This window comes from Colletotrichum truncatum (assembly GCF_014235925.2).
Source record: "Colletotrichum truncatum strain CMES1059 chromosome Unknown Contig_0001, whole genome shotgun sequence".
Classification (NCBI taxonomy): Eukaryota; Fungi; Ascomycota; class Sordariomycetes; order Glomerellales; family Glomerellaceae; genus Colletotrichum; species Colletotrichum truncatum.
Window position 1 is genome coordinate 6,760,897 of NW_027222398.1, and position 447,368 is coordinate 7,208,264.

The 447,368-nt window shown below is 52.2% G+C and overlaps 130 protein-coding genes across 130 annotated transcripts; 61 read left to right on the forward strand and 69 right to left on the reverse strand.

Moving 5' to 3' along the window:
• Positions 1-669: 669 nt before the first annotated feature.
• On the reverse strand, positions 670-3,588 carry CTRU02_201880 (fungal specific transcription factor domain-containing protein; the record flags this gene model as incomplete). The annotated part of the gene is made up of 5 exons (XM_036725233.1): positions 670-1,384; positions 1,442-3,008; positions 3,061-3,125; positions 3,181-3,308; positions 3,388-3,588. 5 exons carry the CDS (start codon positions 3,586-3,588, stop codon positions 670-672), a joined length of 2,676 nt encoding a protein of 891 aa, XP_036582911.1.
• A 5,292-nt stretch (positions 3,589-8,880) lies between these two features.
• On the reverse strand, positions 8,881-10,501 carry CTRU02_201881 (uncharacterized protein; the record flags this gene model as incomplete). The annotated part of the gene is made up of 2 exons (XM_070203944.1): positions 8,881-9,893; positions 9,922-10,501. The coding sequence occupies 2 exons, from the start codon at positions 10,499-10,501 to the stop codon at positions 8,881-8,883; spliced, it is 1,593 nt and encodes a 530-aa protein (XP_070062526.1).
• Positions 10,502-15,567: 5,066 nt separating this feature from the next.
• CTRU02_201882 (catalytic protein) lies at positions 15,568-18,066 on the forward strand (the record flags this gene model as incomplete). The annotated part of the gene is made up of 2 exons (XM_036725236.1): positions 15,568-16,110; positions 16,165-18,066. 2 exons carry the CDS (start codon positions 15,568-15,570, stop codon positions 18,064-18,066), a joined length of 2,445 nt encoding a protein of 814 aa, XP_036582914.1.
• An 820-nt stretch (positions 18,067-18,886) lies between these two features.
• CTRU02_201883 (mediator of rna polymerase ii transcription subunit 19) lies at positions 18,887-20,123 on the reverse strand (the record flags this gene model as incomplete). Its single annotated transcript, XM_036725237.1, has 3 exons — positions 18,887-18,961; positions 19,013-19,671; positions 19,802-20,123. 3 exons carry the CDS (start codon positions 20,121-20,123, stop codon positions 18,887-18,889), a joined length of 1,056 nt encoding a protein of 351 aa, XP_036582915.1.
• Positions 20,124-22,231: 2,108 nt separating this feature from the next.
• CTRU02_201884 (DNA replication licensing factor mcm5) lies at positions 22,232-24,567 on the reverse strand (the record flags this gene model as incomplete). The annotated part of the gene is made up of 4 exons (XM_036725238.1): positions 22,232-22,724; positions 22,781-24,189; positions 24,242-24,368; positions 24,431-24,567. The coding sequence occupies 4 exons, from the start codon at positions 24,565-24,567 to the stop codon at positions 22,232-22,234; spliced, it is 2,166 nt and encodes a 721-aa protein (XP_036582916.1).
• A 550-nt stretch (positions 24,568-25,117) lies between these two features.
• Positions 25,118-28,674, forward strand: CTRU02_201885 (garp complex component; the record flags this gene model as incomplete). Its single annotated transcript, XM_036725239.1, has 4 exons — positions 25,118-25,209; positions 25,261-25,391; positions 25,446-28,341; positions 28,395-28,674. The coding sequence occupies 4 exons, from the start codon at positions 25,118-25,120 to the stop codon at positions 28,672-28,674; spliced, it is 3,399 nt and encodes a 1,132-aa protein (XP_036582917.1).
• Positions 28,675-30,654: 1,980 nt separating this feature from the next.
• CTRU02_201886 (DNase1 protein) lies at positions 30,655-31,203 on the reverse strand (the record flags this gene model as incomplete). Its single annotated transcript, XM_036725240.1, has 1 exon — positions 30,655-31,203. One exon carries the CDS (start codon positions 31,201-31,203, stop codon positions 30,655-30,657), a length of 549 nt encoding a protein of 182 aa, XP_036582918.1.
• Positions 31,204-37,406: 6,203 nt separating this feature from the next.
• Positions 37,407-38,133, forward strand: CTRU02_201887 (uncharacterized protein; the record flags this gene model as incomplete). Its single annotated transcript, XM_036725241.1, has 3 exons — positions 37,407-37,529; positions 37,584-37,653; positions 37,709-38,133. The coding sequence occupies 3 exons, from the start codon at positions 37,407-37,409 to the stop codon at positions 38,131-38,133; spliced, it is 618 nt and encodes a 205-aa protein (XP_036582919.1).
• Positions 38,134-40,383: 2,250 nt separating this feature from the next.
• CTRU02_201888 (tetratricopeptide) lies at positions 40,384-42,559 on the reverse strand (the record flags this gene model as incomplete). Its single annotated transcript, XM_036725242.1, has 4 exons — positions 40,384-41,610; positions 41,663-41,795; positions 41,847-42,395; positions 42,462-42,559. 4 exons carry the CDS (start codon positions 42,557-42,559, stop codon positions 40,384-40,386), a joined length of 2,007 nt encoding a protein of 668 aa, XP_036582920.1.
• An 847-nt stretch (positions 42,560-43,406) lies between these two features.
• On the forward strand, positions 43,407-44,604 carry CTRU02_201889 (farnesyl pyrophosphate synthase; the record flags this gene model as incomplete). The annotated part of the gene is made up of 2 exons (XM_036725243.1): positions 43,407-43,580; positions 43,681-44,604. 2 exons carry the CDS (start codon positions 43,407-43,409, stop codon positions 44,602-44,604), a joined length of 1,098 nt encoding a protein of 365 aa, XP_036582921.1.
• Positions 44,605-45,291: 687 nt separating this feature from the next.
• On the reverse strand, positions 45,292-48,809 carry CTRU02_201890 (uncharacterized protein; the record flags this gene model as incomplete). Its single annotated transcript, XM_036725244.2, has 2 exons — positions 45,292-47,100; positions 47,157-48,809. 2 exons carry the CDS (start codon positions 48,807-48,809, stop codon positions 45,292-45,294), a joined length of 3,462 nt encoding a protein of 1,153 aa, XP_036582922.2.
• A 1,302-nt stretch (positions 48,810-50,111) lies between these two features.
• CTRU02_201891 (substrate binding domain-containing protein) lies at positions 50,112-51,228 on the reverse strand (the record flags this gene model as incomplete). Its single annotated transcript, XM_036725245.1, has 4 exons — positions 50,112-50,407; positions 50,460-50,912; positions 50,965-50,984; positions 51,044-51,228. 4 exons carry the CDS (start codon positions 51,226-51,228, stop codon positions 50,112-50,114), a joined length of 954 nt encoding a protein of 317 aa, XP_036582923.1.
• A 2,350-nt stretch (positions 51,229-53,578) lies between these two features.
• CTRU02_201892 (uncharacterized protein) lies at positions 53,579-55,119 on the reverse strand (the record flags this gene model as incomplete). Its single annotated transcript, XM_036725246.1, has 4 exons — positions 53,579-54,122; positions 54,181-54,683; positions 54,752-54,777; positions 54,876-55,119. 4 exons carry the CDS (start codon positions 55,117-55,119, stop codon positions 53,579-53,581), a joined length of 1,317 nt encoding a protein of 438 aa, XP_036582924.1.
• Positions 55,120-59,334: 4,215 nt separating this feature from the next.
• CTRU02_201893 (restculine oxidase precursor) lies at positions 59,335-61,381 on the forward strand (the record flags this gene model as incomplete). The annotated part of the gene is made up of 2 exons (XM_036725247.2): positions 59,335-59,428; positions 59,496-61,381. The coding sequence occupies 2 exons, from the start codon at positions 59,335-59,337 to the stop codon at positions 61,379-61,381; spliced, it is 1,980 nt and encodes a 659-aa protein (XP_036582925.2).
• Positions 61,382-62,022: 641 nt separating this feature from the next.
• CTRU02_201894 (transcriptional regulator cwf13) lies at positions 62,023-63,805 on the forward strand (the record flags this gene model as incomplete). Its single annotated transcript, XM_070203945.1, has 2 exons — positions 62,023-63,582; positions 63,638-63,805. 2 exons carry the CDS (start codon positions 62,023-62,025, stop codon positions 63,803-63,805), a joined length of 1,728 nt encoding a protein of 575 aa, XP_070062527.1.
• Positions 63,806-66,762: 2,957 nt separating this feature from the next.
• Positions 66,763-68,411, forward strand: CTRU02_201895 (putative endo-1,3(4)-beta-glucanase; the record flags this gene model as incomplete). Its single annotated transcript, XM_036725248.1, has 4 exons — positions 66,763-67,357; positions 67,411-67,464; positions 67,523-67,569; positions 67,641-68,411. 4 exons carry the CDS (start codon positions 66,763-66,765, stop codon positions 68,409-68,411), a joined length of 1,467 nt encoding a protein of 488 aa, XP_036582926.1.
• Positions 68,412-69,340: 929 nt separating this feature from the next.
• Positions 69,341-70,041, reverse strand: CTRU02_201896 (mitochondrial import inner membrane translocase subunit; the record flags this gene model as incomplete). Its single annotated transcript, XM_036725249.1, has 3 exons — positions 69,341-69,697; positions 69,779-69,874; positions 69,949-70,041. 3 exons carry the CDS (start codon positions 70,039-70,041, stop codon positions 69,341-69,343), a joined length of 546 nt encoding a protein of 181 aa, XP_036582927.1.
• A 705-nt stretch (positions 70,042-70,746) lies between these two features.
• CTRU02_201897 (ubiquitin carboxyl-terminal hydrolase) lies at positions 70,747-74,931 on the reverse strand (the record flags this gene model as incomplete). Its single annotated transcript, XM_036725250.1, has 9 exons — positions 70,747-70,856; positions 70,908-71,037; positions 71,089-71,406; positions 71,458-72,057; positions 72,108-73,703; positions 73,760-74,219; positions 74,280-74,427; positions 74,493-74,649; positions 74,929-74,931. 9 exons carry the CDS (start codon positions 74,929-74,931, stop codon positions 70,747-70,749), a joined length of 3,522 nt encoding a protein of 1,173 aa, XP_036582928.1.
• A 2,910-nt stretch (positions 74,932-77,841) lies between these two features.
• CTRU02_201898 (serine threonine-protein kinase) lies at positions 77,842-79,439 on the forward strand (the record flags this gene model as incomplete). The annotated part of the gene is made up of 4 exons (XM_036725251.2): positions 77,842-78,026; positions 78,091-78,210; positions 78,281-78,563; positions 78,642-79,439. 4 exons carry the CDS (start codon positions 77,842-77,844, stop codon positions 79,437-79,439), a joined length of 1,386 nt encoding a protein of 461 aa, XP_036582929.2.
• Positions 79,440-79,996: 557 nt separating this feature from the next.
• Positions 79,997-81,325, reverse strand: CTRU02_201899 (cell division control protein 12; the record flags this gene model as incomplete). The annotated part of the gene is made up of 4 exons (XM_036725252.1): positions 79,997-80,575; positions 80,625-80,935; positions 80,990-81,152; positions 81,221-81,325. 4 exons carry the CDS (start codon positions 81,323-81,325, stop codon positions 79,997-79,999), a joined length of 1,158 nt encoding a protein of 385 aa, XP_036582930.1.
• A 459-nt stretch (positions 81,326-81,784) lies between these two features.
• Positions 81,785-84,591, forward strand: CTRU02_201900 (periodic tryptophan protein 2; the record flags this gene model as incomplete). The annotated part of the gene is made up of 3 exons (XM_036725253.1): positions 81,785-81,802; positions 81,862-81,974; positions 82,035-84,591. The coding sequence occupies 3 exons, from the start codon at positions 81,785-81,787 to the stop codon at positions 84,589-84,591; spliced, it is 2,688 nt and encodes an 895-aa protein (XP_036582931.1).
• A 145-nt stretch (positions 84,592-84,736) lies between these two features.
• CTRU02_201901 (HypA protein) lies at positions 84,737-86,325 on the reverse strand (the record flags this gene model as incomplete). The annotated part of the gene is made up of 5 exons (XM_036725254.2): positions 84,737-85,017; positions 85,072-85,283; positions 85,352-86,067; positions 86,115-86,156; positions 86,212-86,325. 5 exons carry the CDS (start codon positions 86,323-86,325, stop codon positions 84,737-84,739), a joined length of 1,365 nt encoding a protein of 454 aa, XP_036582932.2.
• A 3,716-nt stretch (positions 86,326-90,041) lies between these two features.
• CTRU02_201902 (nap family protein) lies at positions 90,042-91,136 on the reverse strand (the record flags this gene model as incomplete). Its single annotated transcript, XM_070203946.1, has 2 exons — positions 90,042-90,925; positions 91,052-91,136. The coding sequence occupies 2 exons, from the start codon at positions 91,134-91,136 to the stop codon at positions 90,042-90,044; spliced, it is 969 nt and encodes a 322-aa protein (XP_070062528.1).
• Positions 91,137-94,915: 3,779 nt separating this feature from the next.
• CTRU02_201903 (C6 zinc finger domain protein) lies at positions 94,916-97,100 on the reverse strand (the record flags this gene model as incomplete). Its single annotated transcript, XM_036725256.1, has 2 exons — positions 94,916-96,854; positions 96,919-97,100. The coding sequence occupies 2 exons, from the start codon at positions 97,098-97,100 to the stop codon at positions 94,916-94,918; spliced, it is 2,121 nt and encodes a 706-aa protein (XP_036582934.1).
• A 2,318-nt stretch (positions 97,101-99,418) lies between these two features.
• CTRU02_201904 (uncharacterized protein) lies at positions 99,419-99,703 on the forward strand (the record flags this gene model as incomplete). Its single annotated transcript, XM_036725258.1, has 1 exon — positions 99,419-99,703. The coding sequence occupies one exon, from the start codon at positions 99,419-99,421 to the stop codon at positions 99,701-99,703; it is 285 nt and encodes a 94-aa protein (XP_036582935.1).
• A 1,050-nt stretch (positions 99,704-100,753) lies between these two features.
• On the reverse strand, positions 100,754-102,127 carry CTRU02_201905 (alkaline serine protease alp1; the record flags this gene model as incomplete). Its single annotated transcript, XM_036725257.1, has 3 exons — positions 100,754-101,223; positions 101,286-101,391; positions 101,465-102,127. 3 exons carry the CDS (start codon positions 102,125-102,127, stop codon positions 100,754-100,756), a joined length of 1,239 nt encoding a protein of 412 aa, XP_036582936.1.
• Positions 102,128-107,606: 5,479 nt separating this feature from the next.
• Positions 107,607-110,135, reverse strand: CTRU02_201907 (ring finger ubiquitin ligase; the record flags this gene model as incomplete). Its single annotated transcript, XM_036725260.1, has 1 exon — positions 107,607-110,135. The coding sequence occupies one exon, from the start codon at positions 110,133-110,135 to the stop codon at positions 107,607-107,609; it is 2,529 nt and encodes an 842-aa protein (XP_036582937.1).
• A 566-nt stretch (positions 110,136-110,701) lies between these two features.
• CTRU02_201906 (heat shock factor binding protein 1) lies at positions 110,702-111,078 on the forward strand (the record flags this gene model as incomplete). Its single annotated transcript, XM_036725259.1, has 3 exons — positions 110,702-110,746; positions 110,827-110,929; positions 110,990-111,078. The coding sequence occupies 3 exons, from the start codon at positions 110,702-110,704 to the stop codon at positions 111,076-111,078; spliced, it is 237 nt and encodes a 78-aa protein (XP_036582938.1).
• A 270-nt stretch (positions 111,079-111,348) lies between these two features.
• Positions 111,349-112,526, reverse strand: CTRU02_201908 (Protein disulfide-isomerase erp38; the record flags this gene model as incomplete). The annotated part of the gene is made up of 2 exons (XM_036725261.1): positions 111,349-111,953; positions 112,016-112,526. The coding sequence occupies 2 exons, from the start codon at positions 112,524-112,526 to the stop codon at positions 111,349-111,351; spliced, it is 1,116 nt and encodes a 371-aa protein (XP_036582939.1).
• Positions 112,527-113,043: 517 nt separating this feature from the next.
• On the forward strand, positions 113,044-113,414 carry CTRU02_201909 (40S ribosomal protein uS14; the record flags this gene model as incomplete). The annotated part of the gene is made up of 3 exons (XM_036725262.1): positions 113,044-113,105; positions 113,212-113,311; positions 113,406-113,414. 3 exons carry the CDS (start codon positions 113,044-113,046, stop codon positions 113,412-113,414), a joined length of 171 nt encoding a protein of 56 aa, XP_036582940.1.
• A 684-nt stretch (positions 113,415-114,098) lies between these two features.
• CTRU02_201910 (elongation factor tu) lies at positions 114,099-115,551 on the reverse strand (the record flags this gene model as incomplete). The annotated part of the gene is made up of 3 exons (XM_036725263.1): positions 114,099-115,232; positions 115,289-115,317; positions 115,377-115,551. The coding sequence occupies 3 exons, from the start codon at positions 115,549-115,551 to the stop codon at positions 114,099-114,101; spliced, it is 1,338 nt and encodes a 445-aa protein (XP_036582941.1).
• A 1,818-nt stretch (positions 115,552-117,369) lies between these two features.
• Positions 117,370-117,570, reverse strand: CTRU02_201911 (uncharacterized protein; the record flags this gene model as incomplete). The annotated part of the gene is made up of 1 exon (XM_036725264.1): positions 117,370-117,570. The coding sequence occupies one exon, from the start codon at positions 117,568-117,570 to the stop codon at positions 117,370-117,372; it is 201 nt and encodes a 66-aa protein (XP_036582942.1).
• A 5,221-nt stretch (positions 117,571-122,791) lies between these two features.
• On the forward strand, positions 122,792-123,715 carry CTRU02_201912 (uncharacterized protein; the record flags this gene model as incomplete). The annotated part of the gene is made up of 1 exon (XM_036725265.1): positions 122,792-123,715. One exon carries the CDS (start codon positions 122,792-122,794, stop codon positions 123,713-123,715), a length of 924 nt encoding a protein of 307 aa, XP_036582943.1.
• A 1,106-nt stretch (positions 123,716-124,821) lies between these two features.
• CTRU02_201913 (uncharacterized protein) lies at positions 124,822-126,249 on the reverse strand (the record flags this gene model as incomplete). Its single annotated transcript, XM_036725266.1, has 1 exon — positions 124,822-126,249. One exon carries the CDS (start codon positions 126,247-126,249, stop codon positions 124,822-124,824), a length of 1,428 nt encoding a protein of 475 aa, XP_036582944.1.
• A 1,144-nt stretch (positions 126,250-127,393) lies between these two features.
• Positions 127,394-128,145, forward strand: CTRU02_201914 (glutamyl-tRNA synthetase; the record flags this gene model as incomplete). The annotated part of the gene is made up of 2 exons (XM_036725267.1): positions 127,394-127,629; positions 127,737-128,145. 2 exons carry the CDS (start codon positions 127,394-127,396, stop codon positions 128,143-128,145), a joined length of 645 nt encoding a protein of 214 aa, XP_036582945.1.
• Positions 128,146-128,572: 427 nt separating this feature from the next.
• CTRU02_201915 (FMN-dependent dehydrogenase) lies at positions 128,573-130,216 on the forward strand (the record flags this gene model as incomplete). The annotated part of the gene is made up of 2 exons (XM_036725268.1): positions 128,573-129,950; positions 130,053-130,216. The coding sequence occupies 2 exons, from the start codon at positions 128,573-128,575 to the stop codon at positions 130,214-130,216; spliced, it is 1,542 nt and encodes a 513-aa protein (XP_036582946.1).
• Positions 130,217-130,535: 319 nt separating this feature from the next.
• CTRU02_201916 (uncharacterized protein) lies at positions 130,536-131,971 on the reverse strand (the record flags this gene model as incomplete). Its single annotated transcript, XM_036725269.1, has 3 exons — positions 130,536-131,424; positions 131,500-131,665; positions 131,725-131,971. 3 exons carry the CDS (start codon positions 131,969-131,971, stop codon positions 130,536-130,538), a joined length of 1,302 nt encoding a protein of 433 aa, XP_036582947.1.
• Positions 131,972-141,896: 9,925 nt separating this feature from the next.
• On the forward strand, positions 141,897-142,640 carry CTRU02_201917 (ilp is an apoptosis inhibitor; the record flags this gene model as incomplete). Its single annotated transcript, XM_036725271.1, has 1 exon — positions 141,897-142,640. One exon carries the CDS (start codon positions 141,897-141,899, stop codon positions 142,638-142,640), a length of 744 nt encoding a protein of 247 aa, XP_036582949.1.
• A 796-nt stretch (positions 142,641-143,436) lies between these two features.
• CTRU02_201918 (et-dependent rrna methyltransferase spb1) lies at positions 143,437-146,194 on the reverse strand (the record flags this gene model as incomplete). Its single annotated transcript, XM_036725272.1, has 4 exons — positions 143,437-143,555; positions 143,611-144,045; positions 144,099-145,962; positions 146,027-146,194. The coding sequence occupies 4 exons, from the start codon at positions 146,192-146,194 to the stop codon at positions 143,437-143,439; spliced, it is 2,586 nt and encodes an 861-aa protein (XP_036582950.1).
• A 574-nt stretch (positions 146,195-146,768) lies between these two features.
• On the forward strand, positions 146,769-149,369 carry CTRU02_201919 (WD domain-containing protein; the record flags this gene model as incomplete). The annotated part of the gene is made up of 5 exons (XM_036725273.1): positions 146,769-147,449; positions 147,499-147,600; positions 147,652-147,781; positions 147,831-147,941; positions 147,991-149,369. 5 exons carry the CDS (start codon positions 146,769-146,771, stop codon positions 149,367-149,369), a joined length of 2,403 nt encoding a protein of 800 aa, XP_036582951.1.
• Positions 149,370-149,953: 584 nt separating this feature from the next.
• CTRU02_201920 (heme oxygenase) lies at positions 149,954-151,435 on the reverse strand (the record flags this gene model as incomplete). The annotated part of the gene is made up of 1 exon (XM_036725274.1): positions 149,954-151,435. The coding sequence occupies one exon, from the start codon at positions 151,433-151,435 to the stop codon at positions 149,954-149,956; it is 1,482 nt and encodes a 493-aa protein (XP_036582952.1).
• Positions 151,436-154,127: 2,692 nt separating this feature from the next.
• On the reverse strand, positions 154,128-155,572 carry CTRU02_201921 (vacuolar membrane protein; the record flags this gene model as incomplete). The annotated part of the gene is made up of 3 exons (XM_036725275.1): positions 154,128-154,439; positions 154,491-155,261; positions 155,318-155,572. The coding sequence occupies 3 exons, from the start codon at positions 155,570-155,572 to the stop codon at positions 154,128-154,130; spliced, it is 1,338 nt and encodes a 445-aa protein (XP_036582953.1).
• A 1,174-nt stretch (positions 155,573-156,746) lies between these two features.
• On the reverse strand, positions 156,747-157,715 carry CTRU02_201922 (RAB small monomeric GTPase; the record flags this gene model as incomplete). The annotated part of the gene is made up of 7 exons (XM_036725276.1): positions 156,747-156,856; positions 156,909-157,011; positions 157,065-157,109; positions 157,166-157,345; positions 157,407-157,502; positions 157,571-157,624; positions 157,686-157,715. The coding sequence occupies 7 exons, from the start codon at positions 157,713-157,715 to the stop codon at positions 156,747-156,749; spliced, it is 618 nt and encodes a 205-aa protein (XP_036582954.1).
• A 672-nt stretch (positions 157,716-158,387) lies between these two features.
• Positions 158,388-159,609, forward strand: CTRU02_201923 (ATPase associated with various cellular activities AAA 3 protein; the record flags this gene model as incomplete). The annotated part of the gene is made up of 3 exons (XM_036725277.1): positions 158,388-158,534; positions 158,589-159,179; positions 159,235-159,609. 3 exons carry the CDS (start codon positions 158,388-158,390, stop codon positions 159,607-159,609), a joined length of 1,113 nt encoding a protein of 370 aa, XP_036582955.1.
• A 281-nt stretch (positions 159,610-159,890) lies between these two features.
• CTRU02_201924 (GDA1/CD39 family protein) lies at positions 159,891-161,638 on the reverse strand (the record flags this gene model as incomplete). Its single annotated transcript, XM_070203947.1, has 3 exons — positions 159,891-159,948; positions 160,003-161,356; positions 161,407-161,638. 3 exons carry the CDS (start codon positions 161,636-161,638, stop codon positions 159,891-159,893), a joined length of 1,644 nt encoding a protein of 547 aa, XP_070062529.1.
• A 914-nt stretch (positions 161,639-162,552) lies between these two features.
• On the forward strand, positions 162,553-164,348 carry CTRU02_201925 (PUL domain-containing protein (kinesin motor domain-containing protein); the record flags this gene model as incomplete). The annotated part of the gene is made up of 2 exons (XM_036725279.1): positions 162,553-162,825; positions 162,879-164,348. The coding sequence occupies 2 exons, from the start codon at positions 162,553-162,555 to the stop codon at positions 164,346-164,348; spliced, it is 1,743 nt and encodes a 580-aa protein (XP_036582957.1).
• Positions 164,349-164,889: 541 nt separating this feature from the next.
• Positions 164,890-166,798, forward strand: CTRU02_201926 (kinesin family protein; the record flags this gene model as incomplete). The annotated part of the gene is made up of 2 exons (XM_036725280.1): positions 164,890-165,115; positions 165,168-166,798. The coding sequence occupies 2 exons, from the start codon at positions 164,890-164,892 to the stop codon at positions 166,796-166,798; spliced, it is 1,857 nt and encodes a 618-aa protein (XP_036582958.1).
• A 4,126-nt stretch (positions 166,799-170,924) lies between these two features.
• CTRU02_201927 (translation initiation factor) lies at positions 170,925-171,871 on the forward strand (the record flags this gene model as incomplete). The annotated part of the gene is made up of 3 exons (XM_036725281.1): positions 170,925-171,103; positions 171,223-171,527; positions 171,585-171,871. The coding sequence occupies 3 exons, from the start codon at positions 170,925-170,927 to the stop codon at positions 171,869-171,871; spliced, it is 771 nt and encodes a 256-aa protein (XP_036582959.1).
• A 685-nt stretch (positions 171,872-172,556) lies between these two features.
• On the reverse strand, positions 172,557-173,217 carry CTRU02_201928 (calmodulin; the record flags this gene model as incomplete). The annotated part of the gene is made up of 2 exons (XM_036725282.1): positions 172,557-173,144; positions 173,215-173,217. The coding sequence occupies 2 exons, from the start codon at positions 173,215-173,217 to the stop codon at positions 172,557-172,559; spliced, it is 591 nt and encodes a 196-aa protein (XP_036582960.1).
• A 1,099-nt stretch (positions 173,218-174,316) lies between these two features.
• Positions 174,317-175,831, reverse strand: CTRU02_201929 (hydroxyacylglutathione hydrolase; the record flags this gene model as incomplete). Its single annotated transcript, XM_036725283.1, has 11 exons — positions 174,317-174,341; positions 174,436-174,518; positions 174,570-174,596; positions 174,655-174,789; positions 174,844-174,935; positions 175,012-175,225; positions 175,278-175,311; positions 175,371-175,442; positions 175,500-175,587; positions 175,658-175,700; positions 175,769-175,831. The coding sequence occupies 11 exons, from the start codon at positions 175,829-175,831 to the stop codon at positions 174,317-174,319; spliced, it is 876 nt and encodes a 291-aa protein (XP_036582961.1).
• Positions 175,832-176,148: 317 nt separating this feature from the next.
• On the reverse strand, positions 176,149-176,757 carry CTRU02_201930 (las1-like protein; the record flags this gene model as incomplete). Its single annotated transcript, XM_036725284.1, has 1 exon — positions 176,149-176,757. The coding sequence occupies one exon, from the start codon at positions 176,755-176,757 to the stop codon at positions 176,149-176,151; it is 609 nt and encodes a 202-aa protein (XP_036582962.1).
• A 3,852-nt stretch (positions 176,758-180,609) lies between these two features.
• CTRU02_201931 (uncharacterized protein) lies at positions 180,610-181,677 on the reverse strand (the record flags this gene model as incomplete). Its single annotated transcript, XM_036725285.1, has 1 exon — positions 180,610-181,677. One exon carries the CDS (start codon positions 181,675-181,677, stop codon positions 180,610-180,612), a length of 1,068 nt encoding a protein of 355 aa, XP_036582963.1.
• A 15,964-nt stretch (positions 181,678-197,641) lies between these two features.
• Positions 197,642-198,910, reverse strand: CTRU02_201932 (pfkb family kinase; the record flags this gene model as incomplete). Its single annotated transcript, XM_070203948.1, has 5 exons — positions 197,642-197,837; positions 197,924-198,031; positions 198,083-198,138; positions 198,200-198,803; positions 198,840-198,910. 5 exons carry the CDS (start codon positions 198,908-198,910, stop codon positions 197,642-197,644), a joined length of 1,035 nt encoding a protein of 344 aa, XP_070062530.1.
• A 1,894-nt stretch (positions 198,911-200,804) lies between these two features.
• Positions 200,805-202,365, reverse strand: CTRU02_201933 (glucose and galactose transporter; the record flags this gene model as incomplete). Its single annotated transcript, XM_070203949.1, has 4 exons — positions 200,805-201,304; positions 201,389-201,673; positions 201,745-202,031; positions 202,085-202,365. The coding sequence occupies 4 exons, from the start codon at positions 202,363-202,365 to the stop codon at positions 200,805-200,807; spliced, it is 1,353 nt and encodes a 450-aa protein (XP_070062531.1).
• Positions 202,366-202,956: 591 nt separating this feature from the next.
• Positions 202,957-206,876, reverse strand: CTRU02_201934 (WSC domain containing protein; the record flags this gene model as incomplete). The annotated part of the gene is made up of 2 exons (XM_036725290.1): positions 202,957-204,620; positions 204,671-206,876. 2 exons carry the CDS (start codon positions 206,874-206,876, stop codon positions 202,957-202,959), a joined length of 3,870 nt encoding a protein of 1,289 aa, XP_036582968.1.
• Positions 206,877-211,487: 4,611 nt separating this feature from the next.
• Positions 211,488-212,388, forward strand: CTRU02_201935 (uncharacterized protein; the record flags this gene model as incomplete). The annotated part of the gene is made up of 2 exons (XM_036725292.1): positions 211,488-211,945; positions 212,007-212,388. The coding sequence occupies 2 exons, from the start codon at positions 211,488-211,490 to the stop codon at positions 212,386-212,388; spliced, it is 840 nt and encodes a 279-aa protein (XP_036582970.1).
• Positions 212,389-212,860: 472 nt separating this feature from the next.
• CTRU02_201936 (transmembrane hyphal anastomosis protein ham2 far11) lies at positions 212,861-216,241 on the reverse strand (the record flags this gene model as incomplete). Its single annotated transcript, XM_036725293.1, has 7 exons — positions 212,861-213,641; positions 213,689-213,818; positions 213,869-214,193; positions 214,250-215,113; positions 215,158-215,246; positions 215,300-215,442; positions 215,490-216,241. 7 exons carry the CDS (start codon positions 216,239-216,241, stop codon positions 212,861-212,863), a joined length of 3,084 nt encoding a protein of 1,027 aa, XP_036582971.1.
• A 1,611-nt stretch (positions 216,242-217,852) lies between these two features.
• CTRU02_201937 (putative NAD kinase) lies at positions 217,853-219,800 on the forward strand (the record flags this gene model as incomplete). The annotated part of the gene is made up of 3 exons (XM_036725294.1): positions 217,853-217,960; positions 218,038-219,289; positions 219,355-219,800. The coding sequence occupies 3 exons, from the start codon at positions 217,853-217,855 to the stop codon at positions 219,798-219,800; spliced, it is 1,806 nt and encodes a 601-aa protein (XP_036582972.1).
• Positions 219,801-221,808: 2,008 nt separating this feature from the next.
• CTRU02_201938 (uncharacterized protein) lies at positions 221,809-223,000 on the reverse strand (the record flags this gene model as incomplete). The annotated part of the gene is made up of 3 exons (XM_036725295.1): positions 221,809-222,041; positions 222,109-222,532; positions 222,641-223,000. 3 exons carry the CDS (start codon positions 222,998-223,000, stop codon positions 221,809-221,811), a joined length of 1,017 nt encoding a protein of 338 aa, XP_036582973.1.
• A 4,977-nt stretch (positions 223,001-227,977) lies between these two features.
• Positions 227,978-230,232, forward strand: CTRU02_201939 (uncharacterized protein; the record flags this gene model as incomplete). Its single annotated transcript, XM_070203950.1, has 5 exons — positions 227,978-228,950; positions 229,024-229,085; positions 229,136-229,564; positions 229,632-229,694; positions 229,747-230,232. 5 exons carry the CDS (start codon positions 227,978-227,980, stop codon positions 230,230-230,232), a joined length of 2,013 nt encoding a protein of 670 aa, XP_070062532.1.
• A 3,353-nt stretch (positions 230,233-233,585) lies between these two features.
• CTRU02_201940 (glucose-repressible gene protein) lies at positions 233,586-233,875 on the forward strand (the record flags this gene model as incomplete). The annotated part of the gene is made up of 2 exons (XM_036725297.1): positions 233,586-233,707; positions 233,782-233,875. 2 exons carry the CDS (start codon positions 233,586-233,588, stop codon positions 233,873-233,875), a joined length of 216 nt encoding a protein of 71 aa, XP_036582975.1.
• A 545-nt stretch (positions 233,876-234,420) lies between these two features.
• CTRU02_201941 (emopamil binding protein) lies at positions 234,421-235,254 on the forward strand (the record flags this gene model as incomplete). Its single annotated transcript, XM_036725298.1, has 3 exons — positions 234,421-234,822; positions 234,876-235,011; positions 235,064-235,254. The coding sequence occupies 3 exons, from the start codon at positions 234,421-234,423 to the stop codon at positions 235,252-235,254; spliced, it is 729 nt and encodes a 242-aa protein (XP_036582976.1).
• Positions 235,255-241,442: 6,188 nt separating this feature from the next.
• Positions 241,443-241,757, reverse strand: CTRU02_201942 (uncharacterized protein; the record flags this gene model as incomplete). The annotated part of the gene is made up of 1 exon (XM_036725299.1): positions 241,443-241,757. One exon carries the CDS (start codon positions 241,755-241,757, stop codon positions 241,443-241,445), a length of 315 nt encoding a protein of 104 aa, XP_036582977.1.
• A 3,001-nt stretch (positions 241,758-244,758) lies between these two features.
• Positions 244,759-246,933, forward strand: CTRU02_201943 (uncharacterized protein; the record flags this gene model as incomplete). The annotated part of the gene is made up of 4 exons (XM_036725300.1): positions 244,759-245,060; positions 245,112-245,272; positions 245,327-245,703; positions 245,764-246,933. 4 exons carry the CDS (start codon positions 244,759-244,761, stop codon positions 246,931-246,933), a joined length of 2,010 nt encoding a protein of 669 aa, XP_036582978.1.
• Positions 246,934-247,560: 627 nt separating this feature from the next.
• Positions 247,561-248,321, reverse strand: CTRU02_201944 (PAP2 domain protein; the record flags this gene model as incomplete). The annotated part of the gene is made up of 2 exons (XM_036725301.1): positions 247,561-248,199; positions 248,268-248,321. The coding sequence occupies 2 exons, from the start codon at positions 248,319-248,321 to the stop codon at positions 247,561-247,563; spliced, it is 693 nt and encodes a 230-aa protein (XP_036582979.1).
• An 865-nt stretch (positions 248,322-249,186) lies between these two features.
• On the forward strand, positions 249,187-251,203 carry CTRU02_201945 (RWD domain-containing protein; the record flags this gene model as incomplete). The annotated part of the gene is made up of 2 exons (XM_036725302.1): positions 249,187-249,757; positions 249,810-251,203. 2 exons carry the CDS (start codon positions 249,187-249,189, stop codon positions 251,201-251,203), a joined length of 1,965 nt encoding a protein of 654 aa, XP_036582980.1.
• A 7,989-nt stretch (positions 251,204-259,192) lies between these two features.
• CTRU02_201946 (uncharacterized protein) lies at positions 259,193-259,456 on the reverse strand (the record flags this gene model as incomplete). Its single annotated transcript, XM_036725303.2, has 1 exon — positions 259,193-259,456. One exon carries the CDS (start codon positions 259,454-259,456, stop codon positions 259,193-259,195), a length of 264 nt encoding a protein of 87 aa, XP_036582981.2.
• A 1,179-nt stretch (positions 259,457-260,635) lies between these two features.
• Positions 260,636-260,887, reverse strand: CTRU02_201947 (uncharacterized protein; the record flags this gene model as incomplete). The annotated part of the gene is made up of 1 exon (XM_036725304.1): positions 260,636-260,887. One exon carries the CDS (start codon positions 260,885-260,887, stop codon positions 260,636-260,638), a length of 252 nt encoding a protein of 83 aa, XP_036582982.1.
• Positions 260,888-266,555: 5,668 nt separating this feature from the next.
• CTRU02_201948 (uncharacterized protein) lies at positions 266,556-266,807 on the reverse strand (the record flags this gene model as incomplete). Its single annotated transcript, XM_070203951.1, has 2 exons — positions 266,556-266,734; positions 266,765-266,807. The coding sequence occupies 2 exons, from the start codon at positions 266,805-266,807 to the stop codon at positions 266,556-266,558; spliced, it is 222 nt and encodes a 73-aa protein (XP_070062533.1).
• Positions 266,808-267,979: 1,172 nt separating this feature from the next.
• Positions 267,980-270,170, forward strand: CTRU02_201949 (NDT80/PhoG like DNA-binding family protein; the record flags this gene model as incomplete). The annotated part of the gene is made up of 3 exons (XM_036725306.1): positions 267,980-268,854; positions 268,908-269,279; positions 269,402-270,170. The coding sequence occupies 3 exons, from the start codon at positions 267,980-267,982 to the stop codon at positions 270,168-270,170; spliced, it is 2,016 nt and encodes a 671-aa protein (XP_036582984.1).
• Positions 270,171-273,502: 3,332 nt separating this feature from the next.
• Positions 273,503-274,419, forward strand: CTRU02_201950 (nucleolar protein; the record flags this gene model as incomplete). Its single annotated transcript, XM_036725307.1, has 2 exons — positions 273,503-273,528; positions 273,600-274,419. The coding sequence occupies 2 exons, from the start codon at positions 273,503-273,505 to the stop codon at positions 274,417-274,419; spliced, it is 846 nt and encodes a 281-aa protein (XP_036582985.1).
• Positions 274,420-276,879: 2,460 nt separating this feature from the next.
• On the reverse strand, positions 276,880-280,348 carry CTRU02_201951 (srebp cleavage activating protein; the record flags this gene model as incomplete). Its single annotated transcript, XM_036725308.1, has 2 exons — positions 276,880-280,231; positions 280,317-280,348. The coding sequence occupies 2 exons, from the start codon at positions 280,346-280,348 to the stop codon at positions 276,880-276,882; spliced, it is 3,384 nt and encodes a 1,127-aa protein (XP_036582986.1).
• Positions 280,349-284,391: 4,043 nt separating this feature from the next.
• On the forward strand, positions 284,392-285,693 carry CTRU02_201952 (phospholipase a2; the record flags this gene model as incomplete). The annotated part of the gene is made up of 5 exons (XM_070203952.1): positions 284,392-284,651; positions 284,727-284,878; positions 284,965-285,268; positions 285,296-285,538; positions 285,591-285,693. The coding sequence occupies 5 exons, from the start codon at positions 284,392-284,394 to the stop codon at positions 285,691-285,693; spliced, it is 1,062 nt and encodes a 353-aa protein (XP_070062534.1).
• A 640-nt stretch (positions 285,694-286,333) lies between these two features.
• On the reverse strand, positions 286,334-290,259 carry CTRU02_201953 (histone-lysine n-methyltransferase; the record flags this gene model as incomplete). Its single annotated transcript, XM_036725310.1, has 3 exons — positions 286,334-286,437; positions 286,491-289,512; positions 289,594-290,259. The coding sequence occupies 3 exons, from the start codon at positions 290,257-290,259 to the stop codon at positions 286,334-286,336; spliced, it is 3,792 nt and encodes a 1,263-aa protein (XP_036582988.1).
• Positions 290,260-291,339: 1,080 nt separating this feature from the next.
• On the reverse strand, positions 291,340-292,708 carry CTRU02_201954 (uncharacterized protein; the record flags this gene model as incomplete). The annotated part of the gene is made up of 2 exons (XM_036725311.1): positions 291,340-292,415; positions 292,471-292,708. 2 exons carry the CDS (start codon positions 292,706-292,708, stop codon positions 291,340-291,342), a joined length of 1,314 nt encoding a protein of 437 aa, XP_036582989.1.
• Positions 292,709-293,324: 616 nt separating this feature from the next.
• On the forward strand, positions 293,325-294,055 carry CTRU02_201955 (actin lateral binding protein; the record flags this gene model as incomplete). Its single annotated transcript, XM_036725312.1, has 3 exons — positions 293,325-293,342; positions 293,452-293,756; positions 293,893-294,055. The coding sequence occupies 3 exons, from the start codon at positions 293,325-293,327 to the stop codon at positions 294,053-294,055; spliced, it is 486 nt and encodes a 161-aa protein (XP_036582990.1).
• Positions 294,056-294,392: 337 nt separating this feature from the next.
• On the reverse strand, positions 294,393-295,139 carry CTRU02_201956 (nucleolar protein nop25; the record flags this gene model as incomplete). Its single annotated transcript, XM_036725313.1, has 2 exons — positions 294,393-294,860; positions 294,927-295,139. The coding sequence occupies 2 exons, from the start codon at positions 295,137-295,139 to the stop codon at positions 294,393-294,395; spliced, it is 681 nt and encodes a 226-aa protein (XP_036582991.1).
• Positions 295,140-296,156: 1,017 nt separating this feature from the next.
• CTRU02_201957 (ER protein big1) lies at positions 296,157-297,116 on the forward strand (the record flags this gene model as incomplete). Its single annotated transcript, XM_036725314.1, has 3 exons — positions 296,157-296,251; positions 296,314-296,921; positions 296,977-297,116. The coding sequence occupies 3 exons, from the start codon at positions 296,157-296,159 to the stop codon at positions 297,114-297,116; spliced, it is 843 nt and encodes a 280-aa protein (XP_036582992.1).
• Positions 297,117-297,534: 418 nt separating this feature from the next.
• CTRU02_201958 (peptidyl-prolyl cis-trans isomerase B) lies at positions 297,535-299,585 on the reverse strand (the record flags this gene model as incomplete). The annotated part of the gene is made up of 6 exons (XM_036725316.2): positions 297,535-297,732; positions 297,964-298,135; positions 298,504-298,699; positions 298,868-299,019; positions 299,077-299,203; positions 299,261-299,585. The coding sequence occupies 6 exons, from the start codon at positions 299,583-299,585 to the stop codon at positions 297,535-297,537; spliced, it is 1,170 nt and encodes a 389-aa protein (XP_036582994.2).
• Positions 299,586-300,060: 475 nt separating this feature from the next.
• Positions 300,061-300,557, forward strand: CTRU02_201959 (mitochondrial 37S ribosomal protein uS13m; the record flags this gene model as incomplete). Its single annotated transcript, XM_036725317.1, has 3 exons — positions 300,061-300,063; positions 300,117-300,161; positions 300,243-300,557. 3 exons carry the CDS (start codon positions 300,061-300,063, stop codon positions 300,555-300,557), a joined length of 363 nt encoding a protein of 120 aa, XP_036582995.1.
• A 256-nt stretch (positions 300,558-300,813) lies between these two features.
• Positions 300,814-302,356, reverse strand: CTRU02_201960 (membrane dipeptidase; the record flags this gene model as incomplete). Its single annotated transcript, XM_036725318.1, has 4 exons — positions 300,814-301,357; positions 301,430-301,802; positions 301,859-302,071; positions 302,128-302,356. 4 exons carry the CDS (start codon positions 302,354-302,356, stop codon positions 300,814-300,816), a joined length of 1,359 nt encoding a protein of 452 aa, XP_036582996.1.
• A 3,198-nt stretch (positions 302,357-305,554) lies between these two features.
• CTRU02_201961 (uncharacterized protein) lies at positions 305,555-308,305 on the forward strand (the record flags this gene model as incomplete). Its single annotated transcript, XM_036725319.1, has 4 exons — positions 305,555-305,600; positions 305,673-305,854; positions 305,912-307,358; positions 307,413-308,305. The coding sequence occupies 4 exons, from the start codon at positions 305,555-305,557 to the stop codon at positions 308,303-308,305; spliced, it is 2,568 nt and encodes an 855-aa protein (XP_036582997.1).
• A 794-nt stretch (positions 308,306-309,099) lies between these two features.
• Positions 309,100-312,453, reverse strand: CTRU02_201962 (ap-3 complex subunit delta; the record flags this gene model as incomplete). Its single annotated transcript, XM_070203953.1, has 5 exons — positions 309,100-311,282; positions 311,332-311,560; positions 311,616-311,999; positions 312,059-312,255; positions 312,321-312,453. Coding segments are annotated over 5 exons (3,126 nt in total), but the record flags the coding sequence as incomplete, so codon positions are not given.
• An 812-nt stretch (positions 312,454-313,265) lies between these two features.
• On the forward strand, positions 313,266-313,904 carry CTRU02_201963 (cyclase dehydrase family protein; the record flags this gene model as incomplete). The annotated part of the gene is made up of 1 exon (XM_036725322.1): positions 313,266-313,904. One exon carries the CDS (start codon positions 313,266-313,268, stop codon positions 313,902-313,904), a length of 639 nt encoding a protein of 212 aa, XP_036582999.1.
• A 317-nt stretch (positions 313,905-314,221) lies between these two features.
• Positions 314,222-314,377, reverse strand: CTRU02_201964 (uncharacterized protein; the record flags this gene model as incomplete). Its single annotated transcript, XM_070203954.1, has 1 exon — positions 314,222-314,377. The coding sequence occupies one exon, from the start codon at positions 314,375-314,377 to the stop codon at positions 314,222-314,224; it is 156 nt and encodes a 51-aa protein (XP_070062536.1).
• A 92-nt stretch (positions 314,378-314,469) lies between these two features.
• Positions 314,470-317,053, reverse strand: CTRU02_201965 (kinetoplast-associated protein kap; the record flags this gene model as incomplete). Its single annotated transcript, XM_036725321.1, has 4 exons — positions 314,470-314,488; positions 314,540-315,057; positions 315,113-316,952; positions 317,043-317,053. The coding sequence occupies 4 exons, from the start codon at positions 317,051-317,053 to the stop codon at positions 314,470-314,472; spliced, it is 2,388 nt and encodes a 795-aa protein (XP_036583000.1).
• Positions 317,054-321,581: 4,528 nt separating this feature from the next.
• Positions 321,582-322,701, reverse strand: CTRU02_201966 (tetratricopeptide repeat domain-containing protein; the record flags this gene model as incomplete). Its single annotated transcript, XM_070203955.1, has 4 exons — positions 321,582-321,827; positions 321,866-322,015; positions 322,065-322,271; positions 322,324-322,701. The coding sequence occupies 4 exons, from the start codon at positions 322,699-322,701 to the stop codon at positions 321,582-321,584; spliced, it is 981 nt and encodes a 326-aa protein (XP_070062537.1).
• A 485-nt stretch (positions 322,702-323,186) lies between these two features.
• CTRU02_201967 (actin-binding protein) lies at positions 323,187-324,440 on the forward strand (the record flags this gene model as incomplete). Its single annotated transcript, XM_036725324.1, has 2 exons — positions 323,187-323,496; positions 323,698-324,440. 2 exons carry the CDS (start codon positions 323,187-323,189, stop codon positions 324,438-324,440), a joined length of 1,053 nt encoding a protein of 350 aa, XP_036583002.1.
• A 100-nt stretch (positions 324,441-324,540) lies between these two features.
• On the reverse strand, positions 324,541-325,661 carry CTRU02_201968 (tyrosine serine protein; the record flags this gene model as incomplete). Its single annotated transcript, XM_070203956.1, has 5 exons — positions 324,541-324,897; positions 324,951-325,086; positions 325,159-325,341; positions 325,415-325,494; positions 325,602-325,661. 5 exons carry the CDS (start codon positions 325,659-325,661, stop codon positions 324,541-324,543), a joined length of 816 nt encoding a protein of 271 aa, XP_070062538.1.
• A 2,000-nt stretch (positions 325,662-327,661) lies between these two features.
• Positions 327,662-330,115, forward strand: CTRU02_201969 (uncharacterized protein; the record flags this gene model as incomplete). Its single annotated transcript, XM_036725326.1, has 3 exons — positions 327,662-327,740; positions 327,837-329,333; positions 329,385-330,115. The coding sequence occupies 3 exons, from the start codon at positions 327,662-327,664 to the stop codon at positions 330,113-330,115; spliced, it is 2,307 nt and encodes a 768-aa protein (XP_036583004.1).
• Positions 330,116-330,896: 781 nt separating this feature from the next.
• On the reverse strand, positions 330,897-331,768 carry CTRU02_201970 (frag1 dram sfk1 family protein; the record flags this gene model as incomplete). Its single annotated transcript, XM_036725327.1, has 3 exons — positions 330,897-331,177; positions 331,249-331,696; positions 331,748-331,768. The coding sequence occupies 3 exons, from the start codon at positions 331,766-331,768 to the stop codon at positions 330,897-330,899; spliced, it is 750 nt and encodes a 249-aa protein (XP_036583005.1).
• A 1,777-nt stretch (positions 331,769-333,545) lies between these two features.
• CTRU02_201971 (serine threonine-protein kinase) lies at positions 333,546-334,839 on the forward strand (the record flags this gene model as incomplete). Its single annotated transcript, XM_036725328.1, has 2 exons — positions 333,546-333,759; positions 333,830-334,839. 2 exons carry the CDS (start codon positions 333,546-333,548, stop codon positions 334,837-334,839), a joined length of 1,224 nt encoding a protein of 407 aa, XP_036583006.1.
• A 227-nt stretch (positions 334,840-335,066) lies between these two features.
• CTRU02_201972 (exocyst complex component sec10) lies at positions 335,067-337,823 on the reverse strand (the record flags this gene model as incomplete). Its single annotated transcript, XM_036725329.1, has 2 exons — positions 335,067-337,669; positions 337,727-337,823. The coding sequence occupies 2 exons, from the start codon at positions 337,821-337,823 to the stop codon at positions 335,067-335,069; spliced, it is 2,700 nt and encodes an 899-aa protein (XP_036583007.1).
• Positions 337,824-338,580: 757 nt separating this feature from the next.
• On the reverse strand, positions 338,581-343,193 carry CTRU02_201973 (SNF2 family domain-containing protein; the record flags this gene model as incomplete). The annotated part of the gene is made up of 6 exons (XM_036725330.2): positions 338,581-339,160; positions 339,211-339,652; positions 339,704-340,535; positions 340,588-340,807; positions 340,864-343,075; positions 343,124-343,193. 6 exons carry the CDS (start codon positions 343,191-343,193, stop codon positions 338,581-338,583), a joined length of 4,356 nt encoding a protein of 1,451 aa, XP_036583008.2.
• Positions 343,194-343,712: 519 nt separating this feature from the next.
• Positions 343,713-344,515, forward strand: CTRU02_201974 (mitochondrial 37S ribosomal protein mS41; the record flags this gene model as incomplete). The annotated part of the gene is made up of 2 exons (XM_036725331.2): positions 343,713-343,769; positions 343,832-344,515. 2 exons carry the CDS (start codon positions 343,713-343,715, stop codon positions 344,513-344,515), a joined length of 741 nt encoding a protein of 246 aa, XP_036583009.2.
• Positions 344,516-347,081: 2,566 nt separating this feature from the next.
• On the forward strand, positions 347,082-348,158 carry CTRU02_201975 (uncharacterized protein; the record flags this gene model as incomplete). Its single annotated transcript, XM_036725333.1, has 1 exon — positions 347,082-348,158. One exon carries the CDS (start codon positions 347,082-347,084, stop codon positions 348,156-348,158), a length of 1,077 nt encoding a protein of 358 aa, XP_036583010.1.
• A 208-nt stretch (positions 348,159-348,366) lies between these two features.
• Positions 348,367-350,555, reverse strand: CTRU02_201976 (uncharacterized protein; the record flags this gene model as incomplete). Its single annotated transcript, XM_036725332.1, has 2 exons — positions 348,367-348,497; positions 348,545-350,555. The coding sequence occupies 2 exons, from the start codon at positions 350,553-350,555 to the stop codon at positions 348,367-348,369; spliced, it is 2,142 nt and encodes a 713-aa protein (XP_036583011.1).
• Positions 350,556-352,287: 1,732 nt separating this feature from the next.
• CTRU02_201977 (hexose carrier protein) lies at positions 352,288-353,923 on the forward strand (the record flags this gene model as incomplete). Its single annotated transcript, XM_070203957.1, has 2 exons — positions 352,288-353,160; positions 353,228-353,923. 2 exons carry the CDS (start codon positions 352,288-352,290, stop codon positions 353,921-353,923), a joined length of 1,569 nt encoding a protein of 522 aa, XP_070062539.1.
• A 4,652-nt stretch (positions 353,924-358,575) lies between these two features.
• Positions 358,576-359,220, forward strand: CTRU02_201978 (basic leucine zipper transcription factor domain-containing protein; the record flags this gene model as incomplete). The annotated part of the gene is made up of 2 exons (XM_070203958.1): positions 358,576-358,729; positions 358,790-359,220. 2 exons carry the CDS (start codon positions 358,576-358,578, stop codon positions 359,218-359,220), a joined length of 585 nt encoding a protein of 194 aa, XP_070062540.1.
• Positions 359,221-361,692: 2,472 nt separating this feature from the next.
• CTRU02_201979 (uncharacterized protein) lies at positions 361,693-362,448 on the forward strand (the record flags this gene model as incomplete). Its single annotated transcript, XM_070203959.1, has 2 exons — positions 361,693-361,812; positions 361,855-362,448. The coding sequence occupies 2 exons, from the start codon at positions 361,693-361,695 to the stop codon at positions 362,446-362,448; spliced, it is 714 nt and encodes a 237-aa protein (XP_070062541.1).
• A 512-nt stretch (positions 362,449-362,960) lies between these two features.
• Positions 362,961-363,416, reverse strand: CTRU02_201980 (uncharacterized protein; the record flags this gene model as incomplete). Its single annotated transcript, XM_036725337.1, has 3 exons — positions 362,961-363,028; positions 363,181-363,316; positions 363,414-363,416. The coding sequence occupies 3 exons, from the start codon at positions 363,414-363,416 to the stop codon at positions 362,961-362,963; spliced, it is 207 nt and encodes a 68-aa protein (XP_036583015.1).
• A 732-nt stretch (positions 363,417-364,148) lies between these two features.
• On the forward strand, positions 364,149-364,565 carry CTRU02_201981 (uncharacterized protein; the record flags this gene model as incomplete). The annotated part of the gene is made up of 2 exons (XM_036725338.1): positions 364,149-364,280; positions 364,374-364,565. The coding sequence occupies 2 exons, from the start codon at positions 364,149-364,151 to the stop codon at positions 364,563-364,565; spliced, it is 324 nt and encodes a 107-aa protein (XP_036583016.1).
• A 653-nt stretch (positions 364,566-365,218) lies between these two features.
• On the reverse strand, positions 365,219-367,200 carry CTRU02_201982 (calcium channel subunit mid1; the record flags this gene model as incomplete). The annotated part of the gene is made up of 2 exons (XM_070203960.1): positions 365,219-365,898; positions 365,949-367,200. 2 exons carry the CDS (start codon positions 367,198-367,200, stop codon positions 365,219-365,221), a joined length of 1,932 nt encoding a protein of 643 aa, XP_070062542.1.
• A 1,664-nt stretch (positions 367,201-368,864) lies between these two features.
• Positions 368,865-369,596, reverse strand: CTRU02_201983 (membrane biogenesis protein yop1; the record flags this gene model as incomplete). Its single annotated transcript, XM_036725340.1, has 5 exons — positions 368,865-368,976; positions 369,023-369,118; positions 369,172-369,197; positions 369,262-369,477; positions 369,546-369,596. 5 exons carry the CDS (start codon positions 369,594-369,596, stop codon positions 368,865-368,867), a joined length of 501 nt encoding a protein of 166 aa, XP_036583018.1.
• Positions 369,597-370,997: 1,401 nt separating this feature from the next.
• Positions 370,998-373,471, forward strand: CTRU02_201984 (RFX DNA-binding domain-containing protein; the record flags this gene model as incomplete). Its single annotated transcript, XM_036725341.1, has 2 exons — positions 370,998-371,007; positions 371,097-373,471. The coding sequence occupies 2 exons, from the start codon at positions 370,998-371,000 to the stop codon at positions 373,469-373,471; spliced, it is 2,385 nt and encodes a 794-aa protein (XP_036583019.1).
• A 1,551-nt stretch (positions 373,472-375,022) lies between these two features.
• On the forward strand, positions 375,023-376,845 carry CTRU02_201985 (aspartokinase; the record flags this gene model as incomplete). Its single annotated transcript, XM_070203961.1, has 5 exons — positions 375,023-375,112; positions 375,244-375,344; positions 375,398-375,722; positions 375,780-376,698; positions 376,748-376,845. 5 exons carry the CDS (start codon positions 375,023-375,025, stop codon positions 376,843-376,845), a joined length of 1,533 nt encoding a protein of 510 aa, XP_070062543.1.
• A 754-nt stretch (positions 376,846-377,599) lies between these two features.
• On the forward strand, positions 377,600-378,607 carry CTRU02_201986 (uncharacterized protein; the record flags this gene model as incomplete). Its single annotated transcript, XM_036725343.1, has 1 exon — positions 377,600-378,607. The coding sequence occupies one exon, from the start codon at positions 377,600-377,602 to the stop codon at positions 378,605-378,607; it is 1,008 nt and encodes a 335-aa protein (XP_036583021.1).
• Positions 378,608-378,821: 214 nt separating this feature from the next.
• Positions 378,822-379,353, reverse strand: CTRU02_201987 (transcriptional elongation protein; the record flags this gene model as incomplete). The annotated part of the gene is made up of 3 exons (XM_036725345.1): positions 378,822-378,855; positions 378,937-379,190; positions 379,270-379,353. The coding sequence occupies 3 exons, from the start codon at positions 379,351-379,353 to the stop codon at positions 378,822-378,824; spliced, it is 372 nt and encodes a 123-aa protein (XP_036583023.1).
• A 410-nt stretch (positions 379,354-379,763) lies between these two features.
• CTRU02_201988 (uncharacterized protein) lies at positions 379,764-380,207 on the forward strand (the record flags this gene model as incomplete). The annotated part of the gene is made up of 1 exon (XM_036725346.1): positions 379,764-380,207. One exon carries the CDS (start codon positions 379,764-379,766, stop codon positions 380,205-380,207), a length of 444 nt encoding a protein of 147 aa, XP_036583024.1.
• Positions 380,208-380,421: 214 nt separating this feature from the next.
• CTRU02_201989 (serine threonine-protein phosphatase 5) lies at positions 380,422-382,217 on the reverse strand (the record flags this gene model as incomplete). Its single annotated transcript, XM_036725347.1, has 7 exons — positions 380,422-380,460; positions 380,516-380,640; positions 380,691-381,052; positions 381,103-381,346; positions 381,399-381,834; positions 381,903-381,983; positions 382,068-382,217. 7 exons carry the CDS (start codon positions 382,215-382,217, stop codon positions 380,422-380,424), a joined length of 1,437 nt encoding a protein of 478 aa, XP_036583025.1.
• Positions 382,218-382,931: 714 nt separating this feature from the next.
• CTRU02_201990 (ABC1 family protein) lies at positions 382,932-386,970 on the forward strand (the record flags this gene model as incomplete). Its single annotated transcript, XM_036725350.2, has 3 exons — positions 382,932-383,802; positions 384,024-384,184; positions 384,772-386,970. 3 exons carry the CDS (start codon positions 382,932-382,934, stop codon positions 386,968-386,970), a joined length of 3,231 nt encoding a protein of 1,076 aa, XP_036583027.2.
• Positions 386,971-387,140: 170 nt separating this feature from the next.
• Positions 387,141-388,125, reverse strand: CTRU02_201991 (rRNA processing protein; the record flags this gene model as incomplete). The annotated part of the gene is made up of 2 exons (XM_036725349.1): positions 387,141-387,884; positions 387,937-388,125. 2 exons carry the CDS (start codon positions 388,123-388,125, stop codon positions 387,141-387,143), a joined length of 933 nt encoding a protein of 310 aa, XP_036583028.1.
• Positions 388,126-388,465: 340 nt separating this feature from the next.
• Positions 388,466-389,680, forward strand: CTRU02_201992 (FCP1-like protein; the record flags this gene model as incomplete). The annotated part of the gene is made up of 2 exons (XM_036725352.1): positions 388,466-388,878; positions 388,933-389,680. 2 exons carry the CDS (start codon positions 388,466-388,468, stop codon positions 389,678-389,680), a joined length of 1,161 nt encoding a protein of 386 aa, XP_036583029.1.
• A 399-nt stretch (positions 389,681-390,079) lies between these two features.
• On the reverse strand, positions 390,080-391,669 carry CTRU02_201993 (elongation factor 1-gamma; the record flags this gene model as incomplete). The annotated part of the gene is made up of 4 exons (XM_036725351.1): positions 390,080-391,043; positions 391,107-391,155; positions 391,368-391,554; positions 391,640-391,669. 4 exons carry the CDS (start codon positions 391,667-391,669, stop codon positions 390,080-390,082), a joined length of 1,230 nt encoding a protein of 409 aa, XP_036583030.1.
• Positions 391,670-392,092: 423 nt separating this feature from the next.
• Positions 392,093-393,097, forward strand: CTRU02_201994 (mitochondrial 37S ribosomal protein uS9m; the record flags this gene model as incomplete). Its single annotated transcript, XM_036725353.1, has 2 exons — positions 392,093-392,936; positions 393,006-393,097. 2 exons carry the CDS (start codon positions 392,093-392,095, stop codon positions 393,095-393,097), a joined length of 936 nt encoding a protein of 311 aa, XP_036583031.1.
• Positions 393,098-400,480: 7,383 nt separating this feature from the next.
• On the reverse strand, positions 400,481-400,744 carry CTRU02_201995 (uncharacterized protein; the record flags this gene model as incomplete). Its single annotated transcript, XM_036725355.1, has 1 exon — positions 400,481-400,744. One exon carries the CDS (start codon positions 400,742-400,744, stop codon positions 400,481-400,483), a length of 264 nt encoding a protein of 87 aa, XP_036583032.1.
• A 1,186-nt stretch (positions 400,745-401,930) lies between these two features.
• CTRU02_201996 (uncharacterized protein) lies at positions 401,931-402,352 on the reverse strand (the record flags this gene model as incomplete). Its single annotated transcript, XM_036725356.1, has 2 exons — positions 401,931-402,096; positions 402,210-402,352. 2 exons carry the CDS (start codon positions 402,350-402,352, stop codon positions 401,931-401,933), a joined length of 309 nt encoding a protein of 102 aa, XP_036583033.1.
• Positions 402,353-402,858: 506 nt separating this feature from the next.
• On the forward strand, positions 402,859-404,248 carry CTRU02_201997 (uncharacterized protein; the record flags this gene model as incomplete). Its single annotated transcript, XM_036725354.2, has 3 exons — positions 402,859-403,741; positions 403,821-404,078; positions 404,148-404,248. Coding segments are annotated over 3 exons (1,242 nt in total), but the record flags the coding sequence as incomplete, so codon positions are not given.
• A 7,582-nt stretch (positions 404,249-411,830) lies between these two features.
• Positions 411,831-412,656, reverse strand: CTRU02_201998 (calcineurin subunit b; the record flags this gene model as incomplete). The annotated part of the gene is made up of 5 exons (XM_036725357.1): positions 411,831-411,841; positions 411,906-412,240; positions 412,307-412,380; positions 412,487-412,539; positions 412,605-412,656. The coding sequence occupies 5 exons, from the start codon at positions 412,654-412,656 to the stop codon at positions 411,831-411,833; spliced, it is 525 nt and encodes a 174-aa protein (XP_036583035.1).
• Positions 412,657-414,131: 1,475 nt separating this feature from the next.
• CTRU02_201999 (histone acetyltransferase complex component) lies at positions 414,132-415,631 on the forward strand (the record flags this gene model as incomplete). The annotated part of the gene is made up of 1 exon (XM_070203962.1): positions 414,132-415,631. One exon carries the CDS (start codon positions 414,132-414,134, stop codon positions 415,629-415,631), a length of 1,500 nt encoding a protein of 499 aa, XP_070062544.1.
• Positions 415,632-417,355: 1,724 nt separating this feature from the next.
• On the forward strand, positions 417,356-418,516 carry CTRU02_202000 (o-sialoglycoprotein endopeptidase; the record flags this gene model as incomplete). The annotated part of the gene is made up of 1 exon (XM_036725360.1): positions 417,356-418,516. One exon carries the CDS (start codon positions 417,356-417,358, stop codon positions 418,514-418,516), a length of 1,161 nt encoding a protein of 386 aa, XP_036583037.1.
• A 165-nt stretch (positions 418,517-418,681) lies between these two features.
• Positions 418,682-420,262, reverse strand: CTRU02_202001 (snf1 kinase complex beta-subunit; the record flags this gene model as incomplete). The annotated part of the gene is made up of 3 exons (XM_036725359.1): positions 418,682-418,726; positions 418,780-419,362; positions 419,508-420,262. 3 exons carry the CDS (start codon positions 420,260-420,262, stop codon positions 418,682-418,684), a joined length of 1,383 nt encoding a protein of 460 aa, XP_036583038.1.
• A 1,194-nt stretch (positions 420,263-421,456) lies between these two features.
• Positions 421,457-422,065, forward strand: CTRU02_202002 (uncharacterized protein; the record flags this gene model as incomplete). Its single annotated transcript, XM_036725361.1, has 3 exons — positions 421,457-421,639; positions 421,703-421,717; positions 421,772-422,065. 3 exons carry the CDS (start codon positions 421,457-421,459, stop codon positions 422,063-422,065), a joined length of 492 nt encoding a protein of 163 aa, XP_036583039.1.
• Positions 422,066-422,258: 193 nt separating this feature from the next.
• Positions 422,259-424,073, reverse strand: CTRU02_202003 (Serine/threonine-protein kinase BUR1; the record flags this gene model as incomplete). The annotated part of the gene is made up of 4 exons (XM_036725362.1): positions 422,259-423,138; positions 423,191-423,750; positions 423,801-423,882; positions 423,934-424,073. The coding sequence occupies 4 exons, from the start codon at positions 424,071-424,073 to the stop codon at positions 422,259-422,261; spliced, it is 1,662 nt and encodes a 553-aa protein (XP_036583040.1).
• A 1,367-nt stretch (positions 424,074-425,440) lies between these two features.
• CTRU02_202004 (asparaginase) lies at positions 425,441-427,256 on the forward strand (the record flags this gene model as incomplete). The annotated part of the gene is made up of 2 exons (XM_036725363.1): positions 425,441-425,630; positions 425,857-427,256. 2 exons carry the CDS (start codon positions 425,441-425,443, stop codon positions 427,254-427,256), a joined length of 1,590 nt encoding a protein of 529 aa, XP_036583041.1.
• A 498-nt stretch (positions 427,257-427,754) lies between these two features.
• CTRU02_202006 (rhomboid family membrane protein) lies at positions 427,755-428,297 on the forward strand (the record flags this gene model as incomplete). Its single annotated transcript, XM_036725365.1, has 1 exon — positions 427,755-428,297. The coding sequence occupies one exon, from the start codon at positions 427,755-427,757 to the stop codon at positions 428,295-428,297; it is 543 nt and encodes a 180-aa protein (XP_036583042.1).
• Positions 428,298-428,758: 461 nt separating this feature from the next.
• Positions 428,759-429,681, reverse strand: CTRU02_202005 (uncharacterized protein; the record flags this gene model as incomplete). The annotated part of the gene is made up of 2 exons (XM_036725364.1): positions 428,759-429,553; positions 429,607-429,681. 2 exons carry the CDS (start codon positions 429,679-429,681, stop codon positions 428,759-428,761), a joined length of 870 nt encoding a protein of 289 aa, XP_036583043.1.
• A 3,013-nt stretch (positions 429,682-432,694) lies between these two features.
• CTRU02_202007 (rhomboid family membrane protein) lies at positions 432,695-434,592 on the forward strand (the record flags this gene model as incomplete). The annotated part of the gene is made up of 3 exons (XM_036725366.1): positions 432,695-433,472; positions 433,529-434,478; positions 434,533-434,592. 3 exons carry the CDS (start codon positions 432,695-432,697, stop codon positions 434,590-434,592), a joined length of 1,788 nt encoding a protein of 595 aa, XP_036583044.1.
• Positions 434,593-435,689: 1,097 nt separating this feature from the next.
• On the forward strand, positions 435,690-439,106 carry CTRU02_202008 (DNA polymerase delta catalytic subunit; the record flags this gene model as incomplete). The annotated part of the gene is made up of 3 exons (XM_036725367.1): positions 435,690-436,448; positions 436,501-438,314; positions 438,365-439,106. The coding sequence occupies 3 exons, from the start codon at positions 435,690-435,692 to the stop codon at positions 439,104-439,106; spliced, it is 3,315 nt and encodes a 1,104-aa protein (XP_036583045.1).
• A 3,431-nt stretch (positions 439,107-442,537) lies between these two features.
• On the forward strand, positions 442,538-444,025 carry CTRU02_202009 (nadp-specific glutamate dehydrogenase; the record flags this gene model as incomplete). The annotated part of the gene is made up of 3 exons (XM_036725368.1): positions 442,538-442,583; positions 442,648-442,923; positions 442,989-444,025. The coding sequence occupies 3 exons, from the start codon at positions 442,538-442,540 to the stop codon at positions 444,023-444,025; spliced, it is 1,359 nt and encodes a 452-aa protein (XP_036583046.1).
• Positions 444,026-447,368: the final 3,343 nt, after the last annotated feature.

The window sequence follows — 447,368 nt, forward strand, 5'->3', positions numbered from 1 at the left end:
TGACTACACGATGGCAAAAGCTCCATTAGCAATGAGTTCATGTCGGGCCCGATATTTTAACGGCACGTGACGTCCAAACTCCGTCCGCAGGCAACATGGGCCCACTCTGCCCGCCCAATCCTCGCAGCTGAGACGGGCCCTTTCCGCCGTAAACTCCGATAATGACTCGTCTATTTGAATTGCTTGCAGGCTTCCCACTGCTGACGTAGACTGAATCAGTAGTGGGCTGCTACGAACGCAACTAGATAACGTCTGCTGATTTGCCAGCTCACTAATAGTAAATTCATTATACCAGGTAGATTGTGCTTGACCGATGAATAATGTGTACATTTCGAACATGCTTCTTCACATCTGCTCAATACTAGGAACTGAACTTGTCTTACAAAATAATTCTCCGTTTATTAACAGTTGAGAAATGTACCGCCACTCTATGGCAATATACAAATGCCGCCATGGCCGCTGTCCACGTTGGGGCTCCAAATACAACAAAAGATACTTCGCCTCTCGACTGGGCTGATTACTTGTACATGCTTTCATGTGTCGTGATTTCATCACATACGCCCATAAGTAGACCGTATTTCATCCAGACTTTTCCCTTCCCGCAGTCACGTTTTGTATCCTCATCCGCACATCAACTACACTATTCCATCATCACTGAGCATTCGCGCATCAGCCAACATTTCCGTTTTCCACAGTCGGATATGCACCCCCGCTCATCTCAGCCCAGTCCCAGTCTAACGTCATAGGAAGGGCAAACAGATCTTGAGGTAAAAGGGGTTGTTGATATGGTGCGCCCATGTTCACGGGTGGCGAGCGCGGGTTCTGCAGTCCACCAAATCCTGTCATCTCAGCAAAGTTGCCAAAGTTGGGTTGATCCGGCATGGGAAACTCCTGTGGCCACCCAGCAGACGGAAGAGCAGGTGATGGTTCCCGCATCGAAGTAGTTGCCATGGGACTGAATCCGTGCCTCCGGCGATTTGCTTCGCCGTAAAAATCGGGAGACAGTTGACCATTTGTGGTTGATTTGGCTGCAGCGGTGACGGTCTGGGGGGTTGGGGTTGTCACTGACACAGGTCGAGGCGTATGAGACGATGCAGCCGGGCTTGACGATACCTTTGGCGCAGCATCACTCTTACGTTTCCTGCGAGAAGACTGGTCCTTCTCCGCTTTTTCGATAACGAGCTTGGCGATTCTCTCGAATTCAGAACATACGCCCAACATGCGGTGAACACCGCCAGCCTCAGCCTCCTGTCCAAGCATGGACAGGAAGTTAACAACCAAATTCATTAACTTCGTGTCAGACTTGGCTCGTGGGTCCAGGGGGTTTTGAAGGATATTTCCGAACAGTGTCATCAACGCGGATACGGGGAAATATAGAATGAGCCTGTTAGGGGTACCATGTTAGGATCATTCACGTTGCTGTAATCAGGTCTTGACTTACCAAACGCTCGAAGAGTCCCCTTGAGGCATGTACTTCAGCAGAGAAATGGACGCCCGAGCAGCTGCAGTACAGAGAGCTGCAGAGGAAAATACGCGCGGGTTCAGGGGCTTTGCGTTGAGTCCTTGAATGGCATAGTTTGACAGACGGCTGGTCCAGTAGCCGTGGTGGACCGACATGCGATGAATTGTCGTCAAGCAGTTGTAATAGGTCAGATGAAGCATGACGACGTGGAGGATAAGGGGTGTGTGCGACGCCTTGATCTCGTGTTCCGGCCTGAAGTCGATGGGAATCCTGTCCTTCCACTCTTCGAGTTCCTGGTCCAGTTCTCCAATGGTATTCAAGAGCTCGCCATCTGACTGCTTTGTTGCCTTTGTCGAGTATAGTCTAGAATATACCTTGCTTTCGATGGTAGCGAATTCACAGATGACTCTGAATAAGTTCATCTTGCCTTTGCCGTCAGCCAATGGAATATTGCCTATGTTATCCTCTGGGTCGGCATCCGGAAGTTCCACGTTCATATCATCGTCATCTTGCGCAGGAGGTCGACCCGCACGCAGACAGAGATCCTTGTCGAGCATGTACGCAATCCAAAAGACTCGCTTGCGCTGTTCGATTTCAATGGGGTTCAGATTAAACCCAGTGCCCTTCTTATGCAAGCCAATGGTGTGGGCGAGACGAATAGCCGTGGCTACGAGAACAAATGTTGGTTGAGGGTTTGGCGTTCCTTGCATAAAGAGCGCCATGCCGAGTAACGCTTGCACACTGAGCAGATCCGTGTTCCGCATCGTCAATTCAGCAAATGTTCCGAGTGCGTTTTTAATGTAACCCCATGCCTTCTCGTCCTCCTCCTGGGGCACCAAGTTGCTCATGACACGCAGACGATGAGCGAAAGCCAACGCGCAGTTCAAACTTGCCCACCACCCGGTGCCCTCGTAAGGATCGTCAGAGTACTGTCGCTCCACTAAATGCATAAATGTCGGTTGGTGAAACAGAGGAAACATGCAGTTGAAGTTTTCGAAATAGTCCTTCAATAGAGACAATGCCTCGTGCTTCGGGGGCAGAGGCCTAAAGATTGGGCGACGGAACAGGTCGCTGAAAACCTCAGGCTTCCACGCAGTCCACTTGTGATCGTCGATTGACACTTCGGAAATCATCTGCTGGAACGAATTATCTCCCGTCTTCTCATGAACCCATTGGATGCCTTTTGGAGAGAAAATAGAGAAACCAGAGGAGGACCCAATGTATCGAGTCTCTCCGCTTTGGTTTGTGACCAAGGAACACATCATCTCCGACAATGCCTCGACCTCTTCCTCACTCCTCTCAGGGTCCACAGATTTACGTCTCTCGCTTTCCTTGGATTCCTTGTGGGAGTCTTTGGTGGGCTCAGGTGATGTGATGGCGCTGTGCGGTGTTGATGCATTTTCGTTCTGCCCTGAGGTTGCTTGAGATGGGGAGGTGGGGTTGGAGGCAACTTGTGAGGGTTGCCTTGACAGCTGATGCTTCTCTGCCAAGCGTTTCTCAAGGGTGCCGAGATCTGTTTCACCATTGTCATCTTCACCAAGCAGGCCTGTACAGCTCGTTAGCTTGGAACGAAGCTCAGTGCCACGCGTAAGTCAAACCTGAGAGTCGCAGCAAGTTCTCCATGCGACCTAGCCGGTTCTCGAGTCCTTCAATGTACTTGGCTCTACGATGTTATTAGCCATAGCCCGGACAAAACCCCATGTACACGGTTAACATACCCTTTCGGGGGGTTCCGCTTCTTCTCGACCTGCGTGAAGACGCAGTCTGTCTTGTAGTTTATGCAATGGCTACACGCAGGAAGCTTGCCATCGCACTTAATCTTCTTCTTTCTGCACATGTCACAGGCCTGTGTAATTGATGAGCAACCATTCCTCCATTTACGGAGTGGACGGGTAACCGCCACTAGAACACTATAGAGAGCTTACCCTTGCAATTCTTCTCCTCTTTGCCTCATTCGCATCGTCAAGAAGCGTTGATGGGTCGCCGAACATGTGGGCAGCAAGATCGGGGGGCATGTGCTGGACGGGGAGGCCGTCAGTGGTGTAAGCTCCAAAGATCTGGGGCGGCTGATTCATCAATGGAGGCGGGTGCCCCATGTGAGGCATCTGGAAGCCCATGTGGTCCATGTTGGACGGATTGAGCAGGCCAACCGAGAGCGGCAATCAGGACGTTTCGGCGGGGGGATTCGGCGGGCGTAGACGCAAGTTCGGGCAAGCTTCGCAAGCTTGAGAAAGTGGGTAGAACGCGAGACTGTCGATGAGGTTGGTGGTCTTCAATTCTCGTTGCGCGCAACTGAACTGGAGATCGTCACGAGGGCGGCGGAGGGGAATTTGCGGAAGAGGTGGATGGGCCTAAAGGTTCGGCTTTTGCCCCGTCACTGTTGTATTAGGTCGGTAGCACAGTGTTTAATGGTCTTTGTAATCCGCTCGTTAAGTAAGTGGCTGAGTCTACTTCTTAACGCCGAGTGTGGACGTAGCCCTGGCGGTAGAAGGTCGCGGCACGCAGTACCGTAGCGGGCTGCAGTAGGAATGGCGGTGCGGGATCAACCAACGAGCGAGTGTCCGATGCTGTCGCAGTCCGGTCTAGGCTCCGGTCGGTGGAGAAAACTCGTCGAGGTAGCTAAATCAGGAGACAGCAGGCAGTCCGCGTGGGGTTATAGCGGTTGACGAATACGTTTACTCGTGTAAACTGTGGTGCTGAAGGCGATTTCGGCGTATGGAATTTGAGAAGAGAAGGTCGAGTGAAGTGGAGGGGGTTCAGACGCCTGAATGATTGAACTGAGAAGGAAACAAAAGAGAAAAGAAAAAGAGCAAGTGGGAGGGGAAAAAATGATGGGACGGACGGAGTAAAAGGCGATACAGCCATTGAGCATGGCGGTATCACATAATTACCTCCTGGTGGACGGCTTGGGGGGGCAAGAGGTGTTACAGAGTTGCAGACTGATCCGTCAGTGTGCTTGCAGTCGCATTGGTCAGCGGGGCGTAGCTGACGGGGGGGCGCCTGTCTTGTCTCGTTGCTCTGCCGCACAGCAGTGGGAGTCGCTGTCATGGAGGGGCTTTAACACTGCTACTCTCCGCCTCTCCAGAGGGGCCGCCAGACGAGGGGGGGACGGGACTGGCTGGCTGTACCGGCCCGGAGAGAGGTGCAGACCCCACCAGGGGGAAGAAGTGACAAGGATAGCAAGAGTGACAGGAGTCGACCAAGGCGATACGTGCTTGCCTCCAGTCCCCAACATTTGGGCGAGACAGTACCTACCTCCTCCTACCCTGTCATAAGTGCTAACCTACATCCAGCAGCTACCTACCTACCACACCTACCTAGTTTGGGGTAGGCCCAAGAGTCAAGAAGGAAAGGCCGTTGACATTACTTCATGACTGCCTGTCATATCCACCTAGAGGGCCATCTTCGCCTGCTTCTTTGCTACAGTAATATGGAAGTTTGGTAAATGCTACTTAACTATGGCCCCGGCGGCCATTTATAAAAAAAAAAAAAAAAAAAAGACAAACCTACTGGCAATGGCCCCTTTCGCCTCACTACAACCCAAAGTGACCTTGACAGAACCTCAACATGTCCTTGGTTGATGTACCTGATCTCCAACCAACGAGATGATGGGGACGTGCCAGGTGTGCCAGCCATCGACAAGGACCAGCGCCATTGGCTACTTGCACGTAAACCGCGAGTCTCTTTGCCACGTTTTTCTTCTTTCCCCAATCGACGAGCAAGATTCTATTTTGATTTCCGCCTTTCAGCTAGTCCCACACCTTAAGACGCCGAGAAAGACACGACTGCCGCAACCCTATAACTCCCGCCGGCAGCTGTTGGTGTATGCTGCTTATCCCGCTAGCAACCCTCCTGCCGAAGCCGTATGTCCCTCCGGCACTCTGTCGCCATCGTCCCAACTCACCTCTCAACAGCTGTTGGCTCAAGCGACATCACGAATCATGGGGCGGCACTTGGACGACGTCGCAAACCAGTCATGCGAGAAGCGAAGAGTGAGATCATGGATCTAGATCAGTCAGGGGTTGTCCAGGACAGAAACCATAATGGCCACCTACATGCTTTCTTCTCCGGCTTTCTTGGCTTTTCCTGCTGTTGGTGGTCCACGGCAGCTCCTTTCCTCCCCCTCCCCTCCCCTCCCCAGCCGTGCTGCTCAACACCCCAATAGTTCCTTGATATTGGCATCTCTCTTCTGTCTCAATGCTGGCCCTGGTCACCCCGACATCGACCCCCCCCCTCTTAGCCAGTCCTTCCCTCAGCATTCTGCGACCCTGGCGCGGCAGGATGTGAGTAGAATCGTCTTGCGACGAATCATATTGTGACCCTCAGCTTGACAGGCCCTATCCGCCGCCCGTGCGGTACCTTCTGCAGCATGCACTGCATGTAATCATGCTTCTCTACACTTCATTGCTCGCGCGCGGGAGTCTGAATGTCATCGCTCAACGAAGACATACGCACGATAGTACTTGTATCTGACTCGCAACACTCGGAGCGAGAGCCACTTATACACAACCGTATCACGACCTGCTCAGCATTACCAGTCAGTCACGTCTTGCACCAGGCTCGAGCTGCACTTTCTTTGTGAACGAAGCTTCGGTGCTCGGACTTCACACACAGAGTTCTGGATGACCTTTCGACCAGGATCGCTTGGAATGACAAGCATTACAGAAGGACAAGAATCACTCACTACTATGCAACAGCTCTTCCTTGCTGAATCCTGCCAGTTTGCTGAAGGTCTCTTGAGTTTGCATGAGGCGATCCATACCGCTTCGACAGGTTTTACTTTGATCACTATGGAAGCTATGGTAATAGCTTATTAGCACTTCTCTGACTATCACAATATTTGCGTCCCCTGTGCGAGGCAAATCTGACCCAGCACTTTATGATTCTGGGGGTTGTAAGTTCCCTGATCCGAGTTTGCCGGTAATAACAACCTGGGAGTCTACCAGCCCCCATGTCGTCTCCCCTTCCATGGCTCTACGGGGGGCATGGGAGAGAGTCGTCAATGTCGGCCCGCCGAGTGGAACCTCATACGCATGTTGAGGACGCTGGGAAGATCGTCCCAAGCAAGATGATCCAGAACGACAGAGATTTCAGCCTCGCCCCCTCCGCTCTTCGCCATAAATTTCTACCAGCGCCATGATTTACTATGCCGATTTCCGCGACGTGCAGAGCTTCTCGAAGACACTGAGCAGGGTTGGCCCTTCAGTAACAGCAAACGCCATCGACGGTGTGGATCCAGCCATCGGACGGTTAACATCTCAGTATGGATATCGTAAAACAGCAAAGTGGAGTGGGAACCCGACAATTTCGTAATAAGGTATCTGCGGATAGACAAAGAGTTCCTGCTTCCGCTCGCTTTGTGGGCACCTCAAGTCTCATGCTGCGCTGCGGCCCCAATAAGCTCTGGCCAGATGCACAGACACTTTTCTATGTGATGCAGCAAGCAGTGGCTTTTACGTACCGCATTTTGTGCGTACCAGGCCGATCTCGTGTCAAAGAACCGGTGGGAGAATCAAGTGGTTCGGGCTCAAGACCAGGGTGTTTCTACCAGTATTTACGTCCTCGCGAGTAGGTCGATATGCTTGTATATCAGGCCCAAGTTGTTCAACTTCAACGGCAGCCTCAGCCTCAGGCACTTCTAGATGAATGCCATTTGATCCAACTCTCGTCCGTTCTAGCAGCACACGGCCTAATACTGCGAAAAGAAAGATGTTTCATCCCGTGTTGTAGATGGGACGGTAAACACCGATAAACACCTGATAGATGAGACACCCGCCAGACCGTATGAGCCCAACGGTACCCGCAAAGGCTGGAAGAGGACGAGGCAAAGTATGATTCGCCAACTGGAAGAGGGAGCCCCATCATGGGGACAAAAAGACTACAGAGTGTAGACCTGAGCGTGGTGTAGCAGCAGCAGGTATGGGGAATTTGTCATGCAGGGTCCAAGCGGTTCCTGGGTTCAATCTTGGACGGAAGCTGGATACGACTCTACTTCCCGTTTCATGTGTGTCTCAAGAGCATCCTCGACTTTCTTCAGAATCCCGCACCCTTTTTTTTTTTTTTCTTTACATCTTGCGCCTCTCTCACGGAGCACCTGTCCCTCACAATCACCTATGTGTCAGGGCCACGCCCGCCGTCAAAAATGCCTACCAAAACATCTCGCATTCCAATGGAACATGCCAATGCCCCCTCAATGCCGTGCGCCGCCGCCCCCTTTTCCTCGTCTTCGTATTTCTTTTTCTTCCTCACACGCGTAAAGAACCCGAATTTTACGACAGCCAAGATAATTCAACCTACAACTTGAAAGGGATTCAAACACGTTCACTCCCCCACATTCCTCACCAACGGGCAAGATGTCCCCAGTATGGGAGGAAATGCCCCGCTGCCCCTCGCTTGCCTCCCTCATCAACACCACCCCTCCTCGCTTCCGCTCCCACTCTATGCCGGCCCCCTTCCCCCCCACGAACTCCAGGCCCGGTTGCAGGTTTGCGAAGATCCCGCGAGAGGCAGCCCGATAGATTGGGCGGGGATTGGAGACGGGGGGGAGTGTTTTGGACCAGACGGACCAGACAACTTAACCGCACTTCCGGCGTCTTCCCCCCTCCCTCTTCAAAGCTTCTGCCGATGCTGCTGCACTGCATTGTGACTGTCAACCACCACCCCTGTGAATATCATTCATTTACATCTTGATTTGTGATCGGATGGCCCCTAAACCATCTTGGGGGGGTGTTGCTCTCAAGCATCGTAGACAAGCTTTATCACGTGGGACTATGAACCATTGGGCGAAAAGTAAAGGTGAGAAGATAAGGACTGTGCATGAACCAGGCAGGACGTTATTCGTAGCAGGGGTAGAGATGGATAGCTCAAGGGGGCGAAGAGAGAAGAAGAAAGCCGTGCCTCGTCGAGGTTGAAGCCGCTTTACTCCTGGCCGCTGCCGCTCCCAAACCCCCTCAAATCCACTCACCCCTAACAGGGCAACTTTTCGTGAAGAAAGATATTTTCTACATACAAAGCCAAACGCTTCGCTCGACCCGAAAAAAAAACACCCCACCCACCAGGCCTTGCTGCATGAATACCATTGTCATCGCGGTATAGCAGCCGACCCAAGCAAGCGCAACGTTTGTATCCAGATCCCAACCACCCTCCCTCTTCCATCGCGGAGATTGGACCTCGCCCTGCCTGTAGCGGAGGGGCTCATGCCAGTCTCGTGCCCCCAAAGTGAACGCCAATCCATATGCTGTCGTAGAGCCACAAACAAATGACGAAAAAAGTCGTCCCCGCCCTAGCCCCCGAATAGGTACTAATAATTATCGTTGAAAGATTGTTGAGAATGTACAGTACGCTTCAAAGGTACGTCAGGCCAGCCGAGCCGGCTCTGGTGAAGATAAGAAAGAAAGAAAAGAGAATAGAAAGGAAATTCACATGGCCTCGTGGAACCTGGAGGCCGAACCTCGGGAGCCCCGCGACCCGTCCTGTGACGTCAAAGACCGGCCAATGGGGTCTCGCGCGGGGGCTTGTAACGGCGAGAGGGTCGAGTCAGGAGGGGGAGTCGGAAATGGGGCCGATTCTGTCACCGGTGTCCGGGCCGGCCCCGGTTGCATGGTAATTACACCGCTAACGGGCCTCATGGGAGAACCCAGCGCGAGCCTCGGCGGTCCTTGACCGTTAGGGTCGAAGAAGGCCTGGGAGTCGCGGTAGTAAACGGATTCGTCGTCGTTTGCGGTCCCATGCCCGGCGGCTTCCCGTGGGTCTGTGTATCCGTCGCCTCCGGATTGGAGCACCGACGGCAGCTTCCTGCCAGCAACCCTGACAAAGCCTCTCTCAGCAGTTTCAGAAGGTTCGCTAGCTCTCCTAGATGGTGGTTTGGCAGCGGCTACCGCGCCTGCGACCGCTGCCGAACCGAATGTCAAGGACCGTTGTTGGGTCATTCCACCGTTGTTGCCGCCGTCGGGTGCCCCTGAACCGGTGAGAATGCCCCGATTGCCATTCGCACTATTGTCGCTTAGCCGAAGACGTCCGCCGGAGCTCTTCTTCCACCGGAGGGCGAGAAATGCAAGCAGTACGATGAACGCCACGCCCGCTACGCTTCCTACTACGCTGCCGACAACAGTCCCAGTCGAAGGGGTTGAGGTATCGCTGCTTGAACTGGCCCCGGATGTTGATGAAGGCGTTGTTTGACCGCCTCCTCCAACGCCGCCGACGCCGCCGTTGCCTCCATCTCCAGCGGCTGTCGTCTCAGCGGAGCCTGTCGATGTGCTTGTGGCGAAAGTGTTGGTAGCAGTGAAGCTATCCGAACTGAGAGTTGAATCAAAAGTCGAAGAAAGCGATGAAAGCACTGAAGACGTTACGCTTGTAGAGCCGGAAAAGAGGCTTGTAGAACTGGTTGCGGTAAGGACTGATGTTGAAGATGAGTTTGTTGAGGTAAGGAATGCTAAAGGGATCAGTCAGCGACTTCGTTCGCGAACGGCGTGGCGGCGAGAGAGAGAGAGAGAGAGAGAGCAACTCACGAATGGTTGAGTTAACCGGGGCGCTCAAGGAAAGATAGGGTGATGGCACCGCCGATGCGGGCAGTGAGGATGAAGGACCGGTCGTCAAGGGAATCTCTTGACTGATGGCGGAACCAGAGGGCGAGGGTGAAGGTGTCGTCGCCGCAGGAGTCGATTGCAAGGATTCATCTAAGCTCGAGGAGTCGGGACCTATGGCGGCGATGGACAGGCCAAGGGCAGCGCTGGCACTGGCGCTGGGCGAAGGATCGACAAACACGGTGGCGGGAGGAGCGTAGTGAGTCTGAACTTCGATTGGGGCACCAGAGCCATCAACTATTTGTATGAGGGAGACGGTCTGGACGACGACTCTCTGAGAAGCCACGGCACTGGGTGCGGACTCGGGAGTGGGGCTGGGTTCAGCTTCGTCTACCTGGCGGCGGTGGTGGTGATGCACATTCTCGGAGGACGCAGCGCGTTTGTTGTGTAGGTGATAATGATTGTGGTGATATGAGCGGGCCTGAGGGAGTGAAGACCCGCGTTTTGATTTAGTCATGGCGTGGATAGGGTGGCGTGGGCAGTAGGCTGAGCTACTGCCCTGTCTGGTTGGCCGGCTCTCTTTTTTTCCCCGGGAGGGAGGCGAATGTCGAGTTGGCTAAGCCGAGCGGGAATACAAAGATAGAACAGGTGGATAAAGTTAAAGAATGACTGATGGTTGGTTGTTTGGTACTGAGCGAGTGTGGTGTATATGGGTGTGTATACGGATTGAAGCTGTCGATCTATTCGATTTCCATTCTTGGCGTCTTCTTGAGGGCCGTATCGATGGATTGCATTGTCCGTGTTGGTGGTTATCCTGCAGCGGGCGGCGGTTCACGAACGTTCAGTGACAAATCCCCCTCTTTCTTCTTTGGGTTGTCAAATCCAAGTTAAAATTTCAGAAGCACGCTTCGTTCGATGTGTCGGTCATTCAGCCGTTTCTCGTAATCCGTGGGCGAGATCCTTTGTCTCCCTTGCATCTGCCAGTTCTCATGGCCGATGGGTTAGGATGATGGCATGGCGGCGTTGGTAAGAGGGGAAAAGAGGAAAGGAAAGAGAAGAGGAACTCTTGGGGGGAGTGGAGTGAGAGGCTCGACGATAATAATAAGCATCGGGGGCCGGGAAGTAAAATAACAATAAAAAATTTACTTGAGAGACAAGCCAGAACAGCGCGAAATGGCAGGAAACAAAGCGTGGAAGCGGTTGATGGTAACCTTGGAAGGGAAGGCACTCTGGGGCCACATGCAGTCACTCTCGCAGGAGTGCAAGATTTCGATAATCTCGCTTGATATTGGCGGGTGGCTGCTAGCTGGAGGACTTCGCACCCCATTGGCCAACCAAAGGTCCGTTAAGGTGCAATGAGCAGTTCCACTGTCCACTATCACGGGGAACCAGGGACTAGGGCAAGGGGGGAAGGGGAGGGGGGGACGCTTACAATGTGTGCCTGTGCTTACCGGGCACATCGTCAATGGGCACAGGGGGGCCAGGAAAGAGGCGTCCGGGTACCTTGCTGAATACCTTGCCTGGCTGGTTTGGTGGGCGCACCTCAGAGGCAAGGCGTTGGACGTGATGGCACATTGCCATTCGTACCTTACTAACCAACACACATTACGGCCATTTACAGAGAAAGACAACCCCCTCTTACTCACTCCCTCTTTCTTTCTCCCATATGGTGGGATTCAGGAATGAGGCTACGCCGCCTGGGTGGGCGAGAGGTGCAAAGAGCCAAGTCTCATTCATTGATTGCCAGAGACATTGCAGCTAATTCGGTTATTTGGGGGTGCAGAGACCGTGGGTAGAAGAAGTCTTCGTGTTCTGCGCGTCAATTGGCGCCGTTGGTTTCGCCCTGGAGATCATGGCGGGCATTCGTTCGCTAGGTGTTCACTAAAACTCCAGCCCAGACCCAATTAGATCTACTCACTCCCCAAGAATGAACCGCGTGTCCAGTAATGAACGTGTTTGACGGTGACGAGACACTGACTAGACTGACGAGCTAGGACATGAACACGACCTGGATTGACCGATGAGGTGCCTGAACCGCAAAACGGCTCTACAGGACCAATCCGGATGGGTGGACACAGGAACACCCACCCACTTGATGAGGTAAAAAAAGGTGCATCCCATCATACATACAACTGAATACGAGCTAACCGTAGCTTCCATGTAGACTGACACGAGAATAAAAAATAAATAAAAAAAAGACGAGAAAAGAAAGGCCTGTTCCGCAAAAACATGTGGCCCCCTTTTCACCGTCCCTGTCATTCCTGCCAACAAGAAAAAGTAGTTTTTGTGAGCCCAAAGAGAAGGAACCCCCAATGTGCTAAAAATGGTGCCACGAATCTTCTCAGTCCCGTCAACCCCTCATTCACGCCTTTTTTGATGGCTATTACATGGGTGATGAGCCTTGATCTCATCCTTTACTTGTACACATCGACTGCCGTCTATCTGACCAACAACAATCTATCTGTATTTGTTTTTAGAGACTGAGGGTCCTGTGGATAAAGGCGCCGCGTCACCTACCCGGCCTACACAATCTCGTCTCCCTTCCACAAAATCTACCCAACATAGTACACCTCGTATTCTCCGCACTTCTTATGCCAATTGCCAGTCAGCACCATTCAGCGCATTCTTCTGACCTTTTTGTGCAACCTGCAGAAAGGTGCGTAGTGGCCTGCATACAGTGCGCTGTACCTGCATCCGACCCTAGCTGAGGTTCTTTTGGCGAGGAGTTTCGTGGGGCGACACACAGCCATCTGTGGTCCCTTGCTTGCTGGCTCAAATGGCGAACGGATGGAAAGCCCTCTAAACGAATATTGTCGTAAGGTGTTAAGGCGAGGGGGCAGCCTACCATTACCCGCAGGGCAACACAAGGGGGGAGGGGAATCATCTCTGGAGCACATACCCGCACTTACACGAGATGAAAATTGGCCGATATGTATGCAAACTAGCGAGGACTCCGGAGAGCAGTTGTTTACCGCACACCGAAAGGAGCTGCATCAATCATCACACTACATCCATCTCTGGATGATACGCCGCCCACATGCCGTCCCGGCGGCATCTGGTGTTACTGTTGCTGTTGCTGGAAAGAGCAAGGTGAAGCTTGGCAGCTTGGAGATTATGGGACGACATGTCGCTCCCCGTTGAAACAAACACTGGGGGCCCTCTTTTCGTCCTGTTGTCCCCTACCCCCGTCTCGGAGACGGAACAGCGTTGTCGATGCCGTTCTTGCGCATCCACTCCTAGGCTTCTTCACTGCCTCTTTACAACTGGGTCGTGGATCCACGGTTCGGTCGGCTTCTTCCCCGTTGACGTTATAGTACACGTATTATGGTTGGCTTAGATACACTAATGCCTCAGGACAACAACTTCAGAGATGAGGTTCCCGTAAGTTTCATGCCGCGAGAGACGTCAAAACCAGCACAGTTTCCCCAGCGCTGCCCAGACACGGCAGAGATGTCGGTCCACAGCTGTACTTAACCCTCGTCTTAAACCCCGAAGAGTCAGGGGGGCCAGCCAGACATGGGCGCCGTGTGGAGTTCGATAGACAGAAAGCTTGGAAGCTCGATTGGACGGGTCGGCCAAGTCGTGTCTAGGAATGCTGTGCAGCTGCTGTGTAGCCATCCCTAGGAGCACGGCAATATCAACAGCAAGGAAGGATCAGACCGAGAAAAGAGCACGTTTCCCAACCCCAAATGACAGGTTCTAGACGCGTTCCTGAGACGACGGCTGGGTGTTAGAACAGCCGCTCCTCGACATCCCGTACAGAGCGGTCGGTAGCTCACTCACTCAAACACAAATAGCAATGCTGTTATCGCGTCCCAGGCGTCTGTCCGTCCACCCGTCCCGTCCCGTCCATTCTCACTCGACTCACCTGAAGATGAAAACTGGTGCCGTGGCGGTGTCTTAACTGACGGCGCCGTTTGCTTCTTTTCTTGGCGTGATGTGTAGCCTGTGTGAAAGGGAATAAAAAAAGATCGACCAACACCCTAGGGCAGTGGGTGGGAATCGGCAAATGGCCAAGGAGGCCCCCAATCTAATCTCATCTCCCATTCCCCCTCCTCCTCCGAATCGAGCAAGACGGCCGTGGTCATCGATGGAACGTAATCAGAACATGTCGTCTGCGAACCTGATTTTTAGAGGAACCAATGGCAAGGGTCGCATTATTATATGCCGGGCCTCGACATCCAGAAATCCCCATGCGGAATGGGCAAACATCTATCAAATCCCCCGAGTTTCAACGCATTGAATGGGTGGAAGAGCACGGATCATTAGTGTTCGTGCAGTTCGGGTCGCACCACCCACCGGTCTAGAAGTAGAAAAATTCCAGATCTCTAGGGGTTTATACTGTCTACGTAATGACTCAGAGCACGTGGGTTCTCGTCCACTGCCGTGGGCAAGCTGCTATGCTGCAATTTCGTTTAGTGAGGCTTTTTGCGTTTGGGTTTTGCTCATGTTGTAGATCAAGCAACAATAAGGTCGAAACAATGCCAGCCGATTCAGAAAACAAACCTTGCCAAGAGCTAAAATGAGGCTCCTCCATACACTTACTCGCCAATAAATAGCGGAGGGGCTGGTACTGTGGCTCATGTTGAAACCTATTAAATCCAACCTCATCTACCAAGAGATTATCATTATTGTACTGACATATTGTCGGCCAGGCAAGCCCTGCTATTTTCTCAGGTCAAAAACAGGCCATATGCTTGTTGTCCTCCCCTAACGCCGTCGCCCATTCTGCATCCCCAGATGTGTGTCCAACATTGGCTTGAGGGCACCATACTCAGAAACATTGTTTGGTCGTCGTGGTACACCCGATTCCAATACACGTATTTTAGTCCATGGCATTAATCGCCTTGGCCGACCATCTGTAGCGAAAGCTGTTTCGCAGGTGAGCATGTCGTCATCCCGTTTTGTTGGTGCCCACTACCTCAACCAACAACGAGGTACCGTCTCTTCTGGGCCTTTGTCCCTCCGCCAATCAACGAATTCTGCAGCGTTGAAGGAGGAGAGGGGGCTGACGAATGAGCTTTGGGCTGCGCCTGCGTTGAGCGGGCAGTGAGCTTAGTGGAGAGCTAGGTGCCCTGTCCGCCTGGAAAAACTGGGCGCAGCAGCAACAGTAGCATCGTACAGCGACACTTGCCCGCGTTTCGCCTTGCGCTTTTCCGCGTATCCTATCAGAAAATGAGAGGAAATGGCAGCAGAGCGCATCAAGTCGTGCGCCACTGCGGTGCGACCGAAGACGTACCCCACGAACTGGGCAGAGTCACCTTATCAACGCACAGGTCCAACACCTTGCATTTACATCCACTCCATCCAAGGCAGAGAGGGTCAGATCAAAATGTCAAAAACCCCTCCGTCGTGAATACGGCATTGAAAAAAGTTTCGGCCCTGCCTCTTTACAGTTCACAGTATCTATGCAGCCGACTCCCGCCTGCCTTTCGTCGTGTGGTTCGTCAAGAAATCGGTCTTGGCTTCGCCCACAATCTTACCTAGACTCCTCACTTGGCCTCTCACCGTCCTCTTTTTCTCCTTGGAACCCGACCCTACTTCATTTAACATATCGCTGGGGTGACACAAGAGCTTGACGTCATGCCTAGCTATCAGGACGACGAACCCTCGTCGTCGTCGGCACCACCGCCGCCCTACTCCGTCTATGCCCCGAGTTCCGGCTCCGGTGACCTTGGATCCACGTCCTCTTTCCTCCACCCTCCCGGTCAAGCTCCGGAGAAGGGCTCGCATTCGGCCTCGGCCAACAGTTTCGGCATCTTGGATTCAAAGCGACGTTTAGCCGACCCTAGGTCGTCCTCGGCTCAGTCACTTGCTCCATCCTTTGAAGACCGTGACAGCGACACTCGTCGGACTTTGTTGATCATCTACATCCATGGTTTTTACGGCAACGAGTCGTCTTTCAGGTCTTTCCCGGCTCATGTCCATAACTACCTGAAGGAAGCACTCGCCGAGAGCCATGCCGTCCACTCAAAGATTTACCCCAGGTACAAGACTTACAAGGCCATTGATGTCGCGCGCGACAACTTTAGCCAGTGGCTGGAGCCACACGAATCGGACAAAACCGATGTGATCCTAGTCGGCCATTCGATGGGCGGCCTACTTGCTGGCGAGGTGGCTTTGATGGTATGTTTCATGGCGTGCCCAATATAACTGATATTTGGCTGACCGCGTTCGTAGCCTAACCGGCACCCATATCGGCGCCAGCCGTTCAAGCACCGTATCCTCGGTACCGTCTCACTGGACTCGCCGTTCCTTGGCCTACACCCAGGCATTGTTGTCGCAGGAATCTCAAGCTTGTTCCGCCCGGCTTCGCCAACAGAAGAGACCCATGATCAGCTCGATGCCTCATCCCACCTGAGTCCAAGCAACTCGGCCATGACCAGTCCCGACCCGTCCATGTCGAACCTTGAATTGACATCCTCATTTGGCACGCAGCTTTCGCCTAGCCCAAGCAACACCCCATCTGTGGCTTCTTCAAACGGCCCGCCGCCACGGACCGACCCGTTCTTCAACCCCCCCTTCTTCAACGACACCAAGTTCAAGGACCGCTCCTTCATGAGACGGCTGGGCCATTTTGCCAAGAAGCACAGCGCCGAAGGCATCTGGGACGCCACCAAGAACCACGTCATGTCCCATCTCGAATACGGTGGCTGTCTGGCAGACTACCCCGGCTTGAATGCGCGATACAACAAGCTCCGCGCCTTGGAGAATGTTGACCCGCTGCAGCATCTCAGAGAGAACAGCAACTCGGGAAATAGCTTTGGCCAACCGCCGCTCGCAAGGGTTCGTTTCATCAACTACTACACTCTTAGCACGGGAAGGCCCAAAAAGCCCAAGTCGCCAAAGAGCCCAGAGTCTCCGGATCGAGAGCTTCCCACTGGGCCTCCCAGTACGCTCGATATCGCTTCTCAGCTCTCGCCGCAGGCACCATCGACACCTCGTATTTCCGTCAACTCGGATGACGGGGATGAGATCGAGATTCTGCACTCTATCGAAGTTGTTGATGCGAAGTTGTCAACGCTGCACGAGGAGCAGCAGGCTAGATTTGACCACGAGTCAGACAAGGCAGTTGCGAAACACGGCCAGGAACCTGTCGTGCCCGAGCACACTGTCGAACCCAAGGGCAAAGGAAAGGAGACATCGGACCATGAAATTGAATCGAGCGAAGCTCCCAAAAAGGAGGTCGACGGTCAGGCCAACGGGGGAGATACACATGTCACAGACGCAAGTGGCGATGTATCAGCAGATCCGGAGCTCCCGCCGATCCCCGATTTGCCCGAACCACCCACGCTCCCGGATCTCGATAGGTACACGGACAAGGATGCCCGCAAACAAGCCGAAAAGGAGGCCAAACGGGTCCAGAAAGCCTACGAGCAAGCGGTGAAGAGCCGCGACAAGGCCATCAAGGAACGTCAGAAACTTGTCGAGAAGCGCCGCAAGAAGGCGGAAAAGGATGCTTTGAAAGAGACTCAGCGGTTACAGAAGGAAGAACAGAAGGCCAAACAACAGGGAGAGGCCGCACAGAAAAAGCAGGAAAAGGAAAAGGAAAAGGAAGAGGAAAAAGAAGCCCCGAGACAGGAACCAGCGCAAGTCACAGCGGCAGTCGAAGATGCATCCGGGGCTTCATCCGACGAACAGGACGGCCCTCTAATGATGATGGAACCGATTCCAATGTCGGAAGAATACCCGGCACCACAGGCGTCTCCGGCACCAGAAAGACCGCCGCCGCCACCAACGTCTAGAGGACCACCGCCGCCTCTCCCGCCGCGAATGCCATCAACTGCCCCAGCATCATCGTCAGCATCCATCGCCACGACGCAGACGGATACGAGAGCGCCAGAAGGCCCCTCCAAGCCCAAGAAGGAGCGCAAGTTCTGCACCCTTCCCCGCAAGATCAACGGCAGACGCGACGAGACGTGGGTTCCCGTCTTCATGGAGGGCGTGGACGAGGTCGGCGCCCACTGCGGGCTGTTCGTCCCCGGTCCCCACTACGACCGGCTCATCGGAGACGTGGGCGGACGTATTCTGGGCTGGGTTCAGGAGGACATGACGGCGAGGGCCATTCTGGAAATGTCCTAGACGCTACTAACAGAACGTTGGGTAACGGACACAAAGGGGAAGCAGCAGCAGCAGCAGCGAACAGAACCGTATCACAGTTTAAAGAAGACGGGCGCGTATGAGATGACGTTCTTATATATGTATAGCCTTTGTCGATAATAATGAACAAGTCAAGATATTTCCCCCTCCCCCAATAAAACAAACAAGTCTTACACACCCGACGCCCGGAGAAACCCATGTTTTGATATGTCGGCCTTTTCGAGCCGTCTATTGAATTACTTGTGATAGTGCTACAACGACCCAGCCTGGCTTAATTTTTTTGGTGTATCCGGTATGATGGAGGTCGTGGTTATGGTGATGGTGGTGGTGGTGGTGATGATGAAAATGGTCCGTCCCGTCCGTCCCCTCGTAGCAACCGGTAGATGCCCTTGACCAATGTGGTATTTTTTTTTGTCCCCATCCTTCTTCAGTCGGTCATGTTTCATTGTCAAACCTTGACTGAATGCATAAAAAATTGTTCAGTAGAAAAATAAAAAATAAAAAGTCCCCCGAACGCCCTGCTGGTAGTGAAAATTCATCAAAAGTGCAGAATACCCGCCCCTCTGGAAACACTCTCGAAGCGGTAGTTAACCGCAAAGCCTCCCCTCGCCCGCGTAGCTGGTCGTTGCTCGTTCTTCACGATTCCAAACGGTCGTTATCCGTATCACCGGTGTTCCCGTAAGACATTCTAGAGCGAACCCGACACGCTGATACGTGAAGGGCAGGGAATGAAATCATGGGCGTCGAAGCCCTAAGAGCAACTCTCGCGTCGACGTATGCTCTTCATCGTTACGTCACGCCGTTATGCGCCAACGGCGCTCGAACCGTAGCCTTGCGGACGCATCGTGTTTGGGAACGCCTGCCCATTACCGCTATCCTGTGACGAGTCAGACACAGATATAGGCGGCCCGGATGAGGCATCACCCACCTTCTTCCGACGTTTTTGGCCTCCCCTGTCGTCGCCGTCTCCTGTAGAGTAGCCGTCATCGGGGAAGCCTTCTCCGTAGCCCTCGTAGCTGTTCTCACCGTACCCTCGCTTCTTCGTTCTTTGAGGTCGAACAGCACCTGGAGCTGTCTGCTGCTGCTTACGCGCGAACGGGTTCGGCGTGGTCGCGGATGGCGTGCCGGGTGCGGTCGCCTTGCCTGCAAGACCTTGCTTCAGGGCGTCTACACTACCTGGTGCAAGATCTCCCAGGACCGAGCTGTCCCAATCCTTGACAGGAATGGGACCCTTGGCCATGGTCGTTGCTCTGCTTAGAAGTGATTTAACAGTACCAGACAGACCGTTGGTAATCGGATCTTGCCGAGAGTTCCAAAACTCTGCATCCGGGATCTCCAACAACTCCCTAAAGCCGTGGTACACCTCTCTCTTCTTATCGCCGTTGTCATCCCTCGGAGCATCCCATTCTTGGGCAACAGAGTCGAAACGGCCAAGGATTCCTAGTCTCTTGATTTGACCCTTGTAGGTCTTCCGTAGAGCATTCTTCTCACCGTTGGGCTTTTCGCGAGCGACTTCTGCGGCAATGCCAGTCAGGTCGAACATCTCAAAGAGATCTTCAGTGATGCGTGGCAGTCTCTCGTGGTGCGCTATTTAGCTCAGGGTTAACCAATTGTTTTCGATGTATAATACCAGTTCAAAACACAAGATGCGTCATGGAAAGGGGAGTTGACAAAGACAGCCTGTGGAAGAAACAGGAGCCTGTGAAGGGAGCCTTACGAGTTTGGCAAAGTAGGTATTTCTCTCCGACATCCAGGTGGAGTGCCTCGATACCATTTTTGCTATCCTCGATGTGGACTTTCTTCTGCTCTCGATCACCCAGATCTTCGAGCGGGCGCTTGCGCTTATGAGGCGAGTCGTCGCCCATGATGATATCCTGTGACATATCGGAGGGCTGCGATGCGCTTCCGTTGACGCTGTGGGCGGGAGTCGGTAGAGTCGTGGTGGTCGACGGGGCCGAACTGTTCATACTCGATGCGGGATCGGAAGTGCCTGGAGAAAACTGAGAAGGACTCTGAGGGGTTCGAGGGTGGAACGACATGGTGACGTTGCAGGTGAGATGAGGCCTCGGTCGTCTCGTCGTCGCCGTTGCTGTTGTGGTTGTTGTCGGATGAGGAGAAGGAACTGGTCGGAATACGAGGGATGGAGGTCGTTACCCACAACGTAATCCGGGGCAGGTGGCAAGAAAAAAACCCTCTGCTACCCAGAAAATGTTGTAACGAATCTTCTCAAGCAGAATTCACGATGCGCCCGATGACAGACGTCGCTCTGGGCTCGATCAGAGGATGAGGGGGTTGTTGTGGCGAGTCGCGCCAAACCGCCGACGGCTCTCAATCCCCCCGATGCAGCGTCATGCACCGCTCTGCAATAAACCGTCGATCGCGGCCGCTTTTCCTGGGTGTAAATTTTTTTTTTCCTGATGCCAGAATCCAACTGGTGTGTTCGTAGCGAAATAAAAATCCAACGACGATGGCGGCTGTCGAGGATCGGTCGTAGATTCGCAGTGTTTTGGCGTCGGGTCGTGGTGGAGTTGAAGGAGATGAAGTCTGAACGGCGCTGGGTAGAGTGAAGGGGGCGGACACATGAGCGAGGCAATTTGCTCGCTTAACGGGGGTGGCCGCCTGGGCTGGACCGTGGGCTGCGCTGGCTGGCACTGGCAATGGCACTGGCCGAGAGGTGAATGGAAGGGAAGTTTAGTAGGGGTGCGTGTGAGAGGGTCCCCAATGGAAAGAGGGAGATGGGGTGTGGGACTAGGAGTTTGCCGCGGGACTGAGAGGGGGAGGATGAGAGTATGCTGTTTTGGGTTCGGGGCAGCTACGGAGACCTGGAGCCAGGCACTGAGGGAGGGCGGAAGGCAGTCGGGCAGGTGTCTCCCTGCCACCTTCTACTGCTGTAGGAAGGCTAATAACCAATGGGAAGGATGGCAACCCCCATGGTGAATCGCCCAGGAAACCATGGCTACCAGCGCGTGCTCCGACACCCGACACCCGATCACCGGGACCTGACGGATGGATGGGAGGAAGGGAACCCCCAAGGGAGGTGTGGCTGGATCAGGCAGGCGACAGCACCACGACAAAGAACACGTGACCTGCACGGACCCCGCCCCACTGACCGATTGGCCAGGCTCTGATTTTTTAAACCTCGTGCCCGCGAGCCGCTTTCGTTCTTTTTCTCTTCTTCTTCAACCATTGCAGACCTCCTACTCAAATCATCGCCAGCCTGCCTCGATTTTATATCGCCTACGCTGCTGACGATTCCAAAGGAAGTGTCGAGATTGACTTTACAAAGCCCTTGTTTAAAACAATTGTTGTGAGGGCCCCTCGTGTGGCTTCCATGATACGATGATCACCTGAAGCAAGTTTGGACATACTTTTCCCCAGATGTTGAAATTTGATATGATGACGGGTGCGGCCTGTCTTTGCAAATCACTTTGTTATGATCTAAAATTTGGCGTCCTGGTTTTTTTCTTGGAACAGAGGAGCTTGATCAATAGAAAAGGTACGCTCCTTAGATACTTGGGGGAACTGAACTCGGAGAGATGCGGATGACAATTCCTACATCTGGTAAACCGATTGCTCAGCCGCGAGTGCATCGGGTCGCTTCATTCATGCCCATGCTCTTGAACTGGTTGAGCCTGCGGAGACCTGGCATGTCTGATTTGCTCTTGACTCTGGCTACGGAAACATGCAGAATCTTCTAGGTCATGCGGCTAATTTGTGTCACCTAGCCAGACCCGCACTGGATGAATTCTACTGAGGTCCTCCAATACTTGTCTACCATCACAGTTCGGTATACAAATGTAGTCCACGCATGCTTTCATGTTGTCTTGTAGCAACGAGGAACAGATATTGCTTGATTTATTGTCCGTGGCAGCCGCTGAGGAACGAATGCTAGTAATTGGCTACGTACCCTTCAAGACATGCTGCTGGCGGTTGGCGTACAACGAACCTGTTCCACTGAGCTTGTTTAACAATTATGACATCTTAATTGTGTGTTTTTTTTTACGTTGGTTCTCATGAAAGACCGAATAAGATAGATACAAGGTACAAAGGCTTGGTTTTTGATTATCATTCCTTTCATGAACGGCATCCTGCCGCATCCTTCAATACCAACCCCACCATCAATCGTCGCTTCAAATGACAATTCCGACTAGATCGAGTTTCTATATACCTGTGCTCCTTGGTTTCGGAATGCAATAGTATCCCTCCTCTGCATGATCATTAATGTCCGGTTGAGTGCTTGCTCGCTGTAACCCTTTTGCTCAACTAGCTCTCGTTTCAGCGTGGACAAATTCGTGCTCCAGCCAACAGCAAGGCGTCGCTTAAGCTCAGCCTCTAGTCTGTTGACTTCGTCGTTGAGCTCCTTGCTTCCCTGATTGCTGCCCTGGTTGACAGCATCCATCGTGGAGCACAAGAAAAGTCTAATGGCTTCGTCCACGTGCTCCTCTGTAGCAATAGGGGACAGCGTCAACTTGGCCAACGACTCGGTAATACGGACAATGGCTTCGAGTTGGCGAACGGTAATGGGGATGGAAGACCGTGTGTTCGCTTCCATCTCCGCCGCGTGAACTTGCCTACGGATAGACACGAAATGTGACGAGAGCTTTTCGGCGGCTTCAGGGCTGAGGCGGGGTGCCATTCTCCTGGGTCAACTTGTTAGTAAAGGTGTAACACCTTAAGCCAAGTCGCAGGTACTTACGATTTGCAGTAGCTGATGTATCTCTTCATTTTGTCAACCGGGATTTCCGACTCGACCTGCTCTTCAACGCCACGGCCACCCATATGGATGCCCATAACGTGCTTGGCTATTCTCTCATCCTTCTCCCGCGTGTGCTCATCCTTGACAATAAAGATCATGTCGAAACGAGACAGGATAGTGGTTTGGAAGTCGATGTTCTCACCGGGAGTCTTCATGTCATCATAACGACCGAAAATCGGGTTCGCTGCAGCCAGGACTGAGGTTCTGGCGTTGAGAATTGTGGTAATGCCTGCCTTGGCGATAGAAATTGTTTGCTGTTCCATGGCTTCGTGGATAGCCACTCGGTCTTCGTCACGCATCTTGTCGAACTCATCGATACACACGACACCACCGTCGGCAAGGACCATGGCACCGCCCTCGAGATAGAACTCGCGAGTAGACTGGTCGCGCTGGACGGAAGCTGTAAGACCAGCGGCGGAAGACCCCTTACCGGACGTATAAATCGATATGGGCGCACATTTCTCCACAAACTTCAGCAGCTGTGACTTCGCAGTACCGGGGTCACCAAGAAGAAGTACGTTAATGTCTCCACGAAGCTTCATGCCGTCAGGCAAAATCTTCTTGGAGCCACCAAGCAGCAAACACAGAATAGCCTTTTTGATATCGCGGTTTCCGTAGATAGACGGCGCTATACAGTCGGCCATTATATTGTAGAGATCAGGCCGCCTGCTCATTTCCAGGAACTCTTGCTCCTCCTCGTCGGAAAAGATCGCCTGACCTCTCGCTGTCTGGTCTAGGTCTGTTTGGATGCCCACGGCTCTCAGATAAGGCGTACGAATAGCAACAGCACCACCGGTAGCAGAGTTCTTTGTCGCCTTGTTCTGGTAGATTGAGAAAATGCCTGTGACCGTACATCTCGAGCCGGGGACCACACGATTGGTCAAATAGCGGTCTGCAGAGATCAAGACGTGTCTAGGAAGTTCGCCTACAGGGACTTGATCCGGCGCCTCTTGGAGTTTGATAATTTGTTGATCAACAAACTGTGACTTTTCGTGAAGAACAAAGTATGGGTCAAGAGGGCACTTAGGTGTGGGATCGTTCGGCACCCTTGACCGGCCGCATTGCCTGGGAAGAGTGACTCCCGTGAATCCACCAAGAACGGGAATTGTGGAAGCATGTGCACAGTTGCGACATTGAATGGACAGCTCCGTCGCCTTTGACGACATGACAGAGGCGCCAATGACAATTCCTGGTACCCTAACAAGGCGCGCTATCGTCATTGAGTCCAGGTTGCGGATCGAGACATCTTCGGCGTTGGAGTGAAGCAGCAGCTGGTGCTCAGGCAAGTCGACTTTTGTCTGCTGAGGAAAGACAATTCGGTGGGTGCATTTCTTGAGGGCCGCTTCGAACTATTGCCAAAGGGTTAGCAAGGCAAGGAGATAGCGACAGCTCAAGTCCTACCAAGGGAATGATCTCTGCCGGTTCTGTCACAAGTCTATGCGCCAGCTCCTCATTGTAGTTAATTAGATCGGTAACGTCGACATCGCAGTAGTATTTCTTGAGCAACGCATTCTCCTTCAGCTGATTTCTATTCAGAGACTGTCAGCAAATGCGCAGCCCTGCGGGTGTCCGTGAAAAGTCGGGACAAACCTGTAGGTGTAGTTGTTGTCGTGTCTGAATTGGAGGATAAAGTTCTCCAGCTGGGTCTGGATCTGAGTGCGTGTATCCTCATTCTGGCCAAAACTTGGCTCGTAAACGTGAGTCGAGTATACTGATTGCCGGTCCATCTTTACGGTTGTGGTCCTAAATTGACAAGCGGCAGTTGTTGACGGAGCAATGCTGAGGATTAAGACTGAAAATGTGGATGCATACTAGGAGGGGCAGGTTCACAGGGAAACTAATTGAACACGCCCCTTTTTTGGGGGGGGACGCGACGCGTAAAGTGGTGCAGCTGGCGCTTCCGAAAACGGCAAGCCCAGGGGACTGTCCTCTTTTAGGCAGTGGATAGCCTGTCGGCTCATCCTCGGATGCTTGAGGTACCTGGGGGGAGCATCATACTCGGGCTCTGGTAACGTGGCTCAGCTTGGTGAAGCTGCGCAGAGGCCATCGACTTCACCTTTGTTTTCCCATATTGCGCCTGACCTGTGATGATTATTGCAAACCACCTTTTTCCAATTTATTGAAGCCCGATGCGATCTTCCCAGCGATGATACCCCGGTAGCCGGGCTACGTGGCCGTCAACCAACCTAGTTGTCGGCTTTCCTGCGACTCTCAGCAAACAATTGAGGTCCCAACACAGCTCCACGCAGTCCGCATCTGGAGCCATTGCTTTACATCATGTATTCTTCTTCGGGCGCCCGTAGATCGGTGGACACGATATCATCCCCGACGTCCCCATCAGGAACGCGCACCGAATTCCCATTCCATAGGTTAGCTGGCCTGCTTCACCCCTTTGCCTCTCTTGCGCTGACAGCAGATAGACAAGGACATGCCTATCCGCACCATACAGCCAGACGAGGCTCAACGGCGAGCTCGATACACTCGATAGGCGGATCCCTTGATACATCATCCAGCAGCTGGGCGAACGCGGTTTTAGAATCTGGACAAAACGGTACAGATCCATGCAAGTGAAGCTCACTAGTCCACATGCTGACAAGAATATCAGCAATCTCAACCTTGCTCCAGCCACCTATCGTTCGAACCGGCCTGCAACCTCATACCTCTGCTCCCGCCTTTAGTGCGCACAAACCACCTACGGCCCGCGATATCCCCCCTGTAACCCTTACGAACATTCCTCATGTCGACCCTTCCGAGTTCAAGCCATATCTGTCGCAGGTCGGCGCCTTGTATGAGCAGCTTCGCCGGGTAAAAGAGCAGGATGATGAACGGCCCGGCTCTTCTGGTCGACGGTCGAGTAAACATGACGATTATGCGGAGGTTGATGAAGGACATCTGAGACCCGCCGGTCGCCCGCCACCAAGACGGAAATCCTCCATCGCCTCCATCACATCGATTTCTTCCCTTGAGGGGCCAGGGCCTCTGCGACGCAATAGTTCCGGGCTTGGTCGAAAGGGCGGGCAGGGCCCACCGCCGCTATCGACAATCCCTGGCGTCTATTTTGACGAAGACTTTCATCTAGAAAACCCTAGAATTTTCGATGTCGTTAGTGAGCGCTCAGAAGTAGTCCCGCCAGCGCCAGGAAGCGCGGATGACAAGGCCGGGCTCAATGGCAGCGCTATAGCCCCGAGGAAGGCATTGGCAACCAACGCGATCCTACAAGAAAAGCTCTCCTGGTACATGGATACTATCGAGGTTCATCTAATTAACTCTATCTCAACCGCGTCAACTACTTTCTTCACTGCTCTTGGTTCATTGCGGGAACTCCACTCGGAGGCAGCAGAGTCTGTGGACAGGATTAAAACACTTCGAAAGGAACTGGAAGCTCTTGACGACGAAATCGCAGCCAAGGGTCTAACCATAGTACAGAAGCGCCGTCGGCGAGAGAACGTCCAGGCCCTGAATGATGCTGTCCTTCAACTGCGTTATATCGTTGAAGGGGTTGCAACGTGCGAGTCGCTTGTTGACGAAGGTGAAATTGACAAAGCCCTTAGTAAGATAGATGCGTTGGAGCTTCTCATCGCCGGCGAGCACGACGAATCTGCCGAGGCCGAACCACCTGTACTGCCTCTATCGCGGCTGAGGGATCTGAGAAATGCAACAGCTCTTCAAAGCGTAAATGAAGATCTGCACCAACTGCGATTCCGCATCGGCCGGGCTTATGAGACGAAGTTCCAGAGCTTGCTACTCGCTGATTTGCGCAGACATGTTGAAACCATCAACAACCGCGATGTGTTATTACGATGGAGTAGTTCTTCAGTGCGCGCAAGGGGCGGCACCACAAGAGAGTCGGCCGCATTCCCGGCATACCTGAGCCAGACGCAAGAGTTGCGTAAAGCAATTATGCCGAATATACTTGGTCTCCATCGGGCCCAACATATCGCTACTGCGATCGCAGCTTATCGAGAGGCTGTCCTGCGCGAGGTCCGGAACATCATACGAAGACCAATGCCAAGCTCTAACGACGACGATAACGAGTCCATGATGTCTGCATCCACAATGAGTGGGGGGAGACAGCGGTCGAACCAGGAGAAGTCGTCCATCTTGGCACGAAATCTTCGGGCACTGGATCCAAAAGACGCTGAGGATTTGCTCAAGACAATGTATATCGGCGTCACTGAAACTCTTCGTCGACTGACGACTCAAGTCAAGGTACTACTCGATATTGCAAGCTGTCTGACTGAGGAAGCCACCGCAGCTGGGCTCAAGTCTCCTCCTATTCGCTCTCCACTTGCTAGCCCAACGCCTTTTGACCGGGAATTTCCTCGCTTTGATGACTCTCCCAGTTTTGAAGTTCAAGAAGAGATTCACAAGGCCATGGATATGCCCAACCTGGTTGGCCAGGCAGTCGATATGGCGCAAGATAAAGTGTTAAAGGTTTTGAAGGTGCGATCGGAACAAAGTACACACTTGACTTTGGCCTGGTTCCTTCGCTACTTCACGCTGAATCTGTATTTCTCCAACGAATGTGAGGCGATTTCTGGGCGCAGTGGCACAGCGTTGAAGACCCTGGTCAACGGCCATATCAAGGAATTTGTACAGCAACACGGAGAGTCAGAAAAACAGAAGCTCGCGCAGGGCATGGAATCTGATCAATGGAGTGCGAAGGACTTCGATGAGAAGGCCAAGGCCCTACTTGATCAAGTCCTCGAGAGCAGTACTAAGGATGCTGCAGCATGGACAGAAGGCACCAAGATATGGGAAGAGCAACCCGATGAGGAAGCATCGAATGGAGTAGCAGAAAACACACCCGAGACAAACGGTACCGCCAAAGAGAAAGCTAGGACTGCGGAGATCGAGGGAGAGTCGTTCCTACTACCCAACTCCGCAATTCTTTGCCTCGAGGGCATTTCTCATTTCCTTCACCTAATTGGCAGTATCCCGTCTATGGCTACAGACGTTGCCACTTCACTCATCACCTATCTACAACTGTTCAACTCCCGTTGCACTCAACTTATTCTCGGTGCGGGTGCCACTCGTTCTGCTGGACTGAAGAACATCACAACGAGACACTTGGCTCTGGCGTCTCAAGCCTTGTCATTTATCGTCTCTCTGATCCCTCATATCCGAGAGTTCGTGCGTAGGCATGCAGGCTCCGGAGCTGGGGTGTCGAGCTTGATGGGCGAGTTCGACAAGGTTCGCCGCCTGTTCCAGGAACACCAGAACAGCATATATGACAAGCTGGTCGAGATCATGAGCGGGCGCGCAGCGCAGCACTCAAAGACTATGAAGGCCATCGATTGGGATGGGGACAAGAGCCAGTCGGCACACTCATACATGGAGACCTTGGCGAAAGAAACCACGACTTTACATAGAGTGTTGACGAAACATTTACCGGAGAACTCGGTGCAAATGATTATGGGGCCCGTCTTCGCCAGCTACAAGGACCAGCTCGGAAAAGTCTTCCAAGCTGCAGACCCCAAGACAGATACCGGTCGGGACAGGTGAGGTACTCCGCAGCCCAACAAATGTGAGATGGTTACTAACAGACTTACAGCATGCTGCGAGACGTGGATTTCTTCATCACGAAGCTTGGCAAGCTTGACGGATTTCGGGACGCTGGTGATTACTTGAAGAACATTATTAATTCCAAGGACATCAAGACTGTCGCGTCGCCGCCGGCCGAAAAGCAGCCAGACGGCGGGTCGGAAACGACGGCTTCCACTGGCGCATCGACGGCCGAACCAGGGAGCAGACAAAGTGCAGAGGAATCTGGAAAGACGGAATCGCCATCGGGGGTCGAGGATGAGCCGAAGAAGTCATCGTCGTCGACGTGATTGTAGTTAGGAAAGGCGAAAGGGGTTACCATGTGGAAGCGGACTAGCATGTATCCGGCACTAAATTCACATGAGAAATGTTGTTTCTTTTCAGACCTTTTCGCAGCACATCTCTGCTGGTGCTTTCAAATTGTTACACACGGCCCCGCCTCCGGTTGTCGGCACGCCTTTGTTGCCGCTGTTTCCGGCGTGATACAACTCTGCAGGACGGGAATTAACGGGTAGCTGCCGCGCCCGTTCGTTGAAGGCGTGATACCTGGATGCATGCATTTGCGAGTCAATCGTGGCCCAACGGGATTTGATCCAAACTCGAAAACAAGACCAGCTCGTACACTCGGATTAACCCAGGACACCTCGAGGACTAACACGCCGTTTCTTAGCCCTCGAGCTGCCTCCCCGCAGGCCGCATGATACGAACATGTAGATACCCATAGACGAAGGCAAAAAGATGACGATAGCAATCGTGGCTGTTGTTGCCTCCTTCTTTGATTACAGCTGACGTTTCCTCATAATCCTCAATTATAGCCTCCCGGACGAATCACAAGCTGACTTTTCCCTTTTTTTTCCCCTTATTTCTCCCGGGACCCCCCCTGGACGCGTGGACAGGTCCAACTCCCAGTTCCAGCTCCAATGCCCAGGGGGACGGGGGACCACGACGGAACCGCGTAAACCTAACCCCACCCTCACGAGAGGACGGGGTGGAGGTGGTGCGACGTTGTGGTTGCGAAACGTCTAGGCCGGCGCCCTGTTGAAACATGCGGGACCAGGTTTCTATGGTCCGTCCTTTTTTCTCTTTTAATCTTCTTTTTCTGTTTTATTTTTTATTTTTTCTTATGTTTTTAATGGTGCTAAATCTTCATCCTCATTGCACGGTCGTTAGTGTTCATCCCAAGAGACGGGATGAAGGGGGGCCGCGTGCTAGGGTACGATGGCCGGGGTTTCGCATGTTCCTTGGAAAAAGGGAAAAGAAATGGGGGTAAGGAAAACAACATAAAAAAGTAAAAAATAAAAATTAATGAAAGGGTGGTTTGTGCTCGTTCTACTTTTGGGTACGTTGTCATGAAGACGTTTGGGCCGTTTTTCCCGTGCACGTACATTATTTCTCGCTGCTGCGTTGGAAGTAATTCTAAGCCGTTGGATGGGCACAGACTATCGCCGGACATTGGAACGACCCTTCCCCCCCCCGTTTTAGCGAATTGGATCACCCCAGACCAGACGAGAGTTTGAGGGGATTTAACCCTCCCTTTCATTTTAAATTCATAATAAACATACACGAGATGAGACGAACCCGGGCAACGACTCGGGACAAACATGAGAGTTCCTTAATTATCTCAGACTGGATCAACAACACGGACGAGGCAACGGGACAGTGAGTTGACGTTTTGAACGTTTTTGTGTTTTTTCTATTCAGTGAAGGAACTTCTGAGCCTCTCTAGTAGGTACAACAAGTTGCTTCTGTATAAATATTTCCTGAAAAAGTTTCCCTAAGTGTTTGCGCAAGGAGCGACAAGAATGTGAGCTGTAAAAAGCTCGTAAAAGTGTAAAAGCAGAGAACCCCAGCCTTGGTAACTATCCAAAGATAATACCCCCTCGGCCTTCTCTTGATGTTTGGGTTCCCTCTTGGCGGGGGGAGGGGAAACGCCTAGATTACTCCAATTGCTCCTGACTCTTGAATGAAACGCCCCGTGGTTGAAAAAGTGTGTAAAAGACGAAAAAGATCTATATCCCAAAGCCTATAGCCTCCTTTCCCCGCCGGCGAAATCCTCGCTGTGTGGTTTGATGGGGGGGTATCCTTTTGATTTGTGTTTGAAAAAGCAAAAAGATGATCGCTGAACTTTTTGAGGGTTCTTCTCTCATCGTGAAAGGGGTCATGAAGTCGTAGCGCTCAGCGCGGTGCGGATGTCGAGATCGTCGAGATACCGCAGTGGAACCTTTGTGTGAGTGTGGAAAAAAGGAACAACACGTGGGCTGAAGGACAGCCTAGTGCTTGCCGAGGACGAAGTCACGCTTGACGCTCTCGGTCTCCTCAATGTCACGCCCAACGATGGAGGTGACGCCGTTCTTGCCGAGGGTGCAGACGATGTCGGTCTCGTGGGTAACCTTGGTCTGGACGTCGTCGGGAAGGTAGTAGGCCTCGTTGCAGGGGAAGAAGTCACAGCCAGAAATGGGGGTCTTGGAGGAGGCCGGGTACATCTTCTTGACGCCGTCGTGGTCGTTGGGGTTGACAATGGCAGAGACGTCGAAGTAGGTCAGATCGTTCCAGCCGTTGAAGGCAACCTCGCCGAGCATGCCGGGGATGTTCTCCTGGCCCTTGGAGATGGAGTACCAGTTGCCGATCCAGGCCTGGGGAATGTCAACCGTGAGGTTTGCTTTGCCGGGGATCTCGACAGCCTCGAGCTTCTCAAGGCCGGCGTTGGCAACAAAGTAGATGGTACGGTCAACTTCGTCCAGGGACTGGAATGTAATGGTGTTGCCGGCAACGGCGAAGGCGGCGGAGCCGAGGAGAGCGAGGATGCTGGAGAACTGCATTTTGAACTTGTTGGTGTGTAAGTGCCGGAGGCGAGTCTTTTTGAAAAGTGGTTGGTTTGTGAAAAGGTTACTGTGAACGTTGTCTACAACAGTTGGACAGTTGATGGATAGTCAAAAGGTATAAGCCGCTGGCTGGACCTTAGAACGAAATGCCCGGGATGGGTGATGTGTGGTGTGGACTCGAGTTGTTTGGAACGGACCGTGGCCGTTAGGAAGGATTCTCTAGCTTTCAAAGGAGTGAAAAGCGTTGAGTGAAAAGGAATGAGGCTGTCTGGAAAAGACAAAAGTGTGTTGAGGCTCGGCCACTGAAAGGATGGTGATGGGAATAAAGATTCAAAACCGAAGAGGGTAAGAGGTTTCAAGGAAACGGGGCCATACTTATACATATGTTTAATGAAGGACAGGAAAAAGGTACGTTCGTTCATGACAAGATGGTGGTGTGGGGAGCTGGAGGCGTCAAGGAAACGTCGACTACCACCTCTGGTGGAGACATCAGCCCGAGGATGTTTCCCAGAGGTGCATGGAGCAATACCCCCATCGAAGAGTGGGCTTGGATATTGGTCACAATAGTGGTTTGTAACTTGTACATGGCCTCTGGAACTCATCAACCGTGATTGGACCTGTCTGTGGGATTAATGGCCTTATCAGGCTCAGAGTTTTTCTTTGGTCTGGACCTTCTGGGTTTGCCATCCTTCCGGGTTGATGCCACTGGGCATCGATCAAAGTTCATTTCAGCTTTGCTGTCCAGATGGCTGGCTCGCCTCCGTTGTTTGGAGTTGGAACAGGGACAACAGGGCGAACAACATCAGAGACAGATGTCATAGCCTTCATCTCGTCAGGTCTCTGGAGGTCTCTGGCGCCCACAACTATTCTTGGGAGGTTTCCAGGCTGTGTCTGAGGTTCACTCTCGTTCCTAGCGCCAAGGCCCGCCCCCTTCGGCCCCCTTGGGGGACTAGAGCACGGCCTCGTGGGTGAAAATAGGAAGGGACGCGGCAAGGAGGACGGGTACCTGGCGTCAAGAGACAAGCTACTAGGCGGTGCGGATAGAAGTACTTCGGTACATCTGTGAAGTACCATGTATTCGTAGGAGCGCCAGGTAAACCCATGGCGGCGGCGTCTGTCTCTGGGTACGTATCCAGGTACCAGAAAAATCCCTTCTGCAGGTGCGTGTTGGCAATAGGATCGTGGACGTCAGCCTTTGGGGCGGTTTTGGTTTTTTTCTAGCTGCAGGATGCATCTGCGTTCTGAACATCCTTTTGCGGCGTCATTGGCCAACCACTAACTAGTTGTACCTGGTTCCTGACGCTAAGGACCAACTCCGCGTGGCGTGCCCTGACAGGTTGGGGAGAAGCAGACAGAGTCTTTTGGTGTGAAAAACAGCTGCGATTCGAGGCAGCCCAGGAAACAAATTAGCGCCGCGGCTCATGATTCAGAGCCGGACAGGGCCCATCAAGACCCACGACGGGGAAGTTCCTTGGATTTCGTGGACTCCCTGACCCCCCGTGGCAACTAAGCCCTCGAGGGCTGGGCCCCTGGCCGAGGCTCGGCCTGGCTTGACGAGATAGGAAAGATGTGCCGGCCACTACCGAGAAGCGCCCCTAGACGAGGTTGCCGGACAGCGCAGCCGGTACGGAAGCTGGGAAGGGAGCGCACGGGAGTGCCGTGCTGGCTATGCCCCTTGGGTAATGGCCAAGGCAGAAAAAACAGGGCCCAAGTTACCGCCGTCCTGGTTCATTTGGACTGCGCCGCAGCAACAGTTGGCCGATCAATGTGACGAAATGCAGGCCATGGGCCAAAAAAAAAAACAAAAAAAACAACAGACGACAGCAGTCAGCAGTCAACGGTAGCCGGGGCTGATCAACATTGGACGATGGCCTCTGATCTGTTTGTCGCCCACTTGGGAAAAGAAAAAAGATGCAGTGCCGAAAACTGCTCACTAGAGCAGAGACCTATTTCTCCGGCCACCAAGAAAGAAGAAAGAAAACCACACACGTAATATGGCCATCAACATGACCCGGCCTGACAGCAATAGGACGCCCGTGTCGGGCTTCAGGGTCCTCCTACGACACAGGCGACGACGCAACTACGAGAAAATGCCTCTCTTTCCCTGGCAGAGGCTCCGTCTCAACGAATGGGCACCGAGTTGAATAGACTTGGCAGAGGTACTTCCGGAGGGGAAAGAGGGGAACGAAACTTCAATGAAAGATAGCAAAAGAACTGGGTCTTGGCCTTTGGTAGGCGAATCAGGGAAGAAAAATTCGACTTACGGTGTTTGGGCCGCGGTACTTCCATGACACCCAAAACCTTTGAACAGCAGTTGAGGTTGTATTCCTGGGGGGTTTGTAGCCATACCTGAGAACAAGACACGAGAGCAGAAATGGTGTAAAGGGGGGGAAGTGGGTTCGTGCCTGTCGATCACATCCCGAGTGCGCGGTGCCCTAAACACTGTAGGGAAAGTGTACAGGACCAAAGTGGAACTGGGTGCTACGGTAGGCTATTCAGCGGCAAACAGGAGTCATTGCTAACATTCTCCCAGACTAAGTACATACACAAAGTACTGAGAGAGCCTTTTGGACACTGGCCAGACCATTTGGTCACACCTTGCCGGAAGGAACACACATGTGCCTGCGGACCCAATTTGTTAGTGTCGGCCATTCAAGCTGTCTGTGCCTGCATATTTGTGGCTGCCTTAGGCTTTAGGTATCAACGCCTCATTGAATTTTCGCGGGATTTAATTTTGGTTTTTCAGCAGATTTTTTTCCCATTGTGTTGCCTATTGGCCTGAGTCATCTGAGCCATTTATCCAGAGTGCTGCAAGGCCCGCCAACCAGCGGCCGAGCCCATTGTCAGCCCGTCTTTTTGTGTAGCCGCATCTGAGTTTCGCCGAGTCGGCCAGCGAACTACGCAAATGTCCTGTGAAAACTACGAAATGCCGACGGCGATAAAAGACCTCTTTGGAAAAAAGAAGAAAAGCAAAACAATTTTTTTATAGTGCGCCTCACTGGAGCAACAGGGCTTCGCAAGGCTGCAAGGTTAGTGAATCGGCCTTCAAGCTCGTATCTAAAGTAATTTTTAAGGTGATGGGTTCTGTCAATCACTATTCCGGCCGGCGCCGTGGGTGACCTGTTCATCAAAATCACCCAGGCCAAGTTGTGTATTACTGCTTACCCACTGAATATGATTTCCTTGTCTCACGCACACGTGCTTGATCCTAGAGGTTCGAACATTCATCCAGCAGACTTTTCTGCCCGTTGTCAGGTACGTCAGGAACAGTGCAGCTGGCAGAGGTTGCATGTGCATGTCCTTGGCGGCCCGTGGATGATCATTGGGACGGGGCCGTTCGAGACCACAGCCGGGTCCACTGATCATCGCTCACTTTCCGGTCCGACCAAGGCCGTTGCATGACCTACGCAGGTCTGGCAGGCCCAGTGCACCGTAATCCCAGGGAATTATGACGGCGACGGCAGGTACGTATGCTTTTTACCTTGAGGCGAAGCCTGCTCCAAACGGAAAGAGCATCCGTTCGAGAACGGGGCCTAATATGCGGGCCCTCTGCTCCGTCAACGAAACTCATGGACTATGTAACCCGTACCTGCCTAAGCATCCGTAAGCTATGCCAAGCCGCGGAGTGCTTCCACTCGTCCCAGTTTTCATTCTCCTCATACTACTTTGTTCCTTCCTTCCGCTTGCGGATGCGAACTGCTCGCTTGTAATCGATTCATCAGCAGTTCTGTTAGTGGTCGCTGTCTGCGGAATTCCCTCACACCATCAACTTAACCTGTTTCTCCACCGAACTGCTGCAGCCTTTTGCCGGTGGAACACCGCAACACGGCCTGGCCAAACTGGCTTTTTGAGTTGCCCCATACATCGTCACCGTCCAGGGCTAATTGTCAGTCTGCTGGAAAAACTGGTATCTTGAGAGGGAGGGGAAGACGACTGGTGACAGGCTCTGACCTCATCATGCCCATTATCTCCCCGCCATTCACCGGCACCTCTGGCATGTGCCTCCCCTCTTGCCCACAGATTGTGCCCGCAGCGGATATCGAACCGGAGTCGAGACTTTAACAAGACAAGCTACGACGTGAAAAGTCTTCCCTCTGAAGGTCTTGGTTTTTGACGGCTTGCCTTTCTTCCACCATACGGACCGCTGTCTATTGCTATCGCAAAGAGCATTGGCCGAAGTCAGTCCGGAAGTGTCCCGTTGCTTCCGTGGCTTTGGACAATTTGGGAGTGGCATCGCTCACGATGACGACCTGTTGGTCGACTCCTGAACCTTGAAGCATGAATTGCGAGGCCGAGGACATGAATGTCCCCGCATATCCATCTTTGTGTCCTGGCGGGGAGTTTCCTGGTCTCTGATGGCCGATCGATCGAACTGACAGATTTGGGGCTGATATACATGCTGGTGGGCACCAACAAGGTAAGGCAGAGGGCATGTTGGTCAAATTGAACTGTCCATCCCGGACTTGTTTTTTTTTTTTTTTTGGTGCATTCCCTTCACTTCCCTGCCAGACATACCATGAACTATCCATATGGTCATCCGGCCGTCGGGCTCAGATCATACCAAGCAGGCTGCTCGGGGTACATACTCTGGCAATGGTTCTCTCACCGACCTCGACAAACCGTCCTAACTGACCAGTGGCCGCCAGTCAATTGTGCCTGTTAATATCACGCAAAACATCGAGCGATGGTGGAGTCTATGTTTATCGACAAGTCGCATGCCAAGCGGCATTCTGATTGTTTTATTACGAGGAAACGGTTCTCAAAGCACGTCTCTATGCGTTTTACAATGTCACAACAATGTGGTTGAACATCTGCTGAGAGACAGTGCACTCACTTTCGCCGTCAACTTGATTGGGAACTGGACTGGATGCTTGTAGTTGCCTCGCTTTCTATATGTGTCGGGCGAGGTCCAGCGTCCTGATTATGGAGAGCTATGCAGTTTTCGCGCCAGCATTAGGCTATTCAATAATTACGAAGCCGAGCTGTCTTACCCAGGCTAACGAGGGCAGGAAAGGTTCAATTCAAGTCAAGTGTCTTGGACATGTACTCACTTCGACAGTACTGAGTCTCATTAATGGCAGCCCTTGCAGTGCTACGGCTTAATACATGCCGGGCTGCTGACAGGTAGGCTGTGCCGCCTATTTTTCCATATCCATAAGCAGTGGCGCGACATCTTAGTCACCCCGCACCGCCCGGAATTCGCGAACAGTCAAGAAGCGCCGAACACGAGGCCGACCTACTGTTCCTCTTCTTTACTACTTCTGGCGATGTTCCCTGGATTGAAGGTGCCCTCTCAAGCGAGCGAGCCTCATTCTCATCGCGAATTTGCGGTCAAGTGACTCGCTTTCTCGGAGACTCATAGCGCAGCCGACACGAGGTGTTGTCTGGTTAATAGTAACAATTAAAAATGTCCCACATACGGAGTACCGTGATTGATATTTCTATTTTTCGCCATTTCCTATAGGAAAGAAAGATCCCGTGGGTTTTGACGAAATGCTCCCCCCAGGCATAGCAACGTTGTGGCGGGCAACACGAAGGACTACCGGTTAACCCCTGCTGGTCTATTTTGTCACTTGCCCAAAACGAAATCAATAAAGTGGCCGGTCCAATGGAAAAAAGAGCTCGCAATGGCGACAAGTCAGAAACGGTCGCCCGCTATCACGCAAAATCAGTGGCAGCATGCGGTTGGCACCTGGCACGGCGAGGGCCGCCTCGTATCGTAGCCGTAAAACCCCGTTGGCACAGAGTCACACTCCCGCCTCTTGACTCTATCTGGGCACGGCGTTACAGGGCAGCTGCAAGGTGCGTACAGTCATCACCACGCTCTTTCGGCTCGTCATTGAGGCCATTTGGAAGAATGGAATTCTGTGTGGAGGGGCAAGCGGCACGCCCGACAGTCCAACCTCCCACCTCCCCCAGCCCAAGCAACCGGGGCGAGGCAAACAACCGGGGGATGTGTAAGCCATCAGTTCCCAAGGCACGCACACGTTCGCGATGATTCTCTCCGGCCGGCGTCCCCGCCTTCGTGATACATAAGGCGAGCGAGTTCCCCGGCTTGGCTGGATCCTGTCCCTTTCACTCACACACGCATCGAATAACCTCACCAAGCAACAGCTTCCACCGCATCTTACAGTCGCTTAATAGCTTGCCTCCGGCAGACCACTTTCGTTCAAACCAGCAACACTCGCTCCCACTCCAGTATGAAGTTCCTGGAGTTGCTTGCGCCCGCCGCTGGGCTTGTATCCCTCGCCTACGCTGGGGAGACTGATGTCAACACCATCTACACCACGGTTGTGACCACGGCGTACGAGACGTACTGCCCTGTAAGTCTTTTCTTAAACCATCACCAAGTGAATAATGATGCTAACCAGCAACAGTCGCCCACAACCTTTGTCCACCACAACGTCACTTACACCGCAACCTCAGCCACCACTCTTACCATCACCAGTATGTTCTCTCCCCCTCTTATCCCCGTCAAGAACTCACAACTAACGCGCACAAGACTGCCCCTGCACAATCACCACTCACCGCCCGCCCCCGTACACAACCACTAAGACCATTCACCCTCCTCCTCACCCGTCGGTCAACTCCACCTTCGTGACCACCGTCACAAGAACCCCCAAGCCACCCAAGCCGACGTACCACAACACCACCTCTATCGAGCACACCCCCCAGCCCCCGAAGCCATCCAAGCCTCCTCACCACAACGGCACCACTACCACCGTCATCGTCGTCACCCCGCCCGCGGAGACGACGATCGCTCACACCTCGCCCGTCACACTCACCTCGCCGCACAACCCGCCCACCAAGACGCCCGTGAGCCCCTCGACCACTCGCCCCGTCACCGTCGACGGCAGCGGCGCCGAAAAGCTAGGCGCGGGCATCGCGGCCGTCATGGTCGCGGGCTTCGTTGCTCTGCTTGTTTAATGTCCAATATCTAATTTATTACTTGACTATCATCTTGGTATAACTTCCGGGGAAAAAAGAAGGTCCTGAAATAAAGGACATAATGCGAGGATTTACGCCAGGAATTCACGTTCCATTCTACACATTCCTTTAACGGCCGGGTAAAAAAGGGTTTGAGCGATGAACCGGGATTTTTTTATTACAACTACATGATACCATATGGCATTTGTTTTAGGGCATATTTTTGTCTATTTTTTTCGGCCGTTCATCTACGGAGGCGTGCTGTGTTTACGGGAAGGAGACGGAGTCGGAGTTTCTGCCATATCGGATACGAACGGTCCTTACTTACATGAATACAATAATACGTGGGGAGGCTTGCCGAACTGGAGCTCCTCACGATACATTCCTTCAAAAGAACACTACCACCAAACGTTTAGCAATAGTTGCCAGTGACTCTCTTTTCTTACCTTTCTTACTTGTGTGGTGATATCCAACTCCCCAACCAGTCAATTGTGCTTGCCCTTATCTTTCGCAGCCGCCAAGAATCAATATTTCACATGTACCCGCAACCACGCTTGCTGACTGCATTGCATATCCGTCAATTTTCAGTCTGTCCGTCCCTCTCTCTCTATATGAATCTCACCTCAAAAGCATCCCGTGGAACCGACAAAGAGAAAAAGCTTTTTGCTGTGCCGCCGGTCAAGACAAGCAACCCGCTCATCGCACCACTAATGTCAAGCGGCGAGATAAGGGTCCCCCTCATGCACCTCCTCGTATTCCCCAGGCCAAGAGGAGGGGGGAAAGGCCCGGTTCAGACAGCGCATCTTCACTGCCCGACGTAACCGACCAAACAGAGCAAACTGATTTGTTCTTTTCTTTCTTTCCTTTCCTTTTTTTCCTCCTTATTCTTTTCGTCCGGCGGGGCTTTGCGTGGTTAGTTAACCTTGCCCTGCTTTTCCCCCAACCCACATTCTGCAGGCAAGTCTAAAACTGCCTGCCTAAACCCTACACCGACGATGTCGACTCGACGTCGACTATAAGCTAGCGCCATGGGTTGGGTGAAGCTTAGTGGGGGGTTTTAACCTATCCCAGCCTGGGGGCGCAAACCGCCGCCCAAACTACTGAGCAGAAACACACCACACCCCCGGTCATGGGCCAAGCTCGTGGTTCGTCGGAATACCACAAGGCCCTGTCAATCACCTCGTGTACGAAGTGCAAACGTCGTTGGTTGATGAGTGAGCGCAAAGAGTGACAGAAAGAAAAAAAGAAAAAAATTGGTCCGCCAGATCTCGTATTTGCATCACTTGATCTTTTTCTCCCCCCCGCCAACCAACCGTCCAGCCACTGGCTTTTCTTTCTCTGATCCTCCTCTTCCTCCCCCCCACTTGATGGAGGACGCTCGGCAGAAACGTTGCATTCTTTTTCCCCTTGTTACCCTTACTTTATTTGACTATTCCCCTCGGAACGGTGGACCGACAATGTGGGCAGTTCGCGTTTATTAGGTAGCACCGCACCGCGGGAGCGGGGGAGGGGGTGATGAAGAAACCTTTTTTCTTATTTATTGATCCAAGTGAGATCAGGCTGGGAGGGGGGAAGGGGGGGCCATCTACTAGTAAGCCGATTGCCACATTCCGCGTCCCACGCGGCGAGGCAGGACTGCAGGAGGGGATCGATCTGCTCCGGTGGTCTGGCCTTGATTGTATCACCATGCTGTGGAATCTTCTCTGACGTTTGAGTTGAACGTGACACTGCTTCGACAACGTGGTATCTTTCATCATAATGTACTAGGAGGATCTAAGAATGCGTAGTGTAACGGTCCTCTTGCTACTTTTCCTCCTTCTGCTTTGAGCGCCTTTTAGTCGTCTTCTCCATTACTTCCTCTTCACCGACGAAGCCGTGCTCTGCCAGGGCGGCTCTCGCCGTTTTTTTGTGGGCATGTATACCTTCACCAACCCCCGCTGGGTGCGCTAACGCATGCTCAACTTGTTGCCCTGGCAGCTATACCTTTGATTCTACCAGGGCTTTCTCCATATGTTCGCATGTTCCCTCAGACGGTAGTATACGAGACCACTTCCGTTTGGCTCATCAGCCATCGTCCGTTGCGGTAACGGCCGTGGCCCCACGTCGCATCGGGCGACCATCCGTTCTCTTGGTGTGACTGCTTTGCAGCATACGGCTCATGCTGGTGAGAACAAGGCGGACGAGGCCAAGGGCCTTGCAGCACCCATCATCCAGTCCTTGCCTTTGAACTTTCTGCCTACTATGTTGGGATCACGGACTGAGACCTATCTCCGCGTTCCGCATCCGCGCCCTGGCTTCCCTTACCAGCGCCTTCGCCTCCTCAACCTCGAAGCCGTCTTGAGTAAGCTCGGTTCCAAGTCGATTGGCTGTCGTATAGTCCGCTGCCCGCATGGCGTGCTTCGCGAGCCACATGCGTGCCTTGCTCGTCGACGCAGTGACTCCTGTACCCTCGTGCCCGCCGTCTCCTCGGCCCTCTCCGTTGCCTTCATCATCTGAAGCCCCGGGCGAATCATTGTGAATCGCAATCGAATCGCCCAAATTATTGTCCGCTGCCGTCTCCCCACCCTCTTGAGCGAGGCAGAGCTCCATGTAAGCCTTCGCCTCCTCTTCCTCCTCTAATTGGTCGTACATGCTCGCGATTTGGTAGAGCACCTCGGGATCCAAGTGACCAGTAGCACCCCTGCCGCTCAGGAAGTCCCCTCCACTTCCAAAGCTGCTACCGACGTCGTAATAAGCATCTGCCAGTAGCGCCCTCTTGAGAGCTTTGATGCCGTCCTGGTCACGACCCATCTTCTGCAGACACGAACCGACAGCCATCCACATCTTGCCGTCCCACGGCCTCAGCCCCGCCGCCTTTTTGTAATACCAGAGACTGTATGTGTGCATCTCCAGCATCTCGTACGTCTGTCCGAGGCCATACCAAGCTCGGTAGTCCCGGCGATTGACGTCGACTGCGCGTCGGTACGATTCAATTGCCGCGTGGGTGTTCTTCAACTCCACGTACTCATGCCCCATGAGTGTCCACGCGGAGAGACAAGTCCGATCAAGGGTCAGCGCCCGACGGAAGTACTGCACTGCTTTCTCGTGCATCGACAGTAATGAGTAGTAGTTGCCCACCACCACGCAAGATTCAGGTCGGAATTTGTCGATACTAGAGCAAAGATGTGCCAAGAATGCAAGCTTCGGCCTCATATTCATAACGTATAGAATGTTCGAGTAATGATCTAGTGAGTCAAGTCTGTGAGGGTGCAGTGATAACAGTCGACTAAAATGTTGCTCGGCCGCTACAAGATCTTTGGCGTGGTATGACAGCAGCGCGTTACATGTGAGGAGGAATGACGAGGTAGGGAAGATGCCTAACAGCTGGTCCAAGGAATTGGCTAGCTCAGGACCCTGCTGGTAAAGCTCGAGAGAGGTGTGAAGGTGGAAGATAAAGGAGACGATGTTCTGAGGGAGGTGTGACGATATGCGGCTCAACTGAGATGTGTTAGCTTCAGGGTCCATTGATGGCATGCCATCTGGAACCTACATCGTCGACCCGTGAAATCAGCGAAGTCATTTCCAGCCAGCAGCCCCAATTCATCGGGTAAAGGTGAACGCTGCGCATGAAGAAGTCCATGGCCTTTTCTTCGTTCTTCTCTTTAGCAAGGACCATACCGTATCTGGTCGGCGGTTAGTAGCTGCCCGGATCGCATGATTGCTTGTCCGCTCACAGATATTCCAGCCAACCCTGACTTCCAAGGATCTCGCCATCGTCCGTCGTCCGCTCGTCGAACCAGTTGCTGAGAAATCGGCTGACAGGGTTCAGCTGTTTATTGACCACATTTCCGAGATCCTGCGGACCCATGACCATTTCCGAGTCTTCATCTTTGCGCTTCTCTCCAGACATGAATTTCGCGTACAGCGCCAGGAATAAACTCTTCTGGCTCAGCCTAGGCAGCTCGCTGCTGCTCGTGCCCTTCGTCTCCGTCTCTGGCCGTGTCTTCCCTTTTCCTTTTGGTGTACCCGAGGCACCTTCAGGCTTGGAGTTCAATATGCTGGTCAAAATGGAATCCGGCAAGAAAACGGCGGCACACCGGTCGAACTCTCTCGAATCGAACAGGGCTTTCGCGAGTAGGTATTTGTTAATCTCCCTAGCTTCCAAAAGAGCTTCTTCTGGATCCGCATTCGGTGTGAAGACAGTCGGGACGTATGGCGCGTCGGTATCGGTAACATCGACATCGTTCAGAGTCTCGGGTATGGAGTTGAGGAGCTCTGCCGCCCTGAAAACATGTTAGTCAAGCTGGGCTGGTGCAGGGATCCTGCCCATATGCACAAGGAGAGCTTGCCATTTTGCGGACGAGTACAGACATCGCTCGGAACACTTCACAACAGCATCCTGGAGAGAAGCACGGAGCTGCGACAGGTCATTCTCGTTGAGTGACATCTCTGCGCATCCTCGGCGGGGGGGGGGGGGGTAATCAAAGGTTGGTCAGTCGTGTATCCAGCTGCCGTACGCGTCGAGGACCCTCAGACGGCCAGGGAGCGTTCAATTTCTTGCTTTATTTGGTATGCAATTACGTCTTACAGCGGACTTTTGCGTCGCGCAGGCGAGAACAAGCCGGAGATGTTGATCGAGGATAATGGAGTTGGCGATGTACGAGTTGTGTTTCTTTAACCTGACGTAGTAAAGCTCGACGGCAGAAAACGGTCCACAGCAACAACGCGCAGGGGGGTGCGCGACGACGCTAATGGGGCGTTACTACCAAGTGTGATTGCCCAAGTGCCCCTCTTCCCGGTGAGCGACCACTAAAAAATCTCAGCACAGGGTTCATCACACCGCTTTGGGCGCCTGTCATCTTGAATGTCTGCCCCACTCGGCCGGGGGCTCAGCACAGCGGCCGAGTTGATACACCACTTTGGAGACCCCTCCACCGCCTGCCAAAATTGGCCGTCCAGGATCGGATGAGGGGTCGTTGCCAATTGGTACCAACAAACTGTACCTTGTTTGCCCGCACTTTCGGTGTAAAACTATTTACGCTGGCGCATTAATCTGCGATAACTACCCTGCGGAGATTTCCCAACAGCAAACCTCTTTATTTGTATCCCGGATTCCCCCTTTGTTCGTCCCTCCTCCCTCCTTTTCCTTGTTTTCCCCAGAAAGTGGCTCTCCTCCACATTTCACGGCGCTTCACTCTAAACCACTTTCTTTTGACCGTTTAAACTGACCACGACGCCTCAAACAGCCTACCCCTTTTCGATCTTAGCCCCGCAGCCGGTATCTACCTGTCAAAATGGCCAAGAAAACGACCCTCGCCGAATTCGAATCGGTGTTCCCCAAGCTTGAAGAGGTCCTCCTCGAGCACGCGCAAAAGTACAAGCTTCCCAAGGAGGAGCTTGCGTGGTACAAGAAGGCAAGCATGCTGCAACACCAAAATCGCAACCACCACCATTTACTGCCAAGATTGGTGTGAGGGGGGGTGGTTGAGACATAGAATGAGAATGAAAATTTTGGGAGTTGAAAAAATAAAGAAAGAACAAAGTCTGACCGATTGGCGCATACAATAGAGTCTCGAGATCAACACACTCGGCGGAAAATGCAACCGCGGCATGTCCGTTCCCGACTCCGTGTCGCTGCTCCTCGACAAGCCCCTCAACGAGGAGGAATACTTCCAGGCCGCGACCCTTGGCTGGATGACGGAGCTCCTCCAGGCCTTCTTCCTCGTTTCCGACGACATCATGGACAGCAGCATCACCCGCCGTGGCAAGCCCTGCTGGTACCGTCATGAGGGCGTTGGCATGGTCGCCATTAACGACGCTTTCATGCTCGAGTCGGCCATCTACACTCTCCTGCGCCGCTTCTTCCGCGAGCACGCCAGCTACGTCGACCTCCTCGAGCTCTTCCACGAGGTCACCTTCCAGACCGAGCTTGGCCAGCTGTGCGATCTCCTGACCGCCCCCGAGGAGAAGGTCAACCTTGACAACTTCAGCATGGAGAAGTACCAGTTCATCGTCATCTACAAGACGGCCTACTACTCCTTCTACCTCCCCGTCGCCCTCGCGCTCCACTGCTTGAACATTGCTACCCCCAAGAACCTCAAGCAGGCTGAGGACATCCTCATTCCTCTTGGTGAATACTTCCAGATCCAGGACGACTACCTCGACAACTTTGGCCTTCCTGAGCACATTGGCAAGATCGGCACCGACATCATGGACAACAAGTGCAGCTGGCTTGTCAACCAGGCCCTGCAGCTCGCCACCCCCGAGCAGCGCAAGATTCTCGAGGAGAACTACGGCCAGAAGGACAAGGAGAAGGAGGCCGTCATCAAGAAGCTCTTTGACGACATGAAGCTGAAGGAGCGCTTCGAGGAGTTCGAGGAGAGGCGCGCCAACGAGATCAAGGACATGATCAACAACATTGACGAGAGCGAGGGTCTTAAGAAGTCCATCTTTGACGCTTTCCTGGCCAAGATCTACAAGCGCAGCAAATAAACAAGAGGCCTTACCAGCCCCCAGCACCGCCGTCATCACCACACACACACACACACACACACACACCCGCACCCACACCAGCTGCCAGTCAGTCGGTTAGTTACTCAGTCAGCAAAGCAAGCAAGCAAAACAACGACGCACGATGAGCACGCGCATCACACAATGAAACCTTAATGTGGCAGCATTTCCAGCCAGGACCGGTTTACAAGTGGCATTGAAGAAGACAAAAAGAAAAGATACCTGAGTCCAATTGATTGATTGATTGATGATGAAGACGACGATAATAGACCGTTAGATTCATACATAGCATATTAAGAAAACAAAAGAAAATATTAGAAAAAAAGATTTCCTGTCCAGATCTTCCCCAGGGGATCTTGTCCCCGTCGATTCTGTGTGACTGACCTGACACGATGCCAACAACCGGGTATCTTACAATGTCAAAATGGCCCCATACGCCCCGATCTGCGTGCACGGCTTACTTTGAGCCCATTACTCGTCTCTTTCGAGACCATCTTGTTTTTTTTTCCTGGCCTCACGGGCCATCATCCGGCAGGTTTCCAAAATTTGCCTCCCCTTTTCCCTACATTTTTTTTCAACTTCTTTTTTTGCCAGGAGCCCTACTATACCGTCTTCCGCGGTCTGAGACACAGTTGAGACAAGCCCGTTGTAATTAGAGGGTGGCCAGATTTAATGTCTAACAGTACCGCTACGGCCAAGACCATGTGATGCGCGCGGCTTAGCATCGCGCCCTCTTTCGCGATCCACAAAATTAATCAAGGGAACGTCCTCGTCGTTCTCCTTTGATGAGCGTCTCGGCAATGATGGAATTGGCGGCTGCTCATTGGACACGACGCGCCGGACTGGCGTGCCACCATTACCAGCCGTGGAGCGACTCCTGGGTCTCGTGGCGGCAGACTGCGATGCCATGCGCTGAGGGGGGTACGCTTTGTTTGTGGCCATGCGAGTAACTGTTGGTAGCTGCGGTGCCATCGTCGCGTCTGGAGCATTATCCCAGCCCGTTGCCATTTGAATAAGGGGAGTACCGTTCGGCGCTCTGACACCGCGGCCATGGCCGTCTCGCCAGGCGGCGGGCAAATCGGGAACCCTTGGCGTCAAGTCAACGAGAGGCTGAGGCATCTCACGCTTCCCTTGTGATGGTCCATCCGATGTTCTAGGGCGTGATGATGTGGGGGCAAGGGAAACCGGCGGACGGGATCGGCTTCTAGGCTGCGTCGTGGACTCCGCCGTCGACCGTGATGTGCGAACAGTGCCCCTTCTCTCGGGCAGCCCAGACGTTTGTCCCGACATCTGTCTCTCGGGCTCCGGGTAGTTGTTCAGCAGTGAGTGTCCGCCAGTAAATGGATTACCAGGCGAATATTCTTCGGTAGCAGCATTTGCCGCATTCCTCTCTGCCTGCTGTTTACGTCCTTCGTACGTTCGACCAAGCAAACCGCCAGCCTTGAAATCCTTGTCTCTGGAGAACGGATCAAAGTGCTTCTTCAGCACCTGGTGCGCGGAACTAAGATTTGGAGTCGTCCTCGACCGGGAGACGACCTTGTGTTGTTTGGATCCAGAAGGGTGATCTGCTTGTCGTGCTGATTGCTTCTCTGGCAACAAGTCCTTGCCAAAGTCATCAATCGGCTTTTCGAACCGGTCCATGTCCAAGAGCGGGGAAAACGTTCCAATAGTATAAGGGGTCTCGTCGACGGATACCTTGTGTCGGTGCGTAGTTCCGCTCCTCGCAAGACCAGTAGTCTTGGAAGACTGCTTGTCGCCGGAGCCGTGTTGTGTTTTCCTTGTCTTGCTCACATCGACCTTCTTATTGGCCAGATACCAACTGCGCCATGCATGCAAAACTTTCTTGAATTCGCCTGCAACTTTAGCATCATCTGTTGAGAAGAAGTGAATGAAATTCTCAGTGTTTTGGAAGACGCTAGACTTTTGCTGACTCTTGACGGCGAGGGTATTTGACTTGGGTGCTTTGATCTGTTTCAACATGTCCTTCTCTGTGACTGAGTAGAGATCAAAATCTGAAAGATGGCATAGTGATACAGAGTCCTTGTCCGAAAGCTTGGCGTCTTTCTTCTTGGCGGAAAAGACTTGTCCATTTTCCATCAATGTGATGTAGCGCTTGTTCCATTTGCCTGGTCGCGACGAATGGTAGAGCGAGAAATTCACAAGACCAGGTGGGGGGTCGATGCTGCGGGGCACGACGTCAATGTTCAAGTCAGGGTTATTGTCGACAGAGTCGCCGGGAATAATGAGTAGGCAGTGCTGGCTGTCGCGGTCCCAAGAGTTCAAGACGTCTCTCACGCGCTCATAACGCCTGAGTCGGCGCTCCAGACCAAAGGCGAAATAACATTCCACGACAATGCTGGTTTTTGGGTTAATGTTCTGGGTCATGAGATTGGCAGCCGAATACAGAATATCCGATGGGGTTGTGTCGGGGGTAACCGGCAGACTGATTGAAGACTGCAGGCAACGTATCGTCACTCGCTGGACAGGGTTATCAGGCTGGTTGGTTCCGCATGGGGGAGGACAGCTTCACTCACGCGCTCACCAGCGTTGCTGGCTGTAATTGGAGCATCGGTCTGGGGCACAATGCCACCGCCGCCGGCTTGGATAAAGCGTGTAGGGTCCATGAGACTGGCTGGTCTATAATCAGGTGGGAGAGGCTGGAAGTTTGTAGGAGAAGGTTTTGAAAGGGTGGTAGGGTCGGACCTGCGACCTTTTCTGAGAAAGAATGCGAACTTGTCGACAATAGGCGATCGTACGCGGGGCGGGGCGTCGGGGACAGCAGCCAATTGAGCCTGAAGTCGAGCGAGATCCTTCCTCTTCTGTTCTGCCAAGATGCGATCGGTCTCTGCTTCAAGACGCGCAACCTCGTTGGCCCAACGGACAGCGTCCTCCTGTTCTAGGTCCTGGTGCCGACGATCCTCGTCCTCGTCTTCTTGGAGTTGCTGTTGTTGCTGACGGTCTGTTTCCCACTCGGCCTCCTCGACAAACTCGTTGCTGCTGCTGGGTGGTAGTGATGGCGGTAGTGGGTGGAGGGCGAGTTTGGTGATGATTTGAGAACGAGCGTGGTCAGCTCGTGCAGAGAGCTTGAGGTCGGCGCATGACGAGGAGGTGGAGATTAAGATTGGATTGTGAGAGCGAGGTCTCAGCTGGGGTATTGGAGGTGGGAGGTCGCGTGCTGATGATGCTGTTGGAGGTGAAGGGAAAAGAAGAGGAAGCGGCGGTGGTGGTACTGTTGGTGCTGCAGTCGCTGGTCCTGCAGCTGATACTGTTCCTGGCACTGGCGCAGGTGCTGGTGCTGATGGTGCAAGTAGTGCTTGCGCTTGTGCTTGTGCCGCATCAGCAGCTGACGCTGGAAATAATAACGCTGATCCTGCATATGGGGCGGGCGGGTACAGGCCAAGGGCGTTTGGCGTAGTGTGAGTGGAAGAAACCCCTGGGGCTGGGGACCTGGACCCGGAACTGGTCCGCGCTAAGGAGAATAAGGAACCCGGCTCACTTGGGGGTCTGGGTGAACCCCCCTGCAAGGGGCTCTCGGCCACACTGGGGGCTGTTTTTGGCCTACGTCGGTTGGGGTAGCTGAACCGGACAGGAGATTCGGGTGTCGCAGGGACGCATTCAGCGCTGGAGGAATTAGAATGAGAGGTAGCTGCGCAACCGGCGCCATAACAACTGTAGCCACCACAAACGGGGGATCCATCGCTGACAGCCTTGGAACTCGTCGTCTCATGCCACTGCCATTGCGATTGAGGTCTTGATTGCAACGGTGTCCGCGGTTCTGTGAGAGTGTGGACCGGCGCAGTTCGCCGCCTCGCAGAAGACGATGGCGTAGAGTGTATCCGCAATGTGCTGCTGCTGCTGGCTGGCGTATGCGTCTGCCCGCCGTCATCAACGCTCTCTTCGTCAACTGCGATGCCGATGCCGACGCCAATGCTTGTCGCGGTGCCTGTTTCCGTTTCCGCCGTGGCATTCGACACGACGTCGTCATCCCGAAAAATGTCCACTTCCCAGTCCCTCCAGTCTCGGCCAAAGTCCAGTACGCTCTTGTGCTCCCGCATGCTGATATACGGAGCAAGCCTCCCGGCGGTAACGCTGTGACCCCGCCGTGGTGGATGCGGAGCAGGCGACTTTGGTGGCCCTGGGCCTGCGGACATGGTCCGGTTAATACGCCGAGTGCTTTCAGCTTCCATTCTGTTTTTGTAATTGTGCGCGCGTGTATGCCTGTCTGCTTGCCTTGCGTTGATCCGCTCTCAAACAATCTGATCTGTGTTTCACTCGTCCCAAGAAAAATTAAACTCGATTCACTTCAGTCGACAGGGCTCCGTAAATCCCCCGGATTCTCATCCGATGGCGTCGATGGTATCGGTGCGATAGCGATAGCGTAGCGGCTACGGCAGCGGCCCAGTCCGCTGGGACCTCGGAACTGATCCCCCAGCCCAGCAGGGAACACTTGAACGTTATCTTGCGTCCTGATGCAGCCCTCCCCCAGGACCCTGCAGATCATGCAAGTGATTTGTTAGACGATGTCAATGTAGAAACGTTACTCTCAACCGTCCTTTTTTGTTCTTTTCCCCCGTTAGGAAATTTGGCGACGCATTGACTAGTCGAAAATTTGGTGTAACGGCGCAAATAAAGCAACGAGATAATTAACGACGAGTTTGGTTGTCGCTGTTGCTGTCGCTGCCACCCACTGACGATCTGACGCAAAGCAGGGATGCTGCAAGGTACGAAAAGGATAAAAGCAACGATAAATTAAAAAAGAAAAAAAAGTGGCGAGACTCTCCTTCCCATAAGTCAAGGCCAAACGGGCTGCCAATGTGCAAGGGAGGCTTTTTTGCATCTCTCGTAGCGAGAGACATGGAGAAAAGGGCCACCTATTCAGAAAACGCGTCCGAATAGGGTCAAAGGCACGCAACACCACGAAGCGCGATTGCACCATGTATGCCGAATGCCAGAGTCAACCATGTTTAATTTGCCCCGCTCGATTGTGCCATCCCATCTTTTCCTAGGAGCACATTCCAGGTCGATTTCTGAACTCTGTCTTGGACGTGTCGTGTTTACAATTTCCGACAGCATGCGACACGCCAACTGCCGTCCACGCCGAGAAACCTATCAGCGTGTGACGAGATGCATGTCAATGCCAGGGACGAAGTCGCAATTTGGAATGGGTCTCGTTCCTGAGTCCCTCACTCTCTGCCCCCTGTCTCCGTTGTTCTCCCACTCTGTGTCTCTAGTTATTCTGACTCATGGGAGTGAGTTGGCTGCTCAAAGAATCAGCCTTTACATCTGCAACACAAGAGATTACCACAGTCTTGTGCAGTTCGATGCGTCGTCGAATATTTTCTGCGCGCCATGACTGGGAACACAAGGCACATCAAATTTTGCAAACATAATGGCATTTTTCTTCCAAGCTCCAGCACCCATCCGCCGTCTCAGACCCCCCCAAACAAAGAGATCGTCGATTCGAATGGGCGCACTGGCACTAATCTAGATCAATGGCGGAAGGCGTGCACCTCGCGTCTCCACCAACCGATAAAGTCGCTCGTCGACACGTCGATACCTAGGTCCTTGAGCGCCCGTGTGCTGAGGTGGCAGTCGTACGGCCGCTGGACACTGGCATTGGGGTCGTTACCCTCGGTGTTGGCGATGATACCGTCCATGGAGAGGTCCATGATCTCAGCAAACTTTTGGCAGATCTCGTACTTTGTCATCTTGTCCTCACTGGAGAACTGCAGAACCTTGGGGAACGAGCTGCGGTCGCTGGCCTCAAGGTACTTGACGGCGATATCTGATGCCATGTCAGTCACTGCATTTAAGTTTGAGAGGCAATTCTCGCGTACCATGACACACACGTCCGACATCTTCGGTGTTTGTAGGGTATCGGATGGCCCAGTGGTCCATCTTGACCTTGGACTGGCCGTCCTGCGTCTTCCACAGTGTGTCCATGAGGATGTTGGTGGCACTTTCGGCGGGAGTTTCCGCCTTTCCGTACAGAACAGGTACGCGAAGGACGAGGCCGAGGCCTTCGCGGCCGGCTTGCTTGTACTCCTCCAATACGGCATGCTCTCCGTCCAGCTTAGTTTGGCCGTACAGGTTAGTAGGGCCCGTAGGAGCATCAGCTTCATAGGGGGCCTCGCCGGGCTTTCCAGAGAAAACATAGTCGGTGGAGATGTAGATGAGCAGAACAGACCGAGCAGCACAAATGCTAGCTAGCGACTTGGTAGCGGCAACATTAAGGGCCCTGGCAGCATCCGGGTCGTTGTCTACCTTGTCAGGGTATCTCTGAGCCGCGCCTGTTTGACTAATGAGTAAGTTTACATGCTCACGGATGGGTATTGACCATACAATGAACGACTACTTGAGGCCTACGGCAAGCTGTTAGTACTAAATACTGCCCATTGAGTGTGTCCATAGGCCAACTCACTTTGATTCGTCGAGAAACTTCTCAACCTCTGCGGTTTTGCCCAAATCGACCTTGAAGACAGACACATTGTCCGCACGAGAGAGTCCAGTGCCCTTGACATTCCAGTTTTTGCGGTCAAAGGCTCTGGCAACCTGTCTTCCCAACAGGCCAGAGGCACCCGTGACAACGACGTCCTTTCCTGCCATGTTTTGCAGTTATTATTCCAATCAAGTGTCAGCACAACGACAATGAATTGGCGTCTTTGAAAGGCCGAATAAGGTATGGGTTGACGCTTTGTTAATTGTCGCGGTATGACCTTGTTGCTCTGACGATGCTGGAAGGCTCTGGCGCCCCTCAGCTACCCCGCGGTGGGGGGTTTCCTCATCTGCGACAACTCAATTGGACCAAGCTATCGGATAATTACATCATATGCGCACAATGCATACGCAGGGAGGAAGGATACGGTATCTCCTGGACCGAGCTCATTCTTTTCCATCTTAAGGAACGTAATACCGGGCTTTTCGGATGAATCCTTTTTAATGTTGGTCCACGGAAACTTTCGACAAGCTCATCTGACGTCGTGATATCAAGAAGAAGAAACAATAAAAGAGTCGGCCAAGTCCAGACCATACCCCAGCGACTGAGCAATCAAGGGCGGAAAGGGGGCTCTGAAATTAGACCCATTCGAATTTCAACGGAAATGTGCAGACCGCGAAATCTTCAAGAGACGTGGACTACTAATGGAGGGAGGCGCAGATTCTGAATCACCACCTGAGCATGTCGTCAACAGGGCTGCGAACTTTTGTTTCGCCCTAGCCCATCGATCCCTGGTTTCGGGGGGGAGGGCTGAGATTATCAAGATTCTCCAGCGAACCTCCGAGTCATGAGTTGCACTCTCCCGGCCTCTAGCGTCGTGCGCCCTTTTCCCTTCTTCCAAGGCTTACGAGACCTCAGAATTAAACACAGCGTTGGCAACTGCCGACCTTCCGGCCGCAAAGACAGACTCAGCAGCCATGCTTCTATGGCACAGTATCCGCCGCTATCCAGTATCCCAAGCCAACTTGTCTTGGAGATGTAAGCGATCGGAAAAACCCTTTTCATAAGGCGGCAGAGATATCTCCACCCCTGGGCCAACTTATTCACCAAATAGCAAGCCGTATCTTCGGTGCCATGTCGCCCACTCGACAGTTTCTTAGGGCTGCAGTCTCCCGGTTCTAGTCACAGGCCGGCCAACATTAGTCGGCGTCTTTCGAGACATGGACAGGGAGCCACCTTCACTGGCCAACGATTTGATCAACGGAGCGATATTCTCTTCCAGTAAAGTTTGCGTAGTGGACCTTGATGAAGGGAGGAGAAGCAGCTCGTGTACATGTTCCAGCCCTCTCCATCCAGCCAAACGCCCTTGTCAACGGTCTTCCCCCAAGTGATGCATTTCGGTCAACAGCCGGTGCTTCTGCCAACGCCTGCGCATAAAGAAGCCTCCCTTCCAGGAACCACTGTCTAATGAAGACGAATAGAAAAGGGAGAAGTAGAGGGGGGAATAAAAAAAATCTGCGGAATACGTCGTAATCTCGGAAATAGCGTGGTTGTGACGGCATGTGCAATCATGAAAAGCATTCTTCAGTGCTCTCTAGATCCTGCACAAAAAACCGGCTCCGCCCAAGAAATGGATCTCGCCGTGTGGTCCACCAAGGGCAAATTGGACAAACCAACCTCCCATGAGTGTATCCCCGGCGTAAACTTAACAAAACCTGGTTCTTCATCACGGGAGGTTGGCCAAGTTTACCTTCTTCTTTTTTTTTTTTTTTTTTTTTTTTAAACCCTTCCCTTCGTGTAACGTTCCAGCCCATAACATAACGTCTTTCTCCCTATTCTGACCGTGCGCTCGACGTCTTCGTTCCTGGGACCCCTTTTTTCCCCCCCTACTCGTCGTTGTTTCTTTTCTTGGCCCAAACACACACACACACACACCCACTGTGGCGCATACGCTTGGCCCTACCTCAGGCGCTAGAAACACCCTATTCCAGCCACGTCAGGTTTCGAGAAGGCCTTCGCAATGGGGGGGTGGGGAGGGTTAAAGAATAGAAGGAAAGGATTAAAAAAAAAAAGCGGATGTGATCTAAACGAGCCCGCTCCCGGTGATGCGGTGGATAAAAAGGCAGATACTACAGTATATGCGAGTATCAATTATATTGCGATGGGGTATCATTGGCCCCCATCTTTCTCATGGGCGTTTTATGTTTCTCCTTGTTTTGGTTGTACAAGTCACTATAATATGCCATTGTAACAACATGCATCCTTGTGTGAATGGGCTTCTTTCTATTATTTTTTTTTTCCATTCGCCCGACTATGGCTCGTGATCAACTTCCACGTCTGGCTCCGGTGTAATATCGATAAGACGTTTCGCTATGTATCTGAGGTATCCGTTTCTATATGGAGAAAAAAAAGAAAACAAGGAGGTATATAGTATTGCATCATCATCAAAAAGGAGGCCCGACGGAGAATAATACAAGGCGAGGTCGAAAAAAAAAAGCAATCAAGGAAGTGCCCGCCCTCCTAAAAACTTCCCGAACTGGTGGTCGAGTAAAGCTTGTTCTCATACTGGCTCCGTCCAGGGGGGTCCATGGGCTCCCTCCCGCCCGCCTTTGGCGTAGAATCCCTCTTGTCATCGTAGACAATGTTGACCTCTCTCGTGCGCATAATGCCATCATACGTCATAATCTCCTCCTCGCTCGTCGTCGGCGAATGTGACCTGATCTCTGAGCGTCCCTTCATATTCTTGAGCTGAAACGTATTGCTTTCGGTATGTGTGGTGCTGCGACCTCTCGTTGCAGTTGCGGTGACGCGCGACTTCTTGGTAGGGTCTCCGCTACGGCCGTAACCGTATCGACCGTTGGAGGAACTCTTGAGGGAGGCGAAGAACTTGGGGAACCAGCGGAGGAAAAGACCACGGAGTGCCGGGGCCGAGGCCGTGATGATGGCGAGGTTAGTCTCGACGGCGGAGTAGGTGAAGCGGATATCGTAGGTCGGATCGTTGAGGTTGATGTGGTAAGAGACTTCGATAAGCCAGACAAGGCGAAGAATACTGATTGCGGTGACGCTGGAAGGTGTGAGGAGGTGTTTCTTTCGCAATGAACCAGGGGGGTAGGGTAACTTACACAGCTCCTAGGGCAAAGACGGCAAGGAGAGCCATCTTCACTCGCGTAGGCATCTTCAAGCCGAGGAAAATCCAGAAAGGCATAGCCAGAGCCAGAACATCAGTAAAGATGGTCAACGAGGCAGTGCCCACGTAGAAAGCTGCCATGTCGATGCACTTTCCTTCCGTTGGAGGGTTGCGGCTGGCCTTCTCCCAAAAGTAGTTGATGGGCTGGCACTGGAAGATAACGGTGACGAAGATGGCAATCATAAGAGCGATGTTGAAGATGTTAAGACCGATGATGGTATACCGGATTCGCCGTTGTTGTCCGCTCAATCGCAACAAAAACATCAAAACTGACGTCTTTACTAGCGCCAAGATCGGGTTGTACAGGAGCTGAATGATGTAGTTCCACAGACTGCCCAGGCGGTGGTCAGCCACCAAAGGTATGTCATAAACATGGATGCCGATGAAGCCGGTTCGCATGCCCATGTACGATGCTCCCGTCTCAGCGATGGACTCTGCCTACAGGTGAAGTTGTGTAAGTGATTGCCTAGGCAACAGCAACAGCAGAATAATGAACTCCAACTTACCATAGCGAAGCAAATCAAGCCATCATCTATTACAACGTCTGTTAGCTACAATTCCAGTTGAACGCATAACCGACCTCAGCCACGGTCTATGTTTCTGACAGGTCATATCCAGCGGGCCACTTACCCCAGCCAAACTGCTTTGTGCTGACTCTAGAATACACCCGTAGGGCCACGACAATGAGTGCTAGAGCAGGAAAGAAGAACAGGATAAAGAAACCGATATGTTGCAGAGACGAGTACGGGTACGGGTAGTCGTTGGTAACAGGAGGCAATGCTGGCGCAGAAGTCGCTGCGGCGGCGGCGGCAGCCGTGGTCGTTATCTGGGCCTCCTGCGCCGCGTATACCAGAGCCGCGATGGCCTGTGACATGGCCACTTGGTTCTTGGACGTTCGTGATCGGTCGTCCCTATAGATAGAGCTTTTCTAAGCTCACCGGAGCCTTGGCTGGCAGATGGGGTCCAACTTCTTGACACGAGGGCGTGGAAAACGACTCAAGAAGAATGATTGGGGACAAGTGACGATTCTATATTCCATTGCCCCTTGTTTGAGACTGCCAGTTGCTTAGAAAGGGAAGGCCTTGTTTTTTTTTCTCTGCTCGCATTGGAGCCAGTTAATTGGACACATAGACACAGCTAACTACTGGTTGCTGACGGGACAGGAACAGAGATTAGGGATAGGTCTACCTTTCCTTTTCCACTCTGCAGCGACAGGGTCGGTAAATACGGAGAGGCGGCATGCGGCAGGCTCGAGGGCCTCTGGGTGACCTCTAGATTTTGAACGCCAGGCCCAAGTGGCGCCTGCTCTTCCAAAACAGCTTCTGTACCACTTGTGTGGGTGTGTCCATGGAAGAACTGGAGCTAGAGAAGCACTCGATGGTAACCCTACACCACGAGGACACCTCCCCCCCTTGTTCGCATCCCGACAAGGATATACACAGGAGCGACCGAGACGACGACCGTCGCCGAGTAGAAGTGAAGAGGGTGGTCCAGCCCTGCGTGGATGTAGCAAGGACGCCCGAAAGTATGGTATCCTTTCCACACCATCCCGCCGTCGATCTATCTTAAGCTGGCTTGTCGGATCGTGCCAGGGAAAGACGGTCAGAATATGCTTGCTTCTTCGTAACAACTTCTGTTTTCGTTGGATACATATGCGATTCAGTATGATACACATACTTAGAGGTCCCCCGCGCGTCCACTTCCCGTGCTTTTTTCATCTCTTTGACAGCTGTCAAAAGTGAGGAATGGGCTCATATTCAGTGAAGATGGCGTCGACAAGCTTACTTCAAAAGATGGGGGCGATGTACGAAGAGCCCAGGTGAAGGGGAGTGACCCTGTCATGCCGCCAAAAGGGAAAGGAAGCCGAAGTCCGTTAACATTTCGCCCCCGTCTCCACGACTTCTGCCTGGATCTTCCTTAGGTCCAAGAAATTAACGAGCGTACAGGCAGGCCGCACCTGCAGGGCGGAGGCCGAGGGGGTTAGCGATCGCGGGCGCATCTTTGCTGAACGTGGAGCCCTGGGGCCTCATCTCGTGGGATATCGAACGATTCCTTCGTGCCAGTCACTGGTGGGGCCGACAGTTGCGGGACCAGGTACTTTGGCGCTCGTATACAAGATACTATGTTGTTGTGCTGGCTTGGCCACCGCTGTACCCAGTTTCCAGGTCGGATCCCGGGACGCAGGTACACACTGGGGTACGGCGAGCGAGTTCAGACCAAGTGAAACCCGTTCATTGTACGGATACACTAGGGACTTTTTACTAGTGCGGCTGCAGCGGACAGAACAAGGCGGGCTAGTGAGCGTTTTGACTATGCTGTGTTGGGCATCGTGTCGCCCTGCAGAAGAATAGGGGGTTGGCCGTACTTGGTAGACCTTGCCGAAAAATCAAGAGCCAAGGTCGAGGTTGATGAGAGAGGACTCGGGGCTAGGCGGACTATACATTCGTACAGATGGGCCTAACTCAGCTTGGGACGAATTGCCTTTTCTGGATTGTCGGGATTGAGAAGAGTAGTATCACGGGGACAGATAAAAAGAGAGTAACAAAAAAGGAGAAAAGAGAAGGGAAAAAAAAAAAGAACCCCCATGTATGTGAGGGCTGCTGCGCCGCTGCAGAAGCCGACAGGAAACCATGTCGCCCACGTTGGAATGAAGAAAAAAATCACTGCATGCCGTGACTAACAGTCGGAAAATTAGCGACTGCCGTACTGTGTGTCACACGTCTACTCTTATCGCCGCATTTAGCTGCTGTCGTTATCAACCAGCTGAGGTTTGTGCAAATTGATCTATATAAAAAAAAAAAAAAAACCCCACGGACAACAACATATCTTGTCGAACTTACACAAAATATCCAACCGATCGAAGATCATATTATACCCCGGTGAAAAGCGCTCTGCACATAACGTGCCTACCAAGCAGGCGATAAGATAGCATCAAGGGGGTAGAAAGGGCCTCTGCGCAGCTTTTTGATGACCACCTGTGAGGAGGCAGTGCGCAGCATCCCATAGTCCCGTAGGATATGCAAGCAAACCCACATGGGCAGAAATTGCACACAGACTTTGCCTATCGCCCCCTCGGGGAACAGGGACAGTTCATATCCGGGGTCAGTTCCTCCATGCCGAGCAACCGACCCGAAAAGGGTAACGAGGTATTCCTACACGAAGAAATCCCTCGCAAAGGCTGTGAGAACGTGGCTGGTTTCGGCCTGAAGCTGATGCTACCATGCTGAATCACGGCCCTAGAAATTGCTTGCAGGCTTCTAGATCCAATAAATGAGATGAACACTTCCAAGGCCGCGCAACCCAAAGGCCAAATCGGTGGTGGCCCCATCTCCGCAGCGCAGTCGTTACAGGCTTTAAGCATGATTGTAAAGAAGGTAAGGTGGAAGAAAAGGGACGATATGATCTTCCTGAATCTAAAAACCAGCCAAAAAATTGAAACAGCCGGTTCGCACTTACAACATGGGGATTCCTTTCTGCAATCGTGATCAACCCTCTCCATAGTAAATATTTGGAGTCCTCGCAAGATGCTTGCTTCCGGCGGGAAGCGATCGAGCCTTGACCACAATGTGCCTCTTCCCCTGACAGGCTGCGTTCTGCGTTGCGCACTACGCAGTAATGATCAGGACTTTAGGAAAGGCCTGGAGGACCATGGTTGTGAAGACGCCGGATCTGGCAAGTCACTGGGATTCCGTTGGTAGCGGGTATCCACTTTAATCAAGAGGATCTGGTCTACTACTACATTCTCCGTAGTAGCGTAGTGTACAGGTGCATCTCCCGTCCAGTCAGCGCCATTACAAGTGCTGGCCAGCTGAGGTCGTGTTGGCTATGTGGATTCAGCGGCGATGGCAAAACCGCCAAGTGGGCCGCGTGGAGAAAAGAAAGAGGAAGGATGCAAGTTATTGAAGAAGCCTTGAGAAGCAACCAACTGTCGACTTGACTCGGTCGCCCGAGATCAACGATTGAGTCGATTCATCCTCGAGCAAGGAGCCGATGTATCATGCTTATTTAGCCCAAATACATATGATAAATGAGCTCTCTTCGTGATAATGTAGATGGACGTCATTGGCACTGCTGTCGGCGAGCAGAATGACCAATTGACCGACGGGCATGTCCCCTCAGTCGAGATATTAAATGCCTGCCCCCCACATCCCAGGTGAATAAGGACCGAACAACGACGATGTGCAGGGGTCGGAGCCACTGTCCCTAGCGAGTGCCGGGGGGGCCGCCATTTCGGCCAAGGAGCCAAGTCCTAGGCCCCGACATCCAACGTCTAGCCACTCAACGGCCGCTAATCTGGGCCGAACCCTTGACGGGGCCGAGTCTAAGTGGAGATGGAAGCTGCACGTAGGTGGACGACGGGGATGTTATCTTCTGTATCCGTACTACGCAAGACTTTTCGGTCGTCCCTGACGGCATGGCAATGTCTCGCCCTCGAGGTCTTGCCTCTCTTCCGTTGCCTTCCTCATTTTCCGTGCTTCCTTCCCACGAGACAAGCATTGCTCATCTCCCTTGAAGGGTCTCCGCAGAAAACCCTCAATGCTGCAATAAAATATGACACTGATCTTTCTGGGGCCCTGGCGGAAGATGCCTGCAGCTTGCCCGCCTGCTATCAGTTGCTTTGGGGGTCTCGCCCGTCGATAGTTGACCCTCTTCGTCTCTTCGCCCCTCGCTTGTTCTTCTGCGAGAGGAATGGTCCTAGAGAGCCCTGCAAACATTGCCTCTCAACCGTGGATTATACCCTACGTCAATCCATAACTTGCGCACCGGCCAGACTATTGCCTTCAAGTCTCCACTAGCCGCAAGCTATCCTCGTTGTCCAATGATTCGATTTTGTTGGTTGCATAGCGAGACCATTTCCGGTGTTGCTATTCTGTGCCCACCAGCTCCGGGCTGTCTGCCGTATCGTCCAACAGCCCAACTCAGCGTTCCATTTACTCATCTCGGTCTCCACGCGGTCAACCCCGCTGGTGTTGTTGGTGACCACAAACCTTTGAATCGTTATATATTTGACGCATTTCTCCCGCCTCAGTGATCGTCCCTTCCCATCCGTCCATCAGCAGCATTTCGCATCTGACACCACGTGGCAACCATGTCTTCGATGCGTTCTGTTTTGACGGCGGCTCTGCTGTCCGTTGGCCAGCTGGCCTCGGCTCAGACTATTAAGGTCGACGGCCAAGAAATTGGTAAGCGCTCCATGATAAACCCCGACTCCGTGCCACTTCGCATCATGTCTAACTGACGGCCATTTAGCTGCCGACGCCTCCACTGTTGCTCCGGCTGTCGAGGTCACCGACGTCGAGGTCGCAGGCACATCCGCGGGTCTTTCCACCCAGGAGAAGTTTCAGCTGACTGATGCTGTCCTTGCCAACCTTACGGCTCTGGAACTCTCCAACATCTCCTTGTTCGGTTTCGAGGACACCTCCTCGGTCGAGAAGAGATCCCTTTTTGGCCGATGCAAGACGTACCCTGGAGATTTCCTGTACCCCATCGGCCTGGTATGGAACATCTTCGATCTCTTGTTGGGCGGTGCTCTCACCAAGACCGTCCCCGAGGCATCTGTGTGCTACGATGACTTCGGCAACTTTGACCAGGCCAAGTGCGATTTCCTGACCGCCAACTGGGTCAATGGTTCCTACTACCACACCGAGGACCCCACTGCCATCAATGCCGTTCTCTTCGAGGGTCTGAACTGCATGCCCCCCACGATCAACGTCGGCGAGACCAACTGCAAGGTCGGCGGCTTGCCCTCGTACGTTGTCGAGGCGACCACCGTTGCCCACGTCCAGCTGGCCGTCAACTTCGCCCGTAACCTCAACCTCCGCCTTGTCGTTAAGAATACCGGCCATGACTTCGGTGCCAAGTCAACTGGTGCTGGCTCCCTGTCTATCTGGACCCACAACTTCAACGAAATTAAGTTCTTCGAGAACTACAAGCAAGACTCTTACAACGGCCCTGCCTTCAAGCTCGGTGCCGGTGTCCGGGCCTTCGAGGTCTATGAGGCTGCTAACAAGTACGGCGTCACTGCCGTTGGTGGCGAGGGCCAGACTGTCGGTGTTATGGGTGGCTACGTTCAGGGAGGTGGTCACAGCCCGCTTTCTGGTCTGTACGGTATGGCTGCCGATAACGTTCTCTCTTTCGAAGTTGTCACTGCCGATGGCCGCTTCGTGACCGCCAGCGAGACCAAGAACCCCGATCTGTTTTGGGCTCTCCGTGGTGGCGGTGGCTCGACCTACGGTGTCGTTACCTCTGCTGTCGTCAAGGTTCACCCCAAGATGAAGATCAGCACCGCGACCTTCGCCTTCTCCGTTGGTGCCAACCTGACTGCCGACCAGTTCTGGGCGGCTCTCCGTATTTACTTCGATGGTTTCATCGAGTACGCAGTTGACAATGCCAACTACGGCTACTTCCGTATTTCGAACTTTGGCACCCCCGCCTTCGACATGGGTCCTTGGTGGGCTCCTAACATGACCGAGGCAGAGCTCCGCGAGCTGACCGCACCTCTGTTTGCCAAGTGGGCTGAGATTGGTCTCAACGTCGAGCCTGTCTTCAAGGAGTACGACAACTTCTATGACGCCTGGGCCAACTCTTTCCCTCTGGAGCCTTGGGGATCTAACGCCATCCGTCAGGGCAGTCGCCTCTTCCCTAGAGCGAACTGGGAGGACGAGTCCAAGCTCAACGCTACCTTCGATTCTATCAAGTCTGTTGTCGAGGAGGGTGGCTACATCGTCGCCTTCAACATCTTCGCTGCGCCCGAGGGCTACCCCGACAACGCTGTGAACTCGGCCTGGCGTGATGCCGTGATGCACTGCATCACGGCCGCCATGTGGGATCCCACCGCTGAGGAGTCTGTTATCAAGGCTGCCAGTGACAAGCTCACTTTCGACTGGCTCCAGCGTTGGCGCGATGTCTCTCCCGGTGCTGGTGCGTACATGTCCGAGTCGGACTACATCGAGCCCAACTTCACCCAGGCTTTCTGGGGTACCAAGTACGAGAAGGCTCTTCAGCTCAAGAAGAAGTACGACCCCAACGACGTCTTCTACGCCCAGAACGGTGTCGGTTCTGAGTACTGGGAGATGTCAGAGATGATCCTGGGTAACCTGCCGTCTCAGAACAGCAAGCTGTGCCGTAAGCAATAGGGGATTGCTGTGTAATATGACCGTCTTAACTTTGATAACGGTGTCTCTTGACTTCAACTGTATATATTGCCGCTGTACATAACGTGAACGTTATCAAACAATACCTGTAACCTAGACGTAGATCAGTAGATGATCTCACAACGCATCAAAATAACACTTTTATTGTCTGGCATACCTCCTTTGACTCAGTAGTGAAAAAGTTTCGATGATGAGAGCAGTAAATCAGATGTGGAACGGTTGAGTGCCAATAATCTAGTGCTGTGTTCCATGGGCTCCCAGCTGGTGCTAGGCTCGCCATTGAGCAGGTGTGATGTCGGATATTTACCATTGTATAGTTCAGTAATTTTGGTGGCCCTATTTCACAGAAATCAGGGGATTTCGGACCGAACCAAATGTAAAGAGTGATGAAATTTGATCTGCTGTTGAAACATGTTGACTTCGCCTGCTGTCCATTGAAGAGTATGGTAGTGGTTAAGGCATCTAAGGAGAGGTTGTGTGAGGCGGCAGTACGTACTGCCATTCTGACCCACTTAAAACTTAGCGCTAATCCAGAACGGATCAGGCGCATAACCTGCCTTCGAATTTCAAGGTGACATCTTCCCAAACTCTTCAACCAAAGCTTCACAAACTAGCCGTCCATCATGGCTTCCATCGCGGCATCTCTGGCATCAGCCCTCCCGAAACCCAAATATACCGGCGAAGATGAAGAGGTGCCCGCACACGCACAGCAACGCGGCCCACGTATCGTGGGCGCTGGCCAGCTCGACGAGACGCAGATCGTGCTGAAGAGATCCGGCCCTCCCCCGTACCAGCAACGCGCAGGATGGCGGCCTCGAGGCCCCGAGGACTTTGGCGATGGCGGCGCGTTTCCCGAGATCCCGATTGCGCAGTACCCGCTCGATATGGGAAAGAAGGGCGCGACGGCAAGCAACGCGCTCGCGATTCAGGTCGACGGAGAAGGAAAGCTTGACTACGGCGCCATTGCGCGTCAGGGGCACAGCGAAACCCGAATCGTACACACCTCGTTCAAGGATCTCATTCCTCTTCGGCAGCGCGCTGATGCTGGCGAAATCGATCTGAGCCGACCGAGCCAAGAGGAAGTAGCTGCAACAGCCGAGAAAACCAAAAATGCCTTGGCAGCTCTGGTCAGCGGCGCCGTCGCCGCGCAGAAGCCCAAAAACGTCAATGTGGGAAACCGCAAGGACCCAACCTTTGTTCGATACACGCCGGCGAATCAGATGGGCGACAACTCTAAGAAGCAAGATCGCATTATGAAGATTGTTGAAAGACAACGAGACCCTATGGAACCTCCCAAATTCAAGCACAAGAAGATCCCTCGTGGACCACCGAGCCCTCCTCCTCCGGTTCTAAGGTCGCCGCCACGGAAACTGACGGCCAAGGATCAAGAGGAGTGGCGTATACCTCCACCAGTCTCGAACTGGAAGAACCCCAAGGGTTTCACTGTTCCTCTAGACAAGAGATTGGCGGCTGACGGACGCGGACTTCAAGACGTCGCAATCAACGACAAGTTTGCTCAGTTCTCTGAGGCTTTGTACGTTGCAGACAGGCATGCTCGCGAGGAAGTCAGACAGCGTGCAGCTATGCAGCAGAGGCTGGCAGAGAAGGAGAAGGCACAAAAGGAGGAGAACCTCAGGATGTTGGCACAAAAGGCTCGCGAGGAGCGCGCGGGTGCTGGTCGACGCGACTCGCGGTCAAGATCCCGGTCACGCAGCTACAGCGGCTCCGATTCGGAAGACTCTGACGGCTCGGAGGAGTCAGAGGTGCGGGAAAGAGAGAGAGCCAGAAAGGAAAGGATGCGCGAGGAGGAGAGGAAGCTACGCCAGTCACGAATGGGAGCCGAGAGGAGGGTCCAGGTCATGGCAAGGGAGCAAAACCGGGACATCTCGGAGAAGATTGCGCTCGGTCTTGCGAAACCCACCCAGTCCAAGGAAACCATGTACGATTCCAGGCTGTTTAACCAGACAAGCGGCTTCGACAGTGGGTTCAACGAAGACAACCCTTACGATAAGCCGCTTTTTGCTGCACAGGAGGTCATTAGCAACATCTACCGGCCAAGAGCCAACATGGATGACGAAGAGGACGAGGCAGCGGGCGACAAGGAGATGGCCAAGATCCAGAAGACCAGCCGGTTCGGTGAGGCTCTGGGCAGAGGAACGTTCAAGGGCACAGAAGATGTCGAGGTAAGCACACCAGGAATGAAGTCCAAGCGCAAAGCTGACAAGTTTGTTTTCACAGGCTAGAGAAGGACCAGTGCAGTTCGAAAAGGATGCCGCAGACCCCTTCAATGTTGACAAGTTTTTATCCGAGGTAGAGCAAAGTTCGTCATCCAAGCGAGGATATGGACTTCAGGATGGTGACTCCCGGCAGTCAAAGCGGGCGCGCGTGGAAGAGGACGAGGACTAAGGAATACCTAATCTGGCCACGACAAGTAAGAAGCTTAGACTTGTCTCGCCGGTGGTGGGGGAGCAGGAGTTAGTTGGCATTAATATGGCGACTCGCGCAATGGCATTGGAAGAAGATCCAGAAGGCGGTAGGTGGTGTTGAGGGAAGCACAGGGGGGCAGAGTATGCATAATGCAGAAGGGGGGAAAGAAGAAAAAATCACGAGTTTTGGCAAGCTCCCTACAGAAGGCGGTGCGAGCTTTGATCTGGAATCATTGGACGATTGCGTAGGCTTTTTGCTAGTGTTGTAGGGCGCGAGTAGTGAGGCTCAAAAAGGCGGCTAGTGAATTCGCAGCGACGTTCATGGTTTCAAAGACTCAATGTTCATGCGGACCTTTTCGTGTTCTCAACAAGTCAAAGCCGAGAACCGGACGAGAACGGTGTCATTTTGGCACGTCGACCGGGAACCGGGTTTGGTAGGCTTGGAGAAGAGGGGGGGGGGGTTCGGTAAAACCTGTCAGTCAGAAGTGTTGGTGCCGGTGAAGTGACAGTTGCAGTCGAAGAGGGAGCCGCAGCGAGATTTCATTGGCTGCATCCCGCCCCCTTCCATTGAAAGCAGCAGTCAAGACATCAGGCGAGCAAGGGTTGGTGGAGAGGAGTTGAGACGAAGATCAGGCAGAGTGGGAAACGTGGGACCTGGGGCATTGGACGTTCCGGCCTATATTTATTGTCCGTAGCTTGACTGATGTATGGTTGTTGAAACAGTTGCAGCAGTGTCATTACGGTTTTTTTTTTTTTTCTTGGTTAAGCTCTGAGTCGGAGGCTCTCCCGGGACGTTGGTTGGGGGCCAACCAACGCTGATGATGTGATGACACCTGGTGCGATGCCTCGGTCGGATAAAGTCAAGAACGAAGTAAGATGGGGACAAAGTTGAGGCGAGAGGGTTGGACGGGCTGAAGAATATCAAGATTAAAGATTAATCTTGTAAGCTTATCGTCCGCTGTGGATCTGGATGCTGTTGGGTTGGGGGGCCAAATGCCAGGTTCTAGACTGCAAGTTTTGACTCTCGGGTAGTTTGCCAATACTCCTTCCCGAGGCCATACAATGTATTGCATAGTAGTAGTAGCAAGCCCCGACTCTCAGAGACCAGGTTTGTGGATCGATTCGATCACCTGTGTCAGTCTCTCGATTCCCAATTTGAGTTGTTGGTTGCACAACAGGGCAACCCAAGGTTGATCCAAAATGTAAGACAAAAGTTGGCCGGGTTACTAAGGTTTTCATGCGACCGATGGATGTTCTTACGAAAGACAGTAGCAAGATAATAAGCAACTTCACTATTATAGAGTTTAGATCTGGAGTACGGATACCCTGCAGTATTTGAGAAGTGACACTTGCGATATACTTCCGGACAAGGGGCTAGAGAGAAGCTCCACGGTTGAGACCTGGCTTCAGCGCCCAAACTTGGCTTCTTTCGCCAAGCCCTTTAGTGCGAGTGCGACGTTCGGCCCCAAATGCTGTGGCAGCGCCTGCAGCCGCATTGAGGTGCTATGAACTGTCGCTCCAGCCCGGTTGCTTCATCCGAGTTCAACTTCACCTTTTCTTTTCTTCCTGCACCATCACTTCGGATTTTGTTCCTGTCGCACCGACGCCTGACGGGCACCTGACGAGCACCTGACTCCCGACCGAGACAGCTTCTCTGTCATTTTTTCTGATCTCCATCATTGTGGTGAGCACCTAACATCCGGTCCATCATCCCCAGTATCGAAAGCAACTGGACGAGAGTGGACGAGAGAGATCCCCGGCTGGTTCGCACTCGGGGGGTCCTTGCGGAGCGTCAAGGACCCCCCCGGCCGGCAATCCCCTACCGCCCCTCCCTGTCCATCCCATCTCTGTTTCTTCCGCCTGCTACCAGCAAAGGCGCTGCAACGACACGCTGCATGCCCACTCCAGGTGTTCCGTCGCCGTCCATTTTTGCCCCTTCCTTCATGCCTGAGAAGTGTCTCTGCCTTCAAAGCATGAACAGGAAGCTTCTCCCAGACAAGAGACCCCGGACGCACCAGCCATCCATCAACGCGCAGCATGACAGACTTGGCTTTTGCGGTGCGCCTCAGGTCTGAGCCGGCCCCGCCCTGGGTGTTTTGCCGTCTGCACACACCAAAGACCTGGCCTGTCAAACGTTCGTGTGTCCTTTGCTAATGCCTTGCAGAAGCCTGTGAAGCATACAGCCAGCCCTGGTCCACAGTCACACTGAACACCTCGTCGACGCCGTCGTTCAGAGGCATCCGAGCCTGAACTTGGCATCCCGCGGCGGTGCCAGTCGTTCTTGTTTCCTTATGCCCTACCCCTGACTTATGTGAACGTCAGGGGACCATCCATACCTCGGACGCACTGCTGAATCTCAATTTCCAAGCTGGCAGTTAGTTGTTGGGCAGCATGTATCATGTTTTCCCCTCCCGCGTCGTGTCCTTGGCGGCGGTTGTCCTCCAAGATGAACCACGATCGATCCAATATTTCTCCAGGCCTTCCCACCCTCGCAGACCGGCCTTTCTTCTCCCTCCATCCTATCTATCGTACGTTCGTGCATGGCGTTACATTACACTCCTTTTAATACCTCTCCATAATTTTATTTCGTCGCCTCTGAGAGGACTGCGCCGCCTGCCAGATACTACGCCGACTTACCAAAGTACCGCCTTTAACCCATCTCAGCTTACATACTGAGTCACCATCCGTATTCGGCACACCAGGCAAATTACACGCAAAGCTGGCTCAATAATACGAATTTTTCCGCGCCGTGGAACTGCATTTACTTCCCCTGATGCGAGAACGCATCGACATACCCTGCACCCACAAGGTCGAGCCGGCCAGCTAGGCTAGCCTTCATTGGGCCTTGTTAGCGGTCCACCCGTACGCGTACGTAGTACGTATGATAGGCGTAATCGACGCTTTGTTAATTCGGGGGAGCGTATCAGCTTGAAGACAATGGTACCAAATCTGGGGCCAAGCTCATCACTCGGCTACACTCCGTTCGAATATTGGAAGGGTCCCAAACCGGTTCTTCCTGGCCAGAAGCGCAAATCACGCGCTGTCGCCCTCGATCTAGAGCCGTTGCTTCCCACCCCCACCCCGGATCCGCGGTCTCGCGCTGCCGCAACATGGCCGGGACGACAGCAACATCTCCCCCCAAGTGCCTTCGTGGCGCAGCCAGGCACCTTTGCCGTCTCGTCCAATAATGGCAAACCATTCGCTGAGATCCTCGTCGTCCCTCCAAAGGTGTTAGTCCACCCACTTTTTCGAGACGAGATAAAGACCCCAGACTGGCCCAGGGGTTTCTCCCCGTATCCCGATTCCATGAACGACTCGACTTACGACTTCATGGCGGACTACGGGTATTCCAACGAGAGCAAGAAATCCGCGGCGTGGTGGGATCCGAGGGGATGGAAGAAGAGGGTTTGGGCCGGTGTTAGTGCCGCCATCATTATCATTATCGTTATCATCGTCGCCGTCGTCGTCACGCAAAACAACAAGAACCGTTACCCCGACTATTCGAAGCTGTCATACAAGCTGAGTGACACATGTACGGAACAGCCGTGCGCGGCTTCGGCAAAGAGCCCCGACTGATGATGACAGACTCTGGAGAGACCTTTTTCGACAAGTTCAACTACTTCAACACATATGATCCAAGTGTGTCTCATTTCGGACTCAAACTGCCAGAGGCAGTGCACTGACATTGGCACCGCAGCGGGAGGAATGGTTCACTACGTCGGCCGCGATGAGGCCACGACACGGGTACATACATACATATCCCACTTCTTAACTTTAGTAGTATACAGCAGCTGAGCAGTCGCCCTTTTTTAAAGAACCTAACATACGCCACCTCGGACACGGCAGTCCTGCGCGTCGACACCGCCGTCGGCCCCAGCTCCACCCCGGATGCTTCGACGGGCCGCTTCTCGGTGCGGGTCGAGTCCAAGACGCAGTACGACAAGGGCCTCTTCATCTTCGACGTTAAGCACACGCCCTACGGCTGCGCATCTTGGCCAGCCCTCTGGTTCGCGGACCCCAACAACTGGCCCACCGCCGGAGAAATCGACGTAATGGAGGCCATCAACCAGGGCACCGACGGTAACCAGATGACGCTGCACACCACCGACGGGTGTGAAATGAACGTCAAGCGCAAGCAGACGGGCAGCACGCTGGAGACGAACTGCCTCAACTCCACCAACTCCAACGCCGGGTGCGGCGTCCAAGCTAAATCGTCGTCGTACGGCCAAGACTTCAACAAAGGCGGCGGCGGCTACATGGCCATGGAGTGGCGCGACGAGGGTATCCGCGTGTGGCAGTTTGCGCGCTCTTCCGTGCCCTCCGACATCACCAACAAGTCGCCCGACCCCAGCACATGGGGCGAAGCCGTGGCGGACTTTCCCAACACGTCGTGCGACATGGGGTCGCACTTTAAGAACCAGTCCCTCATCATCAACATCAACGTCTGCGGACAGCTCGTCGAGGCCAAGTACGCCGACTCTGGGTGCGGAGGGACGAGTTGCTCTGATTTCCAGGCCAACAATCCCGACGCATTTGAAACTGCTTTCTGGGAGTTTGGCGCTTTCCAATTCTATACGGCCTCATGAGTTCTCTTACTCAAAGAGAGAAAACTGGGGAAAAGGACAGAAGAGTTACGATGACTAGAGTTCGTTGTGGAAGATGAATTGATAGTTGCCGCCAAGGCAGGCACTGGTGGCTATGATCGTGAGGTGACTTATGAGCGCACGATCAAATGACCTATGTTTGACTTTTGTGAGCGAGCGATTCTGGGAAATGTTTTGTCGTTGGTTTTTTTTTCAAAGGAAGAATGCAATCGCCCCTTTTTTCCTGCGAGACCAAAACGTAGAAAAATAGCCAAGAGGTATTTTTGGGGGGGAATTGGGATTGGGATATGTGATTCCAGAAGGAGAGGGGGAACAAAAGTTCAAATTTTGAACGGCCGACTCATTTTTTAATGTCTAGATTGGTCTGTCTATATTACAATTCTGTTCCTCCACCACTAATGCGCCCTTCTTGCTTCTGCTTTTGCACGTCGTGATACGTTTGCTTCGTCCCGCACAAGTAGCCACCAGAGAGTAGAGTGCCACCCCCCTCACCCGCCAATCGTCCCAAAATATGTAACCTGGTCTACACCAGAAGAACTCTCCTCGTCTACTTTTTGTCCTCCGTCAATACAATTCGAAGTGGAGAGATTTTGGTCTATAAACCCGCCCCAGGCCATACCAAATTTCCAGTAGGCCATCCGTGAACGCCATGCAATGCAAAACATTAAGCCCTCCTCCTCCTTCCCTTCTCCTCCTCCACCCCTTTCTTCTTGTACAGACATTACCCCTTTCAACGCAGAAAAAAAAAAAACACCCATCCGTAGACAGGGAATCTGCTGCATAGGTAAACCCGACCGCGTCTCTCGTACACTGATTGATCAACCTCTCCCCCCACCCCACCCCCCCCTTTTTTGCTTCCCCCCTCAAACCCCAATCTCCCATCTGTCCACACATAAAAGAGGACCCTCAGTTTACTCGTCCTTGGGCGAGCGCATGTAAGCATCGATGGCGGCGCTAAAAGCCGCAAAAGCGACACAGCCACCGAGCGCAGCCTGCGGGCCGGCGTTCTTGGCCAGGATGCCGCCCGTGAGACAACCCGCGGCGACGCCGTTGCCCAGGTCGTTCTTCGCCCTGAGGCCCTCGATGCCGCACTCGATGCCCGCGAACAGCGCGCCGACTTTTCCAAAGTTCTTGGCCATGCTGTACGACCGCGTACCCATGTCCTTGAAGCCCACTCTGAGCTGCTGCTTGAGGGGCAGGTCGGAGATGGGCGTCGTGGTCGTCTTGCCGTCGATTGTTGCTGTGTGGAAGGGCGTGTCGTAGGACATCTGTGCCGGGGGTGCGTGTGTTAGTAAATGATGCGAGGATTTAAATGGATGGAGGATTCAAGAGAGAAGAAGACGACGTACCGATGCCATGAACATGCCGAACAAACCACCCATACCGAATCCCATCACACCGGACATGACACTCTTGGTCCAGCAGTTTTCCATGAAGTTGGTCATCTGCTAACGCGTTAGTATACCATTCAAAGTCTTTGGGGAAACTGCTGCGATGCAGCTACCAGTCGAAAACGTACAGCCTGCATCTGAGGGTCCGGGGGACCAAGTGCGCCTGCCGCATCAGAAGGCGGCCCAGCGGTGGGAGCCTGACCGGCACCGGGGAAACTCATGGCAAAGGATTGGGGCGGTTTGAACGGAGAGGTCAGAGAACGAGTTGAGTTGAAGCGCAACGATATGGATGCGATCGCGACGCGGCGGCGGAAGGAGTATCACGGGAGTTGACGGATTGCTGAATATTTCTGCCAGGAGAGACCGCCATGTAGCTTCGACTGCGCAGAGGCAAAAAAGATAAATTTCTTATCTTATCGCTCTTGCTTGCGCGGCACGTGCTCCTCCGACCGGCCTCCGAGCGAACCATCCCGAGTGTTAGTCCTGGTGGGGCTGTAATGCCGGGTCTTCTCCGTGCACTGCTGTCTCCAGATGCCTTTTTGGGACCAAGCCACCATAACCGATCAACACACTACAAAACTTGTCACGATTTTTTCGCCGTTCACATTCAATCAAACTCGTTGCGACATTGCTAGTTTTCCATGTCTTAAAAATGAGCTACAAGAAGTCTGTCCTCTATCGTGAGGCGCGAGTTTTTCGGCCCGCAATGATCCTCGCTCGGCCCATCATGAGAATGCCGTTGCTTGGTGTAAAGTAAGATTTGAGATCGAACAGCCCAGTGCAGGCTACAGAACTGCAAAACCTCCTGCCCCTTCCCATACTGACCGCGGTGTAACTATACCAGTTCAGGATGCAGCGGCGGAAAAATTCTAAACCTCTTTAACCTGTTCAATAGCATCCAAGTCCGCAGAGAGAGCATCCTCTGATTACCGCAAAAACAGGTCACCCACACCGTTTCTCAGTGATCTTGTCCTGTCAACGTGATCCAAGCCGAGATAGTCATCATCGTTAGTAGCCACGTTCCACAGTTCGTCATCTGAGAAGTATTAGCATAGTTGGCAAAAGGAGCTGACCGTTGTGATCTTACCGTCGTTCAAGTATTGTGGCTTGGAGAAGTGGGACCTCTTAACCACCGCAAACTTGATCTTCTCGAAGCTCTTGCCCTTAAGGCCAGTACGCTTTTCAAGGCGCTTCTTTGTGTCCGCAAATTTTTCACCCTAAACAAAGTCAGACAAGTTGAAAATCAAACTGCACAAAAGAGCACATACCTCGACAAGCAAGAACTTGAAAGGAACACCGTGAACTCTGCTGGGCTCGTTCTGAAAGTGGAACACCTGGATAAAGTTGTTCGCCTCCTCCTCGTTCAGTTCCTCTTCGGGAACCCGCTCCGCGAAGACGTTGGTATAATCGTTCATGCTAATGACAGGGTATTCTCGAGGCAGTTCGCGGTAGAATTTGTGGCTGCTGGTCTCGTATACCCGAATGCGACCGCCCTCGGCTTCATCAGGAATGCCTGCCTTCTTGACCAAGACTTGAATCAAATCCTCAATGTTTCCGTTCTTCGCCACGAGAAGGTCAAATTGCTCCTGCTCAAAATCAATATTTGCGACTGCAACTGTTCGAAAAAAACAACTGACCTCTTTTGTAATACCCTCACTAAGCCATGTGATCTTTACACTCTTTTTGGTGTCCAACTCAGCAAGACTCATATCCAAAACCTCGAAATAGAAGGCGTCGGTCCGTTGACTGGTGCTCAACTGGTTGTAATTGGTCGGGTTCAGGATGAGTTGCAAACTCTGATTGACACCACGCTTAACCGTGGTCTTGGGGTTTCCAGTGGCCGAGTTGACGGTCCAGAAGCGGATGTGTGTGGGCGGAACGCCTATCCTGTCGGCAACGCGCTCCGAAAGCACATCGTAGCTGATCTTGGAGTTCAGAACCAGCTCGAAAGGAGGGTACTTCTCGGCGTTGCAACGAGTCGGGTGAGCGTGGAACTTCACCGTCTTCTTGTTATGAAGGAAGTCGTAGTATTCTCGCGCGTCATCGAAGCGGTCTGTCTTCTTGATTGGCTGGTCTGCTACTTGCTTATCGCCCAGACCCAGGTGCTTCTCAAGAATGTTCCTGTCACCCTTGCGCTCTGTTGTTCGCTGGAAGCAGATGATGTCGCCGTCCTGCAGTTCTGCGGCCTTGAGAGATTGCTTAGCCTTCAAGGCCTCGATCATAGTCGGCTTAATTTCCTGCAAAGAGTCAGCAACCTCGTAACGAAAAACGAAAACACCATACTTACCTCCCAGAGGGAAATCTTCTCATCGGACGGCAGCTTGTCGCCCCAGCCCATCTTCTTCATGATAATCGGTACCAGCTCCTCAACCTTCTTCTCCTTGCTAATGTAAACATGGCCGATGCCGTGGAGAGATTGCTCATCAACATCAAAGTGTTTGAGGAATAGAAGGATGAGGTCGTTCTTTACAACAACACCGTTAAGCTGTCCCTGGTAAGTAGGCCAGACGGCTTCGCCTTCGGGCGTTGTCTCCTCAGCAACCTCGGCCCAGACTCTCAAGAACTGGTCCCGGTGCGCTGCCGCTCTTTGGAAACACTCCTCCACGGTAGGCCGCAAGTCCATTATGGGCTGATCGGGGCGAATTGTCTTGTTTTGGCGGTTCACCATGATCCAGAGACGCACCTTGCGAGGATCTTGGTCAATGTCCTTCGCAATGGTCGCCACCAGCTCCTCCATTGTCGACTGCCGGAGAACTCTGTAAGACCGCGGCGCTGCCTCGGATTCGGCTTGTTCGGGTTCGAATGAGGTCAGATCTGTGCCACCGTGGTTCTTGAAGGTCTGTTCTGTAATGACCTTGACACCAATGTAGAGATGTTGCTCCTCTTTCTCCTTGCGCCTCGCCTCTCGAAGGGCGGTTTCCTCCTCAAATCTTGTTCGCAAATGCATGGGGATGTCTTCTTTTGTGACAGGGCAGAGAATGTCGTCCAGGCGTGACTGGCGAATGTATACCAACATGTATGCACTGTTTTGGCGCAGGACAGGCGTCTTCTTCTGCAGGGGAGCTCGGAGATGGTTGGCAGGGTTGGTCCTGTATTCTCCGCCAAAGTTCTCCTCGAGAACCTCACGCATCGTAGCCTTGGTGACCTTATCATCGTCGTACTTGTAGAACCATCCATCCTTCTCAGGTTTCAGGAACGCATAGTAGTGACCAGCGTTCAGGTCACCACTGTGGACGAGTACACCGTGCAATTGATACGTCCAAGACTCCGACTTATCTGCGTCCTCGGAGAGGTAGGGAGAAGCATCGAAAACCTCAGGGAACTCGTATCGATCGTTGATTTTCATCATCGTGTCGCGTTGGATATCGTACTCGAATCGCTTGAGCTGCAAGTGCAGAACATTAGGGAAGCTCTGGAAAATGACACCCTTGTTGGCGTCCTGAAGCTTGTGCTCGTCGCCAGCATAGTACTGGTTCTCTCCGTCCATCTTTTCGACCTGAACGTAGTCCTGGAAACTCTCCAAGAGGTTCTTGTTTCCGCTCACGTTCAGCTGGATGTCCCAAAAGTCCTCAATGCGGCTGGATTCGTAATCGACATTGACGCAGGAGATGTAAGTCTTTATCTTTCCACTGAACATTTGGGGGAGGACGTGCTCGGCCGGGGTGCCCTTCATCTTTTCTTCCATTCGTTCCATGAGCTTGCGCGACAACTCCTGGACGTCTTGTTGCTCGAAAATGTGTCGCGTCTCCCAACCGAAAGACTTGGTCAGTTCGTTTGTTCCCACAGCCGTCTCAGAGGTTTGAAGCTGATAGAAGAGGCGCTGCAAGGTGTAAGCGCTGTTGGTCATACTCTCCTCGGATTGCGTTGGGATTTCATAAATGGCCTGGGATACGTTAGCATGAATCCAAATGCCAAGGAGGTGAAGATTCGAGTCTCTACTTTTCGGAATGCGTTGGTAAAATACAATGACTGAAGAAGCGAATTGAGGTAACAGGTAGCGCCTTGGTTGCGCAGGCCAACATAGCCGGTTTCCTTCTTGGAATCGTAGTTGTTGAAGTTGTGCCAGAGAACACCCGTCTCGTCTTCAACAATACGGAGGTAGGCGGTGATGTTCGCAGTCTCGTTTTCACACAACGGCCGGCTGCCACCCTCACAAGGCACATTGAACATCTTGCGGAGCTCAAGGAACCTCGTAAAGCCCCAATCAGATTCCTCCTTAGTGAAGCGGTGGTGAGCCGTGTGGTGGGTATATAAGCTCGGGTCGTTCGGGTTCCATAGCACCAGCGCGAACTGAACACAACAGCTCCAGTTCTCGGGGATGTTGGTGGGCTCGAATCCGTGTTCGAGGTAGATGGAACACTGGTCCACGTTGTTGCCGTGAGGGAACAGGAGGATGCGCCTGCAAAGAAGGTAAGCAAAGAGTATGGATAGCCATAAAAGTTAAAGCAGGGAAGCATACCATGGATAACCACCAGCCTGGAAGACGGGACCATGTTCTTTCTTTGACATTGACCTCCAGGCCTCGACAGTCCATGTGTGGACCACATCTTCAAGCACACGGGGCTCTTCGTGGAGATGTGGGAAGATGCCGTCCTTCATAGCATCGTCTATCCCGAGTTAGCGGTGGACGAGGGAGGGCTAGGCCTGCAGGGCAAGGGCTGGGTATTCTCACAGTCGTTTGCCAGCGGTAGGTCTTGTAGCTGCTCGGCCTCATTGTCGAGGTTATCTGGGTTGATGATGGCGATGGGCTCCTTCGCATCGGCGACGCCGACGTATTCGTCGGTGTCCACCACCATCTCGTTCGGCGAGTGTATGTCGTTGTTATAGCTCTGCGGCGGTAGTGATGAGGATTAGCTTAAGGTCAGAGTATGCGGGTGCAGGAGGGAATTCGAGAAGTGGGATGAGTGGTTCGAGGTAGAGAGGCTGAAGCGCCGAAGTGCTAGGCTGGGACATTCGTAGAAAGGTGGGGTGAAAAGCAGGTTGAAGCACAAGCCAATAGGCAGGTGGCAGCGACGAGACAGTGGACGGAGAAGCTCAAAGAATAGAATAATAGGCAAAGGCAAGCAAAGGGAAGAGGGCCTGAGGAATCAGTCGCTCTCGTGGCTTACCATGGTCTTCCAAAGTGGCGTGAAGGAGGTGCAGAGTGCCAGTATTTAGTAGGCAGAAAACTGCAGCAGGAAGGGCGATTTGCGCCAGTGCCGCTTCGATGACGAAGTAGGAGCCGCAGAGGGCCAGGCAGGTGGCAGCTGATGGAAAGCGGCCTGCAGGCTGCGTTCAAGACACAAGCACAGCGGGTGCAAGGAGCAATGGTGTCTTGAGGGGGAGTAGCAGGTGTTGGCGAGGCGAGAGGTGAAGTTGCATGAAATTGTAGGCAGGACCGGGAAGGTGGAGGCAGTAGGCGGGCGAAGCAAGACCAAGGCCTAAAAGAGGTATGTTGTGTGTGTGCGTGTGTGTGTGATGTAGTCAAGTCGGTCTACTGTCGGGTCAGTCGGTATAGAAGCGGATGTGGGATGCAGCCGGGGGGGCCAGAAACAGTCAATCCAAGGCGAATATCAGTCAGCTCGCCCTCGGCCAGTGAGGTGAGTGAAGCGCAGAGAAGCAAGACCTACAACGCTGAACAAATCCAGTCGTCGTGGAGAAGAAAAAAAAAGGTTGGAGAGGCGAGGCCCAGTGTCCAGTGTCCAGTGTCCAGTGTCCAGTGTCCAGTGTCCAGTGTCCAGTATTCGGTGCAGCGACAGACAGCCCATACGGACACACACACACTTCAACTGGGTTGATTGGGGAGGGGGCATGAGAAGCACTACAATGGAGACGGGATGGGGATTTGGATGGGACCTGAAGATGGAGACAAGGTATCCTCTGTTAGGGGATCTGGTGCTGATCGTAGCATCAGCCCTGACAAAAGCGGGGACATGGGGAATCTGTTTCGAGGGCAAGCCCCACTGTCAGTGGCCAGTAGGACCTTTTTTTCCCGGCCCTGCACACGCTGGGCACTGGAGCACCTTTACCTTCACTTGCTTTTTTAGTGTGCAGACAGTCGCAGTACCGTCAATCAGTTGCCAGGTGCTGTGGCGGGACACGGAGCAAAGCTGCCCTGCACCACCTCCACTGTTTGCCTGCGCAGCCCACCTCGCTGCTTGGGATTGGGGGGAACACCAGCACTCCACCCCTCCAATGACGTTGCCGTGACCGCCAACGCGGTCGATTCAATCCTTTGACCTCTTCAAGCCACAGGGGCGTCTTCTCCCTGTCAACACTAAACAGGTTACCTTACCTCGCACTGACGATGCTATCTGTTTTGGGGTAAGCAGCTGATGGTCCTATTTTGGATTTTGGCCTTGCTTTCCAGCCACATCAATCAACCGATTCAGCAAAGCACAGCGATATCTCGAAGCACCAAGTAACAAAACCAAACATCAAGGGCCGCAAGGGGAACATGTGGAACAAAGACTCGGCTTCACGTCTGAAACTGTACTTCACCAGAAAGATGGATAACTGATCCGTTCCTAACTCAAGCTTGCATAATAATCCCAAGCATGTTATTGCCGTTATCTTCTCTCTCTCTCTGTCTCTCTCTCTCTCTCTCTCTCTCTCTCTCTCTCTCTCTCTCTCGCTGTCTCTCGCTGTCTCTCTCTTCATTGCATCGTCGTTACTAATTGAAAGCAGGTAAGGGAACCTAGTTAGGACTTCTCTCCGCAGACTTTACTTACTTTACCATCCTCGGACGAATACGTACAACCCATGACTAAGTGCACCGTGGTTGAATAACCTCACCTTGATCTCTGTGAATGAGTGCGTAATAACTGTCAAAGCCAACCCCGCCGCTTCGGCCGAAATTAATGCTTTGGAAATGACTACGCAAGTGCTTGCCACCAGCTAAATGTCCGTGTCAATCCATTACCTTGGGTGGACATAGGGATACAAGCTTTGGACAATCATGGCTTCTTGGCACGACACCATTCAATACGTCGAGTTACTAGCCCCTGCAACCGCTTTTAAACTTCGCCCTGTCATCTACAAAGGAGGAGATGATGTAGATGAGATATATGGGAGATCAGATTGTGCCAGCTCACCCCCGAGCTGCACTTTGCAATGACCCCCGCGTCCCCTATTCATACAACTGGTCAACTGCACATGCGCCTCTTAAATGTCAGTCACATCGTTTCTTACCCTCTTCTGATTGGCAGTGAAGCCGAGTAATAATACCGAGGCACTGCCTATTTATTCTTAAACGGCACAGCCGCTGGTCACCCGCTACCCATCTCCATTCCTGTCCATGGCGTGATGTAGAGAAATAGGCCTCATACAGCTCCTCCCATCACACCAGGCTGTTCGTTAGAAAGAGAACCGTGTCTCAGTATTTCTTCGAAACATGAGTAAGGTTTGGGGTCTTTGTAACTGGAAACAAACATCTGCCAACTCAGTGAACATGTGAATCCTAGCTAGATCACTGCTCTGCTTGCCGGCACCATAACCTGAAGATCATCTTCACCCAAGCTGAGCAGCCACCACCAAAAACATGCATGCATTTGAAACGGGCATTCGTCTACACTAGGTCTTTCGATATATCCCCCGTTGACCGAGCTGACATCTCTGGAAATCCGGTCTGTCAGGTGGGAAAATGCACCTCCAAACAGCTCGCGCAGGGACTCCATCCCCCGCGACAGCCCAATCAGGCCACTCCATTACCACGCTAGACCAGGGTTGCCCGTTACGGCAGAACGCAGCATGGTGCGCCGATTCCGCAGTGTGGGGTACCCGTTCCAGACCCTGTAAGGTAGCAATCGTCCACCATTCTTGCGGCGAGAGTCATCCAATCCGTAAACCACTTTTGCCCTCGAGGAGAGAGCTTCAACAGCTGCCCAACCGCACCGCGAGTCGCCCAAAATTCGCTCATATACCTCCTCGCTCGCCTTACCTACAGCTTCTCCCAAGCACAGAAACTCCATTTCCCCGAGCTTTTGTCGCCCTCACCTCTGCCACAGTTTCTTCCGGCTCTCCTCGCGCATGGAATCGACGGCATGGTTTCCATCGCATTGCGGAATGCCAGTAGACGATGCGGATTGACATCAGCACCGATCAGGGCACCAACAGTGCCCACGGCTGGAAAGAAGCTATGTGAGATTTGTGCTTCGTCGTCGTTGTCGTCGTCGCAACGACGTCCCATGAGCAGTTCCAACTGGAGGCCGGTGTCGGTCCTGGATGAGTGCGCTTACCCTCTCCCCTACGAAACAAGCTTCACATGCTAAAACAAGAGCCACGATCGCCAGATGGGTTGTTAGAGAAGCCCGACCCATCAGTTTGCGCCAGCTGATGGTCTTCGGCCGCTCGCTCACGGAATCACGACTTTTGAGCTCTGCGAATTACGTTCGTACAGAGCTGCCAACTCGGTAGGCACGCCACCGGGTCATACACTCAAAGCGGATCCTCAAAAGGCTGACCCCAACCACCACAAAATAGTATTGCACATCGTATCCGAGACATGCAACAGCTTCCCTACGTCGTGGTCACGAATCCTCACATAAAAGAAGTATACGAACTATACAATAATGCATTCGATACGTTCCGCAAGATCAAGGAGATCAAGACGCTGGAGGACAATGACAAATTCTGCCAGATAATCAGCGGCATGCTAAAGGCGCACCTAACCGTCATCCCAAAGCTCTCCATGGGCATTCTGGAAAGCAGAGGTCGCATGGACGCCAAAGACCTAGACAAGTTTATGAACACCATCCTTAGATCTGTAAGTGTACTTTGAACCTGCCAAACCGCATCGACATTTGCCTTGTTTGTTAGCCTAACACAATCTGCGTGCAACTAGAGAATTTCCCGTAGAGTCATCGCCGAACAGCACCTAGCACTGACAGAGACATATCACTCTCCCTGGTTCTCCCCTGGTGCGAAGCTCTCCGAGTCCGAGTTCATCGGCGAGATCTTCATAAAATGCGTCGCAAAGGACGTCATCGAGCGCTGCACCCGTGCTGTGGAGACCCTTGCACGCTCCACCTACGGCCACGACGTCGAGGTCCCCGAAATCAAGGTTGTCGGTCACCTCGAAGCTAGCTTCCCGTACATTCTCAGCCATCTCGAGTACATTATCGGCGAGCTGCTCCGTAATTCCGTCCAGGCCGTCATCGAGCGCCGGCAGCGTAGTAAGAAGACAGACGTGCCGCTCCCGCCCATCGAGGTGACCATCTGCGAGGCACAGCATCACGTCATCATCAGAATCTCCGACCAGGGCGGCGGCATCCCGAGAGACGAGCTCCCGTACTTGTGGTCCTTTAGCAAAGGGCCCCAGAGCCAACAACGGTTGGAGAACCTGGGGCGGGTGCCCAAGTTGGCTGCCACCATGCAAGAGCTGCACGTCTCGGACGAGCTGGGCCGCGCAGACCTCAAGACACCAAACTACGGTAGCTCCCTGTCCTCGATGACCAGTCGGCCGCCAAACCTGCGGCTCGGCATGGGTCTCCCCCTGAGCAGAGTTTACGCGGAGTACTGGGCCGGCAGCCTGGAGCTGCATAGTCTCGAGGGATACGGCGTAGACGCCTTTCTTCAGATATCGAAGCTTGGCAATAAGAACGAGCAACTAACCACCAGAGCGTCCATGGATGCTGTATAAGTGTAGAGATCATAAGGGAGGCGGCGGGTCAAGGCTAGGCATATGTATGTAAAGATACCAAACGAATGACGACGGGACAACATTGTAGGACGGGCGCACGTGCGCAGAGCTATAGTACTTCATTACGAACACGCATGAATGTTTAGGATTATAGACGCCTTTCTCATTAATTTTTGGTATCATGAAAAGGTGAGCTGGATTACATCGTGACTAAGAAACAGGGAATAACTAAACGGGGAAAAGGGGTAACAAGTTCCGGAAAGAAGAAAACTCCCGACGCATTGCCCATCTCATGCCATGCCTAAAGAGGGGGCATGCTTTCTCTTTCGATGAAGACTCGCACTGAAGTCATCAGAAAGGCGGCCTATTATGAACGGCCAGACTGCTAGCGTCTCCATAAAAGTGCGTCTAGAATATTTGGAGGGTAATGCGGGCCTTTGGTGTCTTCGATACCTGAATGTCAAGAGAAGAATAAGTTTCGAGAATCCAGCAAGCACCAACTGCCCAGACATAAACCACTAAAAGATCGAGGCAAGGCCTCAAATCCATGAACCCGCTTAGCGGCGACCGTGGCTGCGGACGGCGCTGCCCTGCATCTGCTCCAGCTCGGTCTCGAGCTGCTTGATCTGGGCGTGGGTCTGCTCGAGATCCTTGTTGAGGCGGTCGCGCTCGGCGATGAGCTTCTGCTCCCACTGGCGGAAGCGCTGCTCCTCGATCTTGACCTGCTCGGTGAAGCGCTTGCGAAGCGCCTCCTCCTCCTCCTTGAACTTGGGGTTGTCCAGCTTCCTGGGGCGGGCCTCGCCGAACTTGCGGGTCTCCATTTGCTGGGCGCGGTAGGCCTCGTAGTGGAGCTCCTCGGTGGTGTGAATGAGGTCGAGCATGTGAGTGCGGATGAGAATGGATCGGAGCTTCTTGAAGTCGCAGTGATCCTCGTTCTCAACCTCGGCAACACCCCACGAGTACTGGCGGCCCTTGACGACACGGCCGTCAGCGGACTTGACGTCCTTTTCAGAGCCGATGACGGCGAAAGGCATAGCAGCCATCAGGCTGCGGGCATGCTGAGCAGCAGCCTCGTCATCCTCCTCGACAGGAGGCTGGTAGATCTTGATGCTCTGAGCCTCGATAACAGCACGGATCTAAAGCATGGTCAGCGGCTGTTCATACGGTCAAATCGTAGTTACGTACGCGCTGCTTGAACTTGGCCAGGTCCGCAGGGCTAAGAGTATCAGCCTTGGCAATGACCGGAATCAGGTTCACTCTCGAGCAGAGTCTCTTCATAACCTCGATGTCGAGGGGCTTCAGGGTGTGGCCGGTGGGGCGGATGAAGTACAAGCAGGCATGGACACGGAGATCGATCTTGTCCTGGCGGCGGGGCTGCTGCTCCTGAAGCATGTAGGACTCGTGCTGGTCGTCGAGGAACTCGATAATAGGCATCCACGAATCGCGGTTGTTGACATAGTCGCCGAAGCCGGGGGTATCGATAACGGTCAGGCGGACTACAGCAGGTTAATCGTATGATCGAAGCATTGAATATTCCAATAGGGCCATACCCTTGAAAAACTTCTCCTCAAGCTCAGCCTTGGTGATCTCGATCTCAACAGTCTTGTCGACTTGCTTTTGGTGTCGGCGCTTGTGGTCGGCATAGTTCTTGATGGTGGTGGAGAACAGCGTGTTGATGAAGGTGGTCTTTCCGAGGCCAGACTCGCCCGCAACCTAGTCATTTTTGTAAGTAATTTGCCGATAAGCATTTGATGAGACGGATTAGAACGGCCACTACTCACCATAATAGTGAAGCCAGCACCTCGCTTGGCGACAATCTTGTGTCGCTGGTTAGGGAGGTTGGCGATACCAATCGGTGAGGCGCTCTCGGCGGCGGCGGGGGCCATTTTGGGCGGTATTTTGAATCGAACTGGTCAGATCACGTTCTTGATGCCTGGAGCAAGCTGGATGGCCGCGGATCTCGCAATTGAACACGCGAAGGTTTTCGTGATGTGGTTACGGTGTGGGCGTGTTGACTGTTGAGTTGGGGAGGTTTGAGCTTGTGCTTCAGGGGAATCAAAAGGTGCCACCTCCAAATTTCCCTTCCGGCCTTCTGGGGTTGTCTGGTGCACATTCATTGGGCGCCCACCTAGGGGACTAATGAGGCCCCCCTTTTCCTGCCAATCAGCCCCCATTTCCCCCTGGTCCGTTTGCCAACAGCGCTCCTTACCTAGATAGGTTTAAATCACGGAAATTAGGATGAATGATTCACCGACCCCACCAAAATTTTCGAGCCGGCTTCCAATCGATAAGAAATTCTTGAGAATTCTGAAGCATCAAGGTGAGGAAATGGGTGCCAATTGACAATGAAGACCGATTTCAAGGTACGGCTTACGGTTTTCCCGCAATCGCATGCACTTCTGACTCTTGATGTAATTTTTAGTTCTCCAACTTGCTCGGCACGGTTTACTGCCAGGGCAACCTGCTCTTCAGCCCCGATGGCACCCATCTGTTCTCGCCCGTGGGGAACAGGGTGACTGTCTTTGACCTTGTGAAGTATGTGTAGTCGCGCAGAACTGGTACATGAGGCGGCAAGTTGCTAACTGAGCTTTACAGTAACAAGTCGCACACCCTACCATTTGCGCACCGAAAGAATATCTCGAGAATCGGTCTGACCCCCCGGGGAAACCTCTTGTTGACTATCGATGAAGATGGCCAGGCCATCTTGACGAACGTCCTCCGCCGCATCGCCATTTACAAATTTTCTTTCCGTGCTTCTCCTACTGCACTTTCATTTTCGCCTTCAGGACGCCACTTTGCTGTCGGATTGGGCAGGAAGATCGAGGTCTGGCACGTTCCCTCCACTCCGGACGCCAACGCCGAAGGAGAACTTGAATTCGCCCCATTTGTAAAATACCACAGCCACACTGGGCACTTTGACGATGTGCGAAACATTGAATGGTCCAGCGACTCGCGATTCTTCCTCAGCACTTCCAAGGACTTGACAGCCAGGATATGGAGTTTAACTCAAGAGGAGGGTTTCGTGCCGACTGTGCTTTCCGGGCACAAGCAAGCTGTTGTCGGAGCCTGGTTCTCGGATGACCAGGAGACGATTTACACGGTGAGCAAGGACGGTGCAGTCTTTGACTGGCAATACGTTGGGAAACCGGTTCGGGACGAGGACGAGATGGTCGACGTCGACGATGAGGACATGCGCTGGAGGATAGTCAACCGCCACTATTTCATGCAGAACAATGCGCATGTCCGGTGCGCGACCTTCCACCCCGAGTCCAACCTGCTTGTCGCCGGCTTCTCCAACGGCACCTTCGGCCTTTACGAGATGCCCGACTTCAACATGATTCATACGCTGAACATCTCCCAAAACGACATCGATTTTGTAACGATCAACAAGACCGGAGAGTGGCTGGCTTTCGGTGCCTCGAAGCTTGGGCAACTGCTTGTGTGGGAGTGGCAATCCGAGTCGTACATCCTGAAACAGCAGGGCCACTTCGACTCAATGAACTCTTTGGTTTATTCTCCCGACGGACAGCGCATCGTTACGATCGCCGACGACGGCAAGATTAAGGTGTGGGATGTTGAGTCGGGATTCTGCATCGTGACTTTTACGGAGCATACCAGCGGCGTGACTGCTTGCGAATTCTCCAAGAAGGGCAACGTCCTTTTCACATCCAGTTTAGACGGCTCAGTAAGAGCGTGGGATCTTATCAGGTACAGAAACTTCAGGACATTCACGGCACCTACGAGATTATCTTGGTCCTGCATGGCCGTCGACCCAAGTGGCGAAGTTGTTGCCGCCGGATCCCTCGACTCTTTCGACATCCATATCTGGTCTGTTCAAACAGGCCAGCTCTTGGATCAGCTCTCGGGACACGAGGGTCCTGTGTCAGCTTTGGCTTTCACGCCGAACGGAGACTCGCTTATCAGTGGTAGCTGGGACCGCACCGCAAGAGTGTGGTCTATTTTCAGCAGAACGCAAACGAGCGAGCCCCTGCAGCTGCAAGCCGACGTCCTGGATATTGCCGTGCGCCCTGATTCGCTTCAGCTCGCTGTCTCTACCTTGGACGGACAATTGTCGTTCTGGTCCATCCAAGATGCGGAACAGATTTCCGGTGTAGATGGCCGACGTGATGTCTCGGGTGGACGAAAGATCACCGACCGGAGGACGGCTGCCAACGTTGCCGGAACGAAGAGTTTCAACACGATCCGGTACAGCACAGACGGAAGCTGTCTGCTTGCCGGTGGTAACAGCAAGTACATCTGCTTGTACTCGGTCCACACCATGGTGCTCTTGAAGAAGTTCACCGTCAGTGTCAACCTATCTCTGTCTGGAACGCAAGAGTTCCTCAACAGCAAGCTTCTCACCGAGGCCGGCCCCGACGGACTTCTCGACGACCAGGGCGAGGCTTCGGATCGTGAGGACAGAATGGACAACTCGCTGCCGGGCTCCAAGCGCGGTGACCCCGCCTCGAGAAAGAAGCAGCCTGAGGTCCGCGTGTCGGGCGTGGCCTTTGCGCCTACCGGCACGGCATTCTGCGCCGCTTCGACGGAAGGTCTACTCATTTACAGCCTTGACAACCTCTTGCAGTTCGACCCCTTCGACCTGAACATGGAAATCACCCCCGCGTCCACACTGGCTGTCCTGGAAAACGAAAAGGACTACCTCAAGGCGCTGGTGATGGCTTTCCGTTTGAACGAGGCCGGCTTGATCAAGCGCGTGTTTCTGTCAATACCGCATAGCGACATTCCTCTTGTCGTGGAGGATATCCCCATCGTCTACGTCCCGAGGTTACTCCGCTTCGTCGCCGCCCAGACTGAGGAGACGCCGCACATCGAATTCTGTCTTCTCTGGGTCAAGGCGCTGGTTGATAAGCACGGCGCTTGGCTTACGCAACATAGGGGCAAGGTGGACGTGGAGCTGCGTGTTGTCTCGCGTGCCGTCGCGAGGATGAGGGACGAGATCAGGAGGCTTGCGGATGACAACGTGTACATGGTGGATTACTTGCTGGGCCAGGCAAACGAGAAGGAGTCGAGCGAAGTGAAGATGCTAGATCTGGCGGCCTTTGATGCCCCTGCCAAGCCGCTGGCCATCGGAGCGGATGCAGAGGATGGTCAGGGTGATTCTGATGAAGATGGGTGGATTGGCCTGGACTAGATAATATTACAATGTATACCCCGTTTTTTCAATCTGCCTACGCAACTTGCTTTCTGTGATTGTCATGACCATTTGTGCCACTACACTTCTTCCTAATATCCGTCGCTGTCTTCCCTCACAGCCTAGATTCGCGAGCCGGTACATCCTAGGTGGGTAAGTTAGTGGCATGTCTAAACGACTTCAGCGGAGGAGCATCACTCACCTTCCACGCCTCCTCTAGACCAGTCGAGCGGACCCATCTCGTTTCCGTGTCCTCAGAACCGTCTAGCACCGAGTAATACAGCTTCAGCCACTCATCGTCACTCTTGATCTTGATCCACGGTTTTTCGCTATACTTGGCGGACAGCTCGCGGCAGATGCCAAGGGCTCGGACTAGTTTGATGGTGTGGCCATCGTCAGGGATCTTGTGGAATCTGGGCAGGAGATCTGATTTGATGCGTCAGCATACCACACAATCAACAATCTGCATAACGGCCTTACCAGTGACCTTGGAAACGATCTGTTTCTTCTGGTCCTTGTCCTTCGGTACATAGGATTTGATCGCGTCGGGGCGGATCTCCGGACTACCGCGGGCGGCGTATTGAACCAGATCCAGACGGATCTTGTACTCGAGTATACGAATCTTGTTCTCTGTGGAAATCCATGGTTTGGCGTTGAAGCAGAGAAAGATTGGTGAAGAGTTTACATGGTGACTGTTATTGTGTTAGACATTATTCGTCACTACTCGAATTCTCACACACAACATTGGTGAAAGACTTACATGAGGAAGAAATCCCACCTGGCCTCCTTTCCAGGTTTCAAAGCCGCAGTGCCGGCAACATAAGCGTTGATGTGGTACATTTCAGCTGTTCTCTCATCCAGCTCTTCCTGGGTGATCTTGACCTTGCTAGCAATCTGGAGCATTTCCTCTGGGGCGCGTACGAGGATGCCATCGTGTACTTTGTTAGCGTCCTTCATTTGTATCGCATTCACCAGTTTTTCGTTATTCCTTATTTCCTGAATGAGATCCATGATCCGTGGCATCGGCGTGCTGGCAGACTTGGAGCGCTTCTCGGCCTCATCAAAGAAAGACCCGAGCTGGTTCTTATGAACGGCAGCCTGAGCCAAGCCCTCGGCGACAATGGCGGGTTGCTCCCACTCGACGCCATACATGAGCTGGATTATGGGGTGCAAGAAGCCGGCGAACATGCGCTGGAACATGTCGTGGGCGCGCTCATTTCCCCCAAAGAGGTGCTCGTTGAGTGCCTCCTCCCAGCCTTTCTTTTCGATCTCGCGCTGGAAGAAAAGGAGGAAGTCGGGATAGTACTTCTCCTTGCCGAGGTACTGCTTCGTCTTCTCCCAGTCATGGAGCTCGTCGACGATGTTGTTGTGGGAGTTCTGCGCTGGCCTCTGGTAGTTTTCATTCTCTTTCCAGGCCAATTGGATAGCATCCGGGCCGGCACCAGTTCCAAAGAGTGCCAGTAGATGGTGGGGGATCTGCAAAGCGCTTAGATAAATTCAGTGATGAATGAGAGTGCACTTACATGGTTGTGAAATCCGTCCTTGTTGAAGAAGACGTGATGTTTCTGTCCTTTAATTAGATTGGCAGTATTGTCAAGAGAGCACTCATGAGAGCCATACCTCGAGGTCTTCCTGCAGAAACTCGGATACCTTTTTCGCTGTGGCATCCTGCTGATTGAACTGCCACAGTCCAGTGTTGGACACCGGAACATCTATCTTGTATGCAGTTGCCATATTGATTGATCTCGTGAAATTAAATGAGTATTTGCGGCTTCCTGTAAAAGTAATGTGCTTTGAGATCCTCCTTGTTGTGGGAGACAATCTCATCTTTGGTAGAGAATGCGACAAGCTGAGAATCTCCAGGCGTGGCTGAACCTAATTAAGTATCGTGGCAGGGGGCCGTCCACATGCACAACCATCAGCTTACAAATGAGGCACGTAACAAAGGGCGCGGGCGCGAGTGATGGGAATCGGACGTCTTCCCATAGGATGGCTAGATGCGGGTAAGCAAGTTGACCCCTCGCGTCAGAGGTCCGTGATGCCCCATTTCACTTTACTCCTTGACGCTTCCCCAGATTTTGACGTCATCGCAACGTTTGGAGTTGTAAAGATGGTACCACCGGGCGTGTAAGTTCGGCCATAGAGAACCTGAACTGAATGTGAATACGAATAGGCGGCAAATAATCACGTAATTGCAACTGTGCATTACACGTAGTTACTTTCAGATTTGTATATCGGAGTTTTTTATGTCAGCTCCGATCGCCTTGGGGTCACGCAGGCTTCGGCGCGGCCCGGATACTGAGTCGCACGAGAGCAGCTATAATCTGGCCGAGAGACTCACATCTCTTAAACCGACGACAGCAGAGTATGAAGCTCATTTTCTCGTAGTACAACAACCAAAATAGACCCGAAGCTTCCGATTTTCATGCAGCGTCACGATGTAGCTTACAGCATCATGATGCATCCGGCGTGGAGAACCCTTTCCAGTAAGGGCCAACCTCTTCGGCTTTGGAGGTTGAACGCGAAGGCCGACAGCTTGTGGAGTAGCGAAGCTTCGCCTGATGCTTAAAGTTACCGCGCGGTTAAGAGAGATCTTGGCGGTTTGTAAGCGAACAATGACTGACGACAAGGCAACATAGTGGATGGTCACTGGGTTCGATATCTGTGAACGCTCAGTCGTATGGTTATTGTCGCCGGTGGCGAACTCTTTAGGTCAAGGACGCATCCTGAGGTTCTACTACAAATATTTGATGGATGGGTCCATGGTCCGTGAAATCTGTCAGCCTATATATTTTGAGAATCCTTAGGCGAGAGGGAGGAGAGAGAACGAAAAAAAAAAACTGGGGAAAAGAAAAGATCGGAAACTGCAGGAGGCAAAGGAACATTGATAAGAAATATTATAATGTCAAAAATCAAAGACGTTGTCGTTCCAGCTGGAATCATTGCACGTGGGAGAGATGAGCAGTCAACTAATTATCAAACCTTCCGTTCTTCACTTCAAGCTCGAGTCAATCAAGGTAAGGATACAACCCAACTCAGAATTTTCCAATTAATGCAAAAACTCAAATATGACAAGCAATCACTGAAGTAACAGATAAACAAGACCCCATCGCGGTTGCCTATAGAAGATTCCGATGCAAAGCAACCGAGCGATTGAACGTGCTTGCTGTAGTTGCGAAGGTCGGGTTCCAAGTTTAAGGTTAAGCTTAAATCCACTCATGGGATGACAACGGCCAGACAGTGTACCCCGATAGTTACATCCGCGTGATTACCACTCGCCCAAGTCAGAATAAACTTCAGTTATCCGTCTGTAGAATAGCAGAATACCCATTCAAATCATCAGTTGCGGCCAATCTGGTTGTCATCCATATTAATCATGCATCTAAGCTTACCGATCAGTGCCGGCCCCAACTACGATCTTACAAGGTATGTAGTTCAGCAAAGGCCTATCTAATACTCTCAGCTCTCCAAATCACCTGAGCTAGGCTCACAGAAAGGTTCGGTGCAAATTAGTCACCTTAAATTACCATGTTAACGGATGATAGTGACCGTCAAAATAGTGGGGTTATCAACACCATCGCCAAACCTTTTGCCCAACAAAAGGTCTAATTCCGCCATTTTAGATAAAGGCGCTATGCTGGTCACTGAATTTAGGTAGCATGATGAAATAACCTAGATGCTGATAGGTTCTTGTAAACTCAGAACGCGTAGTTACTTAATTGCCTGAAGCGTCTTGAGATATGGGACAGGTTTATCACAATTCACTGCATGCAAGAGAGTGTCACAAGAACCATAACATGGCCCTGCTGCCCTTTCCCTAACAACGATTAGGAGGGCCATCTGAGAGAGTACGTCTTAATGACACGATCAATCATTTTGCCACCATTATAGAGCAGGCATGGATAACGAAGTCAGCGGGACTTCTACTCAAGCCAGTGATATCCTCCTTGGCCCAGATCAACAAAAGATTTTGCTTTCTCGAACCTGAAAACGTGCGAAAAGAACGACCCAATCAGGCAACACGACCCACGTGCTTCAGTAGCTGGCCCTATCGGATATGGCCTCCGATGAGACGAGGAACACTTCAAGGAGGCAGGGTATGTGCAAGTCATCCAGGGGTATAATACCCCTTTTAGACATTCTATGGAAAAGCTGCTTGCTTCTCCCTCTGCGTATGGTAGACTTCGATTACCGTTGGCAAATAAGAGCAAAGAGTGACGCCCCTTTGGGGCCCTGGACTGACACTTACTCAGCCAACACACAGCGTACCTAACAAGCGACTGGGTCCCGGCCGAGACGGTAGAAGTTCTGCATTGCGGGCCTTCAGGAACCCGAGCAATCGTACGAGATGCAAGTGTAATGTCCCGATATCTCATCCCCACCCCCCCCTTCGCCCAGCCCAACATCGCCACCCTGGCTGGCCCCCCCTCAACGCCGGCTGCGACAGCCGGACAACCGGTATCTTTGAATGTCACCAAGCCTCAACGGGCTTGTCTTCTTGAAATCCACCGGCTGCATCTCGGCTTGAAAGATGGTCCATGCATGCGTCGTAGCCGGCAGACGCCAGATTCCCTCCGTCCGCGGGACTTACGGCCCCCGCTCTCACCCTTCCCATGGACCGATCCGGAACTCTCTCTCCCCCCTGGATGCTTGGACGCCCGGCTTCTTCGACGTGACACATGCTCTCGGCAAAAAGACCGTAGCACAAACGCAATATTCGAGTCATCAGAGGTAGGAAGGACGGCGATATTCGTCTCAGGAGATGCTAAATCCCGCCACCTAGCCGAATGATGATGCGAGAGGGGTTACCCTGTTCGGTATAAGTCGATGTCTATCGAACCAGGGGGGCAGATTGAACCATCGCGGTACCTCACAGCGAGCCTCGGCCGAAGTCGTCATTGAAACAACGGCTACGGGGTAGCCAGGGGGATGGATGGCCAGGCCTTGGGACGCACCGGAGGCTCAGTCATCGTAGTCGACGATTGGCGCGATTGTGGGCGGGGGTAGGCCGGAGGGGTGTGGCGGGCCTGGGTCCCGTCCTTGGCCTCATCGTCTATTTCCTGAAATGGAAATAAGTGATATGCAGCAACGCCGTAGCATATCGACCGGCTAGACAACGTGTTGGTGAACAAGGAGCATGGTTCGATGTCGGGGACGTATAGGTTGTCGAATATGATTGAACGTCTCGAGGTGCAGAGTGACCGACGCAACGCGGTGAGCTGGTAGGACACCAATTGGTGGGAGGCTGACTGGATGAGTCTACCTGGTAGACAAAAGGTATTAATAGATGTCAGGTGAAAGAGAGATTGCAGGCAGTGAAGTGAAGCGTCACGTATGAATGGAGCAATGAGTTGGAACAAACGAAAATAAAGACTTTTGATTTTTGTCCCCATCAAGGGATGATTATGGTATCACCAGCTTAATCCTAACGTCATCACATCATAGCGTGTTTACGCGTCACCCATCTCCTCGTCGTCATCCTCCTCGTCAGTCTCGAAGTCGGCGTCGCTGAGCTCACCGGCCTCCTGGGCTTGCGCTATCATGGACTGTAAGCCTCTGTTTCCAGCGTTTTCGGCCCGCGAACGGAGGAACTTACTGAAGTAGGAGAGGGCGTCGGGCCAGAGGTCCTGGGCAATGGCCTGGGCGACGTCGTCACCGTCGGGGAAGATCTCGTACTCGAACTCGTCCTCGTCGTCATCCTCCTCCTCCTCGGTCTCCTCGGTCTTCTTGCCCTCCTTGCGAAGGCGGAACTCCTCGGCCTCCTTGGCGGCGTGGGCAGCGCTCTCCTCGGCGGAGATGCGCTTGCCGATGTAGCCGAACCAGCAGAAGAAGGAGACACCGCCCATGCCGGTCTCCTCAATCTTCTTCTTGAGAGCCTCGGCCTCGGGGGTGGGGGCGGGCTTGCCCTTGCCGGAGAGGACGGGGCCACCCTGGTCCCAGACCTTCTGGACGGCGGTGAGGAGGCCGTCAGTCAGGTCCTTGCCGTCCTTCCACTTGATGTTGACAGGCTCGGAGACGAGACCGGTGTAGTTCTCGGAGGTGCGCCACCAGAACTTCTTCTCAAGGACGCTGTCCTCAAAGTGCTCGTTCTCGCTGAACTCGAAGCGGATAGAGATGGAGCGGGGGTCGCCGTTCTGGCCGTTCTCCAGCTCGAAGCGAGAGACGGAGATGTTCTTCAGAGAAGAGAGCAGAAGGGCGGCGTCCTGGGGCTGGATGTACTCGTCAATCTCGGGAGGGGACTGCTCGAAGACAAGGGCCCAGAAGTTGGGGATCTTGGCAACGAGGGCAGCACGCTTCTGGTACAGAGGACGAGAGAGCTCGTACTGCTTACGGACTGTACGGGGGTGGTTAGTCTCTGGTCATGATTTTTGCCCGTCTCAAGTCTTTCTTGGCGCAGAAGTAGGTTCACACCGCAAGGGTGATGAGAAGAACAGGAGGGGTAGGGAGGGAAGGAACTCACGCATCTCAGTCTCGACCTGCTCGAACTCGCGCTCGATGTCGGCGAGCTCCTCGTAGGTGACGCCAGTCTCAACCAATTCGACCATTTTGACGGTTGTTTGATAAACAAATGACCAATTCAATGAAGATTAAAATGAGTCCTGAAAGGCTGGTGAAGCTCTTTAATATAGAGATTTCACCGAGGCGGGGTACTGATTCTGGAGGGGTAAAATTAGGATGAGAGAGCGCAAGATGAAAGAACACAGCTAGAGGGGGGGGGCTGCCTCACCAGGGGGAAGCTGTTTAAATATGAATCGCGAATGCGTATGCTTAGCAAATCCTTACAACGTTTTCTGAATTTTTATTAATATGGATGCCCGTGAAAAAAAATTGTCTGCGTAGGGAAGGAGGGACGAGGGGCCCAACTGACTACTGACGTGGGGGAGGGGGATCGGTGAGCCACAGGCAATATGCAGCACAGAATTTTGGCACGAGAGAAAAAAATTTCCCACCCAGCTCCAAGCTTGCCTTGGGATTCCTGTTTAGTGACTAGCGGTGACTGATGTCATTGGGTCGTCTCACGGTCCCTGTTGATCTCGAAGTTTTCAGAGGCCCCAGATAGCCCATCAGTTCCGTCAATAAGAGGCCCGGTGCAAGTCGTGGTTGCACAAGACTGCAGAGCGCCAGAAGCGTTGGAGCGCATTGGAGCACAGCGACGGAGAATTATGGCGGGGCACCCCAAAGCTGGTTGGCAGTGACATGGATGCGGGTGTTGTGTGCCTTTTCTGTGGCGCGAGAGCGTGCCCAATCAGGAATGTACCTTGGCGCAGCAGCCACTTTCGACCGCAACCATTCACTAACAATTAAGGACCCCGCCTGCTCGCCTTTTACTGCTTTCAGTGGGTGATACCTGGCCCGCGCTCTGTTAAGCTCCCGTGAAAAAAAGGTGCTGTGGAAAATCAGGGGTCCTCTTAAGACCCCTGTAGAGGAGGGAGGGGCACCCTACGGTGGAACCCATCGTTCACTTTTTTTTCGCAAACCCACTGTGCTACCACCAACTTCCAAGCCCGACTCTGAAATCCCCCACATCAATTTCCCAATCAGTGGCTTCTAGATCGTCAACCACACGGCCACACCCAATCCTGTGGATAAAATCGAATGGAGCCCAGAGAAGATTTTCTCTTTGCCTCTAAAGCTAAGCGGCAATTGCTCGGTATCCGCTACGTCTAGCTAGGAAACCGCTGCCAACTTTTGTCATGCACATTGTTGTCCAACCGCCACTGGCAGCTTGTTGTTTTTCCATGACCAACTCGAGATCCACTGAGGGGTTGTTATTGTTATTGTTGTTGCTGCTCCTCAGTTTCCCCTCATCACATTCAATGGAGATGCGTCGTTCTTTCTCGAGACTTCCTTAGCTTTCTGGTGACGTTTTAGACGGCGGTTCTTGCGGGTTGTCTGTTGATATCACTGATTGTTCTAAAGTATTTATCTCATCTACGGGCAGAGATATGAAAAAAGGCATGTGAGAGCCTAAGATGCTTATACCAGGAGGCATTGCCAGCTATCTGTGCACGCCGCGTCACAATCTTGCAAATGTAAACAAACTTTGAGGTGGCCCTCCTCTGCCTGAGCAGGATGACAGTCTCCGTCAAAATTGCCAATTTCAGGTCCTGGGATGATGGCAGCTATTGATCTTCGCCCACGACACTAACACTAGCCGCGCGGACGAATCCCGACTTTAGTCTGTGGATGGAAAGGGGAGGGGCGCCACCGTCCGTTGAGCCTGCGGGATGTCACCGTGGCAGAACTTTTCATGTGTTAATTGTCACTTCAGTCGCTCCCAAGAATCACCCCAGGTGTGAAAAGACATTTGACTGGCCTCAATCATCATTCAATGGCTTGACAGAGTCGCGCATTGAGTTGTACGGACCGTATCGGCTTCTCGCCTTTGATTTGCGTCTCTTTTCCGCTGCGGCAAGCTGAGTTTGGCACCGCGGGCGTCGAAGCGGTCTGCGCTGTGTCTTCAGCGCTCCCAGCAACATCCTTGGGTGCCGTTGCTGGGAAACGCCTGCGACTTCTCAGGGGGGTGACAGCAAAGTGCGATAGCTGCGTTTTTGCTCGTGAAAACACGGGCTTCTTTGTTTTGATCGAGGGTCTCCGAAGCGGCTCTTCGGTTCTCCATCGGTCAGAGTTTTTCTTGTTCTCGGGGGGCGTCCCCAGACGGGCCTTCTCCTTCCGTTCGGAAGTCATTTCCCTGTCGGGTTCCCGCATATACCATCTATAACGCGGTAAGAAGCAAAAACAAACATGAAGACGCGCCCTCGCGCTCTACGTAGCTTTCTCTATAGGTCAAAGCCCTATTATCTTGTCCAATCTATAAACATAGCAATCAGGCGGAACGGAATGTCCCGATGTACAGGGGTCGTGTTCGCATTGGAGATCTGCACCTCTTTGAAAGGGCAACTGATGAGTCCGGCTTGTGATGCCGGGACACGGGACTTGTGACGCCCCGGCTCCGTACGGAGTGGGTCCGCTTCGGACCCGGGGCGGGGTCTCGTTCCCACCGTGATCGTTATGGCCTAACAGACGCAGGACATAGCATTACTGATGTGAGAAATCCTATGATAGCCTCTGGCTTGAATTGAATATAAATACGAATCTCTATTACTCACGAGATTCCATTTATCACCGCTCACGTTACGAAGCAAATCTACTGCTCCATCACTTTACCGCCCTCATATGCCATCAACGGATACACCTAGACATCTCCATCTTCGTAACTAGGTAAAATCATTGTTATACGAGTATTCAACACTCAAAATTTTCCAGCCGCAACACAACCGCTAACCCCCCTCCCCCTAAACAACGGGTTTGCGTAAACGAGCAAAATACGCGACGCTCGACAAAGTCACGGCCTAGTCCCCTTCCTCTATTAGACGCCGTCACAGTAAAAGAAATTTACATGGCACGGGCGCGTAATGACAGCGGCTAACTGGGGCCGGCCCGGCGCCTCTAGTACGCTTGGCTTGCCCAATGGCGCGTGGCCAAGCTGGGTTCCTGGCCACCGATGAGAAAAAAGAGAAGAAAAAAGGGCGCCAACGCTTTGACTGGCGTTGCCAAGGACGGGATCAAATGTGCCATCTGTCAATGGGTAACAGCTACCTGAACGGTCGGGGTTTTGGTCAAGTGGGTGTCGCTTGCGTATTTTGTCCGATGGCCGAGATGATGAACTTGGTATTCGTGACCCGCCGAACGTCCACGAAGGCGTTGGGTCAAGGCTACTTGCCAGATGAGCTTGTCGTCGTGTTGTATAACCCAGAAACCTCAAGAGTCAAGCCGTGTAAGCTAATGCTATAAAATTGCGGCATGAACAAGCCATCTGCTGTATCAAAGGCTGATGTGCATGTGCGTTGAAAAGTATTGAATTGTTATCGTCTCATGGCTGTCATACATACTACCACTGTCATTGTCAACAATTAGTCGACACTGACTTTCGGGACTATTATTGCTTGCGCAGTCCAAATTTTGAATCCTCCTGTTTCCATGCCTGTCAAAAACTCCCATCAAATGCAGCATTCCAAACCGGCAGTAACGATGGTAGCGCTACCTCGGAGCTAGACCGGCCAGCTAGCCATCATACCCCTTTTCGCCCATCCACTTTCTCTCTGCCAACAATGCAGCGCAGTAGTTCCCAATCGTAAGTCATGGCTTCTAGATATAGATCATAGCAGATGGTAGATGGAGGGAAATGGGGAAGGGGAAAATTCCAAAAAGGCCATAGGCCTCTGTGCTTTACAAATCGCCGGGGGTATATCGAGTACAGAAAGCAGAAAACAACAACTCCGCTCCCAGACAGTTGATATGAAATCTCTTTCTGACGCATCCATCACCACGTTAATTGGGTAACGCGAGATCGTAGGTCCGGTGACCCGGGAATGATACCTCGTGTGCCGACTTGCAAGTTGGCGAACCTTGTTCGGAGATCAAAGTCGACGGCGCGAACCATGACGCGCTTTTCCTCGGGGACGGTCCGTTTTGACGTGATGAGACCGGGGATAGTGCTGCCCCTCCGGGCGTCCCAGCGAGCATTGCCGCCGGGCCCAAGAGGAACATCCTCTCCAAAATCGACTGAACCTTGTCGTGCGCCGCCGTTCGTTTGACTCGGCTTTGGTGACGACGCCTTATCCTCCTCTTCCTCAATATTCACAACCCATTGTCCGATGCGCGCTGTCAGCTCGCTATCCCACATGCCCTCTCGTCGGGCGCTGCTACTCAACAGCTGAATGGCCTGTCGTCGGATGATCGGATGACGGCATTTGGTGGCGACTACAAACAAAGGAGGCACAATGCCCAAATCAGCACTGAAGCTAGGCTTAATGTGATACGTGTTGTATGCGTTGCCGCCAAAGATATCTGGCGAGTGGTTGTGGCGATGAGGGCAGAGAGCTGGATCGGGACATCTTTTGGCTGCCGCTCGTCTCTCTTCGTCACCCACCACCTCCGAAGCAAGGTCGACAATGGCTTTAAATTGCGGCTGAAACAGGTCGAACTGTGATTCGTTGTCGCTGTATGTCATAAGAAAAAGAATCTGGCTCATGATCTGGAACATCTTCAAAACAGCGATACCAGCCTTTTCCTGATGGCTCACACCAGGGGCTGTGCGAGACTCGAGGAGGTACTCAAAAGCCTCAGACCAACCGTCCAGCTGGCCCTTGAAGCTCATTCCGTACTGCTTCAACGATTTGGGTAGGATTCCCATGGGCCCGTTCGCACCAGTTGACTTCTGGTAGATGAACAGGCTTTCGGTGAAGCGGAGCATTTTCTCGAGAAGTTTGTCCCAGGCGTTTCGTGCCTCCATCAGAGTAAAAAATTGCTCTGGCACCGAAGAACTCGAAATGATGGACGAAGGTGAGCTACCGGCATCTGAGGGAGGCGACTGAGGGAACTCGGGATTTTGCGGAGTAAGTCGAATCACATAAGGGTGAGGAAAGTGGAAAGCCATGTCGTATGATTTTGCTTGAATTGCAAGCCTGGTGAACATAGTAATGAGCTCCTCCTCGACCGGTTCCTCAGAAATGGGCAGAAAGGATCTTCTCCGCTCGGCTCGGAGCTTTTCCAGCAGGCCGAGGCCAGTCTGAATCTGTCTGATTGCCTGCCTATGATCGCCGATGAAGGAATCGAAACAGGCCAGGAGCACGCTGGCCATGAGTAGAGTGCGGTGAGACTTCTGGTCACGGTTCAGATGAACAAGAGCATTGATGGCCTCCGAGTACTGCTTGACAGCCACCTCCCAGTGGCGGTATGCTCCGTCTGCAGGGTTCAGCGAATCGGATGGCGATCCTGGAGGAGACTCACACGATTGCTCAAGGGTCTTGTAGAGGGCACCCAACGCAACCACAGCATGACGGATGGCGTTCTCTGAATGGCACTCCTGCAAAACGGTTCGGGTCCAGAACACCGAATCAAAATATCCAGATAACTCGTTGGCTGTGTGAGAGCGGAAGAGTTGAAAATACAGCCCCTCCTGCGGGGTGAGTTGGAGGTTGCCCGCGGGGCGGTACAGTGTGACCGAGATGTTGGAGTCAGGAGTCTGAGGGGGCGTCATTCGACGAGCCTGCACCTTCTGGGCTCTCCGGGGCGGCAAGTCGATCGAAGCCCGCACGGGAGCAGCGCCATTTTGTGCGGCAAGAGGCTTTGGCGCAATGGCGAGAACCTCGTGAGGTCTTGCGCTCCGACTGGGAGGTGGGTAGCCGGTGCAAATCTTCTTGGAGCGAACACATTGAGAGCAGGAAGGTCGCTTTTCGTCGCATTTAATGCGCCGTTGTCTACGAAGAGAGATCAGACACGGGTCTCCTCATGAAGAAATAACGACAGAGGTTCACAACATACTTGCAGTTATTGCATCCTGTCTTGACTTTGGGTTTGCTAGTTCTCGCCCTCTTGGGTTTCTGCTGTGAGTCGGAGGGGGGACTGGAAGAGGTCACTGAAGCGGCCGAGTTGGAATCGGCATGGTTAGGGGAGGACATTGTCGTGAGGCTCAGGGGAACGCTGTTTATAGCCAAAGCAATCATGCGGGCGCATGCATCGCCTGTTGGCCCTCGATTATACGATCTTCTTCCTCTCGTTCGACGGCAGCAAGATGCAGCTGGCGGAGAGCAGACTTGTGAAGCGAGGTGAAGAAGTTTGGACGAAAAGCAGGGGACGCGCGGGAGCTCTTAGGGTGAGGTAGGGCGACGAGGGTACCTAAGGGTTGGCCCGATGGCGGGTGGTCTGTGAACTCGGCGGTTAGACAGGGCACTCAGGCCTAGCGCAAATTCGGCGAGAACGGAGAACAGGTCCGGCGGGGAAGGATCTACTGGGAGACGGGGATATCCCTCGGTTGTTTTGTTGGACACTTACGTGACTAAGGTAATAGCAAGGTTGAAAAAAAGGAAGCGAAGATGGCAACGTGGACCGAGCCCGAAAAGAGGTTGGAGAGAAGTTTCAAACAGTGCCAGTTCTGATGTCGAAATAAAACACCCAACAATTGAGCCCAGTGGGAGTGTGTATAATTTGTATGCGTATGCGTATGCTTGTATTCCAATGGCTGCTGGATTTATGCGCGACGACTGGGCAGGGAAGAGATTCGCGGCGGGAAGGAATTGGGGGCCGGGTGCGACGGATCATAGAGTAATATAGGGCTGGCAGATGGCGCGGACCTGGGCATCCGCGAATGGAGTCGCGACAGTGTAACACAAAGCCACTGGCCGTGGATGAAGTAGCAAGCAGTAGCTTGGGTCCACAGGGACCAGGGGTGAGGGGGAGCCGAAGGTACAGTGGTACTGTCTCCGTACGGTAGGGAAGGCCGAGATCCACGAGGGGAGCCAAGTGATGGGGAATACGTCGCGATGTGGAGGCCCCCCCTTCGTAGCCAGGAGGATGAGGAGGCTTGGTATTAAGCAGGAGACGCAGACGAGGACTGGGATGTTCCTCGATTGTGGTGTGGTGCAGTGTTGATGGTGGAGGGAGAAAGGCAGCCAGGTTATAGGCAGATCTGTGCTCGTGAGGTGGATGTGAGGGAGACGTTACTGCGCTGCGCTGCACTGCATGCAGAAGCTCCAACGTCGTTGGAGCATGTACCGGAGAGTGAGGGCTGACGAGGGTGAGGTAGCATCAGACCGATGAAGACGAGGACAAAGAATCTGCGAGGTAAGATAGGTAAGATAAGGGGGGTCTTTGTGTGTAATCCAGGAGAAGCATGAGTTTGGTGTGTTATTATGCCTAGGTTTTTAACAGCAGAAAGTGCACTACCGGTGTTGAGGGAGTTGCCAGGATGAAGAAAAAAAAAACCCCGTTTACTCCATATGGGTAGAGCAGAAGCCGGTACGAATCCCGCCTAGAGCAGGACGAGCCAATGAGAAAACGCTATTAGGCCCGAAGTTGGCAAAAGGTAGCAGGACGGAAGGGGTGAGAAGACCAGAGTGAGCATGAAAATGAGACGGGACCGGGGAACGGAACCGGGATTGAGACAGGAACGAGGTTCATTGTTTTATTACTATTCGTCTGGATAAGTTAAACAGTCTCCCACGGATCCGCCTAGTGTGCTTAGACCATAAGTAACGAAGCTGTGGGAGAAAATGAAACGAGAAGAAGAAGAAGAAGAGGAAGGGGGAAACACGTCGGTTTGGTCTGCCTACCTTAGGCTAACAGAGGAGAGAGAGACGTGGGCCAAGGAAACAATTGTCTTGTGGAGGAAAACCTCCAGGGTAGCAAGCAAGACAATGCGTTTGACCGCCGTGCTGTGCACTATCCAGTACTTAGACCAAAATTAGACAAGGCATTTCTAGGTATTGTCAATCCGACAACCCGTCAGACAGAGAATGAAATGACGGAAAATACACACCAAGCGACCTTGGCCAAGCCTGGTTTGGACACTCAGTGGAAGAAGCACACGAGGGTGCGGAACGAGCAACGAAGCACTGAGGGGAATCTCGACGTCTCACAAAAAGTTTTGTCAGTCGTACGCCTCCAGTGCAATGCGACACTAGCTGTCTATCTGACCCGTCCGGGTACCACGGTACCTTGTCATGTCTGCAACTTGCCTCAGCAGGTACGGCAATACGTTGTGCAGTAAGTATTGTTGATCCAAGTACGTAGAGAGAAACCAGGGTGAAGAGAGGATACCTCGGCGGGTTATTGAATTTTGGCTGGGAGCCTTTCCCAATTGGTGCTCCTGTAATTACCTGACGTTTTCCGCTCTCGTCCTTGTACCTTTCGTCCAACGGGTGAGGGAGGCACTGCGAAGCCGGGGCACGGGTCAAAAGGCACGTACTGGAGGAAGAGGGGCCAGCCAACATGAAGGGGCAAGAAGAAAAAGAAACAAGGATAGACAGAAGACAGGACAGTTAATATGCCACCTGATTTGCCTCGACCACCCTTACCTACAGGTGGTACGGATGAAAGCACGGATAAGAACCAGGACGAGTACCTACCTACCTTTGCACCTGCCAACTGCCAGCAGCAAGGGAGGAGGGAGGAACAGAAGCAAAAGCTGGAGCTGGAGCTGGAGCTGGAGCTGGAGCAGCAGGTCCAAGTCCAGAGCTACCCAGGTTTGGACGTTCTTGCCCTTTTCGTCCCCAGATCTCTCTTCCTCTCCAGCTTGACGACCCCACACCTTTCCTCCATGTCGCTGTGATCGCACTTTCTCTTTCGCCGACATGCTTGTTGAGTCTTTCACACCTCTCTTTCTCCTTCTTCTCTCCCGGTACATAGGTACGCACATTAACACATCCGCCCATCCAACCATCTAACCGTTCAACCACTCCTCTACTCATTCACCCGCTCATTTGCCTTCCTTTTCCTCCTCCCCCATGCCTCTCAGCCTGCTGCATGGCGTCGGACAGGCCTCCCAAGTCTATATTCTTCTCTTCTCCCGCAACGACACTACTCGTAATTCTGTACGATGCACAACTTAGGTTTCGTGGCTGTGTGTCTCGTTTGTTTCCTGTGCGGGTGGGTGGCCAAGCCCTGCAGCACATGTCTTCCTGTCGCCAGATCAAATGGGAAGGAAGCACTGATCAAAAAATGACCACATTTGGACCAGGGGGGGAAGACAACGGCAAGTGGAGAAGGTGACATGGGAGGCCCAAGCAGCGATGGACTTGGTGGGCTTTCCCCCATGTACACACGTGCACATCTCATGATTGAAAGACTCCATCTCCATCCCACATCCGTCGTTGGAGACAATGGCGGGTGCCGCCGCCAATAGCCAATGGCCAGTGGCCGATGGCATTTCGCCTCCCTCCAGCTTCAGTGGGTATTATGCTCTAGACGATGCTGCTTCGCTATCAGTGCCCATCTGGTGGCAGCTTACCAAGCGGGTGCTTTAAATAAACCTTCTTACGGAATCGACATTCCACGGTATAGGTGAAGAGGAGCGTCTGCACAGTTCAATCTTTTATGCCCCGTTTAGGGAATTCGGATAAGGTCAACTGTCTCGGTGTCAGACTCTCAATGCACCTCTTGATTATGTAGAAGAAAAGAAAGAAAAAAAAAAAAAAAAGGAGCTACCACGGACATGCTGTTGTACTACCCGAGAGAAGCTTCAAGAGGATAGCCAGCCAAGTTTTCTTCAAAGGCGGCCGATCCTAGGACCATACTGCAATTGCACTGTTCCGTCATCCAGCAAATCTTGACAGCACCGAATGCTGCCGCAGGCTTACGCGCTCAACGGTATTTCCTTGGATCAGCGGGTAACGCCCTTGATGAAACCCCTTACACCGTTGTACGCAAACAAATTAGCAGCGCCTTTGGCGTCCTGCACCACGTTGCTGATCGCCAGCGCCTTCAGTTTTTCTAAAACTGCCTTGGGGGTGGCGAGCTCCTCCTGTGATCTCAGATACGCGATGAGACCCGTAATATGCGGCGTAGCTTGCGATGTACCGTCTCTCGAAGCATATCCGTCATCAATGGTGAGAGACCTGATACCAACCCCAGGCGCAAAGATATCGACAGACGGTCCGTAATTACTGAAGCCCGCCCGCGCCCGCTTCCAGTCCGATGCGGCGACCGTGATGGCATGCTTCGCCCTTGCTGGCGACCGTTGCACCGCATCCTGGTTTCCGTTGCCGGCAGACACCACAGTAACTATACCCAAGCCATACGCCGCTTGGACTGCATCATCAAGCGCCGATGATTGTGAGCTGACGGTGAAACCTAAAGCATACACGTCAATTACAAAACCCTCAAGGATCGAGTGGGCGGATCTGCTCAAGTACCGAGGCTGAGGTTGATGACGGACTTGGTCAGACGGCCTGGCGTCTGTGTGATGTTGCTGACGGCCCAGTTATACCCGTCAAGGACCGTCTGGACAGTGCCAGAGCCCTGTTAGTGGTGGCGGCGTGTCAGTGCCGATCACGACTCTAAGTTGTCACTCACGCCAGGGATGCCCACTTACACCGCCTACAAGGACTTTAACATCCACGATCGTCGCATTCTTGACAACGCCATAAGTCTGAGACCCAACGATGCCAGCGACGTGCGTGCCGTGCCCGCCAAAGTCGTCAAATTCCTCGTCGGGCTGTGCGTTATATCCACGGATGGCGCGGCCAGCAAAGTCGGGGTGCGAGATATGTATACCCGTGTCAACGACGTAGGCAAAGGTGCCCTCGCCAGAAGAGTCGTCGAATTTGTACGGACGACTGTCACTCGAGTCTGGCGGACGAGACGGCGTGGATAGGCTCGCAAGACCCCAAGGCGCAGCCTTCTGGGTGGCGAGTGAGTCAAGCTCAACAACACGGTTGGGCTCGACGGAGATGACGCCGGCGCCGGCACCTATCTCGGCGATGCTGTCCTCGTCGAAGTGACCGGCGTAGGCATTGAACTCGCCAATAGTAAATGATTTGCCGACGCCCGTGGTGTCCCGCCGACGAGGGCTGCGTTCGTGCACGGCAGCGGCCCAGCTCAGATGTTCTTGAACCTCGGCGGGCTGAAGGCCGGGTTTCAGGCGGACGATGTACTGGCCGGGGATGACGCCGTCGGGGGCCGCATTCGGCACGGCGGCGGCGATGGCCTGGAGGCTGAACGCCAAAAGGACTGCGGCTGCGCTGAAGTGCGACATCTTCGCAGAAGGCCCAAATCGACTCTGGAGAATTCAGCAAGCTCACTCGGCGATGTTCACATTGGCCTTATTCTTTATATACATGCTTCGAATCGTGCCAATTCTCTTGATCCTCCCTATGGGTAATTTCCCCCCTTCGCAATGGTGAAGGCCAAGATGACGTTTGTGGGTCACTGAGGCCTCGAGCTTCTGAAAGCGAACGTTCAAGACCACGACGCGACATTGTTAGATGTGCCCAAGCAGGGCATGGGAGCCGAGAAAAGTCCCCTGAGGAGGCACGATGCAAACGGGCGCGTCTATCAAACGTTCGATGTTGATGCAATTTTGTCTTGTCTCTTCGTGGGGGCCCAGAACATTCATTGGCAGTGTACTAAGGGCCGTCCCGTCACCGGACGACTGAGCATGTTAGTCCCAACCACGGTGACCGCTTCAGGCAACCCCACCGGGCTAGGTCGCTACAGATGCCCCATAATGACATGGTTTGTTTTCTCTTCATTACGATTTGGGAAACATCACACCCCCTCAACAACGCGTCACGCGCAAATGATTCTTTATCGTATTTATTCTGGGTTTTATTTTATTTTATTTTTGAGTCACCAAGTCCCCGGATAATTCGAGTGTCTGGCAACGGGGTCCAGCAGGGAATGAATAACCTAACTGACGGCAGGGTCGGTTCGGCGACCACTCTGTATGTAGCTGCTTGAGTCAGTTTCAATGGCAGACAGTTGCAGAAAATAGGTCATTCTTGGCATGCGTGGCCCCAGGCATGGAGTACCTCGGATGATATGGTAGCACCAATCCGTTGCTTCCCCTCGTATCGCCAATAACAGAGCCCGGGCCCTCTTTTCTTTCTTCGCCCTAAGATTTGGGTTACTAGTAAGGTAACACAAGCCATTGGCAGATGGACGCGAGCGGCCCGTTTTTGTGCGTACAAACTTATGCTAGGCGACTTGTTCCTGTTTGGCTACGATAAAGGGAGAGAGGTCTAGACCAAGGCTCTCGCTGGCCCTGCCATTGTTGTCAAGGTTTAGCGTACTTCCCTCGTCAGTGCCTTGGCAGGTGGCAGCCTACCACCATTGACTCCTACTCCATCCAGTGTTTGTCAGTTACATGAGACCTTACATCAGAATAACCTCTGTCAGAATTCACAAGAGACTCTCCCCAACTGCAAAGCTTGAAGAAAACTCCGGAGACGGAAACCCAAGCCCTCCGATGCGGATCTCCTTCAATAGCCGTCTATACCAGTTCGTCACCTCTACGTTGCCATTCGACGACACTGTTCTTGGGTGCGTCAGGTGCACAGCATCGCATCCCGGCCACACACAATATCATCAACAGAAACACGCATCAGGAAGCCTGTGGTCTCAAATGCGAGATCCTTGCACAACCTTAACACGAGTGCCAATGGAGATCTCCCCTGCTTTTTGCAGTAAGCCTCTTCTGATGTTTTGATTTTTTCTTTCTTTCTTGCCCATGCCCTTGGCCGTCTCAACCATGCAACAACGGGAGGCCAGGCCAAGTACCACGAAGTTTATCGACACTCATCAACCTGTCCCTCACCTGTCTCGGCACATAAGTCTGTTAATCGCTCGAAATTTTACTTCCTATCATGCTAGGGCTTGCAGTGTCTTGCTCACCGCTTCTGTCAGTCATATCTGCTGCGCCACATGCGATACATCCACCGGCCCGCTTCCGCTGGGGTCTGTATGCATTCGTCCTTCGGGCAAACCATTCAAGACAACCTTCCACCTCTCCCCCCCATTTCAGCCCTACGATGCGCAAAGAACATTAGAGGTAAACTTTTTTTGCCTGTCGCAAGGGAGAGAGAGCCCAGTGATGTTTCCCCAGGGCTTCTGACTAGGGCGGCCTCTTTTCAAGCATCCAATTGAAACAAACTTGGGTGACCTTTTTGGTGTCTCTACCTTGGGCCTGCTTTAGCGCCATTGCTCAGCCATCAGCCGTAAGTTACGTTCTTCCATCCACCCCTGTGCACTGATGCCAGCCACAAAGTTACCATGATTGACTGTGCTGACTACTTGTGGTTGTGACTACTCACGCTACCCCACGCACACACATCTTGTATGCGACTTCCTCAGCCCTATCTTGATGTCACTGCACCCCCAATTGGACTCGGCCTGCTCGATGGTCATGCTATTGTAGACACGTTCTCGGGCTGCGCCTTGCCTCCACACCAGTAAAGGACCCTGAAAACCCCCAATTCCTTGAGCTCGAGGGGACCTCAGGGTCCGAGACGTGGAGTTTCGCCTCGCTCTTCCTTCTAGTTAGAACAAGCGCCGGTTGGTCTCAGGTTACCCTGATTGTCGGACTTTCATCCGACTCGGGCCATGTGGCCGCTTCTGTGGCATGCGAGGGATAAACCGGCCACGCATATCGATTCCAGCTACGGGGCCGGAGTGTGTAAGACCCTGCCGGTTCCGGTTACGTGGTGCGATACTAGCACTTTTACAGACCGGTGCTTTTCGGAAAAGAAACTTTGATCAGTCCTCGGCCCAGTCTCCAAAAAGAACAACTCTCGGCAGTTGTCTGATACCCATTGTTCCTGCCATTCCCCGACTGATGAGATGACCCAGCGCCAGGGCCAGAAGCTTGGAAATTCAGCCAACAGAGTTCGAAAATGTCTGGCGAATTAGGATCCCCAAGGTCAACAGGGAGTCGATTTGGAATCTCCTCGGTACAATATCTCAGTCAGGCACGTGAGAGTGTTATGACGAAGTTCTCAAATGTCTCGATGTCACCAACATCATTCCTTCTATTGGACTCACATCGGGCATGTCCGTTCGTATTAGCTGAGGGGTTGAGAGGGCAAATCAATATCTCGTACACATCACAATCAGGTCTGTGGAATCTAGCAGTTGCACACCCTGCCTTGCGAAATGCCTTGTTCCACTTCCTTTCCTCTGTGAGATTAGGGAGAAACAGCGGACCAATCCTGTAAGACGGTCCAAATGCACCACTGCTGCATGTCAGAAAAGAAGCGAGGAAGCGCTGGCATCGTCACGGCCCAAAAGTTCCACTGGATGGTAGGCTGTGCTGACGGGTCACAGAGTGATTGACCCCACGTTGGCGGTGGTTCCACTGAACGGCCACCCTTCCATTTCCCTTGTCGAACGCCTCCCGCCATAAGGTCTGATGCGCTAGTGATGACTTCATGCAATGACATGGCGACCGAGCCTCTGGATGCGCCGAAACCTAGGGCTTATAGGATACAGCGTGGAGGTCTCCACGCGGACGATCGTGCGGATCACCTGTACGTACAACACGCCTCTACGGTCGCTGGTTTTGAGGACAGCAGCATTCCCCGACATCTCCTTGAACCGCCTTACGAATTGCTTATTGCAGAATCATGGAGATTTTTGGAAAGCCCAGAAACTAATCATCCGATTTCAATCCCATGCTTAGGCCCAGGCCCCATCGTTGCTGATGTTACGATGCAATGTGCCACGCCGGCGCGTCGGCCATTTCCTTTCTCACCACACTTAAACTCTGTTTGGCCCCCCTTTCAAGTTAAGTGAGTCCCAGGATCTCGGAACGAGGACAAGGTCCTTGCCACTCCACAGGGGAACACCCCGTCCTGGGACCGCAAATCCCAGCGTCTCGCCGGAGATCGTAGTAACAGACCAGCGGTGTGCTTTCACGGCATGGCCCCCAGCCACGACATGGGTGACGGTTCTTTATTTTTCTTCCATTAGGCTATTTGAGCCCCATTGATCGTTAAACGAGATTCGCCGTCACAGGGCGATGTTGGCATTCAGTTCCTGATTCGTCTGGAGGAACCGACGACCAGGAACGGCGTCGAAGCAGGATCGACATGTACGTATCGTTATCTTGATGTTATTGGGCGGGTGCCATCAGTGGAGGCGACGTGATGGGAAGGTTGAATTCTACTGTGCCGCGTGGGTGCAGAACCGAGCCTGGGGCCCGGTCGCAGCCTTACGGTCGACACTTGCAGCAAGAAGGAAGGCTAAGTAAGCACTGTGCTGCGTTTGTGGCGTTGAAGGGGACTTTGTGTAGCTTATGGGATCCGCGAGAGGGCAAGTTAAGAGGCTTCGTTGGGATGCTGATCTTCCGGGTTGCCATTTAAAGAGATGTTGAAGAGTAAAGCGAGACAGTTGAGACCAGAACGACAAAACATCCTGGCGTTGTAAGAAGCCCCGGACGTGAATTTTGTAAAAGTTTACCTCGTGTGTCGATGGACACTGGACCCCTCTTGGTGAAGGTTTGTAGCCTTGAAGTTGAGATGGACGAAGTATAGAAGTATGGAGTTGCGTATGACAAGGCGGAAGGAACGATAATCGCGACTTTAGGATTGGTAAAGGCACAGCTATGTCAGTGATAATCAGCCTAACACCTTGCGTGTGATGACCAAGCCGTGAAACCAGGGTCTTGTCAACGATATCTAGTCTTATCGTAGACTACTTTACAAGGCTAATACCTACGGAATAATTTCGATATGTGTGCTCTGAGAAAAGTCAAATGTGGTTCTCGTTTAGCCGTAAACCTCAGATCTGTAAAGCCAACTCACGAGAACATGGCAAATCATCCATATCCATGTCCAGCTCCTTGGAGACTCGTGACTCCCCATAATCTTTATCATAGCTACCAACATTAATCTGTCGTTAAGTCAATGTTTATATCGACATTAACAACGAGCTTCTTCAGAGCACGAAAAAGAAAAAAAAAAAAGAAAAAGAAAAAGACCAACAACAACACGTGGATTTAGTTGAGGAGACGAAAAACGACCAATCATTCAAAGTACCCTGCATACATGCTGCAAAAGACGTCCAAAAAGTGCCGGGGCCTACCATGAACACTTCATGACGCAGAACCTTTGCCGACGAATCCAACACCTAGCTTGAAGTAGACGAAGTCGGCCGGGGATGGGTTGAACATGCCGCCCCCTCCCCCCCTCTTCCGGGTTTCTGGCGCCTCTTCGGGTACTCCCGCCCTCGAGATGAGTGCGGAATGCAGGGGATGTGGGCCTTCGTGTGATACGTCTTGATGCGGCATGAACCGAGGGTGCGAGGCGCCACATGGTGGGTTGAGCGGGTATATGGTGGCGTGTGTTCGAGGCATGGTCTCCTTCTGATCTAGACAACAAATCACGTTGTGGAGGAGGGGTCTTTCGGCTGAGTTTGATAGTCAGTCGGTGACGGCGGTCATTGTCTCGTTGACAAATCTTTCTCCGGCGAACATCCGTCGCCAATGCTTGGCTTACACACGGCATGATGGTTCACGAGATATACCAATTGTGTGATTCAAGCCGCAGATATAGAAGGTTGCAAATGTGTTGCTCAGCACTGCATAGACTACGGCAGAGAAGCTCTGTTACTCATGACAACGTCGTCAATGGCGTGTCGGGGTAACAGTCATAACCACAGCAGTGGCCTATGCTCATGTTCAATAATAAATACCATTCGTTACATGAAATAAATGTCTAGGTGGGACGTCGTACAATAGTTTACAACGGCGGCAGCTCCTCACGGCAAATGGGGCACTGCAACCTGAACCGCATCCAGCCCTCAAGACACGCGCTGTGGAATATGTGCCGGCACGGCGTCACCATGTAGTTCCTCCTCGTGAAGACACCGACGACGCCGCCGGCGGTTGGATCTTCTTCGCCAGCCCTCATAACCGGAACCTCGAGCACCTCTCGACAGATGGCGCAATCGATGGCTCGGAGGTTGCTGGCCGTTTTCTTGTCCTCGCCCGTCCTCACGCGGTCTAGAGAAGGCGAGCCCGGCTCCGAGAGCAAACCGATCGGCAGCCCGCCGGCCTCTACGCCATCCTCGCGAAGCACCGGGTGGTAATCCCACGCATCGGGCGTCCAGCTCTTTGGGATGCCGAATCGCGGACCGAGGACGAACTGGAAGGCCAAAACCCAGAGCTGAATCCACAGCCATGCGCAGAAGATAAGAAACGCGCGCGGGTCCGTCTCTGCGAACAGGAAGTTGTCCTCGTAGACATAAAAGTACGCAAACGGGAGCAGCCGCAGCACCGACTGGCCGATCACGAAGCGCCATGTCAGAGCCCGACGGCAGTTGCGGATGATATTACGGTGGATCTGCGGCACCCAAAAGGAAAAGTAGGCCATGGAAAGGCCGTTGACGAAGAGGTTACGCACGCGGGGGTACCACGATGTGGAAGCGATGGAGACGAGGAGGAGGACGGAAACGATCATTGCGAAGCGGAATATGACGGATTGGAACGTGACTTCGGGCCCAGTGCGGGAGGCGCCTCCGGTGCCTGCCGTCGGCACGGCTGCGGCGCCGTTCGCTGCTGCATCAAGTTCCGCGTCGATATCCTGGTCCGAAGGCACGATGATCGGAGGGGAGGGCGCTCTACGACGCGGGCCGGCGGTGACGGGCCGCGGGAGGGAGTCCGCATCGACGCTTTGTGGCGGGGTAGCCGGCGTGCGCGGCGTATCTGCGTTTGAAGCTTGCTCACGCTCGATACGCCTCCTGTTCTCCGGCTCCTGCACCTTGTGGATTTCGGCAAGGAAAAATCCGCCCATGGACATGGAAAGAAACGCGGCGAAGAGCAGGGACAAAGACTCGAGATAAGTGATGCTCGCGTCTAGCGCCCACATGGACGCCGCAGCGAAGATGCTGCCATCGACCATAACCATCATACTGATGGTCGAGTAGCTTATACGTCCCATGGTGGACGGAGTGGCAGAGTCTTTCATCTGGTGTTTAAGGAGGAGCGCCTGGGCGATGATAACGCCCGCGAAGGCGAGGATCCATACGCGAATTTTGTAGTATATGATTTCCGTCTTCATTCCCTGCAAGTGCTGGCCGTCAACAGGCGGAAAGTCCGGGGGTCCCTTTGTTTCGAGGAAGAATCCGCAGTCGGGTGACCAGATGATTGCTGACAGCTTCAGTTCCGGGACGCCGCGGATAGGGGCGCCTTCAGGGAAGCGGAGCTCGTGCTCAATATCACTGATGATCCGCGACATGCCCTCCCTGCTTGGCTGGAAGCCCTTCATGTTTAGGCGGCTTCTGTCCGGCGGGTGGACCTGCGCATACATGATGTACTCGCAGTGCGGCGACGGGTTGAGGGTGTCAGGCGGGTTGGAGGGGTCCGATGTCCAGGGCATCACGCCGTCGTTGAACACCTCTTTCTCCTTCCTCCGCAGCACCTCCGCAAGAGTTTCATTTAGGAGCTTTTGGCTGGATTGGAAAAAGTCGGGGCTGGGTGTGAGATGTGGCAGTCCAAAAATCCCATCAAACTTCTCGCTCGTTGTGGTCAAAAGGATAGTGCCCTGATGCGGCCACTGAATTCCGTGTAGCCTCATCTCCCAGTTGATCCCGGTGCCCTTGACATCTTCAACATTTAGAGATGCCTTAGCACTGCGGATCCTACCGCCAGACGTGGGAGTGCCATCTTCCAAGTCACTCGAATATTCAAATTCCTTCGTATGTCGTCCGGTATCGATCAGATCCAGCAGAACCTTGCCCTCCTCACCCGTGATATTCCTAGCCCAGTCCGCCTGCGCGCCGCTCCAATGCAAACTCGGAGTGATAGCACTCAGGTTATAACTCGTCCACTGCCTCTTCACTGACGCATCCTTCCTAACCCAGCTGCCCTTTACAGCGCCCGTGGCATTCTGCCAAACAGCCTCGCCCTCACCAGTATCCCACAGATTCACTCCTCCGACGGGTGGTATCGCATTCCGGCTCCATTCGAGACACCTCTCCCGGAACTTTTCAAGGTCATCCCATGCGAAGCCGTCTTCTGCACGGAAACCCGTAATGTTGAGCGATCTGGGCAACTCGGTGGGCCCATTTCGCCGTGGTGCAAAATCGCCCCATGAAGAGCTATTGAGCAGCTCGAGCGCGTGCTTGTGCTGTTGCAGTCTCTGCGTTGCGAGATCGGACGGCGAGAATAGGGAGGCACCGCCGTTGCCCGGTGCCAGCAGGATCCAGAGGACGCCGACGAGGGCGAGGCCGAGTACGACGAGGCGCGGGTCTTCGTGTGGATAAGGCATTGTTCGGCCGACCGTTGCGCCCGATTTATCTCGATGCCATCGTTTTACTGCCGCGCTATCCTATCCCCCAGATGCGAGTGGCGGTAGGTCGTATCGGTTATGTGTTTGTCGTGTTCGTCACAGATGTGGAATGGTAGACCAGAACAGGACGTGTTGCGTTGCGGTCGGTGGATGACGGCATCGGCCGGGTTAGAAGTGACTGCGAGCGGTCCCGAGGACGGGATGCATCCTGGGGGAATGCTCCACTAAAACGATGGATATTGGGCCGCCTGTTGGCCAGTTTGCGTCTGCTGGAGCTTCGCCGTTAGCGCCGCAGCTGCCCGGACCTGCCTAAGCCAAGCCCACTACAGTGCCAATCTGGAGGGCACTGCGCCCCTCAACTCATGTTAGAACCAACAACAGCACAAACGATACATCCCGCCATTGCTTTCACCGCAACGCGCTGAGCGACGCTGTGAGCCCCGAGTAAGAGCCATCCGCACTCGTAAGTATTGTCGACTCTATGGCCTCTGAGACTGGTCGGCTTAAGCGCCTTAACAGCTGTGATCGAGAAGACTACCGCTAAAATGGCTTCCAACAACCCTGATTCGAGCGCAAATCAGTCTGCAGCCGTGAGTGAAACAACCGTCTAAAAAAACGTCACGATGGCCAAGGACGTTACCCAAGCCAAGACTCATACGAACTCTGATAGAACTCGGAAGACGCCAAGGGCGACGTTAACGCTGCCGTCGAGGAGCTCCTGAACACCATCTCCAACAAGTTTGCGGGAGTGTCCAGCGAGATCTTTGCAAAGAGTAAGAGAGTCCCTTCATGTCCTCAAACCTCTGGAGGCCTAGCCTGATGGATGTCTACAGTGGATGAGATGTCTCGTCGTCTCGACAACCTGGAAGCAGCTTTGCTGGCCAGCAAGGAGAAGGAGGCCGGCTCATCAAAGCCATCTTAGATGCCCGCTGGGATCGTGATTGTAGAACACGCTTCGAGTATCATTGGCGTTTAGGGTTCATAGGACAGCATCACTAGAGCTGAATGTCACGACTGGATGCATGAGCAAACATGAGTTATTATTTTATTTTATTTTTCATTGCTGGTATCCTAGGCTACCAAGATCATCAACGTGAGCTGACTCGCTCAGTCAGTTGCTCACTCGACAAGCCTCTGCTTCCTTAATGTTTGGGGTTCCTAACGCATGTGGAGTGCGACAGAAGCAAGGTTTTTACAACTCCTCCTTAGCATCAGCGACCTTCTCGCCGACCTTCTCAAGGAACTTGCGCAGAATGTTGGTCTTGCTGGTGATCTCGTCACGCTTAGCGGGGGCAAGGCCGCCCTTGGCGAGGATGCCCTCCAGGCGGGCAAGCTCCTTCTTGGTGTAGCCGTCGCTCTTGTTAAGCTTGTCGAAGACGCGAACGTAGTAATCGGCGTACTTGTACTGAGCCTTCTCCTTCAGGGACTCGGCCTCCTTCTTAGCCTCAGCAGCGGCATCAGCAAGGCTGGTGCCACTGATGTACTTGGCGACGATCTTGTCGAGGGCGGCAATAGTGCCAGCAACGGCGTTGAGGCTTCCGCCAGGGGCGCGGTTGGTACCAGCCTTCTCGTTGATGAAGTTGACGAAGTCGTCCTCCTTACGGCCGCCAGTGTAGAGCTCGCCCTCCTTGGAGCCCTTGGGGAAGAACTTGATGGTGGGGTAGGAAGAGACGCCCTGAGCAGCGGCAACGCCCTTGCTGTTCTCGGCCTCAGCATCTACCTTGGCAATCACGACACCCTCATCAAGGGAAAAGTCTTGAGCAAGGGTCTCCCAGGTGGGGGCGAGGTTCTTGCAGTCTGTTGAAGAAAGGAGTTAGTGTTGCTGCAAGGAGCATACAAAGAGTGAAGGAAGTACATACGTCCGCACCAAGGAGCAGTGAAAGCAACAAGGACGTCCTTGTCGCCACCGATGGTAGTCTCGAAGCTCTTGTCGGTGAGCATGTCCACGGCGCTGGGCGGTGTGTACTTCTTGCGAGGCTTGACGCTGGTCTTCTCGGTGATGAAGTTGCTCAGGCTCTCGAGATCGCGGCCGCCGTTGTAGTCGGTGGGCTTGTCGCTCTTGCCGTCAAACCACTTGAGAGTAGGGAAGCCCTGAACTCCGAATCTCTTGCCCAGGTCACGCTCGGCGTCGGCGTCGACCTTGGCGATCTGGACGTCCTTGGAGGACTCGAAGGCATGGGCAAGGTCCTCGTAGGTGGGTGCGAGGTTCTTGCAGTGGCCACACCAAGGAGCGAAGAACTCGACGAGGGTGGGCTTGCCGGACTTCAGGACGACATCGTCAAAGTTGGAGGGGATGAGATCAAGCACCGCAGACTTGGCGGCGACGGTAGCTGCCAGAGCACCGAGCACGAAGCTCTTGAGAACAACCATTGCGATTTAATGAACACGAATAATGTAGTTTAAAATGGTTATGATGTATCCTAATCAGAAAAATGGGATAGGAAGCTGCCCAAATAAATGCGGCAGGTGGCGGTGGTGGTTTTGTTGGCTGATGCTTTGAAATCAGCTGTTGAAGATGTTAATAAAGAAGCCACTTTGCAGGACAACCCCGAACGTCACAGAACAGCTCCGCCCCTGGTCACCTCCAGCAAAGAGTGGCGGCGCTTTCCCTGGGCCCCCCAATTGAACAAGGATGAGGCTGCCTCTAACACCACTATCTTATCGACCGGCAACCTTATCTTATCGCATTCACGTGACACAAGAGCACGGTCCGCTTGCTCGCTTGCCGGGGCTGGCAGACCCTCCAATGGCCAAGCCCCGTTCCAAAAATCGCATCCCACACAAAATTTCCGCTCGTTGCGAAAAGCGTCAAACTACCACCCAGTCAACCCATCTCGAGTTTTCGCCGACAACCTCTCGACGACACCGCCCTCTCAAATCCGACAACATGTCTCACGAGTCTGTCTGGAACTCCCGCCCCCGCACCTACGGCAAGGGCTCCCGCTCTTGGTACGAAATCCCCCGATCCCGATAGAAGGAAATCTGTTTTTGGATATTTGGAGTCAAAACCTGCGTGGGGAACGAAGTGCTGACTTTTTTCCTCTCCTCATTATAGCCGTGTCTGCAAGCACACGGCCGGTCTTATCCGCAAGTACGACCTCAACCTCTGCCGTCAGTGCTTCCGTGAGAAGGCCAAGGACATTGGCTTCAACAAGGTATGCGACGAGAATCTCTCCCTCCCCAAATCACTCGAGATACACACGAATACCAAAGAGAGCGCGCGATCGCTAACAGACGCCCCCAATACAGTACCGTTAAACGTCAGGATTACGAGACGAGGATGGGACTCGAAGGTGGTTGGGCATGATGGCCCGTGGAAAATGCATTCAGACAGAGGGAGGCTTCCAAGGGCATGGAGTTCTTATGGCTGGCTTAACGGAAGAATAAGTGCACTCCGTCGGACATCCATTGAGGATAGACGAATACCACGACATTGAACTTACCACCATCAATATGCTGGGGCTTACCATTCACTGTGCGTAAAGCGCGACGTGGCCCACCCTGAGAGAGAGCGCGTCGTCCGGCTCCCGTATGCTAGGATGGTCCCATCAAGTCTGGGGATGTAATGACGACTCGAGGTTTCTCACTAACTGCCTGTCACGTTGAATGAAAAGTATGATTTGAGGAACCAAAAGTGATCATGTGGCACAAAGCACAGGTTGTTCTATTGACCATCGTCTAAAAAGTACATGATTCAAGACAAGGGGTGAAGTAGAGCGGCGATCTTTGAGCCCAAGACTCGACAATATACACGAGCGCGGGGGCTCAAAGCGGAAACTTTGGGTCAGTTGTACATAATATCGTGAAGCAGACAACACCTTTTGTACAATCCCAATTTTTCCCATCCGGTTTCCGATGTCGTTCCCATATCATATGCTGGGAAGAGAGAGAGAGTGTGCTGAGTGCCGACTCAGGGTATCGAAGTTTTTGGTTTAAGTCCCTTTACTCAATGATACGGGTAATGAGACCAGTGGCGACAGTGCGACCGCCCTCACGGACGTTGAAGCGCTGGCCAACCTCGATGGCGCTGGGGTTGTGCAGAGTGGCGACCATCTCAATGTTGTCACCGGGCATGACCATCTTGCTGTCGGCATCCTCAGTGCCCTCGGGGAAGGTAAGGGTGCAGGCCTCATCAGCGGTACGGAGGTACATCTGAGGCTTGTAGTTCTGGTGGAAACCGGTGTGGCGACCACCCTCCTCCTTGGAGAGGACGTAGAGAGAGGCGAGGAAGCTCTTGTGAGCCTTGACAGTGCCGGGCTTGGCAACGACCATACCACGGCGGATGTCCTCACGCTTGATACCACGGAGCAGAAGGCCAGAGTTGTCACCGGCGCGGGACTCCTCGCAGGACTTCTTGAAGGTCTCAATGTCAGTGACCTTGGACTTGATGACCTCGTTGCCCTTGCCGACAATCTCGACCTCAGTATCTCTCTTCAGGGTGCCACGCTCGACACGTCCACTGACGACAGTACCACGGCCAGCGATGGAGAAGACGTCCTCAACAGACATGAGGAAGGGCTTCTCAAGGTCACGCTGGGGAGTGGGGATCCACTCATCAACAGCCTTCATGAGCTCGTCAATTCTCTGGGTGCCGATCTCATCCTTGGTGTTGTTCAGGGCGCAGAGGGCGGAACCCATGATGACGGGGGTATCGTCACCCTCGAAACCGTAGGTGCTAAGGAGCTCACGCATCTCCATCTCGACGAGCTCCAACATCTCAGGGTCATCAATAGCGTCGACCTTGTTGACGAAAACGACGATCTTCTGGACACCGACCTGACGGGCAAGCAGCAAGTGCTCACGGGTCTGGGGCATCTGACCGTCGGAGGCAGCAACGACGATAATGGCACCGTCCATGTTGGCGGCACCGGTAATCATGTTCTTGATGTAATCGGCGTGACCAGGGCAGTCGACGTGGGAGTAATGCCTGGTGTCGGTCGAGTACTCGATGTGGGCAGTGGAAATGGTGATACCACGCTTGCGCTCCTCAGGAGCCTTGTCGATAGCGCCATACTCGAGGAAGTTGGCAAGGCCCTTCTCGGCCTGTCTCTTGGTGATGGCGGCGGACAGAGTGGTCTGGAAAATGTCAGCTTCGTGGCGGTTACAGCGTCGGATTATCTCTTGCCAAGTACCTTTCCGTGATCGACGTGGCCAATAGTACCTTGAAGGCGACTCAGTCAGCAAGGGCTACTCAGGGCAGCTGGAATCAATGAAGCATACCAATGTTGACGTGAGGCTTTGAGCGCTCGTAGACGGCGTATGTGCGGTAGGCGTTGAGGATGGGGGAGACGTTCTGTCTCTTCAGAGCGGCCTGAAGGGGGCTAACGTTGCCCTGGCGCAGAGAGGCGCGCGCCGTGCGCAGGAACGGCGCAACGGATCTGAAGGCGGTGGACATTTTGAGAGTTTGATGTATTTATTAAATAGTACAGAAGAATAAGAGAAGAAGGAAGAGGGGGGAGATGGGCAATGGGATGCTCGTTGTCGACAACGGCGCGGATGGACGGGAGGGATATTGGTTGAAGTATCGTCTGATGGGAGCCGGAGTCCTCGAAATTTTTTTGCTGCCGGGAGTTTCCTTTTGGTCCAGGGGATGGGGGAGCTCTGCTGGAGCTGCTACGTCTATTGGCGGGCCAGGATGTCAGTGCTCATAGCTGGCCCCACAGCATGAGCCATTCACGCGTCGTCGCGTTGGCTCCCTTGAGTGTTAATGCACGAAATCTAACTGGCTGCAGATTGAGATTCTTCATATTATGAGGTCCGAAACTATCATTGAGGTAGTTGGGGACATTCATATATAGGTATACTTCTATTCGACTCTATCTCTATAAATAAATTTCGGAAACCACATTGCTGTAAGACTTCCCATGTCTTGTTCGCTGGGTTTACTGGCTTCCCCAGGCACCCCACTGTTATCTAGTGGGAAAAGAACAAAGGCTAACAAAAACTGAACAGCTTTGAATGGGCCGGGCCGTTGGATCATACTCATATACCTACCATGCTCCTCATTCTGGCTTTTTATGATCATTTAAGTAGAAAGAAACTCAGCTTATGTAGGTCTTGGCAGGCTTTACGAAGCGTTGGTAAGCCCCCTAAACCCAAGCATCGGCTCTGAGCACAGACAAAAGGAAGTATTGACAATTGCTTCTATGTACACATGAGTAGAAGCCATGTCCCCTCCGAAACATTGAAAATATTGCGTGGCATCTTCAGGCCCTACCTAGGTAGTCAAAAAGTCTAGATGGGCTTCAAAGATTATGCTAGATGCCCAGAAACACTATCAATACACGGAGAAGGAGCGCAGTGCTTACGCTTTAATCTCTTACCTCTGATGTGAATGTGTTGTGCTTGTTGACTTCCACTATGCCGGAGAATACGGTTCAACTTTGACATGCAGTCATCCATGATGTAAACGCGACTACCAAGAAAAGGGGTCACCGTGGGTTACAGCATGATAACTAATTTGATGTATGAGCAAAAGCCCAATGAATCACTTGTTGGTATTGAACTTGTAGGCAAGCCTGTTGCGTGTAGGAAACAATTGGCTTTTATATGTTTATTATCAAACTTTCTGTCACAGCGCTGATAGTTTCAGCCCATTCAAATTTTGTCAATAAAGGCTGGAAAACCCATCACTATGCACCGGAGCTTTGCCTGACTGTTTTAACCATAAATGCACAACTATCGGCACCACCAATATACAAAGTATGCACTGTAACATGAGAAGCTAATCAAGGAACCACTGCAATGCGTTATGGAATACAATTTTTCTAAAGAGTCTGTCCTGTTGATCCTCAAGTCACCTGTTCCTCTATAATCTCTGGTCTATTCCCTCCACTTCTTACACAATAACCTGACACATCGACGTCGGTACCGAAAGGAACCAGGGGGTCGACCACAAAAGCAGAAATACGAACGCTTACACCATCACCAACCAGACCAGCTGGCTCTTTGCTTCTAAGAAACTTAAATCGGAAATCTTATCCATCCATCTTCACATCGTTAGTCTGCCAAAGTGTCGCTGAATGTCGAAGCCATCAACTGGTATATCGCTTGTATGGCCAAGTCGACGCAGACGGAGGCAGTGAACATCGTCTGTGCTGAATAAGACAGTATATAAGAGCTGGTGCTGGAGGCCTCTGATGACTTGACAGCCATCCAGCGTTTGAAGCGAGCTCGGCACGCCTTAATCATCGTCGGTCCCTTGACTTCACGTTCACTGATATCGCGGTCGACGACGAGGGAAACGGTCCGGAAACCAGGTCAGACACTCCTCACAGGCATCGTCGAGGCGGATAGTCTGCCAGACTTGGCGTTTGGTGCAGGGCTTCTGGATGAGGCTTGCGGGCTGGCAGAAGCGAGCAAAGGTGAAAGAGAGGTGCTTGCAGGTGAAGGCATGGGCGTAGTATTGGCACATTTCGGTACTTGTTGAATATGATGATGTCAATTGAGAGTGGCTCCGATAAGCGAGTGAAAGTTAACGAGATATGAATATGGTGAGTGAAGGGTTGAAGACGGTATATCTCGGCTAGAGGTTGAAGTTTGACTTGTACACTGTATGCTCTATATGTCGTGGACTTGCCGAGTCACGCTGGTTTCCAAGTGCACATGCCTCAAAGTTCGATAATGATGGCGAATTGGTCTGGATGATTAATGTCAATTGACGTAAAAAGCGCAACTATGGAGGAGGTTTGATAGTAAGTAACGAGAGTGAATAAATATGCTGGCCCAAACCGGGATTAACGATCAATCATCACAGGAAGAGCGTACTTAGGGGGTCAGAAGCTGATATATGTAGCATCTTCTCAAGCGCATTGAGCCCGTAGGATCAGTCGCCGTGTCGGGCATCAAATTGAGGACGTCGGTGACTGGCAAACCTCGTTTGAGAAGCTGTCGCTCTCCTTTTCTTTTTTCCCCTTTCTGTGCACAGCACATGACCATGCGCGCCTAGAAGGGATTAGGGAAACCAATAGGATATATGCCATGCTTAGGACGCCGAGATCTCGCAATCTGACGCCGGGGCCGGAAGCTGCAACGTTCCGCTCCGGAAGCAAACGACGAGCCACCTAAAAGTGGTTTTGAAATGAAGCAATGAGTTTGGCCTAGACCTAATTATCACTTGACAACAAACACCGGCAGCAGGGGAAGCTGTTCCGCAGCTGTAACTAGGCCCGATACTTGACAGTTGGTGTTGGGTGGGTTGCACTGGCTGCTTGTTGCGAACACGTGCCCGCCGCCGCACACAAAGTTGCCCAGCAGCGTCATGATGTCTTAAGACGAACTTGGGCAGCCGTTGGGTAAGTTTGGCCTGGGTGATAGCCCTGTGGCTGGATCCCTTCGAGCTACGTCACCCTTTGTTGAGGCTTAGCAGTGGCATATAGGGCTGTAGTCCTTGATCTCGGTCATGCCGTGCAATAGAAGAGGGAGTCAAGTTGGCTCCAGACGAGAGGACCAAAAAGGATGGCTCTGAATCATACCGTGCGATAGAGTACCGCAACATTGGGGCTGACAGGATGTCTGGCAGCATCGTCAACTGGCTCTGACAACGCATACCGATGGGTGCCTCTGTATTGAGGCAGCAAAAGCAATGCCGGTGACATGTACATGCAGTCACGTCGGCGCATCAAGGTACAAAGATAAGCAGAGTCGTTGGGCACGGGGTCCGATTTCCCCAGGTTCTTTCTTCGCCGCAATTCCGGAAGAAAATATCCTGGTAACCTGGCATATCGAAGGCGCCAGAAGTGTGCCCCGCCAGAGGCAAGGGATCGTTTGTATGCCGGCATGTATGATGGAGTGTTGTGCAAGCAAGTATGGGATAACGAAGCCTTCACCGCCAGTTTCAAGATACTTGTTTGTGGCCACTGACCACCTCTACGTACGTCAGGCCGTGCTTCAAGTAGCAATAGTTTGTCGGAAAGCCTGCTGCCAGAGGCTTGGGTCAGTGAAGAACTGACTAGCCCTTGGTTGAGTGAGAAAGGGGGGATGGTCGCAGAGATGACGGCCAAGTGCAAAGCTGGTTGTGGGTCATGCGCTTACTGGTTGAGTAGATGGTCAATGGCGGGCACTTCAGTAATGATGTTATTCGGAGGACACTGAGAGAATCGGCAATGGCACCGCAGGTATAGGAGGCATTATACTACTTGGAGATGGTCAAGGAGGCTCTGTTGGGCCGCGATGAATTGGTGTAGCTTCGTGGTGAAAGCTACTTTACATCGAGATAATTTTGGGATTTACGCAGCTCTTGGGCACGACTGGGCAATGGAAGGATGCGCTGGCACCATATAGGCTCCTGGACAGCTGCGTAGGGCACCAGCGATCGCGACTGAGATCAGGGTTACAGTACACATTGAAAATAAGGTGGCTGGGATGCTGGAAGCTCGGGTGCAAGAGGGACTTTCCCTGCTTTGAGAAGGCGCGCGGCGTCCCGTTGGCCAGAAGTCAAGATGTTCGACGCTAGGGCTATATCGGATTAGTGCGGACCGGGTCGCCACGACACAGGGACCACGGCCTAGCGTTAGTGGGTTCTTCAGGTAATACGTACTCTTTTTTTGCGGGAGCACCGACGGAGCAGAGGTTACTACTAGTACACTTGTATGACAAGATTTGTGCCATGTTGCATCGTCTTGTTCTCGTACAAGAAATTTGTGCAACCTGCATCGGCGAATACACCACGCTGTTTAAGCAGCGATTGTTTCGGAAGGTGGGCTGAGTGCTTTGAAACCCCCAGATGGGGGTAACAGTCGCACGGGGCTCTCCATAAGATGTTCGAGGGCAACGGGCTTTATACTCGAGAGTTAACAATTGACTGTTTTGTGCTCCGTGACGCCCCTTAAAATTAGTGATCTGTCCAGACATACCCCAGACGATCTGCACGGAATTGGCTACGGTCAAAGCCGCTCTTAAGATGGCGGCAGACGACCGATATCAGTTCATCCGCAGCGTCTGTGTGGGCGCATGTCGACTTTCAGACTGACGAGTGGAAGAAAAGCAAGCATGTCAGCAATTGAGGCACAAAACATGCCTGACAAAGAAGATGGCAGTTCTTGTGCATCTCAGTCGCGAGTAATATGGGATGACGGCGCGTGAGGTTTGCGTTTTGAAACCGATTCGCATGCACCCCCCTTGCTTGCATTTTGAATGGTTTGTAGGAGCCACCAGAACCATGTGTTAGAGCAGATTCCCCTTGTTTACAACCTGTCGATTGTGTTGATTTGGCCAATAATCGATACGTCGTGGCCCATTCCAAGAGGGAGTGAGCGATCAGCCGGTTGTCGGCTTGTCTCGGGGGTGCTCCCGCGCGTCAAAACGAAGTTCGCCGCGCTATAGTGTCTCGGCGTCAACTTGCGCAAAAACAGCCCTCCATGTTCAGATGAGCGAGGCCAAGGATCAGCCATGCGGACGTTGAGACGGCGATGAGTGATTGGCAATTGACAGCCGGGGTTGGCGGTTGTCTGTGTCCAGACTGACAATTGAATGAGGTGATATCAGCGAGACTTCAAGTTGCTCGGCGAGTCGTCTTGAAAAGGGAATGAGCCGAGGATAGAAGTGGGAAAATAGAGCAGGTGGATGTAAAATGAGAAACATGCATGGGTGGTATCCATCACTCTCGATTGATTCACTGTCAGTGATACCTTAGTGGTGTCTCTACCACCTTGCCGTCCCTCCTTATACTGGGGGGCCTGGGGCAGTTGGATCCGATGCCACCAGGAGCGGGCCTCAGGGTAGTGTACCACTTTAGCGATTCTGTTTTATCTCCCCGAGTCCGTCGCAGTTCGTGGGAAACCGTGCCAGTGAGTGAGTGACTGCCCTGCCAGCCTAGTCTCTATTCCTGCCTCCGTGCTGCACAGCTACTACAGCTCCAGCTCCTAGCTTTCTGTCCCCAAGCTCCAGCTCTCGGTAAGCTTGTTTTTTTTTTTTTTTTTTTTCTTCTTAGGCTGTCTTGAGCTCCCGCGCCCTTGCCTGGTCCTAATTTTTCAAGGTACTTCCCTCTTCTCTCCAATCGTCCACCTTCAGCGCCTGTTCCCAGCCCCTGCCTTTCCAGACTGATGTCACTGGCTTTTGCATATCTCTCACTTTCTTTCACTTCCTCCCATCTTCTACCCGGTTCAACTACACATTTCGTTCCTCCTTACGGGTACCTGCCGTCGCATCTGCTTATTCTACCTTTCTCCCCAGATACCTAACCATATACATTGACACAGTGCGCTCGGCGCGCGTGTAGTAGTCTTCCCAGAGTTGGCCAACTCATCGTGCAGCATCTCTCCCCCCCTCACCATACCGCCAACGCTCGGCTTAATTCGCTGTCTCTCCCCGGCACCTCACCCACGAGCGCCATCGCCATCGCCGTGTCCACTCCATCTCATCGACACCCAGCCCCAAGTACGGTGCACTCACCCTCAGTCGCAAACCTGCTGTTTGTATCTGTACCCATACCCAAAAACCCGCCTTTGCGAAGTATTCCCACGCGCCGTTGGCCTCCCAGGCTCCACGTCTAGACCACACCTGCTCTTGCCCAGGCCCACACTCGTTCATGCACAATACGACCGCACGCCCCGGTTCTCCTGCGCCTGTGTCTGCAACTCTCCTTTAGGGCACATATAACCTGCAGCTACCTACATTACCTTACATTACATCGCCTTAATCCACCTCAAAACCTCCTCGTGTCACTGCTGTTCGTCGATCAACACATCACCAACCACTCTCGCGATGCCCTCATAGTGAGATACTCAACCACAGCACCTTGTCCCACCTCAATTCGACGACTGCAACTGCTGCCGGCTGTTTAGTTGATCAAACGCTTCCGCCTTGTTTCCGTCTCGGCCTCGACAGTCGTCTAGCTCTTAATTCCATCTCCGCCGCAACGCTTACGTCGGGCTCTCACCGCTTCCCTCCAGACAGGCTTGTCCCTTCTTACGCTCGTTTATCCTCCAGGGGTCGCCCTCGCAGCCCAATTGACTGCTTCAACTTCCGTGTACCTCTCACAAGGTACCAAAACGTCTCAATACGACACCTCGCCCGACCTATCACCTAATTCGTCATGCTATCTGCGAAAGCAGGCTCTTCCGTAATAGTTCCCCCGTTCGAGCTTCAACTCATCTCGTCACTTTGCTAGTCGTTGTTCACCGCGAGAAGCTCTTCCATTGGATTCGTTGCGTCCTCTACCTTTCAACTAAGCCACTGTAATGTTTTTTACACGTGAGTAGTTACTCCTGAGCCTCTCCTGAGCCTCTCCTGCTGTTTGTGTTCATTTAACACTAATAATTTCAGCCTTGTAATCAAGTGAACCACAACAACATCTGAAGGTTCAACCTCTCGATACCAACATAACTGTTTTTTCAAAATTGGATCTCATACTCGCAACTTCCTTCCTCCTCATTACTTGCGAGCATCTACTGTTTGCGCCTGAGAGATTCCCATTACTTCCTCTACGCCCGCCTTTTGTGCACAAATTGCGGATTTGTTCAACTCCACGCAGATAGCAATACCGACGTTGCCTATCCATTCGGAGGACCACCTCTCACTTTCAGTAACAGTTTTTGTTCCAGAAGCGCAGCACCTGAGCAAACGGATATCATTGGTACGGGGGCCGCAGTAGACACAACCACTTTCCTAGCCGCCTAATACCCCCGCAAGTCTCGATGGCTTCTTCCGAGGTTGATCAGAAATTCCTTGGCAAGTGGGCCAGAGCTGTTGAGACAGACAATCCCCTACTGTCGTCCATGCTCTACAAGATCCTTGGCCTTTCGCTCAGCTTAGCAGAACAGCTTGTTGTCGCAAAGAAACAGCGCCGCCCTGACCCTTCCCGCGCGCCACAAAGTCTGGATCTCATCTTTCATATAATATGGCTCTCGAGAGAAGGCCTCGTTATGCTTCAGCAATATGTCATTCCTATGGTTGGTAATCACACCGAGCTTCGGGTCTTGGCCTTTAAACTGCGGGCATCGTTTTATCACATCTTTGTGCTATTTCACAATAAGCCCGCCGTTTCGACAATGGGCATCTCAACCCCCGACGTCATGGCCGACCTCACACCACCAAGATTGGATAAAGGCAAGGGGATTGCGAGGGAGGACTGGAACTCGTCTCAAGGCTCCATACAGCCTACGCACGCTCTTGAGGGCGGCCCAGTGAACCCTCCGCCAGGATTCGCCCCCCCAAGTGGTTCAGACCTTCCTGCCGCCTTTCTTGCGCCACCGCGAGATTTCCTCCCCGAAGCCCATGAATACTTCAAGGAAGCTATCGCCCTCGCCGACGAACACCTTTGGGGCTCACACTCGTTACGTCTTTCCGTCAAGACCGAATACGCCGCTTTTCTTTACGACTGCGTGCACGATCTTGACGGAAGCCGCAAGCTGGCCAAAGACACCATTTCCGAAGTTTATGAAGCTACGGAAGGTATGGATGACGACATGTTCGCCGACGCTTGTGAATTGGTCACCGTTTTGGGGAAGATGATGAAGCGCGGCTTGGTATCCTCCAACAATACTCCAAACAAGATAGCCAGTCCTAGCCCCGCACCTCCAGGCACCACCATGGCACCCGGCATGGAAAACCCCATCTGAAAGGCTGGCGGTTTGTTGGTTATTTAGTTAGCCTTCCAGACGAAGGCGTTTAAGCTTAACTTTGCCGCGTGGTTTAAGCTTATGGCCAAACGATATTGACGACGACGTAACGAGACTTCGATATGCCTTTCTGGCAAACATAGACGAAGACACGATACAACCTGGGTGTCGGAGGTACTTTGTCTTACTGACAACTTCCCGCCCGAATGGCATAAGGTGCCATGTGCCCAGCCCTAGGTACTGATCTAACGGATTCTTCCAGTTGACAGACCAGACTGGGACGACGTTGAAAGCTTTCGACTCGCCCGGCGGCAGTGTGCTTACTTTCAGTTCCCGAAACAGCATATCAAACAGTGATACTAGGCTGCATATTATACCATAACGAGCCCTTGACAACTTTCAAGACTCTAAACTTGTACTTCTAACTTGGATACGGTGGGCTGTGGCGATTAACTGTGTTTTTTTTATTTTTTTTTCCACAAAAAGGAGGTGATTTTTCAACTCACAAGGTGGTTTTCTGTTGTAATATTTAGCTCCATTGATACCCCGTTCTGCGCGGTGGGTGGTGGATTGGACCTTTTTTTTTTTTTTTCCTACGACATGGAATGGGAATTTAATCACATTCTTCATGTTCTCCGTTTTATTGCGTGAATCTCAATTCCTTTGCAGTGCCATCATATGAAAGAAACTAAAAGGGGGTATTCCATTCGTTGTTGTGATGTCCATAACTCCTAAACCAGAACCCGATATCCCTTGTGAAACGTCATTTTCTTTTTTTTTTCTCTCTTGCCTGTCTTTTCAGAGACAGAGAGACCACGTCCCAAGAGAGCCGCATAACTCGGTGCAGAAGTCAAATCTATCCATTCCCAGTCGCCAGATTTTCGGTATCTTGTTGTCCGCTTTTCCCAAACACCCTAACAGTCATCATCGTCTCTTTCATATCTGGGTTCTCCCAGACTTGCTTGCTCGCTCACTCAAGGCAGACCTTTTTCTTCCGTTGTCGCCAAATGGGACGGGAAGCAATTCTTGCCTGCGGCTAAAACAATGATAGAAAAAAAGAAGAAAGAAAATTAAAAAAAAAAAAAAAAAGCAAGGGATAGGCAAGGTCAGTCTTCATCACTGATGAGGGCATCGTCGGGGACGTCACCCCGCTCCTGCGGATCCAGCAATTCATCGCTCACCGCCACGGAGGAGGCCCATTGACGGACGCCTGCAGCTTTTCCCTTGTCCTCTTCGGCCTCACAGCGCGCCTTGATCAGATGAAGCGGTACCATTCGGCCGGTCACGTTGAAAAAGTTGGCTTGCATCTCGAGCCAGCGCGTTGCTTCCCGTCTGGACGCCACAGCCGCAAAGATGGCATCATCGCGACGCTGTCGTTTGTCGGCAGGGCTTGGAGCACGAACGAGAGGTGGATTCGAAGGCGGTTCGAGAGTGGTCACCGGGTAGAGCGCTGGGTGGACATGCCGGCGGATGTACCGGTTCTGAAGAATGAGCTCACGCTCGTAATAACCAGGCGCATCAGGGTCGTTATTATCATTGCCGCTGACAGAGGAGTACTCGGACTCGGACACTGAAGAGGTATCTTGGAGGAGATTCATGCGGGCGCGGTAGGATGATAAGCTTTGTGCGTCGTCCGATTCGGATGGTGCTGGGTCTTGAGCTGAATCTTCTACAGCGTGTTTCTTTTTCTGCCCAACTTTCTTGCTCTTGCCTCTGGCAGGTTCTGCTTTTTGTTGTTTCTTGGCCTTTTTCTTCTGCTTTTTCTCTTCTTTGATCTCGCGGTTCCTTTCACCTATTGCATTTGTCACGTTGCCTGTCGGCTTATCGCCTTCGGATTCAGTCGAGTTGGCGTTGTTCGCCTTGACCACATGCCAACGCTTCTTAACCTCATTCTTACCGCGATTGATCGCTTTTCCAATCTCGGTCCAGGTTTCTCCACCTGCTTTCATGCTGAGTATGAGAGCGTCTTCGGAAGGCGTCCAAGTGCCTGTGTTGGACGACTGGGCACTGGAAGAGGCATCTTCATTCTCCAAGGAAGCATCACTGGATGTGCCATCTTCATTTGACGAGGCATCCCCAGACATCTCAGACTCGGTCACGGCCGCCTCGCTACTATCAACCTCAGAGGCAACGCCGTCAGAAGCTGGCTCATTTTCACTAGTACTCTTTGCAGCCGATGACTCTTCTGACTCGGTCTCTGATTCTACGGTCTTTTCCTCCTTCCTGTTCTTGTGCTTGATGCATTTGAAGTTGTTCTTCTTGAGACAGACCTCGCTGGCGGCGTCCTCTGATGACTCGTTGCTGCTGCTGCTGACCTGGGAGCTCGTAGCGTCGGTAGATTCAGCAGACGATTCATCGACGACATCACTGCTAGCGACGGCAAGATCGGGAAAGAGGTCGACTAGGGTGGTGGTGCTGCTAGCGTCCGAGTCTGATTCCACGGTGACTGCCGTAAGTGAAGATGCTCCGTCGTTTTCTTTGAAGACGGCGAATTTGTGATGGCTTTTGGAGCCGCCTGCCTTTGAGTCATTCATGATGGTGCTTGCATGAGGTTGGTGAATGATGTAGTTGTGGTGATGAAATTTGACCTATGAAGGACTATTAGTAGTGTGAGATAGGAAGGTGCGGACTGAGATACTTGCGGGTTGTATGACCAACTTTTTCCCTCGAGATCGGTACGTAGATGTTGTTCTAGTTCTTTGTTGTCTCATTGATTCGGTGTCGTCGGGGATTAGTGGATGCCTGCAAGCGTGTTTTCTGGGTGTTAAGATTGTGAAATGGTGAAGGTATTGTTGATGAGTGGGCAAGGAAGGGAAAAAAAAAAAAGACTGGTTGAGTTGTTAACCAGCAGAGAGGTTTACGCTCGTGGAGGAGGTGTTTCAATAAGAGTGGGCATTCACTGTGACAGGTTTAAAACGAGCGCCTTCCAAACGAGGAGTATATGATGGAAATATCCATTTGACGCGAACAAGTGGTCCGGAGTGAGCGTCAATGAAAGGCGCTGTCTGTGTCGAGGACTTCTCGGGATTACCATCAACCACCAGTAGTAGAGGTTTGCTATGACTACCAAGACAGGGGGAAACGCTCCCCCTGATCTATAAATACGGGCTTAAGACCGCGGCTGTGTCAAAATTCAATCGTGCAATTGAGAAAAGAGGGGGCCAGCGGCAAGTGTAAGACGTATGTGTGTAGACACGAGAACATGGGACGAAGGGACCAAACGCAAATCCGGTTATCCCAAAGTCTGCTTGGGTCTAGAGCAGGCGAGACCAGCAGGTGGAGTATGCCTATGGCGTCAATCAGATGGCGATTTATGGGCATTCTAGAAATAGGCGTTAATCATGCGACGCGCTGAGTGTAATCTTTAGTGGGAGAGCCAATTCTGGAGATGTTGTATAGCATGTTAACGACAGGGTCAGGGTATCGGGTTGAGGCTCTTGATGCGGGTGAGTTGCCGCGCGGACCAATCAACCACCCAGCTTACTCATCGCGGAGCATGGTGGGTTCAGTTGGTTTGGTGCTGCGCTATTAGTGGTGGCAGTCAATCAATCATCGGTCTTTGAAGCCTTTTTTTCCCTCTTCCCCAGGGAGCATGATTTCCCAGAGTTTGAAACAGATCACCATTCTTTCCTGCACCCAATAACACACAGCAACCCATAAACAGGACCACTCGCAAACATGGCATCACCCTCCTCCTCTTCCCTGCCCGAGCTGCCGCCCAATTACCTCAAGGCCCTCGAGCTGATTGATGAGGCCCACAAGCAAGACCCTAGGACTTCGACCGTCACGGCCGATGCCGACCCGGTCCCGTATGAGCTTCATTATGCCCGCAAAATGACGCGCTGGCTCGCGGTGCGATGTCCGACGGCACCGCCCGTCCTGCAGCTGGCTTGCAGGGCCCAGCACTTCAGGAGGTAGATAACCCTCTCATATTTAGGCATGAAGCATATGACCAGACATGTAAAGAATATAAAGAAAATGGGGAACCACTTATCTGACTCACAAAAAACACAAACTCTAGATGGGAGATCCCCCGCAACACCTACCCCATGACGCGCCCCGGCTACCTCACCTGGCGGGCCAAACTCAAGTCCCAGGCGGCTGCGCAGGTGGCAGAGTTGCTGTCGTCGTCTGCTGAAATCCAGCCGCCTCTGCCACAGGAGGATGTCGACCGCGTTGCAGCCTTGATTCGCAAGGAGAACCTGAGCAAGGATGAGGAGACGCAGGTGCTCGAGGACGTTGCTTGCCTGGTGTTCCTCGACGACCAGTTCGACGACTTCGAGAGCAAGGAGGAGATTGACGAGGCCAAGATCATAAGCATTTTGCAAAAGACTTGGGCCAAAATGAGCGAGCCTGGTCGCCAGATAGCATTGAAGATGAACCACAGCGAGAGGGCTCTGGGTCTTATCGGCAAGGCTTTGGCGGGGTAAAGTGAGTTGCCAGAATAAAACAAACAAATAAAAATGAAAGTAAAAGGTGCATATGCTTTGCAGCCAACAAGCACCCCAATGTCGCATCGGTGATTTACAGTGATGACAGGCAAAAGCCGTCCGTGCATTCTTAGCGAGAACAAAACCCCCTGGGGAAAGGGATCACGCTACCACAACCCGCGGAATACCCCCACCCAAATGGAGGATGCTCAGGAAGACACTGGGTCTCCCCACACCGAACATTTTCGGCGTAATGCCGCCCGAACTCAACAGCCAGCCCCCTCGGTGCCGTTAGCATCCCACACGCCGTCTTAGCGTCCGGCCCGAGGCAAACATGCAAGACGTTGTCATTCATCTCCTCTCGTGTGCGAGGCGCCGCGAACTTTCCTCTCGCATCATCCACAGGCTTCTGCGATAACCCCGTAAAATGCGGCCGACCCTGACACCGGAGGAGATAACAAAACACAACCGGCTCGACGATATCTGGGTCGTCATCCACGGAAACGTTTGGGACTTTACCGACTTTGTCCGCGAACACCCCGGCGGTATCGCGGTGGTGCTCAAGTGTGCAGGCAAGGACGCAACAGAAGTCTACTCCGAGGTTCACGGGCCGAACCTAGTCAAGTCCACACTCCCGGCTACTCAGCTTAAAGGCGTCCTCGCTCCGGGAAGCACAATGCCTAAACCAAAACAGAGCCAAAGCGCCAGGCAGGCCAGCAACGAAACAGAGCCGAGGAAGGAGGAACAGCAAGCCCTACAGCCACCTGCGCAGGCCTTAAAACCCCCTTTGGAAACCCTCATAAGCGCCCACGACTTCGAGCAGGCCGCCTCAACTTCATTCTCTCCAAAGGCATGGGCTTTTGTCTCCTCAGCCGCGACGGACCTGCATACTAAAAGTCGCAATGCCTCCGCTTACTCCCTCATTGGCCTACGACCCCGGGTTCTTGTGGACGTAAGTTCCGTCGACACGTCAACGACGATGCTCGGCAATCGTATGCGCTCGCCAATCTTCTGTCCTCCAACAGCAATGGCCCGCCTGGTGCACCCGGAGGGCGAGAAGGAGTTGGGTAGAGGCTGCAAGGCAGCGGGTATTCCTCAGTGTGTCTCGGTCAGCGCCTCGTTCCCTTTGGAAGAGATTCTTGCCGCCCAGGCTGCTTACACCCCGCCGTCGCAAAAAGAACCGTACGACGTCCCTGTGTTCTTCCAGCTTTACGTCGACAAGAACCGCGCCAACTCGGAGCGTCTACTCCGTTCTGCCCAGGCCCAGGGCGTAAAGGGCTTGTTTCTGACCATCGACGCGCCGATCCCGGGGAAGAGGGAGGCCGACGAGCGCGTTCACTCGGACGAGTCCCTTGGATCGCCCATCTCCGGCGCCCGAGCCGTCAATGACTCCAAGGGTGGCGCTCTGGGACGTATCATGGGAAGCTACATAGACGCTTCAGTGAACTGGTCCGACATAGCCTGGCTCCGTCGCACTGTTCCGGGATTGCCCATAATTCTCAAAGGAATCCAGACATGGATGGACGCCGAACGAGCTGTAGAAGCCGGCGTTGAAGCCATTGTCCTCTCTAACCACGGCGGCCGGAGCTTGGATACGTCCCCAGCCACGATCATGGTACTACTGGAGCTGCAGAAGAATTGCCCGCACGTGTTTGACAAACTAGAGATCTACGTAGACGGGGGTATCACACGAGGAACGGACGTTTTCAAGGCGCTTTGCCTGGGCGCCAAGGCGGTTGCTGTTGGGAGGGGGCTCTTGTATGGACTCAATTATGGTGCTGAGGGGGTGGAGCATTATGTGGAAAGTAAGTTGCTTCTTATGCCTGCCCCAAGTGAAGTCTTCTGGCCATGCCGATTCCCCAGGAACCCCCGCCTCTGAAAATGGACCAGACTAACACCATTGCCAGTCTTGCGAGATGAATTGGAAACGACAATGAAGATGTGCGGCGTCACCAGCCTGGACCAGGTACACCCGGGTTTCCTGAACACGCTCGCCGTGGAACAGTACGTACCGGGGCGACAGGACAACCCAAATACGCCATGGCGCCGGGACAGACAAAGCCGGTTGTAAAATCAACTTCACGCCAACAGACGAACAAAATATAACCCCATCTAAATAAATATTGCATTGTACTAGGGAGAGTCGCAGCCCATCGCGGCCGTACTAAAAACCTGGGTATACACCTATATACGTAAAGATAGTCGTCCCTCCTTCATGTAGCGTCTTTCATTTACATTGAATGACACTCTTGAGTGATTCCGTTCGCTACACCATCTCGTAGCAAATTAATCCCATCACATTAACCAAAATTAAAAACAAGAAATAGATCAATAGGAGTCAAGCCGCTCAGCTGTTTCTCCCTATTTATCGTCTCACGCCGACAAAGACCTTATGCCAACTCACGCAACTCGCCATCGCCCCTCGTAGCTGGCAGCTCAGAAGCGTAGCTGTGGTGAGGATGGTGTGCGTGTGTGGTTGTCTGCTGCTGGTGTGGTTGCTGCTGTGTCTGAACCGGTGGCGCGTTATAGTAGCCGCCTTGCTGCTGTTGCTGCTGAGGTGGAGGATATCCAGCTTGGGTTGGGCTGGGGCCGTTGCCTTGGGACTGCACATAGGCTGGGACTCCAGACTGATAGGTGGGTGAGGGGCTAACAGGTGGCGGACTTGCGGGCGGGCTGATGCCGTTGTTCTGCTCGTAGTTGCCGGTCGTGACATCGTATGGCTGCTTAAGCATACTCTGTCTGTTATCCACGGGAGCGAAACCAGTTGGGTAGACCCCGGGTGCGGGAGGAGCGTATCCGCCCGGCGACGGCTGCTGGGGTGGCGGGGCCTGGTACATTTGAGGCGGCTGCTGGCCAGGTTGGGGCTGCTGCGGGTTATATGCGACGGGGGGCACCTGGCCGTTGTTATTGTCACCCGGCCCGTTGTTCTTCTTCTTCTTTCGGAGAAGGAAGACAACGCCGAAAATGATGAGACCAATGGCGGCCAGACCTCCGACGACGCCACCGACGATGGCGCCCGTGGGCGTGGAGGAGCCGCCGCCAGTTGGTGGCGGAGTCGCTGATGTCGTGGCAGGTCCTGGGGAGATGGTAGTAGGGCTTGGGGTGTTGGTAGGATCGGTGATGGGGCTCCGGGTCTGGCTGTTACCGCCAGCTGGAGTGGTTGGGTTCGCGTAGACTACAACACGCTTCTCAACGCTGTTGCAGTTGTAAAGGGTGTACCGGGTGAAAACGGGATCCGAGTACACGTAGGTAGCACACTCGGTTGCCGAAGCGGCGTTACTATTATAGGGTTGTCCTGTTAGGCAAAAAGTGTCCTGGTGTGTGTTTTCAACTTGAGTCAGTAGGATTACTTACCAGAAAAGCATCAAGGAGTCACTAGTGGTGTAGAATCTAGATGAGCTTGATGGCAGACAACCTGTTGCGATCCTACAGTCCGACATGGTAGCGGAGGCGCAACAGCCCACCACGGAGTAGAAGCTGTTAATCACGCAGGTGCCGACTTCGCAGTAGATGGACGCCGCTTCAGAACAATTAACATCATCCGTGATGTGATTCATACTGAGAATGAGCACAACTTACTGGACTCTCCAGAGATGTAACCACAAGTATCATCGCCTCTCACACGCTTCGCCAGCTTAAGCTCGACATTGGCCGGGTCAGGCGCCGCAGTTGGGACGGGACTGATTCCGAGCTCCATCATGTCCATAGCGGCGATGGTCTCTCTCGGAGGTGACCAGCTCGGGGTGTCGTCCTGCCATCTCAATGCCTTGGACTCAGCGCCCAGGTACAAGCAAGCGAGAGCTCCTAGTTGGATAAGTCTGTCCATATTACCGATCCTGTCAATATTGCAATACTAACATAAGATGATGGGAAAGAAAAAGTCGAAGGAGGAATGGAGGAAGAAGGGAGGGATGGTTCCAATAAGGCCATGAGGTAGAAAAGGGAAACAGGCCGACACCGAAGCCGCCAGGCAGCCCAGCTCGGGCTGAATAGAGAATACTGACAGTAGCTCGCTCCTTGCGGGGGAGTCTGATGACCATGGCTTTCTGTCGCCAATGAGGCTCAATGGAGAGATACACCAGGGTCTAGCTCCAGCTGTCCCTGCAATTGCTTGTTCGTGTCATGTTGGTGTAGGTTGATTGGGTGAGATGTGTGCTCCGCCTTGTCGACTGCGGGTATGGACTGATGGCTGCGATAGCGTTAAAGTGAAAACCTAGCAAGGCAGACAGGGAGGGAAGGTTACCATTTCAAGACACTTGAACTCGAGACTCAGACATGTGCTGTGTTGGTCGACTTCGAAGGACGAGAAGTTGACTTGATTCAAGTGTCGTTGAATCTTGCTTTCCTTTCACTTGATTGAACTTTGATAACGTCGGACAAAACGTCCATGCGTCGTTGTCTCCAAAGCTTTACTAGAACACCTCCGATGAACGCCTCTGCCGCCGAAACAAACGACAAACCCTCCAGACACAAACAAACTCAGGTATCGTGTTGCTTGTTTGCCATGTTGGCGGTGTAGTGGAGTCTAGCGGTGCCCAAGAAGAGACTATTCATGGCTCTAATCCCGAAATGGACAATGTGGCTTGCAGCTGAAGGCAGGCTCTCTCCAGCTCCTGGTCGATTCGCCAAACACATCCAATCGGACATGGAACGGCTGAAAGACGCGCAGCGAGCTGGACTGACCTCTCGCACATCACTGCCCACAGAAAAGGCCAAACTCTTGGTGACTGGGGGTCAAAAGGTTGTGAAAGCGACTTCCCTCGCCGCCCCGTTTGACCGTTTAAGGCGGGTACCCCACCACACCCACAGCGGAAACCGGAGGCTTTTCGCGGAACTCACAGAGGGGGAAGGACATATCGGGCAACCTCTGCGCGCGCCAACTATTTCCCTCTCAGGCGTTCGTCTAAAGCGGGTGATGCTCGGCCGATTGTATCGCGACTTCGTGCAGGTCTTGCGAGGAAGCCGTTTATATAAGCACTGGATTGAGAAAACAGTCTGAAATGCATGATCAGATCCGACGCCGGATCATCGTTACAGAATAATGCATGCAGTGCACGCAGCTGCTCGTGAACTCCTCCCAGCAGTTGATTGAATGGTCATGCATGTGAAGCCGCCCAGCACACTACCCTCTGAGATTCCTCGAAGCCTATAAGTCGATGCCTCCGATCCGACAACTTGGAAGCTTCTGATGACACCTTCGGCAACATCTCACCGTGTGGCTGACGCCGAGTGTCGTGTGGTAAGATTACATGGGACAAGTCACCAGCAGGGCGAATTTTGTCCGAGGGGACGTTACATGAGCAGCAACAGCAACTGCTCGTTACGCAGTAGCGATATCTGCAATTCGAGGACGGAAGACTGCTAGGACTTGGAATACCTTGAGACGGGGAAGCAAACACCGAGATAGCTGGGGTAACAGCAGGATACCTGGCGGCCCCTATCGTAAAACCGCACATCAAATTGTTTAAACAACTCGACACCGGTGAGCTCTCGCACTAGCCTCCCTTGTAAGGTTGGAGGGGAATACGACGAAACTCAATGGCTCTCAAAATAACGGTTCATAAAAGGTTCCTCTTGATGACGATGCCCATGACGAGCTACGCGAACCGGATACAACACTCATTGTACCTGTCCTGTATGACACCACATGCGATTCTCGCTGGATCTCCTGCAAGTTGGAATCACCAGGAACTCTGACCTTCAAATGCAGAAGAGAAAATCCGGAACCTTGGCGTTTCCAGCGCCTAGGCAACTGGTCGGCGCCACTTCCGCCACTTCCGGGCATAACCTGAAATGGAATTGCGAAACCTTTAATACTCGACCAATGCCCAAAGGATCCAGCTACTATCTGTTGTACCACAACTGTCTTCGACTAATATTAGTTTTCAATCTAGCCTTTTAGAGAAACGCAGTGCAAGACGGCTGCTTATTGTCGAGATCACAAGGTCAGCAGTAAACCGATAACACCAATTCAGAGGTATGCTGCAGAGACCAACGATCTTCTCGGGTGGTAAAAGTCCCACGCCGCGAGAGTCACATGTCAAAGCAATCCCTCAGTTTGAGAGGTGTTTCTTGCAGGAGATCAACTGTTAAAGCCGTAAGGATCCCACACTGCTATCTGTGGTTTATAGTTTTCTCCGAAGGTGCCACTCCAAATGATGATGGACGTAAAAGTGGCCATCAAATGCAATGATATTTTCCCCGGCAAGAAAACGGCCAATACGCAACAACCAAAAGCCCAGTTTCCAGTCACAGGTGAAGCTCGAAGGCGAATATTCCACGGTCCCAGTATTCAGAAAGCCACTGGCTCATATCCAAGGCTGTGGCGTATTCTGTAACTCAACAAGTCTGACATTACAATAACAAGGCATGGGCGATCGTGTTATCCTTCACAACGCCAGGCTTTTAATTCGAGACGGACCAACGGCTTAAAGCTGTGTGAAGTCAATTATATGTCCCTTTGGTTTGTCTTCGCTACTGCCTGAATTATACAGCCTTATTTTCCAGCCGATATTACTAACACGTATCTAAGGTTGTTGTCGAACACTCCGCCTATTTAGTTGGATACGCATCCCAATGGTCTTCTTTCTGAAGATGCCAAATGTAAACGCGTTTAATGACAGAGCTTTTCATTTTCATACATCAGATGATGCGTCATCGCTTCGATCCAGCCATGCGTTGACTCCAACCTCGGACTGTTGATCGTCCTACTGAAGTGACATATCAGTTTCCATAGACCGGCTTGCTGCAGGCGCAACGTCCTGTCTCTGTCCTACGCTGTAACCTCGCATCCAAAGGATAGCAAGCCACAAGGATGCGACGCACAGCCAGCTTAGAAAGTGCCGTCCAACAAGTCAATGCACGCTAGGTCATGGAGTCGTCCGTAATCGCAAGAAATCCGGCCAAGTCCAATGATCTGAGTGATATCCAGAGAAACATTACAGTCAAGAGATTAGGGGCCGCAGTTGAGTCCTTGTGATACTGGCAACCACTCCAAGGCACCACGACACAATATAATATGCCAGCGCGCGCTTCACCCTTGCACGTATTACAATGTTGTCACCGAGAGCTTGAAAGCGAATAAGAGAAAGAAGAACAGCTGAAAGATATGAGTTGACAGTACCTACTTCTGCATTACAAAACGTTAGATACTCACTCATCATGAACACATGGTTGGGCGTGTTGTTAGTGTTGTGTACGATACGTAGAATTAAGGTGTTGGCCCGTGAGGATGACTTGGGTTGGTGGACTGTGCAGAAACGGCCTTGTTTCTCTTCGGCTTCGTTCGTCCGAACACAGGATATTCCTTGAATGGCGTTCAGAGAGAATAAATGAGACGGCCCGCCTCGCCAAAAACATTAGAGAAGCTTGGCTTTGGTGGCTGACGCTCCGCTCAGACCAACCAAGAGGCGTGGTGTCAACAAACATGCTGCCGATCAAATATTCCGAGTTGGTTAAATCACCCATAAATCAAAACCTTAAAGACCCGAGATGGATATGAGTAGGTTGAAGATGTCGAAATGCCAGAGAGCACACCAGATAGCAGTTGCAGAGCTCAGCCAAAGCCCCTAACAGTCCAATTGAACGAACGTGCGGACGATGTCCATACCCGTCATCATCAAGCATTTGTCTGTTCATAACTGTTTCTTTCAAATTGAGCGACTCAACTTACCGTGAGGGACTATTTCCATGGATAAGTGAAGGGCAGATGGTCCTTGTGGCATTTGTTCCTTGCGGCCCCTACTAGGTCACCCTCTTAGTACCGCATGGGTATTCGGAAGTTTCCGTCCCATAGGCCCAGGCCTTCAATATCGCGCAATGCAGGACGTCCGTAACGGAAGAGGATGCAGGATGTGCAGATCTTGGAAGGGTACCGTCCTACTGGAACGATGCGGCGGTCGGATTCGGAACACCGAGATCTGGCCAGGCGTTGGTACCTCAACAATGCATGCCGCAGTAAGACTTAAAAGTCGATCGAAAGGCCCCTGTCAAACTGAAGCAGTCGGTCAAGGTTGGTAGTGAATGCCATTGGAAGGTAGGGGCCTCGACGGCATGATTGGATTGCCTCTTAACGGCTACTTGCATACCCATTGCTTGAGATATGGCATCCCCGGGACCGCTGAACTCGTAATTTATGGGGAGCCAAATTCTAGCCCAGCAAGGGGTGGCGATAGATGGATGTGGTGGGTGGGAGCGTGTATCAGATCTCAGAACCGAATGATACAAAGGTTTTTGACGAGAGAGTCCGTTGCTAATCGCACCGATGGAGCCTGCCTTTTCTGCGCATGGGGTTTAGGTTCTAGTGTGATTTCGATCTATTATTGGCCCTAATTCCTCGTGGAATGGTTAGCATACCATTAGTTTTGGGGTAATAGTTTTTGGCCAACTGCAAGTCACGACTATGCCGCAATTTAGTGACTCCCGCCAAGAGGCAGCAGCCAATCAATTGTTGAGCTGGGCAGTGGAATTTTCTAGGCAGGTATTGAACGCTCCTGTTCATCGTTCAATGATGCTAGAGCGTTGCCCAGTAGAAGCATGCTAAAATGCGAACTAGATTCCAGGGTTTGTTGTCTCAGAGAAATGTGAAGTGGGTTTATCCTAGACCTTTGCACCGTCTATATTTATTTGCGCGTGGAACGCAACTAAAAGCCCTTCCGTCATTTGAAATAATCACACAGCAAGCTGATTTAAGAGACCACCTCAGTTTAGATGTAACGCCCGTGAATTGACGGCGCCAAAGTTCGCTAGACTCGTGCTAGAGCTACAAAACCCGACTAGCTAACATCGGAGATATATATCGGGAAGCGCCGCACGAGCCGGGTACGCCGCGCTGCTTTGCGCTTTAGGCTTTAGGCATTGATCAGCTGTATGGCAGATCGCTGTATTGCTATGATGTGCCCATCATGGTGGGCTTCCAATGGTTGACGAGTCTTGGAGCTCCAAAAGTCTCGGTAGAGGCACATCCGACAATTCACCTACCAAGTCGTCTTAGACAACGCAGCGGCCTTTGCCAACCTCCAATGGCTGGAATTGAATGACGACTGCATCTTGAACCATTTAGAGTCGGGAAGAACGCATGGCATGATCATGATGACATAGATGATGGCGAAGGAGTGCGGAGGAGTATTTGGAATCTTCCGGGGTGTGTTCACAGCTAAGGCTGGTTGGTCCCTCGGCTGCGAGGCGGAAATGAACGGGCTTGGAGCTGGAGAACATAGGTGGCCTAGAGGAGGCAAATACAGCTCATGGACGACGCGAGCTGGATGTGGTCTCGGAGAATGCCCCCAGAGGATAAGGTTCTCAGGCATTGGGCGGCGTCGACAGGTTGACAATGTCTCAGTCGGCCGAGCAACATCTCATCCGACTTGCTCTGATACCCAATGAACACTGGTGTCTCCGGCTTGGAAACCAGGCGGACGAAGTGGTCCAGTGAACCAGAAGAGTTAACTAGGCGTAGCATAGCTCTGCGTCAAAAGCAGGCACCGACTTGAGAGACAAGTAGCCGCTGGTTGAGAGTTGAGGATGGTCATGGCCATTCAGTTCTCGGCCGGAACAGGGGCGAGTTGACCCCTGCAGAGAGGCATATTAAAGCCTATTCATCCGCAAGTATGTACGGACTGGGATTTCCGCTGATGCATCAAGCAAACGAAAATCACTGGACGAACTAATAAAGCAGTTGAAATGCTGTGCCACATTGTCGGTCGGCGAATTTCCCCCCATTGTCATGCCTGTTGGGACAACCTATAGCTGTTGTTAGCCGGAGAAGGGCAGGTTAATACTGAGGCCACGCTCTTCACAACTCAAGCAGGCATAGACAAACTGCTTGAGGAGATGGGAGCGTAGGCTTCAAGGAGCCTTAACCACAAGAGATATTGTATGACGTTGGAATCGGAGTTCATCTGTACACTGTAGGCAGAGCAGGAGACTGTGTCACATCCTCGAAGTTATTCAGGGAGAGTGTGAGCACGCACTGATGGTGCCTGCCGCAGTCTGTTTTAGCGCTGGATACTGCCTATACCCCTGTCTCAGGTAGCCAGTTTTCCAGGCCCGGGTACACAGTGTTCTCCGCAAACCGTCTCGTCTACAAACGGGGTGCTACTCTTTATTGGTACCTCCTTCGCGGCGCAGTTGAGTCTTGACGATGGCTTGGCAACACAACTCAACCTCCCACTTGATGTGATGGTCTTGGTTTTCTCTGTGCTCATTCCAACCAACCGCACTGTCACAACCTCCCGGCCCCCTAAGGAGCCAGATCTGCAAATTTCAAGATAAACGAGGCGCCTCGTATGCAGGGCACGAGGCTGTTTCGCTGAACAGAGGCCTTCTCCGTTCCCCGTGTCCTGTATGTCCAGGGACGGCAGGACGCAAATGGCAGTTTTGCCTTGACTAAAGCTAAAGCTGATTGTCACTTGTCCATCTTCTGGCTTCGCCCAGGGCCTCGAGAGGATGAGAGAAAATATGACAAGTCGAGCCCACATCAGAGGGGAGACACGGGTGGGCTGCCCCATCGAGGCTAGAGTAGTTCATGGGCGCACCGAGGCAAAAGCAAGCAAACGACCAGCCCAAGGCGATGCCACTGGTGCAAGCCAGTCCCATGCCAAGGGAACAGACTTGCCTTCCACCCGTGTGTTTGCTTTATGGCCATGGCTTGGTTTTTATTGCTCGCTGGTCTGCGCCGAGTGGTGAGGTGTGCCTGCTACTTACTCACCGCTACAAATAGGTGGAAGAAAAAACAAGAACCTAATGCTTCACGGTCCTCTTGGGGGGGTTGGTAAGGACGACCAAAGGGGTGAAGGGTAAAGACTGAGCCGAGATTTACTCCGGTCTTGTCTTTTGACCGACTCGAGATGTGCTGATGCCTCGGGTATTTCCAGCACTGCATATAGAAAGAATATGACGGATCGCGAGTTAATGCTAACTTGTGGTGCTTCAGATTATAGTACGGACTATCAGTCAGTGGAGTGCTTCCACCCTGGAGGAGGCACGTCGTGTGACACGCAATCAGGGACGATTTTGACGATGATGGTCCATGACGGTTCATAACTGGCCAGTGACGGGGGACCTGCTCAATTTTTCTTCAGGTTTCTTTTCTTTTTCCTTCCTTTTCTCGATTGCGGCCCAGCAGCTGTCCAATTGGCAGGCAGGGATGCCAAGACAGCGAATGGCAGGTGCCTGCCTCATCTTGCCTTCCTTGCTTCATTCCGATCAGGGCCCTTGTTTTTTTTTTTTTCTTCCGCTTTTCTAAACTAACGAGAATGAGGTAGAGAGAAGGTTGACGAAGGCAGGTGTGGTGTGTGGGGAGTGTACTGAGAGATGTCTTTCCTTCCCCCAAATACACACCCACATCCACACCTTGTCCCCTACCTTCCCTCCATGGTGCCTTCCAAGGGCACTCACTCGCAGGTCAGCTTGTTCCTGCTGTTGCAGCTCCTTTCATCCGCCACAAACCCAGACGACTGGGTAGGGGCTTACCGATTGAGGACCTGCACGACTGAAGCTCGTCTCCTTCAGATTCCCATCCACCTTCTCCATCATAGTCTGACCAATGACCTCTCTTCCGGCGTTGGCCCCGAGGACACCGAGCAGCACCGTGTCTCTGCACCACACCCGCACCGCGGCGCACGGCATCCACGCCTTCCCTTGGGCCCAGCCCGGATCAGCCCGGACCAGTCCCGTCGTTCTGTCAGGCAGATGTAGCCACACACAGTCTGAGCTTGTGCCACCCCTGGAACTGGGCCTTTCCCCCTGTTCTTGCTCACGTTAAGGTCCCGAGAGATGTTTCTTGCAGTAAAACTAAGAAGCAGCGATACCCCCAAGTTGTACAGCCAGAAAAAGTGCGAGGTAGGCTGCTTCAATTTATGACACCCTAGTCCTGTTCATTGCTGTACCTCAAGTGCTGTGTAAATTTGCTTCGGGCTTGATCTGTTCTTCGGCGAGCTGTGAGTGCCACTCATTTCACACACTGCCCATAAATGACTTGAGTTCCCGTCTTCTATTTGCCATGGCCCGGTTCTTACTGTGATGCCTGACTTTTGTCTGTCACCCCTTCGATCGGAATGCCCTGCCATCTTGTCTATGATCCCGTCGTGGTTGTCTTATCTCTCATTCCTCACCCTCGCCGCCACCTGCCGTCTTCAGCTCACTCGCCTTTCCCATCCACCCCAAACACCCTTGCCGCCAACTGTGCGATCCGCCTCCACTCATCCGTGCCATCCATCCCATCCGATGTGGTTAAAGGACGGGCCGGCGCAAACGCTATTCATACACTCTCACAAGCATCACCATAGATTCAGACCCTGAAATCGATGGCTTTGGTTTTCCCCATCGCTGGCCGTTCACCCCCTCCATACCTTACCCACACGCCTCCCGCCGTTTTTCTATCCGCTCCCTCCTCATCGTTTCCCACACCTCCCTGCCGAAACATCCATCGCCCACACGCTCAGATGCAAATGAGTTGGTGAAGCCCTACCTGCGCCAGTCAAACCTACCACCTCACTTGGTCACTTTCTACTGATTTAGCTACGCTATCAACGGGATGGCAACGCGCTATCCAAACCTTCTGACCCAGCTACCGTGCCCTAGATTGTACGTACTCTTCTCGTACACATTTTACACTCTTTTGGTCTTTGATTACAGACTGAACGTCACTCTCTGGCTGATAGCAAGTCTGCCTGCCTACATGTACATCACCGCCTAAGGTAGATGACGCACCCACGGACTGAGTGGGAGGAAGAAGGGGGACAGGTGGCAGTACTATACGCACACACACATCATCCACCGCCTCATTTTATTTATTCTTCTGGTGTGTGCATATCTGCTTTCTGCCCTCCTGCCTCACCGGATTCGTGTACTGTGGGTGTAGATGCGATGTTGACCCAAGGAGGAGCGGTACAGTGACCATGTCACTTTCCGATGTAGGTACCCTCTCGGTTCTGCCCCTGTTGCATTTAGCATGTACCTTCCGACCTCCCATTCCCTTTCGCTTCTCAATTTTTTTTTTTTTCTCTCTTCCCCTCGCTCGTCCCTCACCCTTCCTTCCTATCAAGGATCTGTCCCATGGGGGGCGCCCCGTTCATTTTTTACAACGTCAAGGAAGAAAAAACAAGGGACCATTTACACATACATAAGTATACATATAAGGTGTGCACGCCATCCAGTGTACAGTAGTATTAAACCCAAGTGGTGTCCCGTCGATATCCCGTCACCAGAGATCTGTGCCCGCCCTCTTCCACTCTCTTTGTCAAGTAAAATACCCTACCCTTATTCAGTTGGCTGCCACTTCTGCTTCTCCGACTCCATCCTCATGCAGGTCAGGCTCCGCATGTGGCCCTGCTCCTCATTCTCCTCCTCGTCCCGCATGTCGTCCTTGCCTGATCAGCGTCGGACCTGTGCCTCCAACCGCCTTTCTTTCAAATTCTCTGTCAACATCCAAGTCAACGCAGTGCCAGCAGACGCACATCATAGCCGCCAGTTGCAACCTTGTCGAACATTGTGTTATTAGACACTCCTGCACATGAGTTTGCAATACCTGGCCGCTCTGCTGCCATTCTGAAGCTCCAGGTCATTGGGTCCGAGGCATTCAGTCACCTTTATCCTATAGCCCGCAGCTCGCCATTTCAAATTCTTCTGATACCGCCGACGATCACCCCAACACTTTCTGCCAAAAGAAAAGTCGTAATCCTACCCTGCCACCCTCCCTCACTCTGACGGTGGTTTCTCACGAGGCGACTATCCTCTTCCGCCGAGAACTCATGGCCTACCACCATTCTGGCGGCTCTTCCGCTGGCTCCTCATTTCAGTATGCACAGGTAGGACACTCTTTCACCGGCTGTCTGGGTGCTTCGCAGCTCAACGGGCCTCCTTTGCAGCCGTTTCAAGAATCCCAATTCGACATTTTCGAGTGGTATCCAAAGTTCCAGTCATGTCTACGCTACTTCCTGGACCACGCCCAGTATACCGGGCCTATCCAAGCGGTAGCTGCATTCGTCAACATTCAGCTACCCTTTCAAAAGGCCCACAACCCGGTCATGTCTTCCAAGCAGACCGGCCCCTCCTCCCCTGCCGGGGTTGGCCCCTCAACTCCGTCCACCGCTCGAGCCACCGGAAAGTTGCCTCTCGGTGCCCAGTTGCCGTCTGCTACCTACACAACGTTGACGCCGTACATTCGCCGGCTGGTGGCAACCGGTTTCGACTATCCCGCCGTGTTACACGGCTTCTTCGGTGATGACTGGATGGCCGGCATAGGGCCCATGCACGAAGCCGAGCGCCGCAACTACATGTTTGCGGCCAAGAGTGAGACCTGGCTCAAGGTCAAGTCGCAGTACGATATGGACGGCGAACAGCAAGTCCCCTTTCTCAGGCCCCTGCAGAATGTTACCGAAAAGGAAATTCAGGGTGCCGAGGCCAGCTGGAGCGAGTGGCTAGCTATGCAAGACTGGATGTTGGGGCCGCGGGCCCCTGATCAAGGACCACGAATCAAACAAGAGGATGACTAGACAGCACGAACGGGACTTCCAGCCGCCAATAATTGGAGAGGCGCACGAAACGATGTACTCACACGACGGAGAGGCAACATTGCATTTATGGCTTGCTCGCAGGGTAGCAGCGGCGTTCTTCGGTACTTTGTGGACGGCGGTAGTCGTGGAAACGCTTGTACGATGTCAAGATGCAAGGAAACACCTAGACAAGGGGTCACAAATTCCTGGAAAAAAAAGGGAGGGTTGCGTTTGGTTCTGCGCGTCATCCATCCATCTTGTTCAAGATGTTGTAAAGTATGAACCATGGTGTCCGGTTTTTGATTTTTAGCGGCGGCATTTGTCCTTTTTAATGATTCCCTTCCTCGTCGATAGAGGCATGCTTTTTAGGGCAGGCGGGACGGAGCCATCTAGCTTCAAGATTTATGATAATGCGCAACACATGACCACCCTTTTATATAAATCGCATTGCGTGTTGGAATCATCCGGAAAATGTATGGATGGGAATCTTTAAACATGTCTCAGTCACGACAAATGGGGCTACCAAACCTAAGAGACATGCAGATCGCCCTACCTCCAACGCCCACTCCGTAGGCATAATAACTCGGGACTTTGTCACAGAAACAAGCACTTCATCCCCACAAACATCTCGTGGCCATGAAGAGAGTCCCGACTACCTCACAGGGATAAGGATTCCGAGTCTTTACACGCTCGTGGTCTGTCCTTCCCTTTGCCATACTTGCTTTTTGATTATTACATATTCTATCAATTTCCTCGCCATCTAAGATTCGGGGTATGATCAACATAGCAACAGCGACTATTTCTTCTTCTTGGCTATCCTCTTTTGCGCCCTCAGATCCTTCTTCATTCTCGAGTCCACAATAGTGTAGCGACCCTTGACACCCTTGGGGCGGCCCTTGACACCACGATTGACACCTAGAAAGCGTTAGAAAATAGTCACTCACACAAATCCTCCAGAGGATAAACTCACCCTTTGCAATAACCAGAGTAGGCTTGGCCCTACGCTTGACGCGGCCGGCCTTGGCCATCATCTTGGCGATGCTCTCGGCCTTCTCCTTCTCCGTCATGCCCTCCTCGTTGGCGAGCAGGTCCGACTTCTTCTTGAGCTTCTCGAGGCGCTGCGCGGCCTTGAACTTCTTGCGCGCCTTGGCCTCGCGGACCTTCTTGATGGGTCGCGCGTTGTACGCCCGCAACTTCTCGCGGATGGCGGCGGCTGCCGCCTTAGTGATGGGCTTATGTGGCTTGTCGTGCTTGCCCTCGTCGTCGATGAACCAGTCCGGCAGGCCGTCGCGGTCCTTGAGTGCGTGCTTGTTGAATCCATCGTCGATGAGGTCGTGCTTGGTCTTCTGGCCCGTCGCGAGCTGGTGTGCGAGCGTCATCGCCTCGGCGGTGATGATGTCGATGTCTAAGTCGTGGTTAGTCCGATGCGCCCTGGAATTATCAAGTATGAAGGCTTACCCAGTCTGCCATCCGGTCGTCGCTTCTCCTGGTTCTCCCAGTCTTCTTCTTTGTTCTTGACAACCTCGAAACCGGCATCCTCCTCCTCGCTCTCGTCAGAGTCAGAGTCCGTCTTTTCGACGGGCTTCTTCTTGTCCTCCTTGGACTTCTTGTCCTCCTTGGACTTCTTTTTCTCCTCCTTAGCCTTCTTCGCCTTGGCTTCTCGCTTAGTCGGCTTGGCCTCCTCCTCAGACTCGGCCTCCTCAACTCCGTTGCCATACTCAACGCCCTCCATGTCATCATTTTCGGGCTCGTCGAGGACACCACCAATATCCTTGAAAATATCCTGGCTGAAGAAACTTCTAGCACGCTTGGACATCTCGCCGTCCTCAGCAGTGTTGTCCAAGTCGGTGATAAGAGGCTTCCCGCTGTCCTCTTCGTCATCTTCGTCTGATGCCTCGTCGCTGTCCGAGTCCACCTCAAACTCTTCGTCACTGTCGCTGTGCTCACTGGCGGAGACACCATCCCATTCTTCGTCGTCATGCTCCTCGCGAGCGCGCTTGGCACGCCACTTTGCATCTGCTGCTGCCTTACGCTCCTTGTATTGGTCGTACATGCCATCCAGCTCCCGCTCGAGGCGGTCTTCAGCCTCATCCTCGCTCTCGTCTTCAGAGCCGTAAGAAATGCCATTGTCCTGCTCCTTCTTCTTCTCATTTTCTTTGAGAATGGCCATTTTTCCGCGAGCGATCTTGTTTACACCGCCGACCTTGTCGACAGTCTTGAGCGCGAACATGGAGTCAGTGCCGAGAGGTCCGGATTGCTCCATACCGATATCCATGGGTGCCACCATGTTTAGCTGCATGCGCACAATATCCTTTTGTTTCTTCTCGTTCTCTTTCCTCCTTTCCTTCTTTCTCTTGGTGTCATCCTTGTTCTTGAGTTCCTCTAACTCCTTCTGAATCCGCAGCTCCTCGTCCATTGACTCGACCTCGGCTACTTCCTCGCCAGCGACCTGCTCCTGAAGGGACTTCTGTGCCTTCTCTGTCTTCTTGGTGGGGAAGCCGAAGATCTCACGGACCTTGAGACGCCACTTGAGCAGCATCTTGAACTCTTTCCTTCCAAGAACCTTCAGATCAGCGCAGCATCTTCGAATCTCGTCGTTGGTCTCAGGGAGCTTGTCCAGAGCCGCCAGAGCAACATCGCCGTTAGTGGGTTGGTCAAACGAAAGCTGGTTCGCGGTACCGAGAATGGCGATAGGATCGGTAGTGTGAATAAATTCGCTGGCCGGAACGGTCTTGAACTGCGTCCAATCGCCCTCCTCGTAACCTTCACGCTTGCGCTTCTTCGTCTCGGGATTGTAAACCTTGGCCTCGTTGTTCGGTGTCGCATCCTTCAACTCGGCAAAAACAGCGCGAGGGTCGAGGAACCGGGGGTCGATGCGCTTAGGGGCCTTGTAGCCTTTGCAGACGACGAAAATTTCGGCTGACACGTTTCTCGACGACGGCGGCTTGGTGGCCTCGACCTTTGTGAACAATTGGTTGAACACCCAGAGAAGAGGGTTGTAGTCCTTCGAACGGAAGACCTTTGTAACGAAAGTACCACCCTCAACAAGAAACTCCGTCGCCAGCTTCATGGACTGCAACACTAGCTCGGCCTGGTTGAAGGAATCCTGGTTCCAGGCGGTACCGACGTTGGGCGCACCATCGTGAAGAACACAGTCGGCCTTCCAGGTCTTCAAGTGTTGGCGGATCGTTGCTCGACATTTATCGGTAGTAATATCGCTCTGGAAGGTGATGACCTTAGGAATCGGCTTGATAGGGGCGAGATCGACACCGATGATCAAGGCGCCGACGGGACATGTTTCCGCTGCAACCTGACACCAAGACTACAATTTCACTGTTAGAATACATATTGGGAGTAGATAGTGAATAAAGAGAAAAATAACTTACGCCTGGCGCAGCACAAAGATCGACAACGACCTTGCTCTTCTCCAAAAAGCCATACTTTTTGTTCAACTGGATCAACTTGAACGCAGCTCTGGCACGGTATCCCTTCTCCTTGGCAAGCTTGTACCACTTATCCAAACGCCCCTTTCCGTGCTTCTTCTGGATCGCCATCTTTTCGGACGGAGCGGCGACGGCAGGTTTCGAGGTAGAGGGAAGTTTGCGACCGACCGTCCGCTCACTGCAGTGAAGAATCCAATCGCCCCGCCGCCTCTAGACGATTTCAATTTTTTTTTTTTGGCTGTACGCAGGGACCGATAACAATCACGTGGAGATAAGAGGTCTAGAAAACTGGGTGTCCAAGCATTACTGGAATTCTGGTTGGGACATTACCATGCTGTAAGATGATTGGACTGGCCACTGAAGTGGCGTCAATTAAAAAAATGGTGGGTACCTGCGCACTGTCCGAACGCGAAATCCCCCATTAACGCGCCCCGCGCGCGACGACATCGCGTAAGGTACCCTAGGGTGTTGAGTACCCTCGTGTGAAAGAAGACGTCAGACATCAGGTCGCCTTCCCCCTCCAGCCATCTTGCAGGCCTTGACATCCACCCCAGCACACAATCTCACAATCGGATCTTTGCACAGGCCGACTCGACGGCACACCCTAACTTTAGACTTATATTTTTCTGTTTGGTCCATTGGGTTGTTTGTATTTTACAGTGATCACCACACATCGTCGCTCGTCATGGTTTACCACGGCGGTATGGCGAGTCCGCCGCCGAGCGATGGTCTTGTCCCTGCCTCATCGCCCACGCTCCCCTCATCACCACCCTCACGAAGTATACGAAAGGAAAAGCGAAAGGCCGTTTTGACGCCTAGGAAGTTCAGGCGGTTCTTCACGCCGCGAGGCATGTCCTCTCAAAACTCGAGACCGGCTCTTTCCGAGATGAGCAGCCCTGCAGTCAACGCTCAGCAGACGCCACCACGATTCAGCCAGGGAGGTCCGGAGCCCATGTCACCAACGTCGAACGCAAGCTTGTTGTCTCCTTTTGGAAGTGAAGATGGACCAAAGAAGAGGAAACGAGGCATTGTAAATGCGATACCTATGAAGTTGCCACAGCCCTCTCGCGGATCGAATACGAAAGCATCGAGGTCACAGGTGGAGGATTTGGAGGAAGACGAGCTACCATTGGGTCGAAGTCCTCTTGCCAGGCCTCCGTTGGCCCAGAGCGAGAATGTTGAAGACCAGGTAATGGGCTCGCCTGAAGCACGTTCTTCTACAGCTCCTCGGCTGCCGTCCTTGGGAGGGAGATATCCAAACGGGCCGCAAAATTCGCCAGATGAATTTGCGCGGAAGCTCAGTTCTTTAACTGCAAACAATTTTGCAGCTCTAACTTCTGACGGGCTGCGGTCCCGGTCGACTTTGGTGCGTCCCAAGACAACATTCTCGATAACTGCTCGCTAACGTTAATTAGATCGACTACTTCAAATGCAATCGCTCAGGCGTCCAAACTTCCAACAAGCACAAGCCCTTTACATCCTTTGCGAAGCCAGTGCCATCATCCAGAGAAGATTCCGTATGTCTGGCACCCTGTCTGTATACGAGTTCCCAGCTGACCGGTTTCTAGCCTCCTCCACAGTATGAACCCCAGCATGTGATCAAGCTTCGCAACCGCGGGTTCGGCGCACAACTTCTACTTCGCGAACAGGGAAGCACCCCTAGGCCAGGGCGTCAGCATCTTGAATATCCAGCTTTTGGTAAGTTTGCCACATCATCTAATGACGCGACGTGTCTGACCGTAGACAGACTCGAGAGCAAGTACAGCTTCATTCTGGAGCAAGGGAGCGGACACGCAGATGATCAACGCGCACCTGACTCAATCGAATACCATTCCTTTCAGTCTGGCAAGTTGCCATAGTTAGTATTCGTCGCATCTCCTGGTGACGAACTATGCTGACCCTTGCAGATGCCCCTCTCACGGCGATTGGCGATGAAGAAGGCTTCATCCGCTTTTTTGACACGACGACGACCAGAGCAGGAGAACCGCCTAAACCAAAAGTTGAAATGATCATGCAGGGCCATGAAAATGCAATCATGGATCTCGCATTTTCTAATGATGATCTCCGCCTTGTGAGCGCTTGCGGTGATCGTTCTGGCAAGATCTTCGACGTCATGACCCAGACTGTTGCAGCCGAGCTAAATGGCGGCCATTTTCAGTCCATGCGACGAGTCGAATTCCAGCCAGGCCAGGCCAACGGAAACATCGTCGCCACATCCGACCGGGACGGCAAGATCCAGATCTGGGATCTCCGGTGCTGTGCCGCGCCGGCCACTGCGTTCTCCACTCATGGCCCCGAAGGTGTCATTCATAGAGACCGCAGCCTGCCATCCCTCTGGGCGCGAACAACCAATACGATTGATGGCGCACATGCCCGTACCGTTGAGGGCATCACCTCCCCTGCTTCTGTTACTGCTCTGCAATATATGCCTGCCGGCCGCGAGCATCTTCTCCTTTCTGCCTCTGAGGCGAATGCCTGCATTAAACTATGGGATACCCGCTACATCACACCACGTAACAAACCCGACGCAACCCCGCTTGCCGTGACTTCGGAACCGGTAACCCACCGCTGGCGACCTTACGGCCTTACCTCCCTCGCCCTCAGCAGCGATGCCGCCCGTCTCTATGCTGTCTGCAAGGACAACACTATCTACGCCTACTCCACCTCGCATCTTATGCTCGGTCACGCCCCCGAACTGTCGTCTCGGCCCCCACGTCAGAAAGCCGGCTCCGCAGTGCAGGGTCTAGGTCCTCTTTACGGCTTCAAACACGACATGTTCCATGTTAAGTCATTCTACGTTCGTTGCGCGGTCCGCCCGATCTCTATTACTGGCACGGAGCTCCTAGCCGTTGGAAGCGACAAGTGTGCCCTCCTCTTCCCCACTGACGAGCGCGCTATGCGGGAACGTTGGGACACTCAGAGCCACCTCCCTCCCTCCACCACTGACCCGATCGACGCTGCGATGACCTCCATTTCTCATTCCAGAGGCCTCTCCAGCCAGGTTCCGATTGTACGTAACGGCACGCCTCTGATTCGAGGCCACCGCCGGGAGGTCACAGGACTAAGTTGGACCAACGAGGGCAAGCTCGTCACCATCTCGGATGACTACATGGCGCGGCACTGGCAGGAGGACAGCGATCATAGTGTGGATGCCGCGGGCGGTGGTCCGGCGTGGGACCTCCGCACCTGCGGCGAATTCGGCGGAAGACGCCATATGTCGGGCTATGCCGACGTTTCGGAAGACTGGGATCAAGACGACGATGACGACATGCACTCCGAGTGCTGATTGAATTTATTAAACATGAGAGGCTTGGGTCATGATAAATATTATGGTTACAGAAAGCAAGGATTTGACGTACGGACGTACGTCTAGAACGGGTGTTTTCGGTTCGTGCACGCCAGAATAAGAAGAGATGGTTCGGGACTGGGCCGACAGGAATATGGTTGGTTTTTCGGCTGCATTGTAAAATCACGGCGTAGCATTGCATTGGGTTTACACTAGATACCATGGTTTTTCTTTGCTTCTTTTTGTAGAGGACTTGGTGCCTTTCTGGGCGCAACCTATAATGAACTATAATGACAACCAAATAGAAGGCTTAATGGCTTCATGTGAGAAAACTTTGATTCGTTACGTCGTAATTTTGTACGTGCCTGGCAACTATCTATCTAGGTCTATTCTGGCCATGTCTACGTTGCTTCACTTCCCATCATGCCTTAAAGCAAAGAACTATGATGAGCCAAAGCCCCCAGAAGGCAACTAAGGGAAGGGGGTTATAGTATGCCTAGCCCATGCGGTATCCTGAACACAAACGCCCCGGAACGCCAAGCTCGATATGCCACGCCTATGTTATGCCTTGTCATATACAATCTCTACCATTCTTCAACAGTCAACTCCCCATCTACAGACCCCCTAGACAAAACATGCAGGCTCACAAACACTGCAAGTCCTGCAACGAGCGAAATATTGAATACTAAGACCATGGTAGGCCGTGATGACAACCAGTATGCTGGGCTTCGCGTGGACGACGGTACGTTAGCCGCGCCGTCAGTCGGGAGTGTTCTGCTTCTGTCCTTCCTGTCGGACACTGGCAACTTCGCCTCGAATCTCATAGATTTGGAAGCTGGGCAGCACACGGGGGGCTGCCCTTCCAGATAGATCGGGCTTGATCCCTTTCCATTATCGACTTCTCGCAGCCTTGCGTGTGTGTAAAGCCGACGATCCGACTCATCGCTGTCCACTGCACCTTTCATAGATGATTTATCCCTTCGCTCATGGGTGACTATTACACTGTCGCGTGGACGGCTGAGGGACCATTTCGATGCCCAGGACGCCACAGCTGAGTGATCGTCATCAAAATTGGTCTTGCACACATTGTCGAGTTGACCAACGAGAAGCAGCATGTTGTCAAAGATGCAAATCGCCTCCTGAATCACGTCTTGTCGCTCCTGGGTGGTTAGAAGACCCTCGGATTCCGTCAAGCGTTTCTTAAACTCCCTCTTGAGATCCTCACCATCAAGAACAGTGGCAAAGTGGAAGAACCTAAGCGGAAGGGTATGTCCCAGGTGGTTTCCAACAAGTTTAGGCATTCCGCCTTCAACTTCAAATATATCGGCAGAATCATTGGTGACAGCATCGAATCGTTCGTTCCGGAGAGTGCGTACTGAGCAACTTGTCTGGAAAGGCGGGATGGACGAGGGGGCGTGCTCCCAAAACTCTGAACCTACGGACTCAAGAGTGGCCCTGATGAATCTACCGCCAGCGAAAAGGGCCATATAAAGTATGTAGGAGTACGCCAGCAGGACGTGAGGCTTTTTCTCGATTGTACGCCTCACATGACTTGTGAATTCTGCAAGTCGTCCCGCTTCAGAGACAGCTTCCAGCTGCTTATCAATAACCTCAGGAGACCAGCCTGTAAGGGTACTGATATCAGATCGCAGACGGTCAGAGCGCATAAGCTTCGGCAAGTAGAGAAGTTTCAAAATCGAATGAGTCCGCTCGCAGACAGCTTGATACTTCGAACCATGTCCGGTATTGGAACCAAGGGACAGGCCGTTAGAATCGAACAAAGTAAAGCCTGGCTCACAGCCATCACCTTGAGTCGCATCAGGTGTGAAAGAGGAAGACTCCACAATGTCCTTCCATAGTGATTCAAAGGCAATATAGATAGGCGCAATATGAAGAAGACCTGAGACGTATATGGATGGGTCGTTGGATCGAGGAGGAATTGCAAGTGGTAGGCGGGCAATGATCAACTTGTTAAGCTTCGCATGGACGGACCGGGTTGCGGCGGCTATAGACTCTGATAAGGGGCGTTTAACATGTTCTGCCGGCGACGCTACTGTTGAAGTCATAGCTACGGCGTCAACAAGGGAGCACGGGAGGTTCGTTGTTGAGCCTCCCAAGGAGGGTGGCGGCAGGCGGCTTATACGAAGCCCACAGATTCCGGACCGGTGGCGCAGGTCATGAGCAGGTAAGAAGATCTTGGGAAGTACGACTTCTCTTGTCTAACAACAATATAGGTTCTTCCAAGAAGAAGGTTTTCTTAGCGGAATACTGAATGTTTTTTAGGTTCGGTAAGATTGTCTGACTTCGAGGTTGTGGTTGGTGAGGTGGTTAAGGTGGATGTGTTGGCTTGCTTTCGATAAGAGTAGGCCAACAGCAGTCCCAGGTGTCCTTCTCCTTGCTGTTCTTTACTTCTTTAGGAACGACTGGTGAAAGGTGTAATGCAAGGAAGTACGGTAGAGAAGGGACGGAACGGAGGAGATGGGAAACCAGAAGTGGCAGCTGTACCGTCGATCCTCAGCAGATGGTGCAGTCCAGTCAGCGGGTGTTTCTTGCGTCCTTCTTCCAGCCAGGCTAGAAAATCTCAGATGTATGGAGCATTAAGTATCAACGCTGTAGAGGGCGGCAACAGCTAGGGGTATGATGGTAGGATGGATAAAGGAATGGGGAGGTGAAAGGGAACAAGAGTCAGGAACTGCTTTGCCAGTGCCAAAAGAAGGGTCACTGGGTCCCCGAACAACGTAGGAGAAGGGACCAGGACTGCCTAGGCCTGGCATCTAGTACACCTTCCTGCCGGGGTCCTAGGGTATCACTCCAGGATAGCCCACTTGTGTAGGTAGTCAACAAGGGAAAGTCGAATAAACCGCTGTACAGAAGGAACAAACAGGAACAGGGCCAACGGGGCATGGGAAACAGCCTAGTAAGAGCAAGGCAAAAAGCAGGACAGGAGACTAAAATGGGGTTATGCGCCCAGGTCAAAGAGTGACGGTTGGCTTAAATCGAGATCCCACATGCCCGGCCGGGGTCACTTCTAGGGCGAGCGGGAGGAAAAGTTGTTGGCAGAAAGGGGAGTGCAGGTGTCTCTTGCGCCTCGTGGAAGCCTATTTAAAGTTGAAGGTCACAAAGGACCCTTTGCCCCTCTCTCCTTTGTTTTTCACCTCTAGCCCACGCAGGTCATCACAAAACAGTTGAAGACGGGATGAAATCATGAGCAATGACCTCACAGCCAGAGACTTCAACCCTCGATCGCCACGGCGGCGATTTTCATTTCCGCCGCTGACCAAAAAGACACACAAAACCTAGATATTAGAACAAAATCGAAAGAAACGGCAACAGTACCCTATTGACGTGGAGTGAGCCACTGACGAGGCTCCACGCCCAAGGGAACCTTGAAGAAAAGAGAGAGGGGGCGGGGGTGCATAAGAGGATAACCAGAGCTAGGCAATGTCAGCAAAAGGGAACACCGAGAGTTCAGGTTCAGGGATTTTTGGAGATGCAGCTCGCCGCGTCGCCCCACAAGGCCACTTTTTCCGCTGGGCTGGACCTCATTAGAACATGTCTCGCTGCGACTCTGTCTCTTCGCACACTGCACTGGCGCTGGAACACCGGCAGAAGCACTGAGAATCGAGTGTTGTACCAGCCTGTGGCTTGTGGCTACAGTTGGACTAGCGGGAGAACCCCCGATGCTGGGAGCTGCAAGACACGCAAAGAGGGCCAAAGAGACCAGGACCCTCTGCAGAAGGAACTTTCTCCTGCTCCCAGCGATCGGTTTTTTGGCGGACCATCAACTCCGACAGATTCACGCCCAAGCCACTTCCGCCTGGCGCCTACCGCCGACTCCAACATTCTTCCCCCTCTTCCGAACTGTTTAATTTTGCTTGTTTTCTCTCCTAGAAAGATCCTGCTCCTGCTCCAACAGCTTACTTTCGTTTTTCTGCCCACAGAGAAACAACCCTGCTGGACGGAAAGGAGGCTTAAGCAAGAAAGCATGGTGTAGACTTTCAGCATTCCCGCAACTCTATCAACACAGGGGAGCCCAGCGCTCCAAGGATAGTAATGATGTTAATTTGGAGAAGTAGGCAAGGGGACTTGAGCAACTTTCGCCATGGTGGAGATGGAGAAGAAAGCAAGAGAGCATCATAGGCTGGCCGGCGGCGAATCCGGTTGCGCGGCTCGTCTGCCGATCCTACCCCGAAATGAGCAAACATCGTCTTTTGAAAAACCGGACCATGGAATTCTCAAAAATCCCGTTCTTGAGCCCGCCCTTAGCTCCTCTCCCTCGTCTCTTCGTCCCCTCCATCCCAACCCAATAATTCTTCCCAACCCTTTTCGACAACCAATGAACCGATCACTCCTCTTGCCACCCCCGCTGCACCTGCAGATTACCCACCGTCAGTCGTGCAATAGCTTCTTTGAACCCTCCCATCGGTTAGCACTCGGCTAGGATCAGGTGGCTGGCATCTTGCTCGGGTCAGGCTTTTCATCAGCTGGCCATGATGCCAGGTTTTAACATCTGATTAAGCTCGTTGATATCTGCAATCAGCCACTGAGTCCATGTCAAAACGGTGAAAAGGATCCAACGATGCAAGTTATTTGTATTATCAAGCAAACTCTGAGCCCATATTGTGTGCTCTTGTCCGCGTCCCAGGTAATCCCACCCGGAGAACGCCATGCTAACGCCTTTGCCCATGCATAAGTTTGTTGCCCTCCAGCTTTACCCAGGAATTTCCCTCTTCTTATGAATATTTTCGCTGCCTTGCTCTATACATGGGCTGCCCGGGATCCTGCCTCGGGAGCTTTGTCGCCCGTCTCGTCTTCGTGGCTCTCATGATTGATAAACAAGAATGAGATCAAAACCACCGCCGCACCGACCCAGTACACCCAACTGGAGTACTGCGAGTACTGAATCATTTCGCCAATGAGAGATAATGGGATTGTCAGAGACAAACCCACCGTCACTACCAATGGCGTGGTCAGTAGCATAGCATATGCCCACGACATATCGCTGACAAAGGACGACAACGAGTTTGCAATGACGATAGTCCAGATCTTGCCAGTTGGAGGGAGTTGGAACTGCCAATTTGTTAGAACTCGAAACAATTTACAACAGAGCAGTATACTTACAGGTTCAAGCCCGGTAAAATGCAGGATGAAAAACACCGGCCAGAGAAACACTAGGTTGAACAACCCAACCAATCCAAAGAACAGCGGCATGTTCACTCGATCTTCGTTACCAACTCGCCGCTTCATGACAGTGACGTACAAACCGTAAATAATAGCACTCACAAAGGCCATCAAGTCTCCGATCGCAATCTGCGCTGTTGTCTTGTGCGGGAATGAACCGCGATTCTCGTCGCTTGACCCGGAAAGGTCCACAGTCGATATCAATACGATACCCGTCAACGAGGCCAACACGCCAATAAACTTCCGCATCGTGAATCCCTCAACCTTCATCAGTGCGCAAAAGACAAGAGTCCACACACTGCTCGTCGAGTTCAGAATTGTGACGCTCCCCACACTGGTGTACTCCAGACATGCAGAAGCGAAGTAATTCGCAAAAAACCACAGCATGCAGAATTCCAGGCTGATGATGGCCGTCTCCCGGAATGTCAGTTGCTCAACCTTGGGCTCGTAACCCTCCTGCTCCAGAGTAGGCTCGTCGTCGATAAGGAGGCGCTCGCCAGCCACGGCGTCCTCCTCGTCAACCTCTGTCTTAGCTCCACTCTTGCCGTTTTTCTGCTCGTTCCATACTACCATCGCTTCGCTTCGTAGACCCGCGATGCCATGCTTCATAAGAAACTTTGCCAGCATCGGTATCAAGGAGATCGCAAATACTGAGGTGTTCATATATACGACAAAAAAGGGCTTATCGTAAGAGTGGTCCGAAAAGATGTACTGCCACAAGTCAGCTAGGAGCCCGCCAGTGAGCCCTTGTATAGGGGTCGCCTCACCGATGCGAGAAAGTTGGACACAGTCCATAGCAACACCGTTACCAGCAACAACGATATTCCCAATGTCCGTCTCGCAACACCAGCCAGGCCCAACTTCGCCTGCAAACCTGAAGCTCGCGATCGCACCGTTGACCTTGACCTATTTGTAGACGCAACAGATGCGCTCAGTCGATCAGCGCTCGAGAAAGATCTCCTTGGATTTCGCCCATGATCAGGGGCTATCGCGGCGGGCAGCATAGGCTCGCTCGGTGCCATTTCGTCGTCGGGCGAAGAAGTCGCGAACGCAAGGGAGGAAGGGGTATCAAGATGGATTGTCGGCTGTTTGGTGATCTAGTCTTGCTTCCGCCGTAGGCATTTGACCTCAGAATAGCCGAGATAGAATCGTAGCTTGCTTGAAAGTGTTCAATGGGGTACGCAAATCTCGTCGCTGACTCGGCGCAGGTGGCCGGCACTATTCTGCCGTTCTGCCAACCTGCCAACCTAACTGCCTCCGGGCTTATGTGTAGGACCCAAATTTGACAAGTAGACAACGTCACTGATTTCTTGGGGAGTAAGAACGTGCCGAGGGCAAGACCACAAAAAAGAAGCTCGGTAAGCCCTTTCACTTCTTCCTCGCGCGCGCCGTCGGATTTCTTTGCAACGACGAGAGGGCTTCGGGGATTCGTGTTGGTTGTCTTTTAAGCGTTGTTTCTTCAAGGTTGGCGGTTTCAACGGCACAGACAAAGCCCCTGTATTCGTCCCAAAGGGATGTCTGCTGGCGACCAATAGCAATAGTGGGTCGGTCGCGTGCCGTTGCGTCTCAGCGTCCCTAGACACGCCTTCTTTATTTGACTTCTTTATTTGCCCAGGGCACGAGGCCTTCTTCATTGCTAGTCTAATAGGCTTGAATAAGCCAAGGAAAACGCCGCGCAATCTGCAGCCCGCCTGTTCGGAATTAGTGCCGGTTCTCTAGCCTTGGCCTTTGTACAGCTTCGGATCCAGTCTTCTGAGCGGAGTCTGCTGATGAACGGCAAGCATTTCCGTTAACTCGGGCTGGCACGTCTTGTTGAAAACACCATGGGAGCGGACATCACCCGTTCTCTAAAAATGCGCACGCAATCCAATAGACTGCTGTCGAATGGCCGAGGACGCATGAACATGCCACTATAGGTTAATGCTGACGAGCGATTACCCTCGTCAACTTGAGTGAGGATCAGACAGCGCAAACGGTTGTGATCTCCTACTAATAAACCCATGAATTCAAGTTGAAAATGAAACCTCTAAACACCTTTCACACCAGTGCAGGATATGCTACATCAAAACCGCGGCCAAGATGGATATGTGAAGGGCCGTAAACTAAACACGAATGCGAGTTGGACGAGTCCCCGACTGTATACCGCCCGAATCCTTTACTCGCTCAACATCGACCATCAGCTCATTCAAAATCTGCTTAGCAAGCGCAGCCGTCGCGGGGGTTTTCGATGGGGATGTTGATAACGTCCTGGTAGTCCCCGCTGAACTCTTCCGACTCTTCCTGAGCAAGGGCGTTGCGCGCAATGACTGATTAACAACGTTAGCATCTCTCAGGTAGCATAAGGGTGATATGACCAACCTTCAAATGCCTGCTCGACGTTGATGGCTTCCTTCGCACTAGTCTCGAAGTAGGGAATTCCACCCTTGGACTGGCAGAACGTCATCGCACGCTTGGTCGAAATCTAAACAGATCATAAGCTTGCCGCTAGGCTTTCGTAGGCAATAGTGCACTTACCACTCTCTTGCTCTCCTCAACATCGATCTTGTTTCCAAGAACGACCTGAGCTTAGTTAGCACCAAGCTTCACTAATCCTACCAACAAAGGAAAACACTAACGAATGGGAAGTTGTCAGGATCCCTGGGGGAGGCCTGGATAAGAAACTCGTCCCTCCAACTGTCCAAGGCATCAAAGCTCTTGGAGTTGTTGACATCGTAGACGAGCACGCAGCAGTCAGCCCCACGGTAGAAGGCGACGCCTAGCGACTGGAAACGCTCCTGTCCCGCCGTGTCCCAAAGCTACTACCCATCAGCATCAAACTCGTTTGGTCCAACCGGAGAAATGATCGATATTGCCCACCTGCATTGTCACTTGTCGGTCGTCGACCAGGACCTCGCGGGTCAGAAAGTCGGCGCCGATCGTGGCCTTGTAGCTTGCACTGAATTTCTTGTTGACCTGGCGGAACATTCGAATTAGTACTTCGGACTCCCACAGTCGACTGCTGGGCAACGCAGAATACTCACATATTGATTCATCAAACTCGTCTTGCCGACACCGCTGTCGCCGAGGATGATGACCTGTCAAGGGGTTTTCGTCAATTATGCCGCATGCGGGTTTGGGGACACCGATAAAGCCAACCTTAAGAAGGACCTTCTTTCTCGATGACATCTTGGATAATGTCTCGTTGGGACCTCTGATATGTGTATGTCAAATAAAATCTGTCGCGTCAACAGCTCGTCCACTGTGCGATGATTGATTTATCCTGCGCTGCGATAGGTCGATTATCGGTTCGGATGTAGAAGTAAATCGAAAAACGGACCGGTGTCATGCGTCAGGGGTGGTTGGTTGGTGTCAAGTCGATAATAGATCGATGGATGGAAGTGATGGTGGAGGTTGACAGGGAAGCAGACGGTACTGAGAGCTCCCGTCACATTTCCAGGTTTCAGCCTATCAAAGTGCTGCTCTAGGGACTGGGTCTAACCAGGAAGAGGAGCGCATGCCATTGCGAATGTGGCTGACGTAAATGGCGAGGGAACCTGATGACTGTGCTTCCAAGGCGGCGCTAGGGCCCTGTGAGTTCAGTTGTTGGTTGTCCGGTAAATGCATTGGCCAACTTAGATAAGTCGCTTAGGTAAGGTATAAGCCCCATGACGCCTGACGCCTACGCCACGCCTTTCTCTTCCTGTCGACGGCCCAAGCAACTGGGTTCAGAAACATCTTTGCGACTTACATAGACGTCCGTCACATCACATTTATGCCGTGGGCGAGTAATCCGCAACAGTGCATGCGTGGCCCAGTATGAGCTGATGGGACTCTCGAGAAACACTTCACGAAGTCCTCATGGCGGATGAAGACGATCTCCTGGCCAAGGTCTACGGTCTGAGCGATTTGGAACTAGCCGCCCTACTGTGCCTGGTCAATCGAGAACACTGCATCGTCAGCACCCCACCTGTGGCTCTTGGTGAGCTCGTAGAAGAGCTGCAGCTGGTGAGCGAAACACCCAACACGTAACTGTAAGACCGAAATCTGACACTATGCAAGATCGCAACAAAGATATTTGGTTTGAAATGCTCTGTGGTAGAATGCACCCCGCAAACAACTTTAGAGGACTTTGCGTCCTCCATTCTTACCCAGCAGTCTCCCAAAACCACAAGATCAGTCTCGCCCTTACTCAACCGCAATGACTCCTACTTTTCCCGTGCTGGGATGTCACCCTTAACCTCCGTTACCACATCTAGCCCAACTGGTCCAGGCGCCAACGGGTCCTCCATCGCCAATGTTATCGTAGCTCGGAATCTTGACCGCGCCTCGAAAGCTGTTCAGATCCAGGTCCTTGAACTCCTGCGCACCCGCCGTATTTTCACTCGAAGCTCAGTCCAGACAGCCCCTAAGCAGTTTCTCTTCGTTGCCGCTCTAGGTGCTGAAAGCGGCGGTCAAGCTCACGTCACGCTTCATCTCAACGACTATTTGTTTATTGCTCATTGGCATGACCCGGACGATGGCTTTCCCAACCTTGATGAGGCGTACGATGCCGCGGATGGTGCGGAGACTGCCAGTACAGAGAGTGTACTGAAGAAAAGCATCAACGGTGACTTTCTGCCAGTCAGCGAAGACCCTCTTTTCGACGAAGGTGTAAGTGTGAACAAGATTTGCAATCAGGCATGACATAAGTTGACTTTTATTCAAGGATATCGCAGCTATCGCGAAGCGTAGTCGGGAAGTGCAAATCGACGTTGATGTGCTTCGCTACCAGATGAACATCGTCTCATATTTGCGAATGCACCGCGCCGTTGCTGGTGGCATCGAGCCGACCGCGACGAAGCATCTGGAACAGCTACTCAAGTGCCTTGCACCGTTGCACAAACTGGATTTTGTCACGCCTGCTCTGGTGCACTTGGCCGTTAAGAAAGTCTACTTGCATCGTATTCGACTCACGCATCCTCGACAGGAACGCAGCATGCAGTGGGGAAGCCAGCTAGAAGCTATCGAGGCTATTCTCGAAGGTGTTGGCCCTGAGGATGTTATTGAGGACGTGCTGGGCATGGTGGCAGCACCGCTTTGACCAAAACATCGAGTTTTTTCAAGGAGCGAGTTTATTCTAAACAGCCGATGCAAACGGGCCTGTAATCCTTAATTGTCATGGAAACCATATGAGACATAAACGCCCGCCTTATGGCCTGTGTATTGATGCATGTTCCTACACCCACCCGTATCACCATCATGACTCTCCTGTACAACTCGTAATCGAACAATATTCCCCGTTTCTGTCGTGGAATTAAAAATCTATAATACTGCAAACCAACCAATACCAGGGGAGGTTCGCGCAGTGTTGATATGAGAAGACTAGTTCACCTTGTCGATCCTACACTTCCAGCCAGAGCCGGGAGAAAGTAGAGGCAAGCTATGTGTTGTTAGCATCCACATGACTACGAAACAAGATAAGAGGTTTACTTACCTAGCACCAAGGCACCAGCCCAGTTCGTTGTCCTTGATCTTCTTGGCAATCTTGACCTCGCGGTCGATAGGCATCTCATAACCAGTGTGGAGAAGAGCCATCATAAAGTTGAGGTCAAGACAGTGCTCGGGGCGGTCCTGGAGCTCCTTAAGCGCGCCGGGAACGCTAGAGAATACATCCCAGGCCTTCTCGCCACCACAAACAGAGTTGGCCAGGTCGTGCATCTCGCGAAGAGTAAAGGAGTCGGGCATACCAAGTGGCTTGGTACGATCGTAGAAGTAGGAGAAAATATAGACATCTTCGCGCGCGAAAGTCTTGGCCAAAGGGGGTTGGTGAACACCATTAAAGGAGCAAGGGGCAAGTTTGCAGGATTCTCCTTTCTTGAGGATCTTCTCTGCAAGGTTGCGGCACTGCGCAGGCGCCGGCTGAGAAGGACCGGTCATGTTAAAGGTGACGGTCTTGCCCAGAGGGTGGCCTTCATCTAACTCAACCTCAACTTCCTTTACCATGCCGGGAGCGATGCAAGGATGAACGATAGGCTGCTTGACCCAGCTGTCGTCGGTCTTCTTGCTCTCAAAGATCTCGTTCACCAGAGTCTTGTGGACAGCCTTGCGGGCGCTCATCAAGCCGTATCCAAGATGGGAGTGCTGGTAAAGCTCAAACTTCTGTCCACCAAACTTGAGATCGTACTTATGGTCACCCTCGGCAAGCTTCTCGGGCATACCGCCCTCTGGTGCTCCCTTAAAGGTGGGCTCGAAGACAATCTGAGTCGAGCCACCACCAAGATCGAAAACAGCAGCAGTGGGACTCCTGTCGGGGCCACCAATCTTGCCCAGAAGATAGTTCGTGGTAATCCAGGCGTAGACGCCCTCGTCGGCTCCGTCCATGATAGCAACACCGTTGTCTTCCTTGGAGACAACGGGGAAGGGGTACTTAGTCTCAAGGTGTGTACGAACGGCGTCGAGAATCTTTTGGGCATTCTCAGGACCGACCATACGGAGACCAGCGGTTGCTTTCACCGCGACCGGACTACATGCCTTGAGCTTGTCGGGGACAGTCTTGAGGGCGACTTCCATCAATACATCGAGAGTCTTGGCCGCAGCATCGGGGTCGTCCTTGTACTTGCTCAGGCCGCCGACCGACTTGTCGGTCATCTTGAACTCCTCATGTTCCAGCTCGGGAGTGGCGCCGCAGTTGTTGAACTTGTAGACGTGAATTCTGGATCCCGTGCTGCCGGCGTCGATCATGAGGACATATTGGACTATAGGCTTCGACTTGGAGCTAGACTGAGTGCAGAACTTGGAGCCATAAGAAGCATCGACAGGGGTTTGGCCACCAGCGCTACCTTTCGAAACTATAGATACTCGATTAGTATCACCCTGTTGCAGCGGAGCTGGTATCTCATACCTCCACCATTGTGAACGTTAACTCCTCTAGGAGACAGATACCAGAAGAGGAAGACGACGAAGAAGGCGATGGCGCCGGTCCTCATCCACCTGTTCTTCTGTGCTTGAGCCATATCTCTTAAGCCGCCGAACAGGCCAGGCTTGCGGTTGGCAGGTGCGAATCGTCCGGGCTTTTCGTGAGGATCTCGGCCAGGTTGCTTCGTCGGCAGCGACACAGATGTTCTTCGCATTGGTCGCGTGTCGTTGAAAGCGAAACTTGTGGATCAGAGGAATACGGGGTGACGCATTCGAGACACGTCGTCGTTGAGTACAAAGGAGTGGACCAAACCGTGAACCGATTACAAAATGAACACGGCAACTCGAACAAAAACTGGAACGAGAAAGCCGAAGAAAAGAGCGGAGGATGGGTCGTACAACACCAGTACGTGTGTCGAGTACGAGATTTCGTATATGTAGGGGGCTCTTCAAGGGGAACAGCCAGGTACGTTGGTACGGTGGCCTCGAAGGGGGTCAATGGCAAAGCAGATTTTCCTTTAGGTCATCTAAAATCAAAAAGATCCCTGCTAAATCTGACAGTTGGTTAATCTTGGATGCGGCAGCGGGGGCGACGCGAAGCCACTTAAGTGCTAGAAGGTCTATCTCGCGTTCCTCTTAATGGCTCCGCGTTCAGGGGGCGGGGCCTGTTGTTCCTTGCTAAGCCCCCTAAATTGCCCTGTGTATCCTTACTTCCATGGTCAGTGTTGAGTTGGGGACGTGACACCTTAGGCTGTTAGGTAATCTATACATGGGTGCGGTAAAAATGGGACTCTTCCTCTGAAACCTGCTTTGAGCAGGGCAAGCCACTTGTGGCGTAACTCTTACCGAATCCGTCCTCACTGGCTGAATCCTGGAAGCTTCTCGTCAATCAACCCTTACGAATACCTCTGTTGCCTCCTGTGTGTACATCTGGGCAACAACTGAGAAAGATCACGGGTCCAAATACAAAGTACTCCCAATCGTTTTTTCTACTCCATTTTCTAGATTTTCTTTTTGTTTTGGCGTGCACCGCTTCCCTAACACTCATTTTTTACTGTCATATCTGTCCTTCTCGTATCATCATAGTGAGACAGTTGTCCCTTGCTTCGTTGTTGCATCTACTGTCGAGATGGATGTGCATCTCTTAGTTTACGACTTGTCCCGAGGACTCGCAAGGCAAATGTCACAGAGCATGTTGGGATTTCACCTAGACGCAGTCTACCATACTTCCATACAACTAAATGGTCGCGAGTACGTCTATGATGGTGGTATCGTGGATATCAAGCCAGGGTCCTCTCATCTTGGTCAGCCGTTGGAGCGGATATTCCTTGGCAGAACGGAACTACCTATGGAAGTTATCGAGGAGTTTTTGGATTCTCTCAGACCGATATTCACAGTCGAGGTAGAAAATTCGTCTAGGCGCTTCTATCTAGTCATCTGCTAACAAATACACAGGCTTACGACTTATGGAAGCACAACTGCAACAACTTTTCGGATTCGTTCTCCCAGTTTCTTCTAGGCAAAGGTATTCCGGATCACATAATCAAAATGCCCGACGCTGTTCTCAACTCGCCTTTCGGCAGAATGCTCATGCCCCAGTTAAACCAGACTATCAATTCAAACAGGCAAAACGGTTCTATTCTTGGCATCCAGAACAACTCCGCAACCAACGAATACAACTCAGCACCACAGTCCGCTGGATACCAACCTAAGGTTAATGTCGTTCATAGCTCACAGGAGTTGGATGTCGCCCTTGACTCAACAAAGAAGTCATGCGCCGTAGTTCTCTTTACCTCAGCAACTTGCCCTCCGTGTAGGACCATTGCACCGGTCTTCGATGAGCTGTCAGCTGAGGCTGGGGACAAAGCAACCTTCATCAAGGTCGACGTTTCTCAACTCACGCCTTTACCCGAGAAAAGCTATCCGCGTGCAACACCAACGTTCGTCACCTACCTGCATGGTGAAAAGGAGAATGAGTGGGCAGGGGCCGATCCGGCTGCCCTTCGAGGCAACGTTCAGCTCCTGTTGCAGATGGCGTGGCCGCGCCATCCCCACGAATCTTTAAGCCTCCCACACTTCTCCAACCCTAACGCTCAGCCAGTCCTTTACTCAAAGGTACCGCCTCTGAGTAAGCTGCTTGCGAAGATGGGACCAACAGCAACCGAGCCAGCTGTTCAGGGAGTTAAACAGTTTATCGAAACCCGTGATCAGCAGGGCCCTGCGGCTGCCATACTGCCCAACCTAGGCCGATTGTCAGAGTTCCTAAGAAAGTCGATACAGTCACTTCCGACCGAAGTTCTCTTTACTATTGTCGACCTTTTCAGATGTGCATTAGTGGACGCAAGGTTCAGCGGGTACTTTGCTGAAGAAAAGAACCACCAGACAGTTCTGGCCATTCTCGGATTTGTCAACTCCCATAGCGATTGCCCCTATGCTTTGCGTCTCGTAACACTGCAGATGACGTGTAATTTATTCTCGACGACACTCTATCCGGAAGAAATTCTTCGCAACGAATCTCTCAGAGCTCCTATAATTCAACTGATATCGTCGAGTTTCCTGGACGATAACCACAACAACGTCCGCGTGGCCGCGTCATCTCTCATGTTCAATCTGGCACTAACCAGCAACAAGGCAAGACGAGAGCGGAGTGGAGATGTACTGCCAGAGGGCGACTCAGTAGAACTAGCCGCTTCGGTCCTGGAAGCCATAGGGCAAGAGGAATCATCGCCTGAAGCTCTGCACGGTATGCTACTTGCACTTGGAAACCTGATTTACTGCACGCCCCCAGACAGTGAGGTTTCCGATTTATTAAGAACTATGGATGCGGAAGATGCCATTTTGGCCAAGAAAAAGCAGTTTCCAAACGAGAAGTTGGTTATTGAAGTGGGATCGGAGCTGTTGGGCAAGGGGCTTAGACGGCCATGAGCGGCCGGTGGCTGCAAATGTGGATTAACGGTAGGAGGACCGAACTGAGCTGGGTGTGGATTAGCTACTGAGTTACTAGGCTGGGCTTCGGTAGATGGGGAATATCGTTCATGGGACTATACTGCATGGTGTTAGGCGTCGGTACCGTCACTAGAGGCATCGAATTATTTAGACCCTTTGTTTGCGCGTGCAACAGAGCTTACGATTGTTTACTTCTGAGAACACAGTGCCACCTAATTCTTTCAGCGCCCGTGTTGCGCAGACCAGTGCTTCTTTTTCCTATCCTCTTCTTTTTGGTCCGTCCGCGGCCGAGGAGGCATACGTTTTACAGCTTGTCAATCAAAATCAACTTTCTTCTTTTTCATTAGTTTGGAACCAACAAAATAGATTCATCAGCTGCTTCAGTACAAGGGTGCTCTTCCTCCCCTGCGCCGGGCACAAACACAGCAAGGTGTGGCGTCACTGCCCCGGCAACTCGGCCCCACCACGTCACCTCCCAATTGGGCAACAGAGTAAACAAGCCCGACCGCCTCGTCTTGGGATGTGGGCGACACATCGTCAACGCTACCGCGCGATTCTCAATGAACTTACCTCCACCTTGCGTGGAATTTCTCTCGACTCTCGGTTGATGCCCCCAGTGGTTTTCGAGATGCCGCAGCTTCACTCGTCTGCTTCTACCCCGTCTCTGCGGTCGCATGATGCGCCCGTCAGAATGGACGGGGGCAACGTTCGAGTCGTCGTCCGAGTTCGGGCGTTTCTGCCCAGAGGTGTGTGGAGCGACATCGTATGAAACGGATCAGTGCTGATGGACGATAATAGAAATCGAGCGTGGTGCCGAATGTTTGGTAGAGATGGACCCCATCACGCAGCAAACGACACTACTCGTACCAAACGATGTCGACCCGGCGAACGCAAAAGCCAAGAGCAGGAAAATTATTGAGGAAAAGACATTCACCTTCGATAACTCTTTCTGGAGCCATGACCTCAGCGACAAGCATTATGCGCACCAGTCGGACGTCTACAACAGTCTTGGTGAGGAGTTTCTCGACCACAACTTCGAAGGTTACCACACATGCATTTTCGCCTATGGCCAGACGGGTTCAGGCAAGAGTTACACGATGATGGGCACTCCAGATCAGCCAGGTTTGATTCCTCGAACGTGCGAGGATCTCTTTGAGCGAATTGAGGCTGCGCAGAACGAGACGCCAAACATCTCCTATAATGTCAGAGTATCATACTTTGAGGTCTACAACGAACACGTGCGCGACCTTCTCGTTCCCGTTGTGCCAAACCAGCCGCCATATTATCTCAAGATCAGGGAGTCGCCTACGGAAGGGCCATACGTCAAGGACCTCACTGAAGTGCCGGTCCGGAATCTTAACGAGATTTTGCGGTACATGACGGCAGGAGACAGGTCGAGAACCGTTGCGAGCACCAGAATGAACGACACCAGTAGTCGTAGTCACGCCGTTTTCACCATTATGCTCAAGCAGATCCATCACGACATGGAGACGGACGAGACGACGGAGCGCAGCTCGCGCATTCGGCTGGTGGATTTGGCCGGCAGTGAACGGGCCAAAGCGACTGAGGCAACTGGTCAGCGACTTCGCGAGGGTAGCAACATCAACAAGTCGTTGACGACGCTTGGACGTGTCATTGGAGCACTTGCGGACGCCAAACCGGGCTCGAGAAAGCGAAACAAGGACGTGGTGCCCTACCGAGATTCGATCCTCACATGGTTGTTGAAGGACTCGCTGGGAGGCAACAGTAAAACGGCAATGATTGCATGTATCGCGCCGTCAGACTACGAAGAGACTCTTTCGACTCTTCGTTACGCCGACCAGGCCAAACGCATCCGCACTCGTGCAGTTGTCAACCAAGACCACATCTCGTCTGCTGAGCGTGATGCCCAGATCGCGGCCATGGCGGAAGAGATCCGAGTTCTGCAACTCTCCGTGTCGGAATCGCGGCGACGGGAGAAGGATAACAAGGAGCAAGAAGAGAAGCTCGAGGAATACCAGAACCACGTTGTTACCATGCAGCGAATGATGGAAGAGCGCAGCCTCGTCGCGGAAGGTAAGATCCGGAGCTTGCAGACGGAGAATGAGGCCTTGCGACTCCATCTTAAATTGGCGCTCGACAGTCTGAAGAACCCAATCCCTGCCGTCACGGTCAGGGAGGTGTCGGCGGAAGAGACGGACAGCGAAACGCAAAAGGCTAGGTCAGGAGGGCAGGAGGATAAGGAGAACGCCGAGGACGGCGAGTCATTATACGACGATTCGGACGATACTGCTTACGACTCAGATGCAATGGAGGACAATGCCAGCGACATGCAAGAGTATATGCGCAGTCTGCTGAACGACCTGGGGATGTTTAGACGGAAGATTGGTGACGACAAGGGTCGTTGGGTCGGTGAGGGACTGCCTTTGGGCAATAAGCAAGGCGTGTAGGGGAGGAAACGAGGAAATGACAACAAACAAAGTCCAAGAGTTGACAGCCTTATGAGGTGTCACAATGACGACGGTAAGCAGCATGGTGTTTTGGGAGTCTTCGATATTCAGAAAACAGGGCCATTATGGACGAAAGCCAAGAGTTTGTACATTAGCCCGAAGTTTACATTAGGTTGGCACGGTACAAAAAGACACGACACTAGGATAGCACGCTTCTTCCCTTTTCTCTTTTGGAACAGTTTCTCTGCCGTGTGTAGTAAAGAGACCGGAGAAGGTTTGACGTACACGCCATGAACGAAACTCTGCGAGTTAGGGAACCGAACCTGTCAACTTCAGGGGCAAGTGGGCGGGTGTTCTTCTTCGCCCTTGCGGCACTGTATTTTCCCATGAAAAGGACACCTCAAACTCGGTACATGTGTCCCGATTATGTGCTCGAGACGGCCGATATGGAACAAATGTGGGCAAGACGTGCTGTCAGTGCCTCTTAGCGTGGGAACGGGACTGGGCCAGTCGGTAGGGATACCTCGATCAAGGAAAGTCTCACTGGTCGGAATGCTCAGGTACGGTTTTAAAGAGGATAGGAGGGCGAGGGTCGCGGAAGGGATCCCGCTGTTAGGGCTGGCGGGGCGGGAACAGCAACCAGGGATGAGGCGTCCAGACGACGAAGACAACGACGTTGACAATGGACGGATCGAGCGAGGGGTTCGGACACAACCAACCAGATTGATGACTGAAGTCTGGAACAAACTATGAGTGGCCTCCTTACTCTCCTGATGGGTTCGCCGGCAACGGCAACGTGCAACGCGGCGCAACGGCGGTGGATCGAAACTCTGATGTGCACGCACTGCTGTCATGCACACATACTACATAGTAATTGGCACACAGGCACGACCACGCAGGTAGTGCCCAGACGGTCGTTAAAAAAAAAGAAAGAATATAAGAAGGAAAGAAGCGGATTCAGGAGGATGTCGTCAATCTCAGACGTGGAAGAGCACAGAGGCGCTTCATGCTCGCCCCAGTGCGCTTGTGGAGATCTGGTTTGGCTCAACACTGGAGAGGCGGCGCTATGAAGTCTGGTGGCTCTTTTTGTTGGTCCGTCACTCTGAAGCCATGCTCGAAGTTGGGGTTGAAGGGCTGCATCGGGCATCTTGTAGAAAGTATCAAGAGACATCCAATTGTTGGCAGAGCCTCAACTTAGCCTCAACTTAGACCATTCTGCATGGGCGCCAAGGAGGGGAGGGGAAGATTCATGATGTGTGTCGGTTAAATCATAGGATGCTCACTCGTACTTGATATCGTTCTAAGCACACAATGCTGGTGGTTTCTGGTTTGGGGTCTTTGGCCGCTCGTTGTTGGTTGACGAAGCATGAGAAGTTAAGCAGAAAGAGAGTGTGGTAGGTGTGTGAAACCATGTAGCGGTTTGGCAATGGAATCCAATGGGGCAACACCTGTCGGGTTGGCTGGACCAGGCACCCAAGGTCACTCTGGGGGGGAGAAAGCGGGGCCCATCATCGTTCCCGAGGAAGCTCCTGCACATCATGTTCTGTTGTCGAAAGGCAAAATGAATCAACCAGTGTATATTATTACTAGTTGTGGTAGAGGCCGATTTGGCCCCTTGGATTCATCTCAAGTAGGGGCCTGGTCTTATCGAGGAGTTAGATGGACGCTTGCGCCAATTTGCATTGCAAGCAGAATCAGAGAGAAGCGCAAACGAAAGTGTGAGACGTGCTTAGGCGAAATTCGACAGCTACCCCTATGTCGTACGTAGTAGATCGATGATGCTAGAGGGGATCTGAGAGCGGAATTTTGGTCCGGTCAACTCAATTGATTTCATGGATGCATCTGTTGACGTTAAAAGTCAATGTGTGTTTGGTTTTCTTGACAGACCGCGCCAACTGCGAACAACTGCAATCAACCGTTCAGGGTCACAGTTCCAGAACGCGGGCATTGTGAATAAGCAATCAACATCTGTGGACTTACGGACTTCGGCTGACGTGTCTGCGTGCACATCATACTTGAATGGTTGAATAGTCTACTCCTTAATTCATATCAGGATGATGAGGAACCGAACACAAGCTGGCAGCATGGATAGCAGATCAGGCGCATCCAGAGAGAATTGGTTACAGAGCCCGCCATCCGTGTCATTCGCTACACTTAAACTCAGGTACCCTAACTCTGGGGGCCCTGCAGTTCCACGGTGCGGCACATGCCTGGACCCATGTCCCTGTCGCCGGTACCTTTTCCCCCTTTACCACACCTACTAGTAGCAAACGCCCTGTTAATGGTCCATCCGTCACTATCGTTATCGGGCACATCCTTCTCGAAATCTGAACATCCGGTCTTTGCTCCCACTCCCGCCCCTCGTTACGGCGTCTTATTACTGGTTGCAAGGGCGGCTCGATGTTTCAGGCCGGTAAGATGTTCCCACCAAAGCTTTCCATCTACCTGGGACCCTGCCTTGTCGCTTTCTAGTCAAATTCTTTCTGCAGTGAGTAAGCCATCGCCGTTAACTCATCACTCGCTGTTGTCGCCGCTTCTGGGTCTCAGTTGGCTCCAGCGTTCAGATCGGTTTCCAACGTCAGCGTCAGTCAGTTCCAACCTGTTCAGTGCACGTCTCCAAAGTAGGGACGGGCAACCTGTGGATTGACACCCACGTTCTGCCAGATGGAGCCATCGCTATCATCCTACAGTTGTAGTGCCGCCGACTACTAGTGTGATATTTCGTGCGCCGGCAAGAACGGTGACTGGCAACACCCAATATCGCACTGGCACAAGACACCTTGTTCGTCGTTACGGAGTATCTGTGCCGAGCTCCTCTACGCAACTTTCAACGGTATGACGGGGACTGAGGCGATCCAGGTTGCTGTTCCCCCCCTAGACCTGGTTCTTCGACATTTCCCTTCCCAAGTGTCACTCGCCAATTAACTGCATGGTTCCCTGCTCTGTTGCGCTTCATACCTCAGATCAGAGGACTCTCGACCGGATTCCGATGCTCCCTCTCTAATCTCCTCATCCCCTTACCACTGAGGGGAGAGCCTGGTACTTGGAACAACGCTAATACCAAGACCAGCCAAGGTATCAGTGCCTCCAAGCCAAGTGTCGTCTTGTGTCGTGTCACCCTGAGCTTGCCGTCCCCTTTGTGATGTACCCGGCTCTCGGGGGTCGGTAGGCACGAGAGGGACGCCTGGGATTGTTCGTGCGGCGTCATCAGCCATGATGTGACAGATGAGATGGCTTGGTGATACTTATTATCCCAACCTTACCACCTTTTTCGTCTCTCCTTTTTCCCTCTTTTTTCTCTTTTTTCTTTTTACCGCCTCTCCCTCGGTCGCCATCTTGTCGTTTGCCTAAGCTCTCCTAGCCACCAAATCCCTGAATTCGACTGCCGAGTCATTCAGGAATTACATCAAAACTGTTAATTGTTGGGCCTCGCCGTTGTTACCACTGAACACTTGTTCCCGGCCAATTCTCAAATCGTCTCTTTGACGGGTCTTTTTATGGTTTACGGTTTTGTTCTAATCTCGTCCCGTACCTGAATTTACTTGAGCGGCCGACATTGGAGGAACACAAAGCGTCAGCAGCTGCATGTCAAGGGCATCTTTTTTTTTCGTCTCCCTAGGCACCTTTCGGCAAAACGAACCTCAACCCGCAATCGCCCTGTTTGCTCAGCTACAGAGCCACTGGTCAAAACGGCCCTTGTTCATTGGTGAAATAAGTACAGCCCAAGACATCTATTTCCCACCCAGGTGCAGCACCAGCCGTTGAAACCGACCAACACCAGCAGTTAGCAGCGACCAGCAGGGCCGAAACCCCCCCATTCTCTCCACTACAGCCACGGGGGCTGCCCACTTCTGCCCCTCGTTGCTACGTTAGGCACTGCGGCGCTGTACCGAGCCAACGAACGAACAGCAAGGCAACGGGTCCAGTCTTCTGTCAGTCTCTCGGCCACGCCCACCCGACCTCGATCCTCAACCAGGTGTGCTGTTACTGCTGCACAACCGTACGACTGGACAAATTGTATCTTGAGCCCGGTATTTCGATCTCGACACCCTCTCTCGTCTGTCGTTTCTCTTTCTGTCCTTCTTTGAGTCCTTCATAACTCTCCACCCCCAAAACGCATCCGAACATGGCTGCCAGACCCGCGCTCTTCACTCGTGGCCTCTCGGGGCTCTCCCAGAGCACCACCGACCCCAACTCTCCCAGTGTCAGCTCACCGGCCGACCAGCGTGATGATGCGAAGCGCAACTTCCTCAAGGCCATGCGCCCGCTGCCGACACAACATTACTGGAACGTCTACTTTGACAAGTGAGTAGTACCTGATACTCTTCCCCTCTGCCATCATGCGCTCCAGCGCATCCAGAACCCCGCCAACCCCTTGAACACCCCGCCTGGAAAGATGACACGACTGACCTCGCCCTTCACAGACAAGCCAAGGAGCAGAAGTCGGGCAACGATGAAGAGTACAAGGTGCAGCTAGAGCAACTCGGCTCTCAGATCGAGTCGGTTCAAGACTTTTGGAAGTACAACAACAATACCCCCGTCGACCAAATCAAGATGCGCGAATCCATCTATCTCTTCAAGCAGGGCTTCAAGCCCGTCTGGGAGGACCGACGCAACATCAACGGCGGCGCTTGGACTTTCCGCGTTCCCAAGAACATTGGTCCCGACGTCTGGACCCGTGTGCAGCTGCTTGCCATTGGTGAGAAGCTGCAGAGCGTCCTGGATGACAGTGAGTTTCTCCTCCGTGAGTGACATTTAGGAACATATGCTGACACACCACCTCAAGACGACCAGATCTGCGGTGTAGGCCTCTCGGTTCGATTCAACTCCCACCTCATCTCCATCTGGCACCGCGATGGCTCCAAACAAAAGTCCATAGACGCCATCCTCGAGTGTGTCCTTGAGGAGCTCCCCCCCGAGCTCGCTCCCAAGCCCGACAACTACTTCTACAAGCGCCACCAGGACCACCAGGGTTTCAAGGCTCCCCCCGAGCTCCAGGCCGTCATCGACTCGCAAAAGGCGGCTGCCGAAAGAGAAAAGGCTGCCAAAGCCGCTGCGGACGCTGCGGCTTAGAACGCCAATCTCGTCCCGCACTCTGCCCCGTTCTAGGCGGCAGGGACGTACTTTTTTCTTTAGATTATTTCTTGTAACTCCATTCTTGCACAAAAGGAAACTGGGCCAGCCAAGAGGCCAACGGAGAGGAATCACCAAAACCCCCCCCTCCTTTCATCATCGTCTCACATAAGGGAGGATTTTGTATTTGGACTTGGGATATTAAGAGGATGTAGCAGTCCGTATCTCCAACGTCTGGTCATGACACACACATGGCAAACCAAGGGAAAGGCTGGAATATGCATATTTTGTGGGCGTTTTTTTTTTTTTTAAGCATGGAATCAACCAGTGGTGTGAAAATCACAACCCGACCCAAACACCATCACATGGGCTGCGCTGAGTTCACATAGAATCATCATTAAAGCCAGTATTTAACTTTGGTACAAAAGGTCCCCGCAAGCTCGTGATAATGCGCGTCGTAGGTTGTAACGATATCATCGACTTTCCCATGCCATGATGAGCCCGTCGCCTTATGCGGCGACTTCTAAGACTTTGTTGTATGCGTGTCGACAGTTATGACTTGCCTCTCTTCGAAACTAAGCCCATCCCTACAACGCTTGCCCTCCCCGTAAGAAAACGCCAAACACCATGGGTATAATGCCAACAAATCATGCATCGCAAAACGTCCCTTCACTTCCCGTTAAACTCACCGCCAGACCCCAGCGCGCCGCATAACCTCTTCAAACTCTTCCCTCTTAACCCCCTTTCCCACGCCCGCGCCCCCGTTGGCCTCGAGAATCATGTCCCTCAGCACCTCATCCTTGACGTCCTCCCTCAGCACCCCAGCAACCCTCTTCAGGTCCGCAAGAGTAATAACATCCCGACTGCTGCCGCCGCCGCTGGTGAAAAGTCGAAAAGCGTCGTCAACCTCCTTTCTTCTCCCCTCGCCGCCGCTCTCGCGTTGGTGGTACTTGAGCGCGCAGATGGCGAAAAACGGCTCGTACGCGACGAACCCCTCGCCGTCCGGGTCCAGAATCTCGACGAACTCGGCTTGTTCCTTGCGCGACGACGGCGGGATGCCGAGCGCGATGAGCGCCGACCGCACCTCCGCCGTCGGTATCACGCCTTCCTTGGAGTACCCCTTCATCGGCTCCGCGAAGAGCGAGAAGGCTTCGCGGATCTCTCGCTCCTCCTGCGCTGAGATGTTGTGCTCCTTTGCGAGCTTCGACGCGCGCGGGCGCGGCGGGTCGAGCGATGAGGTTGCGGCTGCCGCTGGTTTACGCTTTGCTGGCTGGGTGTTGCGGGAGGTGAATTAGTCTCGGGCCAGTTATTTGGAAAGGAGGAACGGGGGGGGGGGTGCATACCATTTTCCTGATCTCTATAATGTAATTTTTTGGTCGACTGGTTGATACAATTATTCAAGTGGAATACTTTGTCTCTGCTGGAGTCGTTGTGTGTGTGTGGGGGGAAACGGTGGCTAATAGTGCATCGAAAAGGGGGCAGACGACGACGAGGATCTTGGGTTTATTGAATGACGATGACGATGAATGCTCGTTCTGGAATGCTCACGCATGGACAACGCGTTAATGGGCTTCGAGCGCGGCAGAACGGACTGTGCGGAATATGATGTGTAAGCGGGCAATTAACACGGTGTATATGCCCCGCCGAAAATTGGGGATTTAAGAAAAAAAGTCTGCGCAGATGTTCAACTTCTTCTCTTCTTCTCACTTCCAGATCGTTTGGTTCGTCGCGCAGCGCGCATAAGGACAACGTCGCGAGATGATTTCAACACACTCAACGCACGCAATTCTATGAAGGAGTCACACTTCGCCTTGCAAGTAGCCACAGAGTCGCTTCGAGGTTGGACACGTACGCTCTCAGCGGCGCTTCACATGAAAGCAAAGACGGAGTTGTGTGTATATTCCAAGCCAATTGCTTCACAGTTGCCTCCTAGGCACTTGCACGGAACGGCAATACCATTCAACCCCTCAGATGTTGGTGTCATGCTTCTCAAACGAGACGCGGACCATGTACATGGGGCAAACCTGTTTACAATTTGCATGTTTGTCGTGCAGTCACGGTAGGTACAACAGACGCGAATTGCGTCCCAACCCGCTTCAAAATTTGCTAGAGCTTGCCGCTTCCAACCCCAGAGCGAGCACGTGTGGACAGTGAAGCAAAATTGAACAAACGGGGGCGCGCCGCAGGACGGTCGCCTCTTCCCTGGGCTACACTAGTCGCTCGATCGACCTTGGTCGTCGGGCGCTTCGGGCCTGTTGGGAGACATATCACTCGCATACATATTGTTCTGAAGCCTGTGGAAAGTTTTTATTTGTTGTATGTAACGGTGTACATCCCACGTCTCAATTCAAGTGCTGTCGTAACGAGACGGCCCTGTCGGTCCTCGTGTCTCTGGTATCTCCTACTGCCACTTTTCAACTCCAGACTCCATCCGCCGCTTCTCCCCTAAAGCTTTGATTCGGGTGGTGGACTACAGGCGTCAGCTCAGAGTTCCAGTTGCATTTGCTCATAGCAGCAGAGTCGTATGTCTGAAGTACGGAGAGAGGGGCCTGTCACTTACTCACTTGAAGTTGTTCTTCATCTCGCGCAACTTGTGCATGACGGCAACAGGGTCCTGCGCTCCTGTGACCTTTTGAATTTCGGGATCCTGCCCCCGACGTCAGTCCCGTGTTGTCATTTGCTACTTGAGAGTACTTACATCAACACGCATAAAGGGGTTGTGTTTCTGCGGTACAACGTCAGCTCAAACATACATCTTTTATAGTTGGTCCAAATGGGCCTACCTTCTCATCACCAATGGTGAACTTGCCCTGCGTCTCCGTGTTGTTCTCGGCAAACTTTTGCAGCTTCTGAATGGCCTCGTTTTGAAGAACCGTCACAGAGAACTTGACGTTGGACTTGGTGTACTCATGTCCGGGCTACTGAGGTCAGCTTTCGCCTGTGCCTGTCCGTGGTTCATTGTTGAAACTCACGAAAACCACCGTCTCGTCAGGCAAAGACGCCAAAGTCTTGTTCAACGCCTTGTGCATCTCCTCCGCGTTTCCCTCGAAGAATCTACCGCAGCCTACGTGGTCGAATATTAGCATGCAACCACCAACACAATCACCCACCACCAGCCCTAATCTGCGGAAGGAACTCACCGCTGTGAAAGAGCGTATCGCCCGTGAAGACGACCTTCTGGTCACCATCCTGCATGAACCAGCAAATGCTGTCCTGCGTGTGGCAAGGCGTGTACAATGCCTTGACGGCGATGTTGCCAACCTTGAACGACTCGCCGTCCTTGGGGGTATTCGTCACACCCTCGCAGTCCTTGCCGCCGTAGATGGTCAGCTTGGATAGACCGAGCTCACCGAGCTGCCCATTACATCAGTCTTTGGCCCATAGGTCCTGCGGTTGGTACACTTACTAGCTTCTTGTTGCCGCCTGCGTGGTCCCAGTGGCTGGTGGGAAGGGTCAGTCAAGCCGCGTTTGGTGAAAAGGCCGCATGGATAGCACTCACTGGTGGGTGTTGACGATGGCGGTGAGGTTAATCTCTTTACCATCAATGGCCTTCTTCAAAACGGGAGCAACCCTGCAGTCCAGGTCAGTCGTCCAGAAGCCGGCCATCATCCAAGGTTGAGACACCTACTCGGGCGGGTTGGCCGGGTCGATGATGACGGCGTCGTTGGACTTGTCATCCTTAACCAGGTAGGCGTAGTTGTTGCTACTGCCCACCCCTTCCAGTCCAAAACGTCAGCAATTCTCCTTCGCAGGCGGCATGTATGCGGTTATTGAGCTTAGACCTACACATGGGAATCGACTGAATATGCATGGCGCTGGTGAATGTAAGCTGTATCGACGTTAGCTCCTCAACATCCATCGACGGTCTGGCGTTCCTCGGCCTATCGAGAAACTCACAGCTGCGGTTACGGTGGCGAGCTTCTGTCTCAGTAATGGCCTCCTTGTGATGAGGGTATTCATGAGAGGCAGTTGCGTGGCGCGGATGTGCTGTTCGCCGAACGGTTGATGCTTCAGATCAAACCCGCTGCCGCATTGGCTGCAATTCCCCAGCAAGTCAGGGTGACGTTATTACAAATCTGACCGCCCCCCAACATCCCCTCATCCACTTTCATCGTCATACCCCCACGTGATGCTGCAGCACATGCCAGACAGCTCCCGTTCAGCTTCCTCGAAGACACGTAACAGCAACATATAAGTTCATGATCAAGTATGATATGGTGGTATCAATTATTCACGAGTAGCATAGCGGGAAAAGGTTGAGTAAATATCGGGGGACTTTATAGGACGCCAATAGGACGTGGCTTCCAAGTTCCCTGGTGCTTCGCCCAACCGCTTCCACCCTCGCCAGGCTCATCATGGTCCGCATCGTCAGACGACTGCTCCTCGGCTTCTTTCGCCTCCGACATCAATACGTCCCGCGACCGTGAGATTTCTCTCTTGACCTGCTCCACGTCATTATCCAAATCCACCTCATCATTATCTCCCTCTCGTCCCATTTGCAGGATTTCTCTAGACATCCTTAGGGCCCCAAGCAAAATCGCATTGTTCGGTGACGCGTCCATGATCTGTGACAGCGTCAAGAGTAACTGGCCCTGGTCCAGTCTATCGAGCAGCCTCCTCCGCTCGGCCTTCCGCGCTCCCTCTGATTCCTGCAGGTATCCCATCACCATATCACAATACCCAGGTGCAGCCGCATCGCCAACAATCACAGTCTCCTCATCTTCGTTTACTCCTAGTTGCTGCCAGTAATATTCCCAGATCCACACCAGCGCCTTCCGGGCGGCGGTCCGCAGTTTTGCGAGGGACGGCAGCTGCTCGTGTGTTGCCTGGTGCCGCAGCTCTACGAACGTCGCCGGCAAGCCAATGGTCTTGGCTACCGAATACATGCTCAGCTTTCGCTGTTTGTCCTGGTGCCCGTCCAAGAGCCCGGTCACAAACCTAAAGGAACGATTGTGTAAGTAACCCGGAAATCAAATCAGTTTGATGATAATAAAGTGTAGCCACTATCAACAGAAGCGGTATCCGAGCAGGCAATCAGGGAGGAAAGTGAACTCCGAAAAGCTCAGGCGAGACAGCAACAGGGACAAGGTGAGAGGAGCATCTGCCAAAAAGGATTATATGCTCTAGGAAAGTAGAAACGGACCCTCCGTCCCAGGAACGCCTCTCAGCCGTAAGTCATCGTCACACTCGCGACCGGGTCAGGCTGAGACAGAGCAAATGCAAGAGAGTTTCCTCGGGAAGGAGGGTGTATGGTGGACCGAGAAAGCAAGCCGGCGCTCATGTGAGAGGTTGCCAGGCGGTTATAGTGTCTGTGGCAAATCGGGCGATTCGAGCTGCCCTTCACCAGACGGGCCGGCCTCAATCTGGTCTCTGTGGATCTGAACTGAACCCAAATGGGCACGGCGTCATTGCCAGAAACGAAGGGGGGAGGAGAGGTCAAGGGTGGTGTGAGTGAGCAAAGTAAGACAGTCCCGCCTGAGGACTAATTACAATACACCCAGAGGCAAGAAGGAAAAAGCCAGGATGACGACCGCCATAACAGAAACAACAAGGTGCCCAGATCCTGGGTGGGAAAGGACAAAAACAAAACGAGAAAGCCAGAACGCCGGCACTTGTTTCAAAGCCTCTGGGAAGGTGGGCGGTGCAAGGGGGAAAAAACCGCCCAAGTATACTTTTTTTCGTTTTTCGTGTGGAAGGCCCAGAAGGTAGGAGCAAGGGGAAAGGGTAAAAAAAAAAAAAAAAAAACGTACCGACTAAAAGCGGCGGCGTAAGCCGCACGCACTGCATAGGTGCCAGCACTGCCCGAGCTCTCTCCGTCGCTGAGGATGGCCGCGGTCAATAGTGCCGTCGACTCGACCATGTGTGGGCAATTCCCGCGCTGCATCCACATTGACACCCTGGCGACGGCGTGGTGCTGAGCGGCCAGAGAAGCTGAAGGGGGGTAGGCATCGCTGCGGCCGCTAGCACCGCCTGTAGCTCTCATTGTGGCTGCGACCTGGTTCGACGCCGAGGGCCTGGTCGTTAGTGCGGAGGATGCGGCAGCCGTAGCGGGTGTGGTGGGCGCCGTAACAGACGCTGCAGATGCTGACGGCGGGGGGGCGGCGGTGGTGGCAGCAGCAGGATAGAATTGCTGGCGAACCTTCAGCAGCTCGCGGCGATCGCGCCATGGTGTCAGGATATATTGGACCATCCTTTTCCGTTGGTCGGATAGCTGCGTGTGTTACCCGGCCCTGTACCTGTGCATGTACGTGGAATATGTATGCGCTTGTGTATGTGTGGGTGTTTGTGTATGTTTCGCGAGTCGCGGAACGAGGAAGCAGAAATTGTTTCAAACCCGGCTCCGGAAAGGTTCTTGTTGTCCGTCCCTGATGGCGTGGCTTTTGGAGGCTTGAGATATTTTTGATTCTCCCCCCTCCCCTAAGATGATCAACTCCATCCAGTGACTTGGCTTTCTCCCAGTGGCTGGCTCGCTCGTCTGTGTCGAGTCCCAAGGGGTGGGTAAAAAGGGTCTTTGGAGGAGGGGGAAGGGGGGAAAAAACAGTTGGAGACAAAATGCTCACTAAATTCTTGAGTTAGCTTGGATCAGCACATTTAACACACCGCCAGCCAGACCAGATGTCTGGAACATGCAAACGCCACCCTCCTGTGGAAACAGCGAAACATGCACCTTACTTATCTCAGGGGCGCGAATTCCTATCCAGCTCATGGTACTATCGGATGAGCTATGCTGTCTCCAGATCGGTCCTTCATCCTGGGCTTCATTCGTATCACGGCATTGCACTGATGTCTCTGGTCCAACATCAAAGCCCCCCAAATGGACTGTGAGCTGGGATGATTCCTTCTTGCCTAGCCGACGTCTAAATTCCATACAATAGCCGAATGATGCAGGAGGTTATGCGATGTTCGGGCCCACGTTTTTTGGGACGAGAGACTGGTAAACCATGATCATGACAATGCGGCTTCTATATCTATAACTGGTCTAAACCTTGTTAATGCTCATCGAGGCATCGGCCACCGCTCGGCTATGTTTCTTCACGTCAACACCTAGTCGGCATCCGATCCGGCGGTCTATGCCTGTTCCGATTGATGTCGTCTAGCGCCGTACGAATACCCTACGAAGAGGTCATCTCGATTGGGAATGTCACACTTCTCTGTGAACTCCTTAACAAGGGGTTGCCGATCTTTGAGTTCGTAGACACGAGAGAGAGGGTTCCGTCCAGCATCTGCTAGGCGGCGGCATCGCAGGGGATACTAAGCATTTTGGGCATCGCGGAGTAGCCGTTTGGGTCGCCCTCCTCAATCACTCGCCCTCCTCAAATTATACCTTCTTCAGCATCGCATGGAGCAGCTGAGAGTTAGTGGTAGCAATGAGGTACCTCCTCACGGGCAACGCCCGTGGCTTTGTCATACTTGGCTTGTGCTATATAGCGCAAGCAGGACACCGTGAGATGACTAAAGAGAGTTGATGCTCAGATAGATATGTGAAGGGGCATACTTGGCACCAGCAGATAGCTTCTTTGCGAACCTGAGAGTTCTGCATGTTGTTTTGGACTGAAGACATTGGGTCTAAAATACCACACATAACGCCCAACGTTGCGCTGGTATCGCAAGGAATATGCCAACTAAAGGTAGCAGAGTACCACACTAGCTCAAGTCATCCAGCATCGCGGCGCCGAGCATCAACATCTGCCTATCATCACGAACGAATCACATGCTGTAGGAGGGGTCTTCCTCTCGTACGGGAACACTGGGGAAAACAAAAAATTTGTAGAAGGAGGGCAAGCTGTTATGGGCTATTTAGTACATTAATTTGAGTTGTTGCGATGAAGAATATCGTGGTTTGATTCGATTCAGTAGCGCCTAAGTCAATTTCGACTTGAGGAAATAAGATAGTTCCCGGGCTTAACGGATCGATGTAGTGCACTTTGTCGAAAAATTGACTGCGAGCAAATTTCTCGCTCAACTATCATTGTCCAATCAAGCTGATAACGGCCGTCCCACCCCCTACGCTCCAAAATGCTCTTTCCCACACACATGTACAACAAATGACCACTAAGAGGGAGGAGGCTGGGGTCCGGTGAGGTCACAGTCCATCGAATTTTTCAGGGGCCACGGTGGGGTGTTTCGTGAACTCGCAGGGCTGGCCAGAACGGCGGGGGTGGGGCCCCACATGGTATAGAATTGGCTACCTAGTGACTCATGACAGGGATGTATTGGCCCAAGATGCAGCTCATGCCTCGCTCGACAGGGGTTGTTTTCGGGAGGCTCTTTCTCGCTTATTTTTAGCGTCCGTGTTGGCGATTGCACTTCGATCCCGGCGCCTCCTCCGTACCTGCCGCGACTCCTTCGTCAAGGTGCCATCACACGCGTCTATTCACTGAGTTGGACATTGGCATAGCGGTAGGTGGTTCTTGCGGGAGCTGCAGTTTTTAATTATTTCTATATCATAGTTCCTCCTCAACTGCTCCGTGAGAGCACCGAGGCTGAGCAAATGGTTCCCGCAGCTGTGACGTATTCTGGGGGGTTTGCCCTGCCCATTGTTTTTTGCCGAGCTTGCCTCCTGTGATTGATCACAGGAAGCCTCAGTCCCCATAGACACGCGGTCTTAGGCCCCTTTCTGTGCTAGTGATACATTTCGCATAATAGTCATACATGGTGTACAGGTTTTGTTCGTAAAATCATAATCGCTTGCGCTGGTGTTATACCGTAATCCTTTTCGCTGTTTTCCGTTTATTTCGTTAATCTTGATCCTCGCCATCGGCATCCTCCTGGTCAGCGTCTTCGTCGTCGCTCTCCTCAGGGGGCTGCCAAGACTCCTCCAGCTTCAAGCCCTTGCCTGTGCCTTCCATTGGACGGAAAGAGGCACCGAGCAGCGAGGACATGGCAGAGCGCGAGGCGTCCAGTTGAGGGTCGTTATCGTACTTGTCTGGAGCATCGTATAGACCCATGCCGATGAGGATCTCGCCCTCTTCCTCAGGCTCATCCAGAGGCTGATAGGGGATAGCGTCCTCGTTGGAGACGATGGGCTGGGCCTGCTGAGCTTGTGGCAAAGTCTCTGGTGTGGGCGGTGAGGTGCTGGTAAAGTCATTCATGGGGTATGAGTTCCATGAGGTGGACGTCGACGATGGGGTGAGATCCGGCAGAGTAGTGGGCAAGGCAGGGAATGGCTCAGAGTACCCAGTAGTCTTTGACGAGGAGACATAAGCAGGTTCAACCTGTTGAGGGATGACCCAGCCCTCAACGGGAAGGTAGCCAGACCCATCGTAGGCGCCGAAGGGAAGGGCAAGAGGAGAGAAAGAGGCAGTTGGTGATGTGTTGCAGGAGTAGGCGGCAGGCGTGGGCGGGAATTGTTGGTAGGCGGGGTAGCTGTCAGAGTCGTGGTATGATGTGGTAGGAGGGAACGGATATTGTGCCAAGTGCTGCTGGACAGGCAACTTGTGATGATGTTGTTCAAAAGTGGACGGGTGCCAGCTCAGGGGACGACTTGGTCGAGATTGAGCATTGTAGTCGGGCATCTGGACGTGATCCATGGCCTGTTGCCTCCGCCTCGCCAGGTTCCCATCGTTCATCAAAGTCCTTCTACGTGACTGCATTGCAGATGACGACCTCGGGCTGTTGTTGGCACTGCTCGGCTTGATTACACGCATAGCGGTTCCGGTCCGTTGTCCATTAGACCCCTTCGAGGGCCTTCTTGACGCCTGTGAGAGAGCCATCTGTCTTGACAAGTCGTCGAGGAAGGTATCTGTGTGATAGGTTGTGGGAACCATGCCCAAGACAGGGCCACCGCCCAGTAGTGCTGGCATCATTTTAATGAATGCGGTGATGGTGAAAATGGAATGATGTTGGTCAGCGTAAGTGTTGATGGAGGGTGCGAGATGTTTATCATGAGACTGTTGTTGGCGAAAGAATATCAGGGTGAAGAAGATGCGGTGGCTGTCGATGATATAGATGGCATGGAAAAAGGATGGGCTCAGCCCAGACTATGTAAGTATGAAGGAAGATGTACGGAGAAAGAGGCTTCGCTCTGTAAGGGTTCCAAGGGAGCAACATAAGTGTACATGGGTGATACTAGATTGGTCTTGAAGAAGGATAAATCAAACCTTAGCTCCAGTGGAGGAGCAGCTACGCACCGTGGGTACTGAGTGGGCCAAGAAAGACAACAGGTAATTAAGACTATGAACGGTTTGGCATGTGTGTTCGAAGAGGCAGCGACTGCGGGTTGCATGCATGGGGATGGGACGTTGATGGGAGGTATCCGCGCGGTGCAGGTGTCCCAGGCGGCGTGGCTGGGCAGGGGTGATACGTACTTATTTCGTCCCTTTTTAGGCGGGTGTATGGGTGGTGAAGGCGCGGCCAGCGAGCAAGCGGACTGCGTCATATGGATTGGGCAGGGATCTCGCGACGGAGGATGGTGAATTTCGGAGTCAAAGGAGACGGGGCGGCTGCTCCCCTTGGGCTGTCTGGCCCGGGGAGGGGGAGGAGGGAGAAGGAGGGTGGGGTCACAGAATGAGAAAGCATGGGAGCCATGGGACGGACTTGTCGATAGCGCTGGTGTGCGCCAGTGGGTGGAGAGGTGAGTGAGCGGTGGGCGTGGGTTGATTGCTTTGGTGGAGGGTGATGGATGGGACTGGGGCGAGGGATGGTCGGTGGTGGTCGGTGTTGGATGGTGTGCGGATGATTGAGTGAGTGAAGTGAATGGATGGTGGACCAGACTAGGTTGTGGTGCCAATTCATCGCTGTGTCCCCTGTGTGTGGGTGTCTCCCATGTCCGGGTAGTATGTAACCATTCTTACCCAAATTGCACTGCAGGTGCCGTGCCATGGCGGGATGCAAGGCAAAAGTCGACAGGAAAAAAGGAAAAGAAAAAATCACAGTGGGGACCTCCATCAGCACAGGTACGTACTGTCCTCATTGGCTGGTGGGCTGCACAGGGGCTGCGGGCGGTCAAGGAGGAAGGAAAGAAAAAAGAACATGGATAGAATTTCTTTGGCCCATAGAAACCGCTCGGCCCAGGCGCTCACGCCGCCAACTTGGGGTCTGGAGAGGACACCCCTGTCCGCGTCCTGTGCAACAGCGCAGCAAAGTGCCACAGACAGCCCAGGGGCTAGAAGTGAGAAGGGGTTCAAGGGGAACATTCTCTCTCATGCCCTGACCCAGAGGGTGTCTTTATTGCCTAGAGTCGAGCGGCCCCTGTCGCCATCCGACCAGTTGTTAGCCGTCATCGAGGCAAAGGACCCCAGCAAGCTTAGTTTGAACTGGCGGGTTACGCTAGAGGGGGCGTCGTAGTATAAACCTGCTGGGGATCTAAGGAACCCAGCGTGGATACCCGCTCTTGGGACCATAGATCCATGACCGTCATCCCTCCATGCCCGGCGCCGTCTTTCGAGCCTCCCCAGTACTAGCAGATGGGGATGTGCAGCTTGCCTTGCATGTTTTTGGTTTCCTCCAAAGTGCCACCCATCTAGCGGCGTGTTGATGACCATCTTCTGACTGACCGATGGCCTGCCTTGTCTGACAGTAAAGAGGAGCTGACAATTTGTTGACGGCTGGATGCGTGTCCCAGAGGCCAGCAACGGGCATTGCTTTGGAAGACCAGATAATTGGCCCTGTCCCTCCACTTGGAACATGTATAGATGCAAAACAATCTAACATGGGAAAGGCTACAATGCTGCTCTTCTTCATTGTCTGACAGCCCCTTTCGATTCTGATAATACATAGTGATGGATCAGGTGCGAAATGTGGCAAGTCAAAAGCCGGAAATCAAGATACGAAAGCACAGACTCTGGGCAATCCACGATCTTCATCGAGGTCTTGATTCCAAGACGTAGTTGAAAAAAAATAAAAAAAGGAGGTGCGAAATTTGGAAGGCGCACGGAGGTGGTCCCGCTTGAGGAAGTGCTGTTTGCGGTACGTACCGGTGGGCTAAGCTGGGCATTTCCTCGATAACTAATGATGCTTGTTGATTAGCATTGTGCTCCAAAAAAGAAATGGCACGACGAATACTTCTGCCCGGGACATCAAGTTGTCAGGCTAGCCAAGCTCCTCATAAGCCGATTTGGGGTCAGGAGTGTAGCAAGTCATGAGAAACGAAATCTAATAAATGGTACAGATGAGACCCATCTGGCGTCCATGATTCTGTTGTCCAAACGAGAAGAAATTTAGTGTGCCACGCATCGTCCTTCATCGAAGGCAGCGGATCTGTGTCGAGGGGCACCTTGCACGTCTGGCCACCTTGTTGAGCAGCGGCCCAAGGTACGAAACGGAACGTTAATTGTTTGCAGTCATCCTAGAGCGAAGCCGACTAGGCCGTACGTCAAGGGGGTGGGGGGGGTGAGCTATTGAAAGACAAGCCGCTGTCCAGGAGGATGGAAGGTGCAACGGATGAGAACGGATCACAGATCTCAATAAGAGACGGGCTGTTGGTTTGCGATTTTTCTTTCCACACCCCCCTGGGTCAGGTAGATGTGCGGAGACAGAGGCGAGAAGGTTGCTGTCAACACATCTAACAAGTAGGTACTTGTGTCTGTGTGTATGTGTGTGAAGCGGCATTGTTGTGTGGGTGGTGTGGGTAGTGTCGCGTTTTCCCAACCCTGTCCTCCAGCCTGGTGAGGAAGAGTACTAGTAGGCGCCAGTTGTTGAATGAGGGTCAGTGAGATCTTGCGGGGACCGGACCATGGCCAAGGGCCGACTGGTAAGTTATGGTTAGCCTCTAGATTGTGAAAACGCAAGCTCAAGGCAACTGGCCGGTCATCTTAGCAAAGGTTGGTGACCACAGTATGTACGCGGCCTTGCCGGTAGGTTTCTATCCAGCATCCCACCTCGATTGTTCGCTCAGACCTGATGGAGGCAAGCTTTGTTTTTTGCCTTGGGGTTGCACCCGCTTGAATACAGAATGGTGCAAGCTGAATTTGAGGAAACCAATGCATACTTGAATCAGAAGCAGTGGATGCGAGTGACCCGGATAGGAATGGAGTAGCAGTCTGGACCATAGGATGGAAGGTTTGGTTTGGTGGTCGATGATGCTCCCTCAACCAGGCCGTCTCATGATGCCCATGACCGGCCAGAATCGTATCGAAGACCCAGTCATATGCTTAAGCCACGGCCTGACGTGTGTATGGACCGTCATGTCATGGACAGAGCTGCGTGTACGGATACCTTGCATGGTTGCTTCGCAGGTTGCTCCAAGGCAAGGTATCATGTATCGTAGGTCTCGGTCTCGGACGCCTCAAGCCGACAGACTTTTTCTTCTTCCCCCACTGTGAGGTCCATTCCAAACAAGGCAGAGAGGCGAGGCGAGACGAGGTGGATGGAGACCGGCAAAAGTTCACAGCAACTGCATGTTGGCAGGCTCGTCAGGGAATTGGGTTGTTACGTCGCCCAAATTGGAACGAGATGGGACGGGCAAATTGCAGCAGATTGGAATGTGGGATCGCGAAACCTCCGAGATGGATCATGGATGGTCAGTGACTGATGCTCACGAGAATAGCCGTCGCTAGGCCGAATTACACGAAGACAGAGTCACAGATCGCTCATAGTGGTGAATGTGAGGAGGTGGTTGGGCGGTAAGCCTCCCAATGTTGTGGGGCTAGTGGGCAGAGAGGAAAAGTACTGGGTACATAGTTTTGGTATGGCTGATGGTGAGCCGGCGACGTATCCTTTGGTGTTACAACCAGATGTCTCTCACATTCTCTCTTTCTTCTTTCGATGCTCCTTCCTTCCCTCCACTTTGAACAAGAGTCAGCTGCTACCCAGAATTTGGCCCCATCTAAAAGAGGGGGAAAAAACCGCTCTGTGCTACTAGCCCTCAACTCTGGCACTCATCAACAGTCCTGTTTGAGCCATAGAATTCTGACAAGTCACCGAGGATCCATACATGAAAGCAGGTGAAGCTACAACAGGGGCGAAAGGTTTTGAGGAAAACCGATGCGATGCTCGTCATTGGAACCTGGAGGCATCAGTGATTTCCGCAGCGAGTGAAAAGTACTGTATACTTCACCATGCCTCGATATTAACAGCCCGCCTCAGGAGCGACACCCTGACCCTGGAAATATGCAATTTTGCAAGCAGCTAAATCCGCATAGCAAAACAAGCAGGGTGGCACGATGGCATGGCCAGGGCGACGGGTGTAGTAGGGCGGGCCAGAACAGCTGGTCCATAGCCCAGACAGAGCGAGACAATGTAGGAAGCACATCGGACAAGGCTCAAGACAAGGAGGTGATGGGAGGCCAACACTGTCCCCTAGGCCCGGTAGTAGGCATTATGACCAGGCTTGCTATAATCGTTTAGCGTGCTCAAGGCAGTCCCGCAGGGCCAGCACTTCCAGGCACTCAGGGAGAAGGCACCTTACCACAGGATAGGCAAGACGGACATTGCCCATCCACCCTATCCAAGCAAAGCAAGAAACGACTGTGACGGTTTGACAGCCCCCACCCAAGCGCCAGGTCGCAAGTGGAGGAGGGGAAATATGGAATAAAGAAAAAATGGAAAGAGGGATGAGGGCCTGAGCTAACCGGATTCGGTAGCCAATGGTAAACTGATCGAGGCCCTTGAGGCCCTAGCAAGAGGAGTCAGGGTACTGAGGGGGAGGGAGGTGGCCTCTGCGAAACCTGGTAATGGAGGCTTTGCTTGATTTGGATGGAGCTCAGCGCCGTGAGTTTGAAGCCGACCGAGACGCGGCACGGACTGGAGACACTGGGCTTTGGTGGCCATTGTTGACTAGCGCTGAGACTCCACCAATTGCTGGTACCGTAGTATATGGAGGACACAAAAAAGAAAACACCACCTGGACATTCAGGCAGAAATAAGCCAGAGGAAGGAGTGGACCACCAGTCGGAGGTAGTGGCGCCCCCTGTGACCTTACACTAGGCAAAGCAGCAAGCAGGGACGTGGGCACCTCAGGCATACGATCATGCTGGGCAACCACGTACTCATACGTCGCACTACACACCATTCACCGCCCGCGCAAATCCACGGCCTGACTTCTGCCCTGTCAACCATCCCTCCACTCACCCCTTCTCCCGCACCACAACATCTCGGGCAAAGCGCACCTCCCCAAATGCAAGCTCAGTGCTATGTACCATATCCATGACACTGGTGGAGACACCATTCTCCTGAGGCGAGCCCGCGATTGGAGCGAACAGGTCTGGCGGCACACCTTAACATTCGCATCACATTTGGATCTCACCTTTTGAGGTCCGGTTCCAGTGCTTCCTCAGCCCCTACCCCCCGTTCACACCCACTAATAGTCCCTTCCGTTCAGCCCGTTCAGCACACCAAACCGAGGCAGGGTGTGCACTCGGCCTTCTCTCTGCTTCTATTTTCCCTCTTGGAGCGCAGGGAGGGGGACAACATACCCTGCCTTCGTTGCCCGCTGGTGGTGTGGAACAGAACGAGGTCTACACAACATTGGGTCACACTCGGTGACCCTCACCAGGGCATGTCAAGTGAGAACAAGCCCGTGCGACTTTGTGACGAAGCCTATCCTTTCCGCCCAGGCTCCCTGCAAGAATGCAAAGATGGGGCTACGACAGTGCTGGAAACTTGGCCGACTGACCTGCCAGAGGCCGCGTGCCCTTGACTGCCCCCCTGAAGCTTCCCCTCACAGGTCGGCGACACGCTCTCAAGCCCTGTCTAGCTGTACTGACTCCTACCCGACGCCCGACCGCCTCTTGCTGTCCTGTCCCAAGACCGACCGTCCCACCTGCACATCTCAGGGACATCACACATTCAGTCCTGTTACGAACACAAACAGCTGGGTATGGATACAAGCACTAATTTGGCTCCGTTCAGCTGAAAACGAGCGCGGTTATCGTACGGGGCACCAGTTTTCATTAATTCCTGACATACCTTGCCTTGCTTAGCACATTTTCAAGACACACCGCCTACTGTTCACAGCGAATATGTAAGGTCAGGACGAAGTTGGGACTTTCAGAAGCTAAACTCCACAGGACAATATGAGAGGTGTCATAGGTTTTCTTCGCAGCCAAAGCCAAGTTCTTCGCTACAGGTGTTGGGCGGCTCGCACAGCAGATGAGGGAAGCATTCTAAATGTGATACATGGCACAGTTGGCTACTGCAGGCTGTGTAAGAGATCCTAACCTGTCGGTCAGTCTGAACACCTAGGTGGAACGGAAGCCATCCACGGAGTTACCTCGTCCACTACTAGTACCCTGTGCCTGTTGACGTGCGGTAATCACTTGAAGGATGGCTACTGGAGGTTTCTCTTAGGGATCAGCGAAGTACCTAGCCCTGTTCCTAGGCGGCTTCCAGAAGCTCATGGCGGGGCAGGTGACCCATGACGAGAAGGCCCTTGCTGTCCCGTATCCGCACACCCAGATGGAACGAAGGAACAGCAGAAATGGAGGTTACGGCATCCGTATCGATAAAGGGACAAGCGGGGGATGGCCTTGGCAAATATTCCAGGAATACAATCCACGTCACTACCCGCTTGAGTCGCCAGTACGGTACATTGCGCACGACTGTTGTGGGAAGCTACCATCAAACTTCACCATGGTACTCAGTACCTACTATGTACGTTGTACGCTCGCTGAGTGGCAGTGAATGGCTAGCGGCTCTTCTTTCCAGACACCTAGCTCAGTTGGCGAAGGTACCGGCGTCGTTGCTAGTACCACACATCGCCCAGTTCAGGATACGAGGTTTGTCGAGTCGTGGCCGGCTCCATTGCCGGCGCTCTCATTTCCATCATCTTGCTCCTCTTCCCACACTCTTTCACGCATTCCCCATCCCGGCAGTGCGTCGCTTGTACAGCCTGGGGCCGATTTACCCCCTAACTTACTGCTCGCCCTTTCGCCGCCTCCGCCGCCTCGACTCCACCTTCGTCTCTCTGCCAGCTCCGTGTCCACCGTCCACGACGAGAGAGCGAAGCATCTTCCCTGTCCCGGCAGGCTTCATCCAGGTCTTGCGGCCTGCCTTGACCCATCTGCCAGGACTCTCCCACCTGGCGCCGTTACCCACTCCGACTAACGGCCTGGACTGTTCCATTTAGTCATTTGGCATCTTACTTCTTGAGGTACATTTCTGGCGGGCCTTCCCACCCCGAAACCAAGCCATCACCATCCGCTTACCCAGCCACCAGCGCCTCATTGCTGTTGCATGGTACGGGCGGGAATCACTTTCCCTGCCTTGGATCGCCGCATAACGCGGAACCGACATTTTGCCCGACCTGGTCTCAAGCCTTGTTCTTGCTTTCTTTCTTCTCCTGCTACGCCCGCCCGCTACCCATTCATGCCCTCACATCTCACAGCCTGAATCCATGAAATTTAACGCCGGGCTCGACCACCACATGGACTATGGTCATGGCGGTCATGGCCACACCCACCTCCGTATTCACGTCCACCCACAGGCGGTCAGTCTGCCGCCTCTCCAATACCACTGCAACTGCTTGCAGTCAGGCACGGGACCGGATCTGAAGTAGCCGTGCTTTTGAACATTGTAGTTCTTCCGATATGATTGCCGAGGGCGTGCCTATCAATCACCAAAACATATCACGACCAGCACTGCAGTCAGTATTCAGTCAGTCAGCGCCCAGACTTGGGAACTGCAGGCCAGGGAAGCTCCACAGTTTCCCTCATGTCCTGCGGCTGTAGCTGCTGTTGCTGCTGCAGCATGCGTGTGGTTAGGCTGCACCTACGCCTGCATATGCACTTACTACACATATACCTCTATGATGCAGCTGCAGCTGCATCCGCATCCGCATCCGCAAAACTTTCAAAGTACCTCAATGCAACAGCTGTTGTGTAGTCGGCCCACGTCTAAAATTTGCCCCAGCACATTTGGACGACCCACTCTGTTTGGAGCGGCTCTCGAGTGTCATTTTTGCCAGGCGCCGCCGCCCTTGAAGACCTGGACCAGAGAACACATTCCCCACGTGATTACTTTTTACTTTCCAGTTTCATCATAACGCCAAGATCAGCCGAGTTAGCTTAGGTACATCTTCCTTCCTTCATTTTTCCCCTTTCGTTGCTGCGGATTCGCCCCTACCCTCGGTTAATGTCTCGTCTTTTCGTCCTCCTCCCATCAGGTGAATTTCGTGTGCTAGTTAACCTGGAAGAATACTGAGGCAGTGGCTCTGCGGCGACACCTCTCGTCCACGATGACACCTGCGCGCTACAAGGCTCGCCGTCTCCTCCAGGTCCGTCTCTGATCTGGCTGTCTCGTCAAATCCACACCCCTCACCCATCTTGACGCTGTAATGCATCATGCCGCGGATAGATGCCGCCGCCAACTACCATTCCAACTTCCAGTCCGACTTGCGAGTGCCTTAGGTTGGAATTGATTTCCACTTGTTGGTCATTGCTCAGCACGACTTAACATTAACTAGCGCTATTCTTCCAGTCTCAATGGAACCTCTCAGCTAGTGGCCACCTTCGCCCGTGGTCCTTGTCAATTACCAAGCTACGCTATCACTAACTATCCACACAACCTTCTCATCTTGTAGCATCACGTTCCTGGAGACAGTGAGCACCATTCCTCGGCATCATATTTGCCAATTCCGTTCTACCCTGCGACGTCTTTTGGTTCATCGCCTGATGCAAAACCAAAACACTCTTTTCTGTTTCCTTAACATGTTTGCAAGCAAATTCGCGACTTCTCGACTACCGACTTAATTGTCCAGCCTCGATTTTGATTTGCACATATCGTGCTCAGTCACGTCGACATACCTTGGCTGCTAATGTATCGCTCCTGGAGCTATGGGCAATACGGAAACAAGACAAAAACGACCAAGGCTTCTCAACCCAGCCCTCGGTTACGGTGCAATGCAGTCGCGTCATCAGGACAAACTTACCAGTTATCCTGCCATACACCTGCTGCTGCACGCGTGAGTTTTCATAGTCTAGTTGTTTCCGGCACTTTGCCGTCTGAGCCGCTGAACCGCTGGAGCACCACAGTACCACAGCACCTTTCTAGTTTCCAAGCAAACTTCTTGGGTTATCGACCTGCCTGCTTGGTACAGTCACACTGGCACTGGCGTTGACCTTGGGTCACCACTCAAGACCTAAGCCAGTTTGACACTGCTCGCAACCTTGCAATGCTGAGGTATGCGTGTGGAGGCGGCTGATCATTGAGGCCCGATCACCCTGATACAACCCTTCGGTGTTTCCTCTGCAGCACTAACAATCCCCTTGACTTAGCGTAGTGTATTCAATGCGCTGAGTTGTAGGTTGTTGAAGCCAGAGATGGCTACCCTCCACCAGTCACACAGGTTAGCATAATCTTCACGAGAGGAAAAACCGGGATGCACTCCCAATCACCACAGACTCCGGTCCTGCACGCCAACCTTCTCTTAGAATGAAGCCAATATGGCCAAGTTATTCGACCCATTAATTGTTGAAAGCCTCAGTAGGATGAGCTGGCTCCCGGGGTTGTGACATATAGGTGTGTCTCGTGAGCTACTGTTGGCAGACACAGATGTCCCAATCCTTACAACGCACCATCTCATTCGGACTGGGTTATCAATCCTAAATTCCCCTCGCCTTATAGACACACGCGATTTGGCCAGGACGCTGCCCGAGTGCCTTCATCGACACGATAACTCTTGGGTGGCCAAGCTAGTCTACTGACTTAACGAGAGGCACAGGTATCTGATCCGAATCAGTAGGCGAGCGATAATCTCTGTCTTCTTATTTCCTTGCAGTAAACGCAACCGAGTCCGACCTAATAGTGTCTGAAATAACTGAACAGGATGCCGCTGCCGTTTTTTGCCTAATATGGAGCTGGAGGTCTTCCCGAACCTTTTTGCGTTCGCCTTCAAGTCCGCGACGCATTATTAGGGAAACTTACTGAGTGTATCATGTGGAACGCACCATGCAGACAATTCTGGTCTTGGCTACGCCACACAGGCATGTGGCTGTCCTTAAGAGCTATCCAAAGCTTTTCACGTATTGGCGCAACGGTAAATCAATCAAGCACAGCAGTGCCCATATTCTTGTGAGGTTCGGTGTCAATCGGCCATGATTCGTTCCATCTTCAATGCAAACGACGTGTCGACCATGGGTAAGGGACCCTGTGCTAGGCATAGCCTTGACCCCGTTATCCTTCCCTGTCCACAGGAACATGTCCGAATGTACCGACAGTTCCACGACATGGAACAAGGGCGGGGGTGTGTTGGTGAGATCCAAGCAAGTGAGAATCATAACTGCTTTCGCACGCTGATCAGCTCGCAAGTTTCCGTATCTACATGCTGACTTCATACCCTGGGAATTGGTGCTCACGCCGCTCTGATTGACGTCTTCGACCCGTACAGAGAATAGATTGTGTGTGATTTACTCCGCCAGATACTCCGCCCTTCACTCAACTGAGCCACTCTGAACTCGCCGCAGGGTTTCAGAGCTGGCTGGTTGATAATGCAAAGAAGCATAGTTGTACAAAAAGATGGGAAAAGCAGAGGATTTTCGATACTCTCGACTCAAGATATGAGATAGTGTACCTGCCGCTCGCTCAAGGGGTGTCACGTTCCAAGATGGATGAATGCAGGATCAACAACTCCAATGGTGTACTCCGTGGCCCAAGTACCACATGTCACAGACATCTCCAGAATGAGCAAGCCGCTCTGCGCACGCCCAAGGACTCAAAGGTGGCGGGAGTAACAACCAAAGCATGTTTTGGTGCCTTGAGCTAAATAAAGTCGTGGCCCACGCTCGGCTGTTTGTGATTTAGGGGTGCGATAGTGTAGTGTGCTTTGCCTGGCATTGAAGGGACACTGAATGAAGGGCAGCAACGTCAGGGCTTCGGTGAAACCGGGGCCTGCCGACAAAAACACTTTAATGCGCATGCTGTCATGCTGGCTGGCCATGCTCAAACTGGTCAGGGATCTCAACGACGGACTCTGGCGAACAAGGCTAGTGGGCAGTCCGTTCTGTGGTCTGCAAAAGATGAGAATGAAACATGACAGGGGTTTGTACCCTCCAATGACCAGGGATCTCAAAGTCTTAGCGCATTATTGACTGACTTACAGGCTCCAGGTCCTAAGCCACAAGAATCTTCGAAGGGGCCGAATCAACAATCAAGTCCGCCCGATGATCTGCTGTTCGCGCACAGGCCACCCAAAGATCCTCTGCCGACTCATTGGGTGCCTTGCATGGATGCAAGGACTTGACAGAAGCACACACCCTCGGGACAAGACGATGGGGCATGAAGCAACGCTGGCCACTCACTCCTGAACACCCAGCGTTTGTATCCAAACAACCTTGTGTGCTACTCTACAAAACAGACAGCCAGAGTACACCTCTGGCTGTCTATTAGGACCGGCTTAAAGAGACTACGTGGGGTTTCTCAAGTGACTGATCACGGGCAAAACAGTTGTGCACCGATTCGGCCGAAATTCACTTGTTGATTCAGCCTGGCTAAAGACAAGCTATTTACGACACCATGAGGCGGCAATTACAACCTCCCATGACGATCTTGCCAGCCTGACTGGAAGCGGAAACAAGTACATATCCAAGACACCGGCCATGATACGACCAAGGCTTGTCACCAACGAACTTGGTCCCCAGCCTTGACCCTGGCCCCGGCCCCGGCCCCGGCCCCAGAAAATCCAACGTGATAGCAGGTCAGAGATTGGCTCGGAGATGATGAGACCCTAGTTCCAGAAGAGACAATTTTCTTAGTGTTGGCGTGGATCAGCGGGTCAATGAAAGAAAAGGACGAAAGAGGGGACAGCAAAGAAGGAGAGGGGGAAGGAAAAACGGAATACAGCTGGGAAAGTATCCGACGGTGCCACTCTTTAACCAGTACCATGGGCCCAGCACCCACCGCCCTTGTTAGCGTGCCTACCGCTGTAGCCGGTAACTGAGGGTTAAGGCTCCAGGACTCTTTCTTTTGTTTGGCCCGTCGACGTCTTGCAACAGGACGTGGAAATGATCAGTGTTGCTAAGTCACCGTCATGCTGTCTGCTTGCTGTACGAAGTACGCCATATTTGCAGAGAAAATGTGGCCTCCGAAGTGCCGCCTGCTGAGTTGCTTGCTGGCCTTGTGCTGCAGTTGGTATGAGTAGATCTTCCATAAGCAAGAGGCGTGGATGCGTGTGGGACATCGCTAAACTTCGTACACGCGGCATATCAGCGACAGCTTAATAAAGTCCACGTCAAACCATGCCTGAGGAGTGGCGCGAGCAGCCTAAGCAAGAGTCGGAAATTGGTTTGATCCCAAGATTGAGAGTCGATATGGAGTTGCTCAACAAGTATACGCTGCAGATCATGACTCGTCCAAAAAGACGACAGTCCAAAAACTCCACGTACCAAGTCGCCGTGATAAGATCCTTGGTTTCCGACCACACCTATTTGCGTACAGCGGTACCATTCCGTCGAAAGTTCCCAAGGACCACGTCTCAGGCAAACGATGCGACAAACGGAGCCACCAAGCCCTGCAACAACGTAAGTCAACGGGTGACTGTGCGACCTGCGGGCAGACCAGGCTTGGCACCGCGATGGAAATGGCTCTATCGATCTCCGCGAGCGAAGTGTGGGGAGGGTGTTGTAAGATGAGGATAGGGGTGTGTGGGCGTAACGTCGATGAGGCAGGCAGCGAAAGTAATGGGAAATTCGGTCTCCCTAGACCTTTTGCGGTACGCAGGTTCTCCGTTTGCACGCTAATCTGCCCAGTCGCACCCTTGCCGGTTGCCGCCGCCGCTAGGAGCGCCATACCGCTTCGACTATCACTGCCGCTCTGCTACACTGCCTCGTCAACTCGCTGGCTCGGCTCTGCCAGTTCACGCCCCTCAACCAGCTTTACTCACCCCCTCCTTTTCACCATCCACTTCAATCCGGTGGCCAAAGAACATGGGCGGGCAGCATCCGCATGAGCTCACAGAACACGCTAACCTTTTCTGCCCCCACATCTTCGCTCATCCCGCCAGCGCTTCCTTTCGTCCCACGAGACATGGTTGACATGACGCTGTTCCGGATGCACCACACGCTAACAGAAACAGACAGAACCTTGAAGCACGCGTACCTTTGCTACCGCATTTCTCCTTTATTGGGCCCATCGTCACTGCCTTCACGGGCCCTAGTGCCTAATTCAAACATAGACGAGGCCGTACCGTGTACCGGCCTTTGCCCAATGGCTGCGTACTTTGCCCAAGTACTAGCGACAGTTCATCCACACTCGCCGTTGCATTCCACTCGTTTGGGTTTGCTTTTTCCATGCTGGTTGGCTGGGTCCTTCTTGGGCTTATCCTAGTTGCCCTGGACAGACATCGTCCAAAGTCCTCAGTCGAAATCCTCTTCAGACGTACACACCCCCGACACCCAAATGACCTCAATCGCTTTTCTGGTCTGGAAGGACGGGCGAGGTTATTATTTTTCCCCCCTGATAACCCAAATTCCATAAGCTGCAAGGCATGGGCCCCGTGCCGTAAACCCGTACAATCCAAGACTGCACGACCCATCCTCGTTGACTCAGGAAGAGGTTTCTAACCCTGCAGAGGCCTGACGAGAGCTCTGTGAATACCTTTCTCGGTAACTGGCGTTGTCGATTTCACCCGCTCAACTCTTGGCGCTCGCAACCCAACCCTCCGTCAGGGACACGGCACACCGCGTGGTGCGCTCGACATTCCCCGTCAGATTCCGCGATGCCCCTGTCATCGCAAGGCTGGAAGCTATGTGCTGTACGGCATCAGCTATGTTCTGGGCAGTTTGTCATGTTGCCACAATGTATTGCCAGTTGCTGGCGCTCGACCTCCTTTTCAAGTCGTTGTTGTTGGACAATTTTTACATCTTACTATTCGCTCGCTAAAGTGGGCGCCGCGACTCATCAGTACCATTCGTAAGGAGCAAACGCGTCAGTAAGCCCGGCGTTCCTGCTGACGCGACATCTCCTTGGTTTTGGGACAACACGCCCTCGGCTTGCTGTATTGCTCGTCAGCCCTTGCGTTTCTCCGTCTGTATCTATGTCTGTTCGCTTGTTTGTGTCCGTTTCCAAGGTGGTAACGTGGCGTTGTGGTCCTGTTGATCCACATCCATCATCATGTCCTTCTTCCTGTCAAGATCCGTCCAACTTGCTTGATACGTCTGACTCGGACGAGATCAGCTGCAGCGAGGGGTTCAGCCATCTATCGGGGCAGGACTTGTCGACCTTTGATCGCGTGTCGCTGGCGTAAGTGCAATACATCGATCCGTCGTTGCTGATGCTGGTCTACTGAACCAACTTGGTGCGCCGCAAGCAGACCTAGATCACTTACTCGTGTGGCGCCTCCTTCCATTAGGCCTGTCACCGTAGTAGAAACGGTTTGATGCTGCGAGTGGGCAGACGTGTCGCCCTGCTGATCTTATCGAGCAATAGATGGAGATTTGAGCTGGCGGGGTCTAGGCTGCCGACTTCAAAACGACTCAATGCCCACAAGAGTGAGCCACCCGCGTAGGTCCTGATGAGCGTCAACCCACGCATTTACGACGCTTCAGGCCCGAGTACGGATCCTACTGCGGTAGAGGGGAGCTAGAGGTGGAAAGATTCTCTGGAGAACAGCCACAAAGAAAGGAAAGAAAATAAAAGATAATTGGGACTTCAGCCCCACCAGTCTCAACAGACAGGGTGAGGCACTACGGAGCAATTGACAAACAGCAAAACAAGGCTCACTTTATTAGTTCCCGAGTCACCGTAAAATCATAGGGGGTCAGACCGTTCCCGACTACCCCTCGAGACTTTCGGCCAGCTTCTCTCTACTAATAGATGGGTTTCCGGATACGACAAAACCTTTTCTTGCCGTTTTTATACCCCTCTCTTGACCTACCTCCGTACGGGGTCCCTATCCACACAACCAAGCCCACCTACAGTCAGGTGCATGAATTATACAACGTCCGAGACCCACTCTTCTCTCTCTCTCTCTCTCTCTGATGAGAGCTCCGTCCCGACCAGGCTAGCTCAAGTGCGGACCTTGACTTCATCTGCGTCTTGTGTTTGTTCATCCTCGAAACTTGACATTTGCACCGTCTCTCCTGATAGATTGTGAATACCCGTGGCATGTACATGAGCGCGATCTTTTTCTTGGCATTGCCATGACTTACAGGCTGCGCTTTGGTTGAGTACAACAGCTACAAACTCAAGGCTACCTGTGCTGGAATCTTTGCTACCCTTACTTCAGAAAAAGTGTGTTTCCGTGGAGGCTGGTGAACGTTCCGCGCGGGATTCTCTAGTTCTCTAAACTCGTCACCTATTCTTACCGTGTACGGCTTTTTCCAATTGTTCCGAAGCCATTCGAGCCCAAATGTCAGTTGTGGACCATCTACAGACTCGTTCACATGCACCCGTCCTGCGTGAGGTACACCATCCTAAACCTGCATCGTCGCGTCTATACTTCAATGCAGTGTGGCACCACCTGTCAGCCCCTTCCACCCAAAGTGCGATGGCACGTTGAGGATGAAGACTAGTCACGTACACAATAGCATTGGTATGACCTGTCCGACATTCCTTATAACTGGCACGCTTTAGCCCGACCTACCCCCGTAACAGGATTGCTCCTCGCTTGCCCACCATCCGCCTGTACACCGCCTCTTGTTCCCCACAAAGACCCTCCGACTTATCAACATCGCTGCATCGTACACATGAGAAGGTGCGACCCGACCAGCAGTATATCGGTCCGCTGCTGCGGGAACTTCGGCTTGTTGCCATGTTGCTCTGCAGGTAGCCGAATCCCTGGTGATGGCGGGACACTTGACCCACCTACCCGCTCCTAGACCGCGGCCGAAGCGACCATCTACGGCTTCGGGGAGGTCGTGGGCAAGCCGCCGCGGCGACGAGTTGGATCTAATAGTTGGCCTAATCCGATACGTGCGGCCCACCACCAACACGACTGTGCACGGCGTCTCCTAACCCACTAAACCCCTCGCGCTGAACCTTTAGCGTAGCTAATTCGACTGCAAAGTCGAGCTTCTCGCCTAATGTCCAGCGTTCAGCCTGGCAGATCAGACCGTAGAGCATGCCCGCCACGAACGTGTCTCCTGCACCTACAGAGCTTCAGGTCGTCAGTGAATGGAAAGCTTCTTCCAGGCAAAATTATTGCAACGTAAATTTTCAGTTTTCGCGGCAACAGCAACTTACTCGATGACATGCTCGACCGCATGTTTGACTGGGCACTCGACGTACTGCTTATCCTTAAGTGACAGGCACGATGCTCCCTGAGCGCCCCAGGTAATGGTCGCCAGTGAGCTGTGAATGTATTGTCAGCCGGTGCGCTCAAGACATTGCTTTATAACTCACCCTGGCGGCTGGCTCTCCTCTCTCAAACAGGCCTCGGCAGAAGTGTAGCCACAATGCTGCAAACCATCAGCAAGACCGCCTGTGTTGTGCCCTTTGACGTGGGCGGACATTTCGCACCTCAGCCCAGCTTTTGGAGTAGAATATGACATCCGCCTCGGCAGCAAGCTCCCTTAAGCCTGGCCTCCCAGGCTTCTCGACCTCCACGCTAATGGTTGCCTCATCGCCCAACACCTGCCTCAGAATCCGTAGACACTCCAGCGTTGTGTCTGGAATCCGTCCTTCAAAGTGCCACCAAGAATCTCCCTGCCCCCGAAACGCCTCCGCGATGCTGAGAAACTCATCCGAAGTCATCTCGGGGAGATCATTGTGGTTGACGATTGTGCGACTTCCGTTGCTGCTGTTGCGGAGGATGTAGCTGCTCGCCGGCGCCCCATGGCCCTCACGGAAGAGACAGTGATCGAAATCAATGGGCGCCGGTTTAGAACCCTCTCGGCTAGAGGGGAAAGACGCGATGATCTGCGCTGTTGCCTGCGACTGACGCTCTGGGAGGGGCGAGACGAGGTGCATTCGTGGTGGTGGGGCATCATTAGGATTCGAAAGCCCAGATGGTTTATTGAGTAATTGTTGGAGGACTTCAATAGTGTTGGGGCAGTTGCCTCCTCGTCGTACCCGTAGGCTTGTAGCTCGTAATTTTGAATCCTCCTCGGGGAAGTGCGGGATGCTGGGGCAAGCAGATTAGTTCCAAGTTTGCTTGCACGCATCGTATGAGGGGCCATGCCTCAGAATCGTATCGAGGTAGCATGCACCGACGAGGATGAGGTGCTTCATTCTGCCTTTGGGATGTCTATGTTTGTGTGATGTCGCTTCTTACTCAGCCCCCGCTTGATTCTTCACCTTGACCTTGGGCGATTCTAGAAGTTCGTGATGGCTCGCAACAAATCCGATAGCACATACGGCTCACAAATCCGTGATCCCGTATTCCTGGTCCGCCTTCCTTTACTATTTCTACAGTTGGGAGATGGGGATACCAGAACTCGTGCTGGAGCGTGACTACGTCATGCGCATGTTACCTTTGCGTCTTTAATGAAGTCAGCCTCAGGAGTATGCGGGACGTCGGCCCATTGTTTTGCCGCGGCCACGACGCCGCAAGGTATGCAATGGTGAATCGTCACTATGTCGAGCATACGCATGTGTGTTGTTCGGCAAGGGTCTGTTCAACTCTGTTAATGTGATTTTGGCAGAGTCGGTCGGCATGGCCGTCGCTGGGGGAGAAGACTGCTGCTATGTTTGCGTCATTCCGGTGACTGGTTCGATGAAATGGCGGGACCGGACCCGTTGGTTCTATGGAGATATCACCTGGCTTCGTCGATGAAGACTGAGCCTGGTTTCTGTGAGATCTTTTGTGGCGACGTCCCTTGTTTTGGCTGGTGTTTGTGGTGAGTTTTTAACGACAGGGCTTCAGGATAACTCTATATTTTCGTGATGGACCCACGTGGTCCGCTGCTGTTTATCGCCTTGGTCCCATACAAGCGAGATAGTCGTATGGGAAACTATCTAGGGGTGGCTACTTTCTGCGCTGGTCGGAGAACATGGGCTCCGTGTTCCTCCGGTTGATAGTTATGTCCTTCTGTCTTGCACTCATTCCAAGCGCGTCAGTGCTTGGGTTGACACTTCAACCGCAACTCAGGCATAGGGAGGAGTCGACCCCGATCCCGATCGATGACAAACGCACCGCCTTAGTACATGACCGTCTTGCTTGTGTTCGATTATACTCGGCGTAGGGCGTTGTTGGGCAGCGCTCACGTGGCATAACAAAACAGTCGATGAAGACAACTACTGCCTCCCAGGCCTGCTTTGTGGAAATATAAAGGTCCCCTCGTGCAAAAGTCTTTTTGAAAGAGGAATTTTTGGATAGGTTTTCATATTCTTTGCTTTGACTGATGAGAAATGAACTGTACAATTGTAAAGGTCGGGTCCCTACGGCATCTTTCCGTTCGACAGATACATGGGAAAGCCACTCTTGAAGTATAAGCGCCTAAACGGGAGCAGACAGGCCAGCTCCCTGACGAAAGACTTCATCATAACTGATGTTCATGCGACAGATGACGCTCGAAACTGGCGTGAAAAACTCCTCGCCAACTCTGATTTGGCAATGGCTTGATCATGGTAGTCTTGACTGGAACATGTTTGTTTAGATGTATTATTCGGCTCCCTATCATCGCTATCTGCCTAGCGTACTTGCTTTGTCGAGATTGAGTTTGGAATTAGAAGAAACCGAGGAGCTGATAGAAAGGACGCGAAGAAACCTTTTTTTTTTTCTTTCTTTCTTTCTTTCTTTTTTTGCACAAAGAAGTCAAGCAAGCATGGCTTCTAATCACCTTGTACCTAATATCCATGATATTTACAAACTCCTGGCAAACTAAATCAAAACACGTCAGACATAGTCGACTTTGGCGTCACGTCATCCTCTGAAATGATAACCTCGTGGCATCCAACATCGAAGTGCCAGGTAGAGCTGTGCTTAACTTGGTGTGCCAAATGGTCGTGTTATTCCATTACATGTTGTCTATGTCCAAAAATCAATCTCACGGGATAAAGTAAATAGCTTTGTGTCAAGTCAAGTCTTGAGACACTCGCAAGGAAATCAGGCCCATGACTCCTCCCAGCCCAAAACCTTCCTCCCACCAGCAAATGCCACACATGTCCTTTGGATATGAAGCGTCTACTCATCTCTATTCGGACCCCTAGGGACCTTTGGAACCAGGAACCAAAAAATCCCGCTTGCAACAATCAACCCTGCAACAATGGGCTGCAAAACACCTACCCCAGCACTCTGAGCAATAATGCCAGTGATCGAAGGGAAGAATGTACCTCCCGCTTGGGCAAGCACAAAGATAAACCCCAGTGCCACGGAGCGGATCTTGCGTGGGAAAAGCTTACTCGCGACACTGATGCCCGCAGGAATGAAAGGTCCCGAGACGAAGCCCATTAAACCCAGAGCAGTGGCAGATCCCGCGGTATTGGGTACTAGCCAGAAGACAAGATGTAGACCCAGAAGGAGGACGTTGTATAAGAGAACCATGCGCTGTTCGCCGAAGCGGTGTGTCGGTTCGGCAAGGAGCAAGCGGCCTAGCAATATCCCCCCATAGAAGCCCATCGGCACATAGCCCATTTTAGAGAGATCACCGCCGAGGACGGTGATGAGGTACTCGACGACCCAGCCTGGAGACGTTAGTGTAAACCATTCGAGAGAAGGGTGCAGATCCTGAATGTGGCTGCATGATACAAATGGTAATGTGAACGTACCTCCCGCAGTTAAAATGGCCCCCAGCTGAAGAAAAAATGACAGGGACAGCAGCCACAGGGCTTTGGATTGAACTGTTTGCTTCAACTCCTGGATAGCCGCTTTGCTTCGTCCTGAGTTACTGGAGTCGGTGGTCTTTCTGTGCATATCTCTCTGCCACAACGAGTCTCTGAAACCTACGACTACACCGACGACATTGACGAAGGCAATACCAATGACGGCAAAGAAGACCGCCCTCCAGCTCTGCACGCCACCGATGATGCCACCCTTAGACGCTATGGCTGTCGCTATCAAGGGACCTTGAAAGAGCGCACCGTGAATCAGACTTTGTGCTAAAGGGGATGGTGTGCCGACTCACCTACTAACAGACCAGCGGCATAGCTGCCATGGATGAACCCAAGCCACCTGTGGGCAAGCGCAAGGCTACTCACAAACGTGTTCGAGTGCGAATCCTGCAACGCCATACCCACAGCCTGCACGAAAAACGACACACAATACAAAGGAAAGGGCCCCCATGGCCTCATGCAATGAGAGATAAGCTGCAGAAGGGCGCCAACGCCGAGGATGAAGCCGAGCGGGAAGTACTTGGCAAAGATTGGGTTGAGAACCGCAGCGAGTGCCCAGCCGACGAAGGTGCAGGCGTACCTAGGGCTATCAGTGGTGCTTTCTTTAACTGTGAATTAGGAATTATCACGCACATGATCGCGATCTCTCCTGTTCCTACCTCAAACCCCGTTAAGATGTACGGGATCAAGGGCCCCAGAGTACCATCGTTTACTCCAGAGATAAAAAACGAGTAGCCGCTTACGACTATTTTTAGTCCCGGCGTCTTGGGTGTGGTTTCCGTTGGTTCGTTTTGCGGTGCTGCATGGTTCGCCAACGGCCGACCTGTCGTCTTCTGTCCAACATCCCGGAGTTCGTGGGCCGGAGGAAGATGTGAATGTGGCGCTTCTTCTGACGTAGCAATCCGAGTAGACATTTCTACGTGCTAGGCCAAAACTCCAGCTTTAAAAGTCCCAGGCCATGTGAGAAAAGAGTAAAACCCAGACACGAGACATTATAGCAGATAAAAGATTTGGAGGTCGGGGTCATGATCTGGAGTAGTTGATCGGTCTGGGGTTGTTAGAGAGGAGGTGTGGGGTTCGGCCCCAGCATCCCCGAGTCGAATTGGGATTCTCAGACACACATCTCATCCACACATCTCATCCACATCCTCTCAATGACCAGACGCACTTGACCTTTCCCCTACGTTAGAGAGAAGATCGATAGGATTGGCTAAAGATATATGCTAGGTGTGGCGTGTCATGCTGGACCAGAGGGAGTTGAAAGTTACACTTACTGAAAGCCAGCTAGAGTCTGCAGTCGATTAGGTCAAATGAAAAGGCATTATTTGACACAAAGATAAAATGTGGAAAATGTGTTCTTGAAATTATATATAGGTAGATAGGTATCATCCAAGATTGTCTCCAATCATTTGCCTTTATGTGCAATTCTGTTTCGGGGTTGATATCCATCTAATAAACTCATACTTTTCAGCGGGGGAAAAATTTCAAATATACCAGTCACCCAATTACATCTTATATACTGAAAGGCGGCTACCGCTGCCACAAAATTCAGTGTTGTTACCTAAGCAAAGCATATTGCAATCACTCGCAGGCGCCGATAGGGACGCAGCCGGCAATGCGTTACCGCAGTAGCACTCGCCGCTGTACTCTGTGCCAAAGTAGGTGAAGCCCTGGCAAAAGTTGGCACATACGGTGTTGGTCATTTTGTCCGACGCCATGGCCTTGAGATCCAAGGCGCGTCCGCCTTGGGCTGGTTCTGTCTTGCAGCCGAGGAAAGTGTAAGCTCCTATAGTTGTTGGTTGGCTAGGGGCAACGACCTTCTTCTCTCTGGAATATAGGGTAAGCCTGTTCCCGCCACCGCAGTATTGGTACTGGTTGCCGCTGCAAGGCATACTGCAGTCGGACAAAGCAGCCGAAGAGCTAGATGACGCGAGGATGTCGCCGCAGTAGCATTCTCCGCTATATTCCGTTCCGAAATACTTGTAGTCGGAACAGAAAGATGCACAATTCTCGAGTGTCATATTATCATGAGAGCTATAGCCTTTTTGGCTGAGTGCACGAACACCATCGCCCTCTGTGTGGCAGCCCGTCAAGTTGAACGCAGCAATAGTCGGGACATTGGCAAGCGTAGGAATAGTGCTTGAGGCGCTGGAAGAGGTGGTACTAGAGACGACACTGCTGCTCGACGATACCAGAGTGCTACTGGTTGATGAAGTCTGACTGCTGGAGGTTATGCTGCTGGTAGACGACAAAACGCTGCTGGAGGATGTCGAGCTACTAGCTGTTGTACTACTGCTTGAGATTGTGCTGCTGCTTGAGATTGTGCTGCTGCTCGACGATACCAGAGTGCTACTGGTTGATGAAGTCTGACTGCTGGAAGTTATGCTGCTGGTAGACGACAAAACGCTGCTGGAGGATGTCGAGCTACTAGCTGTTGTACTACTGCTTGAGATCGTGCTGCTGCTGCTTGAGATTGTGCTGCTGCTTGAGATTGTGCTGCTGCTTGAGATTGTGCTGCTGGAGGATGTCGAGCTGCTAGCTGTTGTACTACTGCTTGAGATTGTGCTGCTGCTTGAGATTGTGCTGCTGCTTGAGATTGTGCTGCTGGAGGATGTCGAGCTGCTAGCTGTTGTACTACTGCTTGAGATTGTGCTGCTGCTTGAGATTGTGCTGCTGCTGGTGGATGTCGAGCTAGTAGAGGATGTTATGCTACTGCTTGAGGATGTTGTGCTGCTAGAGATACTACTGCTGCTGCTGGATGACGTAACGCTGCTGGAGATAGTACTGGTGCTACTGGACGACACGGCGATGCCGCTCGAGATGACCGCAGTGCTGAAGGTGGTCGGTGCGGTGGTCGAAGACCCAGTGAACGAGACGCTGGAAGATGTGAAAGAACTACTGCTTGCTAGGGCACTGAAAGTGCTTGACGGGACAAGAGAGCTGCTAGGGGAGCCAAAAGAACCAGTTGGGACGGAAGAACTGCTGCCGGACGTAGTAGTCGTAGTCGAAACCGTCGGAACAGACAAGGTGGAAGAGGCACTGCCCAATTTGTACAAATCAAGCCGGTTTCCGTCACCGCAGTACTGGTATGGGTTGCCAGCACACTTCATGTTGCACTCGGTGGTGGGGGCGGGTTTGCTATCGCCTTGCAGGCTGTTGTCGCAATAGCCTGTACATATGTCAGAGTGGTTTCGTTCAAGAAATTCAGCCTTTACTTACATTCGCGACCATATTCAGTGCCAAAATACGCATAGCCGGAACAGAATGCGGCACATTTCTCCAGAGTCATGTCATCCGACGCTGACTGCGCGGCCTGCAGGGCTCGGACGCCTGTGGCCTCGGTTTGACAACCCACGAAGGAATACCTACCAATGTATGGAACGTGGGCAAGCGTAGCAGTCGGAGCGGGAGTTGAAGTGCTGGTCCGCGTAGCCGTGGTGGAGTAAAGTTCGATTCGGTTGCCTGCACCACAGTACTCTGTCGAATCTCCCGAACAGACAAAGTTGCAGTCACTCAAAGGCGCCGAAGTGCTGGAAGCGTCCAAATCGTTTCCGCAGTAACACTCTCGGCCATATTCAGTACCCCAATAGTCAAAGCCGGTGCAATTTGCCATACAGCTTTCAAGGGTCATTCCGTCGTAGGCGAAAGAGGCGCCCTTTAGAGCACGTCCGTTTGGAACCTCATTCCAGCAGGAAACAAGCTTGTATCCGCCAACGGTATCGCGATGACGGAGTGTGGCAGTTGGAACCGCACTGGACGTGCGTGATGGTACAATGGAGGAAACGGTGACGCTGCTGCATGTGCTACCACCAGACCAAGCCGCGCAACCACCGCCAATGATGTTGGCCTTCTTGAAAGAGTCGATCATCGCGTTTGAGTCATCACCGCTGATAAAATCCATGGTGGATTCGGCGCTGATACCGCCAGGGATGTTTGTAGTCACAGTAAAGAAAGTGTAGGCTCCTCGACAGTCTCCTCTGGTCATATCGAGGGTCATATTGCTCAGGAGCGGCACGGGGCTCATATCAGCTTGCTTTATCTTGTATGAGATAGCAAGTTTGACGGGAAGATTTATCCGGTCGTTGCGGACTGCGGCGACGAAAGTAGCATCGCCAGTCCTTTGATTCAGGCAGCTTTGACTCTTCTGAAGGAAGATACCATCCTGGAGGGGGTAACCGTTGCCATTGTTGTCAAACAATGTGCTAGTGCCGTCATTTTTATTGATAGTGACAGTAAAGGATGAGATGCCGAAGCTGAGGGGGATATTTTGTCCTGAGATGGGAAACCAGGCAAAGGTATCCTCCAGACCCCTAGAGATTCCCTGAAGACGGATGTTGAAGGTACAGTCTGTAGACCCACAGTTGGTACCCCCATTTCGGTTCTTGTAGTTGATGGTGAGGCTAGCAATATTGGCGGTCGGGAGTTGAGTTGTGCGAACACGGATGTATCCCGAAAGCTGCATGCTGGACGCCGACAGGAGGTTGAGCTGCAGTCCGACTGGCTTAACTTGATAGGGCCGAATAGGATCTCCAAGGGTCACGCCGGGTGGCACAACATTAATCATCTTTTCGAATACAGTTTTGCATACCGAGTTGAAGGAAGCGGCATCGGCCATGGCGCGTACTGTTGCATTGTTATCAGAGTTGAAGACCCTGAAATCGGAATTCTTCTTTTTCGCCGTTCCAGGCACAACAACCAGTGGATTGGTGGTCGATCCGTCGAGATATTCAGTGACAACTTTAGGATCAAAAACGGCATCGGTCGAGTCGAAGGTAAGAACGTCGTTTTGGTACGTGTTGGCAGGGACGATGTCGCTATTTTCGGAGGAATGAACACCACCAATGGTATGACCGCACGCTGTTACCTGAATCATCTCTTGGGGGGAGAAGCCCAGGCGCAAGAATTGATTCCTAAAGGTTGTGATATCGTTTTGAGGCTGAGGTACACCAGGGTTGCCCTTTTTATCTGCATCTCGACGACCAGCTCGAATGGAGACAGAGGGTCCACCGCAAGATAGAACAGATGTATAAACACCGAGAGCAATGAGGTCCGACATGCTACTTTTCCGCGTCATATAGGGAGACATAAATGTCAAAGTTGTGTTGAAGCCTGAGCCTGTGTTCTCACTTTTTGGCCCTAACTCATACTGTATAGATGCATCCAAGCCTCCGAAATTTTGGTAAATATTCGCAGTCGACATGTCGTGGAAGGCAGTTCTCAACCATTCAGCGGCGTTTTTGCGCCCGGCGCCGGAAACCTCGCGGGTGCACGGATTGACAGTATCGGAAAATTTGCGTGAGTTTACCAATGCTGTTTGATACATAATCTCCTCCAATTCGTCAATATCAGAAGGCCATGTTGGGTCAGCTGTGACCTGAGCTGCTAAGCCGAGGAGGCTTAGCAGCAATGTTGTGTCAACCTTCATATTGAAGTTCGAAATGCCAGGCACAAATGTTAACGATAGTAGTGTCTTTTGGCAATGAGAATAAGTGAATGACTTGATCGGCCGCAAGTATACGGCTTGATCCTTGGATTAAGGTACTAGAATGACAAACACGCCTGAAGAGAACGGAAGGGGTGAGGAAGGAAACAAGGTGGAAGACGTGAAGTAGAAAAGGGAAGGAGAGAAGGCCACCCAGCCGTTTGATGAGAAGAACATAGTGAAGGAAATTAATAGACGGAAGAGAAAAGACAAAGAAACCCGGTGCTTCCAGGCCGCGGAAGCTTTGCGCCAACGCGTAGCGGGAAGGGCAGACTAGTAAAACGGAACGTGGGAGCATGCCGAGAGACGAAGCACCCAGCCGGACGGTATAAGCGGCAAGATAGGCGATCTAGGCAACCTGGGCGCAAGTATCGCCAGAAAAGGTGGCAAACTCCGTTATTAGTTAGCGTCATGGGAGATGGCGGAACAGCTTGTGCTTTGGTCCATTGTTGTAGTTGTATCGTGGATGAATGATGGCAGGTGGTGCTCCGTATTTTTGGCTTGTAAAGCCAAGCATGCCAGGATCCCCATCTTTCCCTATCGGCATTGGCGCTGTTTTCGCATTGGATGATGGAAGCACAAAGGGGTATCTACCGCCGTTGATTGGCTGCGGACAATTTGTGGCTTCTGACGGCGGCAGCCGCTGTGAAGGAATCGTCCAGGGCAGCCGAAGTGATCCCTGCCCCTGATCAACGCTTACTTTCTTGTGCAGTGCCCTGAAATGGCCTTGAACGAATTCGCTGGGTCAAATGGCGTTACGAACAGCAAATTGTACCTTGCATCTCTGGCCAGCCGGCCCTCGTAGCTGGGAAAGGCACCCAAATCTGTTGCGACGGGAGAAAGCGCCGCCCACCCCGGCTCCTTGCTCTACCAGTATCTTGCCGTTTGGCTGGTCTATGTTATCGTCTTGAGCAGCCCTTGCTGTCAACTACGAGCTATTTGATGCCGTGGCTTACATGGCGTCCAGCTGAAACCGCAAATGCTGGGCACTTATGTTTTTACTGGTTATATTGCACGTTGCGTAATCCATCTACAGGAGAACATTCCCGGCCCGTTGTAACTATTTTGCTTCAAGCCCAACGTTTTGTTCAGTTCAAAGAGCTGCTGACACACAGACAGTTGGGATACAACTGTACCGCCGGCTTCGACAGCATCCATACCATATTGCAGAATTGTCCTTGAGATGCTGAATCCAAAGACTGCGGGAAAGGGCGATTCGTCTTGCTTAAACGGCATATTTGTCGTGTCCATGTCAGTATCCTGGATGCGCTTAATCAAAATACCTTCGACCACCATCAAACACTGACACATATTTTTAACATGGTGCATTTGAACTGTACAGTACGGATTACCCTCCTTCTCTAACTCACTAACTCCTCGAAGTTAGCCAACCTTGCAAATCCTGCTCTTCACTTCTTAGTTCACATAGACACCGAGGTACCCACCCATCACTTCCTGCTGAGGTTCAATCGGTCAACGTCGCTGCTGTCATAAAGAAATATCGCCAAGGCGCCGTTGTGGTGTCAAACATTACGCGACTTTTCCCTCTCCACTTCACGATATTCTTTCAGGCCAATAATCGGAAAACTCGCGTGTTCAAATTGGGAGGGGACGCCTCAGTGGTCATAGCGGCACACGGTGTCTCCTGCTAGTGGAAACGGACTATCAATTTCTTCTCTTGAAAAGGGGATGGGGTATCTATTATCAACTAGTGGCTAGATAGTTGCGCCAAGGCCTTGGACAAATTAATAAGTCGACGCCGCCACCTCTTCGATATCAGGACGCGTGGATCGCGACTTATGGACTGGGCGGCATTCTTTATTCCAGGAAACGCTTGGTTGAACAACAAGCAGTGCACGACAACAATCGAAAACGTATTTCCCCGCAGTGACGACTCAACGACAAGGCTGAACAAAGACATGTCACGCTACACCTATGAGACATTCAACTACAGGGCACAAAGAGAACTCTATGTTCAAGCCCGTCTTTCCCAGACCCCGCAAGAAATTCATCGTCAGCATGAATGGACAAGTTGCTGGACAAAGCCTCCATACAATGTACACCATGGAGAGTCGTAAAACTGACGCGGGTTTGGGTACGAGCCATACTTCGCAAACAATGGGACTATCGTAGCTTCCTCAAAGTCCGACGCAAGATAAAGCGCATTGCCGTTACACATAGAAGGACACCTAGGCCTGTCACGAATAGCGGAAAGCTGATTGTGTTGGCGGCAAACAACCGAGTCCCTGGTGTGGTACTTTCGGAAAGAAACTACTAGCTAGCTGATCCAGAATGCAAACACAGTCATCGAGGATTACGGGCAGCAGACCCCACAATGCCGCTACTGCAAACCCCGCGGAACCCAGGCGGTTGCTCAGTCCGGAGGCCGGACAGAAGCCGGCCCATAGCCCGCCTCCGAACACTTCGTCCGAAGTTCAGCTATCTGCAAACATGCCCAGCAGCAGAAATCCAAGTCTCCCCGGATCATTACAGTGTCTCGGCGGAAGGTGGAGAGAACGCTGCGAATACGGGCTATAAGACGCTAATATAGGGGACATTTCCAAGATACGACGTTGAATTTACATAAGCGACGACATATCAAGTGTTATCCAAGATCCCTGGGTTATATCCTTGTGCAGAACCAGACAGATTAGTTCAGACTAGATTCAAAACATGCCCCCGAATGAAATATGAATTGAGTTGTCAATTCAGGCGCAAGCCAACATCTTCACTTGTGTGGAGAAATGGGGTTCCCCGTACAAGCCGTTAATCATCGGTATTTGTGCTCTTACCTTGAGGTAGCCGGCGTTTATCTGTACACCAACGTGCGTCGCCGTTCCCAGCACTGAATTAGGTTTTCGGCACCTGTTCAGTTGAATCGTCTGATTAGCGACCGTATCACTAAGGCGCCGAAAAAGTCTTGAGCGCGAGTGCAACACAAACAAAGCCAAGAACGACGGTGGTGACATAATACGAACAGAGTTTGATCGCATCACCTGCGACTTAATGTCCAGTTCGGCAAAGCTGAACCACCCGTTCGTTCTGGGCAAAGCTTGGCAGAGACGGTTGCGGTTGTCCACCGACCACGCAGCCATTTTGTTTGTTGTTCCATTGATTTGTCTCTCCCCGCATCAAAAAAATTGATTAGCTGGTTTGTTTCTGTTCGCTACAGTTCGAAATGCTGTGACTTGATTGACACGGAATATGGGCTTCATTGCAAGGGAACCGAACTGCTAAGAAACAAAGCTAGTCATTCCCCTCTCCATCCGGGGAAATCCTGGAAGACATAGGGGAAACCGCTCAGCTCAGGACACCGGAGAAACAATTCCAGACGACAATCTTCGGGCTAGAATGGCCACTGGACATGCCAATTATTTCATCGACAGGACTAACCTTGCAGCTGAGGTATTAGCCTGTCACTGATCTTCAGCAGCCGGGTTGTGATCATCAAGCCGAGACATGGTGGGCAACACGTGTATACATACATTCAATTCTCCAGGCGCACCAAAATCGGACCCAGCGGGTCGACTCAGTCTCAGCTAGAAAAAGAAAATTCAATGTGCAGCAGGAGGAGGAAGTCTGGGCAATTCAGGCTGCTTCAAACGCGATGTCGGAAGTCCAAGGCTGGTCGGAAACGCCTATGGTATGACATCCTTATAACGAACTTCTCAATATCCAGGATGCTACAGGGCGATGCTATCCATAGATCCCCAGTCTTGAACCAAGAAAGAGGATTAAAAATTCTGCTGTCCTTTGACTTTGGTAGTTGAAAGTATCCCTAGTTTCCTTGTTTCCTTTAGTCATGAACACCACCATCAACGCCAACCTGGGGGTCTTGGGCATTCCGGGTGCGCCGTGGGAAACCCACCCTCTCGTGATGAACACTCTTCAAACAGGAAGACCCTGGAGCTACGGATCCCGAGTTCAGGTCCGCCTCGGCAAAGCCACACTGATGCAACTGGCTCCGTGGCCGTGCCGTGGAGGTGTGGAGATGCCGTCCAGCATCCGATCCAATCACATTGCTACCTGCCCATCCAAGACGTCTGACATCATCATAGCACCCCATTGTCCCCACCACTCAAGAGTTCCCATCAGCCACAACCTTCCTCGTCATCATCCGCGAACAGCGCCCCATACCAAGACCTGACGCTTTTACTCCGTCATTCTATTTGTCCAGACTGTGTAGGATGTAGAACATAATAGGCTGCTTGTGTCTTTCGGTACAGAATAATGGGCCGAGAATAGATAAAACCCTGGTCAGGCCTGTGCCTTGCCACGATCTACGCAATGCGGGATCGGCAGACAGACCCATCCACACCACTGCCGGCAGCCGGGAGGAGAGAAGTTGGATTTTAAGTATTAAGGGTCTACTGCTCCCTCCCATCATTCGCTTAAAGAAGCTTCTTGTCCTGCTCTGTCACCGCCATCGAATATTTCATCCAAGTATAAGAGGTGTATCGACTGCAAACAAACCGTTATCTCTTAAATTGTCCCACACATTAACCAAGCAATACCCAACAAGCTCGACTGAGAGTCCACATCAAATCTACCAACATGGCATTTGCCCTGAAATTCCTCCAGTGGTTCGTCCGAGGCGTCCAGTTCGGTTCATCGGCCCTCATCCTCGGCATATATTCCTACTTCCTTGCGACACTCCACAATCATGACCTTCCCATAGCAACTTCTATTCGCGCTGTCGAGGGTATTTCCGGCGCCGCAACGCTATACACCCTCATAGGACTGCTTCTGCTATGCTGCTTGGCAGGTCATGCCTTTACCTCCTTCATCGCCATCGTCCTTGACGTCGCCTTCATTGGTGCGTACATTTACGTCGCCGTCGCCAACAAAGATGGCGCCAATTCCTGCTCCGGCTTCGTCAACACTCCCTTCGGCGACGGCCCTGCAGACGGAGAGCCTACCAACACCGGAAGTGATGGCTGGACTCACCTCCCCAGCCTGCGTACTGCTTGCAAGCTGCAGACTGCTTGCCTGGCTGTCTCCATTGTCGCAATGTAAGTCGCACCTAGATCCGTATCTTAATCTGTCTGTAACGGAGCCTAACATGAAAACCAGTATCTTCTTTATCATCTCTATCCTAGTCGAGGTCGCACTCGCCCGCCATCATCGCAAGGAAAAGCGTTTTGGTCCTAGCCCCAAGAACAACTACACTTCTGGTTCCGGCTCTCGAGGAGGCTTCCTCAGCAGTTTCCGCCGTCGTGGCCGCCAGGATACTGTCACTAACGACAACACGCTCCCTGTCCACACCACCCCCGATCAGGTCCGTAACAGCTATGCCACCGAGACTACCGCTGTCGGCCATGACAACGGATACCCCAAGTATGAAGGTACCTACGGCAATACCGCCACTAACGGCTACGGCCACGGCCATGAAACCGGCACCACGCAGCCTCCTCATGGCTATCACTACAACGATGGTACTTACGACAGAGTCTAAGCGACTCAACGTACGACTTGGCCATCTGGGATGGATGATAAAAATCAAGAAACTACCTACCAAAACTTAATAAGTTGTAAAACAATGAGATGAAACTGGAAAGGATGAAATTATACCCTGGGACCATGGAGTCTGGCAAGGCATGTCGTGACACGACGACACGTATCCACTAGATTAATAGTTACGAATCAAATGAACAGTCACTTTAACCAGTTATGCTACCTTGGTGTTATGATCATTGTGGAAATTATTCCAGTTGCTTCAGTGGTATTGGCGTTAATGTCATGATGTTTACGTTCAGCCATGGCTGATCTAGGTAAGATAATTGTAGAGAACATAAAAGGAGCTACTTATTGCCCCAGTGTGCCCGATACGCTGCTCTCGATTGTAAAATCCAGGGGTGATCGTTATCAGTAACCTAGACCCGACACTTGGCCAGGCGTTAGCAAACGTTAAAGAAAGTAAAGGGCAGTCATGACCATCCGGCTGCCTCGTGCTCCCACTCACTGTTTACGCCCTCCTCGCTTCCCACATCGGCCCAGTTCATATCCAGCTTTTCTAGCTCCCTCGTGAAAAAATCTTGTTCCTCGCGTAGCGCAGCCCGCAGCTCGGCCGCAATCTTGTCCGGGTATCTACGGACATTGAACCAGTGCGTCAAGCTACGCAGTGCCTGCTCCAACGGGAGCGCCGAGTCGACCTCGGCGTCGATGTCGCTGCCAGCGAGCCACTCATCGCGCAGTTCTGGCCTGCAGTGCAGGTAGACTGCCGTGATGACACGCATGTTGCTTTGCCGCCACTTACGGCCGCAATAGGGCACTTGGTTCTTGAACAGCTTCAAAGTATAAAGCCGAAGTTCAGGTTGGGGGACCTTCAAAGACTTGCGAAGGATGTTCGCCGACTTATATTGTACCAGTAGAAGGTTTCTGTGAGCTTTGTGCTTGCAGATCTTTTGCATTATTCGGAGGTAATTGATGAGGGAAAAGAAATTTCTTCTTGAGAAGTCTGTGATAGGCTCATCCGGAAGGTCATTGACAGGATATCCGAGCTCGTCGACTTCGGGCCGGGCTACGGCCTGACCCTCGAGTTGGGAATTCCCGTCGCCTTGATGATGGACAGTGGTGGGCGGTCGAGGGGGTGAACGTCGTCTCTTAATAGGCGGTGGTGCCGCTTCATCTTCGCTCTCCTCCTCCGGTTCTGGCTGGGCGGCAGGCTTGTCCTTGTATTTCGAGCGCAAGTTGCAGAAGTGAAAGAAGCTAAATGATTAGCATGCTTGATGTTGCCTTGGAAGATGCCCACATACCTGTTCTCAAGCCGGTCGGTCTTGCTATCCACGACCTGCTGTATGTCTTGATGAGCAAACAGCTTCAGAACTAGGGGCAGGTAGTTCGAGTCGAGTAGAAGCTGTGTCATGTATTCAAACTTAAGGACGTCTATTATGTGTCAGTCTTGTCTTGGAAAAAAAAAGAGCGTAACCCCTTACGTGAAATCTTTAGCCATTTCAACAACAGTAGAAGAATTCCTGTAATGGCTTTAGTTGTGATCTCCCGCGATCGTGCAGCGTCAACTTCTTCTGGAGACATCTCCGGAAGTTCTGGAGGGCCACCTGAAACTGCGGAGGATGGGTCTTGGGGTTGCTGTTGCCTGTTTGGTCCAGGACCGCCGTTCACCATGCCATTGGCACCTCTTCCGGCCATGCTTGGATGCTGTTGAGCTGCAGCAGGCTGCGACAGAACAGCCGTAACGTTCAAGAGGATTGGCCTCAAAAGAACAATTACAAGTGACTGTAAATGAGGAAGAGATTCTTTCTGGAAACAAAGATTAACAGGGTATCAACGTGTAAACATTGTTGGTTCGAACTCACATAGAAGCTCTCAACAGCAAGCAGACGCTGTCTAACCTCATCGCTGACCTTTCCTGTCGGCCCACAGTCGATTTCCGGTTCCTGAACTGCATACCCGGCATCTCTCCGTTCCTCTGCTTTTGTCTCCGCCCTCAACGCGGCAATTTCTTGCTTCTCTTCAAGAGTGAGGCCGTCGAGGTCGAGTTCATCAACATCACTATCACTTCCATCTGTTTCCCAGCCTCTCTCAAACTTGAGGAAGCTCTCTCGTTCCTCCCAAAGTTGACGTGTAGCACGTGTCATTCGGACTCGTCTGGAGAACAGCTCGCCAGCTTCTAGAATCGACGCGGGTATGTCACTCCCCTCCCACTTTCGTCCCACAAGTTGTTCTTGTAGACCCGCGCCACCTTTCCCACCAGCACTATTGCTTGTGGCATCCAACGGGGGGTACATGAATGGAAAGTTTTGGTTCGTCTGATAATTCTGCTTTTTGCCGCCTTTGCCTCCAACGCCGGGGGATGGCGGCGGGGATGGTGCGGGTGTCGCAATATGTACAGGCTGATGCAAGATAGAAGCACCGCCGCTTTGCGTATTCGGGGGTGCTGGAAGAATACCATTGGAGGCACTATTCCTGGTAGGTTGATTTGGCAGTGGTGGTAGTAATGTATTCTTCTCCGGTTCGAGGGGAATCAGTGTCCGCGGTGGAACATAGGCCGGGTATTTGGAAGTAAGCTCTTGTCGGAAGACATGATAGTCTAGAGGCGATGCAGTAATGATGTCTTTGGACTTTGCATTGGGTGACTCAGCCGTCGCTCTTTTTGCCTCGTCAATCTCTTGGGTGCCACCTAGAACCAGGAGGATGGATTTCCAGTACAGGAGAAAGATCTTTTAAGGTTAGTTTGAACCTCGCATTAGATTACAACTCTTACCTGGTTTGAAGGCATCAGGTTGCCATCATCCCAGCGTAACTTAGAAGTTGCTATAGACATGAAGTCAACCAAACCCGGCTTCAAGGCGACTAGAACGAGTCAGCCACGTCTTCTTCGTAATTAATGAATAAGGCCTCGTTACGTAGTTTGGTTTTGGTGGCTTCAAGCTCTTTAGGAAAGCTCAGCGCTTCTTGAATGATGACATACATGATGGTCATCAGGTTTATGAGCTCGTCTTGAGCCTCCTGTGCGCCGCCAGGTTGAACAAGTCGCGGATCATCGGACCTAAGTTTTTAGCGGACAAACAAGTATCGAGGTTCGTTTGAGCATACCAGAAAATATCGAAACAATTTTGAACCGCCGTCCATACGGTAGCAATGCCATCAAGTGACGTTAGGAAAGTAATGCTTGATCGGATGGCTTCGAGCTGGGTAGCACTTGCGGCAGACCTCCTGTCTCCTACAGTTGCAGGCGTGGATGTGTCGCCCCATCTACCTAGCACCAAGTATAGTAGTTTGCCAATTGAAGCTGACCGCTGGGCTGGTTCTTTCACACGAAGCCCGTCCAAGGCGTCCTGTGTGAATTTTGTCCTCGTCTCGTATTGAGTCTCTTCCCAACTTGTCTGAATATCGTATTCATGCTGCCACTGCCACTCAAACGCTCGTTGAGCAGCATTGAGACGCACCCATTGCCAGAATTGGTAGACAAACCACTCGTCGATCTCCTCGTCGTGGGATCCCATATCGCTATAGACGAAGTCGTAGGCAACGGGGTCACCACGATTGAACTCGGCGACAATACGTCTTAGTTGGAATAGAGAAAGTGAATCGGTCGGCTGCGGCACGTCGAGTGGGGCAGGAGGCATCGGAGCTGGAGGGACAGACGCGGGTACCGGGACGGGCGTAGGCGCAGAAGAGTTTCGCTGCAGAGGCGGTCGAGACGCAGGTGGAGGAGACTTGTTCGACACCTCTGGCCCGACATCAGCAACGACAGCATCTGCGACATCGCCAGTCGGTGGCGGAGTTGGCTGTTCCGCAGCGTCGGAGCCATCGTTGGCAGCCCGCGAGGACCAGAGTGAATTCATCCTAAGAGGAGCGAAGCTATATCGAAAGTTGTTTCATGCTCTAAATACGACACTGCAGGTGGACCGCTATGGTTTGAAAGTGTTTCATTCGTAATGGTTAATCGAGAAACATTCGGAGACAACGTGTCAGCAAAGTGTCGAATCGCGTGACAAGGAAGTAGCTCATCTTTGAGCGTAGAGAGGAGGTCAAGAGCAACGCGGTAAAGATGCAGCCTCGAGTAGGATGCAGTTTGCGCCGCAGCTTATGATTGGCTGTAGCGTCGTTCTCTGAGATGGTTTGGCGGGGTGTGTGGCTGGATTTTGTGACCCTTAGCTTCAGCCTTCTAAAGTGGATCAGTTTAGTTGTGTGCTGCCTGGCTGTGAACTGAAGCTTGGTTGTATTGTGGTGCCTTATCAGTCTTATCGTGGCCCTAAAGATAGGTCATTGCTGCATTCAGTCGCCCATCTCGAATGCACCGATGGCTTTATCTTATCATTGGAACCAAAGTGGCAAGGAGCTCTTGAAACAATCACGCATACGGCTTTGGGCGCTCCTGTGGCTGCTCTTTGGTGACACTCGCCAGATCGCTTACAGCTGATGACTTGCCTGTCCCTGGCGTACTACCATCGCCAGGTTGTCAGAGTCAATCAGCGTTGAAGGTTGTGGACTGATCGTCTTCTGTCCCAAAATTGCGCAACAGTGTCACCCGACGTTACTCTCCACCAATCCAACAATTGCTTGTGCCTAAGACCAACAAATATTCAGTTTTAGTGAACATGTTTCGCGTCACGCAGACATCTACGAAGCCAATGCGATGCAAATGTGGTTTGTTGTGTCTCCTTGTCAAGTTGCGATGATGCTAGATAGGCCTACGAATACGCATACTGAGCACCGCGAAGTTGCCATGGCTTTCCATGGCCCGCTCTACATAGCACAAAACCCCTTGTCTTGCCCTTAAGGTTCCACATGCAGCGAGAGCAGTGCACGACGTCAGCGACATATCACAGTTCTGCAGAGGCCAGAACAAGCCACAGCGAGTGGACCACTAATCTTTTAATGGCAAGTGTCAAGTGGGCAGCTCGGTCCACCCCAGTGAATAAGCACCCAAATGCCGCAGTCATCACTAACACAAGACCCCGCCAGGTTGAAGGAGCTGCAGCTGCCCAGGCTCAGAGCCCGAAACCTACGCCTTCCAAGTCGCTGGCTTTTTGTCCGGTAACATCATCCTCCAAGTCACACTCCTTCGAACTCTCTTGTACGGACTACGGCATTTCCATATCCTGGAGATCCCGGCCACTTCCATTCATAAGTTGAGTTTTAGAGGGCGCAAAGCCATCTCTCTACATACGTTATTACCTCAGATGCCCTGATTACGAAAGCTGCGCAATAAGCCCCATCGACAAGAGCTTCCTGGCTAGAAGCGCATTCACCACAAACCCTTAGCCTTAGCTTGATGTGGTATACCACGATCGCAATCACAGAATACCCCAACGGTATTTTTCTTTCCTTTACCTTTACAATCTCGGCCTGGCAGTATCTGCGAACACGTAAGCGCCATTAACCTACCCCGCGCCCGCCGCGGCTCTTCCGGTTTTAAGTCTCTTTTGTCGCCGCCACATTCCTGACTCGACATGGGACCTGGCGACGTTGGTGAGGAGAAGCCAGGGAAGCGTGTCGGCTTTGAGGATGAAGATGTTCATTCCAGTGGAAGCGATGATGATTACCAGAATCCCGTTGAGGTAGGCAATATTAGTTCTTTCGTTCAAAGGGAAAGTGTCCCGCAATGAAAGCTAGCTAATGCTGCAATAATCACTAGGTCATGTTCGACCAGGGCAACCCATATCGCCGCAAGAGCTCTTTAGTAACTTCAGAGGCATCGCGGCCTTTGCCACGTCGTCCAAGCAAGAGAACCGAGTGCATTGTGCACCAATTTCTCGAGAGCCAGAGGAAGGCCCGCGATGCCGTCGCCTCTGCTAGTAACCACGGCTCTAGGTCCAATTCAGTATCAAGTGCCACTAAATCTTCGTCAGATTACTGTCATTATGGGCATCCAACTTATGAAAATTCTCGGCGACAACTAAGCGCAAAAGATGTTTCGGGAGAAACAGGCATGGCCAAAACTGTTGAGCCCAAAGGCCGTGTCGCCAAGAACAGAGCCGCCTTTCTGGCCGCTGATAGCCCCGAGGGTAGTGACGTAGGCCAGATTGATGAGAAGTCTTGGCGGAACGAGATCATCAAATCGCCGTCGCAAGTGGACCTGTCTCACGCCGACAACGATGATGAGCTTCATAGTCGGCTTCTCACTAAGAAGCAGCTGAGCGAAATGGCGTGGGGAGTGCGTGAGCTTAGCAGACGGCTGAGTAGCATGCGAATCAGGTTCCGTGTCAAGACCATCTTTGTCTTAACCAAAATCCACGACCCGGACTTGGTCATTCGCACTAGAGAGCTCGTCAAGTGGCTCCTCTCTCATGAGCGGGACGTTGAGTACACAGTGTACGTGGGAGGCAATTTCAAGGACAGCAAGAAGTTCAACGCCTCAGGACTCGTCGAAGAAGTCAAACAAGAGTTCGTTGAAGCTGGCAAGATGCAGGCCAACGACAGCAATGATGCCATTTCTAAGCGACTGAGGTACTGGGATGAAGACATGTGCCGGAATAGGCCACACATGTTCGATTTTGTCATCACGTTAGGAGGCGATGGCACTGTTCTCTACGTCAGCTGGCTATTTCAGCGCATTGTGCCTCCGGTTCTGAGCTTTGCCCTTGGCAGTCTTGGTTTTCTCACAAAATTCGACTTTGAAGAGCACAAATCCATTCTGACCAATGCATTCAACGAAGGTGTCACGGTCAGCTTGCGCCTGCGGTTTGAGGGAACAATCATGAGAAGCCAGCGAAGAAAGCAAGTGGCCGATGGGGAAGAGAGCAGCTCCAGCCAGGATGATGATGGAAGAAAGCCAGACCTGGTCGAGGAGCTTATTGGTGAAGAGAGGGAGGATGAGCATACGCATGTCCCAGACGGAACTTTTGAGATTCTAAATGAGATAGTGGTGGATCGCGGCCCAAACCCAAGTAAGCTCCCCTAACACCACCTCCCCGCCGGTTAGAGTATGGATTGCTGATACCGAGCCCAATAGCAATGTCATACACAGAAATATTCGGCGATGACGAACATTTTACTTCCGTCTTGGCGGATGGAATTTGTGTTTCGACTCCAACCGGTTCGACCGCCTACAACCTGGCGGCGGGCGGGTCCCTCTGCCACCCAGAAAATCCGGTTATGCTCGTCACCTCCATCTGCCCCCATACACTTTCCTTCAGGCCAATCATCCTTCCAGACACCATTGTGTTGCGCGTAGGCGTGCCCTACGACGCAAGAACTAATTCGTGGGCAAGCTTTGACGGCCGTGAACGCATGGAATTGTTCCCCGGCGACTATGTCACCATAAGCGCCAGCCGATACCCGTTTGCAAGCGTCCAGGCCCAGGGCCGGCGTAGCGAGGACTGGGTCAACAGCATTAGCGGCAAGTTGGGGTGGAATACACGGCAGAAGCAGAAGGCGTACAAGCAGTGGGAGAAGTAGTTCCTACCATTAGGAATGCCAGTGTTCATGAAATGAAATGAAAAACAAAGAAAGGAAAAGAGTTTCATGACGCATCAGCCCGAAGAAAACAACGGTCCAGGTAACTGTATCCCAAACACTCGTCTGTGTGTCGTGCTTAGCAACATCGTAAACGATGTGGTCAGGTGTTTACAGAAGTATAGACGATTTACACATTTAAAGTCATCACTATGTGCCGCTTGGCCGTTTGGAAACTTCCCACACTGCTACTGGTTGGTGTTGCGTGTCTATACGCCAATCACTACTTAAAACCCCAGACAAGCTTGCGAAGTCTGGCGACATCTCTTAAACACTTGGCGCCGAGTTAAAGATCGACCGTAGACAGATTCAAGCTTTTTTTCCTTCAGCGAGTGTAGGACATGCCTAGATGCGAAGAGGAAGTCTCAGGAGAAGAAGGGATATGAGACCTCTTGGCAACATCCGGTCTCTCCATCTGGCGCTATGGTTTAGTTTAACAGCTACTCCCGAAGTCGTATCCGGAGAAAAAAAGGATTACGACGCTGCTTCCCTGTATATCTAAACAACCGGTACATATCCAAAACTTACGATTCCCGGTTGAGCAAAGTCCTGGAGATGAGGGAACAGACGATACACCTTCCCTCGAGGCAAGCCACGCGAGCCACGTAAATGTGTTCAATGGGCAACGAGAAGAAGGCATTAGGAGATAACGGGACGACCCTCCTCTGCCCACCAGGAACCGCCATCAAAACAGGGACGGCTGTCGATCCACGCCCATCGAGAGAGAGAAATAAACACTGAGGAGATAATCCCTCCCCGCGAAAACCAAAATTGGGAGACCAAACAACCGGCCCGGCGTGACATACCCCTACTGGCCCTGCGATTACAAGGGAGAAGAGGCATGGGACTGCCGGAGAGCGCATCCATTTCCTGCTCGGTCAGCGCAGAAGCCCGAGCCTGTCGGGTGGCAGTCCGCGTCCTCCCACCTCAAGAGATCCGGGGTCTCCCCGGCACGTCTTGCCCCGTCAAGGATACAAAGAAACAAATCTTTTCCCCTATTGGTTATTCATAAACTGCAGGGTTGTCCCCCCGTCCCCTGGACGGCCAAACGCGGTTGAGGCTCTAGGCAACTTGTGACGATACTGCGACACCCCGGGGGGGGGGGGGGGGACGGTCCGATGTTTTGGAAGCAACACTTGAAATGGGCTCGTCACCCGTCTCACACGTTTACGACTCGGGAGCTGATCGCCGCACGTGCAATCACCTGCCGCAGCAGCAGGACGGGAGTGCCTTTGTTCTTCTTTTCTTCCCCGTCTTTCTGCAGTCTCCGATTCCGCTGCTATGAGTGTGTGCAATGCATCATGTACACTTCATGCAGAAACTGGGCCCATGAGAAGGAACGGTTGGCGCTCTTTCGCTTTTGGATGAAACTAAATCATTACCCGCTCCTTTTGCTTGCCTTTACAGAAATTTTCTATCGTGCAGCGCATACGAAAAGAAGAAAAGATGAAGTGAGACTACTGAATCGCTATGGCTCAAGATAGATGGAGGACATTGTTTTGATATGATGGGCTTGGCTTTGTTGGAAAGTAAGAGGTATTTTTTTCTTTTCCGAAATACAACTCGACCTTGAAGAGAAGGCTTTATTCCATATGCACTCAACTCCGCCGTTAAAACAAGTAAAGCCAAAAGTGTTGTTCAACTTTCGATGAAACGATGATGTACACGCCGCATGCTCGAGGGGATTTGTCTAGAACATCTCAACACCTACAACCCGTACAACCACACCTTTCCCAAAATACATTTGATATCATGACAGTAAATAGAAAAAAGAAATAGAAAAAGACAAGCTGAATCTGTATGAGACGAACCCGTCACTCAGCGAGGATCTCGACGTGAGGGATTAGGGCTGAGGCCGGGAGGGATCGTATTGATAAAAAGAAGCACCGTGAAAGACTTTCTTTTCAATTTGTGTGAAACATTTTGTGATGACTAGCACAGAGGAAGTCATTTACTGCTCATCCTCCTCGTCGGCCTCAGTCTCGACAAAGGTCATGGTGACGCCCTCGCCGCTAACGTTCAGGTTGACAGTATCGATGGCACCGCCACTGCCGCGCTTGGCCAGCTCGTCCTCGGCGCGCTTCACGATCTCATTGCTGACAGGGCTGACTTGACGGGCAACGGGGGCACCAGCAGGAATGGAAACCTCACGGGCAACCAGCTTCTCGGGGGTCATATCAACGCCTAATGACAGCATCAGTCAGCATACTGTGTGCGAAAACTCTCGGGACTTCTTGACCTGATTACTTACCAGCAGGAACTCCAGAACGGACGTACATGGTGGTGACCTTGGCACGACGGCGAGGCTGCTGCGACTCTTCAGAGCGAGCCTTGACCTTCTGCTGGGCAACAATAGCGGAGGCACCCTCAGGACGGCCCTGCTGAGGCTGGTTGGCCGGCTTGCCTCCCTCGGCACCACCACCGGCAGCACCTCCAGCAGCACCTCCAGCAGCACCACCCTGCTTGTTGACGTCGACGATCATGCCGACACCAGAGCCACCCTCACCAGTACCGAGCTGGACCGTAGGGCCCTTGGTAAGAGCTGCCTCGGCAAACTTCAGGGCGCGGTCAAAGCCAGCGAGGTCTCGCTTCTGGGGTGGGGCGCGGGCCTTGGTGAGCGAAACTCTGGGAGCGATCTCCTTGCCCATTCCTTGGAGAGCGGCGATGGCCTGGGCCTTGATTGATACAATTGTTAGCTGATATTGATCCCATAGCGTTCAGACGTCCGTGTGTATCCCATCTATCAAGGTCGACCAACGAATTCCGTTTTGATAAGTACTAACCTCGTCAATGCCGTTGCCCTCAGAAGCGGCGGTAACAGGGGTAGCAACATTGGCCGCAGCAGGAGCGGCGGGCTTGGGCTGCTGGTTGGGTTGCGCAGGTTGCGCAGGCTGCGCCGGTTGCTGAGGTTGTTGAGGGGTGGCAGGAGCAGCAGCCGGAGCGCCGGCGACACCTTGAGCAGCATTCACTGCGGCGCCCTCCAACACGCTCATCAACTGTGAGACATCGTTCCTACCACCGAAAGAAATCTCACCATCACCCACCACCAAGGCAGGGGAATAAGCACCAAGGTTGATGTTCAAGGGGAGAGCGTTGAGCTGGGCGGCAAGGCCAGCAACGGCGAAAACGTAACGGTTAACCATGTTGTCGGTATCTCTCGAGCTTGTTTATGCGTGTTTGTGTGTATGATTCGGATGAGCGACTCTGACAAGCAGCAAAGATCGGCCACGGGGGAAAGGAAGTTTGTCGAAATAAGTAATAAGCGTAGTTTAGTATAAAAGAGACACGACCAGCGGAAGAATAGAAGAAAGCTTAGAAGACAATCGAGAAGAGACAGGATACCAGTCGAGCACAGCTAAGGAAGAAGTGGAGGAAATCGTGACAGAAGAGTACGAGACTTTAGACTTCATATATTTCCCCACGAGCCAAGATTGATGGGCTAAGACTTGCAGACTAGCCACATGCTTGAGACACTGATGCCAAGTTGCCAAGAGATAGAGTACCGTCGAAAGCCTCAAGTTGGTCGTGGGGCCTCAGACAATAGCAAAGGGTGCTACTTTCCGGGGTAGGGCACTTGTTGGTCGAGTCGGTACAGAGACGCAGGGGTTGCCGCGTCGTCGACGAGGTGGGATTACCCAACTGGAAAGCTCCGAGGAGTGGCAAGGGACGGGGTGTTTTCGCGATGGACGAAAGGGCCTGGCTACGTTGGAGGCAGCGGCGCTGTCAAATGCTCAGAGTGAGGCCCAAGCAGCAAGCGAAGCAGTCGAGGCATGAAACGCAGGTGACACCAGAGGTAGGCGGCGGACCAATTGGGCATCCCAAGTCAGGATAACCATTTGGACTGTGCCCGCAGTCGAGGGTGAGATGTGAGGGCGATTCGAGACCATGCTTGAGAAAGAGGCCTGACTAGAAGGTCTTGGCATCGTCGCCGTAGCTCTATGCGATGGCCGAGAGATGTTAGGTAGTATGCCAATTTTGGCCCAGAGATCCACGCACTGATGCTGCCGAGACTGGGGGGATCCCTTGCAGGACACGCACCGAAGATCCGACTCGACACTCTGTAGGTGGATGCGGCAGTCAAGGGACGCGGTACTTCCAGTGTGGGTCAGTCGCTCTTGAGACCATGCCAAGAAGTTCTGCGATGGAAGGTGGGACGTGCACAGCGTTGATATTGCGGCTTCTTTCTTAATTACTACCCTTCTCTCTGGTTGTGCGGGTCTTTATGGGATGAAGTGGCGGACAGACGAGGGATTTGGAAGGGAAACGTGGTTCTGAGGCGTCGTCGACACGCATATACTGAGTTCGTCAAGGGGGGCGGATTCACCTCTTGGCGCTTGGCGGGTCGCTGTATGGCCGGTATCGTCTTCTGGCTGGGTTACAGTAGCCAAGACACACAAGAGATCTCCCCGGGTATTGGCATTGTCGGCAGCTGCAGCCACTGGAGCTCCAAGCCTGCCAAGGGCAATCATCGTCGATTGCCCGGTCATGTAAGCTCATATCCGCGGAACGGGCAGAGACAAGCCGGCTAAGAGGGCCGACAAACAACAACTGACGAGGCAAATGAATCGTTTGTTCAAAGGGTTGGCGATTCGTGTGGGCTTCCATAGCGAGGCGGCTGCTGGGATGGCGTCCCTTAGGAATGTTTCCCTTCCTCCCACAATTCCCGGTGGCGGTAGACGACAAGGCGGCTACTGGAGGGCGACTATGCCAAACGCATGAAAACCGTGCTCGGATGGTTTACTGATTGTCAAGTGTCAGGAGGAGACTTGAGAACCCCCGTGGGAACGGCGCGCAAAGCTCAGGGTCCAGTCCAGTTGTATTACATTGTACTGGGTAGGAATAGCTGGGATGCAATGCAGAGAGGACGGATGAGTTCGACCGAGCAGGGTCTGAGGCTGAAGTGTCGTCGAATGCAGGAAAGCGCAGTGAGTGGTGCAGTGCAGTGCAGAATATTGATGGTGCAAACCCGAATTTTTTTAGTGCGACACATTCCCACACTCCCGCGTGTGTCTGAGACCTCGGGGCTGCGTGATAGTCGCTGGTCTTCGTTTTGCAGCTCAGCGACCCTACAGGTAACCAATTTTAGCACCACCTGCTCTCGACATCAGATCAGCCCCATTTTCTTCTCTGCTCCATAACGCCCTCATGTTGGCTCTCGTGAGACAACGTGTTTGCCAGTCTCCCTGTGCATTGCATCTTGCAGAATTTGATTGTCAGAGGCAATTGCACGATGCGCGCGTCTGATACATCAAACTTTTTTTTCTTCTTCTTCCGGATCATGATTCCAGGGCGCAACAGGGACGAGCCGAAAGGGTGTCGAGCTCGACAGAAGCTAACCAAAACAGTACCGGGAGGAGCCCTTAACACAATTGACGTTATGATGAAGAATAGCCGCAAGAATGACTTAATGATCAGGAAGGAATAGTCTTGCATTATGGTGGGAAGAGCGGGCCAAGGCTGCAGCCAAAAGGTCTAAGTTAGTTTGGCTATTCAATGCTGGCTCTTATCTTCTTGGCACTGATATCAGTTGAGTTCATCTGCCCTCCCTCCTACCATGTAAGGTTACCTACCTACACCCTTGTGCCTGACTTGGTGTGAATGCACATTGGCCAAGTACGACGTAGTGACACCCTTAATTGACGCCATACATACTTTCCGCCGATTGATTCAGCGCGGCTTGATTAAAGCAACGTTAGGTTGACATTCTGAGAGGGACAAAGCTGTCGACGTCTCTGGAACACTGAGGTCTGTGGTCAACTGTCATTGATGCGCCATGTGGTTTACTGGTGGATAGATAGGTGGGTGGCGCCGTTAAGAGAAGGGAGAGGAAAAAAAAAAAAGGGGGGCCTTCATCCAGAAGACGTTGGAAACTGTTGTCATCTAAATTCAACCTAGCACCAAGATACCTGCGTAGTTCCCGCCTCTATGGTGCTTTTGTGGACTACCGATTCCACAATTGGCCCCGTTTCTCTCATAATGTTGCAGCTCCGTTGTCTGGGGAAGGCGTCTCTATCTTCTATTGGGCCCCACGACCTTCCGTTCAGAACAAGATTTTACCAAGACTATCCATCAGGTGTCTTGGCTGCGCTAGTGTTGCCATCCACTGAACCGTTTGATTCTGGGGGCCAAAAATACAACATTGACTTTGAAAGAGAGAAAAAAAAAACCGCCCCTCTTCGTCGTATTACTGTTTGAGACCTAATTGACGACAAGCTTACTTGGCGGCTTTCCCTACATCTTCTTCTTTTTTCCCTTTACCTTCGACTTTTTTAGGTTAGGGCCGAACCTGGCATAACCCAGAGTTGCAATCGCAGGAACAGTCCGAGTACAGCCCCTTGAAAGAGCCCCATGCACGCACAACCTCTCCTGCAACATCCGCCGTCGACAATTGTTGCCGTTTACAATTGCCTACGTGGGATGGGGACTAGGGAGAAACCGAAGTCACTTGATTTACCCGGTTTTTCCTACCCACACGGCAAGGCACGAACTTCTCGTTTGTATTTGACCCTCTGTCCATTATCCTAACACGCAGGAACCAGAAAAGTCACTAGGTGTCACCAAGGGTTGCAGTTCTCTTCCTTGCTGATATTCTCTGTTCGCTTGTCTTATTGCCCAGTACATTGTCTCTTCAGACGGACGGACACGCAATTGTCGTCTTGACCTCCTGCCATCCAAGCCCCTCACTGTCCCCTTCTATGTGACAACCGATCCGTCCGGGTTAGCCAAGCCGGCCTGACGGTACCAAAATGCAACTGCAGCACTTGCAGACCCGGCTGCAACAGGTCAACGGCCAATTACTCACAAGCACCACCCAAACCAACAGCACCAACACTGGCAATAGGAACTGCAATAGCAGCACCGCCGCAACCCTCAGCACCAGGCCCCTTTCATCGGATATTCTTGTGCAACTCCGAAAATAGCGCTGGACGTGGGCGATCTGAGACGTTCATGAACCTCCTGCGCCAGCTGGTTGAACTCTTAGACGAACGGGTCTCTATCGGCCTCTGTTCATGCGTTCCCTACCTACTCGTATGTCTGTCCTTGGCGTCGACCTTGTACCTCGGTGGCCATGTCTTCGGATGCTGTCGCGAAATTTTGGAGACTAGTTCTAAAAAAAGCCCTTACTCACCAGACTGCTAAGGGACACACGGGGCGATCGCTCCAGGGACCGTCCTGCAGCATAGGGTTTGGCCAAGATGGATACATCCGCCGTTTATCAAGCGACAGTGCCGTCGCCCTAGCTTTCGTTTCCGTCGCCAGACTAGGCTGAATTGGTGGTAAGCAGGAGTTGCTGCTGTGGGTTCTGACCCCAAACGCACCCAAAACAAGGAAACATCGCGGGATTTCTTACTGGTACCTGCTCGTCGCTTATCGTACACGCCAAGACCACTCCCAGACGCGCTCTGCGATCCAGCCGGTACCCGAAATGGATCAAGGAAGCCATCACCGGTCTCCCTGAACTTACTGGGCTGGAGTCGCCTGACTCGTCCTTTGCGTTTCCACCAACCCAGCTGTCACTACAAGTTTGGAACCACTAGCGCTGCAATATCACAGCCGGAATATTCCAAGAACCGGCTAGACTCTGTCACAAAGCTTCTTGACGCTGCGGTGCCGGCTCCAAACGTTCTTTAACGTCCAGAGTGTGTCCGATTTACTGTGCCTCTAGGAGCGCCCCTTAGAAGTGTCCAACACCATAATCGCTGCACACGTCAAGTCTGCCGCGTCAAGCAATTCGAGAGACATATGTACCTATAATGCGCTTTGAGCATCTCATTTGCTTTTCAAGACACACTACAATGATCAGATCAGCTCAAGAAGTAGCAAAGCTAAAACGAGCCATCCGTGAACTTTGACTGGCCAGCATTGATTCTCTGTGCCGCACTGGTGCAGTAGAGCCTCAGGCTTTCTACAGTGCATCTGGCCCGCCGTTCGCTTCTTCCAGAAGCCTTGAGATGCAGGCAGCCGCTTCCCCTGCATCTGTTTCTGCGGCTTTCACCAGCGGGCTCTTCGTCTGCCGACCAGCTCCCTCGTCCTGCACTCGTTCCCGCCGAAAGATACTGGCGCTTTCACGTCTCTAATTGTTGCATTTACGCATTGCTGCGACAGCTGTACACTCTATCATGTCGGTGAAAACTCTCGCTGACTCAAACGTCTTTCCCCAATCAGCCCACCTCCCGTTGAAACGACGAGAATGGAGTCGGCCTCTCATCTTCGGCCTCGTCCTCTTCATCGTCTGGGCCTGGAAACTCCACCAGTGGTTCTATGACCGTAATGCTGTTCTTCGCCCAGGCTCCTATCCCTTTCCTGTCTACAACGACTGGGATGACATTCCCACCAGTAAGCAGCTGCACTGGGTGCGCTGCGAGCTCCCGTTGATGGTCCCCGGCAACTTTCTATGCGCCCGCCTCGCCGTCCCAATGGACTACCAGCGGCCACTCACTCAGTCCTCAGACAGCCCGCAGGTCTATATAGCCCTAGTTCTCCTTCCGGCTGCGGGTCATGGTCTTGAAACAGGCCGCTTCTCCGAGTCGCCCCTCCTCCTCAACCCGGGCGGGCCCGGCGGCGTCGGCACGGCTTTCGTGTATTCAAATGCCGGCCCTATTATTCAGGCCGCCGTGGGCGGTAATGTAGACCTTATTGGCTTTGACCCCCGAGGGATTGGCGCGACAGTGCCGTCCGCGGATTGCTTCACGGAGCACGTTACCACGCCGTCCCCAGGCGCAGACAACGTTGCCATGATGCGCAGGTTGACGTGGCTGCTTATGGCTCACGACGTGGGCTTACCAAATGGCACCAACGACGCAATGGACATACTCGCCCATCGGGCCCGAGCTGCGTCAAAGTTGTGTTCACAGAAGGACAGCGAGGAGAGTGGATTACGGTACATGGCGACGCCGAACGTGGCGGCGGACATGAAAAGCATTGTTGACGCTCACGACGACTGGCTTGAGGAAAATGGCTTCGAAACTGCTGCACTTGGAGTTGAGAAACGGTCGTCGAGCGAAGCTGCTCCGCCTTCTACCAAGCGCAAGCTCGTATTTTGGGGCTTCAGCTACGGCTCGCTATTAGGGCAGACGTTTGCTTCTATGTATCGTATGCCATCCTCCTACACTCGATGTGATTGACATGTACTGGTGTGAGATTACTGATCAATCTCATTTAATAGCTGACGCTGTGGGACGGCTCATCCTTGATGGGGTAGTGGCATCCAATGTGTATAACACACCTGTGAGCCTCCGCAACCAACCTTGGTAAAGGCAAATACTGACATTCGACAGTCAGAGTGGGTTTCAAATATGAGAGACGCGGACTCAATCGTCGAAAGATTCTTCTACTACTGCCAGCTCGCTGAAGAAAAGTGTGCTCTCTTCCGCCAGGGCGACGAGGCAAAAGATATAAAGGCACGATACGATAGAGTCATCAGCGGGCTACGCGCAGAGCCGCTCATTGTCGTCTCCAGGTATATTAATATGCCTGTAGTGATCATGGAAGCCGACATTCAGAAGTCCTTTTTCACAGCGCTGTATTCTCCGATGCGTACTTTCTCCATAATCGCCCACATTTTGAACATCATCTATGAAGCGGGCGACCTCTCGTCATTGCTTATATATCCCGACTTGACCCCAATGTGTAATGCAGACTTCAAAATTCCTATCAGTCTCGACGAGAGCTTTGCGGCCGTTGGTTGCAGCGACCGACGGCCTAAGGTAAGTGCCAGCCTATATGTTGTTGAATCGAGACGAGCAAAGCCTGACACGACGGCCTCCTTGATAGCGTAACGAGACTCTGAACGAGTTATACAAGAGGACTTCCGAATACACATCGTTTGCAGGACTCGTAAGTTTATTCGTATCCTAGGGACACGGCCACAGAACTCACCGCACGTTAGTGGATGTCTCTCATGATGGCGTGTGAGGGCTGGGACATCGAGGCCAGTTTCCCGAGCCCAGATTGGGACGCGAACCTTCAGAGCCCGGATCCCGTCAACACGTCCTTCCCCATCCTGTTCGCAAGTACCACCTTTGATCCTGTCACGCCGCTCGTCAATGCCGTCGAGATGTCCCAGAACTTTGTCAACGCAGGAGTCTTTGAGGTCCAGGCTGAGGGACATACCACCCTAGCCGCAGTCTCGCTCTGTGCCTTGGGCAAAATACGCAACTACCTTCACAAAGGCATCGTCCCGCCGCAACCCGTTGCCGATGCTGACGGCATCTTGTCAGGCTGGGACAAGTGCAAGAGCGACGAGCAACCTTGGAAGCCCTTCCAGGCAGACGCTGCTATGCGTGCAGAGGGTCTGCACGTCTTGCAAGCACTGGGAGATGTGCATGCGGAGATCATAAATCGTCTCACTCCACTGACTAAATTCCGCCTGTAAGATGTGGTGGTTCAAAAATGTACTTTCTTTCATTTGGATGCGATTTTGCCCAGAGGCCGCATTCTCGTGACATTTCTGGTCCCAGCTTGTCCAATACTAATTTGGACAGGCATTTCTTGATGCAGCAGATCAAATGAGACGCGGGGGATGTACCATAGCAAACGTATCAAGCTACGTATTGGAGGTCAAGCTTAGTCCGCCAAGGTAGCCAAGCTCCATATCACTCTCATGCTAAAAACTTAATTGCATATGTGACGGCACACAAAGTTGCCTGAGACCAGACACGCAAGGGAAGCCTCTTTTACCCCTCAATGTGAGTTCCCAGAGCTTCTTAGTGGTATGCAACTAAAACCCGTTCTCGTGTGGCCTGGTCAGAAGGAAAAAAAGGCCAAAACAGGAGCACAAAGCAATGAAGTTGTCTGAGGCATGTTCAACCCCCCACAAGTCTGAGAAACGGACTTCTGGGCCGCCGTGGCTGATTCGACACGGCGCCGTCGCCGAAGCGGAGAGGCTTACCCGTCGATACGGTCGATGACCAACTGTAGCATCGATCATCAGGGGCTACGGAAAATCGCTGCACGGGGTAAGCTGCCAGGCGGGGCGCCTGGCGCGCGCCTTAGCGTCCACGATCGACCGTATCGTTCCGCAGCTTTCTCCTCATGCTAAGTCTTTGGTCGTATTCTTCCATCTCTACCCAGATCAGTCGATCAAGTGCGTCAATTCGCGTGCCTACCAATGGACTTTTGGTCCACCGAGGCCTGCAGTAACGGAGACATACGTGGCGCGGGTGGTCTCTCGGCTGCCCAAAACCTCGGAACGCAGCCGTAGTCTCATATTCGGGATCAGACTGATGTGACTGACAACAATAGCTAAAGATCTGTGACGATGACGTCAGACGCGACACTGACGGCTGACATGGAGAGCGCCGGTAGCCAGCCAGCAAACTAGAGAGCTTATGCACTTGCCAATTCAACTTAACGAAAGCTTGACGACATGGCTCCAGTCCCAGGTGATAAACGAGATGCTGACGCTGGGGTTTCCCGCGCCAGAACTAACACTAGGCCCGCTGATTGACAGTTACCTTAATGTGTGGAATGTGGGATGCGGGATATGCAGAGCAAAGCATCTCGCAATAAGAAAGGCGCGGTTAGAGGGGGGCAGAGGAGGGGCAGTGGAGGGGCAGTGGAGGGGCATTTTGGCATCGGGATCCTTTTCAGGGTCTGCTGTAACTTGATTGCTCAAGAGCAGGATTGGTAAGAGAAAGAGGCCTCTAATGTCCTTTTCGGGTGTCGTCTTGATGACGTATTTTGCGTGGGTTAATACCCTGGCTGAGAACTGGACAGACGAAGGCGGCACCAGCGAAAATAGCAGCTGCGGAGGGAGGCAAACCTCGCAATGTGGCACGAGACCATTCAAGCAGTTCTGCATAGGCAAGAACTCTTGGGTGGAGGGGCATACTAGCGGGCCTGGCATGAGTTCCGCATATTGTGATGAAGGCATTTTGTCAGACGCAGTGCTGACTTGGACAATCGCACCAAGGTTTGGTTGAGTGCTGTCAGACAGTGAGAAAAACACTTGCTGTATTTGGAAATGCATCGACCATTTCCTCGCATCGTACTCGTCCGTCAATGGGCCACTTGGGCGTCACATGAGACATAACGAGCAGCCACTATCTGCCGGAGCAGAATGTCCGTGGGTGGAAGCGACTTTTCAATAGGCGTTTCCGATGGTGTTCCAATGATCGTGGACCAAGGGGGAGATCTCGATGACATACAGACGTCCATATTGTCGATGGGCGAATCGGGAAACAATCATCTGATTTTGCGGGAATTCACCGGCCTACGCCTTTTGCACAATCGAAACCCGCGTCTTGCCGCATCCAGAGGACGGACGCAGACGCGGGCTCAACAGGGAGGTTAAGGCCAGAAAGCAGCAGGCGGGCAGGCTAAGAGGGCAGGCCCCGTTTTCCCCTGTACGCTTTGGGAGGGCCAGAACGGTCCTTCGTTCTCTAAAGCGCGGAGCTACCTGTATGGTGCGTCATTGTACAGGCAGCTCTCCGATGACGTTGCCAATCAGAAGACTTGAAATTCTATGCAACCCAGTCGTCCCCAGGCCCGTACCCATCAGCGAAATGAATGCTGCATTGCTGCTATCCGTGTTTAGCTTTCTGCCCTTCAGTGTATGGTCCACTGTGGCTGCAAGCTTCCCAAGAGGCTCCCTTGCTAGGTGGCGTTCTATCAGAATGTGGAGGTGCTCCATTGACAGAAAGTGGTGTCCCAGAAAGGGGTGGGGGACACAAACCATAGGATCGAGATTTGCAAAAATGCCATCCTCCTGACGGAACCATGTCATCCATGTGTGAGTTGGTTGGCTGGCCACCCGGGAGCAATCGACAGGCTGACGTATTTTGACATCCAGCATTACGCGAATTGCGCGACAATGTTCTTTGCATGTGGCATGTCCACCGCAAACGCGAAAGCCAGGTGGAGTCTTGGCACCTAGAGGTAGAAAGGAAACCCTCGCCCAGCCTCAATCGACGCGGTGACGCTATGACGTTAGCGCTGTTGTTTGCTCTTGCCTGCATAGGCGCTTGTGACGTCATTCCTTATCCAGATAGTGCTCCTGATCCACCAAGCTCCAAGCTCTAAGCTAGCTTCTGGAGCTCCGTTGCTGTGGCTGGTGAGACCGCCCCCAAGCAGACCGAAAGCTCCGTATGGGGCCATGTTCGGCCATTCTTGCTGCGGCACCTCCCCCGTTGGCTCCTGAGGCGATTTTCCCACGCAATCGGTATATGGCATCTTTGACTAGGGGGAAAGGACCAGGAGAAACGTAGTCTATGACGCCATTTCTTCAATTCACATGATAGACCCTGAGCGTCTTTCCCAGATGGGGTGAAACTACGCTAGAGGCACACTTTGGCATTCCCCAGAGGCAAGACACGCGGAGAGACACGCACGAGCGTGCGGAAAGACCAAACGAGGGGGAGGGGCAGAGGGGCAGAGGGGCAGGTACATGGTCTAATACCTTCCATATCGGCCGTGGCCTACTCTGTGTGAGGTATACGTCACGTACCTGCCTTTCTGACTTCAGTCTGAACTCAACCAGGCAAAGGTTGGCGGGGCAGGTACCTACCTGCTTGCCAGGAACAACGACACGGGAAATAGCGACTATCCTTCTCACGGCATCAAACCTGCCCTCCAACTTCTTATATAAACCTCATCTTCCCTCCCCTTCAACCCAGAATTTTCTTTCTCCTCATCACACAACAAGCAAATACAAGCAATAAAAACAACTCAAACAACTACCACTTTTACTCAACCAACCAACCAACCAACCAACCACCAACTTTCACAATGGAGACCGTCAAGCAAGCCGCCAACTACGTCTCTGAGACCGTTCAGGGTGCCACCTCCACCGCCTCCAAGGAGGCCAACAAGAACGTCGCTAAGGACAACAACGCTTCCCTCGGCAGCCGGTAAGCTCATCTACCCTTTTTACATTTCTTCAATATTATAATTGGAACATTGTACTAACATACTCTTCCCTCAGTGCCACTGCCGCCAAGGATGCTCTTGGTGACAAGATCGATGAGACCCACCACGACACCAAGGCGGACGTCCACAAGGAGGCCGCCAAGCACTAAATCGCTCCTCCCTCGATGATACCCCTAAATACTGCGGGAGGATATCAACGGACAGGCGTTTGGGAATGGGATACAAATAATGCAATGAGGCAATGACGCCTGGGAATGGTCCGGATCAGCATACCTAGCTTAGTCCTAATGTCACTACATTGCTAACAACTTTACTGATTTGTGACGATACAACATGTTCTGAAGTTTTAATGACCATTCAAGAAAACTGACTAACAAAGTGAACGTTGTTGCTACTATTGCTATTATTTCTGTCGATGCGAGACATAGGATAAAAGAACACATCACAGTGACGTTAGCTGCACCAAGGTTGAACCTTGCGCTTTCCTGCAGGCCCTTGCTCAACAATGGAACTTCAAAGGCTGAATTTTCCCCACACCGGGTCACCAATCCCGGCGCACGGATCATCAAGTTCACGTCGCGAAATTCCATCGCTACACCACCCCCACCGCCAATTTCAACCAGCAATTAAGCTTCGTCAACACCCTTTTTGAGCCTCCATCGCCTCAATTACCTGTCTATCAAATCTGCCCAACATGTCGAACGTATCATCCACCCTTCCACCTGATTTGTTCGACCAGACAACACTCATTTCCCTTGCTGCGACTGTCGTTCTCCTGGCTATCGCCATCGCCGTCTCCCGACGCGTACTTCATGCCTCAACCTCGACGAGCTACCGCGTCCTCTTCATCTGGCATGCTTTCGATGCCCTGATCCATTTTTTTCTTGAGGGCAGTTTTCTTTACCACTGCTTCTTCACTTACACTCACGTTGCCGACATTCCCGACGCCGATCTTTCCGGATATCACCCGACCCCCGCCAACTTCCTTGGCTACTCGGATCGTATTTATGGCGCCCAGGCGGGTGGAGATAACCCCTTTGCTCAGTTATGGATGGTATATGCCCGGGCTGATAAGAGATGGGCGGGTGTAGATTTGGTATGTTTCCACCATCACAAGGGAGCAATGTTGTTAACGAGAAATTTCCACAGGGCGTGGTTTCCCTGGAGCTGTTGACCGTCTTCGGTGCTGGCCCACTAGCTGTATGGATCTGCTATTGCATCGCCAAGCGTGACCCCAGGGTCAACATCTGGATGATCATCATTGCGACCGCGGAGCTTTACGGAGGTGAGTTTTCCAAGACTCGATAAATTGCATGTGAGCTAAAAAGGCACCACAGGATTTATGACCTTCTGCCCCGAGTGGCTGACCGGCAACATCAACCTCGACACAAGCAACTTCATGTACATGTGGGTGTACCTGGTATTTTTCAACATGCTCTGGGTCTTCATCCCCCTCTACGCGATCTATGTTGCGTTCGGCGAGATCTCGGCTGCTTTCAAGGCCCAGGGTGCGAGAAAGAACCTCTAAACAAGATGATGTCCTATAAGGTCAGAGGTGAGATATGAAGTGTCTGTGTATAATATGCCTCTCAATGGCTTCTTTCGAATGAATCTCGTCTAAATATGAGACCTTAGACCCTGGATACTCTTATTCATCGTGGCACCGGTTATCTTTCTATACATCAACGGTGAAGGGTGAAGATAGTTCCACAGTAAATTTGTCAGTTCTCTTGCGTGAAGGTCATAGAGTGGGAAGAGAACAATAGGGTAGTATTCCCGTGCCTTTTTTCGAAGTCGAGCCGGATCGCCTCTCCCGCCTCTCCCAGCTACTGACTGAAGTCGGAAGGAATTGAGTGTCTGACGCCAATGCCGCACACGGCACCGTTCTTTAGGTCGGACGGGATGCTGTAATAGACACCGGCGGCAACTAAAATGTTTTGCAGGTAGCGAATGGAATGTGTAGACTTGGAAGGCTTACAGTAGTGGTAGCCTAAGTGATTTTATCGATCTCGAAAAACAAGATTCTGTCGTAAGACCATGCTCTCCCTAGAATCACCCCACCCCATTGACGATACGTTACGATATCTTTCACAAAAAAAAAAAAAAAAAACAGGCTTTTTTCCCTTATTTACAGTTGACTTGGATTTATCATCAGAAGCGACGAGAATTCGTAGACCTGGGCCTCTACTCGAGCTGACATAGTAGGCACAAGCTACAAGTAGCCACATGTTAATGGGAAGCAACGTCTCCATGCCCACGAATCGCTGAACTTAGACTGCGATGGCCGACCGAAGGATCCCAGTTGCTAGCCTTAAAAGCCCTTTTGTCATTATATACAAGGAACAATGTGCCTTCTCATGTAAGTTAAGGTAACGTCATCTGTTAGAACCTCGAATAGGACTACTGAGTATCTTTCAAACATGCGCTGAAATGTCCCGTTGCTCGTCAACAACCATACTGATTCTGAGACAGGATGAAAAATTCCCAAAGCTACCAAGAACACAATTCAAATCGCCTACCTATGACGAAAATTCACTCAAAAGCTGCAGCGAGTTGGTTGAGTATGCATGGCTTGCGGCTTCAATGGCATGAGGCGGCTACAGTTGATATCTTAAGACCCTGAATAAGACCTCTTTATGTTAACTGTGTTGTAAAGCTGAATGTTGAGAAGAAAGTAGAATGTTATCGGGATGGCCCATTTTCTTTCACTTTTCTCAACCAGGCTGGACTAACGGCAACCACTTCCTATACGTGAGGTATCAACATGCAGACTTCAATGGGGAATTCGTCTCTTAACTCTAGGACAGTGGTTTCTCTAGTTAATTCATGTTAGTGATCGTTATTGCGATGTTTAGGAAGAAATCATCTCCTCACTTGCTTAGTAGCATAAGTTGTTGTAGCCTAAAAGTATTCAGACAAGTCCTCGTCGATATAAATCATTATTCACTGGGAAGCCGCCACAGGTAGTAAGTGCCAAGTATAACGTAGATGGTATCTAGGAGAGCGATGAGTGTCTTGACTTGACCTGATCATTTGGGCAGCATAGATAGAGCGTGCAGACAGACGACTAGTGTTTGGTGAATAAGGCGTAAATGTGAGCCAGCCTCGACTTTGCCGCCAACTATCCTGCCGAACGGTCCTCTCTATGGTTGCAACAGGTTTAATTCTCATTGGGATAGCGATACAATGACATCCATATGCCATGCCCGCGATGAACCTATATCACCAGTAGCCCGATCGTTTTTGCTTAAAGGGCCGACAGTCCATATCATGAAATAGATGGATGAATGATAGCCCCAAATCGAAACACTGACTACATAGGTATCGGAGTAAGCGAACCTGGGAGTCTGATGTCTAGTAAGTTACTTGATAATCCATCACCAATAAATCATTCTTGGCTCGAGCTTATGCAGATGATATACGCTTCAAGTTCTGACCCTCGGCATGCTCCTTAAGAGGTTTAATCGTCTTTTCGGAGATGTTATTCTCATCGCTCCCACCTTGCTCTCGACAAACATATCATGCCCCAACCACGTAGTTCACTTGCACCAATCGCTTCGTCGCGGCGCTCGAATATCCTTCTCCACGTTACGGTACGTCTCGCGTACCCAATCGGCCTCCACCGTGACCATGGATGTAAAACCCCGATACTACCCTCCTGGAACTGGCTTCACCCTTTTGACCCTCTCAACTCCTCGAACCAAACGCAGCTTCCTACTGTAATAGTCTGCCTCGTCAAGGGTCCATCCGACATTTGGCGTCGGATGATTTCCATGTCGATCTCAGCAGGGGATGAGAATATTCTCCGCGGCTGGAGGCGGTTTTGAATCATTATCTCGTGTCTTGTTTCTGGCACCAAACGAGAGGCATGTCAATCAACTGGTATGGGAATGTGTATCATCAACAACTACGGAACGCCAGCTCATACGGGCAAGTTTCACGGATCAAAAGGCCACCCCACGACTTTTTCGGATGGGCTGGCTCACTTTCGGTCTATCATCTGTTTTTGTAACTGGCATTCAAAAGTTTTATTGGGGGCAATCACCCTCGCATACTGATTTGTTAGTTTCCTCTTGTGACATGTCTTCACAACTGCTTCCGAATCTGTTGGCATATGAACACTGGAGTATAAGTCTCCACTCCTGGCGGCAAACACGGGGTAAATTAACAGGAAGATTGATTGAAAGCTGAGGAAGCGCTATCCTGAAGTACCTATGTTAGGTGATCAACCGGGGACTCCTCTGTATAGGCTATGTTGTTTGACAAGAAACTAACCCTCCCGCGCGATATCTTCATTTCAAAACGGACAGAAACTCCATTAGAAAAGTCTTCAATCACAGCTGACCACATAGTGTGTAATGAAATCTGCCATTAGATCCTTAGGGGTTGATCTGGCCTTACAGTGTCGGTTGTCTATAGCTGCCTGTTTCAATGAAGTGTCCAATAGCTGTATGATCATCCTTGGGTGTATGGGCTAGCCTGAGAGAATATTTGAAGGAGAAAGACGTCAATCATTGAATGATACAACAGAGTGTTATTTCGTTCATAGCAATTCGTGCTGCTCATGGTTCTGATATCTTCCATTGCTTAGTGAGTGGCACCTTCTTAACCCAATTAATCCAGTTGAGCATGGCAGGTGAAGCGAATACTGAGATTACTTGTATGTAGCTTGTAGGCATCATTTCACATTGTTGGTATGTCTATTTAACGTTGCCATGATAGCCTTGTGCTACTTTGGAAGTCATCCGCCTAAAATACATTACAGACATATGAGCACGAAAGTCCCGGCAGATGAAGGTATGAGCAAGGTCAAGAGAGCTGACGAACTACTACCAGAAGATTCGTGCCATGTATTGCGCCAGAATGCCGGCTGTACCCGGCGCGTAGTTGGGTAACACACACCTATCGCAAAGGCAGATGAGGAATATTAGAATCGCTACACGGCACAGTTCGTCCCACCGAAGTCAGTTCGTAATTCTTGGTGTGCTTGAGCGAGGACATAAAGTGATAGACAAATGAAGGAAACAGTACCACCCCGTGCAATAACAACATATGCCTCTCGTGGTAATTTGGTTCGAGCCAAATGACAAATATTTGCGAAAATCTTCAAGATCATTGTAAGTTGAGTAGCTCAGTACCGCCACGGCGACAACGCTAAAGAGCAGGGCCAAAGTAAAAGCATCTTGGCTGTAAAGTGGCAATAGTTCAACGTTAAAATATGCTATCAGTTCTGACATGTGATATACGGCGAACATAACTACGCATTTGGCTGTTCAACCCGTGGCATCATCGCTAGAAAACCCATAGCCAACAAAGTGACGGCGTCTGAAAGAGTTTTCAGCTCCGCTACAGTCGGTGATTACTCTTCTGTTTCCAGCCTGGGACAAAACCCCTCTACCGGAAGACCGGTCTCTCGGGCGGCCCCGGCAGCATTTCGCTCCGAAAAAGGACATCTGTAGAAATAAATGTCGGCCTCGGATACGAACAAGGCGGTAGTGGCCGCTGCCCCAACACCCTAAGAATTGTAAATTTGAACTTATGTCTCATACAGCCACAGCTGGTTCTTGTGTCTTGGCTAAGTGGCATCATATCCGTTTTCTTGGGCAGTCGTGTCTTTTCCAAACAGCAAGCGCAAGGGACACAACGTCAACAGCGCTGCAATATACACCCGACTCACAGAAAGTCTTCCGTATGCCTCGGATCAATGTCATGTTTTTTCCTCCCATTTCCCTAACCAGTCAGGGTTTTCGAGACAGGAAAGATTGCTGTGGGCGTGTTCCACTGGGCTCGCTTGTATTTCTGTGATTCAGCCAAGAAAGACAGAACTCGTCATCGCGTTGCTTAAGGTAGCGGTTCAATCCGATACCATATCTCGTATATTGCTGTTTCCCATAATATTTCATTCATATGTCAGTTTATTAGATATTAAATTATAGTGGTGGGTGGCTAATGAAGCTACGTAAGCGGTTACAAGTAGATGTAAAGTTAACGAAGTGCTCGGCTCAACTCCCAAATATGCGATATTCCTGTGGGGGCCAAAACTCCACGGTCGCCGAACGTCCACTTTTCCCTCTGTTTGATAAAGAAAGAAGAAAAAAAAGAAAGAAAAAAAGACTTCGTAGACGACTCAAGAAACATTCTACTAGTTGCACGAGTCGAGGACAGCTGGACCTGCCGTTGCGTCACGGGCGCGCTAGACAATCTTGCCTACCGACTACTTCTCAGCAGTCAATCTGCGACAAAACTGTTTCTATGGCATGCATTTTCGTTTACAGTGTCTTGACTCGTCGTGTCTGCTGGAAAAAATGCAAAGAGGATGAGCCGACGGTGCGAATGCGAGTATATACCATGAAGTAAAAAACCCACAAGTCGTTAGCTGCAGGCAGTACTGATCATAGTTCACTCTAAATCCAACCCGGAGCAATATCGAGAAGGCCGGAGGAATCTCATCGAACAGTTTGTAGGAATGCCTCCGCCGCCGCCTATACAACGGGATTCTGATGGCACACTAAAACTTGGATGCGCCGGCTGGACGAAGATCGCCCCTTCGGAGTTGGCAATGAAGCCTAAAGGACATCCGGAACGCCCATTCCTCCTCCTGGATACAAGAGCTTTTGTAACAATCTCTGACCAGTAGAAGACGATCATTGCCTTCTATGAAGCGCCGGATCAGATAGTCATACACCAGAACGGCCACAATTTAATATCGCGGACGGCAACATGTGAAGCAGATCAACAATGTGTGCCAACGCGGCCAAAATGATAGCGATAATACCGGCGGGATATGGAGGAAAGCCTTGTCGTTCTCCGTAGATCCGTTTGCCATCCATGAATGGGTCTTGTGTTGAAGGCTTTCTCTAACCCCTCCATGGAGGAGCTCGAGTAAGCACATGGGATCGTGAGTCAGTTTACGGCCTCGTTTACCATCGTGTTCCCGTACAACAGCACTCTATCTGCGCCTTGAAATGAGTGAAAAATATGGGTTGCGCAAGGATCTGCCGGATGGCCTTGTCGTAACCAAAACCAACACCTAGACCCCCGAGGAGATAGATCCGCTTTGCGGGTTCGCACACAGTTCTGCAGAGCAACCACGCGAGATCTCTAGAAGAGGCTATCCTCGCCTGGAAATAATATGCCATCCTAACTATTGTGCTTCAAGCCAAGACGTTCGCCAAGGACAACGGAAGCCCACATAAATGAGTCGGCTACCTAGAGACGAATCGAAACACACAGGTTCGACTCAGTCGTCCTCTGACCTCTGACAGTGATCGCTAGTTCACGACTCCAGTACAAATCATGATCTAGGAAATGGTAATCACTTCCTACTTGGGATTTTTTGTCTTCAATCTTGGTGTTAACATATTTGGTTGATCGTGATTAAATCCCACTTTTCGTGGACTCTGAAGGTTTCTGAAATGATTTTCAAGTGTGCGAACAGCGGTTGAGATGAAACACCATGCCGGAATAATACTGCAACTACTACCACAGTGATTTCAGATGGGATTGTGTACATCTTCTGTCAGAAGACATTAGACGACTCAATTGCGGATATTAGAAGTATTATTACAGGACACAAAAGGATAGCGAAATGGAAATCCTGTAGTTTAGACGATAGTTCACTGCCACTTGTATGCCATGTCCAATCTACTCACCCAACAGCTCTTTACTGAGAGGCACATATGCGGCAAAGATGCTTAGGGAAGTGGTGATGATCCTCTAGCTAGGATAATGACGACAGAGCCCTCCGCATAGCGGTCCTTGGCGAGCGGCCAGTCTGCGGACAGCCCGAATGACGGGTTTTGAGCTACCCAATTGTGAGGAAAAGAACCCTTCTCGAACATCACAGTCTTTGCCCGGGAGAAGCGGCAAGCAGCGTCCAGAACCACCGAACGTAACAACCGGTTGGTTCTCAGAAAGGCAAGCGAATTCAAGTGAGACTCGGTCATGTCCGCTATATTTGGACATCGTAAGATGTCGAGTGCCGCTTGAGAGTCGAGATACCTTTCTCCTGATGTATGCCAGTCTGAACATCTGTTTGATCGACAGCGAGGACCGGACCAGCAATGAAGGTGGGCCACCCCGGACGCACGGGAAGCCTAAAGGTGCGGGAGAGCAGTAACGTCTTTGAGCCTACGTAGTCCCTCATCTCGGAGCAGCCATCTTCCACCGGGCTCTGCGATTATTTCCTCGGTGGAGATAATGAACCAAGCTTGCGGTTGAAGGTTCAACTAGCGCCTTAACTAGTGACACCCTCAATATCTGTAGGGTTGACATGTTGGAGATAAATTACAGTGTTTGACGGCGACTGGCACCTGATCCGGATTGGCGCCACTCCTGCCTTTCGGAGGAATAGTGTCGCACTATTGACTAGCCTCTAAGCTTGTCTCCCTGTGCCCACTGCTTTGGAATCGACTACAGCTTTTGCCGTAGGGCGTAGCGGTCGACCCTCTTTTCGCAGATCTTGTCTGTTGTCGAGGAGGGATCGCGAGATTTGAGCGACAATGAACATGATAATCGTCGAGATTGTGATGGGAGCGCAATTCCCATACAGACGCCTGTCTCGTGGCAATGGTTTGGGATCGCCTATCTGTCCCCGCCCCCGTTAAGCTTTGGCGCTCGTACTTTGCCTCTTGAGGGCCTTGCGCAAGGTGCACTTCTCTCCAAATCTCATCATATCTGACAGGTGGCGAGTCGCAATGCCATCGCACACCCTGCAAGCCTATTAAGCGTAGCGTGCCATTTACATCCAGGTTGATTCCTTCAAGGTAGCCCGTCCTAGCCGCTGTAGGTCTAGGCTGATGTAAATGTGGAGGGGGAAAAGAGTCTGTCAGAGCTGAGCAGGGCCTCGAAGGCCACCAACCCCTGTCATCGAGCCCTGTCAAACCCCCAATGTACAGGCCATCTCAGCTCAGATGACACAGCATCTGCCTCATCGCTCCAAAAAAAAAATACAAATCTGCGGAAACAGACGAACTAGATCATCCACTATGAAAGTCGACTCGTCCAACAAGAGGCTGCCGACAGCAAGATACTTCAGGAAACAGTAATGCCTGTCCTTTACAACATTCTCTCTGATTGGCATCCACCTCATGGTATGGATGGGTTGAGCAGCGCCAGCCCTGTCAACACCAGGATCTGTCGTGGCGAGAGACACGTGCAGGATGAATATAGCTGATGTTGTCCATGGCTCCGGCTGGCGGAAACACCCCGTGAGCAGGGCTAGCGAACTAGGTTGAGAAGACAGACGAGGCCCAGTCATTGTCCCGCCAAGATTATGTCTATCCGGCTGGGCAAATCGACTTCGCCTTCGCCGTCCGCCCTCCAACGGCAGCGACTCGTATGCGGCATAATTCGTGCACTTGACTCGACCCAGCAAGCCGATAGCCCGCGCCCCTCGAGAACAGTTGGGCATGCTTTGAAATCAACCATCATGTGAACTGATTGTGGTTGGACTACAGTGGTGTGGAAAGGCTGGAGTGCTTCGACGTCCGCCGATGTAATGAGGCCATTCCCATCACTGGTCTACTAGTAGTACCTTAGATAGACTTCACCACACCCACCAGTTCTTCAGGTACAAGAGGCACACCAGACTGAACTGTCTGATATCAGAAGGGACGGACGGGTAGAGATGGAGAGACCAGGGCAACAGGCAAGGCAAGCAGGAAGAGGAGGAGGATAAGGGAACAGAAAAGGTTTCGGCATCACCATCAGCCGCCCCTTCCACGATCCCTGCGGCGGTTTGATCCACTGATTTGGCAACACCACACTAGTCCGAATCAGGCATAGCAGCCAAACTTTTCTCCTAGTGCCCCCCAGATTTGGGGCTCAAGTCCAACGTCAAACCTTGTCGCCCGCAACCTCAGTGCCAGGGGCTCAGGCAATTTGGGCGACACTACGAAACCAAGACGTGTTACATCACTGCTTCACCTCATCGCCACTCAATGCTCCAACACCAAGCCTCGCAGTGCTGCACTCACTAGGTCGCCTCCAAGCACTTCTTGCCGGATCATTGCGACGGGCAACGGCACAAAGTCCACCTTTCTTGCTGCTTCTTGTCTTCCCCTTGGTTCTCAGGATGCCGAGCACCTCATGCTGGTTGGATGACAAGGGGCATGAGATACGATGGATCCAGGTATCAGCCCAGCCAGAGTTGGCGGGGTCGTGACGAACATGGCCGCCATCCCGCGCCCAGCCCAGTCCTGAGCCCTCCCGACGAGGACCAAGACCAGCTACATCGCCGTATTTGTGATTGTTCGAAGCCACCTTCTAACCAGCAACATGCACGTCAAGAGACACTGGCCCCATCAAAGCCCCTCACTGCCCACCCTCTAATTGTGGACCGTTCCGAGCTGTAGATGCTTTCCAATTCGCCCGCTCTCGTCCCTCTCTATCTCTTCTTCTGGATTGCCAGTCTTCGCCCCCCCTGGTCTGGCCTTTCTGGTAGGCCACCCCTCAGCCGTGCTACCCTTGCTCAAGGTTGGTACTTGGGCCCCATTTGGCGGTTTGGCTAACTCTCCGGACCTCATCTGGCCCGCGCGGGGGCCCTTCCCGAGCCTCTCCCTTGTTAGCCCCCTATTGGGTCTCTTCCACGCTTCTGTGATCGCCTTTTGACCTCTTCATGCGGCCTTCCCTCTACCGTCTGACTTCTGGAAGTGGTCTTTCCTCCCTTCAGGCCGGTCCCTTTCCTTCTTTTGAGTGGCTGGTTCTACTGCTCCTTGTTTCTATTCGTAGGTTCCTACTTTGCCTAGTGTCTGTTTCGTCTCGTCCGCCCTCTTCGTCCAAGAGCGGCAGACTTCTACGCTCCATCCAGTCTTTTCACTTACCCTTTTCACTTCTCCATCCCATCCGCACGATCTCCATCCTCTCCTCTTTCTATCCCTTCGTTCTTCACACTCTCCTACCCTTACTCGACAAAACGTCTTCAACAGGTCTATGGATTAGATGGTTCGGACGGCGAATTAATATCTGGCACCTCTGCGGCTCGACGCCTGCACTCATCTCCTCGACCATTGCCAGGTGATTAATCGACGAGATGGATAGTTGGGGCTTGATGGATCCCCATGGAGGTGACCTTTGGACGCGGGCTGAGACCGACGGCTTAACGAGTGGAGGTGGAAACGACGGTGATGGCTCATTACGAGGGCCGTTCAGGGCTCAGAACAACTCGACATCGGCTCTGATCAACCAGTTCCGCTTCCAGGCGGCGAAATCGATTCGAACCTCGACCATTATCCTCGCTGTTTTCAACGTCATTGCAGCTTTCGCGACAGCAATCGGGATTCTTTGGGATAGCTATGGCTCGGCGAAGAGGAACAACCCCAAATTCGGCTTCAGGTACGATTGTCACCGTTAGAATCTAGGACACTCTCACTAACCGGATATCAGAACCCATGGCTTCACCTTTGTCGGGCCTGCGGAGTCGTTTCCTCTCGTTCTGTCTGCCGGCATTGTTCTCCAAGGCATCGTCTTCGCCATCGCCCAGTCGACTGGACTCGACCATTTACTGACTCTCGGTTGCACCATCACTTCACAGCTGATGCTGCCTGGTAAGCTCCCGCGTCTGTGGTACGTTCATAGAATCGTTGGCTAATGGAAAACAGCCGTTTTCATTGTTCCCTATATTCAACTAGTCTTCGCACTCGAAGTGGCCATTCGGTCACTGCGAAGAAATCCCTTGCCCCCTCGTGGAAAGTGGAATGTTACAATCTGTCTAGCCATTGTCGGCACTTTCCTTCTTATTACCTACCTTGTTACTCTATTCATTCGCCCCCCCAACTTCTGCTTTGCCTCGCTATTCTGGTTTGTCCAGCGATGGAAGGAAGGCTGCTTCGTGCTCCTGTCCCTGATCTCGGCAACCTTACTCGGCTCTACGATGGTCATCTTCTTTAGACTACACAATAACTCCAGAATCGAGGCCACTGAACGTGTTGCTGCGTCAAGAATGGTATACTTCATGGCGGTTGCCTTCATCTCGACTGTAAGCACACTTGAAACAGGAAACCCGCCAGCCGGTTGCCATGCTAACTTGATGGTTTAGAGCCTTCTTATCCCCTTCTTCTTCAACCTCTCTTTTACTGAGCAGAGGGGTGCTAATGGCCAAGCCCTCACTCTCTCCATGATTGCCTCCGTCGTTGCCAACGTTTCAGGCCTAATGACTGGCGGCCTCCACTTATTCTTGCGGTCAAACACCCTGTCGACCATCGGTCCCCGCGATAAGTGGGAGTCTGAGCGTAATAAGCTTAAGGCTGGCATCCGTGTTTGGGCTCCCAATGGCGATGGTGACTACGAAAACCACATGATGAATCCTGTTGGTAGGGCACGGTCTCGCCCGAGGACGGACAGCACCGACAGCTTGGTGCCTGAGAAGGAAGAAGAGGCACGCATCGAGAGCCCCTCGGGCTCGCCGACGTATGCCAATCCACTCCGACAGCATGCTGTATACCCCAAGCCAGCTCCTTCACCCGTAAGAGTACCAGAGCCTGCGCAAGTCTCAACCTACCAGGCGCCAAAGACCCATGCGCGCAAGAGGTCTTACTCCCTGTTCCCCGCCGAGAACAATAACAACACCAAGTCTATCACGTTGCTTCCCGCCACCACCTATTCTCCTACTTCCAAGGCGAATGACGACGATGTCTTCTTCCTCAGGCCTCCGCCATCCATCCATCCTCAAGGTATCCGCCACCGCCGCGACTCTTCCTTGGCATCTTCTGCCACTGTACAGATTGGCCTGCGCTTGTCGAACGTGGATGACATGCCACCTCTCAACTCGCAGTACTTCCAGGATAACTCCAGTGTTCATCAGTTGAACTGCCCTAAGGGTCTGGAAGGCGAAGGCTCTAAGCGCCCTAGCCCTTTGGCGCAGGTTGATGTCGTCAGCGATTTGAGTTCTTCAGACTTTTCTGACTCTGAGGGTGACGACACGCTGGTGCCATCACCCATCCGATCGGAGAAGGATGTAAGAATGAAGAACCTACCTGCGGTTCCCAAGGTCTCTGTTCCTAGACAGTCGCAGTTGAAGAAGGAAGAGGGTGAGCAGCTTACGCTGAGCCCAGCAGTCTACAGGCCCGGTAGCCCTCAGAAGACAAGAGTCACTAGTCCGCAAGGCGTCGGCTTCAATAACCCTGCGCAGCGTAAAAAGGCGCCAGTCAAGTGCACTAAGCAGGATTGCCAGTGTGATGGCCAGCACGAGAAACGTGACTGGATCTGATGGCAACCCAGCGACAAATGCACGCAACTGGTATTTCATGGTGTTCAGAAGCGATACAATAGACGTGTCTAGAATAGGGCGGTAAAAAGCGCATGATACGATCTTTCGGCCACATTACGGAGTTGATGGAGAACTACCTTTCCCTTCTTATATTTTACTATTTCATTGGTTGGCGTTTCTTTTGCGGAGATACCTGTACGACATATAACGTCTACATATTGTTTGGTTTCTTTATCTCTTCAACAACGCACTCATGTACGTTGTGTACGATTTGGGGCGAAAATGACTTTCATTGGAGAGTGCAGGATTCACCCATGGTAGGATAGGTTTTTAGAGCATTTGGCTCTCGAGTGGGTGGATTAAAACGATGGTATGAATAGCTACGAGATGGATTTGACATTAGTGAGCGGAAGGAAAGTGGCCACAGCAGTAGGCTTCTTATAGTATAGCTCAAATGGATAAAGGGCTCTGCCAAACTTGAGATGATATAAAATACGTGACATGAAATTTGTGGACAGGGAGAACCATATCAGACATGAGCCCTTCATCGGGTTCACCTATTACAACTTAGTTTTCCAGTTGCATGTTCGCGCCCTGCTTGTGGAAGTAATCCAACTATGTGCTGACTTATTTGCTCTTGTGTTTCTCTATCTCGACCCTTCGTTCTTCCCATTTGTCCCACCCTGACTGGCAAGGATCCTCTTCTACCACAAGATCCCTAAATCTGAACAGGCGAGCAATTGGAAGCTGCAAGCCCCAGGTCAAGAGGCCAACCTCCCTAGCAACAGCCGTTACCACAAACCAGCCGACGGCAGTTATGGCACCAGCCAAACACCCAACCAGAACCTGCTTCACAGTGTGGTAGTTAAGGTAAACTCGGCTCCACGCCACCGCAGCTGCGAGGAAGAGACCAGCGCCACTGACGACGACACGCTCAATGAGCGAGTAAGGGCGATGATGTTGCCGCGCAGGGGATGGTCGGTGCCTGACCAGCAGGAACAGGGCGAGAAATACAGACCAGAACGCGACAAACTGAGCGTGGGAGCTGGGCATGCCGTATCCCTTGCCGTGGATGCGGCGGGGGCGTTCCTCCTTGATAAGGCGCTTGAGGCCAAAGTTTATGGCCTCGCAGCCGAGCTGGCCGGCGAACATGAGAGCGATTTCGATCTCGCGGGTCGACCATATCAGGGTCACATAAACGATGCAGAGGGCTTGCGGGAGCAAAGCGAGCCATGCGCAGAGGAAGGAAAGAGGGTCTTCGGGGTCCTGTTGGGGTGGGAAAACAAGTCAGTAATCTTCTGGGGAACAGAGGGCATATGAATATTTGGCCTTACATAGTAGACGTGGGTGAGAGAAAGAGAGGCAAGAGGCCTCGTGTCTTCGTCCATAGCTTCCGCTTCGTGGCTCTAACAGCACGTCCAGCTGTAATCGAGCTTCTTAGACTGTCTCTCCGGAGAATGTGGGTTCTTTAAAGCTCAGTCGTGGAATTCCATATGCCTCGTTAAAGGACTGTTGACTGCAATGTAGGAGGAGTAAAATTCGACTCAGCCCAGGGGCTGGTAAAGTTAGAGGGAATGTCGCGGATCGTGGTGCACAGCACTCTGGAAATGTCAAAGTGCTCGCTGGCCGTTGCGCTGCACCTGCGCACTTGCAATGCCAGCTTCTTCATATTTGCATAATACGTCAGGTTGCATAGTTCCAAGCTGGGACCAATTGAAAGCTGTCTGCCCCACCAGCCAGCGGGTTGTCCTGTGGCTTGTGGCTGGTTCTGGCCCTGGACCCTTCTGTCACTCGGCAAGCTGCTGCTAGAGCGATTGTGGTGCAGCGTGGGAGCAACCCCAATTTTTCTTTTTGCCCCGCGATGCCATGCGTGCGGCAAAGAGTCATCATTTAATTATCAATCCGGTCAGCCGGTTTTGTACCTGGTTTTTTTTTTCTTCAGTTAGGCACTCGTGCAACTTCCGTAACTCAAACCCTCTACAGCAGCCTTTGTTCGGACATGGGCCCATCATAGCCAGTCGCACTTCTCGCGGGTTCCGCGACTATTTATCTGCATTACTACAATAATATCACTGCCGTCCAACTTTGCCACTAGTGCTGGCGTTGTTCAAATATTTCGCGGTGCCCATCGCTAACTCTACGTACTCTCCCCCTGCTGCAATCCCTCTAGCTACCCAGCGCCCGCTTGATCTTGATCTTGCATCTGGTCGCACCGAAAAGTATGACACACGCCATCTTCGACAGGTAGCAGCCATGGACGCCGACAGCGATGACCCACGCCAAGACGAGCTGGGTTCCCTTCAAGCCATTTTCCCCGAAATCGAGCCCGATGATAAGAACCCTTACTGCTTCAAGATCGAGCTCCCAGTCCACCCAGCGAAGCCTGTAACTGTCACATTTCCAGCCGCCTCTAACGTCGATGTTCCTGTCGCCGCTCAGCTCCCCGGTGTCGAGCCTAGAGTTGACTCTCACGAGCTGTCTCATCTGCCGTCCGTCGTGGTTCGCATAACCTTGCCTCCGGGCTACCCTTCAGAAAAACCCCCCAATGTTAGCATCAGCACGTCGCCGCCATGGCTCTCGAAGGACGCTACTAGGAAAATAGAAGAGGAAGGCTCCCGATTATGGGAGGAAATGGGCAGAGATATGGTCGCGTTTACGTATATCGACCATGTACAACAGGCTGCGGACGATGTTTTCGGAATGGTGGATGGGAATGGCGCGCTGGAGATTGATCCCTCGCACAAGATTGCCATCTTGGACTACGATATCGAGGCTGCTCGCGCCGCGTTTGCAAAGGAAACGTTTGATTGCGGCGTCTGCTTAGGTACGAGATCTCCTCAAGGCCGGCGATTCATTGTTGCTGACAAGCTGGACAGATCCGAAAAAGGGGTCGGTTTGCCACAAAATGCTCGATTGCGGGCACATCTTTTGTACCCAGTGTCTGCAGGAATTTTACAGTAATGCGATCACGGAAGGAGACCTCGCCACCGTTCGTTGCCTTGCCCCGAACTGTGCGAAAGAGCGCGCGGAGACGCGCAGCGCCTCTGGTAAGACGAAGAAGCGGAAGGTCAAAACTGCCCTCAGCCCTAGTGAACTGCTGCAAATTGGTCTCTCCCAAGACATGGTGACCCGTTATGTGACGCTCAAGTACAAGAACGAACTTGAGTCTGACAAGAATACCATCTACTGCCCACGGTCATGGTGCAGCGGGGCTGCGAGGTCGAAAAAACACAGAAAGCCTGAGGGCTTAGATGACATTGAGAGTTCGGATGAGGACACGGACGAGGAAGACGAAGCAGCCGTGCAGGACGGCGCGGGAGGGAAGCAAAAATCCAAAAAGGGGTTCGATGCCGGTGACCTCCTGGCTATCTGTGAAGACTGCGGTTTTGCCTTTTGCAGCCGCTGCTTCCAGTCGTGGCACGGCGAGTTCTTCCGCTGCCTGCCCAAACGAGACAAGGGCGAGATCTCGGCCGAGGAGCAGGCCTCGATCGATTACATTAACCTTCACACGACGCCATGCCCGACGTGTGGCGTGCCGGCGCAGAAGACACACGGCTGCAACCACATGATTTGCTTCCGCTGCGCCTCACACTTTTGTTATTTATGCTCTGCCTGGCTCGATCCGCGGAACCCCTATGCTCATTTCAACGAACAGCCCAACGGCAAGTTCACGTCCTGTTACATGCGATTGTGGGAGCTCGAGGGCGGAGACGGCGATGATGTGGATAACGGGTTCGGCGGCGGTCCTGTGCCACCAGCGGCGCCGCAACCCGTAGAGATTGTTGACATTGTCCCGGAGATCGAGGAACCTGACGATACCGATTCAGAGGTGGATGCGGACGAGGTGGCCCAGGAGCCGCGCCCCCCCGCCGGTGGCGTTGCCCGAGAGGGACCGCTCGTCCTACGTATCGGGGCTGATCCAGCTCCCCGAGGCGGTCGAGGAGGAGCTGCAGCCGCAGCAGCCCATGGACCTGTTCCGCCCGCTGCGCCGCCGGCACCTTTGCCGCCAGTTCGGCGAGGAGGCCCTCAGCCTCGAGGTGGAGGACGCGGCGGTCGAGGGCATAGGGGCGTGGATGCTCGGGGCGGTCGTCGACAGAACCAGCAGAGGAACCAGGCACAACGGGTGCCTGTCGTTGGGGCCGCGAACGGGGGAAACGGCGCCGCGGCAGGACAAGCCGGGGACGGCGAACTTGATCCTCTCCACGAAGCGTGGATACGACACTTTGTCCAAATGGCTCTGATGGATGAAGAGGACAGCGACGACGACTGAACGGCTTGCACTGATGATGACGAAAACGTGTTTACAGCAACGCCCCCGTGGCCTAGCCTAGAGTGGCAGACGAGGAGAAGGGGTTAGTAGATACCAGCACTGATACCATGAGAAAAAGACATTTATACGCCATAGAGAATCATGAAATGTAATCGAAATTTTATGTATGGACATTGTGCCAAAGCTTTGCGTCATGATCAGAAGAAGGTAGTAAAGTAGCCAACGAACATGACTGACTACATAGGTAACCCTTCAAACTTCAACGACGATAGATTCGGGTCCCGACTATCAATCTCCGTGCCCTTGAGAAATGATATCCAACCCCGTTCACCCGTCATCTCCGGGCCGATCGATCGTCCAGATATATGTACTTCGTCGGGAGCAAATGTTATTACACATCTCACAATCATCTCGGTTCGGAGCCCATCCCCGAAGGTAAAGAACGGCAGTTCTCGAGGGTTGCAAAAAAAAACTTAAAAAAAAAAAAAAAACTTGGGTATTTGACCCTCGCTTGCCCGCCCCTCCCATTTCCCGGGTAATTCAACACGGCATTCTTCATGCCCAGGGAATGAATACTGAGTAGATGGCATCTGCGGACAGGGCGCGCATAGATGGCCGAAGAAAACATCCTATCCGAGAAAAGAAGAGAGAGAGAGAGAGAGAGAGAGGGAGAGAGAGGTAGGTTCAAGATGTACAAACTGGGCATGTTTCGTTAGATACCGCGTTTGCTGAACGATTTCATCCCACGGTCCTGCGTATTCTTCTTCCTCTTCTTCTTGTTCTTCGTCTTGCTCTAGTCTGTCCCTCTAGGTATACGTACTCTCCTCATTCTAGAACACCGAACGAAGCGCGCGCATCAGTACGCAACCTTGCCCCTCCTACCTCATACGACGTTCCATCATTCACGTACTCCGTTTTGACAATCAAATAACCATCACCGCCTCTGCATCGCTTCTTACAAAGATCGATGCTGAAGTGGTATTAGACATCCTTTTGATAAAGGAGCGAGTAAGGCCAGCCGGGAGTGCTCATTCAGGAAAGGGGGGCTTGCTCAGGAACGATTACCACGTCAGGGTTTAAGGCAGGCAGGTGGGCAGGCGGCAGGCCCCCCTCGAAAGGGGGAGGGGAAAGATGGCAGCGTGGGCTCTTTTGCACGCGCGCGCACACACACACATACCGGTAGCCCCCGTTGTGGTCTTTGGTAGGAGTGTGCCTGACTGGCGGCGACGGCGGCGGCAACCATCCACCCAACCCTGCCCTCCTCCCTCCTCCCTGTCAAGTTTGGATAGCTTCCCAGGCTATATCATCCACCATTGCTGACGGCCAGGCCCGGTCCTCCACTCTCGTTACCATATCATATTGTCCGTTCGAGAGGTTGGAGTACAACCAGTGCAAATCAGATCCTGAGGAAGAAGAAGCAAGGTGAGGATAGGCGGAGGCAACGGGGCAGCGTGGCAGCGTGGCAACCCAGCAAAGTAAGACAGCAAGTACGTGGGAGGAAAGTCCCCATTATAGTGTTCCACGACAGACTCCTCGTCGGTTGTTGAAGATAAGTGGAGTGTAGCCAAGAGCGAATGAAAGCATTATTGAGTTAGCACAGATGCTATAGGCAGGAGAAAATGCTAGAGAAACGAGCACGTCCGTCAACACGCGCGACTTTGACGACGACGTCGTAGTGAACACAACTTGCTGGGGCAAACACCAAACACGGAAAGAGCATGATGAGAAGCCCCGTTAAGTAACCAAAAGGGTATGGAGAAGCAAAAAAAGGTTTCTTGTCGTTGCTACTCAGCTCCACTTTGCCTCGGAAAGATTCTTGCGATTCAATACAACTCTGGCGAGGGGAGGAGAGAGAGGGTTTCAAGAGTACCTTGCTCAGACATTCACGCGAGTCGTCCTCGCATGAGAGATTAAGACCCATCATCATAATCGTATGAAAGACTCCTTTAGCCTCCGGCGCTGCCCCTTTCCGTATTTTGTTCGTCATCGTGTCGATTCCTGATGGCGAGCAATCCGTTGACGACACGGGCATTGTGACCGGGCCTGGAAGAAGGGCATGCCGCCTAGGTTTAGGGGCTGATAGACACAGGGGGGGTGGCCGGAGGGTAGCAACCCCAGATAGACGACGACGATGACCTAGAACTCGACACCATAATTTACTTCGCCTTCAGTACCCGGTGAGAAACACATGATAACGAGTTTTGCCACCACGCCAGCGGGACGCGCCATCCATCGCTTGCCGTGACCCTGAACTTACTTCACTATTGCTTCGAAGGCTTGCGTCTTGTCTAGTTCACTGTGCCCGTCGACAAGCCTGGGTGTATGCGATTCCGAGTTTTGGTTTGCCTGGGCTTACGTCCCACCGTTCTCGTGACGAAGCGTTCTTCTCTCGTCTTGGGAGTGTCGAGGCAACGTCGTGTAGCCATGAGCGCGGGCCCTGCAACTTCAACTGGGAATGTGCCTGAGAAATGTTGCACTCAGGGCTCTAAGGTGGATAAAAAGAGTCAGAGTAGCAGCAGCACCAATAGCTCGAGGCAGTTCTCATGCCGTTCCTATTCCGCGTGGCGTCCCGGAGCCCGAAAGGCGGCGGGACTCGCCGCTGTCGCGACTCAAGCCAGGTTATCCAGACGTCAGCTAACCGAAACGAAGCTTTTGCTTTCCCTCTTCTCTTTCGGCGTAGTCCTAAGGCATTGAATGAAAGTCATCGACCCGAGGCCGGAATAGGTCCCGCGTGGGCCCGGCTTGAGAGTTTCAAGAGTGAACATCGATGTTATTGCAGCACCATCACTGGAGCCCATTTCCAGTTGGGTACAAGCGTGTGCTGGGCAGCTCCAGCATCACATACGATGTATGTCTCTACTAAATGTCGGTTGCAGGCACTGGCGTTGCTGCGGTCTGCACGGGGATGACGACCTAGCGTCGTTGACGAAATTCCCTAGGCTTTTTCGCCAGATGCCTGTCCTTGAATCTTGCTCGATTGTCGTCCGTCTACACCCAAACTGTAGAACGGAGGTTGAGACAGGCGGTAGGGCACCGTAGGAACCGCTCAAGTGGGGATGAGCATGCACTAAGAACGCCACGATCAGAAGCAGCCGCACTTTGTTTTTGCTCTTGACCTCTAACCCCCAGAAGCTATGCAGGCCGAATAACGGCCAAGATGCCAATTGGCCAAGGGGAGTGGTCGGGAAAATAGCAGCCATTGGATTCGGCCCTTCCAGGCTAAAATCTAGGTCGCTCAACGGGAGAGGGGATTGTGATGCCGGTCAAGCTCCCAATTTGTCACTAGCTTCTTATACTCCAACCGGGGGACTAGGAAGCAGAATGAAGAACCAGCAAAAACAAGGGATGGGGAATAAAAAAAAATCCATATCTCCTGGGTCCTTCGCAAAGAGGACCGGCCAAAGGATAGATAAACAAATAAACAGACAATACGATCTCAGATTCGTGCAAGACAGGATAATACCAGCGAAGACGAAGGGAGGTTGGCAGATGGGCGATGTGGGCTGTGATGTCTACATAGTGCGTTGCGGGGTATAGGAATTTTTAACATGGGCCCAGCGGAGAAACAAACCGTGCAGTTGTTTGTTGAGCCGGGAGAGGAAGCACTAGCCGGCAACGTTGTTAAGGTCTCCTGCAATGCCACTGGACAAGCCTAACAAAGCCGCATGCCCCGTATGGATAATTAATGGGCTCCATCGGCCAATATCCGCCTTCTTTTCGCGCATGAGTTAGTTGGTCGGGAACGTCCTGATTTTGAAAGGGATCCTCGCACGCCTCAATATTGTCGGGGGCCTGCCGACTGTGCGAAAATGACGGAGATTGATGGTATCCAGGGGGCGGGGGGGGAGCCAGAGATTTCCTTCGATACAAATCAGTGGTTTAACGAGGGACTTGCGACAGGATAGGGCTGCATCGCCACAAATCAGCAGCAATAAACAACGGCGTCCGTTCTAAGTTCAGAAACAAGGACATTACGACCGGCCGAGTTTCCTTTTCACGCTCTTGGTCTTGTGGTGCCGACTTAGCTAATCTCGGGTGATACTGCAGCATCGATGTTCATCATTTTTAGAGGCTAGGACCCCACCATTATATCCACGATACGCAACTCGCTGTGAGAAGATGGCGCATTCGCGTCATGGTGGAACGTGTTGCAAGATAGCCGCCAATCCGTCAGGTGGCTAGATGCAGCGGACGGGTTGGACCACTCAATGTGCGTCTTGCTAATTCGCGAAGGCCTCACTTGATACGTGAGGTTAGATTTGGGCAACTTCCAGTGGCAATACTTTCCGGCAGGGTTCAACCCTTCGCGGCAGATGGAGAGAAGTCAAACATGACCACTACAGGAAGCGCGCCAGTACAAGCACCCTGTGACCGGTTGAAGAGCATGCCGCGGTCATCCGGCCAAACATTACCTGCAGAGGATAAACTAGCCCCGGGCCTTTTGTAGGCCGTTCGGGCATTGTGCTCTTTCTAGGCCCCAGACGCCATTCAGATGGCTTGGTTCATTTGTCCATATTTGACACCCCTGGTGTGCTTTCGGAATGTAAGGCCGATTCGGAATGCTAATCGGCCAAACCGATGTAATATGCTGTATAGTCAATCGGTCGCTGACCAAAGTCCTCAGTGAAATGTGCTTAGGCCGCTCTTTGAGGACGTCGGCGCCAAGTCTGCGCTTCGAGCCGATTGGGTTGGCGCGCCACAAAATCGCTTCTGCTTCTTGATTCAGATGCCCGCATCTCGCGCCACCTCAATAGCCGACCGTTTGTTGTCTTAAGATGTCATCAGGCCTTGCCCCGTATGTTTCTACGCCACCACACCTGAATTTGAGCCAGAGATGAACTAGGTGCTGGGCGCAACAAGGCTAGCCATGTGTCACTGTTCACAGGATATCCTTCCCGGTAGGGTTCATCTAATGAGTTGATAAATGAGTGAAAGAGTGATGCGCAGGCAGGCGGTTCGCGTGCTGCATGTTAGGTCCAAGCAAGCAATCCGTTGGAAAAGTAGGCACAAACTAACGAGCGATTGATGACAATCTGAACTTTCACGTCAAGCCTTCACGTGTCGCGGCTTGCGACCGCCAGTGCGCTTGAAGGGACAGACCTGCGAGTCAACGGCGCTGTAAGTTGAAGGCTAGGGGGCATCTGGCACTTGCCGGGGAAGATCAGTGCCAGGGCCCACAGCGGCCGTGCTGACTCAACAATGACAACCTTTACCCATCGACCCATTGCCAGGGGGATCAATTCAACATTGGTAGAGTAGGAACTTCTCTTTGGGGTATCGAGAGTCTTGGGAAATGGGAAAAGCAAAGTATACCTTTTTCTTAATCCAGTAGAACATTCCTGACGAGGGCGGAGATCATCGTCCAAAAGGAGCCTCCTGTGCCGGAAACCTTCCTAGAAAAAGCTTAGACCAAAATGGAGGACAGGTTAATTCGTCCGCGGCCGGAGAAAGGTGGGGACCAATGCAGGGGTCGGGCCTCTTCGGTAAAAACGGTTTGCGACCATGACAAGGTCCAGATGAGATGCTTAGCTAAGAGAATCAGGGAGGCTTGCGCCATTCTCATGTCCCGTCCCCATTCTCCGCTGAATCTCCTGAATTTGTTTCTTGCTTGTTTAGGTGGGAACTCGACGAGATGGCGTGTACGTCGTCTAGCAATGGCACCCAGAGCCGACTGCCGCGAGACATGGCTCATCCCACCCCCGCTACCTCTGGGTCCCCGTATCCCTCAGGTTGCCCTTTGTCGATCCATCAAAACTCCATGGCGTGGCTTGTTGGTTGTCGCCTCCAGGCTCCATGCTGTTGGAGCGATCCAATTCGGAGAATTGATGGCCTTGGGATTCTTGACGCTTTGGGTTACAATACACAATTCGCAACGTAAAGAGCCGGTGGTTTGGAGCCGACTACCACAAGGCGTAAATGCTTCAGTATCAATCGGATACGCCCAGTTGGCCATTTTTCACAGGGCAACAGCGCGTGATTTTAGCTGTGCTGATGCCGTGAAAGTTGTGAATATCCAAAATAATGAAAGCCCCTCTTGCTCAACTGGCGACTAGTGCAGACTTTGCGCTTGCGTCGATGTGCTTCGCGAAACCAGGATGTGCAGTTGGAGGGTGATGGCAGTTGGAGGGTATATTAGCCGGCACATATAACCTTAGCCAGCCGTATATGGCCATGGGTAGGAGGAGGGATAATCTCGGTCTGCAGTCCACGACCAAGTTGCTACAAACTCTCGTTTCCCAGAAACATTGGCCCCTTGGGTAAAAATAACAGAGACCTGGCGAGCGGTTCAGAAATTGCCGTACCAGTGACTCGCCCCTTAACTGCAGGGAACGATTCAGAGGCCAGCATTAGCCAAGTAACCGGTTATGGCTGTTGTGCGGTATGGCTGTCTATCTGATGTAGGCTCGTGTTTCCCATGTGTACACAGCCCTGTTAAGCCCTGTTGAGTGTTTCGATCTCGAAACACAGACCAACACCAAATCAGTCCTTGATCGAGGAGGGTTGAAACAGTCTCCCATCGAGTGCCGTGCTCCCCCATTCAGTGGCCCTCTCCACTACAAGAAGATGACGAGTAGTCTGGGCGACGGTCGGCAGAGGGTCGAAAGGTCCCTTGGAAGACCAATCAAAGATGCATTGAACAGCAAGAGGACTAGAATTGACAGGGTCTGTGAAGGCTGTTAGGGGCATGTGTGGGCCGACAAGGACGGGGGCTGGTCGGACAAACAGGCGGCAATCCCATCTGCACAAGGAATCCGCGTCGACGAGAGGCGTGACGGGCCCCGTGCCCGCGCGATCTCACAGAAAATTCGCCGTGAGCCCCTTTGCACCCCCGGACCGTTACATCAAGCAAGGGATGCTTCCGCCGCGAGCGTTGGGTCTCTGACGAATTCTATGACCGCGACGGGGGACGCTTTTTAGGTGAGGCGCGTCAAGAATAGCGCAGAATCAAACCAGCTCTAGACGAGGTCCGTGGAGCACGGATAACGCTTGAAAGTGTACAAGGTCTAGGTATGTTCCCTCGAGTTAGACTGAACCAGAAGTGCGAGGGGAAAGAAGAAAAAGAAAAAAAAAACCCAGCTTGGCCTTGAGAAACCCTGAATCCTGAAGGTGGGTGGGCGGGCGGGTAGTTGGTTGGCAGTGGTGATTTAGGGTAACGTTCATATCGGTGGTGTACCTCTAGGCGCTTCCGTAGTGGCGGTACTCGAGCAACTGTGATCGACCTTGAAGCCGCTCCGCCGGGGACTGCCAGTCATGAACGGCCCCAACAGAGGGGACTCGTACGACATTGATTTAGCGGGAGGCAGATGGAGCTTCTGGTACACTAGAAGTGCTCAGCAAGTTAATGTGATCGCCGTCATTGTTTGTCTGGTGTGTGATTCGGTACCGGAGATTGAGATGTGTTTCCTTCCGGACCGGTGTGATACCTGATGCAAGGTGGTTGGTTGATTAAAGGCGCACATGGTTCTCTACCTGCACTGAGATATCCGGCCGCATGCATGGTTGCTGCTGGTCGTCATGAGCAAAGTAGGGCAAAACAGTGGTAGAGGCATTTGTTGTCGAAGCTGACCGGACATTCCGCAAACACTGCGGCAAGAGCCTGGTTCTCCCCTCTCTGATACCAGGTGGTCTGCAATCCACGGTAAAAACTGGGTGCAGTGTGATTGATTGATTGATTGATTGATTTATTCCTACTCGGTTATGAAGCCGCTCTTATGCCAGCAGCTATGCCCGGAAAGCGGGGTTTGGCAGGTAGCCGAAGCGTCGACAATGAACAGCGACGCCCCACTTCGCCCTGATGTTGCATCAGGGCCAGCTATCCCCAAGCTCCCCACTATGTTCTCTATTCTGTGTGTTTGTGCCCTCTGTTGAAGAAGTGTGTTGCTCTCCTGTCTGCTTTCTCGCTTTTGTGTTGCTCTCTAGAATGCTTGTTTTGCGTCCTCCTGCTTCGGTTCAGTTGGTGCTGGTAGCACCGTATCTGGTTCTTTGTACCTACAGTCTCCCCCCAGCGCTCAGCTTTGTCTCTTTGTTTTGTCCGTATCCTCCCGGACTTGTATGTGCCGTTTTCTCAGTTGCATCTGTAAATTCTTTGTTGCCTCCTGCCGGGTTCCTATGTGGCCTCTTGTTTCTTGCCTGTTGACCACTATTGCCCTCCACCACATTGGCCCAAGGGTCTTCCACGAAGCACAATGCTCCACTGACTCCGACATGTTCGATTACTGGGTATGAGAGCTCCCGCACAGATTCCGCAGACATTGTCGCGCGTTGAAGGGACACCAATCCTTCTTCGCAAAAGGGGCGACAGGGGACCAGTCTGTCTGTGGTCTGTAGTATTGTGTGGCATCGATCGTAGCATGCCTAATGCCTGGTGCTTTCTCCGTGCGGAAGGTGATACTGTTCTGTCGGACTCATCTTCGTCGTTGTGGGACGTTGCAAACTTTGTCGGGGGTGACAGGTGACCCAAAACCTGTCGGCGGCTGTTGTGTTGAAGTTGATTGTTTGGGCGCAGTCTTAGTGCTTCGTGTAGCGGCTTGTGGCTCGCCTGTGGTGGTGGTAACAGTGTTGTCTATTGATATGTCGTATTTTGCGGCTTGCTCTCAAGTTTTTCATTGTAGTCGGGGCGTGCTCTGCGGCCATCTTGGGCCCCTTTGGGACGTAGAATCAAGGCCGAGGATGGCATTGCATCGAAGGGGGCTCTGTGGCCGCGAGCACGCGTATTTGGGGCCGTTTTTGCTCCGATTTTCAAAAATTTCGTTCTCGCTGTTGTTGATGTTTTTTCTTTCCTGGGTGCAGTGTGGCCATCCTGTCTGTACGGATAGAAACCAGTAGACCACCTGAGAGATGCGGTCTGTGGGCGTAATGTGGTCTAAAGGTGACGTGGTTCCCGTGTCGGTGCTAGTTGATAGTGCGTCTATTAGCGCTGTCACTTGCATGCGTAGCTCAGCGGGCTTGGATCAGCACAGAGACCATCAGTGTCCACACAGACTGACACCTGCTGTCAGGTACTGTCACTTGTCGAGGTGCATGTGGGAGGGGCTCGTCATTCTGCCCGTGCGCCGGGGGTCCATCGGGAAGACGAAGATGTTGAAGAGACGGCGGGTAGGTGGAGGGAAAGAAAACAAGCGTCTCATATTTAGCAGTTACGAAGATGCGAGCCATATCTGATGTAGATGCAAGAGCGCTTAGATGCTGGACGAGAGTCCGCGTTGCCGCGACAAGGCAAGCCAATGCTGACGAGCAAAACATTTCCCAAACTGCAGGGTTGGTGTGAGGCCCATGTTAAGCAAGATGATGTCGACCACGCAGCAATTGAGGTGAGTTAAGGTGAGGCGAGGTAAGCTCGGGGAGTTCAGGGAGATTGGCGCTTTAGATGATGTTGCTCGGCTGGTCCTTGGCTTGGGCTCGCAGTAGCAGTGGCAGGTACAAGAGAGGGTGCTAAGAAGCTAGGAAGCAGGAGCCGAATGCAACGGCGCTGGCGAGAGTCGTGATAAACTTTGTTTTCGGAGCGGACCAAACAAAAAAGCTGGCGTACCTGAGAAGGAAACGCTGGCGTTTGTCCCTTTCGATCCTCAGTGAAAGAGGCATTGTGGGGGACGTGGAGAGGGTAACGGTGATGTGCCCGCGATGAGGTGACCTCCACCAGGTCTGGGTCAGTTGACGAGGATTACGGACGAGGGGGGTCTGCATACCGGCCCAGGGTCCTTGTTCTCGTCAAGATGTCGAAAGTCCTGACCAAAGAGTCAAGGGGGTGGGTTTTAATGGGAGTGGAGTGGAGCGAGAGCGAAAGCAGCGTCAGCCAGAGGGTAAAGGGCAGCGACTCGAGTCGTGAGCATTATGATAATCATGCAGCTTCAGATACACAATTGGCATTTGAATGGGAGGGAAAGGTGAGAAAAAGGGAGAGAGGGAGAGAGGCAAAGAGGAGCTCCTCTCCATAGCTCCTCTAGTGCTTGCAGTCAAAATCTTGCTCTCAATATCCGTACGAGGCGCGGATATGTAGGTCGCGTGTCAGTCGAGGCAGGGAAGTAGCTAGTTACGCATCCAAGGTCCGCAAAACCGATGCCCCAGCAGCTACGGCACAAGGAATAAAATAAAATAAAAAGGGGGGGAAAGTGTCGGAAGTCTAAGATCACAAGGTAAAAAGTGAAGAAGGCAGGTACCGCATACCTCACCTTAAACTTAGGAAAGAAAGTCCGGCAATAAAGTGGGCGGATCAACGGCATGCCCAAAAGACTGTCAAAAACGTGCAAGTGGGCAAGAGCATCAAGTGGACTTGGGCTGGGACAATAACGGCGACGACCACGACGGCATCCATCCACAAGAACGGCAATGCCTGCCCACTCGAACCGAGAACAACAATCAATCAATCATTTGCATGCACAAGGGCACGAGCCATCAACACTATGAGCCACGCCGTGGTGGACTTGAACTTACATGGGACGGAAAGCAAAATAGAGGAGACAAGATGCTGGGTCGACGATGACAGCAAGCAGAGCAAAAGTATACAAGAAACAGCAGGCGCAAATCCCTATGAAGAGAGCGTGCCAGCGGCATCCCTTCCAGTCTACCAGGTGGAGCTGGGCTTGGAAGAGAGGGGGTCCTCGGGACCCATCTACGTACCTGCCTGGGCAGAATACTGGAAGCAGAGCAGGAGAAAGTGGGAGGTGGGACCGGGCCATGAAAGAAGCAATGACCGTATTGGCCGGCTTGACGACGAGATTGAATCAGCACCCCGGCTCGCAAGGCATCTTAGCCTAGCCAACCCTGCCTGGCATAGTTTTGAGTTTTCCATTAGTTGAGAGCGAGTTAATATCGGGCTGTAAACACAGTGGCGGGACACTGTATTTCTCCAGCGAGCTCGAGGACTGCATCAGGGCTGCGTGTTAAATCCACTATCTGACGGGGGCATGGCCCTTACCATAGGCCTTGCAGTCACTGCTGGAAGTCTCTTGGGGGGGGGGGGGGGGGGGGGTGACTTAGGCGCTGGGAAAACTCCCAAGACCTGGCAGGCAAGTATGACGGACCTACCTGCCCTGCGCGGCGTGCCCTGGGCCTTGTTCAGTCCTCTTCATAGTACCGGGTTAGGGAGTGGCATTGTAGCGTGCTGACGGGGATGATGATGGTGGATGAGGACACAAGGTATCAATCAATCAATCATGGACGAGAACCACCATCTACAAGGGCTAGAAATGGTAAAGTTGGAATCTTTCCCCTCCGGTCGCCGGGGCGGTGCTTTCGTCTTCCCCCGTCCCTTCCCCCGACCGTCCGATACTTTTGCCCAAGTGGAAGGTAGGCATTGAAAGAGCGAAAGTAGTAGGTATGGAGTAATGTGCCTTGCTCGCCTCAATACCAATGAAGAAGATCAAGAGAAGGAACGTGCCCAGCCAAAAAAAGAGAGGCAGGTAAGGACCGACCGGGACTTCCGACTCGGGAAAGCAGCAGGTGCCATCAGTCAACCGAACTCTTCGAAAGCTACTTCTTGCCTGTTCCTATCCTTATTTGCATTTTCTGTCTCGACCATGACCATGACCATGCATGGCCTTGACCTTGATAATGTTCAAAGCGAGACCATTTACTAACTAGGTAGGTAGTCTTTGCCTTGGCCCGTCTCATCACGATGCTCGTCTTGTGCCGGAACTCGACGCGGCATTTCTGTTCTCTATCTTGCCCGTTTCGTCTGACGTCTGTGCTGGGCAAATTCATCTTACTTTTTTTTTTTTTTTTTTCTTAGTATTTGGGGAAACACACGGCTCGTCACCCCCGATTTTGCGGTTTGCTCTTGGTCAATTAAACCATGTGAGGACTTGCAAGGTAAAGCCGCCTTACTTTTCCTCAAAGGCCCGACTGTTATTAGCAAATTCCTTGGAACACGGAGATTTGTTATCGATAGTTGCCATCAATAATACTCCGTGGCTCCTTAACACTCTGTAAAAATCTCCATGGGGGAAACATCTTGCCTGGCTCTCCAGAATTATGAACCAGCCTCCATACAGGGAAGGCATGCAGTTGATATGAATTAATACACTTGCTCCGACTAAGCGTTCCGCTGTACGTAAGCCCGTCCTGGGGCTTTCGTGTCCGCTTTTGTCCACCGCCGAATTGTCCCCTCATGTTACTCGGACTACGCTCCGATCGCATCTCGGGAGACGGCGCGCGCAACACTTCCCTTTCCGCATCAACATGCAGGCAATCGCATCGGTCGGCTTGCCCATCCCTGGGCGTAGTATAAGTCGCTGGTGTGCATCTGACGATGATGGTGATGACGATAGTGGTCGGCTACAAAAAAAAAGTCAGTCAGTTGTATGGCCCATGTGGCTACTGCTCCGGCTTAACCCAGGCCCCCTCTGACGCTTTTCAACAACCATATTCGGCCGCCGCTGCAGCCGTGGCTCGAAGCTTCTGCAGCTAAAGTCCTGCAACTACTGCATCCTCTGCATGCACCCGGCCGTGCTCCCTTCCCTTGCCCCCCTAGCATCCTAGACTAAGAGTCAAGACAAGACCGGGACCAAGGCCAAGTTAACGGCCGAGGTCCACCTCGAGGGCACACCGTTGATGCCATGCCAGCATACAACGTCGCGTGTATGTATGCTGTGAAGTAAGGCAAGACAAGTCAAAGCCAAGGCGCGAGGTGAGAGGTATTGCATGGAGGCGGTCGACCACCTTCACCCGTCGTCCTCCACCACTACCTCCAAGCAGTTCCCCTACCCATGTCGGTACATCGAGTTGCTCAGGTACCTTGCACACCCGCCCTGAAGCCTACGAATAGGAAATCGGTATACCCTACCTTAACACCTTAACTCGTGCTGCCATTGCTTCCACTTGCATCTGCTGCCACTGCTTTTTGCTCCTGTACTGCGACGCTGTGTGTACTTGAATCTCGACGCGGAGCTTCTCTCGGGAGCCAGTGCGATGGCCCCCGGGGCCAATTGCGCGAGGTAGCTATTCTGTCAGAAACAAAAAGGACAAGTATGACGGGACTAGCTTAATGACTTTTCTTGTGTACTATAGTAAGGCATATAAGAAATTCGGGGGGGGGGGGGATTTTCTGGTCGCAAGTTGTCAGTATCGCCTCACCACGCCTCGTCCCGTCTCGTTCATTTCTTCCCAGTGTCTTGACCGCATAGGGCCATCGTGTCAGGGCCTATGAGGCACGGTCAAGCACTTCAGCCAAGATTACGTGTTTCTCCAGTTTTGTGTGATGAGACGGGTTGCCTCCTTCCTCATGCTTCCTGGGAACCCCCTTTCTTCGCTCCAAGGGGGACCCTGAGGCGTCTAAGCACACGCACACACATAGCAGCTTTAATTTTCGGCACCAGGGAACTTGAGAGGAAAGAAGGGGAGCAGAGATTCGAGAGGGTAAAGCACACAGAGCAGTGTCGGTCATTTTGCGCACTTACCAATGAGGTTGAGAGGGTACTTCAAAGACCTGGTCTATAGATGGAGGCAAGGTCGATGGGTACCCAGGTACCGTAGTACCTTGCCGGGTGGCCTTGGCTGTGCCGCTCCAGCACGATGCCAAAGATGCGTTGCGACTGGTTCGTAGGATTCCGGAGACGGCATCTCGACTGCGTGTGGGTTGCGCACCGTGGCGCACCTGCGCGCGGGCGGCGGGACCACGGGGGACTGGGACGGCACAGTATGATAGATACGTAGTCTAAGTACTTCAATGAAGGCAGGGAAAGGGAAGAACCAAGACCCATAACGTCCCTCCCCGTGTGTGGCACTTGTGGAACCGCCACAAGAGGCCGGCCCATCAACTGCCATGATGAGGACCGACCCTCAAGCCCTGCGATTTTGTGGACCCCTGGCCCGGGTGCGGGCACAGACTGTTGACTTCCCTTTTCAGGAACTCCTACAACGAACATGCCTGGACGCCTCCGCATGTTGTGCCTCGCCTTCTTTTTTTTTTTCCTACTTTTTTTTTTTCACCCTCATTATTACAGTGGTGGTTTTTTTTTATCCTCCACCCTGGTTCTCAGTCCTATAGTCACACTCTCTCTTCCCTGAGGCTTGCTTGGTTGTCTTGCCACTCTTCAATGCCACTACCTCTCTCTCTATCATTCTCTTCGTCCAAGAGCACAGATCAACAGAGGCTGGTCATGTTGTGTCTCCAGTTTAAGTCTTTCAACCTTGAACCCTTACACGTCATGAACAGTAACGCAACCACGCCTGGGCCGGACACGAGGGGAAAAGGAGGAGCCAGGAGATTACACCTGGCCCATAAGGTCACTAGCGCCCATGTATGTAAGTCATATCGGATCTCCATATGAGTCTAATCATGCGCAGTGAGGCCTTGAGAGATGCAACCGCCAGTATCGCGAGTCGCGAGTCGTGGGATGCATTCGATACCATGGCATTTTTGACCGACCGCTTCCTTACCTTCCCTTCCCAGTTCACGACGGGGACAGCTTATGGCGGGAAAGGACCCCTTCGGTCTCTACCTTCTTTTGTTAGCTACTTTTCCTTCTTTTTCCCACGCACCCCCCTCCACCCCCCATGAGCGGGTTATCCTCTCCTGTCACTTGCCTTCTCTGCTTCAATCCGTTTCTCCTCACGACGGACGGACTCATCAACCGGCGTACGGTTGCCGGATGCGTGTGGCAGCCCACTAGAGAAACATGGCACTTGCGGCAGAGCCCGAACAACAAGCAAACCACACCTGCGACCGCGCCATAATGCTTGAGCGAACCGCGCCGTTGCCAGCCTTGCTTTTCCAAATCTAGCCACCCCTCCATCGCCGAGGAGCGGCGAGGGCACGTTTGAAAACAGGCGAGACATTGCCTTCTGTCTGACCAGCCCGTCAGCCAGCAAAAACCTCAGTCAGGCGCTTGTATCTATTATATTAACACTCTCTTAATATTGCCTGTCCACTCCACCATACCCGGACAGGGATGTTCGAAATGGATGGGTGCCCCAAGCGAGTTCACTCGGCCCCTGGTTTCTAGCAATCTCGTGAACCGATTCTCTTCCCCTCCTCTCCCCTCCCCTCTCTCCCACCCCCCCTAGTCAATACACCTTTCCCTTTTCTATCCTTCATCGGCGTCTCTGCCCAACGGTCTTCTAGAAATTTTGCGGGCCTGTGGCCTACGAGAGCCGTCGGAGGATTCTCTGTCTAGCCTTCCTCATCGGCTTACCCCCTCCACCCTCGATCATTTATTGGCCGGGAAGAGTGGACTTGTGGCCTTTCCAAGACTGCGATTTCTCCTCAAGAGATGCCCCCCGTGCCTCCGTACGATCCATGCCAGGTTCTTCTCCGTCCCTCCATCTCGACGGAGCTACATGCCACCCTGCTCACTAGGGTCAGTAGTGCCAACCCTGAAGGCTTGCCGTCAACTGTCTTCCATGTCTTTTGCTGCTAGCGATGCCAGTTTGTGCAAGGGACTTGTTCGCGCCGTCCGGCAGAAGCGGGGGCGTATTCTGCTTTCAATGTGTGTGTGTGTGTGTGTGTGTGTGTGTGTGTGCTAGCTTGAGAGCGAATGTGAGAGCACCACTGGATGTTGAGCACAGTAATGTGTGGTGGGTGGGTGTGCCTGCCTATGTGTGCGCGTGTATGTGTGTGTCCAACTGGGGCTACTCGACCCGTGTGGTCTGTCGTCTCCATGATCATCTTCTTTCATTATGAATGCATCTGTCTGTTCATTGTTTTATGTGTGGGTGCAAGTTCCAGTATGGAATTGTATGCGCGTATGCAGTAGGTGGTATAGGCAGCTCGTCCTGTGTATGTATGTGTGCCGTCAGCGAATAAGCGTGGGCGAAAGTGCTGTTCGACGATCCGATGTCCCGTCAGTTTTGTCGCTTCCTCGATTATGATATATGCAAATTCATAATCCACAGAGAGCTACTGCAACAGCCTTTGACGACCTGGACCTGGCATATCCCAAGCTGTGCTCGTTTGCTCTTATCAATCCGTTTCAGTGCTGCCCCTCGTCCTGACCACAACTTGTCTCCTCTCGCGGTCCCCCCTTCCCCATAGCGCCGCCTTCTAAGAAGGGTATTTCCCTAAACCTGGTCGCCGCTCTGCAGGGCGCATCCATACCCTACCCCCCTCTTCATCGTTGTAGCTCCATTGCGTGCCTTGTTCTTCCGCTCACCAGATCGCCCGCTGCTCCCCTTCTCCTTCCCAGTATGGCCGCATGCACTGACCGTCCATGACCAAGAACCCGCCGTTACGTTGTACTGGTGACATTGCGCTGGCCTCTGCCGCTGAAGAAGGCACACGGGCACATACACTCGAGTAGTTGACAAAGTCGGCAACAGCATGGGAACATCCCGTAGAGACATCGACTCCCGTCTACCGGACTCTACCTGCCCACTCGACTCGACTCGACTCGACTCGACACAAACTCGACCTTGGCCGGCCTCCCCCAGCCCTGCCCCATTCAGTATCCACCCCAAGACAGTGCCGAAGATTTTCATCAGACACCCCCTCCAACATCTACCGTCCTCCTTCTGCCCATCCACCCCATCGTATACAAGTATACATCTGTCCCTGCAACCTTAAACATGACCGTCCTCCGTTGAACCTCAACTTCACCTCTGCCTCTCCTGCATCTTTTCGAGTGTTCCTCCATCACTGCTCGACACAATAGATCTCCCCCTCAAACACGGCCAACCACCATCACCTTCTCTCCCTTTGGTTTGCCCTTAATCACCGCGACTAACAACATCGTCGTATGCCTTGTTGATCCCCGCCAGCAAGGAACTGCATAATCTCTGTTTGAACAAGAGGCGCGCTTGGGTCTGGGTTAGGACTGCGGCGCTCCAGAAAGGCATGCTCTAATGTCAACCACGGTGACCTACCCCGTCATGGCAGAGTTGAAAGAGCCGGCGCATTCCAGTCTTTGGTCCAACTATGGAAGTCCTGTCCAAATGTCGTCTCGATTCAACAACAGCCTGGATTCCGGCCTCGGAGGCCATTCCGCCAACTCGCCACACGCGGGACGTCCAAGAAGCCACCACCCGAGCGTCGACCACGGGTCCTACCCGTACGGTCGCTACCCTCAGGACGAGTCTGACGCCTATGACAGACAAGCGCATCCCAGTCTGACGTCCCACCACAGCTTCCCCAATCTCAAGAGGCCGTACTCCCAGACTGAGCAGCCTCCGTACCAGGAGATTGTTCAGGATCTCAGGGATGACGGGTCCAAGCTGACGGTAAACCACGACCACAAGCTGTTGTCGTTCAAGAGGGTGCAGGACAAGCACACGATTGTCGACCAGCATGGCCGTATGCAGCAGCTGGAGCTGTCCGCGCAGCTACATGGGATGTTCTTCCTCTCCGAGATGCCTTCCAACGCCAACGACAGCGCCATCCTCCAGCCCGAGCTGACCTGCTACCGACGAAACCTCTTCCAAATCAGCGGTTCCCTGATCACCCCAAGAGGTCAGCTTTCCGTCATCACCGAGACGGGCGAGACGGTCCCCGTCAGCAACACCGAAGTCACCATCTCTGCGATCGAGTCCGTCGACGGCCACCCCGTTCGCCTCATCGTCATTCCCTGGAAGACACCCCCACCCAACTCCCCTGAGATTACCCAGAGCCCCGACCAGGAGCCAGCATCGCTCCCTCTGATCCCGTTCCAGGAAGATGGAACGGATGCGGAGGGCGAGTACGCCGTGTACCCGATCGGCTGGCGACGATTGCAATTCAGAATGTGAGTACCTCAAGCGCGCTCGCGGCAAGGGATTGGTACTAACTTTAACTCAGTGCTACGGCGAACAATGGCAGACGCAAGGAGCTCCAACAGCATTTTGTGCTTCACCTCAAGGTTCTTGCAACACTGGCTAACGGCAACAAAGTTGTGCTCACGGAGTCGACAACTGCGCCTATTGTAGTTCGTGGCCGCAGCCCTCGCAACTTCCAGGCTAGGAAAGAGATCCCTCTTTTGGGTTCCAGCGCGGGCTCGAGAGGACAGGCTCTGGTAGAAACGGGTTTGGGTATCGTGGCAGGACCTTTGGCAGTTAAGCCACAGGAGGCCAAAGCAAGAGGGCTGGACATGCAGATGCCTCGTTCCGCGTTCACTTTCAACGCAGGAGGACCCAAGATGCCGGGTGCTCCCATGGGAGCCATGAGATCCAAGTAAGAACCACTCCCGGCCCCTTTCTTATTTTCAAGCCAATCAACTCAATCGAGACTTGGTACCCTCTTCCAGGGGGACGAAAACAACGCACAGGAAGGAGACGTTGACTGACTCGAAGCAGCTCCTACCCCACTTGGACTTCGTCGAACCCCGTGCCTATGTCGCAACTGCCCCCGTCCGGCTCAGCAAATTACCCCGCGACTACAATGGGAGCGGAGCCTTACCACAAGGTTCCTCTGTCAGGTGGAACCAGCTTCAGTGGTGAACCGCAAGACATGCCTCTCCAAACATCCATGCCATCTGTTCAGCTATCACTGGTAGCAAACGAACAGCAGCAGCCTCCTATCAGGGCACAGTACGGTTACGTGCAAAGCACCACCGCTCCGCCGCCTCTATCTGTGCCGGCAACTGCGATAGCGGGCTCCGACACCGCATTGAACGTCCCGAGATACGTTGACAACCCAAGGCCTACCAAGAGCCCAAGGCACGCGAGTCATCCTTCAATCCACAGCACCGGGTCCATCGCCAACAATGAATCCTCCCCTGAGTACCGGTACGGCTCGTCCTACGGAACTGTAGGCGGCAATCCCAATGAGATTGCACCACCGGCCTACAAACAAGAGTCAGCTGCGTCGCACTCTGGCCCCGCTCGGGACTACTACCCCCCTTCGAGCTCCTGGACGACAACAGCCGGCGAGCCTGCTTCAACAGTTGCATACACCAGCGGTGAGGGCCGTCCATACGCCTTCCCTGAGCAGTATGCTAGCGGAGGCCCCGCGCCGACGCCGAAGCAGGAGCATGGTCCTGCTCCTCCAGCCCCCGGCTCATACAGTAGCGCACACCGAGGTTCATTTGACGGCATGAACCACTACTCCTGGAACACTAATTAACGGCGCAATTAATCGTTTGGCGGCTGGCTCACGCCATAGGTCTCCTACGTTCGAGGAACAATAATAAGTTGAGGGTCGACTGTGACCAGGTCGAGAGGAGCAGACCTTGGGGCCTAGGCTGTATCCTGTCCGGGCACGGCGGCCCTGACCGTGTACCACTATACCTTCAATTCGAGGCCAGTAGAGCGATTGCGGTTCGGATCTGATTTTGAGTTTTTTGGGTGGGCGACAAGGTTCAGTTTTCAACCCACGCCGAAGCTGCGGGGCTCCAACAGCTCGAAAACCCCAGCAAATCCATTTCAGGGTGGCTGTTATTTACTGGTGTTGGATTTCCCTGATTCAGCTCAACGTCGACTGGGCTTTTTTTTCTTCTCCTTTTTTTTTTTTTCTTATTATGCTTCACGACAGACCGGACCAGAGCATAATTGGGTAGGCGCAGCAACGAGATGGTCGAGATCGGCGTCAAGAGACGGGCATTGTCTGGTGGGTGGGCATTTCGATACCACACGGAGGATAGCATTGACGTCGGATGCTCTGGCCGGACGCTTCTATCACCAGCTCCGGGCGGTGCTGCGACATTGGGAGGACAGGTTATATAACGATGTGTATGGTATTTCATTCCTTATTTTAAGTACGCTGAGCGCCGGGCATTGGGCAAGGAAGGCAATGATAGGCATTGTTGGTCTTGAACTGGCATCTTTTTTGTTTCCTGTTTGCGCCGATGATGGCAGGTTTCTGGTGCTGTTTTTGTGAGTGAGAGAGGAGAGCGAGTCGGTGGTGTCTTGGGGAATGCCAGACTAGTGCTCAGCCTGAATGATGAGACGACGTCTGGTTTTGGACAACTCGTGGCGACGAAGCTCATCCTGCTCAGGTGGTTGCGTCCCGCAAGAATCAGGGATGGTTGAGAGCGCAGCTGATTTGTCCATGGCGGGGACCCAACACGTTGGTAAATCCTGGCGGGGCACCACACGGCGGTGAAAAGAGGGAGCTGGCGTTGTTGGTGGTTGGAATGTTTATGGTGTGTAGGCTAGGCTCCTTGGCTGCCTTATTTCAACGTCCGTACAAGGTCGCGCGTGACCTACATTACTGTTTGCGCCAAACTAGGGAAATCGGACAAAGTTTATTATATTTCATTTTTTTGGGGGGGGAGATTTGTTAAAGAAGGGAAAGGGAAAAGAATGAAAGAGGAGGGAATTGGCGAGAGAGAGATCAGTCAGGTAGTGAGACAGAAAACAATGGCCAGAAAATGCGCAAGCAAGTAATGAGAACCTGGTATCCATCCTATAATTCCGGAGCCCGTGCTGACAAAAGTCGGAGAGGAGCAGCAGTAGCAATCTCGTATTTCTGTTGTCTTGCCTCGGGGGAGGGGACAGATATGGGCAGCCTAGGCTATTTAACCATAGCGGACCTCCGTTGGTACACAAACACACAACAAATAATAGGTGGGATTTCGATTTGGTAATTGGTGTTTGCTGTGTCTGGCAGTCCGTCTCCCTTTGGTAAGGGCAGTGGATTTCCAACAGCAACGTCGGGCTTTGGCGTTCTCCGTACACCGTTGGACGCACACACGTCCTACCACACCACACCACACCCACCACTTCTTGTTGGCCTCACATACGTTACCTTGCGTCTTCTCGTTTCCAGTAGTTCGGTTGGACTAGTGTAGGCGTTGGCGTTGGCGCCGCCGGGGCGGCGCGCGGGGCGGGCGCCTGCAACGGAGATCATCTACCTTGTCTTTCCCTCCATGGGGGGGGGGGCAAAGCAGGACACGACAAGAAGCAAACGGCCAGAGATTGATTGGTTGTGTGTCACTCGTTCTCGCTCTCAGCTTTCCCCTCCTCTTGGAATCCTTCAGTGGGCTGAGAACATACCTGTTCCTTCCTCTTTTGGCCATCAAGGCACTTTTGAATGGAGCAGGGGAAGAAGAGCTAAGGAAGGCACGCAGTTGGATGATTAGTTGGGAAAGAGGAACAGAGAGGGCTGGCTAGCTGGAGTTGCATCGAAAGCAAGCCACAAACCTCCAACGGTCCAACGGACGAGCGAAGGGGGGTAATGTACACTCTGCCGGAGGTTTTTATTTTTATTTTTGGGGTTTACTGGGGATGGGGCACAGCTGACTTGTTCAGCTGAGACTGGGAAAATGTGAGAGAGTGACTGTTAGGGGGCGTGTGGGATGTATGGACGCGGCGCATTATTGTTTTTTTTTCTTTCTTCCTCCTCGGTCCCTTTTCCCGTGACATTTCTCCTCCCAAGCCGCTGGGACGGGTGGTGTCATGACCCGACGGGCTGGATAGGATCCGTTTTTTTTCGGTGGTCATGATCCATCGTCTTGTCACCACCACCACCAACAACGCCAACACCACCCACACCCATATTTCATTTTCGCAAGGGGGCTCCGGTGAGCCAACACGTCTACGTAACGCAACCAACCAACATGCCCGTTGTCGTTTAATGAGTAACATTAGGGAGGGTTATAAAAAAAAAAAAAAAAAAAAGGCCATCCGACCCCGGCCCGCCCCTCACAACCATCTTCATCTTTTAGAGAACATTTACCGTCATCACACCCCCTCCTTAATCCTGGCGCAGTTGGTTAGTCAGGAACTTGGAATTGGAATGCGGGCGACGCCCGACACGGCGGGATGCGATTACACATTGTCTAACCTAAGATGGAAGCAGTAGTAAATTTTTCGTGGTTAGGCGGTGTTGAGATAAAACCAGTTGCCGACGTTTTCTCGGCTGAGCTTGAATTGCCGTGCAGTGCAGTGCAGCTACAGCTTCCTGACGGGTTGAGTGTCCGTTTTACCTCGGGAGTCCGGACGGTGGGTGGTTTACGGGTTCCAGGGCTCTACGGCCGTACGCAGAGGATGTGCGGGTGACGCCCACGCCAAGTGTCCTCAATCATCTTACGATAGTTTTGTTTTGTTCATTATTCTTTTGCCCCTGCTTTGTTCAATCTGATTACCCAGTAGCTGCGAATACCTTGGCAAGGGTAGGTGAGCTACTAGGTCACCTTTTCCTTGCCAGAAGACCTCGGCGGCTCAAGTCGTCTTGGTGGAGGCTCAGGTGGCCCACGATAAGATAAGCCCATGAACCCCCACTTTTTAGCCACGCGAAAAATCTCAATTGAACTCCAATTGGCAGTCGGGATTCCGCTGCCAATCGCACTTTACTACGTAGCCTCGTAGCCTCTGCTGAATAACTTCGAGACTCGAGCGGGCCCGTTGATTGGAACGCCAAGGTGCAGTTTGCGGCGACTGGGCACACTTAAACCATATATCAAGGGTCCAGCCAGAAATCAGGGATCCCGTACGAGAGAGCCAAGCATAGCAGTAATGTTCGAGCTCCCGGACGCGAAGAGGTGCGTTGTGCGAAGACACCGACGGCCGAAGCTTTTGCTCTGCGATTGCGATGCTGACTGAGGCGCAATAGAGTCCGGCGCGAAGACCTCAATTCCTCGTCGGAGGATGAGGCGCCTCAGCGCGATGACCAGCAAGATGCCGAGCTTCTCGCGAAGCTCCACGCTCGCATGGCGGGGATGCTTGACCTGAGCAGCGTCGAGCAACAATTACCGACAACGACAACGACAAAAAAGGTAAAGAAAGCACTGCCGAAACCGGCGGCATCCAAGGGGGACGATGACGATGAGTCGCAACCTGAAGAGAAGGACGACGCAGAGAAGGGCAACGACGAGCCGGAAGAGTTTGAATTCCGGCTCTTCTCAACGGCACCGGTGACAAAAATTGCGCTGGTCGACGAGGATGAGCTCGCTCTCGAGAAGGAGGGGGCCATGGCTAGGAAGAAGCCACTATCATACTACATCGCTGAGGAGGCGACACCGGCAGCGAAGGAGGGGTTTGCATTTGCCGCGGTCACAGGCGAGGATGTCTTGGAGCGTGCGAAGCAGCGGTGGTGGGGCATGGAGACGCCGTGGCGCGTGACGGAAATCAAGACAACGCCAAAGAAGGGCACCGAGACGAAAGACGGCGAGAACGAAGAAACGGCAAGGAGGAGACGTCCGGGCAAGAAGAAGCGTATCGCGCTCAGAATGAAGGAGCGCGAGAAGAAGAAGAAGGCCGAGGAGGCAGTGAAGGCCAAGACGAACAAGGAGGAGCACCTCAAGGAGAAAAAGAAGAGGCTGAATCGGCTGAAGAAGTTGAGGCGGCGGGCAAAGGATAAGGAGGCGAAGCAGGGCGGTGCCGATGCGGATGATGATGATTCCGGGTCCGGGTCCGAGAAGGGTGAAGAGTAGGCCGCCTGAGCAGCTCCATGCTTTTCTTTGACTGGAGCAACATGATTTATGAGCGAAACGTCTTTGGTCCTATTCTGTTGGTTTGGGGTTGATTTCTTGTTCAGAGAGCCAGAAGTTCATCGCGGGTCTTCGGTGGCGAAATTATCGGCAGTCTTGTGTTCGACAGACAGCGAATGACACCAAGTACAGTGCCCACACCATTTTACTGCACCTATCTGGCTATCTACGAAGGGCACCGAGGCTAGCTGGCTAGAATTGTGAAACTATCAAGGCGCACTCGGAGCGCAGTCCAAACCCGCAACTTCCGGAACGTGGTTTTTCTTTCACAGGCATATACTGATTTTGGGTCTTATTTCATTCCCCGTTTTGGTCAAGGTCTGCTCGAATCCTGGATATAAGCAAGAGCAAGACGGAAACCATTCCTCGAGGTTACTCCACATGATAACTCAAAGCAACACCTTGAGGCGTCCCAGAAGAGTACGGGACCAAAGAAGCAGCGGGTAGAACTCAACCTTCGGGGTACGAAGCTCAATCGAACGGGCAGGGTAGTATCCCTCACAACAATACAAGCGCCATTCCCGAATCACAGCCGACAAGTGTAGAAAGCACACCGCTGGATACCGTCACAGCCCAGTCATGGCACCAGAAAGCTCAACCTCGCATCTCGTATCTTCCTCGCTCGGCCCCCATTCTGAAGATCAGCTCGTCTAGAGAGGGTCCTCCCAGATGTTCCATGTGTCATGCTGTGCTCGCTTCCCGGCCCGATATACATCGATGATGGACAAGGTATCCAAGACATCTCGTTATAAAAGTGTTTATTAATAACTCGAGTACAAAAAAAAGCTAGACTTTTGGCTAGACTGGGTCTAGAGCAAGAATACACTCCCCTATACGATCAATTCCCCTTTTCAGTTTTTTTTTCTCGAGACCATACGCCCTCTTGCTCGATCTGGCCATGCGTGTAAACTCGGGTCCATCCGTGAACACCCGAAATGGCGATCTTCACGATCCACTGAGCAAAATGTCGTGCATGTTGGGGTACCCTTTTGCCCACAATACGCCCCTCCCCCTTCCTCTTGCCGGGGGAGGGGTGGTCTTGCTTTTTCTTGTTGTTCTTTTTTTTTTTTTTTTTCGGGCTGGGGAGCATGACGATAATCTCAGGGAACCACAACACGTATACTACGCTGAAAGTTTTTCGCGGTATTCTAAAATATTCTGCCCAATCCCCCCCGGCCTCATCTTCCCGTTCCTGCCCAGGCAGATGAACTATAAATCGTGCACAGTGTACTTGAAGAGGCTATCATAATTTGCGAGCCGATCGCTAGCTTGTAAAGATCTAGCCCATTCTCTCTTACTTTTGTGTTTATGTGGGGGTTTGAAACAAAATGTTGGCGCTGTTTTATTCGGGAGATCGAGGCGGATGTATAAATTGACGACACCCGGTGGTCCCGGTCCTGGTCCCGGGTAACTGTCTGCCGGGGCGTCCAGTATGGATGCCATCCCGCTTGAATCGTAGAGCCCCGTAGATACATGCGTCGCTCATATCTCTTTGATTCTGAGAATAGAACTCATGCTGTAGGGGGCTTTTATGCAAGGGCCTCGCCTCAAGTTGTCGATGACTCGGGTGCCGTGGAGCTATAGTACATTCGTTCTTGTCATCCCGTACAGTTACCAAGATATGAATATCACATCACGTCCACTGAGTTATGCACATTACCAGCTAATACTGGTCACATATCGTGCAAGAGCGGTATTGATAGCGCCCTCATAAAGGAGAAAGAACAGTGACCTTTAAATACAAATGAACCCCATTGGCTTCCTGAAGTAACTGTGGGAAACGCGGCAGAACTGGCGGCCTGTTGGCTGCCACGCCAGACACTCTGTGAAGCATACTCTGGTCGTCTAAGAAGGAAGTTGTGTCAATAGACCAATCCATTGAAGAAGGAGCCAATGTGTAGAGAAACCCGTGGCAGCAGCCTTAACCTGGCCAATCGCACATCAGTGACCATCTCAGAGACTTATAGACTTTAGCTTATTGCATAGATACAATGCGCCTTCAGCTTGATATTGCCCGTCGTCCAGCTTTCATGTAGCGAATGTTAGACTATACCCTGCTTTGACAAAGTTGAAAGAGCCGCAAGCTTACTGACTAACTAATCTGGGCTCACGCTATCCACTCAATCCAAAAAACGATGACGAACAAAACACACCAGACTAGCAGGCGAGTATGATTTGCAAAATTTCCATGTTGCGAATTGGTTTAATGATTCCCTACTCGCCAACTTATGACGGGTATCAAAGTAGACTAGACAAAAATGAACACCTAAAACAAAGTCCCAACTCCCTTTGTCATCCGGGGTATATATAAAAAAAAAAGATAGTAATGAGAAGTAAAAGGACGGCAGCCTTCCGCCCAATTCATCGTACGCTCCCTTTAGTTGCACCTTTTCTCGCTCATTTTCAATTCCAGGATGGGACCTTCATTCGTGCATGCGTAGCGCCTGCTGGCTTCCTCCGCCGGCTCCCTAAGTTCAAGAGGTCTCCGTTTTCCCCTTCTGCCAGGTCCTCGAAATGCTGATGTCCAACCGTAATCAGTTTAATAATGTTTCCGAATCCCACCGCGACTGACGCCGTGCCGACTTTGACCATGGGACCAAGTTCAGAGATGATAAGGTGAGAGCCGTTCTCGTCTTCTGAATGAAGCGGTTGGGTTTCGTATATCTCATCTCGCCCCAGCTGTGAGGCGATCCAAACTTCCCAATTGTCCTGAGATCTACTGGGCCGCCTTTCAAGCCTTTGATACATCCTGCGCCGGAGTCCACTGGTGGTTGTGGGAGACGACTCACCACTGCTGGATCCGCTGTCTTGTGCATCTTTCCGAACACCTACGAGAAAGCCGTTAGGCAGCGCTTCCCACGTGCCCGGGTTATGGATCTGTCGTTTCGTCTCAATTGTGTCATGCCACAATGAGCAACTGCGACTCGGTGGGAGATTCGTACTCCGGAAGCAGATGACATCTCCATCCTCTTTGCAAGTGTAAGTCTGCATGATACAGTCGCCCGAGTCGGCGTGGTTGTACGCGATACCAAATGACACAAGTCCAACCGATCCGCATTGAGGTTTGCGTCGTGAAGAGTGGAAACACCTTAGCGACCGCGGCTGGATGGGTTCGGTTTCAAATGTGTGGAGCAAGTTCTTGGTCTTCGCGTCAACAAGATCTACCGTCTGAGATCTGGCAATCAGAAACGAGCTAAGCGCAGAGAGCGGTACAACTTGATACGCGTCTCGATCTTCCACAGAGTGGACGTCAAGGCTTTGCGATATCCACGTATCGTCCTCCTGGTGGGTTGCGACGTGGATGCAGCCTTTCCTCGATGCAGTAAGTATGGATAGTTGCGAGTTTCCATTCGGTGCACTTTTCTGCACGAGCGGCCGGACAGATATAAGGGGACTTTTCCAGATGGTAAATTCCATGGGCTCTCTCATACCCGGGAAGATCTGCGTCATTGTCCCATTCCGCCGCACAATGACTAACGGACTAGGGTGTTCGAATGTTGGGACGCCAAAAAAGAAACCTTCGGGTTTCTGGCCGTTTAAATCGACTGGTACCGACAGGCTCCATCGATGCTCTAGCATGTTCCATAGGAAAACTTTGCGAGCTGACAGGAGAGCCAACCAGTTAGACTTCTTATCTGTTGCAACAGCCAAGATGGGGAAAGGGTTCTCCGGTGGTGGTTTGACATCCGCCAGCGAGTAGCCCCGTATACCGGACCGGACGTCCCACACCCGAATCGCGCGGTCAAGTCCGACGGATATGATGTGGCCGTCATACGAAGATGACATGAGAACCACATCAAGTGAGTGCTCCTCTGGCAACGTGTCGATAGCTAGGAGAGGCTGGTCACCGATGTCGTCGTTCCGTCTCGAATCCGCATCATCTCCCCACAACAAGTAGTTCATAAGGAGACGGACAGCTGAGATGATGAATAGAACTGTGACCAAAAAATGCTTAGAGTGATGATTGATGAAATCGTAAAGGGCTGGCAGCAGAGGTCGCTCAGGTATGCGCGGGGTGCGATCAGCACCATTGAGTACAAAAACTAGTGGGTCGTAGACGCGCGCGATGTAGCTGTGAGACCGCGGCTTGATGACGTTGATAACCTCGCGAGCGCTCTCATGGTCTTGTAGTCGAAGCCACGATGTTGGGCTACGTGCTTGGTGAATATCGATAAGCATTGTGTCTTTCTGCGGACTGAAGTTGACGCTGTTCCTGCCCATTCTGAATATCCCAAGCACAAGTCGAGCGACAGTATCGTTCTCGAAAAAGTGCCACTGCGCAATCAGAACAAACGTAATCATGATGACAGTACCGGCAATACGGGTAGACAAGGCAATTTTCCCCTGAAGCATGGCTTCAAACCAGCTTGTCTTGAGGGGCTGTTCCTGTCCATACCTGTTATTCTTTAATGAGGCCTTGGCGAGAGCATCGCTAAGCTCCGTTCGACGCACGTCGACGCTGAGAACAGCCAAGAAAAAGGTGGATAAATAGAAGAAGTCGAAGACAATCGCAACGGATACAAAAGTGCAAAATGCGGAAACGCCAGGTGAGACAATTTGAGATAAGCCCCATAGAATCAAGACGTTTTGTGCCGAGCTAGCCAAGGCGACATGTGCCGTCTCACCAAACGCGCGACTAATCCGACTGCTCGTGCTGTTTTCCGAAGGGGTCAATATGACGGCATTAATGAGCCTGAAAATGTTCTCGAGGCTCATAGAGAGGACAACAACAGGATACGCTGCCTGCGGAATTCCTGAAAGATCGACTCGGAAGACGGCGCATACTGTGAAGCTCGACATGATGGACACAACGATCTGAACGAAAACCGTCACTATCAGCCCAATCTTGGACTTCACAGCTCTCAGCTTAGAGAGGCTAAATAAAAAGTAGACAGAAGCCAGACCGTATGCAAGCGCCAGAATCACCGTATCCTGAACGGAGATGGGCATGAACTGGAACTCGTAAAGCTGGCTGGTCATGCTTCTTCCGTCGGCAGGATACGCCGTCCATTTGTCCTTCATCTGAGTAGCAAGAGCCTCGGCCTTCCTCTCCCATTGACGGCCAACGGGGGAATCGCGAAGATGAATTAGGGTTATCACCAAAGCGTCAGCAGCCATGAGCTTTCGATCTTCGAAGCGCTTGCCGCTGAAAACAATCGAATGCCGCAGTGTAACATTGACCGAGGTTGGCTGGGTTTTCCTCGCGTTGACGGTAGAAAGAATATCTTCATCTGCTGATATGCGCTCTTGAGAGCACGACCAGTACTGTAAAGGCGAGTGAAAAAACCATGATTGATTTGTGAGGCCGTTGACGACATGAAAAGCATCCCGGTCTCCTGGAGTGAGATCTACAAGAGGGTCGTGGAGACGACGAAGGGTCGAGACGGGTCGGCGCGGACTGAAGTCTTTAGTGGAACCAAGGAGCTCGTCTTGCAGTTCGAGGGCGCCGAGCAAGACATCGCGTTCCAAAGCCTTCATATAACTGCCATGAACCCATATCGAACGCATTATGACATCGGGCTCGGTGCTGTTTTCCTTGAGCGGCTGCGCGGCAGTCCACACATGATGGGGTAGGTTGGAAGCGCCATTGCTTAGATCTGAGGTGTAGAGGTACGGAAATGGGTAAATGAGAATGGCGGCAACGGCGACGGATATAAGGAGTGTTGTTACGACGTGTCTCGCGGCGTATCGGCCGTATCTCGCGAAGGCTCGGCAGAGAGGATGCGTCGGGGCAAGGACAGGAGCTTCCGTCGTTCTAGGTAAGTTAGGACATGCGCAATCAGGCAGCTTCCCCACAACGAACCGTGTCGGGTAGGGGAGAAGGGGACGACAGCTCTTACCCTCGCAAAGGATACAGCAGATACCAAATCATCTGCGGCGACGGTTGCAAGTGGACTTGCAGCAGCGGCAGCAGAGGAAACGGCAGATGTGGTTGCAAGAGCAGACGTGGCTCAGACGAGCGCGTGATCCATCCAAGGTTGATCTGCTGCTGCACGGAATATTGTTGTAGGCCTGCAGGAGGTGGATGCTGCCCTCATGGTTCGATTTGACGATTTCGGGCTGGGCCAGACTAATCGAACATGGAGACGGACCGGGGAGACGCTGGTTGGAGAATGAGTTGAAACTGGGGATTGGGAGGGTGGAAGCTTTTGAAATCAATGCGCCCCAAGGAGGGGGGAGGGATGGGGCGGCTGTTAGTTGTGTATAGGAGCCGGACTGGGGAGATGGGCCGTGGTCGGTAGGTTCGACGTCCGTCGGTCGGGAAGAAGGACGAAGATGAGCGAAGTGGAACGACGGCGGCGGGCACCTGCGATGGAGCTTAGGACAAACAGGAACGAGACTAAATTTCTTAGTCTGGGCTGGTTGCTGGAAGTCGGTTGTGGAAATTGTGTTAGTCGCAGGTGAGGGGCGAATCAATTGAAAGATGCATTTTCTTGCCGGGGCGCTGTTGGTGTGGGTGTTTGTCGTTCTCGGCGTTGCGGTGCAGTCGCAGGTTTACGGTCGGGGGGGTTGCAATCAGTCTCTTTCGAGAACCCGGGTGGGTAGAGGCAAGGCGGCAGGAGGGTGCGGAGGTTGATATGCGGCCAAGACAAGGTGAAATACGGTTTTGAGAGGGGGAATGTCTCTTGGGTGAGCTTGGGTTGATAAGGCGAGAGAGAGAAAGAACTGAATGGTATTGAAAGAAGAATGGCGTAACTTCCGGCAGGCGATGAGGGACCTCAGCAAGTGTCGATCGGTAGAGTAGCAAGCACAGGCGGGTAGAGGGGACCTGACAGGACCGGACAGAACAGGGGGAGGTATGATGCAGCGTGCAGGAGGGGGCAACCGCACACACGCCCACACCAACCACTACTACCTACCTAGCTAGTGGATGTGTACCTTGGCGTAACACAGCTTGCAGGGCGTTCCTCAGGCTCTGGCGCGGTAAGTGGCATTGCGGTACCTGCTTGTAGACGGGCGACGACACCCACCGGTCGACAGAAAGTCCCACTGAAGGAGGGTGGATTCTGCCGGCGCCCATGGCGTGGTGTGTCGGGGAACATGGGACGACTTCCCTGCGAGGATGAGCAGGAAACTCCAGTGAGACCTGGGCCCCTGGTACTGCCGCAACGCGCCAACCACGGTGCGGACTTGGCCCGCTGCCCATGACTGTTCTGGCGTGCAAAGAGGCCGCTAGAGAGCCAAGCGAGGGGTGTTTTAGCGCTGCCGCCAAGCTAGAGACGTCGTGTGTCTGCGAGGGGATCGCCCACTAGAGCGAGCCCCGACCCTTCCCAGTTTGACGCCGAGCACTGACACCGACATCTTCAGGCCCTATCTAGCTGCCAACTTGTGGACGGAGACTAAGACAAAAGCCCTAGAGGCTCCTGTATCAAAGAGGCCGATAAAAAGAACCAGGCAAGCCTAGGTACTTACTTTCTTATACATTACCCAGCCCAGGCTGCAAGGCAAATCAAGAACACAAGAAATAGATAATAATAAAAAAAGACCTCAATCGACCCACTCCTCCCGATAGAGTGGACTACTCTAGGCCGAGGTAGAGATGACGGAGACATCGGCGGAGAGGAAGCAAAATAAGGTTGGGTAAGCTGGCTATTTTGGGGTAGCAAAGTCAAACAGCCGAGTAGGGGAATCCTGAGATGAAAAGCGAAGCAAGGAACGCACAGGCTTGCGTCGCGTCTGCCTCTGCTTCTACCTCATCAAGTTTCTCGTGTATTGAGAAACCCCTCACCTCCCCGGACCGACTGGCATATTTTTCGAAGAGAGTACGCTTCGAGCTAGTGGTCCAAAACCGCCAGTGATGTGCGGGTCTCAAACAGCACAATTAAACCTAGAAAGGTTTTTCTAGGATATTCCAGAAGTTGAAGGGGAAAACCCAAAGACAAAATCTTGTCTCTCCCTCCTCGGAGATCGGGTTGACGGGACAGGGTGTAGGGCACAAGAAAGAGACATACTCGGAGGCGTCGAATCGCCCGACCTTGGCGTCCACTAGGACTACTCGTCTTTCCAGAGCCGGAGAGACAATAGGAACGTGTGGTGGCTGTTCCTGTACGTGGCCAAACTAGACAAGGAGAAACTCTGACCCATCTGGTCTGCCTGCAGCATCGGGCGGGGAAGCATTGACGCAGGGTTTCTGCACTTGGGTCCAGTCGACGCTCTCTCATCCTGCTTCGTCCTGCTGTTGACTCGTCTTCGCTTGAAGATCAGCAAACTGTAAAGGGTCTCGACAGTCCCGGGAAGAGTAATCCAGCATACACACAGATAATGTATGTTTGCGAGGTCAAGCCGCGAGGTTTTGTTTGTGGTACCGAGTCTGGTATGTGCGTTCACCCTTCAGCAAACCTCGAACGGCGCTAGGATTAGCCACGAGGGAGAGGAATGGTGCGTGATGGAGCTACCGGGCGCACATCTTGACATCTGGTCCGTCCAGCTCAAAACGTGCCTCAATCCGCCAGGTCAACAGCTGGGTAGGAAACAAACCCCCGACGGACTTGCCCACAACCATTGTCGCTGCTGCTGCTGCTGCACGCGGCGTGCGTACTGAGCGAAATCAAAGCCATGTCTTAACTTGCAAGTATGCAATCCGTCATGCTGTCGTAGATGAACCGGGAGGTTGGACAAGATGGCAACATAGCTGAATGACCCAGACACACAACCGCTAGTCGCTTATTGGTGAATCTCGTCGTCATCCTATGTTCTTCTGGAATGTGGGCAGTAGGCGAAAACAACGTAGCACGGTTGGTTGCAGAGCGACTGCGATTCTTGGGTGGGTGGTTTGTATGCGTATTGTGAAGGTGCTTGCGATAACCTAAACCAAAGCTTTGGGGTTTTCTGTCTGGTTCCTGGTCGATTTTCTTAATGATACGGAGCAACTTCCCATCTGATTGAGAACAGTTGTCGCTGTTCTTGCCGTTATTGACGATATTGCTGTGGCCGATTTGTTGGCTCCAACCCAAAGAACAACCAACTGAAAAGTCGGAGGGGAGCTCCCGCCAGCCGCCAGCTCTCTCAAAGGGTAAAAAAAAAAAAAAAAAAAAAAAAAGCAGGGCGATGGGCCATCATAAATAACTAACCAGCCCAGCACTTCCACGGCACCGGATCTGATCTATCTTATCTATAATTAATCAGATGGACAATCTTGCAGCAAGGCTACACTGGCCCACGGCAAATGTGATTACTCGGTGCGGTGTGTTCGCTCAAATCACCAATACTGCCATCATAATCAGCCCAGTTGATGCTAAAGTCAGGCCATTTCCCACTGGGGCCGCCTCTCTGATTGGCCCTGCGCCGCCCTGTGCGGTTCGCACCACCAATTGAGACCTCCGAGACCCCTCCCCCTCCAACCCTCGTCCTCCCGTCCCTCATTACCACCCCCGTCTCTTCGGGTATCCTTAACGCAGTAAATCCAATGATACCCTTGCATTCGCGTATTCACCCGCGTGTGCGTGTTACATTGTTCCTTCTTCTCCCAGTCTAGCATATTCAAGGGTCCTTTCTTTTCTCTGTCGTGCTCTTCTGTTGGATCGTTTCGGAGGCTGCTTCGCAGTACTACACGTGCGTCTGTGGGACGAGTCTTGGGGTCCAGGTGGCATGGCTTTGAACCGTGAAACATTGATGGTCTCTCCTCGGCAGACCACTGTTGATAATGTATTTTCTACTGCAAGCCAACATAAGTTAAAAGAGAACATGTAGCTTCCATTGCACAAGCGAGATCTCTTAGTTGAAGCCACCCAGATCCAGCTGTTGCTGTCGTTTCCTCGCCCGTACATGTAGCCCTCGTAAATCTCACTCACAACCCAAAACCCCAAATTACACCCACTCTGTCTTAGTCATGCCACCACAGCCCCCGTCACACTCACACTCATCATCAGCACCATCATACATGCGCCACCACCTGTACGGCCGACGCCCGGGATCATGAATTCAGAGACTTCGCCTTGTCTAGGAGACCCGATGACTGAGCTCATCACAACTTACAGTGAACTCAATGTCGCCTTTGTTGATGAGCTGGACGAGGAACCCAGTCCGCTCGAGTTCATGCGCTATGTCGCCCGTAATACTCCCTTCGTCGTCCGCGGCGCAGCCTCCTCTTGGAAGTCAAATAAGACATGGGACAAGGAATTCCTCTTAAATTCCTTTAGGGGCCAGACCGTCAATGTCGCAGTGACGCCGTTCGGGTGAGTGCGGGAATTCTTAGTACCTAGTACTGTAAAAATACATTAATCTCATCTATGTCGACTAACACACTCAAGCAACGCCGATGCGCCAACCCAACATGGCGACGGGAACGTTGTCTTCGCAAAGCCTCATGAGGAAGATGAAAATTTTGAAGAGTTTCTCAACTATGTCATCGATCAAGAACGAAGCAAGGACACGACGTCGGAGGTTCGTTATGCTCAGACTCGTATGTATTCCACTTTCACTTCCTTCCCCTCACACTCACACCCGCTCTTATACCCCATGTTAAATCACACGTGCTCATTAACATAGAAAATGACAATCTCCGTAACGAATATCTCCCTCTCTTCACCGATGTGCCTTCTTCGATTCCCTTTGCCCGCATCGCCCTTGATCGTGACCCCGACGCCATAAACCTCTGGATAGGCAACTCCCGCTCCGTCACAGCCCTACACAAAGACAACTATGAGAATATTTACGTTCAGGTCCGCGGCCGCAAACACTTCGTTCTTCTTCCGCCGCTGTGCCATCCATGCGTCAATGAGCAGATGCTGACGTCTGCGACTTATCGCCGCCGTGACGGTGCCCGCGATCTGGTACTGGAACTTGATCAGAACAACATCGACGCTGCTGATGGTGGCAGGGAGAATAATGATGGAGGAAGCGAGAAAAACGACACGTCAAGAGCTCAGGACCAGGTTCCCTTCGCAACGTGGGACCCCGATTTACCCGGCTTTAATGCTACATCGTATTCTCGCCTTGCCGAGCCTGTCAGAGTCACTCTTGAACCGGGCGATATGCTCTATCTCCCAGCAATGTGGTATCACAAGGTATCACAATCATGCCCGGAAGACGGCGAGGGCTTCGTGTTGGCAGTCAACTACTGGTAAGTCTTTTTGCGGTCCCTCGGCCGACAAAACGTCTCACCTCTTGCATAGGTACGACATGGACTTCAGCGGACCGTTATACCCTCTGAGCTCTTTCGTCAGAAACGTCAGTCTGGCAAAGTCGTCCATGCCAGCATCAACTACACAGCAATAGAAACATTCATAGGGATCAAGCGCCATTGATATTAATAAGCAGTCTCCCGGTAATTGGCTGGGACATTCACTAGTCCACCAAATGCCGGATTCTTTCGCAATATGTACATTGAGGTGATATACGCCCGGATTACATAGAGATGATGATTTTGCTCTCACGCACCCTGGCCGAAACTTGGGCACCAGAGCCTCTCTTTTCCTTCTCCCCTTTCCGCTTCCATCGTCGAAAAGGAAGACACCGCGTAACTAGCTTGCTGTTTGGCCTTGGTGCCGGTTCGAATAACCCTTCTTCCCCCACCCAAAAATGAACGCCGAAGCCCGCAACCGCGGATAATAACTCATAGTACACTTTTCCCGCCCTTTGCCCAAAAGCTTCGTCTCCTTTCCCTTACCCGGCCTCGGTTGTTATGCATATAATATAAACGCAAAAGACGGATCCAAGGGGTATGCGTGTGGTCGAGTGAACAAATGAGAGACGACGGAAATACCACCGCCGACGATTGCCCTTCGCAAAAAAAAAAAAAAACGGCTCTAGAAGTTGAGTTCCTACCCCTGCAACGCAACCAGGCTCCATAAACATACAGAGGGCGTATGCAGATAACCCGTTTGTCACCAAAAACACCGGAAAGAAGCAACCAGGATTAGTTGAGGAACCCCTTGCACGCCGCCGTACCACAAAGGCAGGGAATGCGGTCCAAACTGCCGATTTCACGCTCGAACTTGTAATCGTACGTCAGTTCCTCGTCTGTACAGAGTTAGCTCGCACCCTATGTATTCAGTATTTATGGTGTGACTTACGCTGCCCAATGTCACGGAGGGCATAGATGACGATTCGCTTGCTTCCGTCCACCTTGATGATCTTGGCGGTGCAGTTGGGCATACAGCTGTGATTGATGAAGCGAGCAATGCCACCCTTCTTAGTGGCATCAATTACCGTGTTATCGTCGATACGGAATAGGTAACTGCTACCCATACCGCTCTTCAAATAACGTTTCTCCCGAATCTCCGAGATCGACTGTCTCACTTGCTCACCGACGTACTCAATTATCATATCGTCTTTGTTGATGTTCTCCTCCGTATAGAGACCCCAATTGTGGATGGCAGACCGTGCAAACTTGACCGGCTTCTTCCGCTTCTTAAGCTGATTGAACTTAAAGGCGTCAGAATCGCCAGACATCTTCTTCTCATCCTGAAGAGCTGACACGTGTCGACGATTATTGGCGCGATTGGCCCTCGAGTTACCTTTGGCCACGACCTTTTCTGCAACAGCGAGCCTGCTAGCCTCGACTGCGGCATCCTTGCCATCTTTCTTGTACCGTGCTTGCCGTGCCTCTCTAGCCTTCTGGACCTTGATGTGATGTGGTAGATACTTGGACTTTTCGGCGTTAAGGATCTTCTTGACGCCTTCAGTTCTTGCAGATCCGGTGGGGTTCGGAACGTAGTAGCCCTCGATGCCAACGGCCTGGTCGACAGTTCCTTTCTGGGAGTTGAGCTCCCGTACACGGTTACGCCGCCACAACCAAAGAAGGGGATCTCCAAGATCTGCACCACCAAACCGCTTCCTGAGCCGGGAAACGTCTGGACTATCAGCTGCAGAAAGCGACAATTCCTGTAAAGCTGAGATGTCGAGCTTGAAGTCAGATGACAGATCAAGAGCTGACGTGACCGTAGTCGAGAACAAGGTAGGGTCCACTACTGTTGGCTTAAGAACAGGATCTTCTTCTTTCTTCTCCACAGGCACTGGCTCAACTGGTTCTGGTAGAGATGTCGTGGCAGCCGAGTCTTCCTCTTCCGTCTCGGCTTCGGCTTCAGCTTGGGCTTGAGCTTGCTGCTTCTTCAGCGCTTCGCGTTCCTCAAAAATTTGTTTCTTTGATTTCTTCTTCGATTTCGACTTCTTCGTTGGACCCTTCGCTGTTGAGAGTGCGGGCGTCTCAGAGCGAGTCTCACTTCGCACATCAGTCATGTCGATGTCAAGGGCAGCATCTTCAGAGATCTCATGAACCGGCAGCTCGGGTTGAATGTTGTCCAGTGTGACTCCAAAGAGCTCCTCGTCGGACTTCTTCTGGCGTTTGATGGCTGACTGGAGCTCAAGATCTAATTTCCTTTTCTTCGTCGAAGTTAATCCCTCACCAACGGCAAAGCTTGCCTCTGTCATAGAGTCTTCCTCAGCAGGACCCCATGAGGCAAAGTCGTCCTTGGAAACATCATCATCCGTACTCATACGACTACGCGGTCGAGAATCAGGCTCTTCTGTATCCCGCGCCACATCTCTAATTTCGACCTCCTCGTCGGATTCAGCATCACTGTCGTAGCTCTTTAAACGATGATGCAATGATCTGAAGGCACCACGGCCTTGCGACGCTCGCTTGCGTGAAAAGGGGTCCATGAAGCCGATATTACGCGCCCCTTGGCCGGTAGCTTTTGCCTTGCGGATACGAGGTAGAGATGAAATTTCTAACCGACCAGTGCGACGCTCGATAGGGTCTGCACCCGAGTTTGGAGTGTCGACACCAGGGCTTTCGTCGCCAGCGTCCACTGTAACAGACGGGACCGAACCAGCTGGATCTTCCAAATTGAGCTTGCGTCGCATAGCAACATGATTTGAAGGGTTGAGAAAGGACGTAAGAGTAGGAACAGCAACTCTCGTTCGGATATGCTTGATTAGATGTTCCGCCAACTCTCGAGCGACAACATCGCAAGCCTCCATGACAGGGTCAAAGTTCTTGGCTCTTTGTCGCTTCTCCTCCTCTATATCGGCCTCCTCCTCACGGCGACGTCGGTCTTTATCCTCTCTCAGTCGTAAATCGGTTCGACGTTTCCGTTCGGGGCTCGGAGTTCGTCTTGAGCGGGGGGGAGGGGCTGCTGACTCGGAGTCTCGACTAGAGGTCTGTGGAAGATAGAGCTGCATCACCATGTTGTACGTGAACAGGTCGGTATGATTGGCAGCTCTGTAACACTTCATTGCCTCATTACGGCCGTGCAGTGAGTTGGGAAACACTATAAAGTAACCAGTCCGGTCAATACGAATGTCGTCGAAAGCGAACGCTTTGAGACGCTTCTTCATATGCGGAATGGTTGTGACCATGACAGGAACGTGCTCATGAGCTACGAACACATATGGCTCGCCTGCAAGCTGCTTCGCAATTGCCTTATCTTCAATCGCAACGTGCCCTTTTGGCTGACTGGGTACCCATGGGGGCACACCGGCTACTGCCTGCCTGTGAGAGGAAGGGCCTTTTGGTGCAAGCGGCGGAGGCCCAGGGACTTTATCGGACAAGACAGCTCGCGGCCCCGTTGGCGGCGGCTTCGCAGTGGACATCGCAGCTTCTGAGGCTCTTTCTTTCTTGAGGGCTTCCTCTAGCATGCGACGACTTTTCTTGCCCTCGGGGTCGTATTCCACCCGAATCTGATTCGCCTCAATACGCTGCCCGTGCATGGACTTAACAGCGCGACGTGCGGCATCAATGGCCTTGATTGGTGTGGGCCTCGAGCGGCTGGGGTGCGCATCCTTATATCGAAACGTTGCGAAACCAAGGTAGCTGCCCGTCTCAGGATGCATTTTGTTGCTGCTCTCTGCAATGTCACCAAAGGTCGCAAACGCAGCTGTTACTTTGGAAAATGTAATGAGTGGGTTGAACCCGATCACCACAATTTGCGTGGGCGGCCCTGGACCGATTGACGTTTTGGAATCGTACGGATACGGCCTCAGATTGTATGGTGATTGACGCAGGCGAGACTTTGGAAGGTGGAAATCGGTATTGATGTACCCCAAACGCCCGCCTTTAGCAAGGCGAGGGTCTGGAGGGGGAGCGTCATCTTCCTACTCAGTTTATTAGCCATAGCTCTCACACAAAAGATGACGTTCCCCCTCCACGGGTGGGTATATTATATTTGCACGTACCAATCCAAAGTCCTTATATATTGGCTTGGCATCTTTCTTGTTATGTTTCGATAGGCTCCGGTCGTTAGATGGATCATATATGCATTTGATGCCTTTTCGCGATCGTGAGGGATCTCGCGCAGGAATGCGCTCAATGGGTGAGGGCTCCGAGAGAGAGCTATTCAGGCGGGATAACGGGGTGTTGCGAGAGACCGATGCCTCATCCCGATCGATGATTTGAGTGTGGACCATATTCGTCTTCGGCAGGCCAGCATTGCCTAAGGATGAGGGTGATTCTATAGAGGTGAGCGGCGTGCCGCTGGTTGTAGGTATGAGCGATGAGCCGTTCGGAACGGCTTGCCGTGCAGATGAGCTAAAGACTGAAGAGCCAGTGCTCGCATAAGAGCTGGCAGATCCAATGGCGTTGAGTGTATCTCCTAAGGGCGACTCATGGCCATCGGTCGGCTGCTGAGAGGAATCGGAAGGCAGGCCATCAGTACCAGATGAAGCTCCGATGCTCGTGCCGTTGATGGACTGTATGCCGTTGTTCTTCTGGCCACCAAAAATGCCGCTAGGAGAATCTTGTGTTTTTGCCTTGGCTCTTTCTCGTTCCGTAGCCCTGTCCCGAGCTGCACGCGGTGCGGTGGGAAAGAATTGTGCGAAGCTCGCCGACGATTGGCGAGTCATCGTGAGGTGTATCTGTCTCTACCACTCCCGCCTGCAACCGACCATCATCTCTTGCGTGTCGGATTTTCAGACAGCAAGGGGCATCGCTGGAGACAACAGCAGCAGGAGCGTGGCGGGAGGCAGATGCGCGATGTCGAAGTTCACGCGACCGAGGTGTCGACACCGACACGGGCGGTTGGTTGGTCCGCAAGGGGGCAAGAGCCCAACTGCGTCAGCCAAGAAAGGAGATGCCCAGTCGCAAAAGGGCCAGCTTCGATGCAATCAACCCGCTGATTCGTAAATGAGGGCGTTTAACTGTTGCGATGCGATCGACGGACAGTGAGGCTGGAAGAAATTGAACAGTGAGGTCAGAAAGTTGGTGGTTGAAGAGTGTCCAAACTCTTTCAGGGATGCGATTTAGGCGGAGACCCAGCCACGGAACAAGGCGAGAGTACACCGTTACGCATGGGTGCTGCGTTTGGGGTGCTGCGCAAGAGGTACTTCGCACCGAAAATTAGGTACTGAGTACCTGCTTCGGAGTGGGGTTCGGCTTGTTAGTGTATGACAGCTGGCACGTGACAAGGTCGCGTCGGAAACCCGCCAATTTTCGCGCGTCTCGACAGCAAAGCGACAGGGGAGTGAGCAAAGCTACCCCGTTACTTTCGTCTTAGTGAACCAATGAGGGGCCTGGCTTTAGTTGCCTGAGCATTGCAAGATCCTTTGATACTCATTTGTTGATAGCCTAGCACTGAACTTCAGCAAACCGCTAAAATCACTTCGAAACTATCATTGACAATGTCGTCAAGATTAAACTGGCAAGCAACTGAATACAAGTAGCTGCGGTTTTCGTCAAAGCACAAACCCCGTCTCCATCATCGTCTGCTGTCCCTGCCGATATGTCATACAGTGTCTCAACATAATAAATACAAGCGTGCGAGTCTTGATTGCAGGGCCGAGGTACCCTTCGACTTCAGTGTCCCATAAAGGCGTGATATTGTCGGCTCACGATGCCATCCAAACGCCTTCTAATCCATAGCCATTCCGTCAGAATTCCACAAAAGAGAGTGATCATGCCCAAACGCCATCTAAGCAGTCTAGTAGTTAGAAGCTTAGCTTCATTTCAAACTCCTCATCCTCAAAGTCCTCTTGTCGTGGACCGGAGCCACCAAGAATACCATCATCCTCATCTCCAGTATGATCAAAAATTGAAAGAAACTGGAGGCGACCTAGATCCTGGGCATCTTCTTCACCAATGTTCCGCTTCTGGGGGGACGCTTCCTGCCTAGCCACAGACTTTTGGGGAACAATGGTCACAATATCTGTCGATACAGTTCGTGCCGTCGTAGGGGTTCTGGCGCGTCTGCTGACAAGGGATGAGGCTGAGCGTCCTTTTGTGTAGCCCAGAGTGCTCCTCGATGCGGCTTCTCCCACAGCACTCTCAGCGTTTGTAGACTTAGAAGTTAGGGGCGCTTTGGCAGGCCTAGTTCGGGGAAGGAAGGCGGAAATAGGTCTCCTGGCGCTAGTGCTCTGCTCCACGGGCTTCCTCTGCTTAATGGTAGAGCCTGTAGCCATCGACAGTGCCGACGCAGCTCTGCGAGAAGCGATGGTGGGCGGGTACTTGATAGCACCCCCGACAGTCTTTCGAGCGACAGCAGGATTAGGGGCTGGGACAGGAGCCTTCCTCTGACTGAAAGCAGCAGTCTCAGGGACGTCAGAAACCGACCAATCCATTTCCCGAATATCGCGTAGAATGCGGTTGTCGCTCTCCTTCAGCGCCTTCTTCAGCTTATCCTGCTGTTGCCTGTCGCGTAGTCTGATACCATCTTCCCCCAGAGGATTGTAAAAATGGTTGTAGTATCCCTTGAGCATGTTTTCGGGTTTGAGACCCTCAAAAGTTAATGTCCCATCGGGGATGACATCCGACTCGTAGGGCAAATCTTTGGCAGGTGGAGGCGCATATTCGACATCAGGTTCCTCAGAAGAACCGGGTTGATCGTTGCGAACTTCAAGCTTGAGGGGTGCAGCACTGGGAGAGCGCTGCTTCAGCTTCCTTGTAGTCGTGGGCTTTGTTTGGGTTTTTTCAAACTCCTTGACGATATCCTTTACGCCAGCGTTCTGGTTGCTCTTAGCTTTTGCGTTGGTGGTCTTGTTTCCCAGTGGCGCGCGAGCTCGTGTTTCTGCAAACAATATCAGCCAATTTCTTTTTCCTAGACATCCGCTCCAGAGCCATACCGGAGGGTGTAATAAGATTCTGTTTCTTGGCAGAAGCCTGGATGGGTCCATTCGCATTTGATTTGGGTGCAAGCACCGTCTTGCCCGCCCCAACGGCATTCTCGTCATTGAGAGGGATCTTCAAAGGTGTTTTCGGGTATCGAGCCCCAGGGGTCTTGGGAGCCAGCTGGCTCTTTCCGGGAGCAAGTCTAGCAGCCTGGGCTGCGTTGACTGCGTTTTCGTCACGGATCGCCAGCATTGTCCCTAGAGCCAAAGGGCGAACAGTCGATGATCGCAATTTTTAGCGGTGATTGTATGGTGAGTGTCGTCGTCGTAGGTTGACTATTGTTGTGTCGTCGTCGTCGTCGTGTCGCAGGCTTTTTTGTCCAAGGCTATCGCGTCGTGAAAAGGTGAAGTGGCTACTAAACAGACCCGTCTGTTTGGGGTCTGTTGTCCGGGGAACCGCTTAAGCTCAGACCCTGCGGCAAGCCCCGTCAGAATGTTCCCCTTTCCTGAAAGCCACCACGACCTGCGCCGTGCCACATCCCCACCCCACCTGACCCAACCCCACCGCCCGTGCCAAAGCTAATCCAATTGCAGCTGCCTTTCAGCGTGTGAAGATCAGGCCTGGCTGCTGGTGTGCTGCTGGCTGGTACTGAGGTGGTCCGCCACGGGTCGCAGTTGGAGCGAACTTGCATGTAGAGGGGCAGTTATTTCAACACCTCACACCCTTTCCTCCCGCTTCCATCCCCGACATTTGCAATTCCACGTCTACCCGAACCCGTCTCATTCCCAACTCCAACAACTGCTTATCGCAATCACTTTCTGCACCGAAGTCTTCCCAACATCACATACATTGTTCGCAGTTTATCACCATGGATCGCATCAAGGAGGTGAGTATTCCCTTCTTCTCCGAGCCCCACCATGCTGCCATCAGCGGTCTGGAGGGGCAGGGTGACAACGCGGAATCATTGCTGACGATGTCTTCTTTTCTTTCGTCAGAAAATGAACTCGCTCCGTCTGGAGGCCGACGAGTCTGCCGCCAAGGTCGAGGAGCTTCAGGCCAGAGTCAAGACCCTTGAGCAGGAGAACCTGGCCAAGGAGCAGGAGATCACCTCCCTCCAGCACAAGAACGGTCTCCTCGAGTCTGAGGTTGAGAAGCTTGAGACTGCAGTTAAGGACTTCAAGAAGGCTGCCGACGAGAGCACTAGCACTGGCACACAAAACGAGACTCTTCAGCGAAGACTCCAGCTCCTCGAGGAGGAGGCCGAGGAGGCGGACAAGACCCTTCGGGAAGCCAACGAGAAGTATGTTCCAGGCCCTGTCGAATCATCGAATATCCCATCCCCCCTTTTCCTAGTCTTAGACCCCCGACCCCTTCTTCGTGTTCATTAAAACCCGCCCCACCAACACATCTCGTTACTTACACCGTCTTTTTTGCAGGCTCCGACAAACCGACGTCAAGGCTGGCCACTTCGAGCGTAAGGTCCAGGCTCTCGAGGTTGAGCGCGACCAGTGGGAGTCCAAGTACGAGGAGATGGCCAAGAAGTACACGACTGTCCAGAAGGAGCTCGAGGACTTCCAGAACGAGATTGGCAACATCTAAGTTTGCCGCTGCCGGGGAGTCATTTCGTGCAAGGCATTTTCTTCATGATAGATTTATGGCCTGGATCACCTCGTTAGGGGGAAACCTGAACAAGCTATCCCATCAGCGGTGGATTTGCAAGTGACGGGACGGTGCGCAACCGAGTTATAGCAGCCTTGTTTTTACTCCTTTTTTTGTAACCCCCGTCAACAAGAGTTTTGTTCTGCCTGAAATACCTCGGTCCTTACAGACATCAAGGGGACTACACAAGCAACTTGTTGGACCACGCTGGGCGTGAGGCACTTCCTAGGCATGCAGCTGCTGCAGCATGAATGCGAGAGAAAGATTATACCCTGCTTCAATTCTTGAACCTGGCCTTCTTCTTGGCTTTTGCCTTCCTGTCGCCCAGTTGCCTTTCCAATTTCGACTCGTAGCGGAACTTTGGCTTTTTCTTGGGCCACTCCTTGCGAGACTTCGCTGCCGACGCCTCCTTATCGCCTAGAGGCCTTTCTGCTCTGTCCTCATGTTCGCTGTCTGCCTCTTCGTCGCTGTCTCGATGGAGCTTCTCAAGCCCGTCCCGTGTAACAGCTATAGCCTCGACCTTGACTGTAGTGTATCGATCCTCGTCTATGTACTCGTCTTCGTAGTCCACGATGTCTGCCTGCGCTGCCTGCTCCTGCCCCTGGTCTTCTATGCCGTCCCATTCCTCAAAATCTTCCGCCTGAATCTCTTGGTCGTTATCCGAGTCTGCCGCCTGTGCCTCTTCGAGCAAGGCGTTAACGGCCTTGACGTGTTCTTCGACACCCTTTTGCCGCTCTTCCCTAATCTGCAATGCGTTAGAATCAACTACCTGAAACAAGGCAACAGCAGGCAACTGGGGAAAAATCCTTACCTGTTTCCTCATTTCAATCTTCTCCTCTCGCGCCTTCTTGGCCGCCTGTTCCTGTGCCCATTTTACGCGCTGCAGCTTGCGCTTGTGAAATCCAGTCAGGTAATCCTCGCGTGCGTCGAAGTCAAAGTTGACCTCTTCAACCGCGGAGACGATCTTCCGCTTCTTGGATGGAGGGGGGGCCACCAGCTTCCTGGCCCTAGGTTTGGCGAACATGGTTGGTTTATGGTGGTCGTGACTGAAGGTTGCCGCCTCGGATTCGTTCGTGGTGGTGGTTATGTACGTTCAATTGAAATTTTTAGGACGGTCGACTTGTAGCCTTGCATCGCTTCGGCCGGGCGTCAGCGGTAAGGTCCCTGTTGTTGCAGCCTCTGTAGGGTCCACTGATGTGGGCCAAGCCGAGGGGCTAAAATGCGCTGGACGGACCTCGCCAGGCGTGCATCTGCCTGTGAGACCAAGTGACATCGGCACTGTCTTTACTGGCTTCTGCCCCTGCGCGACACTTCCATTCCAAGCCGGCAGTCAGAGCCAGGCCAAACAAACTCTCATGGTGCCAATTAGGAGATAACATCAACTGATTGTTATCAAGAAGCTGGTCATGGAGTATGAGTTACTGTTGCATATCCAATTTAATACACATTTCACCCTCTCCTTAACGTTCATTCTAGTGTGTATAGCACATGTACAAGTCCTGAAGCATGGGGTGTGTTGCAAATACAGAGTCTGCAAATATTGGCCGGTTCTGTTGGCCTTTGTGCTCCAGGGCACATTGTTTGTAAGAACAAGCGTCTCTGAACACGACTGATCCGAGGCAACCTATATACTTCGCTATCGGCGGTGCCGTGATCGATTTGGTTCTTCTAGTTACCGTTGGGGGAAGGAAGTTATCTTAATCGCCGCCAGAAGGTGTCCGTCCAAAGTATATGCCTTGGGAGATTTATAACGATATCTTTTCTTAAAAAAAAAAAAAAAAAAAAAAACAACGAGAGCGCGGCTTGGTTCGATACAGTCTCTTTGTGTGTATACTAGCTTAGGCTCACGGTTCCAAGGGTACATGCATCTAAACGGGGCCATGCGTTTCTGATTACGTAGATTTTCGCCTACACGCATACATCCAAGCTACGTCGACGATTGAAGCTAGTCCGCAGCGCATCTCTCAGCAGCACGACTAAGCCTAGCCATCGCATCCAAGACTGGGCTCAGCTTCGAACATAAACTCCCAAACAGCCAGCCATGCGTGTATCACGAACAGCAGGCCTGATGGCCTTCTGCGCCACCGCGCAAGCCTTCTCTGACTCCTCTCCTTTCGTTATGCTCTCGACCGCAGAGTACGTCTATCCCCCAACACAACCCCCGACTCTGGCTTGCCAACTAACCTTCACATCCCCAGCTTCGCAAAGTCCGCTTCCAACCCGGCTCAACTTCAAACCGAATCCCAGGTCTTCAAGTCTGTCCAGGACATTCTCTCCTCCTGCCCGACGGACCACTACCTCCTTGTCTCTCAGCCAAACGCCAATGCCGCCGACATTCGTGGCCCCGATGGCGGCGACTGTCGCTCACCCAACCTGTGCCGCGCTATCTCGGGCAAGAACGTCCGCGGCATCTATAGCGTTGCTGAGGTGGTCGGCGAGGTCAAGGCTGACAGTATTGCCGAGTATATCCAGAAGACATGCGGCAGCAACTCCGAGAGGAAGTTCCGGATCGACCAGACAAAGCTGGCGCCTCTCGGCCGCAACCCCCGCCAGAGGGCCTCTACGCTTGCCGACAACGATCATATTTTAGGCGACAGCCTTGAGAAGCTGAAAGGAGATTCTGATTCGTACACCGTCATCTACCTATCCAGCCCCTCTGAGGCTACCTACCAAGCCGAATTCACAGAGCCCCTGCACGCGGAGTTGAAACGCCATGAGGCTAGCTTCTTGCACGCTCGCAAGGACAAAAACGAGACTGAGAGGGACACGCGCCCCCTGTTTGAGAAGTACATCTTCTTTACTCCAGGTATGCTGCCAAAACTCTACTTGTTCATCATATGAAATCACTAACCTTAAGAAAGGCATCTTTCACGCCCTGGTGGCAACCATCCTACTCCTCTCCATCCTTGGAGTCGGCATCAGGGCTCTCGCAAGCCTTGATATTCCTTACGGGGCTTTCGAAAAAGAGATGGGTCCCGCCGCTCAGAAGAAAAACAACTAGATGTATACCAACTACGCTCGAGGCCTACTGTCTAGGCTTCGCACGGCGACATGTATTTTCGTTTGAGACTATGGGAGTTACCGGCTGGCTTTGATAGGCATGTTTCAATCAAGGGGGAGAAACGTTACAGGTCCAAGCTGGATCAAATGATTAGAGCGAAGGGCTGGCAAGGTTTTGTGAGGTCTTCGTAGTGTTTCGCAAATGGCATGAATGTATTCTATAAAATGGACTTTTTCTTAGCCGCCTCCCCAATGTCTTCATGATATGCAACTCCGTAAACGCCCGTTTGACCCTTTGCCACTTCCGTCACTTTCCTCCCTGGCCCCGCAAGGTCGTCGTGAGCACAGATGACTCATTCAAAAGAAAATCCATTCATCGATCCCCTCACTCATGTCCTCTCGTGAAAAAGGCTGCTGCCTTAGACGAGGTGACTCGGCAGCAGAAAGTTGGCGATGCCCTCACGGATGGCGTATTCGTGCCCGCAGTTGCCGCAGACCAGCTTGCCCTCCATGATCTGCGTCTCCATGAGCAGGTGGTGCAGGTCCTTGAGCATCTTCTCGTCACCCTCAAGCTGCTCGGCCGAGGGGGGCTCCGCGGGGAGTTCGGGGAAGCCCAACTTTTGCGTATTTATCAGCACATTGCTCCGAAGATTAAAAATTCCAAGCGCTGAAAACTGGCTTGCCGGCCATTTGATTCGAAGCACAAATGGCACGGTTGAGGAGCTTTTGAGAATGCAATGAAAAATGAACATGAGAAGAGCATAAGAGAACATGGCTAGACTTCATTCAGAGACAAACAACCGTCCGGCAAAGGCCAAAAAAAAAAAAAAAAAATCGTTTGAACATACCTCAGTCGCGTTTGTTCTCAGCGCGGCCCAGTCTAAGCGGGGCAGGACATTGAGCAGCAGTTGGGGGTTGACCTCGATGTCGTCCTGCGCCAGCTCCGCGTCCTTGGGATGGAGGGGGAACGAGGCGGTAGAGGTCTTGCAGGCCTTGACCGCGCAGGTCAAAAAGTTCAGGCTAAGAAGCTTCATTTTGGGCGGGAGTAGGCGGAAGGGGGTTGTTTTGCAAGTTTCTTTTTTTCTTTTTTTTTTCTTCTCTCTCGGCGCTTGTTTGAGTCGAAGTTTTAGCTATCATAGGAAATTTTTTGGGCGGCGACCCCACACGTGATGTGCTCTCAGATGTGGGCGTTACAGCTATTGGACTGTTGTCATGGAGAACTTTAACAACCTAAAGCAGACTACATTTCACTTTAAACATCATGCACATACACGCAGAGAATATTTTCGACCATAATTGTTGTTTCTTTGCCAGCCTATTCGGCGGTTCTTGTCTTGTAATCTTTGCCTACTGTGATAACATTTCCGCTTACCCCCACTAACACTTAGGCCATCGTCTTCTCGTACCCAACGTCGTTCTTCGCCGCCCGGGCCTTGCTGATGCGCATGTAGACAGCGATAGCAGCAACGACGACGCCAAGAAGGAAGACCTTTTGAAGGACAGACCAGCTCTCGTCGGAGCTGATGTCCACCGGGCTGTCTTCGTTAGAGTAGCCTGCCGCGAACTCGCTCTGGCCGTATTCGCCTGCAATGCCAGGGGCGTAGCCATCAGCACATCAACACTCTTTATTTTGCGGAAAAGAACGACTGCGGGGATCGATGGTATGTGGTGTACATGTCCATGGGAATAACATGCGTGTGTTTGTAAGGGCGACGGGTGTCACAGTACGTGCTCAGAGTTCCACGTGGATACCTTCAGGGGGCACCTCCAGCTCTCCGCTCTTGGCAATCTTGATCGTCTTGACGGGACGGTCGCCGGGCTGGGTTTCGGCCTGCTCGATCTTCTCGACAATGTCGAAGCCCTCAAGGACCTCGCCGAAGACAACGTGGCGGCCATCGAGCCAGCTGCATTTACGCTGTTAGCTTATATATCGGGCGAGACGCATCGCGGGAAGGGCTTACGAAGTGATGACGGTGGTGATGAAGAACTGGGAGCCGTTGGTGTCCTTGCCAGCGTTGGCCATGGACAGAAGGCCCTTCTTGGAGTGCTTGAGCTTGAAGTTCTCGTCGGCGAACTTCTCTCCGTAGACTGTATGATTGCAATGATTAGCTACCGATGGGGATGGTCTGGCTGGCAACTACTCACTGGACTTGCCACCGGTGCCGTCACCCTTGGTGAAGTCACCACCCTGGATCATGAACTGCTTGATAACACGGTGGAAAGTAGAGCCCTCGTAGCCGAAGCCCTTCTCGCCGGTGGCGAGAGCGCGGAAGTTCTCAGTCGTCTTAGGAACGGTCTTTCCGTACAGACCCATGACGATGCGGCCGAGGGGCTCATCGCCGTGGGTGATGTCGAAGTAGACCTTGTTGGTGATCTTAGGACCCTTGGCAGCCTCGGCCGTCTGGGTAAAGAAGACCAGCGCCACTCCGGCGAGGAGGAAGGCGGAGAAGAGTCTCCGAAGGTTGAACATGATGGGCGAACGATCAAGTATGTCGATACCAGGTCGATCAATTGGTGTTGAGAGATTGATGCTAGATGTCTTCTGGAGATGGGGGGGAGGATATCACCAGAGGACAGGTGTGTTTAAGTAGGCTGGCAAAATACCACCCCAGAGACAATAGCAGGGCGTTTTGAAGCTACGTTTCAAACTCCCCTCTCTGAAGCACCGAATGAGGACTTGGAGCTCGGACCCTTGTAACCGAGACTGCCCAATGGGGAGACGCAATCCGCTAGAGTGGATGCTCCCATTGCAAAAGGGTCTGACGGATCTGTCAGTGCAGCCACTGCTGCAGCACTTGGGACCCACTATTTTCCGGCGCCGACTCTCCGTGCAGTAGATGATTTCGAAAGTTCGCGATTTGAGCATGACAGTGCAGGAGTAGATCCAGATTTTGGTGGTAGAACAGCCTGAATCCCCCCCGCCTCCAACGTAGCAAATCGGCAAAATGGTATGGTAACTTCATTCGAACTTTGTTGCGGGCTCAAACTAACGCTCTGGCAGGTTTTCATTTTGGGTGTCAACTTTTCCGAGCAAAAGCTCGTCAAGGTAAAGCAGATCTTCCCGACCGCGAGCTGATCAAGCCCGCATACGACATGAACGTGTATAATGCTGACATCTGTACTTCTACAGAAAGCTCTCGAGTCCTTCTACGCTCTGGGACCGACCACATCGCAGCGAATCCTCGCCAAATACTCGATCCACCCCTTCGCCAAAGTCGGATCCCTTGCCCCCAGAACCGTCACGGCCCTCACCGCAGAACTTTCGACGATGACGATAGAAAGCGACGCGCGCAAGGTAATCCAGCAAAATGTTGCGAGATTAAAGGACATGGGAGCCTATCGAGGAAGACGACACGCCATGGGTCTGCCCGTAAGAGGACAGCGGACGAGGACCCAAATTGAGACGGCAAAGAAGTTGAACCGCGCCACCAGAAACATGTAGGCACTTTGTTTGCGCTGGCTTTTCGCCGGATGTTATCTGGTATGCATGGTTTGGAGTTTGCGAAATAGGAATGCGTGCGAAACCATCGACTGTACAAAGATAGAGCTAGGTGCGCATATTGCGCCTAGAATTGTATGAATATGATAAATTATACCACTTGTACCACCATTCAGGAGAGCCGATTAATGCCATGTAAAACAATCATGACTCGGCGATGGCTACATACTTATATTCGTACCAGCATAGTTGCTAACGCTTAACCGTATCTTGACTTGGGAAGCTCATCCTCAAGAACAGGCTCGCCGTCCCTCTGCAGCTTCGCAGCAACAGCATCGACCTCCTTCCAGACACGAAGCACGTTCCCGCCGACAACTTTGGCAGCATCCTCGTCGCTAAGTCCTTGTCGGAGCAACTCGGCAACGAGGTCCGGATACTTGGAAACATCCTCTAATCCCTTGGGCACCGAGCCGATGCCGTCAAAGTCAGAGCCGAAGCCCACGTGGTCGAACCCAATCAAGTTACCAATGTGAAGGATATGTCTAACAACTTGGTGGAGAGTGGCGTTGGCTGGGTAGAATTCGGGCAAGCCGTTCTCCTTGCCAGCATCGACGCAGGAGATGAAGTCGGGGGCAAAGTTGACCATAACCACTGCATTACGCTCCTTCACCAGCTTGAGTACGTTGTCTTTGACATTGCGGGGATGGGGGCAGACACTGAAGGCGGAGCTATGGGAGAAGATGACGGGAGCCTTGCTGCCCTGCCAGTCCTTGCCACCAAGAACGTCAATCTGAGTGTCCTCACTAGAGTTTTGAATATGGTCAGCAAGGTGAATAACTTCGGTTCCCTGTCAGGGTACATGATTGATTACATACCTCGTATGAGAGAGATCGACAATCAGCCCAACGCGGTTCATTTCGTGAACGAGACGTCGCCCCAATGGGCTGAGACCGTTCCAGAGAGGCTCTGCCTTGCGGAGAGGGCTCTCGAGAAGCGCAGCGTCAGCAAACTTGTTGTGACAGTTGTGGGTGAGGGTCGAGTAGCGCACGCCCAATGCGTGGTACCGCCGAAGGTTAGAGGCGTAGTTTCCAATCTGGTGAAGCCCCTCCACACCCAGAGGTGAGATCAATTGACCTTTTGCGAAAGCGGCCAGGGCATCATTGCTGTTGAGGTTAGGTGAGAAGTCCTTAGGATATGCCTCCTTGATGCGGGTGATGACATCGATTTGGTCAAGAGTCCACTGAATGCCTATGATCATGTGTGAGCTACTTGGTCGATAATTTAACAACTCAGTCTGAACCCACTCTCGGCGTAGTTCTCGTCGGAAAAGTCACTGCCGTTGGCCGGGCACGGAGTGTAGACGCTCCAAAAGGCACCGCCGTTTTGACCCTTGCGAAGTCTGGGAAGATCCACATGTCCGATCATACCACCGTTCTCGAAGGGCTCGGTGAAGTCTTTGCCGTAGATGTGGTTGTTGTAGCGCCCTCTTACGAGAATAGGAAGATCATTATGGCCGTCTGCATCCGGTGTCAGTAGGTGCACACAAACAGTATCAAGCAAGGCCGCATCATACCAATCAAAGGCGTGTGCGACAAGATGTTGCGGGCTCTTTCCTCAACTGCAAGAGATGCCCCCCAGGACTTCCTAGATCGGTGGCCGCATGACTGCATCTTCTGTCCCAGGAGCATCCAGGACACAAGTAGAAGCAGGATGCCGCTCACGGCGAGCTTTTTCACTCGAGATGGGGCTCGGCGAGCAGGCTGCGGAGCCTCCTCGTCGAAAACACGCGTCTTTTCATCCATTTCTCAAGTATGTGGCGTGAAAAGCTCAGATTGTACAACAACTAATCCGTCTGTTCTAAACGTGTGTCGCAGGCAGCTTTCGGATAGAGTTAGTAACACGCTCGGAGTTGCAGGCTAAGTAAGCGACGAGTGTCACAATCTGGCTTATCCCCCAACAGAAAACAAAGTTCAGTCGGCAACCAAAATGGATGTTGCGGTGATGTTTGCTGCCAACGACTAAGGTTTGGGGAGCTTGTGTTGAGGGATTGATGTACTCCTAGGTCCTGCAATCCTTTCTGATGCAATAGCCGATTTCTGACCGACTCTTAATCACGTCAGAGCTGCTTGGGGTCAAAGCTCCGAGGTGCGATTGCGTGAGAATTATTATCTAAGGTTCGAGTCAAGCAGATAAGCAACAGTTCGGCATACCAGCTCTTTTTATCTTGCATCCTCTTCTAATTGTAAGTATCTGATGCTAGAACGTCCACCAAGAGATGGGAATTGAAGGACATAAGTATACGGAAAATCACTAGCTTCAATCGAGCAAAATGGAAAAAGCAACAGATGAACCTGGAACGCCCCCCCCCCCCCCCCCCCCCCAACTTGCTGTCATAGCATCGAAGTGGGACCCCCTTGATGCTTGAGGATTCTCAAGTTCCAACATGGACCTCAAGGTTAGCAAAGCTATCATGTTGCTTGTACATTCATAGCAACGAAGCCAGCAGTGGCTTCAGGGCCCTGAATGACCGTGACAATCTGTCGGGTTGTAAGGAGACTCGACCAAGCTCACAACGGCGGATTGCCAAATGAGACCCTAGCCCATTGTCAGGCTATTTTATCCCGTTGTCAATTCATAATATCAATGTTGGTTATTGTTCATGCATTGTGTAACTTGTGTCTTCTGAAGCTTGTCTCTGACAACGGCGAATCCTCAGGGCATGCAATCGGCCACTGAGGTTTTGCGGCTTGGTCAAGTTGCTTGTACATTACGCCTCATTTCGGCCTCGTCTGGTCCAGTTCGTCCCACTTCAGTGCACGAAATCATGCTAGCCTTTTAAAGCCATCGGCTGCTTGTTTATTTTTTTCTCATTATTTCTTGATTGCACTTCACGCTCTTCGCAGATGGAATTCAGGATTCATGGGCTCCTGGGGACGGATTCTTCGACAACCATGGCTAAAGACTACAGCCCAGATGCGTGTTGAACGAATGGTACCTTATGTTGGGCTACCTGGGATAACTACGGATGACCGCCCGCCACAGGTGACAACCCTCTTGGCTCAGGGTTGTCCCGTCTTAACAGAGGCTGCCTTGGGCAGACGAGACTTTACTGGGACTGTTTAGTCTTATTGCTATACATTTAGATAAGACTAAATGAACGTCAAAGAACCTGCATGCATACGAGCGCATAATAAAAGATAAACCGAGGCATTGCGATCAACTGTCATAGTGGAAAACGCATTGCAAATGCCATCCTAAATTTTAACCCAAATAAAGCACGTCCCTCATGACACAGGGAATATTAGTGTGTTCTGGCCGGAAACCTGAAGTGCTGAAGGGGAGAAAACGGACGGCTGAATTAGCATTTCGGGAACGGACCATGCAGCTGGGACATTTCCATGGGGACTTCAGATGATGGCTGGCTCATGCGTTCGCCTCATCCCAGCCAATGTAGAGTGTCTGATGTGGACTGGAAGAATACGGGCTCCAAAGGAGCCAGAAGGATGTCTCCACGTCTGACAGGGCCAGTACGCCTATTGAGAATGGCACTCGTCGTCTGGGGAACAGACCAGGCTACGGTGAGGAGCTCATGGTCAAGAAAGCCCTGATCAATGGTAGTTGGAGAGGTACAGGTACTACATGATGAGGTGTTTGGGTTTTCAGGCAACGAAGGAGACAAAGAGCGACATGCTAAAATTCAGGACTGTGGCGATCAAAGGAGATGAAACCTGATCCCGGGTGCATAATTTGTGAAAATGATCCTTAATACGGCGTCAAATTGGTGGGCGGCAGATGCTTCTGGCGGTCAGCCCTGTAGCAACCATGGACCTGGTCAGAAAAAAAAAAAAAAACGAGCCTTGGAAGAAGAACTCGTGGGTTTTGCCTGAATCTCTTCAGCTGGAAGCGGCCCCAGAATTCTGCAACAGAGACGAATGCAGGGGGTTCACATAGCTGGAAGTTCCAAATGTGCCCGCTTTGCTTGGCTACCTCATTCAGGGTCATTTGCTTTGTGTGGAGCATATGAGGGGGTCACTCGGGGTCTCCTGTGGGTGGCAGTCCAGTCAGATGGGAGAGGATGGATGAAGTGGAGCAGAACGGGGGGAATGCTGGCAGTGGTTGGAGCATGATGTATTTTTGGCTTCAGATGCTCCTCACTCCGCCCATTGTGGTCCAAGTTTGAAGCGAAAGGCCAGCGTTCGTCATTGGGGGACCAAGTCCGAGGCCACGTCCGCAGCTTGCCAGCTGCTGTCCCCTGGTGTGTAGTCGTATATTATCACCAAAAAGACCCGCTGGCAGTTGCAGTTGGCGCCGCTGTCGTTGAGGTGCCACAGACGGAATACCCGCTAGTGTTGTCCTTGCCTGCCCTGGCCTGGCCTGTGCTGTTGTTGGCATCGGCAGCCCAGCCCTGCCTTGCTTGCTAGGCTGCCTTTGATGCCATGCCACTGTCACTAAAGGTGGTTTGGTGTACGGCAGTGTACAGAGACTAGAGTACCTCCGCCGCAAAGCTTCACTGACGCCTGCGGAGACCGAGGGACGCATACCACACCTGCAGCCGGGCGGTAGCATCTTTCTCTTTCTCCCTCCTGCCTCCCCAACCTTCAACCTTGAACCTTGGACCTGTCAGCCGCCAGCCTTCCTCCAAAATTTCCTCCAACTGGCATGTGCCCCTGACCAAGTACATCGCCTACGATAAACTGAGCATCTCAGCCTTTCCGACTTGATCTATACGTCCCGATCCGCGCATTTTTTTGCCTTTCGTTGTCACTCTTCTTTCTGCACCGCGGCCTCAATTGCCGTTGACGTATTCGTTCGCTTCTTACATCTGGCAAAGTGCCTCTCAACTCTAGCGAGAGACAACAGGGAATCACCTCCTCCCACCTGCATAACGACGAAACGAAACAAGTCCCGCTGCCTCCTTTCCTCTTTTTCTCACCTCTGGTACTCATTTGATCGCAACGGCACAAACCCATTGTCACGACTGATTCGAGCTTCTTTCCACCATGCCGGGCTTCGCAGAGTCCTTTTGGTCGAGCGACTATGCTGCAGGTAAGCCACCCGCATGCGCCGCTGGCGCCGCTACTCTATTGCCTCTGCTCTTTTGCTAATTCATTGCGCCAGGACTGGGTGTCCTGTTTAGCAAGCTGCAGCAGGGCGTGCACGAGAACCGTCAAGTCCTAACCGTCGCCCGGATGCGTGCCGAAGCCGAAGAGATCTACAGTCAACGGCTGGGAGACATCGCACCAGCTGCCGACAAAGTACAAGGTGGATTCTCAAGAGATGACGGTGCTAGCGTTCGCAAGGTTTGTTTTATGCTGGCATGAAAGCTTCCAAAGAGCGTACATTAACCTGCTTTGCAGGCCTACGATGGTGTTCGAATCGAGATGGAAGAGGGTGCCAAGAACCACAAGAAGATTGCCCAGAATATTCGAGACCTCGTTGTTAACCCCTTCTCCCGTTGGTGCGATGCGCACGAATCGCGCATCCAGGATTCTCAGGATGAGCTCCAGGCTCGCATCAAAGCGCACGACAGGCAAGCAGAACTAGTCAAGAAGCTCAGAAGCACCTACTTCAACAAGTGCCGGCTGGTCGAAGATATCGAAGAGGAAACCAAGTTGGGATTCCAGGACCCTGAAACCAGCCCCAAGAACAACATCCCCGAAATCAAGGTCTCCGAGAACAAGGAACCCGAAAGGCATGAAGCCGAGCAAGAGGATGAACCCATCGAAATTGGCGATGAGTTTTACAACCCTGATCAAGTAAAGAAGATTCTGGAGCACATGCTGAACACAATCAAGCTCGGAGAGACAAAGGTTCCCATTATCGGAACTTACCAGAACACCTCGGCCGGTTCAGATATCGTGGAATACCTGCAAAAGCATATGAACACCAGCAGCGTCAGCTACGCAGAGAGAATCGGACAAGACCTCATCAGCAACGGATTTTTGAGACTTATTGGCAACGTCGGCAGCACTTTCGCAAACAGCTCCAAGATGTTTTACCAGTGGCGGCCCAAGGCTTTCAAGACGGCTGGAGTTCCCGACAAGAAGCAACCCCTTGGTCGCACCTTTTCTCTTCCCGTTTCCGAGTCGTCGGATTCGCCTGTCGTCGGAACCGTAAGCGAGTATCTTGCCAACTGGAACGTCCTTAACAACGCCCACCCCAACGAGACTCCCGCCGAGCGACTGCGCCGCGAGGCTAGAGAGGCCGATGACAAGTACAAGGCTGGTGTGCGGAAGCTGGACGAAATGCGCTGCGAACTCGAGGAGACCATTTTCCTGCACCTGCGCTTCTTGGAGCGTTGCGAGCTGGATCGTCTCAAGGCCATCAAGACTGTTATCCTGGACTTTTCCGGAACCATCAGCAACGTCATTCCTAGCCTCCAGTCGGCCGTGGACAACATGATGCTCTTCCAAGAGACGGTCCAGCCTGCCGGAGACTTGAGATATCTGCTCGAGAACTACCGCACTGGCAGCTTCATTCCGAAGGTCGTGGTCTACGAGAACTACTACAACAAGGTTGATGAGCAGACTTTCGGCGTGGACCTTGAGGCGAGAGCGCGCGCGGATAAGAAGCGCGTGCCCGTCATTATCACCACCATCCTGACTTACCTTGACAACCACTACCCTGATCTAGAAGGCGACGAGGCGAGACGCGGCGTCTGGCTGGTGGATGTGCCTCTGCAACAGATTCACAAGTTGCGCGCCAAGCTTAACGACGGCAAGCCTATCTCGCCCGACGTGTTTGACGAGTTCGATATTCCAACTGTTGCAAGCTTGCTCAAGCTCTACCTTCTTGAACTACCTGGTAAGATGCGAACACGAAATATTAGCAGAAGATGATGCGCTAACATAATGACAGATTCCTTGGTCTCGTCTCATGTGTATGAGATCATCAGAACGATTTACCAGACTCAGACCCAGGATGACGATGCTGCTCGTGTGCCTGTTCTTCAACAGACGCTGTCGCAGCTGAGACTTACTAATATTGCGACTCTTGACGCTTGCATGAACCACTTTACCCGCCTAATCGATCTTACCTCGGCTGATGAGACTTACATCTCAACCCTGGCCACTACCCTGGCACCATGCATCCTCCGCCCTCGCACGGAGACTTCCCTTACGATGGAGGAGAAGCATGCCTACCGTCTCATCCGGGATTTGTTCGCTCACAAGGATGCAATCTTTAGTGAACTCAAGCGTATGTCTACTTTGAACCACACTGGTTCGGTTAACCGCCCTCGTGCCATCAGCACGGACGAGAGCAACCGGAGGGCGAACATGGAGGAGCGGAATAGAGCTCTGCTCGAAAAGGCCGCTGGCAGCCGTGGCCGCGCCACTAGCCCGGCTCCGAGCCCTCGTGGGCACAGACGCGACCGCAGCACTGGCGGCCCCGAAACCCGCTTCCCGATCCAAACGAGCCCTCCCGGAACTGCCGTTGACCGCCAGCGTTCTAGCCTTGGCAGCGTCATTGGTGCCAAGCGTTCAAGTCTTGAGGTTCCTGGCAGCGAGAACAGCTCACCGTCGGAGCCGGCCAACGGCACGGCGGCCCCGACCGCTGCCCCCGCCGCCGAGGGCGTTGCCGCAAGAATTCAAGCCCTTGAGTCGCCAGTGGAGAAGCGCAACAGCTTGGGTCGCACTACGGCCAGATATTCTCTCGAGCGCCGGGTGCCGGTAGCTCCTAGTGCCGGAAGCGACAGCACCCCTTCGACGCCCCGCGGAGTGACGCTCGAGGACAAGCCAATGAGTGATTAAAGCGTTTTCCTTTTTGGCGATTTGTTTGTGTCCGTGTGTGCGGGCACGCTTGTGTTTCTGGTTGATTTTTTTTTTCCCGTTTTCTTCCTTTCTTAATGTCTATTTTCTTAAAACCCCCCAATTTTTGTCATGTGTGACGCCGGAAGAACGTGCGGGTACAGGAAAAGAGAAACATTTACTGGCTGACTGGCGGTGACTAACGACGGTGGCTTCGGGAAGCGATTCCTCATGTCCCCTTTGTATCATGTCTGTACGTAAACCACGAGAGAAGAGACAAGAGAGAGTAAAATAACGAAGGAGAGAAAGATGACGGGGATGAATGATAAATTTTTTTTGGAGCGCGCAGGGCAGAGGGAGCAGAGCGAGCGAAAGAAAGACAAAAAGATTCCCCGATCAAGAGACTTGAAATGATATCCCACGCGCGTCAAATGTCTCTTTCTCTCTACAGGAAACCTTTGTGTGTGTGTGTGTGTGTGTGTGTGTGTATGTGTTTCGAGGGGGAAGTTGTAGATGGATTCGTAATAAGAAGACGGGGGGGGATGGTATTTCATTCCCCAACTAGTTTCCGCGTACGAGTATTTCAAGAAGACAGAACAACATATTGACTGATTCATGATCACTTGAAACAAGACACACACAACATGTACATCATACTCGTTTTATCATGATGTTTGATCTCTGTTTTCCCTTTCATGAATCGATAAACTCAACCACTGCGTCTTGATCATTTTTTTCCACCCCTCTCACCCATCTATTTGTTTTGCTAACCCCCTCCCCTCCTCCAGGCTAGCTATTCAACTGGGACTGGGGGTGTCGCCCGCAATCTCCGCCATCTTAGTTGTCTTCTTCTTTTTCTTCTTCTTAGGTACCACAACCGCGGGCCCGGCATCGATGCCTTCGGGGCTGGGCGCAGGCAGTGCTTCTGCCGATTCCCCACTCCCGTTCTCCGCGTCCTCGGCGGGCGCCGCCGCCTTCTTCTTCTTTTTCTTGACGACGCCGTCATCACCGTCTTTGGCTTTCGATTTCTTGGTCTTCTTCTTAACCACTGTCCCGGCAGCGTCAACCCCCTGCGCAACCTGGATACGTTCGTTGGCACGCTGCATCTCGAGACGCAGCCTCTCAACCTCCTTCATCGCCTGTGCCATCTCCGCCTCCTCACGCTGTTGTCTCTCGTAGTCGAATGGTGCGCTGGACGAGCCTGCTCCGCCCTCACCCTCAAGGCTGAGGTTGCCAAGGGTGGACGAGTCGACTTGCAACAGCCCCTGACGCAGTTTCTTGGCGCGTGACTTGGTGAAGCTGTCAGAGTTGTTTTCCGATTCGTAGTTGCGCGGCGTGGAGACGCCGCTGCCCGTGAGCGTTTCGTCCGCGGCGATAACGACCCTTTGCCTCGGCCGCGGCTGCGGTCTGCTGACGGGTGAGGTCGGTCCGGATGCGGAGCTGCCTAGCTTGTCAAGATCCAACTGCATTATCGGTATGGAGTCTATATCGAGATCCGGTCCATTCTCCTTCTGGAGAATGCTGTGAATCGGTGTGGAGGCTCGTGGGCCGTTGTCGAGTCCGCCAATATAGAACGGGTCATCGCGGTTGCGTTCCGCTCGCTCGGCTTTCCGCCGTGCCACGATGTCTGCATCCAAGTAGCTATCTTCCGTTGCTTGTTGGTAGGAACTGACGACTTCCTCCGGCGCGTCGGCAATCTTGTTGATGGCTGGCTCAGCCGAGGATATACTGGTTGGCGCGGGGCGCTGATGGTAGTAGACCTCAAAGTCGTCCGCTTCGCTAGCTTCCATGGGTATTATGTCCGCTTGAGAGAGGAGATGAGAGAGGTTCGGGTGAATTGGCTCATCCAAGTCGAGACCATCCGGTATTGGCACGTTCTTCTGCGCCCCTTGAGCGACCGAATTAAGTTCCCAACCCTGAAACAAAGAAGGAATTGCCTGGGTAAGAAGTAGAGGGGCATCTTGATGAGTGTCCTCAGAAGATGGCGCCTGCCCTGACGCTGCCTCGGCGGTTAGTTTCAGGAGCTCAATGAACTCTACTGACCTCTCCTGAACCTCTAGGTTGGGATGAAGAGCAAGCGGTTCCAGCGTGTGAATGACCCGCGCCAGAAGTAGCGTGATTTTTGTCTTCCATTCAGGCGTCCAGGGCTGCGCGTCGTTGCCGGCGATATAAGCGAATATCTTAGTCACAGACTGCAGGCTAGTAGTAAGAATGTCGGGAATATGTGTTCGGGGAATTATCCGCAGGATATTTCCAAGAGTATCTTCAGGGAGAGCGAGCTGGTTAGCGTATTCTCCAACCAACCACGTCGTTGACTTGAGTGATGCTGATGACAGTGAGTGACCTGCGGGTGTGTCGGCGTTGAGTTGTTGGATAATTAAATCAGCAGCTCTGACCGAAGCGCCTCGAAGGGCGTGAACCTTCACAGCAACGTTTCTCAATTCGTCTCCAATCTTCCCAGATACGTCTCCAGCAGTCGATTTCCCGGAAGCGGCCACTGAGTCCAGTTCAGTCTCAACGGACCGCGGTGTCGGCGCCATGCGGACAAGCTGGATGAGGACATCGATATACCAATCGAAATCCACCAAGCTGCTATAGTTGTTTTGTGAGCACATTATCAAAATTCTTCCAATAACATCGCTCCTGTAGTCATCGGGTAGTGGGGGCTCTTCTTCTTCTTTCGTCGGCGCGTGAATGTCAACTTCCGCTTCCTCCTCGGAGTCCATTCCGGTATCGGGACCAAGAGGTGCTCCCGGCCGTTCTCTCTTAGGTGCAGAGGACTTGAGCTGCTTCATGAGACGGCTCACAATGGAAACCAAGTTGTCGCTGCTGACCATGCCTTGAACGAGGTCCAAAGCCTTGATACGGATAGTGATATCTGGACTGTCGATGCACTCCAAAATGACGTCCTCCTGCTGCGCAACCAGGAAGGGATGAGTAAGCACAATCTTGTTAAAAGCTAGTAACGCAACGTATTTCACTGTTAAATGTTAGCTTTGATGCCTCAAAACTCACAGGAAGTGACGTACGATTTGGGTCGCCGTCGACCATGATCATTCCTCGAAGTTTGTTCACGCAAAGAGTCGCAATCTCTTCCCTTCCTGAGATGTCGTCTGCACTGCCCAGAATGCCGCCCTGAATAATACCGTTGATACACTCATACAGCAACGACATGGCGGGTGTCGTCCGGATCAACTCTGTGAGAGGCGGCAGCAGTTTTCGAACCAGACGAGGTTCCAATGGTGTCAGCGTCGCAAACTGCATACAAAATCAGCATTCTCCCCAAGAATTCGCCATGAATAACGTAGCATACTAGCTTGATTAGTTTGATGGCCATCCAGTTGTTACCCCCGTCCACCAAGAGCTCAAATAACCTCGGCGCAAGCGGCAAGAAGTCGTGCGGTCGTCTCCAGCCCAGCTCACACACGACGTTGACGATAGCAGCCGTGACGCTCGGGTCCTCATCCTTGTCCATCAGGCGCTCCTTGATCTTGGGCCACCCCGCACGCAGTGTCTCTGGGTACACCAGCGCCAGCCGATACAGCGTCACAATGGTCTTCTTGCGGATGGCGGGATTCGAGTGACTGAGACGGGGGAGGAGGTCGGAGAGGGTGGAGAGAGCGAGTGACGGTGTGATAATGTGCGGCAACGTAGACATCGGGAGGGCGATGGTTGTAGCTTGTGTCGAGCTCAGGTCCTGGCGAGGCATGCGTAAACACTCATTTGCCTCCAAATTAAACCAATATAATAACACACCTTCTTCAGGAGGTTCGTAGCCAGCATTAGCACCTCGGTATCGGGTCGGAAGCTCTGAACGGCAGCCAAGTATCCGACCCTCTTCTGGTGGTATTTGGGCGACGACATGACCTCGAGGACGTGGAACGATGCCCATGACATGTCATGACCGACCATTTCCAAGTACACCAGCTTCAGCAGCGCCGTCGCCTTGACATCTGTGGTGGGGGATTCAAGTCAGCCTGAACGGCCTACGAATGCTGGTGAAGTGGTCTTGGCTTACCCATATCCTGCCCGCGCACCTCGGCGCGACATTCTTTCAAGCTGTTTTGGATATACTCGCGCTCGTTGCCTTTGTGATTTCGCAGGCCTCTGATGAGGTCATAGAGGGATTTCTCGAACCTATGGTTTGTTCGCTACCGTCAGCGCCTCCAACGTCTCTTGGCCGGCTGCAGTGCGCTGTATTTCACACCTACATCTTGACGATGACAGCCCCACGCGACGGAGCCTAAGTCGGGTTTCGCAGGTTTTATAGATTGAGACAGGGCTGGGGAGACGTCGCAGGTGTTCGCAGTAGAAGGGTAACGAAAGTCGGGTGTGTTCAGGTCGCTAAAGTCCTATGGCGCATCTTGAAATGAAATCCCCCGTTATGTGGCCGCGCAGCTCTGGCACATTCGTGAGGGTGTGTGCTTGGGACAGGCTCGGGTCGTCGTTCAAGCTAAGGGATGTCGGAATCGGGGAACGGTGACGCGGGCGGGCTTTGCTGCTGTGGCTTGGGAACTTAGCTTGTGGGGAGCTGCTGTGCTGCGTTGCTGCTACTGCTCGATAATCAACCCCACCAAAGAATGAGGTCTGGCTGTTGTTACCGTGCAAAATACACAGTGCTAAGCTTAAGATACGGTGCGGCGACTGCAGCCCACCAACATTGGCGGGCCTGCTAGTACAATTGTTTCTGGCGAAGGGGCTTGTAGCCGTCATTGCACCTGCTCCACGACGACTTTCGCGACGACGCCAGTAGAGGAACCCAAGAGGCGGAACAGGAGCTGGTAGAGGATCCTTGTATACTACTTCACTCTCGTTTCTACAGCTTTGTATAAGTACGGTTATGGCTTTTTGAGCTTCCTTTCTAGCTTCTATTCCTTTCGCAACCCATCGCGAAACCTCAAAGACTCGTCTTATCCCTCACACAGACTCGCGCAACTGGCTTGATATCGCCAAAACTCGTCCAATGGCGACCGCACGCCCGGCCCTACGCTTCTGCTCTTCATTGAGAAAGATCCATCCCGTACCTCTCGTCCGAACACACACTCCCGCACGGCACTTCTTCAATATCCCGAGCCTTCCCTCCTCCTCCGAGCCGCAAGTCCTCACTGCCACCCGAACTCTACCCTATCCTTCCGCTCAGCTTTACGACGTCATCTCCGACGTGGACTCATACTCCTCGTTCGTCCCATACTGCGCCCAATCCCGCGTCACACAATGGACTGGCCCTGACGAGAATGGACGAAGGTGGCCTACACAGGCCGACCTGCGCGTTGGTTGGGGCGGATTCGAAGAGACATTCACTAGCAAACTGCGGTGCATCCCGGGCCAGAGCGTTGAGGCAATCAGCGGAGCGGATGTCAAGGGTGCCAGCCCGGGAAACGGAGGGGAGGGCGGTGCAGTGTTCAGAAGTCTCGTGACCAAGTGGCAGCTTCGGCCGCTCGCTACAGGTACGGGCACCGAGGTGGATCTGGTTATCAGGTTCCAGTTTGCAAACCCGCTGTACGCGGCTGTGAGCGCCGCCGTTTCCGAGAAGGTGGCCGGCGTCATGATCCAAGCATTTGAGAAGCGTGCCAAGTCTGTTTTGAGCAGACCCAGGATATAAATAGACGGACAGCCGTGCATGTAAAAGAATAAATAATAAACACAATCACGAGAAATAGCCCGAAACCTGAGGGCAGCTGCATATAAACAATTTTAACATGTTCTTTTGTATCAAAAACCGACGCATCTACCATCGCAAACGCGCCAAAAAGAAGGAGAGGAAAAAAAAAAAAAAAAGGCAACTCTAACCAAAAACACGGTCTCGTCCTCCCCTCGTTTGCGCCATGCCCCTAAAAACGTCGTATCGTAGCGTTCTCCAGCTCCCATGATGCAAGGCCTCACTGTCGTGTACGGCCTTGGCGGGAGGTTTTCCAGCCATCAATTCCAGCTCCAGATTCCATCCCTCCCTAGCTCGTACTCCGGGCATACATGCGTTATAGACGTCGAAATGAGCCATGATTCCGTGAGATGCGCTGCGTACATATGGCCATGCGGTGATTCGAGAACAGCAAAAAAGGCGCAAAGAGGTATCATACGTAAATCAAAAAGTTCCCAACCGCAGATTTATAAGAAATGGTTCTGTTGGTAGGTGCAAAAAATTATTTCGTTTTAATTGGCGCACGACGCTAGCCCTTCTTGCCGCTCCTGTACTATCGTTAGTATTCCAACAGGAACACAAGGATTACAATCACTTACTTCTTCTTGGGCGGCTTACCAGCCATCCAGCTGAGCATGGATCCCTGCGACTTGGATTGACGTTTCTTCTCGGGGCCAGGCCTGACGTTGATAATTTCAGGGGCAGGACCACCACGGGCATGACCCGCGCCGCCTGCCATATGTGGCGGGGGCGGCGGCACAGCCCCACGGCCGCCGTTCCAGCCCGGAGGAAATGGTGCGCCGCCGCCCGGACGACCGCCCGGCATTGGCATTGACACGGGCCGCGGTTGACCGTGTGCGTGTCTCGGTGGGAGCCCATGAGCTCCATGAGGCGGCCTCATGCCTGGGGGAAACATTCCCGGAGGGGGGTTGGGCTGCGCCTTTTCCATCGGCCACATGCGCATCTCAATGGTCCAGTCAGGCTCAACTACCTTCTCCCAGACCTGAGGGAGAATGATCTCGCCGTTAGGGCCAATCAAGTCATAGTGGCCCTCCTGCACGTGTGGTCCGATAATGTCCACATGCAAAAAGGCTTGCTTGATAAGCTCTTCCATACCCTATACCACTAATTAGTTTCATACCAGACGTGACTAGGAGTGGTTCACAACTTACCGTCCAAGTAGCACAAATGTGGAAGGGAAAGCTGAACTTTCGACCCACGGCATCCTTGAATTTGATCGGCAGCTTGTCCTTGACACTTTTGGAATCGGCCTCGAACTTAGCCTTGGCCTCTTCAGCTGCCTTTGCCTTTAGGTCATCTTCAGCCTTCTTCTTGGCGGCGGCTGCGGCTTCGGCATCAGCTGCCGCTTTCGCCTCGGCTGCCAGCTTATCGCGGGCCTCCTTTTCGGCCTTGTCCTTCATTTCTTTCTCATATGCCTCCTTTGCTGCGGCAGCATCGGCAGCCGCCTTCTTCTCTGCCTCGATCTTATCGCGGGCCTCCTTCTCAGCCTTCTCCTTCATGTCTGCCTCGTACTTGGCCTTGGCTGCTGCTGCGTCTTCGGCGGCCTTCTTCTCCGCCGCAATCTTTTCACGGGCCTCCCTCTCAGCTTTTTCCTTCATTTCTGCCTCGTACTTGGCCTTGGCCGCTGCTGCGTCTTCGGCAGCCTTTTTCTCCGCCGCAAGCTTTTCACGGGCTTCTCTCTCAGCCTCTGCCTTCATGTCTGCCTCATACTTGGCCTTGGCTGCTGCTGCTTCTATCGCCTTCTTCTCGGCGGCAATTCTGGCGTCTTCCTGAGCCTTGATCGCCAACTCAAACTTCAGCTGAGCGGCTGCCTCAGCATCGGCGCGAGCCTTAGCTTCAGCGGCCTTCGCCTCGGCCTGGGCCTTGAGTTCAGCTTCATACCTTTCTCTCGCCTCGCGCTCGGCTCGGGCCATGGCCTCTTGGTGTAGCTTCTGTCTCTGCTCTTCGGCCTTGCGTTCAGCTTCGATAGCTTCGCGGGCAGCTCGCTCAGCCTCCTTCTTGGCCCTTTCAATGTCCCTTCTTGCCTCCTCTTGCGCCTTTCTCATCTCTTCCATGCGTCGTGCAATCGCATCTTCAGCATCTTTGCGGATCTTCTCCTCCAGCTCTCGCCGCCTTTCTGCCTCCTCCTTTCGCGCTTGCTCTGCTTTGAAGAGTTCTATCTGTTCTTGCAACTTGATTTTCTCCGGATCTGGCTTCGGAGGCGAGGGCGGGGCGACAGGCCCAGGTGTTTTGGGCGGTGCAACCTCCGTAGGCGGCGGTGGAGGCGCAGGCTGGGAATACAGAAATTGGGCCATATGTTGGGGCATCTGATAGCCTCCCGGGCCGTAAAAGGCTGGCGGCTGAGGTTGGTTGTACGGCATCATGTCATATTGAGAGTTGCGAGGCCCGCCGAAATAGCTCTCGCCGCTTCCGTTAGACAATGGTGAAAAAGGGTTGTGAGGATTATAGCCGTAGGGGACCATTGTGTTGTGATTGGGAGGAGCCCCATAGGGACTGCCGCCCATGAAACCGCCTACGTGACTTTGCGGGAAGCCTCCTTGCGGGTGGCCACGACCGCCGAAGTAAGGATTGTGAGCTCCATGCCCTCCGTGGCCCGGGTGCCCCGCATGAGCAGTCGGAGGCGCATGACCGCCGTAGCCGCCGCGGTGGGCGTAGGAGGGGTTATATTCCTCGGTAGGCTCCACGCTGTCTGGGGGGTTCGGCGCTGAACCGGGCCGAAACGGTGCACCGTATGAGGCGGGGCGGTGAGGCAGCTGGTGGTAACGAGACGCGGCTCGAGGTGCCTGAGGGCGGTAGGACCGGTGAGGGCTGACAGAAGCCGAGTCTTCGGGGCCGAGATCGCCTTCGTCGTCGTATTCGTCAGAATAACTCTCGTCTTGTCCACCAGACTCGGAGCTTGTGGCTTGGTAGCTTCGGTCCTCGTCGTCGGTGAGAGAGTCGGAATGAGACGTTGTTCCCGCGTGGGAATTAAAGCGTCGTTGTAAATTGCGTCTTCCGGAGTGTGTTAGTTGAGTGGTGTTTCTCGGCGAATGCCACCAAGTCGGTTGTGTCCTGGGCCTATTTTAAAAGTACAACACTTACGACGACGACATGGGAAAGTGTGTGGTGGCAAAACCCTTCACTCGCGACAATCTCAAACGAGAGCCGGAGTAAAGGGGTGAATTGGGCGGGAAAAAAAAGTTGGACGAGGAGGACGAGGATTGGGCTTCCACAGCGGGAAACCGAAGGTGACTTGGTTGTGGAGGCTTTTAGAGGCCGTGCAGCGTTGGCCCTTGTGCGGTTCGGGGAGGGATGATGGGATTTCCAAGCACGGAGGAGTGGCGGTCAGAAGCAGAAGGAGGGATGACAAGAGAGACTTGGGCTGAAAGGCTGATCAGATGACAGCTTGCTTTGCGATATACACAACAGCAGGTATGGGAGGAAAGAGAGTTTTGTTCTGTGAAGACGACTGAATTGCAAGACGGGCGGTTTGCGAAAATTGAGGGGTGGGCGGCAGTCGGTGGGTGGATATTCGTTCGTGGGCTCTTGGATGTAACCAGGAGGGCCCCTGTCATTTGGCGAGAGATCGTGCAGTTGGGCGCAAAAAGAAGCGCGATTGGGTGCAAGGAAAACTGTGGTAGCTGGTGCTGGGCAGCTATTGCGGGTCGGTCGACCGCTCCGTAACAAGGCGTAAGACAAGGTTGTATGCACAAACTAAGCCGCAGCCACTCCAGTCTAGACGAATCGGTCTGGCCTGGCTGGCTGGTTGCCTGGAAGTGCTGGCTTGCCCTTTTTTTCTGATTGTTCGCCGGAAGGACAGCGAAGCATGAAAGGGTGGCGATGTGATGCGAGGCGAGAAGAGGAGCAGGAAGGTGATGAAAAAGCAAACTGAGTTGAGTGGCAGATTGTGAAGAGAGATATGGGAGGAGAAAAAGAGTACGGTCCAAATGTTGGCAGTTTTAGTTTTTTTTCCCTTTTCTGGAATGAGCCGGCAGACGGGGGTTGTCGGTGAGCAGAGTACGTAAAACGGGCGATACGACAACCTTGTTCAATTTTGGCAAGGTATTATACTATCGTGCCGGGACTGAAGGGGTGCTAAGCTACAAGCCTCAAATCAGCGACATTCCGGAGCATCATGTGGAATGGAATTTGGCGAGACGCCAGCCTGGTGGGCAGGCAGGCATTGGCGTGGACACGGACACACAGACACACAATGAAAAAGCCCCAAAATGGGAGTGGAGAGGAGGGGGAGGGGAAGCAATGGAAGGGGGGATGATGCGCGTGCAAGAGGAGAGAGACTGTGTAATAGAGACCAGACTAGTCCAGACCAGACCAGGGCGAGCCCGACCAGGTTACAGTAACCCCGCTATCCTCAGCCCGCTTCAAGTCAGGAAGAGAAGGGGAAGAGAGAGGGAAGTGAAGGGGAGGAGGGAAAAAAAAAAAAAAAAAAAAAAAAAAAGTGACAGGGCAGGGTAGGGCAGGCAGAGAGGCAGGCAGAACTTGAAGCGAAACAACCTAGGAGGGGGAATAAGGATGGAGACGATAAAACGGGAAGGGTAGGCCTGGTCTTGACCCCTTGCTTTGTTGTTCCACTTGGAAATCCCGGGAGAGATGGGCCACACTGCTGGTATATGGGCCATGGAAGTGGGCATTGGAATGTCATTGAATGACTGTCAGCATAGCACCGCTCCGCTAGTCGGGGGCTGCACCGGACGCACAAGTTGTGTCATGTATCCAAAGGCACCAGCCCCTCTCTCCAACGGCGACCAACTGAACTTGTTCGCTGGAATACTGTACGATGCAGTGCAGCGTACGGAGGACGTCAAGCAGCAGAGACGATGACGGGATCGTCATAATAAAAATAAAAAAAAACAAGGGTGGTATTGCCATATGCTTGGTTGCCCTGCGGGCAGCCGGCAAATTGGGAAAAGGGCAGTGTACGCGGGAACTTGTAGGCTGGATGGAAGTAGCCGGCACTTGGCAGCTTCTCGACAGGGGAGATAGAAAAGTAATACGTAGTGAACAAAAAATACAGCACATGCCCCGGAGCAGCAACAAAGAGAGGTAGTAATGTTACAGGCCATACGCGATGAATTCGCATAGAAGAAACGGAACGCGCGCCTGAAAGAGAAGAAACCGTTAAAATTCCCATACCTCTTCTTTAGATTATATTGTCCTTTTCTTTGTAGTACGCGACCCCAGAATTTCAAAACAGTGGAATGTTGGCTGAGACCTGACAGGGACGGACGCCGAGAGATCAGATGCAAGACCCGTCAATTTCTGCCCGGGAGCGTTTGGCGAGAGGTTCGGACAACACAGGCTGGTCAGATAAACTACTGGTATGGGCCTCTTGTACAAGGTACCTAAGTACCCTCGTGGCCCCGACTGTTCTTTGGTCTGGGGCTGATGTTTTTTTGGTTCGCTGCGTTGGAGAGGTACGTGCTCTCAGCCTGGCTCTGGCTCCGTTGCGGGACGGTCCTCTGGGCGTTCGTTTATGCCGGTGGGGCTGGTACCGTTGTGTTAACTGGGAGTACCCTTTTCGATGTCGGATTTTGGAAAGGCGCCGACGTTCTGGATGATGAGAGAGAAAAAAGAAAGAAAAATCAGGTTAAAAAAAAAAAGTGGTATGTCGAAGAGAGAAAAGCCGAAACCTAAGGGGGGCGAAATTATGTGTGCTTAAGCAGGCTGGGTGAGGCGTTGCAAAGTATTTATCTGACAGGAGGATGTCTAATAGTAGCAGGCACTATGGGAGGTAGGGAGAAGAGAGGGGGGGCCGCGGCCGGGTCGTGTCGTGTCGAGTCGAATTCAACATTTGGGGGGTAACGAGGACGATGCTGCTGCTGCTACTACTACTACCACTCCCACGTTAGAGCCGCCCAGCTGTGTGTGCCTCACATCCCTCGGGGCTCATTACCTGCACTTGTGTGCTCAGGACCTGTCGATGGCTATCGGCTAGTAGGGGCGGTTCAGGTGGACTGCAAAGCACAGGCAGCCGTCAGCTTTCATTTCCTATCTCATCGCAGCTTGGTGTCTGTCATCTTGTTTGGTCTCCCCAACCCGCACACCGCAAGTGACGGCAAGGTACTTTGGGAGGGCGCCGTACCCGTACCTACTGCCAAGGGGTGTGTGCCGTCTGGCCTGGGCCATACCTAACTTTCCAAAACCAGACACAATTACGTCTTGTGCGCGAGCCTGCTTTGCCGTTCCACGCCGTCGTCCTGAGCGGTTGGCTCCACATCGGTTGCAGCGTTTTTTTCTCGGGTTCAATCGACTTTGGCTAGCCAACGGTCCTCATCAGATCCGCAGCCTGCCTTAGACTAGAGGGGATGGATGGGGCACAAGATGGTACTGACAATGATGATGTTTACTTTTTTTTTTTTTTTAAAAAAAAAGTTTGCTCTTCTCAGTCTCCATGTCTTTTTAGTGGGCGGTGCAGCTGTATTCTGTTGGGCACCACCGATCCCAAAGTGGAATCAGATATTGACGAGCAAGCTCTGTGTTCTGAGAAACGAGGCATCATCCTGAGGAGGCAAAAGGAGAACGAATGTGCGCCGCGTCGCAAGCTCGGCTTAGTCGTTTATTTTCGCAACAACGATTGTCCCTGCTGCGTTGCTATGTCGTGAAGGCTGGCCCGATGCGTGTAACGATAACGGTGTTTGGCTTCCGGTTTATTTCTTTGCTTCCTACGCGCCCGGCCGCTCAAAAAGACAAAGATAACAGGGGCACGTCAAAGTCGATGCCGACGTATGGAATTGCTAGCTTGTCTTCATTCCCGGCTTACTTACACGGCACTGCCCGGATATATACGTGACACCTCAACCTCGTCAACGCAGCTTGATTGGTAGTTCTCTGTCTCGACAACTCGTCGGCATCTCGAGCAGCTCACGCCTGACAAAGCCATCCTCGTTGCCCGACGAGTCCGAATGTTTGGCTTGCCTATATCGACTCGACAAGGGTTTCCAATGACGACGCCTGAGATCCATCCGAGATCGACTCACTGACTCACTGCCAACACATGTTGTGGGCCTTGTGAGCTTGTCGGGCTCCCATCGCCATACCTAGAACCTTGGATAACATGCAGCCCTGCGGCCTACTACGACTTAGCCCACATCCATTGGGCACAACTGCGGGTTTGGCTGCGACGAGTGCGATAGATGCTAATAAAATAAAAATGAATGCCATTGGAAGGTATTGGGCGACGGTTACTGCCCCCATCCAGTGAAACTTGTCCGCTGTACAACTGACTCCGATTCCTGCCCAATCATGAAAGGTCAGGAAGGCTCTCTATTCGACATGATGACGACGCCAACTCTGCGCCCAAGTATTAAGAAATGTTATCCGCCCATTTCATTTTCGTCTTTTGTGTTTTGGGACTTGTCCGCGATTGGCCGACGAAGTAACCAAGGAAACTCGGCCATCATCCGCTGCACGTGATTGATCCACTGCCGACATGATTTCGATCATGGATTGAAGGTTCCCCATTACCCATCAGTCCTGATAACAACATATGCCAGCCATAGGAGCTCTTTCAGCATTGCGATGCGTGAAACAATTTGGCAAGTTGCTCTGCCACGAGGTCTCAGTATCGTAAAATCGGATAGCATAACGTCGTTTACTCGTTGCCTGTGACCTGTTTTATGTTCATCTCACGAGCTCAGCTGACTCCTTCGAGAGTAAGTCTCGCGCCGCCGCGATCTCCGCCTCGTCGTACCCTTGCCATAACCGCTCCTTTGCGCCATTGCGACGCACAATCTCGGCCAGCTTTTGCGTGGCCGCTTCATTGAGCTTCTGTACTGTGCTGGTCTCCGGAAGGGCCCAGTCACCAGAATCCGCTTGCCTCGATGGCTTTGACGGTTCCTTAAGCAGTTTGTTTGTTACCTTGTGAATGTTAGCTGTTGTTGATCACTGCTTGTAAGCCTACCCACCAGCTTTAATCCATAGTAACCCCGGAGGTAGTCGTCACAAAGTTCAATGCTTCGGCAAAATCTCTTGACAGATTCCGCTAGTTGCTGCTGCGACGTGTTCTCTGAGGCTGAAGCAGCCATATACAGCACCTCGCCCAAGCGAGCATGGATCTGGCGACAATTAGCAATGCAGAATGGCAACAGTTTACATATTACTCACGTTCCACGCGTTCGGGGTCAACACTAAGACTTCCTCAAGTGCGAAAATCGCCTGCGAATAAAGCCCCTGGGAAAGGTATAGGTCTGCGAGTTCCGCCCAAGATTCGGCATCTGTGGGGGAGAATTCAAGAAGCGAGTTCAACGCCGTGATAGCTTCCGAGATCTTGCCAGCTGACTTAAGAAGAGCAATGCGCCGTTTTGCAACAGGCTGTAAAAGAGTCAGCAGGAGCGAACAAGTTATTGTCCATTCATCAACTGACGATATTGGTGGCATTCTGTCCCAAAATGGTCTCATACTCTTTGAGCACCTGCACCAACTCTCCCTCGTTATCAGCTTCCGCCTCTTTCACCAAGCCCTTAAATGCCATGATGCGCTCATTATCGTCTCCAAATCGGATGACGAGCCTCTCCAGGCATTGGTGTGCGGCTTGACTATCGCCCGTACGGAGACAGGCCAACAAAAGGTTCTCGTAGATGATCCAAATCTCCGGGGACTCGGATGCAGAGAAGAGCGATATTAAGGGCGACGATGAGAATGCCTTGGGGTTGTTTCGCAAAACTGTCGGGGCCTTCTGTGCAAGCTCCAAGGCCTCAGCCGGGGACAGGTGGCCCTGAGGGCGCTCGAGGGACGGTGCCATGACCACTGGATGCTGTGGCGTAGAAACCGAATGGGTCGATATTACCAGGTGGGATTCGAAAGGCTGAGGAGGCTAGGAGGCCGAAATTCGCGTTGTCCCAACCGCAGGTCCTGAAATTATCGTTGAATACTGGATGGGCGTTGATGGAAGCTGTGTCTGTTCCTGGAACCTAGGGTGCCAGCTACGCGACGCCGGCCAACCTCACAGAGCTCCTGCACCTCATCCCAAACTGGCAGGGGGGTTTTGTGGTACCCTTCCCTCATTGGCTGTGTCGGAGCCGGCCATCCTCGTGCCGACATTGGCCCCACCAACTTTTCGTGAACAAAAACTTCAACGAGCGTCAAAATTTACCAACTTTCTTCATTCCCAATCACTTCTTCCTGTGCCGACCAGAACCTGGAGATCTCAGGATATCGTATGCCACACGCGCAGTAACATGCCAGTGTGAGATATACAGCCGTTTGTATTGATCATTTACATCTACGATGGCATCTCCTGAGGCTATTCAGACTCCCAACGGAGTTGACGAGCAAGGTCTCGTCGAGAAGACGGCCAATCTCCAGGTTTCTCAATCCAACGGCCAGGGGAAGCCTCCCGCTCACAGATCACACGACCCTGATCACAACCAGAAGAGGACCGATCCGTTCCAATTTGGCAGTCGCTTCCTCAATGAGGGCGATGATGCATTCGAGTTCAACGCTTGGGACCATGTCGAGACTGACGATGCATACAAGGAATATGCCGAGCAGCAATACGAGATGCAACGCCAGTCCCCGGTCTCTGATTTTGACAAAAGTAAGTTTTTTACACATTGTTTTCTGCAAAGTTTTTACACGGGTGTTGTGATGATCCACAAATATTATGCATAGTTCAGCTGAATCTTTGTGATGAGAACTTCTGTTTTAGTCTTTCGCTCCCATCTGATCACACCTTTATAACCACGCTTGTTTTTTTGGCCTTGTTGTTTTTATACAGCTCGCTAACAAAAATTTTCAGATAGGTTGAACACCAATCCTGCTAGAATGTGGGACCTGTTCTACAAGAACAACACAGCCAACTTCTTCAAGAACAGAAAATGGCTGCAGCAAGAATTTCCCATCTTGACAGAGGTGACCCAAGAGGATGCTGGCAAAACTGTGATCCTCGAAATAGGCGCAGGTGCGGGCAATACCGCCTTTCCCATCACTGCATTCAACAAGAACCCCAACCTAAAAATCCATGCTTGTGACTACTCAAAGACGGCCGTAGAGGTCATGCGGAACCATGAGTCGTATGGCCAAGGTTTTGTCCAGGCCGACGTCTGGGACGTGACGAGCGACGAGCTCCCGCCTGGTCTAGAGGAGGGATCTGTGGATATTGCTATTCTGATTTTCATATTCTCTGCTTTATCACCTAACCAGTGGAATAAGGCGGTGTCCAACGTCCACCGACTACTCAAGCCAGGGGGCCAGGTCTGCTTCCGAGACTATGGAAGAGGTGATCTCGCCCAGGTTCGTTTCAAGAAAGGCCGCTATCTTGATGAGAATTTTTATGTGCGCGGGGACGGCACCCGTGTCTACTTCTTTGAGAAGGACGAGCTGGAGCAAATCTGGAGCGGTCAGACGCAGACCGAGTCAGATGGCCCAAAGCGTGCGTTCACAGTGAACGATCTTGGCGTCGATAGACGCATGCTTGTCAACCGAGCGCGCAAGCTGAAGATGTACCGGTGCTGGATGCAAGGACGATTCACGAAGGAATGAACAAGTCGATACCCATAACGCACAGCACATCAAATAAGTGACATTGTAGCTATCATCCTAGGCTGTTGATACGGCTAACCAGGGCAGCCTGGCAACTGGTTTAGTACAGCAGAAGCTCCTTCAACCTTCTGCGGTCATCTTGGTTAAAACCAATCATGTCCAGATATCCTTGAACTCCGCCAAAGACACTGTCAAGATGTTGAGCGATTTTGGCAATCATGTCCGGCGCCGTGTCAAACCAGTCGTCTGTCAGACCAATTTCTCTCATCTCTTTCAGTCTCTCTTCCCTCTCAGACTCGAGCGCACCCTGGGTCAACGAGTAATCATACTCTATGGCTTTGAGTGGCACGTCGAGGATTAGCAGAACAAGAGCAACGATGAGTCCCGTTCTATCTTTGCCCTGTGTACAATGTACCAGAGTGGGCGAGCCTACCGGGTCGAGAAGGACTCTGAGGGCCTAGGGCGTTTGTCAGTGATGAGATTTCAGCGGCGTCGACTGGTTGCACGTACCTTGGCAACTTCTGGCCCAGATTGGTCTAGTGTGTCAAGGCCGAGACCTACCAGGCCGCGGGGCAGCATGACTTCACGGGAGAGGATGGAGATACCCTCATTGCGATAGCCGAAGATGAACAAGAAGATGAGACGGCTTGAGGTTTGGCGGTACAAGTCAGCCTTCACTGTCAAAAGGGGCGTTCTGAATGGAAGCAAGTTCTCTTACAAAAATCCCCACCAGGATACCTGTGAGACCAAGAACCATTCGAAGTTGCCACCTGTAACTTTGATCTCGTGATATCTTAGGCCCGATATCTGGACCGGCTCTGCCAATGCTGCGTTGGACTGTATGAGTGCGGGAATCTGGGCATCAGCCTTGCGCTTTTTTGCCTGCCTGACGTGTTCAGTCCTTGATGGCGTCAGTTGATCATCGGGTTATGGGATCTAGCATTCTAAATGTGTGGGTTGCCGACGCTACCTACTTGGTGCGCAAGTCTACTACCGCCTTAATACCCAAGTCATCCCGGAGGCGTTTTCTGTCCTCTAACGAGGCGTCATCTGGATGTGATTAATATGTAAGATGGAGTTGTGCACGAGTTCGTTGTCAAAACTGTGACACACCTGGTCTCGCGGAACGAAAAAGCAAGCCCTCCCGGATGAGTCTGTCAAAGCAATACGAGAGTCAGAATCAGTCTTTGTGCGTGTGTCTCTAGTGACTGCCGGTTTCATAAACAGACAAATAGCAGAGAGGGGGGAGTGTAAGAACGTACCTGCGCCCAAGAAAGCTATTAACCGTAGAACCGACGTCACGGAAGTTTAGAACGGATTTTACGCCACAGCTATCCATAGCCAAGACCTGTCGGGTGTACAGCGGGACGGCAAAGGAGGGATATGAGATGCCTTAGGAGCTGTGTTTTAGTTAAAAGATAAGTGACTAACAGGTCGGCGTGTGGCTTCTTGGGTGCCTAGAATGCAGTGTGAAGGGGGATGCGAAGAGGGACTTTGCTCTGACGCCATGAATTTTTTTTCTGGTGCTTCATCCCCCGGAAACTCGGATGTCATGGTGCCAAAGAAAGGGCCTGGGGCCCTCTCAAGCCCCTGGTAGACCTCACATCGCTGTCAGATTAGCGGGTTGGATCCTCAGCCGGGGTCTTGCATATCCCTGCAAGTCCCTGAAAAGCTTAAGAATTGGGGGATAGTTTGTGATGTCACTGCGGCGGTATTCTTTAGAATTCGGAGGCAGACGGAGGACCGGGGGTTAAGAGCAAGCAGCGGCCTGAGTAGAAGCTCTGTTAATAGCCTCGTCTTCAGTGTCTGTTCCAGCAGCATACAGTCTATTGTTGGCACAATATAAGCTTTTGGAACTGCACCTCCCGTTCCGGAACATCGGATTAAGTGGCTGCCTCGAGAACGAACATGATATCGTCTCAAGGGTTATCTATAATTGGCACCATTTACGGCCAAGTAATGCAATGCATCCACAAATCATTCCAATGAGAGGCTGCTCGCACATCACCCCATTCGACGAATGAGGATTCTCGTCAATCTCCAGCGCTATCGGGGTGCAGTCAGCAAGGGACAGAAAAAGCAAAACGAGGAGCTAGACACTGTTTCTGGTTGGTTTTTTCCCTTTGTTTTTTGTTTTCCTGTCTGGCCCTGTACAGAAGTGACCCTGACTCTTCTGGTTATCACCTGCACCTGATGAGGCACTTGGCACTAACACCCTTGGCTTTGCAGTCGGTGAAGACGTGGAGTGGGAGAGACAGAACGAAGCGATAAACGGCATAGTCTGCGCAATGGCCCCATCCTCCAAGTCTCTCCAGCCTGGTCGAGCTGGGTCTAGCTCGAGCTTCTGACATTATGATGTGTCGGGCCACGCTCTCCCACTACTTGGCCCAGGATCCAGAATGTGGTCCATCGCTCAATACAGCAGGAAAACGGCACGGACAGGCCGTGTCCAGAGTATAAGGGCATGTGTTGATCCGAAGCCACAAGCGCGGCGAGCCAACAACAATGTGGACAATGGTGGTCAAGTTCAGCTGGGTCATTCGTCGTCGTTTTGCTAACGGGAATCGAATGAATTGAAGACAAGGGTTTGCTTGCTAGAGGGTTCCCTAAAAGACTACAAGAGTACATGCTGGGGTAGTAGACAGAGGGGTTAAAGGGACGCTAAGACCTAAAGCGGGTGGAACACTACCCAGCTCGCAAGATGACGTAACGGCGGCGGTGGCCGCTCCTCTCCATGACCAGCACTAAGAGTGTGCCGACCTGACACCAACATACCTCATCGTGCGCGCCGTCGTCCCCTACCTTATCCAGTAGCTTTGCCCCCGACTTCAAGTGGATGATATAACTGTGGTTCCTCCTTGGGAGGAGACCCTGCATCCAGAGCCGCCTGTCGTGTCTTGATCTTTTGCGCTGCCAGGTCTTGACCTTGCAATTTTCCAGTCGTTCCAACTACGATACGATATCTCGGTGATTGAGACACGATACGGATAAGCAACACCAGAAATAACATCAGCGTTACAGATTCTCTTGTCTCAACTCCACTGGACCAGCTTATTCTGGCTTGCCTTCAGTCACTTTTCACTTCTTAGCCATCTTGTTCGTCCTGCGTTGTCGAATATACACCTAGCCATCAGACGCTCGTCACCAGCCGAGTGAAGAGTAACCTCTCCGCAAGAAAAAAGTGGGTTTACCGATACCACCAAGCCGGCACTGGGCTGGCGATGATGCAAGCGAGCTCCAAGACAGCGACGGCACCACAGCCAAGCATGGCGGAGACACGGTATCAGTTACCGACTACAGGTATTGGAGCCCTGAATACGAGGTCCCTTATTATTTCGAGAAAGCCCACTCAAAAGTAGCCCCTCAAGTATTAACACGTTTCTGTCCTTCAAACAGCAGCCTACTCGGGAAGATTAAAATACGCAGACCCACGGGACCTCCCTAGCTATCCGTCCCCTGGTCTCAAAAGCGACGGGGCCGCCGCCGGGGCTGCCGCATCCTTAGGCTGGGCTAACCAGAAACCCGTCAACCTTTGGAAACCCGAAAAGACAAACTCTGCATCTACCGCAGCTGCGATGCTTGCAACTGACTACAAGATGACGCCGTCATGGGAACCCAATTCGAGCTCGGCGGGAGCTAAAGCCGCTCTGTTGGCGACCGCATCCGCCAGGAAACAAGCGTCGACTGCGACGACAACGGCAGCTGGTCAATCACCTCAGGATTCGTGGGGAACTAGCGCGGCCAACGAGGCTTTCAAGCGAAGTCTCTCAGTACGGAAGCCCACTCACGCCACTTCTACAGACAGCCTTGGCTCTCTCTCAGCTGCCCAGAATGCGATGCCCGCACCAAGAAGGACGAGGCCACGGGCAAAGTCCACGCCTGTCCCCAAACCCAAAGAATCTTACCCTGGTGAATCTAGGGCCGCCGCCAATGCTCTCAGTGCTGCAACTGCAGCTCACAACCCTGCAGTGAAGCCTAGATCGCCAGTCGATACTTCCGGCTCTGTTCCATATACGAACTTGCCACGCAAGATGTTCACTGCAACTCCTAACATAGGCCCGGAAGCCGAGGAGCAAAAGAGGGCCGATGTTCTCCATGCCTCTGCCATTGCTATGGCCAAGAAGATGTATAGCCATCAGCAAAGAATGGTTGACCAGACGCGCCAGGCTCATCGGGATTCAGAAGCGATGAGCAGCCCCGATGATAACCAACCGAAACCCTACATCAACTTACAAGAAGCCGCCTATAAGTTGGCTCAAGAACGATTGTCGAAGCTACACGAGGAGCATCAGCGCAATCGAGACTACCAGAACTATTACGGTAGCAATGATTCCACTCAGCCCCAGCGAAGGTTTACCATGAAGGGAAAGCTGAGACGGCGATCCTCGAGTGACGGCGACATCAACAAAGACAGGGAACAGTCTGAGCACATTCGAAGGCAGATGTCCATTTTCTCGTCCAACTTATCAAAGGTCGATGAGCATAAGCGAGCAAAAGATCGTGAGGCCTTGCTAGCCGCCGCACAAAAGAACGTTAGAGCCCGCCTGCAAGGTATGGATGAAAAGATATCTGCCGAGACTGGAATGGTTCCCCCGACTACTATGAGCGACTGGGAATTCAAGGCCCATCTTATTGCTCAAGCTAGACACGAGTCTACGAATGAACACAAGGGCAAGCTGGATATTGGTGGTGGAATGTATATGGACCAAGCCATCATTGACGAGATTGCCGCAAAGAAAGTCCAGCCGGTTCTTGATGAGATCAATGAAAGGGCCGCGATGGAAAGGGAGAGGCAAGAGCTTGCTAAGGCTGAGGCTGAAGCAAAGAAGATAGATGAAGAGAAGAGAAAGGAGCGCGAGCGAGAGATTAAAGAGATTAACCGGAAGATCCGGGGTAAGACTCTCCTGTTGGTGTTGACTTTCCATTTGACTAACTTTGCTACAGAGGCAGACAAACAGGAAGAAAAGGAAAGGCGGTACCGTGAGAAGCAAGAACTTAAGGCCAAGAAAGAAGAGGAGAAAGCTGCGAAGGCGGGAGAGAAACGGAAATCCAAACTCTCAGAGATGTCACCTGGAGACTTCGCAGATGTACACGAAACCTCCCAACATCAAGAACCGGGCGACGACCCAGACGCTTCTGCAGTATCGCAACGGGGAAGCCACTTCAAGCCGACCATAGATACCCAGAAAGAATTTCCTAGTGGAGGCGAGAATCCGCGGTCACCTATTGAGAGCGGCTCCCCTACGCACAAGGTAAAGGAGTGGCTCAAATCACGGTTCTCGCGGCCACGAGGTCGTTCCGCAGCCGGAGAAAATCCTCCGGAGGAAAGGGGGTTTATCGGCGGCGTAGCTCTTACACGACTTGCAAACGAGAGCGCTACAAGTCTAGACGCGAGGTCGGCTAGCATGAGGGAGGTTGCCTTTGCAGGCAAAAGTAACACAAATCATGGGCGTGACGCCTCCAGATCACCAGTTACACACGAGGAAATTGGGGACAGAATCCTGGACTCCAAGAATGTGAGCCCGGTCAGTACGGATGATGAGTCGGATCGATTTGAGGAGGCGAGGGATGACCTCGAGGGGCCGATCTCGCCGCCCGTTCCTATTAGAGACCCGAGCACTCATAAGAGCAGTAGTCCCAACAGGGACTCGCGATTTAGGGAGATGATGGAATAGGGGCTGTTGCTTTTTAAAGTTTTATTGCTCCCCGGGGGAGAGTGCTTTTTCCGATACTTACATGACGAAAACGGATGGCAAGCGAGTGGTGTCGGCGTTATACTGCTTTGAAGATGAATTATACATGAGTACAAGGTATCACCAGTCTTTGGCAGTCAGTGCTTTTATTACATATCGTCAAATTTGAAACTTTGTACAACCTCGACGTGATAGCTTTGTTCGGTGTGGACATGCTTGAATAAAAACATCGCATTCCCATGTGAACAATGTTGTAAGTTAATTTCGTGAATATCGGCATGAACGTGGGCCGGAGGCAGACCAGGATATTTGATACTAGTAAATTTGTTGTGTATCTTTCCTCTCGACAGTCATCGTATGCAAGATAGGTTTTGGCCTACGCAGCCGAACTACTAGGGAGGTATTTTGTACGCCTAGAGGATTGACAAATTCCGGTATAAATGAGCGCACGAGATTCGAGTATACACCCCAATGGAAAGGAAACTAGGCCTTGAGATCGTAATTACTGCTATGAGTCTCGGACAATTCTAACGTATCGTACATGTAAATAGTCCTACAACTAACTCTATTCGCCATTTCGTAAACCCGATGGATATCAAAAACTCCAAACACCCGCTTCTTATTCGCTACTCAATGCTGATAAACTTCAGGCACGAGACAGGTATCACGTTTACATCATTTATTTTCTTCCTCCTCAGCAAGTACGCTCCACTATTCACTTGCATACCGGTCCTGATTACCTCTGCCATGCTGTATGCACTCTTTAAAAATGAGCATTCGGGCTGCTCGACCACTCTTCTCTCATACTTGGCTTCGAGAACCGGGCTGTCTTGTCGCGGGTACGAACAGCAGGCCAGAGGTCGACCATGAAGGATGCAATGTAAAAGGAGAAGACAAATGCAACGATCCACTCAAGAATAGCGGCAGCATTGTATACCTTCCTGAAATTGCAGACGATGAAAGCGATGGCGAGGAAGAGCTCGACTAGGATGAAGACTAGCTTGATCCAGAAGGATGCTGCGAGACTGCGGTGCTCAGGGTATTCTATGAAAAGTTAGCACGCATTTCACACACTACATGAAACAAAGAAGGGAAATTGGTGGGGGGCGGCATACTCTTCCCGAGGCGCTGGTACTCCCAGCATATGAAAATGGCGGACAACAAGTAGCCGCCCATGAAAAATAACAGGAACAAGAGATGCAGATTCTTGTGTCTGTATGTGTCGAAGATGCTGAGGCAGATTAAACCAACAGTACCGACAATGGCAAAGACGATAGACAAGCCGAACAGGACCTTTTCACCCACAGAGGTGTTGGGTGCGAGGCGGCCCTTGTGGCGAAGCCACCGATCAGAAAAGAAAGAGAGGTCGAGGAAGACGGTGGTGATCACGCAGCCCGTGATGAAGAGCGGCTTGAGACGATAGGCACCGACGTCGCTAATATAGGCAATACTCTGCGGCGAGGACATAGACGGGTAAATTTCCTTGTCCGTGTCGATGATCCAGTAGAGGAGCATGCCAAGTAGCATGCCCAGCCACATGAGGCCCGATACAATCGGGAAGACCTGGGCAAGATTAGATTTGAATGTTTCCTAGCTTTTCGTGATGTGACATACCCAATATGAGATGATCCTCATCTCAGCGATGCTCTGGCTATGTACTCTAGCAAAGGTCAGCTTCAATCCAGAAGGTATTGCTTGGTTTCCTGGGGTTGCAAAATGAACTTGAAAGTTGAAAAGAATTAAAAGGGCTGGTTCTGTGGTTGCGACTGACGACGGTGCTCAAGCTGTCATGTTGATTGTCATGACGAAAAATGACGAATGAGATGAGGGAAAGCGCGTAAACTAGTTTGCATACTCACCAGAAGTTCGATTTTGGGTTAAGGGGCCAAATTGGGAATCCCTAGGCTGCTTGAAACAGTGGTACCCAATGAGTTAGAATGGTGTTACTGGTGATCGAGGTAGAATCTTTTGAATAGGAGACTGAGGTGGCCAGAGCCCGGGGATAATGTAGTTCAAGCGGGCAAGGCCTGTTACGCCAGAGACCGGGCGGTGCCTGAATATCAAGTTGCGAAGAGAAAAGTATCGTCTATTCTGTCTAGTAGCCTGCCGAGGCGGCGGACTTAAGGGGTGGACGGTGCTCCCGTCCCCGTCAGACACCGCCTACCACCTACTACTATAGTAATGGCTAATGTTGGCCCAGGTGCAGCTCCGGGTGGGCCGGACATCGTCGGGCGCTCTCAGAAAAGGGGACCCAAGAGTCTGAAGTCATGACTGATCGGCACTTGACACGGGCAAGCACTTTGATTAGACCCTGTTGCGCGCGTTGTGGGGTGACCATGTCATGGTTCTTGGGGCACCGCCGAAAGATGACGTAGAGCAGTACCCACCGAGAAGCGCCTAAACTGGGTGCCAAGTGCCGCAAGAATCGGGCTTCTTGCGCAGATGTGTGTTTTGACCACCCACAGGTGTCTTGCCAGCTTGATACGACCAATTGATTAGTTCGAGCGGCCAGTTGAGTTGATGGATCGATCAACGGCTGGAGCACATTCTATGATGTTTTCCCCCTCCACCCCTTTGGATTTACTGCCTCGGGCCGGAGCAAAATGTATGTCTGTAATAGCAGGGCGAATTTTGTGAAGGGAACAGCCTAGAAAGCTGACGCGGTGCTTACGGCGCGCGCTGCGCAAACCAAAGATATTGGTCTCTCGGGAAACGGGAATTCACCATGTCCGTGATCAGTCCGGGGCTGTTCATGTGTTCTACCTGCACCGCCGCAATTCGAGATGCTTCAAGTGGCTGGCAACATTGTCCAAGACGCAAAGTTCCATTGGTTTCGACGTACATGGCGTCACAATTTCGCGGTCGCCCAAAGTCCGCTCGATCGAAGATTGTTCTCTACGCAGTGCAATTGAGGCTGGCGCATTCGGCACTGAGAACCGGGGAGCCCCAACTAGCACCTCTCAGAGAACACCTAGGTTATTATTCCTGCGATTACAACTAGGAGGTTATGAACAGGTGGAAGTGAGCAGTTAGCTAGCGACATGGGCGAATAGTCTTATATTCACTTCATATTTATCGCAGGTACAGGCCAGGACAACATTAACCTTTCCTGATCCTGGAACGAGCCAGTGGCTTGAGTTCTGTCGTCCGGACGGCGTTGGAAGGTAGCACGGATGTGCAAATAACGGACCATGTCCAAAGCTTGAGACGGAATGACTTTCTCAAGATGTATGCGATCACAGCAACCAATCAAAAATGTGGTGTAAAGCGTCCTAATTTGAGTGGCTCAAACTGCTTGTGGCGCTCCCAGCCAATCAAAGGCTGCGATACCTCACAAGGCTGCACAGGTTTAGCTGCCTTGTCCGCCCATGAACCTCTACCCTACATCGACACATCCATCACCACAACTACGATGTCGGCCTCACCGTTGGTTGTTCGCGCGACTGATGCGCTGAAGCCGGCAGGCTCAATAGGCTCGCCCTTTCGAAATGTTTCATCCGCCCAGGCCTCTGCCAACGGCACTCCTCAGCCGCCAAAAGACAAAGGAGTTACGTCTGCATCCTTGCCTCCCACCCTCGATCTCGCTGAGCAGATGAACGAAGAGGAAAAGCGTAAATATGTCAAAGGTGTGTACCTACTTTCGATATACTGTTGTTCTTTCTGCTGTTATGATGACACTATGCTAACATCGTTCAGGAAAAAAACTAGGTGAAGGTACCTACGCCATCGTATTCCTCGGTCATATGCGCTCCGACAAATCCTCACTCGTTGCCATCAAAAAGATCAAGGTCCAAAAGGAATACCAAGAAGGCATGGCACCTGACGCTGTTCGAGAACTCAAGCATCTCCAAGAACTCCAACACCCCAATATTATTTCTCTTCTCTCCGTCTTCTCCTCCAAAGATCAGAACCTCAACCTTGTCCTCGAGTACCTCCCCCTTGGCGACCTTGAGATGCTTATTAAGGACACGGCCAACGTTCGTTACGGTGCCGCAGACATCAAAGCCTGGATGGGGATGCTAACCCGCGCCGTTTGGTTCTGCCACGAGAATTTCGTTTTGCATCGCGATATCAAACCCAATAACTTGCTGATTGCTGCCGATGGCGAAGTTAAGCTTGCCGATTTTGGTCTCGCAAGAGGGTTCGCCGACCCGCATCAGGTGATGACGAATCAAGTCATCACACGTTGGTATCGCCCGCCAGAGCTGCTCTTCGGTGCCAAGCATTACAGCGGCGCCGTTGATGTTTGGAGCGTGGGATGCGTGTTTGCAGAACTCATCATTCGCGCGCCGTACATGCCTTCAGAGACAGAGGTTCAACAGATTTCGTTGATTTGTCGTGCTGTTGGCACACCAACAGAGGACAACTGGCCGGGCGTCACCAAGTTACCAGCCTACACAGTACCTGATGACGGAGAGCCTGTCAAGGGAAAGGACTTCTATCAAGCCATGTTTGGTACTGTAGGTTCCGAGGGTGTGGATTTGCTCATGAAGACACTTATTCTGGACCCCAAGAAACGCATTACTGCTAAGGACATGCTGCGACACAATTGGTGGCGCACTGAGCCCAAGCCTTCGCGCAAGGAGGATCTCCCCAAGAAGGACGGTGGTGAGGACAAGATGAACGCGGAGAAGAAGCGACCTGGCTTGGTCGACGAGGACCGAGGCGCCAAGGTTGCGCGGAAGCTGGATTTTGGACAAAGATAAAACTTAAGTCACAGGGCAGACCAAGGACATGGTGGAACGAGAAAACGTTTTGAGGCATGAAAGGCGTTATGGCACATCAGGACAAAATATGGATTCGGGGAGGGGTATTATTTATGGATAGGACAGGCTACCTGATATCCCACGACTTTAGGGTTTTTGGTTCATAATCCAAAAAAGAACGAGACTGCACAATGGCTCCGTCCCCTCATCTTCACTCTATTAAGCTCCTACATGAGGGAGCACTCCATTCCATACATGGCTCTTTCCACGTCTTTCCTGACCTGGTACCAGTCCGCTCGACGCTGAGCGAACTCGTACGCCTCTTCGGCACGGAACACGCCTTCGAAACGGTCGCCATCAGCAATGATGGTGGCCATCTCCTTAGCGTGCCGGGGGTCAATAAGATAAATTTGGCTCAGTTCGCGCAGCGCCTTGAAATAAGCCAGCAAATCCGGGTTCTTGAGAGTGCGAATGTATTCAAAGTATAGATTCATGTCGGCAATGAGCTTTATCGCGCCCTCGGTACTGACACGCTGGCGCTTGAGGTGCTTGCATACGGCGGTGAACAACCGTAGTCCCACCTCGCCGTTGAATACATCAAGCATTGATTTCTCTGTGGTACCGACCAACATACGTGTGTGCGATGAGACGAGCTCTTTGATACGCAGTGCCGTCTGCGTTGGCCCTGGGTCCGCGAGAATGCCGCCTGTCTCCGAGGGGTTATAGTCTGTCGGTTGCTGTGTTGTGCCATGGAGGTATTCGACCTCGTCCATGAGCACGTCAATGCCCTTGTTTAAGCCGGCTGCAACGCTCTCATCAAGCATTTGCTCCCACTTCTTCTTTGCGATGCCCGCCGGATCCAGAAAGTCGTTCCGGTCCGCGATTTTCGGTCCGGCAAGCTGCTGCTCGTAGAACACGTCGATCATTTGCGAGATAAGGTCACCCACGTTAACCAGCTCGATGAAGGTTACCAAAGGCGCAACGCCGGATTGGTTATGGTCGCTAACTTCTCTCGGATTGTAGTGAGAAAGGTGCTCGACAGCCTTGTCAAATCCAACCTTGACGTGCCTGTTGCCGAGAATGCGAAGAAGTACCACAAAAATGGTTTCGCATTGTTCTCGAGCTTCTTCGCCGTATTGACCTCCCAATTGTATAAACATTGATGCGCGCCCCATACTTGTTTTGGCAGCATGTGTCAAGTTAAGCGCCACTTCGATACTGAAGAGCGTTTTGATGCCCTCCATTCGTGATGCCATAAGAGCAGCTTTGGCTGCTAGCTCATCAGTCGGGGCCTTTTCCGGGAGAGGGCTAAGTCGTCCGCTCCCATCTACATTTGGTGCCAGGCTGGGTGTATGCGGTCTAGATGGCTGAGGTGAGAGGGCAGACGTGCCATTCGGTGTTGTGGGCTTAGGAGTACTTGTACTCCCAAAGGAGGGCAAAGCCGTAACGGGCATCATAACCACCTTTTTAAAGGAACTCAAAAAATCCTTTTTGTCCGCCTGCCTGTTGAAGTTGCCCATATAGAACGATTCAACCGAAGCATCTTGCTCAGAAAGCTTCTTCTCCCACTCTGCGACCTGGGTCTCGGCGTGCTTTGTAAAAAAGTCGAGCTCCTCCTGCAAATATAGGTCAAGGTGCGGTTCAAATACTCTCAGCATCATCTCTTTCGTCTTCTCCTCGAGGCTGCTCTTGGACATCTTTGGCAGCGTCAAAGACTTGAAGAAGAGCATACACTGCTCAAAGAGTCCCGCGATAGCTTTCAAATACGACTGCAGATTTCTGTCATGCGTCGCATCGAGTAGAGGTGTGATGTAGTCCATAATGATGTCCTCTCTGACCTTATCCATGAACTCCCAAAAGACGACTTCGGGGTTGGCGAATATGCGTACTATAACATCAGCCTGCTCGTTGACCTTCCGTAAAAGCATCTCGAAAAATAATCGCGACGGTTCCAGGTTGATCTCATCGGGGCCAATCCGACTGACGCAGTCCACTGAATTCGCTGCCAGAATATCGCGGTCGCTGAAAATGGGATGCTTCTGTATAAACAGATCTGTCCCTGCGTTGCCGCCATTTAGTGTATGCAGAACATGTGCGTACCGCTTCATCCGGCCGTCAACGTCCCAGAATTCGTAACCCTGCTCAAACTCCCGTAGCACCGCGCTCTCAAAAATGCCAGTCATAGTCATTAGTCGTTCCTCCCGCTGATTCCAACCCTGTGCCCAGTCGCTTTTGGCAAAAACCTGTAGATTTGAAAGCATTTTGGCTTGTCGCTCGGGGTCTCTAAACACTTGAAAGACGATGGGATCCGTGTGGCTCTTCGCTCTCGCTAAATCAAAATAGAAAGGCGCAAGAGCACCGTAGATTTTGCCATACTCTTCTCTTGCGTGGCCTCTTACGCTTCGCGAGTTTTTGATCACGTCAAGCAATGCCTCGGGATCCTTGAATGGATCCTTAGCCGCCGGTGCTCCCACCGTCATTCTCTCAAACCCGTCAATGGGTGGAGCAACTGAGTGGCGCTTCTGCCGTTCTTCCTCAACTGTGGCATCGAACAAAGTCGTGCTCGTGGGTTTCGGGGCCGTGTGGTTCCCGGGCACGCCAGGCCGGCTGCCGGCAGCGCCGTTCGCAGATCGTTCCGCAGCCTCCCGCCTCCTCCGCATCGCCTCCTCGAACCGTCGCCTGGCCTCAGCCTCATCCCAACATCCCATGCTCTTTAGTCTTGCCACCCATCTGGTATCATCGTAGACCATTTCCTGCATGCGACGAGACGCTCGGGCGACCTGCATGAGATCGGAGACGGGGAGGTAATCCAGGATAGCGACGAGGATTTCTGGTCCACAGGTCAGTCATTTATGCCTTAGTTCCGGAATACAACAGCGAAACTAACCTGCTGGGAGAGTCGGCTTCGAATCTAACATCTCAGTTGCCTTCAAGGCACTGAGGATGCCGCGCTTTTGAGGGGCAGTTCCTCGAGACCTATACATGGTGGCGGACGGGGTACGGTCGGTGCATCGGGATGCGGTCGTGTCTTCGTGTTAGCCTACAGGCGATAATCAATGTCTCTATTCATGGCAGAGCCCCTCATAAGATCCGAACAGACTCAGGCGGAGGTTGCAGCGATTGTTCGCTGGGTGGGATTGTTGTACGAGCTGCCTTACTTATTAGTGGCTGGTTGCCTGTCAGCCTGGGACATTCTCTATGACCTACTTTCTTTCCAAGGAAGCCCCCGCAGCAGCTGGTACCAGCTGTGTGGGGCAACTGAACCCCTGAATTTCTATGGCTTTGTCTCCGTTCCCTAAACTAATCCAATCAGGGTCCGTAACCAACTCGGTCAGTCTTCTTACAAAGAAGTGTTCTAGATTTGGCATTATTCGAGTGTCTTACTGGTTCAGCTTAGCATAAGACACCAAAGCTTTAGTGATAAATGACAAAAGTTCTTTAACTGTTTAGATGACATGCGGCTGCAAGGAATGCACTTAAACGTTAATTCAGCCACCTTTCGAGTACCCTAAAGCTGCTTGTTATGAAATTGATTCCTTTTAAACATACAGTACAATTCAGCTATTCTGATTCGCTATTACCAAAGTACTTTGCAGTGTACTCTAAGTGTTTCTACTCCAACAAGGTGAGCTTCGGCGTGCCATATCCACATCCGAACATTCAATAGCCCATGTAACCTTAAGTTGGTCAGTCATTGTACCGGAAACCTCAACCTTGGGCCAAAAGTTTCCACCAACTTCCTCAGGCTTCATCATCATGAATGATCCCATCTGCCACATTCGCAGTAATTCGTCTTGTCACACGCCCGAACAAGCATTCCCAAAGGTCGGCTGTTTCTACCGTCTCACCAGCGTTCTTGTCTTTGCTCATCAAGCGATTGAGGGAAGCCTGCTCGAGTTCGAGTGTGTTCGCGGCTTCAAGTGTAGGTTCGGCCACCTCAGGTGTTGATTCCTTCAACTTTCCCTTGGAATTTTTGCCCATATGTTCCATCCGCCGCTTGACTGACAAGTTGTATATCGACTCTTCCACAGACCCTTCAATCAAATACAGCCAAACAGTCGTTTCGTTCTTCTGACCGATTCGGTCAACTCGAGCAATTGCCTGTAACTCGAGTGCCGTATTCAACAATGGCTCGCAGAGAAAAACGTGGCTGGCGTTCACAAGGTTGAGGCCACTTGATTGTGCCCTACCATGAAGCATAAAGACTTCGATGCCCGGATCTTCCTTGAATCTCTGGATGCCTGTTGGCATATCAATCGAAGAAAACCCAATCTTATAGCGGTTAAATGCAGAGCTCAGAATGCTCAGGAAGCTACGGTATCTGCGACGAATATTAGCACGGTGCTTAGAAGGGGTAATCAGTGCATATACTGAGTGAAAATGATGGACTTGGCACCAGGGTCAGATTCCCTTAGCCAAAGAACATGGCGTACGATGGAATCGACTTTGGTGCCAAATGACAAGCCTGTTAGCTCTACATCATTGATCTGGGCCACCTTCTCTGAGCTAAACTGTGAGTAGATACCATTAGTCTTAATAGCTCGACTTTTGTTTTCCTCAAGAGATGCCGATGTTGCTGTGTCTTCATGTAATTTAATTTCCCTCGGTTTCAGTGTGATATCATGGAGTTCAGTAAGTCGCAATTGCCTCTTGCACATGGGGCAATTTCGATGTGCGCGGTACCACTGTTTCATACAATCTTTGCAGAATTGGTGGCCGCAAACTGTCAAAACGCCAATCGTAAAGGCAGACTGGCAGATGATGCACATCCGAGGCTCATTTGATTTTGTCCCGGTCTCCTTTAGATTGAGCACTTCAAAAGGCCGTCAGTGAGCGTATACAAGGGTATATATATCGCACTTACAGTAGCGGTGTTTTGCTTTCGCCGAATCAAGTTTCTTGCGGTATTGGACCTCAGCTGCCGTACAAGTATCTATGACTTGCTGGGTTTTCGGCCCCTCATAGGGCGCAACGCTGTCGGACACTGCTTGTAATTGCCGATAATACTCAACTCTGGCATTCATTGCGCCGGTGAAGCGATCGATTTCGCGTTCTAATGCCGTTGACGCCTTGATCTGAGCGTTAATATGTGCCTGCGTTTCTCTTATATGCGAGATTACGATATCACGCTCAACACTCGCTCGTCCACCGCCATCCTGCAATCGTGAGGCGACGGCCCGAAGGTCTGCAATCACACGACGAAGGGAGCCATGTTTATCTTGTGATGGTTTGACCTCGTTCCGAAGGCGATGAAGAGTTATCAGCTTTTCTGGTGCCGGGCCATCACCTTCTTCTGCGGCAGCCAATGAGACCCTCGTCTCATGCTTGATCAAAGCATTCTCAAGGCCTGAAACTGCATCTTGACGATCGGCAATTGCGGCACGCAAGGATTGTACATAGACAATGATCTCTTCTTGGACCTTGGTTGAGTCGGTGAACTCCTCTCCGGTATTTTCCACTTCAACTTCTTCATCTATGAGGGCTTGGGATAGAAGCCGTATAACTGCCTCTCTCCATTCATCAATGAGATTTGCTTGTTCATTGAGAATGCCGTAAAGATCATCAAGCATTTCGAGTGTCGGTGCGCTTTCCAAGCCTTTAGTAGAATTGGCGACAAGTTCAGGAATCTCAACGAAGTCCTGTGATTGAGCTCGTCTCTCCAATTTTTTTATCAAAGACATTGCTTTGCCGTGACTCTGTACAGGTGTTAGTGAGACCTTAAAGTCCCGACTCCGTACAAGAACCTACTTCAGATAGAACCTCTCGTCTAATCTCCTGAGCTTTTGCATATTCCGAATCTTCCAGTTGCTGTAGTCTCTTAAACTCATCCGATTCGGGCTCAGTGAGATCAGTGTTTGATTTGATCTGGAAAAAAGCGTTTGCACAAAAGAAAGTTGCCTTGTGTAGAACTTCCAGCGCATGACGAAGTCTTGTTCGTGCCTCACCGACGCGGCCAGTGTTTGAAAAACTAAAAAAAGACGATTAGTAATACGAACATTCGATTAAAGTGCTCCCTTAACTCACTCATCTCCTTCGTCCTGGTCACCGTCACCAGAGGAAGAGGCCTCGTTCTGTGATTCCTGGTGTGGCCCAGATGTCACTGGGCGTGATGCCTGCACTTCTTTAAGTGCAGCTTCCAGCTCTTCTCGACATTCTGTGGCCAAATGTGAGGCATCAATTTTGACCTTCTCCCAGATTTCTAAAGCTTCTTTCACCCTAGGTCCGTTTTCCAAGATCTGACCACGAGTAAGCCTGGCTTGCAAGTATGCCCTTTGCTCAGTTCTGATGTCATTTTCGCCTTGCTCGAGCATTGCATCCAGTACTTCGTCAACCGTCCGCATTGGTCCAACCTTCCGACCATTACCTCGCCGCTGGACAATCTCGGGATGAAGTGCGGCTTGTCTGAGTCGGTTGAGCCAGGTCCGCATCTCGGCTTCGTACTGCTCCAGTCTCCAATCATTGTTCAACGGAGCACCGGTAGCGTCCATCGCGCAACTTCGGGCCATATTCTTGAACAGTTCACCATAATACTGCTCCTCCACAGCAGTGAACGGCAGGGTGATCACGAATCGTTTCTGGGGTGGCACGGCTATCTCGTGTCTAACGAGCTGCTTCGTGTGCCGCAGAGAGATACTGCTGAAGAGCGAGCGAAAAAGGGGCTTGTGGGAGTCTGTCAAGGCTCGCCAAATTTGCGAAGATGAAGCGTAGGGCTCGTAGCGCAAAAAGTTAAGAAGGCCAAAAAGATCCTTGACATCGTTCTTCACAGGTGTACCAGTAACACCCCAGGCATTGACACGAGGCAAAACCTTTGCGACGGCTGCAGCACCCGTAACTCCACTTTCGATCATTTGAGCCTCGTCAAGACAAACACGCCACCACATCAGTTTGGTAAGTGGTGATTCGGGTCTTTCGTACTTTCGCTCTTGCCTTCGGGATCTTTCAGGAGGTTTCATGGCGTAGTGAATCTCAGATGACAAGATCGGGTAGGTTGTGATGACAACATCTTGGGAAGCTAAATCCGCACGAAGGGCTTCCTCGGTGTCAAACTTCGCGTTCTTACGGCCAGGGTAATATCTCACTTTCAGATGAGGTGCGTGACGTTGAATCTCTGACATCCATTGTTGTCTCAGAGAGTCGGGCGTAACAATAAGAGTGGCTCCAGTCACTAGCAGCTCCTCCCCATCCCTAATGAGAAAGGTACCATTTTCATTGAGAGGCCGTCGATGGAGCGCCACCAATCCGATAACTTCAAGAGTCTTCCCGAGACCCATCTCCTCGGCAAGAATGCCACCTTTGACAGACTGTTCCGCCTGTTGAAAAGGGGAAAGGTCAGTGGTAACGAGATGATACAGATGACTGACATAGTAGGATACGCCAGTTCCAAAATCATCTTGAATCTTGCGAAAGCTATGTGCAGTGTCGCAGTTTTCGGCAACCGGAACCTGCTCAATAGAGGCAAGGGAAACATCGCCAGGATCCTTCCAGCGGACACCCTCCCGCTTCAGAAGCCAGCTCAGAGTTTTCTTCTGATAGGGGTAAAGAAATGAAGTCAGTTCTGGTACCTCAATTCTAAGAGCGCCATGATCGTCCGGCGAGGGAACGTGTGCTGCTTCGTAAAAGTCAAGTGGTGACCAGCTCTCCCTCCCGGGGGTATTTAAAGCAGGATCTTCAGGGAAAAAGACGTCAAGAATCAACTGGCTCAAATGGCGCTCTGGTGTTGAACGAAGTCGACTGTAAGGGGATTTTGTCTCATTCCAGTAGAGGCTGAAACTCAAATCTATATGAAGATGCTCCCCCTGGACATGCAGCGTCAGGTCGAGCGACACCCATATTTCACCTTCATTGTACGATTTCGCCCACTTGGTTGAGAAAGCCTCTAAACATGCTTTGAGACGGCTGGTTATCGCATTCGGGTGAAGTGCAACGGTTGTGTGTATTGATGATGGCCCAGCCTTTGCGCGGGTCATAATTCTGAGCTCTTTATTATGACTGGTCCCGATGCGCAAAAGGGATCCAACATTGCGGTAAACCGAATGTAAGTCCGAATGAAGCAAGTCACTGGGGCACTTTTGTACCAGTCCTAAACTCTCCTGAGCTATGAGAGGTGCTGCAATGTCTCCACCAGATCGCTTGATTCGCTTGGCCGGCCGTTCGGAGGTATCACGATTTTCGGATTGGTCCTCATGATCGGCAAGCAGGGTACCAAGTTGATGAATAAGTTCAACTGGCCATTGTTCTTAACTTGTCAGCCTTAAATGTTTGTGAGTAGAATATGTGAACAAACCGTGAAATCCGACCGTGGAGGTCACTGGAAGCGGCTTGCCGCGACGAGCTGTCTGCTTTGAGCGCCCCATTGTGGTGGATCACCAATGTGCAATCTTGGCGGCTCGTCTTTTTCTGTGCATCAACAATACACAGCAAGCATCTTGGGCTCGTTGTATACTTCTGTTCGTTAGTCTGTTCCCAGTAGCCAAGGAACTAGAAGTAAAAAGTTGTTTTGGTCCAGGTTTCGTTAGAAAGGAAGGAGCGCTTGAATCCGAGGAAGAAAGCTCCCCGCGGTAGCTTAATCGATAAGCAGGCAGAGGGAGGCAAAGTCGCGTCTCATTGCCTAATCCTTAGCGCGACGGATGGCGGGGCACTGTTAATTTAGCGGAGGCGCCCTGGCAGAACATCCACTGGCGAACCACTGAGACAAGGGCACTACGCTAAACCAGATAAAGAAGGCGGTCAAGTGTGAAAGCTCGGACCCTTTCATTGGCATCCAAGTGACCGCTTACCTAAGGGGGTTCTCTCAATCCTTAGCGTCTGTCGAACAAAAATTGGTAGGCGAACAGTCGATCGACTTCGCGACACCCGACAACTTGACGACAGTCATGCGGAAGCTTTCAATCAGCCAATTATCTGGCTTGAGAAGCTCATACGTCCATGCAGTATGGCACATACATCTTCATAGTACTATAATACTGGCATTGACACTGACAATGTTGTCTAGGTCAAGATGAGAGCGCCCCGGATTCAGCAGTTCCTGAGCCCCTTCCTCCGCAAGGCTCCCCTCGCACCGACATGCCAGACCAGATGGCTTCATAAAACTAGAGAGGCCGCGCCTATTCCGTCGCCGATACCCCTTGTTCCCGATGTTCCTTCTTTGCTCAAGGTCCTTGGCCGTGGACTGAGCCAGCACGTCGACAAGTTTCCATCATGGGAAGCTCTCTTCACCCTTACATCGCCACAGCTCCGAGAGCTGGGCCTCGAGCCACCAAGAACACGACGCTACCTCCTCACGTGGTTGGATAGATACAGGAAGGGTGCGTTCGGCGCAGGTGGAGACTTTAAGCACGTCGAGAACGGAGAGGCACTCTTGAAGATCGTCCGAGATCCTAAGACGGATCAGAAGATTGTGGTTAATGTTCCGTCAGACCTCGACCTGACCAACGCCTCCATCGTCGAACTTACGAAGCCGTCCGGCTATGTGGTTCGTGGCGCTCACACGATTGCTGGCCCTCACGCACTACCCCTGAAGGCCGGCGAGGGTGCTCGCGTGGTCGTGACAGAGGGCATGTGGGAGCACAAGCAAGGCCACAAGGTCGACGGAGGTGAGCGCAGAAGGGGTGAGGTTCGTTTCAAGAAGCGCATTGCGGCGCGCAAGGCCGAGAGAGAAGCTCAGGGTCTACGATAAACTGAATGGAAGGGTTTGCGCACGTCTCCCGCTTTCCATCCTCCTACCTCTTGACACTACCAACTGTACTATATTCATAGATTTTGTACGATAAGAGGTCTGAAAAAAAAAAAAAAATAGGACAGCGGTTATGGATAGTCTGGGTCTACCACAACTACTCAGCGCCTTGAGATCTTCCTTGACGAGCTTGCTATTATTAGCGCGGGGCATCTCGTGACTTCGACCAGCTCTTATGCGGGGATTGAGTTCAAGGGGATCGTTATGTGATTCGTCGGAACACATCTCTATTTTGGTTTAAGGCTAAACAACACGAGGCAGATTTCTTTTTGGCACTGTGACCTAGACGAATTCCAATGAGAAGTTGATATATGGAACCGTCGGTGTGGTTCGAAAATAGGTGCACAAGTAGTTCTTTGAACCACCCCTCCCTGGCGGGTGTGCGATGACAACAAACTCGTTTGGAACACCGGTCCGATCTCGTACAGACTGGCCACTGAAGTTACAAAATACGTAGGATGGCCACGGAGAGACCGAAGTGGAGCGAACTTTCGATAGACAATATCCGTCATCGCGGGAGGTGGGTCGGAAACAGACGCAGAGTCGAAGCACCGCACAAATCAGCAATAAAGGTGGATGAATGGATTCAGGCATAACAATCGGTGCGAGTGGTTACGACCTGATTAGCCGGCGAGGATTCTCTTAGGCGACTAACGATGAAAGTCGGGCTAATGTTTGAGGTTGCTTACTTTTTTGCGCATCAGCAATAACGCTCACCTTGCAGGAACCAAAAACGGAACGACAACGCCTCGACGAGGGTTCTTGTCACAACGGATAAGCCAAAAAAAAAAAAAAAAACAAGTGGTTGAACAATTCCAAGATGGTAACCATTGCGACAAGAAGAGCAGGCTTGGTGTGGGTGCGTCGGATATGCGAGAGTGTGTACAAGCGTGGCCATGCGTCCGTCGCCGCACAGCAGCCCGCAAAGAATGCAGAGAGACGGCCAGACATTCTCAAAGATTCCTGGAAGATTGTCTACCATCGATAGGGCTTTGTATGGCCTTTAAGTAGTTAGGATCGGAAAGCTTAAAGCAACAACCAACAAGCCATGGCAGCGGCTCTTCCCTGGCCTTTTTCAAAAGGCCCGAATAGACAGTGCTTCTGTCAGCGTTGACTAAGGTAACTTGGAGGAGCATTCGCCTAGTTTAACCAAACTCCCGCCGCATCGTGGCTGCGAAACCCCGCGGACCGTTCCTGAATGGGCGCCGAGAGGGCTGCAGGCGAGGAGGGCGATGGTAGCTGCAGCCTGGAACCACGGCTTGCTGCCAGCAACCCTACCTGTAGGGCTGATCATGCAAGTGCTTGTGGCCTCATGCAAACATTTTCCCAGCGTCCTGAAAAGGTGTGGTGCTGCTGCACCGACGCGTATCGAAAAGCAGGTCTACTTGGATGGACTTCACTAAACAATTTCTATTCCCTAGTAAGCTATGAAGACCCCTCAACTTGACGTAGCTGTAGAGCTGTGAGATGTAATCGTGTCTAGTTATTTCGTCACAATAGGCAACGATACGCCACTCAGACGAAGCGAGGCAGATTTGTTCTTTAGTGCTTTTGACTATGCAGGTCGTCAGCCCCGTGCGGGTGCTGGCATAAGATGTGTTAAGGCGTTCCACGCGAAACCCGTCCTTACATGCAGTCAGGAACGCCACCGTGCAACCATAGGAAAAGTTGTTTCAAGCCGATACGGGGCATACAGCATTCATCCGACGCCCGTTATATCCAGTAAGGCAGAACTGGATCGTCATCTGAGGTCGCGTGAGTCACCAACAAGACATGACGTTGCTGCATGGCCCAGGCCCTGCTTGCTTGGTCGCTTAACCGGGGAGGGTGTCTGAAGCTGAAGTTGCTTGGTTTTGATCATGGCACTACATCTTCACACGATGCAAGGGCGCGGAATGACAAGACATTTACTGGAAAAGAGTTTGATCAGCAGCGGTATATGGCTGACAGCGTGCTCACCCGGTGCCAGCGAACCGGGGCACCATGGCATGGGTTGGCACGCCCACACCTCTACACACTCGCTGAGTGGCTTTTTAGTCCAGGGCCAGAAAAGAGCAAAGCCTCTTCTTGGCTACCCTGCCCTCGGAACCCACAGATGGCCCTGGTATGGACCTCTGGGGGCGGTAGTGTACAGCCATAACCCCAATCCTGGACGACTGCATGTCCCAAGTATCCTCCAGACGGTGATGTGATGACCGGCCCAGTAGCCATGCACCCATGCAGCTGAAAAGGCGTTAACGCACCACCAACATTGTTACTGTAGTGGGGGGCGTGACATGAGCATTTTGACAAATGCCTTTCAGACAAGCACTGTGATGGTCGCCTTATTTGGACGACTATACAGTCCGTTGCACTGACAGCGTCCAAAAATCGAGTTTTTACCCCCCTAGGGTGGGGTTAATGCAAACCCATGCTAAACTCCGTTTTTTTCGCTGGGAAAATTACAACGGTCGCATTCAGCTGCATTTAGCCACCGTATCGTCAAATCTACTCATTTCAACGCGTCAGTATGGCGCCACGTCTCTCAAAACTCCAGCTGAGGAAAGTTAACCTACTTCTTCCCTCTGTTATTCAAACCGACGAAGAAATCGCAGAGGCGGTTGGCTGTAGCCAACGAACGATTCGACGATGGCGTCGTCGATTCGACATAACTGGCGAGGTAGAACAATACCCTCGAAGGCGTGAAAGCCAGCAGAAGATGGAAATACAGCATCGGAACGAACTTCTCGAATTATTAAAGTATCGTAACGACCTCCTATTCGAAGAGATGCAAGAATTCCTATACGAACAGTTCAACCTCGAAGTCAGCAAATCAACGTTGAGCCGCCACCTCCACGCAGCTGGCTGGACGAGAAAGAAAGCCCACATAATTGCTTCACAACGAAACCCAGAATTACGGTACGATTGGTTATATCGTATACGTCGATACCACCCAGAACAATTAATATTCGTAGACGAATCAGGCGTTGATAAAAACACTGGAAGAAGAAGGACGGGTTGGGCGCCTAAGGGTCTGACGCCAACGCGGTCAGTTCCCCTCGAGCGAGGTCAACGGATACAACTGCTGCCAGCACTCGCAATTGACGGTATCGTAGACTTGCTGGTATATACTGGATCGACGAATGGCGAGGGCTTCTCTGCGTGGATACAGCAACTTCTACTGCCAAAGTGTGGAATATTCCCTGGGCCTAAGTCAGTGATTATAATGGATAATGCTTCTTTTCACCGGCAAGGGGATATACGGCAAGCGTGTGAGGCCGCTGGCGTACGCCTCGAATTCCTCCCGCCGTACTCACCTGACTTTAACCCCATCGAGGAGTATTTTGGCGACCTCAAAAAGCATGTAAAAAAGACATTCCGTACGTGGAATACTAACGAACTAGACGAGCGTGATTTTGCTGAGTTTCTCCGCGACTGCGCGCTTGAGGTTGGGCAACGTCTCCCACAGATAGCTGGGCACTTCCGTAACTCATATATCAACTTCGACGGCACACAGGATATCTTCTGTGACGCTATGACGAGTAGCGATATGTATATTGAGGCAGGAGGAGAGTTGAATCCACCTCTTGTAGTAAATAGTTGTTGAACTTGTAGTAGGAGAAGTAGGAGAAGAAAAACATGAATAATGCCTGTATTTACAACCTCAAGTCAGGCCTATAGTGAAATAAATCGTATCCGTGGCGTATCAAAGTGCTCTGCTACCTACCTAACGGTCTTTGGGTTGATCCTCCCGGGTGTTGCAGGGCAGCTCACATCCACAAGCAAAGCTTTCCGCTAGCAGTAGTCGCTGCTATTTATCCTAGTTTAACCTCCTCTTCCTCTTGGGTATAAGGCGACGATATATAGTCTGAGACTTCGATCGGATTTTGTTCGGTATTAGGAGGAAGGATTGGTGGCGGCGGCGAGGAGACGAAGAGGTCTAATTCTAGTTTCTGGTTAGTTGACGCCGTCACTTCCGTCAATATTACTCACCACCTCGACCAAACTCAATATCGCCAGTTGGCAGCGGTGAGGAGATCCTACCCGCTGGAACGCTTATTTCGCCTACTTTACTAGCGCTTCGTTCGATATTGCCTGTTTCTCCGAATCGCTCGTCAAAAAGTCGGTTATACACTTCGTCTTCAACCTCACGGTCAACTGCTGGCTTTTTCGTTGCCTGTACGAGTGATTGTACAGCGGCGAGAGGTTCGCTCTGTTGGAGGTAAAATTGCTGTGTTGTAGTGAAAAGTTTGATCGATTTTCTCACTGCTGCGGTAAGTTGTGGTGAAAACCCTACCTCCTTGAACCAGCTGTCTGGGTAATCACGAATAACGCGGAGACTGACTATTGAAGCCTTTAACGGAGTAAATTTCACTTCGTCAATACCCAACTTCTTGCCGTTCACAGCTAGAAACCACGAAACGAACTCATCAACTTGGCGTGTTGCTTTTGAGGGCGAATCAGGAACAACTGGCGACGAAGAACGAATCGGAGCCTCTACTTGCCGACGGGCAGAGTAATCACCTGACTGCGGTTGAAATTGAGGCTCAAGATCCCAATATTGGGGCGGCATCGTTGGCGGCGGCAACTTTGGCCAATATTGCGTTGGGCCGCCTGGCGGAGGTAGGCCATAGAAGTTGACTACTGCGCTATTATTATTGGCAGTATTTGCTGGGTCTTGTGTGTCTGAAAGCCCTCTATTAGCAGACTTTTCACCTAGGCTATTTTGGCCTCCTCGATTTGCTGATTTATCGGGCTTTTTCATATCGCGTTGTTCACGCTGAACAAGATCAACAATTAGGCGGGCAGGCGGGTTTGATATTGATACGCCTTCCTCGCCCTTCTGAATAGCTTCTTGCCACTTCTCGAAATCAAATACGGTCAGTTTATAGTGTTTTCTTGCGTTGACCCAGCACCAGTTAACTGTTGGATCAGCTGACGAGGTATTCTGACAGGTTGCTGAATCGTTACACTGATTATGGCGAAGAAGGTCTCGAAATAACTTCCTCTTTCGATCGCCTTCTGTTTCAATCGCTTGAAGCATCGTATTTGTTACAGTCTGACGTTGACTAAGTCGAGACGGTCGCCCTCGTGGTGATCCTACGCCTTCTAGCTCTCCTACTGCGGCTACAGTAGGAGTGACAGAGTAGGCCAGTTCAACATCGAGAAGAACCTCACCAAGGCGACTATTCTCGATAATTTGCTTCGAAATATCATACCATGGAACAACCGGCCAGTTGCCACTGTCAACAGCGAATTCTTCGCGGTATACAATAGTTACTGCTTTTAATCCTATTCTTCTCCAGGCGATTTTCGTGGTAATCCAGCTCTTCTCGATATTATATTGTGCCCTTAAACGGGCGTCGATTCGCTTCGCCAAATCCCTCTCGATTTTCGACCACTGGATAATCAACTTATGACCAACTTCGCTCTCCTCGTCAAATATCCACTTGTATATAGTCTCAGGAAGCTTTGGCGGCGAGCGACCGCCTGAGAAGAGAGGAGTATACGTAACAGTTAAATTGATTGACTGTGGTTGCGTTCGTCGAGGAGTTGGGGTATCAGGTAAAGGCCGTCGACCAGGCCTTGCCGGCGTAACAGCAAAAGGATCCTCATCGAGGTTGAGGTTATATTGAAGTCGCTGGCCCGGCGTTGACTGCCCAATAGCTTGGTGTTCATAGTGGCCTGCCGGTTGGGTTTCCTCGACTTCGTCAACTTCGAGGTTTTGTTGAGTTATTCCTGTCTCTGTTTCTGCTAACTGAGCAACCCTCTGGGCTGGGGAAGGGATCACCACTACCCGACGGCGTCGAGGTGGCTTAACTGGGGTCTTCGCTGGCTCTGACGCCTGCGCCCTCGCCCTCGCCCTCGTACGTACGATAACTACCCTCGACGGCGAGCCGGTTGTTGTATTCGTCTCTAGGGCTTTTGCTGTTTTCAATCGCTTTCGCTTCGCCGGCCCAGTGGTATTATCAATTGAGGGGGCCCGAGCCCGCCGAGGAGGCATCACGAAAAGCTTTTCACGAGATATTGTAATTTACAGAGATTTCACTACGTGGGCCCCACGAAAGTGGCCCAATTGGGCTACAGTGGCCAGTTTACACCAGTTGGGCCAGTTGGGCCAGTTTGACCCCTGTTGTGATAGTTTACTGATTTTCGGGGTTAATAGGCTAAAATCCGATTTTTGGACGCTGCCAGCGAAACGGACTGTAGATGGTTGTAAGTTTTGGCGGACCACGAGGGAGGAGTGCTGCTTTGCGTTAGCGTCCTTGCCATCTTTGGCCCGACCCGCTGAGGCGGACTAACTCAGGCACGGCACGGAAGTACAGCATTGCCACCCACAGTTTAGCAGGAGAAGTTACATTCTGGCGTATTTGGACACGCCCGGATAATTTACTGAGGCTCAGACAAGCTTGCCGCGCTCTTGGCAGGAGCCAAGCTCTTGACTTATTGGCAAACGAGCCGCAACAATACTCCCAAGCCGCTTAGCGGTTAATGTCGTAAATCTGCATTGGCATAGGCAAATCAACGACAACAGAACTTTTGAAGCATCAAAACAAAAGTTTGCGAGCAAGACGGCGACCGATACTCTTGATTTGGAGTGTGTACTCAACGCGGACTTACTAAACACCACGGACAAGCAATAACATCAGCGGCTTTGCAAAACACCGCGGACAATGTCGACTCGCGCTTTTCCTACCGCGCCCTCTCCACCAATATGGGTCAAGAGCGATACCCCGTCAAAAACCGGCGGTGGCAAGGAGCCCAGTATTATCAAAAGAGGCAAGCCAGGGCCACAAGCCCTGCAGGTAGCTGTTGGGTGTTCAGAGTGGCCTTACTGATTATTCCCTCCTGTCGCACCACACAACTCATATATGAATACTTCCGCAATACTCCTCGCAAGTCCCGGCACGTCGGGAACTTGTACAGAAGGGGAATTATCGATCCACATTGCCACAATGACGATGCAAACTCTTTTGGCAGCCGCTGTTTGCTAGTCCAAGCAAAATCGAATCTGGCTTTGTTGGCGACTTGTATAGAGTGTTTTCAGACCCAGCAACTGGACATCTCTAGCCTGCCAATCCCCTGATAAGCACCGACTCGTCAAGTTCATCAGAATCTCTCCATGGACTTGGGGCCATCATATGGGCTACACTGCCATCTTGGCATCGTTTATAATGGCAGTAGGAGACTCGCCCAGAACATTGAAGTAAGGCTTCCGACAAACACTGCCAATCAAAATTGACATGGTTGACCTGCATTGTAATCTATGCTGCCCCATATCATCTCTCTGCCATTTCAGGAACACACACCAGAAAGAGAGGCCAATCCGGAAGCCCGCTTCTGGCGGGGTGATGTTATATATCGTATGAGAGGCGCAGGGTTTCTTTGAAGAGTCGGTCGAGTCGGAAGATCTCCTCAGAGCGGGCAGGCTATCTGGGTCCATCCTATCTATTAGTTGATTTGAGCTCCACGCCTCCGCGAACTCCTCCACGGGGGACCACGGAAGGCATTGGGTACCTCCGCATCCTCCCACACACAGCTCCATGCCCATCTCAAACTCCATAATGGAGTTATCTATTTCCCCGTAGAATCTAAGCTAATGCCCATGGGGGGAAAGACTAAAAGCCGCAAGCTCTCCCTACCCCGTGGGTAAGAAGAGCCTTTAACTCTGTGTCTTTCTTCTTTCATCCTGTCTTTCTTTTCTGGTCTGTGTGTCTAGGTGCAAAGCGGGAATCATGGGTTCAAAGAAGTATTTTGGCCTTACGGGCAATGCGCTCAACCACCTGAAAACTGCCCTTATCATTGCGCCTAGTTTCATTCTGTACGGCTACAACATCGGCGTAGTTGGCGGTTTGCTTACAGAACACGACTGGGTAAAGACCTTCCCCCAAATCGACACTGTTAACACTACTGGAGCGGAGAAAGCTCGGAACTCGACACTGCAAGGTTTCATCGTTGCCACCTTCACTATTGGCGCTACTATCGGCTCGCTGTCGTGTTCCTGGACTGGCGATATCTATGGACGCCGAAACATCATCTTTTTCTCTGCTATTCTCACCCTCATTGGCGAAGTCCTAATGTGCTCTGCCTTTGGATTGCCGCAATTCACTATTGGTCGCGTTATCTGTGGCCTCGGCATCGGTCAGCTCAGTTCGATTGTGCCAGTCTGGCAGGCCGAGACGTCCGCTGCAGCCAATCGCGGCCGTCAGGTGGTCATCTCAGGCTGCTTTATGTGCTTGGGCTATATGCTGGAGTCATGGATCGACTTCGGCTTCTTCCAATTCCATGAGGGTCCAATCACCTGGCGTCCACCTCTGGCTATCGCCATTTTTTTTTCGATCGTCCTCATGGCCTCGATTTACTTCTTCCCAGAGTCACCTCGCTGGTTGGTCATGAAGGGCCGTTCCGAGCAAGCACGATCTGTTATCGCGGTGCTGAAGTCACTGCCAGAGGATTCCCTTGAAGTACAGGCCGAGCTATCAGGCATTGAGTACTCTCTGGAGGAGACGAAGGACTCCGCGGTGTCCCTGAAGGACATGTTAACGAACGGCGATGACAAGCTGTTGTACCGATTCTGCCTATGCATGGGTCTTCAGTTCTACCAACAGATGTGGTAAGTTCTCCTCTGTCTCCGTGGCCACTTGGATTTGACCACTTGTCTGTCTGTTTTATCAGAGACTAAGAATATCACATCACAGCGGCTCCAACCTTGTCAGCGTTTACGCGCCAATCCTTTTTCAGCAGAACCTTGGCATGTCCAGCCAGCAATCCCGCATTATGAGCGGCGGAACTTTGACTTGGAAGTTCATTGCCTCCTTTATTGCTTTTTTCACTATTGATCGTTTCGGCCGTCGAGCTGCGTTCATGATTAGTGGTGGTGGCATGTCCCTTTGCATGATCGCTCTTGCAGTTTCTACCTCGTTCGGAAAGGACAACTACGCAGCCCAAATTTCCGCCGCCTTCTGGATCTACCTATACAACACATGGATACCTATTGGGCTGATGGGAGCCAACTACCTTTACTGCACTGAAGTCGCGCCTTTGCGCCTGCGCATGGCCATGTCTTCCATCTCCACTGCCAACCACTGGCTATTCAATTTCCTGGTCATTATGGTCACCCCCATTGCCATCAACAGCATCGGCTATCAGTATTACATCGTCTATGCTGTAATTGCATTCACTTTTCCCATTGTGGTTTGGTTGTTCTTCCCTGAGACAACTGGTCGCAACCTCGAGGAGATTGACCTGCTGTTCCGCGAGTCGCCGTCTATAATGGCAACTGTCAAATATGCCAAAAATAGACCCATCGCCATGCCACAGGAGTTCAGGTCAGAGAAGGATGAGAAGGCGGCACACCTCGAGGAGGCATAGAAAGCTTGCGTGCCAAATACGCTACTTGTGATGCGGAGGTAACCAGTCGAGCAATTGGAAGACGCCTAAATCTACTTTGTTTACACCTAGAGCAGGATACCGCAGCGGACACATTTGATTCTAAACTGAACATGTCTCAGAGTGCTAGACAAAGAAGATATGGATGAATTTAGGAAGACAAATATAACCCAAGGACGTAACCTGAGGGTGTGGAAATGATGTGTGAGCTGGGACAACACATGTATTCGCTCTTGTCAGATTCACGGTAGTCTCTAAGCTGGTTGGATGAATCTGTATTGAGGGCGTACGGGTTTACCGAGTTGGGGGTGTATACAGGAGAGGGATTGGCCCTGGTGCTGGGCCTAAAGCAGCGATCACTGGGGCTGGCGGCCTGGACCAATCTGCACCTGCAAGATCTTGGTAATTGACTATTGAGGACAGGGAAAAAAATAAAAAAGGTACGAGGGTTGAATGCTACCCAACAATTCGTTTTCCTCATTGGACAAATCAACTCCACACCCTACCTTCCTGAAATTGTACGAGCTGGCCAATGGACGGATCCAAGCCTTCAGTACGTAGTAAGCCCCGGCCAGAAGTTACCGAAGATAACCCAGGCCGATCCGGTATTTCTGTGGGCCTTAGTCCCGTTCGCGCCGACCTCTCCTCTCTCTCCTCCTGCACCCTATGTTCCCTCCCGCCGGCGGCCTGAAATGTCCTAACCATCCAACGCCTCCAGCATCTCCAACCACCCCTCCCCTTCTCAACCGTATTGACTTATAAATAATTCTCAAGGCTTTTTTCTCTCTCGAAATAACAACCAGTAATGGCCTAATAAACTGATCGAGCTAATTAGTATCGCTCGCATACGCATCACCCGACTGTTACAAAAGGGGTTGTTGGAACCGGGTACGGTAGCCGCCAGCTGATTCGCCCATGATTTACTAGACAAGTAGCAGACCAAGCTAGGTCATGCACACCGAGCAGTTTTATTAACTGTTCAGCCCATCCAGGCATGTCACCAGTAAACACTTGACATCCCATCAATTTTAGGCAGAAACGCGTCGTGTTGTTGATTGACAGTTCACCTGCGATACGTCACAGAAGTTGTTTGAATGGTGAAGAAAGAAAAAAAGAAAAAAAACTGCCGCGTCTACTGTTTAGTAAACCAGTGCTCCCGACGACGTCAGATCGCAATAATAAGCCGCTCGCTTTCATCGTATTGACCCACGTTGGCAGGTGCCTTTCCCGGCGGCGTTTCTTTTAGGCCGCCCCCGCCCTAGGCTATCATGCAGACGCCACAGCACATCAACCTCGTGGATACCTCATCTTCAAGTTATCGAATGCGATCGAATCAGGACCACATGGAGTTAACTACAGTTTCCCGCTTATGCAGCATCAAACAAAATTTTAGGAACCGTCCCTCAGGGGAGGGAGGGGTTTTCTTAGGCACGTACCGTTTGGCCTCCGCAGCCCAAGTGAACCCTCTACAGAGTGTGTAATTCGGGTATACCATGCGACGGTCGTCCTATCAAAGTTGAAAAGCCTGCATGCACCAAAGGGTCACTTACAGCTTGGAGGTCGACCGTTGCCTGGTCAGCAAAGACAAGGCATTGCGCAGGCCTCGATGTCTTGAGGCCAGGGGCGACATGGTTCAAACTGCAGCAGCATAATTCCACGCTAACGAAGGCTATGTACTCGTTTTCCTCGTTTGACGAGCAATTATCTACAACCATGACTGTCGGCCTGGACACCGGATTCAGACATCTAGGACCGCCCGGCAGTTGCACTATGACCCGCTCGCACTGTGTTGCAGGCTGGCACTTGTCTGTACTATGTAGTCAACTGGCACCTGATGTCGCTGATGAAGGAGAAACGGTAATGCTTTTGAACTGATTGAATCAATTGCCTCATCTTCCTTCACCGAAAGTAGATAAAATGACTGGTTTTTGTTTTTGCTTTTTTTTTTTTCTTGGTCACGAGGATGCAAAAAAATTGAAGAAGGGAAAGAAAACAAGATCACGAAGCCGGATCTTTTCGCGCGGTTTGATATCGGATGCGATTCAACCGAGTGTTTTTCGTCCATTCATTTGAGGTGGAAATTGGGGGCAGGGAAGAAGCGAGACGGGCGATCAAAGAGGAATTTTCTGGGCCTATCAATAAGCTTAATCCTCACCGTCCCACTCATTCGGAATGTTTCGCACGTTTCGCACGTCGCCTTTGGACTTTAGAACGGACGGGAGGATTGGCACTGCCTTACCAAGAGTTGCTGCGGAACAGAAAACCGGAGCCGGTCCGTGAGTCAACTTGGCCGTCCTGCCGAGACCCCGTCATCTGAATGAAGAAACGACGCCATGATCTGGTGGTGGGGTGCCCGGTTCGTAATCGTCCACGCACGTTGTACATGACGCCAAGTTTCCGCGGAGCAGGCACCTTGTTGCAGGGTTGAGATTGAGGCACTCGTTGATCGCCTGTCATATGACACCCCTCCTGTCCCGGCATCCCGACCACTTGGACACGCCGCACCTTTTGAGCCGAGTGGCTCTAGCATCATCGTAACTACTGTTCATCGAAAGAGAGGGAGCCTTGCCAGGGCGCAAAAGGTTCGACTGCCAATGCGCGGGCCCTGCGCCGTCAGATTCACGGTCGAATAAGACACATTCGATTCTCTCTACCTGTATGTATGTATGCAGACAGTACGGATTCCAGGTCCTAGGTCCAGTCTTGATTCACCACTCGACATGGCCAACTATATACAAGAAAAAAGCCACCAGCTAAACTGTATGCAGGCCAAGCCCCTGGTCAACCCACGTCAGGCACAACCTTGATTATCGCTCATTGGTGCTTTACAATCGACCTAGGGCTGAACGCAAATAGGGTCCCAAGCCCCGTGTCCCCCATCAAATATCCAGCTTCTTGCCAAGGCCGAACCAGTGTCAGATCCTTCTTTCGCGCAGAGAAGTTGGTGTCTGTTGCTATGTTTGCCCCATAAGCGCCTTACTAGTCACCCTGTGCCAGTGTACAATCGTAACGTAACGCAGGGATGTTTTCCGGCGACGCATATCCTTACGTATCAGCTTCATGAGGCTTCCAGTTGAAGGGCGTAATGGTCGATGAATGCGATCGCGTTCAACCTAGCCTCACCGGAGGATCCACCCGTCCGATTCATCTCTGACAACCGGGTTCACCCATCGCCGCCCCCAGCCGGGTCTTGACACCTCTCTATGCTTCGCCAACTGGTTGTGAGTTCTATCCGTGGGGACGGGCCCCCATCGTTTGCTCCCCCTTCCCCTCTTTGGGCTTCTAGGTCGGTTCCGTTTGGGGGGATCCAAACCCGATGCCCTATGAAGCCAAGGGGCGCAGCCAAGCGACGATTCCTCTCCTGACGCTGCTGTGCGGTAATAATTGGGAAAAGCTTCTTGACGCCCACCCCCACGTATTTTTATAACATGGTGGTATTGCTCTTAACTGGTCGTATTCCGTTTCCTACGCCATGACCAGGGTCCGTCACATGGAGCCCTTGATCTTGTCCCCCCTTACCCAAGGCAGCTTTCCATGTGGTGGTGTCTCGACCGTTGCGTAGACTACTCTCTTCACCTTCACCCACACGCGGCACTGGACGCATACACCCCCTTCTCCACTTCCAAAGGTTGCGAGCCGGTGCCTCATTCCCATGTCCCACCATCTGCCAGAGAGGCTGTCCGTCATCTACCACCACCGAGATTGCTACCCGTTGCCGACGGACTCAGCTCTCTGTCCCCCCCCTGTCCACCGACTTACACCTTGTTCGCTAACACACGCCCCACCACCTGCCCAAACCCAGCATCGCGGACTCCCCCTCCCATCCACTCCTTGCCTCCCAGCCCTTGGCGGGCATGGCACTGTGAATTCATGGACCACCTTGGACCCGCACTGTCTGTCCTCGCTTAGAGTATCATTTTGCAGATGTCCTGATGGTCGCTGCATGTTTCTGCGTCACAACGAGGAAGTCACGGGCAAACTGACTGCGTCTTGGTCTCTCTTCGAGTCTGCCCTGCCCGTCGCATGAGGCTGTCTAGGTTCAACTGTTTGAAAGTGGGTGTTCCCGACTTCTGTGTGGGTAACACATTCCTGTGACATGCCTACGAAGACGAAGCCTGGCTATTTCGGAATCTATTATAAAGAGAGGCCGATCCTTAGCTCGAGGATGATCATGTCCACGGCCACGGAACATCAAGACAATCTCTCGAGTCAACTTCGAACTCCTTAAATCTTTATTAAACCACGGCCAAGTTGCTGTTTCATACTTGCCATTGACCACTGTTTTCACTCGAGGCATCGATTTTCCAAACCAGCTCGAGAAGCTTTCTTGACCACATTTTACATATACCTAGATCCGTTCCAGATCGCAAACGATCAGTCACTTGTGGCCTGGACATATATCTCTTGATCAGCAAGACCATAACAGTACTGGTCATCGTCAGAAAGGCAGACCAGAAGTCTGAACGAAACCCAGTCCGAGGTCGACCACTTGCACAACATTACAACCATCTCCAAAGTTGCTGTCTGTTCTAGGCAAACAAGGACATCAGAAAGCCTCCTGGGAAAGGAGAAGAGAGGACCCTCTGTAATTTCAAGGCCGCCCCACAGAAACAGAATCCGTAACGGACAACACCATGTCATCAAAGGCCTCAAGACACTCGGAGACAAGCTCCAGGAAGCAGAGCTCAAAGTCCAAGTCCAAGTCCAGTAAGACCGACGACTGGTCAGAAATCACGGACCCAGAAGAGCGTCGCCGCATCCAAAACCGTCTTGCGCAGCGCAAATTTCGTACGTCTATCCTCTCTTGCCCCCCTCCTTTCCACCCCTTTCTTCACATTACACTTTCAGTAAACAGACTGCTAATGCACGAAACAGGTAAGAAGAACCAGGACACCAAGGAGAAGGCCGCGCGGGATGAGCAGAACGACACCAACGCCCACAACTCATACGCTGTCTCGTCACCGGAGGGTCTCATGCAGGAGGAAGAGGTGTCTGGCCTTCCCTGGGGAGGGCTCAACATACGGCACGTCGTGTCCCGGGGCCACGAGTACGAGAGCCGCCGGGGTAGCGGCCGCGGCGAGTACGTGAACGATGAAACTCGATACACCAACAACTACGGCACCAATTACGCCTCAGGGTACCGCCAGCCCCCGAGCTACGGCAGCAGCGGGGGCGAAGAGTACTATTACGAGGAGGAATCGCCGTACTACTACGACTACGATCAGGGAAGTGACCCGATCCAAGGTCAGAATTATCATCAGAGGTACTACAGCAACTAGCCCCTCTTCATCTGGATCTGACCCTTGACAGTTCTTCCGGCGCAGCTAAACAATCTTGAATGAAAAATGCTCCACAATCGATACCCTGCTGCTCGGGGGTTTCTGCATTGGTATTCTCATTCGACTGGGCTCATCGGAAATAGAGCCCCTCATCTTTAGAATATCCTCCTGGCTTGAGCCAAGACTACGGAGAGGGGTAGAACGGACAGGAATGCATATCTAGCGGTGGCTTACAAGATTATTCAGTGTTATTAAACTTTATGTGGACGGGCTGGATGCGCCGTTGAATGTTTAGGCTGCGTCTTTCTTTTTTTGTTTTGTTTCACTGTTTTCCCTTCTCAACTCTCATGTTTTTCACATTTAAAATCTCCCACAGAGACAGCTAGAAGAACCTTAAGTTTAGAAAAGGAGAAATCCCCGGCACGAAAGAATGTGTAATGAATGACCGCAGCAATTGCGCTGCATGCCAGAGCGAGCATATACAAACAACTTTGTTTCTCATCTACCCTGCCTTCCCCCAGTTTGAAGTATCATGATCAAGAATAAGAGGCAGAGCTTCTCCATAAAGGTTTGTGAAGGAGAAAATTAGCGAATCGCAGCTATAGAGTCAACGCTAGCAAGCATTGAGTCAAGCGAAGTGAGAGCAGCCTGAGCTGACCCTAAACGTAACCCTGCCTGCACAAGTTGAAGGATTAGTGAACCGACTAGCAAGGACGAGGGAGCAATTCCTAGGCACTGTGGTGAGCCAATGGTTATCGGCCCCTGAATCCTAAGACTGGGGACTGGGCATCAAGAAGAAGGGAAGCACCTGGTCCACGGTTGAACCTGGTTTCCTTGCTCTTTGTTCTTGGGAACAGATCGGTATTGCGTGAGGATGCCCTTCAAACTTCCTTGCTATGATACATCATACCTAGAGATGCCTAAAGATGCCTAGTATAAGAGAGGGTTCTCCTAATACATACCGATGACGTTGGATCACGGGGTGACGCACAGTGGGCCAACGCTGCAGGAGAACATTCTGGGTTCTGACCAGCATGCTTCCAGACAGGTAACTAACAGCGTGCCTGCCTAGCATTTTGGATACAACGTCAAAACATAACGATGCCGGGTGATTATCCGGCCTGCCGCTGTGCCGTTCGTGCAAGTATGACGGTAGGGCTTGGTGAACCAGTTCCAAAGCAAGCCATGGTGCGTGGGGGAACCCCGCCGCCAGGCTGCCTTAGCTGAGAGTCGTGTTAGCCCAACCGCCATGGGAGGCGTTCCGAGCTAATGTACGAGAGTGAAAGTAAGACTTGCAAGAGTCCAGAACTGGCAGGGTTTCCGGTAGTAAGTGAGGGAATGAAAAAGAGGTGAGCCCATAGATCGAAACTACAATGTCCATGCATCCTGAGCTTGGGAAGAAAATTTCTATGGAAGAACAGATGCGAATAGAAATATGAGAAACATCGAGGAAAAAGAAAATATGCAAAATACTGGAAACCAAGATACTGGGATTATTTCAGCTACTCTACTGACTTGGGAGAAGGTAGGCGAGATGCAACAGGAGAGAACGGGGAAAAAGAGGGGCACGGTAATTCAGCCCTGTTTACCGTCCTGCCGGATAGGGAAGGTCAAAGCTTCCAAGGGAACACCGGTACGTACCGGTAGCTTGCGAGGAACGCACTGGCCGGTTTGCCCCACATTACCTTATCAAGGGTCCAACGTCGATTAGGATCTTGACCGCCCGGCAGAAACTGCATTTTCCCAGAAATTTTGTTGGTCTCACTCCCCCACCGGGATAGTTCGTCACCAGTAAAACGGAAACCAACAGATCGCGGTTCTCTCGGTGAGCTTCGGCGATCCACTCTTTGTTATTCACCAGCATTAACTGAAGATTGCTTGTTTAGGTCAATTGGTTCAAAATGGCGCCTGTTGATGCTGAAGAACTAAAGCGCGCGCCCGAGGGCAAAGGTACGTCGGTTACTGAACCGCAACACTTTTTGCGCGGGCTGAGTTGCGATGACCATCATTGAAGCGCCTGCTAATAAATTCCAACACAGAGAGGAAGAACAAAAATGAGAAGAAGGCCCTTAAAGCGCAGTCGAAGCGCGACCGCAAGCCTAAGAAGACCGAGCGCACCGCCCACAAGGACGAGAAGCGCTTCCACCGCATGCTGAAGCGCGCCGATAAACTTGAAGAGCAGGCTAAGAAGCTCATGGCCGAGGCTCAGCGCGCGCGTGTGCGTTATGCTGCGATGGCCGAGCAACGAGCTGTAAGTGCTACGTGCTCATTTGTGTGTGCGATAGTAAGAGCTAACTGCTACCTTCGCAGAAGGTGGCTGATGAAGGGCTGAAGAAACCTGCAAACGCGGCCGAAGGCAATGAGAGCGATGGCAGCTCCTCCGACTCAAGTACCGACTCTTCCTCCGACTCTGACCTAGACTCGGAGGCAGAGGAGCAGGCTGGCGGCGCGTCTGTCAGGGAAGATGTCGAGATGGGATCCGAGTCCCCGAACCCTAGTGCTCAGCTCCGTGCGGAAAGCGAGGCGAGAGCGGCGAGCGATGAACAGATGGAGATTGATGAGGAAGACGTCAAGCCAAAGAAGTCCAAGAAGGAGAAGAAGAACAAGGCGAAATCCGTCCTGGCCGTCGTGCACGAAGAGAAGGACGATGAGATTTCGACGCCTGCGAAGGATAAGAAGGACAAGAAGAAGAAGAAGAAACTTATGAAGGAAGATGAACCTGTTGCCACTAAGGAAGCCGCCGAATCCCACGAGGCCCCTAAGGAGAAGAAGGACAAGAAGGACAAGAAGAGTAAAAAGTCCAAGAATGAGGAGACTGAAGAGGAGATGAAAGAGGGCAAGAAATCCGACAAGAAGCGCAAGCGTGCGCAAGCGGAGGATGGCGAATCAGATGGCGGCGCCGCTATTGCTGAGGAGACCCCCACCAAGAAGGATAACAAGAAAAAGAAGGCCAAGAAAGATGCCCTCGAGACTCCTGCTGCCGATGCCGCCGCAAATGATGGAGATCAGTGGGATGTCGGCGCTCTCGGAGGCGGCAGCGATCGTCAGAAGAAGTTCATGCGCCTCCTCGGCGGTGGAAAGAAGGGTGCTACAAGCTCACCTGCAGCCGCTGGCCCCAAGGGCAAGCGCGACATTGGCAAGATCACCAAGGAACTTGAACAGCAGTTCAACGTTGGTGTGCATATGAAATACGATGGCGGTGCCCAGCGTCGCGGCCTGGGCGCATAATCTCCGTGCCCGAGAGGAGAGCAACGAAAAGCCACAGCTCGTAATATAGCTTTCAGATACTGGTACGTGATGTGTGTAACTGTGGCGTTTTGGGGGCAAACGGAAACCAAAAAGTTGTAGTACAGCTTGAGTGCTTTTTCTTCTTGCAAGCCATGTGCGAGAAGTCGGGTAAAATAAGAATAAAAAATGAAATACATTACGCCAAAATGGTTTTGCTTTCCCTGACACGTGTGGTATTTGTACAGACTTGATATTCCACCATCCATGGGTGGAAGACTGTGATTCATATGCCTGAAAAGAATTCCCCCCTTTTCTCCTAGAGGCCAAAAGAGCGCTTCGCGTGCGTCCGCAGACTCCTTACAATCCCTTACGACATCTCGTGTCAGGGAAAAGGAGGATATCGTCTACGTACTGCTAAAGCAAGTAGTAGGGCCAGTGTCGCTTTTCTTTTTTTCCTCTGTCGGCTTTCCCCTTATTTGCTTAGAAACTCGAAACGGGTGCGAAGCGGCTGTTTAGAAACCGAACATGCGAGAGAGAACCTCGAAAATGATGCCACCGAAAACGACGAAGCCGAGAAGAACTACGAACAAAAACAAATGTTAGCTACCTTCCTAATACACATATAGGCGAGCATCGAAAGAGGAAGAGATCAGCCTGGAGCTGAATAGACCCGGGGGGAGAGATGGTAAGAGATGAGATATCGAAAGAACAAAGAGGGAAAAGGAAGCTTACCAAGCCAGATAGGAGAAATGGGCGACTTGGGGGCATCCTTGGTACGCTTCTTCATCTGGTCCTCAGACTTGCCCATGCGAGCTTCATTATCCTTGGCGAACTTTGCGTTCGCACGTCTCTGTTGAGGTGTTTGCGCCTATGGAGGGCGAGGGTTAGCTGGTTGCCGTAGACCAATGCAAGCTCCAATTGACGAGGGAAGAAGGATCGTGCTGGGATGTTCGGGATCTGCATACCATTGTGGATGTATGTGGTTGGTGATGAGAAGACGAGAGAAGAGTGGTTTGGTGGTGCTTTGATTGATGCAACTTTCTTTTCAGATATTCTGTGTAGAAATAGTCGACTGCCTCGTTATATAATGCGCAAAGAAATGGTTATCGTGTGATATTGGGGAAGTGAACGTGTTGAGAGAAGATCAGGGAAACTGGTTGAAGGGACAGATTGCGCGAGGGAGCTATCCTTAGATCGGCTGTAAACTAATACAACTCGTACCTAATAAGCGCCTGTGACGGGGAATTACCTTTCGCCCTTCAGGACCTTCCCAAGTGGCTACCTGCCCCAGTTCGGGACATGTGTCGTCAAAAAATTACGGGTCACACCTGTTCGGTGCCAGGGGTGCCGAGGAGCGATTGTCCCTCCCCAATCCGCGCACCCCTATGACCCTTGGGACCACTCCCGCCACAGAGGGGCCAACACAAGGCAAGAAACACGTCTAATGTCCCGGGTTGTTGCGGGGGATGTACGCGCACCGCCACAGATCGGCGCGGCGCATTCATTGAATTGAATCTTCTGATTTCCGATTTGAGAGAGCTGAACTGAATTTGAGCAAGGACAACGACAACAGCGAAAGCCACTCTACGACACTTGAGAGCGACAAATACACTAAGGATCTTGCGACTGAGATAGAGTGCGGTTTTCCAACAAAGAAAAAGACAATCGGAGAGACAAAAGGACAAAACAACATCATCAACATGGCAGCGGGCAATGGTGGTGCAACTATCCTGGGCAGAGCTCTCCGCGCCCAGCGCACAACACATATTCCTCGCGCAGCGACGCGGTTCTATTCAACATCAGAGGGAGGAGAAAAGAGGCCGTCGATTGTGGTAAGTCACCCTTCCCCTTCTTTCAGCTCTCGATCACCTTGATTATTATATTTCGTCACCGAGGTCGGAAGGGCTAACAATACAATCATACAGGGAACATTCTACAAGACATTTACAAGACCTGTTCTCAAGGTCCTTCTGATGGCAACCTTGACGTACCAGATTGCTTATTGGAGCTGGACGAAGCTGGAGCAGGACGAGATCCGCGACGAGAAGAACAAGGAAATCGCAGGGCTCGAAGCCAAGGTCGCGGAGTTACAAATGGGCAAAGGGACTGGAGCGTAAGGGGCGAACAAGTGAACTGAACAACAAAAACAGTCATGAAACACTAGCTTATAACTGGGGATGCGAAAAGATGCTGTGGCCTGAGATGGTTCTATGCACAAAAGACTAAGAAAGAGAGAGCTTCTATGCGAGCTTCAACTGTTACTCGGGGGCGGAGGAGGCAGTTGCTTAAGCTAGGGAATGGTCAGACTGTTGATCATAAGCTTGAACCATATATTCGGTTCTTAAGCTGCAAGAGAAGAGTTAGGTTATGTGAAGCCATCCGTTGCCTATGGTGCTGAAAACAAGGCATGGACGGGGGACTAGATATGTATATCAATGTATAATGAATTTCAGCATCGATGTGTCGATAATCAAAGGCGAAACTTGTCTATCATTATTCCGCAGCGGCGTAATATGATCTATATATCCTCCTCTTGTAGTAAGGCACACCCCAATGCATATGGAGTTTACGTATTCTCATGTTCTATCTTAAGAAAACAAAAACAAAAAAAGCCAAAAAAAAGCCCCTACCTTCCAACGCCGATGCCATGCACAAATCCAAATCTCTCATTACACTGTACCGTCGTGCCCCCGATTACCCTTATGTAAGATTCAGCCGTCACTCTACACAAACACAACACCTCCTTGGTAGCATGAAACTTGCCTCTTCGTCAAAGCAAAACGGCTCCGAAGGCACCAAAAACGAGGAATGACAGCAAGCTCCAAGGAACTAATAACGTTGCTGACCCCGACGGGTTATGTACCGCGCCTGGATAGTTGCAGGTTAGACCGTCACCTTGTATGGCATAGCTCGAATTGAAAATATCATCATTCGGTGTCGGACAGTTAAACCCGAGCGAGGCGGGACAACTTTGTACCAAGTCGTAACAGAGGTAATCGCATGGCAGAATCTCTCGATACGGCCCTGGTGCAACAACCTCATCGATGAGAGGGTTCCTAGAGTGCTGAAAAACTCGTTTGTTGTATTTGCTCTGTTGATCGATAGGGAGCAAGGTTCCGTTGGGGAAAGTTTGGTTGACGTTTCGTACAAGTGAAAAGTTGGCATCGGCAGCAGTGAAGTCCTCGCAACGTGGGATCGTTACTGTGCAAAGCCACTTCTTGTAGGCAATCTCACAATCTGTGCAGTTTCGAGCTAAGGAATAGCGCTGGACGTCTGGTGCTTCACAAGCGACCTGGTCCAACTGCTTTTTGAAGTTTGCGTACATGTCTCTGGCGTAATTATCGTAAAATTGCGCCAACTGGGTGATGTTCATCTTGTTGGAATTAGCAGGAACGGCGTATTCCGTCTCATTGCAAAATTGCAGGTCAGTAATAATCTTGCAATTCTCTCCTGCCAGACATTTAGCATTATCAACACGAATAGAGGCGAAAGGTACATACCATCTTTAGTTTCGAACTGCGTTGCTTGGAACACTCGGCCTCCGCTCCCTGGACTGCCACCCTCTTGCCGCTTGTTCAAAGTCGCGTTGCCAGTGTGGACAAGGATACCACTATAGAAAGCACTGGCGTTGAGGCCGTTAAAGAAGAACTGCTGCTTCGGCAGATTGCCAGCTCCTCTAGTAGTCATTACTGTACTAGCTAGATTGCCAAATTTGCCGCCTTTCTTCGCAGCAATCTGAGCGTAGTTCTCTAGACCGCACATAGAACGCCTGACGCCTTTCGTTGTAGGATTGTCTCGGTTTTCTACAAACATGACGAATGGCGGGCTTTGCTGCATGATTTCCTGTATCCTCGTCTCATTGTGCGTGTCTGTTAGATTTTGTGTCGTTAAAAGAGCGGCGTTAGAGTCGCTATCGACCCAAAGCAGTTCAGATGGAGTGTCATCGTAGCTGTGGAAGAAGTCATCCGTCGATGCTGCGACATCGAAGTTCCAATCCCCAGTGAATTTTTCCTTGTCCTCGGCGGGAGCCGAGATACCAATAAACACATCGCCTGTTGCATTTATTTTCATGAACGCAGCGCCCTCTTCGAAAACCGCCGTTCTTTGACTAGACGCGTTCTGCGATGGCCCAGGTGTTTGATTGTCCTTGGATGTAGATATGTACATGGTGATCTGTGGGGGGTCGGAGCCTGTGTTGTTCGCTCCTCGGTTCGGTTGAATGCATGTCGTCGCGGAAATATACACAGTTCTACCTTGGGCTTGTTGTCTGGGACGTAACCCAACACCCTCCTGGGGATCCAAGTATGTGTCAACCGATGTAGCGATGCCATCTTCTCGGCCACCAGAGCCATTGCCGTTGTCATGCGGCTCTAGAACGAATGCGTCATCGGCCGCTGAGTCGAAAAAGTTTGCGAAGACGGAGATGGCTTCGAATACGAAATTCTGTGTCGAGTTCGCGGGGACGTTACGGTTTACTTTGATGTTGTTCACAAGAGCCGTCACTCCGGCAGGAGCTCTGCCAACAATACTGCGACCAAAGGCTGAGAACTCGGGCTCATAAGTGGGCTGTAATCCGCTGCGTCGTTCGAGCGCATCGTCGGCTTCAACGGTTTCCAGAATGGGTAGGTATGCTTCGTTCAGCTCTACAGCAAGGGCAAAGCTGGGGGTGGAAAGTAGATAATAGAGCACGAGAAGCAGCAGCGAGGCAATCAGCGAGGCCGCCAGTCGCGACTGCAATGGGCTGAGTTGCATTGTGAGGGCATGCCCTCCAGGGGCAGCTGCCGTCAAAGTCTTCGTGACGCGGCGGTTTGTCGTCGTTTTGGCTATCGAGTATCAGGAAGTGACCGAATGTGGAAGGACAGGGCTTTCGATAAGCGCAATGATTGTTGGCTCGTTCGTTATCTGTAGTCGCAAATTGGCTGAGCCGCCCACTTCATTCCATCACCATAATTCTATCTGGGTGAGCAAGTGTCGTTTTGCGGCTTGTCAAACGAGAGGAAAGCCACTGAATTGATCAGATCTCGGGAGAAACCGTCAATGGGAAACAGCAAACGGAGGCTGGTGAGATGAGGCGGATCCGAACTTGGGGCAAGGGAAAAGGTGACTTCGCCGTTTTAGGGAGTTTCACATCCCAAACAACTTGAGAGGCAGCGTGGACCTCCCACTTTTGGGCGCCCTAAGCTTCTGAGCCGACCACCTCCGGGGGGAGGCAACCCAGGTACTGCAGTCTGCAAGTCCTTCAAGGCATCAAGGGGACCCAAAATGTGGGGTGGGGGGCCTCTCCTCTCTAAGTCTCGGACTGCTCGGCCTGCCCGCCAGGGCCATCCTCACCTAGAAGTCCCTGAAAACACTTCCCCACACCCCGATGTCCTCCCTACATAGTACGGCTAAGGCACGGGACGGCGTGCTCGGCACTCTGATCTCTATCTATTTTCTTGGCGTCCAAAGTGACCAGCTGTTGGTTCTTGGTTAATGTTCGTACCACACCATTTCGAATGCTGGCAAGCCTAGCAGAATGATCCAGCCAGTCGTACGCGCCGCTTTTTCTGCATCTCAGTAACAAGAAAAGGGGTAGAGACATTCCGTCAGGAACGCTGCAAGTGACCCAGTCACTACTACCTCATAGGCGTCGTTCCGGTGACGGGCAGACAATTCCAATATATTCTAGTGTCAATGGGGCAACAAAATGACCTTGAACACCTGCAATGACGAACTTCTGAACGCCAAAATGTTTGAATAATCTCGTCAAATATAAAATCTCCATAACTCTGAATGACGCTTACCGATGAGAGAAAGTGGTCGAACATGGCCGAGCAGCTGTGGCATGCGGCCCTAGTCAGACTGGAGCGGATTACCCGCCTGCTGCTGTTTCGACTCGCCTATCTCCCCAAGTTGGGTAGGTCGAGGCACTTGAGCACTTTAGTTGCCTAGGACAAAGAAACACACCGTACCTCGAGTCTTTCTTTGTCTTTAAGCCACAGCTGTTTACTTCTCAAACACTCGTCACATGTCTCTGCCATTCTCACAGAGAAACGAACGCTAGCAACGGCGGCACATGTCACACGATGCATTAGTCGCAGCGGGTACTCTTTTAGTCCATTGCAAAGTCAATGACTCCGTATTCCGTAGCATACAGTTATTTGATCTGGGTAACAGGAACTCATCCAACCGTTCTGTCGTGGCCCACGCGTTCCAGGGTCCTCGACCAAACCTAAATAAGCCATCACCATTGTCGCATATATGGTTATGCCAGCCTGTGGAACCCCACCCCGTCATATTTATGCTCGGACCGCCGCACAACGTCCTTTGTGACTAGCTAGCGGATGCCACCGGGATGAGCGGGCCAGCTTTTAACTCCTCGTAGGTAGATCTCTCAAGGCAATCGACCTGTTTGATGAGCTGGCGCTGATGCGCGTTTACTCGGCCTTGTCGGCCTGGGCACGGAGGCCGGAGGCAGTCGAGGCACCGGCGAAGTACTTGGACAACATGGGGGACAGGAAAGAGTTGAAGACAATGTCGGCACCGCTGCGGCATGTCAGTACATCAAACATGGCTCGGGAAAAGAAAAACCTACCGGAAGACGGGCAGAGAAAGCCACAACAGGAACACAAACTTGAAAGTGAAGTAGAAGGGGAACCAGTAGACAACGTTAACAAGGCTCTCCGCAACGCTGCATTTTCTTTGTTAGCTGCTACTATCCGATCTGGGAAAAGGGGCACTGACGTGAAGAAAGCGAAGACGACCCAGTACTAAAACAACGGTTAGTCAGTTGAGCGCTTTGACAGCTTGCGGGGAAGATGTTTGTGGACGTACAGTCAACCACTGAGTGTCGTCCTGCTTGTTCGCAGTGAACAAGGCATTGAGGGAGTAGTAACCAGGGATAACGAAGCCGGCAAGGTTGGTAAGGAGCTGACCACCAAGGTTGAAGATGATGAGGAAGAAGTAAAGGGCAGCAACGCCGATGACGGCGTAGGCCTTGGGAACGTTGGTTTGCTTCTCGAGGTTGTTCAGGGCGGGGTACTTGGAAAGCTGCCGCACACACCGAGGTCAGCACGACATCCCTTTCACACTCCCCGAAATTACGGCCAACTTCTTACCTCGCGGTCGAGCTGGCCGATGTAGTTTTGAACGCGGTCCTGAGCAGACATGTTTGCGGTTTAGGATGGGAAATTGAGCGATGAGTAAAGCTGTGCGTTATCGCGCTGTAACGAGGGTTAGGACACGACAAAGACGAGGCCAGGTTGCAATATCGAAGGACCCTTGATAATGGTATCAACCCGATGCAGGCGATAGGAGCTTACAGTAATTGGATAGTTGACAAATTTTGGTAAGCTAATAAGCCAGGGGAGCTATTGGCGATGTTAAAACGGAGAGTTCTCGACGAGAAACCGGAGAGTATGGGGTTGAATGACCTTGAGTCTGCGTTGGAATTGGCAGGTGAAAGGGCAAGGGCCGGATGACGACGTAACGTGTGCAGATCTGAGCAGCAGGAATGGTCTAGGTGCCCTTGCGTCAAGCTTCACTCGGGGCTAAAATGGGGGATTTTTTTTTTTTTTGGGCGGGGCACAGGCACGAGACGAGACGAGCACACACAGCAAGGACTGGACACACTTCAGTTGGGCAGCACAACAGCAGTGCAGAGCTTCTGTGAGTCGATTCCTCCTGCATAGCAACAGCATAGGCTGGCATTGTAGCTCCCCGCTCGCTAGACTTTGTGTGCCGGGCAAAAATGCCCTGGGATCCATGTTCTTGGCTGTAAGCGGGTACTTGGCTCGGATGGTGTCAGATTTCGCGATTCGAGGGCTGGTGCTTTCTTGGTATTCCTATCTTATCTCACAACATCAAAGGAAAAGGAAGAGTGGGTGGGGATAGCAGTTGATGCCTGAGCTTCCAGGCTGTCCGAGCTTGTTGCTGTTGCTGTTTATGGTATTGGGTTTCGTGTTTTCTGACTGGTTGGAAAACAAGGTGCACCTGCCGCCGGTACGTACTCCTTAGTGGAGCGACACGGACGCCAAAGACAGAGAAAGACACACAAAGTAAGCAGACCCACATCACCAGCACTTAGCCAATCAAACATCCCAAACACAGTTATGGCTGCTCCAGGTTGTTAGAAACCATACTCTGTACGGAGTACGCCGTAGCCTCTAACTGGCTTTTTGTTCATCTTTGGTCACGTGAGTCGCCCAGCCACGCCCGTCGTCCACCCAAGACCTGAGTGGAGGCGACCGCCCGAGCCTTTGGTTGTCAAGTCAACAAAACAGTGGAAAGCCTCCCAAAACATTTCCCACATCCACACCAACGTCTCGCTCCCCCCCGACCACGTCTTTTAAGATCTCGACGCTCACCACAGCGCACCGCGCTCTTCTCGGCTGCAGGGATTTGGATTGCTTTTGCTAACCTCAACGCCTCCTTTTTTCTCAGTCATTTGTTCACGGTGGCCCTGTACAGCCTACGTTTACTTCTTTCATTGTTTGGAGAGGCTGTCCTGCATGATCCGTGTGTTTTCGTCGCAGAATAACAACACCATCCAACAACTGAGGTGACGGATAATGGATCACGGTACGATCAACAACCTCTGTTGTGTGCTTCTCTGTGCTGAGGACACTCTTTCTGTAAATGTTTTCTTGGCTGACAATCTATGTAAACAGACCACATCGCCCAAGCTCTCAGGGCGAAGAAGAGACCTCAATCCCGCGCTTCAACTGCCTCTGTCCACAGCATCTCTACGCAGCCAACTATGGAACAACAATCCTTTGCCGACGCGCCCGAGTTGTATTCGGCACAATGGGTTAACAACGACCAAAGACAACAGAGAAGCCTCGCACCCGCGTCGCGGATAACCCCGGAAGAAATGATGCTACACGCCGCGGCAACCCAGATGCAAAACGCCCGCGAGTACTCCATGCCTCCTGGAATGAATGCTTCCATGAGCCATTCAATGTCGTTCCAGCAACACGCCATGCCACGGCATCCTCTGCCCTCCGAAAGCTTCGCCAATAACAGCTTCACCGACGATAGCCAGCTAATGGACCGTGACGAGGATGATTCTTTGGCTGGGGCCATGGGCTTGCAAAAGTCGAGCTCTGCCAGGTCCAGTGCTAACAATGAACTGGAGATGCGTCACCTATTCAACGCAAACAAGCACCGCGGCCTGCAAGATGTTGCCAAGGAACTCCACGGCAATGAGCGAGGCCCCAACTCCGAACGTACCCGGCAAGTATTTGCTATGCTCTGGATCAACTCAGTATGCACCAAGGGCAAAGGATCTGTGCCCCGAGGCAGAGTCTATGCCAACTACGCGTCTCGATGTGCCACTGAGAGAATTACCGTGTTGAACCCCGCTAGTTTTGGCAAACTCGTTCGTGTGCTTTTCCCTGGCCTGAAGACTAGGCGTCTTGGAGTGAGAGGTGAATCCAAGTATCATTACGTCAATTTCACCCTGGTCGATGACCAACCCGATCTTCGCGAACCGGAACCTCATATTCCAGTAGCTATCTCAGAGCCAAGTCGTTCACAGAGCTTCAGCACAGCGCCCACCAAAGCACAGCCAGCGAAAGCTGTGCTGCCCTCACCTGATGCTGCCAAACGTCCGGAAAGCCCTGCCCAAGCATCGAATAGCCACTCACGGTCACACAGCTTTTACAGTCATCCGAATGTGACTAGCGCGGACCATCTGAACTCTTCCACTTCGAAAACATCTCTCCAATTTTCATTCCCTTCAGAGGCAGATGAGGCTCTGCTTCAATCGAATGATCCTCTTGTGCTACCCCGAATGGAGCCTTTCCTGCCCAGTGGAACTGACCCCGATGCTGCAAAGAGTCTGTCTGCTCTTTACAGGTCACATTGCACTTCACTAGTGGAATGTGTTCGCTACTGCAAAGAAAAGACCTTCTTTCATCTTTATACATCCTTCCAAGGCACATTGACCATGCCTGTCCAAAAGTTACTTGGCCACCCAAGTCTCGCCCCTTGGATTGAGGAGTGCGACTTCATCCTCTACCAGCGCATGTTGAGGATCATCTCCGGCCTAACACTTCAAGTAGTGCCAAAGCCTGTTTTGGACACCTTACGCAACATTTCGGAGCGTCTTGTGCCTCATGTTCGGGACGCTTTCCAGGGACAGCCGCATCATGTTATTCGAGCGAAGGAGGCCCCAGCTACTATTTTCGCGGCTTTGCTTGACCGAGCTCTGAGAGTCAACCTCACCGCGCACGCAGCAGCTAACATGTTGTCAAACCCGGCCAACCGAGACCAAATGTACCTCGATTGGATCACCATGGTCCGCGTTCGTAAGGTCGCTGAATGTGTACCCACCCGTGGTATGGACGATCTGGTCAACCTCCTCGTCTCCGAGCTTCGCGATCTTCTCAACCCGATGAATGTGCCTTGGGAGGTGGAGTGTTTGACAGTGTATGGCGATATTGCTTTGAGAAACGGCCGTCAACCTGGAGCCGAGGGTACCGCAGACGCTAATGGACAAAATGTGCTGGAGCGTTGGGTCGGCTTTCTTAAGTCGTTGCCAACAAGGTTTCCCTACGCAACGCATACGGATATTGTCTACTGTGTGCAAAGGGTCGGCACGGCAGTCATGCGTGATCTGACCATGGCCCAGGGCAAGAGCTTCGGATCTTGGTGGGTGACGAAGTGCTGGATTGATGAAATGACTTGCTTCCTTGCAGAACAGGGAGGTTTCCTCAACATGAGGACTTCGGGCGCTTCGGCGGCTGTCGCCAACTCCCAGGTAGCAGGTCAGGAGACAAGCCGACAAGGATCACGATACAGCACCGGCAGCGAGGAGTTCAACTTTTCCAATCTTCCTCAAGCACAGCCAGACAAGGCACCATTCCCGCCAGCAAACAGTCAAGGGCAGGTTGACTCGGCGGGCATGGCAGGGGGTAGTAACCCTGACGATAGCGGCATCGGCATCCGGACGCCGGAGGAAGACTTCCCAATGGACAAATACACCTTCTCGCACTCGGAGGTCAACCAAGCGCTTCTTGCCAACGCTGAGTTACAACAATGACAAGGACGAAGGAAGTGGATTGGAGTATAGTCGCACCTGGCAAACCAGGTGTCATGTATCGATAGTCATCTGCCAAACAGCCTCGCGATGAGGCTTGATGCCGGAGGAGGGCTGTTGAGTGCAGTGCGATGACGATGGCACGACTGGACGATTGTATGAGCGCGGAAAAGGCTCTTGCCACTTGGCATGGAGACCATTTTTGGGTTTTGCGCCTGTTTCCATTAGACGGGGTTTTTTTGGGGTTCTGGTTTTTGCGTTCGGTGTTTAACGTATTCTGGCGAAGAGGACGGCATTTGCATTTAGTGCTCGCGGGTTGCTATACCAATTCTTTTCTGGTCTGGGGCATAGGTACTTGATTATACGTTTTTATCTAGTGGTAATACAACCCGGCAGGGAGAGCATTGAACAGACAAGGTTTCCCTTACTTGATATCAAGGGTCGCGTTGCACATGCAGGATCATCCCACGCCTTTCTGATAAGTATGCCTTTGCCCTGAGTGGCCTAGGTTTAAGCGTTGAACAACACAAGGTTGTCATCAATACCCAGTAGCAGCGTCAAGGGCGGCTATTGACTGGGGCGTGGGACCCCCGTCGGGGCAGCCTGCAGCGTGCCTCATTCGTCATCAGGCTGTCCCTGATTCGCTGTCCCCGCGCGCGCCGGGATTGGGCAACTAAAAGTTTTCTCTACCAACAGTTTCATAGGTTCTTCACGGCGGCTGCTTGTGGAGTGGCTGGACGGCCGAGGTAACAAAAGAGGCTTGAAACCATGGCGGACAATCGTTCTTGCCCCGTGGGGGTTTGTTGAAGTGACGGAAAAGAAGAAAGGAGATACGGTCCAGTTTTAGACATTGGCAATCGCATGGCAGTCTTTAGTGGCTGGCCATAGAGTTCAGATTTAAATTGCAGAGATGAAGAGCCAGTACAAACTGGTAAGCAAGTATGAGTCAGACAGAGAAGGCCACATGTAGGCCAGATGTGCAGCTGCAGAAGACTGGAGGATGTGTGCAGCGGCACCCGTGGCAAGCGGCGTCAAGGAGAAATCTCAAACCAGGGGAGCCGTTGGTCCAGTCGGTCTTATCCTTGGAAGTGACGCTGCGGTACTGGATCGGTAGTAAAGATTCGGGCCCGCCTCCGATGTTCCGGAAACGCACGCAAAATTTTGGTCGCTGGGAGTCGAACAAGCGTCGCCGATTTCGTCGCTCCACATCCCACTTTCGTCCCAACTCGTTACATTGGGTCCAGTCCAATTCAATCCAATCCACAGCAACACGGCTCTAGAATACCTTACCTTGCCTTTCATCCCACCACTTTCTACACTGTCAACCCTTTCTTCTCACTTTCTGACGACACTGGCTACACCTGTATTTGCTGCCGCCCACATTGTACTGTGACGCATCCCACCAGCAATCTTTGTTTGAGGGTTGACCACCCAGTTGCAACCGTCGCCGTTCTTTTTCCCGCATCTTACGGACACAGTGCCCCTCCCCCCGCAGGCCTGTTTTTTGGAGAGTCATACTCGCTCACGCCCTCTGTACACAGCAATTGAAGCATCATGAGCACTCAATCGCAAGGAAACACCTCCAGCAATGGCTGGGTGGTGCAAAAATTCGGCGGTACCAGCGTCGGAAAGTTCCCAGACAAGGTGATTCCTCTCGCAGTTCACACAACTTCGCTATTCGGGTGTATGAGGCTGACTTGATATGTTTGTATGCCAGATTGCTACGGATATTGTCCGGTAAATTCAAATTTTTGTGTACAGCATTTTGACTGTGGTTGACTTTTTCAATGTGCAGGGCGAGTCTCTCAAACAATAAGGTTGTGGTAGTCTGCTCCGCAAGAAGCACGGGCAAGAAGGTTGAGGGCACCACCAGCCGGTGAGTCACTCAACATCACATCTTACCTTGAACTATCGACTGACCTGGTAAAGTCTACTTGGAGTTTACAACAAGCTCAAGGGCATTGCAGCCGCCACAAATGATGAGGACGCTCAGAATGAACTCATGAACCAGGCTAAAAGCCTCATTGATGACATCACTAAAGACCATGTCTCTGCCGTCCAGACCTTCATCAAGGACCAGGAACTAAAGGCATCTCTGGAGCAAGAGATCCGAGATGAGTGTCAAGAATTGGTCGAATACATCGTCGCTGCGAGGAGATTTAATCTCGAGGTCAATGCGAGATCTAAGGATCGCTGTATCAGCTTCGGAGAGAAGCTCAGTTGCAGATTCATGGCTGCACTGTTGAAAGATTTGGTGTGTCATCACCTGTCTACTCCAGCATTATGAGATTCAGGCTAATTACTTTCACAGGGTGTCGCCGCAGAGTATGTGGATCTCAGCGATACGTTCCACTACGATGCCACATCGCATTTGGATCACAGCTTCTACCAAGAAGCCGCTACTGTGCTGCGGAAAAAGATCCTGGCATGTGAAGACAGAGTGCCCGTCGTCACTGGGTTCTTCGGGAACGTGCCTGGCAGCCTGATCGACGGCGACATCGGCCGTGGCTATACCGACCTTTGCGCGGCGCTGTGTGCAGTTGGTCTCAAGGCTGATGAGCTTCAGGTGTGGAAGGAGGTTGACGGTATTTTCACCGCGGATCCCACAAAGGTCCCTACAGCACGGCTGCTACACTCCATCACCCCGTCCGAGGCGGCCGAGTTGACGTTCTACGGTTCTGAGGTCATCCACCACCTCACCATGGACCAGGTCATTCATGCCTCGCCCCCTATCCCCATCCGCATCAAGAACGTCAAAAACCCCCGAGGAGTTGGCACTATCGTTATCCCCGACCCTATTCTTACGGCCGGTCACCAGATCCAGCGTTCAAAGCCCACGGATCCCTCATTGCGACAGAAGCCCAAGAGGCCAACAGCCGTTACCATCAAGGACAAGATCTCTGTTATCAACGTGCACTCCAACAAACGCTCCATCTCCCATGGCTTCTTCGCGCGGGTTTTCTCTATTCTCAACAGCAACCAGATCTCGGTCGACCTCATCTCTACGAGTGAGGTGCACGTCTCCATGGCTATCCATGCCGGAAACTCTGAAGCCGGCAACTTTGACAAGGCGCGGCTGGAGTTGGAAGATTGCGGCGATGTTAGCGTCCTGCATGACATGGCTATCCTTAGTCTTGTTGGCGCGGAGATGAAGAACATGATTGGTATTGCCGGTCGTATGTTCTCCACGCTCGGAGAGCATAATGTTAATTTGGAGATGATCTCTCAGGGTAAGTTCTCCTGAGACCTTGGTAGAAATTTCCACTAACATCCATCTAGGAGCTAGCGAGATCAACATCTCCTGCGTCATTGAAGCCCGCGATGCCACACGCGCCATGAATATTCTGCACACAAATCTGTTTACTTTCCTTGACTAGACTAGCTTTGTCTTTGTGTGTAGCGCCTAGCTTGCATAGAGCGAGACCTGCTTTTGGATCAAGTTATATATCCACTTCATTCATGTATGGGGCCATTTGGGCTGGAGCACAGATTTTGCATATTGGGTCAGGAAAAAATGACAGGAATGTAGAGCATAGGTTTGAAAATGCAAGATTGACTTAACTATCACCAGGTGCGGTCATTTTTGGTTGCCGCGTTTGTCTGTGACATTCTCGAGAGGTCTGATTCGCCAAACGATCTTCCGCATTAAAGCAATTGGAATTTACAAGGACCACCAGTGAAATAACTTTCTGAATATAAACACGAGAGGATTTAGCGATCGTCATGGTAACGTCTATTCGTTACTTTGCTAATGCCCCCCCTCCCCTTGTTACCACCCCAGCCCAGTGACCGGTCAAGGTAAATATTTGTCGATCGAGGCCGACGTCGGCGGGGTGGGATGAGACAGTGCGAATACAGCACTGGCGCAAACTGTATCAACCCCGCCACTTGTGTCAAATTGGTACCCCCCTGCACCGCTGATAAGATAAGCAGCTCGCGAACATTCTCTTGGCAAGGCCATGGGTGTCACGTCTTTACTTCCTTGCGGTCGTCGACTTCAATCTCTCACCACACAATCCGTTGCATTTGCCGACACCACACGCTGACATCTCGACGTATCTCGATAGAACCCAAATTTATCCTACGCTTCACGATTGAATCTACTAAATCAAACATCACAAGACCGCCAAGATGCCGAAAGCAGAAGTCGGCTCAACCAAGTATTTGAACAACAAACTCAAGAGCAAAGGCCTCCAGCGCCTGCGCTGGTACTGCCAGGTCTGCGAGAAACAATGTCGCGATGAGAACGGCTTCAAAATGCACACGCAGTCCGAGTCGCATGTTCGGCAAATGATCGTTGTAGGCGAGGACCCGAAAAAGTTCCTTAACGAGTACAGCAACCAGTTCCTCCGCGACTTCCTCCAGCTCCTTCGCACAGGTCACGGAGAGAAGCAAGTGCAAATCAACCACTTTTACCAGGAGTACATCGCCAACAAGGAACACGTGCACATGAACGCGACGAAATGGCCTAGCTTGACCGAGTTTGCGAAACACCTGGGCAGAGAGGGCATTTGTCGTGTTGAAGAGACGGAGAAGGGAATTCACATTGCCTGGATCGATAATTCCCCCGAGGCGCTAAAGAGACAAGAGTCGTTGAGGAGGAAGGAAGCGCAGGATCGAGGGAATGAGGAGGTTGAACAGATGATGATCCGGGAGCAAATCAAACGGGCGCAAAAGCAGGCTGAAGCGAGGGGGGAGAAGGACGAGAATGACGAGGTGAGGGAAAAGGGGTTGCAGCGCGCTGAAGGAGAAAAGATCTCCCTGTCATTTGGCTCGAAACCTGCTGCCAAGGCTGAGCCCAGTCCACAACCGAAATCTGCCTCTCCTGATGTTCCGGGCTCTGCGACACCCGCCGCAGCCCCGGAGAAGCCTGCAGATAAACCGGCGGAAAAGCCTTCGCTCGGCGGGGTCTCACTCAAGATGACTGCCAAACCGCAGACGAAAAACGTGTTTGCGCAGGCTAAAAAGAACGCCCTCGCGGGAGGCTCAAAGAAGGCGGCTTTTGAACAGCCCAAGAAGATGAGCGAGGCGGAGAGGATCATGAAGGAGGATATGGAAAGGATGGAGAAGAAGAGGTCCAGAGATGGGTCTGGTTTCGGTGGATTTTCGTTCAAGAAGCAAAAGACGGACCAGCGGTGACTGGTCTGGCTGTGATTTCACAAGCATACTGGCGTTCTGGGCAAAAAAGGGCCTCGGCATTACATCACAAACGGGCAGTTGGATGGGAATTAGGAATGCACTTTTTAGATACCATTGAGAATTGATTCATCTGAAGAGTCTTGCCTTGACTCCGTGCCGACCTTCTGGTTTCCCCCCTAACGCCAAAACCAAACACAAATATGTTTACCGCTCTCTAGTTATCGACCTCGGTCTCCGTTCCGTCACGCCTGTTTTCTTTTTGTCAGCAAATCTGTCCTGCCAAGCTTGACTTGCACGTCATGAAGCACGCAGAAAGTGGTTAAACGTACGGGATGTAGCGTATCCTATACTCCTCCTCGAGCGTGTTGCGGATCTCATCAGGCAACTGGCCGGAGACCTTGATGGCATAGACACCCTTCACGTAGTTATCGAGACGTTGCCATTTTGCGACCCAGGAGCGGTTGGGGTTGGCGAGAGAAATGAGGCCCTCAAAGACCTGCGAAGTGCAGCTCTCGATCTGGTCCTGCGAGCCAGCGAGGTGGAGGAAGTCTTCGCAGTTGGGGCAACCCTCGTCACGGAAACGCTGCAACGCAGGAAAAAAAAAAGGCCACGTCAGCTTTTTCTTCTCTTTATTCTCGTTTCAAAAGGGCGGCGATACGTACGGCATAGGTCATCACGATAGAGCAGACCATGCAGGCGCGCAGGTAACGCTGCTGGCCGGGCGCGACGAAGTTATCGGTCGACATGTTCGACGGGTTCTGGGCTCGGTAGTCGGATGACCGTAAATGGCTGAAGAGAGGGAATTCGCGATCCTCGTGAACTTCTTCGTGGTGGCGTGGAAAATTGTTCTTCTTCGCGAAACAAGAGGCTGGCCGAGGCAGTCTGAAGGCGGTAGAGGAGACTCAGCTTGAAGGGCCCCTGCCAATTGCATATGCATCTATCGATGTACAGGGTGTTTCTGCGGCCGACCCACCTAACGAGGACTCTGCAGGCTGGCGCTCGAATCATATTACATGCCGCTCAGTCACTCACAGTTGAAATTCTCAAAGTCGGCCTACAAGTCAAAAGATAACTCATCAGCCTCACGAACAGATTTTATTCCCATAATCTTTCAACGTAAAAACTCATTGCATCTCTTCTCAGTAACAAAACGAACATGGCGATGCAGGTTTCAGGTAACGAAGAGATTCCTACAGGCACGCCGCGCGCAACGGGCCAACGGTCGCACGAGCTTCTTACTTGCACGGTCAAGAACCCCCCGTTCTCTTATGTGCAGCTAGAACTCGTTTCGGACGTCGCCAAATCTTCTGATTCAGTACCCTTGGACGAGCTCCAGGTGCGGTCGTACTGTAATGCTGCACTTCGCCAGTTCTTAGGCGCAACCGGCTCAGCCATCCCCATCGATATACTCAAGGTAGAGGACAAGGCGTGTTGGCTACGTATTCCTCGGTTAGATCTCAGCCCCTTCGCGGCAGCCGTGACGGCTTGGGCCGGCGCATCGGAGCAGGGAAATCGACAAGTTCTCCGAGTGAACCAATGTTCCGACTACTTAGGGGCCATGGTTGGCGCAGACGGCCAGGACAAACTTTGGTCATCTTGAAAATAAGATTCAAGTCCGGCAAAAAGCCCAAACGTCAGTTATTCTAGACTTTGGGTAAGGCTATCGTCCGCAGACAAAAACTCCGTTTACCCGCATGGCCAAAACCCACGCTGCCAGCCCGCCCCTTATGTGCGCCGATCACATGCACCTTGTATGCTGCGGATGCAAATATACCATACTATATCCCCGGAACGACCACTCATGTCACGTCAAACTACATCAGAGACGACATAAGAGAGCTTTGAGCGTAAGCCTGAGGAGAGAGTCAGCAGTGGTCCAGGTTTTTCTTAAAGCTGTGTTCAGCTTACCATAGGCTTGATGTCTGGGTGAGGAACAGCGTCAAACTGGTTAAATTGCAGCTTGTAGTCGGGGCCGATGTTGATATACGCTCCCCTGTTCTCGGTGGAGTCGCAGTACTTGGGGGCGGAGAAAACTTATGCTCGTTAGACTCAAGCCTAGAACAGGCGAATACAAATAACTTACCAGTGATGCAACGTCCGTCATGTTGCACCTCGTAACCGTCCATGCGCACTTCGTGACTGCGGATGACGGCCTCGAGACCGTTGTTCTCGCAAAACTGCTTGGTAACATCGGGTCCGAATTGCATGCCGACGCCACGCTTGCTTGGGCCGCGACCAGGCTCGTCTTGGGGATCCGTCCACAACATCTCCATCATAAGGCCGGATTGACCGGGCTGGCGCTGGGCGTGTCTGTCGAGCTTACGGATATCATCCAAAGTGACCTTGTCATCAGAGAAAAGACCTCCATGCAGCACAAGGTACTTAGTGCCGATCAATGTAGCCAAAGGCAGTGCCGAAAAGCTCTCGGAGAACAGCTTGAAGATTCTGCGCTTGTCAGTAAACCTGATTTTGACTATAACCCAGATGAAACACACCTTTCGTTGTACTTGGCCTTGCACTCGCCCTCGAACCCGTATACCCGGTTCATGTCGTCGGTCTCGTGGTTGCCTCGGTTCAGGAAAAAGCCCCCGGGCCTCAGCCACTTGTAGGCATAAAGCAGCAAGGCAATCTCGGTTGACCACGACCCACGGTCTACGAAATCACCATTGAACAAATAGTAGTGCTTGTCGCTCGGCGTTCCGTTCAGGCGGAATAGCTCCATCAAGTCGAAATACTGGCCTGTTACATCGGTTAGTCTTAAGCTTATCCCAGCTGAAGTAAGGGGACATACCATGTGTGTCACCGCAGACTGTAAGCTGAATACCCTCAGGAATCTCCATCTCCACCATCGTGGGTTCGTTATAAACAAGATTCTTCACTGCCAGGATGATCTGGTAGACATATTTCTTGTGGATCTTCTTTCCGGTCTTGAACCTCTCCGTCATGTCATCAATGAACTCTTGTGTCATTTCTCCCTCCAATCTAACGCCGTCATAGTCAGCCTCGACATTGATAGCGTCAATATCGAGACCCTCTGCGGCTGACGGCTCGTCCCCAACTTCAATAGCAGCAAAGAAGTCCAACTTGCGCACAATCTTTTTACACTCGTCCAACTTCAACTTGGCATCTTTGTTGTTCGGGTCGAGCCGTATGCACTCCTTAAAATCTTGAAGGGCATCCTTGGGTCTAAGAATAGCAGTGTGCGCGAGACCTCGGCGGAAGTATGCCTGGATTCGGCGGGGCGTCAGCATTGGGGTTGTCTAGTTAGATTTGTGTGTTGTCGAAGGACACCCACCTTTACAAACTTGGGGTTCAGCTCGATCGCTTTCGTACAATCCGCAATAGCATAGCCGTATGCTTCCGACTTGATATTTGCCTATGTCGGGTGGTGATGTGGTTAGTCACACGAGCAACTCAAAGGTGAAGCCTGGTCGCAAAGAAGGGAGGGGGCGGGGCAAACCTGGGCGCGATTCGTGAAGAAGGTAGGCTCCTTGTCGTTCAGCTCGATAGCTTTGGTATAGAATTCGATGGCAGCCGGCCAATCGTGAGAAGCAAAGGCCTTATTGCCTTGGTTCTTAAAAGCCGTTGCCTTCTCCTCCGGCGTAGTCATGTTGACAGCGGCAGCGCGGGCTTCTTGAAGAAGTAAAGTGTGGGGTAGTTTATCGCAGCAAGAGAACCCAGGATGATATTTCAGTTTTTTGCCCACAAATCAGCGGGATTGGGACTGTTTTTTCTCAATGCGAACCGGAGTGCGACAATTAGTTCAAAGTGCAACACGGGACGGGAAGGGAGGGTAGAGTGGCAACCGGCGGATTTTGTGGCCTGCAGAAGCTCTTCGAAGGCTGAGGTTGCTAGGGACCAACCCAAAAAAGCTTCCTTTCATGACGGTTCGGCCCTTAAACCCTCTTCGGACCTAACAGAAACAGTGCGCTACTACCGCACGGTGCGATACGACGCGGCGGGGCGGTATTCAATTGCCACTTCAGGAGTACGACAAGGGAGTTGAAGGGGGGTCTGGCCCCTCCCTTAAGCTCCCACTTGCTACTAAGACACATGGCTGCCGGGGAAGCCTAAGATTCAGAGCACTAGGGACTCGGTAGCTGCATATTGGCGCAGGTGCCGCCTTATCGCTTATCGGTTCCACGTCATTTTGGGTCCGCTGAGCGCAACCCAGTTTTATCAATTGCCTTCATACTACGGAGTTCGCTGTCAACTCTCATATCTTGACCTGATAGGCTCTGCATGGCACGCACTTATATATATTGGCTCTCTTTCTAAACGTTTGAAGCCGCCGCGCTTATCATACGTACTCCAGTCACTAGCGATGGAGTCACAAAGCGGTTCCTCGAACGCGCTGGTGCGCAAACGGACGGACACCGACCTCATGCCTCCACCCCCTCCTGCAAAGAAGATCAAGCGCCCCAAGAAAGTCATAGACGAAGATACCTACACCGATGCCCTTTCAAAGATCATAGCTCGTGACTTCTTCCCTGGGTTGCTGGAAGCGGAAACCCAACAGGAATACCTCGACGCCCTCGAGTCAAAAGACGCGGCATGGATCTCAAGCGCTGGACAAAGGCTGCAACGCGTAATGACACCAGGGAGACAGAGGATCAGGAGGCCACCGGCCTTCGAAATTGGAGGACGTACGCCGTCGGCATATGGTGCGGACACACCAGCGTCTGTTGCGCCGACGATGGTCGAAGAGTCTAAGCCTGTCGTGGATACAAACATGAGTCTTGCTAATTTCCAAGCGAAGTATACGAGCGAGGACAACGAGAGTTTCTATAAGCTCATGGACAAGCAAAGTCAAAAGAAGGCAGAAAAATACGCCTGGTTATGGACGGGCAACAAGTTGCCATCCAAACAAATGATCAAGCAAGCTGAAGTGGAGGACAAGCTAGCTCAGACACGGAGTCTGATTGACGATGGATTCAAAAGAGACAGGCTGGCTATCAAAGATGTCGATGAGAGACCAGCGAGGCCGGACAGTTGGAACGCAAATCCTAAAAACAACCTCATGTTTAAACCTGACAGTGTGGAGGATGATTACGAGAGCCCAGCACAGAAGGCCCAAGCCGATTCGAGGATGGCACCGAAGTCTATCAACTACCAAAGTACAAGAATACCACAGCCGGTGGTTATTCAGAGACCACCATCTCCGACGATGTCTGCGGTAAGGGACGCCATTGCAGGTAGGCCTCGGAAGAACGACCAGGCTTCAAGTGCAGTCGGTGGAGGGGAAACGCCAAGGGTGAACGGGTATGCTTTTGTGGATGACGAAGATGACGACGAAGCTATTCCAGCCCCAGTCATTAACCTGGGACCTGGCGACTCAACGCCGAATCCTTTCAGGTTGCAGGAGCAAAGGAAAAGGGAAAGCTTGCATCATCGGCTAGTCGAGCGTGTAGCACAGTCAAAAAGGGAATCTGCGAAGAATGGCTTAACTGGCAAGCCGGAAAGGACACCAGTGCCAAAGTTTCCCTCCAGTCCGAGAGTAGCGGGTGGCCTTACACCTGCCGCCCAGAGATTATGGAGCAAGATCGGCAGCCCTCGACCTGGCAGTCCAAGCAGCTCGTCTATGAAAGCGACGCCGATGAGAGCACGAGGATCACTATTAAAAGGCGGGTCAAAGGTCTCTCAGTAGAAGCAAAGACAGCAAAACAATTTTGCACTACAGCTATTAATGGTTAATGATAGATGAATGAATGGGAATAGACCCAAGGATATATACCACAGGAGGCAAAATACCCATAGCGGTGTAAGGCAGAGTACACTTTAATACAAACTTCTTCACAACGTAGACTTGCGAATTAAATTGTCTTGACGATCACGCTAATTATCAAGATAACTCATCAAAGTATTGACAATTGCGACATAGAGGTGTTCCGACCTTGAGCTTCAACGGATTCTAGGAAATGAGCCGTGTGCTTTTTTACTGTCTTCAGGGGGCTACAGCATGCCTCAGTGATGCCTCTCAAATATATACATATATATGCATTTAAAAGATTGTATCCATATTTTAATGCATATCCACTGCTCAATTTTCCAATTATGATGGAGACGGCTTGATGATCCTGGCGCTTCCTGAGAGTCGCAAAAGGTCCCCAAAAGTCGAAAGACGTGTAATGTAATGCGCGTGGAGTGATACAAAGCCGTACCAGATGAGATTTGCCGATTTTGCTGTCGATTTGGCAGCCGTGCTCAGCGCATCGCGCTCTGTCGCATCCAAGCATGTCGCCCTGAGAGGCCGGCAGCTTGAGAGCTTCACCAAGTCATCCAGCTTAACACGTCGAGCTCCGGTGGCTCCAGACAATACCCGACATGACACTATTACCGAAAACACGTCTGCGACAGAGGCAGCTGAAGTGCAGCCTCAAGTAAAGGAAGCATCGCCCGTGCAGTTTGAGTCGAGACCTCAAGTCACTCACGTCCCGCACAGTTCTTTCGCCAACATTCAGCCAGAATCCAACAATGGAACAATTACGAAGCCAGAATCTGGTTCGGTTCTGTCCCAACTGCGCCAATCAAACCCTTCGAGCTTCCCCTGGTCTGATTCTTCACCGCTAGAGGCCAGTTTCAAAGAGAATAAGGCTCAATTAGAAGGCTTAGCGAGAAAAGGGTCGGCTGCATCATATGGCGCTCCCGTCTCCGAAAAACCAGAAGACGTTCCCTCTGGGGTCAACGTCAACATTTTTCACAGCAGCCGCGCCGCCAGTATGCTGGGTAAGCAGGATGATAAACAAGCGAACAACTTGTTTGGAGCCCGGAAGAAACTCAAACCTGTCGGGCTCCCAGAGTTTGTCGTTCATTCTCAGACGGCAAAGGATGCCCGAGAAAATAATTCATCAGCAAAAGAGTCTGCACCGAAGGCTCAGGCAACAGAGCCTAAAGTCGACGACAGTACTGTTGCGAAGACTGCTCCCATTGGCTCAGAGCCGGAGGTAGAGACAAAGCCTTCCCCAATAGAGACGAAGGACGAGTCACCAGTTAAGGCGGTCCTTGAAACAGCGACCGATCAATCTTCGTCTCCAGCATACGTACTCAGGGAGTCCAAGGTTCCTGCTACACGGCTTAGCAGGCTTTGGAACTATGGCGGTCTGGCAGCAGGCATGATGGGAGGTGCCATTTCTGAAAGCGTTGGCCGGGCTTTTGGCGGCAAGGGTGAAGGTTCAGTCCTTCTCAGCGCTGGAAATATGGAAAGACTCGTGTCAAAGCTCTCACGGATGAGAGGTGCCGCTTTGAAGATGGGCCAGATGATGAGTTTCCAGGACTCAAAGATGCTCCCTGGACCGATTCAGGAGGTGTTGCAGAGAGTACAAGATCGTGCTGATTATATGCCATCATATCAGAGAGACAAGGTGCTCATAGCCAACCTGGGTCCGGAATGGCGTGAGCTGTTTGAAGAGTTTCAGGAAAAGCCCATCGCTGCGGCGTCTATTGGGCAAGTTCACCGCGCAACACTGAAGAATGGGCGGAAGGTTGCCGTCAAAATCCAGTTCCCAGGAGTAGCCGATTCCATCAACTCCGACCTAGACAACCTTGGAATCCTGTTAAACGCCACCAAACTTTTGCCAAAGGGCTTGTATCTGAATAAGACCATCGACAATGCTCGTCTCGAACTTGGGTGGGAGTGTGACTACGAGAGAGAGGCACAGTGTCTCATCAAATACAAAGAGCTGCTCGCAGGCGAGGAGGATACTTTTCTTGTGCCAGATGTTCATCTTCAGGCTTCTGGAAAGAACGTTCTCACCATGGACTGGATGGATGGCATCGGCGTCACCAGAGTTAAGTCATTCACGCAGCAGCAGAGAGATTGGATCGGAACCCAGATCTTGCGTCTTTGCTTGAGAGAAATCACCGAGTTCAAGTTCATGCAAACCGACCCTAACTGGACAAATTTTCTCTTCAATGCCAAAACCAACAAGCTCGAACTCCTTGACTTTGGCGCCTCAAGAGAATACCCCGACGAGTTTGTCACTCAATATGTCCAGCTTCTTGCGGCTGCGTCAAGGTCTGACCATCAAGGAGTTAAAGAACTTTCCGAGAGCCTTGGCTACTTGACTGGTCATGAGAGCAAAACCATGGTTGATGCCCACGTCAAGTCGGTGCTCACTTTGGCCGAGCCATTCCTCGCATCGGCCCCCGAAGTTTACGACTTCAAGGACCAAACCATTACCGAGCGGGTGAAGGGCCTTATCCCCGTCATGCTGCGCGAGAGACTTGCGCCGCCGCCCGAGGAAACGTATAGCCTGCACCGCAAGCTGAGCGGTGCTTTCCTACTCTGCGCTAGACTCGGCAGTAAGGTTAGATGCCGCGAGATGTTCGAGGAAAGCTTGAAGAAGAACGGATACACTGTTTAGAACAAGCGACGGGTGATGAAGCGTCTTTTTGTATCATTTTGTACCATCACTGTAATAACATGCAGAAGGGCTGTATACGGGCGAATAAGTTAGACACAGCAAGGCTCTTCCGCAGCATACTCAAGCGAGCCATGTATTCCTCGATAGAACATATAGATGATTGTGCCTCTCTAAGACCGATCCCGCCTCTCCAACTGGTCTAGCTCCTTTCTCTCACGAGCAACAACCTTCTTGCGCTTACGTTCAATCGTCCTGTCAACCTGCCTCTTCTTCATGCCGGCGAACTGGTCCATGAGCAACCTCTTCTTCTGCTCTGACTTTTTGAGGTAGAATGGCTGCTTGCCCTGCTTAACCAGCTCCTTCTCACGACGTTTGTGTTCCGTAATAAGCTCCTGCTCGCGCTCCTTGCGCTCGCGTGCCTTGATCTTAGACTCCATCGATAACAGCAGACGCTTCATCTCTTCCTTCTTAACTGGATCCTTGGTCTTCTTGATCTCGCCACGCAGCTCCTTCATCTCATCTGCACGGTACTTGTCCAAGAAAGCGTATGCTTTCTTAGCTTTCGCCTCATCGACTGGGCCACTCAGGGGGTCGAAGCGTGGGTCGCGAACCTCCATCTTGGGAACGGCGATTACCTCGCGCTTGCGGGAGACGGGCTTCTTGCTGGACATCTCAGTTGGTGCGTGCTTGCTCGTACGTTTGGCAACATCGGCGGCGGACTTTGGTTTTCTGACATTGCCCACCTCCTCGGGGCCGGAATCTGAGTCGGAGCCCTCCTGTGAGTCTTCGGCAGCTGCGCCGCGTTTGCGCCGTCTGCTGGATGCTGACATCGAAGCTTGCGCTTTGGCAAGGGCACCGAAGGAGACTGATGAGATATCGATGGCGGGCTTCTTTTGTGGCGGTGAAGCATCGGACTAGACGCATGTTAGTATATGAATCTCACGCTGTATCAGTACTAAAACACACCTCCTGATCATCATCTCCATCATCCATATTGTCCTCGTCTTCCTCACCCTCACTCAACTCATCTCCCTCCACATCCATTTCCTCAGGCTCGCTACTGAGGTTCTCATCGATTTCAGGCTCCTCCTCTTTACGAGGTCTCACACGGCGCTGGAGGCCGCCAAACCCTTGTTTTCTCTTTCCAGAAAGCATTTTGTAACCTAATGGAGTTCTTTATTTGCTCAGTTGTAAGACGCAGGGTATATACATGGGCGAGTTTGTCTCGATGCAATCGTGAATTTTCTGTGGGTCCAATCCCCAAGTAGCCTATCGATAAGATTTTCCTATCTTATCGATAAGGAATTGCTCCCAGCGCGACCTGACATGTCTTTTTATATTTGTGTCAAATGCCATCCACACAACGAAAGGGCCGAAAACGAGCTGTCGCTTAGAATTGGCGTTCACTTTCCAGATTTCGTAACGAAGGCCGCCTCGACAATCGCAATCTCTAACTAGTTGGATAATTCAAGCCGCAAGACCCCTGGACCCGCTCATGCGCCCCTCCATCTTCAAGACCTGCCCTGGATCTCTCCCCTCTCTCTTTCGCCAAACCGCTACGCAGCCACGGAGGAGTAAAGCCAGCTGGAGCGGTCGCAAAGGCGTCACCTCATCAATTGATACTTCCCTGCGGCAAATACCTTCATATCCAAACTCAATCCCATCTCGCGCCTTCGAGATATACAATATGGACATGCCTAACATACAATGGTGGGCCAAGCCCGCACCGAACAGTGCGGCATCTCCCAACCAAACTGGAGGCTTCGCGATCCCAGGCCTTGGGAACAGCACAAACAATGGCCCCTTCCCGTTTCCTACGCCCCAACCTCCGTCTGCTCCGCAGGTAACTTCAGCCAGACAACCTCCCGCCACGAATCAGCCCGCGATTCCAAAGGGACCTCGCGCAAAGTAGGCCACCAAACCCTCCAACTCTTCTCCCTCCTCGACTGACCTTTTGAATAGCAGACCTGCTGGCGAACGCGACAAGATTGTGGCACCCAGTCTCGCATCGGGCGGCGTGCCTGAACCTACGGCAGATTACCTCCACCGCGCTTCTATCCCTCCGACCCTCCTCCCTTCACCCAAGCCGATCCTCGTTGTTATGGACCTCAATGGCACCCTCCTCTACCGCCCCAACCGCCGCAATGCGACGTCCTTCGTGGAGCGACCCCATGCCAAGCGTTTCCTTCAGTACTGCCTCGACACCTTTCACGTGGTGATATGGTCATCCGCTCGACCGGCGAATGTACAGTCCATGTGCGACCAGCTTCTTCTTGGCCCTCCCGGCCCCGGCGCAAGTGTGGACAGAGCCGCATACCGCCGCCGTGTGCTGGCTGTCTGGGGCCGCGACCGGTTTGGACTGTCAAAGGCCGATTATAACCTCCGCGTCCAGGTTTACAAGCGTCTACAAATGGTCTGGAACGACCCGCGCGTCAAGGCTTCGCATCCTGATGCTGAGTTTGGAGGTTGCTGGGACCAGAGCAACACTGTGCTGGTCGACGATTCGTCGGAAAAGGCACGAAGCGAGCCGTTTAACCTCCTTCGTATTCCCGAGTTCTTTGGGAACGAAACCGAACCGGGCCTGATAGTGCCGCAGGTTCATGATTATCTCAACTCGCTCTGCTACCAGTCCGACATTAGCAGCTACATGCGCACAAACCCGTTCTACGTAAGGGACGACTACAAACTGGCTCCGCCTGAAGAACAGTAAAAAAAGAAGGGGGGACTTCAAAATGTCAAAAATAGCAGCGCTTGTATATAAGTTTCACACATTCGCGACTGTTTTCGGGGGAGCATGGGCGACAGGCATGGGGAAATAAGCATCAACATGATAGCATTGAGATACCCCTGACATAGGCGCGCGTATTATCGCAAGGACAACGTTGATTTAACATATCACGTTGGGTAGAGGCAAGCATTGTTTGATCAGGAACATCCTGCATCTATTGCCCAGTCCTAGTGACTCGGCACACAGCCTCTGGCATTACGCGCAAGATATCTCTTCTCGGGTCCATATCATCATCTACACACCCCCTTGCCTATTCGTAAACTCGTTTCATCTGCCATAAGCCATAAATGTCGGATCACCCCCTAGCACACAATAATGCGCTTATTTGAAGACCTTGCCATCGGCGACCTGGTACTCCTTGCCGTTGTGGGTGATGGGCTTCTCCCAGCTCCACGAGTCAGAGACGTACTGCTTGTCCTCGGGCTTGGAGGGGTCGAGCTTCACGAACTCGTAGCTCTCGTAGTCGGGAGCGACGTCGAAAGCGGGCTTGTAGTCCTGGCCACGGATGACGAAGGCACCCTCAATGACAGAGTCGTTGTTCTGGCCGTAGACGGCAGCGCATCCGAAGATGTACTTGCGGGAAGCCTCAAGACGGTTGTTGAAGCCACCAATAAGGTTGTTGGACATGAAGGTCATGGTAAGCTCGTCGTTGTACTTGTACTTGACCTTCCAGAGGGAGAACTCCTCGAAGTTGGCGTGCTCCCAGAACCAGTTCATGGCCTCCTCGTGGTTCTTGACGTTGGAGTAGGTGCGCTTCCACTCCTCAAGGTCGAAGGTGGCGCGGGGGAGCTCAGCAAGAGGGTGCTTGGGCTTGGGGGCAGCAGGGGCCTCCTCAGCAGCGGGGGCAGCAGCAGCGGGCTTGGGGGCGGCCTCCTTCTTGGGCTGCTCAGGCTTCTTGGGGGCGACGTTGGTCAGCTTGGGAGTCTCGAGGTACTCCTGCTTGTCGGCAACGGCGGTCCAGATGTCCTGGTTGATGATGGTGTCGTACCAGCGGGTGACGCTGGGGTTCTCCTGGCGCCACTGCTTGTCGAAGAAGAACTCGAAACCACGGGCAATGATGCCAGCAGCGAAGAGGTCGGCAAGGGTGATGCGCTCGCCGACGAGGTAGGTGTTGTTAAGGAGGTGCTCCTCGACGACCTTGACGGCCTTGAGGGCAACCTTGGAGGAGTCCTCAACGGCCTTCTTGTTGTAGGGGTCCTTTCCAAGGAGGGGGCGGTACCACGCACCCATGGGGGGGAGGACCTCAGAGTTGAAGAAGGACATCCACTTCAGGATGGAGGCGTAGCTGGAGGGTGACCTATTAGCTCCATGTTCTCATAGTGCGCAATGGTTACGGGTTGTGACTCACTCCTGCTTGGTCTTGCCGAGAAGGGTGGTCTTCTCGTTCTGGGAGGTGACTGTGGCGCCTGGTTAGCTGATACTCCCGAATAGGCGTCCAAGTGATATGACAAGTCAATGACGAGATCAGAAATTAGAACTCTATCCACATGAAAATTCGGACAGGGATAACTGTAACAAAAAAATGCTAAATCATCATTTCGAGGGGCAGGTTGTGCGAGGGCTTTTCGCAGACGGCAGGCAGTGCTGACGTGACTCAGAAAAGACATACTGTAGATGGCAATGGCGATGCACTCAGAGAGAGGGTAGCCATCCTCGCCGAGGAAGGCGGGGACCTTGCCGAGCTTGTTGGCCTTGAGGTGCTCGGCAGAAGGCTTGGTGGTGTCGGCCTCGATGAACTCGAGGTCAACGTTGTTGGCCTTCGCGACGGCGCGGATGGCCGTGGTGCGGGGGTTGGCCTGGATGGAGGGGCGACAACGGTCAGCTACGGTCTCAAAAGACGACACAGATTGGGAAAATAAAAAACAATTGTTTTCTGCTTACCGGGTAGGTGAAGAGCTTGCCGAACGCCATCTTGAATCAGTTGAGCGACTGAGAGATGGAAGGGTATCAAGAGTGTGTGAGGTGATGGACTGAAGAGAAGGAGGGAAAAAGTTCAGTCCCCCGCTGTCGAAAGTGCTGCAATTTTTTGAATGAAACGGCAAAATTCGAGCGCCAGCCCCGCCCACTCAAGCCCCTCGCTCAAGAAAAAATAAAAAAAAGTTGATGGTTAGTGTGGCTTGAGTGAGGGGTAACGCCCCTCTCTGCTTGAGGCAATAAGAGGCCCGAGCGTTCGATGTTTGTGGCTGGTGGTCATGTGATCGAGATCCGACGTTTTGCCGCATTCGACCATCAGGAAAGATTTCTAGCTTAGTCCCTGAGGCTAAAGCTGCGAATAATCCACGACATCGCGACGACCACCCCAACGACGAGGGCGTTGATCGAGGTCACAACACAATGTCGACCATACGTCATGGCCTGCAGAAAACGCTCTGCTTGCGCCAATTGGCAAAGAGCCAGCTTTTGAAGCCACAATGGCAGCGACCAAGCTTCCAGATGGGCGTCAAGAGCCTTTCGACTATCGAGCCCAAAGCCGACCAGAGCGCACCCACGATCGACAGCAGCCTAACTCTTCCTCCCGAAGAACCATTTCAGGGAGTCTCGAAGGCTCGGCCAGTTCCTGTCTCTCCATCATACTTCTCCAGAGAGCCTCACTTCAACGATGCCTACATTAAATTGTCTGCTCTCCTGCACAAGCACCAGCACCTCCCGACGGCGCCACCGGAGCTAGTTCCCCGTCAATTGTGGAAGACTCTCAAGGGATACCGCACAATGTACGGAGAACCGGTCAAGGCCCTGCCCTACAGCCAGATTCTGGCTATGGTCAAGCGGTTACATCAAATCCACCCCAGGTTGATGCCCCGCGAGGTTCAGGATGCTCTACAGGAATTCAAGCGAGATATCGATCCTTTCAAGAATGTCGCGAAGGTCACCCCGCTTGATAAACACGGACGTGCCCTGGGTGTTGGCCGGAGGAAGACGTCCACTGCGCGCGCCTGGGTTGTTGAGGGTACAGGAGAGGTGCTGGTCAACGGCAAGCCTCTACATGAAGTGTTTGGCAGAATTCACGATCGTGAGAGCGCCATCTGGGCGCTCCGTAGTACCGCAAGGACAGACAAATACAATGTCTGGGCACTTGTGGATGGCGGTGGCGTGACCGGACAGGCTGAGGCCCTGACATTGGCCATTGCCAAGGCCGTGTTGGCTCACGAGCCTGATCTGAAAAAAGCGTTACGAAAAGGTGAGTGGAAGTTACTATTCAAAGGTCCGTCATTGTTTGAGCTCAGTGCTAATCCGTTTGATTTTCCAGCTGGCTGCATCACGCGCGACGCGAGAACGGTTGAGAGAAAGAAGCACGGTCACGTCAAGGCCAGAAAGATGCCTGCTTGGGTCAAGAGATAAAGTGGCTCTTGCCGTACATGGCACTGGTGAAAATACTGTCGATCACCTATATGACCTTATTGTTGTACTACCACCCTTGTGTATTCATAGAATAGGGGCAGCTCCTATAATGCCAGCCTATGATGTCCACTTTGTCTTGCAGTCGAACGGCGTATCTTGGAAGCCACCTAGCGCGATGAATGGCTCCGCGGTGATGTCAGGGGAAGCGCATTTGGCCGAATATAAAGGCAAACTAAACCATTGTCAACCGTGTATAGTTGCTTCCACGGCTACACGGACGCGTAAGAGGAAGGAGGGCTAGCTAGCTAGCTTCAGGAGTATATGTCGGTGATGCCGAAGATCTTCAGTGCTGCCAGAAGTAGCAAACGGCCATGAGGCTGTTCCGAGATTAGCAGATCGTTATACGTCTTACTACTTCAACCGCATGACAAGAAACGACCGACTTTAGTGTGAGCGGCATCATGCCCATGCCATGAAACCTGGCCCATGCAGTCAGTGGAGAGGCAACGTGGTGTCTCCGACTACGAGGCGTTGCCTATTTCATTGCGGCCGAGCGACATACACACACACACAAGAGGCCACTTGGTGTTTTTTTGTTTTCTATTTGATGGGTGCAAGAGGTCGATTTTCTCACTGGGGGAGTGATGACTTGGAGCCAGAATATAGAATCTCAGGGTCTGAAACGAACAGACAAAGCCGCGATCGACGGCCGGAAGTCAGGAGAGCGCGACATGCAGTGGTATAGGTAGCCTCAATCGAACTATACTCGGCAAACCAGCGCGCCACTGCCCATGGCGACATGGAAGTTGGCTGGCTGACACGGTTCATTTAACTAACGCGTGCAATTACCACTCTCGACTCGACGATTGACGGAGTGGCCGTCGATGGTCTCGGGCGCGCATTGAAACCGGGTCTTGAATGGAATTAGGGCAGGTTGCGTGTGTCATTATCAGGCCAGAATCCGAGGCCACATGTTGGCACCTGTGTAGAGTTGCGGGCGGATTGAACTTGCGAATCATATTAATAGGGTCCGTGAGCTCTGGCGGCCAGCCTACTAACCAGTCTAACCAGTACGTAGTCCCAATTGATGACGCCCCATTTCCAGCGTTGCAGAAACGCGTCCGGCGAGGGCCTTGTTTCAATTTCCCACACAAGGTAACCCCTAAAAGGAGACGGCAGCGAGGGCACAGACACAAGCGCCAGTGCTAGTTAGTCACCGAAGCTTTCTAGAAGCATATATCAAATGAGTCGAAGGTTCTTGAGCTGGTTTCACCCCCCTGTGTCGGTCTCTTATTTATTTTTTTGTCCTTCTCGGAGACGGTAATATGCACTAACACTGTGGGTGATTTAAAATGACCAGCCATATTGAAGCCTGAATGTGTGTGGTGGACAGCACGACTCGGTTGGTTTCACCGGATGAGTGATGGCTGCCACCAAGTTGAAGCAGAATCGGCTCTGGAAATGGTGGGGATTGTTGATGACAATAAGGTGTGGAAAGGGGGTGTGAGGCAAGGGGGGTGTGAACAAACAAAGATGCGGTTGAATTAGGGGCTAAGCGGATAACGGCTGCGGCGTGATAAACGGTGGGAGTACAAGCCGTTTAGTAATGGTGGCTTGAGACGATACAACAGATGGATGGATGAATGGGCAAAGATGACTGGCTGTGTGAGGTGATTGGAACAAGGCGTTGTGACGTGATGGAAGAACAGTGCTATTGAGTTGCATGCATCTCGTGGCCTCTAGTGTAACAATTGTTTTCAAGGCTGTTTGGACAAGTGGATGTCAGCATCGGACTCAGCCTCGCAAAGGATATTTTCTGCCGATTTCCAATGTAGACGAGAGAACGATCTCGTGGCAAGCTGCGGGGATCAACCAGGTATCTGGCGGGCGTCAATCGAGAATAATCGCGTTGTGTGAGGCTGAATCGCCCCAAACATGTTCAACGGCTGTGTGACGGCCCAGACCTTGCCAAGGGATGGGAGCATCTCATCACACTACTCAACCGCAACACCATCACCAACGGAACTCGAGCTTTGAGATGTACTAGTAGATGCAAGTGCTCAGTCAGGAGTACGTAACGACAGTAGATAGAAGGCTTTTGGGTGGCCTGGGTCATGTTCACTTGATGGTTGGATTTCCCACGCCTGGTATTTTATGTCACTGATTCAAACCCTAATTTTAGGAGATGAGAAATCTGAAAGTAGTAGGCAAGTTGCATGCTTCATTTGGAGGATTGGGAATAAAGGCGCCGGCGGGGAGACGGCAGGTTGGCGTGTGTCATGGTGAACTTCTCTAGGTCGCCTTAGGTAACGCGTGTCGCGTCAGAGTCTCCTTGTTCGTAATCCATCAATCTGCAAGGCCATGTAAGCGCTGTTCTAGACGTTTTTAGCGTCTTTTTGCTCGGGCTTTACCTACTGCATACTGTGCCGTGCTTTCAAAGGCCAAGGCAAGGAAAGTACTACGTATCTGCAAGGTGCCTCAACAGAGAGGAGAGTTGGAAAGGGTTAGTTAGGTTGGGTTGAAATGCAATCAACCCGACTGGAAGACGGCGAGCAAGTGGGCTAGTGTACACCATTCCCCAGAGGAATTAAATGAAATAAAACTAAAAAAAAAAAAAATAGGAAAGAAAAAGGGCCTCGTTTCTTCGCAGACTCATTTCCCATTGTAGCATCTGGTTGGACAATCCGGTAGAGTTGCACGCAATGTGTGGGCAGGCCCTTGATTGGCAGTCGACGTTGTAACCATGGCGAGGAGCAAGGTCAAAGTAGATGGGTTATGCAAAGCAAGCTCCAATACGATGTGTGCAGTCGTAGCTTGCTACGACTCGACGTCCGAAGGATGGTGGAACCAGCTCGGTGTGGTAGGGTTGAAGATCAGTCCAATCTCAAGTCAAGGTGAGGGAAAATTGAGGATTTAGAGATGCTCCGCTCGTAGGCCCACCAAGAAGCGAGTGCAGTCAGTCTCAAGAGCCGAAAAAAGAACAGTAACCGTAAAGAAGCTAGGCCCATCCTGGGAAGACAAGCACGCAGCCCAGCATGGCCAACCACTTAGTTGTTCAAGAACCAGCTTTTATGAAGTACTGCTGCCAATACCAAGTACTACCACCACCGAAAGAAAGAAAGCACAATATGTGCGCCAAGGGGGTGCAGGTAAGGAAAAGTCCAGGGCTACGCGCTGTGATGTGCCTGAGCAAGGCAGCCACCTACCAGTGCCTATCGGGCAGGAAGCAACTCAGCCTCCCATCCTGCCCTCTCCTATTATAGCCCTCTTACTATATAGTAAATGTACAATGTAGTAGGTATGCAGAGCAGTTCTCACATATCATGACACTGGTCCGATCTGCCCCAGTGAACTCTCATGAAGTGTGGGTCCCTTGGAATTTGAAGTAGATTGTACAGCGTATTGCAACTGGAGTAGCGGAGCTCTCTGCCGGAGATGTGCACAAAAGGCCCACAGTATTTGAGATACTCGCATCGTCTGTGAGCTGAACCGGATGAAAATGCAAGTAGACCTATGTCCCCGCCGTAGGTGAAATTCGCAAACGTAATCGGGTCACGGATAATCCACGTCCGGAGTCTTTACCACCAGAAAGCGAGGGAAGCTTTGAGGGACAGAGTATTTGCAAGTAACATAGTAGTTCTATGTATGCATACTTGACATCACATCGTGGCTCGCCAAGGCAGGCACAGAACCTTATCAACCTGCCGATGGATGGTTGAGAGGTCTTTCTTCCAGGGAATGCTGCGGCTAATGCAATGCAAATGACAGCAGGACCTCGACATGTTGCATCACGTCGTCGGTCACCATTTCCAGGTAAATCCATCCGTACGTATACCTGCACATTTCGCGCTCGAGTTTTCCTGCACTGGCACCTTCATCTCAGCCATCAATTATTTTATGGGGGAATGGCAGTCCAATCGCCAGACCAACCCCACCTTCTGGGTTTCTGTACGTGTAGCAGTGCCAATGTGCCGCCTTGAGAAGGTGGTTGGAGCCCCTTCTTCATAGGCTTGCCTCGATAGTGTACTCCGTATGCGCGAAATGTCGCATTCAAGCACAATCCCTGAAACGCTAGGGCTCTCGCAGTTGCTCTCCCAATCCCAAAAAGCCAAGGGGACCCTCCACACCCATCCACTCCACGCCACGCCTCCGACCCTGCAGCCGAATGGGTTCATAATACGTACAAGCTCAACGTACCGGTACAGTCGCGTTCCGTACCCTCCGAACCACTCAAGCAAGGCACCGGCACTCGTTCAGGAACCCACCTAGCCCATGTTTTCAACCCTGGTCACCCGACAGGGATCCGCTATCGGCTTCTTTGACCTCACTTGGTCCCCGACTACTCACTCTCACTTGCCCATTCCCCCCGGCCATTTCGACGCCCTTACAAGGAACATGGTTCTAAGTTTTATCAACTTCAACACGCGTTCACCTGCTGAACCTTCAGCCCTTCAAGTAGCAGTACTTGCTCTACTCTGCTTTTCGTCTGCAGTCATCCTTTCATTCACTAGCAGCTTGCAACGGGAGGAACAGGAGAGCAACAGGAGCAATGATACCTGCATAACACACAGACACCGCAAAACAACTCGCTATGCACCAGCTTCACTGCTGCATAACCATTTATCCTTTCTTGTTGCCCTTCTTGTTTTCCCAAGACACGCTCAGATGTCAGATGCGGGTGCTGCTGGTGGGATATTGACATGCCATGGTTGCAGCAAAGTGAGGCTTCAACCACATCAACCATTGGGCATCGTCAAGTCTCACCACTTGCCGAACCTGGCCTGATTAGGCCTTCATTACGATGGTGTTTGTTTTATTTTATTTTGTTTGTTTGAATTTTTTTCTATCCTCGTCTTCACCCGCACAAGGGGGCGCCAGACCCTGGAGTGTATCAACTCGACCTGCCCCTTTCTTAATATTCCAAATGTAGGCCTGTCGTCCTCAGTCCTTGCATTCCATTGGTTTTTACTAGTCAAAGACTCGCGGGATCGGAAGTCTCTTCCTGTCTTGTCTTGAGATGCCCGCTACCCCACCGATTACCACTCTGCCTAAGTTTTCTGGGGGCCGACTCGGACCATTTCCCAGCTAGATGTGGCTTTTTTCCCCCTTCCACCATTTCCTCTCACTCTCGCCTTGGCTATGTCTTTGATTCCGAGACTGTTCGGATTGCCCCGTTCCACATCAGTCAACATTTGAGATCAGCATTGACTGAATCGCAGCAATTCTTGTTCCTGGCACGCCTCTCAAGTCCCTGAAACAGGAATATACGGATAGGTGATTTAGACAGCGGGTATCCGTCCTGAATAACACGGTGGGTGCAAAGAGAACAATGCCAAACAAGTGTCTCGAAGTCCAGTGACTGGTAGGGTTAGCTATTGGCTCGACTCGGAGGGCATGATGAGCCGACAAGTAGGGATGTGATCTGTGCACGATTCAAGAATCCAGTAAAGTTGGGTCCTAACAACCGGCTACCGGCCACTGTATGCAGGACGGTTGGGCCCAAATGGCGAAAGTGTGGTTGAAGGACATCACTGGCTGCTTTGTATGATGAGAGGCTCTTGATGGCATGGTTCATCGTTGTCTAGAGCATCTGAAGTGTGAGACAGCCAACGGCTTTGTCATGCTTCTCCCCATATTCCGCTCCTCTTTTTTTTTTTCCTCCGCTTCGAAGCTGACGATCAATCTGTTGCTCCGCCATATACAAAGAGTGGGTGTCGCCAATCATCCATGTACGTCATTCGGCATCGGCAGTGCACACCGTGTCTCGCCTCTTCCGGAGCTCTATGTGTGCTCCAGGCCGACAGTGCGACTGCGACAGTAGTGTAGCTAAGCTACGGTGCTCCAGCAGCATTTAACCAGGAGTCACTGTGCCGAAAAATGAAGGCGAGGTAATCACAAAAGAAATGTAAGCAATCATATCAATTTGTTACTAGTGCATATTTCCCCCGGCCGGAACGCCAGGGGAGGCGGAGGGCGTGGACAAGGGTGGCTGGGCATGTCTCAGCGCGGTAATAAACAACGCCCCCAAACCCAGCCATCTGGGTGCTCACAGACTTTTTTTAAGGCAGGGCAGGGTAGGGCCCCTGGGCCATGCCCTTCATACAACCCATACAACCACTCAACACCTAGAGCTCCTCGCCTTTCAAGCTTTGCTTCCACTGCAATTACAGTGGTTACGTCCCCGATCGGAGGAGCTCAATTCTCGGGTGAGAGGGGCCATGAGACAGCAAGCAGAACAATAAGGAATGCAGATTGATGACCCCAGCTGTCCAGACTCAACCTTGCACTGATTATCGAAACGAAACGGGTAAGAGTATGGGCAGCAGTACTTGGACTTCTCAGATACCCCAGGGCAGCGCATCAAACTGGATAACCGAACAGCTGGAATGAGAAAGGGCAGACGTTTAAACAGAAACAGGGCTCGGAGCCTGATGGGACGTTAGAGTGGACAAGATAGAATATGTCATGGAGACTGCGTGACAGAAAAACGGCCCTGCCCTACATTCTCCAACAATCCGTAGCGATACACGGCGAGGTCCTCGGCGGACGTGTTCCAAGCCACCCCATCACTACCGCGAGACATTCAAGAGAAAATCAAGAGGTGGCAGAAAGAAGGGAGACACGCTAATATGAGAGAACAGGTAGGTAGCTGACGTTACATTGTTCTCGTGGCTCGTTTGTGTAGCTCTCCTTCCATCTCATACATCCCATCTCATCTCATCTGACATTCACTATACACCTTATGTACCTTTACCATATCATGTTGGGCTATTTCTTTTCTCGTCCCGTTTTCCATCCGCAGTAGCAACAGGACATCGCACGTTTTGAGGTTGAATTTCCCTCTCCCACTCTGAAAACCCTCGTCATCCAGTCACCTACTTCCCGCAACTTATCAACCCACACACCATACCTCTCAAGCTTTTTGCGCTCTTACATTCCTGACTCCTCTAGGCGAACCCAGCGGAGGACACCTGACAAAACCTGACTCTGTGCTCGCAAACTAGCCCCGGTTATGGGGGGTGTGCCACTCGGCTTTGGTTCTGATGCATAAGCCTCTATTTTTTTTTTTCCCCTTCCTTCTTCTCCCCCTTCCCTCCCACCCTCTCTTTCGGTCTCTCACACACAACCTAATCCAAATATTGTGCCTGCCATAGATAGTCTTTCACACGGGTCATCAAGCACTACGTGTTACTAAGTGATGCGACCAACTGACTTGGTACCCAACTCGAGTCGTATCTGCTTGTCATACTACTCCTGCACAGATCTTCTCTCAAGCCAAGGCATCTTGGAGACCAACAAGGGGAGGGGATGTACCTCAGATACAAAGACTTCACCCCCGATTATTCAACATCCACCCCCCCTTGTCACCCGCCCTCCTTCTTCTCATCCATCATCAGCTCCCACACAAGCACAAGCCCACCCTCCACTTCGAGAGACAATCGCCCACTCACACTCGCTTTGGCACACCCACGTAGGCATTCGACGTCCACACCCATCATCTGTCGGCTGCATCTCGTCCAGAGTGTGTCTACGCCTCTTTTTCCCAGAGAACCGGATACCAGCCAGGGAACCCCCAACTTTCAAACATTGCCTTGCAGATCGCTGCATAACGTCCCTCGTTCGGCCGGGTGCCAGCTCCAGCTCCATCGACTCCTAGCAGCAACTCCAACTGCATCTCCAACTCCAGGTTCAGTCCAGGTTACCAGCTCCAGTTCACAGCTCCATCCAAAAGCTCCAATTCTCCCGTCCGCCGCCGCCGCTACGGCCGCTACGCTGCTGGCGCCGCTTTTACTTTTGGTTGCATCTGCTTGGGCTGCCACGCGCTCGCGCCTGGGGAAATCCTTTCTCGAGAACGAACTCGTGGGCAGCCATTCGGCCGTTTTGGCTTTTCAGTACAACCACTTTTAGATTACATCTGGGTCTATCTGGCGTGTTACGAGGCCCAGCTTGGTTCCTTTTGGGGCCTTCTAGCCGCACTTGGATTGAGCCTGCCCTACCTTACTCCACGGAACGGATACTTCCTCAACCACCGCACTGCCTGCCAGGTTTATTATTATTTTTTTTATTTTTTTTTGCTCTGCAGTCACGACTTTCACCGTGCAGCACTTTTGCTATCCGTTGTCTAGCATCGGTTCGACCTGAACTGGATTAGCCTCATCCGTCCCGGTATTGAATGACTGGCCTTTGACCTTGGTGTCTCTCTAGGCTTTCCTGGCCTTCCATTGTTGGTCTGTTCTCCTTCGGTTTGGGAGTGAAATGCAGGTGCTTGCTTGCCTGCTTGATTGCCTCTTTCTTTCTCAAACGCCCACACTCACTCGCTGTTCCATTCTCTCTCACTCTCTTCGCCTCACCCTTAACTTTCCGACCTACCTTACCAACTTTACTCCCAATTTAGCTTGAGTCCCCTTTGGGGTTTGAAGTTGCTTTTTCCGCTTTTCCTTTTACTTGCTTTTTTTTTCTGCCCTCTCTCCGTCCTTCCTCGACACTCTTGCTGCCGCATCCACCCATTCCATAGTATCTGCATCCCTCCCATGTATAAGATAGACCCCGAGACTACCGCCGTTCACGTCCTCCACACCCAGCAAGCCGAACCCACCTCTCTCTCTCTCATCACAAGCTTACCCTGTCCTTCCCTGCCAGTAACCGGCCAGATCCCCCTTCCCCTTCAAGGCTACATAGGCTTGTGTCTAGCCTCGCAGCACTAAGCTACGAAGAGCAAAAGTGGTCCTCGGTTTTGCTCCATCCACATCACGAGCCTCACGCAAGCCCCAGTCGGTAGAAGCACAGCCTCGGGGCACGGCCAACCACGACTTATTGCAAGTACTCGGCTCTCCTACTTCAAGAGAGATCGGTCCGCCCGGCCCTTTTCCCGCCTCTGACGAATCGCATCTTCTGTCAAGGCGACTCGGTGGTCGCTGAGACCCTGGTGCGGCTTCGTTGCCCAAGCAGATCGCGCAGGGACCGGCTTGTAATGTTGGACATTCTGGTGCATGCGCCGCCGTCTGGGATCTTCCTGGTATCAAACCTGACACCAGTTTGACAACTCAGCGTGATATCCACCCCATTCGCTGGCTTTTCGTTTACCAAAATCTTAACTCCTCTGACGACTCACAAGACACCAACGACTCGTCGCCAGTCACCTTCTAGTCTTCCCGAACCTTCAGGCGTCAGGGCATGAAGGAGACCGGCGCTAGCTCCGCCGAGCTTTGTCGCGACAAGCAAGTCTGAACAGTTAACTTCCTTGTCCTCCCCCATTCTTCAATCTATCCGGATCTTCCCTCCCAATTCAATTCATAAAAGACACTTCTATTACCCGCGTCGACGATTCGCCAGCCCATCCTGTGCTGTGCTGCTCGGCTCAACATCAGACAGACCCTACGTCGCCATCACACATCAGGCCCTCTCACCCCAAGTCAACGCTTCCTTACCTTGAGTCTTTTTTGACACATTCATAATCCACCCTTCCTCGACCTGCCGTCGCCTTTTCCTTGACACGCGCGTCTCTGCTATCCGCCAGTGCCGCCTAGTACCCGCGAGTTAAGGTCGTATACAATCAGCGCAAGTCGGCTCGTTGTTACTGTTCAAAAAGAAACACGTCGAGAAGGTTCTACGGACCAGCGAACGATAGATTTATTCCGCGTCATCATCTCGTCGCGCTTGTCCCGCGTGGCAGAACGGTCAAATAAGGGGAAAGAAACCACCCCCACCAACATCCGAGGAACTCAAACCCGCGGTGGACGGTCTCGTGACCGATCCCAAGGCCCAACCTGGCCCTAGTGTACACATCGCCAGCTCCGTTGCCGCCGGCGCATACGGTAGGCTTGCCCTCGGAGTCGACCGGCGACCAAGCCCCTCGTGGGATGGACGATCCCAACCGCCGTAGGAGGCAGAATGAAGCGCCCATGCATCCCACCTCCAACCCAAGATACAACATTCAGGATCCCTTACAGCAGCGCCGCTCCATGGCTACAGGTTCGACTGAGCGATACAATCGACCGGCACCCCTCAACACTTCGCCCTCACAAGCTCGGGGCATGGGAAGCACGGGTAGCTACAGCACGTACAACTATCAGGAACCGGTAGCAGGATCTTTCAACACACCCATGGCGACGAACACGATGCATTATCCTTCGGGATATGGCCAGGACGGCCGTCCGGCAGCGCAAAATTTTGGTGGATATAATGCGGCCATGACGATGGGTTATGACAATTTGACTGGCGCTACAGGCTCCGTTTACGACAGCCAGCCTCAGTTCCCACGGCAGCCTGCAGCTGCACCGATCTTACCGACAGACGTGTCGACTTCCTATTTTCCAAACGACCCAAGCAGCAGCACCGGAGCCTCCAATCTTCCTCATGCCCAACCCGCCAGCGCGACTGCGACCGCTTATCAACAGCCGCAGATGGCGAACTACCAGGCCAATATCTCCAACGTGGGCGGAATGCCGCAGCAGACATCAAGCGCCGACGTTTCGATGGAAGAGCAGGATTATTCGACAACGGGTGGCTTGGAGGAGAAGTGGATGGAGTACCAGTCTGCGTTGCGTGGAGTTTTCCAAAATGTCCGCAACGGCGTGCTCGAGAGCGCAAGCCAGTCCCTTTTGGACGTCTCTAACTGGCTTTTGTCACAAGTAGTGGATCTTGGTAAGCTCTTTTGCATCTTTGGAGTCGAAACCCAATTTTCTAGAGTATTTCAGCCTACTAACCCAGTGGCGGCTTACAGGGCTAAACCTCGACGACCAAAATTTGCATGGAGACCGGATTAAGCTATGGAACGACTTCAATCACGCGTGGCTCGCACTTTTACAAATGCAGAAAGATTTGATGGAACCTGGACGACAACTACAGCGATCACAGACCTTGGTCAGTAAGGAGGGCCTAGAAAAAATGGGCAAAGAGCTGGTGCGACTCTGTGATGGCATTGAGCGTCACGGGTTGGTTGATTATCAGTACGGCGTTTGGGAGCAGCAGATCATTGAGAGTAAGCACCGCCTTACCTTGGCACTGTGATGTGGAAAGAAAAAGCCAAAAATACTAACAGCCCACGTAGTTCTCGAAGCATGCCTTGATCTTTACGAGGCGAACGAGGAATCTAGCGGGAACGGCGGCGGAAATCAGGCAGCATCTGGCTCTCACCATGGTAGCAGATAAGGACATTTAAAGATCTGCATCTGCTAGTTGCGCCCACCCCTGGGAGCATCCCAAAAAAAAAAAAAAAAAAAAAAAAAAAAGAAGAAAAAAACGACTTGAACCCCAGGTATATTGAGATACCTGTAAATGTACTGTGGATGGCGGCGCTTCGGTGGACGGCTTCTTTGAATTGTTCTCACGCCTTCGGCGGTCCTCTGCATCACTTTCTGTTCTTGTTCTTCCCCAATGTACATCTTGGCAATCGGACGGTTTGTGAAAAAGGAAGAGTTATCAAGACTATGCCACGTGGATCCGGAGTTCATCAGGGAGGCTAGCTGTTCATCATTCTCGCGTTCGAAAGGTGGGCAATTGGATATCAGGTATCCTTGTCAACATCATGAATGCGGCATTCATTCTGAATTTCCTGTTTCTTTTTCTTTTTCTGTTTCTTTCTCGTTTCTCCTTCTACTTCTTCTCGCCCTCGCGAAATCCCTGCCGACGCCATACAAAGCACTGGGTCAAGCTCGGGGTGGGCCGAATCGGATGTTACCTCCGGCAGATAGGATGAGCCTGAAGTAGGATAGAGGAACAAGGCAGGTGACAGGCTTGGCCTTTTTTTACTCCTTTTTTCTTTTCTTAGTAGTCCTTTTTTTTTTTCTTCCTCTCTGTTTGGGAAGGGGGTGGCAGGGGGTGTCGGAGGAAAGGGATATTGGCACCGGTCATAGATGGGCGTATCTGGTCGGGAAGAATGACGAGGAACGATGAATGGGTGGCAAAAAGAAAAACAGTGAGGCCGGATACTCGCAAACGAAGGGATGAGAACAAAGCAGAAGAAGATTTTTTGTATATGTCTCCTGTAGAAATCATGTATACCTACGGATGTGGTGGTAGATCAGGCCGGAATGCTCTCACGAGCTTTGCGTCGTCATTGCGCGCAACACACAAGGGTGGGAAGGGGTTTGCTGTTGGATCGTTTGTTCAGATATCTGGTTTAGCTGTTGATCTGATGGTGTGGGTGGAGTGGCTGTATCAAGCCCTCCTTCCACCATCACAATCTATGTACTGCTCCTATTGTCTTGGTTTTGTTACATTTATACTTGAAAAGAGATATTGCACAGAATCTGCAGGCAGGTACATCGATAATGTGAATGTACGCCATAAGAACCAGAAAAAGGAAGGAAAATAGGGGAGAAAGAAAGAAAGAAGAAAAAAATTAGTACCAAAAGGTCTACGTTCTAGGCTTAGCAAGTCTGCCCCCTCGACATGCGCGCTAAAGAAAGCCATCCATCACATCACGGCACCTCACCGTCGATCTTCCTGCCCTACGCTTATTTGATTACCTGCCTGGCCTTGGTAAGCTTTTATGCGGGTGATCAAGTGGCCATATATGCACTGTATATTGGGGGGGGGGGGGGGGGGGGGGGGGGGGGGGGGGGGGTGGCGGTCAAGTGAGGCAAAAGGGGTGGGAATCTTCGCAAGGGACCGAGATTGGGAGGAAAACTGCCCGAGGCGAGGGGAGATCAGCGGGACGAGAGAGAAAGAACAAAATAGGTTCGGTTCGTTCATGCCCAATCGGCCGCTGGGGCATGTATCGATTGAGGCGGTGTACATGTGTAAGGCGACTGGCCTCAAAAACGGCACATTCGAAAAAAGACGTTTTTCTGCGCCGATCTCCCGCCTTTGAGGGAGAGGGGGAGAAAAAAACAAGGCTAGTGACGCCAGATGTGGTGGCGGTCTAGATGTAGGTTGAAGTTATCAGTCACTTATGGGACATGGTGTTGAGCTACAGTGAGTGTACTAGAGACAGGGAGGGGATTTCTCCGCAGAATACTTGTCTTTTTTTGTGAGAGACGAGACTGAATAGGACAAGAGTATGAACAATAACAATGGCGATGGGTAGCAAGAGTGCTTTTGGGCCCTTGTAAAAAGAACGCCGGGTACTAAAAGTGTTCTGATACTTCCTGGCAATGTCTTAGCCCCCCTCTCCTGTCTCTACCCTGTCGGGCAGCAATCATTGCCCAACACCATGGCAAGTACCGGGAATTCAAGGTAATTGTATCCCAGTAAATCAGCTCTTGTGCTTTATCCATATCAGACGGAGATGGACTCAAACGAAGACAAAGAAGGATCCGTTAGCAGGTAACATGAGAAGGGAGTAGTCACTTGCAGGACTCCTGATGCAGGGTGTTTCTTTTGGATATTGGCTGCACTATGCATGCATGTATGTCCTGCGGATATGGCGTTTATAGGCGCAGCCCTTTTTTTTTTTTTCTCCCCCGGTTACTGCGGCTGGTGCTGCATTTGAGGCTGTTAGAGAACCACCGAGCTCGCCGTGAGAATGCAGTTCGTCTTGGGTTCCTCCGAAACGAGCAAATCAGAGAGTAGTCCTGTTTTATTCGTTCGCGTCTTCTGGTTGTATGTTTTGCCTTGTTGACCAGGGTCCTTGACAAATGATGGAGAAGGCCAAGGGGGGGTAGGGGGGTGGAGGAATCACGGTGCCGGCTACTACGTAGTATGACAATTGCAACAACCAAAACACAGTAACACAGACGGGCCACAGATGTGATGTGCTGTTGCGAAATGACAAGTGACTGGAACCTTGCATGAGGCTGGAAGCGGCGTGGAGGAGGCATGGACTTCATCGGATGTTGTCAGACAGGGTTGTGTCTCGAGAGATCATGGGGCCCGGCCTTGTGAGACTCTGGATAAAGTGGTGGGGTTTGACCAGGCTATACCGGTCTGGGCTGCGTTATTGCAATGCCTGTTTCAATATATCGAGGGGCTCGGATGGGAAACATGGTGATACATTAAACCCGAATGGCATTCACGGCTCGGTCTCTGCTTGTGCCGCCTCAAGGGAGAAGGGGAGAGCCCAGATTGGAGAATAAGAAACGTGCCTGCAAAGGCGAGGCTGGAGAGGCAAGGCAAGAGGCACAGTATAGGGTATGGCGCCTGTCTTGGTCCGCGCATGATCTGTCCTCCCGAATGTAGATCACCGGGGCTAGGTTTTTGCGAGTCCTTGTAGCAAACAATGTGGTTATTGAAACACGGCTGAATTACCCTGGCAGTCATGGAAACAGGGCCGTCGGCCAAGACAGGCACGGCATACTGCGAAGCATTACCTCTGTCAGGCGAGGATGCGAAATTGCCTCAAGGGTCATCAGGTTGGAGGGGCAATATGCATGCTGACCTTCCACCATATGTGACTCCGCTCTGGGCGTGCCGCCTTGCCCTCGAATATCCATTTTCCCCATGGCCGGCCGGCCAGCCACCCTACCCCTACTTGGTAGAGACAGTGTCTTGCCCAGCGAGCCCAGCACTCTGGAAAGGGGCGTGGGACCAAGCAACGGGAGGTGCAGATCTCTCGGGAATAGTCTAGTTCGTGTTCCTCAAGCGGGACACAAGTTCAGGTCCAGAGGGACCAGGTACAGGTTATGCTTGCTCCAGGGCTCCAGGTGGTGTTGCTAGGCCCCTTCAAGTAAAGCAGCGTAGCTTTCCACTCCTGCGGCCTCCTCTTTTTTTTTTTTCCGCCCTAGTTTATTTTCCAGTGTCATGGTTGTTGGGACAGGGTTGGAAACTTGTACGCATTTAGTTTTGTGTTGCTTTGTACATTTGGGTAATATGACCTGTCACTTTTCCCAGCTTGTCCAGTGTCTCCACCACACGCACTCTTCTGGGGATATGATGTGCGAGGGGGTGGAAAAGAGGTCCCTGTTGGTGTGAACAGACATGATCTGACCATCCATGTCTAGAGATACCATTGTGGAGTTTTCTAGGCTTGGCTTGGCTGTACTTGTACGAACACTACCGCTGGCATCCGTTTATCAACCCCGGGGCCATTCACGCCTGCCGAGGAAAGTGATGCCACGGCACCTTCGGGTGGACCCCGGAGGCAATCGGCCCCACTCGGGGCGGGCTTGCTAGACTTCATTTATCACCCTCTGTTTATTCCATCCTTGCCAGACTGGCTGAGGTTGATTGTGGCCTTGGTCTCTTGTGCTGTCCTGATTTGACTAATATATAACAGGATATGCACACCTCTAATGTCTGTAAATGTATAACTGGAAACACTGTGTGGCACTGGTTCCCGAGACATCCGCCCGCCCTTCCGCATTTTGGCATGCTCCAAGATGCACATGTGCATTGCAAACACTGCCATATCTTGCCTATAAAGCGGGCGACGTTGTCGTTGGTTGATCAAGGCAAGGGAACCTTACTCAGACATCGTGGTACCGGTGTCGTTGAAAATTGGACAGCCCGCCTGGGTCTACCAGGGCCATCGTAGTCAAGCGTAGCATCACAGCTTGTCTTGAAGGGAGCTACACTATCGAGGGTTGCTGGTAACACACACTTTTGAGGCTGGAAAGCCTACCTACAGAGGGCCAAGCGGCTGGGTTCAAGGGATTGGCGTCTCCCAGTCGTACGGAACCAGTAACCATCCCATTGGAAAACCCTAATTCAGCCACACAGACTTCGTGGTATGTTCCAATCAGGAAGCTGAATTGAGCGGCTAGAGTAACTCAAGGGGGCTAACACCTTACAATGATCTAAAAATGCCGAGCCAACGGGGCTCACTGGCGTTAAGTCAAGAGGCGTGATATCGACTTCAGCTGCAGGGAAGGGCCACCCTGGGCGCTTCCGACACTAAGGGAGAGAATTTCTTATCATTTTTGAGCCGTCCACTTACCATGGTGAGACCGGCCGTGATGGTCTGACGACACCTGGCAGGCTGTGAGTCTCCAGGTGCCACGGGAAAGTAGTGACGCCTACGTTCTCTCACGCAATTATGGGTTCGACTAAAAAGGGCATATTCAGCAGTGCAGGCTGACCTACACTTATTGGATACATTAATATGAAGTTTTGGGGATGATCAATGGGGGATTTTATCATCATTGGCAGTATACCACTTAAGAGTAATCATTCTTTTATCAACAGGCAATTGCTTACAGCCATGAGTGACCCAGCCGCATTATTCACCTGTAGGATACCAGGCTATTTCGAGGCGGCTTTTTTTTTTTTTTTTTTTTTTTTTTTGATTACCAGTGTCCACCTCAATCATCATCAATGGCTTTATTTTTCTTCATGCCGTACACCCTCATATAATGAGTCTAGGGTACGAAAACCGGTCAAACGGCTGAGACTTAGTGGCAGGTGCAAGCCTGGGTGGTAATCATTATTGAAGTACTGGCGAAACAAGTAGTCATAAAATTGGTTGATTATTCAAGAGAGCCTTCACGGCACCTATTAAACTTAGCAACATCCGACTCGATTTGCTCGGTAACCAAAGAAACACCCTTCAATGTCGGAAGGAAGAGGAAGGTTCATCTGGTGGCAGAGGATGACGATACCCTTTCACCGTTTACTATAGCAGCTTTGGCTCATCGCTGTTATCATTCACAAGTGACTATCTAATTTAAATTGACGTAGGGGAAAGGCATAAGTTTATGGGGTTACTGGAATGCATCGATGCATAACTCAAGTTGGTAAAAGAGAAAATACTTCCTTGACATTGTGTCCCAATAGGCTTTCCTTATATTGTTCTCGTACATAGATCGTCACAACCTCCAGGCTAATCTAATTGATACAGAATATAGAGTCAATATCCATAATATTTCGCTTTCTTTGATGGTTTTTTTGGTATTCCAGAAATACCCGCGCGGGAGTAGTAGGAGGTGTTCCTCTCAAGGTATGGAAAGTTATTTTAAATGGTCCAAAGCTGTAGAATAGGGGATTGAAGTGGATGAAGGAGATGCAACTCTTCCAGTTGTCCGTCATATGGGTGGTTAAGCTCGCATACGAACATGAGGCCTCGTAACTGGTAGCTGGCAGGTTGGGCGGCCACGGAGCCACTTCAACCCGACATTCCGACTATTGCTAGAGTTTTGTAACCAGTTTGTGTAAAAATGCAAACAGGGGATCGGATATTTTATGGAAAGAGAACACAGATAGTCTAAAACGGTTAAACACCATGTGTCAGTGATGCCAAGATAGAGGGACCCTCATGGCAGAAGTTTTCAGTCTCTTGACCCAATTCAAACAATGGTCTAGCGCAATTAACAAAGACAATATTATAGAGGCCAAGAGATATCATATTGAATTGTTACAAGTCCAAAAATCTAGCTCTCAAGGAGTGATTAATCGAAGTAGAGTATTTTGGGTTAGGCTTTGTGGTAACCACGACTTTCGATGACTTCAGCCACAACCTCATTAAGAGTGACGTGGCCGCCACCGCGACAACCGGTTCTCTGGATTTGAATATTAAATAGCACAAAAATTATGACGAGATAAATGCCGATAATAAATCACAAGGCGAGAAGTGGAGTGAAGGGGCATTCGCATTGATACAGAGTGAAGGTTCGCAGATGCCATGGAACCGATCAGCATGGGTATGTCTAGCTCGGGGAAAGATATGGAAAAAGAGCAAACTACTAGGCAAGAGGACCGCAGGCTGTTGGATTTTAAGGTCATCAATGTCTGCGTCATGAATATGTGCCCTGAGACCTGCGCGCACCTCTTCAAACTCTCGGACAGATTGCCACCCAGCAGAACTGACAGCCATAATAAATATTTCATATTTCAACCAATGAAGTATAATCTTTCTTCTCAATTCCCGGGAAGTACTGTCTTTCACAATCCCGTGGTGTCCCCATGAAATTTATGGAACGCTTGCAACAGCCATTGTACAACTCTCGGTAGGGAAGGGACATCAGTGACAAGCAAACAGGATCGGCTGAAATGTTCAACCAAGCGTAAATATCTGTACTTGTATATGATGATGTCTTTTAATGCTTCCTCTGCCTAGAGGTCGCACTCGAAAAGCAAGGTGGAATCGTTTGGTTCCGTAAAAGAGGATACCAAAATTGACCATTCAACTTCGGGGATCTTACTTCTAGCTTGAAAGCTAAGGAAGAAATGGAGCCTGTTAATGAATGTTACAGCTACATCCTCTTTTTTCAGATACGCTGTGTTAGGCCAAGTCGTGCATGTTATAAGAGGTGTTTCCAAAGTTGCGATTTTTAACATGGCAGGTCGCCTCTGCATTGGACAGCTAGCACAATCGCAGCCCGGGCTGTTCATCTCTGGTCGACGCCATTTCTCAGAGGTAGCGAGATACATCATTCATGAACTAGTGGGCAGCCTATAAGCCATGACGTGTAGCTTGAGTAGCAGCAGCCTTTGGCCCGGTCCAAACCTCACGGGCAGACTCAAGTCAGGGAGGGGCAGATGAAAGCAATGGCCGAAAAAATCTTGGCTGCGTGTCCTCTGATTAACCTATGGGAAATGCATGTTATAGTAGACCATATGCAGTACCCTGATCCCTTTTTCTTCTGGTTTTGTTTTTTCCCCACAGCCTTGGTTCCCAGCTGTCTCTCCCGCAGGGCGGCTCACAGACCAACGCAAGCGGATAACTGCCTCTAGTTGCAGGACCAATAGACCATATTCAGAGTGTGTGGGTAGCCTTGGGAATGGAGAAAGATTTCAATTCAGACCGATACAGCGACTGCGGTGCCGCCTTAAGGGGGAAATGGTGTATCTCTACTTATAAGAGTATTGCAATTCATATCTCATGATCTTGTTATGCGCGCCACCACCAAACTCTACTCTAGAATGTGTCTGCGTTAAAATGTCAGTCCTTGTCGTCCATAGAGAGATTGTAAGTCAAGCAGTCAGAGCTTACCCAAAGTCATGCTCATGCTCACGTCCGTGTTCTCCACCATCTTCGTAAATTCCTCGAAGCTGATCTTGCCATCCTTGTCCAGGTCCGCCTCCATGATAGTCTTGTCGACAATCTGTTGAAGTTGTTGATCCTTGAGGTTGCTTCCCACCATCATCTTGAGCACAATGAACAGCTCGCCGTTGCTGATATAGCCGTCGCGATCAATGTCGTACACCTTAAATGCAAAACGGAGCTTCTGTTCTTTGTTGCCCTTGCTCGAAAAGGCACTGAGACCTGACACGAATTCCTGAAAGTCAACATCACCGCCGCCGTCTTCGTCAAAGATAGCAATCATTCTGTGTGGATATCGTCTCAGTCACATGCCCATGGGATTGTACCTAGTTGAATCGTATGGCTCGTACCTTGTTGCTAGTGGGTTGGATGAGATTTGCGGGAGGCTGAGGAACTCATCACGCTCGATCGTGCCAGAATTATCCTGCAGAGAGAGTCGGTCAGCGACGGTGTCACTTGCGTCTTGGGTTGCCAATGCGCGCGCAGAGCAGGAGACAGGTAGGCCAAAAATAAAAGGAGCGAGAACATGCCTTATCAAGCTTCATGAAACGTTTCCTTAGACGGTCAACCTCTTCTCTGTCGACTGCCTACTTGTCAGTACGCCCAGACCTGTGCGACAAAGAAGTCGACTGCGGGGGAGGGGCTCACAGTTGGACCCCTGGACAATATTGTCCAACACCGCACTGGTAGTGTTGCCCATCCTGAATTACTCGGGCGATCGACCTTTACGCGAGGTTCAGTGTTGTGCGAGCCACTGGATGTATATAGGTGGTGTCGCTGGCGTCGTCGCAGGTGGGTTTTGTTCAGCCTGAGCTACACTGGTCCGCCGTGGAGTTCGTCGTGGGTGAGATGGAAGGTGGTAGGTTGAGAAGTGCAAGGCTAAGTGCAGATACGGTGCGGGAAGGCCAAGACAAAGTAAGGTAAGGCGGCTACGCTCTTGATTGGCTTCTAGACTGATTTTGGGCAGCTGGACCTGAACTCCACCGAGGATATGCTTATGCACAGACCATTTCTGGATCAAGTCACATTGGCATTCGTCTATGTACGGCGTTGACAGCCACTGATTGCTCAGATCTATCATGATTGCAGTTGCATTTCGAAAGTTAAATCATAGAGTGATTCAAGTGATGTATCCGCCCAGTAATAATAGTCTCAAGTGTGTCACATTCGATCCAGAAGCCTGTTCTTGCAGCACATGTGAGCAATTTTGGACATGAACTGCACGTGACATAGACTCATTCCCCTATTTTTCAGTCGCCTTTTGGCTGGCACCTTCCACGGTCCAGGGACGTCGGCGTGTCTGCTTTGCCCAGGTCCGATCCGGGTGTTGGCCCGAGCGTTGCATAGGTACCGACGCAGAGAATTTAGTACTGCACAGTACTTGACACGACTGAGCAAACTCTTGAAGGCAGCGGATTTTTCCTCTGGTTCCTTAGACCTGCCACTGCCAGCAACCCCGTCAACACCGCCGCTCTCAACCGCCAATCCCAAGCAAAGTTGCACCTGCCACTGCTTCAAAAATTTTCGCTCGATTTCAACGTCACCTCATCAAGCAGCGACAGTTCGACCATCAAAACAGACACCACAACCACGATTTTTATCCATTAAAAACCCAAAAATCACTGTCGCATGCCCCCATTTATGACTTGATCGAACTTTTTTGCGGATTTTCCGCTGGCTTTCCGCCTTCCACCCCCCACCCGCCACCATGTCTACCAGGAAAGTTCGAGTCAAGAAGCTGAGCGTAAAGACGCTGCTTCCAGTGCTCAGAGAAGATGATATCGACCCCAGCGAGTACGAATCTTTAACTACCGAGATTCAGATCGCGACCGGAGTCGAAGCCGCCGAGGAAACTGTGAGTCACTTCGATCCCATATCACAGCCTGATATCACGTGACCTGATCATGTGACATGCACACACACCCCGGCTCATCCAACTCCACTTACCGGCTATGACAGTGCCCCAACAGCATACTAACATGAATGCCGTAGGAATACCATCTTCAGTCCATTCTTAAAGAGGCAGGCACCAGCAATGACCAAGAAATTCCGGTCCCGCCGCCTCAGGAGAGTCAGATCAACTATGATCAGCTCTACCCTAGTCACTTTCAACAACCTACCTCGTATATACGTTTCTCACAAACCGTCGAAGAATGCATAGGTGTCTCTTATGACATGACAACTGAGGATGACGAATTCTTGAAGCAGTATAATTCTACCAAGAAAACCGTCGCTTCTCAGCTTTCCGAAGATGACTTTGAACGCATCATGGAAGTGTTCGAGGAAACTGCCTCAGAACAGACTCCTTTTGCTTCTGTGGACAACACCGTAGTTTCCTACGATGCAATGGTCCCTTCACTCAGCCAACTTGGCACTCAGAAATTGATGGGGCATGCCAAGCATGTATATGAGTATTGGAAGTCACGTCGGCAAACGACTGGCAACAAACCTCTTCACCCAACCGTCAAGTTCGAGACACATCAGGAGAGTGACGAGGCAGACCCCTATGTCTGCTTTAGACGCCGTGAGGCCAGGCAAACACGCAAAACAAGACAAAGAGATGTCCAGAGCGCCGAGAAACTCAAACGACTTCGCAAAGAGTTGGAGGATGGACGTCAACTCATCATCCACTCGTATGAGCGTGAGATGCTGAAACGTGAGGTCTTAAACTTGGATCGACTCATATTCGAGCAACGGGCGAAGCTTAAGGAGATGAAAGTCAAGCTTGGTATCAAGACCGAGGACGACGACCTCATCAACCAAAAGGTATGTCGAACCGCCCTTTCTCTCAATAACCGTTCCGAAACAGATGCTGACTGCATACAGCCTCAGAAGAAGAAGCCAGTTGAGGCACCTGCATTGCAGAGGCCGCCCGGCAACCATCTTCGTATCGCAGTGCGGCCAGACGGTCGTTCTATGGAGGCAGACCTCCTCCAACTATCAGATAAACTTGCAGAGAAGGAGAATGAGTTGCGTGCAGATGTTGAGAGTAAGGTTCACAACCACCGAAAGTGGAACCAAAACCATGTGGATCTCACCCGAGATCCCCTATCACCAGTCAAGGAGCAGGGCATGGAGATTAACTTCCGGCCCGCCAAGACTCAATATTTGATGACTCCTCCGGCGTCTACCTCATCTGAGTCTGACGCCATGGATGTTGATGACGAAGAAGTTGTTCCTGAAAGGAGTAACATGTCGATATTCCAGTTCAGGGCGGGAGGTAAAGAAAAACCGTCAAGCAGCCAACCAGCGTTCCGCCGCCGCATAGGACGGCTAAACCGTTTGTGGATAGACCGTCGGGGAATGACAACGCCACCAAGGATGGACGATGAGGAGTACTCCGACCGGTGGAAATATGACCAGGATGACGAGGACGAGACACCGGTGTACGAGGTTGACCCGTACGACACCCGGGCTTTAAAGTTCCGCGCAACAATTCCCTTGTCGCAATATGTGTACCCGAGGCGGCAAATGCCTCAAGAAGGTATGGTCAATGGCCAACTGCCCCCGCAAGCTGCAGGAGTTGCTGGTAATAGACCAGCACTGCCGCAACCGCAACCGCAACCGCAACCGCAACCGCAGCCGCAGCAGCAGCAGCAGCAGCCGCCGCAGCAGCCGCCATCACAGGCGCCTCCGGCACCACCGGCGGCTCAAGCTCAAGCAGCGACTTCGTGAGGTATGCTTCGGGCTTTTTTGCGCGCTCTCTCTCCTCATCTTCGGATGACGTGTTGTATACCCCAATGTGTTTGGTTTTTGATTTCTTCTTTGATATGTAAAGACGGCCTAGAGGCAGGACGGTCAGGTTGGCGTGGCGTTTTGGGCTGTGGTGGCTCCCATGTAAAGTATATGAATGTAAAGGAAGCATGGCGGCAAGGAGTTGTGTGGCAGGCGATGGTCTGCCCGAAGACCAAAATATTAAGAAAGGAAGATAGATTCCCAACCCAAATGAATAGAAGATCATTAATGACCTTCATGCCTGAAACCCTTATATGGTATACCTGCTCGAGGTGGCCTGGTTTGTATGAATTTGCGCCGGATGTTTGGAAAGGAGGATGTTGGATCAGTCTGCGCGGCTAACAGTGTGTACCGTAGGCTCAGAGTATCTGGTCGGCTAGCATGCTGCGTACACTTATTGGTACGGCGAAGAGAAGAATGTATTCATCGCTTGAGAACGTTGTCGGTGCTCTGGAATGTGTTAATCTTTTGTGCTGTTGAACGGACAGCCGGAGGTGAGGTGACTCGGGGAGTTTGCGCCGAGCGACAAAGCGACAAGCGTAATGATACTGTGCTGGGTGCCGGAAGCCTTGGTCGGCAACAGCGAATTTGAATTTATTCTCTTCTTGTAAGGCTGAGGGAAAGTGTCAAGGCAGGTGAGCCCTGTGATAATGTGTAGGGAGGAGAATAGCTGAGGCCATCTTGGTCTGCGTGATTGTCTGGCGTCAGCAGACTACCTTTGTCTCTCGCCCGATTCGGCAGATCAGTGCCCGCAGATCTTCCAGGCGAACAAAAGGTGCGGAAGCTGGGGGATTGGACAACAAGAAGCAGCAAAGCAAGAGGGGAAGAGAGGGGGAAAAAGACGCAGCAATGCCGAAAGAGGGGAAGGAGATTTTCTCAGCAATGCAGAAGAGGAGTATGGGAAACGAAGAAAGAATTGTGTAGTGAGAGAAGAGAGGAGTCCACTTGTCGAGGCTTGCTAGGTAGTGTGGGGATATTGCGTTGGACCTCAGCAACTTGTGTGAGCAATAAACGGCCACTACCCAGTTGTACTGTACCAGGTTTTTGGCTTTGGGGCGAACGGAAAGGTAGAAAAGCACGGAGCCTGGGAGCACCGAGCACCCCCTGTCCGTCCCATCTCTGGTCTCTTTCCAATCGGTGATTGTGTGTCGGACGGAATTTGGGATCCTGCCCGCAGAAACGGCTTTTGCCGCGAGGTCTTGAGAACCAAATGACCTGTGGTAAAGTAAGCAGGCCTCAGGTACAGTTGCGGCTGCTGCTGCTGTTGCTGGCTGGGGCTTATTCTCTGCGGCTGGGGTGTCACGGGCGCAGACAATGAAAGGGTCCGGTGCGGTGGGAAAGACGGTTGTGGCAGCGCTTCGGCAGGGGACTAAGGGGGGCTGAAGGACCCCGGCCCACATTTCCACCTTTTGCGAAGGACATCCCACCAGACGTTACCCCTCCTACGTCAACTTTTTTTGATGTCTCGGCCATTGGTCCCTGAAGCGACAAGCACGAAAAACGAACAAGACGAGCACGATACTCATACAAGCAGACTCTCCTCACTTGGCGCACTATTTTCTGGGGACTGCCATTGATATATTCCAGTTTGGGAGAGAACTAGCCACGGGTAGACGGCGAAGCAGGGGCACATATTGAGAACGAAAGCCATCGCTCCCTGTCCCATGACAGACAACCGACCCCCCAAGAGGACCCACGATCCCGACTTCACCTCTGACACAGCAACACCACTTCCTCAAGTAGCCTCGTCCCCCTCGAAGCTCACGACTGCAACAATGTCCAAGAAAAAGGGCCTCATCGCCCTCGGTTGCGAGGGCTCAGCCAATAAGCTCGGTATCGGTGTGATGCTCCACAACGGATCTGAGTCTACCATTTTGTCCAATATCCGACATACCTTCGTCTCACCTCCTGGACAGGGCTTCTTACCCAAGGACACGGCGAAGCATCACCGCTCCTTCTTTGTACAACTCGCGCGCCGCGCCTTACGAGAGGCCGGCGTCTCCGTCTCCGAGGTCGACTGCGTGTGCTTCACCAAAGGTCCCGGCATGGGTGCGCCGTTAACGAGCGTTGCCGTTGCGGCGCGCACACTATCGTTGCTGTGGGATAAGCCGCTTGTAGGAGTGAACCATTGCGTCGGTCACATTGAGATGGGGAGGACGATAACCGGCGCGCAGAATCCTGTTGTGTTGTACGTCAGCGGTGGAAATAGCCAGGTGATTGCGTATGCGGAGCAGCGATACCGAATTTTCGGCGAGACGCTGGATATTGCGGTGGGTAACTGCCTCGACCGCTTTGCACGCACCTTAGAGATTAGCAATGACCCTGCACCGGGATACAATATCGAACAGCTGGCGAAAAAGGGCACGCGGTTGCTGGAGCTGCCGTACGCAGTCAAGGGCATGGACTGTTCGTTCTCGGGCATCCTAGCCAGCGCGGATATTCTGGCAGGGCAGATGAAAGCGAGCCAGGCCAAAGGAGAGGAGACTTTCACACCTGCTGACCTCTGTTTCTCGCTGCAAGAGACGGTGTTTGCTATGCTGGTCGAGATTACAGAGCGGGCCATGGCGCATGTCGGGAGCAACCAGGTGCTGATCGTGGGCGGCGTTGGTTGCAACGAGAGACTCCAGGAGATGATGGGTGAGATGGCAAAGGAGAGAGGAGGTAGCGTATATGCGACGGACGAGAGGTTCTGTATTGACAATGGTATCATGATCGCACACGCTGGTCTTCTGGCCTATGAGACAGGTTTCAGGACACCACTCGAGGAAAGTTCATGCACGCAGCGTTTTAGGACAGATGAGGTGCACATCAAATGGAGAGACTGATTTGTTCGGTCAATGTGGCGAGTATGCCCTCTGTATTCATATCGTTCCTATGCCTATGTGGTCTTCCATGCTGGACCTTTACTATGTAAGGACGAAATCTTGGTACTTACGCCCTGCTTGAGGTCTCTCGCCGCAACAAACCCTGCACAAGGTCTTTGACCTTTGCTATTCGTCTGTTGTTGTGGGCTTGTAGATGATTGTAGTGACATACTGCGCCTCATGTCAGTCATGCCCGAGGGTTGACGCGTGGAATTCAAGCCTACCTTGTTCTTATAACGTGTCGTTGCTGAAACGGCCAAGATGTTGTTTTTGATGCTGCTGGTGGCCAGGTGGTTGAGGACAGTGTGGTTTGGCATGTTGAGTACACTATTGTCATCTTTCATAAGGACCGCAGCGTTTAAGATGGGCTTGCCCAGGAAACCTGGTAGACTAGGGGGCGTCGGCAACTTCTCAATAGCTGTCACCGCATACTGATAGGCTGGGGAGTCTTCAGGCTGGTCAAAGTCCACCAAATATTTGGGTATTTGGTGAAAATATTGACTAGGCGAGGGCACTGCCTTGCCCCTCGGTGGTTTTGGTTGTTCATCACCCTGCGATGCCGAGGCTTTAAGGGCACCCTGGTCATTGGCAACAGTGCCTGGAGCAGGGACGGGCCCAGGAGTCACAGGAGCTTTTGCGGGCAGGTCGTCAGCACTGACTTCTATGAAGTTAACGAGATTATTGCCAAAGTCCACCGTCGTTGGCAAATCGGGCGAGGTTTGCATGATTCCATCCACCAAGAATCTGACATGATGTGTTCCCGGAAGAATGTGTATCGTCGCCGCAAATACGCCAGGCTGTCCCTCGCTGTTTAGTAGAGTCAAGTTAGTGATATGTCTTAGTAGGATACCCCGAACAAGACCAGCCTAAACTCGCTGGTTTCGCAAACCATTCAAGATTCACAAGCACAGCTCAGGCAACTGAGAAATAGCCTGCCGAAAGTGAAACTTACACTGGATGTAATCTTTGTTTACGGTTCCACTGGAAGATGGTTCCTGTAACATAGATTTTACCTCCTCCTCTGCGCCACTCAAGACGTGTTGGCACCGTTGGCCGCGTCTTGTCGACGATCAATTCCTCGCCATCCTCTTCATCGACGGTGTTCGTACTCAGCGCCGATGACTTCCTTGTCATGCCATCCGAATCGAGGTTTTCTACGTCCGCGACGGCAACCTCGCCGGCGTCAGCCGGGGCGATGATAGGTGAGCCGGGGGTGTGTATCTCCTCCTCAATGGGGAGAGGAAGGCGGGGAGGGCGTGTGATATACGACATGTCGTTCACACTGTTATTGGAGACCAACGGTGGTTCAACCATGTGAGCGGAGTAATGCGACCTGAGAGAGGAGGATTCGGTCGGGGCGCTGGGAACGTCTACGGGTTTGCTGGGCTCATCGCGGATGATGTGCTTCGAATCCGGGGGTTTCGGTTGTGGAACAGAGGTACTCGAGCTCGACGAAGGAGAGCCGGTGGTGAAGTTGGAAATAGGGATGGACTGGAGGGGTTTGGGACCCTTGGTGATCGTGGAGCCCTGGGCTTGAGTGAGGGATGGTTCAGGCGGGGCTGCAACTCGCTCAGCGGACCGCGGCGGGATATTGTGTCTAGACTCTCTCTTGTGGTGGTGATGGTGGTGTTTGGGCGAGTCCTGCGACGCTGAAGCAGATGAGACAGGCGTGGCAGGCTTAGACGACGAGGAGGGGTTGTTGCCCATTTTGTTGTTGCTTCTCCCAAATTTGTTCGTCGGGTGGGACACGACAGCCTGGTCTGGGGTATGGTTCGGGGTACCCTACCTGGCCAGGCCGAGGTCTGGATCTGTACAGGTAAGCGGGCGGGCGACGTCCGGCGGAATACGGCAGACAGAATGCGGTACGGCGCGGGATTGCGGGTTGGGCTTTGGTACGGTGCAGTGAAAGCACGAGGTCAGCGCAGCCTAGATCAACACAGCGCAGCGATTCGGCGGTGGTTGAAGGTGGGAGGGTCCCAATCTTCCAGGTCAGGCAATTCTATTGCGACTGGCGTTTGTGCGATCCTGGTTAGGTAAGGCGCGACTGCAGAAAGGTACCTAATCGCGGGGTCATGAGATGACTATCGCATTCTCGGAGGGGTCGACGCAGCGGCGAAACCAAAAAGACTGGTTAATGGCGGCTGCGGTGTTGTGAGATGAAGCCAAGCATTGATCGCTAGGTGTGGTGACGATGTGCAGGAAGCGGCTCAGAATTGTTTTTTGAAGTTTGGACGAGAGGTCAGTTCAACAACGGGCGAGGTTGAGTGTGGAGGGGTGGCCAACCAACTGCCAGCGGTCAGGTTCTATTCTAACGCGAGTGCCAATCTTTGGGGAGGAAGGGGGTGGAAGGTCGATAAGCTCTACCTATCGGGTACTCGATGCCCCATACTTTTCTGCATGGCGAACGAAGTACTGATGGGCTTCATCTTAGCCGGCTGTGTTTGATGGTCCGTGCAGAAATACCAAATGAAGCGCTGCTTAGCCTGATTTAGTCAAGCCGAGTCGCCGACAGTGGTCCGTCTCAAACCAGCTTGGCAGACGCTGAAGGCTCCGGCTGGAGCGAATTGGCTTACTGAAGCTCTCATTCAGTGCCAGCCAGCGCTCGCGTGTGCACCTCCGGTCGCTGTATCAGCCCCAACTCAAGCAAGCTCATCAGGAAAGGCTCAGGTGTGAGGAATGTACAACCAGTCCGTCTCATTAGCCGGTCATCAAGCCAAACCATCCTCACGCTCATTTGCCATTTGATTTAGTCCACCTCCTTGCAACACTTTTCTTGACAACCCAGAAAACCTCGCTTCGATTGCCATGCGGTGAGAAGGCACAAAATCGACTTCTCATCCAAACGCAACCCGTCGTCCCTTACAAGCAAGCTGCGCACTTTTCCTCCCCATCGAACGCAAGATGGCAGTAATATCGTATACGTCCGGTGTGGTCGCCGTCGCCACATTTCCCTTGCGGATAGCCTGGAAGCCGGTAGCCCTGTTCATCAACTCTATGCTCTTAATGCTGTCACCCCTTATCCTGATGGCATCTTACATTATCGGATGGGGCCAAGCGATCATTGACTTCATAGCTAGCCTTCAGGTGAGCTGATATCCCTTGGAAAATGCCCCATTCACTGCACTACTGACACTTCGATCTACATAGCCTCTTTACACTTTTGTCAGTCTCCCCTATTCTAGCAATCTACCTGTTTCTTATTAACTCACTTTGTAGTTGGCTTGCGGTGCCTGTATCGGCATTATGGCTGGCATAACTTTGTCGTGTACATCCAATATAATCACCAGTGCTTTGGGCATGCACGACAAGGGTTACCACGCTATTGCTCCAATGTCTGCCCCCTCAACCCCCTCATCAGAGCGGCCGGGAACGGGCAAGACTGAGGATTCCTCATCGTACGAGACAGATTGGCAGCTGCTGAACAAGCCGCCCACAAAGCGACGTAGGAATAGGCCCGGTCTCTGGTCCCAAACCATTCATGAGGAAGACGATGATGACTCCGAAATTTGAATTTATATTTAGGCATTCTGTAGTACACCCTATAGCATAGTCAAGGAATCAGTACTTGGGAATCACATTAATGCCAGCCTTGTTCGAGAATATGCCTCCCACCCTCAAACGCCTGTTCCCATGTTTCGCCTGCCTTACCCGCCCTGCCTTCCGTTGTTACATTGTTTTCTTTCTCTTCGTACAGCCCGCCAAGCTATCTACGGTACATGTCCCGATCACGCTCCCGTTCTCTGATGGGGGACCGGCTGCGGCTTCGGGTTCGACGGTCCCAGTCACGGTCGTGCCATCGTTCATCTCTGCTATTGCGTCGACGGTCACGCGGAGGCCGGTCATCCCTGTGTCTTGCACCATCATCCCTGCCGTAGCTCGGAATGTATGTATCAACATCCGGCCCTCTCCCTCCTCGACTTCTAGGTCGTCTATCTCGATCTCTGTCACGGTAACCGTCACGGTCCATTGGACCGCCGTTGGCGTACTCAGGGGGTGGTGGTCTGGGCGGCAAACCACGTTCTCGCTGCCAAGCAGGCCGTCGCTCTTCACCGTTTCGGTGGGCCGGAGGAGCGTTGGGGTGGCGGTTTCCATTCACACCGTTGCGATTACTGTAGGCATCTGCATTGTTAAATCCAGCATTTGCCCCATGGGCGTCCGGCCCTATGCCTACTGTTCCGCCCTTGGGTGCTGGTGGAAGAGCGGCCTTGCGATCATGGAACTTGCGCCTATCCAATTCGTGGCTGTCCTCAAAGCTGGGGAGGTCGCCTGGATTGGCCGGCAATGGAGCCATCTTGAAGTAGGGATGGTTGAGGGCATCTGCAGCGTTGGTGCGAGTGCGCCAATCGAGTTTGAGCAGCTCTTTGAGAAGGGAAATGGCACCTGAACCGTATTCTCTGAACTTGGTGGAGATGCTGCCGGGTCGGGAACGTGGCGAAACTGCTTCAGCGCCAGGGAGAGTGTTGAATAAGGGCATGTTCTCAGGAGTAGGCGACCCCATCAGATCCCAGATGATTTCGAGTTGATGGCTGTCGCTGTCGCCAGCCAATATGGGCTTACCTATCAGCATCTCACCAAAGACACAGCTGAATCTATTTTAGCATTTGGACAGGTAGAATGAAAGCAGTTAGACCTTACCCAACGCCCCAGACATCGATTGCGGTTGTATACTTTTTTAAGTGAAGTAACAACTCTGGGGGTCTGTACCACCTAGTGACGACGAGGCCGGTATATTCTCTCTTTCCTTCGCCAGCGCCATGTCCTAACTTGGGTGTGGGCCCTTCGTAGTGACGGGCAAGACCGAAATCAGCAATCTGGAGGATGCCCTTATTGTTGATAAGAAGGTTGGCGGCTTTCATGTCTCGATGTAAGATGTGGTTGTCGTGCAGGTATCGCAATCCTTCCAGAAGCTGCAACAGGTAGCACTTGATCTGGGGCTCAGTAAAGTGAACGGATGGGTTGTCGAGGAGACCAGACAGGTCATGGTCCATATAGGGTGTGGCCATGTACATGATTGGCCTCTTGCGCTTGTCGCCTGTAACAATTCGGGTCAGGAATTGCTGGTGTCGAGACGAATGACTGAGCAGCGACTTACTGGCTCTTTGAGGATGCTCGACGGCCATGTCCACTAGCTGCAAGATATTCTTGTGTGACAACAGCTTGAGAAGCTTGATTTCTCGCAGTGCCGTAATAGGGAACTGTCGATCATTAGACAAGTGCGCTCAGTCTCGTATCGAAACAACCATACCCCATCCTTCTCGTGGTGCATAATGATCTTCTTGAGAGCGACTTGAGCGCCAGTCTTCTTCGATTTTGCGCGATGCACTTCACTAACAGCATGAGTTAGCACGGCAAAGGGGTGCTGTTCTGGGTGGACTTACCCAAATGTGCCCTCGCCAAGCTTGCCGAGAAGATCGTAATCGGTAATTCGCGAGCAGCCTACAAAGCTGGTCCTAGGCCTTTGATGCTGAATTGCAAAAGTGCGAGGCGAAGCACCGCTATCGGGCACGCTGGACTCCATACTGGACGATGCGCAACGCGACAATATGCGCTGCTCGCGTAAAGATATCTCTTAGCCGTCTAGACGGGAAAGGTAATTAGCTGAGGCGAGGAATCGATACGAATCGCATTGCTAGTTTTGACAGCCTGTCGACAACGTTGATTCACAGTTGTCAATGCTGCTGTTGTAATGTGGGCTCGGAGGAAGTAGCTGTCGTGGTTTGCTGTCTCCAGCCTACCAGCTTGGAGATGGACTGGCGCTTAGGCGGTGGAAATGGCAGAATCCTAATCAAGTTCCAGATTGGCGCGATACCAAGCTGGAACTTGAGATCGCGGAAAATCCTCGGTCTGCCTGGAGTGGGCCTCTTAGAGAGGCTCTCGAAGCGGGTACGTATCCTACCGTCCAGGTCTACAAGGGTATGTTCTATTATTTTTTTTCCCTCCCTCGCACTACTGCATAGTGGTGAAGGTTCGTGCGTCATCATCCGATCCTCAGGTTTCTGCAAGTAACTGTCGCATTTGGGTTGATTCCGAGATTCCCCATGCAGCAAGTCGACTTTTTCAGGCAAAACGAACTTGGCACGACATAAAATGTTGATTAAAATACGGGGTACTCACTTGATGCTTCGGACTAAGGTATTCAGCCAAACTTTGGTCAGCCGTACCCCTCGCCGTGTCTAGACCAGCCATGCCCCGGCTTTACTTATGGTCATGCTTCTTCTGTAGCCGTCCTCTTACTTAATTATTACCCCATCGTTGGCTCTGTCTGCCACCCGTTATCGGGGTCTGTCCCGTGGCATCTCCTCACTGCACACAACTCGCTTCAAGTTGTTGTAGCGAACCTCAACCATTTCCGTTTAGCAAGATAAGAAGTGTCTTACGAGTACGAGGGAGAACAATAATATGTGCCTGCATTCCCTTGTTCCTCCTTATCTGGCTACAATGAACAAAGCGGAAGCACAAAGCACGCATGAATCTAATGTCAGGTCTGGCCAACAACTGCCGTACACCATACGCCGCCACATGCTCTTCCATGTACAGAGTACCGTTCCTCACCCCGTACTTTCGTGCCTTCCATCCTGCAAATGACTTGTTTGACTCGCCATCGGTCTCCACTTCTGTGCTTTCATCATCGCTAACCGCTTGTCATGGCTCTTGCAATGGTCTCCATTTGACAAAATTTACAAAATTTTGCACAACCCCATGACTTGACCCGGCCGTTGCCGTACGTTCTCCATACAAAAGCTTCTGCCCCTCCATACCTTCCCCGTGCCCCTCAACTTATCTGTGGAGGTGCCGCCAACTGATAAACTCACAACTTCAACTCTTTCTTCGTTATTGTTTTTGCGAGACAAAGCCTCTTGTTGTAGCTCGACACAACTCGCAAAAATGGCCTTCGAACCCATCGGTGAGCGACTTCTCCCGGAGTCCAGTTACCCGGAGTCGCGAGTCCTCGTTATCATGACCGGCGGCACTATCTGCATGCAGCCTACCGCCGATGGACTCAAGCCTATTGGAGGATTTTTGAAGAATGCCATGGCCCCGCGCCCCTCATTCAACGACAAGTCGTCGCCTTCCGGTAGGTTTTTCCTTGAGGGACCTGCACAGAAGAGAACTTGAGCGAGTGATCCATGGGCTTTGCATTGGCAATGCCTACTGTCTCAAACGTCCTGGAAGTCACATAGACTATGTGAACCACTTGTTCACAAATGAAAAAGGAGAAAGAAAAGTCAACCAGACGTGGACATTTATTCGATTCGATCATTTTACACAGCTGTGTATTGCTTCTTGCTGACAAGATTTAGTTCAACTCGAGGCCTACAAAGATGGCCAGAAGGTGGTTCTCGACAGTTTGAGGACCCCGCCCAGCGCCTACTCTCGTCACATCCGCTACGGCGTGCTGGAATTCTCGCCTCTGCTGGACTCGAGCTCCATTTCAGCTGAGGGCTGGACCGAAATCGCCCAAACGATCAGGGAGAACTATCGTCTCTTTGATGGCTTTGTCGTGCTACACGGCACCGACTCCCTGTCGTACACGGCCTCGGCTCTTTCTTTCATGCTTTCTGACCTAGGCAAGCCGGTCATTCTCACTGGTTCTCAGGCCTCTATTTTTGCATTGCAATCAGACGCTGTAGACAACCTGCTGGGCTCGCTCATTATTGCAGGAACTTTCGTCATCCCCGAGGTCGGCTTGTTCTTCCACCATAAGTTGTTCCGCGGCAACAGAACAAGCAAGGTTTCTTCCGCTGCTTTCGAGGCTTTTGCCAGTCCCAACTGCGAGCCCCTGGCTAAGGTCAACGGACTTGGTATTGATGTTAACTGGCCTATCGTGCTGAGGCCCACTAGAATTGCTGAGCTCCAGGTTACCCAGCATCTCGACACTGCCCACGTTGCCTGTCTGCGTGTCTTCCCTGGCATCAGACCAGAGATGTTGGACTCAGTCTTGCGTGTTCCTGACCTTCGTGGTCTGATCCTGGAGACATTCGGCATGGGCAACGCACCAAGCGGCATTGACGGCAGCTTGACCAAGGTCATCAAGGCGGCGGTGGACCGCGGTGTAATCGTTGTGAATGTCAGCCAGTGCATGAGCGGTTTCGTCTCACCGGTTTACGGACCTGGAACGGAACTCGGCCGTGCGGGCGTCATCTTCGGCCTAGACCTTACGGCGGAGGCGGCCCTGACCAAGCTGTCCTACTTGCTCGCTGTCCCCAATCTTTCGACGGCCGAAGTGAGCGCCCGGATGTCCCATTCGCTCCGTGGCGAAATGACCGAAATGGCTCTTCCGGTATTTTCGCATCCATCTGGTTCACTCGACTCGGTCGTAGCGCGACTAACGGCGTCAGAATCGGCATTTACTGTCCTCGGCTACGCCATACGGAACGGGGATCTGAAGACGGTAAAGGAGATCCTGGATAACGACGGGCAGCACGAGCTCCTCAAGATGGCCGACTACGCGGGCAATACGGCGGTACATCTCGCGGCTGTCGGGCCCGAGATCAAGATTCTGCGCGAACTGCTTACGAGGGGCGCCAGCGTGCACGCGCGGAACCGCGCCAACAACACGCCGCTGTACCTCGCAGAGAAGACGAACAACGAGGAATGTGTCAGGTTGTTGAAGGAGACCGGTGCTCATCTGTGGCAAGATGAAGCAACCATTTTGGATTCGGTTCAAGCATCTCAGGCTGCATCCGGAGAAGGCGTTTAAAATAGGCCAAAGAAAAGTTTTGATTTAGATTTGATGAATTTGCAGGCGCTTTTTTTATAGTCGGAGACTGATTAGAGGACATATATCGACGATAATGAGAAAGACATCAATGCGATGTGTCACGCTGATAGACTACTATATAATCGTACTCCCTTTGTAGTACATGCTCCTTCTCATGGTGTACTCGTATCAGGCCGTTCATTGGAACGCAATTGTAACCTTCCGAATGCCGGTTTGCGGGTTGATTCGGCCCCACTTATCCCGGCGCCGTGGCGCGACTCGAAATTTTGGCGGATGGAAATTTCACATCTGCACCTGCAATCAAGAACATCCGCCGTCGGACGTTGTCGACTCCTGCAACCACTGCGCTGCCACCAGAAAATCTGCAACACACTCCTAGGCCGACGAAACTGAAGCGCAACCCTTCAAAAGTCTTGATTGCTCACAGGAAGATCCAATCCAACAACTCCTACCTTACCCACGAGCTCAAATCGAAAAATGTCGGATTCGACGACCAGCAAGCCTGAGGAGGTTCCCTTCCAAGGAACACCTCCTCTTGTCCATAACTTCTGTATTGCTGCCGCCGTTCTATCCCCGATCATGATGATCCTGCCGCCGCGGCGTATGGACTGGCGATTCTTTATGCACTCGTCCATCTTCTCCGCTTCGACGAACCAGCTCATGTACGACTGGACTGGCCAGTCCATCTACCAGCGTGTCGGCGCCCGATTCGAGGCCATGTTCCCCACGACCCTTCCGGAGCAGGCGCAAAGGACAAAACAGGCCTTGCGCGAGGAGCGGATGCGCCGCGAGGGTTTGACGGAGGAGCAGATGCGCGCCATCGAGTACCAGAAGCGATCTCTCGTGCAGAGGATATGGTATGGCAAGGAGCCTGAGGACTGGGATGCCAAGCGTGGGGAGGAGCACGCGAAGGCGTTGGCTGAGGGCAGGGGGTTGGGAGATTTGATTGCAGAGCAGGTCAAGGAGGTCTGGGATGGCGAGAAGGGAAAGAAGGAGGATGACGATAACAAGAAGGCATGATCACACCGAGTGACGACCGAGGAACATTTTGTAGGAAAACAGAAAATTGGGAACTGAGGGCCACCGCACGCCATTGGCTTTGATGCGGCCATGGCAACGGTCCTCTACACCTGGCGTTTTGGCTGATTCGGGGCGCTCATGGTTGGTTTTGTTGACCATCTCCCCTAGGTACTGTACATTACTAGCTAATTGAGCAATGTAGATCAAGCAATATTGAAAGATATGGCTGGCGTCGAGTCCGTGGACCGATGCAACGTCACCACTGTATGTGCTTTACACGCAGATATGTATATATGCTCCTGCTCGCTGTAAACTTTTGGTTTTCCTTCCGCCCACAAAATTCGCTTGACGCCCATTATGCATTTGCGTTTTCTTCCTCTCTTCTTCCGTTCGTAACTTCCATGAAACTCCTCACAGTTGTCTCTTCTCCACAGACTGGGTATCGTCCAGCTTCAGAGAGGCTAGCTTGTCCCCGAGCTGGCTTCCTGCCAGCGTCTTAGGGCTTCTTTTCGTTTCTGCTTCTTTATCTGCTTCTGCTTCTCATAATTGATTCGTCCTGTGAGAAGCTTACCCTTGCCTTTGCCATTGCCCCCCTCCTTATTGGCACGCTTTTTAGCCGCACGAGCCTCGGCTTTTTCGTCAAACTGTTCGGTCCAGGCCGTCAGCAGGGCTTCCACCTCGACCTGGCGCTCGTCTGAGTCAGCAGCAATGCCGAGCTCCTTCTTGATCAATATGCGTTGTCTCTCGATCTGCATCAGTCGTCGTCTTGCTGCCCTGTTAAGGCCGTCCCCGTTGATGGAGCTCGGCGCAATTGAGGTGGCCGGCTCCGAAGCTGACGGGCTACTAGTTTCTGTGTTTGCAATAACAGGCTTGGAGGCAGTAGCGAGGGGGAGATGCTCGGCTTCATTCGCGGGCGTATTTACGGGTTCGGTGGCAGGGGCGAGGGCCTCTGGAGCGACGGATTCTGGGGGCACTGCGGGCTCAACTGGAGCATCGGCTTCCGTCTCAGCCGTATCGGACTTCTTCGGGCTGCTCTTCTTCTCTGGCCTCTTTCTTCTTGTCTTCTTTGTCGGTGACGTAGATTCGGCTTCAGGGTTCGGGGTGCTGGCCGGCGAAGACGTTGTTGACTGGCCTTGTGCTGCCAGCTCCTCCCTCCTTTGCTTTCTCCTCGCCGCTCGTTCGGCACGTGCGTCGGCGGCGGCCTTCTTCTTGTCTACTACAGGGACTGGTGTGCTGTCTATTTCCATCGCATCGTCCTACTTTTGGCATTAGAATGGTGACGGCTGAAGACTCGGGGAGTCACGCGAACCATGGGTGTGTTGAGCTTGGCGCCCCCGTCCTCCATATCGGAAAACGACTCGGCACGGAGAGATTTCCTTCCCATTGTGCCAGTGAAAGTAAACAGTGAGGATACTTGTCAAAAGCAAGCTACTATAATTGCCAGAGACTCAAATAAACAACACTGGGCTCAAGCTTCAAAGAGGGATTGGGGGGGAAAAAAAAGTTGATCAAGGGTCTTATCTTATCAGCACGTGATAAACCATTGAAATAAATGAGGGATTGGGAGCGCGGCGACAGGCTCCCCGGTCTCCGACAACCCTACGATGAATCTACTACATATGAAGGCGCACAGACAGGCGACTCCAAGGCAAGCCTCTGGCGATTTAGGTAGGGCTGGCACCCCGAACTTCTATGGTCGTCAGGGGATGTCGCAGACGGGCCCAGGCCTTTCCAGGGCTGGAGGAAATGCCGAGCGTTATCAGCTGATAACGCAGCCGTATCGCATGCACACGAGTGTGAGGAAGAACCAAGAGACTCATATAGTGCCTGAGTACGTCATCTCACAGGCTTGGGATTTTCTTTCGTGTTTCGCTCGTGTGGTGGAGGTGGCTTGCCTCCATGAGCTACAACGGCTTCTGAGTGGCTGAGAGCTGAGCCACCAATTGTCGTAAGTGCTCCAGACCCTGCACGCGTCGGTGGGCTGACGCCTTGTAAATGTGAGATGGTCTTACATAGCAACAAGGGTTAGATGTGGGAGCAATGGTAGTCGACATGCGAATAGCGAGCCTGTAGCGATAGCCTCACTCATGTTCGCAAGCTAGCTCATGCCTTGCGCTTCTAGGGGCTTCATCTAATTACTTTGTTTGGATAAAGCTGACCGGTTGTAATGAAACCGCAATGTGGGCAACGAAGAAAGAGAGGCTGACACGCGAAGAATCCACTGTCTATTGGCAGATTCTTCAGGAAAAACGCAAATGTACCGGGTGCCGCGAAATCCACATTCCGGTTGGTCATGTCCAAGTGATCCATGTAGCATACTATGGGTAAGTAAAGTAAAAGCCCCTAAAGGACTGTTGGAGACCCCGGATAGCCGGACATGTCTTTCGGGCTACTTAATTCGAACAAGAGAAATCGTTCGTTGGTAAAAGGTTGATTGCTGCGCAAGGCTGGTCCTTGTCAGGTAGCGGCTGATGGGATGGAATTGGAATGAACACCTACCTTATGATGGTGTTGCTCCCTCAACGTTGTGGAATAGCCATAGTTTTCAAGGGTCATGACTCTGGTTTTTGGCAATGCGGCGGTTGCGCCGCTCTGCGGAACCTGTGTTAGAGCCAGGATGGTACCCACAGGCTGCATGCAGCAAAGGACATGGATCGGCAGTCGCAGGCCATGTAGGGTATTTCATCATTGGAGTGTGTTAGAGTGCAGTGCATCGTGGTGTAAGTCTACGGCGCAGTAAGAGTGCTTGAAGGAATACAAGTTGCTGTAATCCTCGGCACTGGTATTTGGCGATGCTAATGGATGGCAAAGCCAGCACGAGTGGAACATACCTTAGAGATCGGATACTTTTGTAAGAAAGGTGGGGAAGTACAATAGGGTCTGGTGTCTGGAGTTGATAGAAGGAAGCAGTGCATATGGAGGGGAATTGAACAGGTCCGCAAAAGTGGTCATCAACGAGCATTGTGGCCGCGCAAGCGGCAGGTTTACAGCGGCCAAGGTGAGAACAAAACCTCAGGCTGAGATGGGTCCCATCCGAGGTGGGTACACATTCATCGCCTTAGGTACCTTACCACCTTGGGAACTGGAGCTGGGAGCTGGAGCTGGAGCTGGAGCTGTACTGATGGCATTGGCTGAAAAAGGGAAAGTAAAAGGCACAAAGTACCACGATACAAGGCGAGAGGGATACCATAGTAGTTGATCAGGTACTGCTCACCTGCCATGGGGTTCAGCGGTCTGGTTACGCAATTATCTGAAACTTGTGGGCCCCTGTTCCAAAGTTAGCACAGGTAGGCTCACAGGTGCCAGCAGGAAGATCAACAAGCCCCCAGTGAAAGGGTGAACAGGATGTTGGCAATGCTGACACAGCCTCAAGGCCGGGACTACTGCAAGACCTACTGCGCTCTCTGCACTTTGCTGCACCCTGCTACTCAGACTCCCGTTTGGTGATCGCGCTTGTCCCTCTTTTGTCTTGCTGGGCCACTTCTCCCACACTTCCCTTCCCCCTTCCTCTTCCATGACTGCCCGGTGCTCTTCACAGCCAACCACCGATTTACTTTGGCTCCCACTTGGCGGCCTGGGCAAAGCAGAAACAAGACCAGGAAGGCATGCGTTTTAAATGCTGGCCGTTTAAAAGAAATAGCATCCTCACCTCCCCCCTCTTCTTTCCTTGGAATGTGTCCTGCTTCTTACTAGACCCATCCCTTGACTTGTGAACCTGGAACCTCCCTTCCCTCGGTCATTCCTTCTTGTTATAAGTCTAGGTTCCCTTCGCATCACCGCGCTGCCGCGCTCCGACACTCACACTCACCATATTTGACTGGCGCAGTCATCCGAAGTGGTGCACACTTATCAATACCTAGTACCTAGCTCAGGTCGTGCACAGGCATCACAGCCCGCTAATCGTAATTCACTCCCGCCTGGGTGAACCTGCAATTACATTTCAGCGCTCTCAGCTGTATAGATCACCGTCACTAGCTCGGACCAATTTGGCTGTTACCGGCCCATCCAGGATTACTCGCTCCCCTCGTCAACCGACAGCGCCTCTTTTTTTTTTCCCTCCCCCCCTACCACCAGGGACAGATCCCACAAGGCGGTTTGGCTAGCTTCTAACCATTCAGCAAACTTCCCGAACAAATACCCACATCTCCCTCCAAAAAGCAAAAGCAAACGCACACACATACCTCCTCAACCTCCCGCTGTCACATTTCTCCGCGTTTGGTCCCTTTCCGGTATCTGAGCATATCTCCATCTCGCTAGTCCGATTCGATCATCAGCCCAGCCAAAGTTCCAGCTCGGCCCTTCAAGCGAGATTTGTCAGAAGACAAAGTTGCTCAAATTCCCATTCCCCGGGCCTCATCTAATCACATCCTAATCTGCCTCTGGCTCCCCGTCACATCATGGCATCCAACGATTACTACCACGTCAACAAACCACCTGCAGCAGCGTCTCCGCCACCTGCTCCCTATTATCCTGGCAGCGCGTACAACAACATCCCTTCAACAAGTTCTACGCCTGCTCCTCCCTACAGTCAAATATCACAAGCCCCCGGCGCCTCTCACCCGCCACCGCGCGGAAACACCGTTTCGCCTTTTGAATCAGTTTTCGATGATCATGTTTATCCAGTAGACTCGACTCAAGACGGCTTTCGGCACAACGCCAACCAAACTCCTCAAAACACGAACAACCCCAACGTTCAGCGCATGAACACGGTTCACACCGTCAGCTCTGTCTACAGTAGCGATAATCCGAACGACCCACGAAACATGCAGCCTCTGCCCCCCTTGCCTCAGCAACACAACGCTTACGGCCAGCAGCCCGACCCGTACGGACAGCAATCCAATCCTTACAACCAGCAATCCAACCCCTATAACCAAGACACCGCTTACTACGGTCAGTCGTCGGCCTCCCCCGACTCTAGTAGACCTCATGTAGCGGACAACATCCCCCTGCAAAGTCGGCAGGAGCATAAGCCAAATGACATCGAGATGAACGAGAACGATCATGTGTACGACGCGCCTCAGGGAAGTCGGCGCTCGAAGAGCCGTCGTGACAAGAAAAAGGTTGGCTTTGGTCAGCTGGGCATGTTTGGCGCGGATAGGAAGGGCATTCCATGGGTGGTATATATTTTTACCCTTGTTCAAGTCGCCGTTTTTATCGCCGAGATTGTCAAGAATGGTAAGTCAGCATTTTCAAGTGTCCATCTACCAGTCGGGCTTACTAACAAACTTCAGCTCAATTGACGGGTTCGCCCATCATGACCAAACCCAGTTTCAACCCTATGATTGGGCCTTCGACTTATGTCATGATCAATATGGGTGCTCGTTATGTTGCCTGTATGCATAACGTCAAGGGTATTCAAGACTTGGGCGAAACTATCACATGGCCCTGCCCCAACTCGACCTCGTCCGATGCCAACAACCCGTCTAACCAGTGCGGACTCGGTGATCTTTGTGGTTTCGGCGGAGTTCCTGAGCCCACCTATCACGATATCAACCAGAAGCCAGAGCCCGATCAATGGTTCCGCTTCATCACGCCTATTTTCCTGCACGCGGGATTGATCCACATCGGTTTCAACCTGCTGCTGCAGATGACGATAGGTAAAGAGATGGAGATTGCCATTGGCTCTATTCGCTTCTTTTTGGTCTACGTGAGTGCTGGTATATTCGGCAATGTTATGGGAGCAAACTACGCTGGCGTCATGACGGCCTCAACAGGTGCTTCGGGCGCTCTTTTTGGCGTGATTGCTCTTACTTTGCTTGACCTCCTGTACTCCTGGAAAGACCGACGCAGTCCTGTAAAGGATTTGATGTTCATTATGTTGGATATTATCATCTCCTTCATTCTTGGTCTGTTGCCTGGCCTGGACAACTTCGCCCATATCGGTGGGTTTCTCATGGGTCTGGCGCTGGGCATCTGCGTGTTGCATTCTCCCAACTCTTTGAGGCGCAGACTGGGCACTGATCCGTCATACGCGTCCATGCAGCTCAACCCCAATCAAGGCCCCCCTCCGTTTTTGAAGAATCCTGTTGGTTTCTTTAAGGGTCGGAAGCCACTCTGGTGGGCTTGGTGGTTGGTTAGAGGCGCCTTTTTGCTGACGGTCATCATTGTGTTCATCGTCCTGCTTAACAACTTCTATGTCTATCACAACACTTGCAGCTGGTGCAAGTACCTCAGTTGTATAGTGAGTATATTGCACAATTCCTTCATCAAGTATCCTGACTAACAAAGCAATTAGCCTGTCAACAACTGGTGCGAGCTCGATAACTTTAAGATCACCCGCGGCTCATCATCGTGAGTGTCTACGGAAGGATATGAAGACGGAACACAAGGAACACGAGTACTTTGCATTGGGTTACGCACTTTGACATGGGAATACTGGGTTTGCATTGCTCAGCGACGGCGTCCGGTTCAGATTGGGGTATTTCATGAAGAAAGGATGATTTCTTTCCCCTTCCTATTCCCACAAATTGCATTCATAGAGTCGCACGTTGCATGTGGCAGCAGGGCTCAGCCGTTGCTGCCTGAGCGGGCCGGCGTCCATGGCTCGAACCGTTGCAACGTCCTCAGACGAGTTGATGCACCACTGCCTTGGCTACCCCGCATATCTTTCGATGGGCTGGAGGACGTTACGTACTCGGAACTCAGCTTGTCTTTAATGAATAGAATTTAAATAAGTAACTATTTCTCTCCGAAAAGTAGGTTGTTTGCCTGAACAGAGTATATTGCCTATGGGGTTAGATTCGTTTATGATAGCGGGCAAAATGCTTTCGATATCAGCGATATAGAATATCCACGATTGAGAAACCTGATTACTTTCTGTTCATATGTATATAGATTCTAGCCAAACAACGGTATGCGAATGAATCCAGGTGTCCTGAAATTTCCTAGTGACCTTATTTGTTCCCTCTACTCGTTAACGTACATTGCTGCCGAACTCATGGCTTGATCCTGCATGTTCCGTCAGCCTTAATCAGTGAAAAAAAACTACATGATGGAATTTAGAATAATATAAATACGAAAAACATCAAAGTACTCCCAGTCAATAGGCTACAGGTAAAACGTCAACAGTCAGGAACAGACAAACACATTGTTGAGGACAGCTCCTCGGTGAGGTGGATATTCTGAGGGCCCGTTACCGAGAGGTATCTGTTGACGAGGTCCTTCAAGGTCGCGTCTCGAAACGCCACCTTAGTCATCATTTTTCGCGCCCCTGCTTCCATTAAGATATATGGGTCCGACACGTCTTCACGAGCGCGTCTGAAGCCCGCTCGTCACGTCCCCTCTAAAAGTTCCAACTGTAGCAGCCACCCAACAACAATCCTCCGACCTACTGTACTATGAGTTCTGGCTGATCCCCTTTGCCCACTCTTTCAACATCGCCATACACACATCATGGCTACCACGGTTCTTCCCCAGAAGCGTGTGCTTGGGGAGACACCCAGCACCCGTCGCAACATCCCACCGACACCGTCGTCCCTCAAGAAGCGCAAGGTCGAAGGCTTCTCGTCCTCCCCAGCCCATCGCATCGGCTCGCAAAAGAACTCCAAGAACCTTCCAGGATCAAGTCAACCCAAGAGCGCCTTTGAATCAGAGGTCCTTGAGAAGCTCAGTCAGGACATATCTGATGCTAAGCAGAACAACACAGAGAAGGATCAAGCGTGGGACCGACCAGAGCTTGTTGATTTCAACTCCCAGAAGGACAATCTCATCTTCCAACAGATTGAGGCAGAAGAAGGTAGCTTACATGGTGGCCGTGCAACAGTTAAGCTGTTCGGTGTTACAGAACAGGGTAACTCGGTGATGCTTCACGTCACGGACTTCAAGCACTACCTCTATGTTGCTGCCCCCGTAGCGTTCCGGCCTGAAGACTGCAATGCCTTCAAGGCCTACCTAGAGTCGCAGGTCGCACAGCACCAACCTGCCATTCATTCCGTTTCCTTCGCTATGAGAGAAAACATCTACGGCTTCCAAGGAAATGTTCAGAGTCCTTACCTGAAGATTACTGTTATGGACCCCAAGTTCATCAGCAGAGTGCGGACAACAATTGAGACAGGCAGTGCCAACTGGAAGGGCCTGTGGAAAGGTATGGAAGGAGGCGTCATGACTTTTGATAACATTCAATACGTCTTGCGCTTCATGGTAGATTGCAAGGTAAGAACCCGGAATCTTGTTCGGCTTGGATACATCTAATCCTCTCCATTAGATCCACGGAATGTCATGGGTCGAAGCCCCTGCGAAGTCATACCAGCTCCTCCCCCAATCACATCGACAATCTAATTGCCAAATCGAAGCGGAAATCAGCTACCTCGATCTTATTGCCCACAAGCCCGAGGGAGAATGGTCAAAGATGGCCCCTCTGAGAATCATGTCATTCGATATCGAGTGTGCTGGACGTAAAGGCATCTTCCCCGAGGCAACACACGACCCTGTCATTCAGATTGCGAACGTCGTAACCCGATATGGAGAGAAAAAACCATTTGTGCGGAATGTCTTCTGTCTGGATACTACCAGTCCCATTGTCGCCACTCAAATCCTGGAGTTTCAAAAGGAAGAAAAGATGTTGAGCGATTGGCAGAAGTTCCTCGTCAAGGTTGATCCAGATATCATCATCGGGTACAACATTGCCAATTTTGATTTTCCCTACCTTCTCGACAGAGCCAGACACTTGAAAGTTGCTGGGTTCGAGTACTGGTCTCGGATACCGAGCATAGCCTCGAGGTCCAAGGAGACAAACTTCTCCAGCAAACAGATGGGTAACCGCGACACAAAGGCCACAAACACCAACGGACGACTGCAACTGGATTTGTTGCAGCTTGTTCAACGTGACCATCACCTGCGAAGTTACACGCTCAATTCTGTATGCTCACACTTTCTGGGAGAGCAAAAGGAAGATGTCCACCATACTATGATTACAGAATTGTTCAACGGAACCCCTGAATCACGGCGTCGTCTTGCTCTGTATTGTCTGAAGGATGCTTATCTCCCGCAACGGTTGATGGACAAACTGTCCTGCCTGGAGAACTACACAGAAATGGCCAGAGTCACGGGTATTCCTTTCAACTTCCTACTCTCCAGAGGTCAGCAAGTCAAGTTCATCAGTCAGCTTTTCCGCAAGGCACTCGAGCAGAAGCTTGTCATTCCAAACCTGCGGTCGGAGAGCAGTGATGAGCAATACGAAGGTGCCACCGTTATTGAACCGACTCGAGGATACTACGACGTGCCAATCGCCACTCTAGATTTCGCTTCCCTGTATCCCAGTATCATGCAAGCCCACAACCTGTGTTACACGACACTGGTCAACAAGAAGGCCATCGAGAAATTTGACCTGAAGAAAGACGAGGATTATATTGTTACTCCAAACGGTGACACTTTCGTTACAGTCAAGAAGCGCAAGGGTCTCCTTGCTCAGATTCTCGAGGAACTTCTTGCAGCTAGAAAGCAGGCCAAGCGCGAGCTCGCAGTGGAAACGGATCCGTTCAAGAAGGCCGTGCTTAATGGTCGACAATTGGCTTTGAAGATCAGTGCAAACTCCGTCTACGGCCTGACGGGTGCGACAACTGGTAAGTTGCCCTGCCTAGAAATCGCCAGTAGCACCACGAGTTTCGGTCGACAAATGATTATGAAGACGAAAGAGGAAGTGGAAAAGAAGTACTGCATCGCCAACGGCTACTCCCATGATGCCCAGGTCATCTATGGTGATACTGATTCAGTCATGGTCAAATTTGGCACCAAAGACCTCCCAGAGGCAATGAAACTTGGTGAGGAAGCCGCTGGTTTTGTATCTTCCAAATTTGTCAAGCCGATCAAGTTGGAGTTCGAAAAGGTATACTTCCCATATCTGCTCATCAACAAGAAGCGATATGCCGGCTTGTACTGGACCAAGCCAGAGAAGTACGACAAAATGGACACGAAGGGTATCGAGACTGTGCGACGAGATAACTGTCTGCTTGTGCAAACGGTCATTGAGAAAGTGCTTCGCATGATCCTGATTGATCAGGATGTCCAGGGTGCTCAAGAGTAAGCTTGCCCCTCGCCCTCATTTGTAAACCTCAACTAATCGTTGCCAGCTATGTCAAGGACACCATTGCGGACTTGCTGCAGAACAAGGTGGATATGTCGAAGCTTGTGATAACAAAGGCTCTTACGAAAGACGATTACGCCGCCAAACAAGCACACGTCGAGCTGGCGCAAAGAATGAAGAAGCGTGACGCTGGCTCGGCGCCAGGTCTCGGTGACCGAGTTGCATACGTGATGGTCAAGGGCGCAGCTGGTTCGAAGAACTACGAGAATTCTGAGGACCCCATCTACGTTCTCGAGAATAACGTGCCAGTTGACACGAAATATTACCTTGACAACCAGCTCGCGAAGCCTCTCGGCAGAATTTTTGAGCCCATTCTGGGCGAGACCAAGGCGAACTCGCTTCTCACGGGAGCACACACGCGGACAATTGCAGTGTCTGCGCCGACCGTGGGAGGCTTGATGAAATTTGCAAAGAAGACACAGACTTGCATGGGATGCAAGCGGCCGCTCAAGGGCAAGGAAGAGAGCGCGGGGGCCGTTTGCTCGGACTGCGCGCCTCGGGTCGGCGAACTCTACAAGAAGACTCTCGACAAGGTGTCTGACCTCGAGGTGCGGTTCGGTCGGCTCTGGACGCAATGCCAACGATGCCAGGGCAGCATGCACTGCGAAGTGATTTGCAGCAGCAAGGACTGCCCCATCTTTTACATGCGTATGAAGGCGAAGAAGGACCTTGAGGATGCAGGCAAGGAGCTGAAGCGTTTCGACTTTGACCAGGCGGCAATCTGGTAGAGTCGTGCATCGGCGACAAGGGGGGCACGGGGACTAGGGCGACCATGGATGATGATGAAGGTTGGAGGGGCATATCACGACGCTAAGCTTTTCCGCTCATGGGCCGGTACAGGAGATTCCACCGTCACAGGCAAGAGTAAGATGTGGCGGAGGAGGTCCCACGACGATTTTTTCCTTTGCTTCATTTATTTCGGAGAACGGCGTTCACGGCGTTTCTATGGATGTAACGACGCCCGATGGAGGGGCGGTCCAGAATTATTTGGGAGGAGAAACATGCAACATGAGGATGAATCATCAGCTGTCGGGAGGAATCGGAAGGAAATTTGGGTAGGACGGGGGTATAGGCGTTTCCATTGTATGATATTCTCCCATAATACGAGAGAGCAGCAGAGAGGGGAAGGTAGAAAATGGGAAAAAGAGAGATGACATGCGGCAATTATTTCCACAAATCCGCAGGCTCAAGGACAAGTTCCGTTGTGGGCATTTTGTTTGGATGGATAGGTTATGATTGAGGGTGAATTGTGTAAAGGCTTCAGCTAACACCGAGGCGAAAGCAGCGTTGTGGTTCGTCGACGTCAACGACAGCGACCAGGGGGCGAAAGGGAAAGGTCGGTCAATTGCGGAAGGGCGGACATGACAGCTTGACAAGCCTGGGTAGAAAGCTGCAGGAGCGACGAAGGGCAGCCGCCGGCCACTTTGCTGGATCGGCATTGGTGGCGGCGGCGGACGACGGCGCAAGGCACAAAACACGCACGTCGGCTCGCTGGAGATATGTTTTATTCCCCACATACACGGTTTTTTAGGTTATCAATCTCGCCCACGATACGGTGCTACGCCGAGGGGTTCTGACTGTGATGGTCTAACTGGCCCTTTTTTTTTTTTTTTTTAGTAGTCTGGACACCCATGTGAGCTTCGAACCAACACATAACCGTATGAGGTAACTTTTCAAGCACAGCAAGTCAACCTGTGAGAAGAAGCCAAATAAATTTGACCTTCAAGCCATGGCAATGTTACATGAGCTTTAAGCATAAATTTCCTATGCACTCTCGTCCAGCAATTCGCGAATGAAAGCCCAGCAGAAAACGTAAGAGAAAGTCAAGAGAGAGGCAGCAAAACGTAATGGGAATGGATAGTGGGGATGGCGAGAAAACAAAAGGGCTAGGAGGATTGTAAGTCTGGGTGTTTGAGGTTTTTTGGTGGTGTTGGGGTCACAGCTAAGCCAATAAACCGCATGCGCGCATCTCTCGCATTCTTCAGCAATTTTCCGCATCTGCATCCAGAGTTTCTATAGAGGGTGCCTGTGTATGTCTCATAAATGATTGTTAGTCGACACAGTCCAAGGGATCTGACACACGGTATCAAGTAAAGGTGCTAATAACCCAATTCCGAGATTGAGGGACCCTCCCGTCAACCCACTGAAACGCAGTCAAAGGGGGATTGGCTCCGGAGAACCGCCGGAGGAAAGAAAAGCCTCCAAGCGGCGACGGCTTATCCGACTTCACACACAGCTCGGCTGTCGGGATTTTAGAGGCGAGGAGGGAGGTTGCGGTGCGGTGCGGTGCGGGAAGGAGGGGAAGGAGGAGGGGGAGGGGGGCGAATCGAAGGGCTGGCTTGCGTCGCATTCTATCGGGTTTTGTCGCAATTTCGACTCGTCAGCACAGTTTGTCAACACAAACTCACAACCACAGCTCAGCTTCAGCACAGCCCAGCCCAGCCCAGCCATACTACGTAGCCGTTGTGGCCCAACCCGAACCATTTTTCCATCCCCCGACTCCTTTTCCCTGGCTGCAACATCCCGCCGCCGGTGGCCTTCTTTCTCTCACTTCCGATTGCGGAAGCGCGACTCAAGCGCCGTTTTTCGGCGCTGTCAAACCAATCTATCCTGTCTCATCCTCGCTAGCCTTCTGCCCAGTCGCGTCGCGGTTACGAGTTGCGATGATCAATCGACATTTGTCCAACCTGTCGTAAACCCTCCCTCCCTACCTCCTGTTTTCCTTATCAGTTCCCCTCGAGTTGGTGCATGGAGATGGGCCATGCAAGACAATGACGCCGCATCGTCATGGCCGATGCATCATTTCATTTCGCATCATGCCCGAAGGGCCGTTGTCGCATCGGTCGATCGACTGAGGCGGCAAATTGAATTTCCAGCCTCGCGTCGCGCCTCCCTGCCTCGCCCACCCAGAAAGAAAAAAAAACACCTTGGAGATGTGCGGCAAAGAGGTTCACGCACTCTGATCGCGGCGGCCAATGACAGGCTGCTGATAAAATAGCTGCGATATAGCTTTGCTAGAGACATATGAGGTATTGCAGCTGGGCCCTGTTTAAGTGGTACTATAGTACGCCACAGCATGCAGGGAAGTTTTCGATTTCCAATGACATTGAGATATGACGGCGTCCCTTCCCCATTCGAGTGACAGGCCGCAGGCGGGTGGGCAAGGACGAATCCGTACGTGCGGAAAGCATGTGCCAGCGGGGTCCTCCTAGGAAGAAGAAGGGAAAAGGGGGTCCAAGTGTCCCAAAACTGCAGAAGAGCATGCGATTGTTGGATGACGTCCCCCAGGTTCTGGCCTGTTTGGGACACGCGCGCCAGCCCATGGCGACGGGGTTGATGAAGGCATTTCAGGCATAATTCCTCTCCCGAATATGGAGACCCTTGGATCCATGTTCTTTCCGGGTCCATCCCTGATGCCCCTCCCCTGGTTCCGCCCCAGCATGGCAGCTCGGATTGCCGCCTCCGGGATCGCACTTCTGGTACGTCTGGGCGAATCTCTGTCTCTTTGTGATGGTGGTGAATAACTCATACTCGCCGAGCAAATCAGAGTGCTGCACAAAGGGACTTCTTTCACACACCCCGGCCACCCATAGCGTGGAAACCCGGGCCCGGTCCCGGCACTCTGTCCAGCCTAGACTCGCTTGAGTCTTTTTTACGTCAACGGCGTGGGTTTCATCTGAGTATTTTTCGTTATTGATAGGACACATTATCAGTCTGCCGCCGAATGAACGCGCATGAAGAAGAGATGAGCGAGGAGACGTTTCTCCCGTAGCGCCCCCCACGGCCGACCCGGACATGTCTTGCTCGCGCGCTAATCGTCCCCTACTGCTCCACCTTCAAACTGCGTTCACCACCAAGGGTTTCCCGAAGCTTGAGGAACCAGAGATTGACCGGGGGTCAAGGGGGGCAACGGGGGCCTTTCGCGGTTGGCGACCTGTGAGCTTTTACTCGATTCGATTTGATTTTCGTTTTCGATCGATAGCTTTCCCATATGCGTATATAAACTTGCGCCCGTTCCCCCTTCCCAAACGTCTTAGACTTGGAATCTCATCAGCTTCTATCTCTGACAGCATCGAACTCAGACATCCCATCTGCCGGAGACGCCAAGGCCAACACCTTCAATCAACCAACACACAACTTATTCCAACAACCTCCCAACATGTCTAACCTTCCTTCCGAGCCCGAGTTCGAGCAGGCCTACAACGGTACGTCTGCTGCCAGTTGAAGCTCGCCATCACGAGGCTTCTTGAGACTAACAAATCATATCAGAGCTGGTCAGCACCCTCGAGAACAGCTCCCTGTTCCAGCAGTACCCCGAGTACAAGACCGCCCTCGAGGTCGTCTCCATCCCCGAGCGCATTATCCAGTTCCGCGTCGTCTGGGAGGATGACAAGGGCAAGCTCCAGGTCAACCGCGGATACCGCGTCCAGTTCAACTCCGCCCTTGGCCCTTACAAGGGTGGTCTGAGATTCCACCCCACCGTCAACCTGTCCGTCCTCAAGTTCCTCGGTTTCGAGCAGATCTTCAAGAACGCCTTGACTGGCCGTAAGTCACAATCCGAGAACAACAACAGCCATGGGCAAAAGACACCTTACTAACTCGATATATAGTCAACATGGGTGGTGGCAAGGGTGGTTCCGACTTCAACCCCAAGGGCAAGAGCGATGCTGAGATCCGCCGCTTCTGCGTTTCCTTCATGCGCCAGCTTTCCAAGCACATTGGCGCCGACACCGACGTCCCCGCCGGTGACATTGGTGTTTCCGGCCGCGAGATCGGCTGGCTCTTCGGTACCTACCGCCAGGAGCGCAACAAGTTCGAGGGTGTTCTTACCGGCAAGGGCCTGACCTGGGGTGGTAGCTTGATCCGCCCCGAGGCTACTGGCTACGGTGTTGTCTACTACGTTGAGCAGATGCTCAAGTACGCCAACAAGGGCACCTTTGCTGGCAAGCGCGTCGCCATCTCTGGATCCGGCAACGTCGCCCAGTACGCCGCTCTGAAGTGCATTGAGCTCGGCGCTACCGTTGTCTCCCTGTCCGACTCCCAGGGCTGCCTTGTCGCCGAGGGCGACGCCGCTTTCACCCCCGAGCAGATCAACACCATCGCCGACCTCAAGGTCGAGCGCAAGTCTCTGACCGACTTCGACCACAAGGGTGCTTTCATGTACATCAAGGGTGCCCGCCCCTGGACCCACGTCGGCAAGGTCGACATCGCCCTTCCCTCTGCTACCCAGAACGAGGTTTCCAAGGAGGAGGCTGAGGCCCTCATCGCTGCTGGCTGCATTGCCATCGCCGAGGGTTCCAACATGGGCTGCACCCAGGAGGCCATCGACGTCTTCGAGGCTCAGCGCAAGGAGAAGGGCGCCGATGCTATCTGGTACGCCCCCGGCAAGGCCGCCAACTGCGGTGGTGTCGCCGTCTCTGGTCTTGAGATGGCCCAGAACAGCCAGCGTTTGTCCTGGACCACCGAGGAGGTTGACCAGAAGCTCAAGGACATCATGACCGATGCCTTCTTCAACGGCCTCAACACCGCCAAGGAGTACGTCAAGGGCGGCGAGGACGAGCTTCCCAGCTTGGTTGCCGGCTCCAACATTGCCGGCTTCGTCAAGGTCGCCCGCGCCATGCACGACCAGGGTGACTGGTGGAACTAGAGGGTTGATGACGAAGGAGTCTCCGTTCGGATGGGACATGATACAGCCACCTCTTCAGGCGGTAGGCTGACGGAATGATGACTTGAGAAATTCCTAGTGTAATGTCCATTTGTATTTCGAAGCTGGCGTTGGTGGCAAGGATACCTTAGATAGCTCTATACCAAAGGCTTTTTTTTTATTTTAGAATCTGATCTACCCCTCGTTCCTTCAAAGTGGACAATCATGTCAACCGCTATGGCTAGGGCTATGTCTTGGGTGTCCCTTGGCGGCTTATCCATCCATCCTTTCCTTTCCAAGTGCCGAAGAAGGAAGGAATAGTACCGAATCCTTCAAAGAACGCCACGCGGCGCGCACGAGAGAGAGAGAGAGAGAAGGGGAAAAGGCAACGCAAGCCTGTGGTGGCGGTGGTGTGCATTACAATAAAGTACTGACGAGAGTTGATGTCGAGCGTGCTGCGTTGGGATTCTCTCGGTCGCATGTGAAACGTCAGAAATCCCCTCCTTGAACAGTCAACGTCCGGTTGCCAGGCATACGTCGATTAATGTATCCGAATTCGTGCTCCTTTGTTTCGACGATCTTTCAACGTGCATATCATGTAAGACCGAGTTTGACCCGGTTAGTTGGACCGGTAGCGGACGAGAATAGCTACTTAGGCAGGCACCGTTTCGGACGTCTCCTTTTTTTTTTCTTTTTTTTTTTTTCCACATGAGGTGCAAGTCGGTCGGATAGTCAACGGTTGACTGGGATCTACGCGAACATTTCACGAGGAAAGAAATTGGGTTGCTTCGCAAAGTGAAGCTTAAGACGACGCGATTAGTGCGATGCCTGTGGCTGTGGAAGCGGATATCCGGAATGTCTGTTCCAGGTTTAATGGGCCGAGAACACTCCTCCGCCCCCAAGAATCAGGCTGACACAGTGGTAAGAAGTCTATCGCGGATTGATCCCGATGCCAACGTCTTTAACCCCCGGATAGTGGCGTTCGTGGATGATGACAACGGTAGAATGGATGGTGGTGGCGAGGACGGTGGAGGTTCCGGATCTGCAACAACCCCTGCTGACGCTTAACAGACATCACTTTAATCTAGCAGGGAAGATGTCGATTTTATTCGATGATTCCCAAGGAACTTTTGGGTGTAACAAGCTCCAAGAGGCAGGATCCGGGGGTTTTGTGCGCCCGCGGAACAACCTGACGATAACGTTGGCTGGTCTACACGGATAACCCGAGGCAACACAACATGCGGTGTGAGGTACGTTATAATTAACGACAAAATATTCGGTAGCCGCCAGCCATTGGAACGATGAGAGAGGTTCCGGGCTGAACTATTCTTAACAGTCTGTAATAGGAAAATGCTGACAGCCATTTGGAATCGAGCCTCGGCCCCCATTTCTCTCCCTGCACAACAGTTTTCACAATGCCTGCATTGCATGGGCCAGATGCTCGTGGGTTAACCCCTGCAGAAGGGGGTCATCTGAAGTGAGAGTAGCCTCTCCGGACATAAACCAGAAAGGACCTTCAGCCCTACCTAATAAGTTCTGACGCATTGACTCGTAAGACACGCGAAAGAACCAACAGCATTGGTATGGTGTGGTATGATGCGCCGATGGGGGCCGTTCCGGGCTGTGGTATTCGTCGAACAAATTTGCTGACAGCTGGGTAAGGGGGATTCGCGAATCATTTGCCAACGACAATTGCGAATCGAGATGAAATAAATCCATGTTGGAGACGACTGAGACGAATGATGCAACTGCACCCGGGGCCCCCGCGGCGTTTGTTGCAGGTAGGCGTGGTTGAGCATGCGAGGCACGGCTCAGCCTTGGTGGTTGCCTTGAGCCGATCGACGAGGATTGGACACAATGACGACGGGAACCACCAACACTGACGGAACCATAGTAAGCCTGGTGGGGGCCAGCCCCAGGCGGGACGGTAGTAGCTTATGGCGCAGTGCAGCAAACCAAAGAGGCAGAGAAGAAGGGCCTTTCCTTGCGTCCACAGCCCACCGTTTCTGCATGTGGGCCTATCGAAATTGAAAGCCTATAACGAACGGGTCCTTGCCGAACGTGGTCGGGATTCGGTTGGTACTATGTAGACCTAGGTACCTAAACAATATGCCCTCACCGAGGCCATCAATTTGACTGGCTCACCAAAATCTCGCTCGGCGACCACCACGTTCCTCGGAGCAAGGGGCTGTCAGGCTAAGAAGCGATAAGATGCCAGAAGCCCGCGTGTGGCATTGCACATTGGACTTTGGATTTTCCATGTCGTTATTTAGAGGTAGAAGCCCGACGCCACACCGTACCACAACATACTACGCCTCAGCACACTTCGCCAGCCAACGGCAACCACAGTCAAACGCCTCATTTTTGACTAAGACCAGGGTCCTCGCGTGTCTCAACGACCATGTGGATTTGGCGCTGCAGGAGTCGACGGGAATGTGTTGGTCTTATTCCCCGTCATGCTAACTTTAGCCCAGGTCGATTGGTGTCAATGTCGCCTACTCTGAACACTTCAGGAGGTTGCGTGGTATCCCATAATTGACTTCGTGTATACCTGGCTCGTCTGGATCCGTCGTCAACTCAAGGACGCTTCAGGCAACCACTTTCGGCACGATCCACCAAAGCAGCCTCCCTTGCGCGATTGCGCACATGCCAAACTGCCCTGGGCTTACTATAGTACACTGAGGCGCCTGTTTTTCTGGTGGCAGCTGCCAGTTGCAGGTCGTCTGGGACGCTAGAACCAACATGGTTGTCAAAACGGGCAACCATCCCGTCTGAGTGGGGACTAGACTGCTCATCCTTGTTAGCTGTGGGACTGGGAACGGCCGCCTGGGAAAGCCCGAAAAGAAATTCGATTGGAGCATTGCCATTGGTTCATTTGCGCGCAGGCAGAACACTTTTTTGAGTGGCCGAATCTCTCTATTCGTACCAGCTACGGGAGTCCGCCGCCTCTGCCCAATTCTGTTCGCATGCAAAATTTACAGCAGACACAACAACCCTCAGCTCCAAGCCCACCCACCATCTTAGAAAGCCATCGGTACCGGTCATTGGCGCAACAGGGAGACGGATCTTATTATTTTCTGGTTGTGATTGGCCCCCACTGGCCAATTAAACCGCTTCTACATGCGGGAGCTGCTCCTGTTTACCAGTAGCACCTTTTTCTTTTTTTTTTTGTAAGCTAAACTGCGCAGTCATCTGTACTCAATATTATCCTCCACTCCCCAACAGATACATACTACTTACGTACCGAAGGGGACTTTAGACAGCACGAGGTGGTGTCCTTCCATTATTTCCAGTAGCATGTCTGCGCAAACTGTACAGCTGCAGCCTTTGCGCCCATGTTGTCGTC